At 40.2% G+C, this 576,716-nt stretch overlaps 4 protein-coding genes across 24 annotated transcripts; 2 read left to right on the forward strand and 2 right to left on the reverse strand.

The window, feature by feature from the left end:
- Positions 1–127,435: 127,435 nt before the first annotated feature.
- On the reverse strand, positions 127,436–263,479 carry LMO7 (LIM domain 7). Of its 9 annotated transcripts, XM_049815904.1 has the most exons (32): positions 263,381–263,479; positions 227,689–227,759; positions 224,002–224,071; positions 204,615–204,721; positions 174,878–174,908; positions 174,359–174,472; positions 173,683–173,881; positions 172,285–172,537; positions 170,856–171,146; positions 169,187–169,903; positions 167,626–167,655; positions 165,299–165,416; positions 163,994–164,136; positions 162,261–162,699; positions 161,146–161,478; positions 158,056–158,170; positions 151,673–151,834; positions 150,114–150,217; positions 149,412–149,472; positions 148,291–148,347; positions 146,146–146,171; positions 145,729–145,833; positions 143,223–143,315; positions 141,456–141,826; positions 139,585–139,650; positions 138,859–138,924; positions 136,902–136,954; positions 135,034–135,253; positions 133,863–134,135; positions 132,443–132,551; positions 130,587–130,689; positions 127,436–128,177 (listed from the first exon to the last, which is right to left on the reverse strand). In XM_049815904.1, exons 1-32 carry the CDS (start codon positions 263,447–263,449, stop codon positions 128,155–128,157), a joined length of 4,992 nt encoding a protein of 1,663 aa, XP_049671861.1. In that variant the 5' UTR covers positions 263,450–263,479; the 3' UTR covers positions 127,436–128,154. The 9 variants fall into 9 exon arrangements, with proteins under 9 accessions (XP_049671861.1, XP_049671858.1, XP_049671857.1 ...); XM_049815901.1 differs by lacking the exons at positions 169,187–169,903; positions 170,856–171,146 and having other exon boundaries at positions 150,114–150,298; positions 161,146–161,186; positions 161,349–161,478; XM_049815900.1 differs by lacking the exons at positions 169,187–169,903; positions 170,856–171,146.
- Positions 263,480–268,691: 5,212 nt separating this feature from the next.
- Positions 268,692–313,968, reverse strand: UCHL3 (ubiquitin C-terminal hydrolase L3). Of its 2 annotated transcripts, none has more exons than XM_049816112.1 (9): positions 313,851–313,968; positions 313,575–313,606; positions 301,276–301,404; positions 297,893–298,049; positions 297,439–297,524; positions 296,417–296,464; positions 273,359–273,434; positions 270,717–270,775; positions 268,692–269,433 (listed from the first exon to the last, which is right to left on the reverse strand). In XM_049816112.1, the coding sequence occupies exons 3-9, from the start codon at positions 301,348–301,350 to the stop codon at positions 269,350–269,352; spliced, it is 585 nt and encodes a 194-aa protein (XP_049672069.1). In that variant the 5' UTR covers positions 301,351–301,404; positions 313,575–313,606; positions 313,851–313,968; the 3' UTR covers positions 268,692–269,349. The 2 variants fall into 2 exon arrangements, with proteins under 2 accessions (XP_049672069.1, XP_049672068.1); XM_049816111.1 differs by having other exon boundaries at positions 313,595–313,606; positions 313,851–313,963.
- Positions 313,969–317,310: 3,342 nt separating this feature from the next.
- On the forward strand, positions 317,311–325,534 carry COMMD6 (COMM domain containing 6). Of its 3 annotated transcripts, XM_049816113.1 has the most exons (7): positions 317,311–317,393; positions 318,042–318,100; positions 318,691–318,756; positions 318,927–319,003; positions 320,298–320,466; positions 321,584–321,736; positions 322,746–325,534. In XM_049816113.1, exons 1-7 carry the CDS (start codon positions 317,345–317,347, stop codon positions 322,794–322,796), a joined length of 624 nt encoding a protein of 207 aa, XP_049672070.1. In that variant the 5' UTR covers positions 317,311–317,344; the 3' UTR covers positions 322,797–325,534. The 3 variants fall into 3 exon arrangements, with proteins under 3 accessions (XP_049672070.1, XP_049672071.1, XP_049672072.1); XM_049816114.1 differs by lacking the exon at positions 317,311–317,393 and having other exon boundaries at positions 317,469–318,100; positions 320,303–320,466; XM_049816115.1 differs by lacking the exons at positions 317,311–317,393; positions 318,042–318,100; positions 318,691–318,756 and having other exon boundaries at positions 320,327–320,466.
- Positions 325,535–335,082: 9,548 nt separating this feature from the next.
- TBC1D4 (TBC1 domain family member 4) lies at positions 335,083–447,900 on the forward strand. 10 transcript variants are annotated; one of them, XM_049816110.1, is made up of 20 exons: positions 335,084–335,708; positions 400,237–400,839; positions 402,239–402,328; positions 406,007–406,111; positions 408,654–408,786; positions 410,658–410,749; positions 411,526–411,636; positions 412,271–412,390; positions 415,997–416,071; positions 417,075–417,301; positions 419,148–419,297; positions 428,150–428,310; positions 429,244–429,453; positions 433,101–433,259; positions 434,871–435,029; positions 435,486–435,730; positions 438,632–438,791; positions 441,111–441,280; positions 443,820–443,996; positions 445,633–447,900. In XM_049816110.1, exons 1-20 carry the CDS (start codon positions 335,178–335,180, stop codon positions 445,849–445,851), a joined length of 3,897 nt encoding a protein of 1,298 aa, XP_049672067.1. In that variant the 5' UTR covers positions 335,084–335,177; the 3' UTR covers positions 445,852–447,900. The 10 variants fall into 10 exon arrangements, 9 of the variants coding, with proteins under 9 accessions (XP_049672067.1, XP_049672058.1, XP_049672059.1 ...); XR_007508049.1 differs by lacking the exons at positions 419,148–419,297; positions 445,633–447,900 and adding an exon at positions 442,062–442,368 and having other exon boundaries at positions 335,083–335,708; positions 443,820–443,946; XM_049816101.1 differs by lacking the exon at positions 419,148–419,297 and having other exon boundaries at positions 335,085–335,708.
- The last annotated feature ends 128,816 nt before the right edge of the window (positions 447,901–576,716 follow it).

Below are 576,716 nucleotides of genomic sequence, written 5' to 3' on the forward strand. Positions count from 1 at the left end.
TCTTTGAAATAAAGTAGTTTTTTTGCTAGTTTGGTAAATGGCACAAGGTATTTAGAGAGGATTCAGAACTATACAAAAGTCACAATTGTTACAAAAAGCCACATGACGAGTTGCAAACACTCAGACAATGAACATGATTTTACAGCACAGGAATGCGCAAACTCATCCAGGAACAGTGCAAATCCTGCCTGTTGACCAACTGTCCAAATAACAGAATCGATGCCTGGGACACAGGGACAGCTCATTCCAGGCAGCAGTCTCCCAGCTGTAATTATAACCATGGAGCAGCTCCTTCATCAGTGCAGCAAATTCCTAAGGATAAAATTATTTAAGGCAAAAGCTCCCAGCCCCGCCTGTGGAACTGCGTACCACTTAAATACTGCAGGAAGGCAGAAATTCAACCAGTGTCAACATATGCATTTCCAGGTTCAAAGCCAACCATGGCAGGGGAGGCAGGATGTGAAATGGGAGGCTGGGAGAGAACATCTTCTTCTGTGGGCTCTACGGGAGGTGCAAAGAGTTTGGTGTCTTGGTTTGTGGGAGTTGGGAAGATGGAGGAGGGCTGAGGGTTATCGAAAAGAGGGTCTGGGGGAGGTAAGCTGCATGGTATCAGGAGGGACAATAGGATGTTTCTATTTTATGATTCTATGTTTGCAGCTGGGGAAAATGTAGCTGGGAATGGCAGAGTGATGCGTGGGTGTGCGTGGTGGTGGACCTTGATGGTATGAAAATTTGTAACACAATTTTGCCATGTCAACAAGAGTCTTGTCTGGTAAGGACAAACAGCATTAGGAATGTGTCCCTGCACATCAGAAATGGCTTTTAAACACTTTCGCCCCTTACAGGTTTGTGTATTCTTCAGCCATTTTGCACTATCAGGGTTTTATCAAGCAAGACTCGGAGCTTTCCTTTGAAATGTGCAGCAATTGCATGTTCCTTACACACACAGGCTTCTAATTTGCTACAGCATGGAGCCTGGTGTTTATTTAAGAATTATGCATAGTAAAAATGAAGAAGAAAAAAAAAGGTAACTTTGGCTTCAAATACGTCTGTTCTTTTGAAGCCCAAAGATCGCTTCAATATGAACAGCTATTTTATGTTTATAAATAGAAGCATATAAAATATGTTTTAAAAGGAAAATCATAATTGACCTACTATTTAGTGCTTTTGATCTTTTAATTAATTGATCCCCTAATTATTGAAAACTGTAGCAGAACAAATGGTAAACAGGTTGGTTTGGAGTACTTTTTGGTAAGGTTTTTAGCACGCAGCAGTGTGTGTGCAGGAAAGCATTCTAAAGGATTATACAACATATTGCTTTTTAAATACAACACAGCTCTAGAGATTAAAGTTTTCTGAATAGCCAAGTGCATATTTTGGAGCTGTCATAATGTTGTGGGAGTAATCTGTGGATTACAGTCCTTACCAGTGTACATTAACACACAAATATCTCAAAAACTGGGTTACAGACAAAGGGAAGGCCTGAGATATGAACTTTGGTTTACGGCTCCAACTCACATTACATGTTAAACATAGTAGTTAACTGCTATTCTTTTCAAATATATTTACAGAGACCCAGTTAAATGTATTGCATAGGATTTAATTTTATCTATTCTTTCATTAGTCAAAATATATCCTTCTATACATGAAATTAGTTTTATTTCAATAAGATTACATTAATCCTTCTTAACTCCCTGTGAGATTATCCTTCAACAACTTTCTGTGAGATTATCCTCTCTTTCTCTTTAGCAAATACATAAATCAGGGCCATTCATGGGATGGAAGATCATCAGCACAGGAGACACCATGGTGCCCTGCCCATTGTATCTGGTAGTAATTTCCCATGTTTACAGCTTTACAACAGGACTAAAATACACTAGGGGAAACCTGGGGAAATACCCACAAAGTTTAGTAATTCCTTAGCAGATACTGTAAAGAACAATAAGATTCAGCTGCCAGAAGAGGCTCTTTCCAGCAAGAAAGAGTTGTGCATCTTGCTAAAGATGCAGACAACAGGGTTCTGTTATGAGTCTTCTGGTGCCATCTTTAGTGAAAACCCACTTCAGAAGCCAAGTTCCAAAAAAGATTTTTTGTTTGGTTGGTTTTTTGCTGTCATTCTTTGTAGAGTGACATATTCAAAGAGTTTTACCCATTAGGAAAAACCACTAAAGGCATTCAAATCTGGCACAAATTAAGACGAGCTCTTTTGTTTGAAAATGGTTTACATCCACAAACTCTTTTTTTGTTGTTGTAAATAAACTGGCATTTTCAAATTAATGAGAAAATTAATCTCATTTCTAGTCTAGTCTTGGTTCCATAATGAACCGAACATACAAGTGTCTATCTGAACATATTTAAGTGAGAGGTGCCACTATGACTCACTCCACCATTGTAGAAGGAAAGTATTTCTCTGAGCTGATGATGAAAACTCAGGATGACTAAAAAGAGAATATCTGAGAGAACTCATGGGGTCTACAGTGAATGTTATGAGTTGGACTGTGTATTTGCAGCAGATCCTGAACTGTTTTAATAAATGCCATCAGCAACACCTCTGCTGTTGTTGACCAAGACATCCTGAAAGCCAGGGTCTTGTCAACTAGAAGATAACACAGTCTGAGGCACTTCAAAGCTCTTCCCCACCCCCTCCATCACATCTGCAACTAATACCAAGATTCTGAAAGATGCATTTTTCCCGACTTCCAATGAACTTAATCAAGAAGGTACAAGTGGTCCTAGCTAAAGGGCTGAGTTCATCATTTCAGTCCCTGCCAGTTGACTGCCTCAGCCCAGCTGGGCAGCCCTCACACCCTCTTGCTGCCTCTCCTGCTCATCCCATGCACGGCAGCATCACTTTAACCAGCTGTATGCCAGCCTTTGGAGAGCTGACTGGACCCTCTCCACATGCAGCAGATGTGGATTCAAAACACCCTTCCTGCTTAGCAGGGACCTGACAGTACATATCTGCTTTCTGAATGGATGCCTACCCACTAAATAGTTGCAGAAAGAGAGCAAAGTCTTTCTCCATCAAAAAAAAAGAGAGAAAGATGTAGCTATGACTGTATTTTTTCAGGAACCATTTCTGCCAGTGTGCATAACACATTTCTGTTACTCCAGCCATACTAGGCCCCAGCTGATGCTGTATTAGCCACATATAGATTGCGAGACACGTATGCCCCAGGGAGTGATATGTTGCTAGATCACTCATCACCAAGTGTTGCTCTCCCACCCTGCTGGGACTTGCTCTCCCCAGAGCTACTTGGTGGTATCCACACTACAGACTTCCTCTTCATACTGTCCTGGTCCTTCCTGCTGGAAAGCATGTGATGTAAAAGTTTGCATTCAATCCTGAAAAACCTGCACATCATTATGTCAAAGTATAGACTGCTCCCTAAAGAAGTGTTAGCAAAATATTGCTGTCCAATTCGGTCTTTTCATCTTGAAACCACAGCATTGTACCTGAAGCTTTGGGAATTCATTGCATTCCCATTACCACTTAGGACTCACTGCTCCCTGTAACTCAGCTACCAAAACAAGAAAACGCCTTCAGTTTTTCAGTTCCAGTTGTTACTCTGACAAACTTGGAATGAGACTTCGTCAGGAAATGATCTTTCTAGCAGCAAGCTTCAACTACAAAATTATAAATATTTTTCAAGGAAATGTAGTGCGTATTTCCCAATGGTCCTTCAGTTTCACTGTGTCTATGAAAGGAAAAACAGTAAATCACTGATACATTTTCCCTAGGTAACAGTAACTGTCACACTGATAAAGCATCATGGAATTAGTATCTGCTACAGATAGGCAAAAACTTGGAAGTATGGTATCCAAATGGGTAATTGCAGTGGGCCATTACTAACAGTAAACAGAGTCCCAGACTTGTGCTATCTAAATTCCTTTCAGTGCTTGTCATTCTTAGAGTAATCTTTTGGGTACAAAATCCTTAAAAGTACTTCCCCCCCCCCCCCCCCCCCCATGAATATGCCAACATGGTGAAGGTGAGTATCTAGCTGTTATGCAGTCTATGCTGCCTATCTTTAGTTGTTATGCATGTTCAGAAAGCTTTCTGGTAGATATTTATACCAATAATCTTTCCTCTGACCTCTTCACCCCTCATTTCTCATGAAGACAGCTTTAGTGACCAAAGACCTCTTTTGCCAATATAGCTTAAAGCATTGCCGTGGACAGACACCAAAGTCCATTCACCGAGAATAGGACTTGTCTTTTGTCTGTGCATAATGCAGCTATATCAGGATTTCAGAACAACAGTGTTGAAGAATTTCTTTCTTTTTTCCCCACAGATCATAAGAGAAAAGTGAGCTATAAGTGCAGGCAGGCCATATGGTTCTATAAGATTACATGTCTCATTTATTTCAAGATTATTATTCTTTGTTGTTTGGTAAGATTTTTGATCTAATGACATTTCTATTACCATGCTGATATTGTGAAAGTCCTTTGCCCTTACATTTGTTTGAGTTATAGTTTTTCATGGTCAATGGAAGGCCCCTGCTGATTTTAGAGAGATTTGGAGTGTCAATTTCCTGGAAAGTTGGAAGTATTTAGAGAGTGAAAATTAAATGTGCTAAAAATTGCTCACAAAACCAAATAAACAAAAAAGGCTTGTGTACAACATAACAGTCAGTAATAATAGCTGCTAATTAAGAGTCAGCAGATAAAGTACAGAACAGTTGTCTACCTTAGAGCTGATACTAAGTCATAAGAACAAAATTCTGTTACTTTGATGACTTTAGACTAAATCCACAAAGAAATTTGAATGGAAGAATTAATTTCATGGAGATTATGTTTAAGTTATTTGCCTTGACTTGCTGTGCATAAAGTGGGGAGAAGTGGGTTACTCATGTGACCCTTTTGTGCTAGCTACCTTAAAATGAGATGAATTGGACCTTAATAAAGTCCTCCTCCTTCCTTGGCTGTCACTGTGGAGCTGCTTGGATCTCTAGCTTATATCTAAGGGGCCATTAGGACTTTCAGACTAGGCCTTTGAAACCAGCACTGTAAGCCGGGTTCTGATCTCACTAGTGTTTGTGTGACTCTAAAGATTTCTTTATAGTTTCAAGGGATTTAATGAGAATTATGTGAACAAGGTCAGAATCTGGAACGTCTATCATTCTTTCCCCCAGCCAGCTCAATGTATACGTCTATACCAGTAAACTAAACCAGGATAGATTGGAATCCTGGCACACATTTATCTATATTCTTAAATTTTCAACAAATTCAAAATGGTTTGGCCTGTGTCAGCTGGAGAATGTCTGGGAATGGTCTGAGGTATAGAATAAGCCCAGGAATGCTCCCAATAAATGTATGGAGAAAGCTCCTTTTTGGGAATAGAGAAAGTTTATATGGTGGTTGTGCTATGCCATTTGTCCTCAGGGTCAGAAATCTGCCTTTATTCAGTACCAGATGGGACAATATTGACAGAAAGTCCAGAACTCATACTCGTGATTGGCACACTGTTAGTGATGCTCTATAGAGCTCAAGGTAAATGGCAGCATCTGGCAATTAACAGCGGTGGTGGTCTCACCCATGTTTCTTACTCAGTTCCTAGTTAATACTGGAATGCAGGTCACTGAAAATACTTCCATCTTCCCAGGTATTCATAGCAATTAATTCTGAACTCATTTAGCTCATTATGTTTTGGAAAACTAATAAGAGGTTTATTAAAATAACTGTTATTGAAATCTCTTTCCTAGAGCATATGTTTGGAGGTTAATTATTTTTACACTAGATATATCTTTCTCTTTGGCTTTGTAGGGAATAGATAGCTACAAATTTAGTCCATTCTCATGAGTAATTGTTTAATCAGTTTCTGTACATTCTTTGCATTCTTAGTCTCCAGCATCATTTCTTTCACTGCTTTGAGTGCAAGCCACTGAATAACTATGACCATGTAGGATGCAGATATACATTAGGTTGCAATGGGTTGCAGTTATAAGTTTCACACTGACAGAATTTGCAACTCGGACAATAGCTTATTGAAATATCTTTCCAAAGCAGCCTACAAGTTCTTTAAGCATGCTTTCTGCAAAGACATTTTAATACTTATGGAAACATCACCAAAGGACAAACTGTGGCAGATACCTTTTAATTTAGCTAGCTGGAAAACTTAAGTGGTGTTAAACATATGCTTCCAGATAAATCTGAAGATTTCCCCTAGAAAGGTATAATCAATCACATACTTAATCTGTTACAACTGACTTTGATGGTACAAGTGTAATTGGATTAGCTTTCGTGTATGCTGCACACTCTTCTCTCAACATCAGTAGTCCCTTCTTATGGTGGTTCTGCCTCATTGGTCAGCAGTAAAGTTCCAGAGACTTGTACATGAATTTTCCAGTGGAGGAGAAATCAAGGACATAGTGTGAACAGCATTTAAACTTGGCTTATTTTGTCAGTGCGCACATGCACACCCATACACATACCATAGCAGCCGTAAAATGGAGACAACCGCGAACAACAGGAAGCCAGTCTCCCTCCCAGGAATAATGTCATTACACAACAGCTGATATGCAGAGAAACTCTTAGTTTTGAGTATTTACTCAAATTTTAAAGAAGGGAGGAAACTGTCCTCCTTCTATGAAAGCACCACTCCAAAGGCGATGGTCTCAGCCAGAGAGTGACTTAAGGTAAAACTGACGGGACAATGTCTTCTTGCAACTCTGAGGATTTACTTGCAGGCTATGTGTAATAATGCCACCTACTGCCACCTGACAAACATAATTTGTTTAGCTGCAAAACAATGTGGTGACTATCTTTGTACAAAGTCTTCATGTTTGTAGATTCATGACCTTAATTTTGAGAAGAAAGAGAATTATACCTGAGCCATGTTGAAGTAAACTCTGTTCATTAGCTTAATGTTTCAAGACAACTCCTGATTAAACTCACACACATATTCATAATGCATAAATTCATGCTCTTATTCTACTAAAGTTAATAAAGATTCTTCACCAAAAATAAACACAGTATCAAATCTCAACAATCTGACTAGAGTTTTCCAAATATATTATACACTTCAGATGTTAACCTTTCAGACTAAGAAAAGGAAAACATGGCTTACCTGTAGTCAATATGTCAGTATTTTCAGGAGTGCTTAAATCATGTTTTGAATGCAGTGATCAAGCTAGAAGAAACGTGTAAGAAATTAGCAGCAAAATAATAATTCTTAGATTTATAAAAGCATAAGCATTTAAATAAATCTTCCCTTATTCTTTACTAATTACAGAGAACTATATTTCATCACTCATAATGTTTATTACTCCCTTTTACATTCCTTTCATATTGAATCTTTAAGTAAGGAGATTTTTTTGATCAATTTTGGACATTTATGATCAAATTTTTAAACTTGGTGCATAAAATTCTGCTGTTATGTCCATACTCAGTAAAGCACAAGACTTAAATGTATGCCTGGAATGCTCGCAGTAACACTGTATATGGTTTCATAATTTACAATCATTTCAACAGTTGTAGCTAGAGTAATGCGTTACACTTCCACCATAATTCTAATTGCAGCTGCACGTGTTCTGAAGCACAAATATTAAATCTGCCAGAAAACGTGCGTCATTCGTGAAAATATGTATTTTACAAATCATTCCTGACTGGAAAAATACAAATGTATTTCTATTTAGAACCGTGATTTTACTAAAACCAGATAATGTACTAGTCTCCTTTCTTTTGGGAGGTGAATGTGAGTAACGTGCTTGCACAGGACTCAGAGGAATCAAGTTCACTTCCACCTTTTACAACAGAAGATTTAAACTCATGTATCTTTCTGAGAAACACTGACCCACTATCCTGAGCTGAAGCGGACTCTATTGGATGCTGTTTATTTAACATAAATAAACTTTGATTGAAACACATAGTCGGACGCAGCTTTTCAACATCCTAGCTGGCTGACATTGCACTAGTCACTAGGGCTTTTTTTAATCTGTTCCATTGTGTTTAAAATAATCCAACAGCCTCTGAGAGGATGAGCAAAATATGATTTCGGTGCCTAGTTTGGAGGTAGGAATGGGGCTTCAGTTTCCCTGTTTCATTCATGTATTTGTTTACAAAAGGAAGAACCAAGAACATAGGAAAAGGAAGATGTGAGATGAAAAGGAAGTAAGAACTTGTCAAATACCTGAACATTTTCCCTTCCCTTCCCTTCCCTTCCCTTCCCATCCCTAAAATCTCAAAAATTCTCAGAAATCAACTTGCAATATAAAACATATAATGATTATGTTCCTTGATGATCCTTGTAGGTTTATATTTGCTTTTCTAAGCCGCAAGGCTTTAGGGTTTTCCATCACTTGTAAAAGGTAGTTTAACTGACAGTGATGCAAAACCCAGTAACTACTTTGCCAAATGAGATCCATTGGGAGGTTTGCTTTATATTATTTTTATTTTATAGGTGTTCTGGTGTCATGAGGTAATTTCACACACATCGTGAAATTTTAATTTGGTTACAAAAGAGGTTACAGACAGCTCTATCTTAGAAATCTGGACCTAGTTAATTTTTGCTCTGAGAGGGTAGCTGGAGTTCGAGAGCTGCTTTGACTGACCTTACATGATCTGTCAATTTTTTCTAAAATGCATGTCATTTAGCTGATTACATGTTTTTTGCGCTTCCTCCTTCTGAGTCGAAACGTAACATCTTCACTATTTAATTCATAGAAGCAGGCTCTTACCATGTAACTAGCTTATTCAGCAAAAAGATCTTGAAGGGTATTTCTCTAAAAGACAACTCACTGGAGAATGGAATATCACCCCTCTTTAATTAACAGTATCACTGTTAATTCCACAAGAAATCACGGATGGATCCAAAGGCTGACTTGGCATACTCAGGAGTTTTGTCTTTATCAGTCCTGAAGACAGCAGACAGCAAGAGCGAAGGCCTCCGGGCCGTCCCCCCCGGGTATTCCTGAGCCGACCTCTCTGATGAGGTGCTGATAAGAACGCTACAGAAACTCACTTGCTAATACTAGCTATGAGGCACCCTTTCAGTTAAAGCATTTTATTGAAAAGAGATTTGGGGATTTGTTTTTTGTCTTGATTTAGAGGGCTACCTGGCACAGCACCGACCCGTGTGGACACACCGAGCATGGTGTGGCGGCCATTTCCTTCCCCCAGTGAAGGCCCATCGGGAGCCGCACCGTTCCGACTGACTGTCACGGTGGTGGTTGAAATGCATCTTCCACAACTGGGGCCAGCTTCTGCTTTCCTCTCCTGTGCTGGAAAACCTGAATAACTGATCAGTAACTAATGCGGTCACGGCAATGTGACACTAAACAGGACTGTGGCCTAGGAAGCTTGACGTTCAGGTACAGGGGAGATCAGAAGGATCAGTTAGCTAAAGGCACTGAATCTCAGGAATATTTTTTTCCAGTGCAGCACACTATGTTCGGGCAGAATAATTCACTAGTGACTGTAAAGAAAGTGAGCAGATTCTCAGTCACATTTACAAAAAACTTTTCACTGGCCTTCTTAAAAGGCTTATAACTAGCTGCAAATCCGCTTTGCATATTGTCTGATGTATTCCTTTTTCTGGGAATGCCTGCTTTCCAAGACACATGCACACTTACTTAGGCACACCTATACCAATCCTATGAATTATTTTGGAGGGCAAAGTAATGATACATAGTAATAATATCATGATTTGATAATGGTTAAACCACAACAATCACTTACATAGTAGCCAAAGGAAAAGAGCTATGTGAAGGGAAAAATGTGTTTCAGAATTTGATTTGATTTTAATAAGTAGATTTCTGCAAGCCAAGTATAAGATCAGATGGCCACAACTGTATCACAGTGGCTTTCATCACCAATGTATCACATATATAAAAATTCAAAATAATTTTTCAAATTAGTAGAGAATTTTTATAAAGATATCTTCACACAAATAAAAAAAAGACTTTTTAATCTGAATACCATTTTTATAAAACATGTAATCGGTTTTGCTGATCACAATCCACTATGGAATAAGTAGAACTGATGAGTGTTTTTGGCAAAAACATATTTCAGCACTATTATTTGGCAAACCAATGTCCAAATATCAGAACCACAAAGTGTACATGGAGTAAAAAATAAGCATTATAACATCATTTCCTAAACACTTTCACAGTCTCAAAGGACTCTTGTTCTCCTTGGAGAATTATAAAGTTGAAGTTGAACTTGACAGCAATTTCTATTTTGTCCAAACTGGCTTACCCATCTCTGGAAGATGATAGGAAATAGTTGGAAACTGAAGACAGAAAAAAAATGTCAACAAGAAATAAATGTAACTGCGTAATTAATCACTGGGTTAACTACTGCCAAGTTGTATGTTAAATTATTTCGCACTTAATGGTTTTTAAAAAAGATTGAAAGTGTTCCTGGGTGTTACAGACCAGTTTATCCACAAGTAATTGAGCTCAATATTGTTCAATTGGCAATAGGGAGAAACTGCTTCCTCTTCTGCAGATTTTTTAAAGGAATCACTCCCTTTTCATTTCCCACAACTGGGCAGCCTCATGCTCCTAACTCACTCACTTGTGAGGTTTTAATTTTATTTGGATTCCAGTCCTCTGTTTGCCAATTACTAATGCAAAACTGTACAGCTAGAAGTGACCTAAGGGCTACTGAGATATATAACATGAGGTTTCTGGAAAAGGGAAGATGAATGTTTCAAGAAGTCTGTCTAGGAAATGGGCCTGTATATGCATACATGTAAACTTTCCTAGATACTACTCAATCTCATAGCTCCATCTCATTTGATTACAGTACTATGTAAGATCAATTACTGCTAATGATAAACATAGATATTTGCAGCCATGGACCTTGTGCAGGTCTAGGTGACAAAAACCTCCCTGCAAAATGCAAAAATTAAAACGTTCTGACTTTTGACTCTCTTGCAATTCCTGAAAGATCAAAAAATGTTTCAAAATGTTTTGCCACTTTTTTTCCCTACTAAGTAACACATGGGCAGGATGCTTTGAACAATCTTCTGAGTTCAACTTGAAAACTAAGCATGAAAAGCATAGCACACGTTTACATTTAATCTCAGATTCTTCTTTTTATTCTTTAGCCCTCTTTTCTGTCATCCTTGTTATTTGGACCGTCCTTGGTGCAAATTTATCAGTGGAAGTGTGGTTCTGCAAGGGACTGAAAAATTCTTTCAGAAAAGAATAGTGTAAGTTCTGTTGAAGGATTGCTGTCTTCAAAGTTCAGGCTGGATAAATAGAAAACTGTGGAAATCTCCATGTTTTAGAAAGACATAGCAGAGTTTAAAAAGGGTAATGGTGAGGACAGCTAAAATTGGTAGGATGGCAGACTAGATGCCTTGTTAGGACAGGCTAAAAAGGCTGAGACTTCAATTCAAAGGGGAGAAGCCTAAGGAAGTGTGACTGAGTTGTTTGAAAAGTCATGAAAGGATAAGTTGAGTGCAGAACCTTATTTACCAAGTCTTGCAATACTGGAAGTAAGGGGCAGTTACTAAAAGTAGAAAGATCAGTTCAAATGAATGTTGAATGTTTCCAGGGATGGGGCATCTGCCACCGCTCTGGGCAACCTGTGCCAGTGGTTAACGACTCTCATTGTAAAAAAAATTCTGCCTTATATCTAGTCTAAGTCTACCCCCTTTTAGTTTAAAACCTTTACCCCTTGTCCTATCACTACATGCCCTTGTAAAAAGTCTCGCTGGCTTTCTTGTAGGCCCCCTTTAGGTAATGGAAGGCTGCTATAAGGTCTCCCTGAAGCTTTCTCTTCTCCAGGCTGAACAACCCCAACTTGCATAGCCTGTCTTTGCAGGAGAGGTGCTCCAGCCCTCTGGTCATTCATATAGCTCTGTCTCCCCTCTCAATACTCTTGGCCAGTGACTTATGTGCTTCCCTACCATTTCTCATCCTTGCTGAACTGTTATGCACTGAGACAGGCTAACTTTTATAATGGGTTTTTTTGGCCATACAATGAGTTTTTGTGAGTCAATAATATATTTTTGGAGAGAAGAGGGCCACATGGGGATCTATTGGATTAGGGTGTTCATTTTTTTCTGTTTTGTTTTGTTGGGGTTTTTTTTTAAAAAGAACGTAGGCTATGAGCTCAATTCAAAGTCTTCATGGAATAACTACAGAACTTTAGAAAATTGAAATAAAATAATTTCAATGAAAACGTTAAATGTTCTGGTAAATAACCTGACAGAATTCTTCCTCAAAGTTCAACATGATTAATAAACATTTTTAATAAGCTTGCTCAAGGAAGTCATAAATATGTAGCTCATTTTCCATCCTTCTTCAAAGACCTTAATGATTGCAGAAATTACAAGTAAGTCCTTTTATTACTATTATCCAGTATCAAATAAGAACATCACAAAACACTTTACACAGTTTAATCCCAGTCAGCAGTCTTACAGTCAAATTATCTTAAATAAAAAGTCTTCTGTGTTCCCTTATTCCAAACACAAAGGAAAAATGCCAGAGACTATTGGTTGATCAGTAGGTGGCATAAATTATTCCCGACTCCCCACTACAATCACAGGGCTTTATACAGTTCCTATTAAAACCAATAAGAGCTTTTCTATCAGCCACAATGGAAGAAGGATTGGGGTGGTATTTTGTAATAGGGGGCCTACTGTAGAGTCACAGTAATTTATAAATCATTGCTACTGAACAAAATGAACACAAAATGTCATCCCACAGCACTAATGGTTTTCCAGCAGTTGGCCAATGATTTGCTTCATGGAGAAAAGGACTGAACAAATAAGTCCCACACCTGCAGTAGCTTTCATATCAAGCCTTATCCAGTGATGCCGTTTGAAGTATTTTAACTATTTTTGTTACCCCTCTGAATTACCGCCATACAAAGATGATGGTTGATTACTAGGCACATGGCAAACAGCTTCATTCTCTCCCTCATTATCTGCCACCACTTAAAGGAGGCAAAATAATACAGTAGCTTCCTTCCATGAGGAGAAAGCTGCCATCTTTTGCCACCTAGCTCCATCCCTGTCTTGCCTGAGGAACTCTCTCTCACTTCCTTGCTTCGAAGTAGTCAGATATTAATGAGGAGTACTAATCTCAGCCTACTCACTGCACCACAGCTCCTGGTTGAATGGTTTCTGTGCCTTTAGCATGGCAACTTGCACATGAATTTTTAATTATTTTTTTTTTGTCTTGGGACTAAACAAGTACTAATGAAAATTAACATGAAAGTCTCAGAGATATCTGATTTCTTATTCATGCTGAGGTGCCTGCTTGTATGCCTTATAATGCTCAGTTCTGTTCATTTTCACTCTTTGAGTAGCTGATGTTCCCCAGCACCAATGAACTGGTGAAGGAAAATAGGCATAGAGCTAAAAGACTTTTATTCTTATGGGCATATATGATACTTTGGAGTACTGTGTTTCTCAGCAAGGAAAGATGACACAGTCCAGTCAAGTTTAGGCTCAGCACCTAATGGAAATGGTAGCTCCCTTTTCCCTGGAGAAGTGCTAGTATAGCAAATTCCATGCAAGACGAGAGAGAATAGAATAGAAGAAGGCTTCTTATGCATACTCCCAATCTCCCTGCACTAACCAAGAGACTTCCTTTAACATCTCTCGTTTATAAAGCTATTTAGGTTAATGTACCTCTGAGAACTCATTAGTGGAGGCAGCACAAACAGAAAGAACTGCAGGAGTGTCTTTGTTCAGGAAATCAGAGAGCAGCACAAAGTACCTGGAGATTTACAGGAAACAAAACTGTGGCTAAAGTCATGTAATCAGGAAGGTATTGTTAAGATGAAAGGACATGTTCGTATTTGTCATAAATTAGGGAAGAGAATAGGAAAAAAGTTCCTCTGTTGTTGCCCTTTTTGGGGTGTGAGGAATCTCTTTCAAGTCTCTAAAACAGAGTTCACAAAATTTGTAGAGGCTCAAAATTCACTCCTTACTGAGCTCAGCACTTCATACAAATCAATGAAGAATGCAGTGAGACTTCATGGCTTCTTAGTAGCCTTGACTGCTCAATATACCTCTGGGGCTTTCTGTCTTAATTTCAGAACAGTCATTTGTTCATTTTCTCCAGCTAAATCACTTGATCTAAGAAAGACTATTAACCCTCCATAAAAGTATTGCCTTTTTTGGCTCCCAGACTCATCAGTCAGGAGAGCAAAATAGGTGTGAACTTGATTATTTTCCTTTTTTTCATCCTTCAACAGAATACACATCCCTTCTATTAACATTAGAGACCTTACTGGGCGTGCCTTTCTTCACCTCTTTATACTGCCTCAATGCCTTAAAATTTGCTCTCCGTAACAGGTTGCATTAGAGAGGCATATCATTTTAGGTAGGATTTTCTCATTCCAGCAGCCTTCAGTAAGGAAAGCACAAAACAAAGGGAGGGGATAATGAATTTATACCTTTCCTTTCTTTCATCAGCAGCTTGTTATTAACAGCAAGAAAACCGTGGTTTATTAAGGCTGTATTTATATATGAGCAGATCATCAAGGAGTTTCTCTTGCATGTTTCCTCCTGAATTAGTTGGAAACTCCATGCTGAATTTCCTAAACTCATTTGAACCAGATAAGTATACTTGCTTAAAATAGACAGGAAACATTCAAGGGATAAGCATGTCCCCACCACCTGTGTGTCATTCTGACTCACAGCCCCAGCAAAGCAAACACTGAAGTCAGTGAGAACATTTCCAGTGACACAAGCGAGTATTACATTTGCCCATCTGAGCTAGAAGAAACGCAGATAGTCCTCATAATTCTCCAACCCACGTCTTCATGTCCATGTGGGCAAAATCAGCAGGACACATAGCACACCTCACAGAGATCCGAGAGGAAGGTTACAGGAGGCATCGCACATATGGGAGATATCAGGCTCCCAAGGAGTCCCACTGTTCTCTCTCAGCATTGCCACGCGTTGCAGGATAATCTGGCAGCATCAGTCTGAGTACCTCCTGATGGTTTTTTTCCTCCCACAACAGAGATCCAGTTTATTCCTCTGCCCGCTAGCCCCAAAAGAGTAGGGCTACAATCACGGTAGCTGCGCTCGACCTGCTAATGATCATACATGGTATGAAAGACACAGGTAACCCATACCTGAGCTCAATAACGGAGTCTTATCCTGTCATTTGGGTTCCCTTCAGTCTGCTGTTACCTTAGAGTGAAAATTTGGAGATTGTGAGCTTAGAGTGCATTGCTCAGGTCCTGAGTAAGTTGTCTTGGGCCCAGTGAAACTAGTGCAATTCTGTTTGTTTACATCTTCTCTGAATATGGCCACAAACTATTAAATCAAGTTTCCCTTTGTGGCTGTAACAAGTACTAACAGTGGGACTGTGTCTGTATGGAGTGGACTAAAATCCTGGCATCATGCTGAATCGAACTAATCAGGCTGATGTTATTGCTAAGCCTATGGGTGTAATGAAGCAACAGAGAACACAAAATTGCTCCTCGCAATGTTGTTTTAGGGGATTGCCTCCTCAGCCCTACAGTCCTTTTGAAAATAAAGTTAAATTCACACAAATGGTGTTCTGCATATGATTAGCCAGGAAGCATGTAAATGAAATACATTGTGATGTTTCCACAATCTGTAGGTGCTGTGTAAAGTTAACAAGCATCTGTAAATACGAATTTGTGTTGCTGAAAGCTCAAGACTCATAAATCAAACCAAAACTGAGTCTTATTTTTCACAAATTCAGTTAGGCGGTAGATTTTGAGTTTATAAGAAAGATGGGGACAAACTTTTTAGCAGCATCTGTAGCGACAGGAAAACAGGTCATGGTTTTAAACTAAAAGAGGGTAGATTCAGACTAGATATAAGGCAGACATTTTTTACAATGAGGGTGGTGAACCACTGGCACAGGTTGCCCAGAGAGGGGGTAGATGCCCCATCCCTGGAAACATTCAAGGTCAGGTTGGACGGGGCTCTGAGCAACGTGGTCTAGTTGAAGATGTCCCTGCTTGTTGCAGGAGGGTTGGACTAGATGGCCTTTACAGGTCCCTTCCAACCCAAACTGTTCTATGATTCTGTGATTCTGTGCTCAGGTCTCATGCAGACTTCTCATGGCAAGTGCTGGACAATCAAAAATATTTCTATTTTTTCCTGCTACTCGCATATAATTTGGAAATTCAGCCACTTCTAATTTAATTAGAAGATCATCCCTGACAAATAACAGTTTTTATTATATATGGCTTTATATATGGTTTTCAGAGCAGTTTCTTTTTACCTCTCCAGCTGTGGTTAGTCCTACAAAAAATTGTTACTGGTACATCATTGTTTTGTGTGTGAGTAATCATTCCTTCTTTTTTTAGTATGAACAAAACATGAACATGACTTTGAAAATTATTTTGATGACAATTTATATATTTTTGGAATTAATCTATAAATAAGTTTGTTGTTGGAGTGTAAGGAATACCATGAGCTGTGTGCACAAAAATGAAATGGTAAGATCACAACTATTATGAACTCAGAAATCATCCCTGAGCTCAGTATCTTGTACAGCCAAAATAAGAAGCCATACAAATTCTCACACCTGAGCTCTCATGCATTAGCACAGTCCACTCAGAGCCGTAACACACATTTTAATATAGAAGACATATATGACAAATACCTAACTCAGAAAGCTGATAGAGTCAAAATTGTCTGGAAACTAGAAAACTAGAATTTGCTTAGCCACATAACATTGGAGCTGAATTAAAGACATTTGGTGCCTCAAATCTGCTAAAGTTTACAGATGTTACAGCTTACTTTCCCTCCCCTGGAGTTACAGTATCAACAAATTTGAGCTGCTATAGCCACTTCGCATAGCCAATATGATAGGTGCTGTGACATTCAGTGTGTTTTTTCAGTGACTGAGCCATCTGCAGAGAAAACACTGTGTAGGCAGCTAGAAAGGCCAAAGCTAAGCAGACTCTCACACAATGGCATTTTAGGTTGAATCTAGCTAGCAGGTTTGAACTCCCTTGCTCACAGATGAGATAACCTCTTTTTTTTTTATGAGACACAAAGGAAGACAAATATTCCTAGATTTCTCCATTAAAAGTGACTTGTTAGGTCCCAGTCATCAGCTTTAATCTCAGCTGCTGTCTCTTAGGAGCACACTTCACTCTGGGGTGAAGCATTAGGATTACAATATCAAACATGTGTAAAGGGTATGGGGGAAGGCATCACGTGGTTTCTTTCTTGTTAACTCAAAATTATTCCTAGCACAAAATGAGAAGGACTCCTGCAGGGATTAACTAAGTAGTAAAGGATGCACTTTCCTATGGTAGAGGACCACAGTCCCAGCTTCTCAAGTCCTGGACCTCACTAACCTGGTTTCCTAATTTCCATGCAACTCCATTTGACACCTTTCAGTCAGGTGTCAAATAATTGTCCCTCGTGCCAAGGCTATACAGCTTGAGGCTATACACGCTGTACAGTTCGAGGCTATATAGTTCATATAGGTCAGCCTAAGGGGAGAAGAGTAGAAAAGATGAATGGTACCAAGCACTAGCAACAGAGAGTGAACAAGCACAGGGTTTTCTGTCTTTCCTCTTCTCTTCACTGCTTTCTGGCCACTAAAAGGGAAGATGTTCCCATTTTGCTAGCATTACCAGCCTTCCTCCACTTGCTTCCTTTCATATGTGTTTGGATGTTGGAAAAGCCCTTAATTCGTGTTAAAACCCACAGTGAATAAAGGAAGTTATAATCAGAGGCACTTCTCTTTCTTAGTCCTTTTTCTCAGGGAGGTGGTTCACCAGGAGAGGTGTTTGCTGTCTTATGCCTTGTCCTGTATCTGCTGTGAAGGCAATGTGTCTCCTGTCTGTGGGAAGTGTTGGTTCACTTTTCACTAAGTCAGCAATAAAAGGTGTCTTTGTCTCCGTTGCCAAATTTTTGCCTTAATGTTTCCAATGACTCACACCAATACAAATTACTGTGAAAGGAAGCCAGGCTTCTTCTATGTATCAAACAGCCACTGTAAGAACTTCCAAGTGTTGAAGGGATAATAACAAAGCAAATCTACTTTAACTTTGGAGTTTACTACACAATCAAATTTGATTAAAGTCCAATTCCTTATCGTTCTGAAAATTGAAGGCATTTGGAGACTATTGTGCAAATCTGCACTAAACTTGTGTTACACAATACACAAAAACAGATAAACCAAAGCTAAATTAGGCATGTCTGACAACTTCTCTTTTCTTTAAAATAAATGTCTTAATCATTACTTTTAAACTAACATGTTTCCCAGTATATTTTTAAAATCTTTTCTTGTTAAAGCTGTCTCTGCTTCCAGGTTCTTACTGTCAATGAAGACATGCAGATAAAACAGGACATAAAACAGAAGGTACCAAAGTCATACTTTTTCCAGAGAGCCAGTACACTACCATGCAAAATCGTGAAAGAATGTAACTTTTTTGCTTATTGTCGGAAGGAAAGCTCTCATCATATTCCATCCACATCCTGGCTGTATCTTCTTTCTCCACGAGGAATAACATGTGAAAAACAAGTTTATGAAACTGAAAGAGGAGATGATGTAAGCTGAAGGTGCACTAAGTTTGGGTGATAGGAATGGTAACATCCTTATTTGTCCTTCTGTATTCTTGTGGAAACCACAATGTCTGTGGGTAGTCCGACAATATATAATAGAGTCAAAATGCATACATTAATGGAAGATTCTTATAGCATCATTTAAATGTGGTCATGGCCCAAAGATGGATTTCTGTATAGCACAGACTAATGTATTCTAAGTTTTCTGGCTGTGCTTTTAGTAACTTATGTTTGATTGTAGGTTCGATTTTTTATCTTAGTAAACAAAAATGTTAGCAGTAATATTAACATTGAAAGAATCTGTCTTTTCTAACTCTCCAGTATGTAAAGAAAAAGTTCACCTGTAATTGAAAACCAACACATTTAAATAAAGCAGATAATGACAGGGAATAGATAATGAATGAAGCATGGAAGGGATCTACAAAGCTATTTAAAGTTAGGGGACAGAAAGCAAGATTTTTTTAGAGAAGAGTTTTTATTTGAAAGCTGTCAGGGATTTGAAAAAAAAATAATATGTAAGATTATTTTGCAATATGGTTTCTACATCTTACCTTGTTATGCCTTCAGAAACGTGTTGGAAAAAAGAAAAGCACATATGCACGCAGTCAGTTTAGACTCCTGCTTTTGAATTGTCTGAATTCAACCCAAAGAGAAATGAGGCAAGTAAATCAAAAAGTAAAAGTAGCATCTAGAAAAAATGTTGTGCAACAATGAAGCTCGGGGTTTGGGAGTGGGGTTTGTTTAGGCGAACAGGTGGAAAGTAATTCCTTGAAGCAATTAATATGGAGTCTATACAGGGCGATGACCTTGGACAAAGTCAGAAAGACCAACTGGAAGAGAAAGAGACATGATCATTTAGCATAAATTCATTTATTGACCCATAAGTGAAGGAGAGAGACTTGCCATACCATGCTGATATGTATCATTTCAGTTTGCGTGGGGAAAGAAAAAACAAATTTTGTTGTTCATGTACCTGCCGATATTTTAAGTTCTTATTGTATTGCAGAGTATTTTGCTTCTGTGTGCCTGTCACTGGAGCAGTTATCCCCAGTGATGACAGACCTCTTTCATGTCTGACATCCAGCATCCTTCTAACAGTACTTTGAAGAATGCTTCACATTAATCCTATATGAGATTAGTCAGCTTGACAAATGGAGTCCATCTACTCAATGAGTGTCAGAGACTCGGTCCTCTCAAACTCCGGACTTGAGAGCTGTAGTCAGGTTTAGAGTGAAGGTCATAAATCTTCCAGGGCTGTGGTAGCTGCAGTTTATTTGATAGCTGCGAGTTGCTGAGGACTACATCAAACTCTCCGTGAAAGACTCATAATCTTCCAGGATAGGACTTGGACCAGATCCAAAATCGTACTGTGTAGTTTAATTGAATGAATGAAACACAATGTTGATTTGCCAGCTGTTATATTAGAATCCAGGCTTTTAATTCCTTGCTCACAAATGACTCTCTGCATGGAGGAGGAACTAAAGGATTGTTCCGTTTAACACCCAGTAATTCAGAGCCTGTAGGGAGCTCTGTTGCACACAATGCAAATACTGGGTATAAATACCAAAACATTCCCAAGTATGTAAATTAAACACCTTCAGGAGTTTTAAAAAGTAACATAGTCTTAAGACGAGCAATCACGTTCTGCAATGAAATGCGTACAAAACACACATGGATACATACATATGTATGCCTAAATACATATGTTACAGTGAGATATTTCATCTGGTCTTGGTTTGCTAAGACTTGGCTTCTATTTGTCTGTTCCAATTTTGAATTGAAAAAAGCATTAACACAAAACTGTCTTGCCTTCACCCTATCCAGTATCATGAATTATTACTGCCTGTGCCCAGTCTGGCATTTTTTAAAATGAGCACTCTGAATTAGTGAAAATGTGACAGAACTTGGAACAGAAGTTTGGGTAGGCAGAGAAACATAGCTTGAATGCAGATAATGGTGTTGAAATGTAGGTGTCATCTCCAAATGCAAGGGTTTGAAAATAATTCTTCACTTACCTGCCAGGATGATTTGGATGAAAGTAGGGAATAATTGTTGCTTCTTCAATAAGTGAAGACCTGAGATAAAGGTCTGAGCTCTTAGCTTTTTATTTTATTCCTAAAAATGTAGCATTAGAGAGTAGAAATGAACTCTAGGAATTAGATGTTTTAGCCCCATGGACGGTCATTTGGATTTAGAATAATGGATTGCAGGGTCAGGTCCTGAAGACCGCCATTGCTATTGCAGTTGATTCAGTCAGCAATGCCACATTATATAGACTGTATGTGATAATCAAATTCCCTTTCACAACTGCATATGGCTAGATAACATCTGAATGAAGGTAGTGAAGGAAATTGATTACCAAATATATATATTTAATATTGCCATGGTTCTTAAGTTATTAAAATCACCACCTTTAGAAACAAGAAGATATCATGTTCTCAATAAAAAATTACAATAGAGGAGTATTGAAGTTCATTTGCATGAGTTAGGATGATTAGAATTCCAAAATATCTTCTGATATCTCATTTCCTAAAGGAAAGAATCCCAGGAATTATCATCTCCTCTTCCTTTGGTACTTTCTTGATGTATAATTAGTGTAGGCAACCTGGTACTTTCATTCTTGACTCTTAGGACTCCCTTTTTTTCATTGAATACAAAAAAAGTAAATAGAAATCTGCTGACAGAAAAATTATTAGGGAGTTCAACAATCAATACCTGCTGGAAAATTATTTCTAAAAAAATTGAAAATTTTAAGAGGTAGGGAAGATTCAATTTTGCCATTTTAATGAAGTACAGCAGTGTACCCAGACTCTGCCTATTACTTTTATTATGGTTAACATTCCATGTGTGAAATCCTAACTCAACTAAACTCAGTGACAAAATTTTCTTTCACAAGATATCCAAGATATCATCACCAATTTTTTCTAATTGCTCTTTCCTTACCACAACAGCTATTCCTCAGAGAGTAAAGTGTGTTTAAAATTTCATTAAGAGAAAAAATATAAGGAAACCAGGTCCAAAATACATCTAATTTGCTGTTGCATCTTACCCAGAGGCAAAATGTGCCTGTGGCCAAACATTTAAAGTTTAGGCCTGTTGCATTATTTACAACGCATTAAGTGCACACTTGTAAGCCAACTTCTAAACATAAACCCCATGAATTTAACTGAAGAAGTATTAAGATTGTAATAGAGACAAAATGCAAGATGAAGATTTTATGCCATCTAGTGCAACATCACTTTTTTTGTGCCATCACTGCAACATATGCATTATGATGCAGCACTGAATTTCTTACTATTTTTAAGAAACATACTTTCCCTCATGCAGTGGATGAAGTTGTCAGCACATCTATTCAGTATTTTCTATTCTTCTTGATTAATGTGTGTCCCTGTCATTCCCCATGCATCATACGCTGCTGAAAAGACAAGAGAATTATTTTTCTCCCTGGTATGCCACTTACTGGAGGTCTTCAGAATATCAGCAGATTGATTTTCACAACTATTATTGTTTCTGTTTTACAGAGAACTGAAGCAGAGAAATACAGTTGAAATTATGGATGCTTTTAGGAGTATTGCATATGGTACTGGGATACTTTTCTATGCAATTGAATCCTCTTTTAGATCTCCAGTGACTATAGTCGGAATTTAGACATTCAGCACACATACAGACATGTACTTACAGACACTGTCACATAAATAATCTGAAACCTGTTGAAGATATGTACTGCTGCCTCGAGCCAGTGACCAAATCTCTTATTTATCCAAGGGTAACTAGACAGACTTGGCACTCTAATATCATCTGAAGCCTGGGCAGAAAGACAGCAAAGCCTTCTGGCAAAAACGGAGAGGTTTTGTGGTCTCTCTCTGGTTTTGAAGACCCTTTCTGAAGATTCATTTGAAATAACAGCATCACTTTCTAGAAGTAGCAATTGCTTTTAATACTTGTTCTGAGCGTCTATAAATCCTTTGCATCATCCTGGCATACCCACACTTATTTCTCTCCAGGAATAGAAAGGCATCTTGCTATAAGGATATCTTGGGTAGAAATATTATAACCGCAGTGATGAAGACTGCAAAATCAAGCCACTAATAAATTAGGAAATTCCAAAATTAAACCTGCTTTTTCAAGGCTAGTAAAAGACACAGATTAGGTCATAGAAAAAAGAGGTACTTTGCTTTCAGATTTGCTTAAATTTTCTTGGGCAAGTCACACAGGAAAAAACCCCACCACTTTGTCCATCTTTAAAATAGAGAAAACAGCATCTTTTGCAAAATACTTCTTCTAGCAGTAACATGATCACCTTCCAGCAGGGGCACCGAAGGAGGCAGGGCTCCAATAACAATTTTCTCCGTATATGTAGAGGTGAGTGTGTTGCCTCTTGTGATTCAGCCTTCTTCACCAGGTTATAAGGATCATCTGGATGCTCTGCTTTCTACTGACAGACTTGGAATGCAGCATGAGCAATCTGTTAATATATAGATACATATTACAACTTCAAAGCTGTTAAGAGCAGTACTGGTTGCCAAGTATTATTAATTAAGAGGCATCACAGATTATGTTGGCAGTATGGACACTTAGAAATTAAAGTCAAAGTGGAACTACAACAGCAGTGGGCAATAACATTCTCGTGCCCATGGACTCAGATATCCCTGGGTACCAATAGGAATAACAATGAGGAACGCCATCTGCTGAGCTCTGAAATGAGCTCTTTATTCATGCTTGGCAGACCTGCAAAAAAAGAAGGGGGAAGGAAGGGGTGTGGGGAGTTTGTAGCCAAAATTTTCAGCTAGATAAAGGTAAGCACAGCAGATGTTGTCAGCACTTCCCTCATGGGGTTTTGTTTGCCCATCCGCTATTTTTCTGTAGAGACTAGAAGCCATCATTCAAGGGACCCACCGAAATTGCCAGTGATGCTTTCCTAAGCCTGGTACTTTCAGCAATCAGGTGTTAACAACACATAAATACAGGCTGCTGTGAAATAAATTTAGATCCTAACAGAACCCAACTGCAATAATTGAGATGGAACTAATGCCTTTTGTGATTTCTGCAAGGTAGGCTAAACTAAATGCTTTACGGAGAAGAGAAGGTGCATCAGGGATATTTCCTCATATAGAAGCATATACGCTCAGACCTCCATCATTTTAAGGATTAGTCACTGGAACCCTGATAGCTCAGTTCACAAGTATGTAGTACAGCTGATTTTTCAGCTGAAAAGCAAAAGCAAGCTGCTATTGATCATCTTTCCAGTTACCAGTAATATAAAGAAGATTTACAGAGCATCAGACAGTTTTACAAAGGGTTTCAAAAGAACACACAACGCTGAGGCTGTACCCCAGTAAATGTGATTTTTGCCATTATTAGTAAAAGTCTTCAGGCTTTCTGCTGACCTGACAGCTCAGGGTCTAAGGATTTTTTTTGGCCTTGCCTTGGCCTGAGCTGACCTTAGCTTGCTTTAATAATTGCGTAGTGGTCAACTGACTAATGAATGCCCATCCTGTTGCAACTTCATCTCTGGGAATATTGCACGTGGCAAAGGCCTGACAAACCTTGGTAGTCATCATGGGACAAAGCAACAGCCCATCGGGGCAGGTGGGGCAGGTGGAGGCTGCCGTGCAGCTTTCACCCTTCAGCTGGGAACCGAGGAGAAGCAGGCAGATCTTGCTGGCAAAACACATGAAACAACACCAAGCAGACCCAAACAATTTTAAGACTATTACTGATAAGACATCTCTGTATCAATTTCAACAATGCATGTATATTTTTGTAACAGGGTTAATAATTTTGACTGTAAAAATATTAATTTGACTAAGAGTAAATACTTAGTTTCAGGTATATGGTATGTTCCCTTCCGCTCATAACAATGTTTGCAGTATATCAAGACCATTTACTACCAAATCTATGCCCTCCTGGACCAGCACTATAAATCTGATTATGAACACATTTGTGCTGAATTAGCCAGAGCACACAACACAAACTTTATGTTAGATTTATGCTGTTATGCTGGCTTTATGTCAGCTGTGGGAGGACAGATGACACGTGATAAAGCCTGTTAATAGTACAAAGTTAACACACCAGAAGTTCTGCACTAATTTGAACCAGTGGACCAAGCTTATGCGGGATCAGCACTTTGTTCCTTGCAGCTGTAACAGTTTGATCTGGTACTGGGAACCTGAAGACAGGCTTTCCTGTATCATAAAATCATGGCCTCAGAAACTCTGGTGTTGTGGTTTTGATTGATATCCTATTTTACTCCCTTTACAATTCATGTAGGCTCTAGGTACATATGACAGAATGCTCCTTAGGATTCAGTGAGTAAGGGATATTGTGATGAACATGCCGATTCTCCTTGGTGCTCACATCAGTCACCTTATCTTCCCTTCTTTCTCTCTTCTCCCTTCCATTTCTGTTTATCATTCTCCTTGATTTTCTCCTTTCTGGCTTTGTTCTTCACCACTTATCTCTTGGTTATTTCTCTCCCTTTCTCTTGCCTTCCCTGCTTTTTGACGAGTCTCTGCTCTGGCTTTCCTGCAACCCACTCCCCCCCCCCCTCCTTGCTGGTCTCTTCCCATGCGCTGAGCCCTGCAGACTGCTCATCAGCACTCCTGTTCTGAGGAGCAGGGGCAGAGCAGGGTGATGGGCTAGCGTGCTGGCTCCTGCTTTGAATAAGACGCTTGTGTTTATGGAAATAATTGCTGTGTGGATAGCTTTGCTTTGACTTCAAAGCTGTAAATGGTGCTAGTAGTTTAGCACTTTCATTTTCTACTAAATGAGTAAATGGGAGGTAAATAATGGAATGTAACAATGAATTTAAATATATTGTAATTGGATTGTGTTCAGTAAGTACCTGAGGAAAAATGTGTAAGAATGTAGTAATTATTTGAGAGAGCTCAGGCTGGCAATAATAAAAATGTAGTCATTTGGAGTTAAAAAATGAGACTAATAATGAAAAGGAAAGAAAATAAATAAAAGCAGAGGAGAAACTCTCAGTGTGCATATACTCAATCAGACAAATCAATCATCTTCCCTATCCAGGGATGAAATTTACACCCAGAAAAAATGGTTAAAAAATAAAAATTAAAATCAACAGGAATCAAATTAAAACTGTATTAGATCAGAGTGGGATACTGACCTTATAAAAGCTCTAGTGCCCTTTCCACGGTACTGCTGGATGTACTGTTGTATCGCTGGATGACTTTTGGTTACCTCCATGAAGTGAGCTGATGACTTTGATCCAGGCTGTAAAGCAAAGTCACCCAAAACATACAGGAAGTTAACAAAAATGACAAGAAGAAATATACATTTTGGTTGGTTCAGCAAGAGTTAAAAGGACATCTTTCTTCTTGGCAATTTTCTCACAGGAGAAAAATGGCATTTTAGGATTACCAATATACCCAGAGGGCTAACAGGGTAAGATTGCCACATCAGCAGCAGAGAACAATAAAATAATGCGATGCTTGCTGAAAATGTAAAATAAAAAGATCTTTATAGAGGGCGAGCCTTCATTAATATGAAAAAAGATGCTATGTCCCTAGGGCATCATTTCGTACTTTGTCTGTGGCTGTCAAAGGACAGAAAGCACTCAGGGACACTAATTTCACCCATCTCTTCCCTTAGCAGTCAATGAGCTTTCAAATCACCACTCTCCTTTCTTGAGCTATTTAATCCAGATCATAACTAGAGAATTTCATTGCTGCCTTAATCTCTCAAGCTTCAGTATGACAAGTGCATGGACTCGTTAAACTTTCTTGAGCCCCCTGTTCCACCAGACTCCAGACACCCAACCAAGGCACCTGAATGAGGAGCCAGGCTGTCCTCGCTTTCCATTATAGCCTGGGAGAAATACAGACAAGTAACCCAGGGGACTCAGATCTTAAATAGGCTAAATGTCTCTTAGGATGTCTCTGTGAGAAACAACAGGGGAGCTCTATTCCCAATTATTGTTCCTAACTGCTTAAAATTAGGATAAATTAGGAATGAAGGAGGACCTGAAATAAACATGGTGCTGGGCAAAGACGCGTCAAATAAGCAATGCCCCTCGGGGATTTTATAGCGCAGCCTTCTGGGCAATGCTGGCTCGCTCAACAGGAAGACCCAGAGGGGCATGTTGTCTTAAGACCTAATTCAAAGCCCGTTGAAGTAAATGAGCTTTGATTGATTCTGGTGGCTTTAGCCTCTGCTTCCCTGCGAGGCGTCCGCAGAGGTGAGCCAGCACCTTTCACTTGTCGGAAGAAGTGAGATGTAGCCGCCTGTCTGACCCGCAGACGTTGTCTGTTACGGCTGACATCACTTGTCATGGGTAAAATGTGTTTTTGTATGAATTTTGTGCTTGCATGTTCTGTTTGCTTTCGTGTTGTACTTGCACTCCTGCCTACGCAGCCCGTAATCCTCAGCCACATCTACATGCTGTGCGAGCTGTCTGCATATTCTCCTGACCTTTCTCAAAGGCAGGAAACATCTGCGCTGCTGCATCCATGCTGACAGCTTCAGTCTGGGTTTTACATCTGCTGTCATCTTGCCATCTACTTTTCATTACTCTTCAAAAAAAACCCTAACAACCACACACTTTATTCAAAATCAAATTATCACAGTTTGGACCGCAACTGGTTTACTGAGCTTTTACAAAACCTTGTGCTTGTGGAGGCATGGTAGAAGGAGAACAAGGAGATAGAAAAGTAAATGCTTCACTAGTTTATTCCTCCCCAGTCTTTCGATTTAAAAATGATAGCACTATTTAAAGGCCAGATCTGATCAACCACTGAACTACAGAGCTGCAAAGAGATCATAATTAATCTGCAAAACACTTTTTGCTATAGGAAACTTCGTAACATACATTATTGTTTCTTGTTCTATGCTTGTGTTTCTAGTTAGGCTGAGACCCAATTCTTCCACAGATAAAATTTATATTGGCATGTTTCAGCAAAATGTCTCAGCCACTTCAGAAAAGACATATAAGATAAAAAGCAGATTGTTTGCCCACTTCAGCATGAGCAGGCTTTTCTCTGGTACTTAACAACATGTTCCTGCACAGTGATTTTTCAATCTTGAAAAATGTTCTTTTAATGTATTTGGTTGCAGGGTATGTTTTTTGTGTAGAAGTCTCTAGGTTTTTAAGAAAGTAAACTGTAACAATCAGAACTTTACCAACTCTTTCATTTGCGGTAACAAGCACTTCGCAATAGCAACGATTCACGTAGGTTTGACAAGAGAAAAGAGAATAAGTGGAACTCAGGAAACATGGATTGTACCAAGCACTGTGCAATGCTAAATAGAAATATCTGAGCTAGCAAAGGCACTGGGAAACTGAATCATGATTCTGTTAATGTGGTACTTTTCCTGGCCTAATTTCTCCTGATGACAAGTGCAAATGAAACAGTAAATTTGCCCAGAGAGTGCTTTGTGCTTGCACAGTTATGTTGTTTCAGGTACAGAACATATGCATGGCCATGGATTGTGCAGTTGAGGTTGACCCTTGTATCAGATTCAAGTTCTGGTAGGAGTTCTCTGCTTTCATACAGGCTGTTCTGGCCATTCCCTTCAAACTTAATTTCATCTGGCCCATTGCAAGAGTGTCGCCATTTGGAGGCCTTTCCCTACTCTGTCACTGCAGCCTCATCATAGTCCCATGCAGTCAGTCCCATTCCTCCAATTTTTAATAAAAGTAAAAGCCTCCTTGTCTGAACAACTCTTTTCTCTCCATTTAAACAGCCAGGACCACCTCCTGAGCCCCCAGCCATGCTGTAACATTTTGACAGCTTCCCTCTTAGCAATATGGAATCTTAAGTGCCCAGATTTTTTTTGCCAGATTTTGTCTTCATCTAGCTCCTCATCCATGGATCTTCTACACCCACATCCCTTTTCCTTGCCCCTCAACCCTGCCTCAGTGTCAGGTCATATCTGCCCACCCTGTTACATTTTGTCCTTTGACTCACTCATTCCCAACTTGACTCTTCTCATCCAGATGACCAATCTGCTTGCAGTTCCTTCTTTTTTTTTTTTTTCCTTTTTTTTTTCCCACATTTACACAGTAGACTTTAATTTTCTTCTTCCGTATTTCCTCCTCCACTTCACCCTCAATCTCTTGCCCTGGCAAACACACTATTGCTCTCCCCAGTTGCAGTCCCACTTTCCCCGCAGCCTGCCATACAAGCTTCCACCATCTACAACGTCACATCCCACCCCATGCCCCAGGACGTGTTTCCATGTGCTGTTCTGTGGTCACCCCTACTATCCCATGCTATTTTAGCCCCTTGGCATATGCATAAATTAGTGTCTTCCTCCAGGTTTCTTGGGCCCGGCCAGAAAGTCGCTACCAAGCACACAGGAGAGAAAAGACCCTTAAGATCTGAAACCTGGACTTGGCACAATTAGAATAGATCACAACTACAATTTTAAGCATAGTTTCTTTCAACTGCATGCTAGACCTGCCACAGCTGGGATTTTGGGATACTTTATCCTGGAAAGCTGTAGTAAGAGGATATCTGTAGGACATAAGCTAACTGTGGCTTTTCAAATGCCAAAGCTGAGCAGTTTTTTCCAGAGAGAGAAAAGACACATGCCTGCCAAAGCACACAAATGCACATGTACGTGATGGGTCTTCAAAAAAAAAAAGGCTGAATCTTTGAACATGAGCAAAACAAATGTATTTTTCCGTTCCATTACTGTTACCAAACCATTTACGAGTTGATTTAAAAATAAATAAATCTATTGGGCAGAAACAGACATTCAGCATGGAAAATTTGAGTTGAAAACAGCTAAATCAAGAAAGGCTTGTAAGCAGCTGAAAAAAGTCTTCTAATAGGAAGCATAAGGCATACTGATTGCTAACATGCTAACAACCCCGAATCTACTACTTTTCTGATTTTTTTTTATTATTATTATCTGACACTAAATGCAGACAACAATCTGAGATGATAACAAGAGGGTGTGAGAGGCACACTTAATATCATAACTGCTAGGCTTTCAGAAATGACTGAGGGGGACTGGCTGAAGCAGAAGATAAGCTTTTCTTTGTAAGAGTATTGATGAAATAAATAGATAAACCACATACTGAGTCTAATCTGAGAATCTGGAGATGCTCAAATGACTGTCAAAACAAAATGAGAAATAGAGGAGGAAATACTGTTCCAAAGCCTGCTCATTGATTTAAGCATTTTTGGTGCCAATAGGAATAATAACAATGAAAACCATCTGCTGATCTCTGCAATGAATTCTTTATCTATGCTTGAAAGACTTGTGCAGAGATGGGAAGCTGTGTGTGAGGTTGTAGACAAAATAAGGTGTGTGTGGCAGATGTTCGGAGGGCTCCACTCACAGGAATCCAACTGCCACGTTGCTAAGACCTCTCCGGGGACTGGAGATCACCTTCTTGTCAAGATACTGTCATCAGAGCTAACAATGCATTTCTAAATCTTGTGGTTTAATTAATCAACCATTAGCCAAAACTAAAAGTGAGATTCTGAAATGACTAAGGGTTCAAAAAAGACAGTGCCATAATAATTTAAGATATACTGACCTAAATATAAATTGATGAATAAACAGAAAATTGATAGAGGATATACTGGATTATTTTTTTCCTCCTGTGGAAAATGCCATAAATCCCTGATGTCAACTGGCAGGTTTCTTATTGTATGCACTGCCTCAATGCAAATCAGGCTGCTGCATGCTCACAGCAGTTGTGATTCTGAAATATTTTTCACAAAGTTATAGTATACAGTATATTTAGGAATGGTCCATTTGCATTCGCACGCAAAGAGACTTGACCTTTCAGGCAGAACGGACAGAAGGGTGTTGCACAAATCAAAGGGAAACAAAAACTGTAGATGATTTTATAAGAGTGGCAGAGATAACCTTTACACTGATCCCACATAGATATTCACATGTTGAATAATCACTGGTTAGCAGCTTCTGTTCACCACCAGTAATCACATAGTGGTAGTGTGCGTCAGCAAATACAATTTTTGCCATTAGTCATACAAGACCGCAGGCTTGGCATAGACCTGACAGTGGAGGGACTCAGGACTTCTCTGGGCCTGAGCTAATTTTAGCAATAGTCAAGGGACTACTGCCTGACCTGTTATAGCTTCTGGGGATACTGTGTGGTAAAGGTCCAACAGACCTGGTTGTCACTGCGTGCAGTACAACAACCCTTCACGTTCACAGGAGCTGGAGAGGCTTTTGGGAGATGCTCAGTTAGTAGAAGCAGGTCTTGTTAAGAAAACTTGTACAAATAGCCCCAGGTGGACCGCAAGATCAAGGATGAAGGGACCCCTACCAGCATGTCATTCTCCTCCTGAAAACTTCAGGATGCCCAGGACTCATCATGGATGTTTCCCTCTTCATGCACAGCCCTCTGCTTGTTGAAGACTGGAGCCATTGGCTCTAGGGCCCATAGGGACACTGGAAGGGTGAGCATAGCTCCAGGAAAAAGAGGTAGACGTTACTAGCTTCTTTTTTTAAAAGGTTTTAAGAGTATTATTGATGAGGTTTTTCTATATTACCTTGGACTAGGAGTGTTAATAGTATTGCAATTGACTAAGAGTAACTGTTTGCTGTATTTCGGTTAGATGTTATGATTTTGATTAGTCTAACAATAAATTCTTTGCTCCATATATATATATATATATATGAAGTGTTTCCTATTGTCCCTAGCAAGATTTCAAGCGTAACAGTAGTTGGGATAGAACATGCTTTCCCACATTCTTCATAGAGGAAATAATAGTGATAGATAGATACAGACCTTTTAGTGGCAAGCATAGTATTTTATATATTATAACCATGATAAAGAACACAGTTGGCTTTGTATGGATACAGATCAGTGCTTCTGGCCTGTACCTAAGCTATCCCAAAAGATTTCTCTTCATTGGTAACTGTGTTAGGTATAAGGTGTGAGCTGAAGTTATTGTAGAGACTGGGATCAAATCACAGGTAAGATTTAGTCTGTCTGTTTCTTTAATGCTGCACCTCTCTATATGTATATACATCTATGCCTGTATACGTCTCTGCCTATCATGTCCACAGTGCCAGATTCTGGATCCAGCCTGAAGTCTAGCTGTGGCTGGGGAACAGCAGAAACCGGTGAGAAAAGGTTGAAGGGTTACTCATCTGTCGTACAGCCTGGCAGGAAAGTGGAGAGGGAGAGGAATCCAATCTCTTCCCAGCACAGGAGAGGGAGAAGGCAACTCAAGTCTGCCCTTAAAGAAGAAAAGAAGCTGCTGTATTTTTAACCACGGGTTCAGATCATGGCACTTCTTTTGTGCGAGGTGGAAGATGACAATTTCTCTCTAATGGCCAAATCCATTCCACGTGCTACAACTAAAAGGGACTGGAGTCCACTTTTCAGTAATGAAAGAGTTAGAATACTTCAAAATGCTCTGATGTTGCTCTACAGGCTGACCAACAGAATTCATAAGAACAAAAGCCGCCAGTGAAAAATCAGCACAAGAAGAAACCCTGTGAACCTGCCTTCTTGCTCATTTACCCTTCCCAATTTCCCCAGGTATCATACTGAGACGTATCCTGCCATAGTGACTGTGGACCTTTTGTTTGGATCTTGCAAGTCAGATTTGGCCTAGGGCTTGTTGTTTGAAAAGCCCAGCACTACAAACTGAAACAACTGATTTAGTGCTTGTGTTGTTCACTGATGCATTTGCCTCCCTAGATCACACCTCCCTCCTCAGTGACTCATAGCAAGTCCTCTAGGTGGCTAAATTGGTTTTGTTGGTGGGTTTTAGTTGTACAGTTTTTCTTGTCAGTGAGATTTTTGAAGATTATCAGGAGAGGAAGCTAGCAGAGATGCTCTTGTGCTATTGCCAGCTGCAAAATAGGGCTTGAGCTATGTCTCCTTTGGAGAACTAATGGTGCCCTTCAGAGATTAAAGGGTCAACCTGTACCATATGGTTACTGTCCTAGATCAGGCCTTTAACAGGTCTTTGATGGCAGAAGAGCTTTTCATGGCAGAAAGCAGCAGAAGTGGTAAGAGGAGCACTCATCGGCCAGCAGAAGTTTGGGATCCTTTTGAGCAGAGAGGGAGGGGTCCTGACGCCTGCTAAGTAAAATAAACACAACCCTGCCACTCGTCCCAACCCTGCCTAAGCAGAGCTGTATATATATTTCAGTATTCTTCCTCTACAAATTCCTTTCAAGTGTACTCAGTATTCAATAAGAGACTATGCACATCTGCTGTTCCAAGAAGCAAGTATAATTGCTGATGGGATTTTTTCCCACTAGCATTTCAACCCATCTGCATGTTGTGATTACTGAAGCCTAATTTTGTTTTTGTCTACTTCAACCTTTTCAAGTGATATTCATTAATCCCATCTATGGCATCTCTAACATGTGGGAAATCTGCCTAGAGTAATTACAAAGTATTTCCTCTGCACTTAGTTCTCATATAAGAGCATGGGAAGATAATGAAGGCTGATTGTAGTGTCATCATTCCATTGAGGAAATGAATGACGCTGTTCAACTAACAGCTGGCTTGTTACATAAAAGAAATGACAGATCAGAATAATAAAGGCAAACTCCCCTTTAACAGATCATTCTAATTTGAAAGTCTCAGATAATTGCCTGGAATCCTGGAAATACAGAAAATAGTACAAAAAAGCCCCTTAAGTTTGCTCTCTGTATGGTTGTGTGCATACACATACATATATATATTTACACACTTATACATACGTGTCTACAAACGTATACTATTTTTCTTTTTATCATTTTTGCATATGATATATATATATTTATGTATGTATGTATCGCAGAAGGACGGCAAGAAAGATCACTGAGAATATTATTTTTTAATCTGGAATATCCATCACGGAAAATAGAGCACAATTTAGGAAAATTTCTTTTCATTGTTAACTGACCTGAGGTGCGCATTTAGGAATGTGAATGATATGTGTTATAATATAATTTAAGGTGCAATGGGAGTTTCACCATATAATAATAATTCACGCTACATTGCCTTTATAAAAAAATCTTGTGAGGCCTTTAATTTCCAGCGTATCTATATAAAAAACAACAGAGGTTCTTCTATTTTGTGTATTTTCAAATACGATTTTTTATATATGAACATCACATATATAAACATCTTATATATGTAAAAATAGAAAACCTCAGTTGTTAAATGGTCCGTTTAGAATTGCCCACTCCTCCACAGATAATATTTACAGCTTGTACTCTGAGAAAGCAAAGGGCCGATATCACCGTGTCTTTCTGTCTGAGGGTGTGTTCCTAGATAGTCTTTCAGACAGTCTAAACCCTGGAGCTTGACTCCTTTAATAAGGAAGGGATAACATCATATGGCATTATCAGACTACAACACCTGATTGCTAATTAGAGTTTGAAATAAAGACAGGCCAATAACAACCAAAATGTGATGTCTTTCAGGTCCAAGAATTTTCTCTAATAATGCAAGGAAAATGTCATTCAGTGCAAGGTGTGACCTCAAATGATACAGAAGATAAAATTAAATCTAATAACAACATTAGGTAAAATGAGGCACTGAGATGAAGCCTTTGAGAACAGACTTGCTCAGCAGCACCTACTGCATTCCTAAACTAGATACAGGAGACTTTGGAAAAATTCTTCACGTACTCTCATTTTACATTTTCAAGCTGCAGCAACTGACATAAACTGGGCTCTTGGAATCCGCAAATAAGATGGACCCCAATAAAAGAATCACAGAATAATACCGGTTTCTAGTCCAGCCTCCTGCCCCAAGCAGCTTCTGCTGGGATAAACTCCAAGGGTGGAGACCACACAACCTGTCTGGGCAACATGTTCCACTGCTTGACTGTCCTAAAAAGACACATTTTGTATTTATGCATTAATGTTTGCCAGTGGCGTAGCGTAAGCTAAAATCAATGCTTAGAGCTTTAACAGAGAAACCCAAGTAAAACATAAAATCATGTTAGAGAAGACAATAAAGTAGTTTAAATTAAGTGTATACAAAGTCTTCATGAAAGGCTAGCTTCAGGAAATGGTGGAACAAAAATATAACTTAAATAAATTAGATTATTATTATTATTCATAAATGAAGAAATAGGGATCTATATCGCCATAGCAACAAAATACCCTATGTTATTTCTATATAAATTTGAAAATGTAGTGTTCTCACATCTCACATGAAATTAAAACTAGAGCCCCAGAGCACAAAGAACATTGAAGCAGTGCATTTATAATAGGAAACTGATAATTTTCTGACCAATTGGTTTTGTCTCCAAATTAAAAGATTGTTGAAAGGGTTATTTAACACTGAAGCTGATTTTTGAGAAGTATCTTTTCACTCCAGAACTAAAAACAACCTCAGAGCCCAGTGTCTCTCTAAAAACCACACATGTAGCTTCGTAGAAATAATACGTCGCTTGATATCTCAGGGCATAACTCCTTTTTAAAAAAAAATGGTTGCGTAGGCAGAGGTGTAAGCTATGTTGTACATGTGAACCGATACTGCATCATGAAAATGTAGCTTCTAAAGATGTTAATCCCAGATTTAGTGAATAAATTTAGTGAAAGGCTTTTGCTGAAAGTCATTTTATACAGCAGAAAGGTATCTGCATGCATTTAGAACTGGATTCAGCAATTCTGAGTTGCTAGCCTCGGCACATGCTGTAAGCCCCCTGACCTGAATGCCTCTTATTACCAAACTAAGCCCAACTGCAAATTTAAGGTAGTAGAAGTTGGAGCCAAAATCAGAGTGAAAGTAGTCTGCAATCTTTTAGCTAGTGGACAGCATTTGCATTTAACGTTTCAGTGTCCCATCTGAATTCAGACATCAGATGAAACTGAGTTCTGAATGGTAGCTCAAAATGTCTTTTTATTAGCAGCAAACTTCCTGCAGCTCTCATGAAAGTATCAAAGCAAGGAGACTGAATAAGAACCTCTTCTATTGTTTATTCTTTTAAAGTCTGGATCTTAATCTCTGTAGCTTGTGTTAGAAACCACAACGGACTTTAAGAATTTGGAGTCTTTCAGGAAGAGATAAAAGAGGTAATTTTAATTCCAAATTTTGCACCTGACCGGCTCTTATTAATGTCACTGGAAGTTTTCGAGACTTAAGTGTAGCATAATGTGTACAAAGGCACTATGCCGACTCTGTTCTGAGTGAATTTTCCCAGATGACTGGGGCTCTCATCTGATATACATTTTTAATTTTCAGTAACTGGGATAGACCTTGTTCTTTTCTCTGCTGATTTGACAAGGGTAGAAATTTTTATATTATATATCGAGTGTCATATTAAAAATTCAGAACTCAGTTCTGTTAGTGAATAATTATATCAAGACTAAGAGAATTAAGGAGATAGATGTGACACATTTTATTTCTTGATAAATTTTTAAGTCTTTAACAATAAAAAGACATTTCACTGCTATTTCAGTTCTAGCAATTAAAAGTTCTCTGAAATTTTACACATTCGTCCTCATTACATTTTTCCGGTTCTCCACATTTCTCCATGTTTCAGAAGCCAGTGGTGAGCTTAACATATAAAAGTACAATATTTAGACAGGAATTGATGCTAAGTGGCCTTAATTTGAATGACACTGCCAATTTTGACTGATGAAAGCAGAAGCTGCTGTTGTGTCAGCAGCATATTCCTATCAGTTACAAAGCAGCCACTGGTTGCACAGTATTCCAACTGACCAAGGAGATAAGTCTACCAAAACATTCCCTGTTTCAGCTGCTAGCAAACCACCAAGGAATATCTGACTGCCAGGGGAAAAAATATTCATGCTGCGTGCATTGCTAAATTGGTAATTGCTACCATTTCTGCACTGGACTCAACAAGCATGGAAAAGATGGGGTAGGAAGAGAGAAGAAAAGAGAAGAAGCTCTTCTTTGAACTGCTTTCATTTAAGTTAGACTTTTCCTGGTCCACAGCTGTATCACAATCTGGATTTGAGGGTTACAGTTGTGATATAAATTTGTTATTGGACAAAGACTTTTGAAACTTTCAGTAAAATTTTCAAAGAACCTAAAAGGAATTAAGCACACACAGCTAAAGTGAAGCAGAAGTAAGGTACTTAATTCTTTTAGGTCAAAGAAATGTATTACTAAACCAAAAACATATAAATATGTCTTGTTTAGGTATCAAAATAATGCAAACCTTAGAGCCAAAATCTAATGCTCAGTTTTCACTTTCTTCAAAAGACAAAGTGATTTTTTGCTTTGAATTTCCGTAGACACTTCTAGTCCTGCCCTTGGTTATTTCCTTCTCTGTTTGCCATAGTCTGAACACCTTTTTGCCTAATTAATCTCTACATCCTTAGTATAAAGGATAGACACAAACTTGCCACAGTAAGCACAAGCCAGGACTGTCCCTGTCCACGTTAAGTACTGGAAGCAAAATGGCCAAGGTCCAGCTTGAGCAACCTGGCTTCTGGGATCCTGGGTCCTCCTCAGTAACACAACTTTCACAAGAGGATAGGCAAACTCAGGGTAGCCTGCAGAGTATCACAGCACTCTGCCTGTAACAGCGGCAATAAATCACTTTAAATTACTGCAGAATGGAATTCCAGACTCTAGGTCCTTGCATATAAAGCATATCCTTTCACCCTTTTACTTTTTCTCATGAAAGCAAGCCATGTCTGCTGCTGAAGTATCTGCGTGACTCAATATGGTCACCTACCCTAAGGAGAAAATCTCCAGTCATGGACTCCAGATAGGCAGAGGCCAAGCTTATGGCCCTTGAGATGGCAACGAGATGCCCTTGTCCTTACTTTTTTATATTAGCTAGTTCAAGTGGCACCTGCTCAGATCCTGCTCCATGTTGCACGTCCCTTCACCCAATATAGGAAGCTTAGTCACAAATCTGGGGAGGAATCCAGCCCCTGAAACGCTGGTGCAGCAGTATTTGTTTCTGCAGCTAGAGATTAACTAAATCTTCTACGTAACAGCTGAATCCCATAGCACTCATCACAAGACTACTCAGGCCCTGATCTGCTTGAAACCTTTGAGTTTGCTACCAGCAGCTGTAAGGTTGGTCTTTCATTGAAACGTTAAAGCATCTGAGCCACTAAGGGAACAAAGAGATCCTATCCAGGAAATTTCAGAATGCATTTCATCTCCTGAGAAAATAATATTTGAATGTGATAAGGCTGAAAAGGTGAGTGAGAAAAGTATGAAATTCAGGAATGAATACAGCAATACCAAACCATCTCATAAATACAGATACATCTAGACTGAAATCCATTCAGCCTGACTTACAAACATAGCATGCCCATATACCGTTTCTAGTAAAACAGCCTTCCATAATAAGAGCCTAAGTTTCCTATAAAGTTAATGAAGACATGGAGATAACCTGAAAGGACTCCAAAGGGAGATCCTGTAACCCTAAATTTTAGCCCCTAAGCTAGACGGTCAGGGGCATCTGGAGGATTCCCTTGCCTATCAGGGAACATCTCAATGTGAGACACTTAGCACAGGAACACCAGATTCTTGCCTGGCATTTTGGTAGCGAATGCTGCTATATTTTAAGGAGAGGCTTAGGAATATTGACTATGTGGCAAGAAGGGACTTTCTGAACTCCCTGCTATTGTAAGCAATCACATTGCATAATTCTCTTTAAAAAAAAGTCAACTCTGCCTTCCAAACAGTCCGATTTGGAACTCCCTCTACTAGATCCATTGCAGAACCTGCTCCTCTCATATTTTTCTTTTAAAAACCAAAGAACATGGAGACAGGTAAGTGGATCACAGAGCAAAGTGTGGGAAGGACCAGTAGTGGAAATTAAGAATAGACAAGCTCTATTCCTTCTATACCTCTTTATTTTTTAAGTTTGTCTTTTAGTCCTACTGAAGATTACTTAGTATATTTTCTATTTTTTTTGGCAGTCTGGTTGTAGTGTTCATGAAATGGGAGTTCAAAACCAAGTGGCAACACACCTGCTTATTGTGGAACAACTATAAGATGGGTCTCAGCAGAATTAACAGCACATGTCTGAAGTGCCAGTGAGGGATACACCCAGATGCAACTTCACAGTTATATGGATGTAATGTATGTGAGGTGCTGGGAAGTAATAATGAGGGAACTACATTACATTAAAACAGTAGGACTTGTTATAGATGCTCGTGACAAATTGGAGGAGCCAATTTGTATTAAATAAAGGATTGAATTTATTAGCAAGTGATAAGAGAGCAAAACAGCGCTGGGCGGCCGGGGAGGCAGTGCTCCGCTAAAAGCTCGCAACTTTCTGTTATAGTTACATACCTTTTATACAGTTTATGCACCCCTCCCTTGTCAATCTTCACCTTGTCTTGTTTCTCTTTTTTTCTTTTCTTTCTTTGCTCCTGTAGGTTCATTATTGGGCGGATTCGGTCCATCTTCTCAAGGGGAAGTGTCTTTTTGATGTAGAATGTCTTTTGTTATGGAGATGTGCAGTCGTGGTAGAGTTAATCCCCTTATCTAGTAAATTATAGCTGTTGTCTTTCTCTTCCTTATCTAGTAAGTTATATTTGGGGTGGTTTTTTCCCCTGTGACTTTTACGCAACATTTAAGCAAGCCCTGCTTTTCTTTTTTTTTTTACACAAAGCATTCGTTTAATCACAATGTGTGTCTTCCCCCTTCCCGGTTAGTATGTAAGTAAATTATCATATTGTTGTTTTAACACCATTAGCCGAATTGATTCTATTCTGCTTTGAACAAGGGCTACAACTTTTATCTAAAATACAGGGACCAAAGGTCAAGAATAGCAGTAAGACTATTAGGGGTAATTGTGGAGAATGTCTCTACCCCCATGTGCGATTTCATGAACAAAGTTAACACGTTCATTACAGGACTTAGTCTTTAAAAATTGAAATGGGCACTTTGGGCAAATTAGGAATGCAAGTTAAGGATAATTTTGTTGATATAATTTTTCATTGACTAATTCTGTTTTCCATCCTCAGACAAAGACTATTAACAGTTTTCAAGTTGGTAACAATCAAGCCTGATCTTTTTGCTCAGGCCTACTCTCAGCTTCAAGTGTAAATACTAGATGACCTCCCCAACCAAAAAAAAAGGATTGTAAAAGCCAAACTAAGGTTGATTTTGTGCAATTCAGAGGAATGGATTAAAATTGTGGAAGTCGACAGCTAAGCCCCTTTTAGGATCCGAACATCATGCTAACAACTACTCAGTCCACAGTGAACTACTTCATATTTCTGCTGTGTAGGAACACACAGTACAATAGTATATACAAAAATCCCTTCCAAATGCACAGCTTCACCTCAGGATCTGTCCAGCTGCACTGCTCTGCATTCCTTGGAAAAGGTCGTGATTTATGAAGGGGGACCAGTGGCTCTGCAGCTCTCCCTAGGCATGTATTGCTTCTCACATGATAAGTGAACATATGCAAGCTGACCAGCTACTCATTTCCCTCCTCAGCCTGGACTGAGAATTGCAGAAAGTTAGCTGAACATTGAACAACATTAAGTTGTCTCTGAATTAAGATGGTACATTCATATGGGAAGTTACATGGTGGCATAATGGAGGCTGGGAACAGGAATAACTCAGTGGTCTGTTGATGCAGCCCTGAAGAATAGAATAGAATAGAATAGAATAGAATAGAATAGAATAATTTCAGTTGGAAGGGACCTATGACAATCACCTAGTCCAACTGCTTGACCACTTCAGGGCTGACCAAAAGTTAAAGCATGTTATTAAGGGCATTGCCCAAATGACTCTTAAACACTGACAGGTGTGGGGCATCAACCACTCTAGGAAGCCTGTTCCGATGTTTGACCACCATCTCGGTAAAGAAATACTTCCCAATGTCAAGTCTGAACCTCCACTGATGCAGCTGTGAACCATTCCTATGGTTAATGTCACGGCTTGTTTCCTTTGCAGTTTCAAAGGTAGAATATGTTCTGCTAAACTGCATCTAGGTTTTTTTGCATGGAATTTTTGAGCTTCCTACATGTCTGCATACTCTCTATACACATGCATACAGAAACACCTACAGGGTACCAAGTATATACTTGGATCTTTGAGTGGATTATGCAATTTTAACATGTGTAGGCTACATGAAAATGAAGGGTTTAAACAGAATACTAACTTAAATAGAAAAGAAAGAATTAGGCAGAGAGAGTTCTAGAGAGTTATCAGACTGTTAGTAGCAAGTCTTTTATTTTTACTACTTTTGAAATTTTAAAAAAAATCAGATCAAATGAAATTTTGAAATAAGATGTCCTTCCAAGCAATGAGCAAGCCTTTTGGACAGTGCTTGACAATGATTCTCTGTTTTCTCCACTTGCTTTTTTTAGCATTTGAAATTTGCCAATGAAAGTAGCACTTTGAGGAATTTCTCACAAAAAGCAACAGAAATTAAAAAATGAGAATGTAATTAAGGGGTGCATAAATATCAAGTAGAAAGAGGGAAAGAGCCACAATTATTATATTTTCCTTCACCCATTGATTATGTCATCAAAGATAATTTCTGTTTACTTTCTTTCCTTCTGTGAAACATTAGAAAATGGAGCTTCTTGCTTGTGTCTGTCTATACATTTCACATAGGAACCATTGCCATGATGTTTCTGTCACACTTCAGAATGATTTGGAAGAAGCTGATTTCTTTTCTGATACATAAGAGTTCCCCCAGAGATGTGCAATTAGATTGCTGAGGGTCAATCATTGCTCCCATTATCCAGATGTTTGGAATTTTGAATGACTCAAAAGACAGACATGCTTACACTATGTTTGGGGCATAATCAGTTATGCAGGGAGTTACAAAAACAGATTTTAAGCACATTCCATCTCTATTTGTATTTAACAGACTTAAATGTGCTTTGTATAAAACAGAGTTACCAGATCCATGTCTAAGAACCTCAGCGTATGTCAAGCCTCATTGATCTTATACCCTATGTTCAAAGTCAATTTTAAAAAAATCATTTTGTTCAAAAAGCTGGCTGACAATACAGTCTAAACATTTGTCTTAAAAAGTTACGTTAGATACCCACTCAGAAAGTCTTGCAGAGTCTTTGCAATAGAAGTTCAACAGGAGGAATAATTTCCAAGTAGTAGGAGATGCATTAATATCCTACTTACCACCTGCGGAATGAGACAGCAATGTATCTTGGATGACTTGTGCAAGTCAGGTCTAAAATAAATCATGGCAACCAAAAAATTCTGTGACGTGAGCAGTGCTGGAGAAGTACTGGATATGGGTGCTTTTTCTTGTGTGCTTTTTTTTTTTTTTTCTTCTCTTTTTTTTTTTTTTTAGTGACTGTTTCGTTTTTAAAAAGCTAATTTGATTTTAAAGTGGTGGAGCACATTTTCTTCAAACTCTCTATAAGGTTGTTAAAGAATCTATGCTTCCCTATCCCTGTAATACTTGCTATGCAAGTATCTCAATGAACCCACAACATTGTTATAATCAGATCCCTTCAAAACCAACTGCATGTTTCAGCAGAAACTAGATAAAAATGACACTTTCACTGATTTCTACAATTTATTCCATACTAGTAGCAAACCCATGATTTATTCCATACTAGTAGCAAACCCAAAGAAATCAAGATTTTCTTGATGCAAAGATGCAGATAGAAAGTGAACATGCTGAATCAATCAAAAATAAGACAAAACAAGCCAGTGTGTAGCTGAACATAGAGGTTTTACGTTGCTACAGTATCTGACAACATAATCACACTGACACCAGTTCCTAAAGTTTGCACATTTCTGGGCATTAAGACTAGGCTCATTTTCACTCCAAAATAGTTAATAATATGATCCTTTGGTTCAAGCCATGTAGCTCTTCTTGGAACACTCTAACACAGAACAATAAATTCTTCAGATTCTTCTTTCTCTTAATTATCTCAGAAAATTTCATAAAGCTTCATATAAAAGTTACTGCCTTAAGGCTATCAGATTTCTTATCCACCCCAAATAATCATCTCATGTCCTCAGCTAAAAATCTTATTAAACATAATGAAGCAGAAATCAATCCCTTTATGAAGTACAGAGATATTTTTCACCAAAAAAACATACCTCACAGTGTTGTGCCAAATAATACATATAACCATTAGTTTGCAACTTCATTTTTTGTACGGTCACAGAAGAAATTATGTCAGAAGAAACCCCTGAAGACCCAAAACTGGACACAGCTCCAGAGATGGTCTGACAAGTGCCAAGCAGAGGAGCATAATCTCTTTCTTAGACCTACTGTTTATGCTCTCTCTAGCATAGTCCAGCATGGCTAGCCTTCATTGCCATAAAGGCATGGTTCTGGCTCATGTTTATTTTGCTGTCCGCAAGGATCTCAGGTCCTTCTCAGCAAAGCTGTGACTTAACCAGCCAGTTACCAGCCTGCACTGCTCAGTGAGGTTGTTCTCCAGATCCAGGACTTTGCATCCATCTTTAATGAACTTCTCAAGTTTCTTGTCAGCCCATTCCTCCAGCTTGTCAAGGTTCCTACAAGTGGGAGATGTTCTCACCAGCCATTCACCCCAGTTTTGTGTCATCCATTAATTTGTTGAGGGTACATTCCCTCCATAGTCCAGGTTGGTAATGAAGACATTAAAGAGTATTAGGCCCCATATCAACCCCAGCAAATACCATATTTCACTGGCTACCAGTTAGACTTTGAACCATTGACCAGTAACTCTTTGAGCCCAATGGCCTAGTTAGTTTTTCAACAGCTTGAAGTCCAGCCCATTCACCCCACAGTCTAAGTTGGCTACAAGGATGCAGTGGGACACCATTTCAAAGGTCTTGGAAAGCCAAAGTAAATGATGTGCTCTATTCTCCCCCTGGCCACATAGCCGGTCATTTCATCACAGAAAGCAGCCATGCTGATCAGACATTATTTGTACTAGGAAAATCCATGTTGGTTGCTCCCAAACACCTTCTTGTTCTTCATTTACTGGGAAATAGCTTCCATGAAGACAGTCCCCATAGCTGTCACAGGAACTGAGGTGAGGCTGACCCTCCTGTAGTTACCTAGATCCTCCTTCTTGTTGTCTTCCTGAAGGTAGACAGTCTTCAGAAAGTTCCCCTGATTGCCAAACCGTTTGAAAAAAACATTATAGATAGGCCTCACAGTAATACTGACAACACCTGAGATTCATCCTGTTCAGTTCCACTGGCTTGTCTATTTTCAGTTTGCTTTAGCTCATTCCTCCTCCACTGCACGTAGCACTTCTCTCTGCCTTACTGTGCTACTAGGCACAGAGATCAGACAATAAAGACTAAGACTTGCCAGGACAGGACAAGGCAAAGAAGATATTGAGTACCTCCACGTTTTCCATGTCATTCATCACCAAGCTGCACACCCCATTCATTAGCAGACCTCAATTTCCATGGTTTTCTTTTGCTGCCAAAGTACCAATAGGATCTTTCTATTTGTGCATCACATTCCTCACTAGTTTCAGCTGCAGCAGAGATTTAACTTTCCTCATGTCATCCTTGCCTGCCTGGTCAGTTTAGTCAGGAGGTACCCTTTCAGTCAAGCTGGTTTTCTGCTCAACTGTCTGCACATCAGGATGGACTGCTCTTTCACTTTGAGGAGGTTGTGTCTGAAGGTCAACCAGCAATCTTTGGCCCCTTTAAGTCTCATGGCAGCCTCCCGTGACGATCAGTTCCCTGAACAAGCTTTCTTGAAGTTCATTCTCAAAGTTCATGGTCATTAATCCGAGAGCTGCTTTGCTTCCTTTCCTCAGGTTCTTCAGCTCTATCATCTCATGATCACTGCAGCAAAGGCTACCACTGGCTATTGCATCCCCTCAAGCAGACCCAGCAGAGCACCTCTCTGTCAGCTCATCCAGCACCGCTGTCACAAAATGATCTGTAGAGCTCTCTTGACTTGTGTGGTGGGTTGACCTTGGCTGGACACCAGGTGCCCACCAAGCCGCTCTATCAGTCCCCTCCTCAGCAGGACAGGGCTGGGGGGAGAGAAAATAAGATGGAAAAAACCTTGTGGGTCAAGATAAAGGCAGTTTAATAAAACAAAAGCAAAGGCCGTGCACAGAAGGAGAGGAAAACAAAAGATTTATTCTTTACTTCCCAGCAGCAGATGATGTCCAGCCACTTCCCAGGAAGTAGGGCTTCAGCATGCATAGCAGTTGCTTTGGAAGACAAACATCGTAATAATGAATGTCCCCTGCCCCAGCTCCTCCTCCTTCCTCTTAGCTTTTATAGCTGAGCTGAAGTCATATGGTATGGAATATCCCTTTGGTCAGTTTGGGTCAGCTGTCCTGGCTATGTCCTCTCCCAAGATCTTGTCCAGCCCCAACCTACTGGTGAGGGGGGAATATTGGAGAGACAGCCTTGATGCTGTGCACTGATACTACTTAGCGGTAGCCAAACACTGGTGAGTTACCAACACCTTTCCAGCTACCAATACAGAGCACAGCCCTATGAGGTCTGATGTGGGAAAAATTAACTCCATCTCAGCCAGACCCAATGCAACTTGTTTCTAGCACTCATCCCTCCTTCCAACAACAGATAACTCAGAAGGAGTAGGGTTGCAAAATTTCATTCACCTGTGTTTTCTAATTCAAAACCATCTGAAGTTGCCTTTAGCCGTTTTTATGTAAAAGAATCTAACACAGAGTATCAGATTTCCTCATTGAACTCTTTAACTTGCATGTTTATGTGTAATGTCAGTTTGGGAGGTATGGCTCAGCTCAGTCAAAACTTACATTTGATGCAGTAATTCCTGGAAGTGAAAGTCTGCATTACATGGTGTTAATGAGTAATCAAATGAGGTGAGTAGACTGACACCTTGCAGCCTTAGAAGTCAATTACTTGGAGGACACAGAGAAATTACTTAGTCAAAATAAGAATCCTTTTGGCCTTCCAGCAGTATTCAAGCCCAAATTCAAGTGAAATCAAAACACATTCTTTCTTTTCTTTAACATCATCACTGCTTTATTCTTGCCAAAATTTAAAGAAAAGCTATCAATTGTTTATGAAAAATACCGAGTTTGTCTCGCATATTTCTGGTACAAATGAAGACAGCCAGAAACCTGAGAAAAAGACTCTCAGGTGTTCTCACGCAATCCTCTGCATTGTTAAGTGCTTGCCCTAACTCAGTTATAGATTTAAAGGGAGCAAAAGATAAAGGAATGTAGTTCTCCTACTAGCATTTTCCAACAGGACACGTTCCTAGTTAAGCTAGGTGGCTAGAGCACTGTGGTCATATAGACCCCACTACAAGACACCAACTTGCCTGTACTGCCAATTTGCATCTACAGACATTTTATTGTTTCTACATTTGGCATTTTACTCACACTGTTAACTTATATCTCACACAGAACTTTGTAGGTGCACCTTTGATCAAAGTATAAAGGCCATCCCCATTTTCATTTCTCCTTGGTTGTGTGCTTTCATGATAGTTCCTTTTTTCTCCTTTCAGAAAAGAAGCCTAGTGCACAGTAGATTATCCCCTTGCTAAATTTATGGGCTTCTGTCTTAGCCTTTGTGAAACTGAAATTTCATCTCAACTGCAGCATCCCTCATCTACCAACATAATCAGAGATGTGCCGCTTTAATGTTCTGTTGATACTGGAAAAATGAGAACAATGACCTTTGTGTTAATTAGTTAGCCCAGAGAAGCTACTAAGATGGAAAGTGTGGAACTTAGCAGGGCACTAGATTACATATTCTACCCATATCTTATGTTAATTACATGCTCAAATAAATGTTGCTGTACATGCTAGTAGCCTTCTAACCCCTCTATTTTAGTTGGGGCAGGCATATTTTTCCTCTCAATTTTGTGTTTGGTTTTTTTTTTATATTCAGGTGAACTAGAGCATTAGAAACTGATCAGTGGATTGTGTATGTGGTGGTGAGTGATTCATTATGCTATTTTCTTCTTTCTCAAGATACTCTCGTGACACATTCCCTTTGTATTTTTTGATAATATAAAGAGTTAAGCCATTATCCATGTCATTACAATAAAAAACCTTCTCATAAACATGCAAATTGGATCTTTTCAACATGCAAATTGTGCCTTTTCAGATACCTCAGCAGTGTATCTACCTGAACTATAACAATAAAATTGCAGCACACTTCTAAATAAGTACAATTGTCAGATTCTCTACTCTCAGCCCCTACTCTTACCATGAAAATGCCCAGCGTCTAAGTGCTATTATTGGCCAAATCGCTGGTTCCTTAAGCCCCTTCGGAGGTGACCATTTTGCTCTGAGAATATATTATCTTCAAGTTATTACTTGGAATGTTATTTGGCAGTGAAGCTAACAGAGAGATTGTCGGGTAAGACTGATGCTGTCAGCCTGAAAGCACAGTCACACAGCCAGTACTGCACAGATACAGAATTGAAACTGCATGAGCTTCCACTGCAACAGGACCTGTCAATCTGTCACATGTCACCTGCTCTGATTAAAGATTTTGGGAGCAGGTGTCTGCAAATGCAGCAAAGGTTTCCTAGAAGGCAATGATGCAAAAATAAAAACATGACAGATGTGCCCATCACAGAATGGTCAAGGGCAACAAAGTTAGTTTAAAAGCTTGTTTATCTGCATGTTTTCATTAATAAGATGACTTTTTGGTGGAAGTTGCCCAAAAGGTCTCTTTCGACTCCCTACTTCCTCAGAAAATACATATAGTGTATGTCATCAATACAGACACTTCAGGTCCTTCATCTGCCACCTTTTTGTTTAAGAAAAAAATTAGAGGCTGGAAAAAATGAAGATCTTCTTCACTTTATTAAAATGTGGGGAAACGTATTTTCTGCTCTCTTTCTCAGTTTTCAGAAATTTGTCTGCATCAGGATTACATTTTGTCTCCTCTCCAAAAAAGGTCTTCTACCCATAGTCTTGGAGAGGGCCCTTCAGTGAAAATAATCCCCAGAAACTTTGGCTCTAAATCACAGAGCTCTGCGGATGACTTGCAATAAATAGCAGGAAGATCAAAGGAGGATTAGAGGCTGGCTGTGAAGAACATGAGCAGGAATCACAAAAGGAAAGGCAGTAGTGCTAACTTAGTTATGTTCCCACCATGAAAATAATAAAGGAAAAAACCCCTTCACTTTATTCAGATTTGTTGGTTCATTGCCTAATAGAAGAGTTCCTTGTATTCCAGTGCTACCTTTGTCCTTTTGTCCTATGCATCACATTGGAGGAGACTCCTGTAGAGCATTTCATGCTCATCGATGAGTAGATTATATGTCCTAAACTCAGTGAATAGGCAGCAGGAATTTCAAATGTTCTGTTAAACACAGTAACAACTTAAGATTTAGAAAAATACATACATAAAGCAAAGTAGAAAACCAGACCTCCAAAATTATTTCTCTCCTTGACTTTTCCTCTTTCTCCTTTACACAGCCAGGTTTGTTCCAGCTTCCTCTAAGGCACATTTTGCCAAGGTGAAATAATAAACAGCAACTTTGTTCTTTAGATTAATAAACACTGACTAGCATTTTCCCTTCTTTTCTTGTCTGCAGAATTAGATAAATGCCTATTTTAAGGTCATCTTTATATTTTTATCTATACTTTCACAGTTGTGTGCTTTAGGACTTGATTCATAGTAAAATGGGTTTGAGTTTAGACATGAATACTATGAGATGTGCTGTCGTGCATTGCTATTAAATTTAGGTGATTAACACATTATATTTCATCCTCTGATTTATCAGTTCATGGTGATAGTCTTCTACTGTGTGTGGCCAAATTATATACCATGACCCTTTCTGCTCACAACAGGGTACCAGGGTCTGATAGATCATGATTGTAGGCAGTCTAGGACTAGTGGCTAGGGTAAGCATAAAATAATATTTTCATCTGAAGCTGAAGCTCCTACATGGCCCACATGACCAGGTTTCCTTTCTGTGGAACATGGAGCACAGGGAGGAGAAGAAGAGGGGGAGAAAAAGGGTGAGGAGCTGTGATCAGGGCAGAAACCCACACTTGGGAACTGGGAAGTTCTCCCAGGCCACCTAATATAGACAAAATTCTCACAAGGCCTCAGGTAAGCCTATACAATACCTGACCAAGCACACCTCTATGGGATTATATTGTACTTCCTACATCAACTTTCATCTGAGGATCCAAAAACGTGTTACCAAGGCAGTCTTTGTATCTCTCCTCCTTAGCAAAATGGGAACCTGGAACACAATGAAGTTAAACAATTCCTAATCATTGAAATACTTATCTTATTGCCGAGATCAAAGATAGTAAAGTAGTGGGATAGCTGGGACTGGAAATTAATAATGAAATTATGAATTCACAGAAATCAATAATTTTCCCTTTGCCTTCAGCAGCCAAGCAAACAGGCAGGATTTCAGCTCAAACCTGACTGACCGACTGCTGCTTTGCATCATGACAGAGCCTCATTCCTCTGATGGGGGCTGGACATCTCCTCCAAAATATTTTGTTTCATGATGATGTCAAAGAACAGAGGAAACTAGGAAGTCAGAAACAAAAAAGTACTGAAATGCTGTGTTTGAAATATATTGATTTATGCCAAGAAATTCTGCTGAAGCTCATCCAAGCCTTAAGCCATTTCACTGTAGGTAGGCCTTGCAACTCATAAAATGTAACTGTTAGGAACTGTAAACTCTGCCTGATACCAGTAAGACTATTTAGGTGGATAAGGACTGTCAAATGCAGTTAAGCTTGATTCTGTAATGATAACTTCTTATAATCAGCCAAACCAGGTAATACCAGAGATCCATCCAACTCAACAGCCTGTCTTGAAAAGTGGCTTGTAACTGATGCTTGGGAAAATGGGCACGCATAGGGTAAAGATTCCCCTGATACCTCTGTGACTGTTCACTCAACTCCTGCTTGGATTTTGGCTAAGCCAGCTCATGCTAAGGCCTGGTGTATACTGGGGGCAGCACCGTTAGACCAAAGCAAGAGTACCACCACGTAGGCAGGGCAGGTGGCCAGGAAGAGCTAAAGGTCCTTTATGCAGCCATGATCACCCGTACATTGCTGTCTCCGGCAGCCGTTATCTTTTGTCTGGCAGTTTCCTCAGGATGCACTAACTTACAGAAATGATATAGAGCAAAACTCCAAACTGGAGGGTATAAAAGCTTTTGAAGCAGATCCAATAGCAACTGGACTGTTGATGCTTTGGGGCTTCCCAGTGTGAGGTTTTTGGGCTTCCTGGTGTGATAAAGGGGACACCCGCACTGTGACGGAGGAGGAAGGATGAGCATTCTCACCATCAGGTAGGTAACGAATTCTTTTATTTTCCTCATATGTGCACGATATGAAGAGGTACATGTTATAAGTTATGAAATTTTATGACTTGAATAAGTGAATTAACGTGATAGACTACACTGGGCAATAGGGAATTGAGCCCCTGTTTGTTTTGGGTTTTTAATTATATTTCTTAATGAACACATGGAATAAGGTTTAAATCACAAAGTACGTTGTCCTGTAAATTTGAAACATCCAAACGGACTCTGGCATACCTCCCATTCAGCTTTAAGAGTGCAATTCCTACACCAGAGATTGCATTCAGATAGTCCTCTTTAATAGATGCTGAAGGATGTGAACCCATTTTGGCCTCCACAATATCCTGCGACAATGAATTACGCAGTTTAATTATTTATAATGTGAAAATAATCTCTCTGGAGAGAAAGCAATAGTTTAAGTGAATTGTAAGGCAGCTTGCTCAGTCAGAGATGCTGTGGATCAGTTGCAATGCCAGGGCCATAGCAAATACCCCAGATAGCGATACCGAGAGCAAAGGATACACATTAGCAATGATCTAGTTCCACTTTCTTGCTATTAGTAGTTCACTGAAGTGTGACGGGAAACACATCTTGTATACCTCAATAGGACCTACGCCACAAGGAGGAACAGGGTGAGACATCTCAGGAAGAGGTCTCAGCCCGCAACTGTGGTTATGTCATTAAAATTGACAGTGACTTCAAGCACACTGCTCAGAAAATTGTTCCACTAGGCAGCTCAAGAAAATTATCTGAGGATCTCTTCAGTTTTGCAAACAGAAACATGACCTGGTAGACTAACAGCAAATGCTTCTTATTTTCTTTATCACAGGTTTCAGAAAAATTATTATGGGTTGAAGTAGAGGAATTTCCTGGTAGATAGTCTAGAGAATGAAAAGTGACAGAAAATTTTGACTTCTTCATATGCTGGTAGCCATATAAGAGATTTACAAAGGAACAAAAGGTATTTTGGTCTCTTTACTGCCCCTCATACAGTAGGAGGGACAGTTTTAGGAGACAATAGTATTAAGAGGCTATCAAATAGAGAAAAAATGTTCAAAAGAAGGTGAGTCAGAAAGTAAATGTTTCTTCACCTCACCTTTCAGTTCTTGCTACAATTAGATATTCACATATTCAGAAACTTAACATTTTTTTCCCTGTGACATTGTTGTAAAATGCATAAAAACTCTATATACTCTTGCTGTGAAAAAAAAAAATAAAAAAAATCTTACAAAACCAAAACTGCAACTTTGGACAGGGAAGCTAAGCAAATTTGTGGTTACCAATTGAATTAGGATCACATCAGGAACTTACGAAGGATTGCCTTGATCATTCCACACTACTGGGAGCTGATGCTTGCTCCTTTATCAGAGAACCAGAATTTAAGTTAGTCAAGTTTGTTGGTATAATAAATTTTGCAGTTGACTCTGTACATATTATTCACTTGTGTTTGTCCTCAAGCTTTTAAAATCTCAGGATTTCTGTGTGATACCTCATGAGATGGCTGACCTAATAATAGCTTCCTACTGACAGGTGGGCTGGCCCATAAAGAAGGGGTTGAGGGGATCAGAGGGAGTTCAGCTCTTGCTCCTGCTCCTGTCTTTCCCCTGTCAGATAGACTGCCAAGCACGGATAACCCCTTTTTACCCCTGTGGCTATGTTGCATTGCATTGCTGTGATCGTCTGGACAGAATCTATAGCAAAGCTTTGCAGTTGCAACTCAATGATTTGGGCACAGGCAAAAAGAAAAAGGAAAACAAGAGGGGGAAGACAAGTAGCAGATATCATTGACAGATAAGATCCCCTGGCGTTGTAGTTTAAATTTTTGTACTTTGGTCCCAAATTTTGGTTTGGTTATTAGTGGCTTTCCTTGCCACCAGCAGGTCTGATGTCTGCTCTGAAGTCTCCAATTCTATGTATAACTGAGACTTCAGATTTTGTTTAATCATCTATAGCTCCTTAGTTGTTTGTAAGGAGGCAGGAGGCGATAGCAATGTCAAAAAGATTTATTGAAATACACAGAAAGAGCAAACAATCTATTCAAGCCAATAAAATTTCACCATATGACCCACAACTAGCAAGCAGAGATTTACATTTAAATTGATACGTCATTTAATTTAATATTTAATTCTGTAACAACAAAATATTCAAGCCTTACCAACTGCAATCCCAAACATTCAGGAAGGGCAAAATAATCCACGTAGATTAAGAGCTTCCCTCACATTCCTGCCAAATATTAAAACACAAGCACAACAAGCTTTCAAATGCCTGTGGCAGAGTTGTACGACTCAAACAAAAAACCCCTACGAGATTCCAGAAGCCACAGCAATACCTCGTGTACATGCACTGATCTTAGCAATTGGGTGTCCTGACACAAAATGTGTGTCTCTCTGACAGCAAGGTTCTTTTGCAAATCAACAAAACACCTTCTGCAAGTTCTGTAGCCAGCTATTAGCCAGCCTGTATCCATAAAAAAATCTGACCTCATCTCATCTTTTCTTTTTTTTTTTTGTCCAGAAAAGGTGAAGTGCATTTGGAGTCTCAGCAGGATGTATAAGATGGAAAGGGTTACTCAGAGCTGTCTGAATATTCCTTCATGCCCTCTTGTTCAGGGCCATCAACAGTTTTGCAAATTCTATACCTTATTCATATCAGCAATTCCTAACATGAAGTATTAGGTTGCAGTCACATGGTGTTCCTCAAAAGACATTTGTTGCTTTTTCTTTTACATAAGCAGTAAAAGTTTAAATCACTTCAGCCGTCTAACTGCCCTGGCCATCATAAGAAAAGGAAAGATGTCCCCAGTGCATCCTATGACAATTCTTGGGGTGATTTAGCTCTGTGTGGCGCTGTGAACCCCGAGAAGTCTGTATCTATACATGTATCTATACGTATCTGAATATATCTAATATAATGTAGACCCAAATACAAGAGCCAGTATAGGAAGAAATACCAGTGTACAGCAAGTAAACACAGATAACCAGAGCTCAGTGCATGAGTAGGAGTAGTTTGCGTTCTTGATTTCCTATGTCGCTAAGCAAAGATATTTATCAAAGTAACCGTAATAAGTAGCCGCAACACATATTTATTGTCTTCTCGATACCACTAACAGCATGTTTTCAGACTGTCTTTTTTGAAATAAAACATATGATAATTTAATTCCTTTGGCATTTTTTTACATTTTAATCTCATGTTGATTGCCAAAAAGAAAAGTAATTGCTAGTATTCTTCCTGGGCTACATGTAACTGTAAATTGCTGGGTTTGCTTGTTTTACATTATCAGGAACTATAAATCTGGGAAGCGTTTAGTGAGATCCACTAGCAAGCAACAACAGTATCTCTGTTTGAACCCAAAAGCAGAGGAGTTGGCAATTCCAAAAAAAAGAAAAGTAATCAAGATGCCTTTTTTCCTTTATTTTAATATTTTATTTTCTTCTTTTTTTCACTGAATCAAAGCCATTGCAGTTTAAAAAGGAACAGTGGTCCTATTCAGATTAGAAAAAATCTAACATCCATCCTGCCTGGCTGTCCAGGAAAACAGTACTTTCAGTAGCAACTACAAGGATGATTTGGGCTTTTTCTCGAAGGGAAGCAAAGCTAGCTCTTGGATTTGGGCTTTTTCTCGAAGGGAAGCAAAGCTAGCTCTTGTCTGGCTAAATAAGGCAAAGTGTTCCTTTAAAAAAAAAAAAAAGAAAAAAAAAGAAAAAGATGCAAAAAATGTTATTATGCTGTAAAAATTTCTAGCAAGCTGCTCTGATCACCTTAATGTGTCTCGCAGCCAGCAGCGAGGAGGAATTTGTAGGACCTGTAATAAGTTTGCCCAGACATTCACTGAACAAATGAGTCCCTGCAAATGGTTGGGGGAAGCGGAGATCACTGCACGTGTGTATCCAGCACATGGTCTGCTACAAGGACCCACGCTGGGTGAGATGTTAAAATCACTTCTTCGTCTGAAGAAGACGACCCTGTATTCATATGACCTCTGCCTGCCTCAAGATCTAATGAAACTTTTGGGACAAATGACATCATTGGTTCCTGCTAGTTAAGAACTTAGCTTCTGTGATGATTACATTCAGGCAGGGAATAAGAGATGCCAAGATTTCAGCCTGGGCTTGCAGCTATCACTTAAGTCAGACTCCAAAACTTAGAGCAGGTTTCTCATTTGGCATCGCAGAGCTTTCCCTCTGCACCAAATCCTGCTCGCCTACAATTCCTGCATACAGCCAGGCACATTTTCTTTCACCTGTTGTGAATGACACGTATGTACCTCCGGTTTACGCATGTTTGGCAGTTCTCTGCATCATCATATATGACGCAGTGGGTGTCCTTACTGGCAACCTGACTGCAATCATAATGCCAAAAGGGAAGACCCTGATGGCAGACATCCTCCTTCCAAGGGGCGGGAAGTTTGTGCTGGGAAGTAAAAGTCACATCTCAGTGAAAAATGAAACTAAAGGACAGCTGACAGCAAAACATGAGTAGTCCCATCCTAAATAGAAACAGAGTCTTTGTCAGAATCTACTGGAAAAAAAGGGAACTACAAAAGATTTTTATTAAAGGAACATAAAATAGCAGGGAGCAATGGAAAAGCAGAATCCAACAGACAAGTAGTATTGCTATTAGCACCAGATCTGAGCTTTCTAGACAAACGAGCCCGGCCTCACTTCAAGACATCGGGCTCTTGAGAGAACATGGTGTCTAACAACATTGTTGTCAATATTTTACAAATGGGGTAGAGTTCTAAAAAATGAACAACTGCTTTGTGAACCTGAACAAAAGGAGACGAGAGCCAAATTTGTTTAGAATAGCTGGTTCTAAAAATGACTTCACAAGCACTTTTACTTCCCACTTTATAAAAATTCCTGATTCTACTTTAACGTGTTTTAGCATCCAATTTTCCAGTGCTTAGTGGAAATCTACGAAAGTCAATTTGCAAGGACAGATAGTGGCCTGTTACACAAATGCCTTTAACTCTTTCCTGCAGCTAGTGATTTTTCATCCAAACTTTGACCCCAATAAGCCATTTCTATCATAAAGCAAATTACTCCCTCCTTCAGAAAAAAAACCAGAAAGAATAAATCAGAAGTATTCTAGCATCTAGGAAGCATCACTGTTCAGAAAAAAACCAGAAAGAATAAATCAGAAATATTATAGCATCTAGGAAGCATCACTGTCTTCCTTGTAGAGCTGGCCTGAAGCCTAGGGGAGGTCATTTCAGGGAGATCAAAGCAGTTGGGACTTACAAGTAGTATTCAGAGGGGAAATCAGATGAGTGAGTCAGCTGCCTTTCAAAAAGGATATGCTGGCATGGATAGGGCCATCCCCATATTTCAATAATAATAAGAAAAAAAATATCAGTAAGGTGGCAAATAACAGTTCTCCCAACAAACAACTGGCAAACCACTGAAGTGAGAGATATCCATTAAAACAGCTACTTTTTTGTCACTGGCTATGAGGTATGTCCCTAATGTAGGGTACCAGAACTGATAGCTCCCGATTTTTACTGCATTTTCACTCCAATGAAAATATTTTTTTCTCTCAAGGATTATATACCATCTCACACTAACATAACTTCTACTTCATTCTTCTTATAGCTGTAAACCAGCATAAGATTTATTTAAAGACATAACTAGAGTATTTGATTGCAATTGTCTCTAAGGCTTTTACAGAGGGGTCCAAAAAATCACTGTCTTTAAGGACAGCAGGCTAGCTCAGTTCAAAGGTACTAGCTTGGGCTACGGGAGATGTGGCTTAATTTATATGTTCCGCTCACAGTTCCTGGGTAACATGGAGCAAATCTTTCAAATGTACGCTATCAAGAACCTTTACTATTGAAGTGGTAAAGCCATTCTGTCTTCCAGGGTGGCATGATGATGACACAAATAGAGGTTGCAATACCTTGCATACCATCATAAATACTTCACATAAATGTAATGCCACACAACCTAACGGGCATTTGGAACTGATTCCTGTTCACTGAGCCAAGTGAGCGTTGGATTTAAGTTTTGCCACCAAAAAGATATGGTGTTGCCAAAGGCAGAGCAGAGCAGAAGCCTCTTCGGGCATCAGTAAAACAGCACCCATCCTAATATTTTTGTTAAAAAAAAATAAAAAAATCCAAAAACTAAAAAGAAAGATCATTTTTCAAACAGCTATAACTAGTTGAAGAGCTAAAGACTACAAAGATGTGTTGGTACAACTGCCTTATATAACCTTATATAAGATTGAAGCTACCTTTCATTAATACAGGGGATGTATTTTTAGGTAGCATGATTCACTGCATAACTATGACACCACACATAAAACATCTGAAAATAAACCGATATTCCTATAAAACACTTCAAAGCAAACAAGGGCAGAATTTAGGCTTTTCGTAGTAGACATTGCAACTCAGCAGGGCCCAGGCTGGCTCACAGAATTTGGAATAACTCTCCCTGCCTTAAGTCACCCCATGGGTGCCTGTATTTACTCTTTGTTCCTACCTGCTGGTCTCAAACCCAATGCCAAACATCCCTAGACTATTTGTGATCTGTAACTAAAAACCACAGGGAAATAAAATTTACAGCATTCATGGTTCACCTAAAGTATAAGCACTTCTGCTTATTAGGAAGGAACATGTTTTTGTCTTTTTTCATGAAAACAACTTAATATAATATCAACTAGGATTGCTGACTCTAATGCAAGGGTCTAAACCAAGATCTGTTCTTTCAATAAATATGTAAAACCACAGAGGAGATAGATTAAGACAATCTGGTTTTCATCACTTACTGTGCCAGAATTTCACTTCTCCCACCTTTGGCTAAGGAAATGACTCCCTTTGTTTGTTATGCCGTACACCTGGGCACAGCAGCATATGCTCCTGGGCTTCACGTTCTTGAAAACAGTCTGTGTGTCTCATCAGAAATGTGATAGAAACGTGAAAACAGCTACAGGGACAGCAAATGGCATTTGTTCTTGCAAATTCACCATGCACCGCAGCAGAAGTATGAAACCAAGTGAGCAGCTCTGGGTTGGGCTTCTTGATGAAGCCATCACCCTAGGGAGGACCACAGCCATTTCCATGCCCTTGAAAAGGGGATGTCTAGCTCCTTTCTGTTTCCTTCTGTCATTGCTCAAGACAAAAGTGCTTGGGATCAGGTAATTTGCCAGTGTGCAGCCGTACTGTAAAACTCCCTTATTTTGGATCTGTGTTATCACAGTTTGTCACTTCTTCTTGAGTAAATGATAGAAGTTTAATTATGATTATGTTATATAAATAAAAATAGCTTATTTTGGGAAACATCTTAAGGAAACCAAATAACCAGAACTTCAGTTGCCTAAATTTAATAATCTAGGTAACTTAAAATTACATACCTGAACCTAAGCTTGCAAGTCTAGATGCACTTTGTAGTCAATGAGGGATAGCTACATTTCAAAGGCAATTCAGCTCATCATAAAATAAGAGTTTAATGTGAATATTCCTCTGGAGGTTCTATATCTCTCAAATGACAGTATAGACTAGGATGACTAACTTAGAATTGTATGTCTAATTTTTAGGCTCTTACATTTTGGCAGATGGATCCCACCATGAGTATGCTAATGTAAGGCGTCTATGACAGGCACTATTAAGACAGCAACTTGGATGAAAAGAATTTGAAAAAAGTTAAATGATACTGCGGTTCCCATTACAGCAGTGTTTTTCTCCTGCAATCATTTCAATACCCATCATAAATATTTCTTAGTGATATCTGCTGAAATGAAGTGCACATGCACCTGGCACCACCAGCTGAGCTGTACAGCCCATAATCTTTTATGTGAAATGTCATAAGCATCAGATACAACATCTTTACGGTACTTTTTAGCATGCTATTAAGGCATAAAGAGCCTTTGATACAATGTGGAAAAGATTGTGTGGCACTGTTGATGACAATGGCTTTTATCTTCCCTGCACTCAAGCATCTTGATTTTAGACATTCATAAATAAATCTCAAAGAATACACTACAGAGAAGAAAAAAGGAAAGTGAGTAGTGTATTAAATTGTCTGTAAAACATTACAGAACATTATATCCAAACCTAGAAAACAGACTTGTAATCTAAACCCCCAGTTCTCAAATGCAGAGTGATTCTGCTGTATCTAAACCTAAATTTAAATATAAATCTAAATCTAGACCTAATTCTAGTTCTAAATCTAAATTTAAACCCAAATACAAATATTTCATAGTCCAAGCAAAAATGTAAAGGTTGTCATGTTTTCTAGTATTAATCATAACAATCTCACTCCTATTATTTTGAAAGAGAGAAGTAGAATGTCATTTTGCACTATTTAATAAGACCACGAAGGCCAAAGACAACATTTGGTAGAGAGACAAGGATTTGCTTTCTATTCTATATACCAATGCTAGTGGACTCGGGTATAAAAGCAAGGAACTGGCATTGTTCATTTCTAAAGAAAGAAAATGATAATACTGGTATTACTGAAGCTCAGAGTCACGTGCCTGGAATGTTAAAATACCCAAGACACATTATTTATACAGCATACTGTGTGCAAGTGAAATCTTAGCATTGGCCCTGACACTAGACAGCACTGACACAATTGCCAATGAAGATCTGAAGGTAGATGCATTCAACAGATATATACGGTCTTTATCTCGGGAGAAATCTGAAAGATGTACTTAAATTTTCTATCTCCTTGGCAAGTCTGAAACATTTAAACTTTGTAACTATTAAAGGTAAATGTTCTCAAACTGGGAGAACTGCAGATCTTTCACCTAGGGGTATCAAAGCCGATAGAGTCTCTCTCCCTGCACAGTCTACCATCGTGCAGTCCTGACAGCAATTTGAGAAAAAGTAGGGCAAGCTGACCTGAGATTAAAGAAATGGTAAATACCTGTTTTCAGGCAACTAAACTGAGCCTTTGGGCCCAAATCAGCTTCAGACTAAGAAACTTAAAATGTCTCCACATAGGTGTCTATAGATGTCTGAAATCCTGTTACAGGCAGTAGAGCCCAGGAAGCATTTCGGCTCATGATAAAACAGACATCTAGAGGATGACTCAGCTGCCTACACACTGGTTTCCCGTGGCATTTGGTACATCTTAAGGTATGCATGATGTCAAATGGACCTCTGGGAGACTCTTGCCCCTTCTAGAGGAGCAGCTGGAAGCCAGATGAGATTACTGAGGACATGGGAATTGGCATCAACGTCTCTGTGGTGTGAACGAACCATATCCCTCCTGATGGTCAGCTGAATTGCTCCCTGCATCTCCACCGAATATGAAGTCTCCTCCGCAGACACCACCGGGCACTAAACTTATCAGCCTAAACAGATCTGTCTTAATCTTGAAATGAATCCCATCTGTCAGAACCATTCAAGGAAAAAAAGATGCCACAGTTACACGATGCCAGTTTTCTTCTTCAACGTAAAGGCACTGAAAAAAACATTAGGCATCACGGTAATGAATGAGTGCAATGTGATAGCTTGTAGGGCAAATGGTATCAAACAGGAGGAGGAGGAGGGTGGTGTTGCCTCCCTGCATACCATCTGCAATAGCTTTTGTAGCTCTGCTGTCAACATTTTAAGGAAGAAGATGGTGAAAGCTGGGGAAGGATTTGAGAGAGCTACAAAACCTGGTCATGGTCTAGAAGACACACTTAATGAAAGGCATGGGAGGTGTTGTCACGCATTATTGTCAATATTCACACCTGTTTACAAGGAAAGACATTTCTGTCAGTAAAATTCTGCAAACTAGCAGCAAAATATTCAGAGAGACGCCATGTTTGAAAACTAAGGACTGATAAATTGGAAGGCTTTTTTCCCTAAATAAAGAGAAGCTAGCACACAGAGATGGGGAATTTTTAACTCAGGTTTGCCGATCTTTTTCACAGCGATGCCCTAGGATGATTCATTCCGGTGCTGAGCAAGCAGCGTTCTGCAAGAGGTCAGAGCAGAACTAACAGGCCCCCTGTGGCTGTGATACTTACGACACTGCTTAGTGGTGCTAACACGTCAAAGTGTAACCCCCCCCAGAAATGTCCCTGGGCTCTGCATGAGACCTCACAGACCTTGGGGAATGCACTAAGAGGGAGGGGAGAGAAGAGGCAAAGGCTGCCTTTTAGAAGAGGGCAGACTGTGCCAATTAGCACAGAGATATGCTGAGGTGCGTCTCGGTGGCAGTGCTTTTCCTTTCATCCTTCACAGAATATCCAATCCCCCCCATAGCCATATACGAAGTACGACTAGTAGCATATCCCAGTGTTTATCACAAGAAATTGTTAATAAGATTGAAGATTTTCTAGAGGGAACCTCAGGAAACGTTCCATGACTACAAAGTTAAAACCAAACCTGTAACATTTAAGACAGCTCTGGCAGTGTAAAAGCAAGATATTCTTGAACGAAAGCCGGCAATAAGTTGCCTCTGATTAAACAGTATCATCTAGAGAAGGACGGTTTCCTCACAAGCTGAGGAATTTTCTCCTTTTTGTATAGTGAAAGAAAGGTAACAAGGAGCTGCCGGATCTCCTTCATCTCCCACGACAGTGACTGCGAAATTGCTGCAAAATTCATGGGCATCTATGAGGGAATCAAAGGGGATTTGGGAGGAAAAACATTGTACATATAAAGTAATGTAATAATTACTAGTTTCAACTCAACATAATTACAAATGAGCTTCCACCAGCTACTAATTATCTTCTCGGTTACAAAGGCCATATTTTATTTAAACGAGGTGGAGTGAAATGCTGGTAAAAGCTACATACATAGGACTAATGAGAGAATGCATCGGAGGAGACATATTTCCCCTTTAGGCACTTGAATCAAGGGTCTTGCTTTTAAAGGTCCGGGAAGAAAAAAACACACAGAAAATGAGCATCCTCCTGAACATCTAAGAGACCTCGGGTCTACCTCCGAAACAAATTTACTTTGTTTGAACGTGTAACAAACGTACATGCAAAGAAATATAGTTAATTTGTGATAGAGCTAGTTGCTCTTGAGTCCTTTCTGAAAAAAATCCAGCCCAAATAAACTTTTTGGATGGGGACCTTGGATCACATCCCTCTCACCTTTCTTCAGGCACTCATGGTAAATGCACCTTCAGCATTTTCTGCAGTTATGGAGGTAAGTGTATCTTTGTTGGGTCTCTAGATGCCTAAGTTATGTGGGAGGAACATTTTGCCCAACTTCACCTAAAGAACTTACAAAATAGCCCATGAATCAAAGTCAGATCTTTTCCCACACGCAAGAAAGCCTAAGCCCAAGGTCTCTCTCAAGACAATATTATGTTACATTTACCTGTGAAAACTAATTAGCATTCATAATCATGGTTACTGGAATAAAATCTAAGGAGTAAACAGAGCAGGGCAGGATAACCTGCAGTCCTTGCCTAAAAACTCCACTCTAAATAGATAAGGCCGAAAAAGGCTGGAGGAAATGATACAACATGAGAGCAGAAGGGTGTGATGACACCCACCATCTGAGATGCTCCATAATTTTCATTTTTAGTTAGAAGACAAAGCTCATGGAAGAAGAATAGAGGAGAAGGCAAGACGTGTGTTGGAAAGGAAGACGGGAGGAAGGAGGAAGCGACTATAAAGTGGATGCAAGGAAAGCAGTTGCAAGGATCATCATTTTCCCAATACGCTGCAAAGTATATAGGGTTAATAATGGACTTAGTGCACCACTCGGACATAAATCCACAGTGAAATTAAAACATTGAAAGACAAAACCAGAAATACCAGAATGATCAAAGGCAATGAAAATCTTGTAAGAATAGCATAACCATATAAATATTTTTGACATTTAAATGTCAAAATGATTTCATGACAACAATAGCTGTCAAGTGCAAATGCACTGAGCTTTCTATTCACCTTTCAAATAGCAATTTAATAAGAAATTTTAATATTTTTCCTTTCATAGAAAAGGGGGCTATGTTTTGTTTACAAGATTTGTCATTTATAGTCAGAAATTCAATTCTTATCATGAAACATTCATTCAGTAAGTATCACAATCACGTTAAGTTTTGTTTATTATTTATTCCTCGCATGCTGGCTCTTCTTAGGACCAGGGCTACGGCGGCTAAGCACTCATGATCTTGCTGTGAGATACTTACTATTCCGAGTAGATTTACAGCAGAAGACACAAAGCCCTGCCATGAAGCCCACTAGCATGGAGCTCTCCGAAGTCACAGACACGGCAGTGGCAGTCTGTACAGGCATGAAAACCTTGGCAAGCATCCCACAGTGCAGGCGTGATACCTAAACAAACCCAGGCACAACCGCAGCATACAAACCTTTACATACACACAGAGTCTTCTTCTTATAGCATAATGAATGTACATTATCTGTATTTGCAGCTGGTTCAGCTTACTCGTAATTATCTGGCTCATTTCTTGTACATCATACTGAATACATAAATGTAATATCCAGAGATGTAGCAGAATGATAAAAACACAAACATAATTCATATGACTAGAAAAAAAGTTGAAGGCAGTATTACTGTGCTGATGAAGATTCCAAGCTGAAAAGCACGTATTTTTTTGAAAGGCATTTTATTTTCTTTTTTTTTTCTGAAAGAGGAATAGACATTTCTCTTTAACCCTCTGCTTTTACAGCCTGTTTTATAACACACATGAAATTATTTTTCAGTATTTAGTTATTTGAACATTAAGCACCAGATGCTCAGCACTCTATATTGTATATGAAATATGTATTTTTTTAGTGTCTCTGTTGAAACTCAGTAAAAATAAAAGCAGGATTGTTTTTGCAGTTTCTCTAGATAGCCGCCTATGCCACTTGTGTGTGGACTACATTTCCACGTGTGATTAAAATGATAGGTGTCTTGTGGTTTATAAAACCCAATCCTATTTACTTAGCTGTGTTTTTAATTAAGTGTGCTTTGCAGTCGAACTCTCTGTGGCACTTGCATGGAGAATGCTATAAAAATAAAATGAGTGACTGAATGTAATATTGGATAGGGATTGCTGAAATGCATTTTAATGTATTTAAAGCGTGCTCATAAAACTTTTGTTGGACAGGCTAAAAATTCAAATTTCCTGGAGGAGAAGAAACTTTTTTCATTACTTAGCCAGAGTGACATATGATTAGTCGTTACAGTCTACCCAGAAAAAAATTAAAAAAACTCTTTTATGCCACTATTTGCCTTCTGAGTTTCAGGTTGTTCTACCTTACAGCTATTTTCATCAACTGTAGCAGAGCAGGTGATAAATGGGGCTCCTCTCCTTGCTCACAAATTTGCTATTCTGGTGGCTATGTCACAGGAATGAAGGACTCGGAGCACCAGCTGTTTGAATTTTGCGTCTTTTCAAACCATGTGTACATCTTACATCTGGAAACTCAAACATCCTTAAATTACTAGATGACATCAGATAAGAGATATATAATTATCTGGAAGTATATTCAGTACTTTGTGCTTTTATTGTTCTTATGCCCATGACTGGAACATGCAGAGCTTCAATTTTGATCCCATTCAGCTAATGCCTGTACCAACACAAGACAAAAGATGGTCTCTGCCCATAAAAGTGTATGATCTCAACAAGAGATTACAGAGATACAGGGTGACGCATAGATTATGCCAGAGAGAAAGATGGACAGTAAAGTAGTCACTCTAAAAATACACATCCCTTTTAGAGTGAAGTAGGCGATGCCTTCCAAAGTGCCCCTTTCTCTCTAGACTATAAAAGGAATTAGGGGATTTGAGAACCAGACATCCACCTTACAGATGTCTAAAATAAGAGGAAATGAATCTCAAAAGAGTCAGAATAGCTAATTTTTGTCAATCTTCTCTAATAAGCACAAAGATAAGACTTAAGGAAGGCTCTTTATATAAAAAATAGCGAAGGACTGGTTTTGTGCACTGATCTCAGTCAAATTGACACCTACTATGATACCTGGTCAGGCACTTCCCAGTAATGCAATGATGCAATCAATGTTTTTTCAGTGTATTTTTTTACACATAATTCAATTTCCTCATTATCCTCTGCAGTAATAAGGCGATGCTGTGTATATGGTAGAAACTTTATTAAGTTGCAGGAGCAAAAGGTACAGCTACTGCTGCAGGTACTTCTTCGCTTTGTGAGTCAACTTGCATGACTCATTGCAAACCCTGTGTCATACTGCAACTGGGAGCAGCGAAATTAAAGCTCATGCTCTTTCTGGTGGCCTCTTTCCCCTCTAAACCAGAACTTTCTGAGTGATCTTGTATGTGTTTGCAGCATGTCAGCTACACAGTGGTCTGAGCCCATTCTTGGTTTGGATCGCTTGCCCTCCTGAATGTTTGTTGCAAGAGCAGCGAAAGACTTGCATTATGGTATGGGATTTTCCTTTGAGAAAAGCCAAAGTTTGTGCTCATGCAGTGCAAAATGATTAGGCATGGTGGGACTGGTCAAGCTACAGCTAAATCCACCACCATCTTAAGTTTTCCTCTTGCTAAGCTTTTTGGGTGCTTTGAGCCTGAGCTGCAGCTGTGGCAATAGCTCACACGATAGGCAGAAAATACGCGGATCGGGCAGCAGCACACTTATGCCTATTTTTTACCTTACAGTATGGTTAAATACACAGCCTTTGGTACCTATCTGGATATCCACTTTTACCACAGATCTTCACTTGCAGAATAGGTATCATACCAGCTTCTTTGTCACTTTCTTTGTCTATGCTGGATTGCAAAAAGAGAAACAACAGCACAAATACTCCACTGAGTGGTGAGAAGCACCTTTAGCAATTTTTGTGTGTGTTCTTATTAGGTTCAGTTCCTCCTATTAGTTTCTGTATTAAAGCAGCAAAAGACTGCTAGTTGAAGAAGGAAACTGTTCTCTGTTGCGATCCTAAGGGTAATTCCTACACTCTTATACTTGCAATCAGCATAGTAGTCTAACAATTGACATTATCCATTTACTGCACTTTAAATTTCCACAATACATCCAAAGAGTGTGAAAGTGTAAAGTCATGAGGGAAATGGCATAGCTGTTGCAAAGCCATACTTAGAAAAAAAAGCAGACTACATGCTGCTAACTACAAGAGAGGTGAATATTTCTTTACACCCACTTTTAACATGTTCAAGTCATTATGTAGGCACAGCCCGAGTTGCTTACACGTTCTTCGGCTGTGTACAAATCTTCAGATTTTAAAATGGAAAATATTTTTACTTGTTGCGTCATGCTGCCTTGTAAACAAAGCAGCGAACTTTGACAATATTAAATTTTATGGCTTAATGCAGGCTGGGGGCACAGACAGAAAATGAATGTTCAGCCTAAAGGGAGAGACAGGGAGTGTTCTGCCTTGATGAACAAGGGGATGCTGGCCAAAAGGAAGCACAGTCTTTGAAGGATGAGCTTATGCTCTACTAACAGCATTCTTAACTCAATAAATAGGCAGGAACATCGTTTTCAAGGATCATGAAGAATATAAATTTAATCTTCTACTATCTTGTTCTGCACATCCTAGCTAATTGTTGCACTTGGATTTGGACAGAATTCAAGGGATTGCGAATGGGTGAATCTTCTGCAATTTTCTTTTCTAAGGTTGCATTACTGGTGATGTTTACAGTAAAAACAAAACATCCCACTCAGTCACAAGAAACGCTGAGAGCAAGCATAACAATCTTCTGGTTTTGGAAAAGTATTCTCATAACAGGTTGGAAACAGCACAATATTGATGACCTATGTGAAGGCTCTTGCTTATATTCTCAGCTGATAGAAATTGTGACTGTTGCACTGAGCAGAGCTGCACAGAACAAGGTTTGCAGGAACTCAGAGTCTGTTCTGTGATGACATTCTTTAATTATTGATCACGAAACTAAGCCTCATTTTTAGGCATCCAATAATAAGCAGCTGAGCATTCCTGACTGCAGATATTTACAGATACTACAGTGATAAAGTACATGCTGCAACATAACACAACTGCTTCTAAGTCCTTGGTTTCTTTCACTGTTGAACTTTGAAGAAGAGCTAGCTACAGCATGTGACAGATAACATCCCTACCTCCTAAGGTTGTTATTTCACTACTGATCATAACATACAAAAAAGCTTGGTACCAGTCTCTGGCACTTATAAAACCAATAATGGGATATAAAGCTCAATATTACTGATTTTTTTTCTAGGTTTTTATCAGTTGTCTATAAATTAATACACTTGTAGGATAATCTAATGAACGGGGGGGCATTCGAGGCAAATAGTTTTATCAGTTCAGTTCTTTCTGATGTGTAAATAACTTGGGGACAGGAATCAGAATTGCTTTGCCTGGCTTCTGGGCACACTTGCTGTGAGTTGATGCCTCCACTGCTGAGATCTCACCACTGCTAATGGTGTCACCGTCGCTGGAGAGGGGCAGCTCTGGAACCTCCCGGAGTGACAGCTGGGCAATGGCACTGGACATAGTGTCTTTTTAACCAACTCAGTCATCCCTGGGGTCAGGAGAGCAAGGGGTGGATGACAGAAAGGGCAGTTTGGACGGAATAGTGGGAAAGTTGGGAGCAATAGACTGTGGGGTTTTAGGCAGGTGATCTAAATGAGAAAAAGATAGAAACGACTTACCTCCTTCCTGCTGCAAGGAGCATGTGCAGGAAGCTTCCTTCCTTCTGTCCCCTTCCTCTTTAGGAAAACTCAGCCACCATTTGCCTCCATTTGTCTGTGCTCCGCTGCCAGGCCAGCGACTCCAGCTGGGCATTGTATATCCTGCAGCATTAGTGAGACTGAGCAACCCCAGGCATGCTGCCTGTCCCCCTTTTGGTAGCAACTGATACTGCCTGTCCATCCGCCACGCTCCCCAAGTGTGACTTTGTCAGTCTGCCTTCACTGCACACCCGCTTACAATCAATCTGCCAGGTATACGTGTGCCGTTATTGTACTGCTACAGCATTGAGTATGTTGCACGTATTCACCCAGTTTATTGCATCTTCTGTTCCTACAAAAATGTATCTATCGTCTTAATTCAATACAGGCACAATCACTGCATTTCTCTCAGTTCCTCGGCTTCATTTCTGGTGCTAGTATTTATCTTGTCAAGCCCAAGTAACAGAACATATTTACTAGCTGCAGTTGCAAGAATTGTAAATGGATTTCTTGCTTTGCTTAATTTCATCAAACCAGGAGGCTTGGTAGTACCATCATAACAGGAATTTGTAGCGACACAACACTGAAATAACTCCTGCATCAATTTGTTTGTATCAGGGCAGAAGTTTTTCAGTGTGAGAGAATCCCAGGGGAAATCAGGAGCAACACTGAGCAGATAGACAGAGAAAAAAGAGCCACATCACTTACTGATTCCAAGGCACCTTGCTGAAATACTAGGTGCTTCTTTTTGCGCTGGAGGGAACTGTGCTAAGAAATACTTTTATGACTCCATTGCTCCACTCACTGATTTGATAAAAACAGCACAAAAAATTACATTTGGTGCCTGATTCTTCAAACTCTTGTGCTGCTTAATTACAGGTGTTTGCAAGAGCCCTGGTGACTCAAGCTTAGATGTGTGTTGTTGCAGTGTTAAGGCTACAGGTGCAAAAAGCAAAATAGCTTCTTAAAATATGCCACTAGGAGTGGGGGTCAGTCCATTTATGAGATTATTATGATTAAAGTGCTCAAATCAATCATCTTACAGTTATTAATCAATAAGTATAAAATGCATTCTTTTTGAAGCAGTAGGGCTCTTATACTAGGAAAAGCTTGAATGGTTGCTTCTTATAGAGAAAACTTAAGGTAACCAAAATCCAAACGGGGAAAAACAAGGACAGAAGAATCAAAGCAGGACCTTGTTGTTTTTTCAAAGTAAAAATCAATTGTGGGATACAGCTGTGAGGACCATAAAATCATAAAATATATTGTGTTTAGATGGCAGACAGCTATAAAAGCTTTTTTTGAATGCATGGACATCCCATGGCTTCTTATTCACAACAGCCTCTTTACTGTCTATGTTTTCCTTTTCTTGGCAACAAAATAAGCCTAAAAAAAAGCCAAAAAGCTGTAACATCATCCCTGCTAGTACTGCAGCATAATGACCTAAAATTGAATAGATTAGCTTAAATTGAAACAATTTTTGGCATTGTAACAGAGCCATTATGGGATATTTGGTTACCATAGAAACACAGGTAACAAATGAAGGACTGTCACTAAATCATGAAACCTGAAATAAATGAATACAGACATCGGAAACGTAGCCTCTTGTAATTACACTAAAGGACCAATCTCACTGACACACCACTGTCTCTTGCACGTAAACTCTAACTTTACTGATTGTGCAAATCTAAAAGACGGACTGTGTCTAGATGTCATTCAAATAAAAATTAGTCTTTGTTCAATGTTTGGAAAGGAAAAGAAGGCGTGAAGTTTTAAGAACTTGCTGCTATGTATTTGCTGCTCACCCATGTCAAACAAATAAACAAGCAAATAGTACTGCCTAAAGGGTAACATTTAACAAAGAGGGCAGAACCACAGCAGCTACTACAACACTTCGGCAGAATCTGTAACTGCTAGAAATAGCTGTTTTTCTAGCACTTCTGTTTTCTGAGTTTTAAGGTTAAATACCATCCTGTTGTTACTGTTTTTCCCCAAGGTAAGTAAGGAGGAGTCCATTGCCTTCTCCATCAAACAGCTTTGCAAACAGCTGTGAAAACAAGTCTCTACTCTGCTTGACCACACTGAAAAAGCTCAGCCTCTACTGCCACTATCCAAAGGGTGAAAACCATAGGTAGCCTATACAAAGGTCTATGCAGTGAGGCAGGGGTGTGTGCACTTGTGTTTTCTCTTTCCCACACATGCAAGTTTAGCATCAGCACCCACAGGAGCAAATTTAAAAGTCTGAATCTTCAACAAACTGCAAACGCAGAAAGCTGGCCCTTTCAACTCTCTCTGATATCATCTGCCATTCTCAGCTTACCCTTCTCATCCCTCATTCTTCCTTCTCTTCCCTGTTTTTCCTCCCAGTATCCCTCACACTGAGACTTGCCTACTTTGATAAAGAGGACGTGTGCCAGTGTGAATGTAAAACTTTCTTGTAAATATTTCCACTCCAGTAATTCTGAACATATTTACTTGGAATTAAGTTCTTCATTACCACATATGTTGCCAATTAGGGAACACTGTGTCCTACTAGCTAAAGTTTCTTACAGCAATGTGAAGTATAAATATCGTAACTAGAGAAGGAGAACGAAGAATAAGAATGCAATCTAATAACTTTGGTATTTACCTAAGCCTTAGCAATCTGACACCTATCGCACAACAGTTATACGAAGACCAATGTTATACATGTTAGAGGACAGGTGAGATCCAAAGATAGGGGTTATGGGACCCAGAGCGTTTGTTACATACATGACTGGTCTCTGAAGGTGATTGACAGCTTTATGAGGACGCTTGAGAAGAGGATCTGGATTTGAGCTGTTGCATTTGCAGAACTAGAGAACCAGTATCTATGGTAGAATTTAGGAAACGTTTGTTTCTGCATTGTAGTCATACTTCAGCCACCTTCCACTAACAGAAGTTAACAGCAATGTGTTAATATTCCTTGTTTCTGATTCTACTATTACAACGTTATAAAAGCAATTAAGGGAGAATTACTTTCCAGTAAAGCTGATAATTATAATCTCATCTTTCATCCTACCCCTGAAATATGACAACTGGTGTCATGTCCTCACCTTCCAGGCAAAAAGGAAACAAAAAATCTGTAAAACACAGCCTAATTCCTTTCTCTCCATTGAGAGTTTTGCAGAACAGGGGATACCAGCAAACAGCTGAAATAAGAAATGTTGCAAAGTGACACTCTCCGCACGAGAAACAGTGATGTAATAAGAAAAGGTGAATTTCTAGTTTGTACCTTGTGTTCGTCATACTTAACCTTGCTCCCACAAAGATGAGTGGAGAAAACTGTTGGGTGTTTTCAGCAGGGTTGTATAAATCCTTCCATAAGTCTTCAACAGAACATCCCCACCAGAGGACGGATTCCTCAGACCAGCTGGCAGGTCTCTTTGGTAACTGGATTTTGGTCTATAACTGGGTTATGCTGCATGAGTACTGGCAGTGCCTCTCCCCTGGAAGCAGCTGGGGAGGTTCCTGCAGCACTTGCCACCCCTGCAGGAGCTGGTTCCCAGACTTCAACAACGAGCATCACGGCAGGTATCTTTCCCTCAGGCATGTCAGGAAACAAAAAGCTCTTAGTTTTGCATTACTGTTCAGCCTGGCTAATTGCAACCTCATAAGGCATTTAACATCTAAATAAAGCACTGCTTTAAATGCAGTACCAACGCAAAGGGATATTGCTTTAGTTCTCTTATAAAGGAGTCCCCGTTAAGTCCTCTTAGCAGAATACTTCCATGGAGAAAATCTTACACCTTTCCATCCCTCCTTTCGTTTACACTGAATGAGTCTGAAAAGTCTACAGGGTTAGAGAGACCAGAAGGTTGAATTTCTTGATTTTCTCTTGTCTATCTTATGCTGGTCCGCTGGAGAAAGAGAGGGAGAAGACAAGTTGTACTGAGTCTAGCTGGGTTGGTGTTAATTTTCTTCATAGCAGCCCATTTTGGATTTGTGACTAAACAGCGTTGATAAGCCAGCAGTGTTTTAGCTATTGCTGAGCAGTGCTTATAGAGCATTGAGGTTTTCTTTTTTTCCACTCTGCCCTCCAGTGAGGAGGCTGGCGGGCACAAGAAACTGGGAGGGGGCACAGCCAGGACAGCTGACTGCAGGCATATTCCATGCTTTTTAACGTTATGCTCAGAGCTAAAAGCTCAGGAAAAGGAGAAGGGTGCAGGGACATTTGTGGTTATGGCAGTTGTCTTCCTAGTAAACATTACGCGTGTTGAGGCACAACTTTCCAGGAGGTGGTTAAACGTCTGCCTGCCGATGGGAAGTAGTAAATGAATGCCTTATTTTGCTTCACCTATTAAGTTGTCTTTATCTCAAGCAGAGTGTCTTCTTGCTTTTGCTCTTCTGATTCTCTCCCCCATGCCGCTGGTGGGGGGAGCGAGCAAGTGACCGGGTGGGGGCCAGGATCAACCCACCACGAGAATACAGAAGAGGGAGACAAAACCAAGGCTCCAAGATGACATTTTTGTATTTCCTGATGAAAGAAGGCAAATCCCAAGGCTGGAAAAGGCAGATGACAGCTCGCATTAAAAGCAGGCCCTCTTCTGTGAGTAGCATCAAAGGTGACTTCCACCACATTTTTCTCTGACTGTATAGAAACTGAGATGAGACTAGTCTTCTCCTATGAAACAGGATTTAGAAACTTTGTGATTTTCCATTTTAGAAGCCCTAGAAATATTTCTATATTTTGTAAAGCATATCCTGAATTATTGATGCAATATACTTTCGGCAATGTTCTTAATGGCTTTTTTAACACTGTAAAAAACCTCTCTGTGGTCAGATTTTTCTTCAGCAAATTAAAGAAAGAAGCAGGATCATAGTTCACCTAATGAATATACATAAAACTTCTCTTCATGTGTATAAAATCAGATCGTGCTGAAAGATCATGTTTTAAAACATTCGGCTTGCCTCTCTATTGATCCAGAGAATATCCTTTGCAAATTGACTGTCACCCTACTGTGATATCCTTAGCTGATAACATGTAAGTAATTCTGGTCATTTTAGTATTAAAATAACAACTACCGTATCAGCTGCTTGTGTAAAAATTTTTTGCACAAAAGGCATTTGTAACCTGCAGAACCCGATTACTATTTCCAAGCACTGAAGGTTGCAAGGCAAGGAGGCGCGGCTGAGTGGTACAGGGCACAGACGGCACAGTGGGTCTCCGCGGGCAGAGGCAGCCCAGTACGGGCACTTCTCGGAGGCAGCCCGCTTCCACGCTGCTGCTCGGCGCCCGCGAAGGCAAAGGGGACAAGGAAAGGAGGAGGAGAAGGGACCAGGCATTGGAAACAGAAGCAGTCTGAAACCTTAAAAAGGCAAATTAAGACCCGGGATCATATTTGCTAGATTTGGCAACCATGTTTATATTGAATCCGCTTCTTCACGTGTATGGATACACAAGCCATGCACACACGTGAAACCTTCTGCTCACCCTGCCACATGCTCCGAGGAGACACCAGCCTGCAAAGCGGTCTGTGGCCAATAAATAAATCCTTCAGAGCCTCTGTCATTTGGAAGATAAGTGCCCTGATGTAGCTGCGTTTACGCCAAAAGGGCAGGATGGAGATCTTGAAATCGTAAGAGTACACCCCAATTTGCTAGTCTTTTGGAGCACCACGTACTAGCACAGCAGCAGCCAGCCAGGGGAGGGGAGGGGAGATGCTGCTTCTGTAACATCACAGTTATTTCTTTTAAAGCAGACTCAATGCAAAGTAAAAAATGTTAGAAAGGCTTTCTTGACTTCCTCAAAGACTGTGGTCAGGAGCATTCAGCAGCTTAGAGCTTTCTTACCTGCTGTCCCCAGATCAGCTGCTTCTGCCCAGTTTCTTTGAGACGCTGACTACATTGCAGCAATAGATTTTTACCAGCTGGATGGGGAAAAACCGGAGAATTCCTTCTGCACCAAAAATACAAATAAGCACAGTTGTGCCAGAGAGGCAAGGCAGGAGGGAAGAACACACTCATTCTTTGTATTTCTATGCACCTAAATATATCATAGCTTTCCTACAAAAATCTCTCTTAGAGAGATTTTGTGTATTAATTACAGTAGCAAACAGAACAGTAAAAAATACTGGCTGTAGGCTGCCATCTGCCGTTTTGTGTAATGAAAGGTCACTTGCAAGCAGATTTTATCACGGGATGTTGCCACTGTACACAGCGTGACAAATCCTCTCACGTGGCAGGCTGGGGGCATCCCATTCCCACCAGTGGCAGCTGATGAAGTTTCTGAAAGCCAGTGGGTTTTCTGAACCTGCCTTATTGTTCCCCAGAACTATTTAAAAACACACTGCTTTCCACACATATTGCTTTGCTACTAATACTAATTAAAAATGAATATGCTTTAGTGCTTACTCTCAGGTTATGGATCTTTCAATCACACAAACACACACACGCAATCCCCATAGAAGCCACACTAATGGGCAAAGTCTAATTTTTGTGGAACTTCATGTCATGTGTACAACTCTCACATTGTTTTCTTGCAATAGGATTGTAGTTTTATATTCATCAGATGGCATGCCCTGAAGGTTCTCCATCTGTTTTCCTGGGCTCTTAAAATCATTTAATGACTTATTACAGCTCAGAACACAAACATTGAATTCGGTTTAAGTGCAGCATGTAAATTAAATGAACCTGTGCTGATGAGGAGATAACAGTTCCCTTTCTTATTTAGCTGGCATTTATGTTAACATATGAAGACAAGAAACTCCTAGAAATAAAAGCCAGGCTTGTGTGAAGCAGTAACATTTTTGCCATTGACTTCAATGAGTTCAGGATTTCAACCAGATATTTTGGTCTTGGTGTGTAAATTCCTAAGCCTGCAATGTTCTCTGCATGTACAGCCTCTCAGACTACAGATAGTGCCATTAGTTTTGCAAGGGAAAGGAGGGGACATGAAACTTTCTCTATATTGATCATATTCTCAGAAAAAGGTTCAACTGATCATTTCAGTATGTAGTGTGTATCTCCATCTTGTGGTAGCTATTGTTTCAGAAATAGTACTATTAATACTTCAATTCTTCATCTGAATCATTCACCAGTTTTTAAAAAGTCTCACGAGTCCCTTTTACAAGCAATGTTAAACTTTCTTTGTTCCCCAAAATACACAGCAGAGTAACTGACTACCTAATGGGCCAACAACACAGTTGAATTTTGCAATATTTGAGCATCACACTCATGACACTGCAATCAAGAGGATATTGTCAAGATTAACAGACCTTATACTAGCTTACTTTTATGTTCTCTGCAGCCCTTTACAGAATGGATATAATTCTTTATAACGTGAAAGGGTCTTTGTTTCTTTGCTTGTGTGCTTTAATGGATCTCCGTGGAAAGTAGAGAAATCTGTGGTAGTATGCATGTATATGCATTCATAAGTACATGGTTGCATTTGCATGCACATATTTTAAAATTTGTGAGAGAAAGTGAATAGGGGTTTCAAATGAAGTTTTTGGAAGCTAAGAGCATTGTGAAATTTCCCGAGGCCTGCTGTTTACACCCAATAACAATCTTCAACAACTTAAGCAAAATTTGTTGGAGCCACCTTCTTAATTCTATTGTCTCTTCTTAAAAACACTCAATCTGTTAAAATTTAACATGACACTTCTCAATTGCTTGAGCTGACAGGAACCTCCTGAACTTCAGCAAAAAGGCAAATGCAGAGTCTCGCACGTGGGATGGGATAATCCCACCTGGCAGGGCAGGCTGGGGCCCAGCTGGCCAGAGAGCAGCTTTGCAGGAAAGGACCCAGAGATTCTGGTGGAGAGTTTGAATGTGAGCCACCAATGCACCTTCGCAGCAGACCAAAGTGTCCTGGACTATGTTAGCACAAGTTAAGCCAGCAGGTCAAGGGAATAGTTTCTATTCAGCGCTTGTGAGACCACATCTGAAGTGCTGTGTCCAGTTTTGGGTGCCACAGTAGAAGACAGACACTGACATACTGGAACAAGTGCAGCAGAGGCCACCAAGCAGGTTTGGGGCTGCATAACGTGTTGTACAAGGAGACGAAGCGAGGTCTGGGCCTATTCAGCCTGGAGAAGAGAAGGCCGTTGGTGGGGTGATCTTACTGCTCTGAATAACACCAGATGGGAAGGCACAGAGAAAGCGGAGTCAGATTTTTCTTGAAGGTGCACGGTTAGAGAACAAGAGGCAAGAAGCACAGATTAGAACACAGAAAAAATCTGAATAGCTATAAAGAAAAAGGCTCTCACTATGAGGGTGGTGGTCAAACACTGGAACAGGTTGTCTCAAGAGAGTGTGGGATTCCCTAGAAATATTCAAAAGCCAACTGGACGTGGCTCTGAGCAAACCCTGACTCTGCTCTGAGCAGAGCAGTTGGATGAGACACCTCCAGAAGGTGCCTTCTGGCTGACCTGATTCTCTCCTTTAGTTTCCGGAGACTTTTCTTGTTTGCACAGTAGTAAAGGCATGATACAGAAATTCTCTACTGGCTCTCAGGCACTTCAGAAGCTAAGGAAGAAACAGCACATGACACTGGAACAAATATTCACTTGGAGCTGTCAAATCTATCAGTTCTCCCTGCACGTAATGAGACAATTCCTACCAATGCACCTTTATAAATGTTTCCTTCTTTTTGTGTGTTGGGGAAACAGCTACCTTTCTGTTATTTAAATGCTGTTCTTGGACATCACCTGTAAATGGCTTTGCCAGTCTAACAGCACAACAACAATAATAGCTGTCACATTAGCAGAAAACATAAACAGTATTTGCCAGTTAGTGGAAAGCAATTAAGAAACTCCCATGTCACTCCAATAGGGATGATCTGTTGTTAATCAGACACAAATCCCACCTTAAATAGATAAATAGAGAGGTTATTTCCAAGTAAAACACACCCATTAACAACTCTGGGGGCATGTTTTATAAAAAACAGCAGCTCTCACTGAGTCTGGTCTGTGCTCCAATTAGGCTGGCTTAAATTGCCTTCGCTTTTTCCTGGCCCATGAAGATGTGGGGAAGGGAGCTTTTGGCAGCCTACCGAGTTATTTCCTCTCAGTCTGTGGGAGAAGAGAGTTTAAGGGGCATCATGAGGACTTTTATCTTTAAAAACAGAGGTTGCAAATGATATTTTTGAGTATCCATTCTCCTCTGTCAACTCTGGCTCTTACATTGCCATCAGGATAAACAAAAAGCAATTCTCAGTTACACAGCAGTATTGTACACAAAAATGTACTAATGTAGGACTAAATGTTATTATAAAGCATTTCCTATATTCAAATACATAGATTTCTATGTATTTTTATTAATGAAAATTTTTTATCACAGCTAATGAAGATGCTAAGTAAAATACCTCGCATCTGTCTTCACGATAAATCAAATCCTAGTGTTATTTTGAATGACCTAGACATCTTCAGACTGTTACATTGAGCATCTCAACTGACAGTCAGCGGATTTATCTAATAAGTCCTGGGATATATGGCAAAATTTGTATTCGCTATGGTAACTCCATTGATGCTGTTCTCAGTAGGCTAAAGTAGATTTTAGGATGACCTCTGTTGGAAAAACTCAGATTACAGATAGTGACAGAGACTTTTTTTTTTTTTCCATTTCACCTCCTAGAATGCAAAATTAAGGGTTATAATTTAAAATCAGTTGCCAATTGAGAAGAACATATGAAACCATGTATCAATGCCCGTAATTGGCACATGTAATGACAGCACCATGAATAATGTATGAGCAACACTGATTGCTAATCATATTTGGAGTCTTTTAAATGTAGCTCTGACTTCATTTGGTCTGAAATTGGAGGAAAGCAGTAAAGTTTATGGAGCATGAAGTACTGCAGTTTCTTCTTACATATACAGGCTTCAAAGGGTATTAAGAGTGCTTTCTGCTAGTCTTTATCTATAAAAGAATTTGGGACTTTTACTTACATTTGGAGTATTTCTCACTGAAGAAATAGTACAGTAAAGATAGATACTTATTTCAGGCAAATCTTCTGTCTTTATTTCAGAACTTCTGAGTTCTGCGTTGATTGTTGGCTATCTTCTCAAGTAACTATGTCTAACAAATATTTTGTTTCTATGTATACATAGAGAGGAAACAGGTGACACCAGAACCATTCTTTTTAGTTTATTGTAAGCCTTTCAAATTTTGGTAGCTTTAAGTCCTGTAGAAATGTCTCCAGTGTTCAACAGACTACTCATCTCTCAGATCTTAAAGTTATCAATTCTTAGTCCTGGAAGAACAACAACGACAAAAAGAAGCAACAAAAAAAAAAACAAAAAACCCAGAGATGAAAGCATCTAAGCAGCACATAAGAAAACTGGTGATTTTCCAAGTTGTCCCATTGCCTCCTTCTATGTGAGCAAGGTGTCTGGTAGCAAACACTGCTTTGATCTCCTGAGGGAGAGGGTCTTCTCCATAAATCATGATGGCAGGAGTAAAAGGAAAGTAACACATTCCTTTGATGCTTTGCCATGCACAGCTGCTGGTCTGGATGTTTATAAAAGGAACCCTCTCCGAACACATTGAGTTGCAGCTCCCCAGCTTTTGGATAAGGAACCCCATTGAGCATTGCTATGTTAAGATGCTGTTCTCATACCCATGGCATGTGGTAACTTCCCTGCTTTAAGGGATGGGAGCACATTTGATCTGAATGTTTTGAATGGCTGTATGCTTACCCGCTTCCTTATTTCCCTGATGCCCTTTGTTGCAGGTGTAGATCTTTCTCTCACCCTGAGTTTACTTCTCTAGTGCCGTACAGCTCCTCTGCACCCTGCAGTTCCCTTAGCTGGAAGAAAACAAGCTGTCAGCACCGCCGCAGGAAGCCTGTTGCCAGGGCAGAGACACGTCTGCTTCTCTTCATCATGAAGAGCCAAGACAACATTTTATGTATGTTCACTGTATTAAGAGCAAGGTGAGGCAGTTACTTCGGAAAGCAGAAAGAGAACGGATGGTTCAGGAGGTGTATGACAGGATTGACATGGTGCACAAAAGCCACAGACATGGGATACCCCTGGTAAAAACCAGGACTGATCTGATTCGAGGACAGAAACAAATACCTTGATATTTAACAGAAAAAAAGCAAAAACGGGAAAAAAGGAAGAGGCAAAATACAAGAACTGGAGCTTTACTACCATGATATTTTGTCAGAAGCAAAGTGGTAAATTAGGGAACTGGCGCTTTCTCAAGAGTATCTAATACCAAGATTTCTCGGTGCTAAGTCTTTCTAGGAGAAGCACAAATGCTTAGGCACCTCAAAGGTAACACAACACAGAAGAACAAGGCATGGATATTAATGTAAGGCAAACAGATACATGATTTCAAAAAGGAAAGTCAGACCATTTAAAGGCAGGGAGAGAAAAGAAGGAAAAAAAAAAAAGACCCACCAAGCAGTGCTTTTAGGTAAATTGGCTTTCACAGCTGACCTTTTCCTCCTGTCCCTATGGTAAATGCTCAGTCAAGCACTTAATTTCTGCCACTTTGCTGACTGCTCCCTACTACTCTTTGGCCTCTTTCAACATTCACACTTCTCACAGTTCCTGCAAAACATGCCTACCTGTCCATCTGTCTATACATACACACAGACAGACAGAGTCAACGACCTTGCCCTTTGGTCTGATCTTTTCTTAGTCACCTCTGAATTCTGTTGCTCTGATCTGCTTACTTACAGTTCAAGTCACTTGCCTTTCTTTTCACTCTCATGCATGATGCTAACAACTGCTTTCTCCTGTTCCTCTACGCCTTCTCCATCAGGGATGGCAAATCAGTGATGATCTCTCAGCTAGATTAAACTTTGCAACTAGGAACATCTACACATTAATATATCCTCTTGAGACAACACCAACTAAACATAGTATGGAAGAAAAGAGAAGTTGGAAATTGTAGATTTATTTTTTTAATTGCATTCTTCTTTCTAATTCTTTTTTGTCTAGATAGAAAGCATTTTTTTGCTAGAGGGGTAGCAAACTTCTTTGTTTGTGTGGCAGCTATCACTTTCACAGTGGCATTGCAAGCAAATTGCAAGGGAGGCAATATACAGTTTGCCCCAGAAAGCTGACAGAATGTATAAGGGAAACTGAAGATGTGGTTTTCCCCACAGCATTTAAAGTGATAAAAGGGATGGACTTAATTCTCACCAAGAGAGAAGGTCAGACTGCTCTGCAGAAACCTACTAAAGGGCATCAGGAGAGGCTCTGAGATCAACAGATATTTAAAGGGTAGCCACTATATGAGATAAATGTTTTTGGAAGAGAAAAAAAGTATTAAGAAAGAATGTAGGTGCTAGTGGAAAGCTGACTGTTGCTAAAACAAGAACAACAAAACACCACCCCACCACCCCCCCACAACAGGGTCCATGCACTTCAGGCGCCTTGAAAATATTTGCCCAAGTCAGTGGGAGTTTTGGTTGTGTGCACATTTTTTTTCTCTTTTTGCTATTAAGCATACAGCTGAAAACCATTTCCTTGACTTATTTACAGAACCGTAATCAGAAAAAAAAGGATTTTCTTTTCTAACTTACTCTGTAAGAGTATCATTAGTCAAGCAAATAATGTCATAAAGATCATACAGAATGCAAGTTGGGCAGCAGTATTTAACCTCTTCATTGCTTACAAAATATGCTTATTTTGTTTCCATATGTACTAGTTCATTACAACTGGCTCTTTCTTGTAAGCAATATAATTGTACCAGTATGGGAATACCAGACTGACCTTTCAGCCCTGCTGTAATCATGACCTTAGCTATTCTATAAAGGTAGAAAAACTATCTCAGGGACTGCATCTGTACATGCATCAGCGGGAGATTTTTGTCTTTTATAGCTGTCAGAAAACATGCTGGGATATTCCATTTGCTGGATAAAAAAGTTGATGCTTCAATGAGAAAGGCTTATGAAAGCTATCCCAGCAAAACAAGAAAGTGAGGCTGCATCCTGAATAAGCACAAAGCAAGAGCAGCTGCCCGAGTATGAACTAGAACTATGTAAAAGTGATGAAGAAAAGAAATTCTGAGCCTTTGAAACAACTCCAGTCAGCCTGAAATAAACTGGACTGCTATTCCAGTAATAATACTCCTAAATAGTTACTGTTCCAACAAGCAAAGCAATCAGACTTTCTTTCTTTTCTCTGATAAAACCATATATATACTGATTCCCTTTTATCTGTTTATCACAATGCCCTCTTCCAAGCCACAATGATTCATCCTTTAGGATTAAATTCTCCCAATAAAATTTCAATTAATAAATAAATCCTTTGGTGGCAGAACACATTGCCTGTGAGTTTTTCAAAGAGTCAGGATGAATATTTAAGAAAATTGTATATAGAAACAATACTAACAGTTGGCCAAGGTCTTCAAGACCTTTTCTTGTCAGTAACAAAGTGCTTAGAAACACCATATTTTAACTTGTTAATCTGATCTTCCCTGTAGGGGACACTCCATAGTTAAATATAGAAAATAAATTTGGCTTACAAATCTGTGTTACAATAATAAGCATTGTCTTTACAAATATACTGCAAAGATCAAGGAAAGATGCATGCTGTCTGGTGACGTGCTGCCAATATTTAAAGATCTCTAATAAAAAAAGTCCTTCATTTGCTCATGCTAAGCTTTATGGACTGTGTGCTACACAGCAACAAAGTTGTAAAAATCTTTCCTTTTAAGCCCCCAAAATCTCACTCGGATTTGTAGGAAGGATGGAATCACAAAAAGGGGAAGAGCCATTTAAAATTAGCTTTTGCTGGCATTTTTTATTTTGTGTTCTGAAAAATAAATTGGTAGGAAGTCAAAGAAATCCACCTGTGGACAATAATAGGGATGGTAATCCATGGCACAGATAGGATAAACTAGGGGTAAGTACACGTCACAGGCTTCTTATGCCAGATGCACAGAGAATGAAGGTTTAGCTAAAGTTCAGTCCAGGACATTTTCAGCAGTCATTCTGCTAATTTTAAAGACTTTTGGTTCACCAGTACCGTCCAGGAAAGTAGTCATCTCATAGTGGAGGCTTTCTGAGAATGTGAAGAGCTATCATTTGACATGAACTTAATTTGAAAATAAAATAAGCCAGAACTTATGCAGAATTTAGGCTCCCTAAGTTCAAAATTGCAGTTCTTAAGTCTCTGTTTAGCTGCTACATAGTCTTGGAAGCATCACTGCTTTCAAAGTAAGAGTTGCTCAGCAACTGAGCGTCTCCCTGCCCATGCTTCACACTCCATGAGGTTTGGCAAATTATGTCCAGAATCACTCAGGGTCTAGAAATTAGTTGTTCCCCTAGCAGTATTTAGTAATCATTTCCATTCAGGAAGTTTACACTGAAAACAACTATCATAGATCCATGGATGTGTTACACAGTGGCAATAATTTTCTTGCAAAATACTGCTGTTTCTACCTTCTCTCCTCAGCTTCTACTCCAAATGTCTACAGAGAGCTCACTAGTTAAGTCACATATCCAAGGAAAGGAAGATTGAGGTCTACTTCCTATGTCTTCTTGAGATTATCTTAATCAGTAGACTCTTCTAGTTGACAATGAGTGCATAGAAGGAAAGACCTTGCAAGAACATGTTAGTACTTGTTCCCATTCTTTAATCAGTCAATGTTACTTTGAGCTTTGTGCACAAATTGCTTCAAGATTCATTGCATCAGAGACGGAGCACCACGACCATGAGGACTATGCTGTATCTCTTGCCCCGAGGGCTGTTTAATGAGTGACTTCAGTGTTACTTACAAAAGAACAAGGTTTGTGTATGTGAAGATATCTCAGGTAAAAATGCATTGGCTCCAGACTTATGTCTCGCTTCATTTGCCGCTTTTAGAGTCACCTACAGGATGGCCTCCACTTTGTTTCCCATTCTGATTCACCAGACTCTCCTCATGTAGTACAGTGGGATCTGAAAGCACCCCTGGACGTGAAGTCCCTTTTTGGAACCAGAGTGTAGCTCACAGATGAATCAAACACATTACTTCCCACCTATGATCAGTCCATAGAGGAAGAGACCTTGTAAAGGACCACCCACAACTGTTTCTGCTGAGAATTTGTCTGAAGACTCTGGGTTACTGCAGTTCAGTCTAATTCATTTCACAGGCAAAACATTGGCTCCTCAGTAATATGTGTACATGTCTTGGTAATGTGATTAAGTAGTAGCCTGGAGAGGAGCTGCAGGACTTTCTCTAGTTCAGAAAGCCCATCACTCTGTCTTTGTCTTTGATCTGGTAGAAGAATTATAACAAGCCTCTTAAGATTGCCCTTCAGGAGTTCACTAGCATTGAACATCACTAAATTGCAGTCATATGAAGAATTAGAACCACCAAAACCAAAATCAAAATGCTTAAAGACTATAATACATGCAATTTCTCTGTGCTTACCAAACTTTTCCAAACTCATCAAATATAAGCCTTTTAGACTTCTTTGTCACCACAGATAAGTAATTCTGAATCTTTTGCTCACAGCTGAGATACTGCTTGGTACATCATGAGACCCCTGAGGTGTTGTGTTTAAATAATTGAAGAAACATGCATATTTGAGAAATATTGGGTTAGAGCGGAGCTGTGAACAGCATAATTCAGACTTAGCTACTGTTTCAAGATCTAGAAAAGATTTATGCATCTTTCCAAAGAAATTCCAGAAGATTTAGGTTTTGATTTCTCTATGATGCTTTTCACCAATCTGTTTCCAAGCTTGAGACATACTCGTTGTGATAACAAGTGAGTGGTCAGCATCTCCCAGTATCGCAAATACCTGGCGAGTCACATGGAGCTTTGGACAGTCAGTATAGATTGTACAGGAATTTTCAGCATAGGAGAAAAAAACAATGAAACCCAGGAAAAAGTTCATACTTACTAAAAACCCAGAATGGAAGGCAAAGTTTATGGCATGTTGGATGCTCTCTTAGAACAACATTCATACCTCCCTGTAAGACCTGGGGCACATTCGGAGGAATGAGGAGTGTGGTCCTTCAAAGAGTTTGGTGTGATCATTTAAGGGGTTCAGGATGCAGAAAACAGCTACATATTGGACTGTTATTTCAGTACCTCTTCAACTGGAAGACCTGCATACAGTGCATTTTATTACTGTTTTGTTCAAAGGAAAACTTCTCTCAGGCTCTTGTCCTTTAAATATCGACTATCTTATTGACTCAGCTCTGTTCACCCTTTCAGACCCAAGGTCAGCAAGCTATCAAGCCCATTTAGCCAGGAAGATCCATTAGCTTAAAGAAATTCTAACAATTCGTGAACATTTCTTTTGTGAGTTTGCAGGAGAATTTTGTGTGGTTTCCCAAGAACAGAGTGAAAAAAAAATCCAGCGAATTTGTAATGGATTGTCTGTTGAAACCAAGGGCACTCTAAATTGCTTTACAGCTGCAGTACCTGTTTCATTTCAGCCTTTGCTGATTTTTTTACAGCTCAGCAAGAGGTTTATAGCTTACTGACAAAGACAGAAAGAGAAAGAAAGGAAAACAGAAAGGTGTCAGTTGTATCCCTGGGGCTCTGATAATCGTAAAAGGGCTTCCCATTTATCTGGTTCTATTTTGGATCATTGGATCAAATCCACCTTTCATATGTCGAATTATTACAGTGGAGTTTGAAGCTTTTATGTGGGAGGCTCATTACAGCTCCTATAACGTGTGAAAGGCAACTATTTCCGTGCTGTTTCAGGGGGAGGAAAATGGGTTAAATCTCAGCAGGCTCTGGAGATGGCTCTCTTTGATGGGGGCAGGATGCTGGCATGGTGAGAGGCGGAGAGACACCCAGCTCCCTGAAACTCAAGCAACTGCCCAGGACCCCCAGCCTTTCACCAGGGGAGGGTACTGCTGGTACAGGGGAGGGTACAGCGGACGTGGGGTCCTGGGACCTCCAGGCAGGGAGCCCAGCAGAGCTCTGTGACCCCCTCTCCCTACCCAGGGATGCCGATGCCTGATTCAGGGGACATATCACCTTCCTGAGGCAGCTGGTCGCAGCATCTCATGGCCCCAGCTGGGCTCACAGCTCCTGTATATTGCAGGAGCAGCGTTTTCCACGTAGCTTCTGCACGCGCTTTAAATAAAATCCTCTTCCCCTAGTTGTGAGCGTATCTTAGGTGAACAGGGAGAAACCTGAGGGCACAGCATGTTCTCCCACTCTGAGGATTATTCTTACACCTATCTACAAATAGGCAAACTGTAAGTGCAGATAAGAGAGTAACTCACCTGCCTTAGCTCAATGATTAAACTGCAAACTGAGCCAGCCGTCCTGACCTCCTGACTCTGCTCTAAAGCTATCATCGCAGTTATGAACAACTCAGACTTGAAAATACAAGTAGTGTGGGTGACATCTTACTGTGAAAACAGAAGTATCAAATAGCAAAGACAAATTATTCCATTGTAATACTAACAAGAATTGGAATAGGTAATCAATCATAAATGGGATTTGAGGTCTGCAAAATAATGGACCTGATACAACAAAAGCCAAATGGCAGGATTTGCAGTAATCTGGACAGTCACCGTAACTGTTCATGAAGATAGCTAGGTGCACATTTATCTGTGCAAAGATCACCTGATGCACAGCCACAAAGGGCTGCGTCCTCTGGCAAGGTGTTTCACAGCGCTACTACCCATTTCACAAAGAACTGGCTCCTTTCAGTTGCTTTAAATCTGGCTACTGCTAGTTGCATTTCATGGTGCTTTGTTCTCACACTAGAAGAGATGGCAAACAGTCTTTTACCCTTCCTGTGCCATGCACAGGTCTGCAGACCTCTGCCGACCTGTACTGGCACTCTCCATCCTTTAATTATTCTCACTCTCCTTCTCTCAACCTTTTCCAGTTGTAACATATCCTTTAAAAGAGGGAGGGACCAGAACTCCTCTCAGTGTATCATCAGCTGTGGAAAAAAAACACGGGTTTTATAGCAGCAAGATGATGGTTTTTTCCTTGTTTTTTATCTACTTCTTAATGATTCCTAGCATTTGATCTGCTTTTTGACTAGTACTGAGATGATGGTTTCTATTACCATCTATCATAACCCCAGGGTTTTCCTCTGCAGCGGTAATGACCACTTCAGAGTCTATCATTTTATGCAATGATAGGATTGGATTTTTTCCCATGTGCATTGCTTTACATTTATCAAAGTTTAATTTCATTTGACATTTTGTTTGTCTGGTCATCCAGTTATATACATAGTCAACTTTTTCCTGACAAAAATAGAAGTACCACACTCCTCCTAACTACTTGGTTTGCTTTTCACCCTCTATCAAATACTTTCTAATGAAAATCTTTGCAGAATTCATATGTCTCCAATAACTATTTCTGTTTTGCTGAAGCAACAGTTTTTCAACAAAGAGTTGTATTCATCAAAAATATTGCATCCAGCCTTCCTTGGTAATATAATACAGTCTTCATTTGCTTTGTAGTTCTGCGACTTTACGCCTTTCCAATGTTTTGCATATAAATTAAGCTGAAAAGGACATAGACACAGTTGGTGTAACTCAATGTGATTTCAATGAAAGTTCCTAATTTTCTTCCCTTATTTTCAGTTATTTAAATAGGTTTTTTGTGCAGTTGAGTGGAACTGCATATAGAACTACTGGTGGGATGTGTGAAGTAGCAATGCTAGAGATGATCAAAGTCCTTTAAGATTTTTAATTATTTTAGCTTTCCCTTCTTCGTCTTCTCTGCTTTCATTTTATCCACAATCTCTTTGGCACACCTGCATTGAAATGACAAGACCCACAACTGACGTGGGCATGGAGGCATGACAGTTTACACTGGCAGACTGTTTGCTGGGACACATGAACAAATCAGTGCATTCATAGCAGGAGCCTTTTCAAAATATAGAGTTGGAATTTCTTTGCAGAACCCTAATTGCAGATATAAACCCAGAACATTGCACAATGCATGGGGCATTGTTTACATGATGATCCATATTAGAGTAGCTACTGGATAAGACATATGATTATCACACCATGTAGTCATACAATCCCATACAACAAAATAAACTGTTCTTGTTCCTAATGATCCAGAACAAGGGAGGCCCAGTAAGCAGTATTACATGAACACTGAATCAACAGCTTATTTTGAACACGCATGAACATCTGACAAGCAGTGATATTGCAGAAAAATATTATTAAACATCTTAAGAGAATTTAAAGTAATTGATGATCCAGTTGTTAATGTATTCTACTTGTCAGTGGTTTTATTAGTTTGCAGAAAATATAATTGCTTTAGCAGCCCTCACTGGTATTTTCTGCTTCAGCATTTTATTATATACCTATAAAAAACAAGATGAAATAGCTTTGAAATGCTAAAGACAGAGCTAGATGGTATTTTATCCATTAAATAGAAGAGATTACCTGACATCTTTATGTTTAATCACCTACAATGCAAAGTGCTTTTAATTGGACTGAGGGGCTGAAAAGAAAAGACAGGTGTAGGTACCAATGGCGTTCCCAGCTACAGCTGGAACTCTCCAAGACATTATAGGTGGTTTTATTATGTTAAGGTGATGCCACTCTTTTTTTTTTTAATACTGTTTTCTAGCACCCATGTATTAAAACTCTAAATATATGGGAGATGCATTTGTTATGAAGATTAACAGGAAATAATTTCATATAAAGATGTGTAGGACCAGGGACATAAATACATTCTGAGCCAAAATATGACAGCTATTTTGTAATCCTAGCAGAGATATATAAAGTACCCCGTGCTCCAATGTTAGATCTACCAGAAATATCTTGTAGAATAGAGCCTGGAATAATCTGTGAATACTGTATTATCATCCTGGGACTGAGTTAAAATTCTGATTAATAGTTAGAGCTCTGCAACAGTTTCTTAAAAGTGGAAAAATCTTTACAAAAAATAAAGGTGTGTTTGCATTGCAGTAGGACTGGGGGAACCAGGGGAGTGTCATTCCACTCCCAGAAAGAAATGTCATGTTGCAAAGACATTATAATCTCACTAAAAAGGAGATCCATCCAAAAAGATGCAAGCATTGTGCATTCACTGGTAGTAACTATATGATTTATGTCAAGGCAAATAAAAATTGGGGAGTTCTTGCCCCGCACTTCTTACAGTCTCCTAGCAAACCAGTGGGTGACAAGAAAAGGGGTAACAAAAATGATTTCTTTGTTCTTTTGTATTCATGTCAAACTGGCAATGGCGTCCCTTTCTGTTATGATCAAATCGGTGTGCAGTGTAACTGTATTGAACAGCTGCATTTTAAATAGAATAAAGTGTGTGTTTGGGATGTTGAGGGATAGTTACTGGGACAAGGAGACACAGAGGGCTAACTGAGATATTTGACATGAGGGAAGGAAAGAAATGGGAGCTTGACGATGCTGAAGAGGGAAAAGCACTGGATATAGCATAGATGCATCAGACTAAGAAAGCCCCTGAAACACAGAGAAGGGACTTTCCAGATAAGCCATGCTGACTTCAGCTTTTTGCAGTTTACCCAGGTGAAAGTTTCCAAGACATCAGGTGGAACGATTAGATGGAAGGAGGGGAATTTATCAGTTACTGGAATAAAGAGGATGCCTGAAACAATGCACTTAGGTGAGCTACCATAAAGACTAGATGTATAGTAAGGGTCAAGGAGGTTTAGAGAAAATGGGAACAAGAAAATGAATACTGCAAAAAAAAAGACAATAAAGGTCAGAACTAGAGAGAATGATCCAAAGTATTCATCCACAGAAATTTTAACAGAAATATGGATTAGTTTGAATGAAGAACTATGGAAATATCTGTGCGTGAAAGCACCAGAAGGACTCGATATAGAACAAAGGTCAAAATAATAGCATGTATTAATAACCAGGGACATGACTGACAGCAATAGACTGGTTAAAACTCAGGAAACTGTCGTTATTCACATCAAGACCAGCAGGTCTATGATCTGATAAAGCCACCGCACAGATGCATTTCAGCGGAAGACCTGTGTGCTGACAACAGGAAGGTGGCAACAAGGCGACCCCACGAGCTGGAATACTGAGTATAGCTGTAAGGAGACCCAAAACAAGGAATCTCTGACAAAACTTTGCTGTGGTTTAGGCAGGCTGAAGAAAGAAAGATTCTGAGGCAAAAGAATCACATTGTGGCTTATCAAAAGAGTGAAAAAATAGTTTACCATTGCCAGAAAAGAACATGGTGATGTGGTTAGGACTCAACAGCTGGTGTCCCTTTTCCGTCACACACACGTAACCCTGCGCAGACCACTCGGCTACGTGTCTTTGTGTTTGTCGGTGGGTCTGAGAGTGAGTGAAATCTGTGTGGGAACGACCATGGCTGTCTGAATGAATTGTCTGGAAAAAAATATCTCCTTGCCCTTTTACAAGGTCTCACAATGAGGTATTTTCCTGTTTATCTCAGATAAACCAGGCCCGTGTATTTTGATCATAATTACAGGCTTAAGAAATACAAGAATTCCCTTTTCAAACAAAATAAATTTGGCTATCTAATGAGAGCATATGGTCTGTAAAGCTTTTTTTAACCTTTTCACATTATTTTTTTTTTTTTTAGATTGTCTGTAGAAATAATAGGTACTGAATTGTAGATTTGTATAAGAAGTGGCAAAGACCTCAGCATCATTAGAACACATGCACTGGTGAATATTTTATAATAATTTTTAACTCAATTATTAGGAATTAAATTTTGCTGACTTGTTTGAGTTCTACCCATGACTTCTCAAAAATGGACAATTTCTTAAAGAATGTTTTTATTTCTTTACGCCTGAATTATACAGTAACAAAGGTTCTTTAAGGCATGTGATTGTAATCTTCCTACTAAAACCAAGAGTATATTATTGGGAGGTGGGATGTATGAATGGTGGAGTGAGGAAGCTTAATACTAAGCAAGAAGGACAATATTAAGTATAAGGCTTAACTTTGATATTTATGCTTCAGAATTTAGGAGGGAGGGAATAACAGAATGTTATTAAAGATAAGCTCAAAAGATCTTGCCTCAAAAGCTGTAATTGTATTTTCTCTGTATGAATGAGAATACAGTCATCTACTAGTCAGCATGGCAATATGTCCCAGCTGAAACCAGAACACAATATTATAAAATGCCAAGTGAATCCTAAGCATAAAAGTACACTGAAAATGCCGAGGAAAAATGCTGCTCATGATGCATATATGTACAAATGGTCATTATTCCAAATAGTGCCTGAATTTTACAGACTGTGTAAAAACTGCAGTGCTCATTCATTTTGGCACCAGAAACTGTGGACCAATTAAAAGCCACATGAACTCCTAGACAGAGGGAACTCTGTAGTCTACATTGCATGGGATTACTCCGAAATTCAGCACCTAAGAGGGAGCCAGGTCAACACAGCCAGGAAAAGCAGATTTGCCGCTAATAAAATTGGTCTCTGCAGATTTTGAAGAAGCACACAAGTGACTCCTGCACCTGTGCTAACAGCATGTGATCCAAAGTGAGAAAGGACAAAACCAAAAAATATTTATAGATAGATAGAGATACAAATACATAGCTATATAGACATACACAGAGAGAGAGAGCAGTACTTGAAAACCATTTGTCCAGACACGCGGACAACTGGCTGAAAGAGAAAAATCCAGGTGAAAAACAAACCTGAAAGAAAGACAAAACAGAGCACTTCACCTCTCCTGAGGGCTTAGAGACCTGCTTCTCCCTGTTGGCCTAGCAATTGCAAACATACTGGCTTTCAGAACTGCCAGTGCATCAGACAACCTGAAGCAACTGACTTCGATGAAGCCCCTGTGTTACATCTGTGCACATACCTTTTCTGAGAACCGTGACGGTGCTGAATACAGGGAACAGTCAGTTCTGTAATTCTGAAACCTTCTGAACTCACCTAACTTCAGGCAGGACCCTGGAGGATCCAGACCCTTACAGAAATGTGATGAAGTTGCGCCAGATTTGGCTTCTTTAACAAAATAAATTCATTCAACACTATCTCAGCAGTCTCTACCTGTTTCAACGCTCCCTCATGTTTTCATGCTAGATCCCATTTACTTATTTTTGTGCTAGAAAAATACTACTTTGGTGAGACATACCACAGCCAACTGAAATTTCAGATGCTTTGAGCTGGGGGAAAAAGCATGTAAAATAGTAAATATGATTTAGAGTTGGGGAAAAGCATATAAAATAGAAAATATCATGTAGAGCTACAGGGCATTCAATGGGATCTAGGAGAGACCAAAGGCCAAGTGTGATACAGTGGGAACATAGCCACTTGTGAATTGGCTCTTCAAGAAAAAGAGAAGAGAAAGAAGAGCAGGATACGGCAACAATTAAAAAAAAAGAAACCTGGTTGGTTCAGGTAACTAGGCAGCTAATCACTGTTATTGAAGTTTTTTATTGTGCTTCCTTCCCTGTCCCTCTTTCATTTCTCTGCTGCACAGCTTAGTGTGCTACTGCCAAGAATGCCAATATAGGACCAGTACTTCACTTCTCACGTGAGCTGGGAGACAGAAATCATTGCTATGTACTTTCTATCGCATGAGATCTCCCCACCCTCTGCCAGTTCTGCCTTTGACAAGAGTATGTGCATTTCCAAAAGTTTATGTACATACATCCTGACCTCTCCCAAAATATTAAGGATGGTGGCTATGGGTTCTTGCAGATACCCCATTACAGAAGCACATAGCAGATTATGGGTGTCCGATACCGAGCAACGTTCTGCCATGTGATTGCTAAAGAAGCTGATTGTTCAGGCATTATCATGCCACAATCAGAAGTAGAGGAGTTTGTCTCTTTGTCAGTTGGCTTTCTTGGCCTTCAACGTGGCCTGAACAGCTGGCTCTGTCATAGCACAAGTGGTGGGAGCCAAATACATAGGGCATATCTAGGGTAGGAGAAGACCACATGTCCTGTACTGCCCATATTGAGTAAGGGCTTCACTATCCAAGGACAGCTTAAATCCCTCCTGAACTGCATTTTTGAGAGAAACCGGTGCTGTTGAGTGCTCAGCTTGGAGTGAGACCGTTCTGCATGGGGATGTGCATCATCGTGCCCTCTGCAGCATGCCAAGATGGCATTATCAGGGACTAGACAAAACGGTGCATATGTTTTCAAATAATGACCAAACTGTTTATCTTTCTTACGCATTTACTCACCCTGACTGCATGTAGGATTGGTGTCTGCTCGAAAATAACAGCCCTCAGCAGGCACCACCTGAAGGCAAGTACGGGCAACACCAAGAGACAAAATAACAATGACAAATTGGATAGGATGGCATCTTGCCTCCACCGGCAGGACTAGAGGGTAGCTTGTAGAACATCTATGCACATACAATTGTTCTACTCCTCCTACCATTTCCAAGGCCATCTCTGATTATTTTACCTTTTTTTTTGTTTGTTTTCTTTACATATTTTCTTTACACATACACACATACGGAGTTGTATAAGACAATGGTGAAGCTCTGTTTCTTGACACACCTTCAGTTGCATCTTTTCTTGTTCTGATACTTTGAAGATTCACAGACGTTATCCCTAATATTAGCTTGATACTTCTCAGAAAATATTCACCTTCTTTCCCTAAACACTCCCTGCCACCAGCCTGCACCGCAACAGAGAAAATCTTACAGCAAATATTAAACAGCTGTTTCTTCCATCCATAGTATCATACATTGTTCCCTTAGACTTTCTATATGTTTCATTCTTCCTAAAGAATACAATCAGCTTCTCTGACATTGGCAATAAATGAGCTTGAAACAGATGTGTCAGCTAATAACAATAATAAAGCAGTTTTCTCCATGCAGTACACATATACAGCAAACTTACAAAACATGTTCATGAAGTTAGATTCAGCAAAATCACTACTTAAAACTTCTAGGTTCTCCAGCCCTAATTTGGGGATCATCTTCCAGAAATCCACCCTACAGAATGTCTATATCCGAGTCGGGCATCTGGAACTGCAGAGGAAAAGCTTCCTGGTTTCTCCCACACTGCCTCATTTTTGTTTCATAAATAGGTAAGCTCATGGAAACAAGCAGAGTTCAAAACAGTGAAGGATGGGGAATGCCTTTGTTTTGTTCATATCTTATCAAAAAGCAAATTGTGTTGCTCTTGCTTTTTCTCTTTAATTCTTCACCCACGAATAATTTCCATACTGCTGCATCTCATGAAAAGAAATCTTCAAATATTATTTTTGAAAAAAAAAAAAAAATCTCCTTTTGAAATTTTCCAATTATTTTTTTTCTGCACACGCTGCAAAGAAAACTAGAGTGGGAGAAAACTGATTTGGTAATCTCACTCTGACTTTAGAATTTCTTTCAATCTCATTTTAATTCCTCAGCATGGGTTTTGTTTTGCATAATATTCAAGCCTGTGAATCTAAAGTTGATCGATGTATATTTGTATTCTTCCATAGATCCTACAGCTGCCAACATTTTTTTCCAACTAATGCAGCACATTCTCATAGTCAGCCACCAATGAAAAAAAATCCACTACAGCTACATGGCTAATGAGAATACATTAACAATATTTGATTGTAAAACACGATTTCAATTATCACTTAAAGACAGAGCTATGTTATAATAGCTAGTGCATACAATTAACTATTGGAATTCCTGTTGCTTGTGTATTCCTATTGTTTGAGGGAAATAGATTCAGTTTCAAAGAAAAAAGTTGTTCTTCAAAAGTATTTTTATGAATCACAGATCATATCTGGCCTGGAACAAATGCAGCATTTTACCAGGTGCATGGAAATTAATTGCTTCAATCTATTAAAAGAGTGTTAATAAAGGACACCCAACATGTTGTGTGAGCAAGTTCCAGCACAGCAGTGGAAATATATATTACAGTGCTTACACCGTCTCTGAACTTATGCTGTACTAATATCGGGTGGGGGAGGGGGGGGGGGGGGTAGAAGAATGACCATCACCCGGTTGTTCTTGTTTCCTTACCGCTAAAAATGTCACCAGTGTTCCAGTGCAGTCTCAAATGACAGCGCGCATGCGTGCGCGCGCACACACACACAAAGAAAGGAAAGAAAATATTTTTTTAAATGAGTTAACAAATGAATGCCTTGCTTAAACTGAAAGGGTTGGGTCCAGGTTTGTTTTATTGAGATTCGTGGATGATGATTCCTAGCTGAAATAGTTACCATTCTGCCCCTGAATACTTATTTTACACTGTAACTTTATGCTGTTGTGTAAACAAAATTTAGAAGTGTTCATACATGCTGACACACAGATTTTTTCACTTTCAAATGTCTGAAGGAAGGGCAAATAACAGTTTTTAAATTAAAACCCTCTGTATTTTATGGAGAAAAGCAAGGCCTCTTCCAAAAGCCTTCTGATATCTTTCTTAGGATGACATGGAATGTCTTCTGGGAATATTTAACACAGGTCTTATGAATTCACCTCTTAAAAAATCTGTTTCCCTCCACAGAACGTAAAAGAAGCCGGCAGGGTGTGTAACTCATAGTTGGGTGTTCAGGTCTGAGATCTCTGCACCCAGGGGATGAATCCCAGCCACAAAAGCAAGTGTTTATCAGAGGGTTCAATACCAGCACGACCTAGGTAGGGCCTACAGAACAAAAGGAGTCCTTTAAGTTCCATGAAGTTCTGTGGATCTCTAAATAAAAAAAAGTGGTTTAAGTGGGAATTTACTGAGAAGACACAATCCTTTCCCCAAAACATGTTAAATGTTGGCAATACAGCCCAGAGACGTCCCATCAGTTAAAAGGAGGAAGGAAAAGGACACCAGTACGTACCTGACATATACAACAGGTACATGAAATATATGCCAGAATCCTCTTTATCTTCACCCATGTCTAGTTCACACAACTCTCTCAATAAGGCAAGCAGGATTTAACCCATATGTGTGCACTGGATAATAAATCTGATGACAATCCTGCAAGTGAATACAAGCAGGAACAAGCCCAGGTGCAATCTTTGGATCTGGATTGGAGTCTTAACCATATCATTTCTGGACTCCTAGCGAAAACTATTTTTTACTGCATACTTGCACAGGATAACATTGGAGCAAAGCTCAGGGGAAGAACACACTTCTCTTGTACATGACCTGTTGCTCCTAAATTTGGGGATTTTTTTACAGTGATATGGTGCAGAATAATAAAAGAGCTGAAGAAAATTATTTTATAGGCATAGATATACACGTGTATATATTTCTTAGCTACCCTTAAATTGCTGAGGGCCACTCATACCCAAAAAGTCGCTGCTCGGTGGTTTGGGGCAGGATACTTCACAAAGCTAATCCAGCTCAGGTAGCTGTGCCTGGTTCTGCTGTCTCGCATCACGAGGTGGCTCCGCATTAACAGGGACCCTTTTGGTCTTCACCAGCTGCTGCCCACCAGGCAATTCAAGAGTGGGCACGGAGGGCAGCAGAAGACTCTTCAACCAACCCACAGAGCTGTTCGCTGGACCACTTTCACACCCCTGACTGAACTGAACTGAACTGGCAGTATGTCTGCTCGTTACTTCAGCTGTGCTTTATCGGTGCCCCTGGCTGATAAATCATGTAGTTCTCAGTGTCGCAGAACTAAAGCTATGACACCTTCCCACCGCAGGTTTTTTAGCAGCTTGGCTGTAAATGTGTGTGAGTATGAACTCTGTTTTCACACTTATTTGGATAGCACCTGGCACAGTCAGGCTCAAATCTGTGTGCTCTTCCAAAACAAGTATTAAATAACAGTGATAATTCTAATGGCAATATTCACTTGGAATGGAAAAATATCTAGTTATATCTGAGAGGCAGGAAGATCTTCCCAGAGGACTGAATTTCTATTGTTCTTCCCACCTTATTCTACATAATTCTTTTCCAGGCGTTGTACCTAATTTTTTTGAGAAAGAAAGAATATTTTTTATCTTGAAGCCAGCTAAATTTTTTTTATTTATTTATTTATTTTCAATGAGTGATGTGATCTTGCTTTTGACACATATGGTATTACAAAGAAATAGTAATATGATTTCAGATCCCATTAAACTGAAAATATATGTCTAGTACATGTAAGAATAGCCATTTTAGAACTGTAACCCCAGAAATCTTGCATTTGCTTGAAACAAGATACAGTCAGTTGTGTGACTACCACAGCACTGGTATTAATAAGGTCGTGGTGGCAACGTCTCGGTTGCTAGGCTTGAAAAACCTGCATAAATTCTTCTGGAAAGAGGTACCTCTGCACGAATCCCCTCCCTGTATGTTTTTCTGGCTGGAATACCAATAAGGGCCAGTAGCTAAATTTCCTTTTGACTAGAACACAGTGATGGGGTGAGTTTGTAAACCCTGAATGTACAAATACTCTCAAGTATATTTTTAGTAACTGTCAGATAATCACACACGGTGAACAAAAAAACCCACTGTGTTTGCTTAGAGGTTTTAATTACTATTTATAGTAATTTGAGGTCATTTCTGAATTGTGTGCTCCTGTCTTATGGTACTGAAATGCGATTTTAAGGCTCTCCCTGAGCTAATAATTTTCAAGGGCACTGTATGTGGATTCTATATTTACAGGAAAAAGCTATTATAGTGAGGCCCTGATTGAGTTCAATGACTCAGGACTTGCATTTATTGAAACAACATCTCCTATTGTTCATTAAAGAAATTCATGAAGCTCTTTCGTCTCTTTAGCAACAACAACAACAACAAGCCTGAGCATTATCAAGAGTTAATCTCTGGTGGATTTGGTTTTGCTTCATCATGATAAATTAGAATTGGGGCTTGAATTGATTGGTAAAACCAGGGACTCGGGGCCTGAGTCTGTTGTTCACACAAGACCTCCATCTATGTCAGAGAAAAAAACGCCTGTTTTAAGTTACTGAAGGGAAACTTGAGTTACTGCAGTGTAACTGAGAGGATAATCCCATCAATTAAGCAAAAGGATGTAAAGGAATTCTTACACCTTGGGCTAAACTTTCACTCTAATTTACATAGATTTGCATTAATTATACTTTTTCAAAGCTATTTCCATAAAGTAAAAGGTGAGTATTTGGTCAGTGATCCCACTGGGCTACTCCAGAAATAAGTAACGCTTCAACATTTACAACCTGTATCACTACCAGGCTGCATCTCCAAATTAAGATAATCTCAGTCAAATGAGTTGAAAACATGTCCTCTGGTTTAGTCCCTTAACATACAAAGAGTAATTAAAAGCCAAACCCTGCCTCAGCCCACTATTTAGTAGGGTCCAGTCACATTTTGCAGCTCTCCTTGACTGTGAAACAAATAGTTTGGAGGTAACATTCATACCAGAGACAGCCTTAACATAGGGAAACATTAAAATGCTGTGGGGGAAATCTAAGGCCCTTAAAAGCTAAAAGCACACACTTTATGCTGTGTCCAATAGACCAGATCCATTCCCATTACTTGGACCATGAAGTCTCCTGCAGGCCTCTCTGTGGCTTTTAGTAAGCTGAGGACACAGTCAAGATCTGGATATCTCCTATCACTGCTGTGCGACGTGCCGGCTCTGATCATAATCTAGCCATGCCCTTTTTTTATCCACTCAGTGTCAAAAAAAGTATCAGGCCCTTGTTTACTGAAGCTGCTTGTTCTTATGACACTTGGCTAAGCACATCCAGGAAGGTCATAAAGGCAACAGTCAGAAGTTTCAGAAGCTGATCGGTGACTGAAGCTCCGTTTCAGGTCAACCTGGTCTTCACACCACCTTCTCGTTTGTGTGCAGGGTAGGTTTATTTGGTGGTACAGCGTCCAGAGGTGAACTAAGAAAGGCAGCTTTTCCCATTCAAAGTACTCACGCAAGTTCATCCCTGAGCCTGCATGACTCTTGAAAGCAACACGTAAGGTCCGTGACTGTGCAGAGCAAGAGGGGGTGGGTTTTAGTTAATGCTGCTGCTCTTTTTGCAGCAGTCTTCTGAAATAAGTGAGAGATAGCTGGCATGCATTCTGCATTCGACTGGTCTGTTTTCCACTCCCCCTTCCTATTACATGCCTTCTTTCAAACTACCACTTATTTCATTTCTTTTCAGATACTTTCAGAGGTCCCTATTGAAAAAAATAGCCATTAGCTGTTCACCACATACAGAAACCCAGCAAGTGAAGAAATCTAGCAATGACAAAATGATAACACCAGGGAACAAAAGGTTACTATTTGTGGTGTCTTAAATCTCCAGGGGAAAAGAACACATGGAGGAGCTGAAAGAAGGCAGGTGGGAGGGAGAGGTGTTCTTGCTGAACAATAAAAAATTCATTACTGCTCCTCACTTGTGTGTTTGCACTTCATTTTGAAGAGTAGTATCCTACTATGTTGATTCTGAGCTCAATTAGAAAAGAGCAAATTCCAGAATAGTATTAGGTTTTATTCAGAAGAATGGCTCAGGTAATTTAATATCCAACAGGCCACAGGCCAGATCTGAGATTGTTTGCTGTGCAGACAAAAATAGGTCTAGCCTTCCACTACATAATTACTGCTGCAAGCTAAAAAAAACCCCCAAAACCCAACCCCCAAACTTGCACCTCCTGAGTCTCAGTACCTTTACACATAGTCTGTTCCAAGCACAACCGAGTATCGCTGTCTGCGTGACGTGTGACATTAAAAATCACAGGTTGGGATGTCTGTCAGCAGAAGCACTTTGTTGAAATCCAGCAACCTTTGCCAAGTCTCATCAGGTAAGGATCTGACCCTGTGTCTTCTCTTGGCTCACAATATGACTTTGTAGGCAACATCGTTGTAGGTGGGTTGACCTCGGCCGGCTGCCAGATGCCCACCCAGACACTCTCTCTCTCCCCCTCCTCAACAGGACGGGGGAAGAAAATAAGATGAAAAATCTCATGAGTGAGATAAAGACATCACTTATCAGTTACCATCATGGGCAAAACAGACTTGACTTGGGGAAGGTTAATTTAAATTTTTGCCAATTAAAACAGAGTTGGATGGCGAGAACCAAAGACGAAATCGAAACAGCACCTTCCTGCTGGTCCCTCCCTTTTCCCAGGCTAAATTTCGTTTATTCATTCCTCCTCCTCCTTCTCCCCAAGCAGCACAGGGGGATGGAGAATGAGGTCTGCGGTCAGTCCATAACAGCTCCTCTCTGCTGCTCCTTCCTCCCCACACATTTCCCCTGCTCTAGCATGGGGTGTCTCCCAAGGGATACAGTCCTTCAAAAACTGCACAGGTGTGGGTCCTCTCCATGGTCCTCTCCAGCCCTTTGGGATAAGCTTGCTCCAGCGTGGGCTCTCCACAGGCTGCAGGGAAATCTCTGGTCTGGCTCCTGGAGCACCTCCTCTCCCTCCTTCTTCTCTCACATTCTCATTTTAAAAAATTTAATAATTTTTGCTTCTGTTCTACTGTATCTCCTAAGGCAAACTGAGGGATTTTGTTTTGTTGATGAGCCAGAAACCAAACTCAAATGAACTTTACTAATACAAGCACAATCTCAAATAGGAAGCACGTTCATTTGTGCTTTACAAAGCACACTCAAGACGTACAATGCTTTACTAATTTTTTTTAAAAACTCTACTAGATTTGCTAATTTTAGGTGCTGCGGCATTTTTTTTCCCACCTTTGTCCTGGCCTTGCAAGGGTGACTGAGCCCTGGCACAGGTTGCCCAGAGAGGATGTGGCGTGTCCATCCTTGGAGATATTCAAAAGTTGTCTGGACACAGTCCTGGGCAAACAGACCTAGTCATCCCTGCTTGGGCAGGACAGTTGGACCAGGTGACACCCAGAAGTCTCTTCCAACCTCAACCATTCTGTGATTCTGTGGTCATAAAATGGTGCCAACAGGGCTTTGTGTGGAAGCAGGTTTAACTGAGCAGAGGTTGAAATGACTCACTTGTTACACACAACATATACGCTGAACACCTTCTACATACAGAAAAATGCCTTTGGCAGAATCATGATGCTTTATTGGTATGAACAGACTAATTCTGAGCAATGGAGAAAAATTATGCTCTTGTAAGTCTGAAAATTGCACAAAAGGGAATTAAACTCAATGCCTACGGTTAATATTGCATGATTTCAAAATCAGACATCAGTGGTTAACTAGTGTCAATGATTTTTCCCCTTCCTCCCATGGTCAACTACAAAATCAGGTGTTGGAAATGCTAAAATTGAAAAATCATTTTTGTTGATAGGTAACAATAACGGTCAGGAGTATGATAGCAACATGATTTCTTTTCTCGCCTACTCCAGTACTTCTGTGTAGCTAATAAATAGATTTTTTTTCATTTGGAAACATTTTGTGGAGAGGTTCAGAAGGAATTAAATCATCACAGATTAAGGCGTTCTCTAAAATTGCAGTTAAAAACAAAGTATTCAGTATGCCAAAACCAAAAAATGTACTCATTTTAATGTTCAATGTCACACAGTGACTTTAAAGTTACTAAAAGTAACTTGCTGAAAGACATTCCAGTTTTAAACCTCTGAAGTGATATTTTTAAATAAAGAAGTCAATAAATACATGAATGTGTCCATCTGCTGTATAAAATCATGATAAAGTTGAACCTTATTAGTGGTGTTCCAGTGGAGTTTTCAAGCATAATAAGCTGAATTAAGATCTGTGAGTTAATAGCCATGTTTTCCTAGTTTATTGTGCTTTATTAGGCTGGAAATGTCTAGCCCTGCTCTGAGTGCTAGGGGGGAGCACAATACAAAATTACACTTATGCCCATTTATCCATTGTTAAGTTGTTGATTTTATATGAAAATTGGAGAAGTTAAAAGGAATGAAAAATCCTTTATGTTTCCATAACTAAGCTGGTGGTTAATAATATTAAGTTACTTTGCCTTGAGGGATAGAAGTAACCGGAAGACAAAAAAAATGGACATGTTCAAAGCACAGACATTGAGAGGCCAATTAGTGTTAGCAGAAGAAAGATAATTTAGGTGGCAATTTCCAGAGGCAAAGGTAAGTTAGTGTCATGGTATTTCCCCGATGGAGTAAAGCATATTATTAGTCATCTTCATGATAACGGTTACTTCAAGGATTAAAATAAGGAAAATGACAAAGCTTCGTGGTTTTGGGTTTTTTTAATATATATTCCAATTTTGTTTTAAAATATACTTTCTGAAGATAAAAGTCCCTCTGTCTGAGATGTACACAGAAATGACCTCTAGGAGAAAAGAATTGTCTTACTGATAAATTTAGGCATTGTACTTTGAGAAAGTGAAAATTAAAAAAAGAGAAAAAAGAGTGCTTTCTGCTGTGGCTCTGATTCAGGAAAACACACACCTGCTTCATTTGATTTCAAACAGGAGTTTAAATACAAACTCAGTTGGACTCTAAATACAGTACACTTAGCTGAAGTTCAGCAAGACAAATCTTTTCCAAAAGACATCTAATCTGAGCTGATATAGGCTCCTGTAACAGTCAGGAAAGAGAGAGAGGTGAGGCCCAGAGGTGATTCCTATCACAAGCTTAGTCACTTCACAGTAAGCTGAACTGTCCCTGAAGTGCCTGTCTGTCTGTCTGTCTGTCCCCAAGTGGGAGGCTGAACGAGGAGGAAACTGCTGAGCTGAACAAGGATCTCCGTCCTGAGCGCCTTTCCCGTCGCCAATTTGCACGCCAGGGCCCCTGCTGGAAGGACACAGCTAGACTTAGCTCTTGGCAAAGGATTAATCTCACTTCACTTTGGATGCTTAAATCACCGTAAGCTCTCTCTGCAACCAATGGGGAAAGACTGGCATTTTTAGAAAACGATCTCATTTACCTGTTTTAAATATCTACACCAGGGTGAGACGACAAGTCCCCCTTCCTCCCCGCTGGGTAAGAAGGAAGCACAAAACCGCTCCCACCGTTGTTAATACCTGCACTGGAGACCACTGGATGAATCCTGCTTCAGGTGTCACGTGGGGATGGTCTGGGGGGTACAACGCTACAATTCTTATAAATGATGCGCAGTCACCGTGCTGTGACAGCAGAGGGATACCTGGCTCCAAGGCTGTGCCCAAGCGCCTTTTGAGAAAACTGCCTAAACCGGTGTGTCAGTAAGTGCTCCATCATCTCCACCTTTTGTCAATAATTACCCCAAAGCGTTAATTCTGTTTCCAACCAGCGTGTGCTCTCAGGCCTAGGCGGAAAGGAAGGAAGGAGCTGCGCTGAAGGATAAGGTTTTCCCTCAAATCTGTCACCTGTTGTTGCTTTGCATCCCATTTTAGTAACTGTTACCCTTGTGCCAGTGGAACATTTTGTCTTCGCAAGCGTATTACCAAAAATATATATACTCTTACTTGTTGATTTATGAAACGCTCATCTCACAGACTGCTCAATGAAAACAGAGGAAGAAGGAGGGGCTTTGTTAATACTATTCACTACACCACTTACAAGTATCAGAAATTAGCTCTGGGTTGCCTCCAATGCCTCAGCCTTTGAACTACACCTAGTCCTGCCTCCTCAAACTATTTTGACTATAATTCCATTTTATTCTGAATAAACATTTAGCCATCTGAACGCTCCTTTTTATTGCAAAGACCTCACTTCCCTTCCTTCTCACTTTCCCTATTTCTTTGTCAGACAGGAGCCTATTTGTTCTTTTCTCTCTTTCCCCATCAAGTAGTATCAAAATGTTAATTTTTTTTTTATTTTTTTTTTTTTCCTATTGGAGAAAATACTGAAATCCTTTGGCAGCTCCCCTTTCACTCTCATCTTGTCTGAATTGGTTTCCCCTTCAAATTTCCTTTATTCTACATCATCTTGTGTCCTAGATTCTATGGGTTGTTGGCAGTTGCCTTCATTTATATCTTTTAATCTTCCCCTGTCAGTCTTTTAAGCTGCTGTTTCAGGCTTATCGTAGTTACCTGTCATTCACTCCAATCCCTTGACTTCAATTCACTTCCTTTTTTTTTAGTGAGGCAACTTAGACACTGATCATGTTAGCTCTCTAATTAACAAAAAAAAACCCCAAAACCAAAAAGAAACAGGTATACAAAGGACTAAGCTCTGTTCTGCTATCTCTATACATACTAAATGACTTCAAGGGGAAAAAGTTGTTTTAAATGCAAGAATAACTGAGATCCCAGTCTCAAGTGTGCCTGTTGGAGCACTTTGAAAATGTTAAAGGCAGAGGAGTTCAAAAGGCTGAGAGGAAAAGAATACATAACTGGGTACCCATGCTCTTTTTTAAAAATCTCAACAGACAGTGATGTTTTGCAATGCAAACACTGAAAGGAAAGGAAAAAAAAAAGCTTTCTTCAGCAACAGTTTTAAAATCACAAGACGCTTCATAATCTTTCCCTACTCTAACACTGGGTATAGAAGAAAACAATTTTTAAATGGATTAGTGTAACCATAAAACAAAATCGACCACAGAAAACTTTTGTAGCATCCCAAATCTCTCCTCAACCCTTTCCTGCCCACGGTTTCATGTAGACTAGTTCATCATGCCTCATGGCAAGTGCTGTTGAAGTGTTACTCACATATCAATGAACTCACAGGCCTTAGCACCTAATTCATTAAATCTGCTGTGAATTGGTTTAAATGCCATACTAAAACCCATAAGCAAGTTAATAAATGAAATGTCTATATACTGACCAAAATATGTCAAAAGCAGCAAATACTCTATCAGTCTAGGTTTTGCAGTACAAAAGTAGAAAATTATTCTTCTGGTAGCCTTATTTTCATTCAGAGAAGCACTATTCTGAGTGCTGTGGTTCATCCTTAAAAAAGTCCTGATGCACTCAGCTTAGTGAAAATAAATCATTTCATAAAATACCATTCAATCTTTTCTTACTTGTCACCTCAATGCCACAGCACTGATATCTGCAGTAGTTATGATGGCCGTCAAGACATACAGCCATTTAACAAATGAGCTTTCTCTACTCTGACAGCAGCTTTTCTAAGCGCTTTTGAGTTCTGCAGAAGGAAAAGGTGCACAACGATGATTGTGCTTTCCCAGCCCCTCCTGCCTTTGGACCACATGCAGGAATTGCATCCTGCAGAGCAAAAGGAAAACACCCCCAATATGTTATATTAAGAAATGAAACAAAGCAATAGACAAGCCAACACGGCAGGATACGACATTTTTAACATTAGGCTGTTGCCTGGCAGCCTGCGAAGATGCTTTCTCACACATCGTCAGCTCCCTGCAGACAGTGGTTCTGAGGTCCCATCCTTCACGCTGTTTTTGTGTTTTTTACTTGTTGCAGAATGCTCAATGGCATGAATTATGACCCAGAAACTACACTGTGTCCATTACAAGAGCGGTTTAAAGCATCCTGTATATAAATTTCAGTAATAGCCAAGGTCACATCAGAAACCCAAACCATCCAAAACATTTACAAGATAAAAGTATATGAAACTTAACATCAGCACGAGTTTTATTACATACCAAAGAGGTTCTTGAATCATCCTCAGGGTTAGTGCAATGATGGTCAATTTATTATGTTGAATGCACAGCAATCAAATGGAGATTCAGAGGACCAAATATGGATTACATTTGTCTTGCAGCTGGTACTCAGAAAAAGTGCCAGTATACACTAAGTGTCCTAAAAACCACTGTTATAAGAAGGCAGCATATAGTCTACAGGATCTTGTGTACCAGGATAGCTGTTTTCTCTTTATGTGCCACCCACTCCCTCCACATCTGTAGCCAGCAGAAATGAACCCATGGCAATTACTTGGAGCTAATGCTCAGTGGATATGAATTGCTGCAGGTCCATGTAGGACTGTAGGATCAGAGCCTAGATTTATGTAGAAAAATTCAGAGCATAGGGGGTTGCTCGTTAGGCTTTTTATGCCATCCCTACCCATGCCAAAAAGCACGGTTGTAAGATGAGTATTGCAGTGAGCACCAGTTTGAAATCTTTTTCAGTATACTGGTTGTGAAAAGTTTCCAAAGAAGGGATGGACACTCATAGGCCAGATTTAAGCCCACTGCTTTTCTTTGTTTCCTTTTGCAGACCCCTTGGAAATGATGCATGGAGGTCCCCCATCACCCTGAGACAGTGATTAAACCCAGTGTTGTAAATCAAGCAAAAAGATTGAGGAAAATAAACACACCGTTACTAAGGCTGGACAAAACAACGCAGAGACAAACTGATTCAAAATCAGCCTGAAAATGCAGGACAGAGAAAAAGACTGCTTTACTGTGAGCCTTCCTGAAAACATGACTGCAGCAGAAAGCAGAGAGACATCCCGTTATTCCCCTGCAGCACTCAGGAAGATCACACATAGACAGCCATTTCCTAAACAAGGAGAAGTCATTAAAAAACAGGTTTGTTGAAAAAGGGACAGAGGTGGGTTAAGGTAGAGATTTAAAGGAACCTTTTCAACTCACATTTGTTCCCTCAGAATTTGGATTTTGTAAAAACAAGCCTTTACAGAACTGTAATGTTGGCTTTGCTTTAAGACATATATGGAAATAGATTGGTTTTAAACAAATAACATATTCCCCAGCACTGTTGGCAGCCTAAGCTTCCTCAGACACAGGGCCTGAAAAAAACCCTGATATTAAAAATGCATCTAACCTCGATGTCTAAAACGAGCGGAAGAAGGAAAGGAAGAAAAACTTGTCCACAGCCTGAAGAGTGAAGAGCTGTTTAATATCTTCAGTCTTACTGAGGTAAGATGTTGAGTTCAGTCGTACTCAAATCAGTGAAAAGATTTGCAGTGACTTTCAGGGAGCTGTGCATTAAGCCTTTCATTATTATTACATTTCATCTAATGTGTGTTTTGCAATGATTAGTAGCTTGTTCATTAATTATCACATTCTTTACGATACATCCATGTAAAAAACAAACAAAAAAGTTAACTTCCAATATCCTTCTAAAAGCTTCATGGTAACTACTGGTTTTGCCAGAGAAGATCTTTCAGGTTTCTTTTGCTGATAATGCAACACAGAATTTAAATATAAACCATATTTAATACCATAATGAACTGTTTGTTCCAAACATGGGGATTTAAGAGGCCTAGCTATTCCTGAATAATATTACAAGATTACTAATGAGTCACGTGGATTTTTAATACATGACAAAAAAAAAAAAATTGGCAATTTCTCCAGTCCAATCCCAAAGAAATTAGCTAATGCCTGGTTCAAAACATGGGCAATGTACAGATTCCTTTGGTCTGCGATCTCAGTACATTTGCTGTATTTCAAACCTTAGCACCTAAGATCATGACAGGAGAAATCAGTAAAGAGATGGGGAATGAGACAAACAAGACATTCAGGAGCTTATAGCCAAAGCAGCAATTAAGAGTGGTGCTTAACACTGTGATGAGTACTTTAAAGTGGGAAGTGAAAAGCACAGTACAAGTGCTCCAACCTACCTCTGTAAGCAATGCCCTCTGCATTCTCGCAAGTAGAGCAAATCCTTTAATGCCCTTCATCCATTTTCCAGTTTCCTAACACGGAAGCAGCAACTTGCAGCGATGCCCCTCTCTTTGCTGCTGGGCTTTGCTACAACAGTGATTGCTTGAGGCCTTTTTCAATGCTCTGCACAGAAGGGGGAAATCAAACAACAACAGAAAAGTTGCTTCGTAAGTTCTCATCTCCTTCAAGTGTGTATTGAAAGAAACCTCTCCAAGAAGAAAAGGCATCTCTCCCATATTCATTGTGAGATGGAGTCTGAATAGTTTATGAAGAGAATTCCATGGTGTGGATTACCTGAAAATGTTAGGACTCATTTTCCCCTCAGTCTAATATTTCTATGGAATTATTTCCATGCATGCATAATTATTTACATACATATATATTTTTTTAAAAATGTAATTTTAAAAGCTTTTTAAACAAAATTTATTGTATTTGTACTTTTTTTTTTCCATTTGTTTTTTTTTTTTTTTCAGGGGGGAAAGGGAGCAACAGCAGCCTGCACCTACGATTCAGGAGTACAGTGAAACCAAAATTAGTAATCTACTGTCCCTCAGAAATGGCTCCTGACTTTACATCATCTAACTTTAAAGGTATAGCCGGAGAGTCTTGACTCCTCATGCAGCCAGTGAAGGGAGAAAAGCATCTGGAAGCCATCCGATTAGGGAGGCAAACGTATACGTAATCTCAATGCTCCAAATTACTCTCTGGAGTTAACTCTTCCCACGGCTCTGTAGGGAACTTCAGCTCTTTTAACCAAAAATGAGTACCTAAAATGTTCTTACTACAAATGTTGGGAATACCCTCACAAGATCCCAAATTTCAGTTCCCGGCTTTCTTTCCCGCTTCTGGAGAAGATCAGATAAGCCAGTTAAATGACTTCATATTTTTTCTCCAAAAAAAAAAGATTTATGCTCATGAATAGCCAACTGCGAGTTAATGTGTATAATCATTCAGTATGCATCACATTCAGAGACTGATAAGACATATAATCCTTACTGTAAAGGTAGCATGATAGACTTAAACATTTGGAGGTCAATGGATCTGTACTGTTTTGGGGTATTTTTTTTTTAACTGATTCATATAGTCAAGGCCACACAACATCATTGCATTTATTTAGTCTGCTTTCATGAATAGACATAGAAGAAACAGCTACTATTTAGTGATTCATACAGAAAAATCTATAATTTCTGACAAGACCAGAAGACTGAAAGCAAATCTGTAGTCTGAGCCCATTTCTATCTTGGTCTATCATGGAAGTTTGTCTGCATAGCATTTAAATACCAAATTAGGCAAATAGGTATTTAGGGATTTTTTAAAACCTAGTTCATTGATGCATTTGAACTATTAGCATCTACTCTAGACATACATTCATGAAGTTCATAAAATGTTTATTAACCAAACTTAGGAGAAGCAGAGCTCCATGCTGTAAAGTTAAAATTCCATATTAAATGTCATTTTAATATCAGATGGACCGTAAAACACCCACATATTATTTTTACATAGACAATATAAAAAGCACAGACTTCTGCCCAGAAAATCTCTATTAAAAACAGAAACATGCTTATGTCCAGCCGCTGACTAAAAATTGCAAGGCTGGGCCAGCTTTGAATTATTTTTGGCACATCAGGGGAGGAAAGTATGCGACCACATTCAGAGATAAACAGCCAGACACAATGCCTGAGTTCAGTAAAAACACAGATCACCCTGTTTTAACAGCAAAAGTTGTCAACTCTTGGAATGGTCTAAAAAAACCTTTCCTAGCACAGGTCGGATATCATCCACCAGACTTCAGAGGTGTGTGTGGTTGGGCTAAGCAGAACTGAGCAGAACAGCCCTTAACAAACCGGGTTCCCTTATTAGTGGGATGTTTGGACACAGCAGTCGCCTCTCTCTGCCATCCCCCTTTAGACAGACTTGCTTTTCACAGAGGCTTCAGACTTCACCTCCGGCAAATTCCGAAGTTACATGGACCACCCGCATCTGTTGGTCGTGTCACCGTCGTCGTGTCGTATTTTCTGCTTCATTCGTGTGCCGGTGCGTCCCGCATCGCTCTCGGCCAGCCCTGAGGAGCGCATCCCGCCAGCCCTGTTCCTGCAGAGGGAGCGGTTGTCCTGGGATCAGCCTCTGCTCCCCAGCCTCTCCTCCTGCACAGACAGAGAGGAGACGCCTCATCCAACAGCTGCTAAGGGGAGGGGGGGAAAGCAGCAGGTCCCCTCTTGCCTTTGCTCTCTTATTGATCACATCTGGGCTAACAGGGGTGGGAGCCCTCGTTCCTCACGTGTCAGGATCACTGGTCTTCACTCCTGCAAGGTGTTTCTAGCCAGTTTTTCTAAAGGGAAGAGGTCTGCATTTTCAAAACTAGCTACTGATCCTAGGATCTTTGTACTTTGCCCCACTCGCTTAAAAGGGTTTTGCTCTGAAAGTAACGTACTCCCATCCTTGGACTGTAAAGCCTATTATTTAAGTTATCTCACCCACTGAGTAAAAAAAAAAAAAAAAAAAAAAAGGTGTAGAGGCATCCAGACTCTAGTCCCTTTCCAAAAGTCAGACTAACAATTTTAATAATAAACATCAACTTCCCTGTGTTATCTATATAAACATGTGCCAGTTATTCTTTCCCTCTACCCCATGTAAGAGAGAAAAGCAGCAGAGCTAAAAGGAGAAGGGTGAAAACACCAAACAAATCAATCGCTAGATGTGGCACTTAAATGTCTCGCCTGCTAAACCTTCTGAGGATTGCCTGCTGACATTCGCTGAGTGTATTTGGTCCCAGATGCTGGGAGACTCCCTGTGCTTGGATTTCTTTGTAAGGCAGCTCTCTGCTTTGCTGGTGGCCCTGTTACAAGCTGTTCATGCCAGAAATGCCCTGTGAAGAATTAGAAAGCACAAAGCCTCCTAGGAAGTACATGATACATAAAGACCATGGCAGCAGGGTGCTGTCGTGTTTTCTTTAAACATAAATAGCAAGATGCCCATTGACCTTGCTGGTGACAGGATTTCGTAGCATGTACATGAAGTCCAGGTTTGAGTGCTGCTGAGGTCCCGATTTTATTCCTCGTAAGAAAGATAGTGGGAATTCTTAAAGTTCTAAAACGAGCTTTGATATTTCAGTGCTGTCTCATGTCTCTGCAAGAAAGCCTTGTATATTCTTGTGGGGTTTTTAACGGTTGTCATTAAAAGCTCATTCTCCTCACCCTCACTCTGACATAGTTTGCTATAGTGCAACTTTTTAATCTTAGCTGAAATGGCTTCAGGTGGTTATGTTATGCAGAGCATCTCCAGGATAACAAAGCTTGAGGCAAATTCTATGGTTGTAAGAAAAATGAGAGCAAAACCAATGAGCTAATTCCAGAAGAAGTGTAGATCCAGCAACAGCAGAAGCAGAAGACACAGAGAAATGGCAGTAAGAAAGAGTTGAATCAACCGAGACCACGAAAATAGTCCTTAAGAGCGAACTAGCTTATGTGCAGAACTGAGCCACCTAAAATCTCTTAAATTCTGCTCCTACCTGCATTGGCACAGCTCCCGAGTACCCACACAGGAAGCTCCTTAGCTGCTCAGTGGAGCTTTTTACCATGACCTTTGTACTATTTCTTTTCCACAAACATCTGACTGCTGCGTAGGTATTGTTTGAAGTGTTGGGTCTGCAATATGAAGCCCCAGACAGTTTGAGACCTGCTCATTTGAGATCATCTTCTGTAGTCATACAACCGCTACCATGACTATGGAGCAAGTTCTTCAAGCCCCAGGTTGGGGCGCTGGGATTTGAATCTAGGACTCGGCTCCAGATTCAGGCATCTCAATGTAGATGAAGTTTCCACACTTTTTGTTAGGGCAGATCTAATCAATACAGCCAAGGGGATCAGAACAGCAGTTCAGTGAGCAAACGTAGGGCAATTCAGTTGTCTCAGTCAGTCATCTCTCGTATCTGCAAGGTCCATGCAGATGCCTCAGATATCCAGATATCTCAGATTGTTTCAAACAGCATTAGACGTCTATGTTTCAACAACTGAATTGAGGCCTAACTGTCTGGCATAAGATAAAATGCATAATCATCCCTCTCGATCAGTCCCACTGACTGCATTGATTAGCTCTCCTTGGACTGTAGTGGGAGCATAGACACTTTGAACACAGGTGGGCATGTAGACATATATACATTAATATGTGAATCTGGAGCTCGGTACACTGCTTGTCATGCATCAAACATCTCTGCTTGAAGAAGAGAGGATCCCGAATTCTGAATTTACTCCTTTCAGTCCACAGTGAACTAAACCTCTGTGTGTCCAAGATCTTTTCGCAAATGAGTTTGCATTGATCGCTAGTGTTTACGACAGTCACCTACTTGTTACCTTTGTGAGGAAGACAAAAAATAGTATTTACAGGCAGGGTATTAAGAAAAAAAATAATCATATGTATTTTCCATTTTTTTCTGCTTTTGGGCCCTGTTGAGTTACTCTGGGTTATGTGCCTACTTTGTTAACACACACATTATATACATGTGATATATATACAGGTACTTTTAACAAAGGTTAAAGTCACCTCAAAATTTGGGATGCTGTCTTGAACACCTATTTAAATAAGTATTCACATCCATGATTAAACATCACTTCTATCCTCTCTGCCTGACATCAGCTGTGCTGTGACATTCGCCAGCTAGTCACTGATACTTTCCAGACACTCCCTCACAGACTATTTGAAAAGGATTTCATTTGGTTTTCACATTATCTCGTCTGGCTTCAAGACTGTTTAAGGTGAAGAATGCGGAAACAATGTTCCTGGCTTTAAACATGAAGTCGGGTGAAAGGCAAAAAAAAAAAGGAAAAAACCTGGGGGAAAAAAGCCCCAAGTGGGCAGCAAAGCATAAGCAATGTGACAAGACTTTTCAATACACTGCAAAGCTATTTCCATGTCTGTTCAAAACCAACTGCTTCCATGGGCAGCAGAAGGATCCTGCCACTGGCTGCCTATGGGTTTGTGGCCTCTGTCCCCAAAACCTCTCCGCTACCACACCTCCACCTCCCCACAACCCCTGCGATATCTCCATGAAGAGCCCAGGATGGCTGAAAGCCACCCAGTTGACGCGTGTCAGCCAAGGCATGGAGCAGCCAAGGCTGGGTCCATCTCTATTTATCAAAATCTTTCAGCGCGGGCACTGATTTGGGCCCTTTCTGTCCACTCAGCATTTTCACAGAACCCCCAGGAATGTAGTTATTTTGAGATTTCCGCATCTCTGCCAGGTTAAGCGGATGTTAGCCAACAAAAGCCTAACAGACAGAGACAATGCAATCACAGAAGCCTTTTACTCATAGGAAGGCTGAAAAAAACCAGGTTTCAAAGATATTTTCCAATCAATGGAGAACATCTATTTCACTCATCCTGGAGGATGTGCGAATTGAAAGTAGAGCACTTCTTCTGGTGAAAATATTTAGCTTGTACAAAATCTGAAGCAAAAATTACATTTGATGGTGCACTGATGTCACCAAGGAAGAGTAAGAGCCACATTAAAATAAATGACCACAACATAAATGCTGAGTTTGCTGGGTTTTTGTCTGCTAGACATTGCACAGAAAAGGTAAACATTCATATTTCATCCAGGAGTTTCTGGCTTTTCTGTGGGGAAAGGCAAGGAACATAGACCTACGATACATCTCATGGATTCAAAAAGAAAAATAATTACAAAATCAGAAAGCAAACAGTAAAGACACAGAGAAGGAGAACTAGAGAGAATTCATTGCTTTCCTGTTGAAGGCAGGCAGGTAAAATTTGAAGTGGAGTCAGAGTCAGTTAGAAGAGGTCAATGTTAACATTCAAAATTTACTGCTTTGCTATTTATTAGCAAAGGAGAAGAGAAAAGGCAGTTCCCCTGAACACAACAGGAGTCAGATGGCAATAAGCAACAGCCTGGCTCATCAGAAAGCAATACGCGATCATGGGAAAGTTTGTTTTCTCAGCAGTTGTTCCTTTCTAAGGGAGAACAGTGCCATGACCTCTAAAAAAACTGCAAGACCCTGCAACCACCATGAATGTTCGGTGGCTCTGCGGTTACAGCACTTGTGTCAGATGAAGAAAACTCAGGGGTTGGTAGCACTCTGTGGGTTCCCTCATACTGCACCTCTGAGTCTACAAACCCTTCTGGGATTTGTCTCTCTGCATTTTTGCCCATTGATGTAGACCTAAGATGCTCCTGTTTGAAGTTTCACTGAAAGCCCTTCGGAACTTAACTTTAAATAATTTGTACTTTTCTGTTTACAATTTTTTTCTCTGTTTCAGATTTTTAAAAATGTGGCATTTCTCTACTTACAGCTCCAGCTCTCTTTCTTCACTGAGAGGAACTCTCTCTAGGCTTTTCTGGGGACTACATCCCTGCCATGGGTCTGGCTTTTTGCTGTTCCTCCTGTTTTCGGACACATGCACACCTTTGCTCAATAACGCCAAACAGGACCCTTGTGTGTCACACTCCTTAACACCTAGACAGAATAGGTGGCAGCAGGGAGAGGCTGACCAAATGGAGTGGAAATGGAGAAAGAGGCAGGGTCAGGTAGATGCTTTTCACCACGTGAGTTGGAGATCCCTAAGCACATGCCATGAGCAGCCCAATTTTTTTACTTAGAATTGCACACCTTTTCAGCACAAGAAGCAATTTTGACCCATATAAAGTCTTTCATTTGTTTTTTTCCTTTCTCTTTCTTTTTGCCTGGGGCAGGAAAAGAGGGAAAACCTTCTCATGGTTTTTTAATACCTTAAATGAAAGTTTCACCATCTCTTTATCTGCACTGCTTATATGAACATGTCATGCAGTGATTTACTTGTGTCAGGTTTGAGGTAGAGCTAAAGCAAGACCTTTCCAAAACAAAATAAGAAACAAAGAGTTTTTGCAATTCGAACACATTTTCCATTCTCTTTCCCTCAGACAATACATTCTCCATTGTGGCTCTCCCGTGATGTATTTTCACACCTAAATAAATGATTTGTTGGGATGATCACTACTTTGTGAGATCTACAAAGGTCTTCCTGACAATGAGCTTTAAATAAAACAGAGAAGAAAAACAAATTAATTGCCAAACTCTGGAATTACACTGCACAACCCACAAAACCATTTCAAGCAAGCGATCAGCCAAGATGTGGTAAACTTTACTTACTAATGAGGTAATGGCTTTGCAAATAGAGAACTTACTTTCAAGAGTAAGCAGTCAACTGTTTGGGAGCATATCAGCCGTGAGAGGATATGCGTCCTTCAAGTTGTTGTTGTAACTCATCTTTATATGAAAAGAACCAGGCAGCATTAAGTGGATATGACAGAGGTTAGCTGAATTCGATGGCTGTGTGCTTGCAGAGCTTTTCTTTTTCACAGTTAACCATGTTTTTCAAGTAGATGTTGGCAGTGCCAATTGTATCCAGGAATGTCTGGATTTGCACAGCAAAGAGGCATCTGGGCCTGTGCTGCAGGCAGAAAAACACTGAGAAAATGCAGTTGTGTTTAGTGACTAGATTAGTCGAGAAAAAACAGATAGCAATAAACCAATTAACAGCATTTTTTTCTTTTTTGGTAATGAAGAAATTATAGATTTCTCCATTCCAGCCCCTCTGAGAGGTTTCCCCCTACACCCACGAAGACACTGCAACTCCTATTTTCTACGTCTGTATTCAGCACAACGTGCATGAATCTGTGCACACCAGCTGCAGCCCGCTGATGTCTTATTGCTAGGGTGTCTTCAGCAACAGACTTTCCAAACAGCTGGCAGAAGATTTCTGCCAGCAGAGGCCAAGCTGGAGATTTAGGCTACAGACTCCTTACAGTATTCTTTCATTATTCACTAAATATTTTACTGGAGTCAGGCATTTCTCCTCCAGAAAGACTGTCACGTGGGTTTAACCTCTACTACTCTGTGGAGAATAGCATTGAGCCATTTAAGCAATGAGTATTTTGAGAAAGGCACTTCACATAGCTCAAGGACGTCGGTGAGCTATTCCCATTAACAGGGGGAGTCCATACCTAAGTGCGATTGCCATCTTTTCCTACATACAGCAGCAGGAGAAAAGAAAGCCTGCTAATATCTGAGGGTACTAATCTATACATTATCTGCACAGCAGTTAGACATTGTGATAAAGTCAGCTGTTCTTTCCACAGGTGCAACCCCTCCGCAAGACTTAGTGAGATACTATATGATAAATCTGGGCAGCACAGATGTTTATTTTGCCTGAAAGTCAACCAGCCAAACAAACAAAAGCATCTCATTACGTAGTAGAGTAATTTTTATTATGGCTGTCATCTCTACCTTGAGGGAGATTCCCAGTACCATGTGCTAGGCAGTGCTAATAATGTAGAGCCTTTGCAACACAATGGCTTTAAATAGCCAGGAATTGTCACTTCATTTACAAAAAAAAAAAAAAAAAAAAAAAAAAAAAAAAAAAAAAGGGAAAAAAAAGTAAAAAACCACCTGTCTCAATCAACAGAAAGGCAATATTTAAAGGAAAGCAAGAACTCTGCAACAGTACCTCAAGGGAAATCCAAAGAATGGAGAGGAGTCCCTGGGCCACGGTGAAAATCACTGCACTGTTGTAATGAGAAATGAGCAAAAAATTCTCTCTGCTGAAGTAATGTGGCCCACTGAGATATTCATAGCAATACAAAAATACAGAGAGACTAACATCCTGATGATTTTAGAGATAATGAAAAACAATACTACCTTAGGGACTCTACAAGAGAAACAGAAAGACTCTTGCTCAGCATTATCACTGATCCCGATTCATAGGGTGCAAAACTGAAAGGTTTTAACAGAAACAACTAAGTGCGCTTGTTAAATATTGCACGTGCCACAACTTTACTCTGATTAATTTCTAAAACATCTTTTAGACCGGTGAATACTATCAGATTCAATATTTATGATACTATAAACAGAGCCAGTACAATCTTGCATAGTACTCCACTGTTCTGATTTATGATTTCAAATCTGCATCTTGAGTTACAGTATAGCACATGGGGCCATTACAGTTCAGTTGTGGGTTTCTCCTGCTTTTCTACAATGAGATGGTCCAGCCCTGACCCACAAACCTGAATCTCTAAATGATAAAATAATTTCATGAACATGTGTCAGGGGAAACTACCCCCACTGCCTGGTACCAGAAAGTAATTTTCAACGTGCCATAATCTTGCCAAATCATTTTGAATGTATTTGGTCTTTTTTTGAAGATTGTGCACTCCTCGGAAATACAGTATTTAAATCATGCCACACATAGTTAATTCATAGCACCTTGAAAATATATTTATACAAGTTAATGACTAAAACCACATTGAGCTGTAAGAATTTTACTGCAAATAACTCAGCAGAGGTACTATGTAGTGTGGAGAGGATGGAAAGGGAAGCATGGGTCAACTGCTTCAAATGAGATGCAAGGGATCTCTGTGAACATCACATGCATCATCAAATAATAGAGGAGATAAAAAAATGAAACATAGGGATTCATACTTAACGTAACCTGCAGAAGCAGACTAGAAGAATTAAAATAATAGCTTTTGTATACATTCTTAATGAATTAAGAGCCTCTGTCTACAAAGTCTGTTTGCAAAATTAGACACAAAGCTCACGGATGACTTAACATGCTACTCATAAGATAGCATAAAATACAGCAGCATTTACTGCACTAAGACACAGTATACTACTTAACATATAATTTAGGACATAGCAAATTAAAAGGTATTTCTTGAAGGAAATTTCGCCGAATAGGTTGCCATGGTAACTAATAAAAATCACTGTCTATTGTTAAACTTAGTACTTCCCAACTTACTAAAAATAAAAGGAAAAACCATCTTAGGTAGCCAATGTACTCTGTGGTTAACACCTGAAAAATTAAAATGCACAGGAAAATTGCTAAATTTTCTTTCAATTCATAGCTCACTTCATGTTTGGAAATAAGTAACAAGAGCAAAAGTTTTAAAAAAAAAGGTAACTATTGTAGAGAGAAATTGTCACTTTTTCCAGGCTTTTTTCTAACTTTCAAAGAAATTGACTGATTTGGATTGATTTCCTATTTCACCTCAAGCTGCTAAAGTTCAGAGCTCTTGGAAAATCTTCAAACGTGTCCTTTGAAAGTCACTCTATGTTGAAATTAATGAAAGATCAGATTCTTTCTGACAGATACACATCCATCAGTTTCACAATAGATGCTCTTATTGCATAGGAAGAAAATAAAAGTAGGCTCAATTTTAGAAGCAGCTGATGGCCTTTAATGTGGGACAAGAGCGGACAGAAAAACTTTTCTTTGTTTTTAATATGGAGCTCCCATCTTCTCTCTTTGTGATGTGCATGAAACAATTCTACAAGGGTGAATTTTTTTAGGAAACAGCTTTTAAGCATTTCCTGAAATTGTTTCCATGATATCATACTCGAAGAATGAATCTCACAGACTGGCTAAAAAAAGTCTTCATTATTTTCACTGCCCAATTTGAAAAGCAAGTGATAAAATCAAAGAACAAGTATTTTATTTTCAATGTATGTTCATTGTCAATTATCCCTAATATAGCAAATAAATAAATTTTAATTATTGGGTTAATTCCCTAAAGCTGAGAAACAGTCACTGCCGTTCACTTTCAAAGATGTCAGGAAGCAAGTTGAGGATTTGGCCCAGTCATTTCACTAATATGGCACAGGAAAAAGATAAATGAGTACATTTATGCACATATCCAACGTTTACTGACTCATACCTCTGTTGTAATTTGCCACCTGACTACATTCTGGAAAGGAAACATTAAGTCTGATGTACACAGAGATAGAAGTGACCATTAGAAGGCAGATAGAGGGAATATAGGCTTCATCAAGTATCATGCTTTAGTAAAACTCTAAATACTGCATCTTACCATCACATCTGAAAAATTAATTTTTATTGGCTTTCTGTGCTATGAACTGAAAGACTGGAAGAACTTTAATAAAACGCTAATCATGGATGTCTCAGAATTTCTTTTTCAGACTATTTTGAGGCAAGATCTTTAATGACCTGGAAAACAGAATATATTCAATCTGAGCACAATCGTACATATTCTGGGGGGGTATTCTTGTGACCTTAGGTAATGAAGGGGAATAATGACTGACTGTTCTTAGAAAAGTCAGATCAGCACAGTACACAGCTGCATTACAAAGGGGCCAGAAAACTACAGTAGGGAGGGGGAGCTGCGAGAAAACTGAATACATGGTGTTGATCTCAACTAGATAGGAGTATGATAAGCACCCACCTGTACTTGTACAGAGGGAAGAACACCTGCTGCATAGGTATCTAATATCCAAATTCAGTCAGAAGCTGAATTTTTATAACATGTCGTAGAAATAGACCAGGAAAGATCAAGAGCATTGCTGCTGTCCTTAATCCTACCCGCAACAGGGAATTTGCCTTGTAAAGCTCCCTTTTTCTCCTAGCATGTCCCATACACTGGCAAAACCCCAGTCACCCTGCCAGCGAAGGGCTCTGTCCCAGTCCCAAGAGTGGCAGTCCAGTCAATCCTGTGAGCGATCAAGGCACATAGACCTGGGACCTGCAAAATATACAAATGCCATGAGAAGGACCAACACACCCTACTCATGCCAGTAGTTGTAGCCAAACTACCATGTCTCAGAAATCATCAAGAGAGGGAAGAAATTAATTCTGGCCCTACCAAACACCCCCTCACCTCCCGAAAAATCACATTAAGACAAAATAGATGTTCAGATCAACATTCCTTTTACCCTCCTGCAAGACGCCAACACACCAGACACAAAGGGATATGGCCACAAGATTACTTTTTTCTATGCCCAGGAACTGCCCTATTTTCTGCCACATGTTCCTCCATATATCTCTGAAAGTCCATCTTGTCTCTATTGCCATGTTTGGAAGACTAGCTCAGACCTCATTCTTTAAATGGTCCGAAATCTTCTAATTTCCAGTCTAAATTTATGACCGGTGTACAACACTTTGAGCTCATGCCAGTACTTCCTCTTAACTTGAAAAGACCTTGGTTTTTTTACCTCCTTCCCTCTCCTGAATGCATTTATACATGAATCATCATATTCTCTTTCAACCCTTTGCTAGGCCAAACAAATCTAGAAGCAATGGGACAGTCGTGCACAGAGTATTTTTAATTACTAAAAAAAATTAATGTGAGAGTCAGACAGCCTCACATGGCATCTACATGTATTATAATAGCCACATAAGATCTATAACAACTTGCCTTTTTACTATAATTTAGAAGACTGTCTGCTCCTCTTCCATTTATCAGGATTCTAAGTGTATGCAAAGGAAATACACTTTGAATTCAGATAATTATCTGAATTCAATCTAAAAGCAAAACAAAACTAAATCTTAACAAATTAGACTGTAGCAAATAAAACAGAAACTGGTATGTTCACCTAATTGAATATTACACTGAGCTATGAAAGCAGTTCATTAACTCCCATAAAGTTTCTCAGCACAAAAAGGCAATTAAGTATAGTGTCATTTTAAAGAAAAATCTTTAAACTCATTCACTAAATATATTTAAGTGGCATTTATGGAAAAGAACATGACCTTTTATTAAATGGTCTTAATGCTTGTTACCTGAGCACATGAGATTCATACTGGCTGACAAGATTTTTGAGGGTGAAGAAGAGGTGAAAAGAAAGTAATTATGTTGCATCAAAAAATGTGTAGCAGTTTGTGCTAATGGATCTTGTAAAATTATTTTAACATTAAATATTACCATAAGTGGCCAGTACACACTGTGTGCCTCTTTGGGCTTGGATTTCTGATCCATGGTTTCTGAGTTTAGGATCAGACCAGAGCACACAGGGACAACAGAACTCAAAGCTTGGATGCACTTTGCAAGAAAATGCCCATGTACTCTGGCCAGTTCTTAACCAAACTAGAGAGACTGAACCAATTGTAGTTCTGAAACATAACTGCTGAAGCCAACTCAAAGCAGAACAAAGATTTCAGCTTTTTAGTACTGTCTCCTTTTTTCTTCTCCACTTCCTCCATTTTAATTAAAAATTAATTAAAAGGCATATCTAACTCTTTAATCATTGTATGGGTCTGCAAAGCCAGAGGCATTGCCTCAAATGCCACAAGGGAAGCAAGGTCAAACCTACAAAGAGCTTGGATATGAAACCTCAGAGAAAATCCACCATCTAGGCAAGAAAGCATCAATTACAGATAGACTAAAGCCAACATTGTTTTCATCAAACAGTAAAACAGGTCAGTATTTTTTCAGATAAAAATGTCCCCATTCAGCTCTTTCATTGCTCTAGTGCCACTGGATCACCCATTGTCGCTGGGTCAGCCCCAACTAAATTCTTCAGAGAAACGCCTGTAGAAATGCTGTCTTTGAAGTACAAGAAGAGGGGTGGGTTTATCACAGCCGAAAAAACCAAGAAATCAAACCTATGATAACTGGATGCAAAACTATTTACATCAACAGAGGGTATCCACCATGTTATGCAAGCCACATTTCCATCACATAGGCCTCCAGTAGAGTGAGGTTTTCACCAAACTGGTTATAACCTCTTAGAAAGAGGAATTAAATGCACGTCAGAAAATACCAAAAAATTGTTTTGCATCATGTCATTATCCTTCAAGTTCTAATTTTTTTTCTTTAAAGATCAAAGGCACAGCTCAAGGTACGATAAGGGAAATAGTTTTTAATGACTGCAACCAGTAAAGTTGAAAGCTGCCTTTATTCTGGGTCCAGCCCTTTCCTGCTGTGATCTGCCTTCATTCAAATTCCTGCAGTCAGCATACACCATCACACTCATCACAGTCTCACCTAAACCAACACACTCATCACAGTACCACCTCAAACCAGGAAGCAACCCTTCCTACAGCTCCCCATATTTCGGCTCTTCTTGGGGATGGGATACAAGGGATGAGTAGCTCCCCTGCTAAACAGTTCACGGTTGTATTTCCTTTACTCTAAATTTATACTGTTCCTCCAGTGCCTGATTTAGACACTCCAAGGGTCGAAACGGACCGCTCCCTGGGAGTCTCTGACAGCAGAAGTGGCTTCTGCTGAAAATAAGCAACTTCCATTGCATGGTGGCAGACAGATACACAGCTGATGGAAATCAGGAAACTCCAAAACCACTTCACATTTAAAGCAGGTGATTTATGAAACCTACAGCTTGACTTAATTACAAGGTCAAGGGGGAAGAGTTCCCCTCAGCATACTGAATGCAGAAAAGCAACCCGACATCCTGCTGAATCTGTAAAGTGCTGCTGAAGCAGAGTTGAAGGAAAGGAATAATAACTTAAATATCAAGTCACACGTGCGCTAGCTGCCAAAGAGACATCACTCCTTCTGGCAGCAACATGACTGTCAGTGGATAATCGCTGAGCCAACCTGACAGTGCAGTAGGAGAGCGAGGAGCCTGCCACATTTTGCTCTCCAGCATGGCTGCAAGAACACCAAGGCTTGCTGCTTGGCAAGCGAAATGCTACAGTTAATTACTGGCATTACAGGGACAGGCCGATAGAAGCTGAACATCAGGTTTCCTCCCGTTTCAGCTGCCAGGAATGCAAAAATCTGACTTTAGTGCTGGAACGTGAGCACAGAGAAGATAAAACCAGCAGCCACGGTATGGGACTGCGTCCAACCCTCTTGGCCAGAACTACCAGTTAAGAAAACGCACCGGAAAGTGGTGTTCTGCTCAGAAAAGCGACTAGGTAAACACGTCAAATTCTGCCCAATGCAACCCACAGGGCAAATCCTGTACTGGCAGAAAGAGGAAAGTCCATACTCCGACCGGAGGAAGTGGGACAGCAGAACTTGCCTGGCATTTATCTGTCCTGGCTGTTATCTGCCCAGTCTTGTATTGAAAATCTGGTAGGGGAAAGCCATTTCTACCCATCACAACTTCAACAAGCACTGTGGAATCAGGTCTCAGAGGTTCAGGGTTTAACATCCAGGCAGAGAAAAGAAACAAACACTACTCCTTCTAATCTGACCCAACACGGTAGAGAAGGACTTGTCTGGCAAGAGATTTGAATCCCCAAACCTTCTACCACTGCTGGAAGCGATATACTGCAATGCAATCTCCCCATCCACACAGCAAGTGTCCTCCGCACAGAGAAACAGAATGTCAAAAAGGAAAAAGTTTGGATCTTGGCTGAACTTAGATCTAAGATTAAACAGAAACATTTACCATCCTTCTAAGCATTCTCCTCACAGGTTAGTTAGCTGCACACTGAAGCTTACTAAGAGCTGATGAGTGCTACAAATATGTCTGGAAAATTTAAAAGTTAAGTCCTCGTGGAAAATAATAATCACTACAGCTACACAGATCCGTGTTACAAACATCTAACTAGAAAAATCAGAAAATACTGCCCACAGACTCCTTTTAAAAGTAGTGAGGGATCACAAACCTATCACTCAAGAGTCCAGGACCAGCAGATATACGTGAGATTCATTTTATAATTTAAGAAAGAATTCAACCTTGGAATTTCTTTTGGTGAAGCAATCATCTATAAAGGGCTTTTCACTCTCTATTAGCCAAAAAAAATGCCAACAGAAGTTAATTTTTCATTGATCTATCTGGTTTGCTCTCATTGCTTTCTTGCTTTAAGGAGAAAAAAGGTCACCTGGTTTATAAGAATTACCATTTAATTAGACAGTTTGAAATCAGAGGCTTCAAGAACATCACAAAGGAGATGTATAGTCCAACAAAACAGGTGAGTGCTCAACATCTTCACAGAATCACAGCATGTTGTTTTCATCACTCTCTTAAATCCCCAGCTACTCTCTCAAGCTTCCAAAAAAATCCTGGTGATACCTGTATGCCTGTACAAGTCCTCTACAGCACTTATACAAAAAGATGAGAATTACACGATAGCTGTAATTTCGTCTGCACCATGCATACATCCCCAGCTGAGGCAAAGCAGCGCAATTCTGCTCACAACAACAGAGCTAGTTTTTCTAACGCTGTCTAGCAATATAATATAGCCTTTAGTATTTAGCTCAGTCAAGGTTATAACTTCACAGCTGCACTAATAGGCCTTGCTGATCTGAGTCGTATTCCTGTTCTAACTAGCAGTAATGAAGTAAATAAACCTCCAGTGGTGCAGGCTCTCCTTTCAGGCAAGCCACTGGAGTTTATTGAACAGCAGAACATACCCGTAGGTTGCATGGGGAAATCTTTTTCCCAGGCTAGAGAACAGCAGTGCTGTTGGAAAGAGCCTGCTCCATCATGGGAGGCAAGAGGTGGGCAGACGACTCCCAGGCTCACTTTTGTTGACTGCTCTGCTTAAAACCAATCAGGCTGTGTGGGAATCAGAGAGTTGCAGTTGATCTACGTCCATGAGAACAGCATTATAAATGCATCTGTTTTGCTGCCTCAGCGTGAAGCCTGATCAGAAGATAAATATATTTGCTGAACAGTATAACCCTTGTTATTATCATGGAAAAAAACAGCGAAGCAGGACTGATGAGAGAAAAAAAAATAATGCTTTGACTATGAAAATCAGTGAGTGTAAATACCTGCTTCTTGGGGGACTGACCCAGGAAGGTTTTTGCCCTTGTCTATTGATACTTTTATGGGCATACTGCCAAGGTCATAGCCTTGAGGCACTGAAGGGAAGAATTCAAATGCTCTCTACTGCTAGATAAAGGGATGGTTTGGTTTTACAAGCTTAATCAAGTTAGTGCCTTCAGTTAGTATTTTATACACAATTTAGTCTTATGATCAATTCATGATCTGGCAAGATTAGGATTAAAAGATTATGTAAACAGTGTTTCTAAATAGGCAGATTTCTTGTCCAAGATGTTACAGAGAAATAGGATTTAAGAGAGCACAGGTGCACATGATACCAAGAATACGCTATGTGATAACACTGTGTATCTTCAAAGCGCTATAGGGAATAATCAAAACAGCATTAGCATAATAAGGGTACATGCATTGTGTAGCCTGCATATCCCCACTTGTTTAGCATCTACCCGTCTTTCCAGTACCAACCTGGTGTTTATCTGCTCACTTTTTGTTTTCCATTTAGCACCACACTACTAGAAGAAGCAGACGAAACGAAAAAGATTAGGAGATGGTGAAACCAAGGTGGCTGGTGTAACACAGAATGTTCTGTACAACCTATGTACCTTTGCACATTGACAGAGATAATGTTCAGTCCGGAATTGACTTTCCTTTATTGCAGAGTTGACCCAGTACTGAGGGAGAGCGAACACAAAATCCCAAGATTTGCAGGTGTTAGACATGCTATGAACTATCATGGGCAACAGAAAACTTCCAAAGAATAGAGTCCACCAGTCAAAAGGCAAAAGCATCCGATTATCCCAATAGCAAAGGGCAAAGAAGCAATTCGTCCCTTTTTTTTACTTGCTGAGGTCCAGAAGTACTTGTAAGCATTCAAACTGTTGATAGAAATGCATGCTCATTTGTAACATGAATTTTGCATAAAATATGCTGACTGCCTTTCTGCAGTCTTGCTGTGCTAGATGGCCCTGGTTTATTTACAGACAGTAGCTGCGCCTAGCTGGAGGCTGCTCATTTACTGACTTGCTCCATTGCTATCAATGGAGCTTTTCCTAAACTGATTTGGGATTCTCCTCTGATTTGTGCAGACAGGAGTACACTGGTACAACCTCTGGCATTAATAATGAGGTGCAGCACATATATATCTCATAAATACAACAGTTACCTCAGTAGGAATGAATTTTACTTAAAACAAAGTATCACATGCAAGTAAGACTAATGTTTCTCTGCAAGAGTCCTATTTACAAGGGCATCAAAAGACAGTAACTGTTATCTTTACAGAGCTAGAGTTTGATGAAAGGCTGCAAGTTGGACCCCTTCTATCAATACCTGCCAAACATAGCAGGAACTAATTGTATTTTTGCAGCTGACACTTCATGCTGAGAAATAAAAATGGAATGTGATTTTGTCCCCTTGTCAACCGAGACATGTCAGCATGGGAATCTCTTACAGGTGCTTCCCCAAGACAGGAAAATTAGCAGAACCACATAGGAATTCAGGCATGGTCATTCCCACAAAGGCAATTCAATGTCTTACTAATTATGCCAGAAGATTTATGCAGCAAAATTCCCTTGTGGACATAAGCTCTTATTTAAAGCTATGCATTATGCAAAGAAATTCTTATAGAGCTTCAGATTTTTTAATGCTCTTAAAGATTATTTCCTCTCTGTTCTAGATATTCTCCTGGGAGAGTTTTGTGTTGCAATTCACTGAGAGTATATCCACAGTATCCTCCCATGGAGGTAATCTTGCATCTACTGACTGATGTGAGCAAAAAGGCTTTATGTACAGGTAGAAGAACTAAAACAAACAAAATAATGGGGACTGTATCAAAGCCATGTACAATCTAAGAGAGAAAAATTTAAAAAATATTTAATCCAGTGCTAAGAGCCTAAACCAAGTTAAATGAATGAAAATAAAACCATAATAAGCTAGAAAGCTCATTAAAATAGCTAAAAATAAATTAACATCTTTAAGAGTGCTAATTAACCACTGGAACAATCTATGTTGACATGTGGTAGATTTTCCCTCATTTGCATACTTAGATCTACACAAGGCTTCTTTCCAACAAAGAACACTGTTCACACAGGAGGTGTGTGTTCAATACAGGAATTATTGGGTAAGGGGTTCTGATCTTTGTAGGGATATAGGCAGATCAAATGCTTGCAGTAGCCTGATCTGACCCTGAAATCTGTGAATTTCTATCCCGGAAGGGCCATATGCAATTGATGCATCAATAAATGGCACATCTGGTTGACTGCCTGGGGGCAAAACATAATTCCAGTTCAGGGAATCAGAAACACTTGCTCTGGCACAACTACTGGCAAAAGGCCATTTCAGATGGCACGCTGTGCTGACCACGAGCCTGCTCTCACTAGGTTGTAGTTACGAACTGTCCATTCGATGGCCCTAGCTTTTTCCTTCCTTCTTTCTTCTATTACGATTAGTGTGTACACACATCTTTGTATGTACTTAGTTTCTAAGTGCTTTCATTCTTTGTACAATGTTGACTGTTAAGGCAATCCTACAGAAGCCAGTAATTCCCATTGCAAGACACCTCTTCTGAGTGTTTGTTGCCTGCGGCAGCTACTTAATTGGCAAGTTTGTTTCCAGTAGGTTGAACCAATTAAAAAAATTCTTCAGCTTTAATAAACTGATACCCTACTGCTCACCCTAAACTATTCCTTTTGTGAGCAAGTGCTCTGCATCATCCTCCTATGTTGTTTTATATTGGTGCCCCTAGCTCCCAAGAAGCACGGAGCTAGAATGAAAATGCTGAAGAGCTTCCAGCGTGAAGCTGCTCTTTCATGTAATTATGCCTGCTGCTAATAGCCTTCCATTACAGTCACGGCACAGGTTTTGCTAATCCATTACAAATGATTGGTTGGAATTTAAAACACTGCTGCCAGCACACCAGTTTTTACTTTGAGCTCAAATTGTCAGATTTCAAACCCCTTTTACCCGCCGTAAGTGACAAGGTGGGCCATGTTACAACAGCTGTTACCTAAGGGGAGTGTTGAACTTACCACTTGGACGCTCCTCGGGGCTCACCTGTGAGGCACCGTCCTGAAAATAATGAGACTGTTTCTGCCTATTTCTGGTATCAGTGTGAGCTCCGAATTGAAACACTGGGCTCTAAGAAAGGGCTTGGTGCATAAATCTCACCACTAACCAGCATTGCCTGCAGTGCTGCAGCTTGCCTAAAGAGAGGAATGCATAGGTAATTGAGCTTGAAATTTCTGATAAATCTTCTGTTAAAAAAATTCTTAAAGAAATCTCAACAAAACTAAGAGCATATTCACTCTGAATTTCACTCTGAGGTGCCCGACTTGTTTGTTCTTATGTATTAGAGAAAACCCACAGTAAGTTCACACTGAAAATTACAGAAAACATGCTATTTCTGAAGTGCCATTTTGTTTAAACATTGCCCTGTGCCAGAGCTGCTATCTGTAGACCACTCAGTTCCAAAGCTGTATTCAAATGTACACTGCAATTAATTAGCTCACAGCCTGTGAGCCTAAAGATAGGGTAGATGAAGGATTTAGCTGAATCAGAGTTTCTCAGGTATTTTTGGAAGAATTCAGTCAGCATGAGGATAGGTAAACACAGGCGTGTAAAAATGCAGGCGTCTACATGTGAGTCAGGGTCCATACGCCTGTTAAAAAGTCCATGAAGTTTAGACAGCCAAGCACCTCACCTGACAGTGAACTCCTACTCACTGGCCCATGAAATCACAGCTTTGCTCCACTGTCTGTAGGGTGTTGAGCTTGATTCAGTTGCTTGCTCATAAATCTCTGCTGCCCTTTCAGATGCATTAAAGCATCCCATGAAACCTGCACTGGCAGCTGCATGAGTACCCCCAGATGTGAACCGTACCCCCCAGCCCTGGGCGAGTGTCCTACACGCTCACAGCACCAGACACCCAAGAGTAAAGGACGGAACAGAACCCTAACTCCACTCAGATTTTAATAGCAGTGCGGAGGCCTAGCTCACCTGTAGACACCTGCATTTAAGGGTTTTAACCTTAAAAACAGTCTCTGAAGCTGATAAAGTGAGGGAGAGCAATTGGTTCTTCTTCCTTGAACAGCATCTTAAAAGAGAATCCAACGATATACAGCATAACCCTCCACTAGAAATCATCTGGTTTATTTTTCTTCATAGGAAATGTTCTCTTTTAACTCTATACCTACTCAGTACTGGTTTAAGTAGCAGTTAATTAACGAAATGGCAAACAAAATCAAATCAGGCTGCTCAGATTCAGTTGCGCATTGCATCTCCACAACGTCAGGTAGGGAGAAAGGCCCAAGAGTAAGAGAAAGTTCTCTCTACAACTCTCATTACATTGCAACTTTAGTATCATTTGGCAAACGCAACCCTTTTCATACCAGATTACGACCACGGAAAGGGTTTTTATTGTGGGAGTTGCACTTACACACTGCCATCTTGTGTTGCTAGTGGATAATCGGTTTTGCTGAACTTCAGAGGCCAACAGGCTCCAAATACTTTAACAAGGATCAAAACACACAGATACAACATTTGTAAGGGGGGGTTTCTCTGCCCGTTCCTCTCCAGGGGAAGGAAAGGAGGAAGGAGTTTTCGTTGCTCACATTTGCCAACTCGAATTAGCAAATGCAGGTTTGAAGGAGCCTTGTTAATCCATGCCTTTAACAAGGGTGAGAAATTCGACTTCAAATCTGCAAGAGTTTCAGCTTCAGCTTTTTGAGCCCCACTAAATCCAAAATTCCACTCGCTGTTTGCTCACAGGTGAGCAGTTTGGTACAAGCTAATGAAATAACCCAGTTTTTCACAGACATTTTGTTGGAGAATGAAATTGGAGCCCGTATGGAAATACCTGGAAATACCATTTAGGAAAAGCCAGCCTGGCTCGGAGCACATCACTCTAGGCTGCAGGACACATCAGGCAGCTCTAGCAGCATCGCAGCCCACAGGTTGCTGAGTTTTCTTCTCTCCCTCCATTCTTCACAGCCACCCGATTTTCGCATCCAAAGGATTCCCAGGGAGAAGGCAACACGACTAGGCTCAAGATGCAAAAGATGGCATGGCCAGCCCTGACTTTTCCCACAGCTTTGCTGCATAACACAATGCTGGGAGAGAGGAAATCATGGATAGGCTGGGATAAATTTATTGATGCCTTGGAGGTTGAGAAATTGACCTGTGACAAAAAGTTTTGTGTGTCTCGGTGTATTTCAGGGCTGGTAATGGGGATTGTGGGGATTCGGAATTTACTGGACAGGGAGCGGTTGTTCATAGTCTGATGCCGCCTACCATAGAAGAAGGCTGAAAACCAGACAGCGTAGAGGGGCATCAGCACCGTCTCTGTGACGTACATGCCTTAACTGAGAGCCAGATCTGCACAGCCCCTAATTTGGGTTCCCATTCTGAATAGCTCTCAGGGAAACAATCTTCTTCCACAAGCACCAGAAAAGACCCCAGGCTCCCAGAGAGCTATGTGAGCAGGCAGTGTGAATATACCTCCGTAGTCTGTATTTGAGGACTAGGGTCTTCATACCCCATGGTTCTCACCTGCAGCCTACTGTGTCATTACTTACCGCGATACTGGAAACCAAATGAAGTATCTTTACCAGTCCACTTCATAGGAGACCAACTGAATACCAAAAGCCAAGGCCAAGTCACAAAGGTGGCTGAGCAAGGAGCTTGGCAAATTTGGGTTGATGAAGCATTTTACGTTTTAAAATATTTTTTTTAAAGCAAAAATTGAAAATAATGTTTGGCACTTTGTAATTCAGCATTTATTATCAGGGAGTTCCCTGGCACAAGGCAGAATGCACCTGTTCAGGGGAAGGACGAATAAAGAGAAGCAAACAGGAGACAGGAGGAGTTACAAGCAGGAGAAGTTACAGGAGGCCCATACAGGTGAAGTTCTCCGACTAGACCGCAACAGCATGATCTTCCCTTGCTGCCCCCAGCTACCGCAGCCATGTTCTCTCTCCCCAGGCTGCTAGCTCTCCTATCCGTCCCCGAGGTCCCCTGAGAGGAAGGAGCACCCTAAGCTGCTTTGGCACCCTCACGGCAGCTCCTCATGGTGCCACGTACAAGCTCAAACTGAGAGCCCTACCATCCTCCCACACCTCCCATCTGTCCTCCTCCTCAGTTTCACCCACAAAATGCTCCCCCAAACTCCTCTGATCCACATCCCGTGTTTTCTCCACTGCTTCCAAGGACGCGGACACAGAAGGGTACATAACTGGTCATGAAAGGGTTTGGGGAAACCACTGACCAAAGCAATTCGGGAGCCACCGCTGAAAAACACATAGTGCACGTTCCAGCTGCATTTTCAGAAGGAGCAGAACCCAACCCAAAGTATTTTCAGCACCTTATTTCTAGTGACAACAGAGAAGTTTTGGGGAACTTTCACCTCTTTCCATCGTCATGCTTCAGGGATGAGCATACAGGGCAAAGAATCAGTCTTGCCACTTGTATTAAATGCTGAAGGGAAAGAGCATGAGGAGCTTGACAGGAGAACTATATGCAAAATTTGATGTCTGCTGTAAAGGAAAAAAGAAAAGCAAGAACTATTGCTCTTGCACGTATTTAGGTGGACATCTTAACCCTTTCATAAAAAATACTTTCCCCAAGATGAAATTCAAACAATTTCATATTTCAGCAAATCGCCTTAGATACATTTAGCTGGATAGAAAGAAAAAAACTTCTAATAAATGCAACATCAGAAATTTTATTTACAAATATACTGTAATTCAACAACCATTCTCCACTCAGTTTGTGTAGGAAAAAAGTCATAGTTACATTTTCCAAATGGGAAACAAGAACTCTTCCCCTTAAACGGATTCCACAGAATATCACGCCAACACCACTGAGCAAACAGATTATTATTTGTATTTAAGTTTCAACAAAGCACATAATTTTAGAAACCAGCATATGGAAAGCAGACACATTTGTGTGCATTTAAATGCAGCTTGATATTAACCTAGAGAATTCACTTTCAGTATATGTCAAAAATAAAGACAGCAATTGCAAATATATATTTATATTAGCTATTTCTCTAATGCTCGTTTCAAGAGCTTAGAAACAAAATACCCTCTTCATATACCATTGGAAAGTCAACTAGTTGATTATAAGCCTCAAAAATATTTTGAAGTTATTACTGAAAATATACTTAATTCTCCCTTGTGCTCTCAGTACTTGAAGCTGAAAAAGTGAAAGCATTTTCCCCAGATATTTCCTTACTGCAATTACTCTCTTATAAATAAAAATAGATATATGAAGAATACAATGCATTGCTATGAAGACTAGACAAGCAAGAGTTACTCTTAGAAAAAACACACGTACACACAATATATATATTTATAGATCTACATCAGCAGCAATCACCTCTTCTTTTATCTGCAACAGTGGTTTCATATCTTCATTTGCTTCACATGGAGGTTGGTTGTCCAGCTGTTAGAGAGAGACACGAAAAAATGTAATTAAAGTCTAGCTACTGAAGAATCTTAGTGACAAAAATTAAAATTTCCAAGTTAAAAATAGACAGATAATGGTATTTCCAATACCTACTGAAAATGGTGACACAAATTCAGGTATACATTCTGAATCTAGCAATCCAAATTTAATGAACAATACAAATTGATTTTAATCCAATTATAGCACTACAAGTATTTCAGGCCAAGTAATATATTCTATGGAACATGCACCTTACCAAGTTTTTAAGAATTATTTTTAGTATCAGCATAGAGAAAAGGGTGATAGGTTTTCTAAATTTACCCTTTAATAATAAAATTAAAATTTGCTAAATAACTGTAACAATATTAAAAAATAACTTTTTTATCCTTTCTCTGCATATATTTGTGAGCATTTGCCAATACACCGGTGTTTCACTACAATGTTCCAAGTATAAACCACAAAATTAACATAAAATGTGCAACAATATCACACCATAAAATTACACAGTGAATACTAATAATTCTACAGTTTATCAAACCTTTTAGCCAATATGTTCATGTTGCAAACTAACGAATAATTAGCCAGGCTGATGTCAAATGCCAACTGCAAACAAACTAATCTGCATTACAGACTAGTGCTGTGCTGTCAGTATATTTTCACTGCAGTAATTACATAGCTGGTTTTTGTATTATTCAAATAGCTCATTTCAATTACTAATTACTCATTTATATAATTTATTCTGTACCTGCAAGTTCTTACAATTCCTGATTTACTTGTATCTCATACAATTATGTTTAGAGGTGCTCACTGGCCCAAGTAGATGCAGTCTGAAGGGAATAGAGCTGATTTCTCATAGATCAACTCTGCATCTGAAAGGCACTGCTGTGACTTTATGGACTGTAATGTCAAAGAGACTAAATAGCAGTTTATCCACGATAAAATTTTTGGTTACTTCCATCATCAAACCCCTGAATACCGTCTTGGCAGGGAATAATAAAAACCAGTTTTTTTAATTTATTCTCCCCCCCCCAGTACCAAACTTACTCAACTCATTCAGCAATTGTGCTCCCAAAAGAGGATAAAATAACATGAGCAGGCTCCAGATTGAATCTCCCACACATCTGGGTGCTTCAAATAGGAACATGGTCACGTTGGTGTAGCCTTGTCATCAACAAGGAGATAAATTCTCCAAACATTAACTCGGAGAGGTATGACCCAGTGCCCTGGATCACCTCCAGATGGAAGGGGGTGATTCTCCTCCTCCTTCCACTGATCATAGCGACACCCTTGCACTTAACATTAGCCTTTGTGAATGCACTGTTAGCGTCAAGGAGAAGTGCGGGATTTTCTGGTTTTAGCTTGGACACCACACAATCATTTCTGTGGTGCAGGCAGCTTTTCCTCTTCCTGGAAGCCAAAAAGAGCCTGAAAACAGCAACAACATCAGATGCAGAGCTTCTCTTTTTCTGAGCTAGGCCTCTCAGCCAGCAGGTGCCCAAGTCCTGCTCAAGCATTGCAGCATGAGTACCCTGTTCCCTTCACTGCCTCCTGGTCCACCATGAGAAAGATGTGCCAGGCTCATGAAGAAACACAGACATGTTTCCCAGGAATTAATTCAGAAATGCTTTCCCTTAGCTGAATTTTATCATTCTCACAAATTCTGTATTTGCTACATAAAAATAGAGCCATATAAAACTCCCGAGACTTGTCAAAATTAGGAGGTTGTCTACCATCATCTATGACAGCAGAAAAAAACCAACTCAACACCATTATTCAAAGTCTTAACATCATGCTCCAGTAAATCAGAATTCTGCAAACCATAATGAAGGAAAAAAGTTATACTGCACCTTTTAATTAAGATCTGTAAGTAAATCAATTCCTCCTGAACTTGTACCTAAATGAATAACCAATCACAGACCTATAATTCAAATAATAATAGCATCGCAAAAAGAAACCAGCATTTGTGCCACCTGAACAGGATAATCTAATAGCTTTCCAGGTATGCATTAGGATTGAATTAAAAACATGTTCAGATTACTTTTTTAAAAAATGTCGACAATTTTTCAGAAAGATTTCTCTGTTATCAAGACAAGCCTGTTCAGTAAGTGACAACTCCTTGACACCACTTTCTCAGATCTACAAAGGAAGCAGGAAGACTACACCGCAATGTCTGCTTGAAGCTGCTTAGTAACAAGGTGGTAAAATCAGCTACCAGCAAGTTAAGTTAGGAACGACTACCCTACAGAAGACAGAAACTGGCAATCAAACCTTGCTGAACCTACTCACTAATATACCAACTTAAAGCTAAACATGAAAGCTGTCAAGTGGCTCAGCTGTGCAAATACTTGAGCTTGTACACCACAGAGGAGAACTACAGTCATGCACACGGCAGTTGGATTGCCTTACTTTTAAATCTGATATAGCAGTCGTTGCAGAAGAGTTTGTTGTTTCGGATCCTAACTTCAGCTCCAGAGCGGGATCCCCCAAGGTCGCATCCACAGGCAACACACTGTAGGTTAGATGAATAATTAGCAACTCCTCACAAAACATTAAGAAACGAAAATGCTGTTCAAAAGCAGCTTGGATTAAGCTCAACAAAGCTTGAACCATAAACCCACAATCACTAGAAGCAAATGTGTAACGATTAGTAGATCTAAATGCAACCAACCCTGAGAAAATATTTTAAGGCAATGACTGGACAACGAATAGCAGAGATACACCAACTAAGCAAACATAAAGCAGACAGTTTTTAGAGATTAGTTCATTAAATCTAATTTGAACTTAATTTTCTCTGAAAACTAAAACTGGCTCGACATGAAAAAAATTTGTTCTCTAGATGGCAACAGCGATTTTGGCACAGAACACTTGGGTGTGCTACTTGCAGATTTCCATGTGGCACTATATGCTGCTGGTGTCCTCAGCCCTTTGGCACTCAAAGCAGCAAATACCGAGACAGCCCCAGTTTCCTGGGTTTGCATCATAGAAACAAGTTCTTATTTGGAGAGAAAGGGCTGATTTCATTTTTCTTGAATAAACACATGAATAAGGGGACTGACAGCTTTCATGCTAACACTGAACTATTTAACTATGGTGGCTGAACACATCTTTGTTGTGAATATGAATCACCTCTGGAAGGAACGTAACCCAAAACATAACACTCTCCTTACTGAATTTATGAAGCAAAGTACTTGGCGGACTCAGAAGGACAGATAGTTTACCTCCTTAAATGAGTAATTAATCTTTTGGATGGCAGTCTGTTCAACAGCTCATTAATCTTCAGAAATTTGAAAAACAGGAATTTGGTATTTTCTTATGTAGGAGCTACAGGTGGACTCCCTTGCACAGAATACAAGTTCTGCAGAAAGGGAATGATGACCAGTCCCCCTGGATTACTCCGGTTCCTCCTGCTCAGGCCGGCAGGACCAGGAAGAGCTTTGAGTCAGTCCTCTCTAATACTCCAGGTGATGCATTTGAGCTGGGCACAGAAGACAAGTGTTCTGAACCAGACATAGAAGTCTCTTTCTTAAAGCCATGGAAGAAGTAGGGTCCAACAGCACCTCCAAATCAGAGTCCAACTCCTCATCTGGTCCTAAGGCAGAGGAACTAGGAGTGCTTTCACATCTTTTGCAGGTGGGCATTTATTCTTTCAGCTCTGCGTACGCCCCAAGCAGACTGGAAATCATGTAACTATGTCTCAGTGCTGAGCACGAGCTAATAAAACCTAGCTTCGGACCACAGCTGAGTTGCACTAAACACAACTTCTGGTTTGGTGCTGGGGTTTAGCATGCTAGGTCGAACACTGCCAACATGCCTTTGCCTGGAAAACACCACGTGAACACTGCCTGCTAGGATTAGCTTAAAAGTGATGGGTCATCTTAAACGATTCAATTGCCAGGGTCCAGGCTGAGATTTATTTATTTATTTATTTATTTAAGGAGCTGGTTTCTCTGGAAGAAGTGGCTCAGGACCTTCTGAGTTTTCACTACCTATTCAGAGAAGGAAGAACTTTGATCTCCCAGTCAGTGTGCCCATCTTACTTGTCAAAGTCCTACTTGTTACCTCTGGCATTTAAGAAATACTTCTAGAGTTGAGTGCTAAATGCCTGCAGACAGGACTGCCTCATGGAAACATGCATGCACCACGCTGTCAAGAGTAGAAGGCAAAGCAGGTGATTAGTAGAGCCCCTGTGAGCGTAACACTGAGTAGCCATGCGTGCTCTTGATTAGCTCCTGTTCCTTCACGATGTGACTCCCAGCTCTCACCTTAAAGCAATGTAAATGATAACAAAGACCAAGAGACTCAATGATCATGGCTGCTCCTTTGCCCAGAACGTTATTACAGTATGAACAGATTTTCTTCCCACTGACTGACCTAAATATAGAATGAAAATCCTTAAAACCAGCTTGAAAAGGTTTAAAAGACAAAGAAAAGTTATCAAAGACTTTTTGAGATTAAAAATAAAAACAACTGGTAAAAAGTGGACTGCTTGGGGAAAATAAACTGAAATTATTTATCAAGTGTTATAATTTAGATCAAAGTTACATAGGAACAAATGAAGAAATTCTGTCACGTTCTTGGGAGATATTTCATTGTATAAAATTCCTTCTACAAATAAAAAGTACATTGTTAAGTTTAGAGAGTAAGAACACAGGTTTTGTGCTCCTGCCTTATTTCTTATTTGTGAGGAATTACTCCAAAGGCTAAGTTTTAGCAAGCACCCCTGCCAAGTCTCACCATCTGCACCTTACCAGATAACAGAAGGCTAGTCCTGCACATATAATATTATGTTAACGCTTTGAATGTAAGCCATACGGGGGTCAGTTTCCCTAGATCTACCAAGATATTAGCAAATGGAAGTGAGAACAAGATAAGCAAACATGGTTAAAAAGGTAACTTTCTTACATTAGAAAGAACATGGGAGCCTAGATTTAAAAAAAAAAGAGAAGTCAATTTATCACAAAGTGCCTGAGAGCATAAGAGCTAGTGAAGCACTGTTCACACTGTTGTTATATATAAATACATGTAATTGTGTAGGGGTGATTCTCTATAGTCTTATCCCCAAGGTATTTTTAAAATGTTTCAAGTACATAAAACAGCAGTTATCTACCCTACCACAACTGAATTCCATTTTTGTTTCAAAATATGTTGCAATTCTTGCCTTCTCCTCCTAGATTAAAACCAACATCCTACTCTGTAATTCTCCAGGGTCACGGGTTATGAGCATTCCTGAGTGCTCCTTGAGATATTGACCACATGCCAGGAAGCAGGGAGGAGAGACCAAGATGAGGGCCATAAAGCGTGGGATTCGGGAATCTTGTGTTAAAACAAACCTAAGAAAATAAATATCAGAAATGCCTTCTGGAGCAGACTTTTACTAATAATTTTGGTAACCAACATACGGCTTGGAGACTGGAGACGTATTATTCCAGTTCCTCTGGTTTTTTTAACCGATGTCAAGCACTGATGACAAACCTGGGGAGTTTTCTGAATGACTGGAGCAGGGAGGTAATACCAGCCCATACTTCCACCGTCCCACCCAGCCAGAAAACCGCAGGAACTTTTCAGACTTGTTAAAATCAATGTTCTGGGCAAGAACACTGCTGTAGACCACCATATATACAAGGTCCACTCTTCAGTGCAGCCTGAGGTTTCCACGTTCCTAGCAGAAGGGCACCCGCTCACCTGCTGCGTGTCTGGGACCCCGGCTGGGAAGCAGAGAGGGGAGACTGAGCCCGGGGGGCTGCCTGCGACACGGAGGGGGCTCTCGCAGCGGCGCCCGCAGGAGGTGCTTTGCTGGAGGAAGGAGTGCACATGTAGGCTCGGTTTGAAGTGGACACCGGGCGACTGAGATCTTGACTAGACGATAGAGATGAAGAGGAGGCAGACTGGTTCAGCCACGAGTGGTGCCTCCACGAGCTCGCTCTTGAAGAATCAAGATTGTCCAGAGACTCCCCTCTGTAACAGAGGTACACATACGAACGTAAGTGGCGGTACGGCTGGAGCAGAAGAGCTATATTCTGATTTTAAAAAGCTATCCTAGCAGTTTTAAGATTCTTCTCGCATGAATATGCTTGTCTGATCATCCTGAGCAATATTCTTCACGTAGTGACTTAAAATGTTTGAGCAGCAAATTATCCTTTGTGTCCAGTTCTAGTCTCACGGGAAAAAGCAGGCGAGGCACAAGAGAGGTGGCACTTAACCGCTACAGAATAAAGGCAAAACGCTCTTCACTGCAGCCTTATCAGGGTGAACCGTATCAAAATCCGCTGTACGGCAATGGACCTCAGATACTAGGTTTGTTTTTTGTTTTCTCCAAGGGATACCAGATCGAAAATAACAATCCACCCAGACTGGATAGCATTGTCTAGGTACAAGGTGTTGTCCCAAGAGCCAAACACTCTCCTGACTGATACCTCAGCTGTTTCCTAAGTGACAAATCCAACATTCACACCTTACTTAAACCAAGAAACTGCAGACTTTCTGACGTATTTCTGTATAAAAAAGATATACTCCTTAGCCATAATAATTAATTTCCACCATAAATTGTCATGTTGAAATTCTTAAGCACATCTGTCAACGACAAGGCACACTATTGATTTCCATTGCTGGTATACCAACCAAGAAATAAGCACCTAATTTATTTACAGGTCACATCCACATTCTTTACTTGCAAAAAACCATTTAACCCCAGCTGTAATACAGCTATTTTCTTCTATCGGTGCTGCTATGCAGTTTATCTTACAGCATTTCAGACTCGATTTGCTTCTGTGCTCTGTAATACGAGCTGAAGTTTAGAATAAACAAACAACAATATTTGATGAGAGACAAAGTTAATCTTTAACACGATTCCTACCTCCTCATACTATTGCTGTACAGACTAACAGGCTCCTTATGTATACTGGAACTGCGCTGCCTAATCCAGCTGCTGTCCGTGTGTAGAGATGTTTTCTTTCTCATTTCCTGAAGGATTTGCTGTCTCTCCAACTCTGCTGCAGACAGGTTGTGCTCCTTCTGAGACTTCTTCTGCGACTCACCCATGTTCCAGGACCTCTCCGAATACTTGCTCTGCGTACCTGTTTGGACAACATGAGCAAACTTCAGCTAGACATCTTAAGGCACAAAAGCAGTTATCATGCATTCAATACTCCGGCTCTAACTCCAAAATCATGGAGTGATCCTTCATCACCATATTCACAAGTTTCTCTACTTCCTTTTTACAGCCAGGTGACCAATAACAAACTTGGCAATACATCATTATTATTACAATTTTTTTATTTGTGTTTCCATTAATGTGGCCTTTTACATGATGTTTAACTTAAACACAAGTAGGTATTTTCCTTCACTTCAAGTGTATATCCATATACGTTTGTGTGTACAAATATATACACACATAAATGTATTTTTAAAAGGGCATGATGTCTTTTAGTGCCACAATTTAGACTCTTCCTCCAATACAAACTGAAGCACAGGTAGAATACACACTTGAGTGGTGGGTCACTTTCTTTCCCTTTAAAAGTTCATATTCTTTTTTTTCTGTAAGTTGTCCCTGTTTTGAAGAATTCTTTCCTTATTCAAGGCACTAAACACGTTGCTTTATCTTGCTTTATGTAAGTATATATGTATGTGTGGTGGGGGGAGAGGGAAAGGAAAATCTTACAGAAAGTCTCTTTATTATTTGGATGTTGTGTTAACTAGTCAGTTGAAATAAGATTTATAGTATAGATGGCCTTTAAAATTTTGGAAGGGGAAACAAGCCATCTTTCTCCAATATGTGCTGACGTGTCAGAAGGCAACATTTTTTTCTTTATTTCCTAGATCCAGTAACTATTCTTTACACTAAGACTAACTAAGAAAACTACTCAGCAGTGAGTCATTTAATTGAAATTTCAATCCCTTTAATAACTGCTCTGGCAATAGATTTGCTCTTGGTTTTATTGCTATAGATTACCATTTTAAAATATTGTGGAAGTTTACTCGCACATTATGTTCAGTGACCAGGCTTTAATGTGCGAAAGCACTGCTGTCAATATGCAATATGTCCTCTAATACACCATTTACTTTGCTATGATTGTTTGTGATTACTTTTTTTAACCATGTTTTAGACACAGGAATAGCTTTCAGGCATTTTCTACTCTAGCATATTTATAAATCTTGTTTGTTTGCTTTAACATTCCTCTAAAAACACAGTAACGTAACTGAAGAACAACTCAGGAAAGGCAGCAAGGAACTGGAGTCCAGAAAACAAGCCACTGTGACAGTATTGAGAGCTGACTTCCAGCTGTGTTACTCCTACACTAACAGAAGTTAAAAAGAACAAAACAGTTGTATTAAATACATTAGCATCTTGGCATGTGTGGCTTTTTTTATTGACAGAGTCAACGTATCAAGAGCATGTAAATCTTCAATGATATACCTACATGATTGGTTTAATCTCATATAAATATCAGTCATCTAAAATTCAGGCATTTAAGATCTGTGTGTAATCACTGTTATGGTCTTCAAGAGAGCAGTTAATCATATTTGTCCTAGGCCTGTATGTTAACTATATGAATTTCCTCTTGCTATTGAAAATTCATTAAATTGTGGCATGGTATGAATTTGAATTACAATGCAGCTATCAAAAAGCACTTTGACAATTAATTTTCTTAGGATGACTACATCCAATACACCTTTTTTAAAAAAAATACATTTTAAAAGTAATAGAAATTAAACAGTAATTACCATTTCTGATTGTGTTGAATTCATTCAGTTCCGAAGTTGACTTGGACTTATTCCTAAGGATATAGAAAACATTCATTTCTCCACCTCAACTAGAAGACCTCATCATGGACAAAGATTTCATCATTGCAGACCACAGATACACAGACCCTTTTTTCACCACCCCTCCCATCAACAACTTATGCTGTACTTAAAACAAGAGACAAAAACACCCAAAGACCAACAGGATATTAAGAGGGAAAAAAGATGTTAATATTTAGATCTCAATAGGTAATAACCGATTAAAAGTTAAAATAGTGTAGTGAAAGTTCCTAGCACTTCAGGTATGAAGGACCAATCATTGTATTTGCTTCAACAAAAACATGTAAAAACCAAAGTCCTTCCCTGTGGAAGCTTTGTGAAGACTACAGTCAGACAGTCAAAGAAATTATAACTTTAAAAGCAGGTCTATAAATGATTTAACTTCATGAGAAACTTAAATCATACTTCAGCACCATTACTAGACCGTAAGCAAAACATCTTCTCAAATACTGCATGCAGATTGTTCTCGGGAAATTTATTATTGATTATATCCACCAGCATAATTTTTAAATGAGTTTTAGCCAAGAAACGTCATTCAATATACAGGAAGACAAATGGCAAAAAGCTGGTTTTCCAGCAAAAAGTGCGGAGCAGGAGCTTCAGCAACACCTCTGTGCTCTATTATTAGCGTCAAGTAATACAGCCAGTTTCTTAGTTTAAAATACCTCAGAAAGGAACAGAAATCCTTTGCTGGGTCACAACTCAAAGCTGCTACATTAATGTGTTTACACATGCAGTATTGCCTGCATAGAAGCATTTCGAGGGAGTCTTGTCCTTTGTCTATAGATAGATGTTGCATAAACTCCATCCTATTTGCTCCCCCAAGTTCTGATTGTCTCTCCTATGGTGCAGACCTATTCTACTATCTGTTTGAGAAGATGCAACAGTTTCACAGTTGCTTGTAGTAAACAGGAGCTCCAAAGAGCAGGTCCGCCTTGCCTGGGATGCTTTTAACACCTGAGTGTCCTCCTCACATGTATATCCAAGATGTAACTATTTAGTGCAGGCACCTTCTAAAGTTAGATTTAGATCTTCCGTTAGTAACAGATCCATTAGTTGTACCGTGAGAGTTTTGGGGTTCCTCTTAATATAAAAAAAGGTATGCTCACTTCAACTATAAGAACTGAGTAAACGCACAACAGACATGATCTTTCAGAACTACTGTGGGATACCATCTAAGGCAAAGGCTTGAGACAAACATTCTGGATTTAAGGCGCTTTAGCATTTTTTAACCATAGCCCAGTTATTAAAAGAGAGAAGAAAAAGCTGCCTATTCAAAGAGTCCAAATCCGCAGTGGCTAATATATTCTATTGAAATAAACCAAACCAAAACCAAAAAAACCCAACAATAAAACCCCCAAACAAACCCCCAAGCAAAAAAAAAAAAAAAGAAAATAGCAAACGCAAGAGAGTGTAACTTAACAAGTGGCACATCTACTATCTTCCTGATAAATAAGCTTCTGCTGCTGCCACCTCTCACTTGCCTCCCTGTTTACTCTCTCTTAAGTTGCACAATCCTGACTGGGATGACTGCACCTTCGTTTGTATAGCACGTTATGACACAACCACAATATTATCTGAAATTGTTTTCCAGCCAGATGAGTCTAGTACCACCCACGTATTTACTTCCTTACAGTTCTGCTTCTCCCAGTACAATCCTACTGACTGACTAACTGTTGTTTACAGCACAGTGCATAATTTGCCAAAATTTTGGCTGCTTGTTTTCTCAATATGAAAACATACCATAAAAACTGCAGAACACAGCAGCAATACAAAGTATACACTTAGCTGCCATGGCTAAAGTTTATTGGAAGTTTCAAAGCTTTCTGACAGAAATGGTGATGTTACAGTCTATGCCAAGATTCAGTATCACACATACCTGTCAGCAAATGACTGGCCAGGTTGCTCCTCAATGGTTTTAGAAACTTCGTAACGCTCATAATGCCTATTAAAAAAACCAACACAAACCATTATGTTCACAGAATCATAGAACAGTTTGGGTCGGAAGGGACCTTAAAGCTCATTTAATTCCACCCCCCCTGCCATGGGCAGGGACACCTTCCACTAGACCAGGTTGCTCAAAGCCCCATCCAACCTGCCCTTGAACACTGCCAGGGATGGGGCATCCACAACATCTCTGGGCAACCTGTTCTAGTGCCTCACCACTCTCACAGTGAAGAACTTCTTCCTTGTGTATAATCTAAATCTGCCTTCTTTCACTTTAAAGCTGTTACCCCTTGTCCTGTCACTACATGCCCCTGTAAGTCCCTCTCCACAAAGTCCCACTCCCTCTTTCATATACAGAAAAAGACATACATAGACATAAATATTTGCAACTAAAAATATTCAAAACAGATCCTTAAGGGAAAAAAATGAAAAAAAAAAAAAAAACCCAACCCCAAACAGTTAAAGTTCTAAGGAGGCTTAATTTTATCAGCCAGAAACATAACTAACATGAGAAGGCAGAAAAAGAAAGGTTGTCAGAAAAACTGCCTAAAATTACATTTTTGTAAGTGACAAGGAATCCAAACGTGAGCATGCCAAAATGGTTAATACTTATTGCTGAAGATGTTTCAACCTACCTATCAATTCAATTTCTTATTACCTGTCAATAAGAGGATGGCCAGGTCGATCCTCTATTGTTTTAGATACTTCATAGCTCTCATAATGTCTAGAAGCAAAAGACAGATATAAAAAATACGTATTAAACAAAAAAACATAGTCTAGAAATTGAGCGAACAGTAAGTATACATAGAGAAAAATCGAGAAAGTTCAGATGTGTTTGCTAGAAACATGAAAATACATGAGAACTCCCCCACCCCAAAGACTTTTTAAGATGCTGCAAAAATTACAAGTATCAGTATACGATAGAGATTATCTCATCTGTTTCAAAGCCAGGAGGTAAGCTTTGTCCAAACACAGCAGCTCTCTAAAAGTTACACCTATATTCTAGAAAATCGTATAGGTGCAGTTTGTAACCCATAGAGAAACACCCACTAACTTCCACGGATAAAGCTCTTCCAGCTGCCTGTCCCCAGCCTCAGTGCTCTTCGCAGCAAGTATCACACCTTCACAGATGTTTATATAACATATCAGATTTCAAGTCAGATCTTTGGATATCACTGTAAAGCAAACATTTAACACCAGACACCAGGCATTTTAAAACCCAGTTTCACTGGACTTGCTCTTTTACTACTAAGCAAAAGCACCCTTGTCTAGCAAAACACCTCCTTTGAAAGCAACCTCAGCAGCAATGAAATCCCCTGGGACTAAAGCATGTAGCAAAGATTTAGATATGCAGATATTACAGCAGCTTAATAAATTACCGCACAAAGTCCTATTATCTTGCGATTGGGGCAAGCTAGTACCGTAAAGATACCCTGTTTCAGCTGCCAAGAAGAACCTGTTCAGTGTTTGTAACAACTGTGCCTCTGCTTTGCTCAGCAGGATCTCAAGCAGCAGTCATTTACAATGAACTGAAGTAACTCCAGGTCTCACAATCCTCCCTGCAAATATATGCAATTTTATAATCATATTTTCTTCTCCTAAGACTTAACTTGATACCATGCATTATTTTCAGTCACCTCTTTTTACTTATATAAGAACAGGGGAAAATCCTCAAGAGAAACAGCAAAGCTAGTCATACACATGGCAGTACACTAAATGCACAAGAAATAAGGAAAAGTTACTGGTTTCGTCTGTTTCAGACAAATTAATCTCCCATGATGCCTGTAATAGTAGTCTGTAAACTTCCAGGCAAGAACATGAACTTGTAAACTAATAGTTGGGGTTTTTTCTGGGCTTTTGTTCTAGTTTGGTTTTAGGTTTTTTTGGTTTGTTTTTGTTTTAAACCAAGCTGCTGAGGAAGTTAATGAAAGGAACTTTTTCATGCCTAGAATAAACATATCCACAGTAGGTATTTCTAACAGGCTATGATATCTAAGCCAGTATCTTTTCACTCATATACCACGATACCACGATGATCGACAAAGTAACTCAGCAGTGCAATTAAACTTTATTGTTGCACTGTTGAACTAAAATGAGAGAGGACTCTGGAAAAATCAGTCACACATTTGTTGTAAAAGAGTTAAGTTGGTATTTCTTCTGAAAGCCCTGTATGCTGAGCCACTGGCTCTCAATTTACAAGCTTATGCAGGGTTCTTACAAAATCTTCACACTGAGTGCTTCAGGTCATCTTTGATTTGGCTCTAAGTACTGTATTTACACTTCCTATTTAAAAAACGAGCTGAAGTGGGTAAATAGAGCACTTGATTCATGGGGAAAGACTTCGTCTTATGCCTGATCCTTCTACCTTTATAAAGAAAGGCTATCCTGTGGTATCTTGCATTAACTGATGACAGTACGAATCTTACACGAATACCCTCATATATTCAGGACGTACACACTCCCATTAGAAATGCATGTGAATCTTTAATGCAGAAGGAAGAGAGAGTACACCCCATCACAAGCGCACACCTTTGGTACTGAGACGTCTCCACTGACACCTCCCTCTGCCTTTCAGCCCACTGCCTCTGCTCCTCCATCTCTGCCCGCTGCCTCTGCTCCTCAGCATATTGCTGTTCTCTCTCTTTACGTTGTCTCTCAAGCTCCAGCTCTTGGAGTTCCCTTTCTTGCTCAAAACGCAGGGCTGCTTCTTCCTGGATCCTCCGTTCCTCCTGAAGCTTCCTTCTTTCTTCTTCCTCGCCCAGCAAGCGTGCCGCCGGCTCCCTTCCTCCATCTCCTTCTGGCTCCTCAAGAGTATTCGCTTCAGGGCTTGCTCTCCAGCTGGACACAGATGGAGCCCGTGCAGGTACAGATGTTGTGTTTAAGGTTAGAACAGTCTGCTCCTGTAGCAAGGAAAAAAAAAAATTTTTTAAAAAAATCACGTTTTTAGGGAAGGGACCTGGTTTTTAAACAGGTTGCTAAGAAAAGTTAATTCATTCTGTGAGGGAAGACGGTGTAAAAAGCATCCCAAACACTTTCAATGCAAGACCCAGGGTGAATTTTGGTTTCATATTTTGAGTGCCTGCTAGCACATTCTCCTAATGCAAGAGCTTCATTCCACATAGCAGCCTTCATTCCATGGGCAGCGTGGCCACAACTATGTGAAACATTCTGCTTTCTAAAGTATCGCTTACATTTCAGGCCATCCCATCCCCACTTAAATACCCATGGAAAACAAACTCTTCCGTGATACCCAGCATTTCTCCCTACTCTTTCGACTTAGAAACCTGAGATGTACCTAAGAGTGTATAGACAAAGATATACACTGCACATGTATATCGGACCAATGAATTTCACATGAATCCTCGTGTGGAGGAAACCCCCACCCTCCTTCATTCTCCTATGATTTGAAAGTCAAGCCTCAGACCTACCACTCTATGACTCTTCTCTCAAACACGAGAAAAGGTCTTTCAGTGGTCAAAAGATGTTTTAGTTGCAGAGAACAAATACTGTTTACAGGTCCATCCAAACCTCTAATGATAGAAGAAATATCAAATGGTTTACATTCTTGTACAGCAAAGTCCTCTAAGAGCTCAAAGAGCTTTCTTATTGAAGTCCTAAGCCATAAATTACAGTCTACTTATTCGTGACTGTATGAACACAGCTGATCTAGCTAGGATGCCTGAAGCAGCATTCGCATAGCAATAAAGAAGAGATGTCTCAGACACCTCCCACACTCGGGAAAAAAACTGTTCATCTTCCCATAAGCAACAGCCACAAAAGTCAGCACCTAGAGAAACTACACACATTCAGTGTTTTGAAATACATCATAGCAAATCTGAAATTGATTTGATATGTAAATTTATCAGAGATAGGATGCACCAGTTGCCAGTAACAAGCCAGGCACTTACGAACATGCCTCATAATGAAGTATTGAAGCGGAAATCCAACAATTAGCATCAGGAAGTAAATATACAGCAAAGGTGACCATTTCGTTCTGGTCACAATAATTAATACATGACGTAACTTTTTCCCAACGTATTTCTGGTCTTAGTTACCTAACCAATCCATAAGGAAAAAAAGCCAAATTCAACAGGTCTCAAAACATGCCATTTACTCTTTCCTTCACACTTTTGCAACCTCTTTCTACCACATCATAGACAACAATTTATTTTCCAAAATGAGAAGATAAAAGATATAGCAAAATAAGTTATTTGCCTGCTTGCATGCATCTACTATAAGTGAAGAAAGCCATCATGAAATTAAACAGTCAAAGGTGAAGCCATATTCATAGCCTACCTCATCAAAATACTTGGAGCTCTCTTTTTCTGCTTCTTGCTTAGCTCGCAGCCATTCTTCCCTCAGTTTTTCTTGTTCCCGTTTGTATTTCTCCTGTTAGGTTAGATTGAAGTTAAACACGCAAATCAGAAACATGGTATTTTTTATTTGCATTAAAATGTACTACTGGTATTTAATGTGGTTTTTAACAGATCAGTGTGGTAAAAACGTGCTTGAGCTCTACTAGGACATTAGGTCCGCCACAAGTGAATGAAATCCTACCTAGCTCAAATACAATCCAAAGGAGTTCTGCAACTGATTTTGGAGAACCCAGGCTTATTACACACTAAGTCTCATAGCAACTGACCTCACATCTGTTATATTCCCCGTCTTACAGTTTAGTTCCCATTTAAACAAAAATCAGCTATCGAAGGTATTTCTTGAAAGACAGAGTGATTATATTTAACTTGGAATTGGGCACATTAATACAGTAAATATACAGTGATCACTAAGTGAAATATGAGGCAGTAATTTGGTTTGAGCAAGAACTCTTGGTCTTTTGGAATGTTACCTAAACAAAAACCAATTTCTGGACCTCCAAATTTGTCCTATGACTGGATTTGGTATGAAATCAATGTCATGTCTTAAAGCATTACTCAAGGTACACAATAAACGTACAAGGTACACCACTAAACATTTTGGGAAAAGCAAAATATTTAATGATGTCAAAAGTACTCTTTCTAAGATGTTGGAAATAAGCAAAGAAGGACTTCGCTTCCTTTCTCTGTTATTTGAAAACTCATTACTAGGATCATGGGGAAGAGAAAGAACACTATTACTCTGGCCAAATTTACTACTTCAGGACTAAAAAAAGAGAAGCAAAGAAAAGAAAAGTGATGGCAGAGGGCTGAGAGTGCTCTCAAGAAAGGCGAGCCAAGGTTTACATTCTTTAAAGCCATCTCTTCAGGCATCAAATAGAGCACCCAAACCATAAGAGAGACCACAAATATGTTTAGGAAGGCACAGTTCTTTCCTTGCAGAGTTTGTAAGCTAAAAGGAATGACAAAAGATAAACATCCAAAAAGCAACAGAGCTGCTACACTGTACTTTGACTTCACAGTTTTCTGCTGAATGCACCAAACTTATTAGGAGGACTTGTGAAAAGTAAATGATGTTCGCAGACATCTCTCCTAGCCAATAGACTTTAGATAATGAACTTCAATTTAATTTGCAGAGATGTGTCTTGTTGAATGTAGCTGAATGGTCTTATGTTTCATTGAGCTGAGGTCTTTACTGAGAGGCGTGCTTGGTTTTTTTGTGCTATCCTAAGATGACAAACATTGCCCCCTCCCTCTGAAACACATCCCTCCATCTCTAGCAACTGGTTATCAAGGTGGTTTTGTGTTAGCAGATTCAAATTCCTGACTCAGAGGTCCTGGGAACCAGGTTGATTCCAACTGATTAGCTGATCGCTAAATGACAGGATGCTAGCAGGCATCTAACCATGGCACTGGCTGCATTCTCTTCATCTCTGAATATAAGGCAATATCACTAATTGAAGGTAAAACTCAGTCTAGAGACAATTTTCTTAAGGGGGAAAAAATGAAACTCATTCAAAAGTGAAGACTACTGCCCATTAGGTCTTTGATTATCCTTTAAATTCTGTTTCCAGCAAAAGCATACCAGCCTTGTGATGACCAAGCACTTCTGGCTGTAGCGAATGCTCAGTCTGGGTTTGATTTCATGAAGCTCACTAATGCATTGTCTTCTTCTTGCTGAAAAATTGCTAGTGTGTGTAACTGTGCAGCCCAGCAAACATATCTGAAAGTCCTCTTAGGCCATCAGTAAGAAGAACTGCAGAAGTCACGTGTTGCTTCTCCTCCTTTACAGTTGTTGCACTGTCCTGGTTTCAGCTGGGATAGAGTTAATTGTCTTCCTAGTAGCTGGTACAGTGCTGTGTTTTTAAGCTAGGTATGAGAAGAATGTTGATAACGCTGATATTTTCAGTTGTTGCTAAGTAAAGTTTGGTCTAAAGTCCAGGATTTTTCAGCTTCTCAAGCCCAGCCAGCGAGAAAGCTGGAGGGGCACAAGAAGTTAGGACAGGACACAGCCAGGGCAGCTGACCCAAAGTGGCCAACAGGATATTCCATACCATGTGATGTCATGCGCAGTATATAAACTGGGGGGAGGGTGGTGGGGGGATCGCTACTCAGGGACTAACTGGGTGTCGATTGGCAGGTGGTGAGCAATCGCACTGTGTGTCATTTGTACATTCCAATCCTTTTATTATTACTGTTGTCATTTTATTAGTGTTATCATTATCATCATTAGTTTCTTCTTTTCTGTTCTATTAAACTGTTCTTATCTCAACCCATGAGTTTTACTTCTTTTCCCAGTTTTCTCCCTGATCACACTGGGCAGGGGGAAAGTGAGTGAGCGGCTGCGTGGTGCTCAGTTGCTGGCTGAGGTTAAACCGTGACATACACCCAAGGGATTGCCAGCCTATGATTATGAAGATTAATTATACCTGCAATAAACGGTCCTGCTCCTTTTGCCATTTTTCCTGTCGTTTTCGTTCTTCCTCTTGATCCCAAACCCGACGACTGGGAGCACTAATGGATGGGACTGGGAGCTAATATAGCACAGAAATGAAATAATATTATCTTCTTCCATGTTACCATGACTCTACATTTTAAAACTTATTTTTTAAACTGAGAAATAAAAGCTATTACAAACACTGCAGCTTTATAGTCACAAGGACATAAATTATTCTTTTCTCCAAAGGGATGGAAAGCAACCGTTCCATGACACATTAGAAAATCTTAGTCAGTACTCTCAGATTTGATCACAATTTTAAAGCAGTATAAAAAGCAATAGAAAGCAGTGGGCTTCTTGAAAAGACCAGGATTATACAATTAATTAGTAGTTTGTAAATAGTACTTACATCAGGCATTGCAGGCTCTGGGCCTCCTGTGAATTTTGGAAGGCAAAAACCAGAAATCATTAGAACCATATATACTCACTACTGCAAGACTTGTGTAAATGTGGGAACTCTTAGCTTCAGACTAATTTTTGTTTCCTTAGTAAGCCATGCTTGCATTTTGCCCTACTGAACCTCCTTGAGGTCAGAATTCATTAGCTGCTTTCAACTAATGTGCACAATTGCTTAAAAGCTTTACATGCTTACAAGTGGCATCAGCAATTGCTTGAATTAGCAGTACATCTCCCACTGTGGCAATACAGAGGTTCTTTGCTACACCTCTCCTATTATTATTGTGAAACCCAACTATTTAGCATGACCAATACCCAGAATGCTGCTCCAGGGTAGAGCAGCTACTCACTTACTGCCCTTGACATGAATTAAGAGCAACAGACATCCACAGCCAACTTCTCTACCACAAAACCATGTATTACCCCTTTCCAACTGTCCTCCTTTCCTACTCTAAAAAATACACTTGAATGTGGTGGACTTGTCACCATTCACCACCAACCTTATGCTATTTATCATGCTTGGTGTTAGCTTGTGCCAAGATACTTATTAGAGAGAGGCGTGTATTATGATAATGTATCGGAAGTCGAGAAAATGTGGAGAAGCACAGATTTAAGTATAATCCTTTCCTAAGCATCATCACTTTTTTGTTTGTTGCTAGCGTACCTCGCTGTCCATACTTCAGATTAAAAAAAAAAAAAGCATAAAAGCAACAAGTTGCAACAGTTTCCTGAAGTATGACCACATGAAGTGGAGAAAAGGTCAAATTTAGGACACAAAAGACATCTAAGGAGTCACAGACTAGGGTCCAATTTATATATGCACAATTTTGTCTTCATTGTTAGAAGGCAACAGCCACAGTTACAATAGGACAAACAGACTTGATCCCCTGTAATTGCGCCAGGAGATGCTAATGGGAGGTACAGGCAGCACTTATGTTTGCTCCCCTCTTCTCTCACCCCTGTAAGCTTATACTAGCCTGTACAGATTTAGAAAAAAGAATCTTTCATATCACTGTAAAGCTAATGTCAAAAGTTTAAAATGAACAAAACTGTACTGAGCTTACACTCTAGAAATACGACCTTCTCCTCCCCATCAAGCACAAGTGAAATACTTCAAATATTGCTACAAAATTTATTAAAATAAACCCCAAACTTCATAGGCAGTCTTTAAAAGAAACCCCCCAAAACCAACAAAACAACCAACAACAAAATACCACCATATTGCAGATACAGTGCAGCAGAAGTATTTAAAAGCAAACAGAACCACAAACACAGATCTCTGCTGTGGCACTTCACATATCACTTATGGAAAAAACAGAAGCCATCACCACTGAAGGCAAAGTCCTGGCCCCCACTAAAATCACTGGCAAAATTCACACTGAACTTCCAGTGGGCCAGAATTTCACTCTTTCAGGCTACAGCAAAACAGCAAGGCATACATAGTCTGAAGACAGCATTAGACATACAACATTAGTGGAAGTATGTGAGTTGTGACATGCAAAACACCAAAAAGCAACCTACAAAACCAAAATTGAGTGCCTTATTTTTTGCCTTTAAAAGCTAGCATATTCAATTCAAAATTTATATTGGTCTTCTTGGGATCTTGTGACATCACGACATAGTAGAAAGCCAGCAGCTGCCTTTTTCCACCAATTTAGATGAAAGCACAGAGCTGCAACTCAAGATAAACTCAAAACCAGAGTTAAGTATTTTATCAACAGCTCTTTGAGAACTGTGCTAAGCCTCTGCTGGAATATTCAACGTTATTCTTGTTTTGTAGGTAGTAGCAAACCTGAACAAAGTGTGCTACCCTTCTTGCTTGTACCCAGTGAAAAAAAGTATGAACAACATAGAATAGATTTAAACAGCTATAGAGATAAGAGAACACACAAAGACCCATTACCACAAAGGTAGACCCATGAATTGTAAGAATAACCTGATGACCCTGGGGAAAGAAGGGAAATTAATTATGTTGCTTCGTTGTAACTGCAACAAACAATGCTGAAGAGGTACAGTACCCAGCACCAGACTTGTTAGGAAGAGTGTACAGCAGGAACAATTTCATGGAAGTACATGAAACGTTAGCTCTTTGGTTTACCTTGTTCAAAAAATTGTGACCGCCTTTTTAAGTTTTTCAAAGAAATAGGTTCAGATGCTATTTGAAAAATACAAAGAATACAAACAAGTCAATGAGGTGCTGTCTTATTATTTTTTTTTTAAATGACTATCACCACTGGATAAGAAACTTTTGTTAGACCTCCAATCTACAGCAATGTCACTTCAGAAAAATAAAAAGCCCCTGAAACACAAAGGAAGTCTTAACTTTCTAACAAACACAGTTTTTAGTAGGTTACGTCATATACTGATTAGTATTTCATTTTATCACTAACAATGTCCAACCATAACAACAGACAAGTGTCAAACTTGGACTCAGACTCTCCCTGTCTAATTTAAGCCTCTTCAACTGAGATGCCAAATTGGATTTAGGAGCCTAATCACCATTTAAGGCCATCAGAAAGGCATCTCCAGAGGGCAACTGATCTCTTGGGGGAACTCTTTTATACACTGCCACATGCATTCAAGATAAAATGAAATCCAAAGTTCCCATTTAAGGATTATTGTTCCATTAGGAAGTATACGTACCTGGTTTCTCTCACTGTCATCAAGTAAGGCTATAACTGTTTACAGCATCGTAAGTAATTAGTATTCATACCATCAATATTATTCTCCAGGAATAAAAGTAAAATAATAATAGTAAAACAACCACTACCCCCAAAGCCTCACAACTGAAAAAGGGAAAGAAAAAAAAAAAAAAAAAAAAAAAAGAAAAAAGTTGAATACTCTTTACACTCTTCCTGAACACTGAAATAAATTGATACTTATACTGACTCAGCCTCCACACAGTGCAGTTGCAATTACAATAAATTGTGTGCCTTCTCCTTCTCTTTCACGCCATACGACACAGTAAATTTACAACCACTAATGCAGACATGGGGGGTTTGTTACTGCTTTGTTGTCAGTTCTCCAACTGCCTAGCACATGGTGGAAGCAAACTACACCCAGTTTGGTTGCAACTAGATCACTGTGATACCTATCTAGCTTTCAGTTCATTAAGGCCTCGATTCGCCCACTGTATAAAGCTTGCAATGATTACAGGTTTAGTGTCTCTGCTTGTTCCAAACCCACACAATTAGCAGATGAAAAGCAACAGTGGTTTACCTCTTTGTTCGTTAGAGCTAAGATCTCCTTGCATTCCATTTATCAATTTTGTTTCTGTATCCTGAAAAAAAAATACAGGGCTTACACTCATTAGATTTGTGGAAGTTTATCCAACTACACGTCCCCCCTGACAGGAACTGTGTATCATGAAACACTTCAGAACACTTTCCACAGAAAGATAAAAAAAACTATCTGAAACTTCCTGACTGCAGGCATTTGAGGGGATCAATAACCAGCTGTGAATTGGTGGCAGAAATAAAAACCATTAGTTTGCAAGAAAACGCCAGAAGCTGAGATCTTTCTATTTGAGCTCCTTGGCAGGCAGGGTGTTATTTGAAAGCGCATATACACTTGTGCTTCGGGGCTGCAACTTTCATTTGCACTAATACAGGAGGTAAAAGTCTCTTCTACAGAATAAACTCTCTCTACAGTTTAGTTAAAACATGATCTGCGCATATTTTAATACTTATCACTTAGCAGCATCCACTCACAAATGGACAGTAGCAAGTCTTCAAAGCATCTTATTTACCTTAATACGTACACAGCTACATCTCTGTATTTGCAGTATCCTACATATTCCTTAAGCAAACCAAGTAAAAAAAAGATTTCCAGGGTTTTTTCTCCATCCTCCCCCTACCAGGGCATTACATTTTTACTTTTTTCCTACCCCCAAATACCATGACCCTTCAAAAACATACTTACAGAACTTCGAAGGCTGCTGGAGAAATCTCTTTTTGTTGATATGGTGGAAACATCTGAAATGTGTTCTCCAGAAGTTGCATCAATCCATTTATTTTCAGATGTACCTATAATGTTGGTAGCCATACTGGTGAGATTGAGGATTTTATGCCTTACATGTGGCAGGGAAGGCTGGTCTTTGCCCCAATCTTTTTGGTGTGTGGAGGATCAAGAAGTTAATGTAGACAGTAATGTCAAAGAACAGAACAAGAGTTAGTGAAAACACATTAAAATAACACACAAAAAACACATAACAGAAGAGGGAGAGACACAAATCAGGTGGAATTTGTGAAGACAGGAAAAAGGGCTTTTATGAGCAGACCGCCTTCCCCACAAATGCAAGTGTTAGTCATAAGCCAGGTAAAAGTTTACTAGAAGTTTTGCTAACATGGACTATAGAAGCTCAACATTACAGAGCAATTAGTACTCATTGGAAACTATTTCATTAGCATTAGTAAGGATTGAGGAAATTCTTCCAGCTTTACTCACAAAAGGTACAGTTTGACTCATACACTGTCCAGGGAAGTGTCATTTTCACTGTGCTCCTCAGGAAACACACAGAAGGCAAAAACAAAGGCAGTCTAAACTAAACTAGCAAAACTGATGAGGTGAAGACAAACCAATCTTCTCTCAGACTCCATCATTTCTCCCACCAACTCCCTAAAATTTATTCAATGAGCTCTCCACTAACTTTACTCTTTGTTTGTGCTAGGCCCTGTATAAGTTGTGATTTGTTTCCTGCCTCTTACCCACCCCACTATTTTTTCCCCCACTTGCTGGCAACTTATTCTACCTTGCTTCCCACTAAAATAATGTTTTGTCTTTATAATGTGAAAGAAGTCATTGCTCACAGTTCCAGCTCTGGAAAATTCTTTCAGGACTTCGAAAGGGTATCCTGACCAAACCCACAGCAACTCTAGAGATACTACAAAGCCTTCAGCCAGGATGGAAACCCTCACTAGCCAGAACAGGTAGTACCATTCTGGAGAGATTACAGCACCATAATATTTGAGTCAATGGTCAAAATCATAGCACAGAGGTGCTACACACTCACAAGTTCATATGCCACCCAAAACACTCCCTGGAAAAAGCAACACAAGAACGTCCTTCCCTAATGAAAAAAGGAGCTGCTGACTGAAGGAGAGAGGGTCTAAAAATTACTTTCCTCTAGACACTAGCCCCTCTTTGTTTTTGTGGCATGGCAGGAAAGAAAACATTATATTCCCTTGTGTGGTGGTTACACACTTTTTTACTAGTGTATCCTCTCAGAAACAGGCCAGAGCACAAGAGAGGTCAGTAGTTCAATGCTTTGTAGAGTTGCTTGTCAAGACATTTCTAGTGCACAAGTAGTTAGAAAATAGCCAAGTTGTGTTAAAATGCAACAGACATGCTAGTAAACTACTTTAGCTTAGATACATATTACTACTGTAAGGGTAATAAGGACTCTCAGCTGTCAGGTACAGCAGAGACAAAGCTTATTTGCCTTACAGAGCATACTGTATCTGCCCGACGAAACAACTCACCATTCTTTCCATATCGTCTGACATCCATCACCAGGTTTCCAGTTTCTAGTGCTCTGCTGATGGCTTCTTCCCACTGACTATAGTCCATACGTGAAACCTTTGTGCCATTGATAGCAATGATCTCATCATCTACATGCAGCTGACAAAGTGCTGCAGGGCTACCTGCAGAAAGCAGAAGAAAAATAAAATTACATCTCCATTCACAATTATTTTTTACCACAGTTGTGACTGAATGAATTTTTTTTTGGTGGATATTCAGAAAGTCTTTGAAAAATCTAGTGCACTGTGAATAGAAGCTCAGTAAACTCAATATCAAAGTAGTGTTTCAATTTGAAACTTAGGAAAATGACTTGGACTTGCAAGCATTCACATTCTGGCTAGCTCATTTAATAAACAGCCTCTGGGCCCACTCCTGCCTCCACTAACTCACCTTTATCATCTGGGATAGTGAGAGAGAACGCGTGCACTCCACAGTGTCTGTAGCCAACAATTAGCTGAAATTCAGCCAATGTTTGGGTAATCCTTTTATTTGCCCAAAAACCAGGCTCGCTTTGTTAATTCTAATAGTAGCTGGTCTTCTCATATTCTTATTTACATTTTCCAGGCTCTACTGACAAGAACAGGCTGCTTTATTGCTTTGCTAGAATAGTTTGTTATCTCTGAATTGACTGATAATTGGACTCAAGATATTGCTGGGTGCTGCCCCATTAGAATTCTCTGGATTCTACTTATTTTTGTCAATTAGGAGCAAATTTTATTGCAGCTTGGACTTTGAATTCTACTGATACTTTGCAAGACAGGGTGTACTTTATACTCTTTTTCATCTACTACTAAACATTGGCAGGTGATCACACTAGCCTAAGGACTGAGAACATATGGGAGCAGTTAATAAACGTTTTTTCTACTTAATTCAGAAAATGGATGAGCTGAGAAACTCAGACTTCCCTAAGTAAGATTTTAAGAATTACATTTTAATGGTTCTTCCATTAACAATTACTCCCTTAGCAGAATAGAAAATGGGAAAGCTAAGTGAAAATGTAGTTAAAGACTGCACAATAAACCCCCATGTTAATAAAATAAACCAAATTTGAATTACACAATGGGAGCGTTTTCCAAAGTAAGTAGAGAAATCCACATATCTTGTTTAAAATATACCAAGAACAATACCATATTACAGTATCAGAAACAAATACGGACAAGCATGGCAGAAGAATTTAGACATCGTATGCTTTGTCCTGACCTTCTACTGACTCACTAGTAAAGTGCTGCTAGAAGTCTGGATCATCCACTAAGGATTCAGATAGCTTTTAATATTCCTGGCACCTGAGGAAGTTAAGAAATGAAGAAATGCTACGCTTCCTAATAATGCACCAACCAGTGATCCATCATCGTTTACAAAAAAAATCCAATGCTAACTACTATGCTGGAAGACCACAGTTCCACGTTCTGTTTTTCTGCATTCTTCTTAAAGTATGGACTAAAAACTCCATTAGCAGCTATCAGTAAAATTTTCAAAACACACCAATTACTTTTAAATGATATTATAGAAGAAAATGTAGGGTTTTCAATTGGAGGAAGAAAACACAGGCAACAGTTAAAGTGGAAAAAAGTGCATCTCCTTAGATCCAAGAAGATGTAAAAAATTAATAGATTTTCAAATCTATTAACTGAAGGTACTATTAAGGATACTATTGAAGATACTACCACTGAAGTTACTATTTTCAACAACATCATATAATATTTGGAATTGTGTCTGATTTCAAAATTTAAGATTTTTAGTACCATATAGTTTGACTACACGTAGACAGAACTTTTATGCTCGTGGTATAAGGAATGCTTTAGGCTCAAGGAGAGTCATCAGAAGTGATAATTTCCCTGTTTTCTGTTGTGACAGAACAAGCCCTAGAAACCAAAAAAGGTGGTGCTTAATTTACACAGATAATTTGACTGGGATGAAACCCAGCTTAGAGGTGAGAACAGTATACCTCGGCTCAGTTATGCTAAGCATATGAAAGGAAAAGTGGGTTACCAACTCAGGTTTTAGGAAAGGAAGGGAATTTAAGATTGCACAGTTCCTCCTATAATATCACCAGAAAAACACATCTAGACTACACCCCAACCATACAGATTTGGATGAATAGGATCAGTCTCTGGATTGCATGTAGAGACCTACCAGAGCCAGGACAACTTATACTGCTCAATTTTTGGCACGCAACTTTGCCAGCTGCTCTTCCTCTACTGCCTTTGCAGTCTGCGAATGGAAGGGCTTCTCAAGAGTGCAAACCAGAGCTCCTGTATTAGGCTTCTACTCTCACTCACCTCCAGAGAAGTCTACAGAGATTAGCTGGCAATTCAGGTGCCAAAAGTTGTATGGTACCAGTTGTTCCTCTCTGTCCAGCTCCTTCAAGACTATAGGGTTTACTGATAATTTCTTTATACAACTGCAGAGGATTTGTTTTACATTATATAAAAACATGTATTTCTGTTTTTTCTTAAGTTTCCCTGAAGGTAAAAGATTTTTCTTTTTTACTAGCTCCCAATGAAAACAAACCCAACCAAATACTCACTCATTTTCCATACGTATTTAGTTATCTCTAACCTATCCCCATCTGTTGTTATTACAACAGATAAATACTAGCTCAGTCACACAAAAAAATTAAACCTTGAAGGAAGTGGGTCAAGTTTACTTTGTCCTACATGCCTGCCAGCATTTGACCACAGACCTGTGTACTCCTACATCAACACCATCTCAAAAAAATGATTGCAAGTAGGGTGGGTGAAAGGAAAAGGACTGAAACAATAAAGATTACACAGCAGTGGGGAAGCTGGCAGAACAATGTCTAGACTAATGACTTCAAGGCTTTCTCTGTTTACCTAATTTTTAGTGTAAAGGTTGAAAATTCCAGTAAAAAATGAGCATTATCTTCTTTTTCATGCAGTAAATGGGCCTCACTGAAACCTGTGTTAGGAGCTTAACTCTAATTAAGCTCTTTGAGAACACTTATAAGAAGTTCATTTTGCTTCCCAAGTAGTTTTCTTTATTTTTTTTAAGGAAAAGCATATGCAGGATACAAAGTCACTTTTAAGTTATCACCTGAAGAAAATCATATCGCTAGTTAGAATGACAAGTATGTCAAGATAGTCAGAGAAAGTCTTCCTGGAAGCTACTTCTGGCCTCAAGGAAGAGAAAAAGGTGACTGGGAACAGTTGGTAAGGATTTTCCAAGCCTAAATCACGCTTGATCAACCTGGTTGTCTCCAGTGATGACACTACTAAATCTGGATGAAGGGAGAGTGGTGGATACCATCCACCTTGTCTTTAATAAGGCTTTTGACATGATCTTCCACAGCATCCTGGTATCAAAGTTGGGACAGTATTGTCTACAGGGCAGAGTGACCAGATGGGTGAAAAACCGGCTGGGCTGTCAGGCTCAACGGGTGATGGTTAATGGTTCATACTCAGCCTGGAGGCGGGTTACAAGTGGAGCTCCCCAGAGGTGTACGGTGGAACCTGTCCTCTCTAACGTGTTCACCAACAACCAGGAAGGGGAGGAGGTGAAACACACCCTCATCAAGTTTGCAAACCACACAAAAAGGAAGCAGGTGGCCGATAGGCTGGAGGGCAGGGCTCCCGTTCAGAGCAGGAACCTGACATTCAACACAGGCAAATACAGAGCTCTGCTCCTGGGATGGACTAACCCCAGTGATGCTACAGGCTGGGGTCTTGATGGGCTGGAGAGCAGGGCTGGAGAGGTCCTGGTGGACTCCCAGCTGAATGTGAGGCAGCAGCAGCCCCTGGCAGTCATGGGGCTGTCAATACCCAGGGCCATAGGAATGCCTGCATGACCAGCAGATCAAGGGAAGTGACTATCCCACTCACTCAGCACTTGCTATGCCATATTGACAATACTGCATCCAGCTCCGCTGGCCCGCTGTAAGACAGACATCAATAAACTGGGGCAAGTTCACAGGAGGCCACTGGGACTGTTGGGGCTGGAACACTTGCCCTGTGAGGAACAAGGCTTGTTCAACCTCGAGAAGAGAGGCTGTGGGGGGACCTAACAGCAGTTCTCCCAACTCCAGTACCTACAGGGAGGTCAGTGAGAAGGGAAAGCCTGCTCTTCATTGAAATCCATGGCAGGAGAACACAGCACAGTGGTTATGAACCGAGACGAAGGATGGTCTGACTGGATATATGGGAAAAATTTTCTCTGTGAGGGTAATTATCCATTGGAGCACACTGCCTAGAGAGGCTGTGCAGCCTCCATCCTTGGAGGGTTTCAGACCCACTTGGGTAAGGCCTTAGGCAACCTACTCTGAATTAAGTCTTGACACTTTTTTGAGCAGGGGTTTGCTCTAGGTGGTCTTCCAAGGTCCCTTCCAACCTGAAGTATCCTATGACTTATTCTTAAAAAAAGGAAACACGACATTTGGAAGTGCCCAACTGAAAGCACACCTTACTCTTTCAATGGGCTGTCTACCTCTTTCATCCTTTGTTCCTTTAAAGGAAGCTACAGCTATTGAACAAGGATACAACACGAGTCAGTTGCTGAAAAAAGATGTTAAATACATGCTATAAACAAGAATACCAAGATGCAACCCATGCTCCATTCAATCTTTATACTTAGCGCCCCTCCTTGCGAGAATGCTAATAAAGTATAACCAAGATAACAGCCATAAGGCCTTCATCTTTTCCTAGCCTACAGAGTTGGGGACAGAGCTCACTTGGACCTTTGTGAATGACCAGCAGGAACATTCACTACCCTCAGGTTTCTCATTCACAGCTGGCAGTGCAAAGAGACAGTCCTCTGCCTCTCCAAATAACAAAATTAAACCAGAAACCTAACAGCAAGGAAAGTAAATGGAAAGCTGTTCTTCACACCAAGTGATTATTAATGGTTACAATCTAATTTACTGTGTTCAGTTTTGGGCCCCTCACTACAAGAAAGACGTGGAGGTGCTGGAGCGTGTCCAGAGAAGGGCAACCAAGTTGGTGAGGGGCCTGGAGCACAGGAGCACAAGTCTTATGAGAAGCGGCTGACGGAGCTGGGGCTGTTTAGTCTGGAGAAAAGGAGGCTGAGGGGAGACCTTATCGCTCTCTACAGCTACCTGAAGAGGGTTGTAGTGAGGTGGGTGCTGGTCTCTTCTGTCAGGTGGCTGGAGATAGGACGAGAGGAAATGGCCTCAAGTTGAGGCAAGGGAGATTTAGGTTAGATATTAGGAAAAAATTTCTTTACTGAGAGGGTTGTCATACATTGGAATGGGCTGCCCAGGGAAGTGGTTGAGTCACCATCCCTGGAGGTATTCAAAAAAGCGCATAGACGGGGTACTCCAGAACATGGTTTAGTGGGCATGGATGATGGTTGGATTCGATGATCTTGAAGGTCTTTTCCAACCTAAATGATTCCATGATTCTAAGTATCCAGCCATACTGAAGAGAGGACTAAAAATTGACCATGAAATGAAAAGGAAAAGAAAAAAAACCAAAAAAACAAGGCTACTCAGTAAGTACTGTTAAGTGGTATTTTTTTTCCTTGCTGGAAAGCATAATGAAGGGTAAACTAAATGAGAAGTTTCCAGTTATTTCTTCTTTCTCAGGATGATCTTGTGTTAGCTGGAAGAAAGGGCACAATTAAGTAGTCTTCAAGTATTACCAGCAATGGGAAAGATGAGCGCTCAGAAAACAAGCCTTACATGTGCTTTGCTTAGGGTTTTGTTGGTTTTTGGGTGGTTTTTGGTTTTTTGTTTTTTGGTTTTTTTAATTAGGAAAACTAAGCTTGTTCTCTGCAGGAAACTACTAAAGCTTAGAAATAAACTTTATATATGTTTCATTTCAAGACAAAAATCTTTGGTTTTCCGCAGTATTAAACACATCTGAAAAAAAAACCTGCACTGGAAATCAATTTAGAAGTTGCAACTGCTGAAAAGTATTAATTCTCTCCAAAATTCAATGTAGCTAAGAAAGGTGAAATTAAAATAAAAACATTAACTCCTAAATTTCCTCTGCATATGTTTACAAACCATACAAAGTGAAATCTTTTAAACTTAGCTGAAAGGAACAATCTCAGTATTAAAAGTCTATATGTGCCCCCTACTACTGTTCTGTAACGGGCTTGATGAATGTTTGAGTGATCACGTTTGTGCCTTTTCAGTGGTTATAGTAATGTCCTTGATCAGGAAAATGCGGGTTTAGTATTTCTGAATTCAACTTGTTTCAAGAGATGAGGTTTCACAGAAATACATTAGCAAACTAAATATTGATTTTTCAATTCTCCACCCAAGTTTTTTAAATATTTGCAACATTTTTAACAGCAAACGCCTTAATTAGAAGTCTCTGTAAACTAAACACAAGAACAAAAATTTGTACAGTTAATACACATTTACCTTCTTCAACTGTATGTACAAACACCCCTGAAGAACTCCAATTTGTTGTAAACCCAAAGCTGCGACTGTGGCCAGGTCTCTGGTTTATACTGATTCTCATATCACTGTACTGTTCCTGAAAAATAAAACATGACACTACAGTATCTGGTATCACAGGAATCGAAATGAGGGAAAGTTTATCCTCTAAATAAGTGAGACTGCTCACAATGTGCACTTTAATCATCTATTATTAGCACTATAGACAAAGGAAACAGCAATGAAGGCAGTTAAGTAACTAATTTGTTTTTAAGTACATTTTTCAGTTCACATTTGTATTTTCTCTACATATATATTTAGCTGTGCACCTCTCCTATTTTAGATGTTTCCTAACATGATGCTACAAAATGTAAGAAATTTGAGGAAACTAGAACCCTAAATGGGTCTTCATGCACAGTCTTGTGAATTTGTGGAACGCACTGTCTCCTGAGAGAGCATCAGTCAGAGATGTGAAAGCGCTAGATAACAGTAAATCATCTTATTTTTTTCCTCACACATCCTACAGCAGGCATCATCAGTTTCCTTTAAGCTCAATGCTGCAACTAGGTTTACTTGGGTGAACAATCACCTTTTTAATTTTCTGTGAAATACTACTAGCTTGCTATAGATTTTGTAATGGAGACCTTAGATAATAAAACTAATTCCAGAATTAGCTAGAATCCAGATCTTCCATTCTAGGGGACTTTCTAGATGCTTTCAAAATCTAAATGAAAACCCAACACTACCATTGTAAACTACAGAAACATTTGATTGGGAAAACATTTTGCAACACGTGCGTTCAATCCCACAATATATCATGAACATGAGTTGCATACATTAACATTTTAACGTGAACTCATTAGAAAACAATTAAAATGCCCAAATGCACGCTATTCACTTCGTTAGTATGGAACTGACATTGTTCTAAAAGGAAAGAAAATATTTTAGACTTTTTCTGTCAAACACTGTTAAAATAGATATATTCCAGCAATGTGTGCATGAAGGAAACGCCCGCATACGTACTAAATTTGGTGTACTAAGTGTACACCTACACTTTAGTTGCCTAGTGAACGAGCTCTCCTGAAGGGGGGGGGGGGGGGGGGGGGGGGGCGATTAATTTTTCCTAACTTAAAATATTTAGAAGTCTAGGTATCTAAGCCAGTTCCCCAAAGCTCCTATGTTGGTTGGTAGGATGCAACAGGCAGCTGCAGGGAGCTCGGCACAAGCAGCTGTAGTGACCCAGAGTCTCTGGGCAGGACACAGCCAGAGGAGGCTTCAGCAGTACCTGGGCGCTGGGCGCAGAAGACAACAACATTGGCGAGGCAACATGCTGACATTTCACCTCCCGTTACAGGAATGTTCCTGGCAAAACACTCCTTGTTACAGCCCAGGGTAGAAATTAAGTCTTTTATTCAAAACATAGCTACTAGCTTGCAAAAGCTCCCATGCAACCCAAGTCCTTAGGTGAGTGACGCTGATAGTAATCTACTAATAAAACAGGTTAGCACACTGGGCTACAGCAGATATAAAGCTTTTGAATTTGAGTGTGTTCCTGGAAATTACTGTTGTTATTTTTATTTCCACCATCCCAGCCTGGCTCTTCTTCAAACCTACCTCTTGTCAGAGAAGTAACGCGACTTTGTACACTGTACTTCATCATTTGGACAGGTCATCTCCAAAACACTTACTACTCCACAAACCTGGTGTTATTGCCCTGATGCCTAGTGAACTATATCAATCTCTCAACTCTGGCAATGATTTACAAACATGCCAAATGGAACTTGCATTCTTTATGTTGTAGCTTGTTTGAGGTACAACACAAGCTTTTTAAATTTTTTTTTTTTTTTTTTTTTTTTTTTTTTTTTTTTTAAAAAAAAACCCACATTACTCATTTGCAGGAAGTACAATTTATAATCTTGTGGCTAATGACAGGGAAAAAAAATGGACCTAGTACATTTTGTTCTCTTTTGTCTTGCTTAAAGTGATACAAAGAACCCATATCTAATCTGTTTTCACTGATTAGAACAGCAGTTCCTCTGCCTGTTTTTGCTACAACACAGAAAAAAAAAAAAAAAAAGATTATGATCTGTTCTACAACAATTACAGTTTCAAAAAATTATGGCAATTCCATTGCAACCACCACGGGGTATCAGGAATATTAAACTAAAATGCATTCCTTTTCCGTAAGTGATTCGGAAGAAGAATGGTTCAAAGTGACTGCATTTATAAAAAGCTGGTGTGGGAAGCAATTTCATACATCAGCATCCAAGGTCTTATGATCCTCACCCAAGCAACTGGAACAATTAACTTTTACAGCAGCATCAGGAATGCAAAGAGTTAATCTCTAATCTGTCAAGGGGTATGAACCACATCATTAGATATTACAGAAAGGTAGTGACAATTAAAGCTATTGCTGGTCATTTTTTACATGTGAAACGTGTGATTAATTGGAGAAAACAGCACTTGAAGATACATATTCCAAAAAAACACTGAAAGACCCAACTTCTAGACAAGCACATACAGAGAGATGGTGATTTGCTTTAAAGTTCATTAATGTGAACATTAATTAGATTAATGTCAAGTAAATAACTACTTTAAAAAAAAAAAGAGGAAGCTCAAGCCACAAAAAAGGATAGTATGATACTAATGTTTAAGGCTGGCCTTTGAAAAGCTGATCTTTATTTTCCACCACCAGTTTAAAAGTGCAAATGCATGCTACAGCAGCTCAGATCATTCATCTAACTGACATACCTGATTGTGCGCTCAACGTGCTAATTTGGAGAATAACAAAAACTTTGCAAGCTTCAAACAATATTTAGAATAACTATTTTGAATTAGAATGAGAAATAAAATGAAGCTCAGGACATATAAGAGATGGAGAAAAATGCAGCAAAAGAACCAATTATTTTCTTTCCAAATACTCTCTTTCCCCTGAATTACAGCAAAGGAAATAGTAGTTCTCTGAGCTGTTGTCTTACTACCAAAGAATACTTGCATTAGATGTATTTTTATTTTTTCTTTTACTCTGCTGTAGCATTCAGTTACACTAAGTAATCACATTATTTCCACACTTACCAGGGGTTTTGAATCCTCAGGCTCTGGCAGACTCACATTTTCTGCAGAAGATGCAAGTGAAAGAGAATCAGGAGGAGAGCAATACTCTGGTTTAAGAGTACTGCTTCCAGCATCTTGGTCTTGAGCTTTTACAGGTAATGCCAAACTAGGAGAAGGTGTTGACTGAACACCTTCTTTTTCCTCCTCCTCCTCCTCCTCCTCACCTCTGCTTCTGAATGCGCTAGCGGAGAGAGGGTGTGCAGAGTCCGGTTGTGAAAATGAACTGCTAGTGAACAAAGTTTGAGTTCTTTTAGCTTTCTCTACTTCTCCATTGTATTTCTGGGTATCATCCATCTAGGACAAAAATGACAGTTTGGTAAGTATGTGCTTTAAAAAAAAAAAAAATCCCTAATCTTTTCAGCAATATTTAACAAATATTTAACAAAACCCCCTCTTCCTTTCATGCAAATTCTGGTTATTGTATCCCTTACTAATTACCCACTTTAAAGAGCAATGTAATTTTTTTTTCTCTTGAAGTGTTTCCAGAATAAATAGTCCAGACTTTTTGTGATAAACTTGTTAAAAACATCTGCTTAGAATGATCTGCATTCTCACAATTTTTTAAATTGAGACAAATAGGCATTTAGGAGAAAGCTATGAAAATTGACATAGTAATCGGGGTGGGTATAAAAATCAATTTCTGTGTTTCAGTGCTTTACTGAGCAGGCAAAGTTTAGGCTAGCATAAAATTTCAATTTCACCAAAGTCTGCAGAGCAAAAGAAACTTGTATCACCTGAAAAATTTGTCTAACACCTAATTATGTTAAATTAGGTTCAGACAATTACATCTGAGGAGGGCAGGTTTTTTGATAAGGAACACTAAGGAGACTTGCTACAAGTAATAAAAAGATTATTCTACCAAATATATTTATCAGCCTTACTGCTAGGAGTGCCTTTAAGTACAGAAACACGAGTAAACATCTAAAGCCACGACAGAATTGCCTGCTCTATTATCACAGCATTCATCAAACAGCAGATTATGTTTTAAAAAAACAACAGATGTTAAAACTCTACTGTCCCCCCAGCTACCCAAGACACCAACTTTTACAAACTTTGGGAATGAAGCGGAATTTTACCGTGAATGACCGTGGAAGTGATGAGATTCCTCTTGAGTGGACACCAAAAGGTCTTGGTGTAACCACAGATGTTAACCTAGAGGTATCGGTTTTCTGGTAACTTCTCGGGAGAGAAGCTGAAACCTGAGCTGACCCAGTTTGAGCATTCACCGAGTAGCGGGTAGACAAAAGAGCCGAGCTCTGCTCCTCTGCCAGGCTCTTTGGCGGAGCGGGAGCTTCGTGAGCGGCCGAGCTCTCCGGCAGGTTCTCCTTGCGCGGTTGTGCGGCATACCCACTACTGCTGTCCTTCGTGCTGTAGGAGGCATCTTCCAACAGGTAATCTTTTGCTGCTGACTGTGTGGAAGGTGCTTTTTCTTCACTAAACACATCGTCGTTCAGTGAATACGTCCATCTGCGATCGTGTTTTCGCTGCCCGTAGGAGTCTTGATCTCTGTCCTCCCTATGGGGACAGAGGCGTTAAAATACCAAAGTGACCTGACAAACAGGTGGGCCCTGAGTCTTTCGACTCCTCAAGAAACACATCTCCATTAAATGAAAATGAATGGAATAATTGAAAAATATTAGTATTTTAATATATTTTTAAATCTACCTTCTTCCCCCTCCTCCCCATTTCAACACTCCCATAACACTCAGGCATACTACTGTCACACTATCAGGTTGCCACCGTGACAGAAATCTCTCTGCCAAGAAAATGACATAGCTATTCAAGTTACATATCCACAGAAATTCAGATTTTATTGAGGAAAGAATCGGAAGAAGGTAGTCCTGTAACACTGCCTGAACTGTATAGCTCTGCTGATGCCTCTGCTCTATGAAAGTGCTATACTGAACTTTTGATCACAAAATAAGATGGTGTCCAGAAGTTCAGATTGGTTTGGGGTTTTTTTGCTATTCATTCCTTTGTCATAAAGGAACAACCACCAAGAGATAATCTTTACCACACCCTTTTGAAGATTCTGATGATACTGGACATTCAATACAATCAGCATCCACATTTTTATTCCAGGGACTAATTTTTTCACAAATAAGAAAAGAAATACTGAAAGTCAAAACATTCTGTATAAGACTCATTTAAATTTGTTTTATGAATACATGCCATGCGCGTATTCCCTTCATCTTAGTCATACATGCATCTAAAAAAAAACCCCAAAAAACAACAGACAAAAAAAACCCTGTCACCAGTAGAAATGGTACTCTGCTACTCAGTCTACACTTTCTACTCTTTGGAGAGAATCTTGTTCTGTAAATACCCAGAGGAACAATTGGGGATAGAGCAGAAATCAAGTAAGAGTTTACAGCTCTGCGATATACATTAAAATTCTGGCTCTGTTTATTCAGAGTGGCTAAAAGAATAACAAATGCAGTGGTAGAAGAAAGAGAAATAGTTAAGCCGATCCAAGAATTAAAAAGGTAATTATCCAGTTCAACACTCTTGTTTTAACCTTTTTAAAGTGGATACAAATACTGACTTCTCAATACATTTATTAATGGAGAGCAGAGTAAAACAACATTTATAGAGCAAAACTGTTTAACATTCTGTGAAAACAATGCATTAGTAGACAATATTCTGCCCTTCAATTGCCTAGATTTCTACACTATAATTTGCAACTAAAATTGTTGAGATCTCTGCAAAATCAATTGCAACTTGCTAGTAAAAGCTGCTCAAGAATTCAAGGGAATAAAAATGCTCAGATTTAAGTTCTTCAACACAATACTCCCATTAGGGTCATTACCTCTCCTGCTGCATTTCTTTCAGTGACTTGGTACTCCTTTCAGACACCTCAGAGGCTCTCCTTTCTATTTCTTCTCTCTCTTCCTTTTTCTTTTGCAATTCGGAAGTGAAGCTCTTTCTACGATTCTTCCATTTTGCTAGATCCTATAAGAATAACATGAACATATACAATCAGATTTTCTCAAGATCTCATAAATCTACAGAGGCATACCAGCACATGCTATTTACTGCCCTGATTTTATTTGCACGTCTGCACGGCGGCCACATTTTCATGCACCTTCCCCCTAAATGATAAAGGGGTTCTCATATTTCAGTTAGGGTTACAGCCTCACTGCCTGTTAAAGTTAACGATTGTCATTACTGAACTACAAGTGGAAAAGTATGTGTTTTGCCTTTTTTCCTTCCCTTTAACATTTTCAATTTTATTCTAGAAGACTTCACCCAACGACACAAGGTTGAAAACTAATGCAAATGCCATGTGTATTTCTTTGTTGTAGACTCTGGAGTATGGGATTATTTTTTTCCCCCAAATAACTACTATGTTAGACTGATACATTAGCTTGAGAATTAAATTCTAAATTGAAAACATGTATGTCTATATTTTTCTTCATTTCTGTAAAACCACAATGTGAACTGGCAATATTGTCCATGAAATACCAGAGCTGAGTTAAGGGAAGTACTGAATATTAGAACTGAGATTGTATTAAATAAACAACTATAAACTTCTTGCTTGGTGCTCTGTTCTTAATTTCAGCTTGTTATTGGTAATCATTGTCAAGCAGTGAGTTGAGTAAGAAAGAAAAGGTCTTCAGATACCCTTATGATGCTGTGCAAAACTACCACATCACTTTACAAGCTGGATTTAAGACAGAGTTACTAGGGGACAGGAGCCTCAAGAATTTGCACAAGGAAATATTATTTCCCTTCCTTCTCCCAAAGGGTCAAATACTCAGGTATTCCAATTGTTTCACAAAAAAAGTATTCACAATTTTGGATAACACATGAAACTGTGCCCTAACTTTTCTTTATGTCCACAGAAATCAAGACTGAAGGCTTTATTACAATACACTCAAGTCTTATCCTGAAGCATTGATTAGATACTTATGATGATACTTAAAATAATTTCAGTTCTGCATTAAACAGTCATCCCCCAAATCCCTAGTAGTTGCATGAGATAGATGGTTTCAGAAGACAGCCCCATAAATCGCTGCCCACATGCCAAAGCCTGTTTTCTAGGGACAGTGAAGGTAGGTGGCACCCAGCCCTTCAGCAGGACACGTGAGGAGAGGTGAAGAGGAGTACTTACTTCTTGCCACTTTAGATCTTGTTCTTGTAACTGTTCTTTTATCCTTTGTAGCTCTTCATAACGGATTTTGCGCAATGACTGCAACTCCTCTGCGCTGACATCATTCAAAGATTTACTCCTAGAAAGAAAAAGAGTACTTGGCTTCATCACATCTTAGCCATCACTCATGCAAGTGAAACCTTTGAAAGAGAGAGATTTATATTAGTACACCTGAGCGCTCTTGAGCGTTATTTCGAATAGAGCAGGAAACACACAGGCAGCTGAATGAGCGAGGCTGGGACGTGCTCTAATGCCAGCACTTGAGTCAGTAGTTGCATATTTGAGCAAATAAAATCAGGTTAAAGGAATAAGCAGCTCTATAGCAGCTCCATGCTGGTCATTCACATTGAGCTCCTTGTACCTGACTGCTACTTCTGTTTAAACTTGTTACTCTCTTTATTGACCTTGCTCCTTTCTTTGACCTAAAATGCATGCCCCCTCCTCGAGTCCAAATTCCCATCCTTTCACTTCTTCTCTCCAGTAACAGCCCCAGAATCACCTCCTGTTCTTTCCTCAAGTCAGTTATTGATGCACATTTCTAAAATATAAAAGTAAATCACTGTTAAATGCTCAGTTCATGCATGTCATGGGCCCCACTATCTTACATTACTCCTCCCCAAGCCTCCCTGATATTCTCCATCCAAGCTGGGATGGCTAACACAGACACCATCTTACTAAGTTCTTCAACACAACTACAAGCTCTCCCTGTGAATTCCTATTCACCAGTTCCCTTTAATCTAAATTTCTCAAAGCTCACCTTTCATGCTTCCCCCCCCCTCTCTCCAATGCTATTTTGTCCTTTATTCTTTCACACTGCAGTGATAAACATAACAGGACTTTTAATTTATGTACAGGACAGGACCCCTGCTCAGTGCTGACCACAAGCCTCTGAAACACCAAGCAAAATGCAGGTGTTTCACCATAAGGTTCAATGATGTAATGTAAAAGGAAAGCTAGGCTTTTGGGGTTTATTTTTATTATTTCAAAAATACTTTTGTTTGCATTTATCTAAACAAACCCCTAATGACAGAGGGATGAAACCAAGTTCTAACAGGACTTCAAAATATGGCACTTATCTGATACAGTGGAAAATCAGGTTAAAACCAAAACTGATTCAGCACAGGGCCTTGCTCTGATCTCTTACATACCAAGAGAGCTCTGAACTAACAAACCAGACTCTCTCACTTCCTCCCAAGAGGCCCAACTCACTTCCATTGGTAACACAAGACTGTGGACTTTGGCCTCTAGAAATAAAGGCTAGGACATTAACTCATTATACCTGTTTGCTTGTTTGTTTTCTGAATGGGAAGGATGCCAAATTTAGTGAAAAATCTCCTGGTCACAACTGCAGAAACTCTTTTTCTTGTACAGTTCTCTCTACTTTCCCCTTTTTTTAATGGTTAAATTATATTACATATAGAAATGGTTTTGGTTAACCACACTATACCTAAGTACCAAAATCGCTCCAGGTTTGTTCAAGAAACCCTAGTCATGTAAGTTTTCCTTTTCCTTCTCTTGAGTTTCTATATCTTCCTGCAACAAAATAGGAAAATCTAGACCTAAATACAATATACCCTAAGTAAGGGTATATTCATACCAAGGAACAGGATGTTGGTTTCAATTCTAGTGTTAACTTCAAAAACTAACTAGTGACTTGAGTCTTCTGAGTCTCCCTCCCCTAACACCTAACAACTTCTGAAACATTTTTTGCCTTTTCTGGAAGTGTTTAGTCATTTATCAGATTTTGCCTCAGGGTGAAAATAAATAAATAAATAAATGTACGTAAAAAAAAAAAAAAAGAAAATTTAGAACACCATGCATAAATCAAATACTTAACATGCCATCACACAGTTAGGTGGAAAAATATTTCTTTTTGAGTCACAGTACATGGTAAACAAGACCTAAGCTCATATGGCACTAACCAATAAGTTTACCACTGAAGATTCAATAACCTGGAGTACATAAAATAACCACAGAACATTCATCACTCCCATGATAAACACCATATCATTAATTATTTTCAGATTCTATTTGATGGTTATCTATCTGATAATCATGACGTTGATACCGTAGGTGCCAGAGAAAACTTTTGCCAGACGCATAGCTTTTAGTCTTACATTCATTACATAAATTGCCTAAGCACAGAACAAAGCAGCATGCACAAGTTGCTTTCAGCATGAGTTTTTAGCTACTGTGCATGCATGAATATTTAACAGGCAAAAATAGCGCTATGATCTTTCAAGCTTTTGTAAAAAATAAAACAAAACAAAACAAAACCCAAAACTTACCCTTGCTCATCAGAAAGCTTTTGAAACAGTCTGAGAAATCAGAAACCAAAAGAGAAAAGATTCAGTGTTTTGATATTCATAACAACATTAACACCACCAATACACCAGCAGTCTCACTAAGTGAGGGGGAAACTGAAAGCTTGACGACCAACCAGCATGGAATAGCACATTGGAGATCTGACACTAGTCAAAAACCACATCAGGACTTGCATGATGTGTAAGTCGGGCAGAAAACTGATAGAACAAGGTGGCCTGCGAGTTTCCAATGCTTCTGATTCAGCAATACTGCACAAATAGAGCCTTGTATTAATTCTGCACCACTTAGTCCAGTGCTGCCAAACAGCATGATGCTCAGAAGATACTCATTTCAAGAAATGAAAATTAATGCCAACTTGATCCCCAACAAGAAGCCTGGCTTACAGAGGCTGTTTTCTTGTTACTTTGACCATTTCTGATACTAAATGAAAGTAATACTGGGAATGGATAAGAATAAAAGGCCCTATATAGAAGTTTAGCACATTAAGTGGAGAACCAAGTTAATCCAGTGTGATTCAAGAGGATTTTTAGTATTCTTGAATATGAGTATTTTATTCTATTGAATGAATTCTTAAAACGTGAGATATTTTCAAGCACTTCAGAAATATTCCTCAGTGAAGCTCGCATTTTGTTAACAGTATTAAGCTTAAATATTAAATGCAGCAACATCAAAGTATCAACTGGAACATGAAAGTGCCTTAGTCACAAAGTAATGATGCACAGCTGGGAGAACTGCAACTTGCAATGCCGTATTTTCAGAGCTAAGGAAACATTCAAAACCCCGCTCTTCCCCAGTAAGTTAAAAAATCCAAAGGAGAGCTACGAAGTAGTTAAAAAAAACAGTATTCAGTCAGAGAAGAGAAATTTTGAGTATACCAGGAAAGGATTAGGGGAAAGTATTAATCAGGACTGTATGAAAGCAGGGGGAAAATACTGGCAGAATAAAATATGTCGCAGTGGAATTTAATATTACATGGACACACAACTTGCATGCACCGTGACTTTGGGCGGGCAAAACACCACCAGTGTTTTTTTTGACCTCATCTAATCATCTCAAAACTGTGTCAGGACAGTTTACAAGCATTTTCAAACTTAGGTGCAAGCAAGAATATCAGAATGCCCATTTCCAGAATTGGTCATTAAAGCATTCATGTGTTTCAGAAATATTTTTAGTAATTATATTGGGGAATAAAAGAAAATATTTCTAGCCCCCACAGTCTTTTGAATAATCACTATTCCTGTTCAACCATGGAAAGAAACTTATGCAGAACTTTGAGCCTGAAGAAATGATAACATATTTTCTCTAAAATAGCAGCCTAAAACTAGAAAACATTGTAATTTTTTTGTTGAAAATATGGTATTGCAGTCATGAGCTTCTATTCAAAGCAAATAAAAAGCTTGTCCAGGATGCCACGAACAAATAGCAGATTGGCACTCTATGAATGGTTCAGCACAAGACGATGCTTTTCTGAATAGAAAGGGTTCAACTGCACTCAAGCGCAATCCGTGCAGGACACAACCTGACCTCTCCACCATCTGCCGTTTCTTGTGTCTAACTTTGCTGGCCTCCCTGATAGCTTCCCACTTCTTCCAGTCTTCTTCACTGCACGGACCCGGGATGAAATTTACTGGCTGCACGTTGCTTCCCACCTTCCAAGATTCAATCTTGCGGGTCAGCATATCGTCCTTCTTATGGCGGGCAGACGGCGACAGCACTCTGCCGTTGCTCTTTCTTTCCTCTGGTGTCGTAGTTTTTTCAAGTAAACATAGAAATTTGGACCGGATCTCCTCCGGAAGACTCCACGGATCAGGAAAGAGTGCGGGGTGATACTTGTCTGGGGCGCCCGATAAAGGCACCTCTTTTTTCTGAGAGAGGATTTTACGGAAAATCATGTCATCCCTTTCCAAATCTGGAATTACAGGTTGGCCTTCTCTGGGTTGCAGAATTATCTCACCCTCTAGGGGAGGCTCCTGCTCAGAGAATTTTTTAAAATACCAGGGGTCCTGGAGAACAACTTGATTCACATGGAAAGCCCCAGTTTTCCGAACGAACAAGTCATCATTTTCTAAATCTGGATACAGATATCCATTTTCCGCATCTCCTTGCTTGCATCCTGGTACAAAGGAAATATTCTTTCTACATTTTATGAGCCTAGGGCCAGAAGTAGGATCAATTTTGGTCTTCGTTTCAGAAGACAAGTAGTCAGAGTATTTTTGCAGGGCCTGAAGTAACGAAAACTGACTGAAGCATATAAAACAAAAGGAGGGAAGTAAAAATATCATTAACTAGCAAGAGACAAGCAGATCAGTATTTATTGTGATACACATTTGGTTTAGACTTGAAGTATCCCGAGCAGTACAACTACACCACGCGGCATTCACCACCACTAACTGCAGCACAGCACACATCAACCAACACAAAGGTAGTACGGCATACTGACCTGCTCGGAAACAGCACGCTTACATGCTCACACACAAAGCTAGTAACCCCACGCAGCATGTTACGCTTTTGCTGGTCTTCTGAAACATGTAAATGCAACTTACGGCTACATTTAAAAAAAACCAAACAAAACCCAACCAAAATAGTAATAACCAAAGAAGCGTGACATCACAGGACGTGGTTTAATTTCATTTAGCTGTTGCATAACCAGCCATTTCTTTTTGATGCAGCAAGAGTACAGCTCATGCAGCAATATCAACCTGGGCTGATCAGAAGCCTCCAAGATTTTTCCTTCTGCAATCTGTGACAATGAGCTTCCCACATATTCAGCAGCTGGCTTATAGTTCTGATCCCTTCTGCAACTGCTGTTCCAGTCAAAACTTGGTCTTGGTTGATTAGCAACAATGGCAGAGCTTTGTTTGTAAGCAAATTCCTCATCCTCAAAATCTGATTTCTTTCTACTGTGCAGCAGCACAAAGAATGAGCAGAGGGGGGAAAAAAAACAAAAACAAACAAAACCACAAAGTGTAGTCAATTGAGTAAAATGCACAGTGGCAACAGTGCAATGAAAATAATATTTCAATTATTTTCTAAAATTAAAAAAAAAAAAAAAAAAAACAACAACCAAAAAACAAGGAGAAAGCATATCCTGCTGCTACATTGGCAATAAAAATGAAAAATAAAGTCATACAACTACACTTTATTTATAGGTTTTGCACACAGGAGAGAAACAGGGGCATGCATGAAAACGCACCTGAACCCTTGAATCTCTTTGTACCAGGGTTTGAAAGAGGATTTCCTGATTTTTTTCCAAAGCAATTCTTCTTCTGGAGTCCAAAACTTAGGAAGAAATTTGTCAAAAGCAACAACTGTATTTGCCGCTGAAGAACTTAGCTTGCGAAAATATAGATCATCTTTTTCAATGTTTGGAATGCCTATTTCTTCTTCCTCGTCCTCATCAAAATACCCAGATAATTCTGAAGGAATGTTAACTCTTGGTTTGTTTTCCTCTTTAGTATCCAACTGCCTCTGCCTCCTCTGGTTACTGTTCAAAATACCCAATCAGTTAAGATATTTTAGGAGCAACTTGACATAAAGTATGCAAAAAGACATGCTTTTTGGCTCAGGAGTTCAATCTCATGAATAAAGCAAATTAGTTCTCAATTCCATCACTGCAGCACCAGAAATAATAAAATAGATTAAAAAAAAAAAAAAAAAAAAAGTAGTTAAATGGTTATATCAGCACCCTATAGCCTCTGACAAAAATACGAAGTTTGACAGAAAAGGCATAACAAATTATCAGCTGTGTTAAAATGCCGATTAGAAGGCTAACTTTATGGAGTTATTTATGGACTGCGATTTAGGTAATACAATAGTTACTGGATCTTGGATTAGTATCTCTGACCTCAGTGGTTCAAGCATTGCAGCTAGTGGACCAGCTGGATAACTTTCTTGTGAGCAAGATTTAGGAGAGTCATTGCGCAACACGAAATGATGTCCAGGTGCAGCAGAGCTTACAGGGCTCTTTTTTACTAGAAATCTACGTTTTGCTAAGTCATCCATAACCACGTCAGGCAGCCTTCTTTCATCTTCTGAATCAGAGCCACTGCCATACTCATAGATCATCTGGAGGGAAGCCGGATTTGTGAGCCCACACTCTGCTCTGCTATTTTGGCAGGAAGCTACGGGATTCCTTTCACGTCCACTGAGGTTGACCAAAACAGGAACAGAATGAAGACAGTGAAGTCATGAAGGCAATGATGAAACCCAAGAACTGCCCACTAATCTCATCTGTATGCACCAAGAAGCCGGACAACTGAAATTCATCACCATATTTTGGAAGACTTGAATGAAAAACTAGAACTGTAGAGTCTGTCTCTCGTGAGCCTGCATTTAACATTATTTAAATCCCCTCTATCTGGAGTCTGACCAGCCTCAAAATGTTACTCAAACACCAGAAAACTAGTTATGTGGAACAAAGTTAAAAAACAAAACCAGAAGAAAAAAAACCAACCACACAACCACACCAAAACATCCCGTCCCCCGCCCCCCGTTAAAATACGGAAACTCTAATACTTTACTTTGTATTGCAGCAAGAGCAGCTTTTCTTTAACTAATAAAGAAATCACTTATTTAAAAAGTCCTAAACCAAAGCCTGCTTTACTAAGACCACACACCAGTACCTTGAAAATGTTCCATCTGCCTCAGTGAAGACGGGACTTGCCCAGCTCCTCCTGTTGTCCTCATTCTTCTCTGTCCTCTTCTTCCTTAAGGGTGCTGGCACATAGGCCGTCTGCTTGTTTTTGTTGGGTAAGAAGCGATTGAAGTCAGTGGTAGGTTTTGGTTCAATCACAGAAATCCTGCGGTAAGACCTGTCATCTTTATGGGAGTCATGCATTTTGAAAGGCAGTTCCAAGTCTGTGTCACTGTCGCAACCTTAGAAGAAAGGGAAGAAAAGGGAAGGCACAAACATTATTCTCTAGACACAAGCTTCTAGCTAGAACTTGCACCACAATCCTCTAAAAATCAATTTAACTCCATGTTCGGGATGTTTTGGCTGCAAATTTGCTGAGCTACTGACAGGACAGTAGGAGATATATTTTTAGAAGTTTGTGGCAAATCTGTGGTAAGGTCCATTAAGCTGAGTTTGGTTTGCACACCCCTGTGACGTTTGTTCCATTCTTTCACTGTCACTGCTCCCTGCAGGAAACAAAGCGCTAACCTGTAGACTGAAGATGTAAAACAGCATAGAAGTTTTCAGTTAAAAGCTTACTTGCCACTCAATTTACTAACAAAGACAAGTTACCAGCAAATAGTATAGCAACATGCTCATCTCACTGGATTAACACCCAGTAGAAGCCCACATTACATCAGATATGTAGCATACCTACATGCTGCTTTGCTCAGATCAGAAATGCTCCATGTGGGCTCTGCCCAATGATTTTGTTACGCACATGGAACAAAATCCGAAAGCTCACTCTTTTTATAACTAAGCTAGACTACAATTTTGTATTGAATTTTAAAACTGGGAGAGAAACACAGGTTAGAGTACAGCTGTAGGGATCCAATGTCACAAACTGCCTTCTTGTTACCTTTCTTTCCCTGACAAACTATCTAAAGTAACACCTACTATTCCATTTTTAACCTAGGTGGGAAAAAACCCTATTGAATATTCACAAATAGAGTGAAGAGACAGAGGTTTGGCATACCCAGACTAGTAACAAGGCAAGAGACTTTTGCAACTTTTGAATTTTAGGTGATCCCATCAGGATCTGAATTCTAGCAATTCCCCTTCCTGAACTATGGGAAAATACTCTGTACATACACACACCCTAATGCGGCAGTGAGAGCAAGAGTCCCAGAAACACTTCCTCGGAAAATTCATGTGAGCATTACTTTGTTTCTCCCAACTGTTACGGGTCAATATTTGCTTAAGCAAAATGCAACATTAGCAGTTGCAAAACTAGAGTTGCCTTTCAAGCCTATTTAAGTACTGGGCACCCAAAGTACTAGGTCCATACAGTGTCTTCTCCCACACTTGAGACACGTGTCAACAAAAGATTTAAAAAAGGAAAACTTACCTTCACTGCCACCTTTCAAGGTTATATCTGATGAAAAGCTTGTGGAGGATCTTGAACCAAGAGAGTCCAAGCTATCAAAGGAATCGTCTCTTTTATGGCTAGCTGAAGACGAAAAGGGCTCTCCCCGGTCAACGTACCAAATATCACCGTACCCACTATCCCTGCCACTTCTGTTCAGGTGGCTGGACTCTTCAAGTGCCTACGAGAGTAAGTTTTGAAAGATCTTTTACAATAATTTAAGAAGCAAATCCTGCTCGTGAGTTTTCACTCAAAAATTTTAAAATGCATTTCGAGTGCACAAACAAACTTTAACAAAGACTATTGCAAACCCCTAAAACCAACATATACAACAGCTTGGATAGGAGATTCAACACAAGGTCTTAAATTTCTCTTATCTCAGCCAAAAGGAAATGAAGGCAGGGCTCTTCAGAAACTACCACACCAACCAAAGCAGATGGATTCTCAATTTCATGATTGTATGGGCAGCAGAAGAACCAGTGTAAGCTAAAAAGCATTCCTTTCACATGGACTTTGATAGCAAGCAAAACAAACAACTATGTTCTCCAAACTAAGAATAAAATTAAACCCCCAAGAGACTTTTTAGAGTTGATGCTGTAATGTATAGCAAACTATAAAATTCAGGCTATTTGTTTACTATTCTTCTTGGATTCCTTACCTTAGTTAATGCTTGCCCTAATAACTTCTCAAATGCTTTGAGATTAAGGTATGGACCATTATAATGAGGGTTACTTTGAGCTTTTCTCCCAAGCCAGTATAATGTAATCAAAACCTAAACCGAAACAAACAAACATGAATACAAACTTAATTACTTTCCTTTCATACCACGTACCAGTATAAAAATCTCAGCGTGTTGTTAGAAATGTCTTCCACAATGAACTGTAAAATCTTGTTTACAGTATTAGCTATGATCTCCATCAAAACCAATTAAGAGTGTTATGATGCATCTCATGTATCTCAAGTAAACAGATATAAGTACTGTTTCTAATTATTACATTTATTTGGGAAAGTAAGCTGTGTAGAGATCATTGTAAGATGGCACTACTTTGCATCAGATAAATGAACAGCTGAAGAATAAGGTAAACATGATAGTGCCATGAGAAGAAGTGTTTTAAAAATATTTAATCAGAATTAGTGTGAAATTGTTTCAGAAAGCATTGAAGTAGATCTGGCTTACATTTTTCACTCTTCTGTTGGTCTCCTCTGGTCTGGAGCAGGGCAGGGAATGAGAAAAACAAAACAAAAAGTTATTAAATATCTGACTTAAAATTTAATTATCATTCAAGATTCAAAAGATTTGAAGCCCAGTTAGGAGGCCAGTATAAAATCTTCAACTACGACTGTTCCAAAAGAAAGAAAAAGCATTTCACTTTGAATTCATAGCCATAACTCTGTACTATTTCAATCATTACATATAAAGTGAGAAACTAGCTGATCTATTATAGTTTCTAATTTGAGAGGTACTCAGAAAGGCTCTAGGCTTTTTTAATTAGCTAATGTTTTTAGTTACCAACAAAATAAAAGTGGAAAACAAGCTAATGACTTCCCAAGACTTTGGGAAACATAGCCTCTATTAGCCAGGAAGGCCTTCAGTTCCATATGAAAGTAGATTTAATTGTTACTGTTTCCCTGATTGTACTATGTTTTCTAAAATATTTATCTCAGACACAGAAAACACTTCAGCCCAGAGAGAATTTCTCAGACAAAAAACCCGAGCAAGTAAAACTGGGACATGTGGAGAGAAACATTGTTGGGCTGGAAGGAGGGGTTTGGTTTGCTTTTATGCAAGACAACTGTTTCTCAAAACATATTAAATAAATATGCAATCACTAAGCTTTTTTTTTTTTTTTTTTATAAATAGCCGATTTGTGGCACACCTTGGAAGTGCACCAACGCATGCTCACAGTGGTCCTGTTCTCCTCCTGCTCATTTTAAGAACAAGAAGAAACTTTTCAGATGGGACCCTCCCAACAGAGGTGGGGTACCACAGGCTCAGTCCTCAAGTATAAATATTCAGGGCTGGACTACAGAGAGCAGCTGAACAACACTCCTGCCTGCACTGCCAGCCATTATGGAAGGGCAAATGGCTTAAATACACCAAAAGAACCTTCCATCTGCCCCAGACACTGTCAGCTCGGGGCTGGTTCAGTGGCAAGCTTCACACGCAGCACAGTGAGGGGGTTCAAACAAAAAAGCGGAGAATTAACATACAGTGGCAGAAAGACCTACACAGAGGTCAGACCAACGATGTATCACGGCACCTATCCTGTTTCTGGCCATCTAGGATCAAGCTAGTCAAAAGTTGCAGGGAAAAGCTAGAATAAACTGTTTAGGGGACAGTCACAAGTTAGCAAAATGATGACAGGGCCTGGTCAGCATAGCTGGCACTCTTCACGGAAATACAATATTCGATGCAACATGACAACCGCCAGGGACACAGACCATCCCTCCTTCTCTTTCCTTCTAGTTTGAGAGTGCCCACTCCCGCTCGGTGCGGCTGTAATTGCTTTGCCTGTCCCCACACCGCAAAGAAATCTGGCTGCCAGGAGCACGAAGTCCTGAGGTGGATCTGACCTGCACAGTCCTTGCCTGCAGCTTCCTTAATATCACATGCCAGAGATGCTACCGGCTTTGTAGTCAGTGACCCTTCTCATGGATAAGAAGGAACCCTTCTGCTTTAATGTGAAATAGTTACACTTTTTTTAAAAAACAAAAAACAAACCCTTCTGAAACACAGTGTTGTTCTTTTTTCACTGGAGACTATTTTTGAAAAAAATTTCCTCTTTCCTTTCTGCAGTATGTGGTCTTCTTTCCCAATGTCCCTGCCGCAGGGCACACCATGGCTATGACCTAATGCGCTGACTAGAGACAGGTTGATTTCCCAAGCAGAAGATGGAAAATTATTCTGGTGGTGGCGTGTATCAACATTACACTTCCCATAGCCAATGGACAGCATTTTAAAGTTTTACATTCTTTACACCTTCAAGGTCTAGAAGCCTTCCATTTAGCAGAATTTCTGCTGTCATTTGCAATTATAAAAGCAGAGGCCATGCATGCCCTTGCTAAGGTTACCTTAAAGTTTGTTTCCAAACTTCAGCAGTCTAGTAAGGAGTGAAAAACTCTGCCCTTAGTCAGCTGTAGCCTCTATCCAAGAGGTTACCAACCTTCATGTAGAGCAAAGCTATGAGACTGAACATGACGATGTCCTCTTCTGCTCTCCGCAAGTCCTCTTGGATCATTTAGGTCAACCATTTGCAATAGGAGTAACATTCAGCTGTCTTCATATTTCAGTATATTTTCTATACCAGAATAACCATAAATACACTAGGCCTGTGCACTTGGGCTATAAACAATGCAAAACTAAGGACATTCAGGTAAACCAGTGGGCACAGCTGAGACCCAACATGCAGGCAGGAAGATATATCACACACTCAAATGACAGACCGTATTCCATTCACTTGTTTGCTCGGCTAACAACGCAAGCAAATGGACAATTGTTTACTCTTCGTGAGCAAAGTTTCTTCACTTGCATTACTGCTCTCCTTCTCTGAACTACGCCTATTGGTCTCTAAACCTTTTCAGCAGCTTGTCACAATAGACACAGTCTGAGCAGAAGAAAAAAACAGAACAAGAAAACCCCTGCTAATCTGGAACAATCAGTTCCTCATTTATATAGGCATATATTAATTCTTCGATGGCACTTAACCAAAGAAAAGGAGGAGGATTCTGGATGATGAATGTACTATGCTAAAATCTGTGTAAAACCACAGGTATATAATGTTTTGCCAGAAGAAAATCCTGAATAAAGAAGCAATGCTGTTATCTTACTGGAAGGCCTTAGAAGTCATTTGTCACCTACAAACTTCACAGCTGCTTCTCCTCTGAGGCATGCAACTTGCAGAAGATGCAGTTTGGATGCATTTGCTGACATTCTCTGAGTGAAATAAGAGCCTTTTATATGTACAACCTGGCCAAGCTCACGATGCACTTCTGAGCTTACGTGCATAAGCCATTGCCAAGTTACTCTCCAGTACATTGCATTTAAAATAGCTGAGCAAATATCTGTTGGATAGAAGTGTGATACAAACTGAAGGCTTTTAAGAGGAATGACTTTTTCCTGTGAGCATCAAAAAAAAAAAAAAAAAAAAAAAAAAAGCAAATTTTTAACTCAATTGCAGTAAATGAAAACTCAAAATGAAATAATTATATTAAGTAGAAGTTTTCCTTCACATAGTGTTATCAAAATGTAAATACTATGCAGTACTATGCAAAGAATTCAACCAGGGTCTTGTGTATAGCTCTGAACAACTACAGTTCATAGCAGGGGACAAGACAGAGGCACTAACTTCAAGCATAGCAAGTTCTTTGCTGCTGCGAGAGGAGGCACGACCCTACCTTCTCTGACACCCTGATGCTACCCAACAGCAAGCTCCTGCTCTCACCTCCGCTCCCCTTCGCAAGTCTGGTTCTAAATACACAGGGCTGAAACAGTCAATTTTGCACACTGTATTTGAAGAAATCAGTTAGGAGATCGAGTGCAAGAACTTCAGCAATGTAGCCTTTAAGCTTAAGCTTAAACTCCTGGACAATTATAACCTTATTTTGAACATAAGTCTATAGAACTGAAGTGCACACACTGCACTGCTTGTAGAGACATTTGTCCTACAAAAGCTATTGTAGGAATTGAAGGGGTAACCCACTTGCTGAAGTATCTTCATCAATGCACATAAATGCCAATCCTTTATCAGGCAACTGTGAGAGAAGTCTGCTTTTTCACATTTTCATCTGTCCTGGTTTCAGCTGGGATAGAGTTAACTGTCTTCCTAGTAGCTGGTACAGTGCTATGTTTTGAGTTCAGCATGCAAAGAATGTTGATAACACTGATGTTTTCAGTTGTTGCTCAGTATTGTTTAGACTATAGTCAAGGATTTTCAGCTACTCATGCCCAGCCAGGGCACAAGAAGTTGGCACAGGACACAGCCAGGGCACCTGACCCAAACTGGCCAACGGTGTATTCCATGCCATGGGACGTCTCATCTAGTGTAGGAACTGGGAAGTGGGGGGTGGGCAGGGAATCGCTGCTCGGGGACTGGCGGGGTGTCGGTCGGTGGGTACTACTGTTGTCATTTTATTAGTGTTATCATTATCATTATTAGTTTCTTCTTTTCTGTTCTATTAAACCGTTCTTATCTCAACCCAGGAGTTTTACTTTTTTTTTTCCCCAATTTTCTCCCCCATCCCACTGGATGGGGGGGGAGTGAGTGAGCGGCTGCGTGGTGCTTAGTTGCTGGCTGGGGTTAAACCACGGCATCATCCAAAATCGTCACACAGCCCACTTGGCACAGACTATATACTTTATGAAAATATTATTTTGTGTAACCTAATTTCTGGCTTGAATAAATGAGTGCCATTATGCTGAAAGTTATAAGCAGTCTGCTACTTTGCTTAGGAGGGCACAGACAAGGCTGCATCTTAAAAACAATCCGCTGAAAGAAGCAGGTTCCTCTCCAAATGGCAATGCAACACCACTTACTAAATCACTTTGTGTCATTTCAAACATTACCTTCTCTGTCTTTCCAGAAGTTTTTATATGTCCTTTCACTAACAATGCAACTTCTTTAAAGATGTCTCAGCTAAGCAAAGGAAGCTGCTAAGGAGAATGGTTAAGATCTTGCAGAAAGAATTTTATTCTGAATACTTCATCTGCTCCTCCCACAGTCTCAGATTTTAGCATTCATTCTGAAGTTCAAAAAAAAAAAAAAGCAACGCTGATCCTTGGTGTTACCTAACCTAACCCCTATGACAACCCCAGCTAACAAAGGGGTCTCAAAATCTAAAAAATACAACTTTTAATTCACAGAGCATGAACCTTAACTGTTGGCAGTGGTTTCAGTAATAGTTTATGTACAACCTCAAGATTAGCCATCCTAGAAAATATCTATCAAACATACCATGAAAGTCTAAAGGCCACGAGATAACAATATGTGGGAGTTATAACAATTATGAAGCACAACTGTATGATTCCAAGTTGAAAACTGATGCAAAAAGATGTGAAATGACCACACGTGGAGAAACAATACCTTCTGTACAAATCATCTCATCTACGTCAATCCTTTAGCAAACAGAAAAAAGATAAATGGGACAGAAATAGCTCTCACTTGTTAGTAGGTGATACGCTTAGAGACCAAATACCTGTTACGACTGAACATGATGCATATTCACAGACTAGCCAGCACAGACCTATGGATATTTCTCTTACAAGGACCACTCCACAAGAATTAAAAAAAAAAGTGACACGGCAGGTCAGCACGCTGAGCCGCAGCTCAAGCAAATTATTCTCCGCTCTGCTGTTTGCTCAAGGTTAAATAGCAAAGCTAGTCACCAAGGCCCTAGCCCAACAATACAAAGGCTTTGGCAGCAGCTCTAGCTTAAGGATTTCCTGGTCTCCCTTTCCCTTCCAGCCGCTCCTGTTTGCTGCCCCGTGGTTATGCCAACAGGACTCTGAATCACACTGCGGTTCCACATTGTGCAGCAGGACCAGAGGGCTGTGCCCGTTCCTTCGTTTGGGTTTTTCTAATATACATATTCAACCCCCAAACTAACTTGCTCATCTGTTTTAGAGCACGCTCATGCGAGCGACTGCGTAAGCACCGCAGCAGAGGCGACGTGTTGCCGCAGTGGAGCGGGCAGGGGGCTCAGTGGAAGATGACCCTGCTCCATACGTCAGCACCGTGAGAGTCCCCGCGTGACAAAACCCCAGCCAGAGGTGCTCTGTGCTTCCCGTTCATCTGCTGACGCTTAGCTCTGAGGAGTGAGGAAAGCTTCCTAGTGTTACTTCAATGCACTTTGAGGCATTTAAAAAATAATAATAAAAAAAACCCAAAATACTGTATAATGAATGTCTTGTACCTTACAGTAGCTAGCTGACCACAGTGCTTTAAGAAATCATGAACTACACTTTTTAACCAGTTATAAAATATATATCCATTGGCAATGCTGACACTTACACAGACCCCTCTCCAGTGCCTCCTTACAAAACAGCAGTGCATTTTAAGTAGCTACATTTAGGTTTGACTTATTTCAAAACTTTTAACAAATAAACTCAATAGTTTGGATTTTGCTTTCCTAACACATTATACGGTTTGGTTTCTCCACATCCTAATACATATTAAATTCCAGCATCTAGCAGCTCATGATGTCAAATCTACTTCGGCACTTCACTTTGTTATTTTCCAGGCTGAACATCAACGTGAGCTCAAGACCAAATCCAAGGTACGAGAAGCCTGAGCAAAATTCTGGAAGATGATTTTACAGCACCTCGTTCAGAAAGCCTAGCTTTCTAAGGGTCTGTTTCTCATACAGAAACATATTTAAAATATAGATATCAACCCATGATTTAAAAAAAAAAACAAAAAAAACCCAAAGTATCCTCCTCCTTAAATGAGGACTATCTGCCAAGAAGAGGCCATGTGGTCATGCCCAAAGAGATAAGACAAATCCGAACCCATTTATGGGGAGAAAGAAGGGACGGAGACACTCCCACTGATAGAAAGGCATGTGCCAGTGACAAATGCGCCCTGCCCAGTGCCAAACCCTTTCTTTGGTGACAAATACTCCAGAAACCCCCACAGCTGCCAAAGCTGTCTGTTCTCCATCCCTTCCCCTGTACTACAGATCTCACGAACACAGGACCTGAACAGATTTCTGTTTCAAAAGAAGTATCGGTGCTCTCCCTTTGAACTTCCATCCGCCCAGGCGGCAGTTCCACCTCCCAGATGCCCTCTGAAGGACTTGGAAGAGCCGTGGCCTGGCCTGGGAGCTGGAACGGAGCAGCAGGCTGTAGAACAAGCCCACTGCCGAGCTCCTCGCAGAGCTCCAGGCGCTCTAGCCCGACACCAACCAGCTTCACTTACGCTTCCGAGGAGGACGTCGGAGGATTTCTTTGGAGCCGATACCGCCCTCGCCGAGGTATGCTGTGCAGGAGACGAACGCCAGCTGTCCAACTAGCAGCAGGGCCTGTGCTAAATTTCAAGCTCTTTGACCACCTACTCAACTGCTATTAATATTGCCGTTATCGGATTTCACTGAATTCCCATGTGCTGCTGAGAATAGAAAGGCTCCAGTGGAAGATGGGGCTGTCACATGGGTACAGAAACATGAGGACATTCCTCCGGCACTTGGATTCTGAGTGAACTGATACTCAACCCCGAGAAGCCACAGTTCACTGCCAAGATTGCTGGAAATAAAACGGTCAGGTTATGGCCGCAACGTTTGAGAACGGCTTTTGGAAACGCACCTTTCTCTCTATTTGACTATAAAAAGCACACGTGTTTTCCATAGCAACATATCCACCAGACCCAATGCCACTTACATCGTGACGGCACACAAGAGTCAGGTATAAAACGATGCTGAAAGCCTTTCTCCATGCCCCTACAAAACCACCGGCTGGCAGCAAGGAGCCCTGTGGGCCCTGACGACCGAGCAGCCTGTCCCCACCTCGTGCCCTCGCCTACGAATTAAGGGGCCGAGGGGTGGAGAAGAGATGCCCAAGAGGGGAAAGGCGGAGAGGGAATGCAGCCGGCCAACACCCTCCGTGGGAACGCGTCCCCGTCCATCGCCTCAGAGCCCGTCCTTTCATACCGCCTCTTGAGCATGGCGCTTCCTTGCTGATCTCGCGCATTATGCTTCCACGTTATTCTTAAATCCCTTATCAAAACAAAACCAGGCACTTCTAGAAGCGTGCATCAGCCCCAGCAAGTCACCAGACACTAACATTATCCATTTCCTCACACTCTTTTCCGACTCCTCCCTGGGTGGTCCACCTCTGACGGCTTCCTCATATCCCAGTCTAATCTACAGGCTCGCCCAAGGAGAAAAATAGTATTCAGGATAGTGTAGGGCAGAAGGCATACCTGTCCAATTGAAAAAATAAAAATAAAACCCCCAAAACAATCCCCAGAAGAACAAGCCTCTGCAGAGGAGCCTGGCTGATTACCCGAGCACTCCTTGGCTCTCGTCTCAGGGGTGGGCAGGGGAAGAGGGATGGAGCATTGCTGCAGCAACGACTTGCAGAAAAAAGAGGAGACTGATAGGATCCTGCAGCTTCCTGCTCAAATATTAAGCTGTATTAAAGAAAATTAAGATATTTCTAATAATTAGTGTAGCTTTGTTGACTGGTCCCCTTTTGTGTTTTTTTCCTTACTCCATTCCTAAAAAACCCTAAAAGTCAGCAGCTTCACTAATTACAGGTAATTAAACTGGGTATTTCTTCTATTGTTTTGTTTGTTTGTTTTTTCCAGGGCAAATCTAGAAATTTTCCCCAGTTTGTATTGGTCACTTTAAATTTCAGGTCTAGACTGGTACCTGTGCAAAAATAAATAGTGGCTATTTTATTTCTGAAAGCTACCAGTCACATGCCATATACTTTGGCCAAGAAGCATGAGAGCATCCATTGACTTTCATGAGAAATGATGGGACTCTCTGCACAAGGAAGTTGTGGAGTTGACTCCAAGCTTGCACAGAATGTTAGGAGTTCTCAAAGGAAATCAAACAGTTTGTTCACATTCAAGAGGGTGTTTCAATTTCAGAGGTGAAATTAATTTTTTTAAAAGAAAAAACCACTTCGAAATACAGAGCAATTTAAATAGATTGACAGCTAGCTATCATATCACTACTTACACACCCTGTAGATTTTTATAACTTCCAAAGTCTTGGTCTTTAAAACTTGGAGCATATTTGCTGAGTCTCTCCTCCTTTTATCTCCCTGTTGCTTTTTTTTTTTTTTCCTTTTTTTTTTTTTTTTTTTTTTTTTAACCTGTACATAATTCAATTGACCCTTGCCACCAGGGTTATACTAAATGTTACCACTTCTACCTTCTTTCCTTCCTTGCACGTTCTCAAAATTTTGAGATTTTACATTCCCCCCTCCCAAGAATCAACAGACTTGAGCCCATCCTGTTGATCATCAGGATCACCACCTACGTTAACTTCTCTTGCATTTAGTTCTGAGGATCCTTTACCTTCATTCCCCTTCACAAAACTAGACCATATTGTGTCAATTTTGTAGATTAATTTCAAGAGAAATCCAAATGGGGAACGCACAATTGTGCTAGCATTCCTTCCAAGAGGAATAGTTGCTACATCTGGGGAGTCACTCCGAAAAATAAGTATCAAAATAGGCAATTAAGTGCAATCCTGTAAGTTTTTAGAAATATATACAAAACACACACAAAGGTGCAGCTGTTAACTAGCACAGAAATAGTTCAACAGCTTTTTACCAGAAGATATTCTGTATAAAGTATATTATTTGCTTTAGCTAAGCTGCAGCAACCATGGCAACTCACAGTTAGCATTTTTCAAGACAATACTGAAATTCACTTTCTCTACTGCCTGATGTCTCTTTGCCATTATTAAATCAAGTATTTCCAAAATTGTTGTCCTTTTTACTCCCACTCTTAACACCTAACTGGAGTATTTCAACATCCCCTCTTCCCACAGGCAGATACCAGAGGTAATTTTGTAGAGTAGTCCTCAATACTGACTCATTTATTCCCTCTAAGCATTGCTCAGACACCTCTGCACCAACTCTGGGTATGGATAAACAAGTTACTGCAAGGTAAGTCAGGGTAAAAAATTTTCCATCTACCAACTACTCCATAGCAACTCCCAGTGTGCACTCTCTTACCCTCGACCTCCAGGATTAATACAATTGTTCAATTTGGATAAAGCATTCGCAGATGATCCCTCGGGAGGAGCTAGGATTTGGCAGGTTATACAACTTAGCTTGCTCAGAGAGACAGAGAGATTTTTATAGCCTCTATAATCAAAGAGGAGAAAAACAAACCAAACCTCCTGCATTCAATCTCCTCCCTTGGTCTATGCCTAGGGAAAGATTTGGTAAATGTAATCCTTTGTTGTTTTTGTGTCAGGCAAACAGGTGGTGATGTACAAGTGCCTTGTGTATAAGCAAAAGTTTACTACAGCTTGTAACACTCATTAGCAAGGTTTATTGAATTTCTCGGGGTGTGCAAAAAAAGATCAAACCCCCTAAGTCAAGTTTATACTGTATAATTTATACCAGATATTTGGCAATATATGCTGAGAAAGAAAAAAAGATGACTGACAGTAACTTACACTGGATATTGCTGTGTTCACACCTGTGCTAACATCGAGTTTCACCAGCCCAAACAGGTATCTGCTCAGTTGCTGTTGTTCTAACGCATACACAGAAAACAATTCAGTGCACTGGTGACTCAGGGTTAACAGCAGAAACTACAGATGCCCTATCCATGGCCCACGAGTGGGAAGTAATCCAGACTTCAGTCCACTCCAGTTGCCATCTCTTCAGGGGAGCCAAGACCCATAAATGCCAGGTATACGCATGAGGATGGATATATCCTCCTGAGATGAGACAAACCCCCTGCGTTTTGGGGGTATGTGGGATATGCAGCACCTGGGAGTCACTTTGCAGATTTCTGATGGCTCATTTTTCTCCCCTAGAGCAACTCCAATGTAGTGCTGGCCAAACTGCTGTACAGGAAGACAGAGAATTGGGACAGTGTCTATCCCTTTTAATTCTCAACTTTTGTCATATTATTAAACAAATAATGCTTTAGCAGTTTCAAGGGGGTTTACTAAAAGCACAGCTTTTGGGCAAGTGTCACAGAGCTAAGATTTTGGAAAGAATTTAGATTTATTTATAGAGATGGACATAGCGAAGATGACAAAATGGAGGTACAAGGTAAGCGCCGTTTATTCCATGATAAAGACTTTGGAAACAAGTTAAAGTGATGTTGGAATTTGTCCTTAAGTAGAAATAAATCACTACTGCATGACTGCATCATTTAGTTTAGTCTCTACATTTGGAATAAAAACTATTTAAAGGACTACTGGGTTTCCTCAGTAATATTTTGGCAAAATATTACACAAGCAAATAAGAAGCGCTGAAGAAATTATAATGCTTCCTTTTTGAAATTTTGCCGTATTCTCTCCATGTTTCTTTGGGTTGCCCTAGCAACACAGGGCACATCATCATCACTCATCACACCGACCACAGAAGTATGAAACACAGACTGAACCTGATTTCTCTCTATTGAAGTCAGTTCTCTATTAACTTCTTGTGGGCATATATGCATCAACCTAAGCGAGGTAAACGGATACAACTGAAGTTTATTATTTCCTATGTTTTCTTGATCTGCCTTCATTGTGAAGACATATTTAGAGCCAGAAAAGAGCACTTCAATTAATGCAGAGTCAAATGTTCATCTATTCAGCCTTATCAGAAAAAAAATACTGAAAGAGGATGTACTTCCTTGAACCAGCTCTCCCAGAAGACATGACGTGCAACAGCAACACAATTTAAAACAAAAACAAGATACAAAAATCAAGTAAAATTCACAAGTTGTACTACTCTTAGAAAAAATGTGCCCTTTTACTTTGGGGAACAGACAAGATCCAAGATAAGCAGATATTATTTTCCATATTTGCTACAATTCTTACCTCCCCATCTCAGCTCCTGTAACATCCACACGTAAGGGACCTCCTTAAAGATGTAACTATTCTAATTCAGGTTCCTTATGGCTTAGATTTGTTTCTGTAACATTTGAAATTACTAAATTCAATTTGTTGCTGTCGATATTACTGAATAAGTATTACCTTTTTTTATTAGCTTTTTTGGGGGAAAAAGAATTTGTCCACCCCAGTGGACAACAGTGTTTTAAGGCTACTTAGAGCAGCCAAGTCAGAGGGTATTTTTAAACATTTGCTCAAAACATTAAACTTTTTGGGCCAGGTTTTCCGGCCAAGTTTTTAATGTTGGAAAAATGAATGCTTCTTTACTGCAAAGTGAGAGAATGGGTAAAAGTCCAAATACTTGCTTTGCCAGAATGTTAGAAAGCCTGTGTGGGAGGCAAAAAGGGGAAGGGCTCGGGGGAGGAGGGGGAGAAAAGTTAAGCTAGTCTGACCATATACCTCTGAAGTTGGAGAATTTACATCAGTTCTGAGCATCCCAACCTACTGAAACCAAACATGCTATTAGTCACTTGAGAGTTTCTGTTGTAAAGTTAGAGGAGTCTGAGAATAAAAACTTGAACAAAATTAATGATATGGGAAAACAATCCCAGCCAGGCAGCTATAGATGATCTCACACCTCTCTTTCACTGGTAGTCATGAAGTATGTAATTTGTACCACAGAACTGATGACTGAGGGGGGAAAAAAAAAAAAAAGCTTAATACACCAATTAAGACACCACCAAAATGCTCCAACAAGCTATTACAGCTAAGTCTGGTGGCAGGGAGGGAGTGGAACAAAACGATCCGATTCCGCTCCAAGTGAGGCCATGGCAATATTCCCAACATCTTTAATGAGCGCATGAGTAAATGCTAAATTAGGAATCTTCCTTCTCATGAGAAAGAAGATACTATATGCACCAACTCTTGGAAACTACAGTTAGCCATCTGCGGAATTTCACCAACTGTCTAGCCAGATGAAGCGCTGGAGAAGTAGGCTCCTTAAAACACACACGGTGGTTGTAAGTTATTCTTCCCAGAAGTCAATCAAACTGCAGAGCCAGGATAACGCAAAAGTAACCCTTGGGCTCTGGAAGAGGATATTCTACAAATGCTTTTCCCAACAATCCTCATCATTTCTACACAAAGACCAGGCAGGGTTTTTTGATGCAGATAAGGTTAACAAAAACCTTGAGACTCTCACCTAGGAATCCACAGCTTCTAAAGACTAAGGGTTTCTTGAAGACCCTGTGAATGGCAATCATTATTGCATTTAATCATTGCAAAGATTAAATCAAACTAATGGTTAAACTGCAAAGTATGTCAATAGCACCAGTTTGCTATGAGGCTCAGCTTCATAAGGGACAGTATACATGTTGCATTAGTGACTGCTACATCCAGACCTGCTACCTTGAAAGTGTACCTATGGAAGCAGCCATAGACATCTCAAGTTTTCAGTCCTATTTGATTCAGATATCCCAACAACAGTGCTGTCACTATATTCACAGTTTTACAATTCAGTGAAAAGCCAAGACCTTATTATTCCCAAATTAATACTGATAATCTAGACAGGATAAGAAATGCAAAGGCAGCTCGATAAAACTAATTGGATGTTTCTGCTCTTGATACACTTAATTAGTGTAGCCTACCTCAGACAAATTACTGTTGGGGAAGAATCACACAAGAAGCCATCTCAGAGGTCTCGTCATCAACATGCACTTTGCAACAGTGAAACTCAATAACGTCCAAGGTCTACCCTCTTTTTCACCTCCAGGCTAGCAGAGCTACAAGAAGGAATTAACTCAGTGCAATGGAAGAATAACCAATAGCATCCTACAAGGAGGAAAGGATAAATCAGTCTCTGCTGATGGGTTAGGAATAGGTTGTCAAACTGCAGCAAAACTCAAGATGCTCCTTGACAGGAAGGCAACCACCATAAAGTACAGGAGAAAAGAACAGGATGGAAATACTTTCACCCTTTGACCCACAGATAGCATACCTGGGAGATAACCTTGAGCGTTATCATCACGTTTGGTTGCCAGATGGCAAACTGTTGACCACATTACCCACACAACACTTTAAGGTTTTTTTTTTGCAATGTATTTTCACTTTCTTGCTGCATAGCATTAGATAGGTGAAGGCCATGAAAAAGCAGCTGGAGTGCTCTTAACTTATTATCCTCTCTCTCCATTTCACTAGAGATGCAGTTAGTGGCTCAACTAACCTGCTAGAGTATACATTTTTAAAATAAATCTAATAAAAATAATTGTTGATGTTTTAGCAAGTGAAGGTACAAAGACATGCAACAGTCTTCATCATCAAGGAAATACATTTATGGGAGAGTAGTACAGTGTACAAGTTTTCTAAGATACTCAAAAAGAGCTTATACTGCAGTGTAAGTTATGCAAGCCTCATCTTCAGTAATATAAATCAGTACTATCAAAACCAACTCATGATATAACAGATCAGCCATCTGTTTGATGCTAATTTATTGGAAGACACTGATTCAGAACCACTGCAGTAGTCAGATATTTATTGCTCAAAGAGAAAGAAAATGAATGTGAAGTCTTCTGACACACTACATTTAAAGCTCTTTGCTTGGAAAACAGCATGCTGAACACAGGTAAAAGTAGGCACCCCAAAATTTTTTTCAGGTAGGAAAGAATCTGTGGAACCTTTTACTAGGTAAAGAATACCATAACTGTTGCATGAACTCTGGACAGAATTTCAAGTATGTAATTATTTGAACTATTATTAAAAGTTATTACTCAAGTCCCTGAAGCAAAAACCCTAAACAGACACAGAATAGGTACAGGTGAATACATTTGAACTTTTTTGAATAATGAAGTTACCAACAAAAACCAGGCAATGCTTCAAAAAGGAAAGCTACCAGGAAAAGAATAATAAATTAAAAGCAGAGGTATCATTCATTGAAAAGAAAAAAAACAAACTACTTTCAAAAGCACTCCCAAATAGCTTCTCTTCTTAAGCAGTGACATTGAAATTTTAGCATTGATGAATGCGGATAGCATAGAAATCAGCAGATTGGATGTGAAGTACACAGGCCTTTTAAAATACATAAATGCACATCTAAATTCATTCTGTGATGATTTACGATGTGTATAATCTCAAATACACTCATTTTGAGTGTCATACCAATTCCCCTCAAAAATATGTTCACTAACCCGCTCACGATTCCAGAGCAACTTACAGAAATAAAAACTGTTTTGAAATTCTGCTTTCTTCAAAAGGCATTTATTTTTGCTAATTTTGGCTTGCATAGAGGATCCTGTGTTTCACAGGTACAACCGAGCCTTGCCAAAGTGCTTTCACAAGTTGAAGACTGGCCAGGGAGTACCACCAGTGGTAAGAGAGCTTTAGTCAAACCAAAAAGCAATTCTCTATGAAAAATTAAACATGGAATTATCCAATGAACACAATATCACAGTATTTACTCTCTTAAATAATTATTCATTTTATTGCAGGTACAAGGATTAGAATGGACTGCAATTTACTTTGTTTAACGAGCCAACTTCTTTTTTCTGCCCTCTCTCTTCTACAAGGCTTTTAAGTTGACCATCCATACCCAGTTTGTCTTATACTTTTGTATTTGTCCCTGTACCTTGCTGTGTTGACCATCACTTAAAAAAAGAGCCACACACTTTCAAGTCCTGGCTATAAACTAATTTCTGCTATATCCTCCACTACCAGGAAAGTACAAGGTAATTTTTTCTAGTACTTACCCACTAATTATTTTTTGTATGTAAGATTCAGGGCATTACACACTTTAATAGGCAAATACATGGAAACCTCTACAGATACCTTTTGTAATACCATTAAAGACTAACCTTTTGTAACCATCACCTGCCCTCTACTTCAAAGCATGCACTCTTTGAGGCTGACCTGGAGTTGCTGTTTGTTTTGTGAGTTGCCTAGCAGAGACATCTGAGCAATGGAGACTGAAAACAGCAAGAAAGCATCTTCACTGGGTATCCCAAATTAGCTGAAGAGTTATCAGAAGGCTATTCTGAATGACGGCAACAGTGGCACACGGACCACCTACGGCCAAGGAACTAGAAACTGAGAAGATGCTACCCCTTCTTCATTTACAGTAAAAGCAGATTCTAGAATATTTTACAGGTAAAGATTAATCTTAATACACTTGTTTTGAAAGTGGAGGGAGTCTTCATAAATAAATATAAAGCATTAACAAAGAAGTCACAGTACCAAGAGCTGAAGTAACCTGAAGTAATTAGCTGGAGTACTCTCTCATGGCCGAAGGTAGAAAAACCCCTGTTTAGTAGTTTTCTTCCACTGTTTTCACTGCTCCTTATTTCAGCTCATAAGGAGCCCAGACTCTGCTGTGACTACAGATGCACAAATAACAGAAACATGTTCCATTAAATGTTGTATGCCAAAACCTACATGCAATTAAGCTTGACCAAACAGTTCCTAGGAGCTTGAACATATTTGCTTTCCTGACAAAAATTCGGCAAACAAAAGCTCCTTCTATTAAGGTACGCATGCCTTTGGTACATGTCCATCAAAAAGATTCCTTCCCCGGGAGATAAAAGCAAGCTTCTCTCTCTCCTCTGACTGATCAGACAGCTATACGTCATTTTTACATGATGGAAACCACACAAACACATTCCTGGGCAACAGGAGACAAGAAGAAATTTCCAATGTTCACTGCTTCCCCACCTCCCCTGAACCAGAACTAAGCTAATGCAGAAACTTTCAATTGAGGCTCCTCTTGGACCCGAAAAAAAACCCCAAAAGATGTAGGTACACAAATGCAAACCATTCTGCCATATGAAGTGTTGTATTTGAAAGTGAGAAAATGCATTTCAGTGATGGTGACAATAAATTGCAATGCTTCTCTAATACTAGTGACCAGCTGAGATCCATTTCTCCATCACAGTTGGCAAAAGAAATAAAGGGCTTGATTCTTTCACATTAGCTTTGAATCAAATCTTGCTGCAATTTCTTTTGTCCTCACTACATTGTCCTCTAACAAGTTCTGTAGAGGAACACAGTAATTTAGGCAGAGCTCAGGTTAGATGGCTACACCAAGCAGCACGGTACAGAAATACTGAAGCTCTTGTGGAAAGGGAGAGATGGGTGAGGGAGAAAGCTGTGACGTGATGTTACTCCAGCAGGACACAGTCACAGGCACCTACAACCCGCGCTCCAGACGCGCCGTGGTGGGACACAGCTCTGAGTCAGTGCTTGCAGTATTAGCAGAAGAGGCTGCTGTTCCCATAGCTCAGGTGTTACGCCAACCCAGCAGACCTTACCATGCAGACCTACCTCTGATCAAGTAAAATGTAGGGAAGCTATGTAATCCCAGCACCAGTGGACTCCTTTTTCTTCACAAACTATGCTACTTGGGAAGAAGTGTTCACTGGTTTTTGACCTACTTCTACTTCAGCATTTTCACTTATGTGTTCATACTTGAACCAAGCCTTTGTCTTTTATTCTCCTCATATATTGTTATGGTCAGTTTGTATTCCTATTTAGACAGTTTTTCAAGCCATTGCACTTTCTCTGTAAAATTAATCCTTTGGGAAACGATATATAGTAAAGGCTAAAAAAAAAAGTCCTAAGAAGTGAACTTAATCCATGTGCTAAGTTCATTCTTAAGATTAAGATTTCCTATCTCTTCTCAGCCCTACTTCAGTTCAAGTTTGAGTTCAGTAAAGATTTTTCAACCACTCAGATTAAGCTCTAGTTTGAGAATGGACTTTTAATCCCCTTTGGATTCGGATTCTTTTCAGTTTTTACCTTGTCCAGCTTCTCCCACCCTTTCACGTAAATACACTTTCCGAGAAAACCAAGAAGCACCAGCACTTAATTCCAGCTTTTCTCCTGATAAAACTCATGCTGTTCGTTAAAGAAGGAAGTTTATCAAGTGACTTTGGCAGAAACCTGACACAGCATAAGCATGGAGTACCAGCCTTGGCTTATTTTGAGGGTCTGAACCAGCACGCTCTTCGAAAGCGGTGCTGGAAAGCCAGATGATGAGCTGGATGCGTCCTCCCGTGTACTCAGCCTCAGGCTCTGCTCTCAGCTACTGTGCACTCACCGCTCATGCCATACCCAAGCTAACAAAGCTTGGGAACACTTGCCTGGGTACCATGTTTGGTGCCATCAGTCCCAGGATTCACAGATTTAAAATGCCTATCAATGAAAAAGAATACTGAACAAAAAAATAGAGGTAGTAATTTACAAATGCAGTCGCATCATTTTGGTGATGATCACCACTGCAGCCTGACTACACCACCTGGATAAGGTGGAGATTTCTGTATAGGTGATTTAGTAACTAAAACTAGCCTGTTGAATACATTCACAAATTATTCAAACAGTATTAGAAAAACTGAATTACACTAAGGAATATGGTCACAGCTCAGAGGAAAATACTTCACAAAGACAAAATTTTCTTTATAAAAAGTATCCTTTTGCAAGAGATTTTTTTTTCCTGTTGAAGGAATGAAAACATCGCAATGAAATGGCAATAATATTAGTAAATCACCAGTGCTAAGTGACTTCTGTATGATTTCTCAACAGCAGTCAACATTCAATACGAGAGGTGAGCTCAGATTTCAAAGAATAAAATGTTCTGCACATTTTCTGTCACTGCACAAAGTAAGCATTTTGCAGGACGAGCATAGCAGAGGAGTATCATTACTGATGCATCTTATTCTGTACTTATTCAATCTGGGTGGGCGTGCCTTCTGTATAACCATCTGATGTGCGATCGTACAGTTACATTACCCATGCCAAAATCAGTAACAAAACCTCTTAAATTAACTGATCTTTTTAGAGCAAAAGTAGGTTTTAAGTAATGATGCTGAATATAGTACATGCAAATAAATGTGCCAGCTTACTTGAAGAGAATTAAGAGAATTTCAGCCATTCTTATTTATTATTCTTATGAAGCTTTTACTAAAATTTCAAATGGTTTGACGAAAAAAAATCATCAAATGTTGAATTCCTAAGAACTCGTAATAATATTTTTCCCCTATGATTACACAAGCTGGTCACCTATAGAAGTAGTCAGATACTGGCCTAGATTAAGAGATTTATATTCCTTCCCTACCATGATTTTATTCATCTCTTCAGATACCTCTGCATGCCACGTTCCATACTTGCTAAAGCTTAGCGATGGTAGATTGCTTGACTGCTCTAGCAAATCAAATTAATTACTTCCATAAAATCTGTGTCTGATTTCTTCCATACACTCCTCCAAGAAGCAAGACTACCCTAGATCTACAGAAGCTGAAAGAGCTTTCGTGGGATGTGACCTTTCCAAAACACAGGAGCGTCCATACCGGGCCAGATCAAATTTATCTAGCCCTGGATCCCATCTTCCCCTGCAACCCCAAGTGGTTGCCTAAGAAAGAGTAAAAATAGAGCAGGCAAGATGCTTCTCCCTCGGGAACTTCCCTAGCTAGCTGTGGTTTCCTCGTATTAAGTAACTCTTTAAGAGATTTCTCTTCTGTGAACTTCTCCACTACCCCTTGAACTCAAATAACTTTTATCATCCACAGCATCTGTTGACGAGGAAGCCTACTGCCCCTTCATTTGGTTCACTGATTATTCATATAACATGGGACACAGCGACAAACTGAACCACTTCGACCACGCCATTCACTCGGATTTTTCTGTTTATTTGTTTTAAGCATGCTACTTTGTCCACCTCTCCTCTTCATCCATTGTCTCCCTCTCAGGCTCAGGACTCCTAGTGAGTTTAACTAAACCTGCAGTAGAAGCTATTCCTACTTGGTCAGAGAAGCGTCATGAGGATGAAGGTGTTCTCTTTCCATAGAGCTGATTTTGGGGGTATTTGGGGAGATGAAGTGGAAGAGCGACGAAAGGGAAAATGATCAAACTCCAAAGCTTCAAACGGTATTTACAACACCAGCAAATTCCAGATTACCTGCAGCAGCACAGTGATGTACTGGTTTTTTGCCTATTCCTAATACTTCTTAACAATGCTTGGGGTTTGGATTTGGGGGGGGTTTGGAGGGGGATGGTGGGTTTTTTTGGTTTAGTTTTCTTTCTTCTTGGACTGGCATTGAACACTGAATAGATACCATGGCAAAACTCTCACAAAACTCCTAACCCTGTTACCTCAGGCCTCAACAGTATCAGCTGTTCCACAACTCATAATTTTATGCACAAAATTGGAATTGTTCCGATTTTTCTGTTCTCACTTAAGTGATACCAGTTTTCCTTTTATTTTACACATAAAAAAAGAACACAGTTTCTGAAAAAATAATCTGCAAACTACTATTAAAAGCTGTTCACTAGAGTATTCGATACTGGTAAATTTGGACAGATTAGGATTAGTTTGTGGAATTGTGCAGTAACTCCCTAACTGCACAGATCTGTGATGGAAATGCATCGCATCTTCAAGTCAAGCCATACACAAATACACTGTGCCTTCTGTTAACTTGGGCATTTTTAGCTACTGCTTTACCAAGTACATCCCTCACCCCAGAAAACAATCACAGCTGAGAGCATCTTACAAACATCAGGTCACGGAGTTAAAAAGAATACATTACTGCACCATAAATCTGACAAGCATATTTCAGCGTTTATTCACAGGGCACAAGTGGCTGTCTGTAATTTAATAGCCTTTGCAAAAGCAGAAGTATTTTGAACTTAGCCTCCCTTTCCCCGCCCCAGTTAAATATTTTATCATATAACGCACTGGAATCCACGTCAGTTGATGCATATCTGTACATACTGGGTTCAAAGGTGTGTACATGTTTACATTTGCAGACATTTTTTCTAGAAGGGAAAGGAAAGAGGAAATACCTGCATTAGTCAACCTTCTTACTCTAGTCCCAGCGATCGGCCGCAGCAGCTTTCAAAATTTTTCTTTCTGAGTCAGTTTCTGATACCGCGTTCCCTCCCCGCGCAGATGGGAGTGCAGGGAGGGCGCAGTCGATACGCCGGAGGGCAGAGCTGGAGGGAGGACTGGCTCTGCAGGAACCTCACGACATTCAAGGAGGACAAAGTCTGAGTCCTGACCCCGGGATGGACCTAACACCCACGACGGCAGAGCGGGATAGGGAGCCGGGCCTGGGGGTCCTCTGCTGGGCTGAACGTCAGCCAGCAGCAGACCCCAGGAACGCCAGCCAACAGCACCCGGGGCTGTACGAAACGGACCGTGGCCAGAAGGCCGATGGACCTGATCATCCCCCCTTTCCTCAGCCCTTGTTACACCACGTCTGTAATGCTGCCACCTCCAGTTTGGTGTCCCCCAACAGAGGGAAGACATTGATAAACTGGAGCAGGTTGAGTGGAGGTCACCGGGACGGTCAGGGCCGGAGATCCTGAGCTTCACCGTCCAGCTTGTTCAGCCTGGACAACAGTTCTCCAGCTGGGTTTTCTTTTGTTGTGTTTTTTCCTTTTGTTTCTTAAAGACAACAGATCTCTATCATTTAAAAGAAACATGAAAAGATCATGCCTTTCTGTGGTTAAGCTTGGCTGCTATCTAGCACTCTTCATTCCCCACCCCCCCCACCCCCTTTTCTTCTAACCATGTAGAGGGACATTTTTTTAACTGATTTCAATGCCAAGATGAAAACGACCCTGCAAGCCTCCCGACATGCGCTTTACTAAAATATTTGAATTTGTTACTGCATTACCATTGCATTCTGTAGTACTCACAGCAGAAAACCTGTTAAAGCCACTTTGAAGGATACTATAAGTGCTCCAATGAAGCAGTAATAACAATTAGAATTGGAATCTCTGAAAGCACTGTAACAATAGTATTGATCAAAGCTGAGGAGTAAAAGTGGCCAAAATTAGGGTTTTGTATGAAGTAGGGTCCAGAACTGTCAATTTACTGTTCAGCTTTACTGGCTCTATTTACACTGTTCAGCTTTACTTTCTCTACTTACAGAGCATGGTTAACTGACAAACTCCTGTATCCATGGAAAACAAGTCAGCTTCCCCCAGTATTTAAATATAGGAGCTCTTCCTATTGAGTTGCCTGTTTACAGAAAAGCTAACTGAACTTCAGCAATTTAGCTGTAAAGTATAATTAAAAATAATATGATAGTGAACTTGAATATATGTTTCTGTATAATTGATCTAACCTTAGACAAAAGCACCTTATTCGTACAAAAAAAAAAAATCACCACCAAAAAAATGCAGGTTTTCTCTTTACCTTCTTTTGTAACTCACTGCTCCTCATCCAAATTGCTTTCCTCTCTCTACTATATTGTTTTATAAACTGCATTTAATCCTTGGATGTTAGGGTATTGATGTGCACACTCAAAATGCATACAGGTGCCTAACGTTTGCATGGATTCCCATAGGAATCCTATAAGGTTAGAGACACTTCTCAAAACAAACCAAAAGAGGATTGAACAAGTATTGTAAAGGCTTTCAGTAATAATGGTTCTGTACCCTCATCCCCCAAGAGTTATTCCAGAGATACTTTTAAAATGTAATAGGATCAAAAATGAAGACTTTGAACAAACCAACACCTTTCAGCAGAAAGCTACTGTAACCTCCCTCAGCAAATCATTCAGTTTTGTAGCACAACTATTTAAATTCCAATATAAGGCTATAGATCTGTGTCACTAGACATACCTGAATTGCTCTCGCTACAACTAACACATACTAATGTCATTTTTATCCAAATCTTTTCAGACTCCTCCTGTATACTTGTAGGTACAGGTATATGACTCCAGAAGCTTTTCATTCTTACAGCAGAATCATCTCAAAAATACATAAATGGCAAAATCAAACACTATCAAGAGTATAATCCCATAAAGGAAGTGTAAATTATTAACTGTTAAATTACTCAACAGAAAAAATGAACAATCTCAAACACTGCTCTTCATGACCAGAAACTTCACAGATAAAGTCGAAAGATCAAATAGTACCACACCCAACTCTTCATAGACTTTACACTGAAGAGTTGGAGGTAAATTTCTTGTAAGTATATGGTCTGAAATCTGGAACATGTTTTATTGCCTACAACGTTTTTACCGGAATGATTTAAAGCTTCTGCAAATTAATGACATGAGCGTGAATATTTTACACCAAGCACAACAGTTTCACAAGACCGAAAAATACACTCCATTTTCATTTTCTTTACCTCTGCGTAACTGTCATCAGTATGAATAAAAGTTAAACATGCAAAATGTGTGATCTTGAAATCAGCTACATCCTAAACAAAACAAATACAGCAATTTCAATGTTTAGAATATGGCTATGCCAAGGAAGTTTAGCTGCTGTAATATTACCCACTTCTATGAAAATGCCCATAGCAAAAAGAAAATTTCCACACTTAAAAGTCATAGGAACATTTCTAGAGTCATTCTGAAGTGAGGGTGCTGCACTTTTCCATTTCAAGGGAAGTATCACTAGGAAACTCAGTTACCACAATAAAAGCCTATTACAACCACATGTGTAAGAAATATTATTTCCCTGGATATAAGAAAAGAAAAGAAAAAGCAGCATTCGTTGTTCTAATTAAATTTTGGTTAATGGTTTCCATTGCAGTTTAAGACCCACAAAATGCTGTCTTTTATTCCTTTCATCTCAACTTGAATTCGAAGATAGCTTCTTAAACCTTTATGCTCAAGTCTTCTGGGTGATTGTAGTCACACAGGTATAAGCTGGAGACCTGACACAGGTATAAGATTAGAGCTAACTACCATCATACTTCTTGCACTGAAGCACTTGGCTTTTATCCAGTCCATGACTTTCTATTCTACACAAAGTAAAAAGGCAGGAAAGGGTGGTTCTGTATTGTGTGGTTTGGGTTTTTTTTCTATTTTTGAAGCCAAATTTGAACTAGTTTTTTCAACTCATTAAAATGTGTGTTTCTTGGGAAAAAAAAAAAATCAGTACAGCAAATTCAGGTTCAGCTCCATCATGCACTCTTATTATAAGCATGAAATTCTTGAGTAAAAAAGTTTTCAATAAAATATAGTAACTTTGCAAATATATTAGATATGGAAGAAGACCCAAGTACGAATTCAGTGTTATCAATAGCAAACACCAGCTCTGAGCTACCTGATCACAAACGGACTTGCACTGTCTCTCTCTCTGACAACGCGAGCCAATGTGTGGTCAATTTGTCTCTCTCTCGACTCTGCCTCCATTGAGCAAAATATGGCAGCTCTTCTCAAGGCACAAAATGGGATACAAGTCCCAAAAGAGTACCTCACCATTACACCTCAAGCTTCCAGGTAAGTCCCTTGCCAGACAGTTCAAAGGTCTGAGCATCATTTGCAAAGCAACCCTAAAAAAATTCCTCCTAGGATTGACAGGTGGTACTATTTTCACAATTAATGCTCTCCAAAAACCAGACTTCTAAGAGCACTGACAACAATCCTCCACTCAAGAAGACAATCTTTTCAGTGGTTTCTATGGAGATTGCTTTCTTTAGTGATCTATTCAGCAGTGGTAGCATTCATCTCACAGAAAAAGAAATTTCATTTTGCTGACCCTGCAGAAGAAAGCACCCTGAGCAGGAAACACAAGTGGAATCAGGAAACCCAGCATATTCCCCAGGACTAGACAGGAAGAACATTAAAGTAATGAGAAACTATCAACTTTTATTAAAAAAAAAAAACAAAAAAAACCAAAAAAAAAACCAAACACAAAAACACCACAAAAAAATTTAAAACACCCTGTTGTCTAATTAGAAACTAAAATCTACAGCTGCTTTCCTACCACATGGAGAATGGGAAGTTGCTAAAGGACTGAACGTAGAACTGGAAGAAGCTACATCTGTGTTCAACCCCTCTCTGCTACTGCTTCACTGGTATTTTCAGGAACCTTATTATACCTGCACATCTGGTGGTTGCACCCAAAAAGACAAGTGAGGCAACTTCATCACTGAAAGGAGGCACTGGTATTACTGTAATTTGAATTATGGGATAGGTACTTTGTGTTTGGCTTTACTGGGTGCTAGAAGGCTTCCTTTTCAAAAGCCCCTAAAAAGAGATGGTTGCTTAGTAAGGGACAACAGTTTTGATATGGCAGGTAGATAGTTTATGGTGGTATAATCATTCAATTATAATATAGATCATAAGAAAACCCCATGAAATGTATCCTGCTCCAGATGGACAAGGAGATGCAGAATGTAAGCTTACAACTGCATCACTTAGCAACTATTTCATTTTCTCAGGCTTTATTTTAAAAACACCTTATCTCCAAACAGTTTTTTGTGGTATTTTAAATTCAGAAAGTATTATCTCTGAGCTGAAATAGAGAGCCTGTCTCAAAAATTCAGCTTCTGAAATGCATGAACACAAGGATGAACATGACAGATAACAGTTGTTACTTCTCTCCAGTTGGCTGTAGTTATATAGAGCTTTATGCTACAGAGAGCATGGCATTCAAATTTTTCCAGGATTGTTTTCTGCTTTAGGAAATGATGAAAGATAACTGAGCCGAAGGAACATTAAATCAATAGATAAAACTATCCAAGTTACAAATGTCAGGGCTAGAGTCCTCCATTGCTTTGTATCATGTACACACTTAATCCCGCTTCAGCAAGACTTCTCCAACAGGGTAGTCTGTGTCATAACTTTTATACTTCATTTAGTGCACAGGATTGATACCAAGTAAGTGAAGCAGTACGGAGCAGCAAAAAGTTGAAGGCCTTATCCAAATACCAAGTTCTGTGAGGTACTGAGATATTTCCAGCTATCTTTGGAGACAATTTTTGAGTTTCATTCAAGACCTACTCTAAATATAACCCTGTAGTGATAATATTAATAGAAGCTAAATATTATTATTTTATATTTTATTGAAGAATGAAATTAATATAGTGAAACTTCAACACCAGGACTCAGGTGCTTGTGGTAGCTTTAAAAAAGTTTGCCAGGATTAAGGGAGTGAATTGTTTCATAATTTTTTTGCTTAGTTAAATATTTTCATCTATTAAACCACCACTGTTTAGATTTATTAGTAGTATTTAATGAGATTCTTTAAGTGGATACCTCATTTTACAGAATTAGATTCTTTTTTCAGACAGAAGAAATAATTGGCTTGAAAGACAAGACAAATTTCAATTATACCATCCATCTGATTGTTCAGGCTTCCTTCTTTAAAACCGCTCATTGGGATAACACATTCCACCAGAAGTCTGCTGTCTGCCTAAGCAAACTCTCACTTTTAACTCCATGGCATGATTTTACTAAGAACCCTTCCACAGCTGGGAACAACTGGGTGTGTCACCTCTAAAGAGCTGGGTAAGGAAGTGCTTAACATTTTTAAATAGTAACCATGCTGACAACTGAGAGTCTCTAAGCTAGCATTACATTCTTACTTTGATAGAACTAAAAAAGAATCAAATGAAGTATTAAGACAACCTTGCATTACTATAAAAAAAAAAAAAACCAACCCACGAAAAACCCCAAGCTGCTGGGCTTTAGAATAACACCTCCTCTAATTAAAAATAATAAAATCCTAGGCTAAAAAAAAAAAAAAAAAAAAAAAAGTCAAATATACTGAAGGAACTGAAAAGGCACACACATGCTTTTACACAAATAACTAGCCACAAAACAAGAAGATATGCACATGACTGCCGGACTCTGCCGGTATGTGAAGAATAAAATCCATTTGGATATTCTTTATTGGAACACATGACACATTACTGTACTATACCATTGAGCAATAACTTCTGCAGATTTACAGAAAGACTGAACTATAAATCTCAGACGTTAACCCACGCTCCCATTTTCATTGGCAGAAAAGAAACCATCCATGCCAGTATATTTTTTCCACATCACCCCACTACTAATCTCGTCGCTGATCTGGCAAAGCATAAAGTTTGCAAGGCTTTGAACAGCAACCAGTAATTTTAACCAGCCCTCTTCACACAAACTTCTAAACAATAAAATTTTAAGGAGCTTTTTCTTTGCAAAAAGGATAATCACATAATCACTTGGAACTGAGAGTCTGGATGTTTAAGAGGATTCTGCCCTCTCCTCTCCCAGATACTAGTAGTAATTACAGAGTAGGTTTCACATTATGCCTGTGCATCATCTCAGCTGCAGTAGAAAACAAAACACAAGTGAAAGTTGCAGCAGCCTCCTTACCAGACAGGAAGATTGTTTTCTTAGTACAGCTTCTGGCAAGCCATGAGGAACAGAGGGGTCTTTACCTTACCTCAGGTGACACAAGAACGTTGTACCACATACGAACAAAGAGTTCGGTATCTCTAAACAGCTTGGCGTTCTTACTGTTGAGACAGAGCGCTATCAGCGAAGGTCCAGTGAAAGGCAGCAAGCATGCTCAGAAAGGAGGTATGAGGAGAAAATAACTTTTCCTGCTGAGAAGGGAGCCTGCCCAGGTAGGACACGACCGAGATGCCAGCAGCCTGAGGGTGCACGGTTTCCCACAAGGTCAGAAGGAGGAGGTACCACACACAGCTGCCAGGCAGCAGAGGCAGAGGAGCAGAGGGAAGACCCCTCGGCAGGGCACGTCCCCCCCGGAGGAGCAGAGGGAAGACCCCTCGGCAGGGCACGTCCCCCCCCGGAGGAGCAGAGGGAAGACCCCTCGGCAGGGCACGTCACCCCTGTCGGGGAGGCGTGCGTTCCTCCCGCAGGCCTTCCCAGCACCAGAGGCATCGGAGCAATGGGACACGTCTACAAGCGCGGCAGGGACAGAGATGCAACCTCCCAGCCGGCATCAGAGACGGGTTTTGCTCCAGCATTAGCGACAGAGGCGGACCCACCCTTTTAATGGTGCCTTCCTCTATAATTCTCCACATGCAAGGCAAATCAGGCACCTTCTTATGCTCGGCCGTACATCCACGTATCCTACCAGAACACTGTTCTCAGCCATCCCAGCCTGAAAAGCTGACTGCTTAAGCAACAGTTTACTTAATCTATTTTGGGTAGATAACAAGCATGCGCTAACGGTGGTGCAACAGCAGAACACAGCAATACTGCTGAGGTGTCAAAATACACGCTGCTTCAGGCACACGTTAATGTTATCCCGCACAACCTATCGCAGCTGGTCTAAGATGTGGGCAATTAGCCTCAGGTGATGGCAGCAAAATGAATTTGCTTAGGAATGTCAGAAAGCAAAAAATTAAGTGCCATCTTTTATAAAAATCAGCATATAAAATGTTTTCCCTCTTTGTGACAAGAAATTACTTACTGCTAATGCTGAAACTGAAGTTAACAGAGGATGACGCAAAAGCAAGATATTAAATAGTATCCCTTTTCTGAGGCCTGGCATCCTACAAGTTCTGAAGAAATTTGTAATTCAGCTTGAATGTATGAAATTACTTGTTTCTATTAAATAATAAAAAAAATGCATCAGATAAAGCTCCAGATCAGACAGCATTTCCCTCCTGACACACATATGACTCTCTCTGGAAACCCTCTGAAGACTAGCTTGCCCTCTGGGTAATCAAATGACGCATAATTAACTTTTCAATGGAGAGAGTTATCTTCGTGTAACTTACTTCCTTCATTTCTTGGAATAAAACTTCCCTCCCATCCCTCTCCAAACTCCTAAACCTGTCAAAATGTGCGAGTATAGTTAGGTTACCACTTCACAGCATGCTCGGATGCAGAAGTTTTGAATTACTCTGTAAGCATTTTACACACACTGTGGGACTGTCATATGATACATAACGTGTGGAAAAATCAAACTTATATTGAAACAAATTAAAAGAGCATGGCTATACAGCTGGCAGCTCTTTCGACTCTAACCCAAGCCCCTTGCATTGCTGTCCGTAAGAAGCGCTCAAAGATTAAATATGCTTTTTTGAAAAACACTAATTAATCGATTGCCGAGTAGGTATGATGTAAAACCCCCACTGCCTTATGACAACCTCAAGTTCCAGCCTTCCAGAGCTGGGAAGGGAACTGGTGGAGCTGCAAGGACCCAAAACCCCCCCTGGTTTCAGACCCAGTGGATACATTTCATGGCTGACCTCAATCGGGCACCGCGGTTAACGTAGAGACGAGTTGGACAACATACCTTGCACAACAGTTTGCTAACTCAAACTCGCCAGGGTTTCAGCTTGTCACTATTGACGCTGCTGAAGACCAGCTCCTGACCGCCTCCAGCCCTTCCCAGCTACACCCTTGGAGCAAACCTCCACCAAAATAACTTTAGCAAGGGTTTTGCGGATAATTAAAGCATGGCAGAGGTTACCAACCCTCTGGCTTTTGGCATGACATAGGAACCAGCGGAGAGAATACCAGCGTCCTGGAAAAGCACCAAGTCCCTAAGCACCACATTAGCAAGAAATTATGTTTCGGGTATGAGTCAAAGATTGGAAAATGTGTTGCCATCTCAAGTATCAGACCTCAAAACGGTACAAACTTTCATTCTGAAACCAGGCAGAGAGCATGTCAACACGCTACCGCCTGATCCACCTACAAGCGATTTCTTTCTAATTAAAGCAGTTATGTGTCATTTCACAAAAATTTTTGTCCTTGTATTTACAGAAGGATTACTACCTATTCCTCTTTGATAAAACTGGCAATTTAAGACAGGAATCAATTCTTAACGTTTAACATGACAGGTTTCCAGCAAAACTCACTAAAGCTTTTCTATTTTTTTGGAGACTTAAGAAATTCACCTTTTGTACCAAGACAATAAAAACAGCTAATACTATTACAAAGCAAGATGCATCAAGACAATATTTTTCCACAAAACACTTATCTTAAAGCACCTGTTAAGTGTCTATACAGTAAAGCTCCACCTTAACCTCTCAGAAACTAGTAATAAAACTCCTGTTAGGAGACACAGCAGTCCTGAAATTTGAGAATCCACTAATATTTTAGAACCAAACCACTGCTATTTCACAGGAATACTCTTGTTTCTGTAAACACGACAATTACCCTTTGTGCAATTCAGTACTTGGTTTCTACTCACACATACCCACCCCCCTTGACAGGAGGTGTGACATTCAGTGACAAACACCTGATTAATATTCGGAGTGGTGAGACCAGCAGTCCTTTGGGAATACCATACCCGAGCCTCAGAGCCATTCAGATAAGTATCTAAAGTACCACCTCAGTCTTTCAGATTTTACATCGGTAATCTCAAAGCATAAAGGGAAGCAATGCTTTCGGTATCATTTAACAGTTAATTTTGCTCCAAGTTTAAAATAACCTGAACAGTTTCCATCTCGTATATTAAATGTTGTAAATATTCATTAACAATTAGTTTGCTTTTAAGGCATAATAACACTTTATTTTTTAAAGTAAATTTGTGCAAATTTTATCTACCAGTCTTAACAAGGCTTAAACCCTCCCCACAGTATTCAGAACTGCTCATGCCAGATTAAAAGAAGAATTTTCCATAGGCAAACATTTAAAAAAAAAAAAAAATAAAAAAAGACCATGAAACAGCTTAGAGGGAGAAGGGGAGGGAGAAAACAAAACCACAAAACTCACTTGACTGTAACTCGATTGGACAAATCCTGAAGATCTCCTGGGTGAAAAAGCTGAGCTTCTTTCAGTCCAATATTTTCACACGCTTTCAGAAAAACATTTATATTATCCTGCGAAGAGAAGTAGAAAGCAGTTGCTTAGTTAAAAGCACTAAGCAGGTTTTGCAAGACGATTAGCGTGAGCCTTTAAATGTCAAAGTCCAGCTCACGGAAATACTACTGAAAAAGCAATCTTCTGGATCATAAACACAGGTCGTTTCTCATGCACACGGGCAGGCTGGGTTGCGATCTTGGTGACTGAGGGGTACGTTAAAGATTACCTGGCATAAGGCAGTGGCGAGCCAGTAGGCAGCAGTCTCCACTTTGATGTCAGCTCTGCTCAGCAAACAAACGCCCTCTTCCCAGCTTTGCACGACAAGCCTCACCTCTTGCCTTTAAAAATAACTCCAGCTACTGACATTCACCACCCAGAAACTCTTGGCAGGGGAGGAAGAAGAGGAGGGACACGCCGTTTCTATGCTCACAGACCGATGAGGGAATAGTGCACCTGGAGTCTGGGTTTGGTTGCTGAGCAAAGCTCTGGAGAGACAGAAACCAAACCGTATTCAGCCCTGCTGCTTCCTTGCTTGGGGTTTTTTTCTCTCCTTTGTGTTCCTCCCCTTCCTCTCCACCCCCCCAGCTCACACCAATATATAACAAAATATAGGTGCGGTGTACTAGAGCACCCACTTGCTGCACCTGCTGCAGATGAACCGACTCACAAGAGCAAGGTTAAAAAAAAAAAAAAAAATCTAACGATAGGGAGAGAGATTATACAACTTGTGATCTCTTTCCACTTCATAAACAATAGGCAACAGGCAAGAAATTCCTTCTCGTTAAGGCGGAATGCTATCAACAACAAAAGAATGTGCCCTCTTGCGCACTTGCTCCCTTCAGCTGGAAGCCACAGGAAAAGGTACACAAAGTTACTTAATTCGTAATCTGTCATTCCAAGGGTTTGTAAATCAAGGTACTAGTATCAGAGTTTCACAGTATGGAAAAGCTCCACTTCAGCAATGTAATACACTTTATACTTTTTTTTGGGGGGGGACATAATAACTGGATGTAACTATTCCATCATTTAAAATTTATTTTAAAAAAGAACCCACAAAGAAAACAACAGCTGCTTCTAATACAGACCTTGAAAGAAAGAATCCCCACAACCTTCTGCTTTGAAGGTCCCTATGATTCTAGTATTCCTTATCAGTCTGTAAACACGGCTTAATTCAAGGAAAATATTTGAACAAGGTATTCCCCGTGCAGGCTGCGGGCTCCACGTTACCGCATCCGAAAGATCCCAAGTGTCTCACACCGTGGAGGTTATGCCCCAAAGCCCGACACGTGACGTGCCACAGCAGGGGCCGTTCTGCTGCAGGGGGATGCGACACGACGACGACGATGGGGGACACGATGCAGTGGCAGATGAGCGGAGGGGGCTGGGAAGGGTGGAGGACGGGCAACTTCACCTCCGCACCAGCTCCTGCAATACCCAAGGGGCTGCCTGCACAAGTGGCCAACGTAGAGCTTCATGCTGGGAATGCGACCTCTGGAGGGGCATTTACTTTTCCTTTCCCTGTAATGCCCCTTTTTTCTTTCCATGCAATACAAGGAAAGCTGGCTAGATGTGCCAGTTTTATTCAGTTAATATTTGAGCGTCACATTAACACCAACACCCCAAGGACTTCAAAAGGCATCATTTCTTCTGCGTGCAAGAAGCCGTGCGTTAAAGTCCCATTGCGAGAAAAAGAGGAACTACTTGCTAAACAACAAAACACATCCAACTATCAGGTCAGTGGTCAGGGGTCTGGGAAGTCCAAGAAACAGGCAGGTAAGGCAAAGGAGGAAAGCAACAGAGCAGAAGAAAGAAGTAGTTGCAAGGTAATGAAAAAGAACTGACACCAACACCAAGGCAACATGCCCCGATTGGTCAGACCAGTCGTTAAAGCTCAGAGTAAACTCCAAAACCGAGGGGTTACGTTAACTGAACTGCAGAGAACGAGCACATTGTGCAGGTAAACAAGGAAGAAGAGTCGGCGATTTAAAGAAATGGATTCTGCCTACACCCCCAGCACAACGAAAACAAAGCAGCAGAGCTGCTCATCAGTGGCTGCTCGGCTGCACAACCACCAAACTGCTGGCGCACAAAAGAATTAAATTTTGAAGGTGTTGCAGCAGTTAAACCTATCAAATATCAGCCCTCTGATAAATAACACTTACAGCCCCCGAGAACATCATCACCGACATGAGTCAAGACCTTCAGAAACGAGTCAGAGGTAGGGGGAGAGAACACGGGAGGCAGAACACAGCTAGTCGTGGCATTCGCTGGCATGCAGGATAAAACATGGTTCAAAATCTGCCTCCCCCAGCTCCCAAGTCAGCAGTTTGAATTACGCCGGCCATCTCGCAGGTGACCGCCCCAACAGCAGATCTCCCGTCACGGCCTGGCATTCACCCCCAGAGCATCAAGAGAGGTTACCCAAAAGGCTATTGCTCAAGTTTGGATATTGACAGAAAAAGGTATAATTTCAACAAATGAGCACTTCTAAATACTGTCCTTGCCAAGTTATTCTTGACCATCCCTAATCATCGCAGTATATCACTGAAGCTGCAGACCTCAAAATAGCTAGCAGCTGTTTTAAACTCTACCAGAAGAATGAACCTGAAAATGAATTTTAAAGAGCACCACAGAAATAAGCAGGAAAAAAAAAAAAAAAAGACAAGCTATCAACCTTGCAATTAGATTTATCATTAGAAATGTGAACAGGAACATTGTTTGGTGATTAACGCACTCAAATATAGAAGTCATCATGCTATGACTTTTACCACTATAACTGCACTTTAATAAGACTAATGATCGTTACCACTTCAGCTCCAAAGGGTATACTGCGATCGGAATCTCATCATACTCCACAAAAAGAATTATTTTTAAACATTCAGAACTCAAAAGCCTGGAGAAACACAACACACCAAACCTATCTCCTGGTGACCACAAGCCACCGAAGCAGCATGCTTGAGAAGAAAGGGTTCATGCTTGTATCCACAACCCCAGTCTTCCAACGAGGTGTTCCCAATCTCTGTAAATGAGGGCAGGCCATTCAAATTTAAGAAAGATTCAAACAGCAGAGTTGCAGAGAAAGAGTAGTATGATGATGAGGGAAGACAAGGGACCTTTATAATGAGAACTGGAGAACTTGGTTCCGTTATACCAGTAAAATGGAGCACAAGAGGCAATACTGCTGCCATCTACCAGCACAAGGGAAGCAAAACCAGAAGGGGAGAGAAGAGCTGCGCAGTCCAAAAGCAAGGATCCATGGTGAGGCAGATCAAATATATTTATGCAGAAAATATAAGGTTTCCAACCATTAAAAGAGAAAGCTCCTGAACTAACAGGGATAACATGGACAAAAATCAACTAGATGATTTTAATACAGAGCTCCATCAGTACATTTCCCTAAGCATCTGAAGTTGGAATTAGCATCGTAGAATTACAGGTTTTAAATCACAACAAAAATAAAGCCTGAAGTCTTAACCACAAAATTCAAGTGCAATTCATTTCTGGTATGTTATTACTACTTCTAAATGTTTGGGGGGGGGGGGCAGAAGTCGGAAGGAGACTGGGGAGGGGGACAGGATGGGACTGATTTTCCCAGCCGGCGCGCATAATGAAACAGCAGAGCATTTCAGATGCTCCCAGCACGACTCGAGTTTCCCACACGTCGTACAGACTTACATAAATGCACAGCACAGAATGCTGACTAGGTAGAGCTATTACCATTCAGCATTTCATTTTTGCCTCAAACTTCAAAGGAAACCGCACCCAAAAATTCTGCAAAATTGTTACGCGGGAGAGACGGAGCCGGCAGTGGGAAGCAGGTCATCCACGAGCAGGCATTTAAATACCACCGTTCGGAGGAATGACAAACAATACCGCTCGCTTTCAGGCATGCACCTGCCTTTCTGGTCCCCATGGGGCATCACTAGCCACAAAACCCTCCCTCCGCCTGTTGCTAAAGCATCCCCCTCTAACCAACGTTGTGAAGGAGCCAAGATGCCATGCCCATATTGAAACTGAGACTGTGGTCCATGCCCTCCCTCCAACGTCCTAGCAGAGCAGGGTTGCCTTTCTCACTCCTGCAACCTCATGGACATGAGGAGAGGGAAGCGCTGAGTCCCCCCTGCCCCTCCTTGACAGACCTCAGCGCTGCTTCTGCTCCGAGGCGAGGGCAGGGGGCTGCGCCAGAGCAGCAGCTGAACGGGGTGGGAAGAGCAGGGCTGCCGCTGCAGGGCTCCTCGGTCCCATCGCTATCCTCCACACCGCAAAGAAGAAGAAAGAATCCAGTAACTGCATAGAAAACACAAAACCATGGACGCTTTCCTTTAAAAAAAAAAAAATAAAATTAAAACAAGTAATTAAAAAAATCACGGGATCACAACTGGCAGTGGTGCTGTTGCACCTGTCATCAGCTCCTGATGTATGTCACCATGGCAAGAACTTGAGACAAAGATGATGCAGCACTATGGAAAGGAAGACAACCATATAGCACCGGTGAGGTGGTGGGGAAGTACATAGGTTCCTCAACACCTAAAAACACAGGGGGTAAAAAGAAAGGGCACTTCTAAAATGGAAAAAAACTAGCACGAGCAACAGGGAGATGAGGCAAAAGACAGGAGCAGACATGCAAAAAGCGTCGAGAAAAGAGCTGACCTTACGTAGAAAAAAAAAAAAGAAAAACTGAGAAGGGACATACAATGGGTAAAAGACAAAAAGAATTTTAAAAATCTCAGAAGTGAAAGAGCACGAAGTGAAAAGTAATTAAGAAGAGAGGTCTCCATATAAGAATGCGTAAATACCGTCTTATTTTGACTACTCATGTGCAATGCACCATCACACTAAATTTGGCTTGTATATTTGAGCTGAAATTTAATTAAAAAAATAAATCCCTCATTATCATGATTATCTGGGTGGGGCAGGAATATTAATTTAAACAAGTCTGTAAATACATTTGCTTTCTTTAGGGCGCAGTCATGCTGTGTTGCAAGCCTGTCTTCTCCCTAGTTAACTGTTTCTCTGAAACCCTATGCATGCACCAAAACACACTGAGATCTTGTAGGCATGCAAGTTATGGCACATCTTTCAATTAGTTGGCACCTGGGAGAAAAATAATTTAATTAATAGTGTTTTTCTGTTTTTCCTGGCTGCATCAGCCAATAGACAAAGACAGTCCGCTGTCTCGTGCAAATACCAACCATTTCAGTTAAAGCCTTTGCTTCCACTGCTATTCAAGCTCTGTTTCGGTTTCTGGTGGTTTGGGTTTTGTTTGGTTTTGGGTTTTTTTGGGGGAGGATGTTAGGTTTGGGGTTTTTTTCCCCAGAGTATGAAGGGGAAGGATGGGGACATAATTTCATAATGGCACCCAATGCTTCCACGACCATGAAGCGTGTTTGCATGTAAGTATCACAGCATCATCCAGACCGTGACTTGGTGCCAGAAGTTGTTTTCAATTTCCAGGCTCCCAAAAAAATGAAAGAAAAAACCACTCAGTACCTCCAGTGCCTAGCAACAAAAACTTTTGACATTTTAGGAAGAGAGACTGATGCATTTTTTTGGCTACAGAATTCTGAAAATCATCCGAATACATCATATTTAACAGACATGTTTCTTAGTTATGAAGACATTTGGAGTCATCTTGAAAGCTTACACTGCGTCTCCTTCAGCTCTGCATTCACAACAAATCCTCTTTATTGGCACCCTCATTCCCTTAAGTAAGGGCCTATTTCCATTACAAAAAGAGGTATTTTTTAAAAGTAGAAAACGTTATTTCATAGATGCAGCATTATACTGACCACTAAAGCCAGGCCACATCAGTGTAATACAGAATTTAGAGCTGCATTCTGAAGCAGCATCACTGCACAGCTCCGCATTGTTTATATTCAGAGGTGGGGTAAGGGAAGAAACCTTCAGCGGGAGCCCGTTGAACAAGTTGGGTAACTTGCTCTTCCTCGGAGGTACGTTTCGGTTATTAGTGCTGGCTCTGGGTGCGGGGTGGGGGCAGAGGGGGGAGAGCAGGGAATGGGGCTGAACAAACCTTGTGGTCTGACCACAGCCCTGGGAGCCAGGAACTCCCAATTACCACCTTGGCCTTGCCCATCAGGATGCTCAGTGCCCATCACCCCCTCATCCCATCTATAGATTGCAATCCCAGCTCCTACAGCTCTCCGTGTTTCTCCAAAGGCTGCTAACGGGTTCGACCTTGAACCAAAAGGAGAAGGAGGGGTGGGTGGAATAGTTAAACTACTTTTTTCCTCCCTTTTTGGGCCCCAAACTAAAAATAATAATTAAAACAATCATCCTGCAGGCATAATTTAACTTAAGAGTGACCTCAAGGCTTCTGTTGGGGAAATTATCCCACCTATAACAGCACATATGGAGCACTGTATTGGCCAAAGATCAGAAACAGTGCTAATTGCTTTGCCACTCCCCTCCGCGTGCCCTTCGTTGTTTTTCCACATTGTGTAAAACAATAAATTACTGTGATCCTTGACACAAGGAGTCCCTGCCCCAGCACTACTACAGACACCAACGATTCACTTCCAGCCTTCCTCTCAAAAAGCAGGTGCTCCTGCTGCCAGAAGGCAGGAAGAAAACCGTTTCCATAAAGTCTCCTGTTACCTTGGTGCTCCCAGTATCAATAATTGTAAATGACAGCCAAGGAAGACGAACATTCCTTTTCACTGTTGCAATTCACATGTCCCACCAGAGTCCAACCATTACATAAACCACGTTCTGATGCAGCCTTAGGCAAGAAGCATTTTGGTTTGGGCCCATCCACTCCCCAAACCCCAATGCCATCTGTGATGACAGCAACCCATCACAGAGCTCTGTAAGACCAAGGTGCGTGTTGAAGGACGTTCCCCAGAGTTTGTTCCTCGGCTCCTGGTGCTGCCCACCGCCACGGGTAATGGCCAGCAGAAGACCTCTCTGCCCAGCTCACCTCATTACCTGCAACCTCTTCCAGCACTGACCTCCACAGTTTCTTTCAAACGGGAGTAATGGCATCAAGGAAAACACAGAACAGAAATTAATGGCTTTCTTTTGAAGCAGAACTTCCAAGTTGACAGTTTTCAAGGTGCTTGACACAGGAAGGGACCAACTGTCCCCAGTGATTCAAAATCCCTCCCAGACCCATGTCTCTCACCAAGCTACAGCATAACCTTCACTATAACATTACAGCCGTATATTATGGCAACAACATGTACCAAATGAGCCTTTTATTGATAAGGGAGAGTGACTATCAAGGTTGTAAACTGCAGGTGTGTTTCTGGGATGTCACTGCTACCAAATAAGGCCAGCTGGAAAGGAGAAGGGCAGAAGTACAGCACATGAGCAACCCGGGCAGGCACGCCTTGTCAATCCAGAGAGCTCTCTGCACTGCACAGCTTCATCCCATTTCAGACAAGACAAAGGGAATTTAACTTGCCCACTTGCAGGCATTCTTACTGTAAAGAAAGCACAGGCTTGGAAAGCCAGTATGGAATAACCATCCCAGGCTATTTCCCTGTTTAGACAAGCCTTAACTTTCCCACCAGTTACTTGCATTCCAGTCAAAGTCAAGAAAAAAAAAAAATAGCGGCGGTGTGTGTGCGTGTGTGTGTGTGTGGAATCAAGTGATGTGCTTTTCACCCCAAACAGTTTATACAAAACAGACTTTACAAGTGAAGTGTGTAAAATACTCCAGTGCCAAGTCACCCCACTACACAGAACTGGAATGACAGTAATCCACTTAAAGGTGAAACTCCCCTGAAGCCTAATGAGTAATAAAAGAAGTAAAGACCTCTTGTTCTTGAAACACTGAACATTTTGGCAGAGCTCGCTCCCCACACACACTTCTTATTTGTACACACAAGTTTTTCTGTTTTGCTCACACAGGTTAACAATATGATACAGATGAAATTCAGCCCCTCTGTACGTAGGGCTTGATAGACAGCAAGTTGCCTCAGATCCTCAATTCACATAGTCCCCGACTTTTAGACTATGGTTTAGTACTTCACTCTTCTTAGAAGAGAATTTGGAAGTTTCCTCTAACTTTGCTTCCTTCAGCAGCCAGACGCCTTTTGTTTCTCAAGAGGAGCAGCATGCTAGTACCCTATTTAACCCTTGCTGCCCTACGTCGGTTTATCCCATGGTGCAGAGAAGCTCCCCCTGCACGCCCGGATCAAAGAGGGGCTTGGGAGACAATCTGCCTTAGTGCCAGGCTTCCTCGTGTCTCCCCCCATCCTCACGCCCCGCAGAAAGCAAGCTCCATCACCGCAGCTGCAGCGTCTCGGCACTCTGCATTCAGCAGCATTTGGTGTTGGCATCGTTTTTAATAGATCTTTTACATACATCACCGGAGGAGGGTGATTCAGCATGGGCACACGGGCGCGGAGGTGTTCAGACAGGCGTTAAAAGATGTGGTATGAGGATTTTGTACCAAACAGAAGAGTGAGTAGCATAGCTGTATGGCTCCAGCACTGATACCGCAGAAAGAGTTATCGCCGCTGCAATTAACGTCTACTTTCTTTGGAAATTGCCATGAATTTTAAACACTGCACATCAATACATATCTGACAACCCAGAGAAAAAAAAAGCACTGTAGCGTCCAGCTTATGAAGATTTAACACAGATAAACACCAACTGCCGCAAGAAATCTCAACACCGCACTTCCTTGGCAAAGGCAGAAGAAATCAGATTACAAATGTCACAAGTATGATTTAAGGTGTGTACCTTTTCTACGTGGTTGACATTTTTTTTTTTTTCCAGTTAGGAAGGAATGTTTCTTCACAAACACAGAAACAGTCATCAGTTATTTAAGGAAATAAAAATAGCACACAAATGACAGAGTATATGACAGACTACAGCTGATTGAGTTGATAAATGGAAATTTTTTGCAGTTCGTTTGGCAACCAAATTTATGTATTTTTTTTAAGTGCTGGCAAGTTGAGGCAGAAAGGGTCATACTTATTCAGAGCTTTGGTTTAGAGCAGGAAGAGGGATGAAAACTTTCCACATTAGGAAGTTCTTGCTGTCAATCATATTACTTTACAGTTAGTTTACAAGAATTTTTAAATTAATTACTTAGCATTTTGACATCTCATCCCAGTAACATGCCAGAAGCATCGATTTGGAAGACATTATCTCATTTAAAGCATCCCCCAAATACTACTTTCAATTCATGGAGATCAACCAATAGGCACAGCACTTACTGTCCCCTGACAAGAGACCAGGGCGAGTAGCTGAACCACTATTTCCTGGGGTCTGCACCCATATAGTTTCTCCCCACTTATGTCTCCTAGATACATTTCACTTCATCATCACCCACCCAAAACCTGTCAAGTTCAATCCAGCGTCTGGATTTCATTCTGCCTGATCGAAGTCTTGAGCAGCTACTAAAAATGTCACAAAGACTTTGCATCAACCTCCCCTTTCCCCACACCCTACATTTCAAAGTGTTTAGGCAGCAACAGAAAACAATTAAAGGAAATTCAGAGCTAAGGCTGAAACATACCATATGTTTTCAAGCAGAAGGGCACAAAACATCAGTAAACCACTGCTGAGATTACATACTCCCACTATCAGGCACTGAAAGACTAGAGAACAATGTCATCTCTAACTATTAATAACCATACTTCCTTTCTAGCACACAGCCCTCTTTTCTTAATTGTCTAACAGAGGTGTTTCCATACAAGCCACATTCCTCTTTCCCATAAGACAGTAGAAAGAGTACCAGAAGTGATTTATAGTTCCACATACATTCCTATCAGGTCTTGCATCACTCCTGACATTTGTTAATTTACAGTTTTAGGTTCTCAGAACTCAGGTCAGACATACTTCTTTTTTTTTGGTTCGCAGTATAGGCTATGAAAGAATTGGACTGGAAGTCAAAATTTCACCCCCACCCTACTCAATTGACCTCAGGAAAGCCACTAAAACTCCCTCTGCCCATGCTCTATCTTCAGGCATAGAATTGAAACCACGGTAAAGAGCTCTTTGCAAAGTACTCTAAGATATAACATTTTAAAGACTTTTTATACAAGAGGTAAGAATTTTCTTAAATTATTAAGCATAATGATCAGGTTTCTAAAATGCTTCATAAATTTACAAAGACCACCAAAAAGTCATAACTCAATTCAAATTTGGGAAAGCGATGGGCACACAAACTTGGGGATGAAAATCTCCCCCCCCCCCCCCCCCCCCCAAAAAAAAAAAAAAAGGTAACACCTGCTTAGGAGTTTGAAGCAATGGCAACTGAACCTTCTGAATTTTACAACGGAAACACACATCCTAAGTTCCAATTGCATTTTTTATACCACTGACAAAAATGTCACTAAAATTCATTAAGTAAGAAATTTAACACATTTCTTGATGGTTACATTTGAAATACCATGCTGTGTCACTTCCCAGGTGAAAAGAGATTTTCTCAGACTAATATAAATTCTCTTATGTCCAGGAAACTTGTCTGAGCACTTCAGCTGGACCACTGATCAAAGAAAAAAAGCTTCCCCTCCCATGTAATTGTACTTGTCAGAACAAAACTAGATACTTAAGGCGTATGTTTGGTAACAGTAGGTAGAAGTCCTCATCTGGTTTAAGCACTTTAAAAATCTGAAAATGTTACTGCACTTACTTAAAACAATGCAGTAAACATATCACTATACATTAAAATGCTTTTCAGTATTTAATGAAACTATATCATTTGCCAGAGGAGACAGGTTTCAAGTTAAGTATAACAACAGGCTGAAGTATCTGGGGGAGGGGGAGGTGTGGGGGGGGAACGACAAACTAAAAAAAAAAATCCCCCCAAACCAAACCCAACACAAAACATCCCCACAAAAAAAAAAAACCAAACCAAACACAGAGAACATGGTGCCTCAAATTCCTTGTTTGTTTTTCAAGTATAGTAAAATATGATCACTTAAAGTTATGCTGTCCTTCCTGGCAATTACTGTTTCTTTACTGAAGAAAAATCATAGAACAGTTTGGGTTGGAAGGGACCTTCAAAGGCCATCTAGTCCAAGCCCCCTGCAGCGAGCAGGGACATCTTCAACTAGATCAGGTTGCTCAGAGCCCCGTCCAACCTGACTTTGAATGTTGCCAGGGATGGGACATCTACCACTTCTCTGGGCAACCTGTGCCAGTGGTTCACCACCTTCATCATACAAAATTTCTTCCTTATATCTAGCCTAAGCCTACCCTCTTTTAGTTTAAAACTGTTACCTCTTGTCCTATCGCAACAGGCCCTACTAAAAAGTTTGTCCCCATCTTTCTTATAAGCCCCCTTTAAATACTGAAAGGCCGCAACAAGGTCTCCCTGGAGCCTTCTTTTCTCCAGGCTGAACAACTCCAACTCTCTCAGCCTTTCTCCATAGGAGAGGTGTTCCATCCCTCTGATCATTTTTGTGCCCCCCCCCCGGACCCCTTCCAACAGGTCCACGTCTTTCCTGTGCTGAGGACCCCAGAGCTGGACGCAGCACTGCAGGTGGGCTCTCACCAGCGCAGAGCAGCGGGGCAGAATCACCTCGCTCGACCTGCTGGTCACGCTGCTTTTGATGTGGCCCAGGGTACGGTTGGCTTTCTGGGCTGCGAGCGCACGTTGCCAGCTCACGTCCAGCTTTTCATCCACCAGTACCCCCGAGTCCTTCTCCGCAGGGCTGCTCTCAATCCCTTCATCCCCCAGCCTGTACTGATACCGGGGGTTGCCCCGACCCAGGTGCAGGACCTTGCACTTGGCCTTGTTGAACTTCATGAGGTTCACATGGGCCAACTTCGGGAGCTTGTCCAGGACCCTCTGAATGCCATCCTGTCCCTCAGGCATGCCAACCACACCACTCAGCTTGGCGTCATCTGCAGACTTGCTGAGGGTGCACTCGATCCCACTGCGATCTTTCCAGGCACAGAGGTGACACTGACAGGTTGGTAGTTCCCAGGGTCCTCCTTTCTACCCTTTTTAAAAATGGGTGCGATGTTTCCCATTTCCGACAAATCTCTTGCTTCCCACAAGAAAAAGGAAACCACTTTTGGAAAGTTTTGTTATCTGCAGCATAAAAAGGATATTGAATGAAAAGAGGTAGATAACTACTATAAAGAGGAACCTGACCTCATTTCTGCCATCTGAAGTGCTCCTGAACCTGCATTAAATGTATAGGCTGCCCTATAAAGGAGAGCACATTTTGGATGCAGGGCACGAGTTCTGTCAGACCATACGCACTTTCACTTTCTCTTCCTTCCTCTCCAGTGTTAGCCATACTGAAGTTAAACGTCAGAAGAAACACCAATTGCTATTGTAAAACAAAAATCTCCACTCATGCAAGTAAGGATTATGCCAAGTAACCAGAAGTCTCTTAAAATACTTGTCTTTCTGAATTCCCCAACAACGTGCTGAGCATATCCATCTGCAAAACAGGCAATGATGCCTCTTTAACTTTGTTTACACGTTGAAATTATCAACTTCTCAGAAAAAGACATGTTTCATCTTGTGCCTTGCCTTACAAAAAGCAATACCAGATTAATCAGCTCCCAGGTGAAAGACATCAAACAGGACTTACGCAACTTCACTCTTCACAGCAGTGCTGCGTATGCACTCACCCTGTACCTCTGAATTTACAGTCCAGAGACAAATCAAAATCCCAAGGCTCAGGTCAGCCACGAGAGAGGGCGACGGAGGCAGGGCTCGAGGCAGAGCCCACAGCCGCCGCGTTAGCCATGATGTGTGCTGGTACTCTTCAGAAAGGTGACTTAAACCTTCAGAAGAAAAAGCAACGCTCCACATCACTCAGTATTATTCCCTCTTCGCTGCACAAAGAAAACATCAGACAAGCAAACGGAGCACGTCAAATAGTTATCAGCTCACTAGCCAGCTCTCGACCAAAATCTATGAGGCTACTTCCTATGAGCGCTTTTGGACACTGTTAGTTGCTGTACAACCAGCAATTCCATCCAGGTTTGAGCCTTTATTTTTTGGTGTTTGGGAGCAAACCAAAGCAAACAACAGCAGCTTTTATGCAACTTAGTCCATGTCTTTGTGTATTTGCCCTTCCTGATTTTTCATGAAGAATAGAAAGGAGTTCTCTTATACTCATTTTCTCATACCAGACAAGCTACTATTACTAATGTAGCCCATACTAGTCAAAGTCACAGAGCAGAAGTTTAATATTTAAAAATTCAAATTATTTAAAAAAAAAATACAAAATGCAAGAAGACAGAAAGCATGGACCAATATAAAGGCTATACTAAACACAAGAAGATCAACAGCAGGAAAAAATAAATAGGATTTTCAGCATGAAGTAGTGAACTTTGGAAGTAGAGCTGCTTGGAGAAAAGGATTCTTTTTTAAATTAGAATAAAACCTCTTATATTAATATTACTATCAGATTTTTAAATCTAAGTGGAAAATACAACTAATTTGATTCTAAGTAATCTAGACAAGGAACTTCGAAGCCATGTTCTAAATAAAACATATAACTGAAATAACCTTCATTTTGCAAGTGTGGATTTTACCTGAGAAATTGTTTTAGAAGTGTCCTATATAAAGTACAAAAAATAATAATAATAAAAAAAAAATCATCTGCATGCCATTCCCCTGCAACACAAAAAACAACCCCATCGAGAAAACTTTCCCACAGAAAAGGAAATACTGGCCAGCTCTACTTGATGACATGAGATAAGGAAGTACCAGGGCGGTTCCATGGTTTGCAGTGGAGTGTTAGGCACAAAGGCTCAGAAAAATGTTGGGTTTTTTTTTTTTTTTATGGCACAATTTTTATCTTCTCCACCCCTATCTTTATCTCCCCTTTCATTTTGGTATAGCTTTCTTTCACATTTCTCTATTCTCACCTTTATTATTCCCTACTTTCCTGGTTTAGGAGGTACATGCCGATGATCTCCACAACAAAGTGGCTTTCGGGCACTGTTTGAGGTGGTTGTCTTGGTGCAAGTGGAACAAATACCTTCTGACACATTAAATAAGTACATTATAGAATGTAGTGGTGTTATATTAGCTTGCATTAAAGAGAGGAAATGATGTTTGAGCAGCAGCTGTCAGAGGGGCATGTTGGACCTTGGTGAACCAGGAAAGTAAGTGTTTGAAAAATTCTGCCTGGAAAACTATCAAGACGTTCTTCACTCTAAAGGAACCCTAATTGCCCACTAGAACAACAACAAAAAAAATTCCACTCCCACATTTCAGATGCACATGTTCAAACCTGGGACTGCTTAGAGATGTGCAGTTCTATTCTTTTATGTGAAAGGGAAACAAAAGTTCACCAGAAACCCCTCTGCCAAAGCTGAAGAACTTAACGAAGATGACATATGGTGCTAACATTCATCCAGCACTCACAGTGAGACAGTCAAGAGTTAGCAACATCTCTGCTCATTGGAAATCAGGGACCAACTTAAAAAAAAAAAAGTGCTAATGGCATTTAATTTACAATCCTAAAATCCCAATAGCCTTCTACTCTGCCCTGTGGTTTAACCACAGCCCTCACGCCTCTGATGTGATGAAACACTTCCCAACCACAGAGCAAAGTGTTGCACTTCCACCTTACTCATAGGAACTGCAAGGAAAGATAGATGGTCTTGAACAACCAAATCGGTACGTTGCAAGGCAAGGTTCCCATTAGCTACCATTCTCCAAGGGAGACCCTGACTCTTAACTCTGAATTTGCTTCACCACCTGGCCTCAGCTGGAAACTTACTTTAACTAAAATTTTGCCTTGCTACAATGCATACAGTTATTTATCCTGAGCAATGAGCAATGTATTATTCTGACAGATATGTCGAGCTTGCATATACTACACAAAACTCATTCATCTTCCCACTGTCTCATGATGTCTTACGACTTCCATCCTGGTGCATGATTCTCCGTGTTCAGCCAACTGAGTTGGAAATGTGAGGTTTCCGGGGAATGACATCACTGCAGCCCGAGATGCGCCTCGAAATGCTCTGCAGAGCCTTGTTGGAAAATATGTTGTCAGACCACAAAGTCCTTCCACTTGTGTGATTATACCCAAATCATCTCACATGCTGGGATTCAAGCTGAAAAGCCCAGATTTATTAAGAACCAGGTTTTCTTTGCATTTGCTTTTGCTAAGCATGTGTTTTATTTCTACCACACCCACCCTCCCAGAATGCTAAGCAAAATCATTTTGCAGTATCAGAACCCAGCAAGATTTACCAATTTAAGTCACTTTTCCTTAAATCCCATCTCTGTTTCACATAAGTATGGACCAGAAAAAGTGGATTTTTTAAGGCAGCCTGCACTTTCACTACCGTGCATAATGAAACCCAACTTCCACAATCCTCTGACCTTTCGGTTACCCTTACCATGTTCCCCAGAAATGCTAGAAGGCTTCAAGAACTGCTGCTCTGTGCCAGTTTGCTTGCCTACTCTGCTGTACTAGGGAAAATATACACACTGCTCTTTACACAAACTGTGTATTTTAGATGCTTTGAAAGATAAGCAGAAATTAAATTTTCATTTTCCAGAAACTGTTCTAGTGCAAAGGTTCTAAACAAACGGCACTTTAAAAAAACCGGCCCAAATTAAAGCAAACAAACCAACAGCCACGTCCCAGCTAAGACCCCTTCGGGAAACCTACAGGGACGTCACTGTCTCCAAAAGCTGCTGTGCGCTGTTAAAAATTGACCTGCAGCGAGTGGCATCCTTCTGCAACTACCACTGGAGTTGGTCCTTTGCACCCTCATTGCTCAGGAAACCACCTCAGGAGCTGCATGGAGGCTTCTTCGGTCACCCGCCTTTGACCACCGCTTCTCTGCAACTGCTCTGGTATTTGCCTTACCCCCAGTGAAGCAGTTCAGTTTTCCAAACTGGAACATAAATGAATAGACAAACATGGCTAAGATGATGGCTAGATCTCACCCCAACCACGAGGTACGTGCCTCTGAAGAGAAATGGAGCAGCGGGGCTGCAGCAGCAAGCTGCTAGATGGAGATCAAGTTATGGCCCGGTCCAACTCTCCTTCCCAACAAGTATTAATAAACCCTCCCACGCAAGCTGCAGCCCAGCCTTCCTGCACCATGCCAAACCGGAGAGAAGTTTAATCAATTTTTTTAAGTTTGCCTGGTACCAAGTCAGCATTTTTTTGTTAACTGAATGCTGAGTTTCATTTCAGTATTTAATCACCAAAACACATGTATTTATCTGTTCTGCCATGATTGTACCTGAACCACTGCAATCCACATCCAAAATCACTAGACAGCAGTATAATCAAACTAAAGGTGAAAGCTAAGACTTGTTTTTAGTTCCCCAAATTTGCTTGGAATTTAGGCAATCCTGCTAATATAAACCCACTATTATATTTTATGATAATTAAGGTGTCATAAAAGTAAGTATGACATAACAAATTAATAATGCATTTACTTCATTTAAAAAAAAATGCACTTCACCCTTAAGTCAATACCAAAAAGTATAGCACACAATACTCCATACAAAACAGAATATTTCATTATTCATATAGGCTTTCACTTCCTATTTTACTCAAGAAATCTGTTTTCAAAACAACCATGCAGTCAAAGAAACAATATAATGAAACCCTTCTGGAGATTCAACTGAAGATGCCTGTTGAGCACTGTGTTTCTGTACTGCTGAAAAAAACCTGCCAAGTATTTGAAGTGAATACAAAGCTTAAAAAACACACTTACATGGAAGTAACTCCCTATAGAACAAAACCAAACCTGAAGAAATTCCTGGAGGGGAAAGGAGGTGGAGAAAAAAAAAGGGGGGGGGGGTGGAGGGGGGGGGGGGGGTGGAGAAACAAGATGTCTTTTCAAGCATTTGTTTTCTTCTGATAATCGGACTGCCACAAAACTGTTAAGAATATGGGGGTTTTGTTTCCTTTTAGTCAGAAAAGCCAGGAGAGAAATGGATGTTAGCTGCCCCATGATGAATGCATAAAATGTTTTCAAAATGGATTTGAGGACATAAGTCTAGAGGACCACGAACAGGAGCTGTAGAAAGAACATGATCAAAAGATCTTGAGATTACAGGATCTGCAACACTGGAATTCAAGTTGTGGCATCTGTTTACCCTTTAGAAAAAAATGCCATCTCTTGAAGTTAAAATTTCCATCTGGTTTTAAAAAAAACCAAAACAACAAACCAAATAAACCAAAAACCAAACCACAGAAAAAAGTCTCCCTACCAACAGTACTTTCTAAATCTCATAAAGGCTTGGTGGGGAGCAATTAATACAAGACTGGAAGACACTGAAAACAGCATAAGTGAGCACCATGTAAGTATATACATGAAGCCACACAAAACACTATCTACAGGCAGATTTGTGGGAGAAGCAGCTTACTAACAATGAAAATACTTCCAGAACATGGCAAACAAGCCTACTGGCTAACTCCTTAGCAAGCTCTTTGCATCTTTAAATCCTGTGGATCATAAGCCACAGTATCCTGAGCCTGTCAGATACTAACGCTTGCTTTTCTATAAATGTACAAACCCACTGTTTTTAGTTTGAGTTTACATGCCAGAATGAAAGCTGGGCTCTCAAAGCTGGTATAACTGAGCATGTTCCTTTCAAATCTGGGAAAATACATCTACCCTCCTACTACTGCCACCGTAAGCACCATTTTCTGGAACACTCCCATTATGGCCCTCACTATCACAATCTTCTGAAACTGAAGTATTTATGTAAAGCCTTTTTCATGGGTTGACACAAAACATCAGCTCTCTCAATGACTATCTTCAAGTGGTATTTTAACAACAATACCACTGGATGATCTTGGTTTAGAAGAACCATTCACCTTTCCTCCCCTTTCCTTTATTTCTGAATACTTGTAGGAACTAGAAACAACTTGAAGGAACAATAACACACGACAAGTAAGATATAAACTACACACCTAATGAATACTCCAAATTTTTGCATCTGGAAACAAGCAAAAAAAAAATGCATGTAAAAACAAGAGTTCTTACAGTTATGATTCAAGACAACGCTTAAGTCACCACAAAAATGAAATCTAGTCTATGGTTTTCTGGTTTGGATCAAATGGCTACTTCAGAGGCCACTTAGGCAATCAAACTGCTGCTAGAGTAACTGTGCTGTCCTCCCCAGAATGATTTTGGTTTCATTTGAATTCTTTTTCAGATGCTTAACGGGAAAAGAATGTGCAGCACTCATTATTCGCAAGCCTAATACCCTGAGCTCTTCTGGGACAAAGGCAGCTAATACTTTCTACATTCATTTGATATGGAAATGCACATTCTCAGCTTGTGCAATAATATATGACAAGTTAACCCAATCTTATGACCTCTGGCCAAGTTAACTACACTTCTCTAACGAGATACACAGCTGACCAGCAAAAGCAGACGTTTTGTTTTTATACGTTTTAATGGGATGAGCCAACAATTATCTAGAGATGTTTTGCGTTCTACTCCTGTTAAGAGATTAGGTAACTCTCCCTAAAGTTGAGATTGCATGTTTACCATAAAGTGGGATCTTCCGCTTGTTACAGGCATCATGCATATGTCACTGTTCACCTTGAGTCTTAAAAGATGAGACCAACAGTTCTGGTGACAGGACTAAGTGGCCTAGATACCCTAGTGACACAAATAGCCAACACGGCTTTCATAGGAAAAAATTATGATGAAAAAATTATTTCAATTTGTTTACCCAGAAAAGGATTTCTGATGCTAAATGGCTACAAAATTTATCCTACAGCCTCTGACCAGCAAATTTGTCAGACAGCATACAGGAAATCTTTCAAATTTCCTGTGAAAACGATTACATGTATCTTCCCCCTTTCCCCCCCAACGTGATTTACAGCCAAAACATCAGCAAATCCCTCAGCTGAAGCCTGAGGAGAGATCTTTGCATCATCAGAGTTATTTTAAAGCAACCTAAGCTTTGCTGTGGGTGGGGAGAAGCAGATTCTAAAAATACTTCCATTACACAGAACATTTCCTAGTCTGCCCATTCCCTAATAAAGGAACATCTGAAGTGGCTTGTGAATATAAAACAGGATGATGGCCTTTAAATAAAGGGAGGTAATGCTACATAGGTTTGTGCACAGGAACTGTCAGTGCTTGATATATCTGGGGATGGTGAAGCTTCATGCAGTGACAAGCTGATTAAATTTATAAAGTTACATCACAGAGCAGGTAACCTTTGTGGTCTACAACGACATATAAATGGTACTATTTTAAACAAAAAGAGAAATGGAACTAACATCTTGAAAACTTAGTAGGTTTTTGTAGCAAGACCACGTAAGAACAATAGGCAAGAGAGCGCTCATTAAAAACAAACAGAACTTGGTATCATACCCCAGATACCAGATTTGATGTCATTACTTACCAAGCCAGCTATTGGAGTTGACAGACGATTGATCTTCTTAATGATGCCAGGTTTGATCTTGTTAATCAAACTAAAAAGAAGTCATATGATTTTCTGTTACATAATCAACTTTATTTAAGCATGAGCATCAATGCTTATCAAGAAATAGTTTGCACATAGTCCTAACTTATATGACTTGAACCAAGTAAATTTGAACCTATTAACATCCCCTAATTTATTTTTTTTTTAAATTAGTTTTCCAAGAAGTGACAAGCAACAACAGACTGTAGAAGCAAAAATGGGACAAGTCACACACAGGCAAAGAGATTTCTGAGAATGCCAAAGTCAGAAAGAAGAGGAGAAAAAAGCCTGGGTAGGCGTAGGTAGAACTGGATCTGTGTTTCTACTGCACAGGTGGTGATGTTAATCAGTCTCAAATTTCCCATTTAAAGATTTTCTTCACATAAAAGTTCTGATGGAGCAGATATCAAAAATATATCAGAATATTAATTTTCAGAGTTCAGTGTGAAAGCACTGATATTGCTGTAAGTGTAAGAAATCAACTCAGTTTTCATAATGCTATCAAGCCCAGTAAGATGTGTGCCATCATTTCTGGCACACATAATTTACACACAGAGGTTGTTTTCAGTCTCAGCCAGAAGAGATTGCACCTCATACCACTCTTAACTTTATATAAAATTCATAACTGAACCGAGAAGGTAGGACAGACTAATGCATCACTGTTGAATACACAAGCCCAAATGCACACCTTGTCCTGCAGTGAGGATACTGCACAGGAACCCTTGCACCTTCATACCCGGGTTTTCAGTCACAGAGTTGGGGAAATACTGTGGTTCACTGAATTACGCACTAGACCACAGGATCAACAGAGAACGGGGACCTCAGGACACTCTGCAGACTTCATCTGCTTATACACCTTTGAAGGTTTTGGACTTGCTCCCTCTTCTTGCTGCTGCTTGTCTGGCCGGACCCTTTACCCTGCAAAGCATCAGCAAGGTTTTGTGATCTACCCACACCAATGCAAAGTCAGGACCTGGAGTTTAAAACTTTATTTGGGAAAAAGCATTTTTTGCTCAAGCAGCACATGTGTTTGGAAAATAAACACAAAGAAGAGAGTTTACCTATACACACTGGAATGGAAGATAGATTTCTAGATGCCTGCAGAAGAAATAATGGCTGCAGGTCCCAAGATTTTTCAACTGCATTAAGTTATTTAGTAAACAAAATACATTTGATGAGTTTTCCACAAGAAAACAACAAGAAAAAAGAAAAAATAAGTCATCTGTTGAGGTGAAATTAAAAAAAAAAAAAAAGCTCCCCTCCTTTTTTTTTAATCTTCCAAATGCATAATTTTTATTTGCTTTATTGTACATAAGAACATGAAGTAGCACGTGATCAGGGAAACTTTAGTGACTTTCTTCCTCTAATGTGTACACAGGAGATCTGGTTAAATGTAAAAGGCTTTATTTTGTCAACTACTGATTAGCCAGTCAACACGTGTACTTGGTCATTAAGTAGGCCTGACAAACCAACTGGAACTTCTATAGGAATACGTGGTGTAAGTATAGGTCTTATCTGCTATAGTTTAAGTCAAATATGCCACCTCCAGAGATAATATATCCATGGTCACTAAATTAGCCATGTCACAGGTGAACCAAGGAAATGGACAATGTCATGTCTAGTTTGTCTCAATTATTTAAGATCTTGCACTCCATTGACTTTGGTGAAAATTGGACACGTGAAAACCTTTCCCATCTTGCTCTCTTCTTTTTTCCACAGAATTTCTATGAAAATCACTTCTTGTACTTCAAGTATGTCAAATTTAAAATTATGCCACAGGAGGACAGCTATATGATTTAGTGCAACATAATGAGGCATGTTTTGCTTTAAAGAAAGTTGTGTGCCTCCTAAGGCAAGCTGCTCAGCTAAGAAATTACAGGATGTTTTTCTTGCATATGGCTATTAATTACAGATAAATTTAACTGATTTGCATTTGGCAGATGGAGGCTCATACTCTTTTGCCAAATAAGCGTCAACAATGAAGATATCAGAGGATTAGAATATATTAGTCCACTGCCAATTCTTAAAGACACTATTTAAAAGTTACAGCTGAATACAATACACACATCCCACTAAATACATACCTGAAGAAATACCTTCTTATTAAATGTATACGCTATTTTCATTACCACATTGTCAGTTAACATTTGATTACTTAAGTAATGAAAACAGTGTCCATCTCTCCATCATTTAGTCTTCAAAATGAATCAACTCCCCCATATCACAAAGACAACAGCAGAAGCAACTAGCAAGATAGACCGGATGGGCAAAGGCCCAAAGAGAAAAATAAAAGCAAGGACAGAAAACACAGTAATACACACAGAAGAGAAAATGCTGGAATGTTGCCTTTTTGCATTTGCTGTGGTTATTTTTGATACATAATAAAAAAAATTCAGAGAACTGAACCTTCATAAATATTTTCTGAAAGTTAGCTTGCTGAACTGATTTAAGAGTGGCTCTGAGATTTGACTTATTTTTTTTTTAAGTGACCCAGGTAGCTCTCTAACAAGATTTTTCTCATACTGGCGTTCTAATGACATTTACACCAGCCAATCCTTAAAATACTAAGGGATTAGCACAATTTCCAGTCCTGGAGACCTGTTCCAATTACAGATATGTGGAATATACCTGACAAGGGGACACTTTACACCTCTGACTCAGTCTAGCAACGAAACCAGACAAGTCCCATTACTGCCAAGCCTGTAACGTATAAGCACAAGGAAACTTTTTAGAGAAAGCAGTCCAAAAAAAGCTGAGGTCAGAGTTTGTTGCTCAAAGTAGTAACTAAGACAGTCCAGCAAGTACTGAAACCTGGACTGCATGTGCACATACATGACAACATATTTCTATGTTATGCTGAGACCCAATGCGTTTACTTATATCACCGTAAAGTATTTGGGGTTTTGGGGGGGGGGGGTTGGTTTTGGGGTTTTTTTGGTTTTGTTTTTTTTTTTTTTTTTTTTTTAAGTATGTTTTCATAAAGTATGCCAAACGACATCCAATAGATTCTACATTATTGAGATACTTGGATGTAACAGTAAGTTACTATTAGTAAGTACATGAAATCAAATGTCTGCCTGTTTTCTTAAATTTACAAATTTGTAAAGTTCACTTCTGAAATGTAGTACTTTTAAAAAGAACACTTCTCCGAATGTAAAGTTCTCTGGTAGGAACAGGTAGCTTTCAGCACACAGAGTTTACAATAATTTCTTAGGAGGGGGTAGGGATGGAGAACAAAAACCCAAACAACAACAGTGGGTATAGGGGTAACTGAGTCCTTTGATCCCAGCCACGGCCACAGCACCTTACACAAGCAGAAGAAGGAAGCCCAGTGATACCATAAGCACTATAACCAATAAAACCAATCAACTGGCCAGAGGATCAGCATGATCCTCTTGGTAACACACGAAGTGTGTGGGACAACACATAGAACATACAGATCTAGAAAGAGGATGTCTGAAAGCTGTTCTTCCTTCCCATGGCAAACAACAGGTATAAAGAAAAATAAATAAATTATTTTATTACAAAATACTTCTGGTAATTCAAAAAAACTTCAGAGGCCAGCAAGGAAAGAGACCAACTGATGTTAACCTGAAGGATTTTTATATAGGTAAAATCAATACTCACTCGCACAACAGGACTCCATTTTCTAGAGCTGCCCGAAAGTCTTTGGTTCCAAAGCTTTTCCCAGTAACTGTCTATAAAAATGAGAATTGAGAGTTAATTGGACACAAAATCAGGACTAGCAAGAGCATCTAAGAAGTACTACCCCACCCCAACCCCCCCAAAACAAACAACAAAACCCACCCAACCAGTGAACCCACCCCCACAAACAAAAAACAAACCAACAAAAACTTTTTGATTCAACACTTAGTTTGTACTATTGTTTTCTTATATTAAGAAAATAAAAATATTCAAAAGAAATAAGTATCTAAAAAACAGTTCTTTATGCCTCAAAGGAAGTCAGATGCAACATCTTCAAGTAGTTTCCTCTAGTGTAAACCAATCTTCACCTAAATTCTGTGGGAATACTTGTTATTTTCTAAAGCAATGCCAGCCACACTGAAAAGCATAAAATACATTTCAAACAGAAGTGCAAAAGAAAGAAAAAGTCTTTTATCTCCTGCTTCATATTACAGCATGTATACCCATGATATCCAGCACAAAGTATTTTAATAGGGTTTTTTTTCCTGCCGCTTGCACCTAAGGCAGTGTGACTAAAGAACCACACCAGCAAGTCTGTATTACCATGTGCACATCAATTCCCATTACTTGGCATGTGGTAGGACCATACTAATGGGACTACTTTTTATATTCAGAGTGAAAAGCAGTGAACAAGAACAATGTCTTATAAAGGACTTAAGATATCCAATGCCAAAAGCATTGCCTGCAGGTTTTCAGCAAAGTTGTTTTCCACAAAAAAAAAAAAAAAAAAAAAAAAAAAAGAGAGAGAGAGAGAGATTTGCTCCTGATATTAACCCCCTCTATCTCAAATGAGACCATCAACACAGCACCCTGCTCAAGCCTAAACTCACTTGGATTCTTCCTACTAGATCCCTCCCTCTGCCCATGTCGCTTCAAGGGACCAAATTTGGCAGATTTCTTCTGAACTCCCAGATTAGTTACCCACACACAAGTCAGAAAAGGAGATCAATTCCTAAACCAGTCCAAAAGAGGGTTATATCCCAGTTGAGTATAGAAATCAAACACTAGGAAGGGTATTTATTTATTTGAGCTTAGAGGTCACCAGGTTCAGTCACCAGCTAATTACAAACCTCCCTTTGGGGATCCTGACCATCCCCAATACTGCACAGGACTTCAGGCACACAATTAAAAATGCTGTGGAACCTGCGTGCATCCAGACCAAAGCTACTGATTACCACAGTAATTAAGGAAATTAGTAGTGAAACAAATGAGCTGTGCTTGGTAAAAGAGCAAAGGAAAGGATGTAGCTCTTTAAGGATGTTACATTATCACCCTATTACTTTTTCTCAGTTGCAAAAGGAGTGTATACTGACACCAGAAATCCTACAACTTAAGTAATTAGATTTAACATAGATTACTTTTTAATTCAGAAGCCATAACTTCAATCTCCCTATTGAGGGCAAAAGTAGATGTTACAAAAATCTTCTTTTGGGTTTAAGACTTTTTTCCTAGGATTTAACAAAATGAGAGAAAGAATGATGGCACACCAACTCAAGGTAAGAAAAATTTCAAAATTCAGGGAAAGAAAAAAGAAAAAAAACACTTTTAACAACAACAAAGGATAATAGTGATTCCCCTAGGAAAACTGCATTTTATACAATATTCCTGTAACAACAGTCTGTTCCTACGGAAAAGTAGAGGTTGCATCTTAGCAATATAATTTTCAAGAATCACTTAAAAACACAGCATCTGAAAATTACCCTTATTTCAAATGAAATATGACCTTTTGATTTCAAATTTGTATATTCAGTGATAATAACTTTGAGGAAACTAGCCAATGTAACATAACAGCACTGAAAGTTTAAATATAAATATTTGCGTTCCCTAGGTAATAGGGAATATGGGTTATAAATTAAGCTCTTTATTCTGAAAGCTAGAAACTTTAAGTTTGCATGTCTTACAGCAGAATTGTACTGTAATAGGGGCTGTAAGACAGGGGTCTAGCTTTATGGTTATGTTTCAAACTCCAGTCATTTCTTAGAGCTGAAAAGTTATTCTCATTCTGCAGTCATCGCTGACATCTACAGGATTACACAGTCTAGATGTTTGGTTTTATATAGACAGTTTACTGGTAAGTCATGCACGCAATAGATGGGGAGATATTTCCTTCACCTAGAGTTGGGCCCATCCCACACCTGCTGCATCTTATATATCCACAAACAACCTTCATGCTAAAATTCCTTAAAAAACAATAATCCTAGAACGGCAGCATGTAGCTGAGGAGATCACCCCTCAAAAATTATTCTCAAGAAGTCAAGGAGCATGTGCCACTGAAGACACATTAACAGCGTAGCCCCTCGAGAACACAAGAGTGCCATGCTGCAGTGCATAATCATGTTTTCATGGCGTACCTTGTGGTCTTTTCCACAAAAAAAACCCCAACACCTCACTCTCCAAAATGGCGTGTGGAACATTTTTGACTGCCACAGAGTCTTCAGGCACATGACCTCAGGTAACTAGAAGCCATCCTTGAACAACAAGGTAGTCCAACTTGGGTACAAGGTTGTAAATGCTACTATTAGACTTGCAGACCTCTTAAAATTACATTAGACAACATTACACTGGAAGCATTTTGACTAAGTTATTTGCACAGCCACTGTGGCAATCAACACTGATTTGATATACAGGATGGAGCTGTCAGACCGATCTTGTGACCCACAGATTTTTGATGACTACATGGTTTGTTGACATTAAAATAAAAGCGCTGGTACTGCCAAGTTAGGTTTCATTAATATTGACTTTTAAAGGATAACTAATAATTAAGTAATTAAGAGGTATTCTCAAGGAACAATATAACACTGGTGGCTTGAAACTGAAACATTTTCCAAGTTGCACAACACCTTGAATTTGTTGATGTCACAAAAATAAGTACTCCATTTTAAACCCTGCTTTTGTACAGAGACTAAGGACTTTTCTCAGCACGGACTTTCATCTGGCTTATACCCATTGCAAGTCATCAAGCTCAGCTGTAACTATTATAGCCTACATAGGAACTAGGTATCATTAAAAAAAAAAAAAAAAAAGGAAAGCCATGGGCTGCCTTGGAGTTCCTTGACTTTTAAGAACTTGAGTAAGCCGAAGTGAATCCCACCCTGAGATATTACATCTTCAAACAATGTCTACGATTTGTGAGTCACTGTTTATTCATTAAAACTGGTTATACTGGGTGTGGTACTCTTATGTAATAGGCATAATTGATTTTGGAAAATTTTTCAACCACTTAGGCCATGTGAGCCATCAAATAATAAAGGAAATATCTTGCAAAAGCGATTTTTATCCATATTTCAACAACATCTCTTTTCAAATTATGTCTCTTCTCTCTTTCATTCAGCTGAATGTATTCTGCTTCTTTCTCTGCTTTTTTGACAGAAAGAGAGCAATGACATAATTAAAGACCATATCCTAAAATCACATTTAATTGCTGCTATAAAACAGTTTGATTTTATTTTTGTAAGACAGCGTCCTCTAATACTTTGGTAACTTGCAATTGCCAGGTCCAAGCAATTTACTTCAAACAGTATGCAAATCAAGTCTTTACCTAAATTTAGATATTTCGAAAATGCTTATGCACACACACACACAGAGGGACAGTTTAATTTCAGGTTTGCTGTGATTCCTGTTGGAGGTGGCAAATCAAGAAGAAACAAAGATCAACCATTATGAAGATGGCATAACATCAAAATCATGATGGACTGCACAAAAAGCACACGGCACATAAGAATATGCTAATTGTACACCTCAGTACCAAAACTGAGTACATTTCTTTGGCTTGTCCTACTAGAGGCCAAATATAGCTGATCATAATCTGCCTTCTTTGCCTTAAAAGCTATTCAAAGTTGAAAGATTTTTTCAGTGTTAATAAAAAAGTACTAAGGGAGTTCATGTCAAGTTGCATCCACGGTTTACACTGGTTTTGAATGGGTTTAGCAGAAAGGCAGCTCTACCACAGGACGGTAGACGTTTTCAAGCGGGTTGGTTTCCCATGCATACCACCACATCCAACTCGGAGCGCAAGGGACTGGCAGGTTTCTCAATTTAACTTTTCTGTGGTGGAAACACCAAAGCTAGACTCTCCCCATCCAATGCAAGACTCACACCACATAACACAGGCATGCTGACTGATTCTCCATCACAAATGCGTTAGCTGCTCAGGAACAAGGCGGCAGCACTGCATCACACCCAGCCTGTGACCTGAACGATGCCTTGCTCTAGAGGAGCCAGGTACTCGCCATACAGCCGGCTCTGCAGTTCACGCTAGCCGGCCCTGCTTCTCTCCACCTCATTCAGAGCTTCTCTGTCACAGCCCCATGTAGACCACACCATCTCAAACCATGCAAGACCCCACGCACCAGTTTGAGAGAAATGCTACGTGCATGAGGCACGCAACATCTTGATGTAGGGTCATAGGTTAGAGATGGAAGATTCAAGAAAGATACTGAACCACACATGATAGCAACAGCCTTAATGCAGGCTCATGCAAGGATCTCACAGAGCAAGTGATTAATCAGATGACGACCTCCGGGACACTACACTGATTTATGAACTTCAGGTCCCCAGCTCAGCCTGCAGCAGGAAAAGCCAAGTTTATCATGCTGCAGAGAGGACTGGTTATGTGCTGTAGAAAACTAGGACAACAACATGGATCTGACACTGCGGTACCATCCCCACTACAGAATTTCGGTTACACCTGCCAGTTTCTGTCACAGCGCCTGCCCTTGGTGGATCACCTCACATACACATCAATGTCTGAATTACTATCTTGCTGATGGCCTTTCTTCCCGCTACCCGCTACCAAAAGTCTGGATCAGACTACACGGCAAATGGCTCCATCCTTACATAATCCCAGCATTGCCTATCTCCGTTTACAGCACTCATTTGGCTCTAACCACCCTCATCCAACATATCACTCCAGAGCAGTGCTGTTACTGTAAGATGCACAAGGAGATATACAGGCTACACCCACAGCCAACAAGCAAGTGTTCAAGTAACTCCCAATGATCGGGCAACTGCATGGTTTGGCAGGGCCTGGAAGTAGATTCATGACACATTCTTATATGGTATTGTGAGTCCACTCATTTTATATACAGCTGTCAGTATGCTCTACCTCAGCTTGACAGATATTATCTTTTAGGGTCTCTCATGAAGGAAGAGTAACACACACACAAAAAAAAGTAACAAAAGCAGTAAGGATTTCAACCCCCCCCCTCCTGCATTCCTGTAGGAACTGGTGGTTCTTCTGGACTATGACAATGAGTAGCTGCTTTGCAGGACACTTCAGAGGCTCTACCCAAAGCCTTGCCTCCCCCTTTCATGGCTATTTGTATTCCAGTTTAAATACTATGCAGGATATGAGCTTGTCCTTGAATTGCGTACATGGCAGCCACCAAAAATGCTGCCATTATGCTTTGAAGTAAGGAGCTTGTGGCGTTTGGCCTTTGCAGACTTCCTGCTTGGTTTTCTCCCCTAACATTGCCACAGTTTGCTCCAGTAGTCAATTGATTTATCCAAATCGCTCCCAAAGGGCAGACGGTAGAAACCATATTCAGAGGGTTGCTGCACGCAGTCTTGAACACACAAGTGGCAAAGTCGGCCATTTGGGTAGAAAGCCTTTGGTGTTGCAGCAAACAGCCTGACCACAGCGATTACTAGATTTCTCAAGGTCAAGCAGTAGAAAGTAGTGGCTCATTTTTGAGGCAAGCAGGATCTGTCTCCCTGAATTTTGGGCCCTGGAAAGATGTACAGAATGAGTGGGCATTTCTATCTTCCTTCGACCCATGGGAGGAGACTGCTGGCATTCCACCTCTGGGAGGAGGCACACCAGGTCCAAAGCAGCCAAGGTCATAGAGGGAACCTGCTGCCATCTTCCCTTCTGATCATAATTTAATTCATGGTCCAACAAACTCCTGAGAGGTCAACAAGCGCTCAAGAAGCTGGTACCCACGGAGGCTTTCCCAGTCAGCTGTCCAGCAATGAGCTTATGACACTGCCCAAACTAACAACTTCATGGGAGTCAAGAGGAAGGCCTGGATTTCTACAAAAGGAAGCCCCACATTTCAAGTCCTCATACCTCACGGCTAAAATCCATGACAGGCACCACTGAGAAAAAGAGCTGGGGTGGCTGGAAATAAGAAGAACAATATCTACCAAGAAATCTGCTGTATAACCTAACTGCACAGCAAAAGTAACAAGGCTGAAGGAGATGAGTATTTTTGCCGTTGATACTTATGCCAGACCACGTGTTTTTCCACTTGGAATAATTCCCGCTGCTCTATTGCTCAATGCAAAGCTGTACTCTCCTGTTTAACCCCACACCCCAAATCTCTGGGCATCACTTCATGTCAGAGGATGAGGAAATTTTTCAGTCTTCAGCCAAAACTGCCTTTGATAACAAACGAGAACAGACATTTATAAAAGGGAATGACTGATTATTGAAAAAGTCTTGGTTATCTTCTATCATCAACATAATGATGGGGTCTTATTGTGGTATGCCTTCTGGACAAACATGCCAAGACTCCTGAAATAACATACGACTACATTTTCACAAAAGATGAAGAAAAACAATGAATAAGGGGCAAGCAAGAAGGGACAGGATTACTGGTGTGGTAGGTGCAAGAAGCATAGATCTCTGCTCATCAGCTGCTTACACTGTTTTTTTCAGCTCCTCTGTCAAATTGCATATAGAAACACAACCTGAAGGATGGAAGTGAAGTTTTTTGTCCAATATTTAAAGGAATCCCTGACTTAGAGGAACAATACTGCAGAAAAAGCAAGGATAAACATTTGGCTTCAATCAATTCAGTCAAGCTTTTCCCCCCTACAAACAAGATCATCCCACCAAACAGCTTACTGTTGTTTATGCGGATGACTGTACTGACAGGTGTCAAACTAGGCAAACCAACATACGTTTCTTTGTGTGATAAAAAAGGTCTCACTGCATAGGCAGAGATGGGCAGCTTAAACTAGATGGATGTAGGCGTTCCTGTAGGAACTTGCAAATGCAAAGTGAAATTTGAATGACTAGGAATCTCGGAAAAAAACCCACCAGAACACCAAATCATTGACATTTTATTGTAATTGTATATGTACATCTGATTTATTTGGAAACTATTGATTCCATAAACAGTTTAAATACGCACAAGTTCTAAAGCTGCCATCCTAAGTGAGGCATGCTGATCTCAACTTTAACCATACATTTACTTTCTCTTCTGTATTTGCAACTAACATCAGTTAAGTAAAAGTGGATAGTTATGCACCTTCCCAAGACAACAGAAGAATAACAATATTATTTTAAAGTTCACCAGCTGAGCTCCATACTAGTTCAATGGTTGGTGGTAAAAGAAGGGTGGCATTGGGCCCCTTAACTGTAAATGTTCCTAATTAAGCAGAGAAAAGGATAAAGTAGTCACAAGAAAACAAACGTCCAAACATTGTTCACCCCTAAAACAACCAGAAAGCAACCACCGAGTTCCATAAATATCCAAAAAACTGGTTTACTGAAAGCTGTCTTTTCCAAGTAATTCACAGTATAACTGTGGTATACTAGACTTGCGTGTTTCTTTCTGCCATAGAAAAAAAAAGTTAAACATACCCAAGGAACAAAAATTATGAAAGAATGGTTTCTAGAAAAGTGATCGACTGAGATAACAGAAGTAGTGAGCAGAGATTCCAGTTTCACTGCTTTGATGTCTTTTAATGATCACGATTCATAACATAAGCGCTCTCATGCTAGCCAAATTTTGAGCTTGCCCATTGTGAAAGTCAGTCACTCCATATACCATTCCTTACTTTTTTCTGAAACATTTATCTCTTCAGCACTGCATTGGTTGTTACCTGACCTCAAGCTGTTAACGCCGTTCCAAGCTGGGGAATAAGCGATCAAGAGATAAATGAATCCATGCACAGCTGTGTCTCAGCTGGACTCCTACATAGTGTCCACCTGGGGCATACAAAAAGCTTGCCCTGGACAGAAAATCAGTAAATTTTCAACATCTCCCTTCTTAGGATGTTGAAAAGAAAGACGAGAAGAACATCAGCAACAACACAGCTTAGAAGAGCAGACATGAGAGAAGACTTAGGCGCACCACAGACAGAAGAAGGTTTCGTAGGGCTGGCTGAGCAGTCCAGTCACAGGAGAAAACCATGACCTCCATGCTGTCCTGAAATGGCACCAGGACCTCCTTTCCCACTCTCTTCCTCATGCCCATGTGAAGGGTTTGCATTTAGAAAACGCCCTGCAATCACCCAGATGACTTTGTGCTTTAATATAGTACTTAAAATGAAAAAACATCCCCATGTAACTCCCTCACACATGCCACCGTCTCTCCCCAGCCCCAAAACGACCACAGCAATTGAGCCAGAGATTCCAAGCACCGGGGAAGGATACCAGAGGGTTGGAGCCACAGCACACTGGAGATGAGAGAGGGATAACGTTTGGACTTTGTGCAGATTCTTGAGAGGGTTAACATACCCAAAGATCCAGCGATTCAGTGCCCTGACAGCTAGGCAGTACGTGACCAGTGGGATAGCTGGCCATGCGCCCTCACAAAGAACTTCAAGTTCAGACAATAATAATAATAAAGAAACCCACCCCAAAAACCTCTATGCAAAATCTGTCTATACCATTGCTTTTGCTAAGGAGAAAAACAAAGTTTATGACAACTGCAGCACTGGTTTCAGGTGAACAAGAAAAAAAACCACCTTGCTTTTACAAGCTTCAACTAAAAGAGAGGCATTACTTGAAATATTAACCGATAAAATGTTAGTGATACTAAAGTCACATTTGTCTAGGGCAAATGTAAAGAAAGGATTAAAGCAAATACAAACTCGGACATTTTTGCTGTAGAAGTACTAAAATCATGTTTGTCTAAGATTTTAACCTATTATTTTACATTTAGTATTTTAAGTACTGTCTTCACTTCACTGTAATTGAATCTTTAAATCTTTAAATCTTTTGTTCTTTTTCATTTAAAACGAAAGATAAATGCAAGCTATAAAAAACCTTCTGATGTTTGTATTTCCTCAGTTTATAGCTTAGTTTTACTACTATTGTAATTCCAGACCAGAGAGTATATGCTGCAAGTTTCAATACAGGCTTTCAGTTCATTAGCATTTATTTTTGTAGGAAAGACATTTGCTTGCACTGATTAAGAAAAATATGCTAAAACTCTGCTGCTACGTGCAAGCAGGTGCCTGTTGGGATTATTTATGTAAGTGGCAGAGCAATACAGAGATACCGAATGAAATGACCAAAACCAGAGTGTACTTCTGCCCTAGCTTACAGTTCTCTCTTACAAATTGACTGCTTTGATCCTGGGTGTATTTAATACGTTGATTTTTCATGTATTTTAAATACACGTGGTTCTCCAGAGGGCAGCACCAGTGCCATGAACGAACTGGGGATCCAACATGAAGGTCCTGAAACTATGTTCAGCAGAAGGATGAGAAAGGCATCACATAAAAGAATATGCACCCAAGAGGGAAATGCTTTAGATACAATTGCTTTTGTGTGTTTAGTGAGGTTATTCATGCGTGGAAGTAATTTCTTGTTGTTACTGGAGATTTGTCAATCTTTTCAAATTTTTCGACCTTTACTGGAAGCAGTACTTGCAGCAGCATACATACCAAGACATGGTTTGAGTCAGCTTCAGCCAAAAACATTCACCAACATCCCCCCGCTTTCTCTCACGCATACACCCACGTGTGCACACACAGTTTCGAGAACCAACAGCCTTCTGGCTGTGTCTTGCCTCCTGTCCCCACAGCCCCGGACTTTTGTATCTCCTTCTACACCCACAGGTTTCTAACCCATTTCACCAGATTTACTTAGCTCATCAACACGGCAACAGATGGACAGTGAGCAAAGAAATTGTGTGGAAACAAACATTTAACAGGGTCAAAAGACACCATAAAGGCAATTAGTGTCACATATGGAGTCTGGAAAAAATAGTCACAAAAACAACTTCCCAGTAGACTATGGCATTTGGCATTAATTGTGGCACTTAAACAACAGCATTTAGAATTTTCAATATTATCTAGCAACATTTATGTAGAAATAAACCGTCAGGTGGAAGTAACTAAAATTAATGCTGACTTCAGCTATAGAAATGTTATGCTCTTCTGAGTTGGAATAATTCAGGGGTAAGGGTTAGCTTACGAGAACTCCACTGATAGGATCTGTTTAAATAAAAATAAAAGCAAGACTATAAAGCTCTTGAATACTATGTTTAGTAGTTGGAGTTTTTTTAAACTATATTTAAGTTTTAAGAAATAAAAGTAAGCAGTAGGAGAAGCTATATAGAAGTCTGACATCAAGAAAAATAGTATTTGGGGTTTTTTTGTGGTTTCTTTTTTTGGTTTGGTTTTTAGGAATTTTTTAAATCTGAAATTTAAAGGAATATAAACACATACAAAATAATTATATTGAGATAGTTGAAATACACTGTGCACGCATCAAGTTATTAAGCTGGGAATGAGACTTCTGAAGGCTCCATTTCCCAAGGCTCGTAGCGATATACTGCATTACAGGTAATCAGCTCCTATATTACAGCGCTGGATGTCAGAGGACATTGCCACTGCCGCGCAGCACCATCTAATGAGAGATGCCAGTAACGACATATGACCAGAGGCTTTGTGCTTATATGTAGTCCGTCTCCTTGGCAGGAGATGAAAGAAATTGCCTCTGGCAAAGAAATTAAATAATTGCAGTCAGAGGAGGAAGGATGGCTACGGAGGAAATTGAAATCCAAGGGAGCCACAAAAGGATGGCGTGCATCTGAAAAGATGACAGGAACACAACTAGAGGAGGCAAAGTATCAGTCTGGACAAAAGAATAAGGACATTTAGGCTCAGTAAGTTTTGCTGACCAACTCTTGTCTCTGATTGTGTTTTCCAGGAGTTCCAAAATATGAACGCTGCCCTTTTAAATATAAAGGATTTAAATATAAAGGAATATTTGATGAACACGTAGCAAGTTACTGCAGCGTCTTTATGATACTTGGAGAACTGCGAAGCAAACGTGGTTGTGCCTGATGACACGGCTTTCAGCTTTCCAGGGGATCCTCTTCCAGCTACGCCTCCTTCAAGACGTTCCGTTATCTCACAGCACACATGGTACCACTCTGAACAGTGGCCTATGCTACTCACCTGTTATTCCTAATTATATACCCCCCCAGATGTAACTTCTTTACTGTTTGAGATGTATTTGCCTTTACAAAAATAAAATGTCACTAACTGAAGTGAGGGATCAGGCAACCATTGACCTCAAAATCAGGACTTCACCCTACTATAAAGATTAAAGATGACATGAAAAGGCCCTTCTTTACGCACCACACTGCCCTGTCATCTGTCTTTCCTATCTGAACGTTTCTGTCTAGTCATTTGAGTATTTATTAAGCCAAATACACCACTAGCAAACACTTATTCTCCATGGAACTGTTCTGCTTGGTTTGCAAAACCACAGACAGAAGAAGTTTTAGCAACTGTCAAAGTCATAGGTGGCCCCGCGCAGGGATAACTGCTACACTTCAATTAAAGAATTAAGGTGAAGAGCATGGAGGAGAGGTTGTGGTCCAGAAGGGAAGCCACTGCTCTTCCAAACTCTTTCAATGCTTCCCTCTTCCCATCTTTCCTCTTTGACATCGTCACTTGACACTCCACTTCTTATCCAGGCTGAGCATCGATAGGACCCAAGCGTTACTCAACCACCTCCAGCATGACACTTCCTCCAGCCATTTTATTGCTCCTCTGCAAATGGAGCTTCATTTATTTAATTATTTAAGGAGCCAAACTGGTTTGACAAAGTGCTTGCCTCCTCACCTGGGTGTGTTTAGAGGAGCCCAAGATAAGATTGACTGTCACAGCAGGTAGGCTGGGTTGCTCTGTGCACTGCCCAGAGGTAGGATTTAATTACTAGTCAAAACCAGCCAAGCTCCCCCTTATTACAGAAGACAATTATAATTTTCTTATATTTATTATGACATCCTTGCAGAAATGTTCATGACTCTTTGTAAACAATTCCATACCCTGCAAGGGAGACGCAGAAATTTACCCCACAGTTTCCATATTGAGCCCATTAAGCATTTAAAATGTGAATCCTCGATACCCAATTTTTTAAGTATCATTAGAAAAGTCTATGTCGCTGAAAAATTTCATTTCTTTTCCTCTGGAAAAAAAGACAATGGTATATTAAATAATTTATCTGCATATGGCTGATATGTCCTTTCTCAAAGGGAGACACTGACCTTGAGTCCTGTGTAGAAAAACCAGAGAGGTTCCAAACTACAGTGGGCTGGGTCACATATATTCACATAACTTCCACTAATGATACAGCCAGTGATTAAAAAAGCTACACAAAATGCACACAAGAAAAGCACTGAGATGCAAGCAAACAAATTTTACCAGAAAATGTTCTATCCAGAACTACAAAGAACAGTCTTGGAAGACTACTCTGATCCACTCATTCAGTAGGATTCCACTTGTACCTTGTAACCGCAGAAAAGATGCACTTTTCGGATTATAAACAGATGCACTTACTTTGGGCATTTTTTGTCTCTAGCTTCACTTTCTTTTGTAGTTAAAAATAATAATGCATTAAATGGAGTAATATTATCAGTAACCTGTACAGTTTCTCATCGGCAGAAAATATCCATGTCCTGGAAGACTGAGATTTTCTTCCACTGTAGGCAAGATGCCTCAAGCACTTCAGGTTTGAGTCACTATGGTTTCTATGACCAGCTGCCTTCCAGGGCATGCAGGCTTCAAGAATGTCTGAAGTTTTGCCTAGCAACTGAGACAAAGCACAGACTGCCCCCAATTTAAACATTTTGTGGTTGTGCAATATCCAAGATATTGCATGGAGTTATGCCAATTTCTGCTGCTGGGTCTGGTACACGATTACCATTTCTACATGAAAATTGTTACCATTTTATTTACAGCTTAGAAGAGCAGTTAAAGACACTTTTCATACCATAACAAAAACAAAACTGGGAAGTGCTTTTAACATTAGGTCACTGCTTTATCAAAGCAGAATGATGTCTTTGGGGACTTTTTTTTAATTCGAAATTCCAGAGAGAAAGGAATGGTACTTTGTATCATCGATGTTATTTCCGATGCAAGGTTTAATTTTGTTTGAGTGCATCACAAAATTATGCATTTTACTGGACACACATCCTCTTAAATGTTTTCTGCTAGAACAAAAAGTTGGACGTAACTTCAGCTTGAAGCATGCAAACACCACTTGCACAACGTTTACAGACTAACAAAGGAATTATCCCATTGAGTTAAACTAGTTGTCCATCTCGCCCAGCATCCTTGGTCTGACAGTGACCTGTACCAGGTACGTCAACATGTTCACAGGGTGGGGAGGGAGGATACCAGTACTTGTGTATTTAGGGTACAGCAGTTCTAGCCTTCTCTATAATTAAATGGCAAAAAACACAGATGGGGAGAGCAACACATCTTCTCACAAACAGTTCTCTTACATCAGAAATCATTACAGAAGGGAGAAGTATCACCCACCTCTTCCTCCTGCCCCCATATATAATTTTTTTTTTTTTAATAAAAATGATTAAAAGATTTCTTTGTTTGTAATATACAGTAAGGTAGGGAAACATATCCAGAAAAAGCTGGACATAAATCTAACTTGTGTTATGTCCAAAGTGTTAAATCCATACAATGCCTTTTCAACTAAGGCATGTAACCATGAACATGCTATTAAAAATACATATACTGTATGCTGGCCAATGTCCTCCAAGACTGGTGCCTCAGTTGGAGAGCCTGCACTGATATCGGGTGTGAATTCATGCAAAATCTGGGCGTCACTGAAAAATTGATCCCACATACCTCCTGATATATTCTGACCTCTGCTGTTATAAAGTGGAATTTATTTTGACAATCATTTTCTTCTTTAAAGACTGCCTTCAGTTGAGTAAGAATTTTCAATATCTGCAGTTATCCAGGGTAAAGACATGGTGGGAAAAATCACTTTTATTTTACACCAGGAAGCACAAAAATAAAGTCCCCAAGCTTTTCTTTCCCCCCTCATGTTCCTATCATCCTGTCATTTATTATAAGCTGCATATTTGACTGTTATATAAATACACATACCCTGTTCTTTTAGCATCTGGATTCTACATGTGCTACCAAACTGTCCCAACATCTTTTTTTCTGAGAATGCATTGCTTTAGGCTTTTTATGACAGATACCAGCAAAACCACTGAGCACACCAATATACAGACTATCACTAATCTGAAACTATTAAAATGACTAGTTTTAGGCAGCACGTTTTTTCTTTTTTTCAGTTTAAGTTGCACTTTCACTACAAAAATAATCTACTGCTAGTAGACTAGCAAGCTCTCTTAATTATGTGAAAGTTTAGGACTCCATACTGAAGTTTGACAGTATTGGTTAGTAAAGAAATCATATCTAAATATCCTGTACATTAACATCAGTGAAAGTGTAAATCTGAATGAATTATGACTCTATTGGTTGGCAAGATTTTGAAAGCAGCAAAACACTACTTTAAGTGACAGGGACACTCAGGAGGGGAAAAGAAGGAACAAGGGGGTGTCCATTGTGATGCTCTACTTCTAAACTTCTCCTTCCCTCCTGGATAAGAAGTCTCCTCTCAGTCCCTGATCTTGAAGACTAGGGCATGGACCTTTACTGTACTTACCACAAATGGTCAAAGAACATTTGCTCTTCCTTTCCCATCATAACGCCTGACAAACTTCAAAATAAAACTGCACCTCCAGCTTGCATTCTTTCTGCCAGACTTGTTGATTTCCCATGGCTTGGGAGATGATCAAGTATTTGATCAAATATTTATAAACAGTATGATTTTAAGACAGTGTCTCCCAGTCAGATAACACTTTTGACTAAGGAATAGAAAGGCAGTGGCACAGTGCCCAACGAGTGTTTTAGCACCAAATGCTCTTTTTATCCTCATGTTTAACTAGGGAAGAGACCCTAATCTCAAATCAGCAAGTTCACCCTTATGCCAAGAGCCTACCTCTTTTAGAGCTACAAGTAAGAAATATGTCTTGTTCAGTTCTTTGGCAATATTTTCTTCTTAAAAAAAGGCTGTTTTCACCAACAACTGTGCTCTTTACCAGCAATACTAAAGCGTGGCTTTGGGTTTTTTTTTCAATTGTTCTGCATGTAACTACTTTATTTTCACCTTCATGCATATAGTTAAGCAATTTATTTTTTTAGTCATTGACGAGTTTGATTCTGCTGGGACAAACACATGGAAATTTGCCGTAACACCTTTACTGGAGTAAAAGCAGGAAATGCAACAGCCTAATATGAGTAAATCACTGAATTTTAAAGGATCCTCAACTATAAATACAAAACAAACAGTCGTTAAAACTCAGCGTGGCACCTTACTCCACCGCACAAGTGTCCAGAGGACAGCCTGTTAGCTTACAGATGCACACCCCATTCCAATAACCATCCTCTCATGTCTTCTTTTGCCTTCAGTTGCAACCACCACCTGCTGGAAACCAAAACAGAAAGGGCTCCCCAAAACGTTACTGCAACTCCAGTAACAAATACATAGACTATCAGCAAGGATGCCAAGCAATAGGGTATACAAACTACTGCAAGTGTCCTGTAGGTTTTAGCATTACAATTGATATTTTAAAATATGGAACTACTTTAAATAAGGCATGTCAAGACAGCTCAGTTTCCCTCTCAAAAATTTTATTAATAAAGACAACAGTTTTTGCATTATATAAGGAGGAAGCCCCAGTTCTGCTGTCTCTGTACTGAGACTACCCAGCAGTACCTTGCAAGTGGGCTCAAAGCTTTATTTGTTGTTTTAAAGGCTATTACATAATCTGGGAGGTGTTCAATCAAATCAATAAAGCCCTATGGTTAATTTAATTTTGTATTCTATCAAAAACGTGACGAGAAACTGAACAGCCTAAACCAAACAGTAATATGATTAAACAGGAACTCCGAGAAGCCAATTAGCAAAAATAGTAGTGAACAAAATTCACACAACTAGCATAATAAAGAGAGTCAGGCAAGTTAAACTGAAAAAGTAACTGAAGACAAAAAGTAGAAGAAATTCTATGTCCACACTAGAAGAAAAAGAAAGGACAGTTAGGGTATGATGCAGGTGAATAAATAGTTAATGGCTACATTAACTAATAATAGTTAATGGCTACACAAGATGGCTACAACGTTTGGTTAAAGAGCTGTCAGATTCTTCACAGAAGCATGGGACTGGGAAAACAACCATTGAGAGTAGAAGAAAAGTGTTGAAGATGGCAAAGCCTGGAAGAATTTGCTTAATTAAAGTTCTTCTGTGTTCTAGAGCATGCTCTAAGCCATTAGCAATTATCTTCAACTGAAAGAGCTGGAAAGGTCTCATGGACTGAAAAATTAAAGATCCCTTTCTAAGGTGTGATGACATCAGAAGAAAGCAGAATAAGAGTTAGAAAAACATTTAGACTGTTCTCCCCAACTTTAGTTTCTAGAAGGATATTAAATATTGCCGATTCCCCACCACCAAGCCATAAAGGTTTGGAAGGGAGATAACACTTTGTTTTGAAAAGTCACATGAAAGTTTTGGGGCTTTTTTTTCCCCCTGCTTTGGCAAATTAACTAGTCAGATACACAAGGAGGAAAGCAGTAAGTGGGCTATAGATGGACTTAAGTTATGCAACTAAATAAAATAGGAAGGCTTTTTGCCAAAGACAGACAGACTGTGGAAATACAGTCTAGGTAAGGAGATTAAAAGGCCATTATGTGACAGTAGGCAGAAGATCACACATGTAAAGAGCAGGTTTCTAAGGTGCAATATCAGACTGGGATAAGGTACTAAACTGGACCCAAGACAAGTTATTTCAAATTCCTGGACTCTCCAGTGTGTCCTTCACAGAATCAGGTGAGACAGTAACTATAGGTTAGACTATAACCATATTATGTACAAAGCCAAATCGAGAACTTGCATGAGCATTATGGGGGTAGATGAAAATTTGCCATTCCAGTCCTAAATTGAAGGACTGGTCTGAAGTTCAGCAAGAGAAAATTTAGCAGAGCTTAGTTACAAAACCTTATTCTTAAAACAGGGCAACAGAACACACACACACAAAAGGATATTCCTGTACAGCTCAAAACAATGTTAACTTTTTTTTTTTAACAACAGACTTGACCTCAGTTTGTAGTCAGTCGCTTCTATGCAGTGCCACTGCCTTAAGTGGTTATTTACCAGTTTGTATTGGTGCAGTAGTTGTCCTGCTCTTAGTTTGGTACATGCTATTGCACGTATGGCACTTCAAGACATGACAGAAAAGAGGCTTAAGAGTATGACGACTAGTTATTATAAAGAAGAGATGAGACTGAGAGGGAACGCATCTTTTCCAAGTTTATCAAAACAAAAGTTGTACTGACTGGTTTAATTTGCAGCAAAGAAGATTGTGACGTATTATGGAAGAAAAATTAACCATAAAACTTACATACCATAGACAAGTTTGCCAGTTTTTAACAGGCTAAAAAAAAAAAAAGATATACGCCAGGAATGGTCTAGGTATAAGACTATCCGGTCTTACAAGAGACTAGTCACGAACTATGTGACCTTTGAGCTCCTTCCAGCCATATATGCAATTTCCACATGAAAGAGCTTATTACTCATTCAGTCTCATCATCTGAATACCAAACCAAGAGAAAATTCTTAGTTAAGCATGTATGCATCTGCAGGATTTAGGGCATAAGACAGAACAAAGTGAGTTTTGGGGGAAGTTTTGGTGGCGTTTTGGAAATGAGGTACTTCACAGCAACCGCTCAAAACACATTATAACCTAGATGCAAAAAATGTCTACACATAAATCAGTTCATTTTAGGATGTATACTCTAAATGTCAAGTCAGAAATTCAAACCTATAATGCCTACTATGACCTGGCATTGTTAAAAGAACAAAAAAGAAAAACTGTATGTCTATGGTGGGGCAACAGACACAAGTACTCCCCCCTCAAGTAACTATAATTACTCAGATCAGGATAATTACCAACTCTGAAGACACACAGTTTAAGTGGCACTTACACTATCATATATAACCCAAACACCAGACACTGTAACTCTAATGTTATGGTAAAAGTTGCATAGGGAAATACGATTTATTAGAATTTAAAGGCTAAGGTACCGGTTGCATCCAACTCATGCTCTGTAAAGAATTCTGTTCCCCAAATAAATTACTCTGTATGGCCTGTTAATTCTCATCACTTGCTGGGGATGAGGAGGAAGGAACTGACCGCTCTTTATGTGCAAGGTTATTAGTGTTACATTGCTTAGAGAACCTCTTGGTGGTCCCGCTGTGCTCTTCTAGTGGTCTGCTGCCCTGGAAGCGCTGGAGATGCCTGCAGAGAGATGGGATAGCGCAAGGTAGTGGTGCTGAGGATGTCTACGCACCGCTGGCAATTTCTACCTTTCCACAGAGATTACGTGGCTGTGTCAGACAATAAAAAAAAAATTCTGTTTTCCCTTTCCTTGATGGAGGACTGTCTCGAGCTAATAAAAATGACTGACCTACAAGCTCTGAAGGACAAAGGGCTCCTCCCGGGCACCTCCAATGACAGAGTTATGTGGGAATGGGGCAGGTACCAGCGGAGAGAATAGCTACAGCTACTGCGGTGCTTTCTTTGAAGAACCTCCAGAAACCACATAAGAAAAATAACAGAAACATTTTTTGGAAGGGAACATTCAAAGTAAAAGCAGGTCTGGACTTCATTACATAGCTTTTGGTCACAGGTGCTACATGAATCCACCTGCTCAAGGCATCATTTTAGACACATTAAAAAAATGAATTAAAAAATCAAGTTTTTTGCCACCTCAAGGAAGAAGATGCAAAACCCCACGCAGCCTTGCTGCCAGAGGAGGGAATGGAAGAAACACAAGACAAAAAACTAAGAACCCTGGAAGATACGCTGTTCATGTTTACATTTGAGAAACACAGGGGTGGAAAGATGAGAACGGCCACTTTTGTTGTCTGCCCCATCCCTTCCAGCACACGCTGACAGAGCATCCAGCACAGCCCTCGCATAATCCTGCCTCAGGCTGGCAGTGGGGACGTGACTTTTGCTACACCTTGGTCTCCTGCCTTTGCCTACACCCAGCACTGGACAAGGCACGAGTCTGGATAATTCCAGTTCCACTGCTGCTTCCAGCAGCCCTGTGCAACGTTACCGCTGAATTCAGGGAGTTTTCACAGAAACCTGGCAAGCTGAGACAACCCCAAGGCCTGATAACCAAACATTTCATGGTAATAGCAGCTGGCACAAGAACCTCAAAAAATCCCAAATATGAAAGTCAAAAGCTGGTCGATCAGAGGTAGCCCTCTAAGGTTTTGTTTGGACAAAGATTTGTAGTAGTCAAGGCTACGTACACTTTAGCATGTGCCAAATTCATACCAATATGTGTGTGTCTCAAAAGATACCTCTATGAAAAGGGACTGCTAGTCTTTGTTTTAGATTTATCAATAGAGCTCAAAGGACAGATTTGGGGTCAATAAAATGAATGATCCACCTTTTGTTCAATGGCTTTGAAGAAGCAAGTTAAAATTAAATAACGTCCAATAAAACCAACAAAAAGCTTGTTAATATTCTTGCCTACATGCAGGAATAATTCTACAATGTAACTACCCAAAACACTTTTTACCAAACCAAAAAATGGGTACAATAAAACAATTTGGAAAAATATATTCAGCATTATTTAAAAATAGCTTATTCTGGAATGAAAGATTTCCCTTATAAAGACTATAACGGCAAGTTGAGAATACCCGCAAAATACCTTCTGAATCCTTGGGAAGTCACAATGCACTGCAATGGAAGTCATTGTTATTTTAATCATATCAGAAAACTTTGCACGAAGTGAAACTAGATTAAGCAGTAAACGCTTTGCTGGCTAATGAAAGTTTTTGTGGGCAAACTTGTGATACCAACATTTCCGCTAAAAAGAAAAAAAATACTACATGTATGGCAGAAAATTCTTTGTAGCTCTTCATAGTAATTTTGCAAACATTGTGAAGATTTTTGTGCTACTCAAAAATGCACAGCAGCATTCAGATTAACAGAAAATAACTGACACAAAACATCAACTCCTTTCTGTGTCTTAATCCTGTTTTTTCACATAAATGAAACATTTATGAAATTCATAGCATCCGAACACAGAATACACATTTTTTCAGTATGATACAGTGAGGGCTATTTTAAGACGCTGGAATGTCATTAATTTGTGCCCCTTAGCTCAGCAATTTGTAAATGATTAGCTCTAGAGCACCAAAACAAAGTAAAGCCTGTCTAAGCCCCTTTCATCTGACTACTAGCATTTAATTTAAACATGATTTCAAGATCTAATGCCAAAACCTAGCATATACTATTTATCATAAAATTGAAAAGGAAGCCTGCTGTATGATATATACCTACAGGAAGACACAAACAACTGGGGTCTTTAAGCCTAAAGCGTGGCCCTTTCAGTTTCCCAAGATTTCAAACAAGTACCTACATTTCTACTGGTAACGAAGCCCCCAAGGAGCAAGTTCAGCTTGAGACATCATTGTCGAACCTTTTTCCTCAGGTCAGTAGGAGGGGAGGCTAAAAAGAATATGATTAAGCATAATGCTATCTAAATATCGATTTTTCTGGTTACAAGGGATTCCTGTATTTAATGGCAGCCTCGCACCTTAAAGAGGGAAGCCACCTGTACTCTCAGATTCCTGTTCCTCTTGAGTTTTACGGGAAATAGCAAGTCCTTGGCTGTTGTGCTCCATCACAGGGGGCTGCACAAAGGGTTACAGGACTGCGGCAGCTCTCCTATCTGGAAAAGCCTTGAACTCTCAAGAGGTCATAAGGCTCCGCAAACAAGACTAAAAATGAAATTATACAAGGAAAAGTAGGGAGCTCCAGAAAGTTTATGAAAGTTTGGCTTTAGGAGAGAAGCTCTCCCGACAGCAACTGCTCTGAATGGGGCAGCAGACACTACTTCGTGTTTGTTTTTTAAATCCATGAAACAGAACACACCTACCACTTCTCTTTTCATCCCGAGCAATTCATTCAAAGTCAAAGCTTTGTTCTGAAGCTTAAGGTCTTTTATTTTATTTAGTTCTGGGCTAGCCTTAAAGGAGCAGCGAGAGGGGTTTTAAAACCGGCAACATCATTCACCAGGAAAAACAAGTTACCTGCTCTTCAGCACCTACGGAGCACACTTGTTTCAAGTTCTTCAAGTTTGAGAAAAAAATCTCTTAGTGACTTGCTCTAACTTGACTTTAAATGAGTTTAATCCCTAAAAAGGAACAGTTAAAAAAAAAAAGTTTAGCATCACCTGATAATTTAAAATAAGAGCTTTAAAATGGTACTTTACTGTTTAACCAACAGCCGCTTCGAGCCACAGGACCTTTATACTAGGCTTCAAGAAGAATGGAAAAAAATAAGCAACGACCACATTGACACACCTCCGAGACCCAGGTAACGAGAGGCTGATGATTCACAAGTGGCGGTGAACGGTCCTGCCCCATGGTCCCACTCCCGGCCAGCTCCTTGCTGTGGGGGTCTCTGTCCTCACAGGAGGAGAGGACAGAGGGCTCCTGTGGCCCCCTCCGCCTCCAATCCAAACTTTTCGATCAGATAATTTTAATTCACATGTGTATGAAAATTAGTTTCTTAATAATTCTACAAGTCTTCTTTATTCAAAAGGACACAGAAGCCAAAGGAACATATTGGGAAAGAGAAATTTTGAGAAAGGATGATCTAGAATCCTCCACACTTAAGACGAAGAGAAGTAAAACTTAAGCATCCAATTCCTAACTTAAAAAAATACATAAAAAAATAACCCAAGAGAGCTTATTTTCACTTTGAACAGTTATCTGCAAGTTTTATAAGTCCTTATCCACCTAAAAGAAATTTTAATGAGGAAGTTATCACACTGAAGCACTGAAACTCAAGCTAAAACATTTCCATAACTTCAGAAAAGATATTTTGGGTTTCTTTTTCCTGGCAATTGTTTTTATCCCTGGTTGGAAATATCTTCTCTCTGTTTTGTGCTTAAAGAAAAAAAGTTCAATTACACAGGCAGGCTCCTGTAGCAGCTCTGAGGTGAGCTGTTCCTGTTCACCTCAGCTGGGCAATTTCCTAACTGATGGGTGCCACTAAAACAATCAGATGGTTTAACATCCTATGCAAATTACTGGAGATGAATGCTCAAATCCACCAGCACACATACAAAGTAACTTAGCAAAAAGCAGCAATATGGTAATTCAGCATGATGCTGAACTTCATACAAACATCACTGCAGGAAATCAAAAGGAGATAGGGAGCAAGACAAATTTAAGGACTGTAGCATGAGTTACAGCAGAAAGTCCACATGATGATATTCAAAACAGAGAAAATCCTACTCCATAGACTCATGTTTTTTGATCTGTAACAAGAATCTTTACTTGCTCAAAAAAAAAAAAGTAAAATAATATAAAAAACCAAAGCAAACCAAAAAAACCAACAACAAAAACACCCCACAGAAAATTTCCTCCAGCCATGAGTACATCTTAAAGTTGTTGTGGCAGACATTCAGTACTAACCACCTTGAATCTTCTCCCCCCCAAACTTAATCTCTGCATAGTTAAACAAATATTAATAAATGAAAAGTACACAAAGTGATTTTACTAAGGGGGTAATTAACAACTTCATTTCAGTTTAGCAGCTGATTTTTAGTTGGCGTTAAACCAACAGGAGCTTAAAAGAACCTATTACACACGGGTAAGATTCTGAATAACCTTGTGAGTTACTAGTTGGCAGTTTGATGTGGCCCTCAGACTTCAAAAGCCCCTTTCATAAGAAAACAGGACAAAGGCAGAGAGGTCTTTATCATCATTTATGGTAAATAAGATAGACAAACCCACTACGTACTAGAAAGCTGATGTAAAGAAAAGACTGAACTTTGCATGAGCTTCATCAACATTTTAGGAGCCCCGAATTACCCAGTAGCTTTTTTGATTAGAAGATGACAGTAATTGGGAAAGGCAACAGCACATAGTCCAGTAGCACAACAGGACTGAGAAAAAAAGTTTCTGCTGCTTTGCTATGAGCGGATGCTTGGGAGGACACATCACCAGATTGCAGCGGAGCACGTGCCCAAGCATTTCCTGACACCTTAAGTGAACAAGTCAGAGCCTCCCACTTTGGCCACACATAACTCAAACTCTCCTCGTTTTCTACTGCTCAGCCTTAACGATTCCCATCACCCTAGTCAGGAATATCCAGGCAAAACTGACAACCCCTGGCGTCAGCGTTAGAGGACTTGCATGTTAAGGTCTAATCACTAAATATACACGCTGCTGACAATTAGGCCATGTAGAAACATAAGGATCTCCCCCTCACCAGAACTCACTGATGAAAAAAACAGCAAGGGCATATGGCTTAAAATTAACGTAGTGTGAAATGAAAAGTACAAACCTTTAAGTGGAAAGCTGCCTAATGTAATTTTCACAATTACCATTTAATTTAAGAAGCAGATCAAAGAAGCGCATCATTTACATTTCCAAACATTAAGTTTTAAAGATCAAAGACCTCTAGTATTTCCAGACTGCATATATGCGAGTAACTTGGTTAGAGTAATGAATCTATGCAGAGGGAGAACATGAGCTGCTCGTTTGCTCCATGCAGCAGTTTCCCCATCATCCGACACTGTAGCAAGTGGTATCTGCAACAAGCATCATCAACAAGCACCCGTTGACACTACATACAAATAGAAGCAAGGGGCTTTAAGGTCTAAAATAGCATTAGACCAATTTTCCGACTGCTGGAAAACTCTCCCTGAAACTAGCCACTGCTTCAGAGATTTTTTTCACAACTCCAGCCCAACAGCTATGATTTAATGACCTCTGGAACATCCTGTAAGCACTGTTAAAGACTTCACTTCATTGTAGTGTTTAACCAAAACAGTGTTTTCATGAGAGTGCTGTACCCTGATTATGCCAAGAAGTTAAATAGAGAGAAGTGCACTATGTAAATATTCTAAAACATGTCAGTTTAATTCTATGTAGAAATGTAATAGCAGCAGCAGAGGTGATGTTTTAATGACCACTGGGAGTTGCTGCAACAGACCCTGGTCAAATTCAGTGTAAAGTAGAAAGTGTCCTGGCACTTATATCCAGGAAACAATCAAACTTTTAGTTCATACTGAAGACTCATGCCTACTTCTGAGCGCCTCCCAGAAAACGTGGCTTAGAGTTCAAGATTAAAACCAGATTTTTCTGGCCGAAAATCAGAAAGCATCACAGCCATAAAACCTATGCTACAAAAAGAGACGACCATTTAAACTCAACCAGTAAACAGGAGCTGCTCATGGAAGTTGAGAAGACGGCCAGAACTTCTCTTATTAAGCTGACAAATGTGACAACACCACATATGTAATGCGCAATGATATTCAGTACCTGATTGCTGGTGTTACCGTAACATTCAATCCCCAGAGTCTTCCTTATTGTGCGCCAAGATCCTCAATACACCATGCTGCCCATCAGACTGGTCCCAAAGAGAGGATGGATTTTTATCTGCATGCCCCTTACCTATTTCCCTTCCGAATCACAGGATTAAAACTATTTTAAAAGTAGATGGGAGGGGATATACAATGCTAACATTTACACAGAGACTATTTCTTACATCACGGTATTACACATCTAATACAGAAAAGAAAGGGGCGTATGAAACCCACACACCTACCTCTAAACACGAGAGGATTTAAAGCAGCTTTCTCAAGAGAAGCTTCTCCGACAGACACTTCTCATGGTAAGGATGTTGCATTCTGTAACTAAGACTACCAAGCTCTTAAAAAGATGAGCAACCATTACACTTTTACAATAGGTGAGGAACCTATCTATTATTAGTACTCTGGGAAACAGTCTCCATGACAGACAGAAGTTACATAGAAGCAAGTTTCACACTTTAAATCTTCTCCCACAAAACAAAACAGTGAGCAATATCCAGGCTCATTTCTTCATCTAAACGAAGAAAATGATGAGTTGTGTCCAGCTGCAATTAACTGGTAGCATCCTAATCTCAAAGAATGTTTATGTTGCATAATGCTGTAGAATACATGGGTATTCCTGCCAGACCTAAACTGGCTCACGTGGATTTCTGTGTGACAGCAGCCACACCGCTTCCAATTCCCAGCCTACATCAGGTAGGTGGACACAGTCAAAGCACTTAGAGGTCTTAATCTGCATCTCTGTCAAAAGTTAAAAGCACTATGTGCCATCTAAGCAACATTATATGCATTGGTAGATGAAAAAATTGGTAAAACTGGTGCACGTCACATCCACCTTCACTAGCAGTCTGCAGAGGAGTGCCCCTTCCTGAAGGTGAATATATATCATTTACCTCAAGAAAAAACAAAGACACATACGCTTCTTCACTGGAGTGGAGAAGCACGTGCTGAGGTTGGGATGGGAAGGATCCGGAGATCCAGATCCCTTCTCCATATCCTCCCCCGAGGAGCAATGTCTGTTAACCGGAGCCTGCACCAGATTCACCCATTCCCAGACTGCACATTAGCACAAGAATAAAAGCAAGACGTGGCTGAGCTACAGCCACAGAGCAGCTGGGCTAGGGCTAATACTCTAAGGAAATAAAAAAAAATAAGACCGAGGTGAGGAAGGCTGGCATACCTTTAAAAACAGCCGAGACACACCGATATCCTTTCCATATTTCACTCCCCCATACCTGAAAGGTAGCGTGACATTAGAGATGTTTTCTACTGCCTGAGACACCCTCCTCTATCCTACCTCCTCGGCTGATCGCAGAGGAAAGAGAAAACAATCAGATGAGTCACTGCTGGAAATCTGCACGGCTGGATCGCATCTAACCCTTCTACGCACCAGACACAGGAAACCGAATTACTGCCAGCCTCCCAACCACGTCTGCTTAGACGGTGCAAAACGCTGCTCCAACCTTATGCTTTGTTGCCGTGACCAGTAGATATGGTTCTTGCAAGAGACTTGCCCGCATGCAAAGACCAAATCTTGTTGCTGAAATGTGCATGTTAAGTATTTTGTATTCTCACAAAATTAACCATTATATTGAGAACCAGACATGACTTCATAGCATCATTCTTCTTAACTACGGTATATCTGAATAAGTTTAGGGAAAGAACATTCTTCTTTTCACTGTAATTTTCAAGGGAGACAGTTTTCACAAGAAAAGGTCAAAGATTCCACTGGAAAATAGAATGCCACAAGATTTTAGTTGCCATGTTAAAAAAAAAAAAAGAAAATATAGATTTTAGAAATTCTTAGCTGGGAAGGTAAGAAAGAAAAAAAAAACAAAAAAGGAGCCACAGGTACACACATACATGCATTTTTCAGCCCCATCTAACAGTAGGCTTTCACGCCCCATGGTAGGCGAAGCAGATGAGATACTGATTTTATAAATACGTAAGTGAAAAAATTAAAATAAGTACAATAACACATTCAGAAATTTAGAACAGTCTGAGGCTGTATTCTTCCAATCTTTTAAATGACCAAAATGCAAAACAAATGCAAACCCACCCCCCACCCCCCCACCCCCCCCCCCCCGATTTAAAAAGCCAGTATGTTCTACAAAATTTCACTATTTAAATACTTACAAGGTAAAAAATTCACTCCGGTGAGAAGGAAAAAGTAGTTAGTTACAAATAACCTTAGGTGCACATTTCTCCTCTTCCTTTTTCAAGCCTCTCTCTTCTGCCATTTCTCTGCAGCGCACAGCTCCCAACCCCATCCACTGACACCTGACATCCAGAAATTTGTGGAGCCTTTAACGATGCTCTCAAATGAGATTAGAGCTCGTGTCTGCAAGACCTACCCCAACGTCACAGAGAACTTTTGGGTTTTATCAGATGCATGAAAGCTAGGTCATTAGTGAGTAACCCAGTCTGTGCATTTTAATGGGGATTTATCTTTGAAAAAATTCGTCGACACGTAAGACTCGTAGCTGTGAAGCAATACCTTCCTGAATAATAATTGAGTTGATGTTTATTATATCAGGGGTTTTTTTACCTCTGTAGCATCAGGCAAATGTCTGTGAAAGATATCCATCTGTAACCTGGAGCTCATGCCTTCATCCTCATCCCCTTCTCATTCAGCCCAAATAAGAGCACCTCCACAAAACCTTTTTATTGAATGCTGAGAACTCGCAATAGGGATGCACACCTGACATTTAAAAAAAAAAAATTATACAAAGGTGAGACCTTTGTAGTTAGTTAGGACAGTCAACATCACTTTATTTCAACCCCTTCTACTTGCAAAAGAACCTGCAATCAAACGTCTGGCCCATTTTTGCTCAGGACTACATTTTCACGTGCAGCAAAAAAGTACATTTTGCCAGTAGCACCATTCAGGCAAACAGAGCATGGTGACACAAGGAAAAGAGTTTTTTCCTAGAGTGATAATGCAGTAATGCCTAGCTTTGTCCCCAGCTTCACCTAACCTGAAATAGTATCCAAAGAAGCACTTCAAGGCAGAGCAACAGCTGTGACTACAAAACCCCCCAGCCGTGTAGTGCCAAACCTGGATCTTAATTTTTCTTCCTCTTCTCCACAGCCACCTTGACATCTGGCTTCATCTGCTTCCGTTCTTTATCGCATCGTGATTTAGTAGTTGACATGGTCATTTGACCACATAGAAAGTCTCAGTTCAAGCTCCACAAGCTAGATTTTTCAAATTCCTTCTTGAAGGAAAAAATAATAAATAAATAGCAAATAGCAGGGCCAATAAAGTACTTCCAGGAAAGAATTTGCAAATAACACTGGAGATTAGATCTGGGATTAGGTTGCACCCCTGAAGGGCAGGCGATGATCCCCGCAGAACTGCTGGGCCAGACGGCCCAACGCTTCTGGAGGACCATCTCCCAACCAACGACACATGGGCTGCTTCTGCCGTAGCAGAAGTCAGCGCATAAACACATCAAATACTTTCAAATGCTTTCGCCCAGGAGCTCCTGGCAGAGTTTCTATTTAAAACAGCTCCAACTGTATTTATAAGCCTTATGAAATTCATCCTGAAGCAGTTATTTATGGCTGGAAGCCAGCCTCCCTAATTCAGGTGTCTAGCTTATACCTCGACCCCGGGCGCCTAGCGAACGGCTCCTGCAACATAGAAGGAAGAGAGACGGGCAATGAGCAGAAGCAGGTGACTTGAGAAGCCTTTGGGGAAAGAGATGGTTTGTCTAAATTCAGGTGCCTGCCCCTCTTCATCCCACTAGCTCAGCTGCAACCCAACAGCAAGCTGCCACCAAAAGGCCACCTCCGCCAACACGACCTCTTCCCTGGCGCGAGCGCTGGTGCCCATCTGCCTCCCAGGAGCCAAGCGAGTACCAAATACCACAAAACACGCTGAGTTTCCACCATCAGATGAACTCCCTGAGCTAAATCACCGGAAGGTCAGGCAAACACCGCTGCCACCACAAAAGGAGGCAGGAGAAGCACATGCCAAGCGCAGGAGTTTCAATGACACCTTGCTGTGATAACATCCCGGCGCTAACACAAAACCACGTCAGCGTGGGACCTACCCTCGGAGGACAGCTTGGCCCAACCAAGTTCTCACTGTCTGTGCTAGCTGAATTGATCCCAACCCAGATATTCCTTTAAAACTGTGTTACACGACAATGATTTTGACTTTTTTGGCCAACATAGTAATAGCTATTTCCCAAAGTTAGTATATCAGTTTTCTAATAGTAATGACTGAAAGATGAATCACATCCAGAAACAAAATTTAGGACTTTCACATGAGCTGGCACAAAAACCAGTATGCCAACACACCCGGCACTGGCAAAAAAAAATAAAGCAAGTCTTATAATCCTCATGCTCTTTTACAATAATCCCAGCTGTTTTGTACCGCAAATGCAAAACGCTGTTGAAATTAAGTTTCTCTATTCAGTGTAACACAAATGAAAGTTTTACAGCTAAATATCCAACTGGAAGCTAGCATGCTATGAGTCAGACCTATACATCTTTCTTTTCATTGGAAAAATAAAAATTTAGCACTATTCATAAACACTAAATTTACAACTGCTTGCAGAAGCTTACAGCATGAGGAACCAAAGAACCTGTTTTAAAGTAGCTTATTCACTACAATCCTTTAAAGTTAGATTTTCACTTGGATTCACAGTATTCAGATATGTGAAAAAACAGCAAAACCAAAACACTCCTCCTAAGGTAGTTTGGATAATAAGTTAGGTGTGTCAAGCACACCTTAGACCAGCAGAAGCATTTCTAGTACACCGAGTCTGAGAGCACGTGCTGTTTTTCATTAAATTGCTAAAGCTGGAAAGCCCGCTTAAAAAAATGATAGTTAAGAGTTATGTTAGTCTCGTTAAGCAGAAAAGGTTGGGGGGAGGGGTGTGTTTTGGGTTTTTTTTAAAAAAAAAAACCAAACCTTTTTAAAAAAAAACACAACCAAACAAAAAAACCCAAAACCTCAAAAAAACCACACACAACAAACCTCCTCCAGGACTGGATAAAGGAACTTTAAAGAGGAGGAGTGGTAGGTACAAGAAACAGCTGGAAAGTATCTGGTTCTTACAACACAATAAATCCCAAGTGTTTTCCGAAGCTCAGCAAGGTCACCATCTAAGGTAATGCACCCAAGTGCTCATTAAAAACTTAACATTTTGGACCAAAAAAAGTGTTTGACAAAGAAAAAGGTGCTAAAAGGGAGTCCATAGTAATGGGGGGGGGGGGGGGGGGAGGAGGGGGGTAGGGAGGTAGGGGAAGCATTCTGAACATGGAAACCATCATCTCACCGCCTCCCCAAACTATGGGTGGAAAACAATGCATGACCTCACAAAACTGAAGAAAGGATCAGGACACCGTTCAAAAACAAACAAAAAGACAGGAAGAAAAGAACAAAAGTAACATCATGACTAACCGTAGTTGTTAACTACAAAATACAGAATATAAGAAAACAAAAGTCTGGTCAGAACTGTCTGTAGAACCCCTTAAGCTGCAATGCATTTCCCCTTTGTAGAACACATACCCGTTTCTATAGTCAACAAGTTAATTCTTCCTCTTAAAGTGCCTGCAGATGCTGCTTTCATGCAAAATTTTAAAACAATGCTCAAAACTACAAAGAGAAACCGTCCACAAAGGAAACTACATTGTGAACTCAGCTCAAAGCTCTGCATGCCCATTGCACAGGACTGCAGGACGACAGGCTTCAAGCACCTCTGAGAAATCCAAATACAGACTTAACTTGAAAATACATAAACCCACCTTGCAGAAAACAGGAAATAGATTCTACTCTCAAGCAAAAATCAGTCCCGTTTTTCTCTCAAACACATCACCAAATACACCACAGACGCCTCTCCTGAGGTCCGGAAGGAAGGGGACAACAAGGTAACAGGGAGAATAATGTTCAGCCAGATAAAACAGTGTTACTGTCACCTTCTCCCTCTAAAACATGATTGCTAGCCCTGTTATATGACATTTTGCCACAGCTCTTTTGTAGTCTGCAGCCAGTGGAGAATATTATTTGTAGGATTTACATTCCCACAGTATTTACTTAACAGCATGTATATTTATGTATCAATTCATATTTATATATTAATTGGATATAATTAGATTTAACTCCATGCAAGGGCTCACTGCCAGGAATCTACACACATTAATGAAATATTGATGCATCCACCTAAAGGAGGGTTAAATGCATCCCTTATGTAGACGTGAGACAGGACTTTGGCAGCCGTGCCGTAAGAAGTTCTCCAGAAACCAGCCCACCCAGGTTTTATGACTTGACAGAATTACCCAGTATTAGACGTGGTTTAGGCAACACAATATATAGATTTTGCCTTTTCATTCACACATTTTTCATTCTGACACCATCCAGGACATTGACTGGCTCTCTACATACTATCTGAGAATACATTACCCAGAATTGAGAAAAACCTTTTCATAATGGTTAGTTCAACTGAAATAAAGGCATCTATAAGAAGAGGATCTGAATGGTAAGACGAATCTTCTATTTCTACAGTTATTCCTTCCATCTGCCATACCAGACTGTATGCATTATATTCACGCTTGGGGGAAGAACCAAACAAAATAATCACTGAGCTAAGTTCTCTATGCAAATACAGGGAAAACATTGCTGCTAGACCTCTTGCTGCATTTGCAGAAGCCATAAAAATATACAGTAGAAATGCAGACTTCGAACAGTTTCAACAAACAGAAACATTTGGTGACCACATGTCAGAGACCATTCAGTGGATTTGATTGCTGTACTGTTGGTCCAAACCAGCAGATTTCAAGTAAGTAGTCCTGGCTCTCAAGTTTTATCCTCAAGCTGACTCTTTCTACCAAGCTACTCTGCAAATCTGCTTTTTCAGTCTTCTGAGCAGGCAGAGCAGTGGGTGTTTGTGTGTGTATACACACATTTGTTTTTTCCTGGAAAAAGACAAAGCCAGAAGCCCCCAGATAATTTTCCAACATCCAAAATGTAACAGATACCTTTAAATCACAAAGGAAGATAGTTTTGGACTCTGAAAAGCACACTGTAATGCAATAATAAATGAAGTTATTAGCACACACAACAGCATTTAGATAAATTTCACTACCTATTTAATGGTCACGGCAGACCTGAGCAGCAGAGGTATCTTTAGCTGCCGTCCAGACATGCTGGGGTCTTTTTCTCTAATGCCGCCTATCAAAAGGGATAAAAACCTTGTCTTGCCATGGAAATCCTAACGGCGAAACACCTCTCTCCAACAACACTGGGTAGCGTTAGCACCAGAGAGGACTTCTGTTCCCCTGCGGTGTCCCTGCGTGAGGAACAGTCCCAGGACGACAGGGTCCTGCTCGTGACGGTGACCGAGACCGACACTCTCGACGACGGTATCAGATGAAATTAGTAGCTCTCAGAACATCTGACTAACAACTCTAGATCAGTTATTAGGGGAAGAAATTCAGCTCCCAAGAGTCCCCGTAATAGCTTGCAATATTAAGAGTTACTTGGCCCAACACCTGTTTTTCACTTCAGTGGATTTGTCAAGGTTGCTCCATGTGCTTTCCTACAGCTCTACTGCTTCACTCCAACAATGCATTCCGGCACACGCTCACTGCCCACCCTCCCTCAGACGGGACCTGTACATTCAGCTACTTCGGGGAAGAGGTGGTGGTGGGGGGGGGGGGCGCGGAATTTCAAGCGTTATTTGCCTCGGGGCACTCTAACTAAATATTTACAGGCTTCGTGGGTCAGGTTTCAAGTTGCTTTAGCAAACAATTTCAAACCACAGACATTTACCTGAAGATTAGGGTTCATTTAAGACACAGAAGAGGAATCAAAAGCTGAGACGTTTTACAAGAAAACAGCACACGATCTTCTTTCCTCTGGAACTTCGAGAGGTATCACCCCTAAAATGGTGAAGGGCGTTTTAGGGGAGAGGGACCACGTCTCCCCTTCATTCACAAGGATGAACTTGGTGGTGGACTGCAGAGAGGAGGAGGCAGACTGCCCTCCCACATCTTGAGGCAGGAAAAGACTCGGCAGTCTGGGATATTTAATAGCTGGGGGAAGAATGCTTTGGTTTGGAGGAACAGCTTTTGGCTTGCTCAAGTTATAATATGGAACAGAACGCAGCAGAACAATTTTAACCCAGCTATTTCTAGCTTTGGCAAACACAGCTCTACCTTAGAGAAACTATTTCTAAGTTGTGGCGTTTCAGTGTTTTACTCTGTTCTCTGCACGCACCATCTACCCAGCTGAGGTGCTAAGCAGAGCCTGAGCTGCACCTAAGTTTGACCAGCACCAGCTGTTACAGGCAGAGCTCAGAAGACTCCAGTAATCCCAGATGCAAGAACCCAACACCACTAACCAGTGCTGGGTCCTCGATAAGGGACACCCGAGAAGAGCTTGAGTCTTGCACAGAAAATGGCTCCTCTTTCCCCAAAAGAAGTAGATGTCCTCGACAGCCAGCCCTCCCGGAGTGACTAACCGACTCCAGCTAGAGGAACCGATACCAAGACAAGCAACATTATCTCCCCTCCCAATTCACCACAGCACACCAAACACAAGACGCTGGGGGCTACACTTCAAGAGGTCTTTGCACTGTAAAGACTACAGACCTGCCTTGTCTGCATTATCATCAACTATGCCTCAACATGAATCTGAATTAAAGAACAAAGTCTTTCATTAACTAACACCAGCTATCAGATGCAATTTTTTGTTGTTATTACTCTTGTTCAAGTTGTTGGGTTTTGGGGGTTTTTTTTCGTTGTGGTGGGGTTTTTGTTTTGGTTTTTTTTGTGTGGGGGTTGGTGTTTTTTGTTGGTTTTTTGTTGTTGTTGTTTGGTGGGGTTTTTTTATAGCATAAGAACTAGGATCAAACATTTGAGGTCCCACCAGCCAGTGACTGTCATACAACATGGAGACTCCAGCTGGGAACAGACAGAAGAGGGACCTGACCAGGACAACAGTTTCTCTCACCAAAAGCTTCAAGAACAGATGGGGTGGCTCATTCCTGTTACAAAAAGCCCTCAGCTTCAACGTTTGAGTTCAGGTCTTCTGAGTGTTTTTTTTTTTTTAGATCTCAGAGTCCAAAATGCTCTGTATTGAAAATCAGAAATATGTTAACACAAATTTCATTAGCAAAGGGAAACAGTAACAGTTTACAAAGAGATCTTTGCTTGTTCTTTTAAATATATAGTAGCTAGTGTTTGTATGCTTTCATCTGCCCCTAAAGTTAAGGGGAAGCTGGCACACAAAACCTTACCAAAACATAAGAACTTCAAGTTCATAAATATTTGAAAACCCGCCTCATCTTCAAAACGAACTGTTTAATCATTAGAACTCACCAAATTTCACTCTCAATCATGTAAACACCACTGCGTTTCACCAAGACTCACAAAACCTTGGGACATGTCTCATTACTCTAAACATCTTTACTCTTCTCATACAACAACGGAAATGGTTGGTCTTGGCTTTTTAATCCATCTGGATTTAAAGAGTAGAGAAACACAACAGACTCTCTGAAACACAAACCTCATTTCATAGGGAAATAAATATTTACATTTTCCTTCAACATTACGGAATTCTTAATATCCTGTTTATCAATACTTTCAGGTTTTTAAATTACTCGATTTACAATGAAACATATCTCCAAGGGGTAAGTTTTACAGTTACTTTAAAATGAGAACAGCTTTCATGTATCAGAAACAAAGCATAGCTACACAAATTAGATGGGGAAGGGGTGGGGGGAAGGTGAACATACGTTTTTTCCACTACACAAACAGTGCACGCTTTACACTTACATCACTTTGCTAGTGCTCCCATGTGCTACTGGCAGGCAAAGAGGAAACCTTTTGTAGGAATGGTACAACCAGCCCGTATCGAATGAAAATTAGTAATAATTAAAGCAAATCCCCAAACCCTTAAAAGGATTTTCAAAGACAACATTACATCACCTTAATGAAACTACTTAAAGTGAGCTTTGCCAATTTAAAGAAAGCAATACAAGAAATGCATACATGAGAGAGGAATGCTTTAATTACCCAAACTCACAGCTAGCTCTTACAAAACTGACACTTGGGGAAGCCAGGACTGCTTTCATTACCTACGTTCACAGATGGCACTTAGAAAACTGACGCTTGTGGAAGTCATTTGCGATACCCTTGCCTACGGTGCTCTCAGTTCAAAATTCTCAATAGATTTTAAGCACTAGATGTCATCGTTTTACAGAGGAAACAAAGAAGCCCGGACTCGGGTCTTGACAAGCTTACAAAGATGAGGGGTAAAAAGTAACAAACACCCTTCTTTGAATCTTTACTCCTTTCAAAGTTGCTGGGATAGCACTTCTGACCATGGAAGTTTCATCTCAAGTGAACGGGTGCAGAGAAATAAGCTTAATACGTTAAAATACCTATGGACCAGCCCACGAGGGCTCCTCTCTGAGCGCCTCTAAGCGAGGCTGTGCAAAGGTTTCTAACGTTTCTCAAAACACACACGCCGGTACACCGGCGGGCAACCCCTTTCCCCGTCCATTAGCACATGCTGCTCCGGCGTCATTCTGTCTTAACGACACAGGAACACAGATGTTTACGTCAAGTGCTATGTGCGGTCAGACGCTCACGTTTAAAAACAGGAGAGAAGCAAAATGACTGTAATTTCAGGTTACTCTCCGTCCTGAACTCTTTCGGGACAGGAGGAAGAAGAGTGCCTCTAATTCAGGCTGTCCCCGAGCAAGCGCTGGAGAAATAGTTTACAAGACGTCAGGAAATTATAAGCCTTAGCGACAGGGAGGGCAGCCGCACCAGCCCGTAATTTGGATTTTGGGGAGGGGGGCGCCTTGGCAACACCGCAGAGACAGCCAGCCCTCCGCAAGCTTTCACCGTGCCTTCCAAAAGCAGCAGCCCACGGCTGCTGACAAAGAACCGAAGTTTGGGAGCCGCGTCCCCGCAGCTCGCCGGGAGCCCGGCGACGGGGGCAGCCCCCCGGCAGCGTCCTCCCCCCTCCACCGTGCGGGTTGGGGGGGGAAGCGAGACCCCGGACCGGCGCGGGGGGAACCGCGGCGAGGGGGCCTCCCCCCCCGCGGGGAGGGCACGGCGGGTGACGGGGGGGGGGGGGGGGGGGGGGGGTGACACCCATCAGGACCGAGGGACGCCTCACCTCTACCCATCGCCGGGCTTCGGCGAACGCCGCCTGGCACTCGCACTCCGCGTCCTCTCGCCCCTCCATGGCCGGCACAGCGAGCGGGGTGGGGGGGTGGTGGTGGTGGTGGGTGGGCGGCCGGTGCTGCGGCGGGGTGGGGGCGCGGGGAGCAGCCGCTGTCATTCAGCTGCCCGCTTTTAACGCTCCCCGCGCCGTCTCCTCCCCCTCCGCCTCCTCCCCGCGGAGCTGCCCCTCCCGGGAGCTCGCTGGCGCTCGGCGACCGCAAGAATTCGAAGGAGCCGCTGGCTGTAAAGCAACGCCGCCGCTCCCCGCCTCCCCCGCCCCGGCCCAGGGGGCAGCCGGACGCCCGGGAGGGGCTGCACCCCCCGCGGCGGCGGCGGCGGCGGCGGCGGCTTCGTCCCACCGGGCCGCGGCGCCCCTCGCCCGGCCGGCGGAGGCGGCCCCCGGCGGCTCCCGCCCCGGCGCATACCAGGAATAGCTGGGGACAATCGCACCTTTCAGGGCCGGCCCCCGCCGCCCCGGCCCCCGCCACCTGCCGCCCGCCGCCCGGCCGGGACTCCCCTGCGGGCCGCCGCTTCCCTCCGGCGAGGCCGCCGGAGCCCTGGCCCCCGGGCCGGCTCCCTCGCCTCCTCGGCAGCGGGTTTTCCCTCGCAGCCACCGGCAGCGCCGCGATCCGGGGCCGGGGGACAACGACTCCGCGCTCCTCTGCGGCGCCGTCCCGTTTGGGGACGAAGTCAGGAGCTTTTTTCCGCCGCTGCGGGAGACGTGAGGGGTCCACGCTTTGTTTTGAGCTCGCCTCACACAAACCACGAAGCGGGGGTGCCGGGGGCAGAGCAGGACCCCCACGGCTCAGCCTCCGTGCTTCCCTCCGGCCTCGGCACCGTTTGCCTCCCTTCTGGTTTCGCTCACAGTACCCACCCCACCCACCCCCGTCGCTTTATTTCACGCGTGTCTCTGCCCCCGGTACACTGGAAGAGATTGTTCGTGACTCCTCCAGTGCCCGGGCCACCCTGTGCTCAGGCTCAGAGCTAAAGGCCGCTGTGGGTAAGGCCGCTCTGGGCTCGACGCCTGCCGAGCCTGGCTGGATACCGCGCTGGGCTCCGGCCCCTCTGGCAACCCCAAAGGCTAGGCCACAGCAAAGTTCCTTCCAGCCTGAGCTAGGCACTCGAGCTGGAGCCGGGAGGGAGCAGGTGTGCCGACTAAACGCAGCAATCCCCTTCCTTCCAGTACAGGAGCGGACACGTGCGAGGCAGAGAAGTTAATGAAATGCTGAGAAAAAAGAGCAATTTTCTGGAATATTTGTGCATAGCATTAGGGGGTTTGGTTTCATTTTAACGTAGTATTTACAATGATCTCTTTCTACTTGAACTTCTAATAATATTTTTCTTTCCCTATCTTCTCGGTAAGCAAAACGGAGTTGCTGCACACATCTTTTGCTTACATGGACCACGGCAAGAACATCCGCCGTTTTTTAAGGACTACTGAGAAAAGAGAACTTAACATTTGTACTGCACACAAATTAGCTTCTCCTAAGATCTTTACTTGGGAGCACATCTTATTTCTACTCTGTAAACAACCTTCTTGGAATACAAAAGAAGATTTTAGGAGATCAGTTCAACACACAAAGAAGCTCTCTGTTGGGCACCGGTTTCAGAAGTACGTGGAAATAGCGTTACTGGTGGTACACACAGGAAGGAAAACCCAGTGACTCTGGGTGAAATAAGTTCCATAGGAGATGTTTGACATTTATTAAGTTACAAATCCATAGAAATGATGTAGTTAGCTCCTCGCAGTGGTATGATTTGAGACATCTATGCTATAGAGCCAGTGATGAATGAAACGATAATCAAAGCTGTAATTTTGAAATTTTTTCTTACTCCTTTTTCCTGCTCCAAGCCAGATCAGCCACAAGACCAAATACAAATGAAGAATCTGCATTTTTCTTGAGTGGGAAGCCTGAGCATCAGAAAACAACCCTCTCATCTCACTATTTAACATTCATCACTACAAAGGCTAAAAAAAAAAGCCTAATTAAAGCATGTATGTGCTGCTGGTGCTGGCTGACATCGGTTTGCATTAGCTGTCATTACTTAACATTTTTTCTGAAGAACTACTGCAGCCTTTCCCAGATTTTTAAGGTCTGTCTTTTCACTTCATGTTCTCACTTACTTCTGGTTGCTTTATTTCACTTAATGGCAAATCAAATCACTTTTCTAATGAATCAAGTGTTTAATGTTTTACATCAAATAATTTGAGCAATCAAGTAATTTGATTAAGTCCTCATTTTAGTAAGCTGCATGGACCGCTGCAGCTTTCAAGTTGTTCACTAAGTAAAAAAATTCCAACATGCATACTTCTTCCTCAGAGTGAATTTTAAATCGTCACAGATCATTTATCTATGTAAGCTTGAACAATGAAAATAGCTTAGTATTCCTTTGCGCTAACAAGGTAAGTCACTAGACTCCTAGATCACAAAAAAGATTACATATACCAGATATGACTGCTAATTGTTGGTGTCAAAAGTAGCAAACATAATACTGTTCTACTTGGCAAAAATAAACCGTTTCAACGTGTGTGCTCCTAGGGATAAGTCAAGCAACAGTTTACGTCCTATTCTTTTCATGGAGAGTTCTACAAATATTTGATACAATAATATTTTCTACCGAGGCAGGCTTCTTCCCAGCTTAAAGAAAGACCGTATTTATTTTCTAAATGTGGGCCGTTAAGCGTGTTTATTTTCTAAAACTTACATTTCAATGACAGAAACCACATCTTTCTTCTTCTTTCTTTAACTGAATCACACAGCCATGATTGAAAGGAAAGGGCATTGTACTGGTTATTAAATTCTTACGTTTCTCAGCAAAATACTTGTAATAACATGGGAAAACTTACACTAATATACTTAAAAGGGCTTGAACAATCCTGAGTGCTTAATAGCACACCAGCTCCACTCAGCTAAAATTAATGTAAGCGCTGAGCATGCATCTTCTCTTCACTCCCACATGGGCCACTGCCGTAAGGTGATGTGTACGGCCGGCCCAGGCTGCAGGAGCAGAGAAATCCCTCTTCAGAGGGATTTCCTGGCAGTCAATAGCACTGCGTGCCTCTGGCCAAACCATGCTCCACACAAAGGTGGCGAGGCTCTGGCAGGGCTGCACAAGTTAGGAAATACAGCATTATTTTCCCACGGAGCTTGAGCTAATAAGCACAGTGTACAGATAAGGCAATGTCTGCATGGGCATCGCAGAGCCAAAAGCGCCATGTGGCCTGCAGGGCCTGTCAGCCCCTGGTCACGACCTTGCTGGGCTATACAAGTCAGCCGAGTGTTCATACCTCCCTCCTTGTATCCAAGTTATACAGGTTCTGTCAATGCCAAGGATATTCCAGTACCTTGTAGATCCCTTTACTGCCCGTGCTCCTCAAGATGGTCAACAATGCCTGTGCCAAAGCATGGTGTTACAAGCACTGGAAAGCCGTTACACCGTACATGTTAGGCGGGACAGTACTTCTGCAGTGCAGTCTTCAAAAATTTCAGTCGAGCAAGGGACTGTGCAGTGAGCAGATACAGTTCAGCATGAAAACTGGTGTCTTGGTCTTCCCTTTGTCATCTCAAACTTTTGAGAACCTTTCTGAAAGCAACGTTCACTAAAAAGTACCATCTTATTTATTAATAAACTGGAAATTAACACTGAAAGTAAACAAAACAGAAGGAAGCCTTACCCAGCACGACAACCGATTTGAAGACTATGTAAAAAAACGCTGAGCAAAACTATCATATTGCCAAAATACTAAGAGTTCTTAAGTTTTTACTTAAGATTCAAGATGTATTTTTCCAGTGTGACCATGAAAAATCCCACCCCATGTTTACTATTCTTTGATTTCCTTTGTCATTAATCACTTAATCAGTCCTCATACTCAATCAAAGCTCCAGTTCTGAAGTGATTTTGCAATAAATAATTGCACAAAAATGGAGCCCCTTCATTTATTACCTAAAACCACCAAAATCTTCTGAACATTGAAGAGCATTTATGGTGTATTTCCCTAAAGCAGACAACTGATGTAGCTAGTTTAACAGCTTCGAACTGCACTCCTCTCTTTCCTCACCCTCCTCCCTACCCTAAAAAGCACCTTATCTATATTAATTATGGCTTACTTTAAATGTAATCCTCCGAATCACCTTTGGCAGAAAATATGCAATACCCCAGTTAAATTGTGACAACTTCTATTTGATTTTTCTGATATTAGCAGGAAGACAATGCAGCTGCTTTGGCTACTAAAGCCTTTGATTTTTATTTAAAAGCAAGTTTCAGGGCTTTACTAATCTGGATGGCAACATAGAGCAAGTCTTAACGATACCGCATTTTATTGGGGTAAAAAAGTGCTCAAAAATACAAGCTCATTAGTGTTGTTCTTCCCCCTGACTTCTCCAACCAGCTCACTTAGAGAAAACAGACTCTTGTTGTTAGTGGACTCTCCAGGTGACATGTTTTAGGCAGACACTCCGACTTTTTCTTTAGTGTGCAAAAGATGTTCTTAAGTGATAAGACAGACTCCCAGGCCTCTTTCTTTTCTATAACGAAGGAAAACTCTGCCAGACTGTGTCTGGCATAACCCCATTCATTTTTCCTGCAATGACAATTGATAGAGAATGAAAGCACCCTCTGGGGCACAGAGGGTTCAGTTTCTTTTGGCAGCGGCCTTGATCAGAAGCAAACCCGAATTATTTCACTTCAAAGCAACAAATAAGGAATATTTGTCTGGAATGTCAAAAACATGCACATTAACCAAAACCAACCTTCACAAGAATCCTAAAGCATAAAATTGCTTAGCCAATAAAAAAAAAAACAAAACCCACAACAAAACCAAACCAACAACTTCCCCCCCCCCCCCAAATCAACCCCCAAACCAACAAAGTCATTACTAATTCAAGTGTAGAAATCGGTCAACACTACCTTAGGATCCAATGGGTGGGGTGGGATGGATGGCACAGGGGAAGGGCATCCCATAGCATTCAGTAATGACACCTGACAAACTTACAATAGATATTCCGAAAGGGAAAAAAGGTATATGACCATCATGACTATCTTAAAATCTATAGTCTGTTTCTGGTCTCGTTACACAAAACTTCATTACAACAATCATTACTTTTCTATCATTTATTTCAGTTAGGTGAGATACTTGACATGGCTGTATTCACCTGTATGTACCCTCCGCATCCTACCATTTGAACTAGCATTAATTGCTAGTGTGGCTTTACTGGGGCAAAAATCCATGTTGTTTTCCCACAAATACAAATAGCAAACACTGGTTTAACTAAAGCTTTTTGACAGTTTATTAACATTATTAGGCTTGAGAAACAAAATTAAGTTTTATTCAAAAAGTAAAGATTAAGATGATTTTAAAATGTTAGTGCTCACCAACAGCAAGAAGAAACAGTCCTTTTTCTGCCTTTTTTCTTCCATATATTTATTTATAAATAATGCACTGAAAAAAATGCCTTTGTCTTTTGAGTCACCTGCAAAAGTTTAATAATATTCTTGTATCATTATAATTAAAAGATGGAGATAGCCTCATATTTCAAGTTTTTACCCATTAACATACCACATACTCCACTCAAAATATCATCTGTGCATGATACAAATGATAATCCTGCTCTGAACTAACTCATCATTATTATAATGAAATATCACAGACAGTAATCCCCAAAACTTTTAAGGGGGTGGAAGGGGAAAAACCCACCACATAGAAGAAGAAGTCTTGCACAAAATGCATGCGTGTATATAAATACCCAAAGTTGCTTTAGGAACAAGCAGCAAGATATAGCAAGGACAAATGCAAATTTTATTCCACATATGCTACAATTAATCAACATGTTTGGGAAGTATCAAAATTTGTACTATTAACATATGGCAATGGTTTTATTGTTACAATACATTGCAATAGATCAGCCCCACTGGAAAAGGCTTTTAAGCCGCAGACAGTGCAATTGCATTAAATCTTAATTCTTCTGGGTCACGTTCCATGAATTTCTTGCAAACTTCTATTGCATCCTAGGGAAAAAAAGTAAAACAACAAAAACAAAAACCACTATAAATTATACTTACTAAAAAAAACCCCACAACTGAAATATGAAGATATGCTTTATACAAACTATGCGCAAAATGAATTTTTCCATAAAGTACTACTAAATAGTGTGACAAATCTACATGAATTGTATTTCTGATCTGAGTTACCTAGACTATTCAAGACTATTTACAGTGCTCATATGGGCAGCAAAAGAGAGCAAAAGTTTTATGCAGAAACTTAGCAACAATAATTTTTGTGACTAAATATTACTTTGTGCAACAGATGTGTTGCTTGTCTGACTTTCTAAATGCATCTCTGACGTTTGCCTTTACTAGTGCTGCATGCAGAAATGTTTCCTTTGTCTCAAGATGAATCTAAGCTGTGTGGGGCAAGTGAAAGATTCTAAGTAATTCCTTCATTTAGCTTTAGGGTGCAATCTGGAGAACACATGTTATCAGTAAAACAGAAAAAAGCCACATGTAAAAAAAGGGAAGTTTTATCCAACTTCTCCCCCTGCCCAAACAAGCACAAATTGTATGCAAACTTTACAGACATTAGTCTATGCTACTAAACTGTAAAAGGTTTTGTTTGTTTCTTTTTTAGTTTCTCTGTTTTCTTCCTTTTGTAAAGCTAATCTAGTCTGGATACAATTAAAGTCAGATCTATGCATTGCCTTTTCTCAGCTTCAACGTCACATCATTCTGTGGGGATGACAGTTTATCCTTCCAATTCAGTGTATTCCTTTCCAATTAGTTTCTCAACTAAACAGCTCTTAACACAAAGAAGTACCCAAAACAAGCCATGAAACTGGAGAAGAATGATTATTAGCAAGCGTCAGAAAGGAAATCAACTTCTGTCTAGCATGGCACCTATGAAACTATAACTAAACCAAAAGAAAGAGAATGAAAAATTATCCTAAGTTTTCAATCTGATGACTTCATCTCATGTACAGTTTAAAAGAAGCAGGGGTATATGAAAATCTCAGCACAGAAGAAAAAAGCCAGTCTGATCTTCTGTTCTGGTCAACTGTTCTGACATTTCTTGTTACCATGTTATGATACTCTCTCATCTAGAGTCACAACATGAGCATTCTGAAATACCTGGTTTAAAACTGAGTAAACCTAATTTTGTCTCACCATCCCACTCTCTCTATTCCTTATCCAACCATAAATATAGCAAGACTTTTGTATAAATATTTTTCATAATTTTTGTGGAAATATAGCAAGAATTTTGTATAACACCATTTGAGAAGGTTTTCTATTCCTACCTCTAAGAAAGAATCGTCACTAGTTTCCCCATGGTTTATTGGAAATGGCTTGCGCCCATCTGTTGAAACACAAAGCAGCATTGAACAACACGTTTATAACATTAGAAAAGCTTCATTTTTCCAGTTAAAGCTATCTGAACAGATTTTTTACTCCACTTACAAAAAGCTACCTCATTTTTCATAGAAGAATCACACATGCAGCTAGCTATTCCCTGATCTCTCTTCCACTGCTGACTGCTTCAAGAGGTATCATTATGTACAGTCTGTTACATTAAAAAAACAAACCCAATCAAACAATGAAATACTTCTTAATATCTTATTTGAAAACTTTAAGGCTGTAAGTTGCAACTGTTTTAGTGCTGGGTATAGTACTTCAGTTTTTCAAGTAGAGAAGAACAATTTAAACTACACTTAATGGATTTACCCAGACCGACAGCTGTACATCTGTGGTCTTTGACAACTGTGATCAGGGACTCCACAACAGAACAGAATACCAAACCCACCAGTTTGAAGAGTCTGGCATAACTGAAATGTTACTCTCATTTAAAAAAACATAAGCAAACAAACCCAATAATTTTAAGTATTAAGTACTTTCACAGTGTTTAAAAATGATGGCTATAGTTAATTATTTTTTCACTCATTTGCAATATAATAATGCTATCATTCTCAGCATTTTAAAAATAATTTCATTCATACAAATAGAAATATGTTTCAGGTTACTTGTGAAGAGCTAAAAGTATGAGGACATATGTCAGGATATCCTAAGTATTCACTAGACCAAATTCCCTTTTGGCTCTGTCCTCCGTTTTAAAGACTTTTCCCTCCCCAAAGATTCCACTGAAGTCGACAACACTTCCAAACTACATTTTCCATAACTAAAAATAGATTTTATGTAAGAAAACTTTTGGATTTACATGAACAAGAGGTTGTTCATTATTGTAACAACAATGATGGAAGGTAGAACAATGCAAAACCCTCAGAATGTTCCTGGGAAACAGAACTGAATGCCCTGTACTGCTGCAAGCTAAGTTTGATTGTGGGGTTTTTTTGAAAAAAAAAAAAAAAAAAAAAAAAAAAAAAAAAAAAAAATAAATTTTTTTTTACATACATCTTGGCAGAACAGCATTTTAATTTCATGTGCCTATAAATAACATGTTTTCTATGGCAAAAACATCATAAGCATTTAACATCCATGTGCTTCCTTAGCATTTTCTGCTTGCCAAAGCCCACATGCTGGCCACAGTGTCTGAAGCCAGTGAATCAATTGAAAAACCTTCTCCCATTTTCCTACTTTTAAGTATTTTTTGCTTTCTTCTGCTGGTACAGATAGAAGTTATTTTAAGAACAAAGGAAATAGTAGTATTGGCATTCCACTATACAGTGGAACTAAATGCCTCTGTTTTTTTGTTGGGTTTTTTTTTGTTGGTTTGTTTTGTTTTTTTTTAATTTAAGCAAAAAATTCAAGTGGGTTTTATCTTGCATCATACTTACGGAAAATAACTAAACATGGTAATTGTAGTCTGTAGTGTGCTTTTGAAGCAGAGCAAATTAATGCACAATGAAAAGTTAACATGGAAATAGTAGCACACAACTAGCAGAGGAGCAAGCCATCCATCATGCCTTGAAATTTAGTCATAAAGTACTTATATTGCATCCCACAGCTGTTGCCTCACTATTTGATCTAGTTCACTGACAAGACATACAGCATCATAAAAATACAGAAATGTGTGCCTATTGTTCATGACTTACCACTGGTAATAGCCCTTATATGACCTTAACAGAAGCACTTCTTATATACCCCTTAAGCCCCAGGTTATAATTAGTTGTCACCTGTTAAGGGCATTGCTTAATTACATGTTGATTTTCAAAAGATGAAAATGTTCTCACCATAAAATACTGCAAAAATTATCTTAGAAAAGACCAGTGACTTGCAGTTTTTAAATCTTGATCTACTTGCTAGTTTTCTGAAGCACCTGCAGCAAAACCTAGTTGCCCAGCAACTTGTTTAAGATTTGAGTAATTAGAGAATATCTGAGCAGAACCTGGTACTACACAATCTGAAGAGAGAGAAAAATAGCTGTAATTCAGAAAACAGAGACTACTGTTTTACAGTTAACTGTCTAGTGACCAAAAAAAGGTAGAAGAAAAAATAACCAGCCTATAAAAAAATGAGTTGCAGAATATTAGTATCTGCTAGTATCCTGACTACATAATTTCAGTTTAAACTGTATCATGCTATTTAATAATATAGCTAACACTTCTGAAGTGGCATACAGTTAATTTATTAATTTCACAAGCAATTCAGGGACGTAAGTGTAATTAGTATTTTCCTCTCTGAAACTTTAACCATTCATCACTTCTTTCTTACTTCCTGTCTTTGTAAATGGATAAATGAAGTTCAGAGGCAGTCTAGTATTCTGTACCATTTTATCTTAATAGGAGGGAGTTGGGGGAAGGAGAATCCAAAAACCAATGTGAAGAAGCCTGCAACTGACAGAACCCCCCAGACCCTACGATGCAGTTGAAAAGAACCTAAGCCCTACATTACATCAAGGAATCTCTCTCAAACTTTGATAATTGACAACATTACTACTTGTATTTGTTTCAAACAAATGGAGAGAGCGGATAAAAAGTGTTCTTACCCAATTCATAGAGATGACCACCTACATTAACTAATGCAATAAAGTGAAGATCTACTTTTTCATCTATACTTGGTGCCTGCAAGATAAAACAAAACAAAAAGAAATTGTGTTCACTAAAACTCTTACCACAATATGATTAATGAGAACACATCATCATAATATGCAAAACACCTGGCCAAGAGAAATCACAAGTGAGAAGCACATTCTGGATATATACAGAATGGCAGAAGTCACGCTGCAGAACATTTCGGAAAATAAAGAAGCTTCTGCAATGCATAGATCAGTAAGAATCCTTTCAGTAAAGTATCTGGAAGTATTTCCAGTTACAGCTCTACATAAAAGCTTTATTTTTCATTACTGAATTATAAGTTGTATCAGCTCAAATACATTAACATTAAAAATAGATAGACATAGAAATAGCAACTCCTTCACTAACGCATCTCCCATAACAAAGCAATACAGGGCTGAACTCTGAACTTGTAGTATCTTGAAACCGAAAATATTCATTTGGTCAAAATAATTTTTTCCTCGCAAGCCACGTATAATACAGTTAACCTGTTCCCTCTTCACAGGCAGTCGAAAGAAACAGTTCACACATCTTAGGTGGAAAGGAAAATAACCAGAGGTGCCTAAACTGAAATTTCAAAGTGGCATCATAGCCATCATACCAAGAAAGGACTGAAGTGCAGTGACAGCATCAAGTAACATGACATAAAAATGGTTAGAGTTGGTAAAGATCTGTCTAGCTCAGTACTGCGTTGCCAACTACAGCAAGCAAAAGCTTTTTCAGAAGAAAACAGGGCACACACAGCATGGTACTCTGCCAGGATACATTCCCAGCATCCACTAAGCAGTGGTTTCTGAACTTCTGAGCCAAAAGGTGCATCACCACCATTGTGTTCAATAGCAATTGATGATCTTATTTCCTCATCAATCTATCCAGTCTGCATCTGAGCCTCAATCCACAATTTCAGAAGATACTGTTTAAGGAAACAGGAAAAAGCACCTCAGTTTTTCTTAAATTATCAAGAATCTGACTTCTGTGAAAATATACTTCATGCAGTTTTATTCTATCTTGTAATTACTGTTAGCCTTATGTGAATTTCTTGAAGCACCCCCAAAATCTAAGAATTTGCCAGAAACAGATTAGAGTATAAAATGAGTTGTAGAACCTTACAGTTGCACCATGTTTTCAGGGCTGGGTTAAAAGTTTCCTTCTTCCTGATCGTCATGAAAAAAGACTTTAGAAGACAATCTAAATTGAAGAAATGTAGCAAACAACCAGAACAATAAAGCAAAGGACAAGAAGTCACTGTAAGTCCTTCAATACATCAAGAATGCCAAAGAACACAGGATTACAGAGGAAATGCCAACAGCTTACAGAAATTCTATGTAGCAACCTCAAAAATGAAAGAGAGAAAAACCAAAACAAAAAATCCCACAACCTCCCCTCACCCTCATTTCAGATTCCTCTCCATGACCAGTTAAAGTGCAAAAGGCATCAATTCCCTGTTTCATCTGGCCTAGAATGGAGAAAGAGCATTCCTGCTGCTGAAAATGAGGCAGCTATCAAAGGGTTGAGAGGACCTCTCCAAGGTCTCCAAGAGTCTTTTTCCCCTATGGCATGAGTCAATTGCCTTTGAGAAATTTGTTCTACAGAAGGCCAAATAAAGCCAGGGCTTAGAAAAACAGGCAGCCTCAAGAGTTTGGCTACCCCAGTTATAAACTTCCAAGGACTACAAGTTTCCCTAACTTTCTGAAAATCACACAAGACAGTAGCTGACAACCACCTTGTTGTTATTCCCATCTATTAACCAACTTTTTACAGGTATCTAAACTGTGGTGATACAAAAGTATGCAGGCAGGCAAAGCTGAAAAGTCCTTGCCAAATTCCACATTGCCATCTCATTCCCTTGTAGACAAATGACTTCATGGCTGTTCACATATCAATTAAACCTACCAACTGGGAAAACTGGGCTTGAGGAATTTCAGGGTTAGGGGAAAGACCACTGCCAGTTAGTCTCACTTTAGGAAGTAAATAAATGGCTTAGCATTTAAAAGCTTGCATCTGAATGTACACTACCTGGGCTCAAACTGACATTAACTAGAAGATCTCAAAGTATCAGTATTTCAGAGTACTTTGAGATGTTCAGGATTTGGTTTTGATCACTTTTAGAACAAAATACAGTTTCCCCCTTTGACCGTTTTGAGGGTTGTGTTCTTTGCCAGCTTCTAATGAACATGTTTTCTATAGAGAGACATACTTGGCATGCTTGGAATGCTGAGCCTATACACAGCTACAAGATGGATAGGGAAGCCATCAAAAAAAAGCATTAACTTTTCATAGAGTTTACTTGGAGACAAGACTCCTATAGAATCCTGCTGAGTTTTTGTACATGCCTAATCTAAATAACGTGCTTTCATTGTGTTATTGCCATAACCCGTGAGAAATGTTGTGTTTTTACATTTTTAATTCCCCAACCTCAGAATGAAAAGTTTCTACCACATGTTCTAATGTAGACAGTCCCCTTCCCTAGTGACTTCTTTTCATCTAATGTAGATAGTCGCAAATTTACTACAAAGTAGATCTTACATTTCTTGAAAAATTAGTATTTCAATCTTTTTTGACAGACAATTATTTGCATAATCATGAGCACAGAGAAACAATAGGGTCTGAATAGTCAAGATAACCTAAAACTTTATATTATAAAAATCTGTCGCATATGACTTTTCCAATGTGATGAATCTGATTCAAAATCCCCCCAGCCCTCCTTAGGGGAAAAAAAAAGACACCCATTGCATAAGTGTGCGTGCATGCATGCACACACACACACACACACACACACACACGAAAAGAAGCCTGGTCAGGCCAATTTCTGCTTCACTGGGAAGCTCTAGAAATTCTAACGCTTGAACCAGAAGATTTTAAATTTCAAAGGAATGGAAAGAAGAGGGAATGTCAGCTTCAGGGAGATGTCTTCTGTGGTCTCCTTGAAAAGCTACACCTTTAGCCAAGTTTTCAGCTTCTAATAAACACTTTGTGTAAATGCTTAAAAGAACAAGAGAACATAGCTTTAAGTCTGCCTGCATGTGCATCACTAGGTAGTATTTTCAGAACAATTACAGAGCATTTTCTGTTAATTATTCTTCTTGTCAAAGACCACAGTAACATGAACAGTCAAGTGTTGGGATGACCTGTTCCTTTAGATTTTTTTCATTTAGAAGCCCACTTAATGTGCAAAAGGAGACAGCAGATTTGAATGACTGCATGTATTAACCACAAGGAAGGAGGAAGACACAGGAGTCTAAATAAGATCATTGTCTAATCAGGATTTGGAACTAACCTATGGGATTCAAGACTCATTTTTCAAGTCTTCTGAAGAGCTGTAGCACACAGTGAAGAAAATTTGTATTTCTTTCCCATCCAGAAAAGAAAGAAAGAGGACAAATACCAGCATCCTGGGCAGCTTACAGAAGCTTGTATTATGGTTTCAACCTTAGTATAAGAAATAAGTTTTGGTAGTATGGGTTAGTGGACATTATTTTTCCAAGTTATCTCTTCAAATGAAAAAAACCCTGAAAAATAATGACTAATAGACTTGAAACTGATTTGAAGAGGAAAAATGCAAAAAGTTTAGTGCTCAAAGTGATGGTTCTGAGAATATCTTCTTAGATGAAATTTGTTCTTGAGGTATTGAGATAACGCTCAGTGATAATAATATAGTGTACCTTCATGGAATACCCAGTCTCATATACAAAAGTGACAGCCAAGGTTTTTGTGCCCTCTAATTTTGGATATCACACTAAAAGCACCTAAATGACCGAGTCCCGATTTTTCATAGGATTTGACTGCCTTCTCTGCTAACCTGGACATTCAAATTAAATAGTAAACAATTGCTGACTGCTGTGAGAAGTCAATTTTTATTGACTTGTCTCAGGTCAATACCCATTAGTTCATGTTATTGAAACAACATCTCTACATTTTTCCTCTATTCTTCACTAGCAGATTTACAGAGAGTCATTTTCAAAGTGGTGCTTCCCAAGGTTTTTACTATACAAATCATAACCCCTCCTACCACCTCTTACTGTACTGAGAAGTTCCTTGATTTTACCTTTCACTACTGCATGTTGCCCTCTCCTCATGAACTACAACAGTTTTCTTTCTTGCTGTTGAACTAACCTTCAGAAACTCAATGGTAGACCCCTATATCACTGTTTGCCTCAATCATATTAGCTGGTCCAATAAAGTGTATTTCACCATCTACATAGTTTATCTTGCTAATGCACTTAGACCATTATGCCAATCTAAAAGTCAGTATTCAGTTTTCATGCATTTGAAATCTTTTGATCTTCAAATGTTGCTAACTTAGAACAAAACCGTTCATCAAATTTGATGCACAACTGGTTTCTTTTCCCCAAAACTGCATTTCTGAGACAAACACGCAATTGAGGAAAAAAAAAAATAAAATTGTCTTGCTCTCATTGACATACTGAACAAGTCCTCACCACATCCTGCTTAAAATATATTTATGAAAGACCCCATTATAAAAACAGGTTCAGTGTTACGTGACAGATTTCAGGCAACTTCTTTCATCTAAGTCTTCTGTTTTTATTACTTCCTTAAATGTGCTCTTGAGAGAAAGGAGTGAAGCAAGAAGTCTCACAAACCAGTTCAGTAGAATCCTGTGCATTGGTAGTGACTGTGAAAGGAAAAAGCACCACTTGGGTTAAGTCAAGAAATTGGCATCAAAAGTCTCTCAGGTTTTGGAAGAAGAGCCATAAAGACTGATAAGGAAAAGACAATTTTGCAGAACCTTGAGGAATAAAAAGTTTCAGATACATCTGCATCCAACTGAAAGATTTTGACAAAAGTAACTGAAGTCTAAGACAAGAAAAAACCTTAGGGGTTTAACTATACAATTTCACTCACAAGGAGTTACAAGAAACCAAAGAAAAACATATTAAAACATGAAGTTTACACAACAGAATGTTAGGTATGGTTTGGATTCAATAAATTTTGAAGTAAAGGGGAAAAAGTGATGCAATTGCTATTGGGTAGATTAGGCATCTGTAATTCCCATTTTGAAGCATGGAACACGCTTAGGCAAATGTACTGTGTAGGCCTGTGAAAGGCATTTGAATCCTGGTTAAAGTACTGCATTTAAAACAAAGACAACTGGAATGATGATCACAAGTTTCAGCAAGATTATTTCTAGCTCATTCTCACAGAACAGTGACATCTCATCTCTATTCATGCTCAGTATACTGCAGTGAGTTTATGGTATTTGAAATGCTCAAGAGTTTCATAGTTGACCATACATAGCTTAATTTAGATCAAAGTATCCCTTGTCCAGAATAATAAAAATGAATTTCTGTAAGAAAGGTGCTGAGGGACTGTCTTGAGTGCTGAACTAGGAATGGACAAGATGTTCCTTTGCTAAGCATTGCCTTATGTTTTTTTCTACCATGCTGTCATGGTAGACAAGCTGTTTCAAGCTTATTAACTTTATATCCCCAGCTATAGCTATAACATGTGTCAGGTGAGGTACAATTCCAAGCTGCAGGATAACAGCATCTGATTTTGAATGGGATGTCAAGCAAGAAGATGAAATTCAGAGATGGGCTCTATCAGTGATCAGAGTATCTGGATACAAAATGTTTATACAAACACAAATGTCCCTTTAGATCCATAAACAAGAGAGATTATTCAGTAGTATGCTGCTCTAAGTAGGTATTTCCTGTTTGTGTCTGTTTGTTTTTTTTTAAGAAGAACAGCAACTTTAGTCTGACACAGAAAATAAATGTCAGAAAACAAAGAGCATGTTTTCCAACTTGAGAAGTGTAGGAAAGAAAAAAAGAATTAGATTAGCTTGACATAAAAGGCAGCAAAATGATCCTAAGGCAAGCAGAGACACTAAACTAAAAGAACAGATGATCTGGAAGAAAAAGAAGTCATTACAAGGATTGAGGAAAAGTCAACATTACTAATGACATACATTGTTACCTATAGCTTCAAAATTTGCCACATCTACTGCAATTTATCAGTTTTGCATAGAACATTTCAGGACAGTATTTTTTTTTTTTTTCTTTTCTATTATAGGTTCTTAACTCATCCGGAGACCTACTCTAAAAAGTTGTATTGGGTCTGGCTGAGATAGAGTTAATTTTCCCCGTAGCAGCCCTCATAGTGCTGTGCTCTGTATCGGTAGCTGGAAAGGTGTTGGTAACACACCAGCGTTTGGCTACTGCTGAGCAGTGCTGGCACAGCATCAAGGCTGTCTCTCCAACATTTCCCCATCTCACCAGTAGGCTGGGGGTGGACAAGATCTTGGGAGGGGACGTAGCCAGGACAGCTGACCCAAACTGACCAAAAGGATATTCCATACCATATGACATCCGCTCAGCAATAATAGCTAAGAGAAAGGAGGTAGGGAGGGCATTCATTATTATGACATTCACCTTCTGGAGCAACCAGTGTGCATACTGAAGACCTGCTTCCTGGGAAGTAGCTGGACATCGCCTGCTGATGGGAAGTATAGAATAGATCTTTTGTTTTCCTTTGTTTCCGCACATGGCCTTTGCTTTTGCTTTATTAAATTGCCTTTGTCTTGACCCACAAGTTCTTTTCCATCTTATTTTCTCCCCCCTCCTCCTGCTGAGGAGGGGACTGATAGAGTGACTTGGTGGGCACCTGGCATCTAGCCAACCCACCACAAAAGTCAAGGAAAGTTTTCAAGTAGGAAAAGTGGTTTTATTTAAGGAGCATAAATACAGTCTGCCATCATTAAGAATTTTGCTCTTAATTTTGAAACAATCTATTTTCTGTCTGTCAGTGTTTAAGTAGTAGAAGTGTACTTAGAACTACAAGAAAGTTCAACTGTACTTTAAACACAATATACAGGATGTTTCCCTCTCCCCCCTTAAATTTAAGTGCATAGATTTCTTAATAAAAGCAATCCTAGAATGCTTTCATGCAACACTGATACCAAGTCAGCTCTTTGTACATGTAGCAGAATGATCAGAGCTATACTAGTAATACTTGTTGGTGGGCATTGACGGGACAAAACTTGAATGACAAGGTAGTACTTATTATCAAGCCAACCAAGACAGCTTTAATGCCCAAAATGCTGTCTGTTTTTTTGCATATTACACTAATTTACATATAATTTGTGTGTTCTTGAATATTCTTGGAAAGGTGTGTTATACAAAAGTGGGGAACAACATTTTAGTTACTAATAACTATCAGAATATATTGTATTCAGTGATAAATCTTTGCATATAGGACTTACAATTTTAATCTGTCAGATGGAGACAAGATCTCAGGGGAGTTAACAAGTAATATTTTAAAACTATTTTTAGTGGCAAGCTTCTGTTTTGCCAGATGCAGTTGTATGGAAGGCCACTTATTTTTTGAATGAATTTTTTGAACATTTTCAAAGCAAATGCTCACTGCTAATGGCTGAAGAGTTGTTTTTAGAAATTTTCTGAAGTAAATAGAACTCTCAACTTGCCAACAGTGGTTTTCTCATATAATCACAACCAATCATGCCATAATGTCCATCTTTGAATAAGTCATGGTTTATTTGGTGTTGAAGTAAACTCATGGTCAATTAGTATTTTTGTTCTAGGCAAGCACACTCAAGCTCTAGTCTTCCTCAGTAAGTCTTTTGTTAACAACAAGCTTATATAGGTCAAATTCATAATCAATCCCAGTTTCAAGTTACAGCAATACGACGTAGAATTTTCCAAGTTTTGCTAAACAAACAAGTCCCCAGGTAAAATGTCAGAGGTATGCCAATGGCAGATATATTAAATGGGGGGAGGAGGCATGAGTTGTTGAGAACTTAACTCTCTGCTAAACCATGTCTCCTCACATCCCAAGGTATTTAACTAGCTCCAAATGATAACATTAAGAATGTTCCATAGTTCTGAAGATTACAAGAGAGCTAGATACTTAATAATAGCAAGTATTATTCACATAAAGAGAAAGGAGTCTGGGAAAAGGTCCCATCTTGAGATACTTATCAGGATAAAAATATAAAAGCTATAAAGAAATGAAAGCATTTGGACACTAATTTTTAATAGCAATAAAACATTAAGAAGGATTTCCACATCTGGAAAGACAGATCTGTATGAAACAGGAAATTATTTGGACCATGGTCAGAATAGTTATTTCACCTCAGTAAAAAAATCCACATACCTCAAATAAGAATTTCTAGTAACACAGGTGAAATGTGGTCATTACCAAAGAATGATAAAAACAAAAATCACAGTATCAATTTTGCTTTTAAGACCGTTCACTTCTGCAAGATTTTCTTTTTGTGTGTACTAAAAGTGCAATCACTCCTTAAAAGCAGGATGAAATACCACTAAACCACTCTTTCAGTTTAGTGTTTCTGATGTTGGTCATAGGACAGTTTAGAAATACTGGCTACTCTGTGCATGCAATTTTTTTTCTACGTTTTCAAGATATATTTGTGCCCTGTGAGTGAAGAAGGAAAAAAGTTTAAGTATGGTATTTGATGACAAGCTTTTCTTATTAGAATGTCTTCAACTAGAATGTATGTCCACAAACTGGATAAAGAAACAGATGTCAAGTGAGAAAGTATGCCAGCCCCTTGGGATTACAGGAAACATTTCATCTTTACTGAAATATCCAGGGACCATTGAGCAAGACTTAGAATGAAAGAAAAGAAGACTAGGTTTAGGATATGAGAACATAAACCAGGTCTCAAACATAGAAGAAATAATATCATGTGACAAAGAATTAGAAGCCCCTTGGTTTAGCACATCCAAATGAAAGATCATGAAGATGAGGTGAAAAGAAGAGACTGGATGTGGAGCCTATGGCAAAAAAAAAAAAAAAAAGCCACTTCATGAAGGGCAAACTTCATCTATGCTTTGAAAATGATTTGGCATGTGTATTGAATCAAAAATACCTGGACAGCAAAGCATGGAGTGATGTACTTTTGCTGTCCGACATGGGGGGAAAAGGGAAAATAAAAAAAATTTAAAAGAAAAGGGAAGAAAGAAATCCTACGAATGGTTGAGAAAAGACCCCAACAAAAAATGATGCCTTGAAGACCGAAGTTATATGGCAGAAGGCCAGCTGTGTCACAGTAAGAAAAGACTGAAGATGGACTACACTTACAACAGAATGAAGCCCAACAGATGGAAGGCGTATCAAGGGCCGCCAACGACGAAGACGGATTGACGGACTGGTAGCCTTTGCAGGACCTACATGATTACGTTTGGCCCAGGAGAGGGATGCAGAGTGACACAATGGTGAAGCCTTCGTTCTGCTGTGGCTAACCTGAGGCTGCGATGAGGATGGTGGTGAAGACAGCGAGGACGATGACGACTACATAAACATTAAAAAAGAACATACTTAGCCCACTTAAACTTGAAGTAACATACCTAAAAAGGCAACTGCAAAGATGTCCGCTATTTATTATACTGTCCTTTAACTGATCAAATCACACAGATAATAATCAAGAATGTATTGAATTTGAATGAGAAGACAAAAGAACAATGAAAATAAGCAAAGACATGGTCCAAATCTGAAGTTTATCACCAGATAAGCTAGAGGTTATTCACACCCAGTGAACTTCATCATATGAACATAAGTTAACTGACTCATTCAAGAGACAGACTGGGAAAGTGAGGAGGAAGGGGATTTAAGTATCATCTCATGGAAGGAATAGTTGAGAACAGAGTTTTGTCTACAGCTACAAGAACCGTAAGCAACAGTTCTTTGATAATTTGGGAAAGCTAGGTTGTGCTACTCTGGGATTTAAAATGAATCAAGTAAGTACTGTAACAGAACCCAGAGTTTCTTTACTGTTCCATGTCTAACATAAAAGGAAAGCAAAGGAAAAGGGAAGCTTACCGTGGTGAGGTATGCAACTTCCTAAGCTTTTCACCTATTCTTCTAAAATAGCAGGCCAGTGGCAGTATTGCCATTAACACTCAGGATCTCTTTAGTATCCGTGGAAGCAGTAGGACTATGTTAAACCATTCAAATTGTTACTATTAGAAGAAAGACCACAGAAGTATTAAAAATGACTCTCAGCTGCAACTGACAAAGTTACAGTAAATATATTAAGACCAGAAAGGACCATTGTGATGATTTAGTTTTGCTCTTCTGTCCCACACAGGCCACAGGACCAATCAAGTTCAAGTTTTGTTTGGATCAAAACATACTCATAAAACAAAAACAAACATTCAAGCTTAACAATATTTTTACTACTGAAATAAATTAGAACAACCCAAAATTTCAATCAAACCTGTCTATAGCTACAGAGGCAGTAAGTAACATATTCATACAGTTTACTAAATATGTCAGTGCTAAATGAAAAGGCAACCTTTCCTGTTCCTAGTCCTGCTTAACGATGGTATGAATATGGAACAATGATTACATTAGTTCATCTGCCCACAATGTCAAACCAGGGGCTCACCTTCAGTTTATCATCCACCATTACTTTCTCCTCTCAGCACATATAAAAATCCCCAATGACTTCTTCAGTCTTTCAGAGAACCCCTCACCTTCTGTCAGAAAATAAACTTTCTTTTGTTCTAATTACAAAGCTTTTATTTGCCTCAGAAAAGCAATCCAGACTGTCTTGTGTTGATGTCTTGCGCTTTGCCATCTCTTGATCTTTTGACACTGCCTATAGGTTTTGGGGTGTGTTTCTGTGTTGTCTTCCATGTCACTAATAGAAGTTGTTTAACAGTACAGGTCTTAGAAGCAATGCCTGTAGAGCCCCACTAGCAAACATACTTACTTATCAGTGATACCCCACTTATCTGCATGGAGAGCAGCCAACTGCTTGTGAATTGATTAAAAGTTCTACAAGCAGAATAAAAACTGCAGTTCCCTGAGGTATGTCCCACATTATGCATTCAATGCAATGATCCTAGTAGACTTCGAAAAAGAAGCATTAGATAGCTTCTCTGAAAAAAATTATTTTCACTCTTTTTAATCAATGCGTAAGTGCCAGTCAAAACCATTTACTTTCTTTGTATTATTTTTTAAGCAATTCATCTTCTTTCCCATTGAATTTTATGGTTTTTTCCTTTTCCTATCAAGAGTGGGATAATGAATTGGTTCTTCCTGCTCTGATATTGCTGACCTTAAAGAACAAAAGAAAGGGATAGGAATTCTTCATAAAGAGCAAGCATCAAGTACAATAGGAACTGTAGAGCTCAGAGATAAGCATGGAGTGTTATCAAGTCTCAACCTGTCCAGAAAATAGTTTTTCACAGGTTTGTCACAGTGTTTTGGGTGGGTTTTTTTTGTTTGTTTCCATTAGCTTCTGATTTTCAAACATTCTAATCCACCCCTAAATCTCAGTAGCTCCACATAAGAGAGGACAAAACCAGAAAACCTCCAGCCCAAAAACGTAACTATATGCATAAAGAGGAATTTAGCAATGCCAATACTTCTATGAGTCAGAGAAGCTTACAAGACTTTAATGGCTATTATAGTTTATCTGTACTACTGGTTGTTTCTTTCAAGTTCTTCACCTGAACTGATTTAAAATGAGACATTCTACATTTAGATAACGTATCAGATAGCTTTAAAAACAATTTATTCTCAGCTTGCCTAAAAAAAATTCCAAAAGACAACTGATAAAACAGTGCTCCTAGAAGTCTTCACAGTCCACAGATCTCCCTATGGAGGCAAGAACCTGTAAGATTAGAATCTGCTGTGGGGTAGAAATTTAAGAGCTTTGCTGACTAGACAGTTCAGGACAATGGCAAGACACACTACATTATGTTTTACAATTTTGTAAGCTGCTGCTATCAAAACAGACAAGATTGTTAGTTTTCCCAGAATCTGTAATATAGTAACTGTTTACTTTGAAATAGTTAAAAAATTAAACTGAAAAACTTGTTGAAAGTAAGAATTTACTATGGCTTTGATGTATTTCATTGACTGAAAGCTGTTAAACTGTATACTTTTGCTCTAAAAAAAACCCCTATCTTTTAGCACTCCTGGTGTAATTACTATGAAATCATTAATAAGACTTTGAACACCACCAAGTTTAAGGTCTGTTTAACAGTACAGGGATGAGCAGAATATTGAAAGATTTTTTTATCAAGCCTTTTTTACTTTTGTTACTGTTTTTACCAAAATTCTTCACTTTTGCTATTCTTAATGATTGCACATATTTCTTTGTTTTATGGATAATATTGCTAAAATAATGAGAATATATTAAAAATGCCCCTTGCCTGAATGTAATGAGACCAGAAAAAACTTTAAATTCTCAAAACTGAATTTATAACCTAGAATGAAGTTTAAGGCAACTATTATTTTAATATTTTTAGGTCAGTAATTGTTCTTATTTTAAATTCCATTCATTGAATCTTTTTATCTTTTCTTTCCTGTACTAGTGAGTCCCCTGGTGAGATCAACCAAGACAAAAAGAAACTTCCTCCCCACTGAAAATATACTTTTGCATTTGTAAGAGTGAAATTTTGACAGACAGTATATAGTAAGTCTGGAAAAGCAATATTAATACTGGATTATGACTAATGAACAAGGCTGCAATAGCCATAAAATTCCATGCATTGCTTTAATAATAAGCACAAATTAAGCTGTATCAACTGAAGTTGTTTTCAACTGAATATTAAAAAAAATTAAAATACAATTACATGTCAATAATAATATGAAATGAATGTTAAATACACAACTCCAAATAAAGGATACAAAGTTGTACATTTCACATTTAATTTAAAATGTGGAAGACAAATCATAACTTGAGACAGTCTATTCAAACAAGACATTAACAGCTAGAAACTGCAAAGAAGAGAGCATTAGACTAACTTCACAACATGAAAAGATCACAGGAGCATATTTCTGTGCTGAAAATGTAGCAGGTCAAATATCTGAAGTGGTAGAACAAAAAGCCTGAAATAGAATTAAATGTTATTGTCATATAAACCAGTAAGCACATTAAGTTTATGGTTTGTAATGCAAAAAATACATTTTAAACAAGTTAAAAGCTTCATAGAATATGTCAAAAAAAATGTTCAGGCAATTATCATCTGCCCCAATCCAACTCATTCCTATATATAGCTGTTATTAAAGCCTTGAGCCATTTAAATCTAAGATCTAAAGGAAATTCCTATGAAGCTTGTCAGGCACCAAGAACTGTGCTTTTGCACATACCTAAAAGTGCAGAAGTTTGATAGTGCTGAGCAGTTCATAACTTGGCTCATGCCCAAACCTGTCAGGTTCTAGAAACAGGGATCTGTCCACTCATCTTGTTTGGGGAACCCAATCCAGCAAAGTATCTCAGTCCATGTCTAATGTATTGAAGACCTGACAGGACAAAGCAGCATCTGGTATTGCATGATCATTTCTTTCTAAGAAGAAATATTTATTACTGATTAACTTGCTAGTGGTTACAAAAATTCATCTATCTGGAAGCTCAAGTTCAGGGCATCCTCTCAGTGGAAAAGTTCAAGCCCATGCCATCTTCCTCTAGGGAAGCTTCCCTGTCTATCAGCTGACGAACTATGCTGGGACTGGGGCTTTCTTCTTTCCTCCATTTGGAGGTTGTGTCACTGTGTAGAAAGAAATGCTAGTTGCACTGGGACAGAGATCAAATGAGCTTTAACTGCATACCAACATCGCTGGAAACTTGGGAAACAGAAGGAGATACAATACTTTCAGTCCTGGTCTTCGTTTCATATGCACAACCCTGGGATCAGAGGCCCTGCCACATGTTCTGCATCTGCTCAGTTGAGTCGGTCCATGAGTGTGCAATAACTCCTCCCAACAAACTAAGTGTTTGTGGCCTCGTTACACAGTTCCCGTACAGTAAGCCCTGTAGTAAAGATGGGGGAAGGTTGAAGTGACAATAAAAAGTGCAACTTTTCCAGCCAAATGGGCAATATAAGAGTTATCATAGCTTTATGATTACATTCAGAGAGGATGTACTTAATATCTATCATTTTTCCCCACCACCTTTTGAGGCTTTTTTTGTTTTGCTTAAGTAATTGCTCATTATTGAATTAAGCACAATGTTTTAAAGGGTCTGTATTACAGTTCAAAGTGTACTAGCGTTTTTCTTCCTTAGAAGTCATTATCCATTTTCACATGCAAATTAAATCTATGCATCGCACTGTCTGGAAAAAATCCTCCTCTTCCTACACAAGTGTTTTTAATCTTTTAACAGCATTTCAAGCCTGTTTTGGCGGTGGTGGTGAAATCTTGAGAGACATGAAGTTCCTTCAAGCTTTTATAAGATAAGCAGCCAGACAGGGAAGAGGAACCTGACAAAGGAAGTATTCCACAGAAGCAGAAGCTGCTTCGTGAGCTCATCTCCAACAGTACACCACAGAATTCACACGAACGAGAGACATTATGAATATTTCAACTGCAAGAAAAGCCTTGTTCCTAACTAGAACTTCCTTACATGCAACAAAAGCCTGCACAACATTCAAATTCTTAGGAAGTTAATGTTCATAAACTCCACTCCTCACAGACCTACTTGTCAACATTACAATTATCACCATTAATATGTATTGAAACTGAGACTACAGTTTTTAAACTGAATTGGGCTACATCTGCTAGTTGATCAACTTCTGCACCAGTAAGTTTAGTGTTTCTGCAGCTGGTAAAAAGAAAATCTTTACAGTATTCTCCATGTCAGTTTAATCCATGATTAAGAATGGACAGTATCCGGACACTATTACTTTGCTAGACATATGGGTAAAGACAGAGCTTAAAGACGAGAAAAATGGTGAGATCAGAGCACCCAAAAAATCTTTCCAAAATTAGTGATAATTTATCTCTCTCTGAAGACCTAAATTTAAGTTCTATGGCCTATGGTAGGCAAAAGTCAAGCTAGATTATCACAATGGTGACTTCTGTGATCAAAAATTCGTGGAATTACAAAAAAGAAAATTCCAAAGGTTAGGGAGCTCTGCAAAACCTAAATTAACTAGATTTTTTGAAATAGTTTTTCCTGCAAGACACTTTTTTCTTAAAGAACTAGAACAGCATTGTTGCACATCCAATTACCATATTTTTAGAGTGCTTCCTTGAGCAAAGTCAGTTGATGCAACATCAATTCTCTGAGTAGTTTTAGCCCACTGTCTAGCTTCAGCTGTATTGGTAAAATGTTGGCAGTCTTGTCTTAAGGATTATAAGTTCTCACAATTTCCCCCCCCCCCCCCCCAAATCAGTAGTTAAATAAAGAAAAAAAAGAAAGCCAATTCAGTTTCTCTTCTGCCTGAAGTAAAGAGGTTGAGTGTGAGCTCAACCATCACCTGTCATGAACAGCCTGTGAAAATGCCAGTGAGAAAACACATGGCTAGAGCCTGCTTCTTACTGTCTCTTACACAGATAGTGCAAGAACAGCACTGGAAGCGTTATGGATTGGAGAGGTGAAAAAAACCAGAACAAAACAAAACTTATGGCAGTTGGTTGGTAGAGATGTTGGATGCAAAACTGTAGAAACATTTTGTTACTTTCACTTGTTATTTATTTCTTATATACTTGTTATTTAAATTCATGAGCTGCTTTATGGGTGCGAATATCCTCTATAGTTATGTCTCATCCTAGGAATTAAGAGTTCCTTCATACAGATTTTACAGTTAAGCATAAGACCCAGAATAAAAATTCAGAGCAATACTGTATTAATACCTTCTTAGTTATTTCCTCAGTAAAGTATAGAAATCAGATTGATGCATGTCGCTGAAACACTGACACGTTAATGAACGGGACAATGCAATGAGTCAAAGACTAACCAAGTATAATTTCCAAAACATTTCACATGATTCTAGTAAGTTCATTCTTACACTTTTACTGCGTAGGCTGTAAAAGAGAAAAAGCTATAGCTAACATTTTTAGGCAACTTCATCGCCTTTACAGGAGAGTTTACATGCTTGTTCTGTAATGCTAAGCTAAACAAAAATCATCTTAGAAACAGTTATATAATTGATTTTGTATTCTCCCGAGATCCACATCTTTCTTTACAAGACTGTGGGTTATTCAGAAGAAACACTGAGGAATATGGGCTACTTAAGAAAAAAATCCCACCATATGTTCTTGGCAGGAGTGAAAGGGAAGCTCCTTTATGTTTCTTCTCTAACAATAAATTGTAATGCCCCAGGGAACCAGAGATCTTTGAAAGTTCAAGTTTTATAGCCGTTGAGAACAGAGTGCACTGACTCTACTTAGTTCTTGCCAATGTTAACGACTGTTACTGTGATCAAAGTCTAACTTAGCGCATTCCAAGCAAGATTATAGTTCTCAAGGCACACTAAGCAAGTTTACAGACTACAGTCTGCAGTTATGGTTTGAGTTAAAGAAGAAATCAAGCTGTGGTAGCTTTTTTAGTGGCTGCCAACTTCAATCCATGTTGAAAATATTCCTGATCATACTTGTGAACAAAAAGTGTATCTAAGTAAACATACTGGTGTGCACAAGTATTTCAGTTTTTCATGAACATCTGAGACCAGTTCTTACTTCTGACTTTTATACTGACAGAGTCAAAGACCAATTTGATTTTCAAAGGCTAACGTTTCCACCATCAATATTTTTGATAGAGGTCTAATGAGGTGCAAGAATGTTGTTTTCATTTGAAGTGGCAGCTCGGATGCAGCACCTCAGTCTGCTCAGTTCTGAGCCTCATTTAGCCCAACATAGTTCTAGCAGACAAAGCTGTCAGTTGGTAAATAGATGTATGAAGTGTACTAAAAAAAACACAAAACACCCAAACAACAAACAGGAGGAGTTACAGAACCAAAGGCAGTATTTCCTGTGCTCCCCAAAATAGTTGATGTATTTTATATTCTAGTTCTGTTTTCTTCTCTCTTCCATAATAACTAGTAAATGAAACACTAGGTTAAACTTCATTTAGTTGGACATTCTCAACAGCCTCTAAGGAAGAGGAAAGAACAAACAGGAATTTGAGAGCTCCTAATTTTCTCCTAAGAATTTAGGTCATGAACAAAATCAAAAGCTCTTATTAGTCTCTAACCAATATCTTACACAGGTATTTCAAGTGGCCATTTCACTTTTATTTATTTGCTTGATTGAAACATTATTTTGAGCTATGCTGCAATAACATTTAAAGAAGGAAACTTCCCAAAGACCACAAATCACATTCTGCTAAGCAGTAATGCATAAACCATGCTAAAACTCCCCTGTCCAAAAAAATTTCAACCGCAAACACAAAAGTGGTTCCATATGCCGCAAGTACCGCAAGACATAATAAAAAGTTCAGTCTATCATTTGAACTTTATAACAAAAAGTGATAGGGAAAAGCCATGTGTCAGCAGTTAGTGATACCTTGATGTTGCACAAACAGCCTGCCAATTACTTAACACCACAACTATTTGAGTATTTGCTGTCCACAGCAGCAAAAGCTGATCTAAGTCTAGTCTGTTAAGCCTTCTTAACACATGTGTGCTTCTAACACCTCTGTGCCAGCATTAGCTCTACAAGGCTATAGGATGAGCTGTTTCAGGTAGCTGTTTGGGAGGCTGATGGAAGACAGAAGATATTGCAGGTAATCTGACAATCCAGAATTATTTCAACAGCCATTGACACGCACAGCTGGCTAAAACTTCAGATACTATTACCAGAATAGATTTGAACAAGAGTTAAGCATGTCAAAGCCTTCAGAAATGCAGAAATTGAATACAGATTATTCTCTAGATCTGATTCCTTCACTAAAGGCCAATTAATCTTTTTAAAAGTACTTTATATGGTACAGCTTGCCATTTTCCTTACTGTAGAATTGAGCTGTAATAAAACATAGCTGCAAAGTAGTGGATATGGATGTCAGTAACACACGAGCAGAGCAAAAATATCTTGCTATTCACATTATCGTAGTCACATATTTAAAAGGTCATTTATTTCAAGAATCAGTACAGATAATATTTTCTACCTGGAATAACTTCCCTTAAGCCATCATAGCATATCATTGTTTAATTCAGTTAAACAACTTCTACTGGTTTATTTCTATAACAAGTGTGCCCTTGCATTTTCCTCCTTTCGTACTCTCTCAGAAACATATACAGTAACATTTATTATTAATGAAAATGAGTTAGGTAGGATACAAAGTAAGTTTCTTGCCCAGCTCCAAATTCAAAAGGGCTATTTGCTCTGCAAAAGACTGGGGACCTGGCAGTCTCTCTCATGTAATTACATGTTTTCCTGTTTTCAAAAGATTCTCCCCTCACATTTTCTGATCTGTTACTTGACAATAGTTACTATGATTGTTCTGAAAGAAAGCAACCCAAGATAGTAATACAGACAAGTTAGGTATGAACCTAATGCTGATCAGTGCTATTAGTTGCTACTTTTCCTCCCTCATGTTTTGCCATAACTTCATCATTATCACTGTAGATTAGACAGCTAATGAAGATGCTCTAGCATCCACAAACTGTATTGTCTTTTTAATATTTTTGAAGGGTTGTGGGTTTTGTTTTTGTTTTTTTTTATAAGAGAGTATCAGAAATGTCAAGATGTGTAGTAGTACAGGGTTTCAGCAGTTCATGAACTGCTGAAGGAGGCACAGGAAGAACAAAAAGAAGAAAACAAACACAAAACAGACAGAAAAAACTCCAACACTGCTCAGTAGGAAGCAACAAACAATATAAGGACCAGCTTAGAAGTGTCTGCAGTTCTGCAAAGAAGCAGGTTATATTTTCCACATCTTCAGACAGCCTAGATATTATAAACAAAAGTATATGCTCAGCAGAAGACTCATGAAAGAATAAAGAGGATCTTGAGTAGCTGGCAATTATTCCAGTCTCAGCAATAGCTGCCTTTCAGGAGCTATCACATAGAAAGGAGAGCAAGCTGGATCCATGAGGCTTTATCATAAAGACCTAGATCCTTTTTTGGCAGCTTTGCATATGAAATACCTGTCACTTGAGAAAGTGTAAGCTTCAGAGGCATAAAGTTTAACAGAAAGACCGTTAAGAGTCTCACATTAATTGCCCTCATTATGGTACTGGAACATGGGACCAGAATCAAAACACCCTTGAAACCCCTGAAACCAACACCATGCTTCTCTTCTGGAATTATTCCCAGATCTTACTGCTTGCTACTAAAGTAATTTTAAACAGACCTACATTTTTTACACATAGAAGTACCCATAGGACTGCTTTACCTATTTATTTGCTTTACTGCAGCAAAAAAGTGAGCCATGGAGCCACAGAATCCAGGAGTATTAACAAGAAACTTGAATCAAACCTGGTCCAAAACATGGCCTGAAGGATAACCCCAAATTTACAATCCTTTTAATTTGCAAACCTGCAATGAATTTGCAAAATGAAAACCATTTAACCATTCTTAAAGTGTAATCTCTTTGAAAGAAGAAAAAAACTTCTCTATTTTTAAGAAAATACTTAAGTCGTTTAATAAAAATTCAGTAAACTTCATTAAAAACCTCACATATTTTTAATACAAAAAACATCCCCAAAATACTCAGTTCTAATCCAGTCTATCGATGGCCTGCAAAAGTTTCAAATGCAATACTAATAGTTATATAAAATGGCTAGGAACACAGCCTTTTTTTTGTTTTCTTTTTTATTTTTTTCTTTTGAAACTAGGCAAATTAATCACAGCTATCAAACTTGGGAAGCCTGTTAAAGCACCCATCAAGGCGTAACACTCGATAGCTCTCAGCTTCAATCCACTTGTTTAGCAATTTTTCTTAATGCTTCATCTAAAGGCCTCACATATTAATGATAAATCCCAGAAGCAAACTGGCCACCATAAATCTTCTCTTCCAGCAATCACTAACTGGAACGTAGAATCTAGCAGTCCACTAATACTAAAGCTATACAAGTAATATCTTGTCAGATATTTTTTTTCCCAAACATAAAACTTCTCTTAAAAACATAAGAAATTAAAATAAAAATAATCTGATTACAGATTATTCAAAAACAGAAACAAATCCTACCCACTGGACAAGACGAATAGATAAAATACACAGATTCTAGAAAGATAGCATTGCTTTATTCTATTACTAATCTTTTATTCCTAGATAGACTTGCTTTATTTCAACGTTTGAAACACCCACATACACAGAACAGAAAAAAAAAAGGCAGAAAATCCACTTGCATACTGTAAAAATCAAATAGCCACTGAGATGGCTTAGCAAGATTGTCAAGGAACAATCAACAAATAAAGGCTTTACTTAGAAGCATTAAAGGCTGAATCCTCAAAGATCTGAGGAATCAGAGCCCAGAAAAAAAAAAAGATACCATCAGAAGAGAACCTGTCTGTATTCTTTACTATTTTTAAACCTTCCACATCTCGAGATTCCAGAAAATTTTACTTTTATCCCATAATACTGATCTATGGTGAGGTGGTGGTGTGTTTTGCATGGGGGAAGGAAAGAACAGTATCTTGAGAGCAGCTTCTTAACCAAATCAGCGAGGCTGACTGCCATACATCCCACTTTTGGAAGTTATTCTAACACAGTTGATCTTAAGTAACATTTTCAGAAGAATTCGAGTGGACAGTAGTATGCAATACCTATCTAAGGGACAGAACTACCCACAGAGCAGGCTATTCTTAGGAAGCACGCAAGCCAAGTTAATTGTCCTAAAAGAGTAGGCCTGCACATTTTCTTAATCTTTAATTCTGCAGGAGACCTGGAAAGGATGTTTTGCTCCCAAAGTTACAGCACTTACTATCATTAAGCAACTATATAAGCCACTTTATTCAAAGGGAAGATTTCTATGCAAAATGCCCTTGCTGTTCAGGGAGAGGGGCAGGGCAGGGGGGAGAACAAAAACCCAACAGTCACAGAAAGGCAAACATGTTCCTTTCCAGTGCTCTGAAAGAAAGTTTAAGTTCTCAGGAAAGTAATCATAACAATAATGGATATGCAAGAGGAATGGGATTCTCTTCTCTCTTGCTCCAAATGTGCTAGAAATGTTCAACTTACCCTGCAGGACAAGTCAACATCCTTGTATGACCTGCATATCCTAACTCCAGCATCTTCAAGGGCATGCTGTTCATCAGTCCCTCCACCACTATATGAAGAGGTATACAGCAACATTTAAAATGTACCATTGAAAGGAAAAAGACTATGAGATTAACTCACTCCAACTCTCAATTGCACTTCTCAGCATATTCACATCTCAGATTTTGTTTTGCTTAAAAAGAATTGTACTTTAAAGTAAAGCAATTTGTCCTGTACAGATAAAAGGGGAGGCCTTGCTGCCAACTTAACTACACTTTGGTAGGACAGGATATTCAGGCAATTAGATGTTCCAGTCAGATGACTTGTTTATTTCTTTCCTCCTTGTTTGATGGATCAGAACTATTCTGGAGAATCGTCCTAGGACGTGTATTCAGCTGTACTATTGTACTATTTCAACTTTGGAAACAGAAGGACAGGAAAAAGTTATTTTACCAGTCTAAGGAATATACACATTGAATTACTTCCAGATTCAGTTATGCAAAATGGAATAATAAATATTTGGCAAAGAAACGACCTATTCAATATTTGTGTTTAGACACAGTTGCTAAGAGAATCTTGAGAAGCTTTAGTATGAAAAAAAAAGTCTTCATCTTTCCACACAACTATTAATCTTTTGTACTGTGGTCATCTTGATCAGTAAACAAATTAATTTGTGGAAGTTCAAGAAGTTAACTCTCCCTTATTAGGAGATTCCACCATCACTTAGATGCCTCCTGAATCTTTACAAAGACTCTCAGGAACTGTACAGCCCCTGCATTTTCTTTCCAATCATTCCATAATTTCTGCCAGAAGAATGCATAGACAAACCATTCCCTGGATGAATGTCACAGTATGTCAAAACAACTAAAAAAGTTTTTCTCTTTCACAAGGATCTTAGGAAAAGATTCAGTCTTCAGCAACTTGTGGGAATAATCTCCACAGCCTGTCTCTTACTGGGCTTGCCAAGAACATCTAGAAAAGGACTCATTTATAAAGAAAACAGACCAGATTCTTTTTTTTTAGTGTCTCACTTAGAAAAGGAAGAGATGTATGAATTTGTTCTGATATTTCTTCTTGAAATATAGAAGCTTGATTAATTTAGAGGAAGAGATAAGAAGAAAGGGTGGTGGTGTTTTTAAAAGAAAATATCACAAAGGAAATTGAGTATCTATAATAGAAATAGTTAAAACAATTCTCTTAATTTTCATTTCCAGATGGTGGGGCAAGGAGGAGCAGAAAGGATTGCTTTGTTTTCTCCTGCGTTGTTTAGAAGACACTGCACAAGCCATAAGAAGAAAGAAAACGTCACCTACTGCAGTTCAAAAAAAAGAAAGCAGATGAGCCACTGGAGCCACAGTCAACCAATGGAGGGTTCTTCTCTTTCTCAAACAAAGCGGTGCTAGAAACTCTACAGTTTTCTTTTTGTGGGACAGATACTGAAATCAGAACCGGAAAGATGGAAAACTGCCTTGGTATGACTGAAGCAGAAAAATGTTGAATGTTAAGTTTATGTTAAGGTTTTTAGTTGGTTTTGGGGTTGGGTGCGTTTTTTTTGTTTGGTTGGTTGGTTGGGTTTTTTATATCATCCAATCTGTTGGGGGATAAAAGCTTATAGATGTATGTATTAGTGAGAATTTATCTGAATTAGTATTTGTACACAAACAGCACATACAGAATGGCAAACCAAGTATTGTGCTATTTCTTTTCCTGAAGTAAAACTTTTCAGACTCTCATAAAATGTTTGTTCCACTTTTATGATTACTATGGATCTTACAGTCTCAGCTACAAATTTGCAGTATCCAAACCCCAACTTTCATTAAAAATACTATTACTGGTTGTTTTACTCTGAAATGAAGCTTGAAAAGATCATCCATGTTATAGGAAAGCTTAACACCCCTTCCCCCCAAAAAAAACCAAACCAAATAAGCTTCAAGTTTGGTTCCACCCAACAATGCCACTTGATTTTATGCCCTGGTTTTTGACTAATGACACAATACTGCAAACCAAGCAATAATCTCCATTTCGCTGTAAACCTTTAATACACAATTGTTTTCATTCCAATTATATTCAACTCAAAGTAGTTATTAACAAATTTTTTTTTAAAAATGAATACCTCAGTCTGACCTTCATGGGCACTGGATTCATGAGTGACACGAATAGCCTAAAATTAAAACATATTTCAATTAGACTTTAAATGAGAGACTTTCAGTGTTTTAAGAATCACTGTATGCTCGTCATTTTATCAAATGCCATAGCCATAACTGTTTTTGTTCAGTGCTTGAAATAAATAAATAAATAAAAAATTAAACAAATAATCTCCACTTCCAAGGATCTCAGAAGACCAGTATTTCAGTTTCATGACAGTCAATTCAAATCAAATATCTGATAGCCCTTTTACACACAGAAAACACTATGGGCAAGTGTCTTTGTTATATATCATTTCTTGAGCAGACAAAATACTTTAGACAGAAGCTCTGATCAGACATCTTGTGTGCAACATGTCTACAGAAAATGTCATCAAACCTCTACTGTTTCTGTTTGTTACTATCTCCCTCAGCCACATGTTAACACCCTTATTCCTGAGGGCTTCACAATAAGCTTAAATTTAAACTCAGACTTGGAAATCATCTAGATTTTCATTTTGAGAGAATCATCATTACCATCAGGAGCAACAGCACCGTTCTCCCCTTCCACCACTGCCCAGATGTTTCTGCTGCATCCTTTCAAACAGCACTAATGATCTGGCTAACCACACTATCAGCTAGCCCATCTAATTGTTTGGGGTGGTGGGGGAAGGAGATTATATTTCAGCCAAATCATCTCTTTGTGTGCCCCAAACTGCTAGAGCCAAAGAGAGATGACTAGAAGGCACAAATGAAAGGAGGCTGCAGAAGGACCACACTTTCAGCAATAGCCCCAAAGCAGCTTAAATTGACCATTAACTGCATCTTGAACCCACCAAAAAGATTATGCACACGTTTCTCATCCATTTCAAAGTCATTTTAAACTATGCTAGTGAATTAATATGGATGAGAAACATTAACAAAATCCATTCTGCTGACTGAGCTAGACTGACTGGTCACGCAAGTAATTCTTACGCCATTTTAAATAAAAGTAAAACCACGTGATACTAACTTCATAAGTTTCTAGATATTTGGCCCTCTCTTCAGGAGTCATAGATAATGAATCTTCTAGGAACTTTTTCAGTGAAGAATTAGTTTCTTAAAAAAATAAAAAAGACATAATTAGAGTCATGCTGTAACCCCAAATTCATTCCAAGCTTACAGAATGCTTATTCCAACGAGATTTAAAGATATAATTACATTGCATCTTTAAGACACTGAAGGCTGACTGCAAGAGGAATGGCTACGTGCTTCAGTTGCAATGTTTCAAGTACTTTAGTTCATGAATTACTGTTTTTATAATTATAAGTAAAAACGCTCTTTGAACAGAGATTGTCCTTCATGAATGGTTATATTCAGAGAAAGTAGTACAAAACGTATCCTTCCCTCCATGCCTCCCCCACAGTTAAGGAAAAAAAAGAGAAAAGCCAACAAAAAACCCCAATCAACCAACCAACAAAACTTACCAAAGTTCATTTTATCTCTGTTGTTTGCAATAGCATGGATTAGCCCAATTGTTCCACAAGCATTGTTAATGGTCTGCTTCATGAAATACACCGATGATTTGACATCTTGCCCCTTAGCTTTTATTCTTTCTTCTTCTTCTGTTCTGAAGGTTTCATACTAGAAGGAAAGTTACAGACATTTCACAAATAGTACAAATAGATACTGGCTACATTACTGAAGCAAAAATAATTTTAAAAAAGCAACAGCTAACTAATAAAAAACAAAACTCAACTTGTAATTTGAAACGCTTAACCCATGTGGTCCGACAAGTATATGTAAACTTACTCAACTGAACAGCTCTATATTGTTTCTTAAACCAATGCCTTCTCTCTAGCCAAAAACCAGTCACACAGGAAACATAATTTTGAAATATGTGTTATCTAACATAATTCCAAAAATGTTCAAAATATTTCCTTGATCTGAGCACCTGTCACCATCTCTCTTCAAACCAACAAAAAGATTTTAAGGACAGAGGATTCAAAGCGCTGTCAAGCAAACCATAATACTTCAGGTGCTTAATTAGCATGAAGCATTTTTACAAGTTCCATTTTTACATTTCATTTTTTCCAGGAACATAGAATATAAAAAGATTTAGATAATGCTCACGGCCTCAAAACAGGCCCTTCAAAAGCCATATTCATAAAGTGAATGTTTATCTTCTGAAGTAAAAGAAAGAATTTAGTATAATTGAAAAATCTGAAGTAATTGTTTTGTAAAGATCATAACTGACTAAAATCTGTTATACTATGCAACAGTGTGTTGGTTTTGTGGGGTTTTTTTGTGGGTTGTGCTTTGTTGGTTCTTTGGGGGGGGGGGGGGGGGGTTGGTTGGTTTGTTTGGTGGTGGTTTTTTGTTTGTTTGGGTTTTTTTAAGATTTTAATCTCAAACAGAAAAAGAACAAAAGAAAACTGCAAATGTTCCAGACAATGCTGTTCTTTCTTCCTCCTTTGCCTCTTTTACTGGGTACTTTTGCAGACAAAAAATAAAGTAGAAGTAGATGGGCTTTTTATGCAAAAGTAAAGTTTGAATGCAGAATGTTATCAAGGAACTTTTCCTGAAAACCCATGAGAAATTTCTCTCAGACTCTATGTACTGTCAGTGACAAAAAGAAACAGGACATTTTTCCAGCATCATGTTTCCACACTTGTAGCTTCTCTGAATCTTCCAAATGGTCTAAACAATAGCAAGAGCATTTACAAATCATTTTAATTTGACACCACTTATCTACATGTTAAAAAAAATATAACTGAGACAGTTGAGAAATTTTTCTTAATTGAGAAAAATATTTCATGGAGCATAATTGGACAAAAGTTCATATTAGACAACCTAAATAGACCCAATGGCAAAAATAAATATATAAATGTTGAGAATACTGAAAATACAGTTTTGAGCAAGGGTTAGACGAGATCACCTCAAGAGGTCCCTCCTAACCAGAGCTATCCCATGATATGTATTCATTGCACCATGCCCAAAACGCCCAATGCTCACAGCATCCACTGTCCAGAACCTACAATGCAGACTAAGAAAGTCATTGACCTTTAAACTGTACAATAACCCCAAGATTACCTGTATGCAAACAAGAGTATCTTGCCCTAAAAGCAAGTTCAAGCAAATTGATATATAGGAAACATGAAAGAAAGAAACTTCTAGATAGAAGAACAAAGGCATGATAGAAAAGTGTTTACAAAGGCAGTAAAATTAATTAAGGCGCATACTTTCATAAATGTAGATGCAGCCAAGAAACATAAATAAATGAAAAATTAAATAAAAGCAGAATATAACAGGCCATATTGAAAGTGAGACTGAGGAGGGGAAAAGTACTCCAGAAATACAAAATAATGCTCAAGAGTCTTGTGGAGTTCACACTGAACAACAAAAGCTTCACATCATTGAGACTTCACAGGAAAGATTCAGCCTGCACACACTCAGACTAAACAGTTGATAGTAACACTTGTGTCCCTTATGTTTCTGGAAGATTAACATGCTGGAGAAAATCTCAAATATTTGGCTGGTAGTCAAATTTGATTGACTTATGCAACAGAGCATATGCTGTTTCTCTGGTTCTGTTTGTCACATGCTTCTTCAGAATGAAATTGGATACACCTTCTAGAACAAGAGTAAGGTTGCTCTTTCCCATGGGATGATGCTCCCATAGCATGATCCAAGAAAGGAAGTTTGCACATGAATGGAGGCAAAAGAAAAGTGACAGTCACAGAAGGAGCTCAGACCTGTAGCTCAAGCAGACAGACAGAATCCACAGCACACAGAAAACAACTCCTCAAAGGTGACAGAAAGGGAATTTCCTGAAGACAGGTGAGGACAGTTAAGAGTTTGCTTAAATTTAAAACTATCAAGGTGGCTGAAATCAAGCCTGAGGAGGACTGCCTGCATGGCTGTTTTGGAGAAAAAATGCAAAGGTTTACAAGACCTAATGAGTAAGAGGACTGACCTAGTCACTCTTCTATTTAAGCAGGTTTTGTTACAGAAGTTAAGCTTTAATAGCTAACTGCTTTGTCCTTATAAACCATGTGTCCTTATAAACCATGTGTTCTTTTTGAGAGACACATTAAGAGGAAGAAGTTTGGGTAAATTCACCTCAAACATTTCAGCTGACCTTATTACAATCATGTAAGATTTTTAGAAACTGAAAGATCAATATGAATCACAAATTTCAGCCTACGTAACACTCGAAGGAGATATGTAAGATAGATGTCTTCTCTATGTAGAAGCATGTGATGACACAAAACAAGTAGACTCGAAGATTTAACCAAATCAAGTATTTCAAAGTCTAACATAGAGGAAAAAGGGGGGTGTGGGGAATTCTCTTTCATTTTAGAAATATGCCCCATCTGTCCAAAAAGCGAAAGCCATATTGGTATTGATGACTGAACTGAAAGTGGACTGAAGTTTGGTCAGTGCAATAGTACAAAAACTCCAAAAATAGTTGCATTTGATATAGTCCTATACCCCACCTCTTATTTTGCTTATGCTATTGTAGCTTTCTGCTAAAAGTAGCAGAACTGAGCCATTTCACAGTGCATATTTTAAAAAAAAAAAGCCTTAAATTGTCTGTAATAGAAAAATGTTAGGCGTATTTCTCTGTGATTCTACATTAGGTTTTCCCACTCCAACTTGAAAAGAAACTGGAAACATACACATAAGGTTATGAAAAGAAGGTTCTGAAGGAAGCATTTTATTGTTGTTGTTCTTAATTAAGAAGTCTCTTGAATAAGGTTTGAGTCTCATCTTGATTCTATTATGACATCAAGTAGCAGATTTAAACTGTTCATTCCCATTTCATTTACAGCAAAAGTGATTAGCTGATTATAAAATAAACACTTACCTTTTCTGTTATTGGAAAGAGAAGTAGCACTGCACAGACAGGTCTTGGCACCATGCTAAGCAGTTCTGGTTCCATACCATAAACATCTACAAATTGCCAGTCAGGATGTATACCTAGCTGTTTGAGAAACTGGAAAAGAAAAGAATAGAATAATATTAAATGAGTATACTTGTATACCTATCTTTTTAGAAGCATAACAGAGTATTTACAATGTGAAATACATTGCAACAACTCATACTTTCCAAAATTTAAGGAGAATAAAGGACAATAAACAAGATTCAAGTTTTAATAAATAAGGCTAAATAAATCGTAGTGCTAACAAAGACACACAAAATCCCCATGTTTTATTTATTTAAATAAGTTTATGAAAGGGAAGTGAAAACACTCCCAGCACTATTTACTAAAGCATTAAAGCATTTCAGCCATTTTGAAAGTGTTCTGTCACAAAATAGAGGAGTACCGAATATTCACTTTAACTAGAAATCATGGGTCAGAGCATGCATGAATAAACTTATGATATTATTTGATTCCATGAATACTCCAGAACACCTGACACCAGTGATTATATTGGAGCTGCTGCGTTTCAGCAGCTCAAAAAAACCTGTGATCTGTGATGGCCTTTTGAGAAAAGAGACACAAGATAACATATTTTAGTAGGTGTACCTTTTAAGGTGTTCTTTTACATGAAAAGTCCTTTCAGACTATGGGAATAACACATTTTGAAGTAGACAAAGATTAAGTGTCAGACAATAATCATGAATCTTCAAATAATTCTCAGTTGCTTCTTTAGGACTTCTGAACAGTGTCTAAGCGAAAGGCTTTCTGATCGTCTTTCCTACACTAAAGCTATATGTCACAATAGAAAGAGTGATTTTGCATCTTTTACCTAACACTGAGCTACTTAAGAAGGAAAGAGAGACTGTAGCACTTGCTAAGCTTTGACAACCTTAGCCTACAATCGGGTGCTCACTTTTTAATCAGATATTCTTCTTTTACTCAGATAAATTATGTATCACAACAACAGTTGCAGAATTAATAACTTTATATGATCTAAACCAATTTGAAATATTTGTGTTATCACAGTCTAGAAGAACCTAACTGAATTCAGAAACTATTGTTACTGTACACACACTGACTGTTCATAATTATAAGAAAAAGCTGATTGTACACTGTGGCATACACAAATCCTATTTTGAAACACTACTTCTACTGGTAAAAGAAATACATTTTGGAGGAAAACTGAAAGATGTGGGAACCCTGTGTATTTTCGAAAAAGTTAACATTTCACAACTTACTATATTTCTGCTGGAAAAAACATATTCTATAGGAAAATTTTATCCAGTCACCTGGGGCTCTCAAGTTTAAAATAAGCAAAGTCTGCTGATAAACAGCTGCAATTTAAATGCCTGGAAAAAAATGCAGCAAGTAATATTCCTCTGCCCCCTCTAATGGAAAAAACAATGAACTCCTAAGGCGTTTCTTTAGTCAGCTCAACAAAACTCAACTCTGCGGTTCCCAATACTGTTCCCAAAAGTGATACTGTAGAAGACCAGACTAATTTGTCCATTGTCTTTTTTAGAGGGGAAAGATTACTTTAAAAGCTTCATCATACTTCCTGCCCAACGCTATTTGAGGAAATCTATTTATCGATACATTAGCAGTAAAGATGTTTAAGAATCACATAAGATGGTAAGCCTAAATGAAAGGCACAATGACTTCTTTCCATAATCCACCTAGTGAGGAGGTTTATACATCCGCACATGAATTCAGTAAGTTATGCCATGTTTGAGTAGATTCTAACCTACATAGATGTAACTGTAAGAAAACCCAAAATGAGTATTTTATTAAAAGAGAACATGAGAACATACAACAAAATACAAGTGTCTTCGTCTAACATGAGACCTCTTCAAATACCATTTTCAACTTCTATTGGGCAAGAGGCAAGGTGGTTGTCTTTCAGGAGACATACCCAAGGGGATGACTCTCAGTATTTAGACACAAAGGAAACGGTTTCTACAAAGTCTGAATGTATGGACAACAAGTATTTATAAAGAGTAAGGAAGATTTTTACTGGTAACACTTAGGAATATATTCTACAACGGGGCAAAAGAATAAAAAATATACATGCACTTAAGTTTATGAAGAGAATGAAGCTGTAGTTTGCAGCCAGTGTTTTAAGGGGGTGAAAAAAAACCCAACCCACACTTCATTTTAAATGCATTATTCTCTTTCCATTTTACACTGCAAAACATGACATCAAAACCAAGGGCAAGTAAAGGTGATTTAAGTTTGAAAAAAGTTTAAAGCATATATTGAAAAAAATAATATGGCTTTCTGTGTATTTACAGTAATAACCTATACAGTTCACAGAGTTCAGTATTTGATTCTGGCTGTCTTGGAAAACATGGAGATTTTCTTTTCATAAGGCCATATAAACAGTTTTCCCCATTTCTCTCTTTTTCTTACACTGCCTACTAATAATGAAAAACATGGATTGACCGTAAATTCAAAGAGAAAAAGGGGGATGAGGGAGAAAATACAGTGTCTTCATCAAGCTCTTACAAAAATTTTGTTCCCTTATGTAGAGGTTTGTGGGACTGGGCACAAGTCATAATTAAGGCTTTGCAGAACCTATCCTTTTGACTAGTTTGAAAAACAAGGTAGTGTTGAAGTGCAATAAGAAAATTAACTTAGAAGATTGCTTATGTAATACACCAAGCTCCTTCCTTTCTGTACCACCTTTAAGTCTTGCCAAGATTGGGAAGAAGGCCAAATTACTATCTTTTTAATGAAAATAGGGAAAAGGGAAAGTGTTAAGTATTTACTAGCTGATGAAACAGAAGACAGTATATTTTGAACTCCTATTCTAACCCTGTAGGTTGTGAAGATAATTACCACTTTGTGAATATCAACAAAACCAAAAAAATCTGAAGGGGAAGGAGTACATGTATGGGTGCATTAAAATATTATTTGTACTTCTAGTACTTTTCTTATCAAGCCAATGACTAATCTTTCCATCATCTTTAATGCTGTTATTCAGAACCGTGGGATAACTAATGCAATTGAAAAAAAAATAAGTTTTTATTTTGCAAGATGACATGAAATAAGGGTACAAAACCCCAACAAAATAAAACCAATACTCACCTAGAAAAAAAAAACCACAAACCACAACCAGAAGAGGCAATGCTAGAAGGATCACATTAAGCTACTGGACAAATAAAGTGATTTAGGTTCTCCTGTCCTGTTCTATACCACTGGGAAAAAACCCACAAACCCAACCAACTAACACCCTCCCCCGCCCTCCCAATGCTCCCTAAACCCAAGAATAGCTACTCAAACTCCTGAATGAAATATTCAATGTAATGAACTCCACAGATGTAGGGTGCCTTTCATTACTCACGTTACCATAATGCCTAGAAACTTTACAATCTATGAAATCATAAGTTTCAGTATACAACAAGAGTGATGACTAGAAGTGATGGTCAGCACTACAAAGAACAGCAAGAGCATAGGCTTAGTATGACAGGCAGTGATCTTAACACACAAGCAGCCTAACAACTTTATTGTAGAATCATCAAAAAACCCAAACCAAACAAAAAAAAAAAAACCCTAAGGAGAAACCCAAAATAGGCAAAGGAGATATCTCTGTGTATCAAGAAGGTTTCATTCAGGCCTGTGAAAAAAGTGATAGAAATATCGCTTTGAAAATTTAGAGAGTACATGATAAAAACTGGCAGCATAAGCCCCTGTGTAAGAGAGACTGACGGATGGGTAACAGATGAACAATAGATGGCAGGATGGGAAGAACCCTTAAAACAAATATATGAAGCTTATTTTTAACGTGGAGACATGCAAAGAAAGAAAAAGGAATTCAATCAACAACACAGCCAGCTAAGTAGTATTTTGCAACTGTGTTCTGAATGGCTAAAAGCAAGGCAAGACTATTTAGCAAGGTCAAAGAGAAGAAATTTTGTAGGACTAAAACCAACTTGTTAAGAACCAGGAAAAGTTCTTTAAAGGGACAAAAATCTATATTAGATGTGACAGAGGAAGGTCAGAAAAGACATGTCACAAGCAACAGCTTCAATTTTTTAGGGCAAGTTACCCAAATACCTTAGTAATAACTAAATTAAACCTCCTTGTTTTCTCCCTCAGTCTTTTTCTAGCTCTTTCCTAGACAAAGGATGCTGGTACAAAAAGAAGCGAGTTATGCACCAGGAGATGAAGCAACCCCTTCACCACTGACAAAAGCATTCCTGTTTTAGGACAGCAGGCAGTTCTGTATGCTTTTTAGATAGTGTCATTAATAGCGAGGGACCTCTACTGCTTTGCATTCCAATTATTCAGCGATTACCTAAGCAATTTTATTCTACAGATACCTACTGGACGGAACAGTTAGGATACTTTACACTATATCTGAGGGCTCACTCACTTCCAGCTGTTTAGTATCTCTTAGCTTATTGACACTACATAATAAAATACAGCTTTATATTTCTCTAGATCCGCACAAGAGTGTATTAGATACTCTTTTTCAGTCACTGCTTATCACATTGCTGACTATTCTTAATTTATATGTCTTCAAGCATTTACCTTAGAAAAGAAAAAAAAATACTTGGCTACATTACAGAAGTCTTACAGGGGCTCAAGTCTTACAGGGGCTCACAAAGAACAACAGCAGCAGCAAAAACAAAAACCACCACACGTCTGTATCTAGTTTATTAACTTTTTCAGAACTTTATTTTTACTGATTGTTGTCATATTTTCAGTTGTCTCTATTCTTGTATTAAAATACTTTCCTGAAAAACACTTTGTGGTTTTTCACTGGTCCAGCTAACCATTAGACAAAAAGTCACTTTTGAAATTACTTCAAAAGCACACACATACCCTACCTGCACTTCTCATGAATTTCTCCTTTTTTCCCCAGTATTCCAGAGGGCCCTTCCTTCTCACCTGATTATTACTATTTTCAACTAGCTAAGGGAGAGTGCAGAGAAGATGGAGACAGACTCATCTCAGCAGTGAAGAGTAGAACAATGAGAAACAATGGACATAGGTTGGAACACAGGAAATTTGAACTTGATAAGCAAGGCATTTAAAAATAAATTTTAAAAATAATGATCATGGTCAAACACTAACTAGCACAGGTTGCCCAGGAGGCTGTGGAGTCTCTATCCTTTGAGGAATTCAGAACTTGACAAGTTCCTGAGCAACCTGTTTTGAACAGAACATGGTTGGATTACAGAACTCTAGAGTTCCCTTCCAGCCTACCTGATTCTATTCTAAATCACCACAAACTGTAAATCTGTATGTCTAAATGTTAGTTAATAGCAAAAACATTACAATAAGCACATTTAGGCACTTTACCTACATGGTGTGTGGTACAACCTATGCTGTTTTCATTGTCAATACCACTACTTTAACCTACTAGCTGTTAGGCATTGAAAGAAGCACAGAGCAGTTATCTTTAATACATGAGTCTACTCTGAGGCACAGCGGCTACCTTTAAGGTTCATGAAATTTACATAATTAAGGAAAGGAAAAAAAAAAAAAAGACTTCACGCTTATTTATTTATTGTTAAAGAGCCTCAAAAGTAGAATGGAAATCCAATGGACAAAGACAACCTAGCAAAATCTTGACCCAGGCGAATTTACTTCAGCAGTTTAAAATATTACTTCTGCCAACACAGTTACACAGCCAGTAGGAAGATTTGATTTATGGGGTTGATGGAAATGTGGAAAGGGTAAGTGGGATAAGAAAAAGTAAGGGTGGAGTTTATTTTAACACAAAAATTTCTGAAGCAGTTAATGCACAATTTAAATATTGTCTGAAGTACAAGTGCTCTTTTCCACTTTGTCACTTGCATGTAAAAAACGAAGGGAGAACAAACACCGAAATAAAATGGACTTTGAAATTTAGGTGCAATTAAAGTTGGATGGCATTGGCAAATATTTCAAGAACGCCACATTCTAAATACTAAGGCATTATACTCAAGACTTTGAGTTCTCCACATTTTACTGTGGTATTTGTATACAACTTGGAACCATGAAAACATAAAACTGGCAAAATGCACAAACATTTCCAAACACTCAGATGCAAAAGTCAAAGAGCTTTTGTGGGAAGAACCAACTGTTGTAATCCTCTTCAAATTGCAAATGCAAACCAAGACACCAACAGAGCCTACATTTTATTGTACTTCTACCCAGTGGATTAAAGCATTGCTGTATCACAACAAAACCACAGTTAAGAGTTTCTTCTGAAAAAACAAAACATGCCTATGGCTTTAGGAAACTTGAAGGACTACATCTAAATAAACCAATGAGGACAATCAGTATTTTGTAACTTTTTCATTAAAAGCATAAGAATTTTTGGCACTTAGTTAAATTGAAGCTAATCTTTTTCCCTAGAAAGTAGTAAGACACTGCATAAAATATGTCTGATGGAATTATCACCAAGAAAAAAAAAACAAACAACAGAAGAACACTTACATTACAATATATATAAATCCACTAATAGGTAGTTGTATTCAGCCCCTTAAGTATTCAATTCTTATTAAACTAATCTATATTACAAATATAAATGCACAATATTTTGCTTTCAATTCTTTGTACATAATTTCTACAGGCATATTACAAAAAACTGTTTGTTTCAGAAGTGAAATTCCTTTATGGAAATAAGGGAACCACCCAAACAATATGTTATTGTTTGGGCATCATATGTTTCTTAATTCTTTCATTATGACATTTATGGAATTAAAATGAAGGGATCATTTTTCAATGCAGTTTAGAGACGGCATCTTTCAGACCATTAATCAAAATGACTGACATGACAAGATGGCAGCAGCTGGAGAAACGTTAGTTCTAGACAGCAGTTCAAAAGGCATACCAGAAGCAAATATATGGCTATAACTTACATGAGGTGCATTATTCTTCTTTACCAACTACTCTTCACTTAGAGTGGCCACAATATGGTCTTGCTCAAACAAGAGATGCTCCATTATAATAAACTTACTGGGGGAAATTCACGATTTACTATGAATTCTTTAATATCCTCAAGCACTGTATTTCAGGACCTCATAATAAAGTTAAAGGAATACAGCCCATTTATCATCACAATTATTTTTTTTTCAAAATTTGCAATGAAGGAGAAAAAAAAAGGTCACTTTCAACTTCATCAAAAATATGAGAAATCTTACACCTACAAAATTCTTATCCTTCCAATTGTGTTAGTTTCTTCAGGGTGTCTAAAAGAGCAGCATTTACTTAACAGTTAGTGCTCCTGATCTTCGCAATGAGGGTTATGTATTTTTAACATATCCATCAAGCAGTTTCGAAACTTAATACTCGGTATGCCCAGGCACTGCCATATATATTGAACCAGGACATCACACAGACAGCAATGCAAAGCGCACGGAAAGCTGGACTAACCAGCTGACCCAGGCTTCCTCTGAAACTGCCCCAGTGAGGAAGAACTTTAGAATGCTCTAAACAGAGTCCCAAGGTGCAGCTATTGAGCTACTGGTTCAAAACAGGACACCACGTTATGCTGTGAAAAACACTTAGAGACCTGTTTCTAGGATCTAAACAATTATTCATAACGGGCATGAGCCAGATCAATCCATTCTTGGAAATAAGCTGTTATACATAATATTTTTACAGTGTACTAAACCAACAATTGGATTCTACTGGTCCTTTACACCAAGGAAAACCTGGAAGCAGGGAACAGCATCTTCAGTGCAACAAGATAACCTATAACATGAACCACTACCACTTGTTTTCCACTCTGTAGCACCCCATCCACTTAAGCAGGGTTGGAGACAGTATGGGTTTCCTTGTTACAATTTTTAGTTGTCATTGAAACAGAAGTAAGAAACTGACCAAAAAAGAGCATAATAAAAAGCCAGAAGTGGCAAGTACAAATAGAGGAACGAAACACATCGTTTTCTTAGCTTTCAGTTACTGAGGAATGTACAAAGGCAGATCTAAGTCAATCTTTCAACTGTTGATATAAATAATGCTTTAAACCCCCAAACAAGTTACAATTTTCCTTTGCAACATACCTACCCATTTAAACTCAATAAGAGGTCTATATAGCTTGAAATATTTTAAACTAGAGGAAGCAATTCAACAAGTGATCTCACAGTGCACATATGCAATCCCTTCATATTTGTCCTTGTGTTTATTCTTTGCTATGCTGTGCCACAGCCTCAACACTTCCCCTTTGTTGGCTCTGTGGAAGGCTTTCTGGGCTATTCTCTTTACAGAAAGACACAAACTAAGTCCTGGTTTTCCACCTTCTGAGGCTACGCTCGTAACAACAGGCTGTCTTCCAAGCATGCACACACTATTTCCACTCTGCTTACAACAGAAAAGTTAAACTCCACACACACACACCCCCCAGCTAAAAAACCAGCTTAGCTAAGCATTTTCAGAAGGACATCTCTGTTCCTTCACATCTGACATCATTTCACTCCAACACAGTAACTCATCTATGAGTACTACCACCCAACACACTTCAGGAATTGTGGGCACAGCCTTTTCAATTACTTTGATCAGTAGGGCTTTCTTTTGGGAAAGCCTGTGTGATAGTGTTGTAGAGTTCATAAAATGGAAAGACCTTTTAGGAAGAGTAACGTTTGCTTCCTTGAGATACTTAATTAATCTCTGTATTTGCCTGACACCCTTTAGAAATGTGTTCCATAACTGGGTGAAGGCTGGCTGTATCCAGTTTCTGCCATTTGTTCTATGTTTTGTGATCTTTATTGCCCCTGTGACTTTAAAGGCACAGCTGTCAAGGGCATCCATGGACTAAAATGAATTTCTTTATGTAGCTGACTCTCAGTACCTTAAGGGCTTAAAAAAAAAAAAAAAAAAAAAAAAAAAAAGGTAGGATCAAAGATCTGAAAATAATGCTGGAAGGTAACTAAGAACTGGCAAGTAAGCCCTACGTGGCAAGAGAAACCCAAGCCACAGCCAACTCTCAGTAGTTTAACTGAGCTACCTGAAGCCAGTGCTTGAGCTTCATAATCAGATGCAGTCAATTACTCTATCCTTATGGATATAACAAAGGCATGAGTTGACATGGTACCTTATCTAGGAAGAACGTGTGAGATGAAGAATGGTAAGAGAGAATGAAGAAAGGTGGGGAGATGAAGAAAGATATCCACCAATACTACTTCTTTGTTTAGCTAGGCTTGCTAGAGAATCAATTGTGGATTGCAAGCCAGACTGAAGCGACATCATGATAGAGAACAATCAGCCTGTGTCTGATCTTTTCACTCCCAAAATCTGTATGCAGTCTGACTTTTTTTTTTTTTTTTTGGTGGTAGAAGAAATTGAGAACAAGATACACAGCCAAACACCATCTGGTAAACAGTGGGCAGATAAACCCCATTTTCTTGCTTTCTCTCTCCCATTAGTGGGGAGAGTCTCATAAGAGATTCAGTTAGAAGGGTAGCTCTGGTCACATCAGGCCCTCCAGCTGAAGGTCAAAGAGAAGAAACCATTCCCTGTCATCACTGTACACAAAGTGCAGATTTGTAAATGCTGAATCATCAACTCTCTCTGTATCAGAGGTGGACTAACAATTAATTCTGTCAGACTGTAGAAGTGGAGGGGGAAAAAAAAAGCGTTGCAACAATTAAATTAGCATTGCATGGTACATTTAACTATGCTGACTTCTCTCTTAAAAACAGTACTACAGATACATGGCTGTGGTATTCGAAGTGAGTCACTGCCTTTGGAAATCTTTAAAGCTAAGAAAGAATATTCCTGTTATCCTCACCAGCCAGTTTCTGACCTTTAAATAATTCCAACACATGTGCACAAAGAGAGGTCCTATATACACTAATGACTTAGAAATTCCGAGACTTGTATTATAAAATGAATGCTTTCAGATAGAGAAAAGCTTTCAAGATACTTTGGAAAGATTTCACGTACCCTATAACTGAGAAATACCAGTTCTCCTCCATTATCATCTGAATTTCTACCACAAAGATTGAAAGAGTATCAAATTTACAACTTACATTTCAAAACTAGAGAGCACACACTATGGTAAGAACATATTAAAAGCAAATGAACCTGCCTTCAGTATATTTCCTTTCTAGTTACTATTAAAAAAGGGAATAAAATGATCAGTACAATAACCAAAATAGACTAAGCATTTGTTAAATCATAATGACAGTTCTGACTACAATCTATCGTTAAGAATACATGCATCTTACAGGTGACTGGAATTTTTTTTGGTTTTAAGAGTTCACTACCACATCTAGCAATAACATTAACAGAAGTAGTATGTTCCAAGGATAGTTTAACACTCAAGTAAAACAAATAAAATACAATTAAAAAAAACCACCACAACAAATAGCAAAAAAAAAAAAAACCCTACCAAGAAACACATGGCTAAGTATCTGTGTAAAAAGATATATGTACTAAACTATTACTAGACACATATATTACAGCTATTAGGGGCACACCATTGTTTTGGTTTTTTTTTTAATCCTGAAGAATTCTAGAGTATTTTACAGAGCACAGCACAGAGAACCACAAAAAAAGGTCTGTCCTTGCAATTAACTCAACAGGATTTTCTAAAAATGCGTTTGCAACTTCATTTGAATCTCAAATTACTATTATTGTTATTTTGAACATAAGCAGGATATGAGTAACTTGTGACTAACAGCCCTGTTGTTATAGTTTACCACTGTACTGATGAGATTAAAAGAGCAATGACTAATAATGCAAGGTGTATTCATATTTAAATATACACCTCTCAGTCTGGAGAGTAACAACTACTGCTCATTTAAGACTGGCAAAATATAGTGAGGGAAGGAGTCTAACTGGTCTAAAGTGGCCTTTTCTGTACAGAAATATTAACAAGAAAATCCTTGACAGAATATACTCTTATAATCCATGATCATCCACAATAGATAGATATCATCCATCATCAGTGCAAAGCCAATGAGCAAGAGAGACAGATTCTGAACACACTTAGAACTGTTCACTTAATGTTCTTCTAGGATTTTCTCCATATAATATAAGCATGTAGTGATACAAGATAATTCAGATTTAAAAAACCACTAGTTTTTCCTCCTCAATTTCTACTTTACAGCTGACAGGACTTTATTTGTAGCATGATGAGCTCATCTCAACATCTGGAAAATGAGAAGAAGTTAGAGAATTTGCAAATCTACTAGTAATTTATTCACACTTATTTTCTTCCAAACTGGAATTTAGTGTCTGAATTTCAAAATTTAAAGAAAATCTAAACCATGATGAAATTATAGCACACATTCAAGAAAAGATCCCAGAAAGGTTGTTAATTTTAACTCAGGACTGGGATTCAAAACTTCTGAAATTGCAGCCACAATACTGTTAGAATTGTAAAATTATTCGTCCTAGGAAACTAGAAAGCCAAGTCCAAAATGATCCACCATCAAATAACCCTTCACCCTCCTGCAGACACAGTTAGTATATTACAGCAACAACAACAAAAAAATACATTCTTCACACATAGAAATTCCTAATTTCCAAAATGTTTCAACAGTATAGTTTTAAGAATGTCATCTTACTGCTGGAAGCTTCGGAGTCTCTTGGCTTAAGCACCGTCCTTAACATTATCAACAGGCCTGCTGGGATCAATATCTGACCTCTAATGCTTGTTAAAGATACTGAAAATTATCACCGAGAAGATGATGCAGGGTTGGAGTATGTGTGTATTCCCTTCAGCTAGAGTTTATCTAGTGCTGACATTGTTTTGTAAACTAGAACAAGCTTCCTTCCTCTAGTGTCTACTACACTAACAGAACAAGCAACAACAAATCGTGCAGATATTGTCATGAATAAGCAGCCAAGCGCAAATACGGTAAAATGACATTATTTCTTATGGTGAGCCAAAGAAGAAAGAGACTGCGACACTGATGTAAGCAGATCCATACAAGTGCACAAAGCCATCATGCACAGGTCCAGAACTGGCACAGGTTACATATAAATATATAATAATGTTTTAATCATTAATTCATGAGTTAAAACTCACCTTGAAACACATCGGAGATTACATTACATTAATAGCCAGACCACATCTATTCTCTTTTCCTTTACTGTTTTTTCCTTAATATAGTATCTTTACATGTAGACACTATGTACTCGGAGGTTTCAGAGGAGGTTCCAGTACGGTCCAATATTAGAAGACTGAGCGCAGACACCCGTGGGGGAGGAAGGGGTTACTCTCGTTAGAGAAGCAGGAGCCTTTACTACATGAAAATGAAAAGAGATGGGCCTAAACCTGCAGAGAGGCTAAAGCTTACCTCAATCAAAAGCTGCTTACCTGATTCGTGACCTGAAAAGAAAGCAGAGGACCCCAGTTAGATCCGCGGGCTAAGACCTCCCCCGTTCCCTGCCCCCACCAGCCATCCCTCAGCCCGCCACGCTGAGGCCGGAGCGGCCCCGAGCCCTCTCCTCTCCTCCCCTCTCCTCTCCGCCATCCTTCCTCCCTCCCGCCAGCAGCCGTGCAGGCAGGCAGGCAGGCAGGCAGGCAGCCCTCCCGCGCACCCGGCAGCTGCCCTCCGAAGCCGGGTACTCACGTCGGGGTTGGCCTCCAGGGGCAGCCAGCGATGGGGTTCCATGGCGGGGGCGGCTCCCGGTACCGGCGCTGGGCTGAACCTCGCACCGCGGCACTGACAGCGCCTCGCGCCGCCTCGCCTCAGACCTGACCCGGGACTGCACCACCGAGCCGCGCGGGAAAGGGGGGGGCGGGGCGGGAGAAGAAACCAACCCTCCGGCGCCCCCAGCCACACTTCTGCCCCGCTCCGGAGCGGCGGGCCGAACCGGAGGACGCGGCGATGAACGCGTTCCCCCTAGGTGCTCCAGGGCATCGGCGGCCGGAAGATTTCCCCTAAACCCTCCTCCCCCCCCTTTCGGCTTCCCCCGGCAATGGACTCTCCCAACGGGGCAAGGGGTGCTGCCTCGGCCGCCCCGCCCCGCGCTTGCTCGCAACCAGCGGGGCTTGCGTGGTGCGCGGGAGCCGCCAGGGGGCGCCCCGCCGCCCCCCCGCCCCCCCCTCCCCCCCCGCCCCCCCCTCCCCCCCCGCCCCCCCCCTCCCCCCCGGCGCCGGGCAGGCCAGAGCCCGCTGCTGGCCATCGGGCGGGAAGCGGGGGCTGACGGGAAGGTGGCGGACAGCCGAGCCCCTCCGGAACGGCCTCCAGCAGCGAGGCCGAACCGCAGCCGCTCACCGGCCGTGAGGTACAGGCGGCGTCCACGAAAACGCAGCCGTGGGAACGGGACGGGCCAGGCGGCGAGGCGGGATAAGGGGATTCGGAGGGAACCGGGAAGCGGTGGGCGGTGAAGGCTTCAGGGCGTGCAGCAGCCAGGACGCAGGTGGCGAGGTCCCCGCGTGATCTGCCGAAAATCACCGTAGGAGGCGTTAAACCCCATCCGAAACAGCGCTTCTCTTCTACAGCTGCGAACCCCCTCATAACTTTCCCGTCTCGGGAGCGCAAACACCAGTTCGTGGCCTTTTGGCTAAGATCAAGCACAGTGTAATCCGTACGTATCACATGGAACGTAGTAAGATGTTTTTATATATACACATATACATTACACATTTACTGTTATGCCTTCTTTCAGGTTAATTCAGAAAAGCTAAAAATGAAGGAACCTGTCTTTTTCGGCCCCAGGCCTCCCCAACTGCTGCTGCGCACCACTCTACAGACTGCAGCTGACCTACGCGGCCCCGTGCACCACTTGCACCGGGCCCTGCATCTTCGGAAGCGGGCATTTGGACAAAGTTTTTGTAGAAGCTCATCAGTGGGACCTCTGGGCCCACCCTGGAAGTGTCCAGAAAGACCTGGGGCAGTGGGAAGGAGGTGGTCGAGCATGCATGTACGTCTAGGGTGTGCAGAAAGGCCACAGGAAAGATAGAAACTGTGCCAGTTAACAGGGAAATCAGAGTCCCATGAGAGAAGGAAGGAGAGTAATACGAGCAAACAGTGTTTCTAGGTACTGTAGAGACGGGAGTACCAAAGAGACAGGCGGCCAGAAAGGCAGGGTGTTGGGAACACCATACAGTTGAGGGCCCAGGCACTGGAGAAACCCAGGTAGCAGATACCCTTTCTCATGTCTGCCTGAAGAGCTTTGCTGAATAACTTGGTGTAGCTTTTTAGAGAGCGTTGATGCAAATCACGCCCCGTTCTGTAAATGTTAAGTTTATGAAATGGAGTAAATTACCTAATGATGTTTTTATTTTACCCCCAGTAATCACTTAGCAGGACTATGGTGATGCTACGTGGCTGTGCCTGAAGCTTCTGTATTGACTTATCAACAGTACTGTAGCGTATCTCTTCAGCAATCCAGTCTACTCATAGCTCATGAGATTTGTCTTCTAGTTTCTATACCAAGTGTCTCCTCATATTAAGTTCTCAGTCCTCATCTAGCTAAAAGATGGGCCTGTACTGTCAGATCACTGTCAGTCTGCATCTACCTTCCTCTGCCACTAAAAGCTTCAGAGAACACACTTAAGAGAAGGCAGAATTTTGTAAAGGTACAGTTCAATTCTGTGGATGGGCAGACAAGCCGAGATCATTCCATACTTCACCACCTTCTGTTCCAAATTCAAAGAAATAAATGCATGTTTACACGTTCATGAAAATAACCCCGAAATAACTCTAAATTTTCAGCAAATGATATTGTAATTATCAAACCACCAAGATATTAACTTCACATCCACCTCCCCATCTTGGAGAAAGAATCAAAAGTAACATAACGAACATTAGTCATAGTGCTAAAGCCACTACGAAGAGACTTGATGAAATTGTAATATAAAAGAATATGTAAAGTTCTCTAGATAGTGAAGTATGTAATAGTTAGCTAAGCTAAAAACAAACAGATTAAGTCAAGACCTTGCTATCAGAGACAGATCTTACCAGTATGTACGTTGCTAGTGTTTTGATAATCATGAGGTCATAAAAACACATATTACTCAGAAACATTCACAGACTTAATTAGATACTTTAAAAGGGAGAGGCCAAGATCAGACAGGCCATAAAGGTATAAAGCTCATAAACACACACGGTGTTCCCTAATAATTACCCCTTTCCTGAAATATATTCTGAATTCTTTCATAGACATTTACTGAAAATATGTAATTTTAAACTAGCCAGCACTACAACGTGACAAGTTATGTATTACTGCTCTGTCACAGTCTTACAATAGATCTACTTAGATTGTAACATCATTTTAAAAAAAGCTAAAAGCAAATGTCAAACTGATTACTAGAGAAACCTAAGAATATTTTCTATTTTTAAAAGGTGAAGCTGGTGAAGGATCAGTATCGTTTGAGGGCTCCAACCACACCCCAACCTTAGTTCAGTTCAGTATGAAAAGCTTATTGAACATGGTTCTAGCTGTAGCTTTACGAAAACCGGCTATTTCCCCATAAAACCGAAGACGAGAGCTTAACTACGCGGCTCATCCATGAACTGCACAGTTCATCTGCAGGTGTACAGGCCGACCCCACAGTCCACCCGCACCAAGCACGGTCGCTCGGTGTATCCGTGCGAAGCTCAGCACGCGTCAGGCTCGCCTGAGTGCAACAGCCCTGACACCAGTTCACGAACCAAACTCGGTCAACCGCTCGTTGCGCAAACCCGGTGCGACTTGAACGAGAGGCCTTTCCCAAAGCCCCCCCGGGGACTCCCACGCCAGCGCCATTTCCCAAGCCCCCCCCGGGGCCTGCAGCGGGAAGGAGAGCGCGGGCAGGCCCTCAGCCACCGCCCGCCGGTGGCCTTTTCCACCCGATGACTGCAGACCCGATACTCTCCTAAAACGCAGGCCCCGCTTTACTTGCGTCTATTTAAAAAAACCGATTTATTTCGAAAAGGACAAAACACCCAACACCCTCCCGGCGCGGCCCACAGCGCGGGCGGGCAGGCTCCGCCCTCCCTCCCCCAGGGAAGAAGAGCGCATGCTCCCTGCCCGGCAGCCAATAAGGGCGGAGCCGCTGGCCCTGCCTCGTTCTGGAGCCAATCCGGGCGGCGAGCCTTGCGTGGCGGAAGTTGGGCCTGGGCGCGTGCGCGGCGCCATGGCCGCCGGTTCCGCGGCGGTGCTGGCGCGGGCGCTGGAGGCGCTGGGTGAGGGGCGGGGGGTGGGGGGTAGGAGAGGGGACGACACCTCGGTGTGGGGACGGAGGGGAGCTGGGCGGGAGCTGGGCCTCACCCGCGCCCGCAGGGTGGGGTGTGGAGGGGAGCGGGGCCGGCCGCCCCCGGCCCCCGGAGCCACCTCACCCAGGCGCCGGGGTGAGCCCTTCCCGGTGGGACCGGGAGAAGGCTTGTGGTGGGCCAGCGGGGGTCTTCCCGGCTGTCCGCGGGCCGCCTGGGGGCTTCGCCGGGGGCAGGCGGCCTGGGTATAGTAGTGTAGCCTTGGGGAGAGCAGCGGTCCTGTGCTGCCGGTGCCGGAGGGCATGCCCGGCTTCCCGGTAAGCTGAGGGACTTGGTGCGGATACAGCCCCGCAGAGGTGGGGGAGTTACTCAGGGCTGTCAAACTGCAGTTGCACAGAGTCGGTCTGGGGCTCTGAGGCCTTGCGGAGTCGCTCCTGTTAGGCTTACTTGGGTGCTGAGCAAGTTGTGTTAGTGCCATTCAGGACAAACTTCCTTAAAGAAAGCTTTGCTTTTAAGGTAAATGTATGGTTCGTGACCTAGGAGCTCTTCAGAGAGGGATTAGATTTATTACTGTTACACTCTAAGGATTCGTTTCTGGTCACTACTGCTTGTGTTTTTCAGATGTTGGTGGTGCAGCAGATAAGATTACTTTAATACCTCAAGACTTTTTTGCAGAACTGGTAAGTAGAGCAATAAATGGGATATAGAAGGGCTTCTGGCACCCTTTGATTCTAGGAAACCTTATTTTTTTAAGCTCTGCTGGGTTTTTATCTGTTGCAAAGGGAATCGTATGTATCTGGTAGCTTAGATTTACATGACTTGTAAAATGGACCAGTCCTGGTAAGAGTAATGGGGTTGCTTTAAGTTTATGTTTTTATCACAGAAGATTTTTAAAAATGTGTTTTGCCTTGCATCTAAATGGAATTTCAAGCTAGCTTGTCTAGAAAACATTCACCTTGTTTACTGCAGTGTGCACTTGAACAGAATGACTGTTCAATTAGTATGAAAATGGTGTGTTATGTAGGAATAGCTAGTGAGCTAGCAACTAAAAGTCTTGCCTGAGTTTATTTCCTTTTCTTGGATTTGTTGTAATTTTAAAATCAGCCATTTCAATGACTTTATTCTTCACTCTGCGTTTAAAGCATCCTCCTGTTGTCCATTTTTACATTAACCAGTTTTGTTTTTTGTTTAGTAATCTCCAAGTATTCAAGCTAGCTTTGTCTTTTATACTAAAATATGCATTAAGAATGTTTTCAAACTTTCTTTACAGTGTGAACAAATAATTCAACATTTGAACCATAAGATCCCAGGTGTAAATACAGCTGAACTGTGTCAGGTAAGTTTGGATACTGGCACTTACAAGCAAGTATATTAGCTGTATATGCTGTAAAGGATAGATTCCCCAAGTCAATTTTTGTGTGTATGTATATATACACACACACAAAGAGGTTTTTATTAATGCATAACTTACTATTATTTGTAATTGTTTGAACATTCTGTTTCCAGAGAATTCAAACATCCGGGATTGAGATTAATGTTGGTGACCTGGCAAAAATAGCTAACATTGTTTCCTTTCTATTTAGGTAAGCACAAAATAATTTACTTTCCCTCATGTCTTTTTTCCCTCCGCCACAACTTAACAGTGGTATTAAAAAGTGACATCAAATGTGTGTATAAAATGAACTGATTTGGGAAAAGGGCAAAAGTTTGTAACTCTCAGTACGCAACAAAAGAACTTCTGGGCTTAGTTTATGTTCTTAAAAAATACTTAATATATTGTCTTACTTTTTGTAATAGAAAAGAGAGGAAATTGCTCCAAGATCCTGTCTGCAAGCTTTAGAACTACTGACAAAATAAAAGAGGAAGTTAAGTTCACCTCTAAAGCTAAGTCAGCTAGGCCTTTGCCTGGAAGAAACATGGTCTAAAAACTTCTTGTTTCTTAAAGATTAGAAACCAGCATGTGTGCCTGTTTAAAGGGCACACAGTTTTATAATGTTGAACTTTGCTGTGATTAGAGAATTTAGGTAGTATTTTCAGATGTTGTTTTGCTCTAAGTTTTTCTCTTTTCAGAAAGATAAAATTTTCAAGATCTTGCTTGTTCTTTTAATATCTAGTATCTGAACATTTTATGTAACATTAATATGACTGAAGAAAATATACCAGTAGAAATTTAACACACTAATTTTTCTGCTATAAAATATAAAGCATTAAATTATATTAGACCATGCTACTTGGAGGACCAACTCTTTTTCTCTTTTATTAATGTCTCTTTAAGAGGAGTGGATCTGAATGAACAAACCTAGGGCGGGATTTTTTTTTTAACCTATTTTGTAGAGAAAATCGAAGGGCAATTTTCCTCTAGACTTGCTGCCTTTTCAGCTGAGGGTTTATTGCATCATTTGACTCCTCTTAGTACCAATTATACCATTACCTAGAGTCCTTACTTGCCTTTTGGTGGTACTTAAATTACCTCTCCTAAATGTTTAATTAAACGGCCTTGTTTCTAAAGTAATAATATTGTTTAACTGCCCTATGCTCACATCTTTCACTGAATTATACCTCTTTTCAGTTGCAACAGCACTTGGAGGCTGTGATTATTTTTGTTTTAATGTTGTGTGTTGTGCAAGCCCAGTGAAGCTTTCTCTTTGCATATTAAGACACATTAGAAGTCAGGTCATGTTGCTCTTTGCATATGGATACAAAAGATTAGTAAAATATTGGGGGGGGGGGGGGGGGAAACACAGGCTGCCTAATTATTGTAAAGTGCATAGACACATAAAGCAAAAATTTAAAAATGCCTATTTGGGGTGTAGTGAAAAATTTTATTAAAATTGTGGAGAATAGAACTGATGCAGCGTTCTTTGGATATACCTATAGTACAGCAGCCAGAAACAATCTCTCTACAGAGGAACTCGTCACTGCCTTGGGCAACACAGTCAGCATGCTGCCAAAACATGCCGTTCAAGTTATTCGTCATGTATGGAATGAACAGGGCAAATCCATTAGTGTGTCAGAAGATGCAAGAAATACAGCCACAGTGGGGCAGGTAACTAAATGACAAAGTGCAGTTGAGCTAACTATTAACTTTTCATAAATGTCAGTGCTTCATTGTGTATGTTGTATTGTCAAGCACACGGTGTTATCTTGACTGATGAAAGCTTTCCTATATGTATGTATGTGTTGCCAAATGTCCACCCAGATAAAGAAGCATTTACAATAAAGGTTGTATAAATGCTGAACAGTTTTCTGATATTTTTTTGGATGATGAAGTCACATTTCATACCTCTTAAAAAAATTAGTGCTTCATAGTACTATTAGGCAAAGTGAGTGGCAGTCAGTGTGGCAGACAATTGTATTAGCTGTTTATGTAAATCTGTTTTAAATGTAATTTGAATTGTTCTATAGAGTTGATAACACTAGCACTTGATTGTTTTGTTCATTGTCTCCCTTAAGTTTAAACTTTTTAAAAGATACATTCTGTCAGTTTCCAGCATTCCTTTTTTTTTTCCTTTTTGAAAAAATAACACGGTGTATTTGCATTTTAAGATCTTTTTTTTTCTAACAAGAGTTTTAAAAGAGTACGGAATTAGGAAAAAAATCTCTCTCTGAGGCTTGATAGTAAGCTTCTAAAGGCTCTCTTCACTTCTTTATTCAACAGTTCTGCCTATCATAAAAGGCTAAAAATTATAACTTACCTGTCTGAAACATATTTATGGTGTACTTTTATTTATCTAAAATAGTTATGAAATGTCTTGGGTTTTTTCCATTATTGCTATTATAAAATTTTTCTGCACTGAAGTTTTTCTCATGGTTTCCACTTGATTTAGAAAATTAAAAAAAAAAAAAGAAGTCAAAAGCATCAATGATATACAAGCCAGGTGAACTGTGGCTCAAGCTCCTCTTACTGGAACTTTAAATACACTGTACTCCACTATTGACAGTATTTGAATAAGGAAGACAGATTAACATCTCTAATTTTTTCACTATTGAAGGACAGATGATTTTTGTATTCGCAATAATATCTGAATGTGTACGTTTGTTTCCCATTTGGATATGAGCTCCAGATGTCCTATATTGTCTGTAAAATACCCATCCAATAGAATAGCAATGGTAGGTTAGATCTCTTTCTTTAACACTGTTTCCAATGTTTTTCTTCTTTGTAGTTTGTAGACATTAAATGGAAACTGGGAGTTGCAATGAGCTCTGACACCTGCAGGTCTCTGAAGTATCCTTATGTTACAGTGACACTAAAGGTGGCAGACCCTTCTGGACAAATAACAGACAAATCTTTTGAAATGACGGTCCCACAGTTCAAGGTCTGTAATCAGTGTTACTTGATTCAGTCTCTTAAAAACAATGGTGACATTGTGAAGGAGCAACTGTATACCTTGATGAATATGTCTGTGTTGCTTACTTACTAATACAGTCATTCAAAGACGAAGCATGAAATAATTATTTAAAATACTGAAGCTAAATACTTACTTCATAGCATTCAGTTCTACATCACTTATCCAGAAATGTTAATTTAGCAGTAATTAATCTGTTCTCTTACAAATAAGCTAGCAACTGAAGATGTAAAGACTTTTGGATCTGTCTTGTCAGCTGTCACTCTGCCTTATTAAAAACGCATGGAATGTTTTAAATCTATAGAACTGTTCCCCAGCTTCAAAATCTAAAATTTGGGTTAAACAATGGAGGTCAGTCTGCGTTGTAACCATTGGCTCTTAATTGTTATGCTTTCATCTATGAACTTATGTAACTTTAATTTTGCATAAATGTGGCACTTCTGTTGTCATTCCCGTTTAAAGGGCAAATAGATACATCACTTAGAATATCATACAAGTTTACAAAGAAATAAATCCTTGGAGTTGGATGGCAGGAATTTGAGAAGGATATTCTGAATCCTTAGGTGTGATATGTTGTATTAATTCTGGCTGAAACCTATTTAATTTGCTGTTTAACTACTGTAAGAAATGGATGCTATACTTGAGAAGCCTCGGTTATTTCAGCTGGGAATAGAAACGTTTGTGTGAGAAGGGTTTTTTGTTGTTGTGGTGGTGTGAGAGCTACTTTGTATTTTTCTTTCATAGCATCTCCTATTAATAGGCAAACCCATGCAAATAAGGCATCACCTGTGTAGATTTCGTAGTGAGTGTGCCCAAATGCCAAACAGCCCACAAAAGGAAAAGCAGAAGCTTTCAGTTCAAGCTGCAAATGTAGCTGGAGGAAAGAGGGCGTGTGAGAAAGATGGATTGTGATTTTTGTCTAACATAGTTTGAGCTTTTCTTCAAGCAACTGAAATTTATATTAATTCTTGCTTTTTAGAACTTCTTCAGACAGTTCAAGGAAATGGCAGCTGTTCTTGAAACAGTTTGAAGAGAACTCTTTTATTTACACTGACATTTTGGACAGACTTAGATCAAGTAAACTTTTCATTCTGCACAGGGAATAAAGTGCCATTGTTCAGCAAGGTATGTATCCCTGTCTTTTTGACAGGTGTTTGTCAGCATCGTCCTTGCATTGCTGTGAAGATTCCTTTGCTTTTGAATACTTGAAGCAAATTCTGCAGTGCTTGTGAAAATGTGTTCAGCTTTATTCATCTTGATACGCAACAGATCAGGATGTGTATGGAGAAGCACCACTGTAGACTTTCTAATATCCAAGAGTAAGAAACTGTATGTAAGAAACTACACATTTAACTCTGGAGTACAGAAAAACACCTGAAAACATTGAGTGGGAAGATACTGAGAAGTGTAAATGCCATGGTAACACTTTTGTCTGTAAAATTGAGATGTGCTTAGACTCAACAATAATATTAAGTATAAGGAGTATATGAAGTTACACATAACAAGCATCCAGTTATTCTTGAAGAATAGCAATGCCAAGTAGTTAGTTGCAGGTATTTGCGGACCTGGCTTCCAGTCTTTTAATAACTGCAGAATGTACTTGTCCTAACAGCTTGTTTATTTCAAATACTTATTTCCCACCAGCTAGGCTTATAAAAACTGGGTTAATGCATTAAGCTTTTGTGGAGACCCAAAATTTGTTCTCTGAAGTGAAGCCCAGAGGATAATTTTAAATAAAGGTAAAAAGGTGACTTTAATTCAAAAGCATTTTAATATATTTTTGCCTTTGCATTTAATCGAACTCTAATCTGTGGCACTCTGCTTGATGTTTTGATCAGCAGTCTGCTTTCTAATTCAATTAGAATATCGATGCAGTTGCCTCACTTCAAGCTCTGGACTAGAAAAGTCAAGAGGAAACTTGAAAATTGAGGCTGGAGTGTTAGCTGAGCACATCAGAGAAAGGACCACACTAAAAGTCAGCAAGATTTTTGTTGTATTGTGCGTCAGGAGTCCATTGGACTGTGTTGTGCACGCTTGCACTCAGAGAATGTCCTAACCAGCAAAATTTTGACTTTGATTCTGAAGAATGGGTGCATTTCCAAAGGGAAGTGATAAATCCAGTGTGCTTGCATGCTCTCTTTTTTTGTTGTCATTTTTTTTCTTGAGTTTTCCATAAACCAAACACAAACTGCTAATACAGTGGGATGTAATAAAAAAAATACTGTTGCATTTCAAGATGTGCTGGTGGTGTAGTAGAGCAAGTAAATGTGAAGAGAGGTGATTCATACTGATAAGCAGACTGAAGTTTATGTTGCAACTTCAGAATAGTAGACACTGAGAAACAGTTTTGCTGGGACAGATCCTCAAGTGATTTCAGGCCCCTTTAAGTGAGAACATCTACCTTTCTAACCCACTTACATTTTTTTATTACATTTTAGAAGCTGGCCAAAACTCATTGATACAAGTTATGCCTGCCTTTTTGCATCATGAAAATAAACTGCAGCTCACTGTGCGGGCTGCATACTGCATTCCTTTTAATAAGGAGACATACGACCCCCCTATTTGGGCATTATGCATGGTGCATAAAAACAGTACTTGGAATTGCCTAGAAGGCCAAGAAAGTGAAACAGTGTTGGCTTTAACAAAAGATAGTAAAAATTTTGGGCTGTGGCCCTTGATCTGGGTTATACTTCCTTTGTGCTGCTGAAGTCTGAGGTGTTTGCTTTGTGGCTGGGGAGAGCCGATTGCTCTTTTCTGGGACCTTCTCAATGGAATGTCACAATGGTCTCGGCAACAGACTTCCCGTTTGCCTTTTCCCTTGTCTGTCTACAAGGGCTCGGGGCTGAACATAGTGGTAAAAAACCCTCTCTGTGTGTGGAAAAGTGATGTAAGCAGCTGATTTTTTTATATTTTTTTTTTTAATTTGCAGAAGTTGGAGTGTAAGGCTGTTACAGCTGGAAAAGACTGTCATGCTTTGGCTTAGTGAATTAATTGGTTTACATCAATGCTAGAGTTCCAGAAAAAGAATACTACTTTTTTTTTTTGTAAAGCTGGAGCCTTACAAATACTTCCCATTTGTTCTAATGCACTTAAGTTCTTCATATAGGTGGAAACATTTGTGCCTTCATTAGAACTGGATGGAAAAGAAGATTTAATTTTGTCTTAACTTCTAGAAACAACAATTCAGTAAATGTTGGAAGGTATTGAGGAAATGTTCAGATACCATTTTTGCTTGGTCTGTCACCAAGAGGAGAAAGTTGGCAGCCTTTGAAAAATTTAACTTATATTTTGTCAAGTCAAATATTCTAGAAATATTAATGAATATCTTTGAAATGTCCCTGAACTCCAGCATGTTGTAATGCTGGCTGGAAGATGCCTGGACATGTGTGCTTATACCAGTTTACTGTCTGAGAATTTTTGGAGGTGTTCATGGACATCTAGGAGACATGATTAAAAGTTGGCTGTGTACTCAAACTTCTGAGATTTGTCCTGATTGCTATCAATAGGAATTCCTATACTGAGTAATGGAAGAATTAAGTACTTTATTAAAAAAAACAAACTAAAACCCTAACAGTTTGCAGGGTAGCAATATTAACATGTTCAAGCAAGCCGTTGAATTGTTTGTCTCTATGTGCAGAAATGAGATCTTCTCAAAGAGAATCAGGAGTCCTTGTGTGTTTCTAATTCTACTTGTTGATTGATATTAAATTGTATAACATGAATATTTTTGTAAGTCCACAAACAGTCATTAAACATATAGGTAACAAAAAGATGGTCTGTATTTTGTTTTAAGCCTATTGCATGAAAGTCTGTCTTATAAATACTATAATGGGTAAAGTTCAGGACTAGACTATGACTAAACTTCTTGCCTTATTAAATTAGCATGAAGTTCAGACATATGCAGTCTTCCTCTGTGATGCGGTACCAAGATGCTGAGGGATAACTGCAGGCTGCAAGGAATATTTGTATCAATTACAGCTAGACAAAGTGTTGTATTGAACAAGGAAAAGACAGAGGATGTATGAGATTAATGAAATTTTGCAGGAAATTGAATTCAAGAGGTTTTCTTTCCTTAACTGTATTTAGGAGACAAGTAAACAATTTTTCTTTTCAACATTTGCCTGGAACAGAGCAAGAGGAAGGAAAGGGGGAGGGAGGTGGGGAAAGGGTCTTACACAGTAAACAAACCCAAGGGAGGGAATGATGAAGGAACCTCCTGGCAATGATCGTCTGTTGTCTTCATCACATCACCATTTGCGGGGGGTGTGTGTGTTAGTTTCAAACACATCAGCCCACTTGCAGAAAGCTGTTTGTTAGAAAAATGGAGAAAGACCCACAGGAGTGCCCAAGCGGCTGTAGTTATGTCTGTGCGCTAGTTTTATATATTTAGCTTCTGCACACTTTGGTCTAGTTGTGGCAGAAGTAAAAGCACATCTCTGTTCCTGCTTCCACAAAATTGTACTGCCTTTCTTTAACCACATTTTAAAGATATGTAACCCTGTTGTTCACTGTGAGCCAATCCCCCTCTATTTTTTACCTTCCCCTTTTCAAGCCTTTGCACTGTATTTGAACACCTGAAAATACATTAACTTGGACCCATTAAAAACAAAGGTAGATGATAAATTGGGGGAGAGGAAGAATGTTGTTTATTCTTCCTGCTTGCCCTGTTCCCTGTTGTGTTTGAATGTTTTATTATCCTCTTAACTGCGGGTATAACGAGAGGGTAATTTCCCCTCCTTTGCAGAGGCATGCAGGGTTTTTCTGTTTAGCCCTTGCAGGTGCTAGAATAACACAAAAAAGTGCCCGAGTCATTTAATCTACCTGCAGCAAAAAATGCTCCATCTCTCAAGAACCTTTGCAGCAGGGGAAGGGACTTAAACTTCAGCAGCCTCTATCCTACCCAGTACCCTGTGGTTGATCATGATAGTGCTCATTTCCCAGAGAGATTTTTAGTAAAATGTTATATGGCTTCTGGGTGGGCTGGTAGCTTCCTGGCTATTCACTCAATTAGGAAGTTGGATCTGTGCAGGTCAGTACATGACATACCGAGTGCTTTGACCGGGGTTGAGCTTGCATGGTATGCAGCTACAGTCCTTGCTTCCTGATGCTTAGCCATCTCATAAACAACTGAATTTGCTTGTCACTGTGCAATTTTGGCCAAATGTTTCCTTTACTTTTGCTTCTACCATGCAGCACTTGTTCCTACATACTTACCCAGTTCCGCTCTTGGTCCTTGAGTTGCTGAAGTGCATGAGAAAGCATGCGTGTTAAAGGGATGATGCTCAGCAGTCCTCATACCCAGTCCTGGATGCTTTGAAAGACTTCTGACTCTTGTTTCTGAGGCTTTTCTGAAGGAAGGTGGAGAAACGACCTGCCATTTGAACTGAGTTACTGGGACATGTCTGTTAATTATTTATGACTTTGTCATTGAGAAAGTAAGGAATCTGAGATTGCTGATCTTCTCCATGAAGGCTAATTTTAGTGCTTTGGGGTTTCTTCTTCCCTGTACTGCATTTTCCTCTTATGGCTAATTACGATCTGGCTGCCCTAACCTGAGAACCATTTCTGTTCAATATGTGTAGGTGCCATAGTTTCCAAGTACTCTGTTAGTGTTGACATTACAAATAATGTTATATTTATAAATTGGAAATTTTAGTGTCAGTTTTGTACTTCACATACTGAACTTTGGAACGGTAACCTTTAATTTGCGCATTAAGAAAGAAGGAAAATTCTATTGTATCACACAATAAATTTCTGTGCTGTGTAGTATCTTAAGAGGAATTTGTCGTAGCATCGGTCACCAGGTGGCACTGCTACATACAGTCTTGATGCACAGTAATCCTCTGAGAGCATGTCTGACAATGGGATGAGGACTTCAGGTTTTCTCCAGTGCAGCTTATATCTGGAACTGTACACATCCATGTCGCCATAATTCTCATCCTACTTCTTACATTGTAGGGAAATACTCTAACATCTGGGTTAATTGTTAAAAAGATGAGCGTAAAGATTTCCAGTGACATAACCAATATTCAGCATTTTAATGATAACAGAATATATACCATACATTGTATATTTGCAGTAGCTTAAAACAGTAGTTTAATTATACTAACATGTCTGCATTATTGCTTGCTCTTTAAATAGTATCATGTTACATTTCTATTGGGGCCTATTCTTTTTTTACATTATTTTTCCTGTTTATACATCTCTCAAATAGATTTTTCTAAATCTGTATCTTGTTCATAGAATAAGTATTTGCATTTCTCTATCCAAGGTTTTCATGCAGTTCAACCATTCTAAAATCCTTCTGTTGTGCCCCCAAGTGGGGTTTCGTACCCGGTGTGCAATGAGCCAATCTTACACACAGAGCCGAGATATTTGTTATTTCATCTCTGCGCAGAGATGGGTGCCGGGGGTGACCCCACAGAGCTGGCACACTCTGCAGTTAAACAGGCAAGCAATTTATACAGTTTTAGGTTGATCCACTTAGTTACCGAAGCCCTTCCCCAAAATCATTATTGGTAGTTGCTTATGTGCCACCATTTCTATTGGGCTAAGGTTTTCTCTGCTTCAAATTAAAAGTACAGCGTCCTTTTATTCTACAGCGCATGCTCAATGAGTGTGTGTGGGGTAAGTCTTTTAGGTCTTTAATTGAGTCGGTGGTTGTGATCTCCCCCTGCCGCCTTTACTTTTCCCCTAGTTCATGCTGCTTTGTCAATCATCCGGCCTCCGGTGCCTTCTGGAGCAGGATGTTTCCTTTTCATCAGTCTTTAGTTCCTTCTTCAAAGGTGTAGTTGCTGGTAAAGCCTGCATCGTTTATACAGAGTAACCAGGCCTACATAGTGAAACTACTGAGTAATGGTTCTCCTTAATTAAAGGATGATGCATCGTGTTTAACCCTATATTGAGCAGTATCACCATGGTTAGGTGGTAACTCAAACATATGACTACACTTCTGTATTTTGTTATGCAGCCTAGCGTTCAGTGTCTTTTTGCCACACTTAGGAATATACTTCTCTGCCGCTGACAGTGGCCCTGTTGCTTAATTCCCCTGTGAATTACCTCTGAATCTGAAAAATAATGTTCTGATGTTCTTGGTACTACTGAAACTGCAAAGAATTTTTCTGTTCCCCATTAGTGGGGCCAGAATGTCATCACTGCTGTGTCTTAGGCAGGTTACAGGTGTTTTTTTAAAAAAACATTCATCTGAAAGCTTGGCCGAATTAAAGCAAGACAGGCTTCTTTCCCAGCGATGCTTCTGAACTGGCAAGTACTGGATGCTGCAACCACACAGGAAGCTTGAGAGGGGTGTTAAAAGTTTACCTTTAAAATGAGTAGAGGAATGTAAGTGCACGTCTGGCATGAATCACCGGTGTGCTGTGTGATGCCGCTTCTCGCAGTTGAGAATGGGGGATGAAAGATGCTCACTGGTCAACAGAGTCAAGACGACAGATTTACCTAGGAGAGAGTTAGGAACGATGAAAAACAGAATTAAGGGGTTCCCATCTGGGTTGGTTGGTTTGGTTTTGGTTGGGGGTTTGTTTGGCAGCTACGCTGGCACCATTCTCGGAATTGTGTTGGGACTACAGGTGCCCTGTTGTTCCTGGTAAGCTGTACCTTCTCTTACCAGACATACAGTACTGGCTTGTGAAGTTGCAGTAACATTTTAATAGTGATACACTGTTGAAGTCTAAACAGTATTTGCATTTTCCTCTTGAACAGATACAATTTGTGACCTTTGAATTTGGAAGTACTCTTGCCTTCTGAAGCATCTCTCTTCTGTATCATTTCTGCACTCTACTACAGATCTGCTAACCTTTCTAGCCTGTGGTTCAAGCTTTGTAATAATACATTTCTGGAATACTATCAAGATTTTCCTTTTAGCTTTGTGATGACAAGAAATTCTGTCTTAGTTTCCATTGCTGGACAGTTGAAGGGGACCAGGATGCCTTCCAAACCACAAAATGAGGTAGAGGTAGTGGACACTGTCAGGGAGAGAAGTAGACTCCAGCAGCTGTGGTACTCTTCTTCCTCATTTTTTTTTTCTCTTTTTTGTATGTTAATGCAGTGGTTTGGGGAATAGTAGGGAAGTAATCGTCTCCTTTATATAAAAGCAGCAATAATTGGGAACGTGGAAGTTCTTGTTGCAGAAGTTGCTTTATCTCCTGCAATAACTAGCTTTGCAACTGGCTTGAGCGGCTAACAGCCACCAAACTCTATATTATTTCAACAACAGGGGTTTTAGTAAGCTGATCTGATACCCTTTTTGGGGGGAGAAACCTTACAAAAAACCCAAAACGAAACCCCCAACAAATTGCAAATGTTCCTACCTGGAAGGATGCTATACTCACAGGTAAGCACACAGGACTCGAGATTAAAACTTAGTTTTAAACAAAGAGCATTGTTGTTCTTCACTGGATTCAAAGTTTGCTGTGCCAGAAAGTTTAATGGGATGACTGTTACATAAAAAAAAAAAAAAAAGACAAAAATAAGAATCTTTCCACAATCAAATGCTTCTCTGAAGGGAAAGATAATAATTCAATGCATTGTCTCTCTTAATCAGTGCTACACTGAATAACGATACACTGAACACAGACATAAAATGTGGTGGGTCGCCTGAAGTTCTACAGATGTTTATGAAATTTCTAGCTAGGGATTATTCTCTTCTGAACTTTGCTCATTCCAGTTCCCCTAAATCTGTTTTGGAGTGGTTCTTATTGGCAGAGCAAATTATAATCTGTCATTACGATCAAAAAAGATTAGTGCCATTTGAAAAGAAAAACAAAATCCAAACCACCCAACCCCCATCAGATTAATTTTTTATCATTTTTATTGTGTACAAATTGCAGTGAGTGTCTCCTGCTATTGACATGTCTCTACAAGACTGATATGTATTACTCAAACCTTTGGCATTACATTTTAAACTATAATAACCTCCATACATCCTGCAAAATACACAGTTTTCACTATTTCTAGCTATGGTTTTACAAACTTAATAGAGGAAGCACGAGAGTTTCTCCAGCAGCTAAATTTTAAAGCCTTGGTAATGTGTCCAGTCTACCGAACTTACTTTCTAATACTTCAATTATATTTCCAAAAGTTAATTCATTCGAGTCTTCAAATAAGACTGGGTAGTTTAATAAAGTTTTCTACAGTAAAAATGTGTACATCTGAGATCTTACTAAAAGGCGATCCGAGCATAAAATAAGATTTGACTAGTTAAAAATAATGCAAATACAGTAGTAGACCTTGAAATCCCAGAGACTTAAGTGACAGCATTCTTAGAAAAGCAATAGGATGAGAAGCAATTCCAGCTACAGGGCATATTACTGAAATAAAGTACTCTAGTCCAAGGTGATTGAAGTTATGCATAAATTACAGGATTGTAAAGTGAAGTCTACAGCTCCTCTAATAACTTAATATTTTTTTCTGCAATTAAAATTGTGGCTAGAAGGCTTAAGGGGATGGATAATTACTAGCAATTAACAGTCTGATCACGTGAGATGTTGAGGTCTCTCCGCTCCTTAAGAAATTACTGAGAACTGTGGTTGCTTACCATTTTGCAGGTTTAAATCCTTTAACACTGAATATGAACTGATGATCCAGGTACGATACATGAAACAGCTGCTGTGGTGTCACGTGCAGAAACAGTATACATCATCAAGATACTGTCTTAATGAACAAAACATGCTTCCTTTCATAAACAGAAGGAAAATATACTTACCATTTTATTTGGAAAAATAACCTTTACATGTAGTACTCTATTGACCAAGCATATTGAATCCACAACATTCAGAGGCATTTACTTACATTTAGTTAACTGTGTCCGGGTTTGGTCGCTTCAATAATATACCTTATTTTAAGAGATATTGCATCTAATGTCTGTTTAGTCAACAGAAATCAATGGCAGGTTATCAACAATTTAGAAAAGTCTGACTGGGTATGTGGTCAGTTTTATTTGACCAACTGAGCATGTATTTGCAGCACATGCTGTGGCGATTATTGAGCACAGGACTTTATGTACTTTAGATCTTCCAATATAGTTTTCACTTTGAACTTTACAATTTGTTTCAAGAAGCTTGGCCAATAATAATTTTTTTTTTTTTTAAAAAAAAAAAGGCATTTAAAAAAAATTGTGGCTTCTCATCAGAGGCTTTGTCTGTTCTGTCTCTGCATGGGTGCTGCATTTACACTTCTTTCCATTTGGGATGACCTGGAGAGGAACTGCTCTTTAATGAAGAGCAGACATGTATTTTCAAAGCTCTGTGGATAGGGGCTACGGAAAGTTGCTTTCTTCTCTATCCCAAAGTTTCTGATTCCCATTAACTGAGCTATAAGGATTACATAGTTTAGGCTAATTCCTAGCTATATTGTGCAAAGAATTAGAGGATGATGCTTTTGTTACCATTGTAGTTTTAAACACTAGGGGAGAAACCACATGAGGAGCATGTCAGAGGTCATAGGCAAAGGAATACTGTGCTCCATATGAGAGAAATTAGGAAGTTTTAACTTACAGGTGCAGGAAATACTTGCAGCTGAAAAGAAACAAGAAAAGGGGACCAACTTCAAGAAGAAAAGTTATGTAACTAAAGGACTGAGTTTCTAATGAAACACTATTAATGAGATGGGGAGATAAAAAGTGGTAGGCAGATTAAAGGATAAGAAAGAAATGATGAACTAAGTGGATAAAAGTAATGGGCAGTTAAGAGAGACATAAAAGCTGAAGCGAGAAGAAAGCATGAAAACTTCGGATTAACATCTGAGAATTTTATTTTGAAGGTAGTTAAAATATTAGTGGTAGAGTTTATATAGATTAATTCTGTCTTATAAGGGATTTGTACAAAGAATTCAATAATAAAAATAAGTTAGGTCAAAATAAGCAGATCTCGTACCACATGAAGCAAATCACCCAGCCGAAGGAGAAACCAAACAGCTTTACATAACTGGCACAATGGTGACAATTTAAGAATTTCAGATTCATTTTCCACATTTTGTTCCTCACAGTTCCACCTGATAAAATAATTTGCAAAAATTGAAGTGTGTCCGCAGGAGCTGAAAAGCATCTTCAAGTGAAGGCTTCTTGTTCCATTTGAACAATGTGAGAACATCAATGGATCCGTGATTGCTTAAAAGAATTTCATCCTCTTTTTGCCTTCTTTTAAAAACGTATTCACATGATTGTCTTCGCGTTTCCTGATTATTATTAATTATTTGTATCGCCACAGCACCTAAAAGCCTAGGTGGTTGTCCGCAACCTTACAAACATGGTACAAAGGGATCTAATATAGTCTCGGAGACGGTGTTCGTAAGCAGCTGCAGCGATTCAGTATGTTGCAGCCTCCCCCTTAGGCTGCTTTGCCGGAGCCATTTCACGATTACCCCATCTAAAATCATTGCAGCAGAACGTATGAGGGGGGTTTGCTGCTGCTTTAGTGCAAGCCCAGCGTTCAGTTCACTTCCCTGGTACTTTAAATCGGTCTTTGCGCTCAAGTGACTGAATTGCAGCTTCACGCTCTGGATCAATCATCCAACCAACCGTTCCCAAAAGAAGCGAGTCGTCTGGCTGCCCTCTTCACCCCCCCCGAGCAGCTATTCCCGCTTCCTCTGTGCCAACAGCGGTATCTGTATGAGCGCTGTCACTTAAATTAGAGGCGGCTCACAGAACTGAACTGGCAGAAAACGAGCATTTCACCGCAGCGTGAAACCAGCGCCAGCCAGCGCTGCTGCCAACGAGGCAAACGGGTCTTCTCCCAGGTGCGTTCTTAGAGGATCCCGGCGGCTCCCAAACTGTCATCCTGCGGTGCCGGAGCACGAAATCTCAAGTAACCTTCTCAGCTAAAGGGTCAATGCTAACTGTGCAGACTGAGACAAGAGATTCTTTAGGTTCGTGGTCCGAAGGATTCGGCCATTCTTCTTCCAACCGCCCCGGTTGTAACAGCGCAGTTCAGGTGTTCAAGTGTATGAAAATAGTCAGCTTGGGAAAGCAACTCCATTCTGGCTTTAACTTGTACCGCTGTAGCAAATATTAAAGCTGGCATCCAGCCTACGTTAAGACTTCTGGCGTTAGCTGCCCTGTGTAAGGAGAGCTCATTTTAGGATGCTCTGGGAGCATCCCAGAGGTGTGTCTGAGGGCTTGCCAAGTCAGAACGTTAAAACTGAAAATTACAACTGATAAGCCAAAAAGCGTAAACCAGACGATTAAACTGGTAAAAAGAAGAGCAAAATACTTTGCTCAGGAAATGAGCGTAGTTGCTTGTAACGCTATTAAGATCCTGCTAACGCGACAGGTTTTGTGCCAGTTCAGGCTGTCGTGGGTTGTGAACCGCTGTGCTACGCGACCCTTCTCTGCCCAAATAATCCGGCACGCAGCCTCAAATTACACGGAGTAGCCCTTCAGCTCAAGCTACAGATTTATTTTTTTCTAGAGAGGGTTAAAACGGCTGCCGTAATAGCACGTTACTGGGAATTATCGCCGCTGTTGTTACAGGTGTAAACACAAGGTCGGTCCCTAAAATTGGCGATTACAAAACGGATACGGTTGCTGTGTGACTGGAAAAGCTTTGTCCAGCTGCTTTCTCAGGTAGAGGAGACTAGTTACTAACATTTACAGTAGGTGGCGGATTTTTCGTTGACGAGAGAGATGTTATCGCGATAGCGAGGGGAAAAAAACCACCCCACACCTAAAAGCCCAAGCAGGAAAAAGAAACCTGGGGGGGGGGGGGGGAAGTAGTTTGACATCAGTCTTAATTACACTCTGACTTGACAGTGACTCGGCAGGGAGACGCTGCTGCAGTCCAGCCGTGGAAGCAGCTCCGCACGTCTGCGACAAGGCTGGTTTTCCCTGGGGAGGGGGGGGGGCGGGGGGGAAGCAGAACGGCTGCGGTGCCCCGGGCCCCCACTGCCCCCGGGGAGGCTTCTCCCTTGCGGACCACCACCACCACCTCCTCCTCCTCCTCCTCCTCCTCCTCCTCCTCCCTCCGCGGCCCGCCACGCTGCGGGGCCGCAGGGAGGGACCAGCACCCCCCGCCGCGGGGAACCGCCGGTCCCCGACGAAGCGGGAGGCGGCGCGGAGGCCACGCTGTGTTTTTGTTTGGAGCCCGGGGCGGCGCCGTCCCGCCCCTCGGCCCGGGGGGGCGGCCGGGCCGCGGAGCCCGCTCGGGGCGGCGCCTCTCCGCTCCTCCCCGGGGCGGGGAGGAGGAGGAGGAGGAGGAGGAGGAGGAGGAGGAGGAGGAGGGTGACTCGGCCGCTTCCCCTCCCCGCGGGCTGACCCCGCGCGGGTAGGCGGCTCCGGGGACGTGCCCGGCGGGATGCGCGCTTAAGCGGCGTCCCCGGCCGAGCGCAGGCCCCGCCGGCTGCACCTGGCGCCGGGGGTAGCGGCCGCGGAGCGCCGCGCTCTACCGCCCGCCGACCCGCCATGGAGAAGCGCGGGGAGGGCGAGCCGCTCTCCCACCCGCTGGAGCCGGAGCCCGAGCCCGAGCCGCAGCCGGCGCCGCCGGGGGAGAAGCGCTTCAGGCTGTGGTACGTGGGCTCGTCGTGCCTGGACAGGCGGACCACGCTGCCCATGCTGCCCTGGCTGATGGCGGAGATCCGCCGCCGCGGACAGCGCCAGGAGCCCGGCGGCGCCCTGGGCAGCGGGGTGCCGGCCCGAGAGGTGCTGCTGCTGCTGGGCTCGCCCACGCTGCGCTGCGTGCCCGCCGGCCCCGGCCGCCCCGCCGGTCCCGCCAGCCCCGGCCGCCCCGCCGGCCCCGGCCCCGCCGCCGGCCCCGGCCGCCCCGGCAGCCCCGCGCCCGCCGTCTTCATCTTCGAGCACAAGGCGCAGCACATCGCCCGCTTCATCCACAACAGCCACGACCTCACCTACTTCGCCTACCTGATCAAGGCGCAGCCCGACAACCCCGACTCCCCCATGGCCTGCCACGTCTTCCGGGCCACCGACCCCAACCAGGCGAGTGGCGGCGGGGGCGGAGGGAGGGGACGCTGCCCGGGATCCCCCCGCTTCGCTTCTTCCCCCCCCCCCCCCATCCCCCCCATCGCCTGACGGGACCCCAGGCGCAGCCCTCCCCACCCGCGGAGGGGGTCCGTGTGCTCGGACGGGGCAGGGCAGCGCTGCGGGACCGTAACGTCCCAGACACCCACCCGCGGAGCGGGGGGGGGGGGGGGGGGGGGCGGGGAGCCAGCCCGAGGCCGGCCGCGCCCGCCGGGTTTCTCCCCGCCGCAGCCGTCCCGGGGCTGCACCTGCGCTGCACCTCGCCGAGCCGCTGGGGTCCGCGGGAAGGGGGCGCACGCCGTCCCGCGTGGCCGTGGGGTGCCGTGCCACCCCCTGCCCCGAGCGGAGGGCGCACCCCCCCCCCCCCCCCCCCCCCCCGCCGCGCCGGGGGGTGCCGGCCTCTGGGAAAGCGGGGTGCGCGGGGAGACGGAGCCCCTTTCTTTCTCCCCGCTCCCCCTTCCGTGGGGAGGCCTCGCATCCCGCAGCAGCTCGGTGACAAGCGCAGGGTTTGCCCGAGGAGCAAGACACGCAGGATTTAGCGTTAAGGCGTCCTGACGGCGGAGCAAGCGTCGGAAAGGAACCGGGTAGCGAGGACCGCGCTTTGAGGCGGACCCCCGGCGGCGTGGAAGCCCTGGTTGGTGAGCCGTGGGCCCTGTTCTGCTCACGGGTCACCCTGAGGACACCTGGCCGTGCTCAGGCACACTCGGTGGTGATCCAGACAACCCTAGGTTTGGGTGGAGACATTGTTGATAAAGTGCCAACTGGAAAAAAAGACCGAACGGACTGTTTTCCCGACTCTCTAACAGGCTTTGGCTCGCGTGTCAAGTGTGCAGCAGTCTTCTTTCTCCTCCCTCTTTAGAGTATGTGAGCGATGGCGGTTTGACGAGTAGGTTTGATCGTCGATTTAGCATGGTGACAGCAAGAAAAAGGCCTTTCAGCAACGATCCTTTGATTAAGTTAAGACACCTTGCCCTCACTCAGGCGTGTGTGGAGGAAAAACGTGTGCGATTAGAAACGCTGGATTTCACTGAAACCAGACTTACTGGATCTACTAAACAGTTGCTTGGGTTTCTTTTGGTGTGTGTCTTTTTTTTTTTTTAAGTGAAGAGGGTAGGAAGTATTAAGAAAACAATTGAAAGTTCTCGGTATATTAATCTTTATTTGAGCTAACATACTGCCGCAGTTTATAACGTGGGAGGGATTTAGATTGCATACATAGCAGTGGCTTGAGCCGTCATCAAAGACAGGACAGGCGGTATCCCAAGTGGAGGTAGCTATGCTTAACTGGTTGGCAACTGCTGCCACCACTGTGATCTGCCAGGAGAGAGCATGCAGAAAGAGTATGATATGGAGGAGATCGTGTCTGGCGAGGGAGGAGCCAAAATGTCCCCTTCAGAGTCTGACCATATGGGCTGAAGGGAACCATGGTTCATGCTGTTGGCAGAAGGTGCTGAATCAAATTTATTTCTGCTGTAGGTCTGCTCTCATACCATGGCATTGTAAGACAACCTAATTCTGTAAGTGGATCCCTATTACTCTTGTGAACGTGCAAAATGCCATGTATATTTGCATCTGGGAGGCTGTTTCTGACTAAACCTTTTATCTATATATCTCGCCTTCTTTCCTCGTGCAGGAAAATGTGCATGGAATTAAATCAAATTGGTACTATAGGTAAAGCCTTCCTATTGAAGGAAGTTATTACTACGAACGTGTTCCCTTTTATAAACTTCTATCTTGTTCTGACAATATAGTCTAAATTTTAGCTGGCAAGACTTTTTTTAGCCTTGTTATCATTAATGAAGAGTAAGCCCCTTTCACGAGAGTTACTCAGAACATGATTTCCAGACAAAGAACTACGATAAGGGTAGTAGATGCACAGCCAGCGATGCAATTAACAAGTGTCTGACTAACAGGTTTTTTTAAGGTATCAAAAGGAAAAGAGGGTGAGATTATTTTTTTTTTCCCTGTCTGAGTTTTGTCATTGAGGGTTGGTTGGCTAAGGCTGTGCAGGTCTCTAGCTGTTGATCTGTGCTTAAGCCTAGTCCTGAGCGGATGAAACCAGGCTGCAGGTTGCTAGCTCTGAAAATCTTCTTTTGAAGCTCTTAATTGTTTGTTATAAAATAGATGCTGTTCTTGCACGCTTTCAAGATCTTTAAGTACATCCTTCTCTTTCATATTGGTTATGTGAGCTTCATTGTGCATATTAGTTTAGAAAGTATTTTTCACAGCTGTTATTTTAAGATGACCTTATTTTCCATCTTGGGCCATAGCCGCTTCCAGCCAGCGTAAGTTGGCACGGCTACTGAGGGCAGTGATCCTGTCCCCTTCAAGCCTCGACCCCTCATTCCTTTCTCTTGGCTTTGTCCTCATGGCAGCACAACTGTTTGCAGCCGCACAGCAAACAGGATCAAAGGAATTGACTGGTGTTAAAACTTGCTTTCCCCCTACCTTTGCTGGATTGGTTCCAAACAGCTTCTCTTGTTTGCTTTACTATGCAACCCTAATACCATTTACGTCAAGACAGGTAGGTCGGAGGTATGAGGTAGCCGTGAACGGCCAAGAAGGGGAAGGGTCCGGTAGCCTTTCCAGAAGTTATACTGGCTTCTAATGAGCCGAAGAAGACTGCAAAGCCATGGTGTTATCTGTCTTGGCAGTATTAAGTTCAGCAGCATGCTAAGTCACTCTGGAATGAAGGAAGAGTTCAGGAGATGTCGTGTGGTCTTTAAGTTAGAAGACAGCTAGCTGCAATTTTCAGTGGTGGATGTAAATCGTGAAAGTGAGAGGATAACGACTGACTTCCAAGAGACTAGTGCTAGCACGGTAATTCAAAAAACAGTGTAGGTGAGAATGAAATTTTGGCTTCAAGCCCGTTGCTTTGTCCACCAGCTGTATTGCAGTGTCTTGGATACACATGCATTCACTGTGACTGTGAAAGGGGCTGTTACTCGCAGAAAAAAAGCAATACTTTTTGCCAGTCCCTGTAGATTCTTTAGCAGGTGACCAATAAAAACTCAATGCAATATGTGCTCTGATAACATCACATGGGAAGATAACATCTTTTAATGTTATTTGCCATGACTGAAGAAAAATGAGAGTGAGGTGGTACGAAACACCTTCGCATTTTATTTGAAAGCCTGCAAATTGTAGGCAGAGCTGAAAAGTTGGAGCCGGTGGGTCAACTCCTGCTCTGGAGTAGTACTTTGGCACAGTGTCAAACCCAGAGCTCAGCTGTCGGTATGGGGGTGGATGCTAAGATGTTGGATGCCAAGATATTGGGGGGGGGGGGGGGGTGTGTCTCTTGCTCTTTAATTACAAGGGGAGAGAAAACTTATGGAGCCATCTGACTGGTGAGCATGGGAACGGAAGTTTTTTGACTTTTTTTTCCCCCTCAGAGTTATTACAGAGTTTGCTGCTCCTTATAACTCTTCAAAGCAGCAGCCAGCTGAAGTGGATGAATGTAGTTGTCTGTTTAGTGCTGGCTAGTGGCTTCTGAACAGCAGCCAGATATTTGTTAGTTTTGTATTGCTGTCATATGAGTATTATCTAGGATGCACGGAGTCTTGTCTGTAGACATCAGATGACAGCGTTATCTCATTTTATATTTGGCGGATTTTTGTCACAACCTCAGGAACAGATTATTTTTTTTCTTAAACGCAAAAGTTAGAGTTTATAAATATAGGAGGCATACCCTTCTCCCAGCCACCAAGAAAAGCCATTTTGATTAGGGTTTTCAAGCTCAACTTGAAGACAATTTTACCATGAAATATTGATTTTGTTCTGTAAACCAGAACTTAATTGTGTGAAATGAATCAATGCTGTTTGACAATTGCCTTGAGTTCCTTGTTCTCTGGGGGAGACGCTTATGGTCTGATCTCTTTCTGCACTTCTTTTTTTCTTTAATTATTATGCTGGTCTAGACTGTGCATTTTCTTCTTGAAACATGAATAAGCCTGTTTTGGGGGAATTCTTTTTTAACCTGATCTGGCATCCTAAATCTAATTATACTATAATTGATTCTTACTAGTGAAGATAGTCGACTCCTCCAGTTAAGCAAGAACTTACTTAATCCATTTTGTATTTCTTTTAGAAACCTTATAAGCAATGATCCAAATATATTGTTATGGGCTTTCAAAACCAATCCAAGCTGGCTGTGAAAGAACAATGTTCTGGCGCGCAGACCTCAGTAGGGTTTAGCTCCTGTGTGTATAATCTGTAGCTGTGGCGTTCTGCTACGACCACGTGTTAGGGGGACTAGGCTGTCTCAAGGCGAGGCAGAAATAATGGAGCATTTTGCTGACAAAGTAAAGCTGTGATAAGAACTGGAGAGGTAGAGGGCCAGAGACAAGAGCCGGAGGCAGCCTGCTTGTGACCCAGATCCCTGCTCTGTCATCGCTGCATGGGCTAAAAGTCAAAAACGTTTGTCTATTCCGAGAGTGTGTTAATTGTTAGATAATGTATTTCAGTAGAGCAAGGCCGAAACGCAGTTTATTCTGGAAAACAAGGCATCAGTACAAAGTCTTTCATTTTAGCTATTCAAAGGAGGCTTTTATGCTGTAGTAACATCATGTTCTGTAAGGCTTCTTACTGAAGAATGTTAGAAGTTTAGAAATGTTTAAAGAGTAAAGTTCCTGAACTTTACATTCATATTTCTTTTGTGCTTTGATTTTTGTGTGACACAGGAGCACGAGCTGAATGGCAGCAAGCCTTGGCATATTAAGTGCGTATGTACAGCTTTGTTGCAATTCATATTAAAATATTGCACGGGTTGAGTGAATCTGATAAGCTGTGTTTTGAATAGGTGTAACAGCCATGATAAAAAAACGATGAGCTCTGGGTTTTGAAGGATTCTGCAGGAAATGGGAGAGATGCACAGTTTGGTTGCTAGATAGACTTGAGTGCGCTTTGATTGCGGAGGAAAGAGGTAACGCTGTTTTCCACAAGAAGGATAGGTTGCCCCAGTTTTATCAAGAAAACAAGTCTTGGAGAGACCAAAAGAAAATTTTCTCTAAGTTTGCGTTAGTGAATTTCATTCATGGGATGAGAAACTGAAAAGCGATGGCTCAAAACAAAGCATGGCTGCTAAAGGCTTGCAATGAGTGCAGAATTGTTCGGTGAGCGGCCTCATTATCTCCAACCTACATGGGCTATACAGCCTCGGATGAAAAGTCTTGCACTCCCTTTTTCTGTTGTTTTTCTTTGTTTGTTTGTTTTGTTTGAACAGTGTCTGACTTAAGATTTGGGAAGTGGAACTGAAAGTTGAGAGCTTAAGGTTTCATTTTTGTTTTCCTTAATGATAGATTCAGCACTTTTTTTCTGAAAATGAGAGTGGTTGTCATTAAAGCTATCTTTAAGTTCCAGTTTTGAACATCTTGTCCATAATAATTTTCTCCCCCATCCTAAACAGAAGAAGTAGTAAAAACACTAAAATTGTTAACTGTTTCTAAATGGTGATATGTGGCCTTTTTATCCCCGATTAATATTTAGGAGAGGAAAGGGAATGGTTTTAAATACTCTTACCTGTTGTGTTTGTAGAAAGGATTCATTCATTTTTCCTTTTGCAGTTCCTGAAAACCACCCCATTATTTGGGGAGTAGAAGCGACGTTATGGAGGATTGTATTTTCAGAAGGGCAAAATAAAATTTGGAATGAGAAATATATTAAATGATGTAAGCTCACTGAGAGTGGCTGTAGGTAATACAGTGACTAGATAATAAGGCTATTTTATTGGAAGAAAGGACCTTGTATGCATCTGTGCACACCAAATCAAGGCTCCTCTTCTAAGTATCTGTTTCTACATTTTTTTTGGTCCTGTTTTTCAAATGTAGAGGCAATTCCTTTTAAAAATAATTAAATAGAAAACTGACTTCCAAAAGGTTTGGCTAGCTTATGTATATCTTGGCAACAGGGAGAGTCTGATTTTTAGGGATGGTAAAAATCTCAGACCAAAATGCTTGAAGGTGGTGTTTACGAAAGTGAATGCTAAAAAGGATTCAATTTCTAAACCGTCATTGCAGAATAGTAGTGTGAGTGGCTCCTGCCAATCTCTACTCTTTGCTAGAGTTTGGTATAGCATTTGATGTGCACAGTTCACCCTTCCTTGCATCTCTTCCATCCCTCTTCCCCATTTGCTTGGAACTCCCTGAGCATCTTGAGTTTCTCCGAGGTAAGGTGGTGAACGCTGCAATGAAATTTCAGAGATGGCTATCTAGGCTGTAGGTCACGCAGAATTTTCAGCAGCATTGGCACGGTCCCCTCATGGCACCAGCTGTCCTCTGCCACCTGGTTTTGTTTCCTTTGTGGTTGCAGATACTATTTCAAGTTCAGAGACAAGGGGAAAAAAAAAAAAAGAAGAGCTTATTTCCATGTGGCTTTTATCATTTGTCCCATATGTGAATGGTGGCGTCATCTACCTTCACATTCTGCACTGTTCTGAGGCACCTTTAGAGACCACAAGGAGATGACTGGCTAAAAAGACAAGACCTACTAGAAGTCTTGTATAGGTCATTAATAATGTGGTGTTTGAGGGCAGCTAGGAAGCAAACTTAAGGCAACAAAGTGAAGTGACCTAATTCATAAACAGGATCTGTGGTTTTCTGTTCTGTATAGACTGTAATATAATATCTATCACCTTGTGTTCTGCCACAAGTAGGTACCTCAAGACCACATGCAATAACATGGGTTCCAAAATAAAGTAGAGCATCCGTAATGCAAGATGGTGTATGATCCGGGCAGGTACAGTTGTTGGTGACATGAAGAAGTCTTCAAAGTGTAAAAAAGGCAATATCAAATGTCAGAGGGTGGGCTGAAAGCACAAAGTGTGGAAGTGGTTACCCCAGGGATGCATGAACTATGTGACTTCCCATTTTGTGATCTGTTTTGGGTACCAGAGAACGTGGATCAGTTTTGGATATGCATGTTTTCATCTGTGACCATGTTTTGGTTTTGTTTTTTTTTTTTTTTTCCAGGTGTATTAATTAGGTGACAACTGGTAGATTAGTGAGGTGGGCAAATAAACATGCTTGGCAGTCCTGTAGATCTGCAAGTAGTCCAGTAATACAGTCTTCCTCTTGGCACTGGTCAGAGGTAAGCCTGTTTGGGCCGTAGAGGATTAGTTCTAGTAGTATATTTAGGACTGCAGGAAAAGGCCATAAAAAACCGAGCGAGCAAACAAAAACGTGCATTTGTCCCAAAGGGCTCATTTTGTATTTTTATAAAAACTATGTTTCTTGAAAAATCCAGTTAACCTTCATTCTGAACACAGTTGTGCTTTACCAGCACAAACCCTACCATAGTCTGAAGCTGCACTCCCTCTCCTCTGCCTCTCGCAGCAGCCGTACGGCTTGAAATGAACAGCACCATGTCCCGCTGATGAAGCGAAGCCTGCTTAAAGCCATCCATCTCTTAAGTGAAATTGGCTGCTTGGTCCTCCCCCTCCCTGCTGCCGGGAATTAGAACTTCAATGAAAAGTTAATTACTCGATCCTCTTCTGGTGAAGATGGTGCTGTTGGGATTTCTGCTGCTCCCCAAGCAGACCCTCTCTGGGCTTAAAAGGAAAACCATGGCAGCAGCGGGGCCTCGAGGTATCATTTCACATTCCCGAAGTGAAATTTTGTATGTTGGTTTCAGCTGCAGTGCTTAAACGTGGCTTTTCTGTCCTTCCACGTGGTTTTAGTTACTTCAGTCAACTGAACAAAAACCTGCAACGTACTTCAAAGGCTGTCATACCATGAAGACTGTTCGGACAGGGTAGATGGCATATAGTAAGTATGTGTATAACATGTCTTAAATGCCTCTGAAAGATGTCATGAACTAATAAGCAGTTACCTAGATGCATTACAATTCCCTTCAGTTTGGATCATTTGTAAGAGAGGTAAAACATTTTGGTTGAACCACTGGAAAAAAGAAAAATATTTTTTTTCTAAATGGGCTCCCAATGCTATTTAGAAACTCTGCTGGGTTCTTTGGAGGAATTGTGTCTACTAAATCGCATTTCCTGACTTTATAAGTTACTTGTAATAGTGAGTTGTCTTCGTCTCTGCTCGAATCTGGTTGCTTTCTGGTGGAATTCGTAATTTCCTTTGTTATCAGTTTATCTCTTCAGAATTAGATAGTCTTTTACAAATTATCTTTTCTGGAAATTTGGAAGGGCAGTGTTGTAAGGTTTTTCTTCTTCTGCATCTCTGAACTACTGAAGATAGGTAGAATTCTACAGTTTTGGGCACATGGCACTTTTCTGAGGGATTAAATTAATTTAAAGTGCAAATATGAGAGAGATCCTTGTTCAAAGCCTGTGTGAAAGACTTGTAGAAGTTATCAGATAAGATAAAACCAATACTGTAGAAGCGTGGCGCTTTCCCAACTCCACCATCCCTGGCTCTGTGGTTTTCCCCCTCCCTTTACAGTTGACTTAAAAGTCTATTTCCATCATGAAGTTCATTTTTGCACGTTGATAAAACTTAGCAAGCAGCTTGCTCTGTTAAAGTGACTGGGGTTATGTTTTATTTCATTGCGCTTCTTGGCAAGAATGTTTAGATCTGCACAGTGCTGTTTAGAGATCCTTGATGCATTGAAAAACATGTTGTGGCAAGTCAGAATATTATCCTCTGGGGCACAGCAAGGACTGCTTTCCAGACTGTTCACAATTTTGTTTTTCCTAGCAAGATTAATAAATATTTATTTTTTAGGATGCTGATGTTAAATATATTTCGTGTACTCTGTGACACCGATATGGGTTTCCTGTTATGTTCATTTAAAAAAAAAAAGAGCAGCAATGTCCCAAGAACTTTGGGAGTAGTCAGTGGTCTGTGGGTTCTTGAGTATTTCTGAACTAGAGTAAATATTCAGTAACAAAGCAATGAAAGACTGGGACACGCAATGCTAACTCATTGAAACGTATTTTTATGTGCCTTCTCATAGTTTGTTTCTTGCTTTGGCTTTATTATTCCTAACAACTCGATCTCAAGTTACGGTAGGATTTCTAAATAAAAATAGAAGTAGGGTAGTACATATTTAACAGAGCCGTATTTACCAGAGAGGAACCAGTTGCTTTCTTTAGGACTGCTCGGCTGGAAGGGTAGGAACAAAGCAGCACATAAACCCCAGCTAAACCCCGTGCTGAAAGCTGAGGTGTGACCTTCAGGTCGTGTCCACGGTGGACTGCAGTACACACGCAAGGCTCCGCGATTTCTGCCTGCCCCAGCTCTGTCATAGCGTGCAAAATTATGGCTTCTGTCATCTACGGTGAAAAAAATCATTCCTGCTAGCGTGCAGATTAGAAAGAGAAGGGATTGTGTGTACGGCCTCCTGCCATTCTTGGCGATGGAACTAAATACCAAACTGCCCTCAGTGTCATGGTACTTTTGTGGCAATCTAAGCAGTTTAGGATACCAATTGCCAAAGAAATTATTGTAACTATACTTTAAAAAAACCAAACCAAAACAAGAACATAATTTAAGATGCTGAAATGTTGGTCTAATGTGCAAATCCCATAGCATCTGATAGGAAAGCTTTCTGTGGAAAATACTGCTCTTCCTGTAACGTTTGGTTTAGGCTTGTGTACAAGACTTTGTTTTTTATGAAGAAATATTTTAAACAAGTATCCCTTTTGTAGAAAATACTTTTGGCCTGACTTTGTGGTCATACTCAATGAGAGTCCCTTAATTTTCTGTGCAGCAGGACTGCAAGCTTCAGCAGTACAAAACAGTTTGTACAGAGGATTCACTTTTTTTTCTAAACCGACTACATTATAAATAGGGGCAAGATGTTGGCTGCTCTTCAGCAGGACTTTTTTGGGCGAACCTTGCCAAAAGAGAAAATCAAGTGGGCCTTTCAGTAGGAGCAGCACATCATACTTTTATCTGAATTATTCATGAAGAAACACACCCAGATTATCCATGACATATGTGTGCATGTATTCAGATTTAGCCTTGAGGAAATATGCTGACCTAAACATGGGAGCAGAGTGGGAGCAAGGCAACATGATTAAAACCAGCTCAGAAGGAGTGGGTTTACATCCTGGCACTGTGCCTTGGATTCCCTGTCTGCTTAGTGCTAGGGAGAACTAAAAATAATATCTGCAGTTTAGTGGGGTGGCGTGAAGCTTGCAAAATGAATACGTTTCCTCCATAGTGACCTTCTGTCTGCAAAATCGCTACCGAAGAAGGTGATTTAAAAAAATTACATGGAGCACATCAATCGATCTGTATGAATGCTAGTTGGGTTTTGGGTTGGTTTTTTTTTCCTTTGCTCAATATGCAGGTTGTCCTTAAAATACACAGCATCACAGTTGCGAGTGTGAGACCAGCCCAGACTGCTAGATTAATGAGCTTGGTGTTTCTTTATGTAACCAAGTACTTGGTTTCTGTACGTTCACCCACTGTTCTGCGCTTCATCTGTTTTACTTAAAATGGTACGCTTGCTAGTTATATGGGAATTTGAAAGGGAACTTTCTGTGTTTAATGAAAATTCTTGGTTACAACTTCAGCAGTCCTTATTAATGATACCATCAACAGTAAGCTGAACAGAAGCTTAGCTGTAGTGCTATTTTATTTCTTATCTGAGTCTAAATTTTTCCGATTTGCCAATTTATTTGATATGCTTCTGCTCTTGAGTTCCCACATGACCACCATAAAAAGGTCAGATTTTGAGAAGACTATTTACTTGGATGTCTGTAGCACAACAGAGTGGATGCTTCAGCTGAATTCTGTTACTTCTGGGAGTGTCAACCTTGGCAAGCCAGGGATGTACGTGTATATGCTGTTGTTTATTACCTATCAAGTAATAAATCTTCAAGAATCGGATTATAAACTGGAATAGCATAAGCTTTCCTATTATGCTAAGCTTGAAGTTGAAGAGTATCAGAATGAAACGTGACAGTGCTAATTCATTGTTTGCCAACCCAGCCTATAATATTGGAGGGTTTTTAGCTATTTAGTCCTGCTGTTATGCTTTGCAATTGTACTATTAGATTTTATATGCATAGTATACCACCACCTGAAAAAACTCCTGCAGAGTTCCACTGGCTTTGAAGCTCATTTTGCCGATTTTTAGTTCTGTGGGAAGCCCCAAATACTGTGGAGTCCCACGGATTGTTGCCATCCTTGTAGAAACACAGCACCCAGCTCGTGCATGCCTACATAGCCACGTACATAAGAGTTAGCACCTAATAAGATAAAACACACTGGTAAAATGCTCAACTCTGCTATGTATTTCAGCCTTTTACGTAATGATTTGAAGTGTGCTCGCATCTATATCATGCTTTTGAGTGGCATTACTGATTTCAAGTAATAACAGGTAGGGTGTAAGGTTTAAACTTATGATCGCCTGGGTTTGTTTATAGAAGGTGCAAGCTTTATTTTTGTGTGATACTCTTCTTTCCATCAGTTATAAAGTATTTAAGTCTGTTACCTATGGCACGTGTAGAAAACACTTCCTTTTAACCCTGTGCTGGGCCAGTTTGTTGGAAATAAAGAGCAGGCTTCATGGTGTCCTGTTACAGAGGTCAATTATTTCACTTGAGCATGCTGCTGCCACGTGGGCTCCCCAGCCAAGTTACCGGGAGCAGCGTACATAAATTGTAATGGATCACTGCTCCTGGAAGGGCTGCTGTTATGTACCCACAAGAGCCCTGCATGAAACTATGCAGGCTCTGCTTCGTGCTTTCATCCTGGGCTTAATTGCTTTGGGTTGGTTTCAGGGTATTCAGTCAACAGCTGAAGACTCCGTCCAGAGAGCCCTGCTCTTAAATAGGAACCAAGTCACGCAAGTTGTTCTGCCCAAATTGCACAGTGTTTTCCTACAGGATCGCCAGCTGCTAGAAGATAGTACTGCTTTACTGGTCTGTAGCACATTTTGGTTTTTATACTGCTTTAAGTATCATCCTACCATCAAATATAGCAGTCTTTTGCTATTACTACATCATAAAAATAAATAGTCTTGAGGCTTCTTGTTTCTGCTAGTACTGTTCATATTAAAATGTCAAAATATCTTTCAGGTCAGTTGAATAAGCAGGTGGATAAGGATGTGACAGGTTTCAAATTCAGATTCAGTACGTGGTGCTACTGTCATTTGGACTCCTGCAGAGACCTAAGAAAACATAACAATTTTTATTGGCGTGCAGATTTGCTGGCTTTGTTGTACGCGCTGGGAGCGTTCATCTAGGGCACCACATTTCTTAAAGGGATGTTTTCTCTAGCTGATGCCTAGAATGACCATGATGGCCTAACCTAAGGGTTAGGCACCGTGATGTGAAGATTATGGCGAATCTTGTACAGAAATTAGAGCTGCCCACAAAACAGTAAAGAACACAGGTCACTACAAGATCCCTTTGTGCTTGTCGACAGATGCATTGGTTTCCAAATTTGCAGGCTTTTCCAATCTTTACCATTTATACAAGGCTACTGCTTATTATTTTCTCATGTCATGTCTCTTGCTCTTCTGTTTTTCTCAGCTCCTTGAAATTGTCCCGATCTAGGATTATAATCTTTTTTTTTTTTTGCAGGCGTTGTCTCTACTGCACGCAGGACCGTTAGCCATAAAGAGTCATGATTCTGACCGTAGGAAAAAAAAAAAGATAGTCTCTTTCCCCCCACTGCTTCCCACAAGCCTGCTGGACCCAAATTAAAACTTGAAAGAAAAAAACAACATTCATCCTTTTGATTGCATGTTGCTTGGAGCTGAGCTTTTCAGATGTAGCTATCAGGATTATAAGAATTTTAACTTTATTCCTGTTCATATTGCTAATTCCAAGTTTCACATTTTAGAAATACCACCAAGACTAGCTCCTCTTGATTCTCTTCCCTCCCCACCCCTCCCCCAACCTTTTTTTTTTTTAAATTACATTTTGGTAACAGCTGTTTATTGAATAAAAACTTGAACAGAAAATTTTATGTAAAAATAAGCATGCATGATGATAACTTCAATTTTAATAGAGCTATTCTAATGTATTTACTTGCTCAAAGTTCCTTTGCATTTGAAGTTTTTCACCTTCACTCCCTTCTTCAAAACACATGACCTGGCACATGTTTATTTTTAAGTCAAGGCTGCATATGGCCGATGAGAAGTGAAAGTTAGCTTCCTTGGTGATCAAGGCAGTTGCGTCATGTTTCAGAAAGAAGGTATGAGTAACAAAAAACCTCCAAACAAACAAAAAAAAACCAACCCCTACTGTGGGGGGAAAGGATGCTGTGCTGTATGGTAAAAGGCTGTAATATTAGCAAAGTAACTCCTGGAGCATGACATGAACAGCTGAGTCATTTATAGGTGGTACTGAGACAAATTGCTGCTGAAGGATGCTTGTTGTTGCATGGCTGCTGCTACAGCTGGTAGATTGCCAGCTTAAGAGCAAAGTAAACCTGAGTCTGGTAGGGACTGCTGTGAAAAAGTCCACTCCAGATAAGCGTACTTTAATCTCTGGAACATTTAATTGGTTCAGCAGCATTTTCTAGTGCCTGAAGTTTTCAAATGTGCAAACATATTCGTGACATTGACGTAATTACCAACTTGTAATTTATTCTTCTCTGTGAATCTGCTAGTAATAGTAGCAGAGGATGCTTTCTTTTTTACTGTTAATACAGTTATGGTTCATATATCAAATTATAAAGTTGGTATCTGTCCTTGAAAGTCTCCTGACTATTACTTCTCTGCATCTTAATGTAGTACAAGGCTTCTGTTGTAGGTCACTATGCTGATCTTGCATCTATCTAATGAGGTTTGAATGTGTTTAATATGAGCCTCAGAGTATGGTTCCCATGCAACTATGTAAAATTAATCCTTTCAAAAATTTGTATTGTTTGTGGTCTTTGAACATCGTCTCCATTGGAAGATTGTTTTGTCAGATTGGTTGTTGATAATTATTTTTTTAAAGCATAAATCTGGTAACTATCAAATATTTTCATATATAAGATACTGTTTGAAATTTGATCTGAAGATGAAGAGGGCTACTACTTTCCTTAATAATGCCTTTGCCTCCCAGCTCCCAAATGTTCCAGCTCCCAAATGTTTTTTTCCAAGCAAGCAGACTCGAAACTGAGTGTCAAGAATAACTTGCAAGCCCCTGCCCGCATGCACTGTGGCAAAGAGGGAGCAGGTAGAGTTTTTATCAAGCCCCTGTTTCTTTTGGTGGTCTTGAAGCTGGCAAGTTCATGGGACTTGAAACGGTGTATAACAAAATTTCAGAGTGCCATTTCCAAGATGATAGGACAGCATAGGTTAAAGTTAGGGGGGGAAAGAGGGAGCAGTTCCCTTTCTCCATGAGGGATTTGTAATGCTTCCATGGGAGTGCTTGCAGTCTGCTGGAGGAACAATTAGCGGCAGCTTTTGGAGGAAAGGGAAGCTTCTAGTGTCCTGCATGATGATCGGGCTCCTGAGTAATTAACCAGTGACTCTGACAAATATATTCCTTCCATTTCTTTAATCCCATTACTTCTGACACCAAACACGGTTAGTTGCCAGTTTGCTTTCAGATGTGGCACTACAACTTCACAGAGTAAAAGCACAAATATAGGCTGGGCAGACAATGGATTGAGAGCAGCCCTGAGGAGAAGGACTTGGGGGTGTTGGTTGACAAGAAGCTCAACATGACCCAGCAATATGCATTTGCAACCCAGAAAACCAACCGTATCCTGGGCTGCATCAAAAGAAGCGTGGCCAGCGGGTCGAGGGAGGTGGATCTCCCCCCTCTACTCCGCTCTTGTGAGACCCACCTGGAGTACTGTGTTCAGCTCTGGGGCCCCCAAATTAAGGACATGGAGCGACTCACTGCTGGAGTGAGTCCAGAGGAAGGCCATGAAGATGATCAGGGGGCTGGAGCACCTCTCCTATGAAGACAGGCTGAGAGAGTTGGGGTTGTTCAGCCTGGAGAAGAGAAGGCTTCAGGGATACCTCATAGCAGCCTTCCAGTACCTAAAGGGGGCCTACAAGAAAGCTGGAGAGGGACTTTTTACGAAGGCATGTAGTGATAGGACAAGGGGTAATGGCTTTAAATTGAAAGAGGGTAGAGTCAGATTAGACGTAAGAAAGAAGTGTTTTGCCGTGAGGGTGGTGAGGCACTGGAACAGGTTGTCCAGAGAGGTTGTGGATGCCCCATCCCTGGCAGTGTTCAAGGCCAGGTTGGATGGGGCTTTGAACAGCCTGGTCTAGTGGAAGGTGTCCCTGCCCATGGCAGGGGCGTTGGACTAGATGATCTTTAAGGTCCCTTCCAACCCAAACAATTCTATGATTCTATGAAATAACAGAATACCTTCTTGGGTGTACTACTTCCCATAGCCATGTAACCGCTTGTCTTTTTTCCTTTTGGCGCTATTTTTCCTCTTGGCTCTATTTTTTTATCCATCTTGGATGGTAATTGATCAGAAGGGTTTAACATCATGGTTATTAATTTGTTTTTCTGCTTTATGGAAATCTGTACAGTTTGAAAATAGTGACGTGAAGGAAAAAATCCCAGAAACACAGTAGTAATTCATTCAAGTAAATTACTTCTGGGCCCTCACAGATTCAGGTACCATAGAGAGCCAGACCCTTGCCCGTGTCTTTTGACCAGGGAGCTCGGAGTGCTGCGATAGGTCTTCATCACTCATTTCATCCAGTTGCTTCTTTCTGTCAACCTGGGCAGTCTCAGTCTGTAGCAGCAGCATATATGACAGTATACGTTGGTGCATACCTCTTGCTCCAGCCCGTGGAGTATAAACTAACAGATGGCATCAGCTAAGGAAAGAGAAGATACTAACTATGTCAAAAAATCGCATATTTTAAAGGGTGCTCTTGCATGAAAATTTTTTTTGAATAGCTCAAGTGTGGAAATTCCATTCATAAAAGTTCTTTGGTTTGGTTTTTTTTTGCCACTTTGGGATTTTTTTTGTAGGTTGGAAGTAAATTTATCTAATTAGACTAGATATAATCTTTTAGGGATGAGTAAACTTAAAAGAAAGTACTGATTGTGTGGGGGTTTTTGACTTTGTGCAGGCTTATTAGGACTATAAAAAAGATCAGGTATTTTCAGGAATAGATTGAGTCACTAACAATGTTTAGTAGTCCAGATTAACAAAAATGCCTCTTTCAAGTCTTTGGGGAGCTCTAATGCTTGTGTTTCTCTCCAGCTTTTCTGTGAAGGATGATTTAGTTTCAGTAAAATTTCCCTGCAGCTTCTACCATTATTATATTTTCTCAAACATAAGTGACTTTCACTTTGCTACTTCATATTCTGAATATCTAAAATTTATGTGCGAGAATTGCATCTTTCACTGTGCACCCCAAGAATTCCCCAATGCAAGAATATAAAGCAGAAACATCCATGCCTCGCAAGAAACTATACGCGGGAAGATCTAGATCTTGTTAAGCAATTTGGATGTGATCACACGTAACTGAATTTTTCTAGCTGGTTCTGCAGTTTCACATAAAGGAATCTGCAGATATGGTACTGATGGCTGCTTTGAATGTCATGAGTCCTGTTCCAACAAATATCAAACTCCTGTTTGTGGGACTGCTCCTCTTAAAATGTCCAGCTCTCTATATTTATGTAAGTAAGTTCCTTTCCTATAAGCCTTTCCTTCTAGATCCCTTGTTGAGAACGTGCAGCAGGGATCGTATATATAATTTCTAATAAAAGTACCTTACTTCAGGTTATTTCCCAGCTTGCAAACAACCTTTCTCCATGACCTTGCAGTCATGCTGCCGCCTTGTGAGCTGCAGTTCCTGGTTGAGCTGAGGACACAATTGCCCAGTGTTACAGCTGGGCTGGCACAAAAATGCCAGTTACCGCACAGAACTACATTATTCTGCTAATATCTATATGCTGACATACTTAGAAATGATGATTCTTTCCAAGCTTATTTCTAAAGGCGCAGGCCTTTCAGGTGTTCTTGGACAAGTCTAGCTGACTTCAGGGAGTTGGCTCACATGTATGAATTTTCCAGAAATTGGCTGCAAGCCCAGAATTTGACTGGGAGTGTTAATCTGAAGAGCACCGTAGTTAGGTCTTGTTTCCACATGAAAGCTTTTTTGTAAATTTTTATTTTTTACCAAGATGTTTACAAATGTTCTTTTACTTATGTGTTAGCTGATTTGAAATGTGCTTTAGTAGGAAAGTATCTAGGAGGTCATCTCTCCTCTTCCAGGAGGCATACTTTGCTTTACTATGAAGTATTAACTTTAAATAATTGCAGAATATTCTAAAAAGAAACTGTTACTTGTTTTGCCACAAATTCAGGTATTCAAGAACTTGCTATAGGATCTTTCTTCCAAATACTTTTTTTTAGTAGATTGCAGTTTTATGTGACCTTCTGATAACTTTTGGAGTCTGTTGGAAAAAGCAGGTTTATTACAGGTATGCCATAGATGTTAATGGTGAGGGCGTCGCTCTTTCACAAAGTCCCTTTTGGTTGCAGGAGCCCCTGTAGATGGCAGAAGGTACAAAAAGTCTGTAGAAAAAAACCTGGTGACAGTTTCTTGTGTACTTATTATTTTTACCAAATGTTGCAAATATTTTGTGTTATATATTGATGTCCTTATTAACTGCTTCAAAGGGTTTTCTGAGCTACTTGTTACTATAGGATCTGAATGTTTTACAAAAGCATTATTAAATTTATTTTCCCATTTGTGAGAGAAGGGAAGAAGTGTCTTCATTTGGAGAAAAAAAAAAAAAAGAAAATTTAGAATGCTAGGAAGGGATTTTTAACTGCACAGAAATAGAAAATATCTATTACTTGAATGTTCAATTTAGGGTGTTGAGGAACTGTCTTGTCAAAATAGTTGATATATTCAGACCTCATACCGGCTTCTGTTCCAGCTGTAACTTCCCAGCCTTCCAGCTCATCAGACTCCAGGACTTCAGTCAGTCACTGGGACACCTGAAAAGCACACAAAGCCTTGGACACTTTCAAGCACTTCACCTAGCACCACAGGAGGTCACCGTGGTAGAATAGTGACAGTCTCCTTTGTTACAGTTTATCTTCTATAACTACAAAGTCATCCTCCTTTTCTGACTTCGGTTCTTCGGGCCATGTGTGACAAACACTTATAAATGGAGCAGGCGGACTGTCTTCTGCTGTAGTTCTGGTGCGTTCTCAAGTCACATCCTTTTTTGATGTGAATGAGCCAAGGGTCTTGTGGAGAAAAAAGATTCAGTTTTTAACCACAAATATTGTCAAGAACCTCACTATACGTGCTGCAAATCTCTGTCCCTTTTGAGCTAATTGGATAACTGATGGCAACAGAAGACTCATCCTCCAGTGCTAATGAAAAGGAAAAAACCCAACAAAACCTACGTTCATTTTTCCCAGACACTTACTGAGAGGAAACATTTTGTATGCTGGGGTGAGAATTATAGTGGGTACTAAATTCTGCATTCTGCTTCCAGCTCATCCTTGCCTAATCCTGTTCCTTTGCCATCGCAGCTCCTTCCCAGTTTGCAGGCTGCTGCCACCATGCCTGTTTGCACTCGGTGTGACTCTAACTTCTCAGGTCTTTTTCTGATCTCTGTGTTTTTGTCAGTCTTTTTGTATTGGCAGTCCCTGGTCTGACACAGGACCTCATCGGTCTCTTTTGCTTGCTTTTGCCTCTTTCCTTCTGTCATGTGTTTGGCTGCAGTCCCTGTTACGCTTTCAGCTCCTCCTGCAGTTCTCTTTCTTCTCTCAATCCTCTCTGGTCCCTGTCTTTCCTTCTTTCCCCTCCCCAGCTTGTTATCTGAACTCAGTCTTTCCTTCCCACTCCTGAATTTCTGGACTCGAGCATGTTGGAAATCTACTGTGAGCTGTATTTGCAGGCAGAAGTTGTTGAAGGTTGGATGAAAGTACTTTCAGGGTCTGGTTAGCATCCAGGAATCTGACCACTTACATATATTTATTACTGAACACCTGTTAGCCAACATTTTGCAGAGATTTATAGTTTGGATAGATTTTGGGGGAGACAAGAATTGCAAATCATACACAAAGACTAAACTGAAGAGTTTGCATGTGCAAATGCCTTGGAAGAATTGCTTGCGGTGGTGGGGTTTTTTTTGGTTTGGTTTTGGTTGGTTTTTTGGGGTTTTTTTGTTTGTTTTTTTTTTTTTTAACAGGAGCCAAAACCCAAGGAAAAGCGTATTTGTTTCTTAGCAGTGGCTGGACTGTTTTGAAGATGTCAGTGCAGAAAGCTTGGCAAAGTAGTGATCTAAAACCAGAGCCTTGTAGCATGAACTATTGGCTCACCTGAGCAGCCTTTCATTCCAGGAGACATATGTAATTTTTATTTTAAAACTGTTGATTGGGGAAAAACAATCCAAGGTTATGCTCTTCCGTAGAGGAATGGGCATTATTTTAAATTGCCGAATGTGTCATCGAGTTTTTCTCTACAGATTTGCTGGGCTAGTGGTGTGAAGGGGTGTCTCTTTCTCTAAGACGTTTTCAGCTCAGAAGTGATGAGAATTTTACCAAAAATGTGGTAAAAAAAGGAATGAAGCTGAATGTGTTATGAATTAATTTCGTCTCAGACATCGGTATGTGGAAATGAGCAATTATGTATGTTAAAAACACATTCAGATTTAACATAGCGAATGTTTCCATTTTGTGCTTGAGGTTATTAATAGAAGAGACAACATTTTGAAAGGGATTAGGAGAAATTAAAGCCCTACTAGTTCCTGTTATTACTTTGAACTTTAAACAAAGATTTCCACCTCTAACTCCAAACTTGTGCTAATACTCATTAGTAAAGGGACCCATCTTTCCCTGGCTGGTGCTTACAAGTCTATGTTATAGAATGATAAATCAGTATTTGAAATTCTTCTGATCAGTAAAATCAATTGAAAGCTTGATTCCTTCATAGAAGACCATCTGTCCCATGGACGCAGGTTAAATAGGGACAGAATTTCACCTCATTCTAAAATACAAATGCTAAATGTGAGGTGGATTGTCAGAAAGAGTTGAAGACATGAGAAGATGGGTAACTTCCCTTTTTGGCATCTCATTGGAGCCCAGGTTTCTGATGCCGATTCTCTGAGAGAGAAGTACAGCGGCAGTTTACCCTAATCCAAGCCAAGATGAGGTGTATTTTCTCAGATGTGGGAAAGAGACATGTGCTCACACCCTATTGACTGTTGCTAGATAGGGCATGGTTACTCCCCGTTTGTGAAAACAAGGAAGGTGGGAAAATCTATTGCCCTGCTTTTTTTTTTTTCTGCTTAAAAGACAATTTTTTAATACTGAAAGCCACAGATGCCTTTTGTATTTTGAATATACAAAACATACAAATTATTCTTAAATGCAGTGGAGAGAGGGCGTTTTCCTTTGAACTCTCCAGCACATTGGACCTTCATGAGCTAACAGCTGCAGATTTGGTGGGCAGCTGGTTTTGCTATGGGAGTGTTACTGCCCGACTTCTCAAACATTCAGCTTTCTGCAAGCAGTACAGTTCTGCTGCTGAAATTTTTTCTGTTCAGTAGCATTGTTTCCATTCATGTTTTCCACAAGAATGTTGTGTTTTCTGATGTATTTTTGATCACCAGAGCACTGCAGTTTCCCTCCAGATGGACTGACAGACCAGCAAGAGGAACTAGAGAGGAACCCCAGCCTTTGGGGGTAGGAGAGGCTCTAAAAATACGATTTCTTTTTGAGATCATCTTCAGGAAGGACAGAAGATGGAGGTGCAGCTAGCTGATCCTTTGCCCACCGTCTCCTATTCTTACTTCTGAACAAACGCCAGGGGATGCATCTTCCTGGCACGGCAGTATTAGGGTTTTGAAGAAGTGGAACTCATCAGCCCTGTTGGTCATCTCTTGTACCTTGAGAGCAGACAGCAAAGGCAGAATACTCGAGACTATATGTTGTATTGCAGTCTGGGGAGCTGGTGAAACCTGTGTGTGAGGTCCCGTGCTGAGCCTGCTTCTGAAACAAGAGAGCCCTAAAGAGATGCTTTTCAATGTCAGAGTAAAACTAGGAGGTAATTGCGCGGTTCAGCCATAAGCATTTCAAGCCAGGACCGTGATACGAGTTACCCTAATGTTAGGGAAAACGTAGATGAAAATCCAATTGATTTCCATAATATTTCAAAACAGCAAAACTGGTAAATGCTAGGAAATACTGGAGTTAATGAATCTCCTATGCAGTTCAGTAAAAGTAATTTCATTTTAAAGAGAAAGGCCTTCCAATAGCATTAAAAGTAATTTCACAGCTTAGATTAATTCAGTCATGCCTCTGTCGTAGAGAGTGCATCACCCTTTTTACTAACCATCTGTGAAAACTGCCCTTAGCTACATTTGAATTCAAGACATGATGGTTAGACTGGTCTGTGCATAGTTGAAAGCAACTGATCTCATTTTTGAGAAGATATTTCCTAATAAATACATCTGTTCATCAAATAGAGTTTCAGAAGGGAAATGACTACTCATTTACTGAAATTAAATATAGAGGGCAGCTTTTTATAGCCTAACTTTTACTAATTGCTCTAAATATACAGCAGCTACTTTTTAGAATATGTAACATGTATTAAGGGCAGATATGACTCTCTCTGAATGGAAAAGTCTGTCAGCTCTTAAAAGATCTCCATTTATCTAAAACTGAATGTAGAATTCCCTGATATCCCTTTGAGACAGATATTGAATATTTTGAAACATTTTTTTATCATTTCTTCAGATTTCCTCAGGTCTTTAATGATTGTAATACCTGGATTGCTTGTAAAGACGGGGTAATCTGTCTGCACATACTTCGGTTTCCCTTTGAAGTTTCCAGCTCTAATGATTGGTAATGGCTGCTCGGTTTCTTTTCATTCTCATCATAGAGTAGACAAACTGTAATGGTCTTTAGTCGCTATCAGGTATTTCTGAATTTGAAACAGTTTGGAGAGGCTGAATTTGAGGCAGAAGCAAATTTGGTGCCCTGTATCCATTCAGTATTACAAATTTGTTTAATAGGTTTAAAATAAACAGATTTTAAGTATGAGATAAGATGCAAAGATCAGAATTCTTTGCCTACTGTGGGCTGAAGCAAATGGGCCGAACACAGACAGAGGTCTGTTAAAATACATAACACTTTAAATGGACAACACTGTGGACCATATACTTTATTTTAGAAACAGCTGACTTGACTTGATGTCTGTTGTTAAGATGTCTTTTCTGTCAGGTGAAGTTCATCATATGCCTTTACAGGTCCAGCTGAATTGCACTTGAAAATGATTTAAAAAATCTAACCTAACTAGATGCAAACATTAAAAATTCAGAAATAAGCTGAAATGTAACTCTTTCACAGAGAGAGCATCATGGAGTCTGACTTTTTTTTGACAAAATGCTGCAAAGAGTGAGCACTGTATAAAAAACAAAACAAAACACAAAACAAAAAACCCCACAACATAACCCCCCCCAAAACAAACCAAAAAACAAAACCCACAACAAAATACAATCTTGATGGAGGACGGTCCTTCAGTCTTCCTAACTTTTGAAGAAAGTTGGAATTGTGCTGCGGAGCATCTCCCTTTATGCCAAGATGAAATGGCAGATTCAGTCCTGCATCCAACCAGCATCCAAAGCGCCATATCCTCACCCTTTCAGCAAGAATCTTGCCATTGACCGGGAACAAAAACTGTCATCAGTCTCCTTTCTGGATTTTTATATATATGTATGCATGTCCCAACTGTGGTATATGAAGAGAGGATACATTTCATTCATTAAGACTCTTTCACAATGTTTTGTTGGGTTTTTTTTTGGTTTTTTTTTTGTTTTTTTTTTTTTTTGTTGTTGTTGTTTTTGTTTTTGTTTTTTTAAAGGCTGTTAATGAGCCAATGAGGTTTAGAACAGACTATGTGATGGGGGCATTTGTGTGTTCAACAGTTATTTAGCAGCACATTGTTTGAATTAGGATTGCAACAGGAAGGAAGTTTCCATGGGAGATTGCCTCATGTACCCAGCAGAATACCAGTCTATTTTAGTTGCTCAGTGCAAGTTTTATATAGCTTTAATGTAAGTTGAGCAAAATTGCTCTGTTTTGCACAAATAAGCTGCACAAATTGCGCTATTCTAGTTTTTAAATCAAAGGTGGGTGGCAGATTTGACATTACAAGGAGAAATCTATAGGGATTGTTTCTTGAAGTCAGAAAATAAACCAGGTTCATAGTTGGTACTTTTAATATGGGAGAGACCAGGGAAGTTTTTCAGCTCATGGTTCTGCTTTACTCTGTCCATGGCACGAGGTCTGGGTTCACACCACCTCCTACAGCCTTTTTTTCTGCATCAGGCAGAGACCCCAGAGCAGGAGGAGAGATATCTGCACCCCAGAAGACACCTCGGTCTGAAGACCAAGCCTACCTCGTTCAGAGGGCGCCATGGAACGAACCCACCTCGCAGAGTTAATGCTGCCCTAACAGAGCCGTGTGTCATATGTTACAGAAAAAGGTCACAATCTGTCTTTGGAAACCAGGCATACCAAAATAAATCCCTTTTTCTCAGAAATTGGAATTGCTTTCTTATCAGAAGATTGTTTCTTCTGCTTTCTGCCTGTTTTTGAAAGCAGATGTTTGGCAACCAACCACTCCCAGATTCCCAGCATGGAAAGATCCAAGCTACATCCCAGATCTGTTGGTTAGCTGGAGCTGAAGCTGGTCCCCCAAACACTGGTCCTGTCCTCTGAGCAGTGAGTCAGAATATGAGAATTCCTGACGTGCATTTCCATAGGCCATCACTCATGTTACAATTGATTTTTAAAAAGAGTTACATATATTCTCACTTTACAGTGGTTCAAGGTCAGCCATGTAGGCACCTTCTGGTTTAGGGTTCCTAACCTGAATACAGTACTTTAAGCCTTTATTGGAAACACCAAAATACTTTTGTGGAACATAACCTCCAGGCACCATGGACAAGTACTGTGTTATGCAAGAGCTATTCCTAATGTATTAAGGATTAACATCTATGTAGAAAGTTAATCAGGAATAAGCATCCTGTGCTGATAAGGTAAAAATCACTCTCCATTTAATAATCACTCCTGTTTTTAAGAGTTCCCAAATTAGATCCAAAGCTTGGGTTTTTTTAGCCAGACATTGGTCAATGGAGTAGTCAGTCAGGAATATAATTTTTCTTTAAGAAATATTGTTTACCGTAACTGACCTTTTTTTCTTTGAATTTTCATCTTCATTATTAAATAAAAAAGGTAAATCTGTTCCTTCACTCTTCCATTGTTGCACTTCTAGTTGTAAGTACAGGTAACTTCAGGCTGATGAAAGTATTGATTAATCTCAAAAATATTAAGTTAATTGAACTTGCAAATATTTATTAAAGGAAGCATAAATTTGCCTCAGATCTATTTGTTAAAAAACACTGTTACTGATGCTTAAAGCATTAAGTCAATACTTTAAAGTATGAGCTGTGCACTCCTGGGTTTTTTTTAGTGCATCTAGCGTACTTTATTTTGGGCTAAACATTTATTTTAAGCTAAAGCATGGGTTTAGGTGGTAAGTTTCAGTACAGACACAGGTAACTCACTATGATAATAGTTGTAGTACTAAACATCTAGAATAAAAAAAACCCCATGAAATTACATATACAGAATAGTTTTGTTCTGCCAGTAACAAGTGAAAAAAGATAGCATTGCTGCTTGGACTGTGAAAATTTCAAAAACATTTTTTCAAAAATTAAAAAAGATTAAATGGGGAAAAATTAGACGAAGAAAAAAAATACAGTATATTCCTAGGGGTGCATTGAGACACCCAGTTATTAGGGAGAAAAGAACCCAAAGTCTAAGGAAGCACTGACTGTAACAGACATTCTTTGACATCTGTAGCATGTGTATGGGCTAAGAAACAAAGTAATTGTTCATTTTGGAATATTAATTTGCATTTTGTCCTTCCCATGTATTTGGCTTCCCAATCTAAGTTTACATTTGACATAAAATCCCATAAAAGCACATAAACAAATAAGGAAACAATGAGTAGTAAGAATGCCAGTGATGCATTCTGAAGGGTGTTCTCTAAACTCAACTTGAAAAGCATGATCATAACATTTCCAAATACTTTTCAGTATTTTTGCAAGTGTCAAAGCTCAGAGATTCCACGTGGTTTGTAAGCAAAAGAAAAAGATCACATATAGCTGGGGAAGGCATGGTGCAAGACAACTTGAGTCTGCTGAACCTTTCTTTGGCTGTGTCCAACATCTGACAGTACAGCAGCCATGGATATGCTTGTTTCTGCAGTTTGCTCAAGCTGTCAGCATCTTTGCTTTATGAGTAGCTACTACAAGTTCTGTCATAGTCAAAATAAGCTTCTGACTCTCAGAAGTGGAATAGGAGATTGTCATTTGTACTCCTGAGGTTCCTTGGAAGAGATTAAATGTAACTCTGCTCCTTAGCATACATTAGAGGGGCTTTAGCGTTGGCCCGGAACGGTAGGACTTGCTCTCTCTCACATGCAGCCTCTCTTAAGCGCTAGAAAGTTTTGATTGCTTTTGTGATTTTTTTCATCCTCCTGGACACACAAGTCAGGCACTTCCAGGGCCACCTTTTCCCTCACCGTTTAGATGTAAAAGATCACAACAAAAACTAGTTTGCGAAGCAAATGGAAGTGGTGGCTACTTGGAAGCAGCGGTCCTGGGGGCGATTTCCCTGTCCAGTACCAGCAGGAGAGAAAACCACGGCGAGCATGTGTTACGTTGCTTACTGCCCCTACCTGCGTTTAAATCCTTTCCTGTCACAAGCCGTATGCTGCTTCTCCTTTGGAGGAGCGTGAAGTATTGGTACGGATGTTGCAAGAAAAATGCCTTTGGAGAGGCAGTACGCCTTCACCTGGGGACGGAGGATGCAAATACAGCATCGCCGCACTTGCTGCCCTTCAGGCTCTCTTCCAGTGCAAAGGCGGTCTGCAAGGCTTACCTTCCGTTTTGAAATTCCTGATGTTTCTAACAGTCGGCGGGCTGTTGGCCAGGGTGTTTCAGTTTGTGTAGACTTTAAGCTGTCGTATTTTAATTGAAGGGGAAGGATGTCAGTTGTTTGAGGCTTCCTCCAAAGGTTTTCAGAAATTAAACCTGCTTTACCAGTGATGTTAATTGTACTGATAAAACCTTTGCATCTCAGCAAAAGCCTTAGCTAGCTATTTTGGATATGTTTCTTGGACAATTTCTCTCAGTTGCTTAACTAATTTTACTTCTTCAAGGGCTGTCAGAAAGGCTCCGAAATGGGCTGAAGATGTCACATCAGCTAGATACATTGGAAGGTGGCTTGAAATTTTTAAAACCAAAATCCTGTAAAATGCAGATAAATGGCGAAGATGTTTCTGCTATAGTCATTCAGTTGAAGTTATTTATACTTCATCTGCTTTCATATTTAATTATGTTGCAACTTAAGTTCCAGTTGGAATACAGCTACAAGATGACATATGATGCTTTTAAGCAATACCATTGTGCTGTTCTTTCCTGGAAAAAAACTAGTATATCGGGTAAATTATGCCATAGTTGACAGGCAGGATTAATTTTGACAGTAAGCTTTAAAGCAATGTGGTTGGAAAAAAATTCAGCAGATGTGCACATTTGTTGAAGAATCTGGATTTGAAGATTATTACATGTGTTATGAATTGCAAATTAAGACTACTTGAAAGCTTCTCCACCTTCTGTGCCTGCAACTGTGTTCTTAGTCTCCATGGTCTGAAAAGCTTTTCTCCTGCTAGATCAGAAAATGCTAAAAGAGTAACTCAGCTTGGTTAGCTAGTTGTTTTGTAATGCGGTTCAATAGCCATAATTGAGTAACAGCAAACTACAAAAGCAAGTATTTTGCCAGTTACCATTAAAAAAAGGCAAGAAAACATTTATTTGAGAAATACAGAAAATAGTTACGTTTTTCTGCTGCCCATTACAATGCTTTTATTTTAAAATAAACTTGAATGTTTCTTAGGGGGAGACTGAACTGTAGGGAGAAGAAGCACGTGCTGCAGAAGAGCTGGGCGAACAGCACCAGAACTGCCAGAAACAACTTGGGAACAGCTAAAGAGGGGAAAACTGTTCCAGGGCTGTTCACATCTAAGCTTGGGTATCCAGTGACTGATCCACTGTGGCTCACCACAAGAAAGCTACAGACTAAGAGAAATCCAGGCCTTTATTTACAAGAGATGCTGACCATTCCCTAACTTTAACCGTAAGCTTGTAGGGTGCTTTATAATTTGCTGTATTTTACCACATTATTTCACATGCTCTTTTATTTCTGCAGGACATATCCTGTACATATTTTTTAAAAAACTGCTAAATGGTTAAGCACCTTCCATCCAAGCTTATTTTTCTGAATGGGACATCATCCTAACAGGTCTGTACTCTTTTCATTGTATTGTAACTACAGCAGTGCTTTATCTCACCCTAAATTGAAAAGATCTTATCAGACAGGTCTTGAATAGCAGGTGCAAAAGCAAAATAAGCAAACAGTGTAATTTAAATTAACTAAGGGCTTCAACTCACAGTCGCTGAATATTTGAAAAGGCTGATTAGCATTTTCATTACATAATGGAAACTTGGGCATAGGTTTTTCCTTGGGAGGCAATGACTGAGAAAATTCACACCTTTATCAGCTGCCCTGTTCCTCATGCATGGTCAAAGCCCTTGTATGTTTTGCCATTAACCAGGCGTGTTCACAGGTTTCTAATTGAGTTGTCAGTGTAGAGCAGGTGGCCCATGGACGTGTTCTGCCTCCCAGTTCAGCAAGGTTAGCTGCATTCAACCTGCACGCTCTGCCCTCAAGAAGCAGCTAATCAAATTAGAAACAAGCATTTTAAGCAGTCACAGTATTTTTAATTGTGTGTCCAAATCTGAAGTTTGTTTTCTAGAAAAGCAAGATAGATCAAAAGTTACTTTTGTTGAACGTTATTTTAAGGGAATGACATCTGCACTGTCTCTCATCTGAGAGAGCTCAGATTCATCAGAGCTGTTTGGCTTTTTATCACGTCAGTACAGAAAGTTAATTTTTTTAATGTAAATTTCTTTTCCCCCAACTCTCCCAGTTACTCGTCCTCAATTTTAAGTCTTTCTACACGAAGCTTTAGATAGCAAGACTTTGATCATCCTCAATCTCCTGCTTAACAGTGTTAGAATTAGCCTAAGAAAACAATTACTTTTATAGGATTGTGGGTGGTTTTTGCTCTTGTAACCCATAAATTTGTCATAGTTGATAAGTTTCAGAAGTTGACACTAGTTTGGGGATTTTCTTTATAGAAAATCATAGGATCATCCTTTGTTAATCCATACCTAGCAAACAAAAATATACTAGTTGTATTTTAACATTAATCATCTTTTCCAAGCTAGAGTTTTCCGTACACTGTATCTCTGAAATAATGAACATGTAGTAGCTCAGCCTTAAATGTTTCTCTAGGTCTGCTGTACCAAAATGGCGATATTATAGTGTCTATCCTATAGTAGCACAGATCAGTGGTCAAAAAGTTGAAAACCAAAGAACGAGACAAGAGGCTTTCAATACAAGATGGTATACTGCTTAGTAGGAAAACTTTAAGCACCCATGTAAGAGTTGACAAGAGTTAGATTTTGTGAAGTAGACAGATATTAAGTTTTCCTAATAAGTGTGGATCAGCAACTTTCTCTGGTAAGTAAATAGAAGTATTCTAGTTTGATAGGCAGATTTTTAGAAAGCATTGAGATTTGGTCATTGTAATTCATGAGGTTTTGTAGCATATTAGCTACATGTGTCAAACAAGGCTGTAAGAGTAGCAGCAAGATTTTTTTTTTTAAGCAAATGAAGACTAGGAGTACCTCTAGGAGGAAGTTCTTCAGACTTCTTCAAGTATAAGTAAATTCATATCTTACTGTTTAGAAGCACTTAGAAGCTCAAAAGACCAACTAAAGTAAAGGAGAGCTTGGTAATACACAAACATGGCATATAATATTCTAAGAATATAAGAAGACTAGTTAAGCAAACTTACCACCCTGGAAGAAAATTAAGGTCCATTAGCATCACTGAACAACCAAGGCACAATAGTTCTTACATCTTTACTGTACTAGCAAGACACAGATGGAAATGATAGGATAGAGTAAGACAAGAAGACCCATGAGATTATAGCGTAAAAATTAGTATTTAAAAACATGCAAAGTATTATTCAGATTTAAATTCTTATTCTTAAACTAGAAAGTGGTAGTATATTTAATTTTCATGATGACTTAAACCAGATTCTGGTTATTATGTTAAATTTATTCCTGCTTTAATTTAGGAATGTAACAGTACATCTTACAGACAAACTTCAGGAGTTTCTGGCTAGTTCACAGCCACCAAACATTGAAAGTAATTTGACTTACAATAATGAATAGTTATATTTTGTATAGCTTCTAGATCAGTGAACTAAAACATCATATGTTTTCAAAATTAATTGTGGTACCTAAAAAGATAAATAAAAATTCTCTATTTAAGAGGAAAATGGTAAAATAACTTCTTGAAGTACTACCTTAAGCAAACATCACTTGTAGTAAATATTTTATATAAGCCTTTGAATGTGGTATCAGGTGTTTTCTATGTAAAATCTTGGCCCCACCTCCTTAGTGCTCAGTTGCCAGCATTCTTGAGGGAAATTAGAGTATGTGGTATGAGTATACTTCGAGGAAAAGGAACTCATCTATGTTAACTTCTTACGTGTGTTTCAATGGAAATTCATGGTGTCCTTCGGTATTTTAATAGACGCAAAAGAACAGCTTTTGTAAAAGTAAGTTTTTTGTATTTGTTTTTTCTTTATGTTGTAGTTAGGCATAGGGTTTATAAAGCTGTGAAAGATAATGAAGGGATTCGAAGAAACTGCTCAGTTTTAGTAACTCTCTTAATTGTGTAAGTGTCCTGCTTTAAGGTTTCTTATAGTTTATTAAAATGTCTCCAGAGCCGACCTTTATGATGCTTTGTTTCATTCTCTTGCCCTGCTCCCCCCAAAAAAGTTCTTTTATCATTGATAATGTCTCAGTGTTGTATATCTCCCTGTTATTCCTTCCATCTGTATAGTGTTTTCTTTTATACAAACCAGTTTTGTCCTTGTGAGTAAGTAGCTAAATCCTGATTTTTCGTTGTTGTTAATTGCAAAAACTTTCGGGTATAATAAATCCACAAGTATTAGTGCTCTTGTGCTTAGGATTTATGTATAAATAGTTACTGTTGCAGCAAGGGACTGAAGCTACAAAATCTGCATGTCCTAAAGCCATGGAGGTGATTTGTATCTGCTGCACTGGAGCTCCTGTTTTCCCATGCAAAGTCTGTACTCTAGCCATAGGTTTATCATTCCTTGTTTTTCTCTACTTGCTGTTGTTTTTCTGCTTACATCTCTATGAGGCTTCTGTGGGGTTGCCTTGATAGTAAAACTGTTTAGGATAACGATGGCAGGATAGGCTCTTCAGAACAGCTTGCTATGTGGGTTGTACTTACAATGTATTCTGGAATAGTCCCTTTGAAGAGCAATTCTGAAATAGCTTATCCTTCAATAGGAAACTCTGACTGGAATAGCTCCATTGTTGGGACATCCATTATTTTTGGTTGGATTTTGTACTGAATAAATGCTTGGGTGAGGGCGAGCAAAGAACAAAGGAGGAGTGCAAAAGTCATAGCATATGTATCTTTATAGACTTACAGGTTGCTTAAATACGGAGGTTGCTAGGTGCTTGCGCAGGGTATAGCGTTTCTATATCTGGCAGAGCTGCAACAACAGTGCTGTGGAAGTAGTGCTTCAGAGGTCTGTGAAGATCGGGGAGATAAAGGAGGATTGCTTTGGGCAGTGGGGTCTATTCCCCAAATATTTGGGGCTAAGGTGGAATCTAATTTTGCTGTTCTGTTAGTCATGGGAGAAGACAAAAGCTGAAGCTAGGAAAAAAATTCCAGAGACATAGGCTTTAGTGCACCAAGTTCTACATCAGGCTGTTACCTTCTTATCTCCAAAGAGCAGCTACTTGGTACCTTCGCTCATTATAGCTGGGGTTTCAAATTGAGGCGTATGTGGGAGATAATGGTGAAAATCCTATGACTGTGCATTGTATTTCACAAAACGCTACCTCTTTGAAATGACACCCCTATCAGTGATACAGGGTGCCTTTGTTCACCAAAACAGCATTTCGGTGTTCAGATAGGAGCAGGGCTTAGATCTGCTACGAACCCGCTCCCATTAAACTCAGCGTGTTACGGTGGAGTCCTGTCAGTCTTGGAGAACAAGACTGCCAAAACAGTAAGTGTTAAACATACTGATACCGAGAAGCATATGAAGGCATCACTAGTTGTAACATTCTTGAAGGATAATGACATCGTGAACAGCGTGTGCCTTGATGAATGTTGTGGTGTTTTGTGTGAAGTACGGTTTTGAGTGGCAGATTTAATCTAATTACTGTGAAGCTGATAGCGTTAACAGTTGCGGTCTCTCTCGTGCACAGCTGAACAGCTAGAGTCGGCGCTGCATTGCAGTGGGAGCTGTGCAAGCATAAAGACGCGGTCTTGTCCTCGAAGAGCTTCCCGTTTGAATTGACGTACATCCTGCTAAAGGCATCTGCTCTGGGAAGTGGTTCTTGACTCCAGCACTGAACGGATGGGAGTCTTATGGTCGCGCTTGCCCAGCTAGCTGCCTCCAGAGGGTACTGGCTGTGTCCACGCTGCCCAGCATCTGCTGGGGGCTTTATCCGGGTCTCTTGTGGAGTGGTCACCGGGCCTGGGAGGATAGGTGGGCGCTTTGTGTGGTTCAGAGTGCCCAAAACGTGAGGTTGGAGCTGGCAGGTACAGGAGTGACATGATGGCATGGCGTTGAAGTGATCGTATCGTGTCCTGGGAGTTGGCTGAAGGGAGGGTCGGACGTGATTGAGGGTGGAAAGCAGCATTTGAGGGTTAGTGTTGGAGGTACAAGGGTTGAAAGGGTCAAATTTGATGCAGTTTCACTGTTTTCCCTTAATGTTAAGGGTGCCTTGCAGAAGGTAATACTTGGCTGAATGCTTCATGTTTGAGCACCAGTGAAAATACTTGGCCAGCTACTTATCCACAGTGAACAAGAGAAAGCTGCTAAATGACTTGATATGAAGTAGTAAACTGCTGAGGACTTTTTCTTAAAGGAAAGTAGGTGTGAGGAAACCTTTTTGACTGACTGCCGTATTTCTCTAGAGGAACTTAAAGGCAGTTGTAGCCACTCAAACTGCTAGTATGGGAAGCAGATGATTGAATTAATCACAGAAAGGTTTCTGGATGCATGGGGAGAGCTTCAGGTGAAGTTAGCTGTTGGGAAGCTGGTCACATCTAACAGGTCTACTTCCCTATGTAAATGCAGTAGTCTTACTGATGAAGAGACAGTTTCCTTCTCGATGAAGAGGGAGCTCTTGCAGAGAACAAATGGGTGATGCTGGACCATCTTCCTCAGTCTGATGAATGTGGGAGTTTCAGCATCCGTTTTTATGGCTCATTTCCTCTCTGTTTACGCACAAAGTAGGACATTAAAAAATTGTTCATTTTATTGACGCAAAATAGAACATTTGTGAATCACTGTTACATTTAGCAGAACACATCTTTTAAGTAAAATGAATTGGCTATTCCTAAAGAAAATTTATGTATCCATTTATGAAGTTATAACTTATTTCCAGTGTTATGCAGGAGTATGACAAAAGTTATGTGCTGTAAATTACTTGAATTATTCTTTGTGTCAAATAAGGAGTTTGCCAATGCTTCTCTTAATTCATGATTGAATGCTTATATGACACTTGGATTTCACTGCCTTTGTATTTAATTAATGAGAAAAACCTAGACTATGAATTTCAGAGCCAGAAGTATTTCCCTAATAGTATCAGGAAATGTTTCCACAATAGGGTTGTCAAATTGCCTGCTGATTAAAAGCTTCATGATGAAAAAAACACGGTAATCCTTTCCGCCAGGATCTGTGAAATTTCACATTGCGGTTTAATATTGCTAATGAATTCACTTCTGTGCTAGACTAAAAAGAATATACTATATAGAGTCACAACCTATGCTTGGGTATGATTATGGGATTTAGTTGCTGACAGTGCTTATGTTCTCCTATTCTTTATCGTTGCTGAGTGAGTATGTAGCAAAGCTTTTGTTGTTGTTGTTTTAAGTATTGGTATCTGACTTGGAAAAAAGGTCACTGTCCAACAGTAGCAAACACAGGCATGCGCTGTGGTTCTGCCAGGCACTTGTCACCTGGGTTCTCTGATGCATGTTTCTCGCAGCCTGGAAGAAGGAACGCATGCATCACTGATCGTGATATTACAGCAAATGCAAAATACTGATTGGAGATCTTCAGATCTTTAAAACTAAATTGTTCTCTAACAATTGTAGAACCCAGTTGGTACTTATAATGTTTTTAAGGGATTTTCTGCTGTGTTGTCTTGATACTATGACTTCGCTGGCTTATCAAAGCACGTAGGTAAGTGAGGCTCAGTGTGCTACAGAAATAACAAGGTCAAGTATTGAAACCAAGCTGCAGCTTAAGAATCTGTTATGAAAATAGTGATATAAACTGCACTTGGTTATGACCTACTGGCCTGGATCAAGAACATGGAGTAGTAATGGGAATGGGGGGGAGAATCACATAAAACTTGCATTATTTCTTACAACATTTACATCTATCTTTGTCTCCTTTGCTTTGTTATAGTTTATAAATTACATGTCTTGCCCTGTGGCTTATTCCTCCACTTGATCGCGCTGAACAGCAAAGGTGGTTCATGCCACTTTGGTGGTTAAGAGTGCGCATAACGTTTGCACGATCACAAACTTCCTGGGCGCGTGCTTCTGCTGCCCATAGTCTGGTACACCACAATTACAGCCACCCGCTTCCTAAGGAGTGTGTATTTTAACCTAAGCTGTATCTGTTTCATTGACCTCAATGATGAACTCCTTTCACTCTTCCAGCAATTTCCCTTTAAAGAAATGTGAATAGAATTATTTAATTCACAAGCTTAGGGTTTAAGAGGTCCAGCAGCGAAACTCATGATAAGGGGCTTGCACTACATGCACTAGAACAATGGTAGAGGAGATAAGGGGGGCAGAAGGATTGTTATTGCAGGAAGAGTTGAAATGGTCTGCGGGAAAAAATCTGCATCAGTGTATTTAAAGGATGATCTTCACATTCTTCTATGTCATTTCTACAGTCTTGAAGCTATGTTATAGAACTTTACCAAAAAAACAAGTCTTATTCCCTCCTTATAATCCTGAATCAATTCATTGTGTTTTTCAGTTGGCTTGTGAGGATTGTATCTCCAGTGAGGCAGATAGATAGTGCTTTTTTTTAATTTTATGTCTGTTCCTTTGCAATGTTCAGAGTGCCCTAAGCAATGTGCTTATGAAATGGATGCCAAACTTCTACATGTTGCCCTTTTTTAAACTTTAGCACTAAAAAGCACTGAAATAATGTGTAGTCATATACAAATAAATGCTTTAGATTTAACTTGGCTACTGTAACACATTTTACAGAATAGTAAAAACTGAAGGGTTTCAGCCCCCAATTACGCGGTTTCATTTATCAAAAATGATAAAACCTTAGTTGAAATGCATTCTGCACTTGTGCACCTCACACTCTGTATCCGCTTTTGAGAAGCTGCCTATATTTAGTATTTCACTACTCAAGTGCTTGCATTTATCATTAATGCAATAAACAGTTACATAGTTATATATCACTTACTTAGAGAAACCTTAGTTCTTTCCTGCCTTCCCCGCCTCCCACCTCGTTCCTGAGCACCCTCCTAAAGCAGAGCTCTCATCCTGCGTCCTCTCCTGCTGCAGCATCCTCGTGCCCCCACTCCTCTGAAGTCCTGTCCACCCCATCTGTCCGTGCCCGGAGCTGGATGTGCGAGGCCCGGGCTCACAAGACGCTTCCCATGTACGAAAGAGGCGCCTGAAGTGGCTGCTCACAGGGGTGAGCTGTGGCTGGGTATGTGCTTGTGTAGCTGCTTTCAAAAAGCGAAGCTTTGAAGTGCTTCAAAGAACCCAGTGGTATGTGTACCTTTTGATAAAAAGGATGTTCGATACAAATAGGAGAATATACTGAAATAGTAAGATAAGCAAATTTTGTGGTCATGAACAATGATTCCTAGGGGAGAGCTGGTGGTGACCAGAGTGTACCTAAGCAAAACGTACTTTCACCCAATTCATAATGGCTGAATAAACAAACAACCTTGATTAAAGAGAAAGTGGACTGAAACACAGTAGTGACTGGTGGTGTTACTGCCCTCTACTAGAAGAGACAAGTTTTGGGTAAAGCTAAGGTCTTCGTGCTACTGGATTTTTCTAAACATCAGATCAAATGTGCCTGGGTTTAGTTTTATACATTTTACTGCCAATACCTAACAAATAATGGAACTAGCCATATCTTTTAAGTGGATAACCTTCCTAAAAATGTTTTTACTTATTTTGAGTTGTTTTTTTTTTTCCTTCTGGAAAAATGAGGTTAGGGTTTTGGCAGAGGGGAGCCATCTATAACCGTAACAGAACTTAGTTCATCTCATGCCAAACACCAGCGCTTGAGGTCAATAATCTTCAACTCAAATATTGCTCTTGGGTACATTTATCATTCCCATTGTTCCATAACACAGCGGGAAAAACAGTCTTTAACAATTCCTAGCAGAGAAAATCTGCACACAGTGGGAGCTGAAACAGTTCTTGGACTTGTGTAACAAAACCCCAAAATGTTGGCAACGCACTGGACCTGGATGGGGATTTTTGTTGGTGAATGCTAGCCGTGGTTTCAGGCTGGTGTGCATGGTTCTTTCCACTCTGTGTGTGGTATTGAGTTACACTAGACATGCAAAATGTAATCCTTAAAGGATGTGTAATCCTTAAAGGATGTGTTTTTTCTCTTCCCCACCCCAAAGGGAGTAACTTGTAGGGAACATAGGACTGGTAAATTCTAACAGTGTGAATTTGAAGTTCCCTACTGAATGACTGGCAGTGGGTGATACATTTGTACTGTGTAGGCAGATCAGGCTTTTCTAGTGTTCAGTGGTGCTAGCCTCTGCTTTGGAGCATGTGTACGTTTTAAGGGAAAATAAGATACAGGATATTTCCCTTCAGTTTCTTCCTAGTAAGAGTGATTAAAGCACAGAATATTTTCTTCCCTCCTGTACCCCTCTCCCCACTGTTTTAACCAGAAACCATGCTTAGAAACAGCAACATCGCTTCCTAAGACAAATAGTTTTAATTAAACTTCGGATGAAGATCCTGCTGACTTTCAAGGACGAAGAAGATCATTTGAGAAACTAAGATATTTCTGAGGAAAGCACGGGATGAGGTCTCCCCTGCTCCCAGTTAAAGCAACCTAGTCCGTTACTTTTGGGAAGGTAAATTGAAGCTCTTTTAGGCTTAGGTATGTTGTTGTCTTGATGCTGTATGAAAGTAGAAGATGATGAGACTTTCATATCTTTAGGAAGATATGAAAGTGCACTTCCCTTATTTTCCCCACTGTTCATCCTCTGTCTTCCCAGTCCTCCGTGGAGGTGGCAGCCCTATTGCTGCCTGTGCATAGGCGAGTGCCTAGGATCCTCCGAGCTAGTAAATTCGTTCAGCACTGCCTTTGAGTACATTTCGCAAGCTCTCATCCATTAGACTGCGGCACTGGTGCGGAAAGCCTTCAGACCAGCCCCAAGACTGTTAGAGGTGCAGGTCAGAGCATGAGACGCATTCTAGCTCTTGTTCAGACCTGTCTGCTTTGCAGCAAAGGTGCAGGGAAAATTGCTCAAGTGCTGGCAGCTCCGCAGTAGCTTTGCCATAGCTGTGCTTTACTCAGAGTAGTAATACAGCAGGCACAGAGCACCTCCCTCCCACCCTCAGCTAGGATAAAGCGTGTCAGCACAGCCAGCCGTGGGAGATGCCATACAGACAGTGTGTAAGCAGATTGTGGAGCTTTGCTTGGGTAGATTGATGTGGTTGCTTATCAGCTGCAAAGATGGCAGTTGCCTGATAACTGTGCAGTGAAGATGCATCCTGTGACTTCTGACTGCTCATTGAGACGCTTAAAATGTTTAAGTCTCCTTTCCATTAAGATTCTCAGCCTCTTTGGTGATACAGTTTGATCCAAAGGGGCAGGAGTCAGGGTAAGAGAGGGATGTCTTTATTAGGAATTGATCCATAATAAAACTTCTCACCCAGTACATCCATAAGCTTTCTAATGTGATCTCTTGCGTGTCTCAAGCATTGCTTTCAAGTTAGTAATTTATTCCAGAAATAACGTCCCTTCTAGAGTGTTTGCATGCTTCCTTTCAGGTAGTGGGGTAATTTCAAAGTATTTTAAAAGGATCCAGTGGATGGTGACATATTGCTCTGACTTTATGATTCCAAATAGTAGAATTTGGGTAAGTTGTTACCCTGAGTCTTATGCTTGAGAATAAATGCTCCACCCACGCAAATAAACTTGCCTGGTCTCAGTCCGTCTGAAAACACTTTTTGTTCTGGGTGTATTCAGCTATTTTGCATTTTGTAATGGGAGCAACTGTGTTAAATACCTTTATCGGCATGTCTACTTAGTGCACGAGACCTCTTCTGTTTATGTTGATGGTTTTGTAGAGGCCGCCAGACTGAGTCACTGATGTAGCAATAATATTTTATAATACTGGAAGATAGTTGTTCCCTTGACTCATTGCCATGTTCAAGAACAAAGTTTAGGTAGGGAGTTATGTGCTGCCAGGTAGTGTCTGCCTACATATCAGAAGCGGCAATGCTGTTCTAGCAGAGCTATAGTTTGGGAAAAAATCATGACATCTTTTGGAATATTTCATGCCATGATAGTTGGCACTTGTGACTAAAATAAAGAGATTTTCTGTTGTAGGAGGTATGGTTGACTGCGTATATTCTTAGTCTGTTTTATTGGTCCTTTCAGGTAGGAGTTGTAAAGAGCAACTTCTGCCCACTTAGCATCAGAATAGGCTCTCAGTAAAGAACAGGTCTTACTACTGCTTGCGCAGCTTTCCCCAAAGAACTGGAAAAATGCTAGCTGCTGCTCTTCTTCCTTCTGTCGCTGGGAACAAAGTCTCTTACTAATTTTTGCAAGCTTCCTAAAAGTGTCTTTTGACTCCTGCCATAATATTTAATGAAACGCTGTCATGTGAAACATCTAAATCTGTGTAAGATTTAACCCCAACAGTATTCTTCATATTTAAAGCTAAAGTCAGTTCTTCACTGTTATCCAACTGTTTCTCCTTTGCAACTGAGCTGTCTCTGTAGCTATAGTAATTTCTTCAATAATATCTTTCCATTAATAGATGGGGGGCAGGAGAAAAAAAAGTGGTGGGGGAAAACAAAGTTAGTACAGGTGTTGTTACACTTGATGAAACACTTCGATAATGGCACTTATGGGCAAAGAATCAACTGTGATACAGTGTAGCTTGGTTTCGTGGGACTCTAACAATACTTTGTTTCCCTGATGATGGCATTGGAAGGTGTTCAGGTTGCCTTCACAATGCCATGCAAGATCCAGCAAACAGGTTCTTCCCTACAGGTTACTACCTCATTGTCATCATTTGCAGATGACCCTCTCTGACTTCATTTGCATCATTTCTCCCACACACACTTAATTTTTCTGTTGTCAGAAGTCAAATTGCCAAAGATGATCTCTCCTACAAGCTAACTAAAACTAAGCCCTTTGTATGATTTGAACCTAGACACAGATTTTTTTTATTATTATTATTTTCTCCTCCAAGTTTAGATAAAAAAAACACCTTTCCTTAATCCAGTAGTTCAGACAGAATCAGCTGGAAGAGAGGTTACATGCAATTGGCAAAGGTTTATGTTTTGCAGAACTCGAGTCTTAGTATTTGGGTTTCTCTTTTCAGATCTGGTACCCTTTGCTTTGTCTAAAATAAGAAAAAACCCCAAACCCACAACCCAGAAGTGCTGAAATAATAGAATTAAGATTCTTTGTATGTCTTGCTCAAGTGGGGGTACTATATTGGAGAAACTGACTTTGGAGTGCAAAAATGGCTTCTTTGTAGGCATAACTTCATCATCACTATTAATTGAACAGAAAAATTGACTCTCTTTCTACACAATCGTGGGATGGTAGAAGGGTGAAGGAGGATTTACTTGTACAGCCGATAACCTTGTAGACAGATATTTATTTCTTTTTCTCCCAACTTGCAGGCTAATTACTTGTGTAGTAAGTAGACTGTACTGTTTTCTGAAAGTTCATATGCTTTTGTAGAAAACTGTCAATGCAAGGCAGAGTTTTGGTGAAGCTGGTCCACTAATTAGAATCTGTCATAAAGAACCTTTGGCAGACTCCTTAAATTTTTTTTTTCTTAATCAGTATTGTTGCCCAAAGTTAACCATTTGGACATAGCAGGACCACCTTCCATGCAAAAGGGAGCCTGTATCTCAGACTGATTTTAAAATATGTTTAGTTGCTTTCTGTGAGCAAGGGTCATGAAGAAAACATTCATTAATGTCTAAAACTTGAGCAAGGGTTTTTTCTGGAAGCTAGAGACTCCCTGCTATAAGGAAAGGGCCGGAAGGGCTTTTTGCAGCTCCCACAGCTGTCAAAGCGTGATAAATTTTTCAGTAAATGCGCGTGAGCTGATAGTGTAGCGACTTGCTAGAGCTTTGTGGTGGGAGTCCCTGAGGATCCCAGGCTTGCTGGACACAATTCAGCTCAAGCCTTCTTAGGATGTATCCTGCTAACCATAAACTCTGATTGGAAAGGATCCAGAGCTGGTAGCAGGGAGACTGCTCCCTCTGAAATCAAAGCCTCTTTTCAGGCTTACACATTTAGAAGGAAATTAGCTCTTAATGACCACATGAGGGTGTGGTAGAGGTGGTAGGGCAGAAAGTTGTTATGTTTACTGTGGTATAAATGTGTGATCTTCTTTCTGTTAGAGTGTACTTATTACTAGAGATTGAAGTGGAAGCCTTTGAAATGCATCTGTCAGGTAATGCTGAATGCGGTAGGAGATGTCCTACCTTCCTGGATATTTATGCTTTGGATGATAACAAGTAGTACCACTGGTAAATAAGCAGCTCAGATGGCAGTTGCTCATTTAGCCATGCTAGAGGTTTAAAGAACCCTTTGGATAATAGTGCAATATAAAGGGAAGGTGTGAAGGTGCTCTTTTTTTTTTTTTTTTTTTTTTTTTAATGCAAACTATTGTCTTCCCTGGAGAGGAATGTTAAATTCTGGGTAGGAGAGGAGCCAAAATTGAAGTACTTAAGTTCACATAATTAAGTAGTTGGATATTAGGAAAGGCCCCTCTTGCCTTAATCCACTTTTTAAAATGGTGTAACTGAGGAGCTTTTGAAGGATTTGCTTTAGGAGGAATAAGTTTCTTAAAAGTAGGAATTAATTTTTGACTTACACAAGGAAGCGAGAGAAAGGAAATAGGAAATAACTAGGAAGAGAGTGGTAAGTAAATAACCTAGATAAAGTCAAAAAAGCTTTAATCTGTTCAATATCATTTGAAATAACAGATTGGGTTCAGTAAACTTTGTTCTGGTGTGGTGCTCGTTAAAAATTAGTCTTTCTAATAACTTCAGTGGAAGCCAGATTTTTTTTTTTTTTTTTTTTTTTTTGTTAGATGCTTAAATAAACTGGAAAATGGAAGGCAAGAGAAGAAGATAAGCTGTGTTTGTCTTCAGAGGGACTCTTGCCTAGTTTGGGATGCTTACACAGTAACCTTGGGGTTGGTGTATGGAGAGATGATAAAAAATACAGCTCCATGTTAGTGGATTCTCACTCTGTTGCCGTTTCACAGTGTTGAGTTTATCCGCCCATAGGCACCGACACCTGGGCTTAACAGAGATGTTCAAATTGCCATTATAGTTGGTGATGGTCTAGTAAATTTGGTCTGTGGAGTCTGGAATGCTGGTGCCTGACCAGATGTCAGCGAGATGAAAGGCACTCTGTGGTCTAACTGTGTTTCTGCTGTGGGAATACAAATTCTTCAGTCAGACTCACTTCAGGGGGGGGAAATCGAAAACTGGGGATGGGACAGGGCAGGATGGGATTCAGCTACAGGTTGAAGTTCCATCTCCTACATCAGATGGCTACTGTATTTCATTTACGTGTAGTCATAAAATTCCTCTCCATCTTTTATTCACCACCCACTAAATTGTTAATCCAGTCTGTTTACTCATAATAAATAGTCTCGTCTAAAGCCTGAGAAAGTTGTGTTTTGATCAACAGTCACAGAAATACTGTATGCATGAATTGCTGTAGCTCATTTTGTCAAAAATAATCAGTGTAAGACCCAGACTAAGTATATAAATATTACATGCTATTTAGGATTTGAAGATCCCTGACTAGCCAAACACACTACTTCTACATCAGCATCTTATGTGCTATTTGGAGTCCATCTTTCTGTTGAAAACAAGTATGCCAAAAAGTCAACTCTACTGATTTTTTTTTAATATTGAACTTGATTGTAGCTTAAGTAGCTGTGGCATTGTCTTACAGGATAGCAGAATCCTTGCTGTCTCTGCCAGGCTTCAAGAATTGTTTCTATGCATGAGGGTTGTGTAACACTCGTTGGATTCAACCAATTAATCATTTCAGTCCTTGAAGACACACAACAGATATTCCAGGTTGGTAGTATAACACTCTTGAAAATACTCTGTGGAAGGAGGTGAGGGATGATTCTTGTGTGTGGAAAATGTGAAGTCTTTACATCTAGAGGCTGTGAACGTGCATCAAGACAAGGTAACGGAGCTGTGCTAGGCTCACTGCTGTCCTGCTGGGGATACGGCTCCATCTTGTTGCTGTTGCGAAGTCCAGCTGTTAAGTCTCTGATTTGGCTTTGGAGGTAGTATCTAAACTAGGGAAATGTTGTCCAATGATTTCAGTGTTCTTAACTAGCGGATGGTGTTGAATGCCATCCTACAAAGTGTAAATATGAACAGGTCAAGCTTGAATGCACTAAATTGGTATAACATTGGTGATAATTAATAATGTAGTCTTTGTGTGATCTTACCAGCTGTTTGAATCATTTGGCTTGATGCTTTAGAGAGCTATGACTGTAACCAATGAAATACTGCAGTGTGTGTGTGGCTAAGAGGGAGTAGGAAGGTGGTATTGAACTTGTGAAGCAAAGTGATCTTCACCATGTCTGAAATTACTAACACTGTGTTAGTGTTCATGTAAAACTGTAATACAGTTTCTCATTCAGTAATGGGAAAAGTCCAGATTGCTGCAGAACACTCCTGCCATTTCATGAGTTACAGACTTTCTCATTTTGATTCACTTCCTTCTGTTTAGAAGAGATAAGAAGGTATGGTAATCTGCTGGATAGCTCAGAAGATTCTGGTAGGCCTTCAGCATTTCCTGGAAAAGGAACCTGAAATTGTCTGGTGAGATGAAGCAGAAATAAGAGGGAAGGGAAAAAACACAAATAAAATGCACAATAAGAATTTCTTTCATATAAAGCGATTTATCAAGTTCATTTTTTTAAACAGTCTTTTAGTTTTCCCACTTATCCTATGTTCTCAGCTAGTTGCTGGGCAAGAAACAGTGTGTTATGCCAGCTGCAGCTGATGTTTGCTGTGCACACACTGATGTGTGTATTGGCCAGCTGAGCAGAACAGATGTCTTCAGTACATGCTTGACAGTTCTCCTCGGCATGGGCATCTCTGCTTTACACAGCCACTTGCTCACTTTCTCTTCTCCAGTCCCCCCTTGCCCTTCCGCAAGAAAGGTTGCTCTTAAGCTGGTGAGATAGCAGTCAAATTATGGGGAAGACATGGGTCCCAGATGCTTATGAAAATGGAGAAGACAAGGAGCTGAAATTTCAGCAACCTTTTTTTTAGCCAGGAAACAAAGCTTGCAAGGTGCCTGTAGATGGTCCTTGATGTTTCACACGGAACCTGTGATTATTCCTTCCAGCCCAATGACCTGGTCATGCAACCTTCCATTTTGAGAAGCCTGCCAGCACACTATGATCCCTTACGAAGGCAGATGGGGGCACCTCCAAATTAGCTGTGGAGATCCCAATAAGGTCTTTCACTCCGTTTTCCAAATAAGTAGGTGTCTCCTTCCAAACATTCTTTCCTTTTGCTGTCTAGGAACTGGGGAGCTCTATTTTCCTCCAAGAGGATCAGATATCTGGAGCGAGGAATGATGTTTAAGTGCTGCACATTGGGTAGCTTCTAGCAAAAGAAGGTCACCGAATGTGTGTTCTCTTTATCTGTGCTTGAGGATGTCATTTCTCAGTGTTATCCTTCCATTCCTCATGATGCTGGGGATGGGACGCAACTGCTCGTATGTGGGCAGCATTCTGTATATTCCTGGCTGTCTCCCAGAAAATGACTTCAGATGCTACCTGTTAGCAGTAACTGAGACAAACGCTTACCTCTTTGGGTGGCAGGGCTTGTCTAAGACCAGAATGAAGTCAGGCAACGTGGAATTCCAATCTGAGTTCTGTTTCTGAACGCTAGTTTTATGCAAAAAGGAAAAAAATTAGCATTATTATATTCTGTTACACTGCACTTTTATTTTAATACTTTCATTCTGTGAAATGATAAATGATAATGCTTTGTAAACAGAAATCAGCCTTGCTTCCTGCCCTGGAATTTAGTAGAAACCTAAGGGTTTATGAAAAATAAACGTATCGAGTCCTGGTTGTTGCTACAAGCACTTGTTTACCAGAATGTAAGCAGTAGGAACACTACTGTGAACAGTTAAGTTGGCTATGCTTTCAGCAAAAGTTAAGATGCACAGATGCAGCCTACTGTGTTGCCTGGTTTCTAAATCCTCAAAACAAGCTTTTGAGAACAACTGAATCTCTTCTCAACCATAGGTAGGCAAATAACTTCCTTCCTAACAGATGAATTAAGTTCCTCAAGAGCCTGTTATTAAACAAGAGCTATGGAGAATTTATTTTGGCTTTGCAAAAGCATTGGACAAGGGCTTTGTCTTGGCTTTTTGCAAGATGAGATGAAATGAGCAGGATTTCTTGGCATTCTGCTCTGTATTTATGAGGCCATTCCATCAAGCGTAACATATGTAAGCGGGCTGATGTCCTGTCTGTCATTTGTGAGCCGTTACAGATCAGATTGCGCTCTTCATGCTACTTATGTGCTATGTAATATAAATAGACTTTACTAGGGAATGAAGTATCTGAACTCACATTTTTTTGAAGTATGAAGAAACAGACCTTGATGCCTAAAAGTCAACTTGGATATAAATTGAGTCTAACTTCAGAAAATTGGCACTTTTAATTTTTTTATGTGATTCTCACTGAATTTTTGATAGTGCTTGCCATTGCTTTTAAGTGTTTCCAGGCAGAATTCACCCTAAAGCACCTGTATGTCTTATCTCTCCAAGTTCACCTTCAAGTTGCATGGTTGTAATGTTTTCAATTGCTTGGTGCATAAAGACTCAGTACTGTATTTTTTATTTTTTTTTTAATTTAAAGTATTTGGTGGTGGCTTTTCCCTGTTGCTGAAATTTGAGCATCTTCCAAACAATACCGATTCCTTGAATGTGTAGGAAAATGAGTCTAGTATGAGCAACTTCAGAAAGACTAACAGAGATACTAAGTGGAAGCTGCTGGTTCACCTTATGTGAACTATTGTAGGTTCACTAGAACCTGGCTGCTTTAAGAAATGTCAGCATGCAGTTGAATGTATGAATGACACGGCTGAAATGGAGGGAAGGCTTTATCTTCTGTCATCTTCCTCTTGGGAAAGATGGACTTTGTTATTTATGTTTTGGGACAAGAGAGTTTCCCTTCCTCCTCTCTGGAGGAAGAGAGTGGAAAAATGTGCAGATTTAACTTATTCATTATAGGCTATAAGACATAATAAAGGTGTGATAAAGACTTGGCCTTTGTTTTGTTTTGGTTTTTGTTGGGTTTGTGTGGTTGTTTTTTTAAGTCAGATGGAAGTAGAGAAGCTTTTAAACTTAGACAGACTATAACAAACTCCAAAATACTTGCACTCTGTTTTTCTGTCACATTATAGCAAAGATCTATTTTTTTTTTTGTTTAAATGATAAACTAGTGGGAGAGTCCAGCGTTTGAGTGAACTGGTTTCTGTTTGCTCCTCCCCTCCACTGCTATCAAGTAAAATGAAGAGCATTTCCTCTCTAGCTTCCTAGTCAAACATGTAGGGCAGAAGGACCAAAAAAAAGTAATCTTTCCAAGGAACAATGAGCTACTTCAGCTGTCATGGGTGAGGTGAGAAAAAATAACCACCTTAAAAGCAGAAAACAAACCAACGCACTTCCCCCCCCAAAAAAAACCAACAAACCCTTTTGACCTTATAGCTAAGCTGCTGTTATTTAAACATTCTGATACAGAAAAAAATTTTACACAAGTGGTACTAATTCTCATGCAAAAATTTTCTTTTTTTTTCTTTTTCTACTGCACAGCCTTTGCAATTACTTTATAGAAATCTTACCACATACATCAGATCAGATGCACTTATGTAGGCATTTAAAACTCTCATCTTGCAGGTGGATTTGAGAGGAGGACCCTCTATCCTTTCATAGAGACCTGCTGACTAGACATGGTTGATCAGTCTATCTGGACTCCTCTGGACATGGCTTTGAAAGGAGAGAGATTAAAGCCTGCATCTTTACAGTAATGGAGAAACACTGCTGGGGCAGGGAAGAGTTTACTGCCAGAAAAAGCAGAGGTCTCAATTTTTCATCTCATTCTTGAGTGTCTCAGAAAATCAAGTTCTTCTTTCCCCCCCCAAGCAGTTAGACTCCAACGAATTCAATATTGTAACCTTGACCTTTTTCTGGCAAACTTACTTGAGAGATCTGCCAAAGAAATGAAATTGCACTTACAAATATAATGAACACTGTAGTAAACAAATTCTTTTCTTTTTTTTTGCCCTTCAGAATAAAATGAAGAATACTTTAGTAGCTTCTGCTTTTAAAATAAAAAGCACTTGCAGAGTCTCCTTGCTGAATCTTGAGGATATAGCAAAACAGTAGGAATGAGGATGGGTGTTGTAGCCTCTTGGCCACACACCTGTTCCTTTGCCAAGTGCTCTAAAGCCCACCGTGTGTGTTGCAAAGTTTATTTGCTGCACTTTTACATGTGGGTGTTTCTTGGCCCCTTCCTTCATGACTTCAGGACCTCATTTAAAATTAAAAAAAAAAAGCTTCGCTGTCTGGTTTCTGGCTGTCTAAATGGGAAACTTTTAGCCAAGACACTCAGCTGAATGTGGCTGTTGATGTAAGAATGTAGAGGTCAAGATGCAAAAATCTCAAGTTAGAATAAAAATAAACCAGTGGTGTGAACCTCAAGGCCTGGAACTGAAACGCTGCTCTAAGCAGCAGGTGTGGAGGCAGCATTAGTGGTTGCCAAGTGTTAATTTTCTGCATTGATGTTTGAAGTCTGCTCCCTCGGTGTGTCTGTCAGCTGGCTACCAGTAGCAAGGGCAAATGGTATGGCCTGTATTGGCTTTGCAGTTCAGTGACTTATTGCATTGGTCATCCATGCTATGCTGTATAACAGTCTGAAAAATCCAGGTGTGAAAACAGGTTGTGTTTGAAGAAAGAAAAGTTTTATTTAGCAGCATATGAATAGTAATGAAAATCGTGTCTCTGTTTTGTAGCTGTCTGTGCTAGGTTAACCTTGGCCAGCAGCCAGACACCCACCCAGCTGCTCACTCTTACCTCCACCCCAACCAAATGGAAGGGAAAATAGGATGGGAAAGCTTGTAGATTGAGGCGAAGACAGGGAGATTGCTTATCGGTTACCATCATGGGCAAAACAGATTTAACTTGTGGAAGTTTAATCTATTGCCAATTAAAATACATTTGGATGTGGAGAAAGAAAGACAAAAAATAAAACACTTTCCCTCTACCCACCCCTTTTTTCCCCAAGCTCAGCTTCCCTCCTTCATTCCCAGCTCCTCTCCCTCTCCCTCCCAGAGCGGCGCAGGGGGATGGGGAATGGGGGTTGGGGTCAGTCCCTAGCAGCTCCTCCCTGCCGCTCCTTCCTCCTCACGCTTTTCCCCTGCTCCGGCGTGGGTCCCCCACGAGCTGCAGTTCCCATCGGGAGAGCCCGATCCACGGTGGTCTCTCCGTGGGCTGCAGGGGAATGAATCTGTGCTCCGCCGCGGAGCACCTCCTCCCCTCCTTCTCCTCTCCCCTCGGTGTCTGCAGGGCTGTTTCTCACACGTTCTTCCTCTCTCTGCCCGTGTGACTTTTTTCGGCCCTTTTTGAAACCTGTTTTCCCCGGGGCACCCCGGCCTTGTCTGTGGGGCTGAGCGGTGCCCTGGGGTGGGCGGGTTGGAGCCGGCTGGAGCCGGCTGGAACCGGCTGTGTCCGGCACGGGGCAGCCCCCGCCGCTCCTCACAGAAGCCGCCCTGCTACCAAAACCTTGCCACCTACACCCAGTACACCATCCAGTCTTTAAGTAGCTGAGAGGGGCTTGCAGGCTCCTAAACGTCAGTGTGGCTTTTTGGAGAGGGAAGAGTAGTTAGAAGTATCTACTTCGAAAGGTAATCTTGAAGTCTCAATTATTTTGATGTGTCCCTTTTCCCTGTATGCAGGATTTCTTTCAGCCCTATAGACGAATTTTGTAGGTCCTCTGATAACTAGTTAACCGCAGCTGGCACAAGGTTGCGACAGTGGAAAGTATGAAAGTTGAGGTAATTTAACTCTTTAGGGGAAAACATGAAGGGTTTGCATTCATTCTGCAATTTTAATTCAGAAAAGGGGGGGAAAAAACTCCAACAAACCTCAACCAAGCATTGGATCCCTCATTTCTTCTCAGGCTGTCTCTTCCATCGTTATGTCTGTTTTGTTCTTCCTTGTCATCTCAGGCTATCAGAGTAAGCGCAGGACATAGACACAGTGGATAATTTGATTAATTTTGTATTAATAAGCTATGCAAGCAGCAAATGTCTAAAAACATTTGGCTCCTCGGCTACCGTTCTTTCAGACTTGTGGGTGTGCGGAGGCTTTACTGAGTGGCTGCTGATTAAATCCAAGCTGAGTACATAAACCTGAAATCGGCTGTTCCTGTGGTGCTTCTAATGGGACGTGTTCACATCCTGTTGGAAGGGTAAGGCTGCCTTAGCACGGGGTGTTTTATCGTGAAAGCGTGTGAGTTTTGGTAGGTAGCACTGGGTGGTGTTCAGATAAGCGGTGAAATAATATAAATACAGCTTTGTTCTTAACATGATGAAGGGACCTGTTGTATTATAAAGAGCAGCTCCCTCCCCTCTTAAGTCTATTAGATGTTTTTAAATTATCTAGGGGCTTAACAGCTCTGAAGCTCCATTTTAGCCAGTTTATGAGCAGCAGCTGCTGGGTAGAGTCTCGTAGCTGCAGTTCTTAGGCTGTATTCAGGGAAGGCCTGCTCACAAAGCCTGTGAAAGCGCTGGGTAAAGTTAGGGTGGCAAAACTTGATGATTTTTATAACTGAGTATGTGGAAGTACATTCTTATCTTCTCTGGGTGTGAGCATCCAACCAAGCCTTGTAGAAACATAATGATGTCAGTAATCATATTTGTATGTAGCTATAACAATAAATAATTAGGAGTAAATGTTTTTGGTGTGATATCTTGAGAAAATACTGGGTAGGTGGTGGTGGGGAAGCTCTTCAGCATCTCAACTGCCAGGTGCATCTCTTCCTTCCCGGCTGCATGTAGGAACCCTTCTAAGGACCAACCGTTGGGGGCGGGGGGGGGGTGTCCTTTCTGGTAGGAGTTTCATCTGTCCTCTTGTCACCACTTGGGTAATTCTTGTCAATTTGAAGCTTTCTAATGGTGCTGCATATAATGATGGGATAAGAAAGACTTAGCTGTTTTGTCCACTGCAGTTTTGATAGGTGCTTGGGAGTTTCAGGGTTGACAGCAAGTGTGAGTGTGCTTTTAGAAGCTGGAGTTGCTTGCTCTTTCATCTCTTCCCCAAACTAATCTCATGCCTTAAAATACCAGGCCTTGCTCTGAAGGCAGAACTCTGCTTGGTTTGAGAGGAACGCTACTGTATCAGTAACTATGTGCTTTTCCTGCTTACACCTATATTGCTGAGTTGTTAGCTGTGTGAACCATAATTTCAGCTTCCAAGTAGGTTCCTTCTGAGAACTGCAGAATCCAAAGTGCTGTATTCTTCCACATTTTAACATCATAAGTGATTTGTAAAAGTTGAACTAGCATATACTATGTTCTTACCAGAATGTCAGGTCTCAGGATTTTGCAGGTATTATAGCTGCAGGTCCTTTCTTTCACCCCTGAAATAGTAAAGAAAACCCCGAAAAAACCCACCTCAAAAGAACATGAATAAAAAGTAGTGGGTTATTGCTTCCTCCATCAAGTATCTTCTTCTTCTGTTGTCCACAGCTTTTTTGATGCAAAGAATCTTCTAAGTTCTGAAGCAGATGCATCATAACTATAAAGCAAATAAAGGTGCTCTTTTAAAATCCTTCTATAGTATATAAATATTCTTCCAACTATCTGTATGACTTTTTTGCAGGATGAAACTGTAGGGTATTCCATAAACTGGCTAAAATTATGCAAGTATATTTTTTTCTTAGAAGAATAAATGACAGCTCTTTTACTGTAAATTTCTGGACTATGAAATAAGACATAATTTAAAGTTTGGGGGGAAACCCTAATTTCTGAGTGGCAAGTGTGCGTCCCTCAGGTTTTGTTGAGGTGGGACTATTTGTGGAGCTTGTGCATCATGAACAGTTCTTAACTGCTTGGAAATCAGTTAAGTATATATTAACAATGCAAGACTCTTGGAAAACTTGCCTGCAAAGATGACTGCCTTGTTTTTTTCTGGTAAAATACTTATTACAGTCAACGTATATTATAGCAGCATGACCTCAATTTGATCTTAATTTCCTGCCTATATTGATAGATACAGAAAAAACTTAACAATACGCAGTGCCACTATTCTATTCTTTGCCAGTATTTGAATCTTACAGTATTCAGGTACTTGCCATTGGAAATAAGGCTCATATGTCTTAAATCCTGTATTTCACCTTCATGTCACTTAAGAACACTCAGTATAATACCAGGATGTTGTTACATGACCTGTATCTGTTATTACCTAATGTGTCTCTTTGAAGTGCTGCCTTAAAATTAGCCTCCTACTTAGCTATTTATCCACTTAAACCAGTGACTGATTTCCAGAAGTGATGAGCACTCAGCTTTGAATAATATATATTTTATTTTTTTAAAAACTTGAAAGACTATCATTCCTTGGTTGTACGGAAAAATTTCAGACCTGTCAATGCAGCAACTTATAAGGGTCTTTGTTCTGTGTCCTGAAAATTAACTGAATTTGTAGGTAACAGGTTTTTTTCTTTTTGTTTTGGTTAGCTGTTATTTCACTATGTCCTTAACATGGATTGATTTCTAATGGGTGCTTGAATTGCTTTCCTCTTGTGTTCTTGATACGAAAAGAGGGCACAAGTTTTAAATTTGCTGTTCAGTAGTATTTTTTACCATATGTATAAAAAATACTGTTGAGCCTTACAATTTCCTTGCAGCAACTCTGTCTCCTTCTAGAATCCCTGTCCACTATGGTCAGCCTCAGAGCAGGCATCATCTAAATAAATTAGGCTAGCAATCATCATGAAGCTGCTATTAATGGAAAGTAATACAGTTTCTCAGATGTCACATGCTGGTGAGCAATTCCAAATAGTTTAATTCCAAGACTGGTGTTTATATGCGGTGCATCTTTGAAGCAGTCAGGCAGGCTGAACAAGGATTGTGATAAGTATAAGGACCTTGGCATAAAATGGGTCCTGTCAGACTTCCTTGTTGCTTGGGGAGATGAAGCATGTTGAAAAAAATAAGATCACAGATCAAATTCAGAAAAATGAAAATCTCTGCTCTGCACAGTGTGAAACACAGGTTAGCTGTCTTATGTAGTAGAGTCAGTAGAAGCTCCTTTTACATCACCTTGTAGACTCTTCAGAAGTGGAGTACTTTCAGTGTGATACTAAGTTGAACATCGAAATCTGAGCTAGTCATTCCCAGTGTTCCCATGAAGGGAAACAGGATGTAAAAATCTCTTTAGGGGATGTAGGTTCAAGCATCTGTGGAGAGCAGCCTCAGCTAGGCAGGTTGCAACACTGCAGAAAGCCGCTCTCATATGCCACTTTGAAATTATTTACATAACAAGTACTAGATTTGGGAGCAAACATGTCTGTTGTTATGTTTTTCTACTACTTTCGCTTATAATTTTGTCATTGCATTGCTCCAATGCATCATAGCCCTCTTATAGTGGTCCTCCCCCTACTTAAAAAAAACACAAACAAAACTCCATACAAAAAAAGATTTCTACTTGGGTGAACTTCTGGCTTCTGTTAATCTAAAAATATGGAGATGTTAATATATTCAGTTTTACTCACTTCTATTCATGTAAATCCCTATGAACAAAACTCCATCTTGGTCTCTGAATTTAATTGGGCTTCTCAAATGAATTGTGTGTTTTTCAGGTTTTGCTGCTAGCTGACTGTCCATATTAATCTCTGAACTTTTATAGTTCTAATAAAATTCTCCTGATAAACTATGAATCTGTTACACCCGCTTCATTGTATCATAACTGTTTTGAAGTTACCTAATTTATGTAAGATGTTAAGTTTTTCTGAGAGCAAAAATACAGAAATGAACCAACTTGTATCCTGTGTTAGCTTCAGCTCCCTGAGAGGTCAGAAACAAACAGAAACTACAGCACCTGGGATTATGCCAAATAGTTTAAAAACTCCCTAGAGAATAATAAATCTAACTAGTGTTGTATATTTCTGTCATGTTTGGGATAACCATTGAAGTTGAGATTTCTGTTGTTCCTCGTTGAAGTATACCAGTATCTACCATATAGAAATGTATGGAATTGTTTTGGAAGCCCTTGCAGGTGTCACAGCTGAAATTGGAAGGCATGCTTGAGAATCCCACCATGCAGAAGACAGGCTTGGTGACTACGACATATCTTGCCTTCCTAGATAGGATGCTGGGAAGCATAGAACAGCTATATTGTGAAATGTGCTCACTCTTATTGATACAACTGACACGTTTCCTCACTGGCTTTGCAAAACAAATTTCAGCCTTGACTTCAGAGAGAACAGGACATCCAGACATGGCCAAGAATAAATTCCTAATGTAGATAATTCCCAGATAGGCTAAGCTCCCCCAGGGGAGAGGGAGTTGATGGGCGGGAGGAATGAAGCTCCTCAGGGGAGCTTATTTTCCAATTTCCGTTAATAGCTACATGTTCACTGTTAACTCTCATCAGCAAACTGACTTTCAGTTGCAGAGAGAAATATTTCATAATCTGCGCTATTTTAAGTAAAAAAAGTAGCTTCAGCTGTAGAATGATGAAATTATGGGTAAACTGAGTTTTAAGTTCATCAGTCCAGAGAAAACTGTCATCTTTTATGAAAGAAGAACTCACATACTTCTTTCTGAAACTTTAAGTTACTTGAAGCTGTATCTTGCTTTGTTTGCAGCTGAGCGTGACAATAATACCTTAGCTGAAATGATTTAAGAAACTCCTGTGGTAATCTGAAGTGAATGGGATTTATACTATCCTTCAAAATAACTTATTTAAATGTCACAAGAACACTATTGTGTTGGTGGCAAAACCACTCTTCCCTTCTCATCCCTCCTCATTCCTTCCCCCCATCGGCCCAGAAATGGGAGTTTAGTTTCCAGGCCAGACAGGAGCCACATGATGGGGACTGCCGTGTTATATCGAAGCATACTTTTGCCAAGCCCTAGACATTGGGGCCGTGCTGCCCTTCTCCTCTACATGCAGGGAACATACCTTGATATATAGGTACCCAAGTAACATGTGCTAATACTACTAGTAAGATGAAGATGCTGCCAGAGAAAGTGAAGTACTGTGGGCTTTGATGTCTTTTAATAATGAACTTAAATTCCAGAAATGCTGGGTATATTTGTGATCGTATTTCTAGGACATGATAAAGCCTATGCCATTTCTCCTATGAATGTTGTTAGCAATGTTAGCTCTAGTTAGTTAATGCAACCTACCTATTCTGCTTGCCTGTGTAGACTCAAGCCAATTGTATAATCTAGTTCCTTAAATCTTATAGTTTATGCTGTCAGGCAGTGCTGTGCAACTGCTGGCTCAGAAATATCAATCATGTAGCAGACATACTAAATTGAGAAAATAAAGGTTAGCAGTACTGAAAGAAGTAGTATCTACGAGTAGCAATTAGTAAAGCACTGCAAAATGACTTTACCTGAAGTATATGAAAATGTTGCCTAAAAACCAAATGGAGACTCCCTATATACCATCAAACAACTCCATCCTATCTGTCTTGATTCTCTGCATTCATCACCTATTGTGTTTTCTTCCTTAAACAGTAACTGAGTGCTTTTATGCTCCCTTTTTTCCTATAGTTTTATAGAACCCAGATTCATAACCAAAACAAAACACACTCTCACAAGCTTTTTGGGAATATATGCAAATGGTCTCATGGGTCTGTATCAAACCCTTAGATTATTCATCATGTATATTACTATTGGTGCAAGTCTTGCCTTTGGAAGCTGTTCCTCTGGAAGGACCTTAACTGTCTCTTTACTTCATTGACTCATTTGTCTCAAAGCTTTCTGGGAAAGTGTTTCCTTTTCTGTTGCCCCTGGGTCTTCTGGGTTGGGGGTTTTTATTATTATTAATAGTAACTCTGTAGCTCTTCTGGAATTCTTCTGCTTGAAAAAGTGAAACAACCATGCACTTAATTACTTGCAGTTATTAAATCTGAAATACCCATTCAGCTGTGTCTGTACAGATTTCCTTTTGAACACTGTAACTATACAACTGTATTTAATTCTTTTCACAGCTAAGGTAAGCAGCTGCTGAAATCTTAGTATTTTTAACAGTTAGTGATTGACAAGATTAGACTATTGTGATTCCCAGTGAGAACAGGGTTGCTGTTTTGTGGTGTGCTAGCTCTGCCTTCAGGCATGGTATTCATTGTTCCTCTGTCTCTCTCAGGTAAAGCTGTGATTCAAGATTTTGCTGCTGGAAGAAGTCTAGTTAGGTGGATGCTGCCTGCTCTGCCTGGCACCTGTTTTCGAAGTGGTTGGGAATTCACCATCTGGATCAATATGGCTTTAAAATCCTCTTTCACTGTGTTTATGCTAGGGTTGTTTGCTGGTTGTTATCTGGGGCAAGTTAATCGTACTGCTGGTTGCTTAGGCATTTGATACTGTCTCAAGATAATGCAGTTGCTCTTGTGAACTGAGATTACTGGACAAGCTAGAACTTGTACAGGTGTGTATTTCCAAAGTACTAGAAAACTAATGAATGTTACTTGACAGGGGTGGAGAAGCTGTTGAAAGGCTATTAGGTTGCAATCAATTTTTTTTCTACTCTGTGCACACTGCCTGATAAATCATGTCCATTTGTCTTTCACAGTTTCTTAGTGAATATCCTTTTGAGAAAAGGAGTCTTGAACCCAGTAGTGGCTTTTTTTGTGTTTCTGCCACAGTGTCACCTGCTGCTTGACACTGTTTTTGGTGACCACCTTTCTGTAAGCAAAGCCTTTTTTAAAGAAAGTTTGTAGTCCAAAATGTCTCAATACTGCAGTCAAGAATTTCTGGGAAAACATCAAATAGGAAAAGACCTGACTCCTTGGTTTCAGGTCACTGGAGAACTTCTAGCTTCATTAAGGGAGCTAGAAGTTACTGCAGTGCCTGACTTGTTCTGGGTACCTGCTAGATCTCTTAGACTGAAAAGAGTCTGTAATTTTTCCCATCTCCCAGAATGAGTGCTGAATTACTAACCACTTAACACCTCTCAGTGATAGAAAAAGGTGGTTGTTGTAGCAAATAAGTTACAGAGGTGGTGGCATCCATGGAAATCAGATGCAGGTGTTCTTCAACCAAATCTGGGCCAATATTCACTTTAGGAGTCATCATGGTCTGCCATGCAGGAGTCCTGAAACCTTGATCTCTTGAGTAGGGAAAAACAGACTTTCCAAGGTGTGTTTGTTTCATAGTGAATCAACATGTTAATTCATCTTGTAAAATTAAAATCTTGAGAGCTTCTGTCTAAAACTACTGGATTAAAAAACTGCCGCTTTCTTAAGCATGGTGCATGGAGCACTTCTTTCAGTCTTAGCACTTGCACTTTAAATCTGCTAAAATGAAGTTCACTATCTTCTGATCTGTATTTGAGAAGTGGATAGTGACCATAAATGGGCAAAATACTTCAATGAGCTCTCCAACTGTAGCTTTTTTTTTTTTTTTTCCCCAAAAGGAAATGAATGCAGAGAATGTATTAATTGTTTGGGACTGTCCACGTGACAGCCTTATCCAGCCTTATCTTCTCAGGCAAGCCCTTTTAAAAATAGGGTATGTGTTAAATATGATGGAGTTCTTAAAAACAACACCTTCTTTACTAAATCTCTTACTAGAAAATGAAGTGCTAAATTAAGTTAAAAATGTAGAGTTTTCAGGAGAAAATTCCTGGTTAATATTTGAATTTGTGCTTTCATAGTTTGGAAAAACTTGGGTTAAAGCAGTTGGAAAGTTTAAGACAAAGTGATGTTACAAGCAAGCTGTACTTAGCTAAATCTTTCACTGGGAACTATGTCCCAAACATGGAAACAAACTTGAGAGTACTTGCATATGCTCAAAGTGGGTAGGTGACTTGAGACTTGCTATTCTACATAGTCAAAGAACGTAAGGATTGTCATGAGAGCTCTGTACTGACACTTCTATGGGTTGCAAAGTATTCAAGCAGAGTGAGTGTGAGCTGTATCTGAAAGGTGGAAAAGCATCAGTCTGACTGGCCTAAATGTAGGAGTGAAATACTGAATGCAAGAACCCTCCTTATTTAAAGCAATGCTCCTGTTGGGCTATGCTGTCACTACCATCATTGAAGTTCTTTGATATACTACTGTAGAGTGCTTGCATGCAAGTATAAAAAAAGGCATCTGTTGTCTGCTCAGGCATCCGAACAATCTTGTAACTCTTACACATTCTTTCCTGTTAAGTAATTTGATCCACCTTCTATCATTATACTGCTTATTTAAATTTGGATACTTGGCAAAGCAGCATCTTGTTTGCGTGTGTAGCACCCAGAACGTGCTAGGTGATCTACAAGTTTCCAGTAGCAAATAAGGTAATGTGGCGAGTTCTCTAAGTGTAAGCAGTACAACTGTGGTAGACTTTTTTCTGCTTGTTAACTGTATCAAAACTAAACAGCACAAGTAATTCCTGGGTTGATCTCAAGTAAGAACTATTTTGAGAACTAAATTTTATTTTACCTATTTAAAAAAAATATATCTCTTTCTCTTTAGGCTGGTTTAGTGGTAGTCTTCAGCTTTGCCTTCAGCAGGAGTATGGCATGAAGTTGAATGTCAGAGTAAAATAAGTACATTGCTTTGTAGTAGTTCTTTAGAAGCAGACCAAATTGGGTCCTGACCAGTCACCTGGAAAAAAAATACAGGCCAGGCAAATAGGAGGAAGGCTCTGTCTCCTGAAAGCAAAACTTTACTGCGTGCAATTCTTTAATGTGTTTTTGGCTTCTTCCTCAGTGTGTTTTGTATTGCTGTAAGCTTTGGCTACACTCATGAACCTGTAGAGAACAGCAGAAACGTGAAAACACTAGCTGCCAGGGGTGACAGTCGGCTTGAAGCTCAAAAAGCTGCTTTCACTGGGTCTTTCTTTGCCAGCCCCTGTATTCCAGCTTTCCTGCTACTGGGCTTGTGTTGTGTTAGCCCAGACTTGCATCGGAATGAATCGGAGTTGATGGCAGATGCTTATTACTGCCTGCTGAGAACCTGACTTTCTGTTTTCTAAACTGTATTTCTAAACTGCTCAGAAGTGCAGGTGGGTTATAGAAATGCTTAGCAATTTGGCTGTTATTCTTTCCCCTTTGTGATAGCGTTTCTCTTGGCTACAGATCCTCTTCATCTCTGTGAAACCAAAGACAGTCAGCATTCCTTAGGCACTAAGTCAGCTGATGAGACAAATTCTTCTGTTCTAGTTTCTGAATACCTCTAGCATAAACAAAGTCAACAAATTGCTTGTGTGACTGCATAAATTGAATCACTCTGAGCTGGTCTTTTATCTCTTTATTGGAAAGATGCATTTTTTAATGGTGAAAACTGTTAAGAGGAGCACTGTCACCAACATGTAAAGCAGCAGACTGCTGTAGATTTGGTAGTATAAAAGGTCTGGATGATCAGTGCTGTACTAACTGGAAGGCAGTAAAAACATTTATAGCCGTTAAAAGAAAACAATTTTTTTCCCCTTTCCCACCCTTCTCTCTGGCTGGGAGTAGTTATTGGTATCTGCACTTTGGCTGGCATTTGGGTGTGTTTTTGTGTAAGATAAGAACTTTGCCTTGGTGTCGAATGCCTGACATGTAGCAGGATGTGATATGCAGCTTTTTGTCTCTGTTCATGTTTCACTGCTGTGGCTGGGTTCTCCTATCTTGTGAATATGCAACTTAACACTAACTGAAAGGACAGTCATGTATAATTGCTTCTAATTTTTTCTTGCATTGCGCTGGTTTCTAATCAATAGATGTCAAACTCTTTCAGTAATGGGCAAAGCATGCGTGTTGATTTCTGGATGGTATCCTGTTTCTCTTTTGTTCATTTTTAAGTATAAATAGCTGGATCATGAGTGGGACTCATTATTCAAATCTGAGGCAGCGCGGGTGCTTCCAGCCCGGAGTCAGGAAATACTTGGCTTTTGAAGTGTAACGGTTGCTGCGTGGAGCTCTGGCTGTGCCCTGATATCATGAACCCAGCCTGAGGAAATGCTGCAACAGCACTGCCAGCCCTTTGTGAGAGGGGGATCTTTCTGCACTCACTTATCCCAGGAATCTGTTCCTGAGTCCTCTTGTTCATGACACTAAAGTTTGGTGACAGTTTTGCTTGGACATGCCTGTGCTTCTAAACTGGAGCCTAAGCCAGAAGGTACTGACTGCTCCTAACGTGCGTGCATGAAGTTCATTCATCTCGTGTCTCTTTGCATGGTGGAAGGGATCTAACGCTGCACCTTGTGTGGTGATGGAGTGAGAGGGGCCGAGCTTCTTTCTTCCTTTGAAAATAATCACCTTGCTAGAACTGCAGTCATTAAGTAGCCAGATTTGTTAGGCATGTTTGTTAGATTAGTACTTCACAGTCATGCTAACGTTTATAAGCCTTATGGTATGAAGAAGGGCTTTGCTTTATTAATAAATTCCAGACTGAAATTTTCCATGTGGAAGCTAGAAACAAACTAGCAAGAGCTGCAGCTTCTCTGCACAGTGAAATTCTATCCAGCTGTGAAAATAATGACATACAGCAAGTGAATTTTGTTCTTCTTCACAATATCCATAGTGTTCAAGTTCTAAGTTTGGGTTAAAATTGAAAGCACTGCTCGGTAATTACTGCGGGATGCATTTGAATGTTATTGCTCCAGCAAAAAGGGGAGTTCCACCTTTGTTCACTGGAGGCTGTTGTAAATTCAAAGGGAGTACGTATATATATATTATATATTTTTTTAATATTTTTTTTTAATGCTTCAACTTCTGTCACTGCTATTCAAGAAAGCGTGTAGTATCACCATGGAGATACTCTGCCTATTCTAGAGTTGTGACAAACTGTTCTAGTGTTATGCTGCAGCATGCATGATTTAGTAGGCTTGATAACCTTTCTGTTTTGCAACTTCAAGATGCTGGTAACAAATACCTCATAACTGAAGTTCTTTTGCGGGATTTTAAGACAGGGTTGATAAAGTTGGAATTAATTTTAACAAAAACCTAGTTGCATGGCATGAGAAGACATGCGTTAATTATTTTCCTGTAGTCCTCTCTTTGGTTTTAATCCTCACTTTGGTTTTAATCAAGTCAGATGAAAGAACTTGCATTAGCTACATCCGTTAAACTGGTGTTTCCAACGTGAAAATATGCTTCTGCGTTGAACACGGTGAAGTTTCTTGATGTATAGTAGAATAGTTCTTGGCAGTACTATCCACATGCACTTTCGACAGTGTACTACTTATGTGCGAGGAAGGTGTTTGCTCTCCATTATGTATTGACCCTGTTGTAGGTCTAGTCACAGGGGACAGAGCTGGATGGAGCCTGTGAACGGCAGAGCTGGAATTAGCAGATCTAGGGTATTAATGTATCTGTCTTCTAGCCAGGGCTAATTGCCGCAGCCTTGTTGTACACTAGCTGGCCAAATGGATGAGGTACTACAGTAGCTCTCAAGGTGTGTAACCAAGGTCATGAGGGAGGTGGGCGAAGGGGGTGTAAGGTGCAGATGGAATAGATTGGGGGACTGTTTGGCTAAAATTGATGCTGTCATTAGTTTCAGCTTACCAAAACTCTAATGTCTGTAGTAAACAGAGTTTGTGGCAGTATAACAGCTATCACGCTTTACTTCTTACATTGTATATTCAGAGCTGAATCTTATTGTAGGTGATGCAGAACTCCACCAGTGCCATCTGTGCTGATTTGAATACAGCTTTACTTACTGAATTGCCATGTATTGAATCAGATCTAATTGGGGGAAGAGTGATTCATATGATCTCAGGCTACTCAAATATGAATAATAACAAATTTAATTTGGATTCCCAAGTGTTGTTTTTTTCTTTAATTAGACTTATTAAATTGATCATGTTTCCCTGGAGAGAAATATTGCCTCTTTAATGTCTTTATGGATCTCTTCCTTCTTACTTGCCTCTTAACTCTCAGTCCTGTTTGGTTGGGTTTGGTAGGGGTTTTTTTGTTGTTATTGTTGTTCTGTTTCTCCTCAAACAAGTTTTGGAGTGTTCCTCACGCTGAGGAGCTGATCTAGTATCACAGGTCTAGTCTTGTACTTATGGTACCCACTGTCCATCCTTGTCTTTTTGGCCTCTTGCATTTGGGGCGGTTTGGTACAGGCCCTGAAGAAGGATCTCTGCTCTTCTGAGTTCTCTTGGCTCTGTTCAGAGGTTTAGGAGTTACTGTGAGCACTGTTTGAAGGGCCTTAAAATTCTTGGCAACTGTTGTCTCTCGTCAGGCCTCTACAGTTCTTGACATACTGGAGGGGAAGAAGGCTCATCTGAAGCTCTCATATTGATTTTGTTTGGTATCAATTTATTAATACCTGACAGCATTCAGTGCACCTGTAACTGTTTAAGCATGAGGTCACTGTTGTATTAGAGAAAGCTTTGTGTGCTGTTCCAACATATTTGAGTAAGAGTGTTGTTTAGTCCCTTCATCTAGATAATATACCGTATCTTATCTGTTTCTTCATGAAGCTTGTTAGGACTTTGTTTTTCTGACAGTTTTTCCAGTTTTTGCCTAGTGGTGCATGTGCTCCTGGGTTTTAGCTCTTAAAAGGCCTTGCAGGTTCTGTTTTGGGAGCTCATCTTCTTCTCTTAAGCATTGAAAGTGAGAAGTTAATAGACTTTACATTTCGTGGTCAATAAATACAATATATTGGTCAACTAACATTTAGAATGTGAGTGTAAGGTGTTTATAATGTTAATTTGTATAGACTGGGAATATGTATCTAACAGGCTTGTATTGTCCTGTCACTGTACTTCTTTCTAAAATTTTGTTTGTTTGGTTGTTGTTGTTGTTTGTAACTGTCTTGTTCCGCTTCATGTAATAGTCTGCTACTCCTCAACAGTTTAGGGAAACTTCATCAATAATAGCTATAGACATGGCCTACATTATGCTTCTGCTTTCTCCTTCTGGTTTGAGAACTGCTGTCCTGGCATGGCAGCATCGGCTCCTACTTTTCTGCCTGAGAAGCCCTCTGCAACTCCCTTTGGGACATAGTCATCTTCTCTTTCTCTGCCCAGCAGTATTTGGAAAAAGATGATAGGCCCCTAGACCGTGGGACCTGGGGAGAGGCAAGGCATGGGAGAATTAAGTCTTCTTGCAGTGTCCCAGCACTAGCGTCACTGGGTTTGTTCGGGCTGGAAGTGTGCCTCTGATCTTGCAAATGCACTGCGTGTCCCCCTCTACTCCAGTCTTCTTCTTTGACGTAACTATCTTCAAAGCTTGATGACAAAATTCTGAGTATTTTAAATAGATTAATTGTTTAAATATTTTAAGAATTTCTTTATGTACAGGTGAATGCTGAAAAACTATGTGATAACTCATGTAACCTTTTTGTTTTGCTCTACTGTAACAGCTGCTAGCATATATCCAGGAACATCTGCAATGGTGGGTTTCAGGAACAAGAATCCCATTTCTCCCCTTTGGCTGCTTAATTTCATGAGACTGCTGCAGGGAAATACTAGAACTTGGAAACACTTTAATAAGTTTTGAATGTTTCAGGAGTCTCTTCTTAATAAACTGATTTCTAAAAGTAGTTAAGCAGTTTCATCCTGTTAATTCAGTATTTTAAAATCTCCATTCTGCTTACTATCTTGTCTAACTTTGCCCCGCAGTTTCAACATTAACAGGTAATAAGCTAATATCCAAATCCAAAAAAGTTACACAACTTTGATGGAAAAACTTTTGTGACTGGGGCTTCTTGATACACAGAGGAGTAAAATGTCAAAACCCAATGATATATGCGGTAAAAAAACACATTGGGATGGTTGCTATGCATGATAGTTGTGCAACTTTTCCTGCATCTTGCATTCAGGAAAATATAGATGCAAACTCTTGCTTAGACTCTACTTAATCCCAGTTACGGGTTTTGCCCAAAGTCAAAACATTAAATGAAAATATTGTAATCTGATCAAACAGATGGCAGTGGTGCTTGGTTCTTGATAAGTTAATATCACTATGGAAGTGAAGAGGGTCAGGTCTAACAGTGCAAGTTATTCCTGTACACTAAAATTGAATAAAATCCATATGTATGACTAATTGCCTAGCAGTGTTAGTATCTGTCTTGCATCTAATACTTGAAGCTTTTTTTCACACCATGCTGTCTAGAGAATCCATGAAACAACCAGCAGCATCTGGAACTGGTTCTGGACTGTCTGACAGATATTTTTTATCCATTGTGATATGCCTGTATTACATTGTTTTCCTCTTCATCTGTATATAAGAAAAGTATTCATAACTATGGATCTTAAATGGGTCTCAATTTTTTCGCCCTGATTTATCACTTTAATCCTGTGGGTAGGTAGAAAAATAGGAAAAATTGAATACTGATGAGTGTGCACTTTAAAAAATAACATAACCTGTAAAAAAGGTTATCTAAACAAAGCAGGGAATAAGGCTTGGTTGTGTAGTATGAGCTGAAACATGTGCTCTAATGCTAGGAACTCTCTATGCTGAAGTGAAAATAGTGTAGCAGTTTATGTGGTAGGTAGAAGCAAAAGCTATACAGGGAGCAGGGATTGTGAACTAGTAATTGTGACTCAAATACTAGTGTCTGAAGAGTATGTACAATCTGGAAAAGATGGAAATAAAACCAAGTGATAAATAGCAGGATGGTAAGGTGTGGGTTTTTTTAAATAAAATTGCAGTTACTTAAAACTCTGCGTGTATGTTTGTGGGGGAGACCTCTGAGAGAAGAGGGGATGGATGGGGAATCCTATTGTGGTAGAGTCGGTAGTGTCTTATCCCCACCCTATTTGGACATTGTCTGGTAGGGGGGTGGGGGGATAGGATGTGTTAGGAGGCTATTGGGTATTATAAAAAAGACTTAAGAACTTCTCCTCCAGTCTTTTATGTTAGAAGTGATGAGCAAGTGCCAGAACCCAGTTATTGGAGTGGAAGTGATGGTACACATTTTTTAAAAAATCCAAATTGCCGATTAAGCAGCTGATGTCATTTATTCTAGTCAATTTCATGTAGAATTTGTGCATTTTGAATAGCATTATCATTTGTCACTGTACTTCAACTAGAAATACAAGTGAATTGTCCTGTAACAGGTTCTGGATTCTAAAAAGGGAAATGTTAATTAAAAGACAGCTAGCTTGTGGATTTTGCTAAAATAGAGAGCTAAGGGATTTAAACTCTAGAGCTTCCTTAAGCACAGACCATAGAAGGAATAAGAGGACTGATCAGTGGAAAAAGAGGTGCATCTTGGAAAACAAACCCGCATGTATAAAGTGAGAATGTCCATGTCCAGCTGAGCTGGTGTGGCTGGGAGGAAGCGCACCTTGGGTGATGGTAAAGCAGCCTGGCAGTGAGAATGAGTAAAGATTAAATACACTCTAGTATCTGTGTCATATCAAGACTAACTTTTAGCTTCACTGAAAACTGAGATGATGATGACATCTATAGGGATGAAAGCCAAACAGTCAGAAGGTCTTAGGGTAATTGAACTTAATTTTGCAATAAATGAACTGGAAGCAGATTTGAGTTGAATGTCCAATGGATGAGGAGTGTGTAATGGGAGATGGGGATTAAGACGAGGTAATTTCCCACTGTGACTTGCAAAAGTATTGGCATACAAGATTACTGCTTCATTAGCAAGTTTCAACTGGTATCGTGTGACTGAAAGAAGGTGCTGCTGTAGGGAGCATGGATTATTTACTAAGGTTTATTTACTAACTTCAGAGTTATCTCTTTTTTAATAGAAAAAGTACTTTAAAACAAACTATCAAATATTATAGATATGGTGGGAAGCTGTATGAACTACAAAAGCTGTTGATTGATTGCATCGGATTAGGTGAATATTGTGAACTGACTTCTCTTGCAAAGAAAATCGGATAGATATTCTCTTTTGATCTCATTGTCACTAGTAACTTCCCCAATGCATGTAATGTGATGCCATTCATTATCCTTCCAGAGAAGATGAGACCTGGTGAGAAAGAGGTTTGGTCAAGCGGAGCTAGGTACTGTCAAAAGAGCAATCACTCTGATCCGAGCTCAGTAGAGTTGGACAAGTCCATGTTTTCTTTAGTGAAGGCAAAATGAAAAAGGAGCTTGCATATTAAATATGTTGATACTGAAGGCAGACATCCTCCCACGGTGATTGGGATAAAATGGCGAAAAAAAACAGGTAGCCTTAAAAGACTGGGTGATACACAGCTGAAACTAAGAGTTTCTACTGGTGATGTGCAGTTTGGCCTTACAGGGTATAGTAGGAATCTGTAGGTAAGAATGACAGAGGAGAAGAGAGATTTGGGTGTGCTTCTTAATTGCATAATGACTGAAACAGCAGAGAAGTGTGACCTTAAAGTAAGCTATGTCATAGGATGGATGGCGTGAGGTTTTTGCAGTAAATAATAAACGAGAGCTAATGCAATTGTACATGGTACTTTGGTAAAATTCCCATACACTTGCTGCCTGTATTCCAAAACTGTCAGTTAAAACTGATGGGGATTGCTGGTCACTTCTTCACAAAACTGTTTCCACAACTGTCCTAAGAGTGGAATATCTGGCTCTGCAAAATAAAAACAAAGGATCAGTGATGGCCCTATGCAAAATATATCAGCAAGAGACACTGATGTGGAAGAGGGCTACAGAAAAGAGAAGGCAGTCTCAGTAAAACAAACAAACAAAAAGGTGTGAACATTTGTCAGTAGACCTTCTGGTAATTTAAAACCTTATGTTCTGAAACAGGTTCCAGTAAAAAAAATCAGAAATTATTTGCTTTGTTTCCACTGTATAAATTGTCTATAGAGAATTTAGAATTTACTATTTGTATGTTGTCAGCCAAGAAGCTGGTGGCACTCTACTGAAGAAGTAACTTGTATAAATACTTACGTTAACAAATGTTTGATGTGTCACTGTCTATGCTATCTCATTTGTGGCTACTAAACAGACATTTCACACTGTCCCTTAGGTTCCTGATGTCATCAGCAGCATAAGACAAGTCTCCAAAGCAGCGCTGAAAGAAGATGCCAAACCAAGTAAGGACAGTGAAGATGCCTTCTATGACTCTCAAAAATTTGAGGTCCTGTACTGTGGAAAGGTGACAGTGGCTCACAAGAAAGCTCCCTCCACACTAATTGATGATTGCATTGAGAAATTCAGCCTTCATGAGCGCCAGCGCTTGAAACTATTAAACGAGCAGCGGAATAACGAGTCAAGTTTGGACTTACCCCTGTGTGAAGGAAATGTGCCAGCTTCTCCATCGGATAGCCCATTTGAGGAGCTGGACAGCCCAAATAACACTACAGGGCATGCTGCGATGTTTACAATTGGCAGCCAGACCAACTTGACCAACCTGGCCAGCACTCGTGGCTCCTTTCCAGAGCGAATTTTAGAGGACTCTGGCTTTGATGAGCAGCAAGAGTTTCGCTCCCGGTGCAGCAGCGTCACTGCAGTTATGCAAAGAAGGGTTCATGATACAAACCTGAAAATACAGCCACGCAGAAGACATGCAAGTGCACCCAGTCATGTTCAGCCCTCCGACTCTGAGAAGAACAGGACAATGTTGTTCCAGGTGTGTACTAGGATAAGCAGTTTCATGTTGGTTTTGTGCTGTATCTTCCCCTGTGCAGTTTGAAGCTGAGACGAGTTTAGCAAGATAAGTAGTATGGATCCAGTATGGTTTCATGATGTGTCATGAAAAATATTTACGTACAATACAATAAATATTTATGTATCTGTTCATAAATTATTGGAACACAAGTAACTGAACTTTCTTAAGGAGGTCACCTTAACTCATGAGCTCAGGTAAATTTTAAGAAAAAGGAATTACTTACAGAGTAATAACAGCAGCAGAGTTTCTAGGGAAATAATTATTCTATATGCAGTTCTGGTTTGTCTGTATTGGCGAGATCTAGGACCTAGCTGAAAAAAGTGAGTATTCTTTCAAAAAAGGAATCGATGAAGACTTCCATGTGAACAAATACTCTTTTTTGTGCAATTAAAAAGAAGCTCACAACTTCACATAAGGCTTTCACAGCTTTTTGTTTGAGCCAGGCCCTTTATGATAATTTGTATTAACGTTCAGCTGGTCTTTCCCAGATGAGTACTCAAACATCTCTGCACTGAACTGTGAGGTCTGAAGGACGAAGCCTTATGTCTTCTCTTGCCTGAAGTGCATTTGACATCTTCAAAGCTTGTATTGAGAAAACAAAAGGGCACTTAAAGGAGGTGACCCATAAAAGGAAAGATCTTTGGACCTTAAAATAACAGGGGGCTAAATGCCTGGGTTTTGTCTTTCCATTTTCTTTAAAGATCATTCTTGCCTTTTATTCTCTTCGGGAAATGCTAACTGAAGTGAGAACGCATTGCCCTTTAGAAAACCACAGCTATCACCAGTAATGAAAGGAATTTAGCTGAAAAACTCCCTGAGGTCTATGGAATAAGTTCCATACACCTGAGAAGCAGTTTGGGAAAGCTGAAATACAGCTTGCTGCAGAACCTACTCTTTCTCATCCAGAATTACTGCAAAACCAAAAAGTATCACCTTCAGATCAACATAGTTTCCCAGCTGATTTATTGTATAGTTTAAAAAAAATAAAAATTCTCAAGTTCTGTTTTTTACTGCAGCATTTAATTTAGCCACATTGTTTACTAAAGGTTTCAGTATTGTCTGTCAAACATGTGATCTTTGGACCAAAATAACTCGAAAAGAAAAGTGGGGCGGGGGAAGCTGTCTTCTTTCCAAGTCTTTTTCCTATTCAACCGAGTGTATTGTTCTCACTGAAATATTCTTACTCAACATAGGCTGAATTATGGCAGCCTTGTTCCTGCTGAGTAAGCTGTTACGCTGAAGGTACTCTATGTGAACAAGAAAGGGCTAGATTGTGACATTTTTTGTTGCTGTTAATGTTGTGTCTCCAAGACAGTTGTAAACTAGACTTATTTCCTTCCCCCTGCCCCACTCCCCTCAGGTTGGAAGGTTTGAAGTTAACCTTATCAGTCCGGACACCAAATCTGTTGTGCTTGAAAAGAATTTTAAAGATATCTCTTCATGTTCTCAGGTAAGCATTAATAAGAAGCAACAGGTAGATCATCAGGAGAAAAGGAATTTCTTTGTTCTTCAGCTGGGTTGCCTTGCTGATCTATAGGCAGTAGAAAAAAGGGAAATGTAGAATTCTTTTTCAGCATTCTGTGCTGTTTTCCTTTATTCAGTCTCAAAGGCCAGTTTATCCTGGCTCAAAGGCCATTTAAACAGTTTGTCCTATTGAATCACCCTGAATGAAAGTAAAGTGCTGTTTTACCCCATTGGCTCCTTAATTTAAAAAAAGAAAAAAAAGAAGAGGGGAGGAGGGATTTTGAGCAATTGTGACTAATGTGTATACAGATCCTGCATGAAGTTTGATGCATCAGCTTCTTTGGGGAGTACAGCTGAAGAAATTGGATCTTAAACTGTAATTGCTTTATGAACACTTACAGAAGACTTGAAGTACTGATTTGCCTTTACAAGAGCAAGAGCTGTTATTCAAATCTGGGCTTTCACTCATCTGGTAGCTGTTTCAAGTAGATACTGCACAAAAAAAATGCAATGTCATCCCCAAAGAGCTTAAGTACAGAAAAGACGAGCGCAAGATAACCAGTCTGAGCTGTGGTAGTGGCAACTTTGATCGTTGGTCAGAAAACAAACTATAAAACTGTTCTGCTTTGGAAGAGCATTGGATATAATTTGAAGTAGCTTAATCTTCATTTAGGATGCTCTGAATGTGTGGTTTCTGAGCAGCTAAGCTCCTGAAAGCCTCTGGAATGAAAGGAGGAGAGCATCAGATCAGCCCTCCAGAAAAACAGCAATTCACCTGCATAATTTTTTCTGGAGGATAGGGCAATAGGTGAACCTAGCTATGTCCAGTAATAAATAAACAAGTCTTACAAAGTTAAATGCCAGAGCTGAGGGATTCACCTTTCTATCTTGCTGTTGTTCAGCACCTGTTACTTCTGGCACTTTCTGTTTTGAGGTCTTATTTTATTTTCTTCTTTCATTTGCCATGCACATGCATCACTTCAGGCCTCCTTAAACACCATTATTCTAGTTTAAAGTACACTTCCTGGCATGCTCTAAACCTGTATTTCACCCCCAAGTGCTTTCATTTTAATGCTAATAACAAATCTGCTCTTGCATGACTGTGCTACCAATGCTAATAAATATTAAGAAGTGGTCAGCACTTGTAACTCAAGTGGGTTCTTGAGCTATCAAGGTCCAGGTCCTTAAGTTGACTCTGCTGTTTAACTACAATTTGTATTGCTCTTGGTAGAGAAACAAGGCAAGTCCAAATATAAAGTGGGACAGTATAATCAAACAGTGATCTATTAATAGCTTTATAATAAGTAAAAGTCAAAGAAATTCTTAAAGCAGTGGTATGGAAAGCAAAATTTGCAGACAGCTTGAGTCTTCTCCCGCTTTGTGGGTGTACTGAGCTGAATAAAAGTTGCCACTTCAACTTTACATACTGGGCTCCTGGGTTGCATATGCATACTGATAATTGTCAAACAAAACAGTCATAAGTGGGGACAACCTTTGTTCTTCTGACTTTAAAGCTTGGTGGAGACAGCAAGACCATGGCAGACCTTCAAGGCCTAGCTTTCCTTCAGTAGAATAACTGTGTGCAGTAAATAGTGTTAGGTAATGCTGTGTGTTGGGCTTTGGAGGTAGAGTATTTCACTCCCCCTTCACTTTCATTTGGAGCAAAGCTTTTGTTATTTTGCATGCTTGAGTAACTCAAACAGGCACTAACAATACTGTGGGGTTTGGGGCTTTGTTGGTTTTGTTGGGTTTTTTTTTAATGCAAAACCAGCTACTTCAGAGAAGTCGGGTTTTTTTCTATGTTCAATAGAAATGAAATATTAATTTGTTCAAGACTAAGGATTTGGTGACATAAGCCTCACCAGTATTTCTTTTAAGAACTTGGTGCTAGTCTAGTCACAGGGCTTCTGTGTTGCGGATTTATGGGGCAGTGATTTACTGCATATTGTGAGAGTGTGGTTTAGGAATGTTTGTTCTTCTAAGCTTTACAAACGATGAAAAGAATATGTTCTCTTCAGCTTGCATTCTGGATTCTTTTAGTCTGGTCCAATAAAGGTATTTTTATTCTATAGCTTAAGTGTGGTTGATCTCCTGCATTCAATTAATTATCTGTACTCCATATAATTGTCAAAGCAGCAAATATAATTGATGAAAAACCCCTCTGTGTGTTTTCAAAGCTCAGGTGTCAGACAGCTGTAGAAGTTTTCTTGTTGCAGCCTTTCTGACCTTGAGGGAACCCAGAACAACAAACAACTTTGCCCCTTTGGCATGACAAGTCTGGCCACCTTCTTAAAGAAATGTGATGGAGGTACTGTTAATTGAGGAATGTACTGTGCTATTTATGCTTCAGTGGTGCAAGTGTCACATCCATCTCCCCCACAAATGTTCTTCTGTGGAGACTGAGAAATCAGACAGCAGTAGACTTGTTCAGGCACTGTCAGCAGGAGGGAACTGGCATCTTACTGAACCAGCTGAAGTAAATATGGTTTCCTTGCAAAACACAGAGCAACGCTTCACTGTTACATAGATCAATGTATGTGTATACATCTGTTCTTTTTCATTTTATGCTTTTGAAGACTTCACGTGTCACAGGAAAACTAGTTCAATTAAGTCAAGATTAGTGTGGACTATGGTAAACTAATGCCATTTGTGCCATCTGAGATGCCCTCTGCAACTTCGTTTTGTTTAAAAGCCCAAATGTAACTTGGAATTTTGTTTTTAAAAACTACAGCGTGTAGTGGCAATGTGTTCAGTCTGTCACGTACTGCATTACCAATTTTGTCTAGAGTGTTTTCTGTAGTGACAAGCAAGTTATTTTGCCTCTTCCCCTCTTTTACGATATAGGTGTTTTCTTTGGAGATGGATCCAAGCAACTGAGTTCTGCTTTCTGTTGTATTTGAACTTGAGGGATTAGGCTTTCTTTTGGAGAAAATCTACTGCCATACTCGGATGATAAAAACATTGGCAAAAGCATTAACAATAGTGAGTCATGTTCCATGAATTGAGACTGGGAATATAGTGTTTCTTAGGAAGCAGCTTTCTTTGATCTTCTCAGTGCTGTTTTTAGCAAGGCAAAATTCCCTGTCAAGCAGTTAGACTAGGATCTTGAAAGAAAAGATCAGTAGTAATGTGTATTAAGTCTTGAAACTTCTGGTATGTAACTTGGTTTCAAAGAATTTATTTAAGAATTTGTTTGGAATTCTGCATGTCACCACTCATTCCCTGCTCTTTTTGGTGTAGTCCTAACTTGTGTTACAGGAAAGCAAAGATCTGTTGCTACTTTGATGCTACTCCAGTCCCATGTTTTAGCGTGGGTTCATTTACATTGAGTTTTCATTGCATAGGCAATTGCAAATACAACCTAGGACTCTTTAGTCCTCTTCCATGAAAATCCAGTTTTCCCAATGGAAGAAATTCAGGTCCAGGTCCATTACTGTAGAACTTTTGATTGTATGAAGAGCTTTATGTAACTTTTAAATGCAAAAAGCAATTTAAAAGATGACTGTTGTAGCTGTAAAATAGATCGTTAGTAGTATGCATTTATAGTTTCTCAAATTTTTGTATTGGCAAGTGTTGGAGTCTGGCAACTATATTTTTAGGATCACTTCGGAAACTAAACCTTTTTATAAAATAGTCCACTAATGCTGTTTTTAAACTCTCATAGGGTATAAAACACGTTGATCACTTTGGTTTCATTTGCCGGGAATCTTTTGAACCTGGGTTAAGCCAGTATGTTTGCTATGTGTTCCAGTGTGCAAGTGAGTCTCTGGTGAGTATTTATTAACGATCCTAACCTTTCCATCAGAGGATGTCTGAGGCATTTTCTAAATCATGGGAGTCTCTGTTATTCTGCTGTGTCAGCTGAGCCTTAGTGGTCACATCCTCTCAGGTGTGGGACCTCATTTGTGAATATGAAAATATGCAATAGGGAATGCATACATTCTGTTCATATATAGCCATATCTTGCTACTCTGCTGATGCTTATATCAATAACACATAGAAAAAATCCAGATGGATGAGTTCGCACATGCAGACTGTGAGCATATTTGGGCTCTGTATTTGATTGTAACTCTTGCATTTCTAATTGTTGAGACACTTGGCTCCCCATTAAACATGTAATTACATGTATTGAATCAGTAACAATGTTGATGATAAAATTCAAACATACTTTTCAGGATAAGGTTTAAACTATTGGCTGATCCTGTATATGGCTTTAGCGTTTTCCCTGTAGTCTGTTCTGTTCCTCAGGAGACGAAAATAGCAGCACCTGATCATAGAAGAAAACCATATATGTGTGGATGTGTGTAACTATGAAAAAGTCCCTTGGACATTTGATAAAGTATGTATCAATCAATTGAAGTTCCAGGTGCCGGTGATTTAACTGATACAGGTAGCTTAATAATGTGAGGCATACAGGAATTCATTTTGGCTACTACATTTTTATTTTCAAGCTCTAATACTTGAAGTTTGTTTCTATTCTGAAACATGTTTGTTCTTGATCACTGTGTTAACAGCTGCTAGCTCTTTTTCAGCTAAACTTAAAAATCACTCTTCTAGCTCACTGCAAATGTAATTTGTTAATTCATTGACTAGCTTAAGAGTGAATAGATTTATGTCAATAAAACTTCAAACAGCTAGCAGCCCTAGATGTACAATGGTAGCTGAGGCTGTACATTTTATAAAAATGGGAGCTTGTTATGAAATCAGCTCTAGCTTTGTGCTAACAGAAAATGTTACAACTGACCAATTGATAAATCTGACCATGTATAAATCAAAGACTTAAAATGTGTTATATAAAGAAACCACATATTTATGGAACTCTTTACATATTCTAGTACTCATATGTGTGGGTATGCCCACATGTAATATGAAATGAACATTCCTTAGCTACTTTCAGATGCAATCGCTTGGATTCCAGTGGCAGTTTGACTGTGGCAGAACAGAGCTGTAAAACCTAATGCTTTCCAGATTCTGTGCTGCTAGGCAGGCTGTGTTGGTACGCTCGTGTATATTTGCTCTAAACCTAGCTGCAGTCTGTGCTACAGTTGTGATTTTAGTGTAGTCATAATCCATATGCTTAGCACTGTTCTGTGGATCTTCCATTTGAGAGGCATTGTTGCCAATTAAAAAATTATCAGTCTGTATTGCAAGATGGATATTCACTGTTCAATGCCCTGCTTTATTGCTAAGAAGAGAGAGCACCCAGAAATTACTGGTAGTGCTTAAAACTGTGCATTTAAAAAGACAAATAATAGAGAAGACCTAAACAGATTGGGACACAAACTAACTCAAATTTCCACGTTCAGGTGCTATTTTTTTAATTATTTTTTTTTCTGCCAAGTGACAGACCCTCAAAAAAGTCTGTATGTTTTCAACGTTAGACCGCATGATTTTGGTCTCAAATAGTTCAGCCTTCTTCTTCTTGCGTATAAAAAAAGCAACAGATAAGAGCGAGGACCTGATTCTGAAGTAGAATACTGATTGTTTTCCTTAGACTGTCATCAAGCTGTTGTCTCCTTCTTTCCATGCTAATGCAAAGACTCAAGTAAACAGCTTTTAATAAGCATTGTATTCCCCTAAAATACTGACAGGGGAACTCCAAGCACTTTGTATTTAAGGTCTGGGAGCATATTTGAATGAATGTGGAGAAACACTGTCACCTCAACCTTTCTTACACAAAAGTTGAGCTTTTCCAGTGCTGGTGTGTTGGAACACAGCACTGCTGTATTTGTGGTAGTGGCAGAGGAAAGATCGTGGCAGACTGCAAGGCAGGTCGGCAGTACTTAAAGATAACTTAGTGATTGTAATGAAGCTGGTAGCCAGTCTAGTAGCCTGGACAAAAGTGAACTGCTGTGGGAAGCTCCTGTCTGCCAGCAGGATGGGTCTGTGAGGTTTTGTGCTAAAATGGTGCAGTGGTGGGAGGAAAATCATTGAGAGGGAGCATGTGCAGTTTACAGGAGAAACTTGAAGCTAAAGAAAAAGAAAGAAATGCAGTTTATTTAGCCAGCATATATTCAAGCCAAAAATTCCCACTTGCAGCTTCTTAAAACAGCAGCTGCCTGCCCAGTAAGCTTGAGTAGCTGCAGTTAGATACTCAAAATTACACTGTCTGGCTGAACTTGAAGATGGTGAGCATACACAGAAAAGGCAGAAAACTGGGAATACAACCTTGATCTCTTTAGAAGACAGCAAACGGGGGGGGGGGGGTGTGATGGTAAAGCACCTGTCTATGATGTGATTTATAAATCTAATTTGATGTATATGACATGCATTTTTGTTTATGTACTGTCTTTTCCCTCCTTCCCCTATAGGTTGATGAGGTAATGCTTACCCTGAAACAAGCCTTTAGCACTGCTGCAGCTCTGCAAAATGCCAAGACACAGATTAAACTGTGCGAGGCCTGCCCTATGCATTCATTGCACAAACTTTGTGAAAGAATTGAAGGTAGCAGCTGAGTTTATTTTCTAATTGTGTTTTTCTTATTATTCTAGAAGAATTTTTATTATGTTAACCATCCACTTTCAACTTAAACCATGTAAGAACAGAGGGAAAAGTATCCCAGTAAGGAATTCGTACCATCACTTTGCACTCTCTGTGATCAAGTGGAGGTCATAGCAGTAATGCTATTGCAACTGAATATAGTATCGCTTCTGTTAGAAATACATACTCTGTCATTGTCATACCTCTCTTAACATTTAAGCAGAGCAGAAAACCCTACCAGTTCACCTTCTGTTTATTTTTTTTTTCTGAAGATGCGTGCTTTCAAAATGGGTCATAAAAAGACAGTTGTGATCAGAAAGGGTCTTGCTTTCTTGTGTGTTCATTCTTTCCTGTGTGGGGTTATTTCTTCCTCTTTTATGTTTATTCTCTTACACACTTCAAAATCTATTTCTATTATGGGGAAATAAATGATTAAGTTAGGAGATTAGTAAAATTAAGGCAACTACCTGGCTTTAAATATGAATAGACAAACCTTTGTAGTTTCTCTGAAGCAAGGTATGACAGAACACATACAAAAATCTTACAAGATAGAATTTTAAAAAACCCCCAACATAGTTAGTAGCAGGATCCTATTTTTATACTTATTCTGCTGTGTCTCCTTGCAAAGTGTTGCATGCAAAAAAAGCAAGTATGTTACAGTAGTCTTGTATCTTCTGGTCTGGTGATGATGGTGCTGGTAATTGCCAGTTGTCCCGTTCATTAAAAGTCACTGTTGCTACTTCCCTCCCTCTGGTGGATGAAAAGCAAAGTGTAAAATCTTAGTGGAGTGAAATTCTGTTAGGTTGCAACTGGCATTTTCCATGTTTAACAACAGATATTCAGAAATGATAAAGCTTAACTGGGAGAGTCTTCTGTAAATGAAAAACTAGAGGCTGCTGTATAAGGCAGTGTAAGCATCTTGAATACAGGTACTTTCAAGCCTGGGATAAGTGTCCAGTATCAAAATAAAATCACTTCTAGGGTGACAACTTGAGTACCACAATAGTAGTTTCATAAACTTTGTACTTAGTGACTGAAAGACTTATTTTAGTGTCCCTTTGGTTTTATCCGTCTGCTTTGTTTAGAGTCTAGAAGTTTATCATAATCAAACCTAGAGCTTCCTGACTTTGGAAAAGTCTTTATCTGTTCTGATTGCAATTTTCTATGAATGAGATCTACCGTGGATGGAAAAACCATATATCTTAATCTGATTCAGGGTGTTTTGTTTTCCCCTATGGTTTTTGTAGCTTCCTAGAACAAGCTCTGTGAGCAAATTTGTATTTTATTGAACATCAGAAATTCTTTCCTTTTTCTTACAGCTTTTATGCTGTTCTTGCTTTTAAAAGTGTCTTCAGTTCTCTGGTATGATCTGTACCCTACCCTTTCCTTGTATAGGAATGTATCTAGCATTTTCAGTTAAAAGCATCTGAAACCTTCTGAGTATCCTGTGCATTGAGTATCTCTCCAGTTACATCCCTGATCTGTTCCTCTCTTCCTCCTCTCACATACAGTTGTCAGGCTTCGAGCTGTCAGTGAGCTCTTGGTATTAGGAGAGAAGACATCAGTGGGGTAGGGAGCACAACCTTTTACACAGGAGCCAGCCGCTTAGCTGCTGCTAGTACCGTTTTTACTGCTAAAGAAAGGATACAAAACCATGTGGTTTAGCAAAACCTGAAGTATTTTGTATCATGTTTACTGCAGCTATACAACTGTCATAAGTTAAATTTGTATAAACTCAAATGCAGGCTTATATCTTCTACTATAATTTTTTTTCAACAGTTTTTTCAGAGATCATTTGAGAATCTAGAAGCTTTAATGTTCCTTTCTTTTCTCAGGACTCTATCCACCAAGAGCCAAACTTGTAATTCAGAGACATTTGTCGTCACTAAATGATAATGAGCAAGCAGACATTTTCGAACGTGTTCAGGTAATACGTTAGAATCTGTTCTCTTTCAAATTTAAGAAAGACCATGATAAAATGGACTAGACATTTTTGCTTTTGATTATGTTTGTTTTGTTATGTAGTTGATCTAGAATTTACTGGTTTTCCACCAAACATCATACTAAAATAGCATGCTCCAACCTAGCCTCGTGTGATACACTGCTATCGGAAAAGTTTTGATTCCCAAGTCTGCTGAGATACTCTTGTCTTCATAGCCAGAGTACTTATTTTTTTACTTTTCCCTGACTTAAGTTCTTCATCTGTAAACAAGTTTCCCTACTTGAAAGTGATGTGGGAATGAACGTGTCTGGTGTTTTCAGAAGCTGTCTTTTGACTTATTCTGAGGCAAGATTCTGGTGTGAGGAAGTGTACTCAAGTGGATGAAGTATACATTATTTAGGCTTCCAACACCTATGCTCCTCTCTAGCTGCCTGAAGAAGGGAGTGGCTTTTTGGTTTTCCTGGGTTCCTTACTCCATTTATAAGGCTATACAATGGCAGACAACCTTAGAAAACAAAATGTGTGGGTGTAAGGCTCCCTCTTCTCCACAACCTGTAAAATTTTCAATATGGAAAGTTTTGGTCTGTTTTGCTCAGGAGTAGGAAGGCACACAAACATTTTGCAATTTGACGTACTAATAGTGCACTCTGGCATCTGGTGTATCGGTATATTAATTTCAAAGAATACATACAAATGGAAGGGAAATGAGCAAATCATGACTTGAAAGACAACTTTTTTCTTTTCTTTGCTGTTACTGACAGAAAATGAAGCCTGACAATGACCAGGAAGAAAATGAACTTGTGATCTTACATCTACGCCAACTCTGTGAAACTAAACAGAAAACGCACGTTCACATTGGTGAAGCACCATTGGTAAAGCTAATTTTTGTATTATACCTCTCCCACGCTATTAAAATGTAACTTTGAATACTACCAGGGTCACTGCTAGAGTTCATCAGGGATAGCTGAAGCTGGATATTGTAATTAAGAGAGGACTATGAAAAACAAGTAATTTGATTTGATTTATAGTGGCATGCTTGTTTTTTTTAAGTTTGGGGGGCAGGAAGGGAGGGAAGAAAGACAACCAGTTATTTTTAGGTCTAGATTTCCTTACAGTGTGAGGATACCTCTTCTGTCCTTTTCCTTCCTTCCTGATCCCCACTCCCAAACAGTTACTCCTAGGGAGAATAGGGATGAAGAGGGCATTGGTTTCAGTTTAGACTATGAACTTGCCTAGCAAAGAAAATGAGTAACAGTATTGTTAAATTGATAGGCTTTTACAAGATAGACTTTAGCGATGGAATGTGCATTTAACTGTGGTTTTTTGTGAGTTTTATTTTTTGGGGGGTGTGAGGGGTTTTGTTTTAGTTTTTTGTTTGTAGTGTTTTTTAATAAAGAGCAAAGATATGTTCTTTATTACGTAAGTTGGTTCATCTCTAGTCTTTGGAGGTCTGCAATTGCAAAAAGAATTGCTAAAGCTGAACTGTGTCCTTGCTCATTTCAACAGACCGTTTCTAACAGTGCGATTCCAGAAAGCACCACCAGTGGTGGCAGGTTTAAACTTGACATTCTGAAAAACAAGGCCAAGAAATCCTTGACTAGCTCTCTGGAAAATATCTTCTCAAGGGTAAGACTAGCAACTAATTGTCAGCGTCTCTCCCAGATATCCTTGACAGTAAAGACCTATCAGATTTTTTTTGTTCTTTCGCCTCAGTCTGATAAATACTTAATGAAGTGATATCCCTATTGTGAAATCTGAGGGTTACAGCTGGGTTGATTGTGACTTAACTGTGCTAGAAAATTTATGGTAAGGCCACACGTACAGAGAGGAAAAAAGGCAACTTTCTGAATAATGAATGTTCATTGCAGATGGCAAGTGAGTTGGCTGAACATTATCAGATGTGTTGCTTCAGAATAAAAAAAATTAATCAGGATGGTTGCATGATCCCACAAAGAGACGTTATCTTATTTTGAAAGTGTGAATAAATGCGCCTACAGAAACTGGAAGAAGTAATGCCTTACCTCCCATAGCTAAAATTGCTTATGTTGGTCGCTAAGATTCTTTAGAAAGTAGTAACAAAGTTGTCCTTTTTCAGGAAAAAAAACCCCAACTACAGACTTAAACTGAATTGTTCTTCATGTCAGTGTTGCTAGCCAGATATGATGTGGAGTTGCAGATAATTACTGGAACTCTCTTACATTAAATAGCCTTTTAAATAAGAAGTCTGAATTGCAAGTTATGCTTAGTGTCTCCTGCTCAGTAGGAAGAGTCCTAAAAGCAGAGAAGAGGCATATAAAGGAGTAACTGAAGAAGGCTTGGTGCCTGGGATTCAGTATGTTGTTACAGAGGAAGTGTGATGAGCTGTGAATACTGGACGGCGAGGTCTAACTATAATTTGGAGCAGTGAAATTAAGTTCCTTCTGCTAGTAATTTTAAAAGTACCATGCTAAATCAAGGCCTAAGTTGCACTTGTCCTGCAGCTTATATGGGCATGTCATAAAGTAACCTACAAATGTAGGATGCCACAGATGTTCCCTATAAAGGAGGCAAAATATTATTTGCCATGGAGAATCCTTAAAACTTAAGGTTAGGCACGAGTTTGATCTAGGACTGAAGCTAGCATTAAAACCCTCTTGGTCAAATCTGACCTGTGTTGTGTAGCAGGTTTTACATACTAGGGACTTGGTCTGAATATGGAGAGAGCAAGAGTGCACACGCAAAAGAGAGCAGTGACGGTCAGAAGATCTGGATAATTTCAGCACTCTGGAATATCATCCAACGGTGACAGCTACAGTCATGCCTGTGCTGAGTCTGATTTCTTTTCCGCATCTAAAGAACATGTGACTGGAAAGCGTCCTAGTTCTGATGGTGGGTCACTAACCCTGTGGTGGTTGTGAAACAGGCATACATCACTGGCAATAACCCAGTAAAGCAACCCTGCCATCTACAGACATACTAGCACTCCAGTCATGTCAAGGAAGAATCATTTAGACGAAATGTGCTGCTTAAGTTGCAGAGCCTCTGAAGGGAAATTGCTTATATATTGTTGGTTTTGATACAGTATGTTCCTCTCACCAGGGCCACTGTGACATGCTGCATGTTATAGTATGAGGATCTACACAGTCCATGATTGAGTTCAAGAGAAGTGGACACCCAAATCTGGATTAGGGCCATTTTAAGTTTGCTATTTATGAAGCAGACTTGCTGTTGCGAGGAAGGTTGTCTCATCTTTAACTTGAAACTGCAATAGATCAGGAGCAGCAGTATGTTGTAGTGAATCATGATACACATAGGAGTTCATCCTTGCAGAGCTATTTAAAGGTTGCACAATGCAAGACTGAGAAAAATAATTTACAGTGCAGCTCAACCACTAATTATTTAGTTAAAGCAGGTGTATACGGCAAGTATCTCTGTGCGTGTATACTGTGTGTTATGTGCATACATGTGTTATACAATGACTGTTTTGATGGTTCTTAGTCTTCATCAGGCTATTACAAGAAGTCTAATGGAGTGTGGCTAATTCCTAAAGGTATTTAAGCACCAAATACCTATTGGTATGGTGGGTTTTCCCCTCCTGAAGCCAGCTGCAAATCACATGGTATTGATGTAATGGGATGCTAATCATTTATGACTTATCATTTTTATTTTAAAGAACATTTAATTACAAAGAGACCAGAAAAGAACTTCAGTTGGGTTTGGGGGGGGGGGGGGGGGGGTTTGGTTTTTGTTTTGTTTTTTAAAGTTGGCATTTAGCATCTTTTTGTAGATAAAAAGATTTAACTAAAAAGTAGAAGTCCGTATATGTGGGTGAGAGACTTACACAGCCTCAATCTTAGCAAAATTAGAAATAAGTATGTAGTAACCAGATATCTAGGAATACTTTAAGTGGATGGCTTCTTAGCTAGATAAATAGCATCAAGTGACATTTTAAGCTACTTGAAGGAGTAGCTGCTCATTACTCACCATAGGGAAACATGCTGGGTTCGGTGCTCTGGCTTCACTTAGTCCCAGAGGAATGTCACTTTTTCACTTGTTTGTTTTGCTAGACTGATCTTATTTTTGTCAGGTTTGAACTGAAAACAGGCTGTGGCTTCCTAATGAGGTACCTCAGAAAAATAAATATAACCTCTGCTTGACCTCATGAACAGATTTCTTCCAGTCCATGCTGAACTAACCTCTTCTGTTGTTGTTTTTTCTGAACCAAAAAGCCCTCCTTACAGTGCCAAAAGTGTGTGTTTTTACAGCTAGTGAGAAACTTCCAAGGTATCCTTTGCTCTTGTTTTATTGTGAGGGTCAGTGAAGAGATGCTTCAGGCAGAGTATTCATTGGTAATGAGCTTAAATGGGATGATGTACTTAAAGGGCACTCAAAGTCTTGAAAATAAACCTTACCAAGAAAAAGTAGGCTAAATAAATACTGCTGATGTTGACAAAACTTCCCCTGGAGTTGCAAGCATACCAAGAGGAGCTCTATCTACAGTTTTCCTAAAACCTAGACTATTTTCCCCCTGATAAAGTACTGAAAGCAACTTACTTCAGCAGTTGGAAATGTCCAACAGCATACTTTACCAACATTTCATGGGAGTTACAGTTAGGAGTGGAAGGTAGTCAAAAGTATTGCGGCCCTATCGGCTCTTCCTGTGAAACCAGATGACTGTTAACAAGTTCAGCAAAGATTTGCTCATGCTAATTTCTAGCAAATTTCCCTCAGGGTTATCTGCATTATAATTGAAAAGTCATCTTTGTATTTGGCACTCTTTGGCTGAGTTTGCAACCAGAGAGCATTTTTTCCCAGTTTTAGCACTTTCACTACTTTTGCCCAGGTGGACTTAATTTGTCTGAAATGTCTAGATATGGAGTAAACTCTGTTGAGATTGTAGTATGTCAAATCCATCCATTAGCTGCAGCGCATGCACAGTACTGAAGTCTGGAGCTGTTTAAGCCAACTCAGCTATTTTGCCTCCAATGGGTCAGGAAACACTCAGTTACTTCAGACAACAGAGCTGCAGGTTTAAAACTCCTGGGAGCAAGGAGGGAGAAGGTACAGTTTTCTCAGCTAAAGATGTCACTGCTTGTAAAATCCAGTGCTTGTCCCATGATCTGTGGTCTTATGTTAAACGTGTTACATGCCTGAACTGTCCTGTGTTTACCTGCACAGCTGTTGCCATCTTTGCTTAACCCTCAGAAAAAGAAGAAAAAGACCACATTAAATTACTCGGTTCTTTTCTTGCAGGGAGCCAACAGAATGCGGGGCCGCCTGGGAAGTGTGGACAGCTTTGAGCGCTGCAACAGCCTTGCTTCTGACAAAGTATGTAAGGAGCTTAGTTACAATTGGCACATTTTCCTGTGCAGGTGTTAATGAAGTGTAAATATGGCACTCTGCTTCCACTTGAAGGAAGTAGCACAATTTACAAAACTCAAATAAGAGTTTCCACTGGGAGGCAGAGGGTGTAAGAAAGCTGGCGTAGATGTTGACTTGAAGCTTCAGCTTTAATCTGTTCTCTGCTTGCCACTTCTTTTTTCTACACTTCCTTTGCTTTTACAAAAAGCAGGGAATTTCTGGTCAGCTTCTGCCTTTTTCACTGAAGTAATTAAAAAAGGTCATATCTCAACAAAAGGAAATGCTCTGAAGGTGAAGAATCCTTTCTGTAAGTAACAGTTGCTTTAGGGATGTGAGAATTTTTGATCTCAAACCAGCTGTTGGGGATGCTTTATGGGGGCGAGCGGGCGGAAGTCTGTTCACTTTCTTTTTATTTCCTGTTTTTAATGTTTTACCTCACGTGAGGATTGGTTGTTGGTTTTCCCATGAGGTGAAGATTCTGTTATGGTTTTCCTGCTACAGTTACTCATAAACTGGCTGTGTAATAACAGTCTCTCTTCCAGGATATGGCTATGACGGTACAGGAAGTATGCTCGCGATATGTCGAGGAAACTAGCTAAAAGCAGTTTCCCTAGTCTTTTCAATTCCTGTGTTTTCCTGAAAGAGTGAGGAGTCCTGTCGCTGGAATGCAGATCCCTGTGAGAGGATGCCTAGAGTAATTAGTGTGGTGTTTGTGTTGTATATATATATTTTTATTCCTCCCTCCTCCTTTTTTTTTTTTTTTTTTTTTTTTGTTAAAGAAGGACGCTGCTGGTTTGGAGTAAATTATCAAAGGATGTCTGGTTTTGGTGATAATTAGCATACAATAGGCCATGACTGAGAAGGGGGAGAGGCTTTGGTGCCCCGATGCGGCGCATGGCCCGTGGGGTTAGGTGAGAGCTCTCGCAGGGTGCAGAGCGACAGGCCTCACTCCGCCAGCACTTCCTTTCAGGACGCTTCGCCGGGCGATTCTCCGCCAGCTACTCCTCCAGCGTCCCCCGTGTCCTCGGCCTGGCAGCCGTTTCCCGAGGAAGACTCGGACTCCCCCCAGTTCAGGAGGCGTGCGCACACCTTCAGCCACCCCCCCTCCAGCGCCAAGCGGAGGATAACCTTCCAGAACGGGAGGTCCCAGAGCGTCCGCTCCCCGCTGCTGCGGCAGAGCTGCATCGAGACGACAAGGTGAGTCAGGGCATGCTGCGCCACGCGCCTGCTCTCTCCTGCGATTTTGGTGCACGAGCGTCACCCGCGTTCCTTCTTACAGAAGCTGTTTTGCGCTGCTCTGGGTTTTATTTACTTATTTGCAGCCTGTCTTCTCTGCCTCCGAGTGGTTTGGTGCTCTGCAGTAACTCACTAATCCCTGAATTAGTGATTCAGGGGAAGCATCAATCCAGCGAATTGATCATCAGGCTGGATGCTGGCGCCGATCTATTAATTTATTTATTTGCCACTTCTGAGCTGAGCCTTTTTGTCAGTGTTGGTAGTCAGGCCCTTTGGAGAAGAGGTCCTCACCACTTCTAACTGCAGAGATGGTAGCCTGACGATTCTATGAAATGAAAAAGGCACTGACAGCTTTAAGTGTCTGTCACTATGTTAGGCAAAGCTCCCGGAGAGTATGTCCAGAATTAAAACTGGTGAGGAGTCTCACAAAAGAACTTAAGGATTAAACACCTCCACTGAACTGTCAGGCATGGGATTTCCCTGTTTGCCTTTCTGTGGAGCTTCCCTCTGTAACTTCTTTCCCCTTCCTTTTTGGAGATTCTCCAGCTATTAACGTGTGGAACAGTGTTCCTTCAGGAGTTCCTTCACTCAGTCAGAAGAGGTCCCCACAGTTTATTGTGGGCCTCTTTGGTTGTACTTTCTTTCTCTGCCTCCATCCTGGTTATTTGCAGTTAAGTGACCATGCAAACTTCAAAACCTTTACAAGATTCAGGCCCAGATGAGCTGAATTTTTTCTGTTAGAGGAGCACTTTCTCCAAACTACTTGTCTGTTTCAGTGCGTGGCTGCAATTATGCTTTTTGTGGCCTCTTTCTGAAAATGGCCTTAAATGGTAATTTCTCACCTGTTATTGATATCTAGATTAACGTATCAGTGTGAATGCTGCACCAGCTTCTAGAGAACAGCAAAAAAGTTTATTCTGTTTAAGAGAGTGGAAGGGGGTGAAGGGTAAGAAACTAGCCTTGAAGTAGCTTTGTTACATTGTGTTTCTGAAGAGATAAATAATGTGTTTTTTACTGAGATAAACTTTGGTTATTGTTTTTTCCCACTGACTGTGTTGTATGCAAACAGGAAACCCTGACAGTTCAAACTGAAGGACTTGCTGACTTCACTTCTTTATAATAACTTTTAAGAAGTCACTGATTTAAGTGGCATCATCAGCAGATTTTCAGTCAAAACAGTTTGCAAGAACTTTGTTCTAGGCTGGGATTTTTCCTTCTCTCCGTTCCTATTGAGGATTAATCAAAAATGTTAAGTAAAAGAAACTGAATTAATTTTATGTCCCCCCAACACTTGTTACTATTATTATGTAATGTTTAACTGTGTAGTAGGACTAGCTTTCTTGATTTAAACGCTTCACAAAAATTTATCGGAAAACATTGCATTTAAATAATGTCTACTTTCTGATGTGTTCTAGCAATACACGTTATTTACAAAAGCAAGAGAAAACTGAAGGGAAGAAATAAGGTGGTTCAGGTTATTGGAAGCAAGTTTCTAAGGATATTTTCTGAATGTTTCAGAGATTCTTTTTCTGAATTTGCTTTGAGAATAAATAAGGCTAAAGAAATAAAGGTGGTCTGCCTGTTCTGCAGTGTTATTGAAATGTTTCTTAAAAGAAATCAGCTGTAACAGCAAAATTGGTATCACCAGGGAAACTACCCAGTAATGCACTTGGTACATTCTATCTTCTGGGAAACAGAGTTACTGTAAACCAAGATGAGGTACTCGGCCAGTATCTTTAATCTGGATGTTTTGTTGTGTCCGAACCCATGCTGACCCATCTGCTATGTTCTCTTGTTGCCTGCACAGTCCTACTGTTGGGGTTCGGCGCGCTTTCAGTGAGAGTGAGTCTGCATCACCTGGTCTCTCCTCCTCTGTCTCTGCCCCTTCTTTCCTGAAAACCTTTTACCAGGGCTCAGGAAGGTTGCTCCAGCACTCAGAAAGTGACCTCTCCAAGAGGTGAGAGCATTGTCTCCTGCCTAGTTCTTCAGTGCCACCAGTTTAACAAGAGGATTCCCAGTGCAAATGCAGCACATGGGATCTCTCCCACTCTGCCTTGTGCTCCTGCATTTCTAACAGACTTCCTAGGTACTTGATGCAAATGGGCGAACAAGCTTTTAGCCAAAAAAGCCTGTGAAAAATAGAGGCTTGTCTGCTGACATCTAGTAGCTGTGACCTGTTTCTCTTGCAGTGTTGCAAATCTGCTGCATTGGTTTGTCACTTGAAATGCAATGGTTTTTAGGACTGTCACGCCAATTTAATGCTTTCTCTGCTGAATGCAAACCAGCATGTGTTGCTGTGATCATTGGCATGTGAAATTAAGAAAACAGCAATGTGAAGAGTGTACAGTACTAACATGGGATGCCTGTGCATGAGGACGGGGAAGTGCCAAGTTAGCTGGGTGATGCTAGCTGTGAGATGTTTAGAGAGAATCGGCAAGTAACTTCCAATTGAAGAGGAGTGGGGAAGAAGCGAAGATACAAGAATGGCTTTCCGACATCAGTGTGAAAGCTGAGTATCTGAATGGAAGTCACGCTTCTTTTTACTGTAAGAATAGGCCCTTCCTCAGGAGGGTGCTTGAGGAAACTGCGTATGGGTTATTTTTCTGAAGTAGGCCTGTAGTGAATAAGGTGGAGCCATAGTTTTGAACTTCATGACAGTTTTTGCCAGTTGCTGGCCTTTTTGTCTCTCTTCTGCCAATGACAACTCCTTTTTCCTTCATCAGTCTGTCCTTGGTCGCTGAACTATACTTGTGTTTCTGGTACTCTTCATCTCTGGATGTGGCCCTCCCCTAATAGTTCCCAACAGAAAACTGTGGAGTTGTAGAAGGTGCTTTTGTGACTGTTTCTCCCTGGAAAAATAACAGTAGATTGCATTCTTACCGAAAACAAGTGTTGATGATATCTGGATTCTGGGTGTGTTAGGACTCTAAGGCATGGGGATTTCAGTTGTATGAGATGGGTGTGGAAGTTTTTAGGAGTGCCTGAAGAAGTTTTTTCACCCTGTGGAGTACAGTTTCATTAAACAATGATTAGTTTGTCATCTCCGTTTTAGGGTAGGTATAAGAAATTAAGTAAATATACAAACTAATGTGAGAGGTGTTTGACCTAAAGGTGGCTTTAAGGTACAGTTTGGGTTAGTCATCTTTAATAATATATAGGTTAGAATAAATACAAAGTATGTCTCCTTAAGCACACTGTATCCTACCTTGATTCCACTGACATTTAAAGTGTCTCTTTCTGGCCTGTAATCTGTAATTGGTATATAGCATGCAGCCCAAAACTGTAATGTAGGCACAATTACAAAACACCTAGCGGGAAATTCCTACAGTTTAGGTTCTTCCAGCAGAATAAACTTGTGTATAAGTGGAATAAGGAGAGACATTCCTACAAGAAGATGACTGCATCATAGCTGTAGTGGCAGGACCACTGCAGGCCGCGACCCTCATTCCACCCCACCCCCCACCCCCTTCCCCCAAATCCCACAGCTTTTGAGAAGTAAATGGTGAATTATCTAGATTGACTTTCTAACAGAGGGCTAATGTAAACTAATAATTCCTTAATTTTTGAGGTCTTTGCAAAACCAGTCTTAGAAATATTTCACAGTTCTGAAGAGAGTGTCGCTTTAAAGTGACTCCACCTTTTTACCCAAGCACAAATGAATAAGGAATAAGCAGCGTCTGTTTTTGAAATTTGAGAGGAGAGATTGACATCTTGTCCAGTGTAGAAGTAGGCTTTTGATATTGGCTGTTCTAAACCTTGTGTCTAGTAATAGTTACTACATAAGTGAATTGGATGCCTAGACTTTCCATTCCCTACTATACTGCAGTAACACTAGGCGAAGTAGCAAGTGAATTATTGAAGTTGAAATTCAAGAAACTGATGATTACACACCAGGATGTGCAGAGGAATGGCAAAAAAATTACCTATCTCTTGCAGACTACCTCTTATTTGCGTTCCACTCCAACTTTGTTTCTGTGTTCGCTTCAGTTAGCAGACTCGGTCCAAGCTGAACCAATGCCCAGGTCAGTTTGTACAGGCAGCTGGATCCTATTAAACCTAGCTTTCTGGATTTGGGGAATGTAGGTATTCAGTATTGTACTAAACCTGTACTTTAATGCCAGCTAATTCCAAGCTGAAATTTCTGAGATATTACTCTTTCTGGAATTGGTTATGCACATTTTTCAAGATACTGCATTTCATTATAATGGAGTTTTGAAATGTAGGGTGGGGAGATCTTAAAGTTAGCAGTAATTCCCAGAAGAGAACCTTGTTTCTACTTAAGTTTTGTAGTATACAGGTTTCTGATACCATTTAGTCTTGAATTTGTGTGAAAACTCTCTTGAAAATGGAATCTCATTAGCTATAGGTCTTGCTGGGAGCAACTGAGCCTGAACTGTCATGGTAAGGAAATTGCAGTAGCAAGACTGTAGCGTTGGCATCTAGTTGGGTTCATGATGCAAATACAACAAATACAGTCAGAAGTGCTGCATGATTAATGCTGATGTGATAAGAGTGACTGAGGTAATCCAGCTGTCACTTGAACTGGCTAATGGAGAATGAAATATGTTGTCCAACTGATGGTGGCTGAAACTCTAAACTTTTCCTGCTTTAGCTTGCAAGTGTGCGTTGTGCCATCAAATCATCAAATTTATGAATGAGAGGAAGTTCAAATTTTTTACAGTGTGCTTTTTCTTGTGGCTTGGTTTGTTGTTTGGTTGTTTTTTGGTTTTTTCCCCCTTTGGCTATTTTTCCACAGAGAGGACCATATTCTATCCCAATAGGCTCAATGTGAGGTGTTCTTAGCATTCTTGTGTGAGTCTATGTTGGCTGGAATTGAGCATGGTGTGGCAGTCCCTTACAATCTGAAGACTATAAGCTGTTTAACTGTTAGGAACCCTAATTAAAACTTCAGTACATTTTCCTCTCTAAGAATAACCATGGTTACTACGCGTTCATGAAGTGTATCCTAGCCACATTGCACTGAAGAAAAATTCTTATAGTCTGACTTCTCGTATCATGTAGCTTTGAAATTACACATGATGCAGCAGGCAGCTTTTCTTGGTGTTCTGGTGATCTTCGATGTGCAGGAGTGGAGCCGGTGTCAGTCGGAATTCATTTTAGAAAGATGTTTGATTTGTAGCAGTCGGATGGGCCTGTGCAAATAACACCAAGCCAGGGGCAGCTGGGCAGCTGGGCAGCTGGGTGTTACATATAAAAAGCAACTCTGCATATTATCTATGTGTCTTTATGGATTGGCTGCTGTATAGAAGATGATTCTGATCCATGTTTACATGACATTTGGCATATGGTCACAAACTCAGAAACTGATACTAGGGTGTTGGAGATGCTGGGTACAGTGGTTCTCACCTGATTGTAGATATCTTCATCTCATCTAGTCAATGGAAGGAAGTTGGTGTTTCTGCAGCACAGTTGCTCTCATCCTAATGTGATTGTCTTTAATATTCTGACATTTACAGAACTGATCCTGCCTATTTATCTGCCTTCCTTCATGAACACTAATACAGCCAGTTGTGCCTGTCACTGGGAACATCTTCATTTAGAAAGCATGAATCATGCCTTAAAATTTTGTGTCTTGACCTCTATTAAAAAGGGAGTCTGAGTTGACTTGCTAGAATTTAATTGTCTGTGTTGGAGATAGCTAAAGCTAGGAGGAAAAAAAAAATTATTCTCCAGATAAGTTCACTATGGTGAAAGATATATCTTTTTTCTTGATGTTTGTGGGAAGGCTGAGCTTTTTGGGTTGAGTTCTAATGATTACTACTGTGATGCTTTATGTGGAAGAGAGGAAACACTGATACATTTTTTTGCTTTAAGGAATGAATAGTATAGTAAAATTGGGCATCAACACAGTATTAATAGGTGCCTTCAGAATGTTTTTACTGCATTGTGGATTCATTTGTCTAGAGAGAAGTCTGAGGTGGAAGTGGTCCACATAATCTTGACTTCTGACAAGTGTGTTGTGCAGCATTTAATATTGAACACAAGCACGTAAAAGGATTAAAAAACAATAATCCTGCCAACATAGAGGTAAACAAACAGGAATTTGAGAGCATAATCTGCTCTTAAACTTTCATTTCTGTAACTTCTGGAATTTCTGGCTTTTATTCAACAGCTACTCCTGAAAGCTAGGCTTGGAAGAATCTGTTTGTTTTTTTAATATAAAAATAAAAGCAGCACTTTAAAAAATGGGACAACCTTCAGCATAGGTTTGATTAGCCCACACTGCCCCTGTTCATTGCATTGTTATGCAAGGATAATTTAAGATGATTTACCGCCACTTGAATTTGAACAGATTGGTTTTTTTAAAACAGCTTCATTTCTCATGAAGAAAGTAAAATACTTGAGAATGTTCTTTAAACAAAATAGCAGAAACTAATTATTCAGAATAAAAATATATGACAGGAGTGAGAACCAAGAGAGAGGTGTAAACTGATCAGAACTAGATTTTTCTTCCTCCCAGAGGGGAGCAATAAAATGCTTCATGTATTAGGCTTACATACAGGCTTCTGCCAGCTTAAGTCCTGGGAGCTGAAATATTAGTTGTCTGTCTGTACGTGATCTGGGGGATTTTGTACCATTTCAGCCTCCAAATAGGAGAGTAGGTCAAGTTGATGCAATTGCTGCTTGGAGCAATCAAGAGAAGAAGTTGAAATAAAGCAAACTGGGGGAAAATGCAAACCTTGGCATGAGCAGCAACAGTATTCATTCTTGAGTCAGTTGGCTTGCATGGACTCAAGTGCAAAATAACTCAGATAAGCATTGTGTAAAGAGTTCACAAGAAAAGGGGTAGCTTTGTGGTTTTATGAATATCAGTCTTTGGGGGCATTTTAAAGAACAGTTTTTGGCAAGAGATTTAGGTAATTGAAACAAAACAATAAGCATGTTTGTAATCTGAACAAGTTTTTTGAGTTTCTGCTTCCTTTTTCTTTTTTTTTCCCCCTAAACTAGCTGTGTCATCTTCATACTATGCATTATCTGATAGAATAGTGAATGGGATGATGCTTGGGTGAAACTGAGTTGCAGTTACATGAGATAAAAAGCTTAGATGATGGGTACTCTGTACTCTTGAGTACTTGGGTTATCGCTTGTAACAGCTTAGGGGTGAAAGTACAGATTGAAATATTTGAGGCATTATATTGAATTTATAGCTTTTCACTTTTTATTGCATACAAGCTGATGAATGCTTTTGGTTTCTGTGTTGGGTCAGGAGCATAGGGTAAATAGCCTTATGGAGAGTCATTATTCTTCAAACTGAAATGTAGTGCATTTGTCTTAAATATAGAGTATTACATTGTTACCGTTTTCCAGAGCTGTGTGGGAGGTATGTTAAGTGATTAAAACAGGAACAGTACATAAAATAAATTGCAAATACTCCATTTTGTGGAATTTCTCTATTGAACTCTTTGGCTTTGCTGTTTCATATGTCTGTTTTACCAAGCTGAAATACTCTGATGTAGAAGCTGTACCATAATCTAGTTGTCATTTTCTTAAAATAAATAAATAAGATTAAATTAAAAAATAATAATTAAAAAAATCAATTCTTGCGATCATGTCCTAGTTTGCAGTTCAGTTCTTAAATAGCTCTTCTGTACTTCATTAAGATTTTATATACTGCCATCTCTTAATTTGCAGCACATTGACTCTGGTGCATTTCATCTTGCTCTTGAGTATTTTTCCTGTGAGTGTTTGAGGTTTGATATCAGTGCTCTGACAGGAAAGTTGTGAAAGCCTCTGTTTCCCCAGGTTGGGAGGTTGTGAAAACTCTGCTCAGCTTTTCAGTAGTAATGACTGAACTCCATTTAAGTTGTTGTTTTGGAGTTGCTTTTGCTCTTAGTCTCTCCACTCACATTAATAAACCTCTTCATTTTGCAGGGGGCTGATAGCTAATGGTCAGATATACTTTTTTTCTTTATGCTTACCCTGTTTGGAGGAGCTATATGAGGTGTTGCTGGCCTGTCTGAGCAGAGCACCTAACTGCCTGGCTGTTAAAATCCATGGCTACCTTAAACCCTGAAGTAATCATGCAAATATGACCAAGAGTGAAGCCAGTCAGTTAAGTTTAGGTATGAGAAATTGTACAGTCTAGGGAATAAGTATTGTTTAACTCCTGTTTAAAGGTGGGGAATATGTAATTGAGTTAACTCATCTGTTTTTTGCACCAACCTTCTGAACCGTTTCATCACAGGATAGGAGATGCTACCATTTTACTCCAACTTCTTCCTGCTTTTACTCTGGAGGGTATTGTTTCACATCTTCAGATCTGAAGTTAAGCTAGGACTTGTCTGTCTGTCTTGAAACAAGGAAACTTTCTTTGCTCCTTTTCCTAAATCTTGGTGTTTTCACAGGTGCCCTTGCCTTCCTTTGAATATGGCAAGGTGTACGCAGGAGACTTTCAAAAGTTTTTCTCTAATCACTCATCAGACAGCTCTTTGAAAGATGAGGTGATTAATGTTAGTTGCTTAAAATGCCGGGGGAATTTTGGAAGCGAGTGTTTAACAATAGAAATACAGGTCCTCAGAACTGTATGACTTGCACACTTCACGAGGTAGCACGTGTGACTAATCCATCCCACTGTAAACTCTGACTCAGATGATGTAAATGGCTTTGTTTCATACCCTAAAATAGCCGCCACCTTATTCTGACTTTCCTGTAAATTTTACTACTCTAAAAGGAACACTATTCGTTGTGCTGTCTGCACGGTTAGGGACACAGTAGCTGAATGTAGATTTTTGTACATAGCAGTAGAAAGGAAGTTTTCATTCCCTTGTCATGTAGCTTCTATTTAGTAAGACCTGGAATGACTCAGTTTTTGTGTTCTAACATGTGATATGTAAGACCTGAAATAGCGAGAAGTAGTTTATTTATAGGAGCATGAGTTATAATGATTAATATATCCAAACTCAATACCATATTTCAAGAGTTGTTGGACTGAAATACCTTTGGAAAACAGCACCTCTAGATTCAAAATTGGTTTTCTAGTCTATGTTTAGCTAGCACAAGCAGTAGTTACCCCATCACTAAAGGCTGTGTAAGAGTTAGCGAAAGAAGATTGTCACAGGGTTTTCTGTGGCTGTTTTGGTTAGTGCAACAAGAGGCTCTACTGAGACCACCTACTCACAGTATGATGCGTAGGGAACTGAGGCACTGCAGAAACTGAATTGGAAGTAGAGAATAATTCAGACTAACTGTTATCCAGGGCTCCCAGCCCATAGCACTGTTCTTAGAAGAGGGCAAGGGTGGTGCCTGATGCTGTGTAGATGAACTTGAAGACATGATTATTTCTCTGCCAGGATATGGAAACGGGGCCTGATACCTGTTCATGATAGTGAGTCCACTTTGCTCACTGAAGCTTAGAGATGTCAAGGAGCTGTTGTGGATCATTAGCATAGGGACAGCTTTGGTCACCAAAAAGGCCAATTCTAGCTTGGTGGATTATCATTCAGCACAGAGTATTTGATATGAAAAGTGCTGATTGAGATAGTGTAGCTGGTAGACTGGTGTAGCTGAAACTTCATAGTCTGCGTCCCTTGCAGGTCTCTCCTTTTGTGCAAGCCAAATGTGGGGAGGCGGACTGCAGCTGGCAAACTGACTTACCACTGAAAACATAGTGAATACTTAATGTGCTGGGCTTTCCTTTCATCTAACTCCTTTTAGGGACTTTGCTCTGTAGCATGGAAATTCTTCACAAGACAAAGGTTTCTGAGTGTAACTACTGCTGTGTTGATATAGCAGTTTTCCCTGTGATTAAGATGAAGCTGCAGACACAGCTCCTCATATTTGAAGCTGTTGTCCCAAGAAGCCTGTAGTTGTGTGTCATGCTGTTGGCATTGCATGGAAGGATTTGTGGCAGATAATCAATATATCCATTGCTGTATGAGATCTGTGCACTTACTTTACTACCACAAATGCAAAATGCTGAAATATTTCTGAAAGTTGCTCAAGTACTTAAAAAAGCTAAATGTCCTTTCCTTTGACAATAGTCAGTAGAGAGGTGTGCTTGGTGTCCTCTTAAAATAACCTCCCAGCAAAGCTTCCCTGTATCCACTCCTTGCCTCTTCCAGCAACATAAGCTACTAATAAAATTTCTGTGTAAATATAGTTCTACATGGCAACTGGGGAAGAGATCAGCTCCTTTCGGGTCACTGTGGTAAGAACTGAGCCTGCCCTCTGTTTGCAAAGGCTCTGTTCCTTCAGCTGGAGATGCTAATGAAACATGAGGACGTTTGGCCCCATTTGTACAAGTGAAGTGTCCACTTCTTGAAGTTCTGAGAAGGCCAGAACATTGCCTCCAATGAAATATTCACCTGTGAGCTCATCATGCCATTTAGAATGGCACTGAATGGAGTGTTGTGGTCTGCTAAAGCAACACCTGTGCTTTTAGGTGTATTGCATCAGATCGCCCTTGTAAGACTAAGGTATGGCAAAACAAAACCCATTGCTGTCTATTTTAGACGCTAAATATTACCACGTTTTTTCTCTTAGCTTTTCAGAGAGTTTGACTTTTATTCTGAGCTTCCAGCTGAGCACTGTATGAATGCTGTGAATTCTTCCTGATGGTATATAGTGCAAACTTCACAGCACCACATTACAAGAAAACAATTGGGCACTTCTGTATTCAAGGTGAAGCTCACACACAGCATGCTTTCCCTTCTAAAGCTTCCCAGCAAATGCTCCTGCAGGTTTGGCTGTACATTAGACAGACTTAATAAAAGTGTGGGTTTGTGTTTTTTTTTATCCTCCAAAGATGACTGACTTTGATCACCCCATCTGCTTTTTTCTTTCCTTCAGTGATGGGGAGGGAAAGAAAAGAACATCAACTGTCTGCAGCAGTGAATCTCTAAATGCTGTGGGGGCCACACTCACACCTCGCCGCATCTCCTGGCGGCGAAGAATATTCCTGCAGGTAGCTTCACCTATGAATAAATCTCCTTCCAAGATGCAGCATCCAGGTCTGTGTGTGCTTTTAAAGAAAATAAACAAGCAGTTGTTACTGAATAGCTATTACTATAGTGAACTGCAACATGTGAAAATATGAAAGGGAGGAGGGAGTCAGCTTGATACAATATTCTTGCTAGAACCTCGCTAGACATCAGTTGTGCTCAGTTGCCTTTAGGTCTTTGTTGCTTTGAACAGAGGATTCTGTCACCAAAATCAAATAAATTGCAATCTGCTGTGGCTGCACTGGTAGCAAGGAAATGAAGAAATGTCTCTTGCTGACAAAGATAACCCCTTTAACAGTTAGCAAATTTTTACCCTAGTCTGCTTACGTAATAGCAGTGTTTGCAGAAAATCATAAATTTTCTGCCTTGTCCTTGTACTGCACGTAGCACCTGTTCAGTGTCTTAATAATTCTTACAGCTTTAGGTCATTTAAGGTAGAAATCTCTGAAATATCTGAAATCCTGCTATGTTGATAAAGTCCCGTTGGCGGAATTCACAAACATAGGTAAATGACAAACTCTATATTTAGTGACCATAAAGTGCTGTAGCACTGCCTATAGTGCAGCTTAGTGGATGGAAAAAGTTGCTTTTAGTATAAAGCCTGCGGTAAATCACAGCAGTAAACAATCTCAGCTGTAAAGGAGACTTTATGGATAAATGTCTCTTAGTAAATCTAGAAGGAGCTAGCAGGGGAAACGGTTGAAATACTGGGTGACCCTTTATTTAGCTTTATTTCATTTCAATATAACTTCATTTAATTTAAATATAACACTTTATTTAAAAATAATTCTCTACTGTTGAACTGCATTTTCTTTGTCTTTGGAATCAGCACCTCACTGTTGAATGTGGAAGACAGCTATTTTTGTTCTGCTGTGACTTAGATTTTTGTAATATGTCAAACAATCACTGAGTTTCCCGTAATAGCTTTCTGATTCTTTGCAGATGGTCATGATGGAAGTGAATTGTTACCGTTATCCCCTCTTGCTCCACCCCTGGAGGAGGACCCTTTTGTTCTAGTATTGCAAAATGAGGATGGTCCAGATAAAACTGGAGAGAGGAAAAACTCAGAAGAACTACAAAGTCTGTGGAGAAAAGCCATCCATCAACAAATTCTGTTACTTCGAATGGAAAAAGAAAACCAGAAGCTGGAAGGTTAGCTATTTAGAAAATACCCCTAAAAACTATTACAAATTTTGTTGCCCTAAGCTGAAAACTGTACTGGTGTTGGGCACCTCAGAGATGTGGTTCTGTAACTTTTTGGTTAACAGTGCTAGAAAAAAAAGTGTTCACTCAGTCCTATCTCACATTCTACCAAGTTCTCTGTCTACCTGCCAACTCTTAATGAGTCACTTTATTTAAAGGAGAAAGCGATAACTTTTTCCTTTTTTAGTGCATGTTAGACAAAGGTTTGCTACAGTCTGTGTTCTAGCTGATGTAAGTCTAGGAATTCTAATGTGAAGTGGAGTCAGGAGAACGGATGCCATGTGAACACTTAGGTACGGTAAAGCTTACCCTCTATATTTCGTTTCAGTCCTTTGCAGTGTGTGGCATTTCTGTCCAGGCTTTCTGTCCTTCATTAACCACATCACAGTGGTAATTTATAAATATTTAAATCCAGATAAAATTTTTGAGTAACTGGCTCTTGAGTTATGTCAGAAAGTTCTTTTTTTGGTAGATGAGCACTGTACATTGAAAATTGAGTGCTGTTACTGAGAGATCTGCAGTTGGCCGTGCTGACTTAGCTGCCTGAGCTTCTGGCTATCATACTTTATTATGACTGATGAAGACTTACACAAATGAAAGATAGGATGCAATGTCTATCCTAGCACATAGAAGATCTTCAGTATAATAGACTAATAGCTTTCAGCACAAGTTGAAAATTTTAAATGTCCTCTCTGCAATTACTGCCCTCATCTTCTCCTGTATGGTGTATAACCTCATTATATAGTACTCTGATTCTTCAAACACAACATAATGATCTTGTTAAGGTCAGTTAACTCTTTTCCCTCCTTTAGTGGTGCTTACTGAGAAGGCAGGGAGAGGAAAGAAAAACAGCAGGACAGAAGTCTTCCCATGTCCCTACAAGTGCACATCCTTGAATATATTTCCTACACATGTAGCATATTTCTCTGTGCATTTTCTCTACAGTTCATCTCCCTGTTGACACACGCTTCTGTGGAAACCCCTAGATTCATAGGAAACATCTACAGAGAAGTCCGTTTTAACTTCAGCCAAAATCTTTGTTTATTGTTTTAGCAAACAGTCTACTGTTGTGGGGTAGGGAAGCTGGATGTCTTCTGTAGTGACTAATTTCATGTTGTTCCCTCCGGTAGTATGAGCTGCTGAGGGACAAACTCTTTTCTGTACCCACCCTGCATGGGTGGATGTACTGAAAACTGTTAAATCAGTCCAGTTCCTTAAGACCTAGTTATAAGTTATATCCATTGTGTAACCGATATGTAGAAAATAAGTTCCGCCTGCTTCATCATTTGTGGTGAAAACAGGAGTGCCAGTAGTGAAGACTCCAAACTGGTTGTCATCTGCCAGCCCACATCTCGGTTTGTGCTCCAAGCAGCATATCCCCATTCTTATGTGCAGTTTCATAAGTACTGCTAGTGACACTGGTGCTCTGGCTAGCTAGAATTCATCTTCTTATTTTCAAAGGGTGAAAAGTAAACTGTCTTAATGCCTATCTTTAGGCTTCCTTCCTGTGGGCTGCTGTAACATGGGCCATTTTATGGACAGGACATATGCAGAACTGATACATTCCAAACAAGTGCTGGTTCGGGCAGTGATTGGCATCCTAGCCTACAATTAAATGTAGATCTCGGGAATGGGAAATGTAATAACAGAAATGCAGCTACTTCTGTACTTGAAGCCAGGTTCCTAGCTGTGAATTTATTCAGCTGTATATGACTGGTTGAAGACTGGTATTGCTGTGGAGTTGTTTTTAGTGGTTTTCTGATAATGTTTGCTTGATTTTTATTTACAAAATATTAATAGAAACTCTTTTCCTATTCCTTTTGCTGTCGAGGAGACTTGAATACTATTAGCTCTTTGTTTTATAGAAGGTAAGTTCTGTGAATTGCACAAACTTGCTTATTTATTTTTCTGAGAAGCTAAAAGATCACCGAGAAATACAACTATGAAAAGTAGTAGGCCACCTAGCGATGATTAGGGAAAATGTTACCAAGGATGGTTGCAAGCAACCACAGGTGGCATAGTAGGTAGGACAAATATGATCAACAGGCAAGCTTGCTGACTTTCACTAGGGTTAACGGCAGAGCCAAAGTACGGTTCAGTGAATGATAACCTGTGCACTCAATCCTGGAGTTCATTGTCACACTGAAATATGTTACTGTTGTCTTGAATCTGTCGCGTACCTCTTACGAGAGTGAGCATTCTCAGATTCATTCCGTGCAGCAATAGGGTAACATTTAAAATTGCCCCAGTTGGACTGCAAATTCTTGTGATGAGATCACATTCTCATTTTTATGGAAGTGTACTGCACCTTGCATAACAGTTGTTTTTACAAGCCCCCCCTGTAGTCTTGAATAGATATGGTCTCAGAGGTGTGACATACAGCTTTTGGAAATAATTTATCACCTAAATTTTTTGAGTGGGCTAGGCAATGATCATACAGATTCATCCAATATTGGCTGTATCCAAAGTGAGATGATTAGGGGAAGGAACTGATTGTCTTGTTTTGCAGGTTGTATAAAAATGTGATTGAGAGTTTGCTTTCACCTAGAGATGATGGTGGGGTGGGGGGTACAGCTGGAAGAGGAAGGAGTAAGTACTGCATATGGAGCAAGTACTGCACACAGATCAAGTCAAATTTGGAATAAACACAGTTGCAGTTTTCAGAGGTTGTGTTGTGAAATGTACAATTCAGTCCAATGATAATGAAACCTATCTCTGTAAATTAAGACACATTCAGGTCTTGATTCCAGTTTTTTACACCGGTAGTACGAGGAATTGGAGTGTTTTTCTGCATGCATATCATGATTAATAAAATAACCACAGTTAATGTCTCAGTAATGGAAATGAAAGCTGCTCCTCCATGAAATTCCAGAGCAACAATGCAGCTTTACTTCAGAAATAGTGAGTCCTCTGGAATGAATATTTTGTGCCGGGTAGTCCTATGCAGCAAACCTTCTAAGTCTTCAGCAATGTGAGTTCTGTGCTTCAGCACAGATGTACCTTTCTGGATATGGTTCATGTTGGTTCATTATGTTTACTTGTAGTCAGCCTGATGATGCCAGGTAGCAGTGCCAAGAGCTCTTATCACTCTCTTAAGGGACATGTAAAAACTGGAACCAGTGTGACCAACTTCAGTTTAGAAGACTTGTCTAGCTTGCTTGCCTAAATCTCTGATATAAACATTCATATGTTTGGGACTTTCCACACTAAAACAATTGTAAGGTTCAATATAAACAAGAGAAAAATGATCAAAGGTGTTTTTGCAGTTGAAAGCAGCAGCAGATGTGGTGAAGTTGACTGTGTTGAGTGGGTTTTTCTTCTTGCCCCAAGCCTTAAAAAATGTTTTCATGTACTTCATGAATTGCTAATGTTCATGGCCCAGTAAAAGAAGTTAAAATGTTACCTGCAGCATCTTATAACAAAAGACTGGCCCCATCTCAGCTATTAACTGATGAATTGTAGAAGGTGTGTTTATGCCTAGTCAGATTATCAAATAGATATATCTAACTTGAATGGGTTTTGCGTATTTGATGTCTCTTATCATTTTCTGATGTTCTGGTTTTCCATGTGCTCTTCCTTTCTGTTCTGTGCTCTAGCAAGCAGAGATGAGCTTCAATCAAGAAAAGTAAAACTGGACTATGATGAAGTTGGTACATGTCAGAAAGATGTCATAAATGTTTGGGATAAGAAGTTACTAAACTGCAGAGCCAAAATCCGATGTGACATGGAAGATATTCATTCCACTTTGAAAGAAGGTATTTATGGCGGATGGCTTTTAACTATGAAATCTGAAGATTTTTGTTGTTGTTGTTGTTCCCTTTTGATACGGAAGGAAATCTGCCAGCAATACACTTTTTCCAGTAGCACAAAATCATGAAAAAATGGCCTTCTTTTTGCAAATACACCCACCTCCTGCTGCCAAAGAGAAAATAGGTTCTGTTGTGTCTGCAGCTTACAATGTCAGCAATGCAGAAACATGTATAGTCACACCTCTGAAAGTAGTGTCTCATGCCCATGTATTATTACATCAAAGATTGACTTGGAGCTTCTGCAGCTAACATTGACCTTCTGATTTCTGTTCTGTGACTCCTATCCAATTGACTCTGAGTTTCAGATGCTCTGATTTTATTAACTGAGAAGGCAGGACTGTAATGTCTAATGCAGATTGTGCCTAAAACATAGGGGAATCACAACCAAGCTTCAGAGAGTCAGAACAACCACATCTTGTATTCTGGAACATGGTCTTTTAGTATTTTGTTTCCTTGAGTGAAAGGCTGGCGATTTTGTCTTGAAGTAGATCTTCCTGTGGCCTAGCCATAAGCTGGAAGGGGAGCCAGAGGGCCTTGTTAGTATAATGTGAATGTAAAGTCTGATTGCACCTCTGTGTCCTCCTGCATAGAATCTCGTGTCTGTGTTACAGATGCTAAAAAAATAATATTTCGGTGTAATCTGGCTGTGGTACAGGAGGGAAGTTTAAATTGCCACCAAAGGAAATTGTGGTCGAAATAAGGGAGTTCCTGTTAAGTGACCTGCAGAAGACTGCCAACAAATGACTTACCTTGTTGCCCTATCTTCTGCTGCTAGACTGTTGTTCAGAGTTGGGAACAAGGATGTGCTTTTTCTAACTTGTATTCTTGTTAAATAATTATTTGCTTGGAAAGTATTTGCAGAGTTGACAATTTATTTTGACTTTCAAAGGTTGTTTTACAGTCAGATATCAAAGGGGGATGTATGTGAAAGTCCAAAAGTACTATTTTAGTTTAGTTTATGCTTTCACAGGTGCTTGGTTGACTTGAAAGAAATGATGTCTTTCAGTATGAGTGGTTCTGTGTCCTTTGCTATGCAGCATTAATGCTTTTTTAGCTTTTAGCTGAGCCTTTTATTATCTGTGCATCTTTCTCCAAGTCTATGGACTGACATGGGCAGCCCTTTAGGAAGGAGAAGAGGAGGTGGACTTCCCCATATTTTACACCTGTGAATTTAGTTCATCCTTTCTAAACAGGCTGGACTGCATTCTGTGTGTAGTTGTGCATCTTTTCCTGCTGGAGGCTAACAGCTCAGAAGTGGCAAATCAAGTGATGTCTATAGGTCAGTCGCCCAATGACATCTATAAGTCAGTAGCCCAATGTACTGCTCAGTGTAATTACCATAAATTTGTAGTCAATGTTTAGTTAGTATAACTGAACTGTGCCTGCTGAGTGAATACACTTCAGAGTGGACAACTTCTGAAGCTGGCTGTAAGGGATCCTCCAGAGTGGTTTGGCCAAGATGATGACAGGGCAAGTTTATGACAAAGCAAATTCTTGTGTTATAGCACTAAATGTATGCCCCTGCTTATGCCTCTTGTTTTTTTGACTGACCTGCAGGCGTACCAAAAAGTCGTCGGGGAGAAATTTGGCAGTTTTTGGCTGTGCAACATCGAGTCAGACACAGACTGCCAAACAAGCAGCAGCCTCCTGATGTCTCTTACAAAGAACTTCTAAAACAACTGACTGCTCAACAGCATGCCATCCTTGTAGATCTAGGTATGTCTGTTTGTAGCTGAGAGATTTTTCTGATTTGTTTTGTGGATCTTTGAGTGAAAACACACCAGTCTTAATGGAAGCTGTTGCTGGAGATAGATGCTGCTGTATCAGCACTGCTTGCTATGTTGTCAGGATACATTCTGTTTATGCCACTTAGTGTCTCTAAGCAGATGATTTCTTAGGTTATGTTCTTTGTATTTATGCTCCTCTACATCTGTCTGAAAAAAAAAATCAAGCAGTCACTTCTGCAAGTTCTATGCAGATGTGAATATTAAATGAGCTCAATGGATACAGTCTAAAATCAGTGGTAAAATATGGATTGATCTGACTAAAGTCAACCTGCATGTGAAAGCAAAGAGAAGTGGTCTATGGGAACAGAGAAGTGCTGGTTGTCAGATGGGCATGGGTTTTTTTGAGAAGAATTGAATATCAACTACTCCCCTCTCTTTATGTCAGGACGGACATTCCCTACGCATCCTTACTTTTCTGCCCACCTGGGAGCAGGACAGCTATCACTCTTTAATCTCCTGAAAGCATACTCTTTGCTGGACAAAGAAGTGGGTTATTGTCAAGGTATCAGCTTTGTAGCTGGAGTGCTGCTTCTACACATGAGTGAAGAACAGGCCTTTGAAATGCTGAAATTCCTCATGTATGACCTTGGGTTCCGTAAACAGTACAGGCCAGACATGATGTCGCTACAGGTAAGTCAATCCTTCTCCTAAAGCAAACAAGAGTTTTAAATGAGTTTTGAGCTCTCAGAGGTTGCTCATGTTCTCCAGGGCCTTATGAAGCTTCTTATGCTGTTTCAGAGATTGTGAGGTGCATGCAAATGTTATGGTCGAACCCCTCTCCGCCTCTCAATTTGCAAACAGAGAAGTTCAGAACTTGCAGACTTTTCCTGTCACACGTCCCCATCATCTCCTGTTTGGAAACTGCTTTCTCTGCTATTTTGATCTTCCTTTTCTTTTCCTTACTTCTCTCTCTTCCTTATGCCAAAAAATCCGATATACTTGCATCTGTATAGATGGAGTTTAAAAATAAATTTGGTTTTCTTCAGTCCATAAGCACTTAGATGTAGATTTTTGTCTTGTAACCCCAAGTCAAATCAATAGTGACACCCAGTGGCCAGTCAGTGTACTCCACAGGCGTTTGTACTTGGGGCTGCTTTGTCTTGCTTCATCATTTGCACCTCTTTTCTCTCACCGTCCTCTATCCCATCACCCTCAACACAGAGAAAACATAAGATTTTTTGATCATTTAGTTTGCTTATGAAACGATGCATGCTCTGCAATATTAGTCTTTTGACAGCTAGCTGTAGATACTCAAGGCTGCTTAGGAAGGAGACAGAAGATCTTTCAGATCTGTATAAACTTCAGGGTTTAAAATTTGAGAAATCTTTCACCTTGAGATGCAACTGTCCACTGAATTAAATAACTGTATGCTCTAAGTCCTTAATATTATAAAGGGGTATACCACTTCTGAGTTAAAGCTTGTAATCCACAGTGGAGAAAGAGAAAATTAAGACGCAGATACAAAAGTCATTTTTTTGGTGTGTTTTTTTTTCTCCATGCTCCCCGCATAACAAACACTTATGACTAAGCAAAAACTTAAGGGAGAGTTTCAGTCCACTTTTCATGACCAGTCACTTGAAGTGCTTGTTTGGCAAATGTCCAGAACAATAGAATAGGTTGTAGTTAAAGAAATTGCATGTGCTTATTCTAAAAAACGATAGAGGTTTGTTTTACTGTGGATGTAAGTTGTGATGAATTAAGGGTGAACAGTCATAAAGAGCACGTTGTGCCTCTTCCCTGTCCCATTTCCCCCCCCCCCCCTTCCCCAAATATATTTTGAACCTGTGGGGGTCAAACTGTGATAAATGCATGGTTGTGGGATTTCCCCCCCGCCCAGAAGATGCTCTCCTAGTATTTGTATGTTATACTGCAACTGTAGACCTTCAATAACATCTGATGGTTTGAGAGCATTCAGATGTCCAGAATTTCACCATTTGTTTTAAAAGAGTCTGAAACTTTCATTGTCAGAAGCTCTGAGGAAGAACACTTTTTAAGTTTAAGAAGGTTTACTGCTTGTAATACTATTTGTGCTTTAAATGAAATGACCTCTCTTTCCCAACAGTTTGCTTCTAGGCAGTTATCCTGTTCTATACAACAGTACAAGTTTTTTCTGCTCAAGACAAACTAGACTATTGAAGATAACTTAGAGGACATCACTAAAGCCTAACCCTTTGTTTTGTTTTTTAACGGGAGTAGAGCACTTGCAAATTTTTTTGCATTATTAGTACTGAAACATAAGTAAGCTTATACGCAGAATTAGCTTGTCCTGTAGAAGAATAATGTTGGATGTTTCTTCAGGATAATGAAAACTTATTTGACTTGTATTTTTAACTGTTGTCTGGAAAAAGTAGTAATCTAGATCCTTAGTTCATAATGAACTCATCCAATTGGTTTACTGCCTCTGTGATACTATTCTATTTCACACGTAAATGTGTTTTGTATCGACACTGTCCAAACTGTGCTTAATTACTATTTTTGGCAATTAAAGGACGGACTCAAATGCATGCACAAATTTAGCTAATTTGCCTGAATGAGAAGTGATCTCTCTGCTTCTGGACATTGCTCACTGTAGATAGTTTCAAGTGCAGTCAGTTTTTGGTAGGGAAGAATCATGACCAATAAAAGTAGCAAAGTAACTGGATTTAATAAGTCATTTTCTTATTGAGGACTGGATTCACCTTAAGCATAAGGCACTGTTGAAAGCAAAATTGGACCTGACAGCTAATCAATATATGCCTGCTTCTCGTCTGTTTTCTGAGAGAAGTGTTGCTCTGTGCTGTGAGCGACTTATTGTGGAATATCAACTATCAAAATGGCAAGGAAATAAATTGCCACAGAGTGATATTTTTAGGAGTGAATAGCAACTTTTAACCACTTTGCTTTGCAACCTTGTACAGGTTGTATAGCAGCACTTTTTGCATCAGTATCTTGAATTTCTCTGGACCACTGGCATGTGGGAGGTATGCTGGGAAATATGTATACGATACACCTCTATTGACCCACCCTATCTGAAGTACTCTGTGGGTACAGAAGCTGTCTAAAGTAATGATTGTAGCATAGGAGTTTTAAATGCAGCAAAAATATGGCTGAGATTCAAAGGATGAAAGCTGAAGTGTATAAATTTAGCCAGAAATAGTTCAACTCTGTAATGGAGAGTTTTGGCATCTTGGAAGAGGTACTTCTACTTTCATTGCTGCAAGAGTGAAAGTTGTGGTTTGTTGATAAAGTTAGATCAAAATATTCTTTTCTTACCTTAAGCCTGCAAATCTGCAATGATACTTCACTAATAACCAGGTTCAAACTGTTCTATGTTATTGATTACTGTGTTGGTTTTAATTCATTAGGGGTGGGTTGTTTATACATGAGTAGATATCACTTGAGGCCCTAGGCAACAATTAAGCTTCATTTTACAGTGCCATCTGTACTGGAGTTAATTTCCCTGGAGTGAAAAGTGAATGGTTTGGAAAACTGAGTAAAGCTGAACTTTTCTTTCTCTAATTCCTTCCCCCCCAACCCCTTCATGCACTGTAGATTCAGATGTATCAGCTCTCAAGGCTTCTTCATGATTATCACAGAGACCTATATAATCATCTTGAAGAAAATGAAATCAGCCCCAGTCTTTATGCTGCACCGTGGTTTCTTACACTGTTCGCATCTCAGTTTCCATTAGGATTTGTAGCCAGAGTATTTGGTAAGAAAGTTTATTTTATTGCAGTAATAAACAGAACAACGTTGTCCATCATGTTTTGAAACTCTCAGGCAGTAGTTTTCTACATACCGGGGACATCTGGGGTGACCATTGCGGGTGGCAAGTAGCAACACTCTTCATGGTGGGATGTCAGCTCCTTTTCAAAGGAGAAAACCAAAATGTATTCTTTGAAACATCAGACTTGAGCAATTAAATATGACTGCTGTTATTAGCCAAGAGACTTCCGAAGTGTGAACAACAGGAAGTTTATTGTTGCAAATGTATTTTATGCATCAAACATTCAGTTGATGTCTATAGAAAAGTTCATCTTGTTGAACTTGCAAACTGAAAAAAGAGAATGCATTTGTTTTCAAGAAAGTGTTTCTGTGTAACTGATTCTAAAGTGCTTTCTAATAAAAAATCAAGTAAACCTGAACTTAAAAGCTGTTTCAGGTATTCATGTATATATTGAACAGTTTTCTAGTCTTAGTATGCCTCTTATTCCATAGGGTTTTTTTATGATATGCTCCTCTTCAGATAATGTCTAGTACAGAAGCTTAAATATTGATTGTGCCTTGTAGTGTTTACAGTATCAGCATGTCAAGTATGTGGTTTTGTATTGTTTCATTGTCAATAAGAACTGCCAGCTTAATCAAATCTCTAGCAATGCAGCTTTTAAAATTTTTTTATTATTATTTATTAATGTAAAACTCACTGCACTCAGATATGCACCAAGAAGCTAGGTGTATATGTCATGTACTTCCTTCTAAATCAGACTTTTTTCATTTGATTTTTCTGTTTTCATATGGCACCTTTCATCTTTTCTTAAGAAATTCAACCTGACTTTTGTCTCATGTTTTATTACTGGAGTGTGTTAGGTTTTTTTCGTGTGGTGCTTTGGGGAGAAAGAGGGGTTTGCTTGGTTTTGGTTTTCTTTTTTTTTTTTTTTGACCTAGTGATTTCTCCATTACAGAGGTTTTTTCCTTTTACAGCAAACTTTTTCTGACTGATCTTTGGGTGAACAAATGATTGGTGTATCTGTTTCTCAGTGGTGTATCTGTTTTTCAGTGGTATTCACGTGATTGGTACATCTCTTTCCCAGTGGGATTACTGAATTCCGGTACACTCAAGCATTTTTTTTTTACTTTTGACTTGTTTTTCAAGGCTAAAGTGTTCTTTTCTTTCTTTTTTTTTTTCTTTTTTTTTTTTTTTTTTTTTTTTTCTTCAGTAGGCTTTGAATTTGGAAAACGAGTATTTTAAGGGTGGGGAAGGTCAGTGATCATTTCTCTTTAAATGGGCTGAGCAAGGCATGTTCCCATTTTAAAACTTAAACGTCACTATGTTGTTTTACTTCTTAATGCTTTGGATTCTTGCATCTTCAGTGTTTTATGGGCCATTGTCACATACCAGGAACAGACGGTTAATGTCTACCCATCACAAATTATATACTTATATTTATGCTGCTTGAATGTGCATCATAGACTTGAGAAGGGAGACTTTTAGGAACTCTGCACGAGTGAGATGGCTGCCTCACCAGTATCCTGGTGCTACCCTGGATTAGGGCCAAGGATGACCTCTCAGTATCAGGATCAGAAATTGAGTTTGTTCAGTTGTGTAGCCCTACTTTTGGTGGTGTGACAGAGCCAACAGCACAAGAGGCCTAATTTGAACTGCTCATGTGCTGCATTCACCTTGGTAACTGCAAGTCCACCGCTGCTACCAAAACTGAGTTTCTAGTTACTGTGATCAAGTTTCCAGTTTCTGTGTAGTCTGTGTCTACTGACTTCTGCAGAGCCTGGACTTTCCCCTCAAATCCACTTAATTATATCTCAAAGTAAAGATTTGGGGCTTAAATAATAGCCAATATGATAACTACTATGGATTTTGAAAATAATATGATTGGGTATGGAATCTACATTATCATTTTTTAAGGACTAGCTTCTGCCTGTAGAAAACTGTAAAATGTTAGTACATTGTGTTGTGATCTGCTTCCCAATTGCTTTTCAGTTATAGATGCACTTAAAAACAGTTAGCAGTTAGTTAAAAGTCTAAAGTCTACAGAAGATGGTAATGAAATGCTTATTGCAGATAACTGTTACAGACATAACAAGCATGCGATATTTTCTTTAATGTTCTCTCACATCTTACAGATGGCAGAAAAGGCTTTTATATGCTTTAACCTCATGTTGAAATAAGACAGATTGCACTTCTGAACTGAATAAATTTACAGTATGATTGATTAAAACATCTCAGCAAATATACATATTTATCCAATGACTTAAGCTCTCATTTTCAAGAGATGTTAATAATTTTCTTTTTTAGACATTATTTTTCTTCAAGGAACGGAAGTCATATTTAAAGTAGCACTGAGCCTACTTAGCAGTCAAGAAACATCTATAATGGGATGTGAGAGTTTTGAGAACATTGTTGATTTTCTTAAAACCGCTATTCCAGATATGACTCAGCCTCAAATGGAAAAAATTATTACTCAGGTAAGGTTGTTTCTGTCTTTACTTACCCCCCCCCCCCTTTAGTTTACTTTTAAAGAATTGTGCCTAAGGAATATGTAAAAGTCTTCTCAGTACGTTCCTTTTGGTTTGAAATGCAAAGGAGTCACCTTCCCATTAACTTGTACAGAAATTGGATATGAGCTAATTTCAGTGGGTTTTGGACTGCAATTTTAGCAAGGTTTTAGCTGCTACCTCAAGGTTTAGTACAAAGGTTCTTTTGTGCCCCAGCTATTGGGTAAACATGACTTTGCTTATAAATTTCATGTCACCATCAGAAGGGTAAAAATAGCCTATTTTCCAAACCTAAACCCAGCTGTTGCTCCCTGCTAGTTGGTGAGCAGTCCTACAGTTTGTGACGGGAAGCACAACTTGCCATGGTGGGAAGAGGTAGCATCACAGAGACTTCTCCTCCTGATCCTTCGAAATTCTGGCTGGGTACCCCCGTAGGAAATTTTCTGATACCCCCAACTTCAAATCCCACAAATTAGGAGACTGGTGAGGCCCTGTTTTCATGATCTATATTAAAGTGAAGGTCAAGCAGACTTTTGCTGTTCTGTTGCGGGGTTGGCTTCTATCCTCCTGGGTATCACTTTTAGGGTGCCCTCGTGCGACTTCCCCTTCTCACCTCAGCACCATCCTTGGAGGGATCACGTTTGGCAGGTGCTTGGTGCCAGAGGTAAAAGCCCCTCAGGATTGATGCCTGCCTTTCTTGGGTATGAGGAAGGAGGATTGGAGTATTGTTATTTCATCAATATCATTGCAGCTTCGTGGCAAAGGGTGAGAATAGAAGAGAAACAAAGAATTACTGATGCTGATACAGGAAAACCTTCCTGTGAAATACTGTCAGTGGCTGGGATCTTCATCTCTCTATATCATCTTCCTCTGCATTGAAGCTGCAAACTGAAAATGAGCCTCAGTCTAGTACCTTAACTGTGAACCTGTGAGCAGTTTTCCCCCTTCAGATGGCAGTTTGGAGATAACAGAAGAGCTCTAGAAAACCATCTCCATACGCAGGAGTGCAGTTCACACTAATGCATTCCTACGGCTTGGTTAACGCTTGAATGTTTCAGGTGCTGTCAGTTAAGAATTCATCTTTAGATGACATGTAAATCTTCATTTCCTCATTGCACTGATTGTGATTGCCGTGCTAAACCTGTGTCAGGCACTTTAGCATCTATCTTCACAACTCACTGATTCTGGCAGTGATAAAGATGGTAGTTCAATATTTTTGATACTATTAGAGATTGTCTCTGTCCTGTGGTCTGTGTGGGTTGCAGAGCAACTGCGCTGTGGTGAGGATGGTAGAACTGCAAAGCCAGGTCTGATTGAGTAAAGAATGGGTTATGTTGCCTGAGTGGAAGTGGATGTGGTTATACGCAGGTCGGCTCAGCTCTGAGAGGAAGGTCACCTGCTTGCCTGTGGTGTGGTCTCATGCTGAGCAGCCTTCTGGGTCTGCTTTCATGTGTAGACTGCTTATATCATGTTGCTTCTACCTAGATGGGCTGCAAGTGGAGTCGTTTGGCTGTCTCAATGTTGTAATTCCTGGGACTGTCATCTTACAGCAGATAATGAAAGAAAAATGTTATGCAGGACTATAATACACAGCTGAAGAATTGACTGGGTAGCTACATAGAGGAAAATGGCACTTGCCCAGCTTAAACACCATATGTAATTTAAAGTTTTACCTCATTTGATTTACCTGAAGAACAATGAACATAATGCAGAACTTGGTTTGTTGGGGGATCTGCATGTATATTCTGCTGGTGTAATGTTTGTGGTCTCTAGAACAAGGGACAGAGTTAATGTCACTGTAGACATCCTTCCCTTCCTAGTCTAAATTACTTGGTAACTTCTAGAAGCTGAGAGGCTGTGACTAGATGTATAAACAGATAAGGGTCATATGGTCCCATCACTGTTCGATGCTCAGTTCCATAGTCTTCACAATGCTTTGTCACCAAAGCATCCCAATAAGAAAATAGTGTATCTTCACGCAGAGACAGAGCACAGGGAAACTGTAAGTGTGAAGAGTGTTTTTATAAAAGTCTATAAATGGGTACTTGAAGTCAAGAGATCTAGTTTTGAGGGTGGAGATCTGATGACTTCTGGATTTTTCTTCCTCATTGTGTGATCCTGCTCCCATTACAAGCTGGTGAGACTTGAATTGAAAATTTCGTCTTGAACTTCTTAATATTTCTGAGCAAGAGATGATAAGACTTGGTCATATTGCAAATTTCTGGGATTAAGTAAGACTTTCCTGCTGATACATCTCATAGAAAGATGGTATTTAGTAATTGTAAAGGTGATGATCCAATTTATTCTAAAGTCTATGATTTATTATGGCTACAATAAGAACTCCAGATATTAAAATGCTCTTACTGTAGACTTTTCCTTAAAATACTTTTTTTGAGAGGAACAGGAAAAAACCATTAAGTTAATCAAGCAAAGTTGCCTCTTAGCCAAACATTCATGTGGAGTAAGCGCTCTCTCTTGTAGTTAAAAATTGGTTTTTCTTTCATGGTAGGTGTTTGAGATGGATATTTCAAAACAGCTCCATGCCTATGAAGTAGAGTACCATGTTCTTCAGGATGAACTGCAGGAAAATGTGAATCCCTGTGATGAAGGTGAACCCCTGGAGAAGCTGGAGAGGGCAAACAGTCATCTGAAGAGACAAAACATGGATTTGTTGGAGAAGCTACAGGTAAATGACTTAAGACTACAAATTCATGGAGAGGTCATTTCTGCGATTCAGCCAATAGAGGAGTAAGTCTCTTTTTTAAATGTACATGAGAAGTCTCCTAACTGCAAGACTTTATGTAGTTGAGCAGTTTTCTCAGTTACAGGGATTTACTTCTGTTAGACACATTTTTAACTCCTTTGTCATTCCTTGGACTTTTCCTTCTTGATTTAGGTTTCTTTCTCTCCAAATATCTCTACCTTTCTCTCCCATAAAAACTGTTGGCAATATTTGTGTATCTTGCCGAAAAATAAGCTCTCTGTCCCTTCATCTCTTTGCTTCCCTACTGGAAAGTGTTAAGAAATAATCCATAGTGCAGTAGTCTTGCTTTCTCTAGACCTTTGTAGGCAATATCATTCTGCTTCCTTCTGTTGAAGCTCATAGTCCTGCTTTTGAAAGGTGGTCTCTCCTAGCAGACTTGGATACAGCTGAGTGCCTACCAGACTGATGAAGTCATGCTTTAAAAAGTCTCTTCTTCCTCCTTCACTATTCACCCTTTCTCCCATAGCCTGGCCAAGACTTGTTTCAGGTTTCGATATGTATTGTCTTCCATTTTCTTGAAAGACAAGCTCTTCTTTTTGCATCACCAGGCCATTTCTTATTATCTTTGTTAATTTGAACAAGTATTGGAAAAAGCTCAGACAGCACCTTCAGCTTCTGAAACCTGAAAATAGAAGCAGGGCAAAAAGGAAAGATCAAGGCCTCGTTATTTTTGTGTTTATGTGCTAAGGTTGCTGTGCTGTGTTCTTTTGATATTAAAAACAGGGATCACTTGCCTTTTCTACTGTTATTATTTTTGCTTTATTTAATTTTTTTTATTTATCTGTTTACTACTACCTGGGCTTTTACCTCTCTTCTGAAAATGCATCAAGGGCATATAATAATTATGAGTGACTGATTTGAAAGGGTCTGTTGAAGCTCCTCTGTTCTTCCAGAGCACCATACTGTAATGCATCTTCCTCAGTTCCTTAACATCTTCATCTTTTTGTTTGTATAGCTTCTTCATTCCTCTGCTTGGGCCCTTTCCTAGGAATGGTCAGAATTCCCCGACTCTCCACAGAGACACGTTTGCTACTGCTGATTTCCAGGCTTTCTCGTTACCAGTCAGTGGTTTGGTTTTGTTGGGGGTTTTTTTCCCAGAGGAAGGTGTAGGTCTTTTATTAGAGAATAGGGAACACTGTCTGCTTCTATTGAGGTTCTCTTTCCCTCTAACCTCTCCATCCTGCTAATTTATTTTTTTACATCCCATTGCTCCATCACTGTCAGACAAATAGTCTTCCAGTGCTACTCCAGCTGCTAATTTCCTTTTTCTCCCTGCAGCGCCAGTTCCTTGTTACTCTTAACTGTCCCTTGCTTGGTGCAACTTGCATGTCTCCTTCCCTCTGCAAAGCTTTCAGAAATCCTTCAGAGTGATCTGGTCGCTACTAAGGAGATTCTGTGTATGATACACCGTAGGCATTCCTTGTATTATCTGCATACACAGGTGTCTTTTAGAAACATCTATGTAATTAAGTTCTTTCCTTAACATATAGCATATCATAATATAAAAAAGTTATTCAGAACATCTCAATTTATTGTAAGATAATGTTATTGTTTACAGGTTGCTCATGCTAAAATTCAGAGTCTGGAATCCAGCCTGGAGACTATTTTGACTCGAGAAAACAAAATGAAAACTGTAATTCAGTCCCTGGAACAGGAGAAGATAACATATCAAAAGACTCTTGAGCAGATAATGAAGTATTTGCCAGCAGAAGCATTGTCTGACTGTGAACTGCTCCTGAAGGAAGTAAACTACAATCCAAATAATAAAATAAAATAAGGAGTAAGCCATAAAACAGGGTTTTCTAGGCAGCATCTTTTCAAAAAAAGGGAAAGAAAAGATGAGCATGCTGCTTTCAAAGGACTTAGCAATAGGCAACGGTATTATCCAAAACTAGTGCTGGGACACTCATAGCTACAGATGGGCCTTCAAATGTCAGTATGCAAATTCAGGCTATTAATTTTTTTATGATTATGTAAATAAATCACAAGGGGGAAATAAAGGATTCTCACATGTAATTATGATTAGTAGATGCATATTTAGGGTTGACTTAAAGGAAAAGAGAAATTTCAGTAGTCAAAGCCAAGATAATGGTGATCTACAAATTCACTCTGGATGTGCTTGTCTTGTAGTGAAATGAGAATAGCGTGTCTTTATATATATATGTATGTTGAATAATACTTGAAGAAAAAAAGAAGAATGTAATTTTCCCTCCAAAGAGCAGCATGTTTCACATCTTCTGTGGAAAATCTGTGTGAACTCATGCGTGCCTCTCTTTTTAATTCTACTGACATTGTGTGCACAGACCAATAAGCAGAATAAGTATCATGACTTGGTTCATACAGAAAGAGCTCTAGTGCCATCCGCTGCCTGGGCTATATCAGTCAGCAGTGTAATTCCACATGCATGTTGGAACTGGAAAAAAAAAGCACCATGTCATAGCTCCACCTCCGTAACTCAGAGCTAAGAAATAGGTATCTATACACACCTGCAGAACTTGTAAAGGCAAGAGCTAATGGTGATTGCTACTTCCTACCTGGCCTGTTTGCTTCCACCTGTCCTGGGGTTGGTCATGATGACAGGAGGAGGGAAGCAAGACTGTGGGATGGTATTTATTCTGATGTTAATTTTCTGCAGAAGACTTGCTGTCATAAGAGTTAGGCATGTAAGGGGTTCTCAATTAACCAAAGAAATACTGTAAGAAGCCTTGTCTTATCGTAGTGGGAGCCAGAAAGCTGTTCTTAAATTTTATTTGAAGAGAAAATTGAGGCAGGTTGCAGGAAGTTGAGCATAAGTGTATGAGAGAGGACCAAGCAAGTTTCAAATATCATGTACCTTTCAGTTTTCACATACACGTGAATATGCATTTGAAAGGGGATTCTGAAGTACAGGTGCAGTTTTAGTAATGCTTTCCAGGTTATTCCTGTTTTAATACTGCTTTGTGGTCTTCTTTTTAAAACGAAAGTCATGAATTTTTGTGTTCTGAGCAGAAGGTGAGGTAAGCTCTGATCATTTCAAGGGAGAAAATATGTTTATAAAGGTATAAAAAGATGCATATAGTTTTGAAAATGTTTTTTGAGTGGAAATTTTGAGAAGGCTTAGACAAATGTGTAATAGACACGTATTTTGGAGTGCATGTCTGAACCGTTAATTGAGTGTTACAGTGGCTCATGTTATCTCTTACCATTTATACTGTATTTCAGGAAACACTTATTCTTTTTAGTAAGAAGAACAATTAAGCAAAGTGCCAAATCCAGCAGTGTCTTTATGCATAAGATTGTCCAATTTAGAAAGCAAGGACTGAATTTCACTGCTTTCTAAGTATTACGCTTTATGTTAATACAAAAGTGAGGAACAACAATGCTGATTTGCTGCACGCTGCTGTTTAACTTGGGGGCTTGGGGTCTCCTGGATTTGTTTTTTTGTTGTTCTTGTTTTTTACTTCCGTGGTGTTTTATTCAATTAAAGATATTGATTTACTTAACAGTCTTTCTTTTTACAGTTGGGGTGAAAGGTCTTAACACTGTGTATAAAATTATGTGGAATCTGTCTAGATATTTCAAGAATATTGTATTGTACTAGATGGGAAAATGCCAAGTGAAAAGGCAGTTCTTCGCAGTTTTGTTCAGAGTAAGTTTTAGGTGATATGTACATACAAAACCAATCCCAGGAACTGCAGTAATGTGTATTACAAAGAATCAAGATTATTCAGATACTTTTTTTTTTTTTTTTTTTTAAGATGCACTGAATGTGCTTTATCCTCGGTTTCACTTATAAAATTTTTCATGTAATGCCTGGAGAAATTCCAATAAATGTCATTGCTGCATTTCCCATGGCCTCTGGCTAGTTTTATTTTTCTACACTTCAGGTACCGATCTCATTTTCAATAGTACTGTTTACAGGAAAGATGAAGAGTTTCAGTTTTTAGCTTCTAATTGTGGGGAAAAAAAAAACTACAGGATTTGTAGAAGGGCATGAGGAAGGTAGAAATTCGTATCAAGGGAAATAGTCTTGCATTGTTCTTAACTGAAGATGAAATGATTAAAAGGTATTTTTCTTCTGTAGCAGTTCATTTAGTATGTATACATGTTGAGAATAGAAATTGATGAACTCTACACTGTGCATCTAGCTTGGGAGGAGGAGGAGGACACCATATCAGCAAGTAGGAATAAACTACAGAAGTAAAACCACAGTGAGGTAAGTGCCTCATGACATTAGGACATTTGTGATAGCATTTGTATTCTGAATACAAGTGTGCCTTGTAACTGGGTATCTCTAGTATGTCTAACTTGAAGTCTGCACTGAGGCAGGCATCCTCCAGACCATCTTCAGATGAATAACCAGCAAGATTATCCAGAAGTCTGTGAACGGCATGTGTGTTTGTGTGCATCTGTTTGTGTCTCCCTGTCTATTGGATAAATAGCTTTACAGCTGTTCTGGTTGCAGTTGTGCAACTGTGAAGAGGGAAGTCTAAGGTGCAGTGGGCCAGAGAAAGCTGCAAGGATATTTGCTTGGGAGAAGGGAGGGTTCCTGGGTTTGGACAAATTGCTCTTTTATTCCTATGTTTTGTTTTTCTGTCTGAGCAAAGCACACCAATGCTCATTTTTTGCAGTCAACTGGTGGAGAACTTAGGAGGAAGAAGTAGCTGCTGTTTTCAGGAACAGCTAACTTAGACTGGTTTCTGCTGGCAGAGGGCTTTTTTAAAAGGCTGGGAAGACATCCATCCTTTTAGCTAGCAAACTAGCCTGTAAATAAAAGAGTACTGCTTGCCAGGAATACAGTTGAAATAGGTCAGTCCGCTAAGAAGGGCTAACATAGGGAACTCTAGTATTTGCATCTTTTATGGGTGGAAAACTTGGCCAGAAAGTTTTGGGGTTGTTTGGAGGGTTTTTTTTTTGTTTTCTCTCCTAAAAAGGAGAGTGGGGGTTTTTCTCTTCTAAAAAGAGGTATATTTTTTTAAGGTGCCTGTAATTTGCATTTTGTTTGCTTTTCACTAAAAAATCATTAGATTTTATTGAAAAAAAAGAGTCTTCTGATAAACGGTATGTTTCAATTGAAGACCTGACTTGAAATCACAAATCTGGCTAATCTTAAGTGGTTTGATTGTGCGCTCTTCAACATGACACTGCTTTGCTTAGTATCACTACAAGAAAGCTGAACAATTTGTAACACAGGAAAGAATTTCAGCAGTTTGGTCCAAGAATTTGATATTACTAGTATGATCCAGAAGGTCTACATTTGGACACTTAATCTAAACCTAAAACCACATAGGTATTAGTGTGAATAGCTTTTTGTGTGTTGAGGTGAATAACCCCATGCACTGTTAATACTGATTATCCACTCAGTCTTTGTAGTCATAGATGGGTGTTGACAGGCATGTACAGGCCATAACATGTCAAGCTTTATGCCAAGCTACACCATCCATTTGAAGAATTGTAATTGATTCTGTATTTATGTAGTTCAGCTTTTATTGTCAGTGTTAGCTATTGAATGCATTGAACGTATGCTTTGCTGCCTCGGTCTTTCTAGTGACTAGAAAGAACAAAATTTAACTTTCTCTTCCAAAAAGGCATATTGAACGCTTAGCCATATCCTTCTTCCAGACATCTGGTATGTAAGGGGTAGAGTTTATATGCTTAAAGTTTAATAGGTTAGCTCACTCTGTCTGAAAGCATATTAAACTCAGCAGTGACAGTAAAAAGCTGGGGAGTAAAGCAGAGATTACTGTGTGCCTTGAGCAGTTAATGGGTTGTGTGCTGACTGGCTTGCAATGAAGTGGGATGGGGATGGATTGGTACTTTGTGTGTTGTTTGGTTTTATTTTAATATTGACCTTAATTCTGGACCAAGGGAAGGAGCCTGCGCTGCTCCTTTACCAAAATATTGTGTTGGAGTTTCCTTTGAGTTGAGAAGGTTTTCCACTCCTTTACTATTCTCTTCAGAACTCTTGGTCAGCCGCCGGTTTTCAACAAGAGAATTGGGAATTGTTGTTCGTAGTCTTACCATCAGAAAAAATTCTCTTGGAGCTTATCCAAACTGTTCCTGTACTCAGATTAAAATTCACTGACATTTTCACTCTGATAAAAGGAAGTTAGAAGATTTTAATATATTGGTTTTATTTTTGGTTAGAGCGTGTGCCGAAAGATGGCATAAATGCCATACATTATGTCCTGCCAAAATGTACATGGGAGAAGTACTGAGTGAGCTTGTGCTTGTAAAACGCTAGTGTGGGAAATAGGTCTATATCTGACTTCCAAATACAGACCTAGTTGCACTGCCTGTATGTATTCTATGCTGTTATCTGTCCAAACAATTAATTCAGTTGCCTGCACACACTTAGTATTTGGAGTTGCAAATATTTAGATGTATATGGCCATTTTTGTCTAAAAAGTTTAAACTGCTTGTACCATCCAATTTTGAGCGTGAATGAAGCAGGAATTAAGTCTTCTGTATAGTGTAAGCATTCTCATGTCCAGAGTAGCCATCCAGCTGAAAACCTTGTTTCAGAACAGAAGAAACACACAGTGAAGAAAGAGCTGGTTTGAGTCTATAGTTGCTTTTCCCTTGGCTGGGCAAGTGGGCTACCCTAAACAGAATCATGGAATATCTCGATTTGGAAGGGACTCATAAGGAACATCGAGTCCAACTCCCTGTTCCTCGCAGGACTACCTAAAACTAAACCATATGACTAAGAGCGTCGTCCAGATGCTCCTTGAACTCTGACAGGCTTGGTGTTGTGACCACTTCCCTGGGGAGCCTGCGCCAGTGACCAGCCACCCTCTCAGTGAAGGACCTCTTCCTAACGTCCAGTCTGGGTTTCCCCTGCTGAAGCTTCATTCCCTTCCCATGTGTCCTATCACTGGTCACCAGAGAGAGGAGCTCAGGACCTCCCCCTCCGCTGCCCCCGTGAGGAAGCTGTAGCCTGGGGTGAGCTCACCCCTCGGCCTTCTCTCCTCCAAGCTGAACAAGCCAAGTGACCTCCGCCGCTCCTCGAAATCTTGCCCTCGAGGCCTTTTGCCGTCTGGGTCGCCCTCCTCTGGACACACTCTAATAGTTCGATGTCCTTCTTGTACTGAGGCGCCCCAAACTGCACACAGTGCTCGAGGGGGGGCCGCACCAGTGCCGTGTAGGGTGGGACAATCACCTCCCTCAACTGGCTAGCGATGCTCTGCTTGATGCACCCCAGGGCACGGTTGGCCCTTTTTTCTGCCAGGGCACGCTCTTGACTCATATTCAACTGGCCATCAACCCAAACCCCCAGACCGCTTTCCGTGGGCCGGCTCTCCAGTCTCTCATCCCCCAATTTATATGTGTAACCAGGATAGGCCTGTCCCAGCTGGAGAATCCGGACCTTGCTCTTGTTAAATTCCATATGGTTGGTGATTGCCCAGCTCTTTAGTCTATCCAGGGGTCTCTCTACCCTTGAGGGAGTCCACAACTCTTCCTAATTTATTATCATCAGCAGTCCTGGGGAGTAGAGATACTCAGGGGCACCGTGTGAAGTGAAGAGTAAATCCAGGCTAGCCGGAGCTTGGAAGCAGCCGCAATAATACCATCCAAAGCCTGGCTTGCTAAACATCCAGGAAAGCAGTCTGTGCGTGGCTCTGGGAGGGCTGGACATGCCGTCGCGGGGCTTCTCACTTCAGACGAGGTCAAGTCTGGTCCCATGGACTGAGCGCCCATTTGTCCCTTGCAGTTTGTGCTCCTGCAAGATGTCTTCCAGTTTAGTTTTATGCGCTGAGACAGCGCTATGATGCAAACCAAATCGGAGTAAGCAGGGATGAGTGTGAGATTTCCTTCGAAGTGTACACCTGATGCTATCTAAAACCCTGCTGTAAGCCCCCAGTGCCCATCAGCCTCCCATCAGTACTTCAGGAAGACACAAGACTACTTTTGTATGAAGCTGCTGGGTTGTCTGCATGATCCTCTCCAGCACTCAGTAAAGGGTGATTTTTTTTTTTTTTTCCAGTGCTACAAAAAATATTCGCCTTAATTTTTTAGTGATAGTCTCCTAAAGTCGATGCTTCAGAAATCCTAGTAAATTTGTACCTGAATATTTAATATTGCCCACGAGGTGTCACTGTTGCTTTTGTAGATGCTGCTTGTGTGTGTGACGGTGTAGCGGTTGCACTGCTCCGGTGCTGGGCGCAGTGTGCGAGCAGCACACTGAGGCTCTTATTTTAGAAAGGAGAATTAACTTATTCTCCTGCCTGATGAAGCATGATGCTCTATTTGCACACTCTTTGTAATAAAATGTGATGTTCGTGGTCAAAGAATGTATTGTAATGAGAGGACTTACTAAATGACAGATGCGTCCTTCTCAGAAACAGCTGCCTCAGTTGCAGCGTTTAGCCTCTGCTCTTGTGTGAGAGAACTATGGAAGCACTTTTACACCCTACAACAGGCATATTGTCCCCAGCAATCTGATCCTGGGTGTCTCCTTTTATACTGCTCTGGTAGAACAGGATTTATTTTTATGTCTCTTGAAACCGGCATTGAGCTGATCTGGTCTAACTGCAGTCTGATTCTGCACTTACTCTATTTTTTTTTTTTATATAAGGTTTCCTTGCAATAAGCTTCCCTGTACCCACTAAGTCTTAAAGAGCTAGTCCTTCTTCCCAAGTTTGCTTTTAATTAATCTTACTGGGTTTTCAGTGATCAGAACAGAGATGAAGGACTTGTTCCTATTTTTCCCAGAGCTACAAAGAAAACATGATTTGCAGCTTCCGTTTTCCAGTTAACACTTTTCCCCTCCAACAGCATTGCTTTCAGATGTCACGCTTGCTCTGAAATGCGGAGGACACATTCAAGATAACATGCTGTTCCAACCACCAAGACAGACACGGTTGTTCTCAAATACGTCTGGACAACAAGCACACGACATGTTTACCTCCCTACCAGAGCCTAATGTTCAAACCCTACTCAGGTAATGATGGCATCAGCATTTCCCTGGGGACTTCTGGGCATAAACAAAGAGACCACATCTCTTCTACAATGCGTTTGCATTTCTAAAAGCACCAAATTATAGATGGGCCTAATGGGTTGAAGGTGCTTAAAGCAGGGCCAGTGCACTTCATGTGCAATACACCATCATTTGAAAAGCTATCACGTTGTGGAAACATCATTCAAGTGCTAATTTAAATAATACTAACATCTAAAAGGAAGGCATGCTCTGACATTTATAGGTTTAATGTCTATTTCTGCACTCAACCAAAATAGATGGGCTGTGGGTGGTTCTATGATTATTGCTGTGCATTAGCAAGACAAAAATTGTGTAGGCAGCTGGTATTATGCCTGGGTAAATATAGATGAGGGAGAATCTACAGAGTAATTTTTTGGTGTCATATGTTTCTTTAAGAAACAATTAGAAACAACGTTAACTTCAGCAGTGCTTAAAGCTTTGGAGAGGGAGAGAGGATCTTAAAAATTTGGTGACCAGGTATGTCTCCATCCTGAGTAGCTTCTGGTCCCAGTAGCACAGTCCTGGGAGCAGTGATTCCCTGCTATCCTTTGCCTGCTGAGCAATAACAGCTGTTGAGGCTGGATGCATTGCCAAGCCATCATCCTGACCAAAATTTGTGATGTGTTTGTCTTCTGCCCTTGTGGTAATCCTGAAAACTTCAGAGGCCCTTGATGGGCTGAAATGGCTATTTTTTCGCTGACTCCTGGTATTGCATATTGCGGAAGGAGCAAAGGTTGCAGTCTTTTTGGAAGAACGTAGTTTTATCACCTTCCTACTCCGAACAGACCAGTGAAAGGAAGCGAGGTATGCCGAACCACTAAATTGCTCACAGTGGCATAGCAGCTTTTAGTAACATATACCTGTGCATAACTATAATAGTATGTTAGTTGGTGATAACTTCTAACGGTTTTCTAATGGAGACTGATAAGTAAAGTTCTCCACAAAGCATTTGGTTCCTCTTTTCTGTGTAAGAATAATCTTGACATAGTGCTGCAGTAAACTTCTGCTTTGTAGGAGAACTGTGGGCGATTTGTTTATGTCAGTGGGTGGGGGGGAGCGTAAGAGCGCAGTGGAGGGTAGCCCATCTCTGATACTTGATACCAACTCTTCTTACAGCCTGACCTAGGCAGGTCCCCATTGACTTTCTCCTCAGAATGAAAGGTGCAAACTAGTATTAAACTGGGGACGTGTGTTTCTTTTCCTCATATTTTCCAACTTTATATCCTCTGCAGGAGGACATATCTTGTTTTCCCTTCAGGCCAGCTGGTCCCCGTGTGTGTAGTTTTTCCCCTCCCGTTTGCATTCTTCACAAAAGGTGAGACCACTGACCGTTTCCTCAGCTTGTGGGTAATGTTCTCACCAACCTCAGCCTGCTGGAGAAATGTAACATCAAAGCCTTGTGTTTTTCCAAGAAACGCATTTCCATCAGCCCAATGGGCAGTGGCATTGCTGCCCATCTCTTGTGAAAAGGCAGAGCCTTTTGTCTGGCAGTGCCTTGGGGTTTGCATGCTCCTGCAGAGGCTGTGCACAAGCAATGCAAGAGGGTGCTTCATATGCCTGCCACAGCTGGCTCCTTGTTAAAGGTCCAGGGTTTGGATGACTTGTAAGACCCCTAGTACACTAAGACATTGGGGGTTTTTTAACTCTCTCTCAGTGGAAGTAAGCCTGATGCTTCCCTGGAGGAAACTTTAGTTCAGTTTAGTTGGGGGGGCTGGGAATGCATAAAGTGGTTGTGTGTGGGAGGGCAGGAAGAAATGGAATTATGGCAGGAAATCATAAAGTCGATGTGACAAACACTTCTGCTCTTACAGCAGCTTATACCAAAGCACATGATAACATGCCAATTTTTGAGGATTTCTGGCTTCTTGACATTTGTCCTACTTACTCCTTACAAAAAGTATGTATTTTTCCTAGCACCACCTGAAATTATCATAGCCTCCTAGAGAGCCAAAGCACTTAGATGATGCAAAGTTGCTAAGTGGAGAATCCTGTGGCTTTGGAAATGGTATTTGTGATATAAGGGTGCCTAGAGAGATGCTAGAACATAAAGCTGGTAAGACAGCAAAAGATATACCAAGAAATTTACCATTAAATCAAGGTTTTCTCCATCCTAAATGATTCTATGATTCTAGGTGGGAAGAAGGATGAGAGTGAGTTGGTAAGAAGAGCAGCTTGGGCCCAGGGCAATTATGATCAGTTTAGGCAGATGTACAACCGTATTTAGATACCTGTTTTTAGAAGTGGGAAGGTTTGATTTAGTCTTCATTAAGCTTTCTGGCTCAGCACTGACTTTATAGAGACACCTCCAAAGAGTAAGTCTCATTCATCTAATTTTGATATCCACCTTTGTCTAGCTGAGGTGGGTCCTAAGACATTTGCCCATTCCTTTCTTCTCTCCCATGCACTCATACCAGTAAGAAGAGAAGAGGTGTGGTCCCTCTTTTCTTTCCCTCTGTGTAATAACCTAATGGTTAGCACAATTGTTAAGGAAGCAGAAAGCCTGACTTCTGGTCAGAAATGCATCCTGGAAAAAATGCAAGTGGAAATAACGTAACACGGGCAGCCTCCATAGCCTCTTCGTTTATTCTTATACTTAGCGATTCAAATAATGAGCATGATTACACCCTCAAAGGCTCTCAATTACTGACTCTCTCTCCCATTTATGGCATGCTTTGAGGGGAATTATAATGAACGCGCTATTAAACAAAACGTGAACCCTCAGGCTAACTGGGCTATGGCAGATCCTCTGCTCCTTGGAGTGTGCATGAGTCTCTCTCCCTGCTTCCCTGTGTGAGCTGGGATCCTGATAGGCCTTTCTGACCCTTCCTTGCTCCTGGACCCCAGCATCAGGTCTCTAGCCACCATGTCAGGGAGGGCAGGAAAGGGAGAAGAGGGAAGTGTGATGCTTTCATGGTCCCTCCACGCATGCTGAGAACTGAGATGCTGCTGTTCTCCAACTGTGGTGTCATCCAAGCTACTAGTCTTTTTTTTTTTTTTTTTAACTTTTTCTTCCTTTTCTTTCCCTTCATCCCACGGGAGTTGGAGTCTGAAGAGAGTCTTAGTGTAAACCTCTGAACACAGAAATAAACTGTAGTCCATCTTGTGTGAGATAGGGAAATGACTAGCAAAGAAAACTTTTCCTAGAGCTGCAAGGAAAGGTGGAGAAGAAGGATTCTGCTGCTGCAGATGCCTTAAGTAGATAGTGTATGCTGGAGTTTAGGGCTTGGTTCAATACATCTCTCATAAAATAAATGTGCGCTCTACCACCATCTGTAGAGTGTGCACAGTAGCAAACCATTCCAGACACAGCTAAAAAGTGTAATGGCCCAGAGGCAGAGAAGGAAAAGGAGAAACAGAAGGGAAGGGGGGAACATATATTGCAGGAGAGAACAAGGGTTGGGGTTGCATTGGGCATGTGAGGAGAAACCTATGCCACTTTTCTTTGCCTGCTGGAGGTGCCTGTCACCATGAGGTCTAGAGTCACAAATCCAGTTGGTGATCTCTCTCTTGGGCTCTGTCAGCAACCCTCTCTAACCTGTAAACATTTCAAGATAAAATGGTTACCTCTCTTTCACAACAATAAAGTAGGGAGGAGAAAGCACCTACAACCAAATCGTTGGTAGCCCCCAAAACACCCTGATGGCCCCCAAAATCACTGCTTCCCACAAACAAGGTTCCACTTCCCACATGAAACAAGCCACGTGATAGGTTTTGCCACAAAACCAAAGGCGCTTTAGCACTGAAGTGAGTAAAACTTTTCCCCCTTCCCAAAAAGCAAGTTTGGCACCATTTAAACTTCTGAAATCCAGAAAAGGAAGAGGTGAGCTTTTGAGCAAAGGTCCAGTGCACAAAACCCCTGCCTCTATTGGGCTTGGCCTCTCAACTGCGGGTGAAGAGGAACTTTTGTTTTCAGAAAAATCCAGATACCAAGGCAGGCAGTTAGAGCACGTGACCTCCTTGATGTTAGTTTTTTGTAACCCTCCAAATGCAACAGCATCCATCTGGTCTGTTTGTTGCCTTTTTTTTTTGGTAATGTTAAAGTATACAGTTCTCTGTGCATGTAAATGATAAATACAATTTCAGTATAGAGGGCTCAAGGGTGTGTAGCATATTTCTTTGATTTTGCAGGGCCAATAAAACTTGTGTACTGAGAGTGGCTTCCTTTGGGCATCCTTTTACAGAAGCTTTTAATATTTCCTTTCCCTCCACATGAAAAGCCGCACACAGTCATGGCTATTATACCGTGTAGGATTAACTTAAAGTACAGCACTGAGCTTGCAAAGGTTTGGGGTGTTGAGCTTTCTGCAAAGTCTGCTACCTAAGTATTTAAGCACTCTTCTCATTTACATAATCTAATTGTTACATTCGTTAACAGTTATTCTTTCTTCCAAATCCTCTATCTGATCTCCACTAGGCAAATGTTGTCAGAGCAATTCAATAGAAATGCATTAAATGTAGACAGGAGGAAAAAGAAAGCAAAAAAGATGATCACCAGTTTCTCAGCAGGGTTTGCAGCCCTTTAACCACAGTGCAGAGCTTGATGCGGTTGCTGATTCTACCTCCTTATTCAATTTTGTTCCTAATAGCCATGGAAACAAAGAAATGTCAGTAAAAGTAACCGTTTCATTCTGTTTCTTTCTGACCACAGCCTGCACTAAAAGCTTTGTTATTTGCTCTCTGCTCTGCATGCTGGAGGGAAAGGAGGGAGAAAGCAAGGTAGCTCGCAGGGGGCAAGGATCGCTGCTGCTGTGGCAGGGAGGGATAGAGCAGCAGGGTGCCAGGCTGAGATAGTGATGACCCGGGCAACTGAGAAGTGATGTAATCTTCAGAGAAAACAAGACCATTTCAGTGTGCCCTCCCCGTCTGTCTCCTACCCCTGCTCCTTACGCTTCAGCCCAGAAACCTAAAGCGAAGGGGCAGGTGCAGGTGGTGGTGGAGCAGCAGCAGAGAGAGTTCCAAAGGTAAGGTGGACTCCTTAGGGGTTGAGGAGCGGTCCCCAGCTTTCCTCTGCTCTTCCACCAGCCTCTCTGCAACCCCCCGGTAAAGGCTGAGATAAGACTGGGAACCAGGAGCGGGTGGCTCTAAGCAAAAGGAACATTACGGGCTATGAGGGCTGAGGGAGGAGAAGACTTGGGGAGGGCAGTTGTCATCAGTGTGGGAAATAGGCAGGAGGCAGTTGGGGACATTAAGCTGTGAGAAAGGAGAACAACTTTTTTTTAAGAAAATGGGTGGAGGAAGCAAAAAACAGAATTGGGGAAACGTACGTGTGGGTTGTAGAGGAGGTGTCAAACAGGACATTGGTGTTTCCCAGATGAGGGCTGTGCCATGCCTTAGCTGGAGTGTGAGGTTCAGCAGGCTGTGCTAATAATAAAAATAAACATAATTAAAAAAAAAAAAAGAAAGAAAGAAAAAGATGGTCATATCTGATAACCACCAGTAGTGTCACTCTGTGAATAGGAGTACTTGAAGGTGGTGATTAAAACGTCTCCTGCTCTTTTTGCAAAAACCTTGACTGTGAGGGAACTTGGTAGAAAACAGTCAAAACTGTTAGTCATTCTCTATTTTGCTTCTATCACCCAAATAGAAAAATAGCACCAAAAAAGTTAAATCCACAGAATTTTATTCATTCCAGATCGAAAAGACTACTGAATCTGAAACTCAGGCTTTGTGTAAATGCACAAAATACACACAATGATAAACTTTTATAGAACTTTTTTCTTAATCTGTGAAGATTAGTTTAACCACAGTGCTGTTGGCTGCAGTGTCTAATTGTTATCATCTTGATTGCCAGATAAATTCTTTCCAGAGACTCCCACTGAACAGATACCCACACAAACCTGGGTTTGCCCTGCATAGTCATGAGCTGTCACCTCAATAGTGCCACTGCGGTTATTCCGTAGAAACTGACGACAGGGAGCTAACGTTAATGAGGATTATTTTAGAGTATTGAGCCATGAGTCAACTTTCTTAAATCCAAAGGAGATTGTGGGTATATGTGAAGAATGACTGCTGCTAGAAGCAAGATTGAAAGGGAAGTACTGTATTAAATATATACTTAAATGCTTCACAAAATACTTAATAGAATATGTACTTATACTTACTAAGGTGTGTACTGGAAGAGGATAGTCTCACCTGGAATAGTTAGGTAGGGCTAGAAGTCTTAGCTGTGTGTTGGATGTCCTTCAAACCACTGTAAAAGAGGAAGTCTCACCTCAAAGCTAAGGAAAGGTGGTGGGTTAGAGGACAGTTATTGTCCCACAGAGGGGACTTATCCCACAATGATTCAAGTGTTTCTATGCACTCTCTGCAGGAGGGGAGGAGTGGGAGACCTCCAGAGCATAATCCAGACTTTATGCTAACTTTCAAGTAATTTAGTCTGTCTAAAACTGGAATTACTCTCTGGAGGGACCTTTCTTGTTTCACTGGCTTTTGAGGAAGTGTTAAATTAATTGGGTATGCCTAACTTAGTTGGGTAAACCTAGGCCTAAACAGTGGCATTTCTCTTTTGTTGAAATGGTGGTATCGTTGCATGCTGTGTCATGGCTGGTGAACAACTCTCATGTCACATAGCACCCAAAAGGGTGAAGAGTCTACCTATAACTCACCTTGCACTTGCTAGCAGAGCACAAGCACTTGGCGGAGGTGTTAGGCCAGGGATATCCTGCTGTTCAGAGCAGACCTTGAACATGGAGGAACTTGAATGTTCAAGGGACTGTTGCTAAAATGGCCAGGCACGTAGGACCCAGCAGTAGCATTGCAGGTTGTTTTGGTGTGGACTCTTACCGCAGACATAAAGGTCCAACCCCAGCGAGGACTGACGCTGGTAATGTGGCTGCACTGGGAAATGGTGATGCAACACCTCCATGCTCTTGCCATGTGTCAGCAGCAGGTGACAGCAACAGAGATCTGATTGACGGTAACTGCTCAGTGGTGATTACCTTGACGTAGATTTTGTGTACGTATGGATGCCACTGGGTCAAATTTGGTGACGGTTTTACAAGTGCCCTTCATAACCTTGGCTGTGTATGATGCCTCCGTGTTGAAAGCCTTCTGGAGCTCTTGGCTCTCCTCAGTTCTCCTTGCTGATGGTGGGGTTTGGTTCTGAGTGGTTTTACCCCAGGGGAACTTAACAGTTCTCACCAAAATTCTCCTTAGGTTTCTAAATGAAAGGGTATGAGTGTGAGAAGTACTAGCAAAATCCCCGTCACCAGAGTTAAATCTCTGCTTCTGTCACAGAATTTCTGTTGGCTCTGTATAGCGGCACTTACCTGTGTAGCTGGAGACAACAAGGTAAATATTGCAATAAGGTTGGATGCCGATATGTTACATGTGTATTTTTAAAGGTATCTGCTGTATTACTGTAGGTTATTTAAACAAGATTTTCTTGCTCTAGAGCCTGAAAACAGCACAGAAAAATGTTAATGCTTTTTTTTTCTTTTTTTTTTTTTTTTTGGTAACTTTAATCATCTTTCTGTATTTCAGGGCTGGAATGTAATCATAAAAGTTAACACGGCTCTTCAGATTGTTCTTCTTTCTGTAAGCATGGCTTCATAATGGAGATTTAGTGGGCTGTAAACAGGATGTCGTATGGTGCTCTCTGTCAAAAATTAATGATGGCAATGAAGATTAAATTATTCTTCCGTGAAAATACAGCACATACGCAGGGAGATGTTTGCAAGCAGGCTTAAAATAGGCCATTCCCTGAGGACAGCCTGGGGAGTTTGCTGGCTGCCCCCAGTTCCTGGTGAGAGTCTGGGTTTGCCACAAAGGGGAGCTGTGTTTAATTTCTGCAGAATCCTGGGACACAAAGGGAGGCTTTTGTTTCTCTCCCTTCCAGGTGGAAGCTGTAGGCTGTGGTGCCTGGATAATCTGATATTCGGCTACCTGCGGTGTACTCCCATTGCTCCAATTTGCACTGCTGGCCTCCTTTCGCTGCCCTTCGTTGTCAGAGCTCGGAGCGTTTCAGTCTGTGGGGATTCATTGTGAATTCGACTATGCATGTTGGAGGGGGGTGGAGGGAGAGGGAGAAGGGATTTTCCACAAATGGAAACTGAAAACCTGCAGCATATCTATATGGAAAAGGCTTCTACTCCATCATCTGCTTCTGATTTTTTTTCCCCTAGATGCAGCACGAACATGTCAGTGGGAGAAAAAAATATTATGTTTCCTGAGACAGGTTTGTCCTGATGCTGGCTAGTATGGATTGCCTGGTGTGCCAAGCAAAGCTGTTTCATGTGAGGCATGGTTTTCTGTAATGCAGCTCTCAGGAAGCCCGTGTGGCTGCTTTCTATTTCATTTTTTGGCAGTAGGTGGCTGTCTGCCTCTGCAGAGGCTCAGCCCAGGCCAGAGTATTCCCCAAGCTCCCTGCTTCTACATTCCCCAAACCTGTTTTCCATATTACTGCTCAGTAAAGATGTAAATATTAAGCAGAAGATTTCACGCCTTCCACAAGGGCACGGCTTTCTCGGTGAATTCATTCCTGGTACCGGGGAGAAAATTAGGAAACTACATCTTGGAGGGAAGACGTCATTGTGACCTTTTATTCCCCTGTGGAAGAGCTACTACCAATATTCCAGCTCAATGATCTTTGTCTTCTCACAGCTCCAGTGGTTACAGGTTACGATCCTGAAAAGCATCAGGTTTGGGGATTTTTACATTTTTGAATGCCTTCTTTTTTCTTAGTCTCATAAGCTGCCTTGATTTTTATTGTTTGGTGTTGTTTTTTTTTTTTTTATTCACCCAATCATATCCTGTGCGTCTTCTCATGTGAATCCCCTTGTGGGTAGATCTTTGTAGCTGTATAATCCTTTGAGCCATCTAGCCCTGGGAGAACACATTTTTCCCCCTTGTTTTTGAAGCTTCTTGTCTAAGAAGACAACACATTTGTGTATCCTTAGAATATATGAACTGATAGAACCAGAAGGGGAAAAAGAGGTGACTGCAATACTGACTCCATCCCCTTGCACAGGGAACGTGGCCCTTTGTGGCAGAAAGCGGCTCATTTCAAACAGGTACTGCACTGGATCTTTGGCACATGTGGATGTATAAACTGAATCACACCTGACATTTTAACTCTCCTTTGAAGTTTCGTCACGATAGTGAAGCTAAAATGAATTGATATGTAAAAACCCATTATTCCTGTCCCTTCACAAATATCTCTGCTCCTTCAATTACTAGCGTATTTCATGGGGAAAATTACTACCCTGATAGAGTTAGTCTTTCAGTGAGCAGTGAATATTGTTGTTGTTGGTCAGCAATTAGCTGAATAACATAAATTACGCTGGTAAAGTTAACCAAACTAGCGTGCAAGCGTGTCTTTCTGTTTTGCTAATTAGTTGGAGATTACCAACTCCTGCTTTGGGGCAGAGATGACCTTTTCTGCCGTAGGCAAGGGAACCTGGCAGGTCTTCTCAGGTTTGCCTTTCAAATATGCACTCTATACCTGGGTAGATGTGAGGCATTTTTGATATTGCTGTTCTTTGATATGGGGAATGGTTACTCTAATGAGATTTTATTTACACACACACACACACCACGCCACACACACCCCCCCCCCCCCCGAAAAGGAGATTTTACTTTAAATGCTAAGACATGATCCCTGGCTTTTCCAGTTGTACTGGGGAGAACTGGTAACTGGAAAGCAGCCACCTAGCATGGACTGTCTAGAAGACAGAGTGAGGACAAAATAACCCCCTGTGCCTCTGTGAGCATTGCCCAGTACACTGCGTAATCCTGTGCTAGGTGATGGGCAGCTGCCTGCACCAATTTTCATCCTCTACCACACGCACACTTTCACATTTTCCTATGCTGGTTGCTATATTGAGATCTCTGCCATGGCTCCAAAGTATGCATTTTGCTTCTCTGGATTCAGCACAGTGGGTCTGATAAGTCCTGTAAGCTGTGTAGCCATCTCTGTCTCTATGAATGCAGGTAAGGTCTAAAACACCTTCACGATAAAGTCCCCTCAGCCCTGGCACAGATCAGGGATTTGCCACCTGCTCTGTATACCCAAGCAATTTGCAGCTGTTTTTGCAGCCCAGGGATGAGTACCTGTGGGCCTGGGACAGAGACCAGACTTGTGGGCAGCCTGTGGAGAGAGGATAGCACCGTGCTCCAAATGGCAGTGAGGTGGAGAAGTCCGCTGCGGGTTTCCGCAAGGCTGCCTCCGAATGGTGCTTCGGTCTGGTGTGGGAAAGGAAAAGAGATGATCAAAGCTGTCATTTGTGGATCACACCTACTATCCAGGCCCTCTGTTTCCAGCTGTGGTATATCTTATTTAAAAAGAAAAACTTCCCTAGAGGGGTGCCCGTGGGGCTGTGGGAGCACCTTTTGGTTTAGATCCCATCCAATGGTAAGTGACTGTCCAAGCATCCCTTTACCCTAGCTGCCTACTTCTGAGTAGGACGGGCTGTTTGAGTAATGTATTGGCACTTTTTGTGATGTCTGTCTCTCACATTAAGTGCGGAGAGTGACAGCAATAGATAGGGAACGCTGCTGTGTTTTCTCACAACTCATCTATGTTTCTTCACCCATGTGCTGAATTGACTTGAGTTGTGGAGTCTTGCCACTGAATCCTCAAGAATGGTCTTTAAACCTCAAGGTACAAGACCAGATGAAGTTTTATAAATACTGCCTGGTTCTTCTCTACCTGCACAACTAACTGTTCAAGAAGCACAATTGAAGGGATAGTATAGCTACTGCTCACACTGGCCTCAGGGTGCAGGTGTTTACATTGCCTCCTGGATTTTCCAGACCATCAATAGAGAAGTCATCTCTGAAACATGATTAAATCAAATAAAATTTTATTTAACAAGTCATCTTCCTTCTGGCATGAGTCAACTAAGTGGTCTTGTCTAGACTTGTAATGAAATCCCTCCGGAATTTGGCCAAGGAAAGGTATTAGCCATACTAAAAGGCAAAGACCTCGCACCTAAGCAATGTGCAGCTCAGCTGAATCTACAAACACAGAGTTGTGGACTCCTTAACTGAACAAGTAAAGGTATTGTTTTTAAATAAACCATGTTCTTTTCATTTCTTGGACATGGCCGTCGGTAAAATAGAATCCTAACTACTGCTTCAAACCTGACCTACCCTGAAGTTTGAGTAGCAGAAAATATGAGATTAGTTGTTAGTAACATAACAACTGTGATTACAACAGAAGCAGCTCTGGAAAAACTGCTGTCCTTTACCTACCGTGTGGTAAAACAGAGGTGAAAACAGTCAAGAATGAATGGCTTTCATTAAATTTCTGTTAAAAAAAATAAATTTAAAGTGCTCTGTAATGGTAGCAATGAGTATAAATAAGGAATAAGAATGTCTCACTGTAGAGAGTCTGCTCAGACATGAACACAAGAATGAGTCTTGAAATTATTGGGGGAGGGGTTGTGTATATTTCAGGAATTTTTCATGTATTATCCTGTGTATTTCAAATAAGCCAGAAAAAATATGGATGGTTATTTGAATAAAGTGTCCAACTTTTGTCTTCTATTCATCACTAATATTTGATTTTTCTAGCCACGTGATGCTGAACTTCAAGTAAGCTAGTCAACATCAGAGGCTATCTCAAGCCTAAGAAAAAAGCAGTCTCTTTCTCCACTGATTGTTATCTTAGAGGAAAAGACCATGGATAATTTTACAAGATTCTACTACATTGGACTGCAAAGATGTATACAGTAGAAAACATCTTGCTGCTCTATATTTTCAAAGATTTTTTTTTAAAATTCCTAATTGAATAAAAGCCAAAATCTCTGTTACTTTAATCCAATCTCTTTCCCCAATTCAGTGAAGGAATCTTTTTCTGGGTTCATGTGTTCAGTAATGTAAATCCAGACAATAAATTCAACTCCATGTGTTCAGCTGCACTATAGAAAGGCTAATACAGCTGGGACATCACTCTTAATAACCTCTACTCTTTGTATCTGTGGTGGTCTTAGAGCAGTACAAAGGGAGATAAATATATCTCTTCTCATCAGTACAGGCTATATTTGGAAGATCTCATGTGATGTAAATTTCCATTGTTAAACCACTGCAGGAAAAAAACCCACAACAAAAAAACACCAAAAAACTTTCTGAGTTCTTAATCCTTGCAACACTGATGGAAAACCATGGTGTCCTACAGTGGTCTGTGGGTCAATATGTCCTTCAGGAAATTATAGGTACCTTTGTGCAGCATTTGCAACATTACTGTGAAACTAAATGAGGGCTCTCTCTCACATTTGAGTTGGTCTTGATCCTCAACGAACCTGACATAATAAGCAGGTCTATGTATAGGGCAGCACAGGCTGTCAAACGAACTAGCAAATACGTGCTGCAGTAATAGAAAATGTGTAACAGAAAATGTCAAAGGGAAACAGACCATAAGAATGGTGCCTCAAACATAACTGCCTAGTTTTGCTTGGTCCATTTCTCAGGTTTTACCACAGAAATGAAAGCTGTGAGCGTTTTTTTTAATAAAGCTTGCTCATAAATGGGGCATCTCCTTGTAGTGGGAACTCTCTAAAATCTCTTTCTCTTTCTTCTGCAGCTGACAGGCAGTACAGGCAGGTGTATCTCTGTATTTGTTCTTTCTTCTAAATGCTGCAGTTTCATTCACCCTCTCTTCCCCTGGAAAGACCTAGATAAAGTGTGATTGATTACCTGCTCGGATCCACAGCAAATTGTCTCATTCAAAATGTTAATTTGGACCAATTCATGCTCAGGTGAGAGACTACTATTTAAAAGGCTTTAAAAAGCTTCTTTCAGCTCATAAGTTCATTATGAGCACTGAGGGACTTTATTAAACTTGTGGGTTTTCCACAAGCATCGTATTGTCCCACCCTGTCAGGTCTGTAAGATCCATCATGGGTGCTGTGACAAGGATAGTCATCTGAAAAACATGTTCATATTTGTATAATGCCTGGTGTGGACATGACACTGTAGTTCACTACAGACCTGACGCAAAGTCCACAGAACTCCCTGTCACTATTAGTCTGGAATTTGAATTTCTGTTGAAGTTTAACTCAGAGAAGAAAAGCAAAGCGACAAAAAACCATCCCACTGGAGAAACAGGCATCACCTTAAGATCTGTACGGATGGCTTTGCTTTGTTCAGGAGTCACAAGTAAGACTTCTATTTATTACTAAGTCATTGGTATTTGGAAAATAGGCCTGGACAAGCCGGCTCCATTACATATTTCTTTGAGGGACCAGAGTGTTTCACTTCCTAGGTTAAGATTTCAATTCGTGAGCATTCAACAGGTCCTTCAAAAGGTGATTCTAAATGTAGTTCATTTTCAGGACTGCATTTATGTTTGGTGATTGGATCCAGTCCCATAAATATTGTGCACAAACACAAAAGAGAACACTAACTTCTGAACTGACTATAAGAATGATCTTGGGGGTGGTATGAAAGAGTTAAAAATATTTTAAACATCTGAATTTGAACAAATTAACCCCACCCTCGTGATGTGATTGCCAATCATTATAATAACATCCAGATTTTTGTGGACTGGGAAGCTCTTTATAGAGGAGGTCGGTATTGTTAGCCCTGTTTAAGCTGAGGAAACTGGGGTATAGCAAAAGAACTGGCCCAGCATCACTCAGCCAGTGATGGAAGTGACAAAAACAGAATCCAGATCCCCTTCGTCCCAACCCAGTGAACTTTACATAGATCACTAAACATCACTATCTTCATTTTGTGAGGGGCAAAAACTGACCCTAAGCAGAATGGAAAGGCATGGGACCCGTGTCCTAGCTGACATCCCAAACCTGAGTCTCTCACCTGGGGCATCACCACCCCAGCGTGGAGACTCTGGGGACTCTTCCATTCCTTGGATCGTTATTCCTCCTGATTTCTACATTGTCTGTTCTGGCATTTATGGAAAAAAAAAAAAAAAAAAAAAAGAAAAGAAAAAACCACTTGGTTTTCTTTTCTGAATTCCAACCAGACCATTATGCTGAGCTGAGCATTTCTGAATTGAAGCAAATCCAACTGCAGTGGCCTTGCCATAGGCACACCCTGATTAACAGCAAAAAATTCCATATGTTCCACCCTTCACGCAGGCATGACTGTTCTGTGACCTAAATGCTCTGATGTGTCTCATGCAGGAGAGTTTTCACACTGGGGGAAACTTTGACTTGTGTCATTGCCTACATCTGATTACGTTTCAGGTGGTTTATCTTCTTTTTCCCTCGATCCTCTGCGGCTACTTTCAAAGGCATTTGTTTACTTCACCAGGTATTTTTAACCCCACAGCCTCTTTTCTCTTTCTTCATCTCACAATAAAGTTATAATGCTGAATTTATGACACGGCAATTATTTTCATGGCAACAGACTGTGGCATCATAAAACAGGATTATGATGACTTCACTGAATAATCAAGTAGAAACAGCCAGGTTCTGGGTAGGGAAAGATCTTTTTTAACAAAACAGGTATATCTTCAAAAACAATAGGAGGAAAACTGTTGTTAAAGTCAAATTGCTAGTTGCGTAAACAAGCTTTGTTATCTTTCTCCCAGTGAGCAAAGCCTTCCAGCAATGCACAGTAAATCTTTGAGGAACATTCAAATCCTGGAAAGTCTTTTAGTGCTTATTTGTAGTTTACTCTGATGTATTTGGACTTCTTTTTTTTAACTGAGTAGGGATGGGTCTTGAAGTCTCCAAAGAGCAAACTTTCATAAGAGCTTTCCGTTGCTGCTATTGTAACTATAGGTATTCGACTGTATATATGGGGCAAGAGGTGTACATGGTATTTTACAGATGAATAAAATGACAAGTCTTTGCCTCCAGCTGCCCTGAACCATCCAAACAAAGGAGAAAGGGAAGCTTGGGTTAGGCTGGAAATAAACTCTCCTGTGGTAGTTCTGTGCTTTGAACTTCTAAATGTGGGCAGTTAATGATTTTTACTATTTGCTCCGGGGTTTTAGCCAGTTTCTCAAAACACTCGTGCTCTTTTTTAAGGCTTGTCAAATTTCAGGACACTCATGATGTGAATCCTACTCTTACCAGAATTGATTATTTCATCTTTTCTGCATTTCTTCTCTTCAGAAGTCATCTCTAGGCATTTATTATGGCTTCATCAGGGCAATCAATGCACTCAGACAGGTTGAGCCCGGTGCTTCAGAGCACTGGAGCTAAGACCGCAAGCACAGGCGGGAGCGAGCAGTGAACCAGCGCAGGCAGTGGGGAGCCAAAACAGAGCTGAAGCAAAGTCATCAGGCTAAATGGGGAGAGGGGGTGAAATATGGTAAGGCGTTTCCATTCAGTAGAAACCTTCTTTTGACCGAAGCAGCACATGCCTCACTCCAGTGTGGGAACAGGCTGGGGCAGGTGTGGCGGGAGCTTGGCAAAAGTCCTTCTCCCCCTTTTTTTTCACGCAGGAATTGTACACTGGGGCAGCGTCTGAGATGCCCAGACTTATTACAAGATGCGACATGTACGATATCATAAATTAATAACCAACGGGAAAGAATAAGGCCTGATAATGTTGGTTTTGTGAACATATGAACATGCAGCGAACAAATCACACAAAAGTGGAGGATTCTTGTAACTGGACTTGTAGTGCAGAAATTCATCACTTCTATAGCCCTTGTATTCCTGACCAATAATGGCTGTTCCTGCGTAGGGGAAAATTGCTTACGATATCTCTATCTCCCCTTCCAGGTTCTAGTGATAGCTGTGTCTTATGTACTTGAGGTGGTATTAGTGTATGCTGACACTTCATTGTATCTTTCTGGAGTCAGTTGGAAACGCTATGGACATCCAAGCCAGACTGCTCTTTTTTAACGGGGCTACTTTTGCTGTACAAAGGATCTACCTTAGCTGTGGAGCCATCGGGGTTTAATGGGGTGTTTCATGGGACTCAAGCTAGCCCTCTGCAACAGGAATGAATTTCACTCTGATCCTATTTTTGTTAAACCCTATGCAAATATGGCATTCAACATTTCCCTTCTCCTGGCTCCGTACCACCTATCTTTATTTTTCGCTAACTCCCCAAAGCCCTAATTTGCAGTGCTAGTATGAAAAATCTGACAGGAACATATGACAGCTCTGGCCAATCTCTCCCCTTAGATGTAAGTAAGGCAGTTAATAACCTTTTTAGAAGGATGAGGCGGAAAGCCTGTATATATCATCTCTGTATTAATAGGCTACATATGTGGCCCATCCACTGCATCTGTCTGGGGAAAACACAGGTTTCTGATGTTGCTTTAGGTTGCTATTTTCACAGCGCAGCTGAAGAAGATGTTGGTGCCATCTTAGCCATTTATGTCAATCGGTCACCTGAAGCACATCCACCACCCTCGCCATTCAGCAGTCCCAGCTAACAGGAGCTCAACTGCTAAAAATCGTCAGAATCTGGATTTTAAAAAGAGGTATAAAGAGGTTCTTCAGATTGTAGATCTTAATTGTCTGTGTATTTGGGGGGGGGGGGGGGGCGGGAGGGTGGACAACTTTTAATAGGTAAAATAGTAATGAATGGGTTTTTTTTTCTTAAAACTTGAATTTACCACAGATGTTTCATAGGTATATTCTAAGGCATTTTAATGGACTATATATTCGGTGACCAATCCTGAAAGACCTTTGTAAGACTGCAGAGCTGTACAGGGTTTTGTATGCATTGGCCAAAGGAAAGGCAGATTCTTGGGAATGTAGCTCCAGAGGCATTTGCCACTGGTCTCTCCACGGAAAAAATAAGGTACGATGCCTGTCTCAGCCTCCCTTTAGGGTAACGCAGCAGTCAGAGGCAACCTGGATGCAGCACAGAGGTTCAGCATCAGCCTCTGAACTGCTGCAGCCTCGGTAAGGCGGGACTACGTGCGGGTGCTATGCTCCCATCAGACTCCACTGTCGTCCTTCCTTCCAAGGATCTGGCAAGAAGTGCCCCGGAGTGAAACAAGAAGTGTTTCATTCAAGGAACATGAAGCCAAACTGCAACTCAGATTTAACTGGATATCCAAAACCATTAGCCCACAAGTGAGGATGGAAACACTTGCCCGAACAGACTTCAAAAATCCTTGGCAGCCTAGATTGGCCCGGGGCTGCTGATACCGCAAATTAACAGAAATTGGTGCAAAGGCTCATATCGGCGTGTCTGTGGACCGAAAGTCCACAGCCGACAGGTTTGCTGCAAACTCGCCGAGGGCTCAGCTGCCGTGCCACGGGGCCACGGCGTGCAAATCAGCTGCTGGGGCTTCGCTGGCAAAGAGAGAGGAAGCGACGTTCAATCTGTTACCCTGTCTAAATATCTGTGACATCAACAACTGCTTTATAGTGATTACAGTTATTTGATCCCCCAATTTAATTGTATTATAAGAATCTATTTATTATGCGGTCGCCTGGTTTCCGAGGGCGGCGCAACAAAAGCCTTGGCATGGCCGGAGCCTCCGTGTTTGTCAGTAATTTGCGAGGCTCGCCTACCGAGTGCTAATTTCGGTAGGGTGCGAGAGGACCACCAGCGGACAGCATCTTTGTTAAACGAGCAACATCGGCAGCGCGAGGGTGTCCACAGCGAGCGTGACAGTGATGGCTCGGCAGAAGGGAACAAAGGGAAGCAGAAACGCACATCCTAATCCGAGGGAGCCGGGGAAACCTCTCGCCTGCCCGTTTGCCGCGCAGTGGAAGCAGGAGCAGAAGGGAGACTTTCAGTCTGGCTCAGCTGCCTCCTCCTGGGGCTGGAGACCGGTTGCCATGGATATCTGCTGACGGGAGGGCACCGGCAGCCCCCGGCCGGGGAATGTCTGGGGTGAGGGATGGAGCGGAGGATGGATGCCTGCAGGTGGGGTGGGCAGCGGCGGGGATGTTTCCAGCAGCAGAGAAGCCAAAGGGGTTTTGGGGCTGGATGAGGCCTTCCCGAGAGCGGGGCATCCTCCTCACGGCGGTGCTGATGGGGTGACCCTCACAGCACCGAGCTTTGGGATGAATTAGCTGTGTCCCAAGAGCTCAGAGGGTTATTTCTGAGCCATACCTGTGACATTTCTGTGTGTGTGTGTGTGTGTGCGTGCGTGCAAAATTCAGCTGGGTTGTGCTTTGAAGCCTCTGGTTCCGCTCTCCAGCTGGGAGGGAGATGCAGAGCTGGCACTGGCAGTAAAATGGGCATTGCAGGAGCGTGTGCGTGCAGTGCGTGTGTGCAGTGCCATGCAGGAGGTTGTGGTGTGGGGGCTTTTTTCTCTCGTAAACAAAGAACCCGGTCCTACAACTTTATTTTTGAGACCCTGGCTGCTGATTTCAACAGCGTATTTGGGTAGATACAAGTATTTCTTGTACGAGTGAAAACATTGTGATTGTCTGAACCTGTGTATTTCTTGCTCTGCTGCTCACGTGCTGCAGTGCCAGTCCTCTCCTGTTTTACAGTTGCTCAGAAATGGTAAATGCCTGTGTGAAGAATAATAAACTGCAGTTGTTCTTCTCTTTTGCTGAATTAGCAGGAATGAACTCTAGGTATGCTCTTCTGCAACGATATTTAATAATGATACGTGACTAATGTTTTTTGCAGCCTTGGTCCTTTCAAGCACTGTACTCATTGGGTCATCCACTGCCACAGTAGTTTAATTTAAGCCTCTCTGTTTGAGGTCCATCCCGCCATGACCCTATGAAAATAGGATGTACTTTACCCGAAATATATAAAAAACATAGGTTTGAGTTTGTAATCATGTTCACCACTAAGTCAGTCCTGATGAGGTGCTGTTAAAGGCTGTATTTTCTGTGGGTAGAAACCAGCATGGGATATAGAGGTGAGGTCTGAGGAGGCAGGACTGGCCTTAGCTGACTTGTGACTCACTTAGCTGTGAGGTACTGGTGATAAACTAGTCTCGCTGAGGACACAGGATGGATTTATTTTCATTAAAAGAAAAGAAATACATACATCATTGATTCTTTATACACTGTGCATGGAAGCACATCAATGAAAATTTACTCCCAGAGGAATACTCATCTGTAGGCAGTGTTCCTGCTTTGAGATGCTTAGGAGCTAAGGAGTGATCCAGTGGACCTGAATATGCTTAACCTTAGAAACACGAGTAATAGCCACATTCAAGTGTCATCGAAGTCAAGCATTTGCAGGATCAGGGCTTTAAAGGGTGCAAGTCTTGTAGAAACACTCCACACACTCTGCTTTGATGAACAGAAGTATTTGCAAAAGGCAATATTTTATAACTAAGGACGTTTTATGATATCAAACACTAGTGCAGCTAAAATGTAAAATACTGAAGGCAGCAACTGCCCAGAGTATATTTTTTTTTATGATTATTTTCTACAGACGTGATAATGGGTACTGGTGGATTTTCACTGAAAGACTTTCAGCTAATCACAGATATGATTGTCAGGTTACATTAATGGGTACCCAAATATACCCTTGGTAAGTGCAACATGTGTCCTAAATGTCACAAGACAAATTAATCCCTGGTGTAATATTGTTAATTGGGAGGGTTGTATGAACAATTAGTCCATTATGCATCACTATAAATCCATTCTAGCAATTGGACAGATTTTCTTGTTTGTAGGAATAAAAGGAAGCAGCAATCATGTTTCCAATCTGCTTTCATGGTCTAAGTAATAAGGTTAGTACTGTATCCTGCTTTTCTGTATTTAATGGGAAAGGATTCTATACAAAGGCCAAGAATAATCCATCTAATATGCTAATTTCCTAAAACTAAGGACACCAAAGCTACCATTAAAATAATTCAAATGCAGAAGTAACTACAAACAGATTCAACTGTATGTTAAGAGTGGGAAACCATGTATTTTGAAAGAGTGACATATTTATATTGACGTAACTGAACAGAATTTAGGTTATTAAATGTAATGTCCCTACTGAAGAGAAAATTCTGTTAAAAGGGGAATGAATACACAGCTAGTCTACTTACTTAAAAAAAAAAAAAAAAAGTTGCAGCTATTAGAAACCAAGGAATTCTGGGTAACGTAAAATTAAGGGGTTTTAAAGGTAAAATGTGAGTCCTTGGCAGGCACCATCGCAATATAACTTGTCAGGATGGGAAGTGGCCCGGCTTTGAAAAGAAGGGGAGGTCCACAGCTAAGATCCGCTGAACATTGGAACTCACGTCACATGTGGAGTTTCTTTCATGTGTTAGTGTGCTACCTCTCATCGCACACAGAAAAGCAGATAACGGTTATGGGAAAACTGACTATCTTACACCATAATTCACTAAAATAAACTTATCAGTGTTTTGGGAAGTGTCCTTAATCTGGTCCTTAGACACTTCTCTGTTGGAAAATTACATATTCGTCATGACTTTTTACCGCCCTGTAACTTCCCAAATTGGTCCACAGCCTCTTGTCCTGCTGCTTTGCTCATCATTGTGTCATTATCCTGCCTATCTATGCCATAGCCTAGATCTTTGTTCTGCCTGTCTGCTGTTTGCAGTATTATATCTTACTACCCACAGGCGAGCATACCAAAACAGTTCCACAGTGATTTAAGCATTTTATATAATTCTTAATCTGCAAGGAAGTTTCATATGAATTGTGGACAAAATGGAGATGAAGCCATGCTAATCTCTTTGGCATTCTTCATCAGCTGAAGCGGACATTTAACTCATAAGCAGTAGTGTCCTTTCTCAACAGCGAGGACAACCTAATGAGCCAAACAAGCAAATCATTTAGGTCTTCTTTGCAGAAGCATAGTTTAAGTAGCACAACATTCCTTGTCCACGAGAATACTTATCTAATATGGAAATCAAAGGAGACAGTGCTAGCTGACAAGTAATCTGCCAATCTACAAAAGATATAGGAGAATCAAAACACTGAAATCCTGTAGGCGTTTCTTTATATTTTGACCAGATAATGTTGAAAGATGGGGAGAACAATTGGACAGAATGGCTCAATCTCTCCTCACGGTACCTACCGAACAGACTCTGGCAGTGTTAACTCTATGCACTGTCCTGCCATATCTGTAGAGCCAGCTTCTGGAGTAAAGGGAGTATTCAATCAATAGCTGTGTGCTGAGACCACCAGGAGTGTCATCTGGGATGATTTTTGATATGGAGGCCAGTTCAATCTGGTCTGGACTCAGAGTGCTGGGTCATTGCACTGGAGAATTAATTCCTCTTGAGCTTGATGAAGGGGAAAATTTTTCCTGTATCCTAGCGTCATTGCATAAGTGTGACACTGAAGGCAACAAAGCTGCAGACAAAGAACAGTAGCTGTGCGATGGTTGGAAGTGCACCCAAGGGCTCTTTCCTCAGTTCTGGTCTCCTTGATGAGGCTAATTTTGAGAAGGCAACTCCTGTGCTTTGTTGGGGAAATGTGGCTGCTACAAATTTTACAGTAGGCAATGCCAGCATGGCATAATAACAGTATTTTCCTATTTTCTTGTCGCATGTCACGGTGGCATGCCGTTGCACACTGTGATGTGAATGTTGTGCAGGTAGCTGCAAAGTCACGCAGGGATATGTCTCACAAGACAGCTACATGGGAGTCCTTGCCTTGCTAGAGACTTGCACATGAAAGGTATAATTTTGATAAACTGAACACTCACATGCATAATTAAGCAGCTACATGGTGTTGTGTGTCATACCAATTTGATGATCAAGATGAAGTGCAATAATTTTCAAAAGTAATAAGGGAAATATAAACAGCAATAATATAACTACATACAGCAGGAACAAGACAGAACTGGCATTAGTCTTTGTTAGAACAAGGGAATGTCTTTACAGATCCACAAACAATATGATCTCAATAATTCCTGAACTTGGAAACAGATGCACAGGATATTCTCTCCAGCAGTACGATTTTGATTTTCAGCTCATCTGCCAGAGAAATTACAAACAATGAGAAAGTGGGTGGGACGGGAAGGGAACGCAGAAATCCCCATATCTCCAAATGTCTTGCTGTGGCAGTAGGTTTTCAAAAGCCACATTAGCTGAGTCACTCAGTACTCTGAGACATTCCCTATTAAAACAAAACAAAAATTTAGCATAACTGCTTTAATACCACAAGCCTCATAGAACATATAAGAAATTTAAGCAGGAGGAGGAATTGGGAACCTATTATATGTCCAGCTTTAGGGAATCCTTTGTCATAAGCAATAAAACAGAGCTCTACTTGCCAAGACAAACTTGCAAGTCATTACGGGGTAGCTTTTCAGGACTTACTATCACTACTGAGCACTGTTAAATACCTGGCCTGTGGTAGGAATGGCCCAGGGTAGACTTTAAACTGGTGAAGAATGACATACGGAGTGCATGGGGAGTGTAGCCTAGTGTATTGCGTGTGTCACTGAAGTAGCAGAAGAGACAGAGAAAGAGAAAGACATGCCAGTAGGTTGGGCTCCTTCGTCTCCTGAAACCTGAAAGAAAAGAAAGCTGTAGGAAATTCACGTGGAAATATCTTGCGCACATACAGGCACAGATGGTGCAGTTCAAAGGCAAAACATCCTCTTTTCAGAAAGACAGAGAGTCCTTTTTTATAACAATGGTTCGCTACCAACAGGAATGAGGGACCGTCCCCGAGACAGGGAATTTATACTCCTCTTGTATTTAGGCTTAATCCTCGTGTAAGGCATGCATATACCACAAAGTGTAGCTACTCACGATGAATCTGTCGTGCAGATGGCAGGGTCTCAGGAAAGCGACTGGAGCGCGTGTGATGCTCTGTGTTGCAAACCCTGGTCCTTTCCCCACAGAAACAACTGGCCAAGGCAGGAGTGGTGCAGGGAATGGCCATTATGTCTTTATTTCAGTCACCTGAAGTAAGTCCAAAGTCAGCTTGCTGAATGCTAGACTTACGTTTCTATATGGCTCTTCCTGGTGGGTTGCGCATGTTTCCTCCTAAACCAGAACAAACTGTGTTTATGTGTTATAAAATGCAGGTAAAGACTAGAAGACCATACCGCTGCCAAAATACACTGAAATGTGTTGAAGTATGAAATACTTTTCATGTTTCCAGACACCTGGCAGAGCAGGGCCACATCATGAAGCTCCTGGAGCCACTCTCAGCTGGCCAGCTCCTCTGCTTTGACTTGGCCCATTTCTCTCCCATCGTTGGAGCACCACCACCGGCCATAAGCCAGTCCAGACCCTTCAGACAGAGAGGACATACATCAGGAGGTGTGTGCTGATACGAAAGGATTTCAGATTATTGTCTGCTGAATGCCTGCAGTGTATCTTACCACAGGTGAAGCTGTTCCCCACGTGGGCACCGAAAGAGTTTTCCTGCAGGTGAGACTGGCAGGGACCGCTGGAGGGTGTTTTTGACCATAGCATGGGAGCTTGGACAATTTTTTAAGAACTTCTGTAAGTTTTCTTTTTAACACATGCCCTTTTATGGTAGGAATCTAGACCACTTCTGATGTTCTTGAGCTCTCTTGCTTTTGTCCGTGGCTCATTATAGCTGTGTTTTCAGTCTTTTACTGTAGACTTAAAGCTTGGTACCAGATATTAAAGATATTTGTGACCTGAGGGGAATTTGGAGACTTTCTATGAACTCCTGCGGATTCATCTGCCCTAAGCTGGGCATCTAGCATAGCGCCAAATTCCTGCACTAGTCCCCCCAAAGCTCCTTTAGCAAAAAGGAGCAAGAACCCTCAGAGGATGATTCACCTCACTAAATGCAGCTGTCTAGCTAGGTGAGGTGTAATGCCTGCGCTCTCTGCTATCTATAAAATGACCTTATGGGACCTGGGCAAGCTGAGATGGCCAGTGAATCCTACCCTGAATGCCTATAACCTGATTTTCTATGAGTGTGGCTGTGTCAGCTGTTTCCACCTGTATATCCCGCTTTTAAGCAGTTGCCAGGTTATCCAAAGTGAAGAGATTTTAGTGGATATTTGGCTGTGGCTGTTTTGTGCACTGCTTGTACCGCAGGCAGCAGGGGAAGGAAAAGAGGCCAGTGGCAGCTCCGTGAGGACACAGCATCCAGCTACAACCAAAGGGGAGAGTCTCCTTTTCACTAATTCGTTACACTGAGCAGTGAAAATGGATGAGAAGGTCTACCTCATGAAGAGCTAAAATGCCAGGAGATACTCAGAGTGAGTGAAGGAAGGTGTATATCTTCTTATTTTTTCCTCCTGTTGCATAGTGAAGATTTATCTTGTGCCTGGCAGGTCTTGCAGCTGCACCTTCCTTTTCAATACTTTGCATTATCAAGAAGGACAAAAGAAATTAATTTTACTGAGATTGAAACACTGTTTTATTTGGGTTTTCCAAATACTGCAGCTAGTGTTTTTGACTGACAATGCTCAGGAACAGGAATGAATGAAATGAGGAAATTTTACCCACTCACAAATCCTAATTTTTACTTATTGAGAAGTTTGTGGGAAGGTGTGCTTTAGTTTGCGAGGAGGACGTTAACAGCACAGGCATTCACCTTTCTGGGTCTGAAAATTCATATCCTGTGGGTTAACATCAACTTTCTTGTGGTTCATGATGTTGTTGGATTCCCAGTTCTGTTCTCTGCCTGCAAATGCAGCACGTCAAGTGCTGACAGTGAGCTGTACCAATGCTGATATTCAGTGGATAAACCCTGAAAGCTGGCCAGAAGTGCTTCAGCCATGTGTGCCTCCCTTTCCATAGTTTCTTTCTGAAGAGTATGTTAAAGCAGTTCTGGGTCTGATCAGGAGAGATGTCCACCCACGTGCCTGCCTGACTTAGGCTATTAGTGTTTATTAGCACTCTCTAACACAAGTCTAGCCTATCAAACATGCTTTTCCTATTAAAAAAAAATTACTATGACATGCCGATCATAATTCAGTACTTGATGGGCTAGTCTAAGGCTACACTTCATGTTTAGCAAGCTTTTTTTTTTCCTGTCTGTTGCTTGGGTTTTGGTTTTTTTGTTTTGTCTTGTTTTGTTTTGTTTTTAATATCAGTCAGGGAATGTGGGGCAACTGGAAAGCACTTGGAGCTTTATGATCTTGTCCAGCACTCGTCTTTAAATAATGCAGTCTTGTGTCCAAGGAATGGATAGATGTGTAGAGCCATAAAAGTGAAAAACCTGATTACATAGTATTTACAGCCTTTTGCTCCTTTATATAATAGCTCCTTAAGCTTTCTTCCACTGTGTGTGTCTGTGCCCCTGACAGGTCCTCAGGCAAATCTTTAATTTGCCTCAACTTCCCAGTCTTCAGCTACTACAAAAAGCAACATTTTCCTTCACTCCATCACCTTGAAGGTGATGCCCATGTAACGAATTGTAAAATAATTTATATCAGAGATAAAAAAAAATACTTCTGACCTTATCTGGTCTGTCATACTACCGAAGTATTTTTCCAATGAACTTCCAGTCTGATTTTAAGCAGTAGGAACTTCAAATATGGTTTGAAATATCCCACTGATTTCTCACACAACTAGCCCCAACTGTATGGAAGTAATTCTCTACCCACTTTTGATGGTGATCAGCTTTTATATAAATGGCCCCATCCTCATGAGCACAAGGAATAGCAAATATTGCTGTCTTGCCAGGAGACCTGTACCTGCGAAGGTAGTTCTCAGCCATGTTTAAGACATATGGAGAGTGCAGTAATAACTAAGTAAGGATTTTCTTCTATGAACTCCAAGCTAGCATCAGGGATCATACTTCAGAGTCATGTTATTACAGCAGTAGATGATCTATTGCCAACTACCTAACTACGAAGAAAACTTGCCGCAGCTAAGAAGTGCCCACAAGAGACCAACGCTTCCCTGCAGCACTTCATCTTTTTTAAACAAGGGATAAATACATTTCTTTAAGTTCTTGCTCACGGATTTTCCTTTTCATAATTCTCCCAGTGGGGGGGTGGCTCCTGCTAAAAAAATTGTCTGGGGATTCAGGTCGCAGAATACTTGTATTCTCTGAGATGCGGTGAAGGTTGTAGGCAACCTTGCAGGGGCTCTGGTGCTTCCAAACTGTAGCTCGTGCTCCTTCTGCTCCCTTCGCTGGTGGCTGCTTCCAGCATAGCCCACCCTGGCACAGGGGGTCACGGTACAAGGAGACACCAGCTATTGCTAATGTTGCTTCGGAGCCAGGGATGCATAGGAAGCGATTTTCATGTCTGGAAGAGAATCTGTGAGGCTTTTCCTAGCCTTAATCAGGATGAAAGATGAAAACCTGGGGGGGGGGGGGGGGGGAGAGGGATCAACTTGAAAGAAAAAAAAATAACAAAGATTGGACCGGGCTTTTTGGAAATTTTTGTTCCAGATTTTTAGGCTTTGTTACTATAAATGAACTACTTTAAAGAATCGTTATTTTGATCGCCAAAAAGCAGCTATGTCTCCTATAAAAGAAAAGTACAAACCAGCACATATTAATAATTAAACCCTCATCATTTCATATTATAGAGAACAGTCCAGTGCTCAGCAATCTAACACTCTCCAAGAAATAATAAAATAAAAAAAAAAATCAGAGAAAAATTCTCAATTAGAAATACTCAGTAGTGCTGCACTTCTGAGTGATTTCTGAGCCCGTTGCTTCACAAACATGTCTGCTGGTGTAACTAAGAGCCCCTGGGAGAAGCAGCCCCTCTCTCCCACCCCCACCTGCTCACTCCTGCACTGCACCCCTCCTTTCCACTGGGGCCGTGTAGTGCAGACGAGGAGAGGGATGCTGCAGAGTAAGGTTAAGGATCGTGTGTGGCGGCTGGGCGTGGGGTGCAATTATTAGTGCGCTGATGAACTCCATCACCAGCTGCTGCCGCAGGGAGAGATCTTGCTTTTTCCCAGCTTCCCATCCCACTGCTCCCTTGCACCAGCACAGAAAGCCTTGCTGATCTCGTGGTGTGCCGGTTCAGGGAGTTCATCTGCCAGCAAAGTAACTACTAAAATAACAAGAGGAATATTTTCCTGCTAGTCTAGGTCCCTTCGCCTAGAGACATGCCAGCCCAGCAGAAGAGGATGGACTGCGTGCCTTGGACAAGGAGAGTCAGGAATAGCCGTGCAGCAGCCGCTTGGGTCAGCTCAGCCGTGTCCCAAAATCACACTTTGAATTTGGTCTGGATCAGTTCCCCCCCCCGCCGTCTGATTCATTGTTTGGCCACACAGATGTTTGTGCCGGGCTCAGGGAAGCCAGCGTGGCTGTGGGAATGAGAGGCTCAGGACACGGAGAGGAGGATGGAGGGGGACAGGGTGAGTCCCCCAGCGATGCTGGTGTACACAGCCTGTGAAACTGCAACCGGAGAAACACTGAGCTCACAGGGGCACCAGAGCTTTACCTTGATTATTGAAACCATCACGAGGGCTCAGATGAGTTGACGAGAGCTCGCGCAGCTTTGGCTGCATCAAAATCTTGCCCCTGCCAGCACATCCCACCGCTCGGCACCAGGAGTGTCACTGCTGAGAACTTCCAGCTTGGGGCTCAGGAGCAGCACTACAGTGGGAATAGGTAGAGGGTGTAATCCTTTGATGGATGTGGGCAGGGAGCCGAGGAGACTGCTTGGAGAACCATAAGTAAATATGTGCCATGGGGAGGTGGTGGTGGTGGTGGTGGTGAAGAGTTTCAGCTCATTGGGAGCTGGTCTTTTAGGGGCAGTAGAAATAAGGGGACGGAGACATTTCTTCTGGAAAAGAGAGAAGTGGGAAGAGCCCCCTCTTATGCCTGCTTCACGCTCTTCCTCCCACCACCAGGACCCCCTAGCTCTCAGGTCCCGAGGCGATGGGCTGTGCGTCCCTGCTGGGAGCCCCACACCCTGCGGCAGAAGCCCACCCCGGCTGTGTGGGCAGGCTGGGTCCTGGTCCCGCACCAGCACCGCCCCACCGGCTCTGCCCCGGCCAGCTGCAGGTTTGCGCCTTCAGTGTTCCATGGAGAGAGGCAGGAATGAACCCCTGGAGAACTGGTTGTGAGAGGCTGGAGAGGAAGGAGCAGCCTAAAGCCGAGCACCTGTGTCAGCTGGATGGAGTCTGTAGGAAGAAAGTGCAAAGGTTTTCTTAAAGTCTTCATTGCCTAAGGAGGAGCTAGCAACGTATTTTCATTCGCCTTCGTAGAAGTGAGAAATCAGAGCTGATGCTAAATATAGGTGAAACAAAGGGCACAGTGGAGAACAACAGTACCTTTTTTAGCTTCTGGAACTAAGATGAGTGATAGCATCTTGTACCACTCTGTGTATTCATATAATATTTGGGGGTTTCCTGCCTATTATAACATGAGGTAGGTATAATTTGTCATGTCCTATGGCCCAAAATATGCTTTTACTGTGAGAAACAGTAGTATGAATAGCACTAGAACAATCCATGGGTTTGTCTCATTAGTTTTCAAGGCAAATGTGTTTGTTTGGCTTTCCCAGCTGTGAAAATTACAATCTCAGCCTGAGATTTGAAAGATAGACTGTACTCTTTTGTATCTGCGTATCGGCACTGATCTTTTTTTCTTTAAGTGTATGACAAGCAAATTTTTCCACCAGTGACATTTGTCCAACCTGGTTGTCTTCAGTGGAATCTCACAGTAAAGACAAAAGGGAGGTATTTCATCAATACATTTTTGAACACTTTACAAATTAGACTACTGGGTAAACTAAGGAGTGAAGAGATGGTATGACTTGTTTCACAGGCACACAGCAGAGGAGTAGAAGAGGTCTCTCTTGTGTCCTACCTTGGCACTGTCTCAGCTAAACAATACTACCCAATGTTATTTTTCGGAAGACAATAATTTTTTTGATAGCCAATAAAAAGCAGGTTAGGCTATTTTTTCCTCTGATAAATTCACTACAGAAGGAAAAAAAAAACCAAAAAAGGTAGTTATCACCAGAATGAAAAAACTGTTTCTACAGAGTCAGCAGATTTACTAACGTTGTGCCTTCTTTACTATAACACCTTTGCAAAATGGAGCCCAACTTCATGAAAGCAAAAATAAAATAAATAATGAAACACCAGAAGATGCACTTAGCAGCTCTTGCTCATTTCATGTTCTAGTTGGTTTTGTATCTGTCTGCCTTAATTTGTCTAATTTGAAAAAAAAAAAGATCTAAGACTGTTCATAGAAGAGTTGACCCTAGTTTATATTGATTTAGAAACGGTTTAGTTTAAATGATACAATCCTGAACTGCTGAACAACCTGAGAAACAATCCCTTTCACTGTTTCTTTGAAGGAAAAGAATGACCCATCTTCTTTCATTTTTTTCATGTCCTCTTTGTTCTCCTCCCTTCTGTTAAACACGCAGCATGAAAAAACCGTCTTTGGCAAGAATTTTAATAGTTCTTGTTAGCGGTTCTGGCACTGATAATTTCAAAGGCTTCTCTGCTTCCCTGTCGGTGGCTGAGCAAGGAGTGGAAGCAGCTGCCTCCTTCTGCAGCCCCACCGGAGAGACACGATATAGCAGTCCTGGGCTCTGTCTGCACGGACGAGAGCAGACAGACACCAGCTTGCTCTGTCCAAAGTGAAGCACAGCCCCGGCTCCAGTCCAGGAGGTATACGTCCCGTGGCGTAAACCACTATGCTATGTGCTCCCATATGCAGTACTGAGCAATCTGTAGTGCTTTGGGGTCGCAGCCAGTACTTTCTGCATGTTGATGCTGCATTGCAACAGTATAGCTATACTACTCAATTGATGAGGGCAGTGGGCAAAAGGAGGTACTGAGACTGGCCGTACCTACGCTGCTTCCCTAAAAGCCGGGCAGCGAGCTGAAGCCTGACATAATCCCTGACTCTTGCGTGCCTACACGCTCTGCGCTCAGCAGCTCCTGGTGCCTCTGTGTCAGGCAATGCAGGTCCCCTCCTGGAAGAAGACCCACGAGGACGTGACCTTGCTGCCCGGCACGGGGCTGTCTGATGAGAGATGCTGTGCTCAGCCCATTGACCGTGCAAGCAGCTCCGTGTTTGAGCTAGTGCAAAGGTGTAGCCCAAGTCTGAGTTTTTCTCCTGTGAGCACGGGACTTGAAGGGAGATCTGAACCTGAGGCTGGTCTTGGACCTTTGCTTTAAATACACTGCAGATGTACCTACTGAGACAAAAAGAGTCAAGCAGTGCGACCAAAACCCAACTCCCCAGAGGAAAATTGGCAAAAATGGTTACTGGAAAGTTGTGCTAAAGAGGGTAAGCTTATAAACTGTTCTGATCATTGGATACCTCCTTATTTGTAGATCAATTGTCGTATAGAAGGGGATAAAATAAGATTATTTGTCTGTCAAAAGGCATAACCTACTAGGAAGAATTCGATGAACAAAAAATTTAATTTTCTGCCTTAATACGCATTCAAGCTTAAACCAGACGTGATGGAGCACTATCCCTTGTGGAGACATATCCCAGGTTTGACACATTTGTGACAATCATTTTGCTCTGTAGGATCCTGTGATCAACTGTTTGTGGCTTTAACATTACTCAGGGCAGCAGGAAGAAAATGACACCGTAGCCTTTTGTTTTGAGACTCCAGGAAACAAAGCCTGCGGAAAGTAGAGTCCTAATCCTAAGAAACTAATGCTAAGCATTAGTTTACTTCAGCTGAAAATCTTTTATACAAGTAATACTTGAGTTAAATTAAATTGGCCTTCTTTCCCTCCCCCCTTTCCTACAGTTTTTCCAACATTAGGCTTTCAGTTATCTTATTACACCACACTTAAAACTTTATCAACCATACTGTGTAAGCTAAAGAGCTAACCAGCTATGCCTGCATGGAGAGAACAAATAGAATCATATGAAACAAAGACTTCTGTGCAAAACATTTAAAATGGAGACCTTATTATTATTGGAAGCTAGTTTGGATCAAAAGAAGTTATCAGAACATATTTTCATGTATATAATGTGCACGCTTATATGATATATATGAATTTGTTAAATGAAATGTAAATTTGCCTCTTCCCTGTATTCTCTGTTCTTTCTGAACTTTTGTGTAATGATATTAAGCCTAGTCTCCCAAAACTGAAAAAAGAGAGGTATGTATTTAGGCACACAGACTTATATACAACTTGAGAACCTGAAGATACCTATATTGTACTGCCCTTCCCTGCTTCACCTCACTTTAGACAGGGTCAATACATTTGTCTTCAGTATTTATGGACTGACCAGTGCTATGTATCACTCAGGTAGAGGTGGTAGATACTTACAGGTTTACCAGTCTCAGCTATATACCATCCATGAACTCCTCACCATTGGCTTTTCCTCTAAACTTCTGAGTAGCTTCAGACCGTAATCTGCTGTCACAACTAAAACAAAATAAATGGATCTACTGCAAGTACGTTTCATTCATCCATCTAAATATAGACATATATTGACTCAGGGTGTAGGCTGGGCAAAATTCAGCTTTTGATCAGCAGCTGATTTCTATTTGGAGTCTCAATAAAGCCAAAATAGGAGCTTTATCCCACTGGAAAGGGTAATTACTCAGCCCTCCTGTGGACTTCAGGAAGCTACAGAAGTGCCGCATAAAAGAAAGCTCTATGAATATAGAATTGTTGCACATAAAACCAAACAGTAAAATTTCACTGAAATTATTTAAATTACTTAAGTCAAGAACCTGAAAGTTAGGAAATGCCAATCATCTTGTTTATATTTAATTACTCTCCATTACAAAGTTATCTGCAGGACAAGTAGAGGCTATTCATATAAGGTGGGTTGCATACTTCGGTGTACTTCAGTATTTATGGGTTCTCTCAGCTTACTCCAGACTTGGGGCAGACTGTTATCAAATAGACAGGAATTATGGCTGTGGCTGGGGTTCAGCGTGAACTCAAGCCAATGTGACAGGTGAGGCATTGTGTAACAGACTATTTATCTGAGATGGTTCCTGAACCAGTGATTCATCAATATCTCCATCACGTGTTCCAGCCATTGGATTAGCCGTTACATAAACCATTAATCTATATTTCATTAGTCCTACAAGTGGAAATACCAACGTGCTTATCAGAAAGGCAGATTTTAAGTATTTTGATGCTAAGTGAAGGTCTTCTAAACCATAAGGTAGAGAACCTTTGAGTGCATACCAACACCTTGGCCCTAGCTCAGTCTGATTCAGCTTGTTATAATTGATATAAATTGGAAGAAATTTTACCAGTGCTAAAAAAACCTGTGCTAGCATAAACTGGTCTGAGATCAGACCTGGACCTCATGGGACTGGTATGGTGGTGAGTGCTTTTGACAGACTATTCAATAGGTTGCCCAGATCATCTCTGAGATATATATGGACAATTGAATCTCGACGTGAGAAGAAAACTTCACAGTTTTCAGCTTTGTTTGCGTGGGTTGAAAGCGATTCTCCAGGGTGCATCCACTGCTTATAACTGCTCAGCTGTAAATCTGAATGAAGGCTGGAGAAACAAAAAGCTGCCTATGTAGACAAACCACTTGGCTCAATGCCCTCTTCAGTGTTTACCCAGGCTGCAGACTGTTTTAGCAAAAGAAATCAAAGAATAAATATGCTCTAAGGTCTAAAGATTCTCTCAACTATGTAAAATCCAAAATAAGGGCTGGGAAGGGCAGCTGCTCATTTGCATTCCTGGCATCCGGTGCTAACGACTGGAAGAAACTGTAAGAAATGCTGGTTTTGAGATGCATTAATGTTTAAAGGAAAACCACACCTAACAGAACAGCATCCTTTTTTTTTTTTTTTTTTTTTTTTGCATTTTTCCACTTTCTGTGCTCTTTATACACATAGTTGAGATGCCCTCATACCAGACATTTTTTATACAGCATGTGTGTTTGTTTTTGTTACTATGCTGAGCTCTCCAGAGACTCTTTTCTAGGCTGAGCTCTGCTCTCCCACTCATCCACTGCAACTTCTTTCAGACATCTCTCCTGAAGGGCTGGCTTTTCCTTTGGCCCAGGGTTTTCCGCGCTCAGGTGGAGGTGATTTGCCCTGGGTGTTGCCCTCTCATTTTATTTCCCAGTTTATGATGACTATTCCTCTCCTTTCTTTCTTAAAATCAGAGAAAATGTAAATTACATAGGTTTCCTTGCAGTAAAACATACCTGTTGAACTTTCTACCGCAGCAATTTTCCTTTTCAGATTTGCAAATCTTCTGAATGAATCTGAACCGTAAATGCCGATACTTGGAGACCATTCGTGTTTACTAGTTGAAGCCTGGTTTGGGAAACTGAGCTCAGAACTGAAAGTATGAGTTCCTAAGCTTTCCTCATCTCTGCCTGTGATGATTTCTGAGCATATTTTGCCCTAACAAGACTTGCTAATGTTTATAATATCTTGCTAATGTTTATAATCTCTTCCAGCATTCAAATGGGTAGAAGACAGTGGTACTCGGATCATTTTTTGGACTGGTCCCCAGTTAGGTCACTGAAAAAAAATGGTAAGGTGAACAGCCTTTTGCCTGTATTGGCAAAAGAGAGCCAGTGCCACATTTACGCAAATGGCTTTGCTCTAACAGCTGGTCCATATCACAAAGTACAATCCCTTCTGTATGCCTCAGTAAGGCAACAAGACGGAAATTCCCGTTCTCTGCTACTTCAGCAGAAAGTGAGAGGCTATGGTCTTGTATTAAGAAATCATTACTCTTGTTTTCTATACTGAGGTGCTATTGAGATATAATGAAAAATTTGGAGCAAAACTGTTCTTTTATTTTCCCTGCCACTTGTGCACTTGCTGTCAGCGCCTGAACCTAGATAGAGTAGGTGTTTGAGTTACCACCTGATGCAGCTCTGCTTACGTATAGTTCCTTTCCTGTAGAGTTTTTGTAGTGGCGTTTCTCTGGCCCTATTCCCTCCAGCAAGCCTCTTGTCTCCAGTAGGAAGACCAAGAAGATGAAATCCCAGCCCACTTGAAGTTAATGGCAAAACGATCATTGACTTTAACAGGGCCATAACTTCAGCGCCTAACACCATAAAGCAGCCTTCGGTACAATTGATTTCCTGAATGCATTCACTGAATATATGGTTTATTCTAAGGGTTTCCGAATGTTGTTTGTTCAGAAAGTACCCACAGTGGCTTGTGGCTTCTCTTTTCTTTCCTCTGTAACAACAAATTTCATTATTATAATTTAACAAATAATAGGTTTAAGGGTTTACCTGAATAAAGGATGGGATAATAATCTGTCTTACCTCACAATGGCACAAAATCACCAGTACTAAGGTTCCACAGGATTCTCGACACATTAGAAGCTGAAATTTCACCATCATAAAAAACCCCCACCCCATGACCCAAAAGCAGGGCACAGAACTGTCTTCCTCAGTAGAAGTGGGTTTTTAGACTGGAGGAGTCGAGTCAAAACCAAGCTAAAAGACCTTGCCAACTGCTTCAGGCATCGGGACTGACCCTGAACCTGAGCCTTTATTTTGAAGTTTCATTGAACTTGAACTGGAATTTAATCAGGACCTCAGTCTCAGCTGACCCCAAATCTGAACTCAGAAGCAAGTTTTGCCGGTTTGATTTCCTCCATGAAAATTGGATAGGTGCATCTCAAGTTATTTTATCAGCAGCACCTCAGGCTGGAGATGCTGTGCTTAGTGTGAAGACAGGAAGCTGGTTTCTGGTTAGAGGGAGGGTAGAGAAATTTAAGACTTCTTTACAATAAGAGTAGATGGGACCATTTTTGCATGTCGTGAAAGGGAAGGATGCCACAGGCACATGAGCGATATGAGGCAGAGATGGCCTGACAGTGGTGTCAGCACCACGTACTACGTGACTAGGACTAAGCTGCACCTAAATGGATTTCCAAACTACAGCTGTGACCCTCCAGATCCACCAGATCCTGCCCCTTACCCAAGAACGGAGAACACTTTATCTAATAACACTGGCTTTTTTGGCAGTCTCACAATGGTATATATTTGGCACATTATTGCATAATTACATATCACAACATGTAATTACATATTGCAATCTGTAAGACTACATATTACACAGGATCAGTTATCCTGTGTAGTGTATAATCCATCTAAGTATCAAGAGAATGTGGTTAAAAGCCTATAGTTTCTATGCGGAATGTAAACTCATCCAATATGAATCAGTAGTAAAATCAGCATGACATATATTCGAAGGAAAATGGGTTTGACAAATAAGGTCAATGAAATTTTTATCTGTAAATCAACCAGAGTAGAACAAATATCGTTGTTTGGGTCTGTACATTCAAAGAAGGAATCAGAAAATGAACTGAGTAACCACTGAAAATCAATTAACATCTTGTCTGAAAGCACTGATAAACACAGATTTTTTTCTGAGTCATAAAAACAGGCAAAAGAGAAACATCTCACCTAATGTCCGCAAAGCTGTCCAGAACTGAAATGTAATGTCACTGTTAGTAAATGCATATACCCCTTAATCAAACTACCGCAGGTGGAAACCCACAATTTTGTAAGAAAACATCAGATAAAATTGCAGCGCAGTTTGTCAACAGGCGTTCTCTGTGTATCTTTGGTTATATTTATTGCAAGCTTATTCCGCTGAGCTGAATCCCACTATTAGTATTAGGGGAAATATTTATTTGCTTGATTTGTGATAGTAGTCATTTTTATTTGAGTTCCAGCTTCTCAATTGCAGTTGAAGCTTTATTCAATGAAACCCAATAAAAGCACAGAAAGAGATCTCTTCCCTGCCTGACAGCACGTTGTAGCTTTGTCTCACCCACATGGTGATGTACAGCACAGGTACGTACGGACAGGGTGGTGCGTGCCGATTGATTTGGTGGCTTATGTGTGTTAGAGGCAAGGTTTTGTAATCCTGTGCTTTCAATTCCAGAGCAGCTTTCTAGAAAGCAGATTGGAAGTAAGCTGTGCTCCAAGCCAAGCTACACAAGGTTTCGTGTGAACAGGTTAGGAGCTTGTGCCAGATCGAAAGCTGCTGGCTGATTTATCCGCCTTGTTGGTAGGCTATCAGAAGACAACACCTGGCTGAGCTAAACACAGTAGTGGCTGGAAGATAAGAGGCGGTTGTTCTTGAAAGAACCAGATGAAATGTAACTAGCTGAACTGCCATTAATTTGGTCTTACTTCATAGCACGTAAAACAAGGTAAAAAAAGAAGAGGCAGCTGCAGAGAGCTCGTGACCCACCCTCAGCTCTGGCAATCAGTCAGGCAAGCGTTTCCTGAAGCCCCTCTGAAGCTTTAATGGAGCACACCTGTTGCCAAGGTGGCATTTAGACGAAGAATCCGTGCAGCCGCTAAAACCATCCCCGGACCTGTACTCCTTCCCACCTAGCCTTGACGGCAGCCCACCCTTGGCCTGAGGGCAGGGGGCTCTGCCCACCTGGTGGCTGCCCCGAGCAGAGGTGGCACCGCCAGCTCCGAGTTGGCCCCGGTGCAGGCTGCTGAAGTGCAAGATGTTTATCGGCTGGGGGAGCTTTGTGATGACGTGTTTGTAATTTATGAGGGCTTTTTTTTTTTTTCTTTCTTTCTTCCCCCCCCCCCCCCCCCACTGGCTACATTTTAAATCGTTGGTGTGATTCTCAGTCATTCTTGTGCCAGGATATAAATCACTCACCTCCCAACAGCTATTCATGTGTCTGTAGCAAAGTGCTTTCTGTGTGGTAATTTGAAAGGCAATAAGGGAAAACTGGTACAGATCAATAATGTAGGATTTTTGGGGTGTTTAGTGCAGAAAATGGAATGAAAGATATTCTTTGAGGATAAAACATCTGTTACAGCCCATTATAAATAGGAGAGCTGGGATTTAATGGTAAGTCTGGCACATGGCACTGTTATTGTCCTAACCAAATAAAGAATATGTGTTTACAAGGAATACATTAATGCTTGATGAGGCATGGATAGCACCATAAAATATCAGTTGCTTCATGTATTTATGAGGTGAACACTGACTATTACTGATTTTGTAGAAAAGTCTATCTTGCATTAAAAGGCTTGTGATGAGGAATTTTATAGCCACAAACACCAGTGACATTAAAGAAGACAGAGCTAGATGCTGCAGAGCGCATAAGGAAATATGTTGTCTGAAAAAATGCTCTTATTGCTGTGCTGTGCTTTGAACTTTTTATTTTCCCTCTGTGGGGCTGAGGTGAGCAGGCATAAATTTGGCCTTCCCAGGAGAGCCGAGCAGAGCAGCAGCGCTGTCTCCTTTGCCGCAGCCGTCACCCTTTCTATCTCTGAACCCTGTGATCTGTCCCCTCGCAACCCGAGCGCGGTAAACCCTGCTGCCACCGCCCTCGTTAAAACCAACCAAAATCTTCCCAATTCCCTTCTGCAAAAGGTGGCCCCTGAGATGCCTCCTTGAAACACTACAGGAAAAGGTAGTGTTGTTTACGGGATGCTTTTAGAAGAAATAACCCACATTCAGAACGTCTATGTTAAGGTCGTTTCCACTTGTAGAGTGTAATGTTATTTAGTCTTTAAAAAGAGCTAAGGAGAAAGCTTTCTTACTTAACGACAACATTTCTTAAATGGACTATCAGGGAACATCAGAGCGCATCACCACCTGACCTGCAAAGAGGAGCCCTTTATGCAATTACATTTATTTTTATTGGGTTTTGGAGGGGCAGGGGTATGGAGGTGTTAGCAGTAGAAGATGGATTTTGAACAGAATAATTTTGGCAGGTTTGCGCTGTGCAGCCTCTCAGCTTTCTGCTTCCACAATAGTCTAACAGCGGAGTGCCCTGCGTTTGCTTTTTTTTTGGTGGAAGTACGGTGTATTATTGTAACCCTTTTCTTACTCTAAGAAACGGGTCCCCTAAGCTGGCATGGCTTGTAGTTTCTCAAATACTGTTGAATAAGGGATACAAAATATTTTACTTGACACTTCATATTGCTCCTGATTGCCAGCTTGAATATTACAACAGCAGTGACAAAAGCTGAAAGACCCGTTCTGCTGGCCTGATTCATAGGAAAACAATATATTTTTGTGCAAGCTGTCACAGCGAAATCCCCTTGAAACGTTACTCAACATGACTGGATTGCAGAGTCAGGTCCTCTTTGAATAAAAGTCTTTAACTTTCAGAAGAACTGAAGGAGTATGGTTTCATCATTATAGCAAAAATAGATGCCAATGAAGAAAAGATTAATTTTCCCGTCTCTTGCTGAATCCTTGAAGACTTTTATATGATTCAGTGTGCTTTATGAGCTGCGTTTCCAGGAATGCTGGCAGAAAACAGGGTAATCGCTATTTCACCGTCATGTCAGCTTTATTTTAACTGGCCTCCACTGACTTTTGGAAAAACGGGGAGCAATAGGAGCCATCAACCAGCTCTGTTTGTGTATACCTCTGTCTGGTTACCTGACCTCCCCAGCCCGCCTGCTTTATTGACTTTACAGCACACACGGGCCCCCGTGAAATTACTCCGGGAGGGAGGAGCAGGGCAAAGCGTGGAACGACTTAGTCCTCTGAGCAGAGGAGGCGGGAGCCCTCCCAGCAGCCTGGCCAGCAAAACGAGCCGTTCCCAAATCGGCAGCTCGCTGTCTTTTCTGGCAAGCTGCTATGCGGTATCGCCGCTACGGTGTTCTCGCAGGGGCGGCTCTCTGGACTGTAAGTGGGAAGTGAGACCCTGCCCCTTCCTCTCCCTCCCCTCCTGCACCTGCCCCCGTTTATATGTTTTCGTAGCACGGTGAGATAAAATATATGATTTTTTTTTTTTAAGCTGGCCAAGCCAGAATCTGCTATCCAGCTCATCCCAAAGGAGTGCTGCATACGCGTACTCCGTGCGCATGTGCCCCGTGTTCTCTGGGAGTGATGCAGGTGCACAAATCTAAATCTCCAGTGCCCTCTTAAATGCCTTATACAGCCAAGCTGTCCCCGGGGGGTTGGCAGAAAGGACCAAGAGCTTAAAAGAGGTCTCTGCCCTCCAGAGCGGTTGCTGGGTTATTCTTCCCTCTGTGTTCTGACACTTTACAGCAAAATAATTTCACCAGTGTTCAAGAGAATATACATTCTGAGTCTGCTGTTTGGGTCACTCTAGAAATGTCTCCTGCTGTCTCTAATCATGACCTGTGGCGGATGCAGAGGAAAAGGGTGACAGGAAAAGGATGTGAACAGAGTGACCTTGAATTTGCTATATTCCTCAGCTCGCAGAAATCAGCTGATTTGGGGCTTTGGAGATGAGAGCTGCATGCAGATGATCATACAGAGGTGCCACCTACCCGACATTCACTCAGTCAATGCTTTCTAAACCCTTTTGCCTGTGGGTGACTCTCGCCACAGGCTGTCAGTTGAATACCACGGTACTACTCTGTGGCACATAAAAAAGGACTGACTTCTGCTTGCTTTTAAAATTGCCCTGGATAAATTCGCTGGGAAGTCTTTAGTTCTTATATTATGAGAAATAATAAGAATCATGACCCATTTCATCTGCTCCATAGCACAGGATTTTGCAGACCTTTGTCATATCTTCCTGGATATGCTTCTCTCCAGGATAAAGAGTCATAATCTACAGGGGTGACCCTTAATATGGGACCTACTTCATCCTTCTGATGATCCCTATTGCCCTTTTCCCTACCTTTCATAGCTCTGTTAGACCGATCTGGAAACGGGGTGACTATGAAATTACACAGTGGCATAACGATGTTTTTTCTGCGCTCGTCTCTTTTTGACCACCGCCGGCTGTTGCGATGCAGACTATGTATCCGAGCAGACTTGCCTAGTACCAGGTATCCAGCCAAACAGGTTTCAATGACTTTAGCTTTCTAGTAACTATTTAAATGATGCTGGTTTTTCCGTACAGAGTAGAACCCGATTTTTTATATTCTTTTAGCTTATACCTAAAATATAGCGCTGGGAGGAGAAAGAAAAAAAAAAAGGCTTAGGTCCTTTCTAATTGTGATTCCTGGTTTTCTGGTGGGACGGAGCTTGCATTTGCAGCCTGAATGAGTTGCACTGTGTTGGATTTTATACCTGCAACTGTTCCAGAACTAAATATTACTCATCCCAGACCTCAGGAAAGTGTAATTATATGGAATAAAGCCCACATTTGAAGGGGCAGCTGGAAATCTTATTCTCAAACCATTTGTTGAAAGCTGGGCAGAGTTTAAAACATTAAGAGGTAATCCCAGGGAAGATGGATTAGTGACCAGAATTCAAGAAAAGCAGTCAGATGTGAATAATAAATTGCAGTCGTTACAAGAGTCTGTGGTTTCTCACATGGGCACTTACATGGTACATATAAAACTATACATATGAGGTATAGTTTCCAGACCTTTTTTTCTTTACTTTTTGTAACTCTATTTTATAAGCAGAATTTATGTCATGTGTTTTGTCCACCTGAGCCCATCTATATATTGCAGCACAGCTCCAGATGTCATGGACAATTTATATTGTAATATTTATAGCCAATATGCAAAACATTAATGCAACGGCCATCGACCACGACTGGGCCCATGGGCAGCAATGCTGAGCAAGTAACCACACTGCTAGTGACATTATACTTTGCTCTGCCTGTCAGTCTGGGCAGCAGCACGGCAGATCAATGTTTTACTTTTTAAATTGTTCGTTGCCAGGAGCAACGTCACAGGGCATTGCTGCCTGCAGGCTGGCGTGGGGACCGTGAGTCAGGGAGCTGTAATCTTTGTGCTTATGAATAACAAGGTGTGTGCCTGCACACTGATAAAGATCACATTCACAAAATATGTTTTTCTTTACTTTTCTGTGCTACCAAGGACTAAAGGAATACATTGCAGTGGTCCCAGGAATGAAGTCTTGCAGACCATATATGATCCAGCTGTTTCAGGTGGCTGGATTCTGGGGTCTTGCTGCTTAGGAAGAGTATTAGGCAGCAGGTCTGCCCCTGGGATGTGTACAGTTGGGATCCAGAGATAAGACACCAGTCCCAAACCTAGAGAGTTTGAAAATATACAGGATTTGAAAACTTGATGCAAAGCAACAGCATTTCAAACAAATCTACTCGCAAGTCTTTGTTCTGTGAAAATTATATGCACTTTCAATAGACAGTTGTTATTGGATAAAATTTTAATGAAAAATGTATACTTCCCATGCAAAACATTGATATTTTATTTAAAAAACCAACAACTCTGCCTGAAAATCTTGAGGGTTTGGGGGAAGAGAAAGGTATTTTTAAATGGTTTTTCAAAGAGAGATAAAAATAATCCAACAACGGTCCAGTTTTCTGACAAGAACTAATCCATGCATTTGGATGGCACTTGGAGGGCTCTTTGAGAACACCCCATGTATTTTCTCCTGTTTTCTCTGTTGCTCTTATGTAGGATTAGGACTATTTTGCTTGGTGCTAAGTGAACTCTCCCCATGTAGTAGGTGACATTTCTTTATGTGTCCTTGAAATGAATTGAGGCAGAGACCTTTTTTAATGAAAATGTGCTTGCAGATATGGTCTTGCTAGAAAAACAGTCATTATTTAATAGGTTTTATGCACATTGGATCAACATGCTAAAATCTACTTTCTTCGAACTCTACATTTCCAGTGTTTTACGAAGTGAAGGACATGCTTCAGAGTTTCCATTCCCATCCCATATATACTTCTTTTGAAAGGCTGTCACAGACTCTTGGCCTCCTTGCAGATCTGGAGGACCATGGCTACAGTAATGTAGAAATACATGGATAAAAAATGTCTCTGGGTTGACTTTTGTATGGATTGAGAAATCTTGCAGATTAAGCTGAAGCTATTGTAATCATCTGAAGTGAAAAAATTGGATACATCATCTGGAAGAACCGGGTAGAAAAATGGTACAAAAATACACCTGTTGCTTTGAAAACAAGACATAATATAAAAATCTTTACTATAAAAATGGCCCAAAGCTAAGGCTTGTCTGTTCCCTTATAAAACCAGAATCAGGTGCATGAAAGAGGGAAGAGAGGCAAAATGGTGAGAGCAGGTCTATAAAAAGAGATCCTGTTTTCAAATTCATGAAACTGAAACCCCATGAGGCAGACAGGTTACTGCGGGACAGAAAAAATCATTGCACAACTTAGCCATGTTCCTGTCATATAGTCATCACTACCGCTACAGAGTCTCAAGCTAGTTGACGGCAAATTGAATACAGGAAAACTCCATTAGTAATTATACTGCAGTGTATAAGCCTACCAAGTGTGGTTTGTATACTGGTTGTATACGGCCAGTTGTGCTGTTCAGGCTCAGAGATTTGAACATCTTCCAGATTTGTGGCTAACTTCCATGAATATGTTTCTTCTTAGCAATATAAATCATAAACCAGGTTAGCTAGGAACAAAATCTCCCAACCAATGAGCCAGGCCCTCAGGTGAAGGTGGCCTTGCCTTTTAGTCCAGGCATACACAAATCATATTCTGATAAGAAATTTGAGGCATTACAGGATAGATCTCTATGTTTTCATTAATCAGTACGGATAGCAATTCTTGGTGAATTTCAGCTGTTCTAACACAAGGATTGATAGAAAATTCTGCAGATTATATTTATCTTATGTTCCTGGGGATATTTCTGTTCACCTTGGTTGAAGATAGACCACTGTGATTTCTGGGGCTGTGTCGCTATAGAGCTCATCACTGAATACACCATTGCTTTTTGTAAGACTTCAGTGTTTTGCATAAAGTATCCTCATATATTGGCCATTCTGTTTCCATTCCCTCTGGACAGGACTAAAGTATGCCAGATAAAAAGTTGTAAAGGCAACACTAAAGGATTAAGTGCTGATAAAGAGAGAAAATGGGTTTTGTCTTTCAAGTTTCCTTACTTAAACAATATCTACATCTCTCTTCCCGAGTGCCATGAAATGTTAATAATGCCAAAAGTCTTGCTGTGATAACTTGATTTGAAATCTCTATATATTTTGGCCCTGGCTGTGATCAGAAGCACTGAACTCTTTAGATTAGTAAAATCCAGAGGTGGAGTGCCTGTGGAGATAACATCTGTTTGCAGCCGATGTCGTCTTTTAAAGGGTAATCTCTTATGCATGGAGCTGAGTCGGGCTGTATTTCGCTGCATCTCTTGCTGTGATTGCTGATCATGTAGACATACCTCAAGCTAACTTTAAATGCCTCATTTGGGTAGGGCTACTAGCAAAGCAGAAGACACTTGGTGTTCAGCACAGGCTGAACCACCTGGATGTTTTTCTTGGTTGCTGGGTGGATTTTGCTACCAGACAGAGCTAGTTTGAAATGAGGTTGAACATATCTGTATGTGCTTTAGGTATGGCTTTGATCACTGCAAATAGGGATCCTGACTAGCACAAAGGTCAATTAAAAAACTCTGTAAATAGAAAAGTTGTCTTTACGTATGCTCTTATTGAAATGCTATATTACTGTGTTGATGTCCAAAATACCACTTTTGCTTTCTGTCTCCTAGCAGTACATTAAAAAGACCTGATTCTTCATTCCTTTATACTGCTTTAGTAGAGTTGCTCATTATTTACTTTTGTGTAGAGCAGGTAAGAGCCAGGCATCAGCCCTTTTGGTGTGTGTCTGCATAGGGTGCCCCAGGATGCCATCCTTTTCTAAATGATCTTTTCCAACTGACCTTTTTCTTGAAGGCAAACTGTCCCAAGCCTCGTAATTCCTCCTCGTGCGCCACGTGCTCCATCCCCCAGCCGGGTTGGTTGCCTCCTCCCAACACCACATACCCCAGGCCCATAGTCTCCCACTATACATACACAAACACTTTCTCTCCTACTGCAGGTGAATTAGGACATCCTCACTTTCCCCCAGAGATAACTCCTAGCTTTACAGCCTTAATCTCTTCTTTGCTGCCCCTGGTTTAGCTTATGGTCCATCTCATGCTTTCCAGTATGGATGCACGTGATATCTTTCTAATGTTAGCCAAAACAAGCCAATTTCCTTCCAGAAGAACTGGTACAGTACTTCTCCTGGAACCCAGCATCCATTTGATGGAAACACTCAAGGAAATAATAATTAAAGTAGATCTGCAGCCAGATGGGAGGGAACAGTAACCATTGGTTGGTAGGGGTGGGAAGAAGAAATAGGCTGGAAAACGGAGGAAGTGGGCTCGGGGGTAGTAACCTCTTTGGTTGGCAAAACTGTAGAAGGGTCTGTGGGTCTTTGCCTACAGCCTCATTAGTTCTGTGTTTGCATTACAGCTCTGAGGCAAAGAAGAAGCATCCCTCTGGTTCCATCACTCCCCCAGTGCCTACTGTCCTGCTTCCATTCAGCAACAATGACCTTCTCTGTCCTCATGTGTTGTACTTCCAACTTTTTTAGCTCTTTGGCCACAGCAAGCACTAAATGAAATTAAAAATAATACAGAAGCATAAGCTAAACTGCACCCTGTTGTATTACAACCATGTGTCCTATAACCACAATAAAATACTACTGTGATAAATCTTTAAGTAGGGGTCAATAAAGCAATAATACTGTACAGAGGAAACTGATCATTTAACATAATGACTGATTTATTACACCATTAACTTGTCCTTAGCTTTGTCTTAGGGCAGTTTACTAAGTGAGTGCTTGTTAACTACTGTAATAAACTGCTTCTTGGGGAAAATACTCAAATAAGAGTCTGTAAGTTACTGACAGGTGTAAGATCAGTCCTTCAGTAAAGTCTGTAGTGCAAAAGAAAACCATGTATAATTTGATCATTTTCAGTCGTTATGGTATCAAAGACAACATGCAAATGTACGAAAATAAATACAATGAGTAAATAAGAAGCCATAGTAACTGATGTCAAAAAATTTAGCCTTTGGGAGACGGATTATTTTTGTTTACCTGAGGCAGGTAGGAGCTTAGTATGAGTGGCAAAATCCTGGCAGACAATGCCTTTGCCCAGTGGAGACCTGTCACGGCACTGCTTCTTCTGATTGTGAGACCTTGCAGGAGGGTACAGGATGGCCGTGCCAAGAGCGAGAAGCACCTGAAAGCTCTATGAAAGTTGCTCATATGACTGTGGTAGCAGAGCACAGGACTCAGAGACCCGGTAGCTGCTGACCCAGGGTCCCCTACTTTCCTCTGGGTGGTCAGGAGGAGCCAGTCCCTGACTCTTGCCCTCCCCAGCTGGAGAGCGTCCCTTCACTTGTACCTATCCTGTCTTTGTCACTGGCAATGGAGCGCTTCAAAATGTTCTTTGGCCGAAAAGGTGTGGTCTAGCCCATACTTGGGACTGGACCTAGACCTCAGGGTGGATTATCCTGCATTGAGACGTGCTTACAAAGACAACTGTTTTTTGCTCCAGAGTGGAGTGGTGAGCTAACACGTGCAATGGAGCTAGGACCTTCGTGTGGAACAGTGGGCTGACTGTAGGGATGCAGCTTTAAGAACATATATGCAAGGGAACCAAATGTGTTTGTGACAGTTTTCTGACACAGCGGCCAGCTGGCATGGCATGGCCTTTGACCATGCAATTAAACCTTCTAACTTCCAAACCAGGTGTTAGCACTCAAACTCAGCATGGTCCCTGACTTGTGCCCAGGAGAGAACTATTTTGGTAGAGTGCTATTTTGTATTGAAACCATGCCAGGGTTTACTCCAACAGTAATGGGAGATGATTGAATTCTATCGCCCTGAAGCATTTCTTGACACAAACTGATTTATTTTATGTATGTAGTTTTAGAGCTTTAGAGGGGTGAGGCAAGTTATCTGGGATCTGTACAACCATCATGATATTTTTATTTCATGCTAGTGCAGATCCACTGACTTCAGTGAGGTTACTCTAGATTCACCCTGGTGTGATCAAGATAAAAATGTGTCTCACATGAATTTGGAATAAAAATGTCCACTTTCTCCTGCTTGTAACTCAGTCCTCTAAAATTTAATGCATGGGTAAAGCCCAGCTTGCTAATAAGCGTGTTAAATTATTAACATATCCCTACATAGGAAAATTATCTATAACTTGGACATCAGCAGAAATGGGCTTGTTACAGAGAAAGTTTGTTAGTAGTGATGTAAAAATTGTCAAAGTTGAGTATAAGAGAGGAAACATCAGAAGGAGCAAGAGAATAAATATCCTGTAGAGGGAGATACATGTGGAGAAATAGGAAAGAGCAGAAATGTGTGGAACAGGAAATAGTGATACTGGAATTAGAAATACATACGGAAGGAGTCAAGATTGAGCAGAAATTAAGCAAAGGTCAAGACAGCATAGACATTATTGCAGGTGACAGATAGGAGACCTGGAAATACAAAAATGTTAATGGACAGGGAGATGAAGTAAGTGAGCCTGTAAGGTAGCGGTGGGAGAAGCTGGGGTGCTAGGTGAGGGAATGAGATCTGTGCCCAGTTTGAAGCAGGCACTCAAGGCTTGGGTGTAGGGAGACAAGGAAGAAATCTGGATCCAGTGAGGAGAATGGAGAGGCTGAGGTGCAGGGCTCAGGTGGGGAACTGGAGGAGTTGGAGTGCTTGGGAAACATGAAGGAAAGAGAAGGAGACCTTGACACTGGAGAAAAGGTTGACAGGATAAGCCCTGGCATGAGGATAACGGAGCATTGATGGAAACTCTGGCATATTGTCGTGGTTTAAGCCCAGCCAGCAAATGAGTTGGCCATGCTGGGGGGGGAGAGGAAGGTGAATCATCTGGCATTGCAGAGTGTGTGAGAGGGTGCTCTGAAATAGCGAGAGGGGAAGGCAGCAGGTAGCCTCTGCTCAAGGGGAGAAGGAGAGGAAACTTGGACAGAGTCCCTGTCGGATGCAATGAAGTGTGTGACACATTAGGCTTTAAAACGCTTATAAATCAGTGTCAGGAACAAGTCTGCCAGCAAATACAGGATGAGCAAAATAGAAACTGAAAACCTCACCATCATCCTGGGAAAACCCACATTTTTAAATGCTGCCTGCCTCCTACATGAAGCTGAACACATCTGAAAATATCCCCTAATTTGCATACAAATAGCTACATAAATTGGACTTGATCTTGGTTTTGGTTGTAAACAGAGGCATGGGAACAGGAGGCAGCTCGGCGCAGTAACTGTTGCGCTGGACTCATTTTGCAGCTCTGCTCCAGCCTCGCTTCCTGACCTTGGGTGGGAGGCCCCTTGGACAAAAAATGGCAAAAGGAATCTTTTATGTTCAAGAAGAGTGTAAGAGTAGCTAACGGGGACAGGGAGACAATATCCTGCAGAGCTGAGTCTTTCTGGGATATTTAGAGTTAGGACTGTCTTCCTTAAATTTGGATATTGAAAAGTTATGCACCTGAGCCTGAGACAATTACCTTAGGCTTGACTGATACTGAATGGAGGAAAATAGGTGGGGAGCCATGCCTCTGACCTATTATAAATGCCTGTCTTAGCATAAGAGGAGTTGCCCTTGGGAGATGGGATCTATTAAAAGTCATAAAAGGAACATAGTATAAGTACACTGGATTCAAATGTCCAAATGGTAGGCATGTGAATTACAGCAGATGACTCCAACCTAAATTCTCTTTCTTTCAGGACTTTGTCTGAAGATACTTAGTGACAGTACTTAACATTCCCTGTAAATGTTTTTGAGAGCTTGAAATGTGACATGTAAACATACATATTATTAGTAGTAAATATATCCTGAAATTTCACATTTTTAACACTTGAAAGATCAGATTTTGTGACAACTAATGCATTGAAATCTCAACATTTCAAAGTGTTTTTCACACTCCTTTTTCCCTCCAACTTTAATAATTGAAAACAAAAATATTTATATGTAACTTCTATGCAGGCCAAGTCACACTGCATGCAGATGATGAAGTTTTCTTCTAGGAATATTAAGACTATTATTATTAAGTAGCTTCCTTGGCAGAGTTATTCAAAATCTCAAATAGAAATAAAATCCCTTTATAAATATAAGGTCTCACATATACTGGAAATGAACATTTTTTGGACTAAGTTATTTCCCAGCCACCCTTGGAAATGGTTTTACTGAAAGCTCACATCATATGTGAGATCCATGTCAGGCTTTTTTTAGCCATTTCCTGGCTAAATTTAAACCATTTGGTTCCCTCTATAGCTGATAGAGAGATGTCTCTGAAAAGGCAACTCATTCCATGCTAAAATGGGCACGCAAAGCAGATGAGACAAATCATTCATTGTAGGTGCATCTTTTCCCTACTGACTACTGAGAGAGCACAGTTTAGAGTAAGAGGATATTTTACACGTCTACAGGGAAGATAAATGTCTCCTGCAGCGTGCTCTACTTGAAAAATCATTGCCATTGATTTCAAAATACCCCAGGATCACCAGCGTTACTCCTGCCTCCACAGCATCTTCTCCAGGGATTTGGAAACAGTGAGACTGCCGGCATCCCTGAATCCGCTCCTGCATCATAAGCAGTAATGACAAAAATCGTGTCTTCAGACCCCTTCTTAAACACAGCCAGGGTCTGTAACTCCTCATTCCTGCAGCATACTCCTCCTTTTGGGAAGCTGGTCTATAGCATCAGTTTTACTCGGTTTTAATTTTGCCAGTATTGCTTGTTCTAGCATGAAGAATGATCAGTAGATCTTTGCTGTTCCTTCTCTGGTCCTTTCCTGCTTGAGGCCCAGATTGCATACCTGTCCTCTTGACAGATGGCACAGCCTTCTGTGCTCTGGATGTGCTCAGCTGACAAACCTGATGGATCTCCTCAGTAAGAGCCTACAACCATGTTCAGGCTCCTTTTTTCCTGATACTGATATGCACGTGTTGTCCTTTCTCTTCCTCTCTGCCTTTTGGCTGTACATCTCCCTGTCTTCTGTTCTGATGGTGCATTTCAGCTCATATTCTTCTCCAGTTTCTGGTTCTCAAATATCTCAATTATTTCCCATTGTTCTACCACAGGGCTAGTTTCTCTCATACTCATTGTCACCTCACCTCCTTTTTTTTTGCCTTTCTAACCTTTGTGTTCTCCAGTATAGCAAACCTGTGCCTCAGCACTATCTCTCTGTATAGCACGCTGCTTTTTCTGGTTTGTTATCATGCTCATGCTCCCATTTGTGGGTAACCATCTTCATATAAATCACACCGGTGTCTTTGTGTCCCCCTGTACTTTTTCTGCTTGTCAAACACAGATAACCTCCGCTAAAACATGTCGAAACCCCTCATTCCCTGGACAAATATCTGAATAATCTGTCAATGCAGTGTTTGTGAGGAGCTCTCTGATGTCTGAGTAAGAACAGTTCCATAAAATACCGTAACGGTTGCTTAAGTTATCTCCATTGAGGGGTGGTTGTTACACCCATCAATTTCCAGGAGGTCCAGCCCTACCCATAACAATAAATAATTCCCTTGCCAGAACTCATACGTCGTTATGCCTTTGTTAGAGCTGAGGTGTATCAGACCCACAGGAAAGCCTTTTAACGGTGCTCAACCTTAAACAGTTGCAGGCGGTTAAATGTTTTGCCCAGACAGTGTTACAGACTTGGAATCAGCTAGCACAAATACAACCCCGTCGTCAGCTGTAGGCACAGAGATCAAGGCCACTTCCATGCTTTTGATGTTCACATAATAATGCACATAGATACTCATGTCACGGGTCAAAAACCAGGAACAAACCAGGAAGCGCAGAGGAAAGCCCATGCTGAAAAAAATCAGGGAGAAGTACTGAGGAGAGCTGGGCAGAAATCACTCCTGCTATGTTGATTTGAGAGGGTTGGGTCTTTCCTACAGGACCTCTCTGGTGGGCTGGATGCTGTGCCGCCCCATTCCCTGGCAGCAGACCCTGACTCTTGAGTATTGCCTCGGCTGTGTGGAGATTTCTACTGGTATTACAGAGCCTGCAGGGCTGCGGCAGCAGAGCAACCTTCTTTCCTCACTTCATGAGACGGCTTCAGGTTGAGAGTTAAGGGAGTTTGTGCACAAGGGGCTCAAGAATAGATGTGCAAGCTTTTACAGAACTTCGTGGGAAATTTGCCAAAAGGTTAGCAGCTTTAGATAAGATTAATATTCCTTAACCTCCCACTGGGAGATAAAATCAAGTTTCTGATAGTGGCAGCCACTGAAAGATGACATAGATCTGTAGCTCTATCAGAGCAGGAGATCGGTGTAAAGAGTAAAGGAGCAGAGGGTGTTTGCGCTGAGAGGCAGAGATATTCTGAGACCAGTGCTGACTGCGGCTAGCCACTTTCTGTTTCTAGCAAGTGATCTATGACTAGAAAACATTCAAAATTCAACTTGAAACCAGTGGCAAATTTAGGTCACATTGAAAGAACAGCTCTGACTGAAGAGAAGCAAGCACAGAAACAAAAAAACAAGAAAGTGTTGGCAATGTCAAAAAGATTAGTTTCAGCATTCTCCAAACACAATGTTTCAATTTGGGGGGGCTGGATTCAAAAAGAGCATCTGCTGAAGGAATTCCTGCTCTCATAATCCTGGTGATTAGGGCACTAGCCCAACATGCTGAAGATCCCAAAGCCCATCCCTATCTGATTCTGAAAAGGCATTTGGATATCTGCTTTCTCCTTCTAAGGAGACTTTTCCCACTGAGCAATCAAGTATTGCATCTTTAGTTATTCTTCCTCTCTGTTGGACCTGCTCCACTTTGAAGTCAAATTGTTATAAACAAACATTCACTGGGAAGGAGAGACACTCCATAGTCTGGGAGTCTACAGGAGGGAAACCTGAGCTCACCTCTCCCCCAGGTTGCACGGCAAGAGGGAGTTAGGCCCAGACAAGTGCTTTAATCAGCTTACTCTGGAGAGAGGCAACAAATGCTGCCGCATCCTTTTCGTGTTTTTTTGAATGGCTCCACAGACTAGCTTTTCATGTACGCTATCTTTTTTTCTTTTCTTCCTTTTTTTTTTTTTTTTAAATGCTGCAATATCTAGAAATTAAAAGAAACCTATAGTTTCCAACTGAGTGAAATTCTTCATGTTTTATTCTATCCAAACACTGGTTTATTCATTTTGTAACACCTTTTTTCCTCCAAATTTTCATTTTGTTTCCTCAAGTTTTCAGTTCGCATACTGAACCAAGTACTAAGTCATTCTTGTGGCACATATTCAGCTTCCTACTGGACTTCCAATCCAGTGGAAATTTATAAATGAGAAACATATATTTTACATTTTCTTTTCTCCATAGGAGTGGGTGACTGAATCTTCCTGTTATTTAGGTCCTTGTTTAATACCACTCCACTGATTTTGTAAAATCATCATTTCTGGATCAGAAGTAATGACCTCATGGTCTGGCCCATTAAAAATAACTCATGAAAGGCACAAACCCCACAGATTATATTACTCTCCCATTATTCCATTTTTCTGTGAACTTTTTCTTTCTGTCATGCTTTATTGTATAAGACAGAGAATAAAATAGTTTTGCAATCATTTCTAGGCAGTTTTGGATAGTGTGTTGTGCGTCATTTTTTAATGTTTCAAATCCTTTAATCCTTCAAGTAAGAAACATATCCTAACTTTACAGCATTGGCTTTCCAGGAACTTGTGGGAATGAAGGATTTAGAAAGTCTGTGGTAAAGGGATTACTACACATTACTATCACTTAATGAGTATTACGATGTGCAAATTCAGATGCCAGTGTGAAATCAACACGTTCAGCAAGTAGTAGGGGAGATATAATAGAAAGCAAAAATTAGGGTCAGTAAATTCTTTAACTAGGAGCCGGGCTGTTTGCAGGAGGATATAATTTCTTTTATTAACATGTGGCAACTCAGATCTCAGGCATGTCGAATCTTCTGGACGCACTGAAGGGACAGAAAAGAGCACCTTGGGTACTTTGTTGGCTAAATATGGACCATGTAGCCTGTTACCTGTTATCTGCATGCTTGATGTGGAGAAGAACTCCAGTGGAAAAGGCTGGGCATACCCTACTGCTCACCTAGGGCCTTCCTTATTGCCATGGTGGTTCTCACCAGTGGACTAAGATGCAGGAGCTCAGTGACTGAGGTAAAGTTTTCCATGGAGCTGTGCACACTGTCTTTAGCTACTGGGCAGCCCACAGTTGTGATGCAGAACCACAGCTCAAAATAGAGGAATAATGATGGGAGATGAGCAAGAGGGGCTCTTGAACTGTGGCTTGCTGCGTGCTCTCACTTTCCTGTGTTTCACATTATCTCATCTATTGAAATAAAGAAGATGGTAATTAACTGCCAACCTTGCATAGGTGTTGTGAAGTTTAATTAGCACAGGTACTCTTCAGTTGCAAGATAGCTTAGTGCTGTATTGCTGTAGTGCCACTTTTTAATCTTGAGTGAGGAACAAGACACATTACTCAGGAGCTGCTTGTATCTGAAAAGTGGGAGAGGCAGAGGAAGGTGAAGTAAGGGAGCTCTTGCTGGCATGGTTTTCAGTGTGTTGACAGTAATGGTTTGGAATGAAAAGGCTAATCAGTAAAACCATCCTTGTTAAATCTGTCCATTAGGGATAAAATAATTTTGCACCATTACCAAATGTACACAGATATACTTGCATGTCTAGTGACCTACTGGATGTAATACACTAAGACTACCTCAATAGCAATAATATTTTTGACAAGAAATGTAACTCTAAAATCTTCTGCTCTTGGTGTGAACAGTGCATTTATAGTCTGCTTGGCAGTGAAGGTAATTATCTCCTAATGAACAGAGAATTGTGGTTACAGAAAAATCATGATGGGGGAAGAGAAATAACTAATTTTTTAAATGGAATTATACATGTTTTGCTCTTATTATCATAATTAGCTTTTCTCCTGTTACGCTTTTTTTTCTATATTCCAGTAGACTATTAAATCAATAACAGTCTCTACAGCGTCTGAAAAAAAGTTCAAGACAAATGAACTTTCCCATATGGATGTAATTTTTGCAGCCATAAATAAATTCTTAAGGTTTTTGTCAGGCTTTTCACACACCCACAGATTCTGCTATCAGCCAGTAAATCTTTGTTTAAGACACTGTGAGATCAGATTTCCCTGGATGAAGTGTTGGCCAAAGCAGGGAGAAAATAACGTTGTGGAGAAACTAGTATTTCCAAGTTCTGCCTTCCCTTCCACCCCAAGCAGAGTATTCTCTTCCCCTCTGCTTTTCTTCAGGATTTCCTGCTGTGGTGTCTACTTGAGTTGGGAAAGAGAAGCAGACAGTGTCCTTGGTGTGCATTTTTTCTAACAGCAGAGAGGATCTTACTGTTGGACAAATGGGATTTGAAAAGTCAGAAGTGCAGCAAGTCATCTTGAATCATTGCTGTCTTTTCCTCCTCTAGCAGGACATCTGTTCAGCTAGCTCAGTTTCGTAGCTCAGTCCCTGTGCAATAGCACAAAAACCCCTCCATGATTTCTCCAGCGCTGTTTGAGAGTATCTCTTGGGATTCCTCTGCAGTATACACAGGGGTCCTGTGAATGCTTTCAAAAAAGTTTTGCTTGCAGCTATTCACATAATACTTCATATAATACTGTACTTTCCTACTGACTGTTGCTCTCCACCTCTAAAAACTCTCCCTGGGAGTCAGATATGCAGATACCAAAGCAGTGCAGTTGCATAGAATACAATGGTTTCATCAGTGACTCTGTTAGACAAAATAAAACAGGATCCTTTTTATCAAAGAGAGGAAGAATATGAAGTACAGAACCTCATCGTCCTCCTGGAAGTCAGAGCAATGCTCTGCATGGTGTTTAATACTGAATAACCCATTTATTTTTGTATCTAGGGGTGTTAGTAATTTCTTATTTTGGGGGATTTGCTTCTTTTCCACAAAATACTTCCTTAAGATTTCTTTTCTTTTGAAGCCATGGCAAATGTAGCCAAGGCATTTACCACCTATAAGAATTATTAATGCTCCACAGTGGAGCTGGCTTCAGTAATTAACAGATGAAAGGCAATGGCTCAATAACAATCATACCTCTAATCAGCAGGGTGTATCTTATATGTGTGCTGGACTTCTGTACGCAAGAACAATCTGATGATGTCAGCTACAGATTAGTTCCTACAATCACAGAAACATAAATACCACTGAGGGACTCTGTAAAGTCCCTACTCATCCTCCTGCCCTTAAGCGGGGTAAGTTACAGGACTAGTTATCACTTTGCTGACATCCTGACTGAATTTTGCACAACCTGTTCTTACAGTATATCTGTGATGGAGATTCTCCCACCTATCTGGGCGGGTTTGACAGTCTCATTCCAGTGCTCTCTTATCCTCACTGTTTACCCTTTTCATCTGATGTTCAACTGGAGTCGCACTGGAGTTCACGCCCCTTACTTCTTGTCCTGTCCAACATAGACATGGAGAACAGCTTTGATAGCCTTTCCTTAAGGCAGTCTGCTATGAAGCTGAATGCTGTTCTGCAAAAGCATCAAAAATGAGAGGCACATGCCTGCAAACCATCTTTCATATGCATGGTTTATTAGCTTCAATGAGCCAACTTACGTGATTCAAGGTCTTGCTTGCAAGTTAAATCTATAGCTGGTGGTTTCTGTGGGCCCTGTATGCAGCTAATTGCAGTAACTTGTGGTGGAATTAAGAAGCACCAAGTGGTACACAGGACACAACTCCTACACCAAACACTGATGGGACTTTTACCTTACCTGAGCAAACATAAATCATGGTAGGCCTATTTCCAGATGAAATCTTATATGGACTATTTTTCAGTGACTTTTAAGAAATCTTCTAGTCCCTCTTTGGCAGCAGTTCATAGCGCTTAGGAATTGGGGCGTTATTGAAATTTACCTTTGAAATTTACTTTAGTTGAATAAAATATCCCAGTAAGTCTGGAAAGAGATGGTATAAATATATTTACTGAATGCCCTTCCTCTCACCTGTTGATCATCGTGCTCAGTCTTGATAGAATCACACTCAGTGAATCACTCACAGTGGCAGGATGGACTTTTACCTCCCTGACCTTTCATGCGATGCTGAGTAAATTGCTAATAAAGAAATTCCTTCCCCCCCCCCCCCCCAAATGTGTTTTCTTTTGAATTCTCAAAACTTAAACCCAATCAGGTCGAATTTAAATAATTGGTAAACAAATTTACATACAAGATATTTGTGTGAGTGTGTGAATAGCCCCAGAAGACTGACAAATCACACATAAAAGCTCAGAAAAAGGAACTCAGATTCAGGAGATGTGGGATTTCTACCAGAAGCATGTAATTGCCCAAAATCACTGGCTTGCATTCAAGTTCACATTAAAGTACTTTTAGTTGTAATACTTAGGTGGGATTCATCATTTTGCTCAGGAAGAAAACTGAGTATCTTGAAGTTTAAGCAATGCATACATGGGTATGCATCAAGTTCCTTTCAGAACTAGGATTCAAGACACCAGGCCTGTACATTCAACACAGGGCAAATTAATAACTGTCTCAGATACGGTTTTATACATGTAAGCTTATCACCTAACCCACCTAACTCCTCGTTCTCTGTTTATACACTAGACAGTAGGGCCTAAATCCTGTCCCTGCTTTACCAGTTACATAAAATTGACTTGACTTGACACTTTCCAAGGTAGCAATGGCTGGAGACATCTGGCATCCCTGTTTATGTTCAGATCTTGCCTATGAAAAGCGTCATGACAGATTTGAAAACAGAGGCAGTATAACTGGGCATTACCTAGATAATGTGCCAGATGTGCAATTAAGTTTGATGCAATATTAAACTCCCTATTCGTTAATTAACAAATTTGGATATCTCAGCTATATCCTGCTGAAGAATTAGCCAATCAATGCCCCAAAGTGCAGTGCATGTTTTGAAACTGTCTATTAGCAAAAGCCATTAACAGATAGACATACATTAAGAGATCTGTCATGGGACTGAGCATGCGAATACCTCTCGTAGCCCTATCACAGTATGGATAAGTCTGTATCTACACAGCAGAATTAAGACAGGATTATAGCCTGAGCTGGAGTACCCGTGCTAAAGTAATTTCAACCATTTCGGTAACAGGCAAGGCAAATGACAATGTTGTCAAGTTTGTACTATGTTGTAGCCATAAAAGCCTGTAATGCTGCATCTTGCTACTGTTTTTTATCTGTTCTAGTGAAATCAAGGTAGGACAGATGTGCCAGCTTCTGCTGCAAACACACATCCATTTGACTGTGAGGCATGCACTGAAACATTGATTTCAATGCTCAAAAAAAGCTGTGGGCTGGAGTGAGCTGTGTAATCCAGGAAGAGAGTTGGCAACTAATTTCCTGCTGCCTTTATTACTCTAAAAACTAAATCAATTTTTGTGTCTAGATGGTGTTGCTGAAAAGCACAACCTTTTTAAAAGCTACTTTTCTCCCCTCCTTTAAACTCCTGAATCTAAACAAGTTCCACATACTTGTCTCTGGAAGCACAGCTTTAGAAAAACAAATGGATTGAAGTAGCCCAAGCCAGCGTAAGAGTAAGAATTTCCATTTGGTCAATGCCACTCAGATAAAAATAACTTGTTTAATGGGGAAAAAAGTAGGAAGAAAATGATTCCTTAACAGGAAAATAGCCCATATTCTTTATTTCTCATTAATGGTGGAGTTTTTTAAGCAGAGCAGTACATTATGTCTTTGCATTCTCTCTCTCTCTCTCTCTGTAAGCCATGGAACCATGAAATAAATTATGTGTATTTGCCTCCTCGAACATGCTTCTCAGTTGCACTTTGTCCACTAATCTCTGCTGGAATTACTTCTAATATTCCAAACCTCTGTTGAGATGTCAAACAGCCTTTTCTTCTCCTGGTAGAAGAGAAAGAACTACCACAAAAATGTTTTCTTCTTTTCCTCCAAAACCACATTTTTTGCATATGGGGTTTGGAAATGACAGTTCATTCTGGGATTTATCTTTGACATGAATGGGTTCTAGATTTACAGTATTTTTAAGATCCAGTAATTTGGGAAACAAAAGAACTAATTGAAGTTTGTGCCTTGTTAAGATATGGATCTCACAGTGTCTTAAGCTGGGGATGTGAAATTGATTTTTTTTTTTAGCTGGAGAAAAAAAAAAGCCTGTGCCTGTATAATTTTTACAGCAGGTTTTTTTCCTGTTTTTGCCAAACAGGACTGGTGGCATGGAAAAAAACCTCTGTGTGTGTGTGTGTCTGTTGAGGAAAAGCAGAGTGGTTCTGTCATTACATCCATCAGTATTCCCACCCGAGATTCCTACAGCAGATTCCTGTAGGAATAGTGACCGGTCAGGCCATGAGAAAACCTAGCGGGCTCTTTTAAAGGAAGCGCCAGATTGTCAAGGAGAATTCCCTTGGCCACATGTAAATATGACACGGTGCAAATTATTTCTGTGCCTAGTCACTGCAACAGGCATGTGAATAGGAGGTATGGTGTCCCAGGAAAACCATGTGCACCAAGTCCTCCCGCAGCATGGTGTTTCCTTCGCAGGCACCTTGCCTTCCATCTCTTGTTTCTGTTAGCAGCATCAGGCCTCCTAGAAATAGCCCAAAGAAATGCTGCCTGTCATGTCACCCTGCTGCAAAAGCTGGTGGGATGGCTGATGGTGCCCGGCCCAAGCACAAGAGGTGTGCTAATGAGTTAAAGCCCAGTTCTTCTCTCTGGAGGCCAAGCCAGCCGGGCTGGCTCAGAGCTACCTGAAGCCTCTTGTGCAGGGCGAAGTGGTGTGTCTGAGTTATACGCATGGTGGCTCTTCCATTCACAGGGCAGGTGCGTCTGAAGGGTCTAACTTTTCAGAAAATTTAACCATCACCAAAACCCAACACGAAACAAACACACAAACCCCAGAAAAAACCCCAGAAAAACAAAAAGCTCAACCATAGGAGGAATACTTTAATAGAGATCAGTAAGCTGGAGACTAGTTGAGATATGTAAATTGTGGCAGCTTTTGAGAAAGGAAAACAAAAAAACCACAGAAGGAGTAACATTTTCTGTCGAGGATACTAAAGAGACCTGAAGAATAAGATGAGGGTAAGTTCAAGGGCTCTGAGTCATTCAGAGTGATGCAAAGATAACACTGTACCATCCCAATTGGTGTAAAGGAAAGCCTTTTACTGTAACTGTGTGAAAATGGTGGTTTAGTTAGATAAGACTACCCATGGAAGTAGGCTGGTTTGTTGCTTTAATACACCTCTTTCACCTCTTATGTCTAAATGCTTTCTTATAAATATGAAGTAAACCACACCTAGGTTTTGCAATACCATTGGTCATAGTATCTCTGGTTGCAGACCCTCAAAATGAAGAAATAAAGGCACTTGACACCTCTTGGATTTACCTGGTAAAAGAAAGGAGGGATGCTCTGCATACACCAGCCAGATCACATTCACAGAGTAGTGTGAAGGCTTTGTTAAGGCTGTCACAAAGCGACCAGAAGGAAGAAGGAAGTGTTGGAGATCTGCAAATGCGGCACAAACATGCTCCCATTCAGAAACAGCTGATACCTCACCCATTTTAAAGTACCATAGATTGAACGCCTTTTTTAACTTCTTCAGGCTTAAAGAGATTTACTGAAGACAGCGTAAAACAGCCTTGCAAAATCCCCATGGATGAAGGCGAGAAGCTTTTTTTGATGAGTACCATATTGGGATGAGCATGTGAATTATCTGTCAGGTTTTTTTTCATTGTCCCCAGGCCTCAGAGAAAGAGCTGAATGAGTGAAATTTGCATAAGAGTTTTGAAATGTTGCCCTATTGTTTTCTTAGAGGCTCAGTTTGATGTAGAAAACATCTGCCTGCCTTTGAGTGCTCTGTGGATCATTTGGTTGTTTGAGAAATCCCATTTCACTTCTTCCTCTGTTGCCTGGCTGGGAAGTGCTTGCTCTTGGTACCTGTCAGCCAAGAGAAAGAAGCAACTGGGAAAAAAAAGAAAGAAAGAAAGAAAGAAAGAAAGAAAGAAAGAAAGAAAGAAAGAAAGAAAGAAAGAAAGAAAGAAAGAAAGAAAGAAAGAACCTATTTATTTTATGCACTTATCAACATACGTTTTTCTCCTGGGAATGGGAGTAACCAGAACTTGGCACATTCTGCGTCAGAGCAGTCCTAAGCACTCATGACAGTATTCAAACCCAAATGTGACAGAGATAATAATAGATACTAATTATGGCCTTCAGAAAAACTATTTTGATTTCAATGGTGCTATTAATAATATAAATAGTAGCATAGATTCCTGGACCCGCTAGGCCTCATATTAAGGACTGCGTCCCTGGTTTGAACACTGTGGTTTGGAGCAAGGCTCTTCCTCCTCAGAATTTTCTTCCCCTCTGAGGAATTCATTCCTCTTTCTGTCTTCCAGTACTTAAGTCTAACAGCTCTTTAGGGCTTACAGAATATGCACTAGTTTTGTTTAACATTTGCTTAGCAGCTTTTGCATCATTACTTTTCTGTAATTAGAACACCTAGTGGGTATGATGATAGACACTATACAAACTAGTGATATAGACAACTAATTTCCTTTTCACACTCCTAAAAGGACAGTATCTTTGCTTTGCTATTTTATGTTGGCTGTCTTACAGTGAATCTGAGCATACTTTCCCCCATACCTTGTTTTGTTTAAAAAAAGGGGATAATTTTTCTGTATTCTGTTACTTGGCTTTTTGTTATTCCCCAAAGGGTACACCTGAAATCAAGCTATTCTGCTTTCTATGGTGATGTTTTCTATATCTTCCACAAAGTTGTATAAGAAAAACATCACTACGCCTTTCTAATTTTGTCTGACATTGCTAACTCAGACAAAATTTATTAAAAAATATTCCAAAACTTGTAGAACTACTGAGAAAGAACCTTATAAGCAGCAGAAGAATACTGATCTTTATTTGATTGTGTGGCAGAAGCTACACTTTCCTCCCAGAATTTTTCACAGGACATTAGCAACTTTTCTCCAGGTTAAAAGGATGGGATTCAGTTACTTTGGTATCTAATGCTTTAAAATATTCAAGGGAGTCCTGCCTACCCAGACACCTGCGGGTCTTCTGGGATTCCTGTGTCATGTCTTAGATAACCAACAGGATTTGAAATTGCATGACACATCTAAGTTTAGGTACCTGGATCACATCCCAATAGATCTGTGACTCATCCTATTAATTTTCTATTATTACATAATTTAGATCTCATGATGAGAGACACAATAATCACCTAAAGATAGGCATCTATTACCATCTGGTGCACCATGGGGTGTCTGAGGCACCTGTATAGGTAGGTAGGCATGACCCAGGATCTACAAGACACTCTGCCCTCCAGGGCTGGCAGCTGAAGACAAAGTGAGAGATCATACAGTATTTAGAACCACAATATGTACTGATATTTAGGCACTGTGTCCCACCTTTGGTGTCTGTTTTGCTTCTTTATGGTCTGTAATAAATCCTGAAACTCTGTGGATGTGCTATGTGGCTGGAGAGGCTTTGTAATATTTTTCCTACTTGATCTGTTAATTTTAGGTTGTCGTATTTCTTGCAATGCCTTTTTTCTCTCTCTCTCTCGGGTTTTCTCCCCCCACACCCCTCTCAGCCCAGTAATTGCAAAGCATTTTATGTTCATGAGGGATTCCCCAAAGGGGAAAGGTATTGAATTTTTGACACAGACTTTTTTCATCTGTGTTTATTAGGCATTGAAATTAAATATGTGTTAATAAAGAATAAGTATTTGTTTAGAGTTTTATAACTTTAAAATATTTTTCTTTCTCTGTCAGCACTCTCTGCTCATTTCATGCTGTAATTCTAAGCTTTTTTACAATCACAGATGCACTTTTATGATAAGTATGTCTTTCTTTTAATCTACCACATGTGCTGTATTTTATACTACATGAAGAAAAGCAGTGAAAAGGGGACTGTTACAGTGACACAGCCCAACCGAGCTACTTGATGTCTCCCACTGGGTCCGTGTGAGGCTCCCTGGGCTTTCGCTCTCCTCTGTTTACTAGCTAATAAGCAAATACAGCATTGAGGTTGAAGTACAGGGCTTTAACTCATCCTAAAAGATCTGAGTGCTGAGTGTTAAGAGATCTGCCGTTAAGGCTGTGAAGAGTGCTGCTTTCTTCTCTGCCATCAGCTTCCCGTGTGACCTTGGAAAGTCACTCACTTTGAATTTCAGAAAAGGCTGTAGGAACTCAAGGTTCAGCTGAAAGCAGAAGGCAGCGAAGCCCTTGCTGCACTGCCAGCAGCAAATGAGTCCCTGAGATCCCAGATGCAGAAAGGGTCATTGACATTGCCAAATCTTCAGGTGGCCTTGTGTACCGAGGGTAGGACAAAATAAGGTGAAGGAAATAATACATTTTAAGAGTGTCCTGTCTCATCCTGTTCGCTTGGGGCACTAGAGCCATTGGGACCATGTCTGTGGTAGGGTAGCACAAGAAATGGTATTTTGGCTTCCCAGGCTTGATTTAGTCTTCACGGTGTGGTCCTACATGCCTAATGTCGTCTATATAAAAAAAAACAAAACCAACAAACCCGAACTGTTGGCAAAGTGTCGTTAAAAAATATTGTGCATTTTAGACCACTAAATACTCAGAAGACACTCAAGCATAGCAAAGAGTTATCTAAATATGGCCAGGATTCTGTGGCATGATGCGAAAGGTAGTATTACACTTCCGGTTTCTGTTGTAAAGCACTACCTATATTTTTATTCGTACAGATATTCACGTTTGTTATATTACCCTAAACATGTACTTTTTATTGATGTTTTCTGGAAGCTTGGCTAACACACAGTCCCGAACAGTAAAATATGACTATCACTTCACCCAGAAAATAGCTTCCCCAGCTCGCAACTCAGGAGAAAATTCTTACCCACTTATTTTTCTAGTAAATTCTGGTTGGTGTCCTGTTCAAGTTTGCCGCCCCATGTATGAGCAACAAAAGCATGGCCTGTTAGCACATTGGTCAAACTATAGACAGCACAGAGAGAGACAGAATTTAATATGTTAGAAGGAGAAAGAGCCCTCTTTTCTACCTTCAGGCTGAAAAGTTTGGGGTTGTGCTCTCGCATTTTAACAAACCACAAAAAGAACATCTAGTCAATGTTTTTATGTGGCCTTGACAGTCTTCAGAAATGTGCTGGTGGCCTGGGTCCTGAGGGAGAAGAGCAGCATCCTTCAGAAGACACAGGGGGTTGGATGCCCAAAGGGACTGAAACACTCTGCCGTAAAAGAAAGTTGATGGCACATGTCAACGAGCAGAACATCTTTTTTACATGTGTATTTGTCAATATCTTGGAAGTTGTGGGGTATTTTTGTTAAAAGCTGTAGGAACTGTGGATGTTATCGTGTGAAATATTTGGGCCACGAGGCTTGGCCGCAGGTAGCAGCTCACCCCAAACCAACTGATCTACCTGGCTGCCCTGGAGGCAGACAACTGGGATGAAGAGGCGCCTGAGAGCTCTAGGAAAAGAAGGAAAGATGTCTCCTTTTTGGCACCCTTCTCACCTTCAGAGGTTTTATAAAGGCCCTGCACATGCCAGGGTGAGACCTGCAGCCCAGCTGCTAGACCAGAGCAGCGAAGGTGGCCCAGGAGGCTGCGCGCTTTGCTAGTGCTGCCGGGCATCTGCCTCCTGCGAATGATGGGTGACAGCATTGCGGAGGAGCAGGGTGACCATCAAGACCAGCAGCAGTTGTACTGAAACCTCGTTATACAGCAGCCCAACCATAGCACAGTTTGTTGACTCCCAGAATCTTGACAGACCCTATGGGGACAACAAACTGTGAATGAGGTGCAAATGAAGAGGAAGAGAGTGACAAGCTGTGCCAGCAGTCACTGGCAGTTAATAGGAGGAGGATTTGATTTAAACAATAGATTTGGAGCCAACTCGTAACATGTATTGTATTTTCCTTTCCTCTGGCTCCCTTCCTTCACCCCCAGCAGTTCCTTTTGGTTAAACAATTTGTTTAACTCACAGCTTGTAAGCTAGGAAGTATTGCTTACGGTTCAATTGAGTTTCACAGATTTCAAACAGTGTTGGTGGGCTTTTTGGTAAGTACTGTTCATGACTGAAACTAGGCTTGTTGCCTGGCAAAGAGGGTAGAGGCATTTTTACCAAGATAGGAATTAATAGGATGAATGACGCTGCTTCCTCTGGGATCTGGGCTTTTTCTATACTGATTGAAATGAGAACTGTGAGCCTCAGTTGTCAAATGCATTGCTTTTACTGCAAAATGTAGTAACCTAATCTACACCCTGCTCGGTGTATATTCCAATATACACTTTGGTGTTCATGCTTTTCTGTACCTGACATGGGACACTGGTGAGCTTGCTATGGATGATGCGTTTGCATGACATTCCCTGAATTCACCTATCTATCTGCTTGCCTTTCTAAACTCATTTAGCTGCTACTATAATTATTATTCCTTCAGCCAGGCAATTAGTGAATTTTTCTGTGTATTTTCCAGTAGAACAAACATATAAAAAGAGCCAGTTTTGAATTTTAAACCTTTATTTTTCTTCACAGAATGAACTTCCATCTATATTAGCAACTTTGTGCTTCTGCTGGAGATGTTACTGGGGGACGATCCAGTGTGCTATCTAAATCATACCTTCACTTCAGGTGCTTGGTTAACCAGTCCACCTCAAATAAGATCCTTACAAAGCCAGTTGAGGAAGACAAGTGTATTTTAATGCCTCCAGGGAAAAATCCTGTCTGCATAACTTAAGTGCCTAAACTAGGTGGATGGCATTTCTGGAACACTGCAGGATTTTGAAGGCACTAGGAGTAGGATTTATTTGGCTAACTGTCAAATGTATAAGAATTAAATTTATATTGTATACATCAGAGAGAAGTTCTCACATTTCCTATGTCGTGAGTGGAGAGAATTAAACATTCCTATAGCACAATTCTCCTGAAGGTATTTTACCATTATCTGATCTGTGTTACAGAGGTAACAGTTTATTTTAATTTACTAGGGTAGGGGAACTAGTTTGTATTAGGTGTTCTGGACCCTGCCCATATTATGGGCATTATGGATTTTTTGGTCTGATTTCTAACAAATGAAAAACAATTTGAAATGTTAAAATAAGGAGAGGAGAAGAAAGACAACATACGAACTCTGGACAATTTAAAGCACTTTTATCAACCTCAGGCAGATTTTTACCCCCCCCATATTTCTGTCATTTAATCTAGTGGTGTCCCTCAGGGGTCCATATTGGGACCAGTACTATTTAATATCTTCATCAGTGACATAGACAGTAGGATTGAGTGCACCCTCAGCAAGTCTGCAGATGACGCCAAGCTGAGTGGTGTGGTTGGCATGCCTGAGGGACAGGATGGCATTCAGAGGGTCCTGGACAAGCTCCAGAAGTTGGCCCATGTGAACCTCATGAAGTTCAACAAGGCCAAGTGCAAGGTCCTGCACCTGGGTCGGGGCAACCCCCGGTATCAGTACAGGCTGGGGGATGAAGGGATTGAGAGCAGCCCTGCGGAGAAGGACTCGGGGGTACTGGTGGATGAAAAGCTGGACATGAGCTGGCAACGTGCGCTCGCAGCCCAGAAAGCCAACCGTACCCTGGGCCACATCAAAAGCAGCGTGACCAGCAGGTCGAGCGAGGTGATTCTGCCCCGCTGCTCTGCGCTGGTGAGAGCCCACCTGCAGTGCTGCGTCCAGCTCTGGGGTCCTCAGCACAGGAAAGACGTGGACCTGTTGGAAGGGGTCCAGGGGGGGGCACAAAAATGATCAGAGGGATGGAACACCTCTCCTATGGAGAAAGGCTGAGAGAGTTGGAGTTGTTCAGCCTGGAGAAAAGAAGGCTCCAGGGAGACCTTGTTGCGGCCTTTCAGTATTTAAAGGGGGCTTATAAGAAAGATGGGGACAAACTTTTTAGTAGGGCCTGTTGCGATAGGACAAGAGGTAACAGTTTTAAACTAAAAGAGGGTAGACTTAGGCTAGAGATAAGGAAGAAATTTTGTATGATGAAGGTGGTGAACCACTGGCACAGGTTGCCCAGAGAGGTGGTAGATGTCCCATCCCTGGCAACATTCAAGGTCAGGTTGGACGGGGCTCTGAGCAACCTGATCTAGTTGAAGATGTCCCTGCTCGCTGCAGGGGGCTTGGACTAGATGGCCTTTGAAGGTCCCTTCCAACCCAAACTATTCTATGATTCCATGATAAGGCCAAGATTGGTTCCTGGCCTTCTTTAGTTAGCATGAGAGACATAAGATGGGCTGTGCTAGCCACATTCCTCATTTGGACAATCAAGAGATCAGGATTGTAGAAATCTAACTACAATTAAGAAGACCTAATCACGTCTGAATTTACTTCCTTGCTACTTCAGTTTCTCCCACAGTCAAAGACTCAGTCAACGCAGTGAGGCCCCATGTCACAACAGGTTTCACCCTGGTCACTAATGTATGCTAACTCAGCTAAATTGCTTGTTTATGTCTCAAGGACCGTAGATTACCTGCTCGTCTTGTTGGGAAGCAGGAAATAAAAAACCATCACGACCAAAAAAATTAAAGAAGCAGTGTTATAAGACCAGACTCCCCTGTGTTATGGCATGGCCAGGCAGTCAAATAAGGTCGTGGAAACCTAGTGTCATTCTACCTAATTTTAGACATCTAAGGGAAACGTTTAATTGACGAAAGTCCTTGCTCTCCTTGTTTTTTATAGATAATGCAGACAATAGGCAGAAAACTGTTGGTGAATTAGATGTGCTTTATTACTCACTGGAAGTACCTTTCTTTCACCAATGATCTTACATAGACCCTAAAGGCAAAGCACCATTGATGGCCTCCTACAGCTTGGTGGGGTGAATTTAGGCTGCATATTTTAAGAGTCAGAAGGAGTGCAGCCCTGTGCTCTAGACACATCTGGGTTTCTCCTTCCATTTCTCGGAAGGCAGGCTGCAGTGTCAGAGGCAGAATGTGAGAGAGGCCAGATGTGCCTCTTACCTTCCAGGTTACCCAGCTAATGTGTCAGGCTAAACCCTGTGGTGGGAAAAAAACATGGTTTAGGATTCACAAGCAGAGAGCTGTGGACCAGCACTGCTCTGTGTCAATGCTCATTGTTGTCTTTTCTCAAATAGTACAATCAAAATCTTGTCTAGTTCACATTCAGGGAGGAAAGTAGTGTAATAAGGAAAGGAGTTTTGAAGATAAATAATAAAGAAGATGTGAAAGCCTTAGGTGCAAGGGCAGAAAGCCCCAGATAAACATGGCTCAGATTCCCTCTGTCTGGGCAGTTCTCCCTGGGGAGAGCTGAACCACTTGTAAGTGATTCCTTCTTTTACACCAGTGACTCTTACGTGGCTTGGGCTGCTGGCTTTGTAAGAAACAACTTTAATTGTTTCTTAAAATAGACATCTCTTCAGTGCTTTAAAATGATCCAGAAAGAGCCCATTTAATTCCACTAGGCTTTTTGTGTCGTGACCCTTGTGCAGTGCTTGAGTTATACAGTAGGGAAAAGGTGTACCATTCTTCCATTACAGATTCATGAATTTTTAAACTCTCAGTATGGGGCAGCTGCTATCCAATGGGATACTGGTATTCTGTCCAGCGGTGCATAAGTCCCAAGAGAGCAGACAGGAAGCAGTAGGACCTGAAATGAAAGGTGCATCTCTGATGCTACCAAAAAAAGCAGGAGACAGTCTTCCCTCTTTCCTACCCTTCCCTATTTCTTGTCTCACCACTTTTACCTCATGGTCTTTGTGTATCTAAATGTTGTTTGTGTCCAACGGAAGTGACAAGAAGCACTTATGTTAATTAACAAAGAACAAATTAGCATCAATGTCAATCTATCGACTAATATGCCTCCAGCAGGGGAACGAGAAAGTGTTGAAATATAGAATCACAAAAGCTCGGAGCTCTGTTGCATCGTCAACAGCAAACTTTAAAAAAATATCTGCAGGAGTTAATTTCTTATGCTAGTTATAATACTGGTTATAAGCAAACAAAAATGTCTACAGTCATGAAAGTCTGGTAAGCACATGTGTGTCTATAACAGTCTTTTTCTTTTTAACTGAGAAGAGCAAAAAATCTGGACACTTCCCCTTGTAATTGCAGAACATCCTTTTGTACGACTTAATTGTGGGCTGGCATATGCATGAGGTATTTCCAGCACTAGGTGAACACTGCCACCTTTCCTGCTTCTAACAGAGGCTTCATCTTGCTAAACCAAGGTATGAGCATCATCGTGAAGGACCAGTGTGAAGCTGATGAAAAATCTCTTAACACCAGAATACCTCTGTTGAGTCCAGTTATCCCATGGGAGTTGCAGTTAATTTCCCATCGCCTTTTTGAGATCAAGCTGGGGATCAGTGTGTCTAAATACGCTTTGTTAGATTGATTACTGAAGGCAGTAATCTCTCTAGGGCTATAGAATTAAGCAGAAAATTTTGACAGTTAATGAAATACATTAATATTATGAACCATTCCTATCTTTCAGTGATTTGTAATCCTGTGAGCTGTTATGCCCTAATCATAAAAGAAAAGGATTCTAGAAAGAAAGTTGCCCGTTCAAAGGACCATGATATTAATTAAGCTAGTAAAAAAGAACTTGCTAGTGTCAGTTTTTTACAGCAATTAATAAAATTAATGTTTAGATTTTAGCTAAATTTTGAAAAATACTTTTTTTTTAGTTTCCTGATATAAAACAAAGATGAGAACCTGAAAAATACTTAGGTTTATTTTAAAAAATATTCTACATAAAATGTTCAATTTGCGTTTTTTTCTCAGCAGAGTCCTTTTTCTGTTAGAAAACAGTAACCTGAAAATACATGCTAGATAATGGGTTTTTTTCTGTACAGTGAATCTGCAGTAGACTATTCAGAGAGAAGAGAGCTGAGGGGAAAAGTTTGTTTGCTAATGACTACAGGTAAACCCAAGTGAAAGTGAAGAAGTCCTGATCCATTTGTTTATTACTCAAAGGCTTTCAGCTTTCTCTGTATTAAGATCACAGCATCTCTTTATCCTTTCATATCACATTTCCCCTTTAATATTCTGGCACGGTGAAAAATAACATAAAATACTAGCGATTTTTAAGTGTTTGCAACAACTTACAAGAAAGATTGAGCATCACTTAAAACAGGGTTCTTTTGATCATCTTGTATCTGGCATCCAAAATCAGAGCTTCCCCTGTAACCTCTCCTTTTTGCAATTGCGGGCAATATCCTCCAGATAATATGCTATCTTTTTCTTGTTGTCCTCCGAGCTCAACACATTTTGAATGGTATAACAATATGTAGCAAACATTTGCCCCCAATGCACTAAATATTTGCTGGGGAAGTTTCAAAACCCTGCTACTCCTCTTTGTTTGAAATGTGCCTGGTACAGTGCTGCCTTGTGAGTGGGATGTGTATAGTGGCATAAAGCTTACCTGAAAAATATCTGAAGATAAGCCTGATAAGAATGTGTACTCATTTACATGTATAAGAAGTCGCAGCAGCTGCTGGTGTTCAGACACAATTATTTTTCATGAAAATGTTTGCAAACAGATTTCTTTTTTTTTAGTGTAATCAGCCAAAGATATTGCATCTGGGAAAGATTTGTTGCTATCAAACGTAGGCACAAAAAGGGGCATAAGAAATACAGTTCTCTAAGTGGAAATCAGTTGCTTTATGATGACTCTACCTACAGGTGAATGGATGCTGCCTCCTCTGGTCCATCATGCTGAGAGGGCAGCTGCTATATATGAATCTGGGAGGTATTTGTTTTCTATATATATATATCTCTCATCTTGTCTCCCTAGGGACATCTGTGGAATTAAATGGTTGGATCTAGGTTTAATTCTACATTCTAGTTAGTATTGCTCTCAGAGTAGATCTGGGAAAAAATTCAAACTGTGCATCATGCTGGTTCATAGAAGAATTTACTATTCCACCTAACTTGAATAAAAGATTTGCTGAAAACCCCTGAAGGGATAGGAAAATCTTCAGAACTCTCACTCGTCCTCAGTCAATTATAGTAAAGGATCTGACTATTGAACCACACTGCACACCCTTAGCATTGTAGGCTGGGACAGTCTGAGAGGCATTCACTCGGTTCAATGTTAGTTAAAGGTAAGTATTGTTAAGTTTCTATTAGCAGATGAAAGACATTCAAACCAAATCCAACACTACTGAAATCTTTGCAAATACTAAACATAAGGCTTTGGTCTTTACAGTTTCTATCTTGATTTAAGCCTAAATGTACGTGTCATATACCCACATTGTTGAAAGAGTTTTTATAGCAGTAGAGAGCATTGCCTGGTCTGCTGAAAAGCTTGATCACCTACCTGCTTACACTAGTCTCACCATGAAATACAGTGTTTCTAAAATGATATGTGTGATTAGAGACATGCTGTCAGGTTTGGAATTGATACCAGGCTGCTTTAGGGAGTGTGGAAGAACTCCAGCTTACAGCTTTAAGCTTAAACTGAGCTTCTCATTCTGGGCAAAAGCAAAAAAATCCTGATGTAAAGATGACATTCATTTCACCTTCATCACAGCTGAAGTGTGCTCAGGGTAGGGAAGATGCACACAGACTGCAGATGCAGATTAGATGCCCTCAGCACATGGGACCATGAAGAGAAGTCAAAGCACAGTCCCTTGTCTGCCTTTTCTGTTCATTACTGTTTTAGCTCTACTGCTGGTTCCACCAGTGCTTTTTTGCCAAGTGTGTGATGTGTCACGGCCAAGAATATGTGTGTGTAATATCCGTGCAGGCTATCCTCTTGTCCTCTTTTGGCTTGCCTCCACTTTCCTTTCCCACCCCATCACCTGCAGAGCTCCTTCCGATTTGGCAGGGCATCCTTTGGTCTCTCACTGCTCCAGCCTCAGCAGATCCTAAGTGTTACAGTTGGAGAGAGATTTTAGTTGGCCTTCAGCTCTACAGCTATATTTCTGAGGATTTGGTTACAAAAAGAAAGCACCCTGGAAAATACGAGAAGATAAACCTGACAACGTGCTTGGGTATACCACCATCTGTAGCGTATGTTAGACAGGAGCAGCATGCAGTAAATTCTGTCACCTTGCTTCCACCCCTTTTCAAGATCACTTTTGAATATGTAGAGGTCTTATTCATGAGCACATGAACTGGGAGTGCTCAATGAGGCAGTGCTACGTGTTGCGAAACTAATACCAATTTCTGCTTCTTCAGTTTTTATTTCCATGTCTGAGACTGACCCCTACTTTGTTTGCAATCCTTTCCTGCAAAATCTGGAGGGGAAAAAAAAAGAAGAAAATAAAATCCAATACTTAATGTATTTGAGGAAAAGAGACTTAAGATTTTTTTAAGGAATAATTACTCATTTCATTTTGTACCTAAAACATTTTGATGTATTGGACTGGTCTAGTGATATAAGTAGAAAAGTGCTTAAGTTCATAAAAACCTTCTTATTCTTACTCTCTCTGTGTTGCTTCATGGAGCACACCATAATTTACAGATGTAGTTTTCTTTCTACTGGGGCTGAAAAGTCACATAACCATCCTCTCAGACTTGGCTCAATATTCTTCAGCGTTATAGTAGTCCAAGTACTAGAAAACCTGATTTGGAACATCTTGGAGACTTCATAAGATAATCGCTTGCAAGAGCTTTGTTTTCAGACAATGTCGTCTAAAGGACTGATATTTAACAAGCAATTAAAACAGAACTGAGAGGGTTTTGTTTTTTACCACAGCACCATGGGGATAATTTCATGTCTTCAGTCAAATAATTCAGATTCATGGTTTGAGGCAGAAAATGATAGCAGCTTGTTAGAAGCAGAGCATTATTTATCCTTCTAATAATCTGTGAAGCTTTAGTTTCTGTTTTTTTTTAATACAATGTAGATTCTTTTCTTATGGCAGTGTTGATACAACAAATACAAGCAACTCATTCACACACATTCCATGTCTTGTTCATTCTTAGCCTATGTTTTGCAAGTGTCATTATAACTATTTATGCTCATGAGAACAACATGGGTTTGGAAGTTCACCTAATATTCAGCAGTTTTCAAATGTTGGCCTCAAATTCATTCTTATGGGAAAAATACTTTTTTTTTTTTAAAGACATATTTATTTACTTACTTGTTTTTCATCAGGAATGGCTACTCATCTCATGATGCAAACCTCTTGGGAAACCTATCTTGTTCCAGAAATATTTCTGCTGTCACTAGAAATGCTGATGGAATCTGTGTAAGTCATAAAATGTTTAGTTACTGCTCTGTAAAATGAAAATCTGTATTTTATTATAGCAGCCTCTTTTTTTTTTTTTCTTAAAGTATTTATCTTGAAGAGAAGCCTTGCAAATGGTACTTGATTCAGTTCATCAAACTTCCAGTTTCTCTGAACAATACCAGTTATAACAGCACAATCCCAGCTTTGATCCATTAGCTGTTAGAGGCATTCTTATTTCTGCTTGCAGGACAAACTGTGTTATTTATATTACTGAAATGTTGGCTGTGGTGAACAAAAGCAAGGGATTTTTATGATGATCTAAGTAGCTAAGGCCAAACTTTTTCTTAACTGGCACAGATTACCATTGTGTAGAAAAACAGCTGATACTGCAGAAGACGTGATAAATGAAACTTTGGAGCATTCCACTGTGTACGCAAACAGTCCTGAAGAATTTCAAGCTGGGACCCCTGCCTGTGTCACACTTCAGTCAACTGGGCTCCTGTTTAGCCCCTTTCTGATTTTTCATTTTTAAGTCACTACAGTATATAATTTACTCAGACCACACCAGCGCACTCTACCAGTTATTAAAGCTTAGCCAGTGGTTTTGTATTAGAAATGCTCTATTTTTAGAAGTTTCTAACTAGGCTATAAAAAATAACTTTGGACAGACTTGGAGTTAGAAAGCTTCTGCATAGGCATTGTGTTAAAAAATGTAATTAAAAATAGCAGGCTGTGTTTGGAAACAAATAAATGCAACTAATTTATGTAACAGTATTCTAGTCACCCTCTGTGTACTGTGACTTCCCTATCAAAGCAGTATCTCAAGATTTTGCTCATACAGTTATTACACTCTTAACAGCTTTACGCATGGTTCTATATATCTGCTGTATTCCTAGCTTTTATGTTTGTTTTTTTAAAATTTATCTTCCCACGTACCTTGATCCAAACACAGCCCTCTTTACCATGAAAGAACTGTATTGTTAAAGTTGTGGAGGTTAGGTGAGTGGTGGGTGATGCACACACAACCATGGAAGCTGGTAGCTTAGTCTTTCCAGCAGATAGTTGGAGGGGTTTTCCATTCCTCTGTACCTTACCAGTTGCATTCAGGAGAGGCTGCAGAAGCTGTGAAGAAGCTGTGAGGAACTGTTGTGAAGGCCCTTTACCATCCCTTTCTTCTGCCACAGGGATGTTGGCAGAAGGGATGGGGCTTGAGTGGAGCTGTGCCAGCACTCAGATGGGACACCGTTAACCTTTACTAAGCCAATAAAGTATCCACAGGGTGTGGCAAGGAAAAAAGAGAAGAAAGGCGCCATGTGACCTAATTTTTCCATGTCTAGTGAATCTAAGCGAGTTGTACTTGTGAAGCTTTTTATTTTTTTAAAAGGAGGCCGTGGAGAGTAGGGGATGGCTTGTGAGTGTTGTGTCTGTGTTGTAAGAAAGCTGCCAGCTCTGGTTTGGTTAGGTCTTTTTTATCCTTTCTGCTGGTTTTGCTTGCATGTTGGCCTGATTCTTCACATCATGGCGGCACAGACAGCGGAGGAACGGATGTGATTCCTGGATCACTGAAGCATAATTGCTTTAAGCAATGAACTACCTCCTGTTACTTACATTTGGTACAATAGGCGGCAGGTCGTTTAAGCAACAGTCACCTACCTAGGGTCTGTTTTTTCCAGATCAGCATACAAAAGATGTCACCTGGCAGAAGAACCAGAAGGTTATAAAAATGGATAACAGACCATTTTTAGCAGCTCAGGCTGAAAAAGAGGTATCTGCTCCAGGAGCTCAGCGGGGTGGAAGGGAAACTGAATACAAACAGACCTGGAGGGAAGAACGAGATAGAACGAAGGGCACAGTTTTCAGGTATTAGAGTTGGATTCAGCCCACCTGACTCAGGTGCTTAACTTTGTGATGTGTGTTGAAGCAGCTCTAATGGAGATGCTTTGCATCTCTCTCAGTCACTGGGGGAGGCAGCTGCTTGTGGAGATTTCCAGAGACAGATCACGTCTGTGTGAGATGCTGCACGCTGGGTGGGTGGGATCCTACCCTTGGCAGATTAATAACCTTCAGTAACAACTTATAATTTGTCCTTTAAGTAAAAGGAGCTGTGTTTCAATTCCTTGCAAAGCTTCTGTATACATGCATACAAGTCTACTAAAGGGCTAACGTGCAAGGACGGAAGGCTCCTATTTCTGGCATGTGAGAGGAATCTGTGAAGTTGGTACTTTGCCCTGGGACGTGCAACTGCATTTTGAGTTTTTGGTCTCAGGAGATTTGCAAGATAGAGGATGTGCTCTTTGGGAATATACCACAGGGATTTAGGGGCTTCTAGACACAGCTTAGGCTCCAGAGGCTTGCAAGTGCTACATATGCAAAGTTTGGGTTCCCAGTAGACCATCTGAGCTTTCAATAGAGGGTGTGTGATTAGGTTTTTTCCCTTGGGATAGTGAGAGTCTCCATTTCCTCCATGCATATTCAATGATTATGTTCTTTTAGGCTTGATTGCTGTTCTCTTTTTATATGGGGAAGAGAAATACACAGTCCTTGTTATTAACTTGGGTTTGAGAGTCTGAGAGTCTCTGGAATCTGGCTTTAAAATACGTATTTTTCTAGGTTCTTTAAAATATTATTCTGTAGCATGTAAGGGTGTAGTTACATGAATATTTTCTTCAGCAGCAAAGCAAGTTTAAACTATACCCTCAGGCAAATAAAACATCTGTAATGACACTGCTGGAAATTTCATAAGCAATTTCAATTGCATATTTACAAGGAATATACTCATATTAAGATGAAGGAGAGGTTAGTACTGAGTTATGTGTGGAAGTATCTATTAATCAAAACAGCGACAGATGATCTCAAAACAAAATACTTTTTCAAACTTGCCAAAGAAAGCCTGGCGGACAAAAGCAGCAGATATGTTTGAACATTTATGTTTCAGGCTGTTAAGCACTTTGTCCCATTCTGAACTGAATGCTCTTTTAGATGAGAAGGCAGCAGAAGTCACCAATGTTTAAGACTAGGAAGGCATATTTCCAAGGTGTACTAGGAATATAATTCAGCCACATCTTAACGAAATGCCTGCATTATCTTCATTCATAGAATTAAGTCTGCACTAACTGCATTCAAGAATCTCTTCCCTTTAAAAAACTAATAGGCTTCTGCTTCTAACACTTGTGGACAGCTTTTAAAAATATAAACCAAACGTAAGCTCATACAATGTTGTTTTCCTGAGTTAGCTGGCAGCCTGAAATTATAAGGCGTGGCCCATTTCTTTAATAAAGAGCTTGATTGAGAAACCCTGGAAACTGCTGAAATACCAACACGTTGACTCTTGCTGCAGAAATACGTAGTTAATGTATGCCTCCTAGAATCCAAATCTATATCTGTGCCTTGTGAGTTTCCAGCAAATCTCAGCTTGAATGTATTCAGCTGCCAAGATCTTCATCTTCTCCTTCCCCATCCTGTCCCACATTCTGCAGGCACAGGAGAATGGCAGGTTAGGTAAGAGTTGCAAATGTCTTCTTCATCCCAGTAATGATCATGGAAAAATGTACCTGGATGATGTCTGGTAGCAGGCTGTCTGACCTTTTTTTAAAAGACCTCTATGCAGAGGATGAGTAATTTCCAGTGTCAAACCCCCCCCCCCCCCCCCAACTGCTTAAAAATAAAAAATTTTCTATATCACTGTGGGAACCTACTGTCCTTACTGTAGCATTTAGCTGTGCTTATTAAGGACAAAATAGGGATGGGATTATGGTAATTCAGGTTTAACCCTTTAGTCTGCTCAGCTAAAGCTGTAGTCTGACTCAGAATGGCAGTTCCTATGCTCCTTTATTGCTAACATTTTAGCTATACTGCAATGAGTGCATTCACTAATACTATGTGACCACGGCAGGATTAATCACATGAATAAAGACAAGAAGCTTGGGTAAAATTAGAAACTAAGCAATGGAATATATTTCATTGTACTACAAAAAGCCATGTAGTACACTCTAAAGTGCCACTGGAACTATAAAACTTGAGTTTAAGTTTGTTGTGGAAAACTCCAATTTCCTGTTTCTCTGTGAAACCAAACCACATAATATTTTTGTTTGGGGGGGAAGAGGGAAGAAAATAAAGAAAAAGACCCAGCCTGTCCGGATAATTTCTAAATTATATTTTGCAAGTGGTCTTAAACAAATTCAAGACTTTCAGCGCCGCTGCTGCTCGAGCTCTCAGCACCTTGGCTGTCCCTCAGCTGGCCAGGCAGGATGCTGCAAACACGGAGTGCAAACTGGAGGCGATGGGGCTGGCAGGTACCCCCGGCCCCTCGCCAGCCCCGCCAGAGACTACAGAAAGGGAGCGTCTCTCTGGAGGCGGCCCGCGGGCAATTTCTGATCGCGTCCAGTAATTAGTCCTGTGAGTCTGGCAGCAAAGAGGTGAAAAAGTAATTGTACCATCTCAAAGTCATTTTCTGTTGGTAATGGTCCGGTTTTGTCACACATGTAATGGGACTAGGTAGCAGCGTAGCTTTCTTGTTAATTCACGTCTTGACCACTTATTTTTTCCTTAGAGTTGACCCTTATTCAACTTTATCTTTTTCCATCAGTTCCCTGAACATTTATTGTGAATAAAATTTGAGTGTTTTAGTACTTAGCACCTTATTTCTACCCCGGTGCACAACTCTAATGAGGTTTTTTCTGTAATTTTTTAAATTGAATCCTTCTCTTTTCAGCAAAACCCACAGCTGGCTAAGAACTGTATAATCTTTTTTTTTTTTTTTTTTTTTTTTTTCTATTATGCAGTTTCAGAGTTGACAGCTCCATCATAAAGCTAATTGGAAGGTGGTTGATACCTATTCCTGGACAAACAAGGTCTCTGCATGGGAAGGGTTTCTTCCCCCATCTGCCCCCAAGGCAGTTAGAAGTTAAACAAGTTTACATAAAGATCAAATTATATTTAAAAAGCATTAAGTCATGCAAAGAATATTCCTGTTGGCTGATGCCTCCACAACTCAAACCTCTCACTTATGTAGAACCAGGATGTGACTTAGACCATCCAATGAAAAAGAAATGTAAAATTCAGCACTTGGAAAGGAGCACTGTAAAAATAGCATAAGTCTATAAAGCTTATTGTCTTTGTTTCTAGATCATTATGCTTATGCTGTACTACAGTGTATATCCTTTGTTTCCATCTAGTTTACTAGGAGATTCAGGTTGCTCTGTGATTCTGACCTTTCCTCTTCATTGTTTCTCAGCCCACCAATCTTTGTGTCATCTGCAAATTCAATCAGCAATGATTTTTTGTCGTTTTCTTTTTTTTTTTTTCCTGCCAGGTTCCTGAAAGGTCCAAAATGCAATCTGTTCAGGACTCCATCAGCAACACTCCGATATAGTAGTGAGCGCCTGTTTACAATTACATTTTGAAACCTATCAGTTAGCCAGCTCTTAATTAATTTAATGTTGTGTCTGCTATATTGATATTACATCATCTGAGTTACCTGATCAAAATACTATGTGGTACTAAGTCAAATGCCTTACAGAAATCTAAGTATATTACATTATCACTATTATTTTTATGAATCAGATTTGTAACCTCATCAAAAAAGATAGGAAATATTCTCTGACAAAGCCTATTTCCCATAAATCCAGGGCAATTGGCATTAATTGCATTATTCTCCTTTAATGCTGTATTAATCAAGTTCTTTCTCTTTTCCTGTTTCATTTTACCATGGACTGTAGTCCTGCTGACAGCCTTATTGTGGACTAAGGTCTCATTAATCCTTTTAAGATATTGCCACGGCATAATTTTTCCTTTCAACCATCTGGAACTTTCCCAATATTCCAAGAATTACTAAAAATTATCTTTAGCATACAAATAGATGCGGGGAAAATAATGCATAAAACACTATTCTTATTCCTTTCTTTCTTGGAAGAGATACCAGGATGATTGCCATTTCCCTAAATCCACTGTGTCCAGCATGAAATCACAGCACGAGAGATGATGCAAAGAGCAAATTTTTTTTTTTTGCAAAAGAAATCACTTCTCTGGCAGCCTGCCCACTTCTGGCCAGTGGGTTGAAAAGCCAGATGAAAACAAATATCTGTCTTTGCAGCATTGTCTGCAGTACCCATGCCCAGGAATCACAACTGTTACTGGGAGTGCCTGGGAAGAATATATTTCTTAGACCAGGAGGAGGAGGTTTGCATTAGAAATCACAAAATAGCAGAATATGCACACACTTCATCACATTTTTCAGGTTGCTTCGTAGGATTTTTTCATTCAGGCTGAGCAGGTTGATTAAATAATATATTGACTTAAATAAAATGAAGTGGCTGAAAAGAATGGCACTGTACCAGTGGACATGACGTGGGCTATGACATCTTTGGGGGAAAAAGAATCAGATAGATAGTTAATTATCTGTGCAGAGGCGGAAAAGAAAGCAAGTAGTCCTGAAGCACTTCGATTTTGTAAATCTTTGAGCTGAAAATTCCTTTTTGCTAGCTGAAATGTTGTTTCTGGCACTCCCTCCTGCAAGGAAATGGAGTGAGTGGGAGCCACAGAACCTCGGAGCATTACACAGGCTGCTTGTTCAACCGCAGCCTTAGTTACTGACATGTGAACGAGAGGCTGATGGGCAGCCAAAGGCTCCATAGCCCCTGATGTGGGCAGAGCATTTGCCACCTTTCACGGGGCTTGGGCTTTGCTAGATGAAAAATTCCTGGACGAGGCAGGAAAACGGGTTACGTTGAAGTGCGGGGAAGCAAATGACAACCATCCTGATGCACTGCTCAAGGGTCTGTATGGAAGAACTGGACAGCTGAAGTGACATTAATATGGGAGATGTTGTGCAGATGAGTGAGCTTAATGGAATGTTTCCCATTACCCTAGATTTTGCTTCATACATTGAGATCCCCCCTCCCTGTCCTGGGTGTTCCGAGTGCATCCTCCTACAGCTCAGAAGAGTTCTGCAGAAGACAGCCCAAATTGGATTTACATGCCGTTTTTTTAGGCAAAGGCAAGCAAATTCTGGCCATGCCCTGGAAGAGAGAAGTATAAATCACCTCTGAACTTGAAGCCATGAAACACTAGTTAGAGTGGTGCAGAGCCTGAATCAATAAACTTTACAGAGAGGCAGTTTTGTCTCACTCTTGGATCTCTACCACTGACAATTGAGTGGTTTATAAGGTGCATTTACCTTAAAAGCTATTGCAGCTATTATAAAGAATCTAGCCAAAAACTCTCTAGAGTATTTTAATCAGATGAATTTGAAATTGTTAACGTTTTAATGAAGAAATGTAGCTTTCAAAATGCTAGACTATTCCATTTTGTTAGTTTAAAGGGTGAAAATGAAAAAAATTCTTTTGATTTAGCATAGTTTTACTGAGAAAGGTTTGGCATGAAAAAATTGCAGTTTATTGAAAAAAAAAAACAATGCGAAGAGCAAATTTCAAATGCTCCAAAATGATTTTCTGTGCAAGCTGCTTTTTAATAACTCAAAGTGATTTTTTTTTTTTGCCAGATCTACAAAATTTGTTCTGATTTTCTGATCAGTCAGGTTGAAATATACTCTTACTGACACGTAATTTCTATGATCTAAGCAATAGTAGACTTTTTGGGTGGAGAACAAAAACTAGCCAGACAAAAAGCTATATCTCTGAAAGAAATGGCTAGGGTGTGATGCCATGCATTACCCATTTTTCAAGGCTTACTTTGAAATTCACAAATACTATGAGGTTCCAACCCATGCTGAGTCTAAAAAAGTTAGAGAAAATTGTGAATGCTTCACATATCTTCCATCAAGATGCAAGACTGTAATGTGAGAGACAATTCACACCGACACTAAGTCCTTCCCATGGATTTCTTGGTATGTGGTCTCTACCATTTGGCAAAAAAACCTGAGGTGAAAGCAAGCTGCGTAACATTCTTGCTGTGCAGTCCCTGAATACAGAGAATCAGTCATCACAGCAAAGTCTGTGCAGAGAAATAATGCTTAAACAGCAGTCCTAGAAATTCAGCTTTTGAAATTGCTACACGTTTAGGGAAAACCAACCAGTGTGTACTCATGAATGAAACAAAAAGCTTTGCAAACTGCTAGCTATGATTTTACACTGCTTGTGTAATCATACTGAAGGAAAATCTAAGAAATGCCTCCACTGTCAATAGTATAACTATTCCTTACTGCTTGTTACAATGTAGAGGAGTTAGGGTCAAATTCTAAAATATTCATCTTGTTATTTTAACAGAAATGTTTTAACTACTATTATTTCATAGCCAGGCTGGTGGGACTGAATGGATATCTAAAACTGCAAAGATAATGCAAAGGCCTCAGGTCTTTGGACACTGCCAATATCTACAAGGATTTTTTTCTGGACTGTACCTCCGGTATTAGAAGGGACAGAGCTGAGGCATCCAGCAGCATGTATCCATTAGTCATTTCTCCCACAGAAATGATAGAAAAATGAAGTTGAAAATGAAGCCTGAGATTCAAGTCAGTGCTCTGCTGCTTGGTGCATGTATTCCTGCTCCTAGTCTCCAAAGACCTGCCTATTATGCAGTTTACTTGGTTAGTAGGAAAAAGAAGAGTCTTAGAAGGGGTGTATGTGAATTTTTTTTTTAATTATTATTAGTAAACAGATGCCATCACTTGAAAGACTCTTGCTGTTTCTGATTTTTCTTTACTTTCTTCCCAAAAGATACTCCATGCTTTATTACCCAAACTCTGATTTGAGACCTGTAGGAAGTAGACCTGTGCATGAGTGAACTCCTCCCCCCAATCTGAACAGTGTTCCATGTTTGAAAAACCTGTAGTTAGCAATGTATTTGTGAGGACACTCATGGAATCACTAAGTCAATAGCTGAAAGCTCATTTATGTCTAATTCAAATAACAGGAGCTTTGATAACACATTTCTCCATTTTTTATTATAGCATATCTTTTAGCCTTATTCAGAGAGGAAAAAGCAACCTGCTTGAAGGCATACAGGGTTCTGAGATAAATAATTAAATGGATTCTGATCTTGAAATATTTTCTCATACCATGCTGCCTTCCTTTTGACAATGTGGTGTGAAATTCCACCATTCAAATGAGGTAGTAGTTTGCATTTACTTCACATGGAATAAAATCACTCCTCAAGGTGCAATGCCAGACCCAGGCTGCAAAACTAGGAGAAACAGTGGTCAAGATCCACCGTTAGTAGATCCAGTGTTAGCTGCTTCAGATGACATAAGTCAACATGGCTGTTTGTCTTTTTGGTTAGTATCTTCTAGCGTGGAGGGAAGCTTTGCATAAAATGCTAGGACAATGGTTGAATCTCTTGAGAAAGCCATATAAGTTCATTAAAAGTCATCATGCATCTATTAATCTTTTACGTTTTTATTTAAAAAAATGCAGAACTTATAAACCCAAGTTAATGTTCTTCTCTTTCTATTTTGCAACTTCCCCTCTCCCCCTGCCTTCTTTTACCTTGTCCTGTCACAATCCTAAGAAGACTGGAAATTCTTACTGAGATCAGTCCATTATAAGAAGATTGCATATAGATTAAGAAACAGAGGATTTATGGAGGACTCAAATTTGTAGAAGATTGAGGACTCATTTAAGGGCATTTGGAAGCCTTTTATGGATTATATATACAAAACAGATGTTACATCTTAGAAAAATTTGTAATTCATTGTTATTTCCTACTTGACTATGGGGTGGGAGAAAGACTACATTTTATAGTATTGTGAACTAAGACAATTTTTTTTTTCACACAATAGAGTTGCTTTGCTTCCTTTCCTTTTCCCTGTTGGGGTGTGTGTTCTCAATTACAGAATATAGCACCTCTTATGACAAATAATTATTTTTTCACAAAGAGAACAATTTCAAAAGCCACTAAGAACAATAAAGAGCAGGAGTAGGAACACAATGCCTTGGTTCTAAAAGAGAAACTTCTTATTTAAGTAGAAACCACAGAAATATTGATAGGAACCATGTTAACTCTCCTTTGGGAATAATCTATCATTTGGCTGATATGAAACAGGACTGAGGTTTGTGCCTTCTCTTTATTGGACTTATCAGAGATCTTGCTAGGTCTTCACTTAAGTCAGCTCAAAAATGACCTGTTTGTCAGAATAACACTTGTGAACCTTCATCTTTTTGAGGGTGCCCTCAGCATGGTTACTCTATATGGGGTGTGGGGTGTGCTGTCTCCAGAGATTCCTCTATCCGTAACAATTCCCTTCTGATCTGCTTTGTGAGATTTTCTCTGAGATTACACGCAGGGTCTGTAGGGCCATGGGTGGGACATCCCTTTGGGTTCCCACATTAAGCCTAGACCCATAATGGGAAAAAACTTTTAATTGCAACGACCATTTCTCCTTCAAAGGCCTTGCTACCCCTCCACTTTCCTTAAGGCAATTTGTATATCCCAGCAAGTTGGCAGAAATCCTCAGACCCTTTGGAGGCCAAAGACTGTCTTGGGATGGTAGAATTAAAGCAAAATTAATTTGCTGCTCAGATGCAGTGCATTGAAGGGAAGTGGTTCTTGAAATTTTTGTTTTCTGTCTTTATACTTGCATTTCCTGCCACTAGGTTTGCTTCAGGAGTCTGCTTTTCATGTATGCTTTTAAACCTAGCTATGATTGTTATTTGGCAGCTTGCCTTTTTTTGGAGTGCTGCCATTTATTCCTTATATTTGCTGATCTCTGTTTAAGTATGTTGAACATTTAATTTGGAGGACCTGATTTTTATCTATGACTTTTACCAGGTGATTGCTTGTTGCTGGTGCATAGCGGTTAGCTATGTCAGTACCTAATTCCTGTGTTCCTAACACTTTTTGGCACAGAAATAATGGTCTTAAAAGGAACATACCATGTGCAAGTTTTCCATTCTTTTTTTAAAGGAGGACTTCTTTGATATTTTTCTCAAGGTTAAATTCAGTCACAGTATATGCTAATAATAGTATGTGTTTTCTTTCCATGACTTCAAGTATTGTAAAATTTGAAGGGGGAAAGATTAAAAAGTGGTCTTGGAATTAGGACAAAGTGGTCTTGGAATTAGCACAGAAGAAGGAGAATTGAAAAACTCACATTCAGTTTCTTTATCTAGTATTGAATAGGTGTTTAACCAGTCCAAGACCCAAACCTCTCCACCTTTGCCCTTAGATTTGTAAATGAGACTACTTTTTAGTTTTTATTATGTATTTTGTGTGTGTGTGTGTATTTCTTTTGTGAGATTATTATTGCTTATTAAACATATATCAAGCACAAAAGAACGTTTAGAACATTTAGATATGACTGTGCAGTGTATTATTTATTACATACTGAGACCTATGGATTTTCAAAACAACTGAGCCACTGCACTCATAGTGCATAGTTAAATATGTTTCTAAACATGACACTCTGCTCCTGTTAATGGCTGTTCTTTTCATAATGTTTATGGGAAAGGAGTCCTCCCTTATGGTTGAAAAAGCTTAGGCTCTTTCAGAAGAAAGAAGGTAATTTCACTGGGCTCACAGAACTAATTAGGGGTTTCACTAGGTTTTTGTTGTTGTTGTTGCTCGCTTGTGGCCATTGTAAATAGCAGTGGTAGTTTATTTGCCTGAGTTGGAGAGTAGCCTACATGTGGTAAAGAAAATTTTGGGATGATTTTAGCTTGATGGAGATATATCAGGACTGTGGGTCTGATAAAATGTTTGGGGAGGGGAAAGAGAACAGCAAAACCAGCCAGAAAATACTATGTTTGCCAATTAACTGCCCCTGCTGCATAGTAATTCTAGCTGAAAAGAAGAAATACCCACAGCAATTCCTGCTCTGATGGATGGCCTGTTAGGACAGAGGGTTGCAGGCAGGCAGGGTGGTTCCCTTAGCAAAAGAGAAGCCTTCACTAAAACTGGGGCTGAAGAGATCCAGAAGCCTTCTTGAGTGTTTGTTTGAGGTTTCCATGTTCTACTGGATGAGTGGATCATTAAAATAGCTCTTTACCTCACTAGCAAATCCTGTGCAATATGTTACACATGATTCATAAAGACAGCAGAAGAATTAAGGTAGTCTTGAAACTATTATTCAAGACTAATCAAGCATAACTGGTTTTAATCATAACGGCTTATTGGCCAGTATCTGGGGCAAATATTGTTTTTCTAAATTAGCAGTCTCAGCCTGTGTAGAAGTTATTGAGAACTGCCTGCAGAAACTTGCTCCCAAATCCTTTTTATTTTCACTTGGGTATTCAAGTGCTGCTGTAAGTTTCTTCAGAAACACTTGTGATGAAATACATACCCTACCTGAACGGGATCCCAAAGCCAGACAGTGTATTTGATTTTGTAGTGATTTACAGGGCTAAGTATGACATCAATTTGACATACAACCTGGCTCACCAGACTGACAAAATACTGGAGGAGGGTGGAAAAAGTAGAATATATAACCACCTTTGATGTGTCAAAGCTGTGCTGTCAGATTACCCCAGTCCTGCGGTCCTAGGAGCTGACAGACTGGCCTGTTCCATGGTCTGTATTGGCTGGAGAATTGACTCTTTGGGCTTCCTGTAAGTCCATCATTCTCAAAAGCAGGAATGAGCTAAGGCTGATCTCTTCTTGAAATATTTGCTGAGCTTGAAGAACAATTATTCTTCTCAGCTGATGCTTCAAGACTGTTTATCCCCTTTCCTTTTTTTCACCTGTCTCTACACCACCTTCTCATACTTTGAACAGCTTCAGCACGACTGACATCATTATCAAAACGTTGGTTATTATGGTTCAGCCCAACTTCAGCCACAGTGAACCAGCAAGCTGACAGGTTTGGGGATCTATTGCAAAACACATCAGACTCATTTCAGGTAAGCAAATGAAAATAGCTTAATATTGTGATACCACCTCAACTCAAGAAAAATCTGTGCAGTGGCAATGGCCCTTAAACTTGCTGCGGTAGAGGACTTTTGCCGACCCCCCCATTACATACCTGGCTGGGTATGACAAGATCAAAATTTAAAGTATATCTTTGAGGGAAGAGATGTTTCCATTCTCTGATGGAGCAAGAATTCAATATCCACCATTTAAAAAATGAGCAACCCTTCTCTGTATTAGCCAATTCTTACTGTTGACTCGTGTAGGTTTGGAGTGATTATAGCCACCTTAAGTGTGTTTATTGGGTAGCAAAACACTTCAGAGCAGGCAAAGGTAAGCTGCCTGTGCAGACATATTGCATGCATATTTTTTAATGCTCTAATTCTTGAAAATGCAGACTTTACCAAAGAATTTTTCACACAGGTGAAACTTCTTTTCAAAGGAGGTGAGTTTGAGGATGAAAGTTACTCTTGTCTGAGCCAAGAGCTTCTTCCAGAAGAGCACAGTGAAACATTAAAAGAGTGCCTCATTGTCACCTGGGAAGTTGAAACTCTCAAGTAGCATCTGCTGGGGATTGCTCTGCTTATTCTGACTGGTACTGCCATGATAAAAATGACTGCAGTGCTGTATTTATAGCCTGTCTCTGCTCCTGGACTACACAAGTAATTGCTGCCTTATCTCATGAAATCACAAGACTTATGGTTGTTGAAGAGTCTTTTCTTTCATGAAGAGGTGAACATTGATGAAGAGAATGGAGGAGTTTTACAATACTATACAAAGATCTACAAAAGCAGCTGCCTTTGCACTGTTTGCTTAAAAAATCGTTAAGGTGCTGGGGATCAGCTAAAATTATTCCCAGCTGAAAGATGTAAGTAGCCCCTTAGCTGCACTCTGTTTTTCCCAGAGAAGTCTAATGTGTGAAATAAGACTTACAAGGACTACCAGGAGCAGCAGGCTTTGCTCTTTCCTGGCTCAGCCAAGGGTTAATGGTTGGGTTTTTTTACTTGAAAATAAAGTAAATTTAAAGGACTGCCTGTCGAACAGGCTGTTGGCAGTTTATTCATTTGGGCTGGTGAACATGGAGCCCATGAGGTCCTAAACTAATTTATGGCTCTGTTAGTCAAAATCAACAACTTAAACTTTACCTGCAAGCTCACAAACAAGTAGTATATCTTGTGGAGTGCTGGGTTAGTATTTACAGTGGGGTATTTGTCACAGCTTCATATGCTCTGAGCCAGATTCAGTTTCTATATGGATTCAAGCTGTAAATCTCTGGGCACTTGTTTTCGGAGCATCACAATGACACAACTATGCCTGCCTCTGAAAGAACTGTCACAATGCCCTGCCTATGCCTTGATAACCCAGCAGGGATACTTGTTCCTTCTTATTCAACAGTGCATGGTTCCCTTTTTCTGCACTTGTACGATTATGACCATTTATAAAATCAGTGCTGCTGAAAAAGCATAAATTCTGAACACTTAGTTCTTCTAGAATTCACAATATGATCTCTGGGGTTCTTTGTAGTTGTGATTGAACTATCAGGGTAACAGTATTCTTCATCTCTTGCTTAAATTTAAAATTACCACTTGCAAAAAGTAGTAACTTAGCTTCCCCTCACCCCAGCTGTGCTTTGCATATGAGTTTTGCTGGAATGGATGATGACAATAGCAAGCCTTTTGGTGGGGTATGTAACTTGGGCATTTAGCGTTTGAGTTTTACATGTTTGAGTAATCAATCTCTTTTAGCTTTACACACTTCCATGCTACTACTTATTGTAAAGGAAAACCATAATATTCTAATAAATCTGTGAAACTAGTTTTTAACTTCAACCAGGTCCTACTAGAAGCTGAGCTCAGAAGAATAACCTTATTTTATTTGAGAACTTTACAGGTGAGATTCAGATTGTTTAAATGTACCTGTATAGAGGCTTCTTCTATAGCTGATGGACTTGGCCAGAAGGTGGTTCATTTCCCTCTAAGGTAAGGGCCCAGCTGCATTAGATATTTGTCTGTCTCCACTGTTTAAAGAGGGAGTTCAGATTATGATCTCAAGAAACATACATATGATCAAATAACTTAATTTTGCTCCTGGGTCTGGTCCTTGATTGCCTGCATAATGAGTCACAGATCACAAAGTATGACCAGTTTTGAAAAGCCTGCCAGAAACACACATGAATATAGATTTCTGCATTAAGTACTGGCTTTTAAAATCTTGTCATAGTGATGTTAACTTGAAAAACAAATGGCTGGAATCAATCAATTTTGTTTGATGTAAAATTCAGTGTTTATAATACTGATTCAAGTTTTGCATCTGGCAAGTATCTTTTATTTAGTGACTATAAAATTTGGATGAAAGGTTAACTGAAATATTTCATTCTCCTACCTGATAAGAATGGAAAAATACTTTCAGATTAAATTGTAATAAACATGGTAAAACAATAAGGGAATGGAAATTTGCTGTTCCAGGGCTCTTGTTCTCAGACTATGCCTCAAAGCGTACACCTGTTGTTGACAATATTTTTCTATTATTTCTCTATAAAAATTGTTAGAAATAATTTTTCTAACTGTCATTACTTTTTTAATGTAGAAACCTATCTTACAAACTTTTTTTTTTTTTTTTAATTTAGAAAGGGGAATGTAATTACTCAGGTGGACTTCTGCCATTTCTCTTGGTAAGATCACTTTATATTTACTCAGTACTTCAGGCTACATTTGTAGTGCATTTATAGCAACTGAATAATGGAGATCAGTACACATCCTTGCTGAAAAGTGTTAAGATTTTTTCCACTGGAATATACTATCCCAGATGGTTTTGGCATTGACCGCACAGGCAGCTTTATTAATATCTATGACAGCATCTTGTTAACTGCACTTCACTCTTTATTGTAAAGAATTGATATAAGGCTAAGGTGATTTCAAGAGAACAAATGAACGTGGACTCAAGAGTTTCAGAAACTTTTACTGAAACCTAAAAAGTCTTCTGTTCATAGCCCAGTAGAACATTAAATATAGTAAACCCCAATGGCTTTGTGCGCTTACTATGGGTTAAATATCTCAAGTATTTTAGGAAAAAACAGTCAGTTAATTTTTTTTTTTTTTTTAATTTTTTTTTTTTAATGGAATGCACCTTGGTTCAGTTTCTGGGTGACTGCACCAGAAACAATGATGATTCAGGAATTCAAGATACCTGTGCCAGTCTGCAATAGAGATACAGAATTATCCTTTCACTGCTAGCTATATTTAAAAGCCAAATGAGAGCAAGAGATGAATATCACTTCTTCAGTCAAGGCAAAGTAACAAGTCAGGCCTTGAGGCTGTCTAGGACCATCCAGCAAGGAGCAGCAGAAGGCAAGACTGGAGACTGGCCTACCCTACAACGTAGCTCAAGGCAGGTCTGGATGCCCAGACACGAACTTACATGGAACTTCTGGGCCACAGGCAGGGGGACATGATGGTCAGGGCCAGAGTTTAAGCCTTGGACCAGGTTAAGATGGTCAGGACCATTAAGACCTATTAGTGTACTCAGGGCCCTGACAGATACTACTGTCACCAAAACTCTTTTTCACCCAGATTACAGAAGCAGTGCTCCATTTCCTTCCTAACTCTCGTTTATCCTTGATGCAGTCCAGAAAAGAAATATTCTTTCAAATTTTGTCCTCCACTATTTCTTCCTTGGTTTGTACCCCTGGATGGCTTCCAGGGATCAAACTGTTTCTTGAGCAATTCTATTCCTTTGTGGGCTCTCCTGAACTCTCAGCTTTTGGTGATTGTTTCTCAGGGGTTTCTTGTTGGTTTGCCCACCTTCCTCTTATCTGCAAGCAGCAGAATCCACAAGCTCACACGCAGCTTCTCTTTCAACCTTGATAGTTCACAGATCTTGTCTTATTCAGGCTGCTTTTCCCTGTCTCATCTCAAACTCCAGCTTGTCTTTCTCACATCTTGGGAATATCTATCTGTCAGTCAGCTCAAGCTCAACACAGTGAAAAAGGCCTTCCAGTCCTTTAGTAAGGGGATGCCACTGCTGATATAGCAGCATAGCAGGGAAACACCACTGCCTAGCCTGCCACTACCTCCACAAAACCCGAGCATGGAGGAAATTTGCAGATTATTTCTCTGTAACATTTCTAAAAAGTCTTTTCCTCTCCATCCACACAGCTAATATTAAAATCCAGATTTACTTTGATTCTTGTCAGTGTAATGATACTTTTCCCAGTGCTCTCAAATACAAACTTTCTAGAATGTAACTGATAATTGTCCTAGCCCAACACTTTGGCAAAATTACTCCCCTTTGTGATATCTCCCTTCTTTTCTTAAGGTGACTGACTCAACTGAAACCCTGAGGTCCTCAAAAGCACCTACATAGTGGATTTAGGCAATACTTAGGCATTATTTTAGCAGCACTGGTCCTCCCTGCAAGCCCAGGAACTTCAAAATTAAATATATCTTCACTTAAGCTAAAGAGACTCTGAGCCGATATGGCTATGACTTTATTACTACAGAAAAAGTCCAAGGGATAACCTCAGGCTTTGTGTCCAGGTGCCACAGTCTAGCCCACACCATACCGCTGAGCACTACTGTCCTCTGTAAGAGATTTGTATTGTAGGGAGAATAATAAAAAACAAATTAAAGAATGACCTGGCAGTTAGGTAGCATTGACAAGCAGGGGCCAGCTGGCCCCCTTTTATTCAGCAGTAATAGTTTGCATGGTGGGTTGATATCACATTAGATGACATTAACATTATCCTAACTGAACAAATTATGTTATAAGGTATGTGGCAAATGAATTGGAAATTGGAAAAGAAATGCAGCTCAGTGGAGGTTAAACATTCTCACTGAGGAGAGGAACAGGAAGGGTTGGCGGGGGGGGGGGGGGGGGGGGGGGGCGATGTACTAAAAATACCATGCAAGAGTGTCTCATTTAACTAAACAGAATAAAAGCTTATCAGCCGCATTTCCCCTTTCATTTGGATGGGTACTTAGCAAGCTAGATAAATATACACCTACACCTCTAGCCTGTTTTCGATTACACTGATATGCCACTGAAATTGTTTGCTGTGTTGCTAATAGTAACAGTGATGAGAATTTGAAGACAACTTGATTCAGGTTGCTGAAGTGATTTGCCTTAGAGACAGTTTCTGTAGTTAGGGTTTTTGGTTAATATTCACATAAGAAATCCGTTCTGTACACTCAAAGTGCTTGTCCTACTAAATATAAATTCATGTTTTCATACTAGGAGGGCCACTAGTATTATGAACAAGATTTTATTCAGAAAGGTAAATCTCAAAAAAGGAGCACTGATTTCCTCTTCTAGTAATTGTGTAGAGGAGACTTGTGTTATCACAAAGTCCATTTGGCAAAGCAGACATAAAAGCTAGTGGTCATTGCTGTGCCATACCAGCTGATGTTATCAGAAAGCTCTTTTGTACAGAGCTTGAGTAAATGCTTTTTTCTTTCAAATCCTCAAAACAGTATTGTTTCTGAGGGTTTTTTTGGGGAGGGGGGTTGTTTGTTTGTTTTGTTTTGTTTTGTTTTTTACAAATTCAGTTCAAAATTATTAACTGTTAGAGGTTATAACTAGTGGGGTTTTGTGCACCTTTTGTGTGAGCAATAAATATTACAAAGATGGGAATGAGTGAAGCTGATACTTTGTTTCAATAATAACATAACCACATTAAAATAAATTAGCTATTGTGGCCCCTTCCTAACAAAACCGTGAAGAATTCTCCACCCAAGCTACTTCCTTTCCCTGTGCAGCCCTGGTTTTGCTCTTAAATCTTTACATGTGAAAAGTAAATGGTTCTTTTAATGCATTGTACAGAAATGTCTGGGCAGCATCATTCCTTTTTTTGTGTGGCTGGAAAACTGTAGACAACATGTGACTCCTATTGAATATGATTTAGGTGGTGCATCTGGCCACCAGCCTGGAGCTTGACTTTGAGGAGGCACCTCTGATGCAGAGAGTTGATGTCTATGAGGCAAACCCAGCATATGTGCACACACACACAGAGGAAAAAAAGAAAAAAAAGAGGCTGCCACTCTTGGGTAAACACACTGAGAACTGGGTGCTTTGTTAGGAACTGAGCAGGGTGATATCTACACAAAGGTTTGCTGGTACTTTTGTTTTTGCTCTGATGATACGAACAGATGGCATATAAGATTGCCCGGGAAAAAGGATACTGAGGTTTAGCTGTTACTAGTTCTACTCCTAGGGGAAATCATACCAGTCTAGACAGCACAAACACTGTTGACTCCAAGAGGCAACACCCATTTTTCTCTTCAAAAGTCACTATTGGGGTGAAACCCCAATGGTAACTCCTTAGTAGCTCAGTATACAGGGAATTCTCATGTAGACAGTGTGTGTGCATCCCTAGGGCAATGGAAATGCCCTTTGCAGTCCTAAGACCATAAAATATAAAATCTGAAGAACACAAAAGATAAATTAGATGGCCATTTTCTGATGACTTAGAATGGAACCTTTTTTTATGATGTTACAATAAAATTAAGGCTCCTCTATTTTTGAATGTTAATTTAAGAGTCAGAAACTACATTATTGCTTTGAAAGAAGTCAGGAGACTACCATAAAACCCCTTGATAATCTTGAAACCCTCATGCTGATGCTTTCATCAATGCAATTCATGTGAACAAGTGGAACAACATGAATGGATTTTCATCCTTGCTTCTACAGAGCAAATGTGGTGTGATCTGGTACAGTTGTATATATTCATGCTGTTGGGGTAATAGTAATTATCAGCCAGTTTTTGTACAGGTAACACTCCTGCAGCACAATTTGTATCCATCACTATGAGAAAATATTGCTGTAGAAGCAGTGAGGTCCAGAAAAAAACCACCACAGTGGCACTTAATTGAAAGAAGTCATTTGGGACAAAGAAATGATGCCATAAAATACCTGACAAAGGTAGCTAGTATTGTAAATGGCCAATAAAGCTTAGCACATTCTGAACAATTATATTTTAAAGATGTTCACACAACTTCAGCAACCTGCTTACCTGATCATTGTGATGCTAGGTATTTCCATTTTGAAAAGACTATTACTGGAATTCAAATTGAAAGTCCAGCCAAGACTGGTCAATGTATAAAATACTATCTACTAAATAAAACTATGTTCTAATACTAGACATGGCAAGCAAGCGGAGTCTTTTAATAAGGTAGCTGGGTTCAAGATTTGTCACTGTATGGGTTGTATTCGCAGGTCTCATGTGTGAATAGATGGTTTTATTAAATGTGCAGATCCCCACTGGATGCTCTGATGTACATTTTGAACATGAGTTCTCAGAAGAATTAACCTAGCACTTAACTCCAATCTACAATTCAAATTTCTACTTGTCTTTTGGGCAGTAGATCTCAAGTTTTGGAATTATTCCATGTTCTGTACAGATGGCACTAGGTAAAGCAGAGAAAATGCTCAACTTGGAAGGTGGAAGGCAGAATGCTGCCCTTTAATATAACAGTTCTTCTCTACACTTGAGTTGTCTGGTTTTGTTCACTGACATGTCTAAATATTTCCTCCAGAAGTTTGGCTGACATGGTGAGGTCTTCTTCAAGCTTCAGAGTCCTTTGGCATGCTTTTTTTTTTTGTTAGGAGATACTTCACTGGAATATATGCTATTTATAATATAGCCTGTATATAATTTCTGTTTTAATCTAAGCTCTTTTTAAGTGAAACATGACATTCTAAGAAGCAATTGTCTGGCATTCCTCTGAGTTTACAGCTGTAGGACAACTAGAAAAGGAACTTTGTTGTAGTCATTGCTTTTATATTAGACAAGTACATAAAATAATAATGGCATAAACTTCTTTGTGTTAAAAAATGATACTGTGTTTGTGACCTTAGCCACAGAATACCTAAGGGAGTATCATCTGTTTGTTAATGAATTGCCTTTATTTCTCCTCCTCTGGATATGCCATACTCCTGGCAACAATGCTGGATAGTGAGAAGTATACAGGTTGTGACTGCACATCACTGAATCTTCAGCGGCTTTCTGTGTTGATTCTTCAGCCAAATTAATGTTGGCGGAGAGGATGCTGACATTTGTATGTCCTGTTGCATCCTCTGGGTCACCCTGAAGTCATTTATTACTAGTGCCCAGTGGGAGAATTCCTTGTCACTGTGAATCTCAGAATCAAAGAATCATAGAATCATAGAATGGTTTGAGTTGGAAGGGACCTTAAAGATCATCTAGTTGCAACCCCCCTGCCATGGGCAGGGACACCTTCCACTAGACCAGGTTGCTCAAAGCTCATCCAACCTGGCCTTGAACACTTCCAGGGATGGGGCATCCACAACCTCTCTGGGCAAACTGTTCCAGTGCCTCACCACCCTCATGGTAAAGAATTTCTTCCTTACATCTAATCTAAATCTACCCTCTTTCAGTTTAAAGCCATTAACCCTTGTCCTATCACTACATGCCCTTGTAAGAAGTCTTTTCCTGGCTTTCTTGTAGGCCTCCTTTAGGTACTGGAAGGCTGCAATAAGGTCTCCCTGGACCCTTCTCTTCTCCAGGCTGAACAACCCCAACTGTCTCAGCCTGTCCTCACAGGAGAGGTGCTCCAGCCCCTGATCATCCTCATGGCCCTTCTCTGGACCCCCTCTAGCAGGCCCATGTCCTCCTTATGTTGGGGGCCCCAGAGCTGAATGCATTACTCAGGTGGGGTGTCACAAGAGCAGAGTAGAGGGGGAGAACCACCTCCCTTGACCTGCTGGTTACTCTTCTTTTGATGCAGCCCAGGAGACGGTTGGCCTTCTGGGCTGCAAATACCCATTGCCAGCTCATGTTGAGCTTCTCATCAACCAACACCCCCAAGTCCTTCTCCTCAGGGCTGCTCTCAATCCGCTCATCACCATGTCTGTATTTCTGCTTGGGATTGCCCTGATACATGTGCAGGACCTTGCACTTGGCCTTGCTGAACTTCATGAGGTTTGGATGGGCCCACATCTCCAGTCTGTCAAGGTCCCTCTGGATGGCATCCCTTCCCTTCAGCGTGTTGACTGCACCACACAGCTTGGTGTCATCAGCAAACTTGCTGAGGGTGCACTCAATCCCACTGTCCATGTCACCGACAAAGATGTTAAACAATGCCGGTCCCAATACAGACCCCTGAGGAACACCACTTGTCACTGATTTCCACTTGGACATTGATCCATTGACTGCCACTCTTTGAGTGTGACCATCCAGCCAATTCTTTATCCACTGAGGGGTCCATCCATCAAATCCATGTCTCTCCAATTTAGAGACAAGGATGCTGTGTGGAGCAGTGTCGAATGCATTGCACAAGTCCAGGTAGATGACGTCAGGTGCTCTTCCCTTGTCCACTGATGCTGTAACCCCGTTGTAGAAGGCCACCAAATTTGTCAGGCACAATTTGCCCTCAGTGACGCCATGCTGGCTGCCACCAATCACGTCCTTATTTTCCATGTGCCTTAGCATAGTTTCCAGGAGGATCTGCTCCATGATCTTGCTGGTCACAGAGATGAGACTGACTGGCCTGTAGTTCCCCAGGTCTTCCTTTTTTCCCTTTTTAAAAATGAGGCTTATGTTTCCCCTTTTCCAGGGGAGAAAGAAGGGAAGAACAAAATCTGTTATCTCTTTTTCTTCTTAGTGTGGTTGTATGTACCTGAAAAAGCCCCCAGAATTATTTCAGAAGAAAGGTCCTGTGTAGGTGTGACAGCCCTGATTCCAACCTCTTTCTGTTTCCCTGATATGGAAGTAGATCTTTGAACTGATCCAATCAGTGAAAAATGTTATCTGAACTTTAGTCACAATACAATCAAGCAATGGATCAGTTGGTACCAAATCTCCTTTGTTCTTGCCATACTCATTTACCACTTTTACAAACTGCTATATGAGGTAAAAACTATTAATTTGAAAATTTTTTTAAAGTATGTGCAACTCATGAATCAGTCTGATTTTCTTTAAATTTATATTGGCATCCAGAGCACATGACATTTTTGTGTTTTGTTCCAGTAGTTATTTTATCAAATAATTAGACACCACTGTATTTTATTTAAACCTGTTCCACTGCTCCCATGACATGCTACAAGTCATCTACATTGCAGTTCTCCCACCAGTAAGGTATGCTCTTGGTGCTGCCAGAATCTATTTCTGTCAGCAAGGAAGACCCTCACAACTCTGAGATTACATTAATGATCAGCGATCTCATTCACATGGGCTCCTACCAGCTGACCTGCATAGGTGAATTCCTGCCTGCTTGCGTGATGAACATCCTGTGGTTCACAGACTTAAGCAGTGAGATCAAATGTCTAGAATCTGTCTGGCAGCTCTAAGGTTCAGCCTCCAAACCCTAAGGACAAAAATATGTAGTGTCACATAAGCGTGACCTATCTTTTGGAAGGCTAGGCTTTCACATTGAATAAATGTGAAGACAGTTGGGTATTACTTCATTTTAAGGGAACATTAATATTAACCAACAATGGAATCCCAACGGGAATGTGTGGCTGCTGTTTGAATACCAAATCAAACTGTTATGACTGGTGTTGAACATTAAAATACAAAATAAAGCTGGTTACAACCTGGTGAATGTATTAGACTGAGAATTTATGATAAGGGCACAAAATTGTTGCTTTGAGTACATGTCTGAAACTAAGCCACCAAAGGAATAATTTTTTTTCAGTCTGAAGGATATGTTTGAAATGAATATGAGGATTAAAATAGCTATGTATAATCATAATATACCCATTTACACAAGTGTTTCAATGCATGATCCTGCAGTACAAGACAGTTGAGTCTTGTCATTTATTTCATTAAAATATTTCATTCTCAAAATCAGTACAGCATCATAAGTATAGCATTTCAGGAACGTTTCTTACATTGTTTTATATTCAAAGTCTCTCTTCCTTTTTTTGGCAGTTTGTATTAATACTTTTTTAATGGCTCTGTGATACAGAAGTGAAGAGTATACCTATCCCCTTGTTAGATGGACTACTTAATCCTGCTAGCCTTGCCAAATTATAAAGTACAAGGTAAAATGTGTATCAGTGTGAAATGATTGGATATCATAGCTGAGCAAATAGTGAAAAATACTTCCTATGAATATTAATTAAATTAGGATAGAAACATAATCAACACCATTTTACGAAAACTTGCTGTGATAATTTAAGGCTTAGAATTTACTATCAAGAACACTCCAAAAAGTGTATTCTTAGCTGAAATGCTTGGATTGTCTGTGGAAGCGAATTCTGATTACGGCTTGATTGTAGTAGATGTGCTTTACAATTTGCACTGGCCTACATAATATGAATTGTAAATACTGTAAACAGCTACAATACAAATCTGCTCTGTCAGAGGGACTGAATCCACCTAAAGGGTGGTCTATTTTCAGCTTACTAGCTAGTTCAGACTTAGTCTCCATGTGTACATCCTATGTCAGCTGACTAACACTGCTTCAGAGATGAGGTAAGATATTTCTATTCCAGCGTATTCTAGTCCATGCTTTTTTTTTAATGTTATGACACTTTTAAAGTGGGCTAAGCCACGCCATCTTTACTGGTCACCAATGGAATCCACACAGGGAAATAATTTTAGAAGATTTTCACATTCACAGCTTCCTTGGCAGTAATCATCCTAATTTATTTGTGTTTGAGGAATTGCATTTGCCTGTTGTCCTCTGTGTGAAGTTACACTAGCAGTGTTGTATAGTGCACAGTGGAAAGAAATGTTCAGGCTCTCCACTTCATTGCTTATCCTTCTATTCACTAGAGAGCTTCATGAAAGGAATGGTATACACAGGAATGGATAAAGGGATGGAAAGAGCTGATAGAGCCTTATAGAAGGCATAACTTTCCAAGGCAGGGTCATAACCTTGGACTAGTAGGCTTTAGACATGAGAAACTGCTCTCAACAGCCAACTCTCAACTAGAATTTTTCATATTGAGTCACCTTCTCTTTTCTCCCTTGCTCCAAGTATTTTGTTTCCAAAAATAGTTGCTTACAAATACCCAGAATGGGTTTTTAGTGAAGGCTGCCATAGAAATGCAAAACTACCACAACCCAACTCCCGACATGGCAGATTATTTTTTACATTATTGCTCTCTGTTTAAGAATGAAGCAAAGTTCTCATTTACAATGCTCATTTACAGATAAGTTTTTATTTTCTCAGGTACAATAAAAAGAACATTTTCCTTTGGGAGCTTCCTTCTCAGAACTTCTTATGCCCTATATCTTCTGGTTATGATCTAAAGGGGACACTTTTATTGCTAAGTAAGTGGACAAGGCAGTAATTTCAAGCAATGGGCCTGAGGTCATGCACAGCTTGTTCCCTCATTCTGTTTTCTACCACTCACTTTAGCTTTCACTAAGACAAATGTGCTTAAGGGTGGTGGATGCAAACCAGCTGTTGCTGTTGGCCCAGGTATTGGTCTCTGGTCTTCTTGTATTAATCGGTAAAGATATGGTCAGTGCTGCTTTCCCAGAAGCCCAGATTTCTACACACCATTATTATCTACTCTACTGCCTGTTATGTTCATTCTCGGTACGTTTTAGCAATATCTGGTCTCATAATCTTAACTCACCTGTTTTGAGTCTTCCTCTTTTGGTGTGTTTGTATGAGGACTGTCTCATTCATAAAAACCAACAGGCTGACTATGGAGTCATCAGCTGTTGTTTCATGTCTAATTACAAGTTTTTCTTCCCCAAGTCCCATATGGAAAATCAAATGAGTTCACAGTAACAAGAAGCTTCTCATGCTCCACTGTACCTCACTGAAACATATGCAAAATCTTTCCATGTCTATTGAATAAAAAATATCAAAAGCTGGTATTCAAAGCCTCTGAAGTCCAAAACAAATTAATGAGTAATTTTGAATGACAATAAACCTGAGGCTTGTTATGCAATCTATTCTTCAACACAAAGAAAAAAAGTGGAAATGTTTCAACCAAATTTTTCACTGTGAATCATTCACCTTTTGCTGTATTATTATGCAGTGATATCTCATTTTGAAAATATATTTTCCTCATTCCTTTTTCGAAAGGAGTAGGAAAGTACTCTCCAAGCTGCTTGTATGGAGATCATATCACATATACGTGTCCAAAGAACAAGTGAAAACACTTTTAAAATATTCTAAATGGAGCAATGTGAGTTCTTAAGAAAATGGAACACAAAATTGTTGATAAATGGTCCATTTAGGTTAAGTACAGTAATGTGAAAGCACATTTATTTTTGCAACAGACTGTCTGCCTCACAGGCTCCTAATTTCTCTGTGTTCTTTCTTTAATTTCTCCATCTGCTACTTACTTTCTTGATCTAATAGGAGACCAAGGTCTAGATTTCAACATAATTTGGACTCAGTGCAGACATGGTGATGTTACCAAGACTGCTGGAACTGGCTTGCAGGTATTTCTAATCTTAGTTGTAGGAAAGTAAGCAGGACCCCTTCCAAACCTTCAGGACCTGCCATCTAATCCCATTTCACCTATGTTAAATCTATTAGATTTCACTCCTTAGTCACCTCTTTGTCAACTTTACATTTTCCTAGCATTGTCCTTCAAGCCTGAAACTTTCCTTCTTATGAGGACTCTTAAAAAGTGTCTTGCCCTTGCTTCCTACAAACTGCAATGGGTAATAAATGCCTTCTGACACTCCATTGTTTTGTTCCAGTTTCATTCTTGCTAAATCATATCTCCTGAAAGAAGGTCCTAAAATTGCATTATTTAATTGTTCCCTGAAAATAGATAGCCACCAAAGTTAACTCAGCCTAAGTCTGTTTTTCTTGATGTCAGTGCTTATCATGGGGACTTTCTCCTATTTGTGTTAAACTGACATATACAGGATGCCACTGAGATGTGGTCTTCCCAATTACAAATCTTCTCCTCACACAAAAGTGGGAGATAGAAACACCTCTACCCAGACTTTTCTGCATCTTGGGATATTTTCAATCAGTATTATTGTGCTCTTGGCTCATCCTCTTGTGAAACTGCACCCCTTTGGTTTGTCAATGATGATAAAAGATCAAAACCTGCATCAGCTTGGAGTACAGATTTTGCCCCAGCTTTGCCGTGACCCTGCTTATTGGCACCTTTTAACAAAGAGTGAATGAACTGAAAAGAGATTGAATATCTTTTCTGAGATCATGCAAAAGATCTGTGTCAAAGCTAGTAGTCAAACTGGTGATATTGAAGTCACAGTCTAGTGGAAATATCTTCTTATGTTATTTTCTCATGAAGCTATTTAGACTCCTGTTATAAGCCAGTGGAATGTCCCCAACAGGACAAAACATCATTCTAAGCAGGGAGCCATGTGAAATAGCTAATAAGAAACTCTGAAGAATAGTTTGTGAACTCTGGACTGAAGCAAATCATCAGTCTTTACTGACTGTGCTAAATATTTAATTATTTTCTTGCTTTAAAAGTCAAGATGGTCTTTTCCAAAAGGAAACGTACAACCCATGCCCTTGGAGTTTGGAGACTTGACTTCAGATCCCTATTTTTCCTTTTTTATATTTGGACCATGAGTTTAAAGGCTGCTTTCCTGTGTCTTGGGTGGATGTCCTAACTTTGGTCTACAGGCGGTATTGGGTGGGATTATCTTCAGCTCCTTCTGTTCAATGTTTCCACTATGTAAAATTTATATGGTACTTGGTACAGGAATTAGAGCATGACACCCCAGGTGAGTGTCCTACCAAGCTGCATACAAACTACTTTCCCTTTTCTTCAGTAAAGAATCAGGGCTCTTTAGTCTGATTTTGAGAATCCTGCTAAAGCCAAAGTGTGAACTGAGGATGTAAGGTTGCTGAGCTAGGTGATTTTGTAAATGTCCACCAGCATAAGATGGGGACTTACCAGGTGAGATAGTATTTCAGTGCTGGATTTTAAGATCTCTGTAGTGTTTGAGTATGGGAGTTAGACACTCAAAGGGCAGCTGAGCACCTAATTAGGCTCATTGTTAGGTCATCATCACCCTGCCCAGCTCCTCAGCTTAGCTCTCAGAGTCAGGCTCCTTCCATGGAGCCTCAGATGTTTGCCACAAGACCAATGCCAACCACCACTGAGTTTCACTGATAGCTCATGCATATCTTTGGGCCTTTACTGGTTTACTCTGAGAACTAAGCAGAAGGAAAAGCACCAGGAAAACCCAGGAAATTAAAATCTTTAAATGTTTAATGAACGCAAAGGCTCCAAATATACAGATATTTGGAAACTGCAGACTCTACTTCCATGCTATCAGTGAAAGCCTTTCAGATCTTACTGAAATACAAAGGACCTTGAGGTGTACAGGCTGCCTGCTGCTTTGCCTCCTGCTAAATCTTCCAGGTATTAAACAAAATGTAAGAGACCATCTCTTCATAAAAGACAGTTCCTAATACTCTGAACACCTCAATTTTTTTCTCTCCAACCTCTGCCAGGGTTTAGGCAGAAGGCTATTAACATTTGATGGGGCTACCAGTCTCTCCTGTTTCAGCAGGACAAGGTTATTCAAATGTTAATGGTCTTGTTCAGTCTCTCTGGCACTGGCTGCTTTTGCCCATAAAATGGAAGATTTAATCCACACTGAAGGTTTTGGTCAGAGGTAAAGTTCAGAAAATCAAGCAGAATTCATAAGTATACAGAGACAGATTCCCTGGGCTGCCTCAGCCACTTCAGCTGCTGTGGCCTTATCTTGCAACATCACCCAGATGCATTTGTGAACTATCCCTCAAACATCGTCATCCCTTAATCAGTCTTAATGATACAATTTCTGTTGTAATTTAAGCTCAGGTAGTTCTATTTCAGCAGCAGTCAAGCCAGTGAAAGCTGTAGTGTGTAGATTTTTTACAACCACCTTGCCCTGGGAGAAAATAAAGGAGCTGACCTACAATGTTTCGTTTCTTCCAAGGCTGTGATAACTGAGCAATTTCAAAATTATGTATAAAACATTTCTTTACTTATTTGCAAACAAAAGGATGTCAGTCTGCCATGAAGCAAGAACCTGCAGTGTCAACATGTTATAGGGATATATGAATAGCTGATAAAAACAGGTGTGCAGGAAGGAAGTGTGACATATTTTTCTCTAACAAAGTCATGACAGTACCTTTATCATTCATTTGCACAGGCAAGCACACACATGCATATACACACATGTTTTTCTCCTACTGTTTTTAGAGATAGCTTGCCCATTGAAAATGTGCATCTGAAAGACTTAGGGATTTAATTTTTGAAATATTAATGGTATTAATTCAGATCTGCATCTCTAAATGTGATTTTTATGAAGGGCTTGAAATGGCTTTTTCCCCTGAATGTAAGATGTGTTTACGGGCTTAGGAAGATGCGTTACATTTTAAACACTAAATACTGTCTCAATGTTAAGTATCTTAATTTGAATCTGCTGATGACTGAATGGCATTTCTTTCAAATGTCACTAGTCTTGCTTGTGAGCAATTTGTTGAAGTGTCTAGTAGGTATATAGATAAAGCATTAAGCATCTGTGACAGGTCAGACTTAGTATGAGTAAATTATATTTGATACTGAGAAGAAATGGTCAGAATAGCATGACTGGAGCAGAAGAGGGGAGGGGAGAAAAAAATGTACATTTCTAACAACTGCTATTTTTGTTACCTTCTGGGGAATGAAAATGCCATCTCCAAACCTCAAAGCAGAAGTCTCTATAGTGGGTGCTGAAGGTCCAAGAACCCTCCCTCTGAAGTCGGGATAATGTACTTCAGTATAAAGAAAGCTTGTGTGAATAATTTCGGTCTTATAAGTCAGGAGAAGTCAGACAGGTGTGATTGTGTAGTTTGAAATATCTTCCATAGTGCCCTTCAAGATCTGTCCCTTGGTGGAGTCTCAGAAAGCAAAGAAATAAAGTGTTTTATGGAGGAATAATAATGGGAAGAGGCAAAGCACATATAACAAGAAAAATGTGAAGCATGTCCCAAGGGAAAACCTACAAGAATATGTGGAGAGAAGTGGCTTGTCATCCTCAGTTTAAACAACCCTTTCACAAGTTTACCATATGTGGTATCACATTTATGATGTTTTCTTCTTCCCCCCAGCAAAACTCTGATGAATGGAAGTTTCTCTTTCACTGATCCTTATTAAAGTCACTCAAAGGAATAGAATGGGATTGGAATCATCTAAAAAATTATCCAATGTTATCGTTGCAGTTAAATAAAGTGGAAATCATCTATTACTGTCAAAGAGAGTTATTTTACAAGTAATTGTTTCAGTGGGGTGAGGAGGATAAATGTCTTTTTGTCACTGGCTTGGCAGATATTTAAGCTTTCCACACCCCTGTGGTAGCATTTTCTTGGGATTACATATGTGAAACACACAATTTACTGATCCATGGCTATGGTGACACTGGGTATGCTGCACTAGAGAGAGCTCAGATATGCTCTGGCTATCTCCCAAGTCACAGCAGGCAATCCACTTTGTACAGCGTGTGTCCGCATGAGTGACTGATAACTGCGGCTCAGTTTCTGAGAGCATTTGTTACGTGCAAACAGTGACTAGCAACTTAGTTTTTACTCCACCATTTAATACATGATTTCAACATGTCTGACAAGAGGCCAAAATGTTTCACTTTCCCCTGTGTCAGGAAAAGACCATGTAGTCATAACGGATGGAAGGCAAATGGCATGGCATCTATGGAAACATCTACTAGCGTTAATGAAACAAGCAGACAAGCTTTGACTTTGGCCAGTGCTGCAGTGACAACCTGGAGCTCACTGCATTAGCTCATGGATCTTGCTGTGCTTCAATCACACAGGAGCAGTATCGAAAAAAGGAGAAGCAGTGACCAGAAAATACAGATTTTGGAGAACTTATGGCTCCTTGAGACCAGCTTTTCCTATTTCCTGCCAAAGGACCTGGGAATCTTTGATTTCAGAAAAAGCAGCTGGCTTATTCCAAGACGCAAGATGGTGTGTTTTGCAAATATTGTGCACTCTTCCTGCCAATTTCACTGTCACTGGGTGTGCAGCCTCTAGGATAGCTATGCACATTAGCAGTGGGCAATGGGAAAGATACTGCCAAGAGCTTTGCTGCTTGTGAAAAATGCCAGCATTGCTAGCAAATATAGAGGATTTGGGAAACCTGTCTAATGTGATAGCTAGTAAGCAGCATGAAATTTCCATGCAATTAGAGAGTGAAATAAAATGTCAGACAGTCAAGAAAGCTGGTATCATTTGTCCTTTCCAGAGCCAAGGCCTTGTCTTCAAGGGACACAGAGACTCCTGGTGCACCGCAATAATAACCCAGAGAAAAGTGACAGCAAAGTCCATGCTGTTCTCAGCTTATGTGGCAAGACTGATGTAATATGGAAGGAAAAGTTGAAGGTAAATGGCAGAAACAGAAGAAATAGTTCAATGTCTAAAATCAAACAATTTAAATAAGGAACTGCCCAATCATCTTGATTTCCATGAAGAAGATCAGCACAAAAAGCTGCTATTTTCTGTTCCCAGGTAGGAGTATAGAGACTGTGAGCTTACAGCACTTGGCTTTGCTCATTGCGTGCCCTGTGATTGACACATTGCCTGAGTGTCCTTGTGCGACACGGCAGAGGAAGGTACAGCAGCTCTTACACCAACTGGAGAGACGTAAGATGTAGTGACAGCTCTGATGAGACTGCAGCAGCAAATGGCCACTTTAATTGCCTAGAAGCCCATATCAGGAGAACAACTCCGAAGATCTGCTGCATCACGCATAGTCTAAACTTAGTCATGTCTAACCAACATGACATGACACTCATAAGGAATTCCTTAGCAACCAGGGGTGATATGCATAAGGTTTTCAAAGCAGCAAACCATGTTGTCCATGTCCAGGAAAGAGACTGCTTCCAGTGCAAAGCATGCACCTCTGCTTCATGTGCTGGCTGAAGATTAATAGTTTTGAAGCCACTTTGCTTCAGCTTCCTGAGCCTTTTAAGAATCTCACAGAGTGAGAAGATGGAGTATCATTCTTCCAGGCTAAAAGCTCATTTCAAGTGAACCTGCTGTGATGGAAGAATATTTCATCATGTCCATGCTGACCATAAAATAGGTGATTGGCTGCAGTGTTCAACTGTGCAGGTCCTTGCAGCAAATCTAGAGGAAAACAGTCTTACAGAAGACACCGCTGATGGGATAAAAGCCCTAAAACCTCTGGTACTGAACTGTATGGTATTTTCCCCAACATTTCCAAACACACTTAACAGCCTGGATTTTCCATCAGCTCCTTGTGACTTTCATTGAGAGACACACAATGCTGTAATAAGGCCTTAAGGTTATAAGAGTAACACTATCAAATAGCAATTTTGTCCCATTTTTAGAGCTATTTATCATTCCTCTTCAGGCAAGATTTACTGGTAAAAAGTCAGTTTTTAAAAGGCTTTTGGTGTCTGTCACCCTGTGAGCCCCTCCTTACGTTAGTTGATGATTAGTGACTTGGGCAGTCTAACACACCTGACAGGCAGAGATCACAAGAAGGACCTGGAGCTAATCTGAAGCTTTCATATAGGACATTTAATGAGGTGATAAGAAGGAGCGTGTAAGAGGGCACACAGAGGTTACACCAGCTTGTCACAATGGAATTCTTCCCAGTGCCTTAAAATTACTGAATATAGGGACTAGTTTGTTAGAGGAAAATGTATCATGCAGAATTCGACAGCTCAAGAGAGGCAAGGCTGCTGCTGCTCCATGTGCCTGAGTCCAACCAGTAGCGAGGGAGAAGATGTATTCCCAGCAGGCACATGCACACAGAGCACACACATATACACCAGGGATATACATATATGCATCACCAGCCACACAGATCACAGACAGACAGAGCGCCCATACAAACACAGGCAGCACCAATGTCCTCATCTGCTCCACTCTCCAGCTGGACAGGATGGAGGTTCACTAGTGAGAATATATATATGTACATATGTACATATGTACAAGTGGATACCTCCAGCAGCTGTGTCCAGACATTCAGACTGCCTAGTAGCTGCCCTCTGGATCCCAGTCTCCCCAGTTGCTGGCAACCTCCCTTAGTCCAAAAGGTGAACTGGAGAGCTGTTCCCGACAACTCACAAAGATGGGCTCCACGCTTGGACCAGGGGGCTGAAGGCTTTCCTGGGACAGCCCTGGGAAGGGCTAGGACAATGCATTCCTTCCGTGGGAATCCTTGATTTGGGTTCCCACCTGCCACTGTGCCCTTGTGCTCCTCTGGGCTTGTGGGAATGCACCTTTGGTAGGCTGATGCCCCTGTGATAGCCTGGAAGGGTACTATTTGGGGACCCCTCCTACCATTGTCTCTCCAGGCTCCTTTTGTGCATGTGCAGATGAGCTTTATCACATAACCTAACACAGCCGTGCCAATAAGCAACTCAAAACTTAATTGTGCACTTTAGCTTAAGAAACTAGTATGAATGGAGAGTTATTTCTGAATGTGCACTGAGAAATGACAGATTGTAAAGAAATCACACGAGTTGAACCTGTGCTGGTGTAACAAAAGGTAAAGTACAAACAATCAGTTTATATGTGTATCAATTATATTTTTTTCTGTTCTTTTTTTTTTTTTTTCTTTTTTACTGATGTGGCTAATTACCCATTTTGTTCTATTTAAAGAGGCTTACGCCGCTCTTAGCATTCCTGTCATCCTTAGACGACACCACCTAATTCCAAATCTGCAAGATCACACTGAACTAAAGCTAGTAAGTTCTGGATAGCCTCAAGATGATTCTGTGTGGTCCATCTTTTCACTGTGATTCATAGTCAGGTATGCAATACCATTGAAATGTCCTGAGGTATCTGGGATACCTGCGTAGGGCTGGTAGGTATGACATAGGACCTGCAGAATATTCATGACCCTCTGGAAGGACGGCTAGAGACTATGGCATCCCAAACAGCACTGGATATCTGCATCTAAATATTTGAATGAAGAAGCCCCTGCTTCTCAAAATAGTCAAAGAAGTGTAGAGTGCTATGAGGTTAACTACAGATGGCTGCTTTAGGATAAGGTGAATAGCTCCTTGGATGCCACTGGTCTTGAGTGACATTAAGGTATAGCTTTCTGGTACCATTCAAGACTCCCTAGGATTTGAGAGACACCCCAATAGGACTGGCAGATATTGCATGAGATCTACAGATGTCCTATGCTCTCCTGGAGTAGTGACCAGAGGCTGGAGAAGTTACTTAGGCCATTTCAAATAGCACTAGACTAGATATTCTGGTGACTGAACTGCCTTTCACTTCCTAATTCTCATTTAGCCCACCTAAATTGTAGACATTTAGTTAATTACTCCTGATCTAAGAGATTAAGAAGAATGGGAGAGGTGGAGCTATTTAAATAGGTTTTTCCAAGTGCACAACAGCAAGGTCTCTTCCTGCAAAAAAACCCATGAGAAGTTTAGCAATAGTCTGTTCCTGGCTGTATACAAAGCTCTTCAATGACATTCAAAAAGGAATCACCAAAAAAGTGAAATATGATATAGTAGTAAGTATAAAAAATAGCACAAGAAATTGGGCAGCAAAACAGAGTACAAAATAGTAAAAATACAACATTAGTTCAGTGACGTAGGAACATACAAGATGATAAGGAAATTTTTAAAAACATAGAATTAGGACACAAAGGCAAGGAAATGGTTTATTGCAAAACAGGGAAGGAGAGTGAATTACAGGAGGAGCAGAAACATTCAGTGCCTCCTTTACCTTATTCGTACTCAAAGCCTGAAGTGTGATTTGGTAATTAACAAAGCATGTTTCAATAGAGAGGTAGGTAAGCACAGCAGAACAAGGAAAGAAGAGCTTAAAGAGTGCTTAAGTCAGTCAGATTATCCATTCAGAAGCACCTGAAAACTTGTCCTTGATGGTTAGAGATCCAGCTGAAATCATCTCTGAACCACTTGAAACATGCGTGTTCAAGGGTCACTGTGTTATACAGACTAGAAAGCATGAGTCAACATGAGATTCCATAGCAGAAAAACATATCTTGAGCTGTGTTAGAGGAGCATTAATGTATGGCAAGGGAAATAATAATTATCTTGTAGTTAGCATTAGTAGGGCCTCGGGTGGAGCATCATGTCTGGTTTTGGTCATTTTGCTTTATGAGTGTATTGGTTTTGTGTGGCAAGGTTTTGGTAGTGGTGGGGGGGGTTACAGGGGTGGCTTCTGTAAGAAGCTGCTGGAAGGTTCCCCTGTGTTCGAGAGAGAGCGAGCCCATACCAGCCGGCTCTAAGACGGACCCGCCACCGGCCAAGGCCGAGCCCATCAGTGATAGTGGCAACGCCCCTGTGATAACATTTTTAAGAAGGAAAAAAAGTTGGGATGGGGAGAAACAGCCGCCAGAGTGAGGAGTGAGAACATGTAAGAGAAACAAGCCTGCGGACACCAAGGTCAGTGAAGAAGGAGGGGGAGGAGATGCTCCAGGCGCCAGAGCAGAGATTCCCCTGCAGCCCGTGGTGAAGACCCTGGTGAGGCAGGCTGTGTCCCTGCAGTCCAGGGAGGTCCACGGTGGAGCAGATCTCCACCTGTAGCCCGTGGAGGACCCCACGCCGGAGCAGGTGGGTTCCCGAAGGAGGCTGTGACCCCGTGGGAACCCTGCGCTGGAGCAGGTTCCTGGCAGGAGCTGCAGATCTGTGGAGAGAGGAGCCCACGGAGCAGGTTTTCTGGCAGGACTTGTGACCCCGTGGGGGACTCACGCTGGAGCAGTGTGCTCCTGAAGGACTGCACCCCGTGGAAAGGACCCACGCTGGAGCAGTTCGTGAAGAACTGCAGCCCGTGGGAATGGCCCACGTTGGAGAAGTTTGTGGAGGTCTGTCTCCCGTGGGTGGGACCCCACGCTGGAGCAGGGGAAGAGTGTGATGAGCCCTCGCCCTGAGGAGGTGAAGCGGCAGAAAATAATATGTGATGACCATAAACCCCATCCCTGTCCCCCTGTGCCACTGGGGGGGCTTGGTGGTGAAATCGGGGAGTGAAGTTGTGCCCGGGAAGAAGGGAGGGGTGGTGGGAAGGTGTTCTGAGATTTCGTTTTATTTCTCATTACCTTGCTCTGGTTGATTTGTAATAAATTGAGTTAATTTTCCCAAATTGAGTCTGGTTTGCCCGTGATGGTAATAAGTGAATGATCTCTCCTGTCCTTATCTCGACCTGCAAGCTTTTTGTTATATTTTCTCTCCCCTGTCCAGCTGAGGATGGGGGAGTGATAGAACGGCTTTGGTGGGCACCTGGTGTTCAGCCAGGGTCAACCCATCTCAATGAGGTATGTAGGCACATTGGAGACAGTCCAGGGGAAAGCACACAGAATGATAAAAGGCTGAGAAATCTAGTAACTTCCTTTGATGGGTTGATTCCCCATAGAAGGACAAAATGAAATCCCTTAAGTTTTCAAACAATATGGTTTGGGTAAGATTCAAGAGGGAAAAAACCTGCTGTAAGGACAGGAGACATGAACCACTGAAAAAGGTGCATCAAAGGAATGCTGACGAGGCTCCTTCACTCCAGCTTTTAAACAGGGGCTATACAATAATCTGTTAGGAATGCTGTAGTTAAAGTGCCCGGTTTAACTGGAGCCACAGCTGGCCTTGTGGATCACAGCATGCTCCCTCCAGCCCTCTGCTCCCCGACTCTGCACGGTCCTTGGTCACCTTGCTGCCACTAACAATAAGGGAGCCAATTAATGCTAATTGGGATGCAGCCACCTTCCCGCTAGGAATCGGATGACAACTAAGAAAGCATTTCATACAGGCCACTAAACAGCTGTCAGATGGTAACAGTGTTCAGTTGTTACTGACCTAGGCTGCATTTATATTTTAGTGACTTGCCGTGAAAAGCTCTGTATGCCATTATCAATCCCCTGGGCAATACAGCCCCTGTTTTAGAGTTGCTTGACAAATGAGATTTAGTTTTCAGAGCAATGTTGCTAGGTAGCACCTTTTTATTCCTAGATATTAACTTATCACACCTCCCACTGTCTCTCTTTTCTCCCTGACAAAAAGTCAAATAGATATTAAGCAAGAGAAAAAGGTGACAGAGGGGAAGTTATTTTGCTGCAATATGGGTTTATGTTTTTATCATAGAAGATTTGAATTGGCCCATTCAAACAAAGAGGGAAATATATACAAAGCTCTGGTGTTGTAAAATTACCAGGAGTATTTAATTTTCATGGAAAGAAATGTCCTTTAAAATATAGCATTAGAAGTCTGTGTAAGTATGGTTTGAGATTCTCAAGCTTTCTGCTGGGAGTCCTTCTGTTTTACTGTTTTGTAGAAGGTTTATATTACCACTCTGTCTACTTATTGCTGATACTAAACATGCCAAACAAAAGACATTACTCCTTTTCTCCCTTCCCCCACCAAAAAAAAAGAGGAGAAAACAAAAGAGAAGTTGCTGACAGATTTTTGACAGCAAATAATTAACTAAAAAATTAGTTGTGTTCATTTCTGAGCCAGACAAAGTTATGTGATATAAAAAGAAGATGATTTAACAAAAACAGTGAAATCAAGTTGTTATGGTAACTGGATTTTGAAAGGATGTAGGTTAAAAAAAAGAAAAGGGAAGAAAAGATTTATGCTCCATCTGGTCTAATCACTGTGGTGAAACACAATTGTTAAAGAAAAACACCTAATAAGGATAATTTCACATCTGGCATCAAGCCTGTACGATATTTCACATCAACAAGACTCCCAGATGTGAATCAAATCTTGCTCAAATATCTGCCAGGTTATAGTAAAAGGGGTATATGACTGCAGATCATGCTGAATTACTACTAATTGAATTTAATAATTTTGAACTACATTGCTGTGAAAATTAAATTCAAATGTTTGCATTTGATCATTTGTGCTACATGCATTGTACTTATTGATTTTGATTAACTTCTATTAGTGCATGCAAATTATCTGATATAACTTAGTCTACATTGCTTCTGGTTTTGTGTTAGCGTGCAACACTGGGAAATGAGATGCTTCATCTCACTTGGTGCTGTAGCCTATTAAATAAAAATCTCCACTGGCAACCAGAACAGAGAATGTCTGAAATTGTTGGAGAAATGTAAGTTTGTACAAGACGTTGTAGTCCATGTCATTCAACTCAAGTAAGAAGCACTTCACGTGAAAACCACCAGCACTTCTCCCCTGAAAAACAGAGCCTTAGAAAATGCATGGGGGAGGGATGAGGGGACAGGACATGTGCTGTGGAGATCACACATCATGCTTTTGTGGCTTCTCTGTTCATTAATAAGTCTGCAGCTACACAAAATCACCAGAAGGAAACTAACTTTTGGTGGCATACTCCAACAAGTTTCTAATGGCTTCATTTTGCCATTTCTCCCTCTTCTCATCTGCCCTTTCCGACTTACATGCTCCTGACACGAGTTACATTTTCAGTGCCAGATGTTCAAGTTTCTTCTGGAGAAACACTTTCTTCTTTATTAACAGTCATGTTTTCTGATAAGACCAGTATTCTGGTGATTTAAGTTTATTCTGGTAATTTAAGTTTGACCACAGTTCATCTGTTCTTCTCTCAACTCCCTCTCCCTGTTTTTTGCCATCTATCGATAATTCAAGCTTCATATCTTGAACATGCTTTTATAACTGATTGAAATTTAACTAATCCGCTAAATCATCCCATCAGAGACCATTTCTCTCCTTTTTCACCTCACAGCTTACTGAACATCATTCTTAGAGTTGCCCCGTGTTGTTCCTGTCCTCCTGTCAGCCACCAGGGCAAGCCCAACAGGGCTGACATCTGCTTTCCTCCCAAACTGTTGGTGACTGGAGCTACCAGAGATCTCCTAGGCTGTGTGAAACGTCTTACAAGGCTGTCTGACATGACACTGACCCTATGGGAGATGGCATCCAAAGTGGCAGCTGGAGGGTGGCTGAAATATAAGAAGATATCCCATAACATCACTAGACCTGTGTGTGTCAATTAAACAAGCCCTAATCTGGAGAACTGTAAACCCTAAAGAGGACACCCCTTAATCAGAGGAATAGCAGTTATGCTCTCCGTTGACTGTATTGACATAAGCCAGGGGTGCACTGTTGTCGTGATGGACTGCATAGACTGATGGACTGCATGGACTGGACAGCGGGCTGTGAGAGTCTGGGCAGAAGACTGGGGAAGTGACTACTTGCCTCTGTTCAGCACTTGGCTTTTAAAGTCATCACAGTCTTGCTCCATCTCACTGCTCTTCTCCTCAGAAAGCTGCTGCTGTATCGGACTTGCCACTGATCAAACACCACTGCTGCCTTCTAACACTGTTAAATGAGCTCCTCCATGCTTTCTGTCACGCCTCCTCTGAGGCAGGAAAGAATTTCATTCTCTTTTTCTTTTTTTGTTGTGAGGCTTGACAACAATTCAATCCTAGTTGCACCAAAGCTACTGCCAATTAGAGAGTCCAGTATTACCCTCGTGGTTCCCTTCTATTTCCCCAAATATTTGCCCGTGCTCACACGTGATGCCTGTTTTGACACTTACACTGTAAGAGTTTGACTTTCTGCGTCTGGGCAGGGCATAACATGGGCAGCCCTTCACCAAGACAGGCACACAGAGGAGCATGGGGTGCTGTCACTTCCCTTTGCATCTCTGCCCACTACCAGCTACTGCCTTCTAAGCATGTCGGTCTCACACAGATGCGCGTGCACATGGTGTCCGCAATATTCCTCTCAGAGACATCATTCACATTCAAAACCTAGAACAGCTTCTGGTAATAATTCAAAACTGTCATCCCATCCCATTTCCTAGCAAGGGAGAATTATTTCATTTCAAACACCTAAAGAGCATCCATGTGCTTCAGCCAACTGGTCTTCAGTCTCATAATACTTCTCCTGGAAAGCATAGAAATAGTGCATGTTTCTTAATAGGGCTGCATAATAAGCGGTGGTATTAATAACCTTGTGGAAGGAAATCTCCATACTTTGAATGTCATTTGCCCAGTAGGAATCACGCCTGAATCACATGCCACTTTATGGACAACTCTATTGGTTTATTTAATTACAGGAAAGACAGCATTTATTCCTAAGTTCAGCATGGAAGAGGGACTTTGGAGTGAAAATTATCTCACTGTAAATCCTTTAATAATCTTCTTAAATTCATATTCCAAAAATCTGAAGTGAAGAAAATGAGGTATTTTTAAACTTTTCACATTCTTTCAGTGTCAGCATAAGGACTGTCAAGTCTCCTAACCAGTTGCCTTAGACGCTTCTCTCCTTAAGCTTTCTTTGGTTTAGGTAATATTGTGCCTTGTCTACCAGCACTCCCCACACCATCACTGACGACTCCATGTACTGCTAGGTTTTATGTGGCTGCAGCTGATTTTTTTCCTCTGCAGTAAAGTTCACCTTAGGCAGGTGAACTGCATTTACAGAACGACAAAGTATGGCATTGCTGCAAAGAATCTATCACTCTAACCTCTAGTAAAACCAAGGTCAGAACACAATTACAGGGTTCAAGTGTTTGGTAAGTTATTTGCTTGCACAGACTGCTGATTGATTGTTCTAAAATTGTTATTAGGTAACTGCTAGCACCAGTGAGCAAAGGAAAAGTAAAATGAAACAGGAAGCAGTAAGCAAGGAAAACTTCTATAGACTAGGGCTTGTGCATAAATAAGGGTAATGTCAAGGAAAACAAGAAAATACTGGAAAGCACATTACTTCAAGTGAGACCTCCTAGGCAGTGGCAGATAAGCCTAAAATCCAGTATTCTGCATAACTCTATTTCTGTGCTGAATGAGAGGTTTTCTGAAAGCTTTGCCTCTGATTTAAAAAAAAAATAAAAATACAGCTGTTCACAACATTTAAAAGAAATTATTCTTGAACTGTGCAAAACCTCATGTAATTAGATTTACCTAAATAACTGGTTTCATGGGATTGGATCGAGGCTTTAGGAAGGATCACAGAGAACTGTTCCTTTGATGATGTTTCATCCAAGCTTCTCCAGCAAAGGAAGAAGGAAAAAGATGAATCCCAGGCTCTGCAGGCTGCTTATGGCCCTTGCTAAGTCTTGTTCTATCCATGGCCAAGGACAGTCTACCCAAAGCTCACGTCCTGCCTCTGACATTTGCCTGTATCAGTTCAGGGTCAAGAAGAGTCATCAGTCCCAGATTCTTTAACCTGTGTAATCCTCAGAAATCCTTCAGAGTAATTTTGATCAGGGTAGCAGAGCTTGCATGCATTCCAGCTGTTATTTTCCGTGAATCTTTATAGGCTGCTACAAATTGAATATTTAGCCCTTTTGTTATTGCATGCTGCTGTGGATCTAGTCTTGGCAAGTAAGCTTAGTGATGAGGGCAACAGAGTTTAGGAAACAGTTTACCAGTTTACTTTGATTTTGCATGGGCATGATCACAGTCTGGTTTATGCTGCATTGCAGTTGACTGTGATTTTTTACACAGTATGTCACTATGTTTTACCTATGTGGAGAATTTCTTATAACATGCTAACTTGATCGTCTGCAACATCTGACCATACCAACAGAGACAGCCCAAAGCAGCATTGTTTCAAGGTAGATCAGATCTTGAACTTCTTCAAAAGTCAGATGTACTAGACTTTGGGGACTTGGATTTGTACCTAATAATGGCAAAAAAATTACAGAAGTTGTAATTTAGCCTCCAGCAAAGGTACACTACTTAGCAGCATACAAAATGTTTGTAAGTGTCAAAAATGTTTGTAAGGAAAAACAAAGAAGTTTAAGGATCTATTCAACCTGAAGGCAATCTTGTAAAGGGAAAAAATATCTCATCTGAAAATTGAGAAACAATTACCTCTCTATCAACACCTATATAGACATATCTTATTTTGTCAGTAAATCATATAAGTCATTTTTACTGTATCCTCTTGAGTACTGGAGACTGCAGAAGTACGATTTTGATGTGGATAATTTCTTTTCTTCCTGCTGTCCAGGAATGGCGAGGAGGGAATGGATCTTTAATTCATTACTGTCAAGAGGCTATTTATGACTGGATGACATTCAGGATCACAAGATAACATGGGCTAGCACATAGCTAAAAGCATGTCTCAGATAAGCAAGACCATAACTACATCTGCCCAGCTTTGACTAGATTAATTCAGGATAAGCTGGAAAAACCAAGGAAGCAGTAGGTGAAACTTGTTATGCAACTCTGTCTAACTTCACCCTTTTGTGATGCACTTGAGGAAGCAGATCAGAGGGTGATGGAAACCCTGGTGACAACTGCTAAATGGCCTGAGGTACAGAGGAAGTGAAGTGATCTGGGGCTGTGTGACTAGCAAGGCCCTTGGTGGCTTTTGGCAACTGTCTAATACAGAAAGTGTTAAATAACAAAAACTCTATCCCTTCGGGTGGGAGGGGGATACAACCAGGATGGCTGGCACCATGCAGATGGCTGAGCCAGAGGCTGGGATCTGCCCAGAATTCAGGCTGGTCTCAACTGTCCCAGGGGCTGGAGCCTCAGATGGTTCGAGTCATGGGATGGAAACCTTGGAACAGAAATCGGTACCCACCCACCCTCCTGGTGGGAGCAGGGGCAGATCCCAAGACTCTGTGGAGGGTTTAGGATCAACTCAGATCTTTACTGAACCTCTAGTCTTCCATAGCTGTATCCTTCTCCTCTGAGGCTCCGCAGTACACCTAAACTATTCTCTTTCCCCCAAATCCTTGGCTTTTAAATATCTTCACTGGTGCACTGGAGAAGCTGTTAACATACACTGAGCAAACTCTTTGAAAATCTTTTCAAGAAAACAGAAACAAAATTTAGTAAACTACTGCATTTTCTCACATCATTCACTTTCAACATAAATTTAAGTGTCCAAGTTAAAACTTTAAGCTTCCTTATAATTTATCCTTTGAAAAGAGGCAGGCCTCAGAAGAGGAACCTAATTAAGATACTTAAGGAATATGTTCTTGAACTCCAGGGCTGGGTGAATATGTGACGGGGTCAGTTTTCTCTGCTTTTGTTGGTAGGTTGCCAGCATAGCCAGAAGGAGGGGCCAACCTAGGAGAAGGAAGAGACTAGAGTGTCCCTGGAGAAACTGAGTATGAAATACAACATAATTTTGCCTGCTATACTGTGTGGAGTCATGGGCATCTGATACTTATGGAAAACAGAAGATCTAGTTGATAAAATCCAGATGTTCCAGAGTTATGCCTTTCCTGAAGGCTCGTAAGACCCTGCCCAACATGGTTAATTTAAAAATGTTGGGATTCCGAGCTCATTTGTTTCTTCAGAAACACTTGATCTACTCAAGTGCTGGGCAGAATGGCCTTAGTCCTTTACCTAGGGAGATGTATGCATCTGGCTGAATGTAGGCATCTACAGAACAGTCATGTAATAATCTGAAATGGTCACTGTAAATCGCTTATAGTCACTGAGAAGAAATAGACATTTCAAAGGCAAGACTGAAAACAGCAAGCATTGCTGACCCAAGACAAAATAAATCACAGCTTGAAAATCCTCTTTTTTCTCTTCATTGGCAGTAAAGAGAATTTAGAGTAGCCAGGCCAGATGTAGATAATTTAATAGTAAGTGTCTAGTTAGGCAAGACAAACCTTCCTCGAATGTCTAATGGAAAGACTGGATCAGCCAATCTAAGAAAAAAGCTGGTTTTTACATTCTTATAATACTTGCATAACGAAATCCCATCAGCAGCTATCCTAAGTAGAACCAGAGCAAGACAAGCTACTTTGCTTGTATTGAGAAAAAAGATAACAAGGACAGGTCAGGACATCAGTATGTAGCTGCCTGGTGGCAAAGAAGCAGAATATATCTCCAGTACCATTTTACTGTAGATAGTGAGCGTGTTAGCTATCTGAGATAACAGCATTTTCCCTCCTTTCCCCTTCCCTTTCCTTTTACTATTTCCCTTCCCATTGTCTCTTCCTTTTCTATGCAGTAGTAGACTATTAATTTCTGGAAGAACTATTAAAAGAAGTTGCAAAGTTCAGACTATCCTAAAAATCTTTAGCATCTCACTACACATGCTGTGAGTGTTAGTGGTATATGTGTTGCTGACAGTACAAAATTTTTGTGAGAACAGGGAAATAAAAAAGCATCCAGTTTGTTAGAACTGCGTGACACTAATAGCATGTGAAAAACTAGCAGTTTGCTACCCACAACATGTTAACATTTTCTAAAGGTTGCTTTTGGCAGAGGTTGTCAGAAATAGAAAAGACAATAAGAAAAAACCCACTAAGATTTCTCAGTTCCTAGAACTGTGGAGGTGTTTGACCATTCCAGGTTATGCACAAGTTTTGCAGTGCAAAATGAGGAAGGAAGCAGGAAATATGAAACAAAAAAAAAAAGCTTCAGCAACTTCCAATGTAATTTGGAAAACTGAATGAAAAAATGAGATGCTACTGCCCATACCTCATAAATGGGTAAACTATGTTCCTTTTCAGTCATTAATGTTTATGTGTATTACATTTACAAAGGGCCATTCCTGGAGAATGATTGACCAGTGTAACCTAATGGCTTTTGGCTACGCCTCATCCCATCAACACATCCTTCTGACCATTAATCCCCAGGAAATTTCCTGTGCTTTGCTGGCTTCTATTTTAAAGAAAGAGGGGATAGGCTCAGGTTATGTGAACTGCATCCATTTATTGCAGGTCTCCTACACTGCCCTTCTGTCATTTCTCTTGTTGACGTTTCTTATGTGATATGGTGTCTTGTGATACAGGAGATTGAAACTCCGGAAAAAGTGATATAATTTAATATACTGGATATAAGCCCACCAAGACTTTTTTTCAGACCCCTTGACAGAGAGCAACAGTTGACCCAAATTTACAGTGAGTAATAGACTTCAACCTTTACATGGTTGTAAACTCCCCACCTGTGGGTCAGTTCTATCTGGAGTGAGAGACTTGATGTCTGACCACTACTTTATTTTACTGAGGACTCTTGGAAACTCTGCTACTACCTACATTCAAAATTGCTACCTGTTTTATTGTAGTGCAAACCAAAGAATTTTCCACTGCCTTTTCCTGCATAAGGCATGCTCAGAAAGTTTGGATGACTTCAGAGATCCTGCTTTGTACAACTTTCTTCAAAGCATCATAGCTGAAGGAACACATAATGCCTATAAACATGGAAATCTAAATTGGACAAAAATGAAAATCACTTGATCATCATAGATATCTCTCTTATAGTATGTGGTTTTATTGTCACAGAAATCTAAACATCATTTTGTTAAATTCACCACTTAAATGGCAAATCTTCACCTAAAACAACACCGTCTAAGATTCACATAAACATGAAAAATAACATTCTTCTGAGAGAAATGAAATTAATTAAACTTTAAAGAACTACGTATAGGAACCATGTGTCAATCAGTACCATGTGCATTCACCCTACTCATTATAAAAGAGGCACAGCACACAAACCACAAGAGGGCTAATCAAGAACATCTTCCATAGTACAATAAGGAAACATTGTATGGTTTGTAAGACCTTCAGCTCACTAGTTGGCCTCAGTAATTACTGAAACATACTCTCCTTATTAAGCAAGCTCTTAAATAATTGATCTTTTATTTGCCCCTGCTCACTAAGGAAATACTGTACATAAACAGAATTTTTATGTGTGTGGTATCTAATTTGCAAATTTTGCTATTGAGAAATGTATGATTAGGCTGTGTATCTGGAGACCAGGGTTCTAGTCCCAGCTCTGCAGCCGATGCACTATATGACCTTGGGAAAGTCATTCACTGCTGTGCCTTTCTTTTGTCTAAGCTCTGTTGTCTGACTTGCATTTCATCTGCTTTAAATTGCCTTAATATCTTTGACTTTCCTGTAGACACCTCCTGCAAAATGTCTACATTTTCCAATACATCTGTGACCAGAGTGCCTCTCAATTTTCAATTTAAATAATAATAGAAAAAGAAGCCAAATAAAGGAAAAAACCCCTTGAGATTAGTGAGGAAAGTAGCTTACTGGATTTTATTTTTTTATTTCAGTAAGCTGATTTGGATTTCATTATTTCACCAGGTTCTGTAGTTGGCACAGGCATGGCTCAGTTTGGGAAACTTTCTGGAAGATGCTTCCTGAGAAAAAATCGTTCTCAGGATGTGTTTCTGTTCATGCTGCTGCTGAGGGCATGTTGCTGTTCTTTCTTATTTCATAGCAAATGGGCAAAAGTTAATACAGCTTCCCTCCATATAGCCTTGTTACCTAGTTTTTATCACCTCATTCTCTGAGTGCCGTAAGGGTGGTGTGCCAGCGAGAAGGCAACTGTCCACCATGATAAAGCTTAAGCACGTCAGTCTGGGGAACAGATGGGACATTGGCTGTGCTAGAGGGAAAGTAGAGGACTTTGAACACTCTCTCATCTTTCATCCAGTTCAGATGTACAAGTGAAGGATAATGTATATGGTTTCACAAAGAAAAATTCAAAAGTAAAGCTTTGTGCTTTCGCTTTTAGAGATTTTAAGTAATGTTCAAAACCCTTTGCAAATGGCTTTGAGCAAATAAATATACATCATAAACATATTTCAGCCTGTGAATCCCGCAAACGCTACTTTGAAACTACTTCTCATACTGTGCTCCTAATGGTAACGTGGATTGTGTAAAAATTATAATGAAGAGACCTGAGGATGTAATACATTTTTAATCTGAAGTATTACAAATAGTGTAATAACCCTTAAGACTAATGGTTCTAGGGATGTGTCTGCTAGCTAAACAGGAAGCTGGATAGAAAGACAAAGCATTTTACACTAATATATTTTAATTAATTAAATATTAGGCTTATATATTGTTAGCATATTTACTGAGGAAAAAGCCTATGTTTTCTATACAATATGATTTAGAGTATCCAGAAGCCTTTGAAATTCTCCACATATATTGTATATATTTCAGCACTTGCTAGATGTTTAAAGGATATAATAAAGGTATAGTTTAATGCTAGATTGTGAAACTGGAGAATCTGGAGTGGCAGGACAGTTAAGGCACATGAAGATGTAAATTCTTGCTTTGCCCTAGACTTATGGTAGAGGCTTGTCTCATGTGTCTGAACTACAAAGATGGTCAAACTGGAGAATGAATGGTTGGGTATGGTACTTCCAAGTGTAGGTTAATGCTGAGAGGTGTGCTGAACAAAATGCAGAGCTTTAAAGACCTGCAACCCAAGGGTTGCAGCCAGTCTTTAGGGCTTTGATCGCATAAGGTAAGCAAGCTGTTGGAGAGTTAGTATTTGATGTTTCTAAATATTATAAATCATATCTTGGGAACTTGTGAACGAAGGCACTGCAGAATGTGACTGTGCTGGTTCACTACATGCTACTTTTCATCTCTTGAGTTATTTTCCTCACATAAGTGATAGGGAATACTGCTGTGCTTGACAACTGTGGTTTTGCTGTCCTTGTTGGCTTCTAATTGTTATGGCTATTCTCAGCCCACTTACAGAGTTTTCCTCTTGCAGTTTCAAAGAGATTCTTTATGACTCTTTGTAAATGGCTGCATAGTGATGCATTGTACAAATCTCAACCCAAGGACATATACACTGATATATAGGTAGAAGTGAAGGCTGGCAATAGTCCACACTGGAGGGTGAAGAAAGGAAGGTTGTCAGTCAAAATGCTGATTACCTGCCAAGTATTAAAATAAACACTTGATGATGCTCTGTGCATTAAATTTAATATTAAGTCCAACATGATGAACATAATTCAGCAATTATTTTAATGCAGAAACTGTGCAGTAAGAAGAATCTAAATTATCACAAGTTGCTGTGAATCCACCCTGTTGCCTAAATCTTAATATTTAGTCCACAGGATCTGCAGTATAGAATGTTGAAATAATAACAGAATTAATTTATTAATGCCTTTTGCATCAGTGCTTCAAAGTGCTTTGCAGCAACACAAGAATATTAAAAGGCATTTGTTACCTTGGATATATCTAAGTAAATATACAAACAAAAAGTGAGCTGAACACTGTTTTCAAACCATACCACACTTACTACAGATTCAACAATTGGGATAATGCATCACAAACATAAAAAAAAAAAATACATCTCATCCTATGTATGTCAGGTCCCTTCATCTGCCTGAGTATTAGAAGCAAATTAAGAATACCCTGTCTTTCTTCTTACCAGTGTTATAGATGAGTGAAGAAAATGATTTGCCAAAGCGTGTCCTAGTCTTGCTCAGAAATTTTTGGTGGACAATCTTAGTAGCAATTCCATTTTTCTTCTGTCTGCTTGAACACCTGATATCTATTCTTAAGCCCAAGTACAATTGATATGACTCAGAAAGAATGATGCTGAAGATCCTGTGGGATGGATGCATGACTTTTTAATATGTCAGTGGTGTCTTCTCAACAGTTATCAAAGACACAGACCCCCTTTTAATAAGAATTTTTCTTCATACTGAGAATATTTTCCTGCACTTTTGTTTGGTGTTGAAGAAAACCTCAGCAGAATGACTGATGCCTTTCTTACTCAAAGACAAATTCAGTGCTGTCTATCCAAGACTTCTTATACTGCTTCCCAAGGGGACATTGCATTTGCTCCAAGATAGTGATCTTCTGGCACTTGACCAAGATTTCTAAAAAGTCATTTCTTGTCAGGAGATCATAACATCCCTCCACAGCTAAGTTCTGCAGGCAAGATGAGACCATCAGCTGCAAGGGTCAAATTGCTAAAGCAAGGGACAGAAAAACAAGGCTATGAAATTCCTTCCCAGAGAATGCAAAAATTCCTTCTGAGATTTCATCTCTTACTCTTTCACCTCCCACCAAAAATGCAAATATCAAGAAAAAAATTTGGGACAATCAGCTGGGAGGTTACCCAATTCAAACTATTATGGATTAAGCAGTAGGTGGAATATGCAAAGCATTCCTGAATTGATGCACCAGGCCTTTACATGGCTAGAACCTCATACTTAAACCAAGGAGCTCCATTGTTTTCCTTCTATAATAGTATGATCTGCCAAGAGATTCAGTCTTGCAGATAGGTATGTCCTTAGCTATGCCTCAGAAAGTCCTTGGGCATACCATCTAACTTGAATACTTAGGGAAAAAAATACAGCTTCAGCTGAGAAGTGATCAAGAACTGCATGTATTGAATGATGGAAAATTTGGAGCATCTGAAGAGAGAAAGAGCTGTGTTTCTTAATCTTGATTCAAAATGTGAATTGACTGAACAAAGGCAAGATTGATGCTATTTTCTCGGTATTGCAATAAATGGGAAACAACTACCTACTTCACAGGGGGAAAAGAATGGATGTATTTGTAGAATGTCAGTTTAAAACAGGCTGCATCTATTTCTGTTGCAGATCAGTGCCCCCTGCAATGCCTGCTCTGGCATGAATGTCTGTAGATGCTGTGGGAGATTTATGTCAGAGAATGTCAATGAAGCTGCTGTCAGAATGTCCTATCTTGGCCATATCCTGACTCCGTGCACAGAACCGCTTTTTTCCACCTCTAAGTGAGCACATTTTACCACGTTAGGCTTTCTCCAGGTTTTGCCAGCTGAATTTCCCCCGGCTCTTTCAGGCTGGAATACTGGCAGTCTCATTTCCCAGCACAATTCTGCCTGCATTCCCTGTCTTATAATTCATCTTTGCTGTTTATCTGATTATCACTATATTCTCAGCCAGTTTAATGTAGAGACAACTTGACCAAATTCACTGCTTTATTAAATAATTTATTAATAAACTCAGGAGACTGCTCAGATGACTCAAATGAACTTTATTAGCATAGTGTGAATAATTCAGTACTTTCTACAAAAAGAAAAGGCCTTAGGAAATAAAAAATAAGGACGTTATCTTGCCAACTTTCCCAGCTAGACTTTTCCTGGGGTCAAAGGGCACTGGTCTGCTGCCAAAGTCTGTCCCCATGAGGAGGCTTTCAGGCTTAACTTTTCATAGGAGAGCATATTTCCAGATACAAAACCTAAAAGTTTTTCAAAATTATTAGGAAATCCAATAATATTGATATCTTGGAGAAGTTTCCTTCATACGAAGTAATAACTGGTTGAGACTACCCAACTTTAGGTGTTTCCAAAATACCAATCAAGTCAATATTATAATTAATTTCCTAGTCTAAACAGTAAATTAACTTAAGTTTTGTGACTAAAACTTAAGTTTTGACTCTGAACTCTGAAAGGTGGTTGTGTTGAGGAGGAGCCTCTTGAAGAATCTTGTTTATATATTGAATCTTGTTTATAATCTTGACAAGATTATACAATTATAACTCAAGAATGCTGTATATACAGTGTGATTTTGCACAGAGGACTTCTACGTTATAGTATGTTTTCACAACAAAAAAAGGAAGCAAAGGAGATCTTTCAGGTATCTGCCCAGCACAGGATAAATTCTTCTTTAGTGGGGATACCTACTGTTCTTGGGGATTTTATCCTCTGCCTGCTTTTCTGAGAAAAGTCTCTTCCAGCTGCAGTATGCGTGTGTCAGCAGGAGGTATTACTCATATGTTCTCACAGGAGAGAAAAGATAGGGGAGGAAAATGACATGCTATTGTGTTTAACTTTGTGGATATCCTAAGATACTGCAGTACTTTGCAACCTTTGACGTGATTGTGATCCTTTTGAAGTCTGTGGCACAGAACTGCCTCAGGCTCCAGTGGACATCAGCAAGTCTGTTAACAGGTGTCTGCATTCTGGCTGTGGAAGACAACCCTGATTCAAACCCCCTGGAGTCCAGATTCTCCCTGCTTTCATTGTATTATCCCACGCAAGCAGGCCTACCAGGCTGGAGGAATAAGTAAATTTTGGCAAAAGGGCATAGAGAAAGGTGGTCTGGTTGTCCAAGATATGAATCTGTCAACTCTTAGATTGCTTCCATGCTGAGTGTCTTCCTTTTCTGCCTCAGCTTTTCACTCTTTAAACTGTGAATAAAATGTCATACCTGTTCCCAGTTACCTCTCAGGATTAGTAAGGATTAATCAGCTCATGTTTGTACACTGCTCTGAATGTGTAATGAGCACAATTGTTTGTTTTTACAATTAAAGTCTTCTGGACGTGAAGATTACGGCCCTGTATGTACTGAATTCTGTGATTCCTATTTTTACAGTTGTAAGTTGCTATTAAAATTATGCATAACTTACTTATTACAGCTCCTTTCATCAAGGAAATGGTGACAAGCTGTTGTACTAGTAATAAGGCAACATACACCTCTCTTTTGCTAGTCACTTATCTCTTCTTTGCTCCCCTGCCAAAGGCTTTTTTTGCAATGCCTGGGAAAAGGCAAGCACCATTGGCCTGATTCCCTTTGTCTCATTCTTTCTCTGCAAGGAAGGCCACAAGTTCACATTTTAAGAGAAATCCTCTGAGATTCATGTGTGTGGTAATTTCTATAAAGCAGCTGGAAGTACATTTTTTTATAACAATATCTGATTTTGTTTACAAAAGCCAAACCCAATTCTATTGTAAATCTCTAGGGGAAATGCTTTTAACTTTTATTCAGTTAATTCAAAATATTGAGGCAGTAAAACCATCTTGCTTAGATGTCCATTGTAAAAGCAGTGATTTATAGTGTCAGTTACTCTAATGATAGCTTTATAGGATTAAATTATTTATTGCTAGGAATTCAAGAAAACTAAGGCTAAATGCAAACCCAATAATGCTGCTATTTATGTTTCTTTGGAAAAGAGGATCATTACTTTTTCTTGTCCCTTCTTCATTGTTTCTCACTGTATAACTAACTTTTGGTAATTGAAATATGTGTCAGTGTTGGAAAATTGTAAGTTGCAACCCAGATCCTTCTGGAAGAATGTACAAACAAACCAACTGTCTCCTATGCATTAGTATTTTGTTTCTTTGAAGCGTGCAAAAAGAGTCTTGAAAAGGCCTTCTTTCATCTTTCCCCAAATTATCCAGGCTGAAAACTTCACCTTGTTCCTTCTTAAGTTAGTGACAAAAGTACAATGCCTAGCACAGTGACGTCCAAATCTTGATCATTGGCCACTTCTGCTGAAAACCCAACATTTTCAAATCACAGTCTTATGTATTGAACACACATATTTTCAGGACAAATTCAGCTTCAGTATGTCTTGCATTCTGGGCTTATCTGGGGTATTATCCTCACTGTAAATAAAAATACAGTTTTGTTCAGTGAGTAGTTCCTGTAATCTGCACTACAAGTATTTACCCTCCATTAAGCATTAAGAGGAGATGGGAAAATCAGGGGAAACCTCTCACTCCATCAAGGTCCTTGTTAATATCTTTGTTACAGAGAGAAACCCACTTGTCTCAGGGAACTTACTGTATGAGCTGGCAAAGACAAGAATGGATGGAGGAAAGGAGAAGAAAAAAGATCTGGGGGTGCCTGGTGTTTCATAAAGTCACAGGAGCAACCAGCAACAAAAGCTACATCTCTGACTCTCACTATGAAGCTCTGCAGATGCTGGAAGAGGTTGTCTTAAGAATACAAACAGCATACAAAACAAGATATAGAAAAGAAAAAAACATGCCTTTGAAGGAAAAGAAGGTGTAATCTGTGAGGCAGATATTTAAGACAGGTTCTTGGCTTTTATACTGAGACATGAATAATAATGTTAATTGAAATTGTGCGTAAAAGGCATGAGACTGACTATGAAAAATTTTGGGGGAATCACAGATCAGACACTCATTATCTGCCAGTGCATCTGTTTGCAGATTCCAGAAGTTTTGTTCACTTTGGCAGGTTGTTATTATTTGCTTAGAATGTAACATCAGAAATTAATTACCATTATAGGCTAGTTTAAAACTTCAGCCATCCACTCATGGAGTTAAACGTATCACATGACTGGAAACTACTCACATACCAGGAATACTGAGAAAGGAGAAGAAACAAATTATGGTCAAAGACGTCTTTTCAGAAACTGTTGGTTGAGCAGTTATGTATAATGAAGCCATCCTTAAAACAGTGCTACTTGAGAGCTATTAGGTAAACAAAGAAAGAAGGAGCTATAAAAATGAGTATTATTTGTAATAGAAGACCTGGCTAGTTTTGGTAACAGCTTAGATGTTAGTTTCAATTTGAAACAGATTGCCATGAAACTGTTGATCAATGTGTTACTTCCCATACACTCTACATATGAGACTCTGAAGGTACTGTTCAGAATAAGACTGTCAGAAAGCAAGCAGGCAAACATTTAAAAATACAGCTTTAAGATACTGACTTCTTCCCATGAAAAGCCCTTCATATATGAAAAGGCTACAGAATTTTGGAAGGAGGAGTTATCAACTCATCTGACAATCCTCCAATTTCTAAGAGTTCTGTAATGAATTAGACATTAAAGAACCCCATCCAGATCAAATTAAATGGGTCAAATAGACAGAATTTGCAAAGCTTCAGGTTTGTTATTCCTGGAAACCTCCAAAAGAGCTTGGCAAAGAATGACAGAATGATGTTTTCTGCAGAAATGGAGGAAAACAGATAATGCAGTCCCAGACTTGAAAGGATATGGCATCTATGCTCCATCCAACCTGAGCCAAAATTAGAAGATAAGTCAACAGTGGCACTACAGCTGAAAGGTAAGGCACTTTCACTATTGAAAAAGGCTTAGCATTTGAAAATGAGGGTACTTAAAAATGATTCTTTTTGTTTATTTAACTGCACCTAGTACACACAAAAAAAAAAA

This window comes from Accipiter gentilis, chromosome 13 (assembly GCF_929443795.1).
Source record: "Accipiter gentilis chromosome 13, bAccGen1.1, whole genome shotgun sequence".
NCBI classification, from domain to species: Eukaryota; Metazoa; Chordata; class Aves; order Accipitriformes; family Accipitridae; genus Astur; species Astur gentilis.

What these genes read in the sequence shown, in the direction of transcription:
- LMO7 (XM_049815904.1), bottom strand. Translation starts at nt 263,449, where the DNA reads ATGGAGGGGCGAGAGGACGCGGAGTGCGAGTGCCAGGCGGCGTTCGCC. An exon ending in CCAACAGAAGAGTGAAAAAT is followed by an intron (nt 174,473 to 174,877) that starts GTAAGCCAGATC and finishes GTTTCGGTTTAG; the next exon opens with GTTTTGATTACATTATACTG. An exon ending in AAACGGCAGATGGTGGAGAG is followed by an intron (nt 167,656 to 169,186) that starts GTCAGGTTGTGT and finishes CTGATTTCTCAG; the next exon opens with ACTGTTTCAAAAGCTTTCTG.
- UCHL3 (XM_049816111.1), bottom strand. Translation starts at nt 313,892, where the DNA reads ATGGAACCCCATCGCTGGCTGCCCCTGGAGGCCAACCCCGAC. An exon ending in CAGAGATAAAATGAACTTTG is followed by an intron (nt 297,525 to 297,892) that starts GTAAGTTTTGTT and finishes TATTTTTTTAAG; the next exon opens with AAACTAATTCTTCACTGAAA. An exon ending in TGGTCATCTCTATGAATTGG is followed by an intron (nt 270,776 to 273,358) that starts GTAAGAACACTT and finishes GTGTTTCAACAG; the next exon opens with ATGGGCGCAAGCCATTTCCA.
- COMMD6 (XM_049816113.1), top strand. Translation starts at nt 317,345, where the DNA reads ATGGCCGCCGGTTCCGCGGCGGTGCTGGCGCGGGCGCTGGAGGCGCTG. An exon ending in AAGACTTTTTTGCAGAACTG is followed by an intron (nt 318,101 to 318,690) that starts GTAAGTAGAGCA and finishes CTTTCTTTACAG; the next exon opens with TGTGAACAAATAATTCAACA. An exon ending in ATACAGCCACAGTGGGGCAG is followed by an intron (nt 320,467 to 321,583) that starts GTAACTAAATGA and finishes TCTTCTTTGTAG; the next exon opens with TTTGTAGACATTAAATGGAA.
- TBC1D4 (XM_049816110.1), top strand. Translation starts at nt 335,178, where the DNA reads ATGGAGAAGCGCGGGGAGGGCGAGCCGCTCTCCCACCCGCTGGAGCCG. An exon ending in ACTTTGTGAAAGAATTGAAG is followed by an intron (nt 408,787 to 410,657) that starts GTAGCAGCTGAG and finishes TTCTTTTCTCAG; the next exon opens with GACTCTATCCACCAAGAGCC. An exon ending in TGGAAAAAATTATTACTCAG is followed by an intron (nt 441,281 to 443,819) that starts GTAAGGTTGTTT and finishes CTTTCATGGTAG; the next exon opens with GTGTTTGAGATGGATATTTC.